Source organism: Saccopteryx leptura, chromosome X, assembly GCF_036850995.1.
Source record: "Saccopteryx leptura isolate mSacLep1 chromosome X, mSacLep1_pri_phased_curated, whole genome shotgun sequence".
Classification (NCBI taxonomy): domain Eukaryota; kingdom Metazoa; phylum Chordata; class Mammalia; order Chiroptera; family Emballonuridae; genus Saccopteryx; species Saccopteryx leptura.
This window is the reverse complement of record NC_089516.1, coordinates 12,348,037-12,840,123: the sequence shown is the minus strand read 5'-3', so window position 1 is coordinate 12,840,123 and position 492,087 is coordinate 12,348,037. Positions and strand designations below refer to the sequence as shown.

Sequence of the window (492,087 nt, the reverse complement as noted above, 5' to 3'; positions counted from 1 at the left end):
GAAATAGAAGTCCCAAGGAATTGAAATTTGCACTGTCACTTCTTTCTGATTAGATCCAACAGCTCTGGTGACTGTTGGGTAAATAAGTCTGTAAAATTTGTGTTATTTGACTTTGCTCACTTTTATTGTTAAAAATGGCTGCTGCCCACGTGAAAAGGCTAATTACCTTCCTGCTTGGGAAGGGGCTTTTTTATGCTAATGTGTGCTAGAGGAGGGCTTTCTCACCAAAAAGTCATTTTTTTTTTGCATTTTTCTGAAGTTGGAAACGCGGAGGCAGTCAGACAGACTCCCGCATGCGCCCGACCGGGATCCACCCGGCATGCCCACCAGGGGGCGATGCTCTGCCCATCTGGGGCATTGCTCTGTTGCAACCAGAGCCATTCTAATGCCTGAGGCAGAGACCATGGAGCCATCCTCAGCGCCCGGGCCAACTTTGCTCCAATGGAGCCTTGGCTGCTGGAGGGGAAGAGAGAGACAGAGAGGAAGGAGAGGGGGAGGGGTGGAGAAGCAGATGGGCGCCTCTCCTGTGTGCCCTGGCCAGGAATCGAACCTGGGACTCCTGCACACCAGGCCGATGCTCTATCACTGAGCCAACCGGCCAGGGCCACCAAAAAGTTTTAAGAAGGAGAAAGGACAAGGAAAAGGCCTTTTTTTTTTTTTTTTTTTTTGCAGAGAAGAAGCCAAGATGGTGAAGTGCTGAAGGAGAAACCAGTTTGTGTAGAGTTTGTGCAGAGAGAAGGTGATGGGGAACCAGAGGTGATTAGGCTGGTGGGGGGCCTTTGATTCTAGGAAAACCTGGATGTGTCAGTAGCTTTGTGAACACTGAACGAGTGGGTTTTGGAGCCCTGTGTGTTTGTGTTTACTCGCTGGCCAGATGCGAGGCTAGAATAAAAGGAATGGCCCACCAGTTTTAGTTTTCGGCTCTGCTGTTTCTTTACTGTCTGTCCGAATTCAGTGAGAACCTGCATGTGCCTGGCTGTGATGACCGCGGCTGCTGGCCTTACACTGTCCTTGTCTTTGAATCACATTTTCCTGTTCGTGGGATTATCTTTGAAATAACCAGAAATTTGTCAACAAAAAGTGATAGCTAGTTAGGGGCTAGATCATCCACTGAGAGCTTATTTGATTGGATGCAGTCCCCGTGGTGTGACTCAACAGCTGTTTTAGGACAAAAGCTGAATCTTACTGGTACCATTAAGAGGAAGGGGTAAATTTCATTTCCTCAGTGGACCTGTCCTTCTGAATGTCCTCAAGGCCACCCCTGTGCAGTGACAATCCCAATAGCTGGCATGAGATGTTCAGTGTTCACCAATGGTAAGAAATTCTCCAGAATGTAGAAAGAAGGGCAAAAGAGGTCTGTGCTCTCTTCCAAAGCCCTGCTAGATCCTGGTCTCAGTGTGGCAGCCCAAGGGGCTGCTAAGTCTCAGGGGAGGTGACTTCCCATGCCTGACCTTGTGCTACTGACCAGGGCCTAGTCTCTGGAGCTAATAGCTTTAGACAGAAAGTTGCAGATGACTTTGTCCTGTAAAACCACCAACTCCAAAGGTTATGTCTATTTGTCCTTGTAGGGCACTAAACAATTTTGCATCTTACTTTGCAATCTTATTCCAGTATTCCCCTACTCCGACTAAATGTATCTGTGTGTTGCCATCTGTGTAAACATCCATGTGTATGTATGTTGCTGTGTGTATAACACCGATATTTATGTGTGTTGCTGTGTGTCTAACATCCATGTGTATGATGCTATGTGTATAACATCCATGTGTGGGTTTTGTGTGTATAACACCCGTGTGTATGTATCACTGTGTGTGTAACACCCATGTGTATGTGTCACTGTGTGTGTAACACCCATGTGTATGATGCTATGTGTATAACATCCATGTGTGGGTTGTGTGTGTATAACACCCGTGTGTATGTGTCACTGTGTGTGTAACACCCATGTGTATGATGCTATGTGTATAACATCCATGTGTGGGTTGTGTGTGTATAACACCCGTGTGTATGTGTCACTGTGTGTGTAACACCCGTGTGTATGTGTCACTGTGTGTAACACCCGTGTGTATGTGTCACTGTGTGTAACACCCGTGTGTATGTGTCACTGTGTGTGTAACACCCGTGTGTATGTGTCACTGTGTGTGTATAACACCCGTGTGTATGTGTCACTGTGTGTAACACCCGTGTGTATGTGTCACTGTGTGTAACACCCGTGTGTATGTGTCACCGTGTGTGTAACACCCGTGTGTATGTGTCACCGTGTGTGTAACACCCGTGTGTATGTGTCACTGTGTGTAACACCCGTGTGTATGTGTATGTGTCACTGTGTGTGTAACACCCGTGTGTATGTATCACTGTGTGTAACACCCGTGTGTATGTGTATGTGTCACTGTGTGTAACACCCGTGTGTATGTGTCACTGTGTGTAACACCCGTGTGTATGTGTATGTGTCACTGTGTGTGTAACACCCGTGTGTATGTATCACTGTGTGTAACACCCGTGTGTATGTGTCACCGTGTGTGTAACACCCGTGCGTATGTGTCACTGTGTGTAACACCCGTGCGTATGTGTCACTGTGTGTGTAACACCCGTGCGTATGTGTCACTGTGTGTAACACCCGTGTGTATGTGTATGTGTCACTGTGTGTAACACCCGTGTGTATGTGTCACTGTGTGTAACACCCGTGTGTATGTGTATGTGTCACTGTGTGTAACACCCGTGCGTATGTGTCACTGTGTGTAACACCCGTGCGTATGTGTCACTGTGTGTGTAACACCCGTGCGTATGTGTATGTGTCACTGTGTGTAACACCCGTGTGTATGTGTCACTGTGTGTAACACCCGTGTGTATGTGTATGTGTCACTGTGTGTAACACCCGTGTGTATGTGTCACTGTGTGTAACACCCGTGTGTATGTGTATGTGTCACCGTGTGTGTAACACCCGTGTGTATGTGTCACTGTGTGTAACACCCGTGTGTATGTATCACTGTGTGTGTAACACCCGTGTGTATGTGTCACTGTGTGTAACACCCGTGTGTATGTGTGCTGCCGTGGGAGGACCTACATCAGCATGGACATAACAGTCAGCTCCCATTTTCTTCATCCTGCTTAATGAGTGAAACACATTTTTGACAGATATATTTAGATAACTGTGTATTTACATCACAATTATGCTTTGGACCTTTGAGAAGTTGTACTTTGACAATGAGGAAGCTTACAATCCTCAGCAGGCTTTGGGAAAGTTTAAACAGTTGCTCTAATGGCTTTAAAGGTTCACATTAAATGCTAGTATAGTGATATGGTGGTGCGCTGCCCAGGCCAACCTCCCCTGCAGGACTGCGCTTCCTGTCCTTACAGACATCTTCCAGATGCTGGAGGCACATCTGCCGAGTCTTGTTGGTAGAGTTCCCCTCTGAGAATTGCCCTTGACTGAAGGAGGCTGCCTTATCAAGGTCACTCACCCTCACTTGGGCAACCTGTGTCCAATGACTGGATAACTGGGCATATAAAGACCTCTGCCTCAAGGTGGGACAACTTAGAAAGGCTGTCCCAGCTTCAGAGCTCCCTGTGGTTTCACCCGTCTGTTGTTGAGAGTGCATTGCAGCCCAACCAGGCAGTGGCACTGTGGATAGAGCTTTGGACTGGGACACAGAGGACCCAGGTTCGAAACCCCAAGGTCATCTGCTTAAGCTCAGGCTCATCTGGCTTGAGCACGGGCTCACCAGCTTGAGCACAGGGTCACTGGCTTGAATGTGGGATCAAAGACATGACTCTAGGTCCTGGCCAGTTGGCTCAGCGGTAGAGCGTTGGCCTGGCGTGCAGGGGACCCGGGTTCAATTCCCGGCCAGGGCACATAGGAGAGGTGCCCATTTGCTTCTCCACCCCCCCCCCTTCCTCTCTGTCTCTCTCTTCCCCTCCCGCAGCCAAGGCTCCATTGGAGCAAAGATGGCCCGGGCGCTGGGGATGGCTCCTTGGCCTCTGCCTCAGGCCCTAGAGTGGCTCTGGTCGCGGCAGAGCGACGCCCCGGAGGGGCAGAGCATCGCCCCCTGGTGGGCAGAGCGTTACCCCTGGTGGGCGTGCCGGGTGGATCCCGGTCGGGCGCATGCGGGAGTCTGTCTGACTGTCTCTCCCCGTTTCCAGCTTCAGAAAAATACAAAAAAAAAAAAAAAAAAAAAAAAGACATGACTCTATGGTCGCTGGCTTGAGCCCAAAGGTCGCTGGCTTGAGCAAGGGGTCACTGGCTCTGCTGTAGTGCCCCAATCAAGGCACACATAAGAAAGCAATCAATGAACAACTAACGTGCTGCAATAAAGAATTGATGCTTCTCATCTCTCTCCCTTCCTGTCTGTCTGTCCCTCTCTCTGTCTTTGTCACACACAGAAAAAGAGATTGCATTACAGCCCAAGTTCTCCCTCCTGCTTCCTGCACTCCGCCAGCACTTCCCATGCGGAGAATCCGACCTGAGCCAGCTCGGCCTTGTGCTAAGGGCTTCCCATGCATTCTCTCTCTTATCTTAGGCACAACTTTCAGAGATAGGCACTCTTGTTGCCACGCTCTCTCACATGAGGGCCCAGTGAGGTGGAGTTGCTTGTTCAAGGTCACGTACAACCAGGAAGTGCACAGCCGAGCTTCAAGCCCAAGATTTTCTCTGGAGCCTGTGCTTGCCCGGCCCACTACAGCTCCAAGTTCTTGCCTGGGGAAACTACATAGACCAAGCCCTGGACGCACTTGCCAGTCTACACATCTAGCTATATTTGCAAGTTTCCCAATTAATCTTAAGCAGCTTCCCTCACTAGAAGTTGCTGCTGACTTTGCAAACCCCTGGGAATCTGTGGAGGGCATTTGACCTATCTTTCTACTGCTCAGTCCAGCAGAATGCCTCCCTGCATCTTCTGTCTGGAAGCACAGAAAGTTGTTTAGATGTTTTGTTTTGTTTTGTCATCCAGGAAGAAATGCTCATTTATTAAGCAACTATGCATGAATATCTCCTCCCTCCATGCCAAGCATTTTGCTAAGGATGGGATGGAACAGAGAATGAAGCTGGGTATTGTCCCCACACTCATGGAACCCATAGTCTAGTAGGCAAGAGAGAAAGTAGACAAATAATTTGTGAAGTTATTACTTGCAGTTAGGATGGGTAACTAGGTCAGGTCTGTTGTTACACATTTTCATATTACAGTTTGTGATACTTCTTTGATTAATGTCTGTCTCCCTCACCGTAGGTCTCATGATAGGGCTCCCATATTCCTACCACTACAAAGGAATTCAGTAAATATTTGTGAGTAAATAAACACAGTTGTTACTAAGGAAATCTATGAATTAAAATCCGTGGCCTCTGGTCTGCATATCTTTCTGCCAGGCCCACACTGTATCATGAAATGAGTCTCAAGGATCCTGACTTTTGTGTTTGCTTTTTTTTGTTGTTGTTTTGTTTTTTAATTTTTTTTTTACAGACAGAGAGAGAGAGGGGGATAAACAGGGACAGATAGGAACGGAGAGAGATGAGAAGCACCAATCATCAGTTTTCCGTCGCGAGACCTCAGCCGTTCACTGACTGTTCTCCCTCATGTGCCCCGACCGTGGGCCCTCACCAGACAGAGAAAGCCCCTGCCCGAGCCAGGGGTTACTCGGTGGTGAGCTTTTTATTTTTATTTTTTTTGCTCAAGCCAGATGAGCCCGCGCTCAAGCCGGCAACCTCGGGGGTCTCGAACCCGGGTCCCTCTGCATCCCAGTCCGACGCTCCATCCACTGCACCACCACCTGGTCAGGCTGTGTTTGCTTTTGGATCCCGAGCACCTAGAACAGCACCCGTCACAGAGCAGTCCTACGATAAATCACTATTGAATAAATGGTTTTTCTAAAAGTTGAGAATACACACACACACACACACACACACACACACACCAGTTTGGATAATTCCACCATACACAGCAGAAAGTGGCTTTAATTTTAAGGGTATTTATTAATCACTCATAATACACAATAAGCTCCAAAGGCAGCTCAGTAACTTCAGGATTCTGCACTTCTTTGAGTCTCTTGGCTCTTAAGAAGGTTGCTGTGACACCATCATCCCAGCCACACTCCACTGTGGTCACAGGTGTGAAGAAGTTAGTGCTCCTTGTACTATTCTCTCCTTCTCCCAGGGGAGAAACTCCCAGAAGCTCCCAGCAGATTTCAGCTTCTCATTGGCCAGCACTAGGTCTTATACTGACCCCTAAGCTAAATCAATCACTGGCCTAAGGAAGGTGATGATGACATATTTTAGTTAAGGCAATGCTAGCTTTTTTTTTTTTTTTTAATTCTTTTTTTTTTTTTTTTTTTGTAATTTTCTGAAGCTGGAAACGGGGAGAGACAGTCAGACAGACTCCCGCATGCGCCTGACCGGGATCCACCCAGCAAGCCCACCAGGGGCGACGCTCTGCCCACCAGGGGGCAATGCTCTGCCCCTCTGGGGCATCGCTCTGCCGAGACCAGAGCCACTCTAGCGCCTGGGGCAGAGGCCAAGGAGCCATCCCCAGCGCCCGGGCCATCTTTGTTCCAATGGGGCTTTGGCTGCGGGAGAGGAAGAGAGAGACAGAAAGGAAGGAGGGGGGTGGAGAAGCAAATGGGCGCTTCTGCTGTGTACCCTGGCCGGGAATCGAACCCGGGTCCCCCGCATGCCAGGCCGACGCTCTACCGCTGAGCCAACCGGCCAGGGCCACAATGCTAGCTTTTATAACAACACCTCTTTCTTCCCCCAGAGGCAGAGTCTCAAATACAATAGCAGATTCTCCTCCTTCATGTGAAGTCCAAAACAGAAGTGCCTTATTACTATCTGCGGAATGGTAATCCAGGGTCCAGGCTTCTTCCATCTTATAACTTTATCGTGGTTTTTATGTCAAGCCGACAGCATAGGGAAGAGTATGGAAGAGGCGCACTGCTTCCCAACCACCTTGGCCTCCACACTATCTCCACTCATATTTCATCGGCATGAACTAGTCACACGACCTCACTTAGATGCAAGGGATACTGAGATGTGTATAGTTCCTGGCTGGTTTATTTCTTACAAAAATATTGTTCTATTATGCAAGGGAGAGCACAGGTAATTTGGTGGGTAGTTAATTGTCTCTGCCATGAATGACTTAGATTGGAACTGTCTAATGAGAATATAAAGTGAGCTACACATGTCATTTTCTTTTTTTTAAACTTTAAAAAATATTTATTTATTAATTTAATTTTTTTTTTTTTTTTTTTTTTTTTACAGAGACAGAGTCAGAGAGAGGGATAGATAGGGACAGATAGACAGGAACAGGGAGAGATGAGAAGCATCAATCATCAATTTTTCGTTGTGACACCTTAGTTGTTCATTGATTGCTTTCTCATATGTGCCTTGACCACGGGCCTTCAGCAGACCGAGTAACCCCTTGCTCAAGCCAGTGACCTTGGGCCCAAGCTGGTGAGCTCTGCTCAAACCAGATGAGCCCGTGTTCAAACTGGCGACCTCAGGGTCTCGAATCTGGGTCCTCCGCATCCCAGTCCGATGTTCTATCCACTGTGCCACCGCCTGGTCAGGCTGATTCCCTTTTTTTTTTTATAATTCGACTTTTTCCCCCTGGTTTAAGAATTAGTAGTTTTAACACTACTCTGAATTTCATCAAGCCTCTAAGTCTCTGCTCTGGTTTACAGGGAGTACAGGCTAGAAGGAAGTGGCTGTCCGACTGAGTGAGCTCCAGAACGCCCGGGGGGCCTGTTGAAGCTATGTTGGGCCTACCCCTGGAGTTTCTTTTTTTCTTTTTTCCTATTTCCACTTAGACTTTATTATTTACAAGTTAAATTACACAGCAGCTTTCCACAGCATGAGATGGAAAGGAAGAAGGGAAGGAAGGAAGGAGAGAAGAGGAGAGCCCCGGCTGTCTCCCCTCCTCTTGTGTGCAGCCAAGTCCTCAGTGCTGCCCGACCCAGCCCCGGGGTCAGGCCTTGGGACACAGGCGGACCGCAGGCTCTGGCTCCGCCAGCCCCGGGGTCACCAGGGCTCCCACCAGCAGCTTCTTCACGGGCCTCGGGGGCGAGTGTGAAGGCATCAGTTTGCCCAGGTGATGGCAAAAAATGAGGCCGCTGGAATCCAGGTAGAAGGTGGAGTGGGCGTCATAGGCCCGGTAAGGCTCTTCCTTGTCGCGCTTGGAGAACCGCAGAAGGAGCATGTGGCTGGGCAGCCCCACGAGCCGCCAGCGGGCTTGCAGGGTCCAGTTCTCGGGGTGACGGGTCGACTGCAGAACCTGCAGCCAAAGCTGTGCAAAGTGTTGATAGTTCCAGGCCAGGAAGCGGCGGAGGGTCAGGGAGAGGACATACCAGGTGTGGCCCCTGGTCCAAATGTTCAGGGTCTCATTAAGGAACTCCACACTGAGTAGAGAGAGGAGCCGTGGGAGTGAACTCCACGCTGAGTAGAGAGAGGAGCCGTGGGAGTGAACTTCACACTGAGTAGAGAGAGGAGCCGTGGGAGTGAACTCCACACTGAGTAGAGAGAGGAGCCGTGGGAGTGAACTCCACACTGAGTAGAGAGAGGAGCCGTGGGAGTGAACTCCACACTGAGGAGTAGAGAGGAGCCGTGGGAGTGAACTCCACACTGAGGAGTAGAGAGGAGCCGTGGGAGTGAACTCCACACTGAGTAGAGAGAGGAGCCGTGGGAGTGAACTCCACACTGAGTAGAGAGAGGAGCCGTGGGAGTGAACTCCACACTGAGTAGAGAGGAGCCGTGGGAGTGAACTCCACACTGAGTAGAGAGAGGAGCCGTGGGAGTGAACTCCACACTGAGTAGAGAGAGGAGCCGTGGGAGTGAACTCCACACTGAGTAGAGAGAGGAGCCGTGGGAGTGAACTCCACACTGAGTAGAGAGAGGAGCCGTGGGAGTGAACTCCACACTGAGTAGAGAGAGGAGCCGTGGGAGTGAACTCCACACTGAGTAGAGAGGAGCCGTGGGAGTGAACTCCACACTGAGTAGAGAGGAGCCGTGGGAGTGAACTCCACACTGAGTAGAGAGAGGAGCCGTGGGAGTGAACTCCACACTGAGTAGAGAGAGGAGCCGTGGGAGTGAACTCCACACTGAGTAGAGAGGAGCCGTGGGAGTGAACTCCACACTGAGTAGAGAGGAGCCGTGGGAGTGAACTCCACACTGAGTAGAGAGAGGAGCCGTGGGAGTGAACTCCACACTGAGCAGAGAGAGGAGCCGTGGGAGTGAACTCCACACTGAGCAGAGAGAGGAGCCGTGGGAGTGAACTCCACACTGAGCAGAGAGAGGAGCCGTGGGAGTAAACTCCACACTGAGCAGAGAGAGGAGCCGTGGGAGTGAACTCCACACTGAGCAGAGAGAGGAGCCGTGGGAGTGAACTCCACACTGAGCAGAGAGAGGAGCCGTGGGAGTGAACTCCACACTGAGTAGAGAGGAGCCGTGGGAGTGAACTCCACACTGAGGAGTAGAGAGGAGCCGTGGGAGTGAACTCCACACTGAGGAGTAGAGAGGAGCCGTGGGAGTGAACTCCACGCTGAGGAGCAGAGAGAGGAGCCGTGGGAGTGAACTCCACACTGAGGAGCAGAGAGAGGAGCCGTGGGAGTGAACTCCACGCTGAGGAGCAGAGAGAGGAGCCGTGGGAGTGAACTCCACACTGAGGAGCAGAGAGAGGAGCCGTGGGAGTGAACTCCACACTGAGGAGCAGAGAGAGGAGCCGTGGGAGTGAACTCCACACTGAGGAGCAGAGAGAGGAGCCGTGGGAGTGAACTCCACACTGAGTAGAGAGGAGCCGTGGGAGTGAACTCCACACTGAGTAGAGAGGAGCCGTGGGAGTGAACTCCACACTGAGTAGAGAGAGGAGCCGTGGGAGTGAACTCCACACTGAGTAGAGAGGAGCCGTGGGAGTGAACTCCACACTGAGTAGAGAGGAGCCGTGGGAGTGAACTCCACACTGAGGAGTAGAGAGAGGAGCCGTGAGAGTGAACTCCACACTGAGTAGAGAGGAGCCGTGGGAGTCAACTCCACACTGAGTAGAGAGAGGAGCCGTGGGAGTGAACTCCACACTGAGTAGAGAGAGGAGCCGTGGGAGTCAACTCCACACTGAGTAGAGAGAGGAGCCGTGGGAGTGAACTCCACACTGAGTAGAGAGAGGCGTCGTGGGAGTGAAGGAAGAGGCGGGGCTGCTCTTGTCTCAGTGTCCTACAGGACGGCCAGGTGCTCCTCCACGCTCGGCCAGGTGCTCCTCCACGCTCGGGTCTCCGGCAGGGGAAGGGCGGGCAGTCCCGGGGGCTGGGAAAGATAACAGAGCCCCAGGATAGGGGCAGGAGGTCCCTCAAACAGGCTCCTAAGCCCACCCAGGCAGCCACTGTGCAACTCGGGGCCTGGTCCCTCCTCCCCCTTTCCAGGAGGGAGAGCCACCCATGGCGAGCTGAGGGCCTGGACCCGAGGGAGAGGTAGTGGGGGCGCCGGGGAAGCAGCCTGGAGGGAGGGCTTGGGGGTGGGGGCACCGGGGAGGAGGAGAGCTGCGGAAGGGGGAGTTGTGGGGAGGGGCCACAGGGGTGGGAACGGCAGAGCCCGTGGAGAAAGCTGGTCCTCCGTGCGCAGGAAACCGCAGAGACGCGGGCCACGTGCCGGCGCGCCCGCGGCCCACGCGCCCCCCCCCCCCCTGGAGTTTCTGATTCAACTTTAAAGCAGAAGCTTTAAGATCAGCATGACTCCATTCTTGCTCCTTTTCTTCCAATATGACACCAGTAATGTCTCAGATCAGGTCTATTTCTTTAGGCCTGGGTCGCAGACAAAAGAGCCAACACTGACCCATGATGGACTTGGAAGTGAGAAATAAATATTTGTTGTTTAAGCCACTGAGATTTTTGGATTGCTATTATAGCATAACATACTCTTTTTAAAAAAAAAAAATTATTTATTTATTTTTTACAGAGACAGAGAATGAGTCAGAGAGAGGGATAGACAGGGACAGACAGACAGGAATGGAGAGAAATGAGAAGCATCAATCATTAGTTTTTCATTGCGCATAGCAACACCTTAGTTGTTCATTGATTGCTCTCTCATATATGCCTTGACCGTGGGCCTTCAGCAGACCGGCTAACCCCTTGCTGGAGCCAGCGACCTTGGGTTCAAGCTGGTGGGCTTTTCCTCAAACCAGAAGAGCCTGCACTCAAGCTGGCGACCTCGGGGTCTCAAACCCGGGTCCTCTGCATCCCAGTCCGACGCTTTATCCACTGTGCCACCGCCTGGTCAGGCGCATAACATACTCTTAATACAGAATCCCGTATTAAGCAAAGTTGGCATTCTACAGCAGGTTTAGCTTTGTGTGAAAATTCAAATAAAATAAGTGGGCCTTGGCTGGTGGCTCAGTGGATAGAGCTTCAGCCCCACATATGGACATCCTGGACTCAACTCCTGGTCAGAGCACACAGGAGAAATGGCCATCTGCTTCTCTCCCCCTCCATCTCCCCCTTTTCTCCTCTCCCTCTTTTCCTTCCACAGCCAGTGGCTCTGTCGGTCCAAGCATCAGCCCTGGGCACTAAAATTAGCTTGGTACTTGAGCATTGGCCCAAGATGGGGTTGCTGGGTGGATCCCAGTTAGGGTGCATGCAGCGGTCTGCCTCACTATCTCCCCTGCTCTCACCTAAAAAAATAAAATAAATAGAAGGGCAGATAATAGTCCATGTCTCTTATCCTTGGTCTGTGTGTGTGCATGTGTGTGCACATACATACGCTATTCATGTGCACACCAAGAGCTATGTAACTAAAGGGATTCAGAACAGGCCTCCCCAAGATGTGCCATTTTGACATGTGAATCGTTTTGAGCTGAAGGTGATAGAGACCCTGTGGGCTCGTGAGCAAGTTTTACCTCTCCCTTAAAGAATTTAAAATTGGACCTTGTCCTTAATAAGAGTTATTACCAGCAACAACTGTTTTTGGACCTATCTATAGGACAGGACAAAATTTCTAATTACCAAACATCTGCTTCTCTTATCATCTTGAGAATGATCTTCTCCTCCCCTCGGAAGCCCTACGACATCTTACTTCAATCTCATCTCAGAATGCCACATATATCTCTTTCCCTTTCTGTCTCTTACTCTTATGTACGTGTGGTTCCCTTACATATGTATGTAAGTATATTTGGTTATTTTCTCTTGCCAATCTGTCTCTCATGATATCAATTTCATTTGATTGTTAAACCAGCAGAAAGAACTTAGAAAGGTAGAGGAAAATCTGTTCCTTTCCTACATGACCTTGTGCTAACTACTTAACGTTTCTGTCCAAGCAAGTAGACAGCAAATAGGGCAAGGACCATCTACTTGTGTTGTCTGTTAACCAATAATAAAATTTGCACTAATATCTCCTTATTCAGTATGTCAATGTGTAAAATGAAGTAGACAACTAATCAAGGAAGAGATAAAAGAGCATACTTATGACTACAAAATCCAAAAGAAAAATGTTATAAAATCCAAAAGAAAAAGTTTAGCATCATTTGCAAGAAGGTAGACCTTCTATAAAACCAGAACAGAAATTCATAAGAAAATGAAAGGATGAGATGGAAAGTCAATAGGATGAATTGAAGGAGGGTAGGGGGAGGAACTGATACAAAGAAATGAAAATCTCAATAACAGAATTTAAGTAAAAACAGAGGCAGAAATAATGCTTTGGGAACCCTTATCAGTAATATTAAAAGGAAATTTGAGGTCTACCAGAATGTCAGAAGAAAAAAAAATAAAGAGATGAAAATGATAAAACAGAGAACTACCACAAACAACTGGTCTTCCTAAAAGAGAGACCAGGACAAATGAAGCAGAGACAATTCTTGTAGGTAGAATGGAAGAAAACCTTACTGAACTGAAGCCATATATATATATATATATATATATATATATATATACACACATACACACACACACAGACACAGACACACACACAGACACAGACACACACAGACACACACACACAGACACAGACACACACACACACATACACACACACACAGACACACACACACACACGCAGATGAAAAGGTCTCATACCTTTTAACCAGTCAAAAAAGACAATATGTGCAACCAAATGAAAATAAAAGTAGCATTCCTCTTAAAGTGCAAACATTTTAGTATACCGAGAGCATTGAATACAAGGAGAGAACTAGGGAGAGGTAAGTATGAATGAGATAATCAAAGGCCTTATATACTATACTCAGGAATTTTCTCTGCAAAACAGGAAGCAAAATTGGTATAAAGAGAGGAAAATGATAATTGATATGGAGTTTAAAGAGAGAGGTAAAGGTTAGTAACAGTAATTAATTACTGGGAATGAAAGAGGTCACAAAAGAAGATTCCTAAGAGGCACGAGGGCTCTCTACTGTGGTGGGTGTTCATAAATTTGTTGTGGCATCATTCTATTATGACTGTGTGGCTTTTTCCTCCCAAGCAGTGCTTGGACACATAAATGGAGGGATGGAAAATACTGATAATGTGAGCGTTTTCGTGTTAGGATGTGTGAAAGGGCAGTTCAAGGGGCTCTGCTTACAAAAGTGGTTGAAGTCAAAGGCTTATGTCAGGTAGAAGGCTCGGGATATGAGAGCTCTGGGGTCTCTGAAGAATAAGTATGTTGAGACTAAGGGAGAGATAGGATGCAAGGATGAGGATTCAAGTCCAAATAAATGGGATTTGTAAAATGAAGGTTTTAGAGATGAGCAGCTATAAAGCAGTGAATGTCAAGATTTTCTAGAATATGTGCCTGGGAATGGGTGGCGACAGTGGAGTAGAGGCAAGTCATCTCAGCTGAGGAAGTTAAGGAAATATAGCTCAGTCATGGCTGTTGGAATCATTAGGACAATGGCACTTAATTCAGAAGGAAAGGAAAACTACTGTAATAAAGCCTGACCAGGTGGTGGCGCAGTGGATAGAGTGTTAGACTGGGATGCAGAGGACCCAGGTTCGAAACTCCGAGGTTGCCAGCTTGAGCACAGGCTCATCTGGCTTGAGCAAGGCTCACCAGCTTGAGCGTGGGTTTGCTGGTTTGAGCATGGGATCATAAACGTGACCCCATGGTCACTAGCTTGAGCCCAAAGGTTGCTGGCTTGAAGCCCAAGGTTGCTGACTTGAGCACGGGTAACTCGCTCTGCTATAGCCCCCTCCCCGGTCAAGGCACATATGAGAAAGCAACCAATGAATAACTAAGGTGCCCCAACGAAGAATTGATGCTTCTCATCTCTCTCCTTCTGGTCTGTCCCTATCTGTTCCTTTCTCTGTCTGTCACAAAATAAAAGAAAAAAAAAAAAAAGACTGTAATAGGTAGATTATAATGACAGGGAAGATAAGAGGAGTTTGTAAGGCCAATAGCGGCGGCCACCATCACAGCCGCCTGGATCATGCAGGTTCTCATTTAATTCAGGCAAATTGGAATGAATCAATGGAGCCAAGAACTGGTGGGCCGTCCTTTATTCCTGCTGCACCGGGTGGACAAGAAATAAACACAGCTGGAAAACACTTCCCTTTCCATTCAGGGCTCCCAAAGCCACTGACTTTCTCTGTCTTCCCCCCCCCCCCCTTTTATTCTAGACTCCTACCGGCCAACAAGTAAAAACAAACACACAGGCACCAAAATCCACTTTTTCCGATTTTTCCTAGAATCAAAGGCCTCACTCAGTTCCCTCTGCATGCCTCCATCTTGCTCCCTACCTCTGCAACCATGCAGCTTCTCTCGCAGCTGGAACAACGTGGTCTCTCCTGCTCTAAAATGGCCTCATAGCTCCTCCTTTCAAAACTTTTCTGTGGGACAACCCCCCCCCCCTCCAGTACATATTAGCATAACCAAGCCCCTTTCCAAGCACGAAGGTAACCAGCTGCCCCACGTGGACAGCGCCATTTTTAATTGGAAGTGAGCAAAACAAGAAAATACAAATTAAACAAATGCATTTGCACAACAGTTAGTACTAGATGAGGTGGACCCTGAAAAAGAAATCTTGCAAGGGCTAAAAAGAATATTAAAGTGTCAGGTAAGAAAGCTCCAGAGGGAGGAACACACTACCTTTGGGGATGGTGGATGGAATACGGGAGGAGAAAAATCAAGACAAAAATGAGTCAGTAGTTCGAATTGATGGTGGAGAGATGTTGGTACCATTAAGCTATTCGTGAGATGCAGAGGGGAGGTTTTGTTCTTTCAGGTAGAAATTTACTTTGAGGCCATGAGTAATGGTTAGAGATTGAGTAGGCAGGGAGAGAGCCCTAGAGGTGCGTGTTCCCCTGGATGGTTCTGGAAGGGCTTTGTGGGCCAAGCCAGGGCCTGGGAGTCCTTTGGCGCGCTTATCTGCACAAGGCTGGAAGACCCACGGGACCAAGTTCCTGTCCTTGACTGAGGGGTGAGCTCCAGTCCCTAACCCTCAACCCCTGGGATCCCTGGACCTGCAACGCCCAACACGGTCCTTCCTTTTCCGCGGACGGGGTGGCATATGGCGCACGTGCTTCGGGCGGAGACGTACAGGTGGGAACGGCCCGCAAAGGGCACAGGCGCTTTGGCGGGAGTAGTTAGGGAGGGGTACGCAGGATGGGAAAGAGTTGAGAGCACGAGTTTTGCGAGCGGGAAGTGGGCGGGGCCGGGGCGAGAAGGGGCGGGGCTAGGGCGGGCGCGGGGCGGGGCCGGAAGGAAGTGGTTCCGGGTTCGCGCGCCTGCAGAGGTATCCGTGGGAGGGCTGCGGTAGGAGACGGTGGCTGTGTTGGGGGCGAGGACCGAGACGGCGGCGGCAAATGTCGGCACCTACCGGCGGGTAAGCGGCCGTGAGGGCTGAGGCCGCGTGGCGGCTCTGACCCACGGGGAGGGCGTGTCCGTTGCCCGGGAGGGGCGGTTCTCGGGATGGCGGGTGGGGCGGCGGCGCCCGGACTCCCGGCGGGTAAGCGGCCGTGAGGGCTGAGGCCGCGTGGCGGCTCCGACCCACGAGGAGGGCGTGCTCGGTGCCCCGGAGCGGCTGCGGGGGAGGACGCGGCGGCCAGGCTCGGACTCCCGGCGGGTAAGCGGCCGTGAGGGCTGAGGCAGCGTGGCGGCTCCGACCCACGGGGAAGGCGTGCCCGCTGCCCGGGAGAGGCGGTTCTTGGGATGGCGGGTGGGGCGGCGACCGCCCCTCTGCCACTACCTCCGGCCCTTGGGCCGTTGCCTCTTCTGCTTGGCGACCCGGGCACTTGCTGCCGCGGCCGCGACCCTTCCCCGTTTGGGGGCAGGCTGCGGCCCAGGCTGTTCGGAGTGTCTGCCATGGGGACGGCGGTGGGGGCTGGGGAGCGGTGTCCGGGGACGGCGGAGCCCGGGGACGGGGGATGGCGGAGCCCGGGGACGGTGAACGGCGGAGCCCGGGGACGGGGGGACAGCGGAGCCCGGGGACGGAGGATGGCGGAGCCCGGGGACGGGGGACGGCGGAGCCCGAGGACGGAGGACGGCGGAGCCCGGGGACGGTGAACGGCGGAGCCCGGGGACGTGGGGACAGCGGAGCCCGGGGACGGAGGATGGCGGAGTCCGGGGACGGGGGGACAGCGGAGCCCGGGGACGGGGGCGCGGCGGTGTCCGGGGACGGCGGAGCCCGGGGACGGAGAATGGCGGAGCCCGGGGACGGCGAACGGTGGAGTCCGGGGACGGGGGGACAGCGGAGCCCGGGGACGGCGAACGGTGGAGCCCGGGGACGGCGGACGGCGGAGCCCGGGGACGGAGGATGGCGGAGCCCGGGGACGGCGAACGGTGGAGCCCGGGGACGGGGGAACAGGGGAGTCCGGGGACGGGGGGGGGACAGCGGAGCCCGGGGATGGCGGACGGTGGAGCCCGGGGACTGGGGGCCGGCGGTGTCCGGGGATTGTACCCTGGTTTGCGGGGGGGCTGCGAACGCGTTGCCTTGGTGACCGGAGCGGAGGAGCCCGCGCTTTCTCCTTAGGGACGCTCCTGCCGCGTCGCGGGATCTTCCTCTGGAATGAGTAGTGGAGGTTGCTCTTTAGCCTGCAGTGGTAAGTAAGCCTTGCCTGTTTAGAATCCTATACTGAAAATTGGCTCATCTCTTGTGCTTCTCTACCGTATATTAGGGAACCGGGCCAGTCACTGTCAGGATTGTCTTGACCCAGGGGTGGGTGGGTGGGGAGAAATGGGAAAGAAACTTAATTCTTCCAGATATTTTCCTGCCGAGGTGCTTTTCGAGTTGCCCCTTCCGTGATGGTTTTGGGTTGTTGTTTTTTTTTTGTGAAACAGTAAAAACTACACGTACAAATCGGGAGTGCCTGTTAGAGTACTGGCCTGGTAACCTTTGTGACGTTCTTCCGAATGTGAACTGGTACGAATGAAAGACTGCAATTTGGAAAGAAAACGGTTTTGGTATGGATTCGTGGGTGCTTTATTTTTCAACGGTGTTTTAAAAATTGAGGTAACATTGGTTCATAACAAGTTTTGGTGTACAACATAATTTAATGCTGTTTTAATGGTGCCATTAGAGAGAGACAGAGACAGAAAATAACAGTATGTGCCCTGACTAGGAATCGAACTGGCAATCTCTGTGCTTCAGGTCAGCAGTCCAACCAACTGAGCTACCCCGCCAGGGCTTATAAAGGATTTCTGTAGGAACACTTTTGGGCCATTTCTGTTTTCTGCAGCCACACGCAGATAGCCAGCCTTCTCTATCCTTTCTGTTGTTGATAGCATTTCAGTTTCTCATGTTGTAGTCCATCTTTACCAGTTTAATAAAGTTTATCTAGGTGAGGCAAAGGCATTGTAGAGTGAGTAGGAGATTAGAAGTCAGGACTTCCTTGAGTTCCAGTGTCTCTGATTACCTTGAACAAGTCACTTGTCTTTCCTGAGGGACTATTTCCTCAACTTCGCTTTAAAGGTTATAGAGCATTTTGCCTTACCTTTCATACAGAGTGATTTTGAGGGTTAAATGAGACATTCACGGAAACATACATTTAAACATACTTTGTCTTGTTCCTAATTATTTTCATCTTGTAAGAGTTTCAGGGCACAAAAGCATTTTGACTTTTTAAAGTTAATATCTGAATTCAAAAAGGTTGTTTGCGATGCCCTTTGTCTCCCATTCAAGTGCTAACCAGGCCCGACCCTGCTTAGCTTCGGAGATCAGGAGGTTCAGGGTGGTAGGGCCCTAGACGCTTTGCTATACCCTTTGTACCCACACTGTTTCACTCTTTAAATTTGAAGTTTTTCGGACTAGCGTGCGGAGGACCCGGGTTCGATTCCCGGCCAGGGCACACAGGAGAAGCGCCCATTTGCTTCTCCACCCCTCCGCCGCGCTTTCCTCTCTGTCTCTCTCTTCCCCTCCCGCAGCCAAGGCTCCATTGGAGCAAAGATGGCCCGGGCGCTGGGGATGGCTCTGTGGCCTCTGCCTCAGGCGCTAGAGTAGCTCTGGTCGCAACATGGCGACGCTCAGGATGGGCAGTGGCTCTGGTCGCAACATGGCGACGCCCAGGATGGGCAGAGCATCGCCCCCTGGTGGGCAGAGCGTCGCCCCCTGGTGGGCGTGCCGGGTGGATCCCGGTCGCGTGCATGCGGGAGTCTGTCTGACTGTCTCTCCCTGTTTCCAGCTTCAGAAAAATGAAAAAAAAAAAAAAATGAAAAAAGAAATTAAAATAAATTTGAAGTTTTATGATGCTGCCCCAGACTATATTAAAAACGCTATCAGAATTATAAAATTAGGTGAGTGAGTGAATCTACACCAATGTTGAAGGAGAAAATATTTAAAGGCACTATATATAAAGCTAAGGAGAACAGATATAAAGCTAAATAAAACACAATCCTTGGGATCAAAATATATAAATAAAACATAGTCTTTGTGCTTTACAGGCTAGCAGTGGTAGTCAACCTGGTCCCTGCCGCCCACTAGTGGGCGTTCCAGCTTTCATGGTGGGCTGTAGTGGAGCAACCGAAGTATAAATACAAAGATAGATTTAACTATAGTAAGTTGTTTTATAAAGATTTATTCTGCCAAACTTAGCGAAAATCCAACAGAAAGTACTTGGTAAGTAATTATTATTATATGCTTTAACTTGCTGTAACTCTGCTTTATAAATTTTATAAAGTAACTTCCCTACTTTATAAATCACCATTACTGTGGAACTGGTGGTGGTTAGAAAATTTTACTACTAACAGAGATACAAAAGTGGGCGGTAGGAATAAAAAGGTTAACTACTCCTGGGCTACAGAATGTCCAGGCAGTTCAAGGGCATAAAAGCTGCTTTCCAAATTTAGACAGCAATTTTAGATGTGATGCAGGATGACAACTATTATGGAGTGTGCCGAAGTCCAATTCTACTGACTGAGCATCTGTGAAATAACCAGGCAGTCCCTTCAGGGTCACTGTTCTGAAGGTAGGAGTTTCAAGGTGGGGAAGTGTTAGTATTGGAGGCTCAGAACCTGGATTTTAATTTCGGGTCTTTCATTGGAGCAGATTGGTTAATTTTTTTGAGGCTCGCTTTCTGCAACCATAAAATGGAGGTAATCTCGGCTTCCTCAAAGGCACGTGAGGATGAAATGAGAGTAGTTGCCACACATTTAGTGACCATTAAGTACTGGCACTCATCTGATCTCTGTATTTCCCCATGTATAAGATTCACCCTTTTTTGAAAAATTTGGGGTCTAAAAACTGGGTGCGTCTTATACAGTGGTTGTAGATTTTTTTAACTTGCATTTCTCGCTTTTTCATGTGGGTGAGAAGTTGTATGAATTTTATGATGAATAAAATTTGAGTTCAATAACTATGTAATACATTTTTTTTTCTCAAATTTTGGGCCCCAAAATTAAAGGTGTGTCTTATACATGGGAGCCCCTTACACATGGGGAAATATGGTATCCACTGAAGATTTAGCATCTCCAGGAAATAAACTGGGTCTCTTCCAACTTTGTATACCTAGCAGTCAGGTAGTAATGTCTGCTAAGTTAACATACAGTGTGACTGCTGATAAAAATTTAATTTGGACCATGGAAGAAGACAATATGTAAATGTGGAAAATATGGGAAATTGAATATTTGCAGTTGCTAATAAGGAATGAACGAAACATTTTCTTTCTTGTGCTTTCTTTTGGTTTATCTTTTTTTTTTAGGTTATTTTTACCATGGAAATAAATGTACTGGGTTTTTTTATCCTTTTGTTTGTATTGATAAATATGTTTAGTGCAATGCAATGCATTTTCCTTTATCGCTGCTTTAAATGCATACTGTGGAATCTGGTATGTAATGCTTTTATTGTTATTGTTTAAAAAATCTGTAATTTAGTTTAAGAATACCAGGAGTGTAGTGTCAGAGGGTTTTTTTTTTTTTTTTTTTTTTTTTTCATTTTTCTGAAGCTGGAAACAGAGAGAGACAGTCAGACAGACTCCCGCATGCGCCCGACCGGGATCCACCCGGCACGCCCACCATGGGGCGACGCTCTGCCCACCAGGGGGCGATGCTCTGCCCATCCTGGGCGTCGCCATGTTGCGACCAGAGCCACTCTAGCGCCTGAGGCAGCGGCCACAGGGCCATCCCCAGCGCCCGGGCCATCTTTGCTCCAATGGTGCCTTGGCTGCGGGAGGGAAAGAGAGAGACAGAGAGGAAGGCGCGGCGGAGGGGTGGAGAAGCAGATGGGCGCTTCTCCTGTGTGCCCTGGCCGGGAGTCGAACCCGGGTCCTCCGCACGCTAGGCCGATGCTCTACCGCTAAGCCAACCGGACAGGGCAGAGGTTTTAACATTTCTAGGTAGAAGGGCCTTTCTGGCTTTTGTTTGTTTTAGTTAGGAAATTCTATTTATTGCATTATGATAAGAGAGTATTGTTTATAATATTTCTATTTTGTGAAAGTTACTGATGTTTTCTAAAATTTTTATTTATTGATGTTTTGAGAGAGAGAGGAAGGGAGAGAGACAGATAGAAACACTGGTCTGTTTCTGTATGTGCCCTGACTGGGGATTGAACCAGCTACCTTTGTGTATCGAGGAGGCTCTAACTAACCAAGCAATCTATCTGGTCAGGGCAGAAGTTACTGATGTTTTACTTGTAACCTAATATATGACTATTTTTGGTGAATGAAGTGTGGGCATTTTGGAAGAATGTGTATTCTTTAGTATCAGAGTGCAGAGTTTGATAAATATCTTTAAGATTTGCCCCATTGGTTATAGTGTTTAGATCTTCTATCTCCCTGTTTTTGGTTCACCTAATTAATATACCACCGAGAATGCTATAATAAAGTCTCCTATTATTAGTGTGTTTCTATCACTGTCTCTTTGCATCTCTTGTAGTTTTTGTTTCATAAAGGTGGTTGCTATGTCACATTCATGTGAATATGTAAATTTTAATATCTTCATCGTGAATTGTGGCTTTAACCATTAAAAAATGTCTTTCTGCCGTGGCCAGGTAGCTTGCCTGATTGGAGTGTTTTACCAAAGCACAGAGGTTGCTGGTTCAATCCCCAGTCAGAGCACATACAGGAACAGATCAATGTTCCTCTCTCTTTCTTTCTCTCTCTCCCTCCCTCCCTCTCCCTCACTCCCACCTTTCCTCGCTTGCTAAAATCAATCAATTAAAAAAAATTTAAGTGTCTTTTTTTGCATGAATGATTTGTTGCTTGAATTCTGCCTTGCCTAATCCCAGGTTTGACACCCCTGCTCTCCTTTTGGGAACATCTGCCTTAGCCACCCTTTTATTTTTAACCTTTTCGAATCACTTTGTTTTAGATACAGCTTTTGTACAACTCCTTGAGTTTTGTTTTGTGATCCAAAGTGACACTTTTTATTTTAGTGAGTTGAGCCCATTCATATTTATTATTAGGACTGATGTATTTGGTCTCAACTTTACCACAATATTTTATAATTACATGTGTTTTGTTATATTTGCAGTTTCTTTTGCTGTGAGGTGCATTTTTTTTCTCTTTAAAAACAATTGGGTTATTTAGGAAGGTTTGTATTTCTGTTAATCTTTGTACTTAAACCTTTTAAAATGCCCTTAACTCCCTCCCCTGTTTCTTTATTTATCCTTTTGAGTGTGAGAAATACATTGCATTCATGAAATCAAAGGAGGATAATGTTAGGCAACAGTGGGGTTCTGTTTCCACGTCCAGCTCCTGGTTACTGAGAACTGGTGACACCTCGCCAAGGGACTACTCCATGCTCTGGTCTCAGGTCTGCCTTCCTGTGGTCGACTGATCGCCCTCTTGTTCTGTGGGCTCTGACTTGGTCAGGTTCTATGCTGAGAATGTGGAGCCTTTGTTTGTTTGTTTGTTTTTCTGTTCTTTTTTTTTTTTTTTTTTTGACAGGCAGAGAGAAGGACAGACAGGAAAGGAGAGAGATGAGAAGCATTAATTCTTCGTTGCGGCACCTAAGTTATTCATTGACTGCTTTCTCATATGTGCCTTTACTGGGAGGCTGCAGCCCAGCGAGTGACCCCTTTCTCAAGCTAGTGACCTTGGGTTCAAGCCAGCGACTTTGGGCTTCAAGCCAGCAATTTTGAGGCTCAAGCCAGCGACCATGGGGTCATGTCTATGATCCCACGCTCAAGCCAGCGACCCAGCGCTCAAGCTGGTGAGCCCGCGCTTGTGCCAGTAGAGCCCAAGCCCTTTTTATGTTAATCTACTGAAATGTTACATCTCCTAGAGAAGCCTCCTAAGTCAATCCACAGTTATGACATCAAGCCACTTCTTATCTATATGTAAATTCACACACACACTAACTGAGCCCTGCGCAGAAGGCAGAGTCTGTTTATCATGGCTGTGCACACTATATTAATTCCTATCCAGATGGCATAACTTTATTTAATTTTCTTAATTGCTTTTAATATATCCTAATTATTTTTATATATCTTCTATATTTTTCTGTATTTCTATATATTGAATTACTATAACCTTATATTACTGCAACATTCCACCCCTCGATCCCAGCAAGCTCTATGCTTGCAGGGATCATTAGAAAACTTTTCTATTCCTTTTTAAACATATATTGCAAGTGGGATTACATGCCTTTAATCATAATATAATCATAACAAACAAGCATATAAGTATTATTATTTCCTAATTCCAGTCCATATTAATGTAAAGGTATGAATACCTTGTTCAGTATAATATACTGGATTTAATAAATTCCATGTTGGTTTACAACTCAGTGTTGAAAATATAGACCCTATAGTCTCTCTAAAATTTCAAGGTTCACCCAGTCCTTTTGCATCATGGTCTAAGATGACGCTCCTACTGTCAGGTATCAGTCTCAGTTCCGTTATAATGTTCTGTTCTTGTCCAGCTTTTGAGATAAGTTTTTTAGTCTCATTATGGAGTACTTCAAGTTTTTTGAAGGTTTCTCCATAATCTTTTTCCTTGTTCATATGTTCTTCCTGCAGTTCGCTGAACGTGGTTGTCGGTAATATTTTAATGTGCCGTGAATTGCATATGATGAGTATATGGTTTTTCCGTTGATTGTCACGTCCAAGGTGTCGGTGATTAGTTTGCAGGTGTCAATGAGTCGTCTGCGATGTTATCCGCTGTCCAGTTCCCTGAGTTCCCAGTGTGATCCCAGTAGATCAGGTTGGTGTTGTAGTGTACAATGGCGAAGTTTCCTAAATTATAAAATGATTCCCTCAGGGTGCTTTCCACCACGGTAGATCAGAAACGTTTATGACTAGCTGCTATGTGGTTATGTATGTATTTTTTGCCCATGTTATTAGTTCTGGTTTCAAGAAGTAAGGTTTGGCATATATCAAATGCCTACTGGCATTACATGTTTACCATTTACTAATTTGTGTGGTAAAGGTATTGTATGGAATCCTAATAGTGTTGTGCCTCCTGCTATAGTTTTAATAGTGAATTCGCATTGTGACATTATGCATCCTACTGGTTCTGATGGTTCCAATACTAAATTTTGTGTCCAGAGGGGTAAGTATCCTTCTCCTCTCATCATGTCTCTGATATCTCTTAGTGCAAAGGTTAGTTGATCTTGGGTTCTTTGGCAAGCTGTTAGCAAAGCTAAGTTTCGTGTGAAATTCCTTAGGCTTTGTATATCAACATCTAGGTAATCTATTCTTTCTTTGGATGCTTTTTCCAATAGTTGTATTTGTGCCTCCGTGTGTGTTGCTATATCAATTGCAGTCGCAAAATGTTTTATAGTAAGTCTAGAGTTTTTTCATATTCTCTCTTATTTGTTAGTTCTAATTCTGCTAGTTTTGTTGTGATCCTGTCAATTTTGATTGTGTTGTATACTGATGTTGATATTACTAAAGGTGACATTCCAATAGCTGCTGTTTCTAGAAATTATAAAAGTTTTCTTCCTCTATTTATGTCTACTCTCTTTGGTAGTATTATCTTTTCTTTAAGTGATGCACATTGTAGTACAGGGGTCCCCAAACTACGGCCCGCGGGCCGCATGCGGCCCCCTGAGGCCATTTATCCGGCCCCGCCGCACACCCAGAAGGGGCACCTCTTTCACTGGTGGTCAGTGAGAGGAGCATAGTTCCCATTGAAATACTGGTCAGTTTGTTGATTCAAATTTACTTGTTCTCTATTTTAAATATTGTATTCGTTCCCATTTTGTTTTTTTATTTTAAAATAAGATATGTGTAGTGTGCATAGGGATTTGTTCATAGTTTTTTTATAGTCCGGCCCTCCAACGGTCTGAGGGACAGTGAACTGGCCCCCTGTGTAAAAAGTTTGGGGACCCCTGTTGTAGTATGTGTTCAAATACTGTAAATGTTTCTAAATGGAATTGTATTCTTGTTTGTGTCACCAATGGTCTCATGATTTTCAGTGGTTTTTCTGCAAGTGTGATGTATGGTGGTGCTTGCTTTGAGGTAGGTTTTGGTCTGAGAATTCCATATGAAAATAATGGGTCATAGTGTAATGTTCTCAAGCAATGATGTCATTATAACATCCTCTATGTATTATGCATGAGTCTAATGGTCTCACATAACAATCTTGTCTAGAAACTTGTGTGAAAAATAAATCTGCCGATGAAAAGAAGAATTTGTAACTGGTGTATGTGTTTGTAGAATTACTTTTGTCTATGAATCTTCTGATGGCATTAACATGTAATATGTAAACGATGATTGGTGCATGTGACCCTAAAATTCTTTGGGTGGTAAGTGGATTTGTTTGTGCACCAAATGTGTAATACCAGTGTAATGTTTTATAATTGTAACTTGCATTATAGTGTAAATCTAATGAGTCTAATAACCCAAAACACGAGTGGTGTCTTATGTCTGGATTCCTTAAGATTTCTGGTGCCTCCATTATTTCTGGGAATGTGTATATTTGCATGCCATTCATAATTGACACGTGTATTTGTTTGGGTGATATGGTCCAAATACATGTGGATTGCAACTGAATAACTTAAGCGCTTTAGGAAATAGATTAAATGATATTACAATGTATGGTAATGAGATTACTCTAATTGTGTTAAATATGTTGCTTTCTGCGCACTATGATATCTTGTGTAGTTTTGGTGCTGTTATGTTGATTTTCCATTTGGGTATACTTGTGTTGTCTTGTATATATGTTTGTTAGGAAAAATGGATATATCATTGTTTGTGTATCAAATGATGAGTTGGTCAGCCCTGTATAATTATATGTATAGTAAGATATATTGGCCACTATATCTGCCAGATATTTATGTTTGGGCCTTTATGCAATTACTTTTCCTCCAAAGGTAATATTAAGGCATCTTATATATTTTGTTTTATGTATGGTGCCATTACACAAATGTGTATGATTTAGATGAAATTCTGTATTTTCTAGTAATCCTAGCTTTTCAGCTAATGTTGGCCTAATTACTTCTGGATAGAGTGGTGTAATATAATTCTGTTTAGCCTGACCTGTGGTGGCGCAGTGGATAAAGCGTCAACCTGGAAATGCTGAGGTTGTCGGTTCAAAACCCTGGGCTTGCCTAGTCAAGGCACATATGGGAGTTGATGCTTCCTGCTCCTCCTTTTCTCTCTCTCTCTCTCTCTCTCTCTCTTCCCTCTCTATAATGAATAAATAAAAAAATAATCCTATAATTCTTTTTGATGATACCTTTAACTGTAAATTAGAAACAAAATGTTTGAGGACACCTGCTTGTAATAAATCTTTGGTTTGCCATGGTATCCATGTAGGTGGTACACAATTTAAAAGTAATGTAATATCAATGGTTGGATGTATGTAATTATCATGCAGCCAGTGTTTAATAGAATTTATGGACTGGTTAACTAGTCCTGAATACAAGCATATATGTTGAATCTTACCAAAAATTGGTGTGCCAGTAATAGGAATTGGTCTTTCGAATATGGGTTTCTGTATAAGATCAGTTGATATTTGTGGCAATGTCTAAATGCCCAGAAGCCTTGATTGTATTTCAAAAATTCTTCTAGGGTGATGGCTTCCTGGAATGGTGTATACATTTGTGAATGTAGTTTGTTCCCTAAGTTATTCCTTCAGAGAAGTCAAATATCTTATAATTTTGTCTGGGGGGAATACAGTAAATGAGGCAAAAATTGCCATAGCTTGGGAAATTTGGGAATCCTATGAGATAATACTGTATGTATGTAATGTCTCCTTTCATGATGTGTCATATTAAAATTACTATTTGTATTAAATCCTAATGGTAGCCTTGGGTTATTTTTTGGGGGTGAATAATACAGTTTTCTGTTAAAAAGTGTATTTGTGTTGGATGTCACGCTAATTGTTGTGTTTTTCTCTATTTTCTCTGTTACTCCTATTTTGTCTGATTGTATTTCTTCATAATCCTCATCATTCATTTCATAATCTTTATAATCTGTTATCATCTGATACTGGTTGATACCAGAAATATATCAGATGATTCATAAATGGTAGGTAATTTCTTTTTTTTCTTTATTAATTTTAATGGGATGACATTGATAAATCAGGGTACATATGTTCAGAGAAAACATCTCCAGATTATTTTGACATTTGATTATGTTGCATACCCCTCACCCAAAGTCAGATTGTCTTCCATCACCTTCTATCTGGTTTTTTTTTGTGGTCCTCTGCCCCCCGGTTACCATCACACTCTTGTCCTTGTCCCTGAGTCTCATTTTTATGTCCCATCCATGTATGGAATCATATAGTTCTTAGTTTTTTCTGATTTACTTATTTCACTCTGTATAAGGTTATCAAGGTCCATCCATGTTATTGTAAATGATCTGATGTCATCATTTCTTATGGCTGAGTAGTATTCCATAGTATATGTGTACCAAAGCTTTTTAATCCACTCGTCCACTGACGGACACTTGGGCTGTTTCCAGATCTTCGCTATTGTGAACAATGCTGCCATAAACATGAGGGTCAAAAAATGGGCAAAAGAAATGAATAGACACTTCTCCAAGAAGGACATACAGATAGACGGCCAATAGAAATATGAAAAAATGCTCAATATCACTAATCATTAGAGAAATGCAAATTAAAACCACAATGAGATATCATCTCACACCAGTCAGAATGGCGCTCATCAACAAAACAACACAGAATAAGTGCTGACGAGGATGTGGAGAAAAGAGACCCTCCTGCACTGCTCGTGGGAATGCAGACTGGTGCAGCCACTGTGGAAAACAGCATGGAGATTCCTCAGAAAATTAAAAATCGAACTGCCTTTTGACCCAGTTATCCCACTGTTAGGAATATACCCTAAGAACACCATAGCACTGTTCCAAAGGAGAAATGCACTCCCATGTTTATGGTAGGTAATTCTTTTTTTTTTTTTTTTTGTATTTTTCTGAAGCTGGAAACGGGGAGAGACAGTCAGACAGACTCCCACATGCGCCCGACCTGGATCCACCCGGCACGCCCACCAGGGGCGAAGTTCTGCTCACCAGGGGGCGATGCTCTGCCCCTCCGGGGCATTGCTCTGCCGCGACCAGAACCACTCTAGCTCCTGGGGCAGAGGCCAAGGAGCCATCCCCAGCGCCTGGGCCATCTTTGCTCCAATGGAGCCTCGCTGCGGGAGGGGAAGAGAGAGACAGAGAGGAAGGAGAGGGGGAGGGGTGGAGAAGCAGATGGGCGCTTCTCCTGTGTGCCCTGGCCGGGAATCGAACCTGGGACTTCTGCACGCCAGGCCGATGCTCTACCACTGAGCCAACCGGCCAGGGCTATGGTAGGTAATTCTTGATGCTCTTTGTATACATGCCAAATTTTCTCTAAGAATGTATGGGTCTTGTCATATGTTGGTAGAATTGGTAGTGGTGCATCTGTAAATGCATTATTAATGGGGTCCTTTATAACTTTATGTGACTGAATTGGGAGTTCCAATAATTCTAGGTCTACAATTGATGTAGATTTTAGTCTTAAGTGTTGTTGGAACCATTTTTCTTTTAGGCATGTATCTATTGTAGTATCTTATCTAATTGTGAATGAAAATTGAAATTCTCCTAAAAATTGATATTCACAGTATGCTTTCTTTAGATCTGTTGGGCATAATAGAAATGGGTTTGTATAAAAAAATATCTTGTTATTCTACCTGAGTGTGTTGTTGTTGTCAAGTATATAATAAAGAAATGAATTGTTGCTTGTTATTATATGTGGTGCATGAAAAATTAGATGTGATTTTTGTGCATATTGTGTAAGTTTAAATTTGTGTGCAGTTAGTACATTAGGAAATTTAAAGGTAGTCACAATATTAGTAGCAGTAATGGCATTGTTATTATTGTTAGCATTATTAGCATTACACCCTAATATTACATTGACAACCAGGATGACCCACCTCATGATCATATTGGATGATTTCATTCTGGTTTGGCCACTGTCTGGGTTGTCTCCTATGCACTCTATACAGGTGTTCTACTATTTCACTTAACTCGGGCTCTGGAGCGGATTCCTCTGTGTTATATGGAGCAATGCTTTCCCTAGGCTCTTGTTTGTAATCGTGATAATCTTCAGAATTTAAAAATGGTCAAGTATCTGGATGAACTCCCCAGGGGGGATTTTCTAAATCTCTGTAAATTGGCTTGTCTACGTGGGTTATAAATGGCTGTCATAGCTAACTCCAGGTAGTACTGTATATATAGCAATGCTTGTTCTAATGGGCCTCCGCTTGGTAGATGTTCTACCATTGATTGGATGCCATCGAGGGTACAATAATGTATTTGCTCCCTACAGGCCTCAGTCAGAATCTGTGGCCAAGCCTTTTCTGCATTCAAATTCTGATTATTTTTATGCAGGAGGTACCAGGGGGTATGGATTGGTTCTGGATAATACATATAGGTCCTTCATCAATGTGGAGTGATCAAAGCTGGACTTTCTTGTTTTTCCTTATATTGTGCCCCTGTGGGCATTTTTGGTGGTGAGGGTAATTATCTAGATCTGAATCTTCACTTTTTGGAGTTTTTCCTCCGTTATTGATGGCAATTCGGATTCAAAATGTAAATTGGGATTAAATGGTTCCCTAGATGTGGCCACCCTTTTTTTATTAATTTAAATTCGTATTTTTCAAATATTATTGGTGATAATGGCTCATCAGAGTCCCAGTATCCTGTGAAGTCTGATTTAAAATCTGGGGATTTGGGTTATCTATTCAAAAAAATGAAAAAGTTTTAATCTTGTTTTTGTTTTGGTTGTTCTGGGTTCATTAGTATACGAATATCTTCCCAGAGGCCATCAAAATCTCCCATTAGATATGAGTCCCATAAATATTTTCTAACTTTGTCCTTTAATTTTGGTGGTCCTGCTGCCAGGACGTCTACTATTTATTCTACTGTTTTCTCCAGAATGTCCCGTGGTCTAAAATGCAGAGAGTATTATTATTAATTTGAGAGCAGCGGCATATCTGTGTTCCGTTGCTCAGGCAATTTCTATTGGCACACCAGGTTATATATAGAATTATAATCTTATAAGGTACGATCATAAGGAGTACCAGGATCCAGATTAACAATTTTACTAAATTAAACATTCTGTCACTTGATGTAAGGTTATCTACTTTGATCTGTTGTATTTGTCCCTGTTTATTTACTGTCCACACGGTGTTGTATCCTGCACTGCAGATTATTCCCTGTTGGAAGAGAGGTGCATCCTTAGGGGATTTTACTATTATTTTATAGGGTGGATTTTTCTTAATTTTAAGGAGACATCTCGTTTAATTTTTGCTTGTTCTAAACGGGGTTTAACCAGTTCTTCGAGGGGAGAACTTCTGTTTACTCTTGGTCTACTGTTTAGGGCAAAGCATGCTTCGTTAAGAGGTGCTTGTAAATTGTTAAATTTTCTATCTATTAATAATGTATGACATTTGGCCCATTATGTCTCTCTATTATTCCTGATGCTGTTGGGTTATATGGCATATGAAAATTCCAATCTATATTATTTACAGCAGCTAAAGATTGTACTTGGCTGGCTGTAAAATGAATTCCTTGATCTGAATCTATGATTTTAGGAGTTCCAAAGAATGTTTTCCACATATTTGATGTCTTAATTGTAGTGGCTGCCGATGGGTGTTTTGCTGCCAAGGCAAACATTATTTCTGTACGTACGTCAACCATCGTACCTGCATATTTTTGTTGGAAAGGCCATAGCAAGGGTCTAATAAAATCAATTTGGGCTTGAAAATTTGTTATTTGGGGTCTGTCTGACCCTGGTGGCTCTGTTGTCCGGAATGTATATACATTTTTACAGGCTGTACGTCTATTAATGCCTTTCTTTATGTCTTCTATTTTTTTTTTTCTTCATTTTTCTTAAGCTGGAAACAGGGAGAGACAGTCAGACAGACTCCTGCATGCGCCCGACCGGGATCCACCCGGCACGCCCACCAGGGGCGATGCTCTGCCCACCAGGGGGCGATGCTCTGCCCATCCTGGGCGTCGCCATGTTGCGACCAGAGCCACTCTAGCCCCTGAGGCAGAGGCCACAGAGCCATCCCCAGCGCCCGGGCCATCTTTGCTCCAATGGAGCCTTGGCTGCGGGAGGGGAAGGGAGAGACAGAGAGGAAAGCGCGGCGGAGGGGTGGAGAAGCAAATGAGCGCTTCTCCTGTGTGCCCTGGCCGGGAATCGAACCTGGGTCCTCCGCACGCTAGGCCGACGCTCTACCGCTGAGCCAACCGGCCAGGGCCTATGTCTTCTATTTTTGCCTTTAAATTTCTGGTTCTAAACCATTCTATCATTGCTGTTTGTCCTGGATGTCCTAATTGGATGTGAATTTCCTTTACAAACTCGAGCGAGGAATCTAAGTATTCCTCTTGTATTTTATATTTATCCCCTTCCCTTTTTAACTTGATTGTAGGTATTGGGGGTATTTGATACTCTCCTATATCTTCATCTTTTTCTAACCTCAACTTTATCCCATATGTTTTTGTTGTATCCCTAATATTAATTTCTTCGCCTACTTTCATTCCTCTTGCTAGCTTATCTGCTACTTGATTCCCTAGTGTGCTTGGAGAATTATCTGTGGCATGAGCTGTTATATAGGTTACATAGTGCTTTATGTATGATGTTAATTCATCTAGTTTTTCCCAGTATTCTCTGGACCAGAGGTCCCTTCCATTAATTTGCCAATTATTTTGTTTCCATTTTCCTGACCATTCTGTAATTTCTTATATACTGCCATTGAATCAGTAAAAACATATACTTTGGGTAGCCCCTTCTCCATAGCATATTCCACTGCCAGAAGGACTCCTATTAGCTCTGCATGTTGGGCCGAGTCGGTCTTACCTTCCTACATGATCGCTGTATTTGTTGCCAGATTGAAAGCTGCTGCTCTCCATTTGGTGGAGTCACCGGCTACGGAGACTGATCCAACTGTAAACTAGACATTTTTCAGTGAGGGTCTATATTTAGGCCCTACCACCCCTAGATTCTCGGGTACCCTTCGGTTCTGGACAATCTGTCTTGTGGGGTCTATCTACAGTTTGGAGACTTCCTCTGTGAGAAGGGTTGGTTCGCCAGTGCTCCTTATTTCTCTGGAGTTTATGTAACCATTTCCATGCCAGCACTGTCTCCTCAATTTGGATACCTGCCAATTCCTCGGCAGACATTTTAAGCCATGCCTTGAGGGGTAGTAAGGATCTATTACTGGTTTTTGTCCTGTTAGTGGAGGAGCTCTGTATGGAGGAGCACTGCGTATAGTACCCATATATGTTTCTCATAGGGTGAACATTTATTGTGGCAGTATGGGAATCTTTGGGACCAGAAGCCTACTGGTGTTCTTTATCACTTGGTCTTTTTTTTTTTTTTTAATTTTATTTACTCATTTTAGAGAGGAGAGAGAAAGGGAAAGAGAGAGACAGAGAGAGAAGGTGGGGAGGAGCTGGAAGCATCAACTCCCATATGTGCCTTGACCAGGCAAGCCCAGGGTTTCGAACCGGCAACCTCAGCATTTCCAAGTTGACATTTTATCCACTGCGCCACCACAGGTCAGGCCTTGGTCTTTTTTTTATATAGGCCCCAACATCGTGAGTTCCAGTGACTATTACATCTAATGTGATTGTGTCTCCTGGTTTTGGTGCTGCTAATTTTTGATGGTGCTCTAAATATTCTTTTAATTGTTCTAAGGCTTCTTGTTGCTCTTTCCCCCATGTAAAATCTATTGCCTTCCTAGTTACTTTATATATTGGCTCTGCTAATACTGACAAAATATGGGATGTGATTTCTCCAGTATGCAAATAATCCCATTAACTATTGGGCTTCCTTTTTATTGCTGGGAGCCTTAATGCTAAGTATTTTATTTACTACCTTTTCTGGTATTTTCCTACCATCTGAGCTCCATTGAATTCCTAAAAATTTTACTTCTGTCCCTGGGGGTTGTATTATTTCTGGATTTATTGTCCATTCTGCTCCTTTCAATTGTTCTACTAGTTTGTTTAAATCTTTCTGGAGGTTTTCTTTGTTTTTACTATATATTATTGTATCATCAATATATGTAATAATTTTAGATTGGTAATCCTTTGGATTTATGCTAGATGCTAATAAATTATGTGCAATTGCTGTGAATTTTTGTATCCTTTGGCAGCCTTTTAAATTGATATTGCTTTCTTTGTCACATGAAAGTTGTAATTGGTCTGGAATTCTCATGAATGGGTATTGCAAAGAACATATCCAAGACATCAACTGCTGCCATAAGTTTTGGATTGTCTTTTTGTAAAATGTTCATTACTTCTTGTGCATCAGGTAAGGTTCCATCTGTACTAGGAGAATTTGTGTTGATATTTCTATAGTCTATGGTAATTCTATAGGTTCCATTTGGCTTTTTTACTGGCCACACTGGCCTATTATATATATGTGATCTTCCTACTTCAGTTATGTCTTCATCTATTAATTTGTTTATGGCCTCTGTCACCTCTTGATGTCCACCTTTTAATGGGTATTGTGGGGTAAATGAGGCTTTTAAAGGTTTGGTAAAAATATGGGTTTTATTTGAAACTGCTAAATTTGTTTGAAATTTATGTAATCTTGGTGTATATGTTTTTAGCTTTAATAAATATGGTAATATATCCATTCCTATAATATTTTGACAATTTGGGTTTACATAAAGGTTACTTCCTTTGTTAATCTTTTATAATATATAATTCCATCTCTTGCTATTAACGAATCTCCTGTTATTCTTTCAACTCCAATTAATCTTTTTGATTTATATATTCCCCTTAATAAGGAGACTTTGGAACCTGTATCTATGAGGAATTGTGTTTGAAACTTTTTACCACTATGGGAATTTTAGTTCAAGGGTAACATGAGGTCTGTTATCTCCTGGTTTCTGTATAATTGCACTGCTTAATTTCTTTGCCATTGCTTGTATTTGCCCCCTTGTTCCTCAGGGGGCCATTCCAATTATTTTACTGTTTTTGTTGGAATGGGTTATTTATATTTTCATTTTGGTCGGAGAAAGGATTATTCTTATTTTTTCTCCAACTTTGCTTTTGATTTCCCTCTTGTTCCCTGAATTTAAAAGGGTTATTTTGATTTTGTTGATTAAATGGATTATTTCTTTCCAGTAAAGGGTTTGGTTTCTTAAACAGTTTGGGTTTCCTTGTTTAATAAGGCTCCTGTATGATGATTTAAAGTTATTATTTTCATTATTTATTCTTTTATATTGGAACCTATTTGTGGTTCTCCCTAGGTTTGGCATGGGTGTGTAATATGTAAATTGATTTTTCCCATTTAAGTCCTCATGTAATTGTATCCTTTCTCTAATGTCCTCTGCTGTGGATGCCCCTTGTAACAAGTTTTGTAAAGGAATTTTATAATTCTTGGGGGCTCCATGTATGAGTACTCTGATAATCCCTGAGGTATTTTTATTTTCCCATGGGTTTTCTAAATCATCCTCATATATACTTAGTAAATGTACTAGCTTTCTTACCTGTATCTTTAAATCTCCTATTTCTGTCCATCTAGCTGTTATTGCTCCTGATGTTAGGTCTATTGTAGGGTATGCTGTTCTCCATGCTTCCCTAATCCAGTTCCATAAGGATGCTATTCTGTCCTTATTCTTATCTAGTAGCAATCCAAGTTAGTGTTTAATGTTTGGGTTTTTAATTGCATCTATAATTGCTTTTAATTCATCTGTAGTTAGGAGGGTTGTATGTCCTCCCTGTTCATAAATTTTTATTAGCCAATCTACATCTATATTATTTCCTTGAATTAATGTTTTTCTTAAATCTACTAGCTCTGTTCGGGTGTATGGATTAAATTCAGTAGTTTCCTCATTATTAGCATCTTCTTGTTTAATAGTTTTCTTTCTTATTACTGCTGGGTCTGCTTTGACTCTTGCTAATACTTTCCCTGCTAGTTCCTTGCCTTTGTGTCTATCTGCATCTATTTGTTCAATGGTTTGGACGAGAATTCCTGTAATTTTCTTTCCTTCTACCCTCTCTATAATAGTGTTTTTAAGTTGTTTGGGTTTTTAAGGTCGCATGAGATATTTCCTGCGACTGGTACCTTAAACCTTTTCCTTAGGGAGTCCTCTGTCCTCCTCCAAGGATTTTCTGAGGTGGTATTACAGGGGTTCTTTTCTTTCTTAAAGATTTTTCTAAAAAAAGTTTTAATCTTTTACATTTATTTTCCTTCTTAATACTAATTCCTATTCCATATCTTCCAAATGGGTAAAACTTTTTTGGGTCAGTATGTGGATATCTGAAACTAGTTTCTACTCTATACTCCCTCCAGCACTCTCTGAGGCCTTTAATTTTAGCTTTAAGCAATATATTTTCATGAATTTGCTCCAGAACTTATTTTGTAGATCCTCTTTATAATATTTTTTATAATTTGTGGGCTTTAGAATGGTTTTCTCAGAGTTGCCTTTCAAGAGTGATAACCATCTGCTGAGTCCACCTTGGGATATTCTCCTTAGTATAGGCTGGTCAGTAACACCCCTGACTAGGTCAGACCCGAAGATAGAAGAACAAATTTTTGCCTCTTAGTATTGGCTGGTCGGTATACACCCCGACTGGGTCAGACCTGGAGATGGAAGAGGTTTCCCTCAGCTTCCAGCGATAGCCTTAAAACTGTATGAGGTCAAAAGATTTATTCAGCTTTTGGCTGACGGCCCCTAAACCATATGGAGTTTATGAATTTCCCTTCACTTCTGCCCTCTGGTTTTAAGCCAGAAATTTCCAATTGAAATTGCCTTTTTAAGGCTGAGTGCCGACTACGCCAGTTGTCCCAGTAGAGCCCAAACTCTATGTTGATCAGGCATCCCTGATTTGACTTCCCCATGCAGTGTCCCTCGAAAAGCAGGGCTGGCAGCCTTTTCGAGACTACTTTTGAGGCAGTTATGAGGATTCTCCTTATCAGGGCCGAGACCAACTGCCACTGGAGGAAAGACATGACTGACACAGAAGTTAGTTGCAGGAATCACACAAGCAGTTTATTACTCACAAATCCATTTGGCGTGCCAGGTACAGCTTAAAGGGGCCCTGTCAGCATGCTCCTCTCGGCTGTCTTTGGTCAGAGCGGTGTGGAGACATTCCATGTTCACGTTGGAGTCTGGGCGACTACCGCAGCTGGGGGCCCCTTAGCTTTAGTACCTTTTCTGGCCAATGCCTTCTAACAGGTGTTAATCTATAAGATTATCATCTCAAACCACCTTTTTGGAAATTCCTCGCAGGGAGCCCTTTTTATGTTAATCTACTGAAATGTCACATCAAGCCACTTTTAAGATGTTCCTAGGGGAGCCCCCTAAGTCAATCCACAGTTATGACATCAAGCCATTTCTTATCTATATGTAAATTCACACACACACTAACTGAGCCCTGCGCAGAAGGCAGAGTCTGTTTATCATGGCTGTGCACACTATATTAATTCCTATCCAGATGGCATAACTTTAATTTCCTTAATTGCTTTTAATATTATATCCTAATTATTTTTATGTATCTTCCATGTTTTTCTATATTTCTATATATTTAATTACTATAACCTTATATTACTATAACAGCGCTCAAGCTGGCAACCTCAGGATTTTGAACCTGGGTCCTCCGTGTCCCAGTCCGATGCTCTAGCCACTGCGCCATGTCCTGGTCAGGCTGTGGAGCCTTGTTACAAAGCCTTTCCTGGGGAATTCTTAATTGCTGCGTTCACAGTTAGTATGGAATCTCTGTCAGTTGATTTTTGGGAGGAGAGGAGTAACAGCTTTATTGAGATATAATTTACATAGCACACACTTCACCCATTTAAAAGTGTACAATTCAGTGTTTTTTTAGTACATTCACAGAGTTGTGCAATCATCATCACAGTCTAATTTTAGAGCAAATTCATCACCCCCAAAAAGAAACCCCCATGCTCCCCCACTTCCTGCCCCGGCTCTGCAACCAGCAGTCTACTTTCTGTTTCTATGGATTGAGTTATACAATATGCAGTCTTTTTCTATTTTTTTTTCTTTTTTGCATTTTTCCGAAGCTGGAAACGGGGAGGCAGTCAGACAGACTCCCGCATGCGCCCGACGGGGATCCACCCGGCATGCCCACCAGGGGGCGATGCTCTGCTCTGCCCATCTGGGGCATTGCTCTGTTGCATCCAGAGTCATTCTAGCGCCTGAGGCAGAAGCCATGGAGCCATCCTCAGCGCCTGGGCCATCTTTGCTCCAATGGAGCCTTGGCTGCGGGAGGGGAAGAGAGAGAGAGGAAGGAGAGGGGGAGGGGTGGAGAAGCAGATAGGTGCTTCTTCTGTGTGCCCTGGCCGGGAATCGAGCCTGGGACCCCTGCACGCCAGGCCGACGCTCTACCACTGAGCCAACCGGCCAGGGCCTATGTAGTCTTTTAAAAAAATTTATTGATTTTTAAGGAGATAGGAAGGGAGAGAGAAAGTGAAACATCAACTTGTTGTTCCACTTATTTATGCACTCGTTGGTTGATTCTTGTATGTGCCCGGACTGGGGATTGAGCTTGCAACCTTGATTTCTCAGGATGATGCTCTAACCAACTGAGCTACCTGGCCAGGATTCTGTTCAGATTATATCAGTCTTTCATCTTTTACAACATGTAGTCTTTTGCAACTGGCTTCTTTTACTTAGAATATTGATCTCAAGGTTCATCCCTGTTTAAACACATGTAAGTATTTCATTCCTTTTTATGGCCAAATAATATTCCATTGTATGGATATACCACAATTGTTGATTCATTCATTGCTCTGTAGACACTTGAATTGTTTCTGCTTTTTTAGCTGTTATGAATAATGCTCCTGTAAGTATTTGTGTACAGGTTTTTGTGTGGGCATATATTTTTATTTTTTTTTACTTTTCTTGGGTATGTACCTAAGAGTAGGATTGCTGGGTCATATGGTAACTTTATGTTTAATTTTTTTTGCATATATGCTTCATATACATTTACTTTATTTTTTTTATTGATTTTAACTTATTGTGTTTACATAGATTCTAGTGTTGCCCTGAATGCATTCCCCCTCCCCCATATTCCCAACATCTCCCTTGCCCCCTCCCCATAGCGCCCTCGCCGTTTCCCTTTCAGGTTTATCCCATCCTCTCATTGCCTTTCCCTCTGTCCTCTTTTCCTCTGGTCCCTTTGATCCCCCCTCTGTCTCAATTCCGTTCCTCAGTTCACATTGTTCATTGGATTCCTCAAATGAGTGAGGTCATATAATATTTTTCTTTTTCTGCCTGGCTTATTTCACTCAACATAATAGTTTCCAGGTCCATCAATGTTGTTGCAAAAGGTAAGATTTCCTTCTTTTTCATGGCCCTATAGTATTCCATTGTATATATGTGCCACTGCTTTTTAATCCACTCATCCACTGACGGACACTTGGTCTGTTTCCAGATCTTCGCTATTGTGAACAATGCTGCCATAAACATGGGGGTGCATTTCTCCTTTTGGAACAGTTCTATGGTGTTCTTGGGGTGTATTCATAAAAGTGGGATAGCTGGGTCAAAAGGCAGTTCCATTTTAATTTTTTTTCTTTTTTTTCTCTTTACTTCTTTCTGAAGCTGGAAACGGGGAGAGACAGTCAGACAGACTCCCGCATGCGCCCAACCAGGATCCACCTGGCACGCCCACCAGGGGGCGATGCTCAGCCCCTCCGGGGCGTTGCTCTGCCGCGACCAGAGCCACTCTAGCGCCAGGGGCAGAGGCCAAGGAGCCATCCCCAGCGCCCGGGCCATCTTTGCTCCAATGGAGCCTTGGCTGCGGGAGGGGAAGAGAGAGACAGAGAGGAAGGGGGGGGGTGGAGAAGCAAATGGGCGCTTCTCCTATGTGCCCTGGCCGGGAATGGAACCCGGGTCCCCTGCACGCCAGGCCGACGCTCTACCGCTGAGCCAACCGGCCAGGGCCCATTTTAATTTTTTGAGGAATCTCCATACTGTTTTCCACAGTGGCTGCACCAGTCTGCATTCCCACCAGCAGTGCAGGAGGGTTCCCTTTTCTCCACATCCTCGCCAGCACTTAGTCTGTGTTGCTTTGTTGATGAGCACCATTCTGACTGGTGTGAGGTGATATAGCTCATTGTGGTTTTAATTTGCATTTCTCTAATGATTAGTGATGTTGAGCATTTTTTCATATGCCTGTTGGCCATCTATCTGTATGTCCTCTTTAGAGAAGTGTCTATTCATTTCTTTTGCCCATTTTTTGATTGGATTGTCTTCCTGGTGTTGAGTTTTACAAGTTCTTTATAAATTTTGGTTATTAACCCCTTATCAGACGTATTGTCAAATATTTTCTCCCATTGTGTAGTTTGTCTTTTTATTCTGTTCTTATTGTCTTTAACTGTGCAGAAGCTTTTTAGTTTGATATAGTCCCATTTGTTTATCCTGTCTTTTATTTCACTTGCCCATGGAGATAAATCAGTAAATATATTGCTGTGAGAGATGTTGGAGAGCTTACTTCCTATGTTTTCTTCTAAGATGCTTATGGTTTCATGGCTTACATTTAAGTCTTTTATCCATTTTTAGTTTATTTTTGTGAGTGGTGTAAGTTGGTGGTCTAGTTTCATTTTTTTGCAGGTAGCTGTCCCATTTTCCCAAAAGCATTTGTTGTAGAGGCGGTCTTTACTCCATTGTATGCTCTTACCTCCTTTGTCAAATACCAGTTGTCCATAAAGGTGCGGGTTTATTTCTGGGTTCTCTGTTCTGTTCCATTGATCTATATGCCTATTCTTATGCCAGAACCAAGTTGTTTTGAGTACAATGGTCTTGTAGTATAACCTGATACCAGGAAGTGTGATACCTCCCACTTTATTCTTCCTTTTCAAGATTGCTGAGGCTATTCGTGTTCTTTTTTGGTTCCATATAAATTTTTGGAATATGTGTTCTATATCTTTGAAGTATGTCATTGGTATTTTAATTGGTATTGCTTTGAATTTATGAATTGCTTTGGGTAATACAGACATTTTAATGTTGTTTATTCTTCCTAACCATAAACACGGTATATGCTTCCACTTCTTTGTATCTTTCTTAATTTCTTTTATCAATGTTTTATAATTTTCTGAGTACAAGTCTTTAATCTCCTTGGTTAAATTGACTCCTAGGTTAGGTACTTTATTTTTTTTGGTTGCAATAGGGAAGGGGATTCTTTCCTTAATTTCTCTTTCTGACAGTTCATTGTTGGTGTATAAAAATGCCTCTGATTTCTGAGTATTAATTTTATATCCTGCCACCTTGCTGAATTCATTTACCAGGTCCAGTAGTTTTTGACTGAGACTTTAGGGTTTTCTATATACAGTATCATATCAGCAAATAATGATAGTTTTACTTCTTTTCCAATTTGGATGCCTTTTATTTCTTCTTGTCTGATTGCTATGGCTAGGACTTCCAGTACCGTTGAATAAGAGTGGTGAAAGAGGGCGCCCCTGTCTTGTTCCTGATCTTAAGGGGATTGCTTTAATTTTTGCCCATTGAGTATGATGTTGGCTTTGGGTTTGTCATAGATGGCTTTTATCATGGTGAGGTATGTTCCCTGTAATCCCACTTTGCTGAGAGTTTTGATCATGAATGGGTGCTGGATTTTATCAAATGCTTTTTCTGCATCTATTGAAATTATCATGTGGTTTTTCTCCTTTCTTTTGTTTATGTGATGAATCACATTGATTGATTTGTGAATATTTTACCAGCCTTGCCTCCCCAGAATAAATCCCACTTGATTATGTTGTATGATTTTTTTCATATATTGCTGGATACGGTTTGCTAATATTTTGTTGAGGATTGTAGCATCTAGATTCATCAGGGATACTGCCCTATAATTTTCTTTTTTTGTGTTGTCTTTGCCTGGTTTTGGAATCAGAATTATGCTCGCCTCATAAAAGGAGCTTGGAAGTCTTCCTTCCTCTTGAATTTTTTGAAATAGCTTGAGAAGGATAGGAATTCTTCTTTGAATATTTGGTAGAATTCACTTGTGAAGCCATTGGCTCTGGGCTTTTGTTTGTTGGTAGTGTTTTGGTAACTGTTTCGATCTCATTTGTTGTAATCGGTCTGTTTAGGTTTTCTGATTCTTCCAGATTGATTTGTAAAAGATTATGTTTCAAAGAATTTGTCCATTTCATCTAGGTTGTTTAATTTTTTGACATACAGTTCTTTATAGTATTTTCTTACAATCCTTTGTATTTCTGTTTTGTCAGTTGTTATTTCTCCACTCACATTTCTAATTTTATTTGAGTCCTCTCTCTCTCTTTCTTGGTGAGTCTGGGTAAAGTTTCATCGATCTTGTTTACCTTTTCAAAGAACCAGCTCCTTGTTTCATTGATCATCTGTATTTCTTTAGCCTCTATGTCATTTATTTCCGCTCTGACCTTTATTATTTCTTTCCTTCTACTACCTCTGGGCTTTACTTGCTGTTCTTTTTCTAGTTCTTTTATATACAGGGTCAAGTTGTTTATTTGAGCTTTTTCTAACTTCTTAAGGTATGCCTGAAATGCTATGAACTTCTCTCTCAGTACTGCTTTTGTTGTGTCTCATAAATTTTGAGTTGCTGTATGCTCATTATCATTTGTTTCTAGGAATTTTTTTATTTCTTCTTTGATATTATTGTTAACCCATTCGTTATTTAATAACATGCTATTTAACTTCCAAGTGTTTGAGTATTTTTCAGTTTTTCTGTTGTGGTTGATGTCTAGTTTCATGCCATTGTGATCAGAGAAGATGCTTGATATGATTTCAATCTTCTTCAATTTGTTGAGACCGCTTTTGTGCCCTAACATGTGGTCTATCTTAGAGAATATACCATGAGCACTTGAAAAGAATGTATATTCTGCTTTAGGGTGAAAGGTTCTGAAGATATTTATTTATTATTATTATTATTATTTTTTTCATTTTTCTGAAGCTGGAAACAGGGAGAGACAGTCAGACAGACTCCCGCATGCGCCCGACTGGGATCCACCCGGCATGCCCACCAGGGGGCGACGCTCTGCCCACCAGGGGGCGATGCTCTGCCCATCCTGGGTCTCGCCATGTTGCGACCAGAGCCACTCTAGCGCCTGAGGCAGAGGCCACAGAGCCATCCCCAGCGCCCGGGCCATCTTTGCTCCAGTGGAGCCTTGGCTGCGGGAGGGGAAGAGAGAGACAGAGAGGAAAGCGTGGCGGAGGGGTGGAGAAGCAAATGGGCACTTCTCCTGTGTGCCCTGGCCGGGAATCGAACCCGGGTCCTCCGCACGCTAGGCCGATGCTCTACCGCTGAGCCAACCGGCCAGGGCTGAAGATATTTATTAAATCCACTTGATCTAGTGTGTCCTTTAAGTCTGCTGTTTCTTTATTTTTTTTTCTGGATGATCTATCTAGGGATGTTAGTGGGGTATTGAAATCCCCTACTATTATATTATTGCTGTTGATCTTGCCCTTTATATCCATCAAAGTCTGCTTTATATATATAGGTGCTCCTATATTAGGTGCATAGATATTTATAAGGGTTATATCTTCCTGTTGGATTGCTCCCTTTATCATTATATATAGTGACCTTCTATATCTCTTACTATAGCCTTTGTTTTAAAGTCTATTTCGTCAGATATAAGTATTGCTACCCTAGCTTTTTTTTTTCACTTCCATTTGCATGAAATATTTTTTCCCATCCTTTTACCTTCAGTCTATGTCAGGGGTCTCAAACTCGCAGCCCGCCGAACAATTTTGTGCGGCCTGCAGACTAATCCACGAAGTTCAAAATATTTTGGATAAAATTAAGTAAGCCTAGGGGCCTACTTGTATTTTTCATTTCGCTAGCATCCTAGCTAGATATTAGCTTAGTTAACAGCAGTTGTGATGTGAACTACAGTTTCTGGTCGTTTTGTGACACTGAGTAAACTGCATGTACGATTGTGCTTGTTGTACTGATTTTTTTTTGTTTTCAACTTCAGTGAGAAAAGTGTTGCGTAACAGTTGCCTTTTGTAGACCTAGTGCGGCCCGCCGAATGGCTGTGATCTTGCTCTGCGGCCCACATGCTGAGTTTAGTTTGAGACCCCTGGTCTATGTGCATCTTTTGTTTTAAGGTGTGTCTCTTCTAGACAGCATATGTATAGGTCCTATTTTCTTATCCACACAGCTACCCTATGTCTTTTGATTGGATCATTTAATCCTTTTACATTTAAGGTTATTATTGATATGTAGTTGTTTATTGCCATTTTATTCTTTAAAGCTGTATTCCTCTTTTGCTATATTCTTTCCCCCCTTTGATCTGTTTACAACAGGCTCCTTAACATTTCTTGCAGTACTGGTTTAGTTGTAATGAATTCCTTGAGTTTTTTTTTTTTTTTTTTTGGTCTGGGAAGCTTTTTATTTCTCCTTCAATTTTATTTTATTTTATTGTATTTTTCTGAAGTTGGAAACGGGGAGTTAGTCAGACAGACTCCCGCATGTGCCCGACGGGGATCCACCCAGCATGCCCACCAGGGGGCGATGCTCTGCCCATCTGGAGCGTTGCTCTGTTGTTACCAGAGCCATTCTGGTGCCTCAGGCAGAGGCCATGGAGCCATCCTCAGCACCCAGGCCAACTTTGCTTCAATGGAACCTTGGCTGCGGGAGGGGAAGAGAGAGACAGAGAGGAAGGAGAGAGGGAGGAGTGGAGAAGCAGATGGGTGCTTCTTCTGTGTGCCCTGGCCTGGAATCGAACCCGGGACTCCTGCACGCCAGGCCGACGCTCTACCACTGAGCCAACCGGCCAGGGTTCTCCTTTTATTTTAAATGATAGCCTTGCTGAATAAAGTAGTCTTGGTTGTAGGCTCTTTTTCTGCATTACTTGAGTATTTCTTGCCATTCCCTTCTGGCCTCAAGTGTTTCTGTTGAAAAGTCGGATGTCATCCTTATGGGGGCTCCTTTGTAGGTGATAGCCTTTTTTTCTCTAGCAGCTTTTAATATTTTCTCTTTATCACTTAGCTTTGGTATTTTAATTATGATGTGTCTTGGTATAGATTCCTTGGGTTTCTCTTTAATGGAATTCTCTGTGCTTCTTGAAATTGTGTGACTTTTTCCTGCATCAGTTTAGGGAAGTTTTCAGCTATGATTTGATTGCACAAAGTCTCTATTCCTTGTTTTTTCTCTTCTTCTTCAAGAACCCCTATGATGCAGATATTATTCTCTTCATGTTGTCAGAGAGCTCTCTTAGAGTTTCCTCAGACTTTTTGAGTCTCTTCTCTTTTTGCTACTCTGCTTCTGTGCATTCATTTGTCTTGTCCTCTAACTCGCTGATTCGATCCTCAGCTTCATCCATCCTGCTTTTAATTCCTTCCATTGTGGTCTTCATTTATGATATTGTATTTGTCATTTCTGACTGATTATTTTTTATTACTTCAATGTCTTTTTTTATACTTGCTATCTCTTTATTTAGTTGTTCGTTATGACCATCTATTGTTGTTCTAAGATCTTTGATCATACTAACAATCATTATTTTAAACTCTGCATCTGGTAATTTGGTTATATCTGACTCATTCAAGTCCTTTTCTTGGGATTTTTCTTGATTCAATTGGGTTGCATTTGTCTGCGTTCCCATTTTGTCTGTGTATAAGAAGGATATGGCCACTGGAGTCCAATGGGTGTGGCCTTTGTGTTCCTTAGGTGTGGTCTTTCTGCAGGCCCACTACCCCATCTGCTGCTGCCTCCGCCGTTCCGGAATAGGCATTGCCAGCGCTGGCCGGCTGTGGCTGTCACTGCGGTTACCACCTCTCCTACATGGGAGGGGCTGTGTTCACGTGCCAGGGTGTACAGGCCTGGGCACCATGGGCAGGGTGAGCACCTTTGCTCAGCCTCAGGTCTTCACCTATTCCCAGGGGGTGGAGTTGCACTCATGCATTGGGCCACAAGCCCCGGCCTTGCGGGCCGGGCAGGGTTGCGTGCCCATGCTCAGCGGCGGGTCTCTGCAGATCCCAGGCTTTCACCTTTCCCCTGCAGGCGGGATTGCAGGCTGTCCCGCAGCCGGCCAGACCGCTTTTGTATGCCCCTTCCGCCCCCCGCCAGGGAGACTGAGCTTATGCCGGGCCTCAGTCATGGCTGCCCGGCTTCTGCCCTGCCAACAGGACCGCACTTCCGCTTCCGCCATTACCGCTTGCCCTCCAGCGAGCCCTCAGCAGTGTGGGTGGGAGCGCTGCATCTCAGTCCCTAGCACTCAATACTATATTCCTTAAGGCTTCCTCCTTCTAAGCGACTCTGCTCTGAGTGCCGTGGAAGAGCTTGTTTGGCTGGTGTCCTGCTTCCCTTTGCTGGTATTGCTGTTTCCAGGGGAAATATTCACTTCAGGTTTGGGGAGTGACTCAGCCCAGGGGTTAGGGTGGCTGTCCCTCAAAGTGTTTCTCCCTGTACCTCCTAGATTACACTCTCTTCCTGCTACTCTGGTCCTCTCTCCCATCTCCTGGAGCCCTGGGTGAGTGGTTGTGAAAGAGGTTTTCTGTGTGGTCCCATTAAGAAGAATCCTGGGTCTGAGAAATCTCTTTTCACAAACAGTATCCTGACTTGTTTCACAGCTAAATGCTGTCCATACGCTTCTTCTAGGCTCTGGGGCTGCAGGCTGGGGCTTTGTTCATGGGGCCCAGGACCCTCCCCTCTCCGCTAAACTCACTTTCCGCCATGCAAGTCTCTCCAGGCTGCTGTTCGCTCCCGGGAGCTGGGCAGCCCTCTCCACGTTTCCCCTTTTTCTGCCAGTCTCAGTGTGACTTTTTCAGTTTTCCTTGCTTAAAGAGTCCTCTTAATTTAGTCCAAAGTTGGTTTTTCCAGATGATGGTTCTTAAAATCAAGTTGTAATCCACTTTGGTTCTGGGAGGTGGAAGTTTGTACGTCCGCCTGCTCCATTGCCATCTTGCAGCCCCCTATGTTTAATAATTTTTTTTAAGTGAGAGGAAGGGAGACAGAGAGATAGACTCCCACATGTGCCCTGACTGGGATCCATTTGGCAACCATCATCTGGGGCCGATGCTCTGCCCATCTGTGGCTGTGCTCACAACTGAGCTGTTTTTAGCACCTGAGGTGGAGGCTCCATGGAACCATCCTCAGCTCCTGGATCCCATGTGCTCGAACCAATCAAACCATGGTTGCAGAAGAGGAAGGGAGAGAGAGAGTGAGAGAGAGAAGGGGGAGAAAGAGAGGAAGAGAAGCAGAGGATTGTTTCTCCTATGTGCCCTGACTGGGAATAGAACCTGAGACTTCCACATGCCAGGCCAGTGCTTTACCACTAAGCAAACCAGCCAGGGCAAAGGAGGGTTTTTAAAGAATATCCTTAAATGCTTTGGGTTATATTTATTCTGTTTGGACTACAGGCTTAGAGTTTTCTTCTGCTTCATGGTTTTTTGGGGAGGTATTTTCCTCAGTTAAGAAACCTTTTTTTCATTCTCTTATAAACACAGCAACATCAGACTTTAAAGTTTCTGTGAATCTCATAAGTGTGAAATGGTATCTTACTGGTTTAATTTTGTTTTCCTGATTTGGTAAGGCTGAGTATATTTTCCTATGTTGATTGAACATTTGTGTTTCCTCTTTGTTGAAAACTCAGAGAATATAGCTGCCATATATACTGTGAGACAGATTGCGGGAAGAGCAGAGTTTGGAGGGAAGCGAGGAGTTTGTTCTTGGGCATGTTTGCAGCTGCTAGTAGGCTGTTGGATATGTGAGACTGCAGTACAGAGGACAGGTGAGGACTGGAGATATAAATTTGGGGGCTGCTGGTTTATAGAGAGTATTTAAAGCCTTGAAACTAAATGAGAGTGCAGACTGGGGAGAAAGTATAGACAATGAGAAGTCCAAACACTGTAGTTGTTACAGGGGGTGTGAGGGAAGCGAGGAGACCTCGATTCTTATCTTGAGAGAAAGAATTCAATCAAGTGACAAAATGAAGCAAGTAAAAGAATTTATTGGCCGTACAGAAAGAAAGCTAGGGGAAAGGGGACCTTGGAGATAGGTTCAGGGGTTAGCCTGGGATGAGCTGCAGCTGCCCACTGCTCTCCTGGTTGCAAGATTCATGGGTTCCCTTAGAGCTTAGGAGAAAGAGAAGGGCGAGGAATATATATCTGGGGCAAAAAGAGGAGAAAGGGGAAGAGAAAGGCGCAGGCATGCCCCCGGAAGGGAGAGTGCCCTGGGACCTCTGTCCTAAGGGTTTTAAGGGTGGGGATTTTAGGGAAGGTCCCAGAGGAGTATCTTTTTTAAATTATTTATTTATTTATTTTTTAAGTCAGAGGAGGGAAGATAGACAGACTCTCGCATGCTTTCTAACTGATTCCACCCGGCAACCCTGCCTGGGGCCAACACTTGAATCAACCAAGCTATCCTCAGTGCATGGGGATGATGCAGTGCTCCAATCAGTCCAGCCTCTGGCTGCGGGAGGTGAAGGGAGAAAGAAAGGGGAGAGAGAGGGAGGGGAGAGAAGCAGATAGTCGGTTTTCATGTGTGCCCTGACCTGGAATCGAACCCAGGACGTCCATATGCCTGGTCAGTATTCTAGCCCAGCAGTTCTCAACCTGTGGGTCGCGACCCCAGCGGGGGTAGAACGACCAAAACACAGGGGTCTGTTTTGGTCATTCGACCCCCGCCGGGGTCGCGACCCACAGGTTGAGAACCGCTGTTCTAGCCACTGAGCAAACTGGCCAGGGTCCCAGGGGAGAATCTTAATAAAATATTCATTAGTTCTCCAAGTGTATTCTTTTAGAGTGGTGTTCTCCACTGATTGGTTGGCACTAAGACAGGGGGTTATTAGTCAATGTAGCTGGTCCTGAGATCAGTCACGGCTTTCCTTTGTCAGGTTTTCTGCTTTTCTGGGCCTGGAGCTGAAAACATAACTGAGGCCTAGATGTTACCTTGAGGGCTTAATGCTTAAGCACTATTTTCCAGCTTTCTTGTTTGTTCCTCCTCTAAAGTACTCGAAAACCACATGATTTGCTCTAAGGGGGTCTAAAACCATATGACTTGCAATATGCAAGGGAAGAAAGGTCAGGGGAGGGTCCGAATTTCATGACTAACTATAAGAAATCAGGGGTTCTAAACGGCATATCCAGCTAAGCGAGGAAAGGTCACCCTGGGAGGAGATCTAGCAAATGATATGTACTCAGCAACATTTGTTGAATGAATGCATTTTGATATTTGTAGTTATTAGTAAACAACTTCCTCTTTAGTATCTTAATCTTCTACTACATCTGAACTATTTGTTCTTCCTAGCTTCAAATTCATTTTTTGGAAATTAGTGTAATAACTAAATGAATTGACTTCAATATACTTATTTGGTGAGCTGACTCAAGTCCTTTCACCTTATATGCTTTTACTTTCTTCTGAATTTCATTAGAACTACAGTTTACAAATGTGTGACTGTGAAGACTCCCTTTTTAAACTGATATCAACATCATAATTATACTTGATCAGTCAATAGAAAACTACATAGTGACAAGCCATTTATATTTTAAGAGTCACTATAGTATCTTCAGATATTTGTGACATGTATTACATAATATGTGCATGGTGGATGTATGTATTATTCATGGACCAATGGCAATAATTTTGAAGGCCCAAAAGGTTTAGGGCTAGTAAGTTGAGAACTACTTATTTATAATATCAGAACTAAGGAGGGTTACTGCAATGTAAATAATAGGTAGTATGGAAGATTATACCCTGATGACATACTTTTAAAATTCAATTCCCGAAACTATCAGTTTCTTTTAAAGATTGAAGTGTATTTTTAAAAAAAATCAAGTTTGGCCTGATTAGGTGGTCACACAGTGGATAGAGCATCAAACTGGGATGCTCAGGACCCAGGTTCGAAACCCCGAGATTGCTGACTTGAGCGCTGGCTCATCTTGCTTGAGCACAGGCTTGCCAGCTTAAGCATGGGATCACCAGCTTGAGCCCAAACGTAAGTGGCTTGAAGCCCAAGGTCGCTGGCTTGAGCCCAAGGTCACTGGCTTCAGCAAGGGGTCACTGGCTCGGCTGAAGCCTCCTGGTCAAGTCATGTATGAGAAGCAATCAATGAACAACTGAAGTGATGCAACTATGAGTTGATGCTTCTCATCTCTCTCCCTTCCTGTCTCTGTCTTCTCTCTGCTATCTCGCATAAATGAGTTGATGCTTCTATCTCTCTCCCTTCCTGTCTCTCTCTCCTTTCTGCTCTCTCACATAAAAATAAAAAATCAAGTTTGTGTCTTTTGATATTTACTTATTTGAAATTATTTTAGCAAGAAAAAATCAAAAGCAAGGTAAATGTTTAATTGTGCTTAATTATCTGATGGAGGGTAGGTAGGAATTGAGTGCAGTCGTCCCTCACCATATTGAGATTCACTTTTCATGGTCTCACTGTATTGCAGATTTTTAAATTATATATACCTAATTTTTATATCGCAGATTTTTTGCTATATCGTGGGATTTTGTGGTATATAGGTATTTTTATATATTATTTTAATTTTTGCTGCAAAATAAGTGTGGGAAGGTTAATAACTGTATGGGAAAGGTTTATAAGAGTGTGGGGAGGATTTATAAAGCCTTAAAATATATAGAAATAATAAAATAAATATAAGGTTGCTACTTCACAGATTTTCGCCTATCATGGGGGGTTCTGAAACTTAACCCCCGTGATAAACGAGGGGCCACTGTGTCATTGGTCACTGTAATTCTTATTATGTGACAATTGAAAAAACAGGAGATACCATCAAGTATTCTTAAACATTTTGACTGTGATTATATGAAGTGTTTATGTACATGGTGAAAGACAGGAGGGTAGCAGTGCTTGTATTCAGATGGATTCTGGGTAATTTTTTCCTCTTTTTGGTACACTTACTTGTTAGTTGCTGTGTTCCAGGCAATATTCTAAGCCCTTTTCATAAGTCAACTCAGGGATCATCAAACTATACTGCATTTGGTGACTGGACCCGGACCCTGTTTGTGTATGTGTGTGGGGGGGCTTGACTTAAGAATGTTTTAAAAAAAGGTTTTTGTCTTAGAGTGAGGAGAGAGAAGGGGGGAGGAACGGGAAGCATCCACTCGTAGTAGTTGTCTCTCATCTGTGCTTTGACCAGGCAGGCCTGGGGTTTCAAACCAGTAACCTCAGCATTCTAGGTCAATGCTTTATCCACTGTGCCACCACAGGTCAGGTGGTTTTTATATTTTTATTATTATTATTTTCTCAGAGAGACATAGAGAAAGGGAGAGTTGAGAAGCATCAACTTGTAGTTCTGGTACTTTAGTTGTTCATTGATTGCTTTCTTATATGTACCTTGAATGGGGTTCCAGCTGAGCCAGTGACCTTGGGTTCAAGCCAGCAACCTTTGGGCTCAAGCCAGTGACCATGGGGCCATGTCTATGATTCTATGATTAAGCTGGTGACCCTGTGTTCAAGCTGGTAACCATGTGCTCAAGCCGGTGAGCCCATGTTCAGGCTGGCAGCCTCAGGGTTTCAAACCTGGATTTTCAGCATCCCAGGTCAACACTTTATCCACTGCACCACCACCTGGTCAGGCAGTTTTTATATTTTTAAAGAGTTGTTTCAAAAAGAAGAGAATGGCCTGCAAAGCCTAAAATAGTTACTCTCTGGCCCTTTGCGGAAAATGTTTGCTCACCCCTGATTTAATTCATTTCATTCTCACAGCATGGCAGTAAGGTGGGTCCTATTATTATCCTCATTTTACAGATTAGGAAACTGAGGCACAGAGGGCTTTAGTAACTTTTTCACCAGTGGCATTCACTGTTTTTAGAGCAGATGCAGGCTTTTTCTACAAACTTGCTAATAACCCTGTTTCTTTGCAGTGTAAAAAGTGGATAGTGGCTCACATGGGAGAGGATGGCACGGTCACGCTCTCAGTCCCCCAGGTGGGGGAGATACAGGTGAGCAGGTCCTAGTCCAGTGGGGCAAGCTTGGATTTGAGATGTCCTTCAACTTTCAAATTCACCAGTATTATTAAGAGCCTATTTCAGCAAGCTCACGGGCCTGGCTATTCACAGTAGGCATTTTACAGCGATAAAGGCTGTATTTCTAAGAGTTGGCCTCTTTCTTTGATTACGGCTGGCAGCTAGAATTGAGCCATAATAAAAAATGCAGTGGCCACAACAAGGGAGAGTGAAAAACCTCTTTGAGAGTGTTCCACATTTTGTAACAATAAGTGGTTTAGAACTTTCTAGTGTGTATTTTGTTTTGTTGTCATAATCAGTATGTTTGAAGAAATTAGGTGTTTCCTATTCTGCAGGCAGAATAGTAGAGTTTTTAATAACTCAATTGTAGTTCAGCTCTCCTCTTTCCTGGTTGGTAGTATCAAAGATATAAAATTAGGTTGCCATAATTCAACTGGTATTGATTGTATGCCTGCTATAGGCAAGTTCTGGGGCTGCAAAGGCGAGCATAACACCTTCCGGCCTTCAGTAGGCGCCCAGGCTGGCTGGGGAGAGTGACATCATAGCCAGTGATGGTATGCTGGGAAAGGTGTGCAAGTGACTTTCTCAGAGACAGAGTAGTCTGGATCCACAGGGAAGGAGTAATGCTGCTTCTGTGGACGTGAAAGGGGAATACAGTGGTACCTTGACACATGAGTTTAATTCGTTTCATGGCCAAGCTCGTGACTCAGTTTGCTCGTGAGTCAAATAAAATTTCCCCATTTAAATTAATGGGAATGCAATGAATCCATTCTGGCCCCCAAAAACCACACAAAATTTTTGTTTTATATGCTTTTAAGTAAGAAAATGTACTTTATAAATAACACATACATACATATATATACATAATAAGAGAGAATGTAAAGAAATAAACTGGTTTATGAAGTGTATTTACCTTCAAGGTCAGGTGAAGATGCTGGCAGAGGAGGAGACATTAGCATAACTAGCCCTTCCCAAGCAGGAAGGTAATTAGCAATTCACAGACAGCTGCCCAGCACCATTTTTAACAATAAAAGTGAGAAAACTCAGAAAATACAAATTTTACAAGCTCATTTGCCCAATAATCATCATTTTCTTCACTGACGTTTGGCTTTTTCACCACAATTTCCTCGCTTTCACTTAGAGGCCATTTCAACAAAAACCTTTCCATGGAAGTTTGTTTCTTCCTCCCTTTCAGAAGGTTCAGCAGGCCATCTAGTGGAGGGTGGCAGAAGCTCGTGATTCAAATATCCACTCGTGACTTAAAGCAAAAAAATATCCCATGAGTGACTGCTCATCTCAAATTGCTCGTGATTTAAAAAGTGCTTTTATGTCAAGGTACCACTGTACTAAGAAAGTGTTTAAGGAAGAGATGAGATTTTAGCTGGCTATTTAAGTGTGCATAGTATTTCTAAAGGCTGAAAGAGAGAAGAAAAGTATTCCAGTTAAGAGGGATAACAGGAGCAAAGGCACAGAGCTGTGATAGTGACTATTACATTGTAGAACTCATAAAAGGGACCATAATTACATACACAAAAGGCACATCAAGATTTTTCATGTTAATATGACTTGGCTGCTGTCTGTGTTTCATTATGGTTTTACAATGACTAATCAATCATTTCTTTTTTTTTTTAATTTAACTGAGGAGGGGAGAGAGTCCCGCATGTGCCCCAACCGTGATTTACCCGGCAACTCCTGTCTGAGATCAATTCTCTGTCCATCATCTATGGCCATGCTTGCAACTGAGCTATTTTTAGTGCCTGAGGTGAAGGCTCTATGGAGCCATCCTTAGAACCCAGGGCCAAAGCTCTTGAACCAATTGAACTGTGGCTATGGGAGAGGAAGAGAGAGAGAGAAAGAGAAAGAGAAGGAGAAAAGGGAGGGGTGGAGAAATAGATGGTAGCTTCTCCTCTGTGCCCTGACCAGTAATCGAACCTGGGACTTCCACACACTGGGCCTACACTCTGCCACTGAGCCAGCTGGCCAGTGCTCAAACAGTTCTTTCACAATTTTAATTTGGAGTTTCCAAGACCAAATAGTAATGGGGAGGAGCTTCAAAAAGAGGAGGAATGTAAAAAGTGAATGATTTTAACATGGAGAGCATCATAGAGGTCCTTTTGTGTCATCCTTTTGTGGTAGGCCCTGGTGAGGGGAGAGAAAAACCTGCCAACTTAGTCCCTGATTTCTGGATTCCTTCTCAGTTTTCTGAAAAACTGTAAAGGATCTGATATTTGATCCGACCTACAAGCTAACTCAGTAGCCTCTTCCAAGGCCGTCCTGGAGCAGAGGCAAAGGTCTTCATTACTCATAGTGCAGCAGGCGCCTGAGCTCCATGTTTCCATGTTCCACCCCCCCTTCCCACCCAGGGCGGCGCTACATAATGAAGCAACAAGGTGATGACATAGCTGAGGAACCCAAGTCCCATGAGGGGCTTTTGCCTTGGAGTAGACATTATCATATTATCCTGGAGAGCAAACAGACAGCCCTGTACCCCTGAGGGAAGCCCTAGCTCCATCTTGCCAGACTGTTTGCCTTGTAACAGAAGCTGTCTGCGCCTCTGCTCCCGAGGTGTGCGGAACGGCAGCAGCCGTGGAGAATTGTCTGCCAGTAGACTCCTTGGGTCTCTTCTTTCTCTTTGGGAGAACTGCAAATGATAGCCACCATCCCAGCAATCTCCTTCAGAACAAAGTGGCTCTGTGCATTAAAACCTTGAAGTGAAATATAATATCAAAGTGTATTCAACGTGAAGTATGGATTAAAGTCACATTGAATGTTTTGTCCAGTCTTGAAGGTCTCAGCCTCTGGCTGCTGACTTTTCTCCCTAGCAGTGGAGGAAATGAGATCTCCCAGGAAGTCCTCAGAAGCTCCAGTTGCTTCTTTCTACGTTGGTCAGGGGTAGCCGCAGCTGGGTGACAGAGCTCTGTTAAGGCTAACACACCTGCCAGTACATCTGGCTTGGTGACTTCAGAGGTCGATATCACTGAGCTCAGTACATCAATCCCAGTATGTACGCGAGGAAGCTCAGTCTGCCTCCTTTCTCGTAGGGCACGCACAGACAGGTCTCCAAATGGAAAGAGTTTTACTCATGGTGGTTCCTGTTCTGAGGCAGCCTCTGAAGAGGGAGTGATAACAGGAGCTAAAAGAGAAGCAGCCTCACTGATTAGAAGATACTAAACCCTCAGGGAGGAGATGGGGAGTTTGGACAGGTCAGATGGGAGGAGACATTGCCAGGTGCAAAATTGAACTTCATTGTGTTCCATATAGTGGCAGTCCTCTCTCTTATCCTGAAGTCTAGGCAACTCCGACTGACTGCTTTCTCTAGAGACAGAGGTCTTCCTCCTCAGTGGGAATGAAAGGCTTGGTGTTCGCAATGCTGAGGTGCTAGAGAAGGGAGCGACAGAAGGGTGTGCTGTCCCTGGAGAGCATTATAGCAGCATAGAAGCACCATTCGCCAAAGTGCCACAGTCTGTTTTAACAATGCATCTTTCATTTTACACGTAATGGAATAGGTCTGAGAGAGAAATGGACTCTTTCTATAATAGTGGTACTTATGGAGGAAGCAGGAATGAGATTCAAGCCTTCAGAACCTCTTCTTCCCCCACCTCCACACCATTGAGGTATGTATTTTCTGCTCCTTGATGTAGCCTTCCTAGAGAGACAATTGGAGAAACGGGTCAGTTTTGGGTCTGAGTTTATGTGGCATAAAACTCTTAGAATCTAATTTTTTTTTAATTCATTGAGAGGCGGGGAGGTAGAGAGACAGACTCCTACATGTGCCCTGATGGAGATTCACCTGGCAAGCCTTCTACCGGGAAGTACTCTGCCCATCTGGGGCCAGTGCTCCATTGCTCAGCAACCGAGCAATTTTAGTGCCTGAGACAAGGCCATAAAGCCATCCTCAGTGCCCGGGACTAATTTACTCGAAATATTTGAGCCATGGCTGCAGGAGAGGGGGGAGGGAGAAAGAGAGAAAGAGAAGGGGTAAGGGAAGGTGTGAAGAAACAGATGGTCCCTTCATCCTGTGTGCCTGACCTAGAATTGAACCCAGGACTTCTATACACCAGGCCAACGCTCTACCTCTGAGCCAACCAGCCAGGGCCTTTTAGAATCTAATTTAATTTCAGAGGTTATGTTCAGTTCACCAGAGATTCTACATATTTATTTGTATGAATCTAGCCTGCCTTCTGCCTTTTTCTTACCTGACCATTGAGCCTGATGTAAGCTCTTGCTGACCAGTCCTGCTGTCAGCAGTCTTCCAAAATGGATCCTGCTGTGTACTTAAGCTGGTCCTTCTCCAACAGGACGGCTGTGCTCAGCCCATTTTAATGCACACAGGGGATACATCAGTTCAGATGGCAAGAGTATACTTACTGAATTGGAACAAGCATAATCCAACCCCCACATGGACAATTTAGAATGCAGAGATAGCAAATTGATTAATTTGAGTGGGAGAAACAGTAGAAAATAAATCTTTTATTTCGGTAAGTCATGTTAAGTAAGGTAAACTTAGTTTATTGCCTTCAAACGAACTAAACTTTTCTGTGTTTGCTTACATAGGTCTTTATCATCAGTACCTAGAAAGTCTGAATACTACTACAAGGGAAGATACTCTCATAGGTATCATGAACATGACTATAGGAAGGATTCGAAAAGACCCACCAGTTGGAGCATGAGCACTACAGAACATGGACAGAATAAACCAAGAATCTCTTCTTATGAAAATACATATTACCAATTTTGTGAGCGTAGATCACCTTCTCCATACACAAGAGGAAGCTATTTAGATGATTTTTATCCTTATAATCCTTATCAAGTATATTCACAAGTATACTCACCAGGAAGAAAGGACGATAACACAAGATTTCAGTATAATCCCCAATATTCAGAGGATGTATACTACTCAGGGTATTGGTGTAATTATTATTCTCAGCAAGAGCAAGGCAGGTATAATCCTGATGACTACTACAGAGTTCGAAATACTAGAAAAGTAGGGGAACCACATCACAGGTCAAGAACAGATGCTTTTAGATTCGAAGGAGAGTGCCGTGAAGATGAGTTTGGGTATCAGAGGATACGAGATGATAAATATTCCCAGTCACTTCAAAGAAGCTCTGAGGCTTTTCATGACGGGAGCTCTTTTCAAAAGAGGTATAGCAAAACATTAAACCTGGGTAGTTTGGTATAAAACCACAAATGAAAAAATGTGTTTACTTTATAGTTGAAGATAACCACCCTGAAAAGCTTTTGTCTGAAGAGAGAAAAAGCACTGTAATGTAGTTATGTCTACTGCTAGTAGTGAAGTCTTTTCTAAAGAGTAAATCATTTTGGTGGCTAGAATATGTAAAAATAAGGTGGTATTTTCTCTCTACCTACCTTGAGCCTCTATGAATTGGCTTGAAGTATTATAGGTTAACTTTGCCACTGCATTCTGCATTTAAAGCCATGCTACCCAACATTGCACACATGTAAGTTCTCATTTTCTTTTCTGTATTGCAAGTTGAAACTGCTTTATGTCACCACAGGTATCCTGAGGATCGTGAGTACAGAAAATACGAACACACGTCAAGAAGACCTCCAAGCATGGAGAGCTATGAAGTCAGAGAGCACTCCGGAAGCCCACCGTGGATGTCCTGGCCGTCTCTTCCGCCCTTCGAAGAGAAGAAAGATCAGTGGCACCACACTTACCAGACTTACCAAGCTTATCAGCACGCTCACAGGAAACCCCCCAGGACTGGTTCAGCAACCAAGGTGTACAGTGACTTTCGCCGCAAACGTCTTAAGACCTCAGATGGCTACCAGGACTTTTTTTATGGAAGAACCCAGAAGCACTCTAGGGATGAAGAGAGAGAATGCATTTCTCTAAATAGCTCTATAAGTAGAGAGTCCAGTAAGCTAGCTGATGATGGAGGAAGGAAAGAGATTAAGGATGAGCAAGTCAAAGATCATCTCAAACCATTTAAGAAAGACTATTTTGCCTTTACTCGTTCAAATAAAAGTGATGTTGGCCTGAGAAATAGCAAACAGAGGCAGAAAGCAAATAAAGAAAAGAGCAGAACAGAGAGAACACCTTCCAGTAACCGACTTGGTGATAGTAAACCTTCCAATGTGAAAACTTCATCTGCTAGCCTTAGGAAGAAGTCAGTCGTATTTAAAATAGATGAAGAGAAAACAGATACATCCAGGTATTATCTCTTTTTTTAATTAATAGTATTTTATAACTGTTTCTGCCACCTTTATTCGAGGATTTGAAAAGGAAATTAATAGTGTGTTTAGAGTCCATCAAGGGAGAGGGATTGCCTAAACTTTTTTTCCAAAAAAGCCATGTAATGCGGATGGCTCTCATGATTAGGAATGTGGGGTGATCTCATGTCTGCTTGTTTCCACATCGTATCTCAGGATGCTTTTTGGGAGCAGAGCATTCGGAGTTATTCCTCTTTGTGAATTTGCGTGTCATTATTGCCAGGTTTTCTGTATCCAGGGATAAGTTAGGTAGATTTCACAGAGACAACTTGCTCAGTTTCTCAGAGCCTGTTTTCCCTGTTGCCTGAAATTGAGAGAATTTTTAACCTGAAAGGCCCTGATTTTATAGGCTAGGAGAGTGAGGCCTTGAATCATGAAGTGACTTATTTAAGTCAGAGTATCTGGGTCTCAAATGCACGTGACCCCTTGTGAATCAGAGAGGCTGGTGACTTAATTGGGGTTCTTGCGCCATCTCAAAATGACTGGCAGTCAACCTACCAGATTCTCCTAGGTATAGGAAATTAGGCTAGAGACTAGAAAGTGTGCTCACTTCAGTAGCACATATACTAAAAAATTAGAGGCCTATTTATAAGACATTTGGTTTAGCTCTTAATGATTCTTTTAAAACAGTAGACTACTTTCATAATAGGTTGTATTATCCTAATGTGATTTACATGCTTTTTTGCATTATGAATTCTAAGAATAATAAGGCACTGCCTTAGTCAGCTAAGTCGGTTCATTACTTTAATACACTACCAGTATGTGGATAAAAAGTGACGGGCCATGTTGATTTGGCACACTTATGTCCACAATCGACGTATCTGAATTTTATTTAAAAAAAGAAAAGAAAAGAAAATCCAAGGTTAGTATGTGACAGGGAGTTAGGTAAACCCAAAGTCATTTTTTTTTGGACAAAATATAATTTGTTTCTTTCCTTAAACTTAGGTATGGCAGACACCCTCCCCCCTTTTTTTTCCATATTTGTGAAAATATTTGAAATATACATATGTATATTTATATGTGCACAGAAAACATTTATAAATACAGTTGTGGTACAGAAAGTTAAGACAAATAAAGGTGGGAAAGCAATTCATAATCCTACTACCCTAGGACAATTTTATTAATAATTTAATATAGCTTTGTTATTTTTCTATGTATATTTTATTTTATTTTATTTTTTGTATTTTTCTGAAGCTGGAAACGGGGAGAGACAGTCAGACAGACTCCCGCATGCGCCCGACCGGGATCCACCCAGCACGCCCACCAGGGGTGACGCTCTGCCCACCAGGGGGCGATGCTCTGCCCCTCCGGGGCGTCGCTCTGCCGCTACCAGAGCCACTCTAGCGCCTGGGGCAGAGGACAAGGAGCCATCCCCAGCGCCCAGGCCATCTTTGCTCCAATGGAGCCTTGGCTGCGGGAGGGGAAGAGAGAGACAGAGAGGAAGGGGGGGGGGTGGAGAAGCAAATGGGCACTTCTCCTATGTGCCCTGGCCGGGAATCGAACCCGGGTCCCCCGCACGCCAGGCCAACGCTCTACCGCTGAGCCAACCGGCCAGGGTCTATGTATATTTTATATGATTGCCATAATACTGTATTTATAATTCTATTTCATACTGTATTTTGAATCCTATTTCATTTACTATGTCTTAAATCATTTTGTGCTATTATATTGCCTACTGATTCTTAATTTTAAGAGCCCAAGGACCACTATAAGTGTCAAGTTAGGGATGTTAAGGTTTTTTTATTTCTAACATCGTATCAGGAAAGTCTTTTCTATTTAGACACCTGAAGAATGAATAACTTAATACATATATGCATCTTTTCAGTGTGATAAAGCCTTGTGCTTAACAAAACCTTTCTGGTATAATTATTTATTGATTAATGAGTTGGGGAAGACTTTGTGGGGTTGGATTGAATTATGGATGGACTGATGAAGTACCCATAAAACAGAGGTAGTTAATGCTGACCTCAGTGGAGTCATGTTCTCAACTGTTATCATAAATTAGATTTTCTTCTGCTTGAAAATATTAAAATAATCCCAGAGTAGAGAGAGGTTTATTTATTTAACATCTGGAGAGTTTATTCACTGTCTTTGAAAGTCTAAGATGATTCAGTTTGTCCATTTGTTTACTTAGCTTTGGTCAAGTATTGATATATGTAGTTAAAAACATATGGCTGTCACCTACTGATTTTTCTAGATTCCAGCTTGTATCTAGAACAGCAGTAGATAGATACTTGCTTGAATGCTCACTGCCTAGTTAATACTTCTGTTAATACAGACCATATTCTAGTAAACCACTTTGTCACAAACTGCATTGTGAGAGGTAGAAGTTACATATGACTCATAATTGTATGTTTTAGAATGTAAGTTAGGGAGTCACTATGTGAACGTTTGTTCTAAGGGTATTATGAACCCAAACACCAGGTTGTATATATCCAGAAGTCTTGAGGTAGATGAAGGGATTTTTAGTTGAATGTTGGCTGGAGTAGGTGAGAGCCTGGACCTTGGTCAAGGCAGGAAGGCAGTGAGGAGGAGCAGCGGGTACCGGTCTGAGGGGAAGAGTGCACTGGTGCTGACAGCCCGAGGCCCCTCTGACTTCCCCGGGCGCTGGTACTAGGCATCTAAGATGGGAAGGTTGGCTAGCAGAGTTGATGTTGGAACCGAGTATATTAGCCACGGGTGCATTTAATCCTTTTACTTCCCACTGAAGAGATACAAAGAGGGCCTTCCCACCCCCATCAGACCTTTCCCCATCCTGAAAGGGGATAAGGGGAGTGATGGGCCCCAGGAGACATTGCTGCCTCCACATAGTTCTTTTTTGTTTGTTTTCTAATTTTAGTGAGAGGAGGGAAGGCAGACAGATTGACTCCTGCATGCGCCCCAACCAGGCTCCACCCGGCAAGCTCCCTAGGAGGTGATGCTCTGCCCATCTGGGGCTGTTGCTTCATTGCTCAGCAACCAGAGCCATTTTTCTTTTTAGAGCCTGGGGCGGAGGCTGTGGAGCCATCCTTAGCATCCGCCTGAGGCCAACTCACATGAACCCATCGATCCATGGCTGCGGGAGGGGGAGAGAGAGAGGGAGAGCTAGGAAAGGGGTGGAGAAGCAGATGGGCGCTTCTCCTGTGTGCCCTGACTGGGAATTGAACCTGGGTCGTCTGCATGCTGGGCCGATGCTCTACCACTGAGCAAACCAGCCATGGCCTAAGAATAGTTTTAAGCAAAAGCAGCATTCTTGAGATGTTATAGTTTCCTATTATAATATTCAGAGGGGTCATGTTCATGTGAATGCTTGACCTGTGGGACGTAAAGCAAAACAATCAGGGCATCCATTGTCTCTGTTTTGACACCTTCGCCACAGGGCTATTATAAAGATTAAATGAGATAATGTTTGTAAGCTCTAACTAGGCCCCATATGTGTTTGGCATATGGTAAGCCCCTCAATAACTGTTAGCTTTATGTCATAATAATGGCTTTATAAAGGTACCTAAAGGTCAGGAGAACTCAATGAAAATTATAGCCTGACCAGGCGATGGCAGAGTGGATAGAGAATCTAACTGGGATGCAGAGGACCCGGGTTCGAAACCCCGAGGTTGCCAGCTTGGGTGTGGGCTCATATGGTTTGGCAAGGCTCAGGCCTAAGGTTGCTGGCTTGAGCAAGGGGTCACTCGGTCTGCTGTAGCCCCCCTCAAGGCACATATGAGAAAGCAATCAATGAACAACTAAGGTGCCGCAATGAAGGATTGATGCTTCTCATCTGTCTCCTTCCTATCTGTCTGTCCCTATCTGTCTCTCTCTGTCACAAAAAAAGTTATAAAGATTCAGAAAGCATTAAAGTGGTAAAATAGCTGGGTTTATATAATAAATGGTAGCATTTCTTTAAGTATACATTTTAGGGTAAACGCTATAATTAGTTCAAATCGTAACTTTGCTAATAATTGAGACTATTTTCTGAGAGTATCGTGAGACTTTCTAAGTTTAAATTAACCTCAACAGAATTTGATTTTGAAATACTATTCTAAGCTTCTCATTACTGATATAGATGTTCAGAGATTTCTATGAAGTCAGAATTTATTATGTTTGATATCAGCTTTAAAGTTTGGTAGTATTTTAAGATAGTATAGCTTGCTGGAGTTGTAATTTTGTGGACATTTGGGAGTAGAAAACAACCTAATTGATTATTTTTGCATATGGAGTGTATTTAATGCCTTGTATTTTAGAAATAAAAATTGTTTAACTTAGGATTTTGAGGATCTTTAAGTGGCAAATATTTAATGATCTCTGATTTGAAAAGAACTCAAAACCATGCCTCTATAGCTATTTTCTCCTACTCATTATCATACATGTTTGATGGCATGCAATTTAATACCTTAATTGTAAGGAAATATAAGCATCTTTTTAGTTTTATAGCTATCTTGATTAATTTCTGATAAGTTTTTTACTCAGTAAGTAGTTTCAAATTTAGTGAAACATTTCCAAATTATTCTAGCACTGTTTCTAGTGAGACAAAGAGACAGATGCCCCATGATTTGGTTCCTGTTGGCAGTGAAAGTGAGGACTTCCAACGAATGTCTGCACATCTGGACTCAACAAAGAATACTGAAAACAAACCTCCAGAAGAATTTGCTAAGGAAATCGTAACTGTAATTCATCAAATTAAAGGTTAGTATATTTTACACATGCATTAGGGTTAACATAAAAATAATGTACTAACTTCTCACAAGATACAGAAAAATATCTGTGATATTGCAATAGTAATTACTATGTCATTATAAGCTAGATCATTAATTAGAAAATCTGTTGAAGAGAGCAGCAGACATTAATTCGAGCCTACTTGGTTTTTTAAATTATTATTTTCAAGAGTACTAGACTGCCAGGGGAGCCATGGCACCTAGGCCTAGTTTATATGAGGTTCCAATAACCTGGTGCTTCAGCTCATAGTAGATTAGAAATCAAAAGCTATGAGGAGAGAGGTTGGCTGCTGCAAAGGACAAGCGTACTGCAAGAAACAGTAACTGAGAACAGAACAGGAAGGAGGAAGCGACAGAAACCAGATATGAAACTCCAGGAATCTGGAGGTCTAGGGCATTTGGTGATATTTTTAATGCCCCTGAGGGAATTTGGGGACTTTAGGCCAGGGTCACACTAAGGGGTCAATAAAAGATTGTGGTTTGATATGGACCTACTCTATGACATTAGGGAGTTGCGTAATAAATACTTTAAAGATTTGCAATGAATCCTTTTATTTTGTTCTGTTTTGACTGCTGGCTAATTTCCAGTGACTGGAAAGCTCAGTTATGTAAACCAGCTTTCCTCAATGATGCTGCATAAGGAAAGCAGTTTGTGGGTGTTAAAAACTAGACACCGTCAAGAATTCCAAAATTTTTATTTTATATTGCTTACTGGATAATTACATTTATCTTTTTACCTTCATAAACATATTTAGAAAACGAATTATTTTCTCTGCATCCCTCAAACTAAGGCATATATTTACTTTAAAGCATGCGATTTGTCTGAAACAATTCACATTCTTAGTTCCAGCCCTTCTTACCCAAAGAAAGTGTGATTCTTGGCTGAAAGGGAGCTGGCATTGCAGGAGAATCAAGGAGATTGTCTCAGAACAGTAACAGCAAGTTAGGGAAAAAGATTGCTGAAGGAGCATTCTGATGAGTCCTATATTATCTTTTTCTCTATCCTGTTAAAAGCCTGTAGCCTAACTGATTTTAGAATGTCTTCATGAGCTTCAGTTAGTGTTAAATGGCATTAGAAGGCCTTCTGTGATATGTGAACACAACAGTGTTTTTTCAGAATCATTTTGATGTTTTAGGAGTTACTTTTTACTCTGGGGGACGTAGAGCTCTGGGTCATCTTGACTTCCCAGATATAGTCAAGTCTTGTTTTGGAGAAGAGAGGGCCTCACTTTGAGAAAGCTACTATCTTTCCCCATCAAGTAAGCAGGCATGTCAAATAGAAACAGAATCTTTGGGCTCATAAATCAAGTGTTTTACTGTTGTGTGCGCTTGAGAAAGCATAGGAGTGCTATGAATTAGTCTGAAATAAGTTGAGGTCCCACTTATTATCAAGAGAAAACAGCTTGGATGTTTTTCAATAATCCCTTCTCTCTGTGCTTATATATATATCTTTTAAGTGGAATCAGTTTTACACCAAGATAAAACTTTCTTTTTTCAGCAACTTATTTTTCATCACCTGCCATTACTCTACATGAGCGTTTCTCAAAAATACAACCTACACAAGCTGCAGATGTAAATGAAATTAAATCAGATTTAGAACCAGTCATTCACAGGTAATGATTCATTATTTTATGTTCATTTAAATCATGAGAATAAGCCTCAGAAGAGATGCGGCTTCAAAGGTCCTGCCTCCTGGGCTTGCTGTAGGCTCTAGGACCAGATTTCCTACCTTAAAACAGGACAGACCCAAGCAGGTACTGGGCCTGTGCACTATGATGGAATAGGTTGTATTGAGGCCATTGACTAGCATTGTTTAAATGTGTGTAGAATTTTGAAAATATTGTCCTACCTAACTTTAGTTCTCCCGTGTCTGTAGTAGTTGCCTACTGAAGTTATCACCGGAAGAATGAAAGACAGTTGTTGAGCCATTGAAATCATGGGTTGCTTCACGTGGTCAGAAATGGCTGTTCTGAGAACAGCCAGATGAAAACCTACATGTCTTCTGCTACTGGCACCTGTCTGAGCAGGTGGCATACCCTGTCATGTGAGCTGAGCTGAATCAATGTTAGAATGCAGTAGATCACCAGAGCCAAGTTTAAGGTTGCACAGATGAGTGATTTGAGAACCACAAAGGCATTACTGTGATGTTGTTCAAAGGCTCTGTATGTCTTGAGAAACTGCCACACAGTTGCAAACCCACCTGGTGGCACATTTCTTTTGCTCCTCCAAGACACACCAGCTTGACCTCAAATTCCATTCTGTAGTAGTAGAGTCAAGGCGTCAGTGTCTAACAATTATTTAATTGTAACGTGCCTTTATTATTTTAGGAGACTAGATTTGTCTTTGGCCGAGCCACAGAATAGACAAAGTATGGTATGTGGTTCAGAACAGGTAAGTAAATACAATTTTTGATGAGAGATTATGTTATTGTTGGTATACTAACAAGAAAGGGAACTGCTGATTGGGAGTTAGAAAATAGGGAGTTAAAGTAGATGGGGAAGAAGGATTGAGACCCAGGAATATGACATTTCCAAGGCTTTCCAAGTGATTGTAGTTGTTGGCCAGGTGGCAGAGAGAAAACTGACAAAGACAAAATATTCCCTGAGCGAGACAGTCCCTGAAGACAACAGGTTTGTAAAATGGACACAAAATTATAGCATTTAATATTCATTCTAAAACCCCACACTGTAAAGCTTGCAGAAAGTAGGTTTGACACCCACTTTTTCCAAAGTTGTCGTGGAGAATGTATTTTTAAATTGTATGTGGAATGAATGCAAAGGAACTTAGTTTTATTTGATACCACCTTTTGTTTATTGTAGAATGTGCGAAAGATTCTATGGAATAAAAATTAGCAAAATAATGCAAATAATACTGATTTTTTTTTATTGTCATGTGTTGGTATGGTGGTTTCTACCCATTTCTTGACTAATTAAAAATATCTTAACTAGCCAGGGTAAAGAAAACGGCTCTTGTTTTAGAACAAGTATATTAAGTCCTAAAGAGCTGCCAATTTAGTCTTTGAGAGTAAAGAGTTTTTGTAAAGGAGAGATTTTGATACATTTCTGATAGAATATATGAATAATTTTTTCACTTGTGAATGGTTATACTTTATATTTAACTTATGCAGAGAGGTTAGTTTATTGAATAAATGATATTTTCAGAAACTGTCTACTCACCACAGTACTGTAATCAACTTAAAGGACATTTGAGGGCTTTTAAAATGAGACATTAAAAAATCCTCAAATCCAACCAGTTAACACAAAATATGGTTTATCTTTTCCTGCAGTCCTATATCTGGCATTTTAACATGGTCACTGTCCTAGTATAGGCAGTTTTTTTTCTTTTTACTTAAATCGTAATGACACTCCTTTTATGTAAAAATCTCTGAATTCCCCATGACCTTTTACGATTGAGGCTTTTTAAGTTTCAATTACCTTTTTTCAACAGTGTTTCCCCCCTGTTTACTTCCACATCATCTATATTATATTTTATATTAACATAATTTAAATGCTGTACCTTAGTCCTTTGACTTAATTTACCACAAAATCATTCTTCCCTTCCCTCCCCTTTTTAAAAATATTTAAGTTGCTTCCATTTTTGTTGTTTTGTTATTTTAAATAGAGCACTTGTAATATATTTGAGTAAATAGCCTTTTCTTTGGGATGGAGTCCCAGAAGTGGGATTCCTGGTTCAATGTCACGAACTTCCCTGACTCTGCGTTAGCAGTTTTATCTCCAAGTATTTTTCTTATAAGTTGACACTACAGTTAGCAGGATAAGTACAAGATAACTTATTTAGGACTTTTACTTAAGATTCTTATTAGACATGGTCTTCGTGCAACTAACAGTAATGTGCATGGTTTGTCTTCTGTCAAAATTCCTCAGACTCTGGTCAATGTAATAGATCCCAATGACCTCCGACATGACATTGAAAGAAGGAGAAAAGAGCGATTACAGAAAGAAGATGAGCCCATTTTTCACATAGCTAGTGCTGCAGAGAGGTAATCAGTAGATGAAAAATGCCCTGTTATCAGGGAGCTTCTGGTATCGGCGTATTTTTCCATTTTTTTGGTATAACGATAATTTTTATTTTTAGTGTAGGGATTTAAACCCTTCTAATCTATATGATATGTTTAAGTACAATCTATTACAATGTTTCAGATTTATTCAGTGATCATCATACGCTGTTTGATTTAAACAACAAAAATTGTGGGGAGTAAGTGAGTATTTTTAATCATTAATGAGAGCTAGGACCAGCAAGTTAATGGATTATTTGGCTCAAGCTGGTTCAACCTCTGACACGTTCTGCCTTTTAGATGCTGGTATTCTTTGAACATTACAAAATTTGCTGAGGTCAGTGCAATTCTCTTTCACAACTCTTCGTGTATGTCTGACCGTGCAACAGCAGCAGGTGTTGTAGAAAGTGCAGAGGAGACCGAGTTTGAATCCCATCTCTGCCAGTTTACAGGCTCTTGGGCAAACTTGCTTAGTTTCTGGAGCCTTTTCCTCTCTAAAATGAGCATGACCAATTTGTGACGGAGAGGTTAGAATAGTAAATGAGCCGGCACGTGCGAAGTACTTATGCCGTGCACAGCAAATTGATTGGCAGTAGGTTCTTGTTTTTCTTTTTCAATGCTGCACTTCTTTTTAGGGGCTCTGAGTATTCTATATTGGCCCCAGTTTATCTCTAGTTCTGATAAGTTGTGGGGCTCATGGCAACTGTGGTTGCCACACAATTGTGACATACAGTGCTTGCTTCAGCAGCACGTGCACATGATTGTGAAATATAATTGAACGGGACAAAATTTCCAGTTCACCCCAACAGTCCTCATACTATTTGGATTGCCCAGAAAGTAGGAATGTATGGGTAGGAATTAACCAGTGCTAATTCCCTTTACATGCTCCTTAGTGTCAAACTACTGATATTTGACTAGACTTTTAAGTCAAGCTTATGGGTAACTAGGTGCTAGTCAAAACATATGGAGCTTGTTTAAAACTGGACTTGATTTTAACAGTAAATTTGGGACCAATTAAAAAATGGCAAAACTACGTGATGCATATAAAACAGTTAAAAGTTAGTGAAAATTGCATTCCTTGGTGGGTGAAAGTGTCCAATTTCCCCAGGTGGCACAGCCTGACTGTGCTATTTAGTGACACAAGCTCTCTTGTGTTTTTCTCAACCCAGCAAGTGTAAGAGACTCACTGTACCGAGAAAGAGGATTTTAAAACAGATGGAAGATAATCAACATATTGCAAAGACCATGGATTGCTTCAGAATGTGTCTTCACCCTTTGAAATGATTAAGAGCTCAGGCTCCAGAGTTAAACCTGAGCTCAACGCTGGGCTCTGTAGAGACCTAGCTGTGTGACTGACCTTGGACAACTAACTAAATCTCTGTTTCCTCAGCTGTAAAGAAGAGATAAGAATTACACTCACAGTAGTGGCTAGGGTTAAGTGATGCATGTAAGGTGCAGAGCCGCTGGTCAGTGTTAATGCCGGCTTTGCGGATGGTGTAGCACGCAAAGATGTCTTCCTGCAAGATGTCTTCCGCTGGGTCTGTTGGACTATTTTATTTGTATTGGATAGCAGGGTGGTGCAGTGGAACTATGATGATTTTTAAAAATTGAGATATTATTTGCCATAACATTTACCCTTTGAAAGTGAGCAGTCTAGTAGTTTTTAGTATAGTCTCAAGTTGTACAACTGCTACCACTGTCTAATTCCAAAACATTTTTATCACCCACAAAGGAAACCCTGTACCCATTAGTTGTCACTCTCTAGATCTCCCTGCACCCGGCCCCTGGTAACCCCTAATCTACTTTCTGTCGTATGGCTTTGACTGCTCTTGACAATTCTTAGAGTTAGAGTCACATAATATGTGGTCTTTGGTGACTGATTTTTTTCATACAGCATAATGTTTTTAACATTCCTCCATGGAGCATGAATATTTCTTTTTATGGCTGAAAAATATTTCATTGTATGGATAGACCACATTCTGTTTATCCATTCACTAGTAGGTGGGTATTTGGTTTGTTGCCACTGTTTTGCTATTGTGAATAATGGTGCTGTGAACATTTGTGTGCAAGTTTTTTTCTTTTTTGAGAGAGGCAGGGAGAGAGACCGGAACATGGAGCTGCTCCTGTATGTGCCCTGACGGGGAATTGAACCGGCAACCTCGGCATTCTGGGATGATGCCCCAACTGACTGAGCTGCCCGGCCAGGGCTTAACTTCTTTTTTATCTTCAGAGAGACCGAGAGGAAGGGAGAGAGGGGGAGGGGGAAGGGAAGCATTCATTCGTTGTTCTACTCAGTCGTGCACTCACTGGTGCTTCCTGTGTGTGCCCTGCCCGGGATGGAACCCACAACCTCGTTTCAGGATGACTCTCTTTAACTGCCTGAGCTAACCGGCCAGGGCTGTGTGCAAGTTTTTGTGTGGACATGTTTTCATTTCTCTCCTGTATACACTTCGGATTGGAATTACCGGGTCTATGATAACTACGTTGAACTTTGTGATGAACTGCCAGGCTGTTTTCCACAACGGCTGTACCATTTTACGTTTTCACCAGCAATGTGTATATGCATGGTGATGGTGGGGTCCCAGTGTCTCCATATCTTCACCATCTTACAAAAAGCTATATAGAATCTTTAATCTCCCTTTATCCTAATTTAATTTCCTTGTTAAAATAAAAAAAATTGTATCCTTTTATCTTAGAAATTCAGTTATCCAAATTGACCTCGTTAATATTTTTGCATAAACCTGTTGCATTAATCAGTGTATAGATTTCCATAGAAATTCAGAAGAAATGAAATATGATAAAACCATAAATCATAAGATGTAGCAGTTTCCCACCTGTGTGATCTTTTTTCCCTTAAAAAGTTGTATGCAGGCTCTGTGTCTATGTTGCTCCCCACTGCTTGAGTTCAGTTCATAGCTATGGAATGAACAAAGTCTTTCCAAAGGCGTAGACAGCACAGAGATATGAAATGGGTAGTGCTTTTAGAGCGGGATCACTGTCTATTCCCTGACACTTTAGGTAATCTTTCACAAGTAAGCCTAACACTCGGACATTCTCTCTAGTCTCTGGGCCCTGTTCTCTCTCACTTTTTTGTATGTGTGTATGACAGACAGAGAGAGGGACAGACAGGAAGGGAAAGAGATGAGAAGCATCAATTCTTCATTGCGGTACCTTATATGCTCGTTGATTTGCTTTCTCCTATATCCCTTGACCAGGGGACTACAGCATATGGTAGTAACCCGTTGCTCAAGCCAGCGACCTTGGGCTCAAGCTGGTGAGCTGTGCTAAAACCAGATGAGCCTGTGCTCAAGCCGGCGACCTCACAAACCGGCAACCTCAGGGTTTCGAACCTGGGTCCTCTGCATCCCAGTCTGACACACTATCCACTGTACCACCGCCTGGTCAGGCATTTTCTCCCTCTTCTTGTCAATCTCTTACCCTAATGTCTCTGTCTTCCTCTGCCACTCTGTTTCTCCCTCTTGTGGTCAGCATTATGAAGTTCCCTACAGTACCATTGAGGTGTTGTGCTATATAGGCATGGCGTGTGTGTGAAAAAGCAGTTTCAAAATAGTACCAGTACACTTTAAGAAGACATCAAACTGCCAAGATTTTATTTTTTTAGCGAGGCAGGTTACAGAAAACATCAATTTTTATTTTTGCTATATAACAATCTATAATCAATACTGATCTAGAATTAACTTTATAAAAATATTTTATTCACATATTGAACAAATATTTAGATATTTAACTTCTATGTTTTAGTCACTGTTCTAAGCACTGAGCATACAGTGAAAAATTATACACAAAGCTCTTGCCCTCATGGAGCTTATAATTTGATGGCAGGGGAAAGAAAAATATTTATGTGTTGGTCAGGGATAGGTGAAAAGCAAGGCAGAGAGGAACTTTTATATCATATAAGTGTGATAGGACTTTTATTTGTGATAGTTATGAAATGCACTTATATATATATATATTTTTTTTTTTTAAATTGAGCAAGGATATAAATGATGAGAGTTAGCCATAGGGTATTTTGAGGGGATGGTATTTTAGGAGAGGCAAAGGCAAAGACTTAGAGGCAGGATCATGCTTGCTCTTGTTTAAGGAGATTGTAATAGTGAAGAGGGAGAGAGAGTTAGATGAGGCCAAATCACAAAGGGCCTTGAAGAACATGAAGACTATAATTTACTCTGAGTGAGATTAGAAAACAGTATGGGTTCTAACCCAATCACATTGAATTTAAAAAGGATCATTCTACTTGCTGGGTGGAAAATGTAAGAGCTAGAGGAAAAATTTTTTCTCATGTAAAAAAGTAATTAGAGGCAGGGAGTCAGAGCATGGTAGAGTGCGCCCTTCAGGCGACCAGGCTCTGGAGGTTTTGCTGCTCAGATATCCTCTGCTCGTGGCATTGCCTCATGGTCCAAGGTGAGCGTTTGTGCCCTAGCCATCCTGTGTCATGTCCCTGTTCTAGCCTTTTCTTTAAAGACTTCCTGCAATTTTTTTTTAAATATTTTTTTATTTACTTTTTTAGATTTTATTTATTCATTTTTATTAGAGAGAGAGGGGAGAGAGAGAGAGAGAGGGAGAGATAAAGAGAGAACAGGGGGGAGGAGCAGGAAGCATCAACTCCCAAATGTGCCTTGACCAGGCAAGCCCAGGGTTTTGAACTGGCGACCTCAGTATTCCAGGTCGACGCTTTATCCACTGCGCCACCACAGGTCAGGCCTCCTGCAATTTATATATGATGCTTCAGCAACATTGGTCAAAATTTAGGGAGGCTGGGAAATATATTTTTTAATTTGAACACTCATTTGCCTGGTCAAAAATCAAAATACCAAAGAGTTTTAAAATTTGTTATTGTAAAATGCACATATCATAATCTTTACCATTTTATTATTTTAAGTGTACAATTGGAATTAAGTACATTCACAATATTGTGCGGCCATCACCACTGTCCACTTCCGGAAGGGGTTCATCTTCTTAAACAGAAACTCTGTACCCACTAAACTAGAACTCCCATCTCCTCTGCCCCCAGCCCTGATCACCTCTGTCCTTTCAATCTCTATGAACTTGCTTACTGTAGTGCTGTATATATAATATATAGATGGATTCTTACAGTAATTGTCCTTCTGTTTCTGTTTATTTCACTTAGTACAGTGTTTTCATCCATGTTGTATCATATGTCAGAATTCTATTCTTTTTAAACTTTATTCCTTTTTTAAAATTTATTGATTTTAGAAGAAAGGAGAGAGAGAGGGACATCAATTTGTTGTTCTACTTATTTATGAATTCATTGGTTGATTCTTGTGTGTGTCCTGACTGGAGATCAAACCTACAACCTTGGAGTATTGGGACGACACTCTAACCAACTGAATGACCCAGCCAGGACTCAACTTCATTTTTTATAAGGCTGAATAGTATTCCATTGTATAGATATGTCCATTTTGTTTATCCAGTTTTCTGTTGATGAACATTTGGGTTTCCAGCTTTGGGTTATTGTGTATAACGCTGTTGTGAACATTGGCACTGTCATCTTTTTTATTACAGCCATCCTAGTGGGCATAAAGTAGAATTTCATTGATGGTTTGATTTGCATTTCTCTATTGACTAATGATGTTGAGCATATTTTTATCTGCTTTTTGTATGTCTTCTTTGGAAAGTATTCAAATCATTTGTCCATTTTTAAATTGAATTATTGTCCTTTTGTTATTGAGATGTAAGAGTTCGTTATAATTTTAGACACTACTCTCATCTGGCATACGCTTTGTAATGAGGATCTTGTATAATCCATTGTTTTGCTTATAGAAGTAGTAGTCCATGCTAATAGTAAATGTCTTAAAAATATAGCAAAGTTTAAAAAATATATATAAAAGTCATTCTTAATGTAATCAGAGATGACCACTGTTAATATTTAGTACATTTCCTAAAATTCTTTTCTGGGCATGTATGTGTGTATTTTAAAGAATTGAAATTATCTTTGCAATATGACTTTGTACCCTACTCTCTTGACTTCCTGTTATTATCGTGCACATTTTGACAGAATATACCGTATTTCCCCATGTATAAGATGCTCCCATGTATAAGATCCACCTTAAATTGGGGGCCTGAAATTTGAAAAAAAAATGTATTACACAAAGTTATTGAACTCAAGTTTTATTCATAAAATTCATACAACTTCTCATCACTGTCAAAACTCCCATCCATTACTTGTCCTCATCTGTGTCTGATGACAAATTACTGTCTTCAACAATGAGCACAAAAACAAGCATGAAAAAGTGGGAAATGCAAGTAAATTCTACAACCACTGTGTAAGACGCACCCAGTTTTGAGACCCCAAATTTTTCAAAAATGTGTGCGTCTTATACATGGGGAATACGGTACGGTTTTTTCTTGTTTTGTTTTTAACATTATAAGAAACCCTGAGTGGCTATTTCATGTCAGGTTCTGGGGCCAGATCTGTGGCCACAGAACAAATTACCCACAGTGCCTCCTCTGAAGGGATCACAGTGCGCTGGGTGAAGCTGACAGGTGCCCCAGCAGTTACAAATGCAAGTGATGTGGCCTGACCAGGCGGTGGCACAGTGGATAGAGCATCAGACTGGGATGCGGAGGACCCAGGTTCGATACCCCAACGTCATCAGCTGGAGTGCGGGCTCATCTGGCTTGAGCCAGCTTGAGCCCAAGGTCGCTGGCTCGAGCAAGGGGTCACTCTGTCTGCTGTAGCCCTCTGTCAAGGCACATATGAGAAAGCAGTCAATGAACAACTGAGGTGTCGCAGCAAAGAGCTGATGCTTCTCATCTCTCTCCCTGTCTGTCTGTTCCTATTTGTCCTTCTCTCTGTCTCTTGTCACAAAAAAAGAAGGAAAAATGCAAGTGATGAGTGTGAAGACCTCGAATGCTACCTGTGCACCACGCCCACCACATTGGGGTCTGGGCAAGCCTTCCTGGACCAGGTGCAGATGGAGCTAAATCTTGAAGTTGCTCTGAGTTAAGAGGGAAATTACAACAGAAGGAAGTGCACGTGCAAACGTGTAGAAGCAGGAGAGATTTTGTGTGTGTCCCAGGAGCATGTGTGGCTGACTGTGCCCGAAACTCCGTGTGCATGCCACATGCCGGGAGACTGGAATGGAGCTGCCGGGCCAGGAAGTAGGGGACAGAGCAAGAAGGGCCTCGAGGCTCATGGTGAAGAGTGTGCATTTTGTCCCCACGTCAGTGGGGACCTGTGCGAGGGACTGAAGCAGGGCCAAGGCAGTGAGATGTTGGCTGTGGAGCAGAAAGGGTCTGAGGGGCATTGTGGAGACGTGATATAGGCGGGGAGGGGACTTTCTGAGGGCTATGGGACCGAGGCCCAGGCTCGGAGGAGAAGCCCAAGGAAGGACCTCCCTCCCACACAGGGCTGCCTTCCCTCTGGGAAGGGCCCTTATTGGCCTCTGGACCTAGTGGCAACACTAGAGGGGAGCTGTCCTTTGCTGCTGTAACCCAGCAGTATCAGAGGCCCCCGCTCTGTCAGCGAGGGGCCTTTGGGCCCATCACACCCCTTGTGTCCAGTACTTTCACCGATGAGAGTGTCAGCAAGGGGGTCCAGTGCTGCCAAAGGCTTGAGAGCAGTTACGGTCTACTCTCAAAACAGACACATTCGTCGGATGGTTTCAAGGAGGTACAGCCCTCAGGACCTGTTCTTGGACCCCAGAGTGAGAGCCCTGGTCCAGGGAATACTGTTTTACCCTATTGCTAACTTTTTGACTTAGCTAAATAATGTCTGTTGGAAACTACAGGGTTTGAGCCCTGGTAGCTATCATTGAAAATTTGAGCAGTGATAGAGCATTGAAGTTATTTTTACTGTTGTGCTGCTTTACTTTGTCTCTGAAGGGGGTAAGTTTATTTCTCTGGTTTATTTGTTGGCTGAAAGTAAACTAATAAAATATTTTTGTCTCATTTTATTAGGAATGATCAGCTTTCCAATCTTTCAACTGAGACTGATGAATGCCAAGAACCTAAACTTGTTACAGAATCAAATGATAAAACATTTGTTCAGAAACCTCACATGGTAAGAGTGCAGTTTCAAAAATTTCACTTTTGTGCATTCTGTTCTCACATATTCCTACAGGGATCACCAGTGATTTTCATAATGTTTGTAACTATTCAGGAAGTATGGGTTATAATTCTTTTATTTTATTATTTTGAGAGAGTCAGGAAGGGAGAATGATGAAAAGTATTGACTCGTAGTTACCCTACTTCAGTTGTTTATTGATTGATTCTTATACGTGCCTTGGCCAGGGGGTTCCAGCCAAACCAGTAACCCCTTGTTCAAGCCAGCAACCATGGGGTCATATTGATGATCCCACGCTCAAATTGCCGATTTCACACCCAACCCTGGTGAGCCTGCACTCAAGCTGGAGACTTCGGATTTTCAAACCAGGACCCTCAGCATCCCATCTTGACGCTCTGTCCACTGCGCAACCACTGGTCAGGCAGTATGGCTTATGTAATTTTTGTGTTCAATGTTAAGATTTTTTGAGGCATATTGATATTATGACAGAAGAAATGCTCATTTATTTGATTTGCAGGATTTTATTGCATTTATTATAGTATTAGCTTTTTAAAAAAAATTTTTGACAGAAACAGATAGGGACAGGCAGACAGGAAGGGAGAGAGATGAGAAGTATCAATTCTTCATTGCAGTACCTTAGTTCACTGATTGCTTTCTCATATGTGCCTTGACCGGGGGCTAGAGCAGAGCAGGTGACCCCTTGCTCAAGCCAGCGACCTTTGGGCTCAAGCTAGCAACCATGGGGTCACATCTATGAGCCCGCACTCAAACCAGCGACCTTGGGATTCCGAACTGGGTCCTCGGCATCCCAGTCCGACACTCTATCCACTGCGCCACCACCTGGTCAGGCAGTACTAGCTTTCTTAAGAGCAACTTTATTAAGGTATAATTTATATACTATAAAATTCACCTGTTTTAGGTAAATGATTTAATGATTTTGGGGTAAACTTACTAAAATGTGTAACCATTACCATAACCCAGTTTTAGAACATTTTTGACCCCAATAAGAGCCCTCACGCCTGCTAACCACCACTAATCTACATTTTTATTTTAAAGATTTGCCTTTTCATAGGGCAGTTTACAAATGACAGCTGGCTTCCATAAGAGCAGGCAAGTGGCAGCTAGAAAGATAGAAGCCAGAGTGGGTTTGTAACCTAGTCTCAGAAGTGACATTCTGTCACCTCCACTACACTCTTATTTGTAAGAAGCGAGTCACTAGGTCCAGCCCACACTCGAAGGAGGTGACACTAGGGGCCTGGATACTGGAAGAGGGACGGATGGGGGCCTGGTCACAAGCTGCCCGGGAGAGTCTTCCCACTGGCCTCCAGTGATAGACATTCCTTCCCATGCAGAATGCACCTCCTCCCTCCCAAGGCCCCCCAGAGTCTCATCTCATTATGTGCATCTTCATGCATTTATTCAAATGTACAGACTTAGTAGGAATTCAAGATGACTACTATGAAAAGAGCCTTATGTGACTTTTTTTAACCAAGGAGAGAGGTAAAGGTATGAAAGAGGAAGATTTGTGAGATGTATAGACTTCAATTGAAATAAAGAGAAGGTTATAAGACTATTATTTTGAAAGAAAAGAAACCATCTTTCAGAATGGGCCCTATCTTTTCTGTTCCCATCAAAGGATTCAGGTTCTTTGTAGTTACCATCTTAATCTGCTGACTTCTGATGGTTTCCTGGTCATGACAGGAGCATATACGTAACTTAGTTATTGGAGTCAGTGAGACCTGCCTGCCTCCTGCAGTATTGAGAGTTTGTGTTCCTTTCTCAGACAGTGGAAACGCTTAGCAGCTCCTATAACGGGTTTGTTTCTCTTTTGGATGCATGAATAAAGACTACATTTTTAGTCCGTTTTCTAAAAGGTACCCATTGTGTTATGCAGGAGTATTTTTTTACACTTCTCATATTCATGAATTAAAGTATCTTCTCAAAAGTAGCACGGGTTGTATGAAGGAAAATGTGTGTGTGTCCCTGTAGGTAAGCTACACATGACATGTTTTGTGTTCTCAATCTTGTACATTTAAAATGTGTGTTTTAAATGGCAAAACGAAGTTTCAGAAGTAAGCTTTAAAGTGTATTTTAAAGTATTGAGTGTTACTTTCCATTTAATTCTAGCTTTTGGTTTATGCTTTGAACATCATGTTCAAAGTATTAGTAAATTAAAAGCTGTTTTGTGATATTTCAAGTAATAGCTATAAACTATTATTTCTAGACATTTATAGTTAACTTTAATCAATTTAATGACCCCTTTTCTCAGAGCTTGATTTTCAAAAAAAAATTATTTTTTTTACCAGTGGAATCTTTTTACAGATACTACATGGAAATACAAATACATAAAACAGATGCAGATAGAGTGTGGCTTTAGGTGGGGAGGTAGGCAAGGTCCTAAACTTTCCCCAGCCCTTTTTTTAAGTGACAGGATGGGAAATAGTGAGACAGACTTCTGCATAACTGGGATTTACCCAGCAACCCCCGTCTTGGGCTAATACTCAAATCAACGCAGCTATTTTTAGCACCTGACTCCAACACTTGGACCAACTGAGCCACTGGCTGTGAGAGGGGAAAAGGAAGTGAAGCAGGAAAGGGGTGGGTGGGAGAGAAGCAGATGGTCACTTCTCTTATGTGCCTTGACCAGAAACTGAACCTAGGACGTCCATATGCCAGGCCAACACTCTGTCCACTGAGCCAACTGGCCAGTGTGTGTGTCCCTGTAGGTAAGCTACACAGATTTAAGTGCTTCCTACATGTTCTAATCATTGGTTACCCTTTCTCCTTAATGGGAAGTTCTTTGACAGTTATGAATCTTTAAAAAATAAATGCAATAATTTTCTTGACCATTCATTTGAAGCCGTGCAGTATTATAATATGATTATTTAGAAGTCCACACTTTTTTTTCCTTTTTATCCATAATTCTTTATAGTAAAATAGGAGGAGGAAATAATCCTTCCTAAGGAAAGGAGTTATTTCATTAAAATTTACTTTTTATGTTAATTCAATTAATTGAAAGCCAGAATATTAGTAATCACCTTATTAGAATGGTATCTAGAAGTAGATGGTGTAAATCCAAAGATTAGCTCTGATGTATTTTGTGCAGATAGTTTTAACAAAATTAGTCTCATTCTAATTGTTTTACCTGAATTTTTTGTAACTTTAAGAAAATAATCGGAAAATAGGCATGATATACTTTTCACGGACTTATGTGCTTCATTATGCATGACATACTCTTTGTTAAATAATTGTGGAAAGAGGAATGTACTTAGTTTTTACAATTACTCCATTATAATGCATCATTTGTACATTTCCTACATGGAGACACAAATGTATGTATCTTTTTTTTTTGAATTAAGTGAGAGGCAGGGAGGCAAAGAGACAGACTTCCACATGTGCCCCCACCGGGATCTACCCAGCAACCCACTACCAGGCAATGCTCTACCCATCTGGGGCTGCTGCTCCATTGCTCAGCAAGTGAGTTATTTTAGTGCCTGAGGCCAGGCCATGGAGCCATCCTCACTGCCCTTGGCCAACTTGCTCGAACCAATCGAGCCATCGCTGCAGGAGGGGAAGAGGAAGGTGTGTTGGAGAAGCAAATAGTCGCTTCTCCTATGTGCCCTGACCAGGAATCAAACCCAGGACTTACACATGCTGGACCAATGTTCTACCACTGAACCAACTAGCCAGGGCGGAAAACACAAATATTCATTGTCCTTTTACATCTATTATAATAATGGGCAGTATGCAGGCAAGGAAATGACCTTTTTGAGTATAACTCTTATCTTGAAAATATTTACTGTAATGGAATTTTTATGTTAAAGAAAGATTGCCTTGAAGGTACTGACAAGAATAAAGTTAAGCCTGACCAGGCGGTGGCACCGTGGATAGAGCGTTGGACTGGGATGCAGAGGGCCCAGGTTCGAGACCCTGAGGTCGCCAGCTTGAGTGCGGGCTCATCTCGTTTGAGGAAAAGCCCACCAGCTTGAACTCAAGGTCGCTGGCTCCAGCAAGGGGTTACTCGGTCTGCTGAAGGCCCGCAGTCAAGGCACATATGAGAAAGCAATCAATGAACAACTAAGATGTTGCAACGCGCAATGAAAAACTAATGATTGATGCTTCTCATCTCTCTCTGTTCCTGTCTGTTTGTCCCTGTCTATCCTTCTCTCTGACTCATTCTCTGTCTTTGTAAAAAAAAAAAAAAAAAAAAAAAAAGAATCAAAAAACTCTCTTAACTTTATTCTTTTTTTTTTTTTTTTTTTTTTTTTTACAGAGAGAGAGTCAGGGTGAGGGATAGACAGGGACAGACAGACAGGAACGGAGAGATGAGAAGCATCAATCATTAGTTTCTCGTTGAGCGTTGCTACTTCTTAGTTGTTCATTGATTGCTTTCTCATATGTGCCTTGACCGCGGGCCTTCAGCAGACCGAGTGACCCCTTGCTGGAGCCAGCGACCTTGGGTCCAAGCTGGTGGGCTTTTCCTCAAACCAGATGAGCCCGCGTTCAAGCTGGCGACCTCGGGGTCTCGAACCTGGGTCCTTCCGCATCCCAGTCCATCGCTCTATCCACTGCGCCATCACCTGGTCAGGCGAGTTTTTTGATTCTTAAATAGCTGTTGATACTTAATGTCTTCCCCTCCTTTTTTGACTTGATATATTTCACCATGAATAAGAAGATAATTTTAGCTCATTAGATGTTTTGGAAGTTGTATTTTTCTTAGCATGAAACTAAGAAAAACTTAACTTTCAAGAATTTAAAAATTTTCTAACTTAACAGTTTTATGTAAATTAAAAAAACATTATATAAATCAAGCTAGGAAGCTGGTTTGAGGAAAATGCAGTTTATTACCATCATTAACCTCTTTGCTTTTAATATTTGTAGGGCCTAGATAGAATTAAGGGTAGCTCTAAATACCAGACATGTTTGCATTCCTTATGCTAATAAAGTAGATATGGAAGCTATAGTTTTAACAGTTAATTATTTTTCCTTTACAGATGAGCCTTAGAGGTGGCAGATTTCAATCCCATTCTAAATCCAGCTTACAACAGAAAAGTTGGAACATTCAGTCTAAATATCAGCGTTTACGGTTCGTTGGAGCACAGGGGTTTACCACTGCTAAATTCCGAGAAAGATTACAGAGAAAAAAGGTTAGTTGGATTATGATTCTTTAAAAATGTTGCTTGACTTTTGAACTCCTAAATTTTCTCTGTTTAATAGATAAATAGGATTTTTTATTTAAATTGCCTCAAGAAACAACCTAAATTTCAAAAATACTCTTATTGTATGATAGTTGCAGAAAAACGTCAAGAAATAGTGGTAATAGAGTTGTGAGACTGATTAATCTTAAAATGCTTTTAGATCTTATACCTCTGATACTTTGTGCAAGCTGTTTAAACTTTTTATTTTAGAATTTCTATTGTATGATTAATTTTTGAAATGAAATTCAAGTAGAGGCTTTCAGTTGATAGATTTTCGCCTTATAAAATGTGAATTCTCTCTACCAAAAATATTGAACTGAGCATATAAAAATGGTGCATAATTGCAAAACACACTAACTCTTCTTTTTCCCCATTCATATGTTTTATTGTGATAAAATATATAACATAAAATTTGCTGTTCTAACCATTTTTAAGTATACAATTCAGCGGCGTTAATTGCATTCAGAATGCTGTGCAACCATCACCACTTTATGCTAATTCTTAACCCTTTGAGTAGTGAGTTTGTTTCATGCTCGCTGATCCTGGAGTGAGTTTTTTTTTAATAAATGAAATTAGTTCCAGTATTACTAACTTAAAATCATGTTTGTTTGATAACCAATTTATGGAAATAAGAAGAACATACATTTGCCTTTTTTTAATGTTGCCTTACACATTTTTAAAATAAATCGATCATACTCTGGTTGGTCAGGAGGCACGAGGACGTACATGAACATTCGTACTACTCAGAGGGTTAATGTTAATAAAACGCTTCTTTTAATAATTTGAGTTTCACAGTCTTAGTTGCATATAGATTTTATTTAAAATTTGCCATATTGGTATTTGAAAATGTAGAATGAGCATGATATAAAATTACATTCTACATATTACATTTAAATGAGAATAATAGTATTACATCAGTTAAATCAGGTATTTTCTTGCTTAGTGATTTCAGTAAAACCTAGTTTTTGAAACATGAATCTCAGTAGAAGGGAGTTGACAACTGATTCTTTTAAACTTTTTTTTTTTTTTTGATAGCAGTTACAGTTAGGGTCCAGTGCAGACCCTGCACTCTTGCCTTCCGCCGCCATCTGAGTGCTTCATACTCACTGGATTTGAAAAAAACACAGTGTCTTACTATTGTTCTTCTTAGGCATACCCTTCTGGATATTAGTTCGTATATCTTTGTATTGTAGCTACGTTAACATAGGTTTTTCCAGTCTGGCTACTATCAGTGCCTGAAAGCAAGCCATAGCCAGGCTTTTATAGATTATGTTTGAACAAGGCACAGCTCGAGGAGTGTGGCAGGAAATCGGGTTTCCCACCGTTAGCACCCTACTTCATGGTTGGGCTCCATACTTTCCTAACCTTTAGGAAAAGGAACGCGGCGTTGCGACTGCTCTGTTTCTGCCAAGGTCTGAACTAAGGTTCTTAAGGCTTACTTGGCTTTAGTGCTGTCCTAGTAGTACTGTGCTACTCTGAAGCCCCATTCCGTACGTATGAATTGATGATTTATTTATTTTTTTCTTCTTTTCCAAGTGAGGGGAGGGGAGTTAAGAGACACAGACTCCCGATGTGCCCTGACCGGGATCTACCTGGCAACCTCTACCTGGGGCCGATGCTCTGCCCATCTGGGCCATGCTTGCAACTGAGCTATTTTTAGTTCCTGAGGCAGAGGCTCCACCGAGCCATCCTCAGTGCCTAGGGTGATACACTTGAACTAGTCAAGCCATGGCTGTGGGAGGAAAAGAGAGGGAGAGAGAGAAGGGGGAGGGGAAGGGGTTGAGAAGCAGATGGCTGCTTCTTTTGTGTGCCCTGACTCGGAATCAAACCTGGGACAATCACATACCAGGCTAATGCTCTACCACTGAGCCAACCGACCAGGGCCATGAATGGATGCTTTAGAGCTATTATTTCATTTTACCTCATCCTTTAGGCCTGGAGTCTTTGGTTTCTTCTAATGTTGCTTGCTTCCTCTCTCCCTTAGATTCGGGGAACTTCTGCACATTTCCATCACTTTCTATCCCAAGTTCAGCATTAGAGGGAACTTTGGAGCTCCTGTTCTAGAGAGAGACCTTAGTCTGAGCAGCATCTGTTCACTGCTTTGACTTTTTGTCCTAATAGGGACTTCATTCTTTTCACCATTTTTAGACCACCACCTAGATTAATTACAGATGTACAATCAATTAATTAATCTAGGTACCTTGGAACTTCTTCCCACATGCCTCAAAGTCCACTAGGAGGGTTTAGATCGATCTGGTCTGGACTTCTCGCTACCCCGCCATATTGAAATACATGGGCTGATCATTCATGGCTCGAAAGTCTTGTGATGCTCAGCTGTGGTATGGTCTGGTTACTGTGCATCAGATACATTCCTGCTCTAACACCAAACAGTTTCAGGAAGGGGTGCGGGAGATGTGCTCCTAGACCTCATTCGTCCTTGTCCCACTTACCAGAATGATCGTGGCTTCCCTATAACCACCTTGGTTCCTTCCCCAGCTGCCTACAAAGTAGTACGATTTCCAAGTAGTATTAAGGAAGGACAGAACTGAAATTCTTTCTGCGCATTCATCGTGCACTTGTCACGTCAACCCCATTCTGGCACCCAGATTCCCTTTTGTCGCATTTCCTTTCAAATTCTGGGCTTAGGCTGGAGGATGAAGGGGTGGGAAGAATCTCTGGTACCACCTGGCGTAAGGCCAGTCTTTCATCCACTGTCATTCACCGGTTCCCCTCTTAAATATCCTCTTCTCATCACAGAACATCTGCAGAAACTTTGGAGGGCTGGGCTGTGTTCAGAATAGGAAGAGAACCTAGGAAGAGTCCGTGAAGCCACCTCTGTGAACACTGCCTCTGAGAGGCTGTCGACAGTGGTGTGTTTGGTCAGGAAGCCTGGCGTTAAGCCTCATAGGTTCTGCAGCAGTCCTCAGGGGCCTGTCAGCCAGGGGGCCTGCCAGGGGGCTGTCTGGGATATGAAGGGGACGAAGGACAGAGCATAAGGACACTGCAGGGAGGGAGTTAGGGACTCGGATTTATGGCTTTGTGAGTTGAAAAACACCTCGGAAGTCATGGAGTATGAAGATGAGAACACAAACCAAGATGGGATGGATCAATAAACATCTGTCATACACCTGCTGTGTCGCTCAAACTGGAGCGTGCCAGGGTGCAGAAGGGTCACGTAGAGCATCATCACCCTCAGACGTTGGTGACCTGGAGCCTCCAGTTCCACTTGCTGCCTCTGGCTGGTCTGTCTTACTCGGTCATTCCTCTTCTTCCATGCATCCTTAGGACATGTCAGCATTTTCTGCTGTTGCATTCTTGGTCCTCTTTGTTTTTTCCCTGTTATGCTTGCCTTGATTGCCTTCACCTTTCCCGAAGGTTTCAGCCACCACCTCCGGTGATGGCTTCAGCCCTGACTCCTCCAGAGCCTGAGCTTTCCTGCTTCCTCCCAGCTGCCTTCTCATGGCTATCCCGATAGTGCCTCAGATTCAACATGTTCAAAGCCAAACTTGCACTGACACAAGCTACAGCATGGGTGACCCTTAAAACCATGGTGCTAAGTGACAGAACCCAGTCACAGAAGACCACATAGTGTACTATTCTATCTATGGGGAATGTTCAGAATAAACCAAGCCATAGAGAAAGTAGGTTAGTGATTTCCAGGTACTGGGGTGTAACAGGAAAAGGGTGTGTGTGTGTGTGTGTGACTGTTAATGATATGGTACGGGGCTTTGGGGGGACATGAGAAAAATATTCTAAAACTGCTTATGGTGACTGATGGTTGCACAGCTCTGAATACACTAAAAAACTATTGAACTGTGCACTTTAAATGGGTGAACTGTATAGTATGTGAATTGCATCACAGTAATGCTATTAAAAAGAAAATAAAATTTGCTCTCCTCTCAAGAACACTGGTTTCTCCTCATGGTCCATAGTTTCCACAGCCAGCCAGCCACACCAGGAACTTGTCCTAATAATCCTCCTAGTCCCCCTTCCAAGTTCAGCCATTCCAAGTCGGCTTGCTTCTATGACTCATTCGTTCCGCAGTTCAGTTCTTTCCTTTCAATAGCTGCATATTCTTCCTCTCTGTGAACGCGTTATTTATTTCAGTGCTTTTCAAACTCTTTTGCTTACAGACTCTAGAATTTTGAAAAAAAAAATTAACCTTGTTGCACATGTTTAGTTTGGTATCTAATTTTTTATTATAAGTTTAAATTATTATAAAGGCTATAATATCTGGTCTATTGTAAATACTAAATCTCAAATAAAACTGTTACATCATTCTTTTAAATCTCTTCAGTGGAACCTGCGCACCGCAGAAACTTGCTAACGTCATCCATTTAAAAAGATGTACAAACAAGCTCTTTTAAGAGTGAGAAATTTTACATTGTATTTTTTGGCCTTGAATTTGGATTTCATTTCATTTGTCCCATAGGCTTTACTTCGAAAGACTCTTATTGATAACCAAATCAAATTTGACATAAAATGTTAATAGATTTCTGTGACTATTAGGTATTAAATATTTCCTCTGGACTGAGTTAACATTACTGTTGATCAAAATACCATAAATATAATACAGATTTTATCAAGTATTGATCAAACAAATTTTGTTAGATATATGTTTCTCTTTTTAATTAGTTCGTGTGTTTATAGATAAATACTATTGCTGATAGAAAAATAGTGCTTTAGTATGCATTCTAACTCTATTTTCTCTCTTTATGGATATAGGCCTGAGAAACCTTGTTTATATGATTATATAGGTGGGAAGGAAAGGACTTTTATTATAGCAATGCCACTTGATTATTTGAACTCACTCTGAATTATAGGCCAGAAGAACCACTTAGTGATCTATCATCAAAAAGGATAAATATTTTGGGTGTTCTTTCACTGCCAGCTCGGTTTCTCCTCTATTTATTTTATTAACAAAAGCAAAGAATCAGAAAGTGTTGGCCTGCAGGAGTATGGCATTTCATTACTAGCTGCTAGAGGAGGTTCATTTCCCCCACTATCTCCAGTACTTCCAGTCGCCCCTTTCGGGAGAATCCCAGGTAATGCAAAGTAATAAGATTGGGGATGAATAGATGGATCTTTCCTGTAGAAAGTGAAAGATGGGGAATCAGACTTAAATCAGTTGTGCAGGCAGGTTAATTCTGGAAAGCTTGCACTGGGAATTTGAAGATCTGGAAATTAATTCCCTCCAAATTAGCTGTACCTGCAAACTCCTTGGAAAGCCTTTACATACCCCTAAGCACATGCATACCCCAGTTTGACGATTGCTGACTTACTTAACCCAGCCTCCGTTGATGACTTCAGGGTAGCTTACAGGTTTTCATTATTGTCCATAATGACACTGGGAGCACTGACCCTTTGGCACCTTGCCGTAGTGCCCCCTTTTACTCATTTCTGCTCTCACCAGAGGTACATGAAGGAGCCCGTTTACCTGCACCCTCGCCAGCACTGCATTATGATCTATTGTCAAGCTGATAGCAGAAGAGAGTGCACATTCCCTTTGCTTTGGTTATTAGTGATGTGACCACACTTTTATGGATCTATTGGCTATTTGTGTTTCTTCCGTCACCTTCCTTATGTCTGTGCTTTCCCAGTGTTTCTGGTGAGGGGGTGGTACTTTCCCTTGTTGCCTTATAAGAGCTCCTGATTTACTGAGGGTATTCATCTGTCATACATTTTGCTGGTATTTATTTGAGATTTGCCAGCTGTTTGTGGTGGCTTTTATGTTACAGAACTTGTAAATATTGATAAATCTGTCCACTATCGTGTTTATGCTTATAAAAATTCCTTATGGCTATTTCTGTAACCATAATGGATAAATTAATGGTCATAAAATTTTAAACATAAATATTCCATTTAGAATTTATTTTTATGCTACAGTGTGAGGTCAGGATCTGACTTTCTCCCCAGCGGATAGTCAGCTTTCTTAACACTGTGTTGAATAACTTGTCCTCCCCTCCGCCCCCGGTTGGAAATGGCACCTTTACTGTACGCTGCACTCTTATGGGATCCTGGCCTGCTTTTCAGACTCCTGGAGCCTCTAACTTGTCTCCTTGCTTCCTATGACTTACTTATCCTGTGCCTTCACTACTGGAACAGTTCTTGGCCCAAAACACGGGTTCAATCATATCACTCTAGTGTAAACACAAGAGTTTGTTACCCATGAAAAAAGAGACTAGATTTGTTAGCCGGGTCCAGCCTTAAGCTACTTTTCTAACCACATTTCTCCATGGGCCCTCTGCTTTTTATAGTATAACTTATTTTTTTCACATATTTCTATCTTTGTATGTGTTGTTCTCTTGGCTAAAAATAGCCTCCTGGTCCCCAATCTTTTCTTATTTAAACCCTGAATTCCTGTTCAGACCCAGGAGAGCCTTATAAAAGCCCCCTTCCCTCTTTAATTTTTTTTATTTATTTATTGACTTTTAGATAGAAGAGAGAGAGAGAGAGAGAGAGAAGAAGCGGGAAGCATCAATTTGTAGTAGTTGCTTCCTATATGTGCCTTGACCAGGCAAGCCCAAGGTTTTGAACCGGCAACCTCAGTGTTCCAGGTCAACTCTTTTTTTTTTTTTTTTTTTTGTATTTTTCTGAAGCTGGAAACGGGGAGAGACAGTCAGACAGACTCCCGCATGCGCCGACCGGGATCCACCCAGCACGCCCACCAGGGGGCGATGCTCTGCCCCTCCGGGGCGTCGCTCTGTTGCGACCAGAGCCACTTCAGCGCCTGGGGCAGAGGCCAAGGAGCCATCCCCAGCGCCTGGGCCATCTTTGCTTCAATGGAGCCTTGGCTGCCGGAGGGGAAGAGAGAGACAGAGAGGAAGGCGACGGGGAGGGGTGGAGAAGCAGATGGGCGCCTCTCCTGTGTGCCCCGGCTGGGAATCGAACCCGGGACTTCTGCACGCCAGGCCGACGCTCTACCACTGAGCCAACCGGCCAGGGCCCCAGGTCAACTCTTTATCCACTGCGCCACCACAGGCCAGGCCAGCCCCCTTTCCTCTCTAACTCTTGTTTCATCGGGTCTCTCACTGTTGCTGTTTACCTTCCTATTTCCCCAAATAGATGGTCACCTTTTTGAGGATAAGAGGGTATACCTCATTAGTTTTCGTATTTCTCCTTTTGCCTTTCATGTAGCCTACCGTTAGAAAATGCTTGTTGAATGAGTCAAATCTAATCACACACACACACACAACACATACATACATACATACATACATACATTCACACAAACACATCCATCCATTGCTCTAAAAATTTTGTGAACAGCAGCCATTGTGTCAGGGGTCCCCAAGACCACCCCCAGGTTCAGTGATTCGCCAGGAGGACTCAGAAGACTCAGCACATAGTGACACTCATGGCTGTGATGTGTTACTGTGGAAGGCTTCACAGTGCATTCAGCAAAGGGAATTGGTACCCAGGCAAAGTCCAGGGGACGCTAGGTGCAAGATTCCAAGAGTCTGCCCCCAGTAGAGTCACACAGGAGTTGCTTAATTCCCCTAACAATGAGCTGTGGAAACACATGTGAAATACTGCTAGCCAGGGAAGCCTGTTAGAGACTCAGTGCTCATTAGAGACTTATTGGAAGCTGATCACATAGGAACCCCCTGCCAGGCATGTACCCAAATTCCAGATCCTCAGAATGAAAGCCCAAGTGTTCAGTACAATCTATATTGTTTGCACAGTTTAGACACTCATCAATGGTGGGAACCCTCCTGAAATCTAAGTTCCCAGATGCCAGCCAATGGCCAGCCTTGCAAGCAGGCCTTTTAAAGGAGCAGTCAAGTATACTGTATTAACTGTTTGCTGTACAACCATGTTTTTTAAGAGTTTAATTTCACAGATGGTAGATGCCTAAAGAGAGGAGGAATAGATCGATATGTTAGGAAGGGCCAGGGAATGTATTGATTTCTGCCCTCTTCACAGAGAAGGTCGGTTATGAGCTGAGTCATGAAGAAGAGCAGGGCATAGAAAGGGCTACAGACAAAGGTTCGTGTTTGGCAGTGGAATGGAGAGTTGGGTAGAAATAGGAGTATACAAATTATAGAGGACCTCAGAAAGCTGGGAAGACTGTGTTGTGATGTGGTGGTAATAGGGACTCTTAGACTGAAAAGGAGAAAGTGGCACTTGAGGGTGATCACCTGGTGAGCAGTGGGTAGGCAGGGTTCTGGGGAGGAGCTGAGATGCAGGAAACCCAACAAGAGGACATTTGCAGTGACACAAGTGTCAAGTTATGAAAACCTAGATGACGGTGGTGCTGGATTAGCTAGTTCAGCATTCTGCTTAATTAGGTTTTCAAATAATTGGAAGAACAGAGGGATCAATTCAAGAGATAATGTAAAAGAAGTTCTGTCAAAGGTGAATGTTATTCTGGCCTATCTGGTTAGCTCGGTCTGTTCGAGTGTCATCCCGAAATGCCAAAGTTGCGGGTTCGGTTCCTGGTCAGGGCACATGCAGGAAACAACCAGTGAAAGCATAAATAAGTGGAACAGCAAGTGAATGCTTCTCTCTCTCTCTCCATCTCCCTTCCTCTCTCTAAAACCACTCAAGAAAAAGAATTCTTTAAAAAAGGTGAATGTGATTCAGATAATTTCACTTTTTTAATGTTAATTATTTATTTCTTTAATTCCCCAGGAGAAAAATTAAGTGGTAAGTACAAACCAGTAAGTTAATGCAGTCATTATCTTAGAGGTTTTATACAAATAACTTTTCCATATAGACTATAAGCTAGTATGCACAATAGTCAGTATACTGACGGTCGAGATCTGTATGTCTAAAAAATTATACATTTTTATAAATGAGGCTTTTAGCTGAAAAATTTTAAGAATTATTATAGTTTTTTAAAGTTAATAGGGAACAGATTTTGTAAATATTGTATAATAAGTAAAGAAATAGGATACAATGAAGTCTACCTCTATTTAAAGGAATAATGTTATCTAAGTATATTGCTTGTATTTTGAATATCTCATTAACCAAAAGAGAAAGAAAAACAAGAATTTGCTATCAGTACTTTTTTTTTGTTTGGAATTAAACATTTGTGTACTAATATAAATGCCAAAAAATAAATCAACTTTTAAATTTCTTTCAGTTTTAATATTGTAAGATCCTACTAAAAGGTAAGGATATATGTGTTAATAATTTTTAATGTCCCAGAAAACATGTCATTTTACCATTTTTGCTTTTTTATTAGTTTAATGGCCTTATGTCCATTTTGTGGTTGATAATTTAATATTTTACATAGCATCACAGGTATAGAATCCATGCTCATTATCCTTTAATCATAGTCTTACTGTTCCTGTAAATTTCTTTTTCTGTGTTTATTGAACCTTACATATTTTACGATGTAGGTAACCATCCAAAAGTAAGAGAGCTTCCCCCTCATACTTGCTCTGCCATTATTAGCAAGCTAGAAGAGGCCGTATAGCTTTAGAATTACATGCCATATGACGACAAAGAGAAAATACCAGTTTCAGGTTGTGCACGGGTCTCATCAGGCTCTATAGTTGAAGACTAGTTTAAGAGCCTTGATTTTTTTTTTGTCAAGGATGTCCCTAATGGAACTCACCCAATGGCAGAATGCCATTGTTGTCAACTTATTAATACCAGTGTGTCAAGTGTGGTGTATTTTCTTCGTCTTACTGACATCATTTCATGTGTGATATTGTTACTTTTTATGTTTGTGGTTCTATGTACCTTTGGGGGGATCTTCGATGCAAGTAAAACTATATGAAAAACTCATATATGAAAAAATCGAGCTCAGATGATATACCTGACAGTTCTCTTCAAGTCTGTATTTCTTTTGTTTTCTTTCAATAGGAATATATAGACATCATCACTGAAGTTTAATCGGAAATTGTTACAAATGGAAGCAACACTACAGGATGACATTTGAGAACATCTGTCGGGAATTAGAATTGGCACTAAAGCACTAATACTGTAACTTTCTTGGTAAAAATCACTATTTTTCTGTAGTGTTTAGCGTAGAAACAATGCTGCAATGTTTCTACACTTACTTGCTTTTGAAATACAGTATTCAACTGAAAGTTCTATTGACTGTACTTTCTTTTGTTGCAAAAAGTCTCAAAAGGGCATTTGTTGAATTTTTCTCTGAGCGTGGTTTCATAGGGAGCTTAACTGAGTTATATTCAAATTTTCATATGTTGAAAAAGTTTTGCTTATGTAACAAAACAAAAGTGTCTGAAAGAACTTTAAACAGTGGCCTTATAGTAGCAAATTTTATACCAGATTTACCTTTTTCTGATGACATTTTATCTTATAACCTGAAGTTTTCATAAGTTTCTGAAGTTCAAGGCCTATAGAATTCATACATTTCATTTAATAATAGAAAAAGGTGAGAGAAAAGGTGCTTCAAAATATGCTGTTGGGTACAAGTGCACTGAAGTTTTAGAACTTGGTTCATGCCGTTTTTTCCACAACTATTTTCTCTTTTCCAGTTTTAAAATACTATTGTTGAAAATATGTGAAGATTTTGTCATCTCTCTTCCGTCTTTCCCTCAGGGCAGGCTTGTGCATATCGTATTTTTAAAGGCTTTTAAAAAATTTGGCAAAGTCATATTTGGAAATTGTACTTTACTACTACAGCATCACACATTTTGCAAGCACATTTAAAAATGTTTATTTTAAGTTTAGTTGTATTAAATATCTATGTATAAGAGAATTGATAGCATTATAAGTGATATTTTAGACTTTAATATCTTCTTTATTTATGTTTTCTGTGTTCTGCTTAAGAGTATATATATATTCCCAATTAACTTTTTGTGAACTGTTTATTAGTAATAAAATATTGTTGCTTGTTATACTTGAAGACTTCACTTGCCGGTTTGTGAGAACATTATTTTACTTGATTCTATGAGAATTACAGCCCTAGGTAGGACCTGTTGATATTTATTCTGCACTTACAATTAAAATCTGGTAAGAACTTAATTTTTCATGACCAGATTGTGAAAAATCTTCCTACAAACATTTCATTTTTTTACATATCTTTAAAAGATAGAGCAGCCATTTCCTTAATGAGTCAGCAATAAGAGGGGTGAGAACACTTGCTACATTACCATCCGGTAATTCCACTAGAGTAAGAAGGAAACGCATGCATACAGCAGTATAGCAACTTTATATTTTGTTAAGTTTTCATAACATCTGCCTTAAATTTAGAAAGGATTTATTTCACCTCTTCCTATATCCTGGGGAATAGTTATGAGCCTCAAATATTTAACCATTTAGTTAACACATTTATTGCACAGATTCTGTGCTAAAATCACAACAGTGAATAAGAGAAAAGGGCACACGGGGGCAGCCTTTGTGGCACTAACAGTCTGACAGGGGAAACGGATGGTGAGCATAGAAATGTAACTTGGTAAATGACATTGATTCTCTAGGTCTGTTTTTATTCATTGTAGCACTTCAAGATAAGATGGTCAATTCAGTAGTAATCATTCCACACCTGATTTTCATTTTAGTCATATTTGGATATACTTTTGGCACTGTCTCAAAATGCAAAACATATTGTTTGCAAAATACCTATTTGTAGCATGGGTTTATTCAGAAAACGAGTACATAAGATCTAAAGCCTAAAAGGGAAGTCTTACTTTATAATTTAGAGTATAAAATAAGGACAAGGACCTTGTCTGTCTTGTTTACCATAGTATCAGCAGCTCCCTGCATCCTACTAGACACATTAAATATTAGTTGAATGAATGATTAATGAGTAGACTATGTTTATTAGGAACTAAATATCTAATTTTCTTCTGGAGGTTGAACAAAAGGTTATCCGTAGCACTTTTTATTAACTGGAAATAATTGAGCTCACTAATGCACAAGATGTGAGAAAGTTTTTGTAAATTTGTAAAGAACTTTTCATTGATTTTTAGAGAGAGAGAGAGAGAAACATTGATTTGTTCCGCTTATTTATGCACTCATTGGTTGATTGACCAGGGATTGAACTCACAACCAGGGTGTGTCAGGTTGATGCTCTAACCAACTGAGCTACCTGGCCAGGTCTTAGACATTGTTTTGAGCCTGGCCTGTGGTGGCACCGTAGATAAAGTGTCGACCTAGAATGCTGAGGTCACTGGTTTGAAACCCTGGGCTTGCCCGGTCAAGGTACATATTGGAATTGATGCTGCCTGCTCCTCCCCCTTCTCTCTCTCTCTTCTCCAAAAAATTGAATAAATAAAAATCTTTTAAAAAATTATAAACAAAGTTTTGATAAGTTACATACCATTGCCTTCCCCCTTCCTCGTCTATGTGGTAGACCCTTCCTTGGCACTGGGAGACAAAGATAAGACCCAGTTCCTGCTCTGAGGAACCTCATCAGCTGTTGGGGAAGAGACTCACAGAAATGAAGACCTGCACTATAGAGTGCTAAGTATTATACTGGACACATACACCAAAGGTTGAGAGAAACATTGGTATTTCTGCTTGAGCATCCCATGTCATTTCTTTCTTACTGGTTCCACAAACTTCAAAGGGCACTATTCTCTTGGTGGTTTTGCTAGTTTTAAAGTTTGATGGGTGGGGAAAACTGAGTAAACTGAATGTGGGTTGTGCCTGTATTCTTATAGCTGCATGTAAATCTATATTTATCTCCATATAAATTTCAATTTAAGAATCCATAATCTTATCACACAGAAAACTACTATAAATATTTTGGGGGATACTTTGCTATTGGAAAAAAACTTATAGTTACATTATAATAATTTATGTAGATACATAATAGCACATTTTACCCAATGACTCCTACATTTTTCAGTAGTTTTCATTTTTTAGAAAAAGGGTAGAGATATTTCCAGGTACAAGCAGGAGCAGTAAAGCTTGCTCAGAAATTCTCTTTCTCCATTAAATAGCCAACTTAGGCCCTGGCCGGTTGGCTCAGCGGTAGAGCGTCGGCCTGGCATGCGGGGGACCTGGGTTCGATTCCCGGCCAGGGCACATAGGAGAAGCGCCCATTTGCTTCTCCACCCCCCCTCCTTCCTCTCTGTCTCTCTCTTCCCCTCCTGCAGCCAAGGCTCCATTGGAGCAAAGATGGCCTGGGCACTGGGGATGGCTCCTTGGCCTCTGCCCCAGGCGCTAGAGTAGCTCTGGTTGCGGCAGAGCGACGCCCCGGAGGGGCAGAGCATTGCCCCCTGGTGGGCGTGCCGGGTGGATCCCGGTCGGGCGCATGCAGGAGTCTGTCTGACTGTCTCTCCCCGTTTCCAGCTTCAGAAAAATACAAAAAAAAAAAAAGTAAAAATAGCGAACTTAATACACAGCAGCTACAGGTTCACCAGCAGCAATGAAACAGTGGTAAGAAGAGAAGAGGCGAATGTTACTGGTGTGGTTGGTACAAGGCCTTCCCTACCCCCATGCTATGGCGCACTGAGTAAGGAAACACCATCTTGGTGAGGATGGGCCCCAGTATGACACAGGGTCTGATGGGTGAAAAGCCTTGGGAAGATGAAGTCTTTGCTATGGGCTCAGAATCTCAGTCAAGGGGGGGGGGGGGGGGGCGGAGATTACCTGGGAGGAGGCACTGCCTGGGTCAGGTCACAGTGCCACCTGTGGATGCCAAAGCCCGAAGGGTAAGGTACACTTCTGACTGGGTCCCATCAACCCCTGTTCTGGACATTTGGGAACTTGGAGAAAGGGGATCAGGTTTTCCAAAAAACTTATAGTAAAAGGAATGGTTTGCAGCTCTGAGGCCATGAAAATATAGAACTAAGATTTTAAAACTGAGGAATTATAGTTGTAGAATAGAATATAAGTGTGATTAATCTTGACAAAGAAAAATTAACACATTGATCAATTGGTACATAAGAGAGGAAAAGTGTAGAATGAAATGCAAATGTAATTAATCTCAACAAAGAAAAATCCATGTACACTGATTAATTGACACATGAGGGAGGGAGAGTGGAATGAAGATGAAGAGCAAACAGCCTCATCTTTCATTACCAAGTATTGTGTCAAATTTTAAAGTCTAAGTTTGTATTATATGATATAGGGAAAGTCCTAGTGACCAGCCTTAACTTTTCAGTCTCTTTCTTGACTTTGCACAGTGATTCTCAAAGTAGGGTTCCCCGGCCAGTAGCATCAGCATCAGGACCACCTGCAAGTTTGTTAAAAGTGGATTCTTGGCCCTGGCCGGTTGGCTCAGCGGTAGAGCGTCGGCCTGGCATGCGGGGGACCCGGGTTCGATTCCCGGCCAGGGCACATAGGAGAAGCGCCCATTTGCTTCTCCACTCCCACCCCCTTCTTCCTCTCTGTCTCTCTCTTCCCCTCCTGCAGCTGAGGCTCCATTGGAGCAAAGATGGCCCGGGCGCTGGGGATGGCTCCTTGGCCTCTGCCCCAGGCGCTAGAGTGGCTCTGGTGGCGGCAGAGCGACGCCCCGGAGGGGCAGAGCATTGCCCCCTGGTGGGCAGAGCGTCGCCCCTGGTGGGCGTGCCAGGTGGATCCCGGTCGGGCTCATGCGGGAGTCTGTCTGACTGTCTCTCCCCGTTTCCAGCTTCAGAAAAATACAAAAAAAAAAAAAAAAAAGTGGATTCTTGGCCCCACCCCAGACCTACTGAGTCAGAAACTGGGGTGGGGCCCAGCAGTCTGTTTTAATGAGCCCTCTAGGGCAGGGGTCGGAAACCTATGGCTTGCGAACCAGATATGGCTCTTTTGATGGCTGCATCTGGCTTGCAGACAAATCTTTAATAAAAAAATAATAACGTTTAAAATATAAAACATTCTCACGTATTACAATCCATTTCCTACCGCTCATGTTCATGGTTGCAGGTGGCTGGAGCCAATCACAGCTGTCTTCCAGGACAACACCAAATTTTTATTGGATAATGCGTAACGTACATGGGTTGTTGTATGGCTCTCATGGAATTACATTTTAAAATATGTGGCGTTCATGGCTCAGCCAAAAAGGTTCCCAACCCCTGATGTAGGGGATTTGGGTGCACACTCCCGTGTGAGCGCTGTTGGTTTACGTGGCTCTTATAGGAATCAACAGCCCCTCTGGTGAAGAGACATTTATTCCAAGTTTAGCAGCCCCTTCAGTTTCATTACTAATCTTTTCCTTTAGTATTCAAATAAAATTAAAACTTTTAAAAATATTTTATTGATTGATTTTACAAAGAGGAGAGAGGGTGGAAGAGGGAGCAAGAAGTATCAGCTTATAGTTGCTTCACTTGAGTTGTTTATTGCTTTCTTCTCGTATGCGCCTTGACAGGGCAAGCTGAGAGTTTCGAACTGGCAACCTCAGCATTCCAGGTCGATGCTTTATGTACTGCGCCACCACAGGCCAGATGAAATTAAAATTTTTAGAAATTAAAAGTATAGTGGTTCCCACCATCAATCCTGTCTGTACATTGAAATCCTGCTATTAACACTGGTGATTTTTTAAGTGGTGGGAGTGTGAGTGACTTATTTTCTGTATCAGTGGAACATAATGAATGTTGTATTATTTTTATACGATAAAGTCATTCTTTTAAAAAATGTGATAAGGATATTTCATCCTAGTCATTGTATATCTGTTACTATAGTAAAATCCATGTAAACAAGTTTACCTCCAAGGGCTGCCTACTTCATTTTAGTCCAGAGGGGTTTCACACTCCCTGCCATTCCCTCTCCCATGGTGTAAAATGGGTCACCTTACTAAAGCGTGTGCTGTGTTGACTTTTTAATAAAAACTGTTGATTTATAATATTTAATATAATTACCTATACTTTAAATTCATTTGACTGCTGTTCTTTTTAAAAAGAAAAAAATTTTTCTCTGACTTTATCTTATAAAAACGATACCCACCCTGGCCGGTTGGCTCAGCGGTAGAGCGTCGGCCTAGCGTGCGGAGGACCCGGGTTCGATTCCCGGCCAGGGCACACAGGAGAAGCGCCCATTTGCTTCTCCACCCCTCCGCCGCGCTTTCCTCTCTGTCTCTCTCTTCCCCTCCCGCAGCCGAGGCTCCATTGGAGCAAAGATGGCCCGGGCGCTGGGGATGGCTCTGTGGCCTCTGCCTCAGGCGCTAGAGTGGCTCTGGTCGCAATATGGCGATGCCCAGGATGGGCAGAGCATCGCCCCTGGTGGGCGTGCCGGGTGGATCCCGGTCGGGCGCATGTGGGAGTCTGTCTGACTGTCTCTCCCCGTTTCCAGCTTCAGAAAAATGAAAAAAAAAAAAAAAAACAAAAAAAAAAAACGATACCCAAGATTGGCATTGCCGTGTCATATGGTAGTTCTATGTTTAGCTTGTTTATCTGGGATAGTCCTTGTTTCTTTCTTTTTTTTTTTTTGCGTTTTTCTCAAGCTGGAAACGGGGAGAGACAGTCAGACAGACTCCCGCATGCGCCCGACCGGGATCCACCCGGCATGCCCACCAGGGGTGATGCTCTGCCCACCAGGGGGCGATGCTCTGCCCCTCCAGGGTGTTGCTCTGCCACGACCAGAGCCACTCTAGCGCCTGGGGCAGAGGTCAAGGAGCCATCCCCAGCGCCCGGGCCATCTTTGCTCCAATGGAGCCTTGGCTGCGGGAGGAGAAGAGAGAGACAGAGAGGAAGGAGGGGGGGGTGGAGAAACAAATGGGCGCTTCTCCTATGTGCCCTGGCCGGGAATTGAACCCGGGTCCCCCACACGCCAGGCCGACGCTCTACCGCTGAGCCAACCAGCCAGGGCTCCTTGTTTCTTAATAAGCCTGTAATGATATAAACTCTCTTCTTACTGCCTTTGTTGCACCCCAGAAGTTTTGATATGTTGTGCTGTTATTCTCATTTGTCTGTATATATCTTTTGACCTGTGCTTTTATTTCTTTGACCTACTCATTTTTTAGATGTTGTTTAATTTTCACATTTTTGTGAGTTTCTTTACTGGCTGAATTCTGCAGCTGAATTCTGATTTCAAAGCCTTATGGTCAGAGAATATGCTTGGTATAATTTCAATCTTCTTGAATTTGTTGAGGTTAGTATTGTGGCCCAACATACAGTCTGTCCTTGAGATATATAGTCTGATGTACTGGGATGAAATATTCTGTAAATGTCTATTATATCCACTTGGTCTAGCAGGGGTCTCAAACTCGCGGCCCGCGGAACAATTTTGTGCGGCCCGCAGACTAATCCACGAAGTTCAAAATATTTTGGATAAAATTAAGTAAGCCTAGGGGCTTACTTGTATTTGCCGAACGTCTGTGATCTTGCTCTGCGGCCCACATGCTGAGTTGAGTTTGAGACCCCTGGTCTAGTGTGTCATTTAAGGCCAATATTTCTTTATTGATTTTCTGTTTGGATGATCTATCTAAAGCAGGGGTTCTCAAACTATGGCCTGCAGGCTGCATGCGGCCCCCTGAGGCCATTTATCCGGCCCCTCCGCACTTCCGGAAGAGGCACCTCTTTCATTGGTCAGTGAGAGGAGCACATTGACCATCTCATTAGCCAAAAGCAGGCCCTTAGTTCCCATTGAAATATTGTTGATTTAAATTTACTTGTTCTTTATTTTAAATATTATATTTGTTCCTGTTTTGTTTTTTTACTTTAAAATAAGATATGTGCAGTGTGCATAGGGATTTGTTCATAGTTTTTTTTTTTTTATAGTCCGGCCCTCCAACGGTCTGAGGGACAGTGAACTGGCCCCCTGTGTAAAAAGTTTGGGGACTCCTGATCTAAAGTCATCAATGGTGTATTGAGATCTCCAACTATGGTTGCGTTTTTGTCTGTTTCTTTTTGTTTTGTTTTGTTAGAAGATGTCTTATATATTTTGGTTCTCCCTGATTTGGTGCATATGTGTTAGGAAGTGTTATGTCTTCTTCTTTTTTTTTTTTTTTTGTATTTTTCTGAAGCTGGAAACGGGGAGAGACAGACTCCCGCATGCGCCCGACCGGGATCCACCCGGCACGCCCACCAAGGGCGACACTCTGCCCCTCCGGGGCGTCGCTCTGCTGAGACCAGAGCCACTCTAGCGCCTGGGGCAGAGGCCAAGGAGCCATCCCCAGCACCCGGGCCATCTTTGATCCAATGGAGCCTTGGCTGCGGGAGGGGAAGAGAGAGACAGAGAGGAAGGAGGGGGGGTGGAGAAGCAAATGGGCGCTTCTCCTATGTGCCCTGGCCGGGAATCGAACCCGGGTCCCCCGCACGCCAGGCCGACGCTCTACCACTGAGCCAACTGGCCAGGGCCTTTGTCTTGTTGATATAATGTCCCCTTATCATTATGAAATGTCCATCTTTGTCTCTTGTTACTTTTCTTGTCTTGAAGTCAGCGTTGTCAGATAGTATGGCCACACGTGCTTTTCTTTAGGTATTATTTGCTTGGAAAATTGTTTTCCAACTTTTCACTTTGAGTCTACTTTTGTCCTTGCAGCTTAGGTGTGTCTCCTGAAGGCAGCATACCGTTGGGTTTTGCTTTTGAATCAGTCTGCTACTCTGTGCCTCTTTATTGGTGAGTTCGGTCTATTTAAATTTAGGGTCATTTTTGACACTTCAGAATTTCCAATAGCTCTTTTATGTTTTGTTTACTGGTAACTCTCCTTTGGTTCTTTTTCTGTGTTTCTGTCAGTTATTTTTGTTTGGTGATATTCCATACTTCTTTCCTCTGTTTTCTCTTTTTTAAACTATGTGTTTCAATATTGGATTTTTTGTAGGTGGTTACCATTAGGTCATTAAGAGAAAAATGTTCATATGTACAAGGGTCCTTTGTCTTATGAGTGCTTCTGCACTCCATCATACTTTGCTGCTGCAGATCTTTATCCTCTCCCCTTTTATGTCATTGTTGTCACAGATTATCCTCGGGTTTTTTTGTTTTTGTTGTTTTTTTTTTACAGGGACAGAGAGAGTGTCAGAGAGAGGGATAGACGGGGACAGACAGACAGGAACAGAGAGATGAGAAGCATCAATCATTAGTTTTTCATTGCGCATTGCAACACCTTAGTTGTTCATTGATTGCTTTCTCATATGTGTCTTGACCGTGGGCCTTCAGCAGACCGAGTAACCCCTTGCTGGAGCCAGCGACCTTGGGCTCAAGCTGGTGAGCTTTTGCTCAAACCAGATGAGCCCTCACTCAAGCTGGCAACCTCGGGGGTCTCAAACCTGGGTCTTCCGCATCCCAGTCTGATGCTCTATCCACTGCGCCACCGCCCAGTCAGGCGATTATCCTTGTTTTTATTGGAGCTCCTTGTTGGAGCTTTTACTTGTAGTTTTGCTTTGTTTTATTCTTTGTATCTTGTGGAATAACCACCTTGGGTATTCCCTGCAGTAGGGGTTTTCTGGTGATAAATTCCCTCAGCTTCTGTATGTCTGGAAAAGTTTTTATTTCTCCTTCATATTTGAAAGACAATTTTGATGGATATAGTGTTTTTGGCTGGTAACTCCTCTCTCTCAGTACTTTGAATGTTGGGTCCACTCTCTTCTGGCTTGTAGAGTTTCTGATGAGAAGTCTAATGATAACCTGATGGGCTTTCCTTTATATGTTAAGTTCTTCTTTGCCCTGGCTGCCTTGAGAATTCTTTCTTTGTTATTGATTTTTGACATTTTTATTACAATGTGCCTTGGAGAAGGCCTGTTTGGATTGAGGTAACTCGGCATTCTGTCTGCTTCTTGGATTTGAGGATCTAACTCTTTCCATAGGCTTGGGAAGTTCTCATCAATTATTTGTTTGAATAGGCTATCTGTTCCCTTCTCCATCTCTTCTTCTTCTGATATACCCATTATTCTTATATTGCTCTTTCTGATGAAGTCAGTTCTCATAGAGCTCTCTCTCTTTTTATTTTTTGTTCTTTCTCTTCTTCCTTCTGTATCATCTCTAGTTGCCTGTCTTTGATATCACTGATTATCTCCTCTATCTGGCCTGTCCTATAAACTAAGCTAGATAGTTCATTTTTCAATTCATATATTGAGTTCTTCATCTCTGTTTTTAAAGTTTCATTCTCCTTGGTGAAGTACTCATTTTTTTCTGAGCTCCTTAAGTTGCCTGTCAGTGTTTTCTTGTATCTTGTTGAGTATTTTCAGAACTTCAATTTTGTATTTTCTATCATTTATCTCCAAGATATCCATGTGATTGAGATTGCTTTCTGGAAATTTTTTATTTTCTTTTTGAACTGTGTCTCTTTCTTGGATAGTTTTTTTGCTTTGATGGCACTTGAGAGTGGTATTATTAAGAAATCAAACTGAAAAGAACAACAAGAAATAAAAATGAAAATAACTAAATAATTTTAAATTAATTAAAAAACAATAAAAAATAAAAAGAGAAAAACCACAAAAAACAAAGAACAGAAAGCAAAAAACAATAATCAAAAATAAAACAATAAGAACAAAAAGAACCCAGAAAGAACCCAAATAGGAAAAGGGGAGTTCATTCTATTATTTTCCAATAGGTGGCACTGTATTACAAGCATTAGCTCTGTAAAATGCCAGGCTGATCTCCACTGAGAAGCTGCTGTCGTAATGATGGGTGAGGCTTGCTATGAGATTTAAACTTCTAACAATGTGATCTCATGTCTCCAGGTGCTCCTCCCTCTGTCTCAACAGACTAGAGGCCCAGACACAGAGCACCTCTGTTCTTCAGGGGAGAGAGTAGCCCTGTAGAACTAGCTGTGGGATAAGTCTCTGCCACTCTCCGTACTGTGAGGAGAGGGAGGCGGGATCTGGGGGGCTGGGGGCCTCACTTTAGTTTTCTCTTTCTCTGTGCCAAGTGCATGCTGCAGGCAGACTGCGGGAACACTGGCCAGGACCCCCCACCCCCCGCTTGGGTTCAGTATCTTTCCATCTGCCCCCCAATCTCTCGGCTCCTCCCAGCAGAAGAAGACCCAGTTACTCCAGGTCTCTCTCCTCTCCAGAGCCTCACTGTGAGTGCTTCTTATCCTTCACCCTCCATTTTTACCTGTCCCACCTTCAGTGGATTCAATGTGCGAATCTTTTAGGCACACCTGTGTGCCCAGCTGGGATTCCTTTACTGCATTGTTCAATTTGTTGAAATTTAAAAGGGAGAGATCAAGGGTATCTCTGCACACACCACCATTACTCTGACATCATTTGTGAACTGTTTTTAACCTCTGAAAGATTTAGTATTTTCTCTGATACTCTAAAATTTATCAACAATGGATCTTATATTCATTGTGGTGGGCCCCTTCCATCTGGAGACTTAGGTCCTTCCACCCTATGTTCATTAATGTTTAAAAAACATTATCTCCACCCCTGACCTGTCTTCCCAGGCTCTACACACATTTCCATTTGTCATGTAGGCATTTCCATCTGAATGCCCTACAACCAGCTCAAACTCATCCTGTTTGAAATTGAACTGAACCCCAGAAGTGTTCTGTTGATGATCTCAGTTAAAAAACTCCCTAATTCACAGAAAGACTCAGAATCCAGGCAGTCCTATCAGATTGTGCTTTTTCCAATTTTTTGAAAAATCTGTTCCTTGGATGGTCTCAGCTGTCACTTGATCTCACCTTTATCCTATCTGCTCTTTGTAAATATCCAATGTGGTATGCAGGGCAGGTGGCAGGTACCATTGTCACCCATTGCTATATCACCAGAGGCTCCCTGAGGTTGTGACTTTCCCAATGTTATGTAGTTAATAAGTGGTGGAACTGGCAGCCGAGCCTTCAGATTCAGACTCATCTGTTCCGACTATAAGAATGGCAGCTTTGTATTCTAAGCACTTTCACTCTCTGTCAGGCAGTGTTCTAGCACTCTCCATGTATTATTTCATCTTCCTAGAAACCCTATGAAGTAGGTAGTATTATTGTCTCCATTATATAGATGAGGAAACTGAGGCACAGATGAGGTAAGTATCTTGCTGAAGGTCACCAGCTAATAAGTGCCAGAGCTGGGATTCAGACCCAGGCAGGGTTTCTTCCTTAAAGTCAGGCTTATTACAGTATAATTTATAGAGAGAGGAATTCATGCTTTTAGGCATACAGTCCAGTAAGTTTTTTTGTTTGTTTGTTTTTTACAGAGACAGAGTCAGAGAGAGGGATAGATAGGAACAGACAGACAGACAGGAAGGGAGAGAGATAAGCATCAATCATCAGTTTTTCGTTGCGACATCTTAGTTCATTGATTGCTTTCTCATATGTGTCTTGACTGGGGGGCCACAGCAGACTAAATAACCCCTCGCTCCAGCCAGTGACCTTGGGTCCAAGTTGGTGAGCTTTTTGCTCAAACCAGATGAGCCCGCGCTCAAGCTGGCGACCTCGGGGTCTCGAACCTGAGTCCTCCACATCCCAGTTCGACGCTCCATCCACTGCGCCACCGCCTGGTCAGGCCCAGTAAGTTTTGATAAACCTATATACTCATATAACTACAGTCATAGTCAAAATATTCTTATTGCCCCTTTCCAGAATGCCACGGAAAGGGAATGATACAGTATGTAATCTATGTCTGGCTTGTTTCACTTAACAAGATTTGTCTGTGTTGTAGCACATATCTCACGATTTCATCCCTTTTTATTGCTAAAGTAGTCTGTTGTTTGGATGTACCATACTTATTCATTCACTACTTGATAGATATTGGTTGCTTCTACCTTTTGGCAGTTATGATTAAAGTACAAGTCTTTATGTAGGCATATCTTTTTATTTCAGTTGTGTAGATGCCAAGAAGTTAGACTGCCAGGTCATATGGTAAGCATATGTTTAACTGTAAGAAATGACCCAACTGTCTTCCTAAGTCACTATCATTTCACACTCTCACTGGCAATGTATGAGAGTCCCAGTGGCCCCATGTGTGCACCAGCTTCAGTTACTTTGTTTATAGCCAGTCTAGCAGTTGTGAAGGGCCACCTCATTGCGGTCTAAATGTGCATTTCCCTAACTGGACTAGTGATGTTGAGCATCTTTTCCTGTGCTTATTTGCCTACACTCTTACCCTCTCTACTGACTCCCAGCAGAGTGCACCAAACCACTTGAAGACCAGACCCCTGGATGTCCTCTGCTCTCCTGCCTTTCTCCATGTGCACACATTCTTTCCAGTGTCTGTGCTTTCAAATGCCCTTTCCCTGTATCTGTCTGGTCAACTGTGTCATACCTGACCCTGAGTATTCACATTGGTAGCTTTCCCAGCCAAGCCTCGCTGGGTTATCTGCCTCTGCTCTGGGCTCCCAGAAGAACTAAACACACCCCTGCTTGAGCCCTTATGCACACTAAATGGGGCCCGCCACCTACTTCTCCCTTCCATCTACCTGCATGCCTCACAGGCAGACGTAGCTCAGAAAATTCTTGTTGAATCGCTTCAAGACCTTCATATTAGCCAAAACCTTGCAGTGGCTTCTTGGTACCTACAGGAAAAAAAATTCCAATGCTTGGTCTATGAAATTCTTGGAAAGAAAGGCAAGAAGGTGGGCTGCTTTTCAGATTTTCTACTTACCCTATCTTACCTCCCAGGAGCCCTGTTTCACGGTGTCCTGAAAGTGAGGGGATGGGGCGTGAAGGCATCCTTCAGACTCCGGGCGCCTGCTCAGGGCCCGGTGCCAGGCGGTGAGCTGTCTCACTGGCCACCCTCGGTGGGCTTACTCCTGACTGTATCATTCCCTCCCCGGCCGCTTCCCTCCTGGCCACCAGTCCAAGCTCTCCCTATTTCCAGGTGGGCATTTCTGCCGAAGAAATCAGTGAAAAGCTACACTCAGACACATGTACTGCCCCCTCCCAGGTTCCTTCAACACCGTTCACCCCCACTCCTTGTGGGTAACCCACTGCTGGCTTCCCCTGCCTGTGTTTCTCTTTAGATGTTAGGGAGGTTCTGATATTTTGAAACTGAAAAATGCTGTAATCAGTAATCACGTGCAACTTATTTTCATCTTGTTGGAGGCGAATCTGCAGGTAAATTCCGGGAGATGAGTTTGCTGGACTGATGGGTGAACTGTGTCCTGCGTATCTTTCGTTTCCGCCGGCTCTTTCCCCAGGCCTTGTGCGGGTCTGCATTGCATTTCTCCCGGCAGGGCGGGAGACTGCCCGTTTCCCTACAGCCTGGCTGGACAAGTGTATTGGGCAAGCTTTTGGATTTTTTGCCAGTCTGATTCAAGAAAAATGGTAGCTCAATGTTGTTCTAATTCGCATTTTAACCATAGACATTTTAAGTTTAAATGTTAGAAAAAAAGTCCTGGTTACAGATAAGATTGTCAGCTATTGAAACATTTTATAGACTCTCAACTTAGTATTCCCTAGAAAACTCTCCGTAAATAGTTTCCATCCTAGGAAAAATTTCGCACACACCCCACCAAAATGGACAGGATGACTTCGGAGCCCTTCTACCTGTCTTTTTCACTCTGCATTTTGGTCTCTTCCCGCTCATCATTCAGCTGGTACGGACTCTTCTAAAGCTTTCTTGCCCCACCTAATGGGCAAGGAGGGGAACTGAGCTGCCTTTTCCGAATGCTGCCTGGAAATCAGTTGAGATTCTGCGCCCAGGAGGTTCTGCCTCACAGACCTTAGCACAAACCGAGTTTCTAAACAAAACAAGATGCGGAGATTTATAGTCATGGCCTCAACTCACTTCTAGAGCATGTAGAGAGCTAAACCATCTTTTAGAGAGTGTTAATTAATCAGGGTAGTTGACATCTTTTCTTAGCTGTGCTAGTTGCTACATGTGTAATCTTTGGTGACAGCTGTTGCGATAGTTAGTCTCTAGGGTCTCAGATGCTTATTTTTAAGTTATTTATCTTTTCAAATGGAAATAATTTTTTTTTCATTTATAAGAGTAATGCATGCCTGATCGTGGGGAGTGTTCTAGAAATTATGGAAAGCGTGAAGAAGAAAATTAAAATGGCCTGTACTTTTTTTTTTTCTTTTCATTTTTCTGAAGCTGGAAACAGGGAGAGACAGTCAGACAGACTCCTGCATGCGCCCAACCGGGATCCACCCGGCACGCCCACCATGGGGCGACGCTCTGCCCACCAGGGGGCGATGCTCTGCCCATCCTGGGCGTTGCCATGTTGCGATCAGAGCCACTCTAGCGCCTGAGGCAGAGGCCACAGAGCCATCCCCAGCGCCCGGGCCATCTTTGCTCCAATGGAGCCTTGGCTGCGGGGGGGGGGGGGGGGGGGGGGGGGGGTTGGGAGGGGAAGAGAGAGACAGAGAGCAAAGCGCAGCTGAGGGGTGGAGAAGCAAATGGGCGCTTCTCCTTTGTGCCCTGGCCGGGAATCGAACCCGGGTCCTCCGCACGCTAGGCCGACGCTCTACCACTGAGCCAACCGGCCAGGGCCCTGTACTTTTTAATACTCAGGGGTAACCATAGTTCTGGGCTTTAGGCACATATATACCCACTGTGTGCGCGCGCGCACACACACATACACACTTTCCTACTCTCTGTCTATCCCTCTTTCCGTCTGTCTCTGTCTCTCCTTCGCTATCTCTATATATGTATACATAGATGTACATATACAAAATGCTTACATTTTTCTGCACGGTAGACATACCTTTTTTAAAAAAATGTATTATTAGTGAACTTACCATTTTGTATTTTGCTTCTGTCACTTAATATACAGTGAACATCTTTTCACTCATCATAAAGCTCTATAGCATAATAGTTAATCGCTACATAGTAGTTTTTTATAGCTATATCTTAAACCTTTCTATCATGAACACGTAATTGTGTATAATTTCTTAGCATCATAAACAATGTCCATGCACACAGATTTTTGTACACATGACTAATTCTATTAGCATTAATTCCTAGAAATAGAATTATTGGGTCAAAGAGTGCATGTTTTAAAAAGTATTTCTATTAAAGTAATACAGATACATTAGAGTAAAGCCAAATAATACCAGTCCACCAAAGAAGTTCATATCCTAATAATCCCTTACCTTAACTGGTAAAAGGAATTTTGCAGATGTAACTAAGTTAATGATCTTGAGTTATGGAGATGATCCTGGATTATCCAGGTGGGCCCAGTGTAATCACCCTTATTCGGGGAACTGGGAGAGAGTCCCAGAGGAGATAGGATGGAAGGCGAGTTCAGAATGATGTGATCACTGCCTGGAAAAGAGCCAGGAGCCCAGGGCGCTACAGCCTCTAATCTCTAGAAGCTGGAGAGGGCAAGGAACAGATCCTCCCTTGGGGCCTCTGGGGGGAAGTTCAGCCCTGCCACTATCTTGACTTCGGCCCATTGGGACCTCTGGGGGGAAGTTCAGCCCTGCCACCATCTTGACTTCGGCCCAGCGAGACCCATTTCCGAGTTCTGATCTCCAGAACTGTAAGAAAATAAATCTGTGTGGTTTTAAGCCACTCAGCTTATGGTACTTGGTTAGAGCGGTGGTAGGAAACTGATACACTCAGAGTGTAAACAGTTGTCCTAAGGAAGGCTTATCCCCTCTGCGGTAGTCCCTGCTCTACCCCTTTGTATTTCAGTTCCACTCTCAGGGGTTGCCACTTTCAACTCTTATACCTGTTACTTCTGGATTTTACTTCCCTATATCTAAATAATCTGCCTATACTGCTAGTTCTTGATTTATTGCTTTAAGGCACTATCTAATGAGATCTTAGACGAGGATTTAGCTCTCCTCTCCTGCATTACTCTTCCTAACTTCCAACCCCAAAGTCTCCCAATATATTATTGTCACATGTTAGTTAATAAATATTAGTTGCTTTATATTACATGACCACATAAATATTGTTTTTGATTAACTACATAGGTTTTACTACAGATTGTTTCCTTTTTTACAAGTTATTGTTCTTCATAATGTTAATAAATGCCCTGATTTTCTTATTTGATTAATTTTAATGTACTTATTCAAATCCTCTGCATCAGTTTCCTAGTGCTGCTATGAGGCCAGAAGTGCAAAGTGGGTCTTACTGGGCTAACATCAAGGTGTTGCTAGGGCTGTGTTCCTTCTGAAAGCTCTAGTGGAGAATCCATTTCCTTGCCATTTGCAGCTCTGAGAGGTTGTCTGCATTCCTTGGCTCATGGCCTCTTCCATCTTCCAAGCTAGTAATGGCTGGTCACATCTGTCTTATGCTGCACCATTCTGACACTGACTCTTTTTCTGCCTTCCTATTCTATATTTAAGGACCTTTGTGATTATAGGACTACCTGGATAAAGTAGGATAATCTCCTCGTCCTAAATTTGGCTGATTAGCAACCTCAATTCCATCTGCAGCCTTAATCCCACATTCCCTCTAACCTAGCATATTCACAGGTTCTGGAGATTAGGGGTTAGACATGTTTAGGGGGGTATTATTCTGCCTACCATATACTCCACCAAATCTGCCAAAGCTTACTGATAACAGCCACATACTCAGTTAAATCACACCTCCCTCCCAGAACGCTCTATGCTATTATATTTATTTTCTTTTTTTTTTTTTTTCTTTTTCCGAAGCTGGAAACGGGGAGAGAGAGTCAGACAGACTCCCGCATGTGCCCGACCGGGATCCACCCGGCACGCCCACCAGGGGCGACGCTCTGCCCACCAGGGGGCGATGCTCTGCCCCTCTGGGGCGTCGCTTTTTGCCGCGACCAGAGCCACTCTAGCGCCTGGGGCAGAAGCCAAGGAGCCATCCCCAGCGCCCGGGCCATCCTTACTCCTATGGAGCCTTGGCTGCGGGAGGGGAAGAGAGAGACAGAGAGGAAGGAGGGGGTGGGGGTGGAGAAGCAAATGGGCGCTTCTCCTATGTGCCCTGGCCGGGAATCGAACCCGGGTCTCCCGCACGCCAGGCCAACGCTCTACCACTGAGCCAACCGGCCAGGGCCTATGCTATTATATTTAAAGTGAACTGATTACCCTCTGGTCCTGCTCTCCAGAGGTATCCAGGAATTTCTCTCTCACTACTCTGTTGTATGGTATCCTTTGTTTCCTGAATCTGCCGCTTTCTTCATGCGCTTCTTTCTTTTGCTGGAGTACATCCTCCTGATATTTTTGAAGAAAGTACATAAAAGGTATGCAGTTGGGGGCCTTCTATGTCTGGAGACGTCATTCTTCCAGCTTCATAGTTGATGGATGGTTTGGTTTAGTGTAGAATTCTGTATTGATTTTTAGAGAGGGAGGCAGAGAGAGAAAGTGTGTGTAGGGGGAAAGCAGGAAGCATCAACTTGTAGTAGTTGCTTCTTTTATGTGTTTTGACTGAGCAATCCCAGGGTTTTGAACCAGTGATCTCAGCATTCCAGGTCGATGCTTTATCCCCTGTGCAACCACAGGTCAGACAAGTGTAGAATTCTAGGTTGAGGATCATTTACTCTCAAAATTTTGAAGGTATTGCTCCATTATCTTTCACTTTTTAGAGACCTTGTTGAGACGTCTGATGCTATTCTGGTTCCCAGTTCTTTATTATGCACCTTGCTTGTTTTCTCTGGAAGCTTTAGGATTTATCACTGGTGTTCTGAAGTTCATAATCATATGCCTTGTTGTGAGCCTTTTCCCATTCATTGTCCCAGACACTTGGTGGGCCCTTTCCATGTGGAGATAGACAATTTTCCTTCAGTTTAGGGACATTTTCCTGTATTGTTAATTTAATTTGATAATTCCAATCCTTCCATTTCTTTGTTTACATTTTTCCTGGGCTGCTTATAAGTTGAATATTGGACTTTCTGGAATGATTCTCTATATTTTCTATCCTTTCTACTCTATTTTTCCATCTAATTGCCTTTTATTCTTACCTCCAGGGAGATGACAACTCTTTTATTCAGTTCTTAAAATTTTGGCTGTCATATTTAAAATTTCCAAGAGCTTTCTTGTCTTTTGATTATAACAACTTCACCTCCTCTCCCTCTTTCTATTTTTATCCTCTCTTTGTTTCATGGACACAATATCTTCTAATGTCCTCAGAATCTTTTAGTTGATGATGAAGTCTTCTTCTGTTCCCTATATACTATTTTTTATTAATGCTTTTTGTTTTTGTTTCTTTTTTTCTCAGATTCTTTTTTTATTGTGGTAAAAACACATAACATTAAACTTACCATCTTAACCATTGTTCAGTGTATACAGTTCAGTAGTGTTAAGTATATTTACATTTTTGTGCTACAGATCTTGAGAACTGTTACATCTTTTTTTTTTCTTTTTGACAGAGACAGAGTCAGAGAGAGGGACAGATAGGGACAGAGAGACAGGAAGGGAGAGAGATGAGAAGCATCAATTCTTTGTTGCGGTACCTTAGTTGTTCAGTGATTGCTTTCTCATATGTATCTTGACAGCAGGGGGGAGGCGCTATAGCAGTGTGTGTGACCCCTTGCTCAAGCCAGCGACCATGGGCTTCAAGCCAGTGACCTTTGAGCTCAAGCCAGTGACCATTGGGTCATGTCTATGACCCCATGCTCAAGGTACTGACCCCGTGCTCAAGCCAGATGAGCCCACGCTCAAGTTGGCAACCTCAGGGTTTCAAACCTGGGTCCTCCACATCCCCTTCGCGTCCCAGTCCAATGTTCTATCCACTGCGCCACAACCTGGTCAGGCTAGAACTGTTATATCTTGTAAAACTGAAATTCTATACCCATTACACACTAATCCTCTCCCCCCTGCCCTTGGAAACAACCTTTCTACTTTCTGTCTCTATGAATTGGAATAGTTTAGATACTTCATATGAGTGGAATCATACAATCAGAGAAGCTGACACTAAATATCTTGGCCCAAAGCTCCAAAACTGGCATAGAAGCTGCAGCAACTGTTAAGAATCTCTGAGAGTGTTCTACCAATCACCACAGTATAGAGCTCGAAAGTTTAATGGGAAGCCACTTACGAATCTCATCTGCCCACGTGCCTCCACGGAACTAGTATACAGCTTCAGTTTCTCCCCCATCCGCATCTGGGATCTTACCTCTAGGACCCTTTGGTTTTTCTGGAGAAAGAACCCGCCATCCCCTGCCTGTGGCAGGAAAGGCAGACAGGGGGATGGTCAGGCTTGGTCACCAGGCACCTGAGGACTGGATCCTCTTGGGTGTAACGTCTGGTGGAACAGGATAAGGAGGGGAGCGGGACCAGCCATTGGGTGTATAGTTAGCAATACTGCTCTCTGATTGCAGCTCTGAGCCTTGCCTGACTTTTGCTCAGCCAAGCTGCTCGTTTCCTGGGTTCACTGCTGACTTCGGTTTGGTGGCTTCCTGTTGAGCCTGTTGCTCCTTCCGGCTCCTGTTTGAACCCCAACAGCACCTTGAAATGTGTAGTCCTGTGTTGTTTCCGCTCTTGTTCTCCTTGTCCTTGTGGGTGAATTGCCTCTTATTCCTTTATTACCATTTTACTGGGATTTGACAGGGAGAGATGCTAACCCAAGTATCCAGTGAGCTAGGATTTGCCAGAGTACATATATCTAAAGACTTTGCTACAAATGGCAACTTTTCCTGTTATTAAAATTATGCTGGTTAAAGAAAATCTGGAACAGTGCTAGACACTATCCTAAGCACTTTGCAAGTCTTAACCCATTATAGCCTTACTCCAGCCCATTTCCCAGATGAGGACCGTGAAGCCCAGAGAGGTTTAGAAACCTTCCAGGAGTACATGCCAGCTAGCAGTGGGTGAAGCCTGAACTGTTCATCTCCGGGCCAGTGACTGTTCCCCCATCCTCTGCTGGCTCAGCAAACAGAAGGGGCTGGATCAGCTATAGCCACATGACTCCTAGATGACCCTTGAACGGTCCAGGGGTCCCCAAACTTTTTACACAGGGGGCCAGTTCACTGTCCCTCAGACCATTGGAGGGCTGCCAAATACAGTGGTCCTCTCACTGACCACCAATGAAAGAGGTGCCCCTTCCAGAAGTGCAGTAGGGGCTGGATAAATGGCCTCAGGGGGCCGCATTGCGGCCCGCGGGCCGTAGTTTGGGGATGCCTGCTTAACCTTTTGGAATGTTTGCTTTCAAAGTTTTAAATGTACTTTATAAATTAAGAGGCAACTGTAAATACAAAGAATGTGTAAATATGCATTCGGGGTTTTATCACTCACTGTTAATGTCAAGACCATTTTATATGTATACAAATTTCACACCCAGCAAAATATTCACAAGGATCCATTTAAATTTTGTACTAAGGCCATTGAGGAGGAATTCTAAACCATGAAAGAAGCGGGTTGCTTTGTTCAACCTCAAATGACTTCATACTTTCTAATGGAGTCAGGCACAGCTGACTTGACACTCCCAGGGCCTGCCTCTCCCTCCTGCTAAGGCAGGAGTCGGGAAACTTTTTGGCTAAGAGAGCCATGAATGCCACATATTTTAAAATGTAATTCCGTGAGAGCCATACAAATGACCCGTGTACGTTATGCATTATCCAATAAAAATTTGGTGTTGTCCCGGAGGACAGCTGTGATTGGCTCCAGCCACCCGCAACTATGAACATGAGTGGTAGGAAATGAATGGATTGTAATACGTGAGAATGTTTTATATTTTTAACGTTATTATTTTTTTAATTAAAGATGTGTCTGCGAGCCAGATGCAGCCATCAAAAGAGCCACATCTGGCTCGTGAGCCATAGGTTCCTGACCCTGTGCTAAGGGATGTAGGGCAGGCATCCCCAAACTACGGCCCGTGGGCCGCATGTGGCCCCCTGAGGCCACTTACCCGGCCCCCCGCCGCACTTCCGGAAGGGCCACCTCTTTCATTGGTGGTCAGTGAGAGGAGCACTGTATGTGGTGGCCCTCCAATGGTCTGAGGGACAGTGAACTGGCCCCTTGTGTAAAAAGTTTGGGGACCCCTGAGGCATGACATTTAGCCTTTCTGCATTTGAGTCTCCTCGCTGGTAAAATGGGGATAACAACACCTTACACTGCTGGGAGAATTTAAAAGAAGATAAAAGACTATCGCAGGGCTCTGCTCCTCCATAAATGGTACTGATTATTATCTTAATATCATCCTCACTGCCCAGAGGGATTTTCAAAAGATAGGTAAAACACCGTATTTTTATGTAAGATTGAACCCTTTTCCTCCTGTATTTGAGTACGGAGAAAAAGTCAAGTCTAGGCTCTATCTGATAGGCTGGTTGTTTTGTCTATAGTTAGGAGAGGCTCATGCATACTTCAAAACTGAGACAAATAAATTATGAACACATGGCAAAGTTGCCTTTCAAGATTCACCCTCAGTCAGGATGTTTTCTGGGAAGCGGACGGTTGGATGGCCATCATTAGACCTGACACAGGAACAGAACGTCAGGCTGAAGCTCACCAGACTTGTGACCGGAGTTGGCGGAGCGGGCAGGTAGGCGGGAAGGGGACTCATTTCCCCCAAAGGAGCTAAATCTTACTAAAGATGACCAGAGAATTTCTTAAGCATTTTTATCAGGGATTCTCATTTGTCCCCAGAAGGTTATGAAATACATTCTCAAAAAGTTCTGTTCCAGGCAGGTTTAATATTTCACAATAGAATTTATGAGAAAAAGAAAAGGCGGTTTGGGAATTCTCCAAGAAAAGAAGTCCTCCCTCCCCAAGGTTCTGAGTTTCCGTCATAAGAGCACTAAAGAGCAGTTACCAGCTCAAAAAAATTACAATTATAGTATGTGGAAATCATCATACATACGTTTAAAATTGGAGGAATATTCCATCAGAAGTTAACAGTGATTATCAGTTATCTCTGCAATAATTGATGATTGTAAAGTTATGGAAAATTTTCACCTTCTGTACTGTATCTTTAAAGTTTTATTAATTTAAAAAATGAACAGGTATTACTTCTGTAATGATAATAAACACCAAATTGGTTTTACCAATTCAGAAGTGAATGTCACTGGGAGCTCCCTCCCACCTTTTTTTTTTTTCCAGAGTCAGAGAGAGTCAGAGAGAGGGATAGATAGGGACAGACAGACAGGAACGGAGAGAGATGAGAAGCATCAATCATCAGGTTTTTTCATTGCGACACCTTAGTTATTCATTGATTGCTTTCTCATATGTGCCTTGACTGCGGGCCTTCAGCAGACCAAGTAACCCCTTGCTTGAGCCAGCGACCTTGGGTCCAAGCTGGTGAGCTTTTTGCTCAAATCAGATGAGCCTGTGCTCAAGCTGGCGACCTCGGGGTCTCGAACCTGGGTCCTCCACGTCCCAGTCTGACGCTCTATCCATTGCGCCACCGCCTGGTCAGGCCCTCCTACCTTTTTTTATTACTCAGGATCACCCAGGTCATCAGATGACCAAAGCAGTCACCTGGACGCCAGGAAGCTGAGGTAAAACAGTGGTTCTCACACTGGTGGCATCAGAATCCTGTGGAGGGCAGGTTCAGATGCCACCAGGGCACTCACCCCCAGAGCTCCTTATTCAGTTCTGGGGTGAGGTCCACAACATGCATTGCTAACAAGTTCCCATGTGCTGCTGCACCCTGTAAGAACCGCTATGGTCCAGGAAAAAAACAAACAAACAAACAACAACAACAACAAAAAACCTTCAACAAGGGAATCGAAGCCAAACAAGATGAACTTCACTTACTTCCCACTTTCGCCTCTGGCTGGCTTGTAATTATTTTTGAGGAAGGGAACTTGATTTAACTGGCTCTATTTAATAAGAAGCTGTTCTAGAAAAGCAATGCACCCTGTCTTATTAAATGAGAGCCTGGTTCAGAGACTTTTCAATTAAGTCCTGAGGCCTCTGGGGTTTGAGGACCCATCTGGGGTTGGATGTGTGCGCTGGGGCTTTCACCACCTGGGGTGATGTGGCTCATCACCTTCAGCCCAGGCCACCGGATGTGGTTTCTCTGCACCCTGAGGAGGTGACACTGAGGGGGATGGGTAGTGGTTTTGCAATACCCATCCCCTGTTTGGGACGCAGTGTGGGCCTTTTATTGGAGTAGGCGAATACAGGAAACCATCCTCACATGACCCATATCATCCACCAATCACAAATGTATTCATTCTCTTTTTTTTATTGTAGTGAACTATGCATAACATAACATTGACCTTTGTAATCTTTATTAAGTGTACAGTTCAGTGGTGGTACATTCACAGTGTTCCATCCACCTCCAGAACTTTTTCATCTTCCCAAACGGAATCTCTGTACCTATTATCACTCTGAAAATACATAACTGCCTTTGTTCAGATGATGATGCACACGCCATACAGTTCACCCACTGAAAAGTATATAATCCAATAATCCAATAGTTTTTAGTATACAGTGGTACCTTGAGATACGAACAGACCAACAATTTTTTTTTTTTTTAAAGATACGAGCTGCGACTTGGTCAGTATTTTTTGTTCGAGATCCGAGCGAAATTCCAAGATATGAGTCGTGATTCAGGAAGCTGCCACTAGTTGGCGCATTGACGCATGGGTCCAGTATCAAGTTGACTGACTTACGAGCTCGGTTACAGAATGAATTAAATTCATATCTCAAGGTACCACTGTATTCATATTTATGCAACTATCAGTGTGAATTTTAAATTTTAAAACATGTTTGTTACCCCAAAAAGAGACCTGTTTCCATTAACAGTCATTCCAAAGTCCCCCAGCCCCTGATCTACGTTCTATCTCTATAGATTTGCCTGTTCTGAACATTTCATATAAGTGGAATCATATGATGTGTGTCCTTTCATACCTGAGCTTCATGGTTTCAAGGATCATCCATGTTTTATCTTGGATCACTACTTCATTCCCTTCTGTATTCACTCTTTTTTATCCTTTTTTCATTGAGAGGGAGAGAGAGAGAGAGGAGAGGGGAGAGAGAGGAAGCCTGATTTGTTATTATACTCATTTATGTATTCATTGGTTGATTCCTGTATGGCAGGGGTCCCCAAACTTTTTACACAGGGGGCCAGTTCACTGTCCCTCAGACCGTTAGAGGGCCAGACTATAAAAAAACTATGAACAAATCCCTATGTACACTACATATATCTTATTTTAAAGTAAAAAAACAAAATGGGAACAAATACAATATTTAAAATAGAAAACAAGTAAATTTAAATCAACAGACTGACCAGTATTTCAATGGGAACTATGCTCCTCTCACTGACCACCAATGAAAGAGGTGCCCCTTCTGGAAGTGCGGCGGGGGCGGATAAATGGCCTCAGGGGGCCGCACCCGGCCCGGCCCGCAGACCTTAGTTTGGGGACCCCTGCTGCATGGCAAATCGGGATGATCCTCCAACCTAGCTACCCAACCAGGGCTGCATTCACTCTTAATAAGATTAATCTGAATTCATTATCTTCTTTCTACCCCAAATGACTTCCTTCTCCACTTGGTTGATTTCGCCATCTACTAAGCTTCCGAACAAAATACTTCTTTTAGATCTTCCTTTTTTGCTCCCTACCCTCTCCCCAAATCTGCTGTCTCACCAGGTCTGTCAAATGTAGTTCAGAAATGATTCTTGGGTGTGATCTCTCCTCTTTGTCAGTGTCAATGCCATCATATTTCTTGCCTTTAATACCTCAGGCCTGTCTGTGGCCTCCTACTTTGAGGCTCTTCCTCCTCCGGTCTCGCTTCTGTTTAGCTCACCATTTACTTTCCTAAAATCAGTCTGCTCAGAAACCTGTGCTCTTCCCCTTTGCCTGCAGGGTCTCGGTCACACTTGGCTTGGCACAGAGACCACAGAATCACACAAGCCCCCTTGTCACATCATCTGTTCCCCAGACTCTGAGCATTCTCACTTGTTCTTTCCTATGTCTGGAATGCTGAAAAACATCTGTGCATTCTGGAGACCTGGCTCCAATGGGACCCTAATATGTGATAGGGCCTTGGAGCTTAATTTCTCCTGAAAGGTCAGGGGAAAACAGAAGTCACTTTTGCAAGGCAATTTCTACTTTTAAGTCTTCATTACTGATAAGATCAAAAGCCCCCTATCGTTAACCAGCTCTCATTTTTAAAAATTGGCCTGTCGGGATAGTTTATTTCTATGTTAAACACCAATTCTTCTATTTAAATTTTTTAACATTTATTATAATGCATATTTCACACATATGATCTTGAATTACTAGCTATTGCTTTTTTGGAATAGCATTTGGCTCATTTTGTAATTGCAAAAATGCCCTTTGCTACATATGACTCCTTGTAATTTTGAGGGTGGAGGGGGCTGGGTAGAGTGGGTAGAAAACAGTAGAAGCCATATTTCTTGTTAATCTCCTAAGACTTTCCTCCCAATTTACTATGTTTCAGACAAATAATTGCTGTGGAAAAGGATGGAAAAAAGTTCTTGGCAGGTTAATCCATAACCTGGGGCTCTTCTTTGTTTCTGATATAAGTTCCTGTGACTGATCAAATTTGAAATAAATTATCCAGGCACTCTTTGGATTCTCAAGCAAGAACATCCTATTCCAACTTTTATAGCCTTGTGGGAGAGCATGTCACACCTTCTAGCTATTTTCTTTACAGAGCAAGCTTTTCCTACAAACTTTTTAAGGATAATCATAGTTTAGCTGTCTTATAAATGACTTACTTCTCTGATTTGATTAGTTGCATGTCCACAGAGCTGGTAAAACCAGCTTTCTTGGACTTATTGCAAAGGATTCACTGAAAAGGATAAAAGGGGAAGTGAGTGGGTCATTCCAAGAGTGGTTTTTAAGCCCGGTCAAGGATAATAGAGCAAGATGTTATTTCTACAGCTTTTGATGTAGTCTGAACAAGTTACATTTAACCTGGTGTACATAATAGAAAGGAAGAAGGGAAATACCTGCCTCAAAACTGTCAGCATGGGCTTGATTTCTGGTGAGGGCACACAGGAGAAGTGACCATTTGCTTCTCTCCCCATCTCTTTCCCCATCTTTCTCTCTCTTCTGTCCCTCTTCCCCTCCCACAGCCAGTAGCTCAATCGGTTCTAGTGTGGCCCCCTGAGCACTGAGGATAGCTAGGTTGGTCAAGGGCCTTAGCCTCAGGTGCTGAGGACAGCTCGGTTGATTCAAGCATTGGTCCCAGGTGAGGTTGCCAGATGGATCCCGGTTGGGGCACATGTGGGAGTCTGTCTCAGTATCTCCCCTCCTCTCACCTAAAAACAAACAAACAAACAAGCAAAAACTGTCAGCATGAAGCCTTGACTGCTTGCTTAAAAGTGCTGTCAGGCCTTCTCCTTAAATGTGCACCCACTAATTTGAGAGCTTGAGGTGGATTGTATCCGCATCGATTATCACTGGGGTGTCCTATTGGTGATCTCTTTCCCTCATTTCATCTACATTTATTAATTAGAATTTCTTTGTAAGAAAGACTTGACCCTCTCTCTGACTTATTTAGTTACCTATTTATTTATATCCATATGGGCTTAAATATATGAACTTTATTCTGTGGGTTATCATTCAATAGAGTTGTTATTTTGTTGTCTGACTGGTGGTGGCACAGTGGGTAGAGCATTGACATGGAATGCAGAGGTCCCAGGTTCAAAATGCTGAGGTCGCTGGCTTGAGCATGTGTTCATTAGCTTGAGTGTAGGCTTCTCAGCTTGAGAGCAGGGTTGCTGGCTTGAGCAAGGGGTCACTGGCTCGATTTGAGCCCCCCAGTCCAGGCACCTATGAGAAGTAATCAATGAACAAGTAAAGCAACTAAGAGTTGATGCTTCTCACCCTCTCTCAAAATCGGAAAAAAAAATCTTCATTTTGTTGCTTGAATTGTTCCAGCTGTGGCTTTAGAGAGCTCTTTCAGGTTGGCTTGTGCGCCGTTTTGACTTGCCCCACCATGTTCAGTGAGCATATCCTTACTTTCCGGCAGCAGGAGGTTTTTACATTTCTCCATAAAGCTCATCAGAAGCACCAGATAATCACTGTCTTTCTAAAGCACTCAGCATGTAATTTATATTAATGTAAAATGATGTTAAAGGTTATCAAAGCAAAGTATCATTCATTACATGTAAATTACATGTCAAGTCCAAGTACTGGGAGAGAAATGGCTACATAGGCAGAGGATCAACCACTTTCCATTTTTATCCAAAATGTTACCACCACTGAGCCACACTGGGGCCTTTGAAGTCATGTGATATCGCTTTAAGTGTGACATGTCAGCTACTCTCCATTCGTAAAATTCATCTTCTATTCTGGTAGAAATGGGAGTTCAGTGGGACAAAGATGTGGCATTCAATACAATGTATTTCTCTAACAACATTCGTGACATGAATACACAGAATATGAAATATTGCACTAACTATTCTGTTTTAAAAATGCTCTTGTAAGAGGGAGGCGGGATGAGACTCATACATCTATTCTTGTTAGCAGCTGAATTTGAATCTTCATATTAACTTCCCTTGTGCTGCTGGCCAATACAAGTTCTCAAAGGAAAGACAAGAGGACAAGAGGAAAAATTCAGACAAATGAAACAGTAAGGGGTGCGGGGAGAAATGTCCATTTTTCTAATTTGAAGAAACTTCAAATGAAAAAAAAATTCTGTAGTGTTTTGAGTAGAACTGATACAACTTAATTTACTTAAGGCATTACAATTAGAGCACAGATCAGGAATTTTAAAAGACGTTAAGTTTTAGCAGTCTTATGTGTTTGTGTGTGTGTGTGTGTGTGTGTGTGATGAAATGACAGATTTGTCCATCCAGGGAGCCTACCAGATCAAGGAGTAGGGACACATTACTCTGGTTCAAAAAGGAAAGGTATGCCCTGAAATAAAATGGAACCAAAATAAGACGCAAAAGTTCAGGTGGTCTGTGTTCACCTGTACGAAGCTGGGGAAAAATGTAAATAAGAAGATTGACTTCCTCCTGTAGGACAGAGAGATGAGTGAGATTAAGCAAGATATAAGACAAGCTGATCCCCCCCCCCCCCGCTCTATAGAATTCAGCCATCAGTTTGCTGGGTTAGGTGTATTGGCCTCTGCCATGTCCAGGTAACTCCAGCCGTGGTGGGTGTCAACACTGTTCAAAGACTTTGCACGTGTTGCTCTGGGAATGCATGGGGCAGCCGGCCAAGAGTCCTCAGCATCCAGATGCCAGTCCACCACAAGTCCAGAGCAGCTATATCCATGTTAAAACAGGTCATATCACTTTCAGGGCTGCGATATTCAAGAGGAGAAAGTGGACCAGTGACCCCGGCCTTAAGAAGAACCACTTCTGGAATTGGGCAGACCCCAGACCAGTATTTCTGGGGGAGATTCAAGAAAATAAAAGTCCCAGGAACAGTGGGCCTTAGCCAGGCTCTATGAATTTCAGGCTTTGTCAATTCACTCGTTCTATCACAGGGCCTCATCGCCCTGATATGCCAAGGCATGTCATGAATGAGGCGCCATGGTGTCTGGAGCAGGTATAACTGAGTATTCACCCAGACGTGACACACTCAGATTCTTAATTTCCATGTTCCTCAGGATTCTGACATTGATGTCATTACTATCGTCTCAGCAGCTGTGTGGTTGGGTCTTCTGCCTCTAGTTTTCTGTTTTGATTGTTCTGACATCCAAGAAAAGTATTTAGAAAGATGATGGTTGTTTATAGACCCTGGTGCTCAGGTTTTTTTTTTTTTTTTTTTTTTTTTAAGCTAATGAAACAGTTATAACCTTTCCCCCCTGCAAAAATCCCAGGATGTAATCAATTCCCAGGAGTTGTCCGAACATCGTAGATGAGGTATGCAGACAGCCCTATATTGGGTAGGGGATCAGTTTTTATTTGTCACCTGTGGGTCCCCTAGCCCTCAGCCTCCTCCACTTTTCAGGAGCCGATGATCTAATTGCTTTATTGTTTAATTTTCTCTCTTAGTGAATATCTCCCATCTATTTCACTATATCTTCCTACCACCAGATGGTGGAAAGGGAAAAGAAAATAACTGGACAGTCAATGAACGTGGTAGCTGGCAGAATGCGGTGAAAGGTGTGGTGGTGAATGGACCCAGAAGGGAGTTACCAAATTAGCCATGAATTCCCGCGAATTCCCTATTTTCATTTTAGTGTCCACTCGGGGGTGGGCTGTGCAGGGCTGGGGGTCAGCATGACACAGTGATGCCGGTTGGGGAGGGAGTTGGCCCTTGCCTTAATGTATTCCTGGGAACACCATCAGAGCCTGGGAACACTGCCCAGCAACCAAACCCCATCTGGCCCAGGCATGGGGTTAGGGGTCCCTGCGAAAGTCTGAAAAGTCAGAAGTCGAAAGTCCGAAAGTCGGAGCGGGCGATGCGTCCCACTGGCCCACTGCGTCCTTCTCTGTCTTTCCGCAACGCCATCCCACTACCTCCTACGTACAATCTCGCACCTGGCCTGTCATTCCCACGCTGCACTTAAGGGACAGAGCATATGTCTCCCTCTATCCGGACCCCTTCTCCCTCATTCCCAACAGCTCCTTCAGTGAAGCCTTATTCTTCACAGTTACCAGCCACCACTCTCAGCAGGTGTTCGGCCGCTCACCTGGCCCGGGTCTCCCCGCTCTCAGCTGGTCCTTCCCCTCCGGTCGTGCCCTAGCGCTCGGACCCTTCCCCCTCCTTCTCCACGTGCCCCTCCACTCAGATGCCCCCTCCCCCCACGGACCCCCACGGACCCCCACCTCCTCGGGTCTCGAGGAGTCTCGCGGCATTTCCCGGGGCGTTAGCCGAGCCGCCGCGGGTGGGGGACGAGCTGGGCCCCTCCCCAGCGGGCGGTGAGGAGGGGCGCCGGGGCGCCACAGCCGCAGGGACGCCCCGCCCCGCCCCGCCAGGCCCCGCCCCGCCCACCAGGCCCCGCCCCGCCAGGCCCCGCCCCGCCAGGCCCCCGCCCCGCCCCGCCAGCCCCGCCCCGCCCCCGCCCCGCCAGCCGCGCGTCCCCGGCAGGCGGAGCCGCAGGAGCACCGCGGCGGCGGCAGCGGCGGCGGAGAGGAGGGAGAGCGGGCTGCGCTGTCGCGGCTGCCGGGCGCTGGGCTGGGCGGCGCTTTTTTTTTTTTTTTTTTTTTTTTTTTCGCAATTTCCACTCGCGAGGAGCAGGAAACCCGGCGCAGCCGGGCGCAGCGGGCCGCGATGCAGCAGCAGCAGCAGGAGTCGCCCCGGGGCAGCAGCAGCAGCGGCAGCAGCGGGCGGCGCTGAGCCGCCCCGGCCACCGCTCCGGAGGAGGAAGCCGGCCCAGCCGCCGCGTCCGGATCCCCGCGCCCCGGTCCCGGTGCGCCCCGACCCCCGCGCCCCGACCCCGGCGCCTCGCTTTCAGCGCCCGCCTCCGCCAACTTTTGCGCTGCCTCGGCGGCCCGGCTCGGCTCGGCGCCAATGGGTGAGTGGGGAGCCGCCCGCGCCGGGCGCCGGGTGCCCACCGAGCCTGGGGGCGGCCAGCCTGGCTGAGGACCGAGGAGCCGGGCAGGGCGCCCCGGGGGAGGGCCCCGACGGGGGACACTGCTCGGGGAGCCCTGCCCGCCTCTCGCATCCCCGCTCGCTCCCACTCGTGCTCGTGTCCCTGCCGACCCCGCGCGGCGCGGACGGGAACCCCGCGGGCCGGCCAGGGCTGGCTGGGCTGAGGGACGCAGGGGGTGTGGTTGGCTTTTCGGGTGGGCGGGGAGAGTTCGATCTTGGCCATTTTCTCGCCCCAGCGCGCCCTCCTCTGCGCTGAAGACGCGGGGACCCAGAGCTGGTGGGCTCTGTCCCTGCGTGGGGCTCGCGGTGCCTGCCTTGCCCGCCGCCGGGGATGCCGGATTTTCGGGGTCTTGGGGCGGCAGGGAGCCCGATTACCTTTGCTGGGGGCTGGCGTGGTGGGGGGCGGGAAACGCCCCAGTGCCGGGCTTGGCGTGCCATCCTCGGGTCCTGACTCCTCTCTGCTGCCTTCCTTCCTCCAGCCCGGGGAGCTATCCGCTCCGTGGTGCTCAAAGGCCACTTCCCACATCCTCCAAGTCTGCAGGCTGGAGAACTGGAGACCGCGATCCAGCCCTTGATTTACTGATAAAACAGCAGTTCTAAGAGGCAACTAACCCTTAACATCCCCGCCCCCCGGGTCCCACCTGGTATAGACCCCCGAACACTGGAGCCACCCTGTTGCCTAGAGAACCCGACACTTTACTGGGCAAAGGGTTTGTGACTTCTTTGGCTATTAAAGGTCTGGTCCACCCAGCCGATATTCTGGCTGGCAGCCAATCTGTTTTTCATGCCTTTGGCAGGTTATTTTAGGATGTTTCTAGGCCAAGCATAGGAAGGCTGTAGGTTATAATAAATTATGATAAAGTGAGACCTTTCTGTGTTCAGGTAACAGGATTTGGGTAGGCTAGTCAGAAAGTGATAGGCGAGCAGTCAGTCACAGGAGGCACACGAAGACAGATGCACTGGAAAGGGGAGGTTTAGCCTAGTCAGTTGTTGACAGGCAAAGTCGAAATTCCATTTGTGGTCATTTGCCAAAATCGGTTTTCCTTTTCTGAAGTGGTGCTGGTCTGATGGCCTCTCAGCTTCAGTGTCACTTTTTTCCCAGCGCCCTTCTCTGATTCCCTCACTATCCCAGTCAAGTAGTTCCCCTGTTAACCCTTCTCCAATAGCACCTTTTCCTTTTTATAGCAGTATTACATATGTATCGAGTTTGTTTAACATCTGCCTCCCCTACTGTAAGCTCCATGACCATAAGGACAATGCTGTGTTGCCCTGGTTTTGCTCAGCACTGTTTTCTGTGGTGCCTGGCACAGAGCAGGCCCTAAATAAATATTTATGGAGGGAAGGAAGGGAAGGGAAGGGAAGAAGGAAAGGGAAGGAGGAAAGGGAAGAGGGAAGGAAGGAAGGAGGGAGGGAGGGAAGAAAGGAAGGAAACAGGGAAGGAAGGCGGGAAGGAAAGAAAGAAGGAAAAAAGGAAGAAAGGAGGGAGGGAGGAAAGGAAAGGGAAGAAAAGAGGGAGGGAGGGAGGGAAGGAGAAAAGGAAGGAAGGAGGGAAGGAAAGAAAGAAGGAAAAAAGGAAGAAAGGAGAGAGGGAAGGAAAGAGGGAAGAAAGAAAGGAGGGAGGGAGGGAAGAAAGGAAGGAGGGAAGGAAGGAAGGAAACAGGGAAGGAAGGTGGGAAGGAAAGAAAGAAGGAAGAAAGGAAGGAGGGAGGGAAGGAAAGGGAAGAAAAGGAGGGAGGGAGGGAAGGAGAAAAGGAAGGAAGGAGGGAAGGAAAGAAAGAAGGAAAAAAGGAAGAAAGGAGGGAGGGAAGAAAAGAAGGAGGGAAGGAAGGAAGGAAACAGGGAAGGAAAGAAAGAAGGGAAAAAGGAAGAAAGGAGGGAGGGAGGGAAGGAAAGAAGGAGAGAAGGGGGTAGGAAAGAAGGAGGGAGGGAAGGAAGGAAAGAAGGAGGGAGGGAAGGAAGGAAGGAAGACAAAACACTTTACTCCACACTCTTGTTTTGCTTTGGCACCTAGTAAGATAATTTAGTTCATTAACAAAAATATATACTTTAAAATCACTAAGCACTTTAGTAACAGGTTGGTTTCTCCATAGGTAACCAAAAGTGCTGTTTTGATCACCTTTTGGTTTGGGTGGGTTGCTGTTGCCGTGAGGATTGTACACACACACACACACACACACACACACACACACACACACAAAGAAAAGAAAAGAAAAGAAAAGAGAAAAGAAAAGAGTTATATCTAAATGTCCAGACATTTTCTCCGTGGCTAGACTGTGCTTGCTGTATCTCAGTGAGAGGAGGGCTAAGGAGTTCTATTAAGAAGAAACAGATCTGTTTATCATTCGAGTATGAACTATTTCATTATCCAGATCCTTCTAAGAAAATTAGAGTGCTTCTGCAGTTTATGGTCTTTACAAGCTTATATATGTACTTTTTACTATAACCATTACAAAAGCGCGCGCGCGTGTGTGCGCGTGCGCACACACGCAGAAAATTATCTTCATTTTTTTTTCAGGTGTTAATTCTTAGAGGCAATAAGATTAAAATTAATACTGTCTTTTAACTCATTAAAATGCTCATACTGGCTGTGGCTCAGTCTGTTAGAGTGTCATCCCATAACACCAAGGTTGTAGGTTCAATCCCTGGTCAGGGCACATACGAGAAGCCACCAAAGAATGCACAACTAAATGGGACAAATGAATGCTTCTCTCTCTCCCTGTCCTCCCTTCCTCTCTCAGTCTCTCTAAAAATCAATCAATAAAAAAATACTTATAGTGGGATCTAAGATGTTCATAGTAGCTCGTGGCTAAAGACCACTTGCTTTTTCTCCTAAAGGCTCTTCAGCAGTGTATTTGTGATGAAGAACAGGTGTTTAACGATTGATCTGTATGTCTTCCAATGGAGCCACCTAACAGTGCTGTTTCTGAAGCAGGTGTGTGTGTGTGTGTGTGTGTGCGCGCGCGCACACACACACACACACACACACACACACAGGAACCCCCGCCTTCCCTAGTCTTTGGCTTTCAGATTTGTTCAGTTTATCAATCTGAGGCACTTGTATCCTTACCTAGCCTGATAATGATTTTTCTGTTGATGTATAGCACAATAAAACTGGATTATATGGTCTTTGATCCGAAAAGTCTCAAATCCCTAGCCCTGAAATGAAGCCTGTTACTTGTGAAATGGCCTCTTACAAAAGCCCTCTCAGAATGTGCCCTCTGAGCTTGCAGGGAGATGCCTACGGTGCCCGATACAGGGAAAGCCTCTTGTAATTACAATCGCACACATATTATTACCACCCAAATCTGCAAATAGTGAAGGATTTGCAAGCCCAGCAAATGATTTCTGTGTAAAGAATTCCAGAGTAACAACAGAGTTTGGACTGTTTTTAGCAATGTATTGTTTTGGTGGTAGACGGCTTTATACTGAACCAAAGCTAAAATGAATAGCATGTATTAACCTCCACAAACAGTCTTGAGTTAGAAATGGAAGAAAAGGCTCCACCGTTATTGCCCATGACTGCAGGTCCATCACGGCACAGGCAAACCCTTGCTACTGAGTCCTGGTTGCGCAAACCTCGCTTGTCTCTTCTCTGACCACTTCAGTTCTTTCTGCATTGCTGGCTTTCTCTCATCAACCGTTGTATTTGTAATTGTTTTAAAGTAGGTTGCATACAGTGGTCAATATATCCATCCATCCATCCATCCATCCATCCATCCATCCATCCATCCATCCAATACTTCCTAATCTCCTGCCCTGTGCCAGGCGCTGTGCCAGGAACAGGTGCTCAGCACACGCAGACCTGCTGGCTTGGGCTTCTCAGTCCAGTGGAAGAGGTAGACTTGACTCATGACAGTAAGAAATCATCAGTCGTGGCAGGTCTCACGAAAGGAGATTAGCGAGAGGGAATTTGATTTAGGCTGCAGAGTGATAAGGACAGTGGCATTGAGGAGATGGTGTTCGAGGTGAAATCAGAAAGTTGAGTAGGACTCGTCACTTCCCTGCAGCCACACCCCCAGGAACCCACCTGGGCTGGAAGAGCAGGTTTTCTCCGTGCAGCGAGGGAGACCCTGCACCGTGAGGCACCGTGGGCACCATGGGGCATCACAGCAAGAGGGTGTGAGGAAGGACCACATATAGGGTTGGGCCCAGATCACGTGCTTTGGGGGAACACTTAAGGCCCGGGGAAGAGCAGTTCTGTGATTGGGTGTCTTAATAAATGTCCTCTGGAAGCAGGGTAGACTAGATGAGGCTGTGGTGGGTAAAGAAGCAGCAGTCACTCGTTAGCCAGGATTGGGGATGTTTGGTGACGTTTGTGGTTTGGACAGAGTTCATGCTTTGTCCATGTTCAGACATGATTACTGAGTGGCCTCGTTTTCATCTTGTCCCATCCCCCTCAAAGCGGCCTTGTCTGTTGTTAGTGTTGTGTGCAGTTGTTTATGTTCAACAGGAAAGTGCCCGGCCAGCTTCCGGACAGCAGGGGCTGCCTTTCTCTGTCCCTGAGTTAACCAAGTGAGGACTGGGCAGGGAACAGGAGATAGTAGGGGAGGAGAAGGGCTTTCTAAGTGTATTCCGTGGCTAATCCCTTCATATCAGCAAGCTCTAGTCCTGGGACTGTTGTTCAACGTTAAGCAGAATGGACAACTGAGATGCTATTCCACAGGAAGAGAGCCAGCTGCTGAGAACCCAGAAGTCAGGGTGGCTCTCAGTGGGAGAGATGCAGGGCAGGAAAACACTAGAATCCTTTCAGTGTGAGGGAAGGAGCCTCTCTCACGTGGTGATTCTTGGAGTGTAATGATTGATATGAGAAACGAGCAGCATCACCTCCCCTGGGATCCCATTAGAGACACACATCCTCTGGCCCGACTCTGACCTACTGAATCAGGAACTGTTGGGGTGGAGCCCAGCAGTCTGTGTTAATGAGTCTTCCAGGTGGTTCTGATGTGTGCTCAAGGTCAAGTGTAGAACTTCCTTGCTGTGCAGTTGAGAAAGCTGAGGTCCAGAGTACATGGGTCACTGAAGAGTACACGGGCACTCTGGTTATAGAATAGGATGCTGTTGTGACACATGACCTTAGAGGAGGAGAAAAATATGTTCCCAGTCAGAACAAACCTCCCATGGAGTTACTAGAACAGTACGGTGTTGGCTCTCCCATGAACCCAGTCCCAGCCAGACCCTCCAACACCAGAGCATCAGTGCCACTAGCTGGCCCACCTCATCGTTAATCACTTGGACTTTTATGAGTATCACTTAGGTCTTTCCCATCACCCTTCTTTTTCCTCTGTCTTCTTTAGAAGGGACAGTAAAAATAGATTGGTAGCACTGTAGGGGTTTTGATACTTGTTTGAGATTTTCTATACCTGGTACCTGTATTAGCTTCCAATTGCTGCTGTAACAGATTACTGCAAACAGTGACTTAAAACAAAACATGTATTCTTACTTTTCTGGGGGTCAGAAGTCTGAAGTGGGTCTAGCTGGACTAAAGTCAGATGTCACAGGGCTGCATACCTTCTTCAGGCTCCTAGGGGAGAATCCCTTTTCTATTCTACAATAGTTCTTTCCAGCTTCCAGAGCCCGCCGACATTCCCGGCCTTGTGGCCCGCTTCCATTTTCCAAACCTGCAATGGCCAGTGAAGTCTTTCTGAGATCATATCACTCCAGTACTGACTCTTCAGATTCTGTCTGCCACATTTAAGGAGGGCAGGGACTGTGGTCATTGTGTCCCTGTGTCTGGCACATGATAATCCTAAAATGAATACTTTTGAGGTAATTATTACTCCTAACTTTCTAGTTAACTTTACCCAGGTGTGTCTTAGACACCTCAAACAGAGCATGTTATAAATTCAGCTCAACATTTCTCCTCCATGGCACTTGATCTGACTCTATTTATTTATTTATTTTGCATTTTTCTGAAGTTGGAAACAGGGAGGCAGTCAGACAGACTCCCACATGCACCCTACCGGGATCCACCCAGCACGCCCACCAGGGGGCGATGCTCTGCCCATCTGGGGCATCGCTCTGTTGCAATCAGAGCCATTCTAGTGCCTGAGGCAGAGGCCATGGAGCCATCCTCAGTGCCCGGGCCAACTTTGCTCCAATGGAGCCTTGGCTGTGGGAGGGGAAGAGAGAGACAGAGAGGAAGGAGAGGGGGAGGGGTGGAGAAGAGATGGGCGCTTCTCCTGTGTGCCCTGGCCGGTAATCAAACCCAGAACTCCTGCACACCAGGCTGACACCCTACCACTGAGCCAACCGGCCAGGGTCTTGATCTGACTCTTTTATTCCGCATTTCCTTGAGAGTATTGCCACCTTTGCTGTCACCTCCCTAGGTAATTCTGCTCCTTGCCTTACCTTTTCTTCCTTCTCTTCTCCCCTCTCTCAGCCACTCCCAATACACAGTTGGGCCCAGATGTTTCTGCAATTGACCTCATATAACTACCATTCTGCAGCTGCTTTAGGTCCTGAATGCCTTAGCAGAGCCTTTGTGAAGCCTGGCAGCCACCCAAGCTTTTCCTTGCTCCATGCTTGTTCAGCCTGAGCCTTCCCCGCCTAGTTCCCCTGATGGAGAATGAATGATTTCACTCTCTTCTCTGCCTTGTAGTCTCCCTGTATTAGTTTCCTCTTGATGCTGTAACAAAGTACTGCAAACCCTGTGGCTTCAAACAACATCAACTTGTAATCGTACACTTCTGGAGGTCAGGGGTCTGAAATGGTGTTTGTTGGGTTGATACCAAGGTGTCAGCAGGGCTGCTTCCTCCTGGAGGTCTGGGCAAAAACCCATTTCCTCTGGGTCTTAGAGACGGTCTGCATTCCTTGGCTTGCGGCGACATCACTCTAACCTCTGCTTATGTGCTCACATCGCCTCTCTTACTCTGACTTTCCTGCCTTCTATAAGGACTGCTGTATTAGATTAGGCCAGTGGTTCTCAGAGTGTGTGCCAGGGCACACTGGTGCGCCCTAGAAGATTTCCAGGTGCACCCTATGGTATTCCAGAGAAATATGTGCCTGTTGGGGACCAAAAAACCAACAGGGTTTTTGGAGTTTAGATTTTTGGGGGACAGAGGTGTGGGAATTGGCTATAAGCTGGCAGTCTGTCCAACCCCCCACCTCACTTTCTCGATTAGTTTGTAAAAGGCTATTAAGCTGTGGTGCTGGATTGTTTACACTACTCACCATGTTCCCCGGAAAAACTGGAGGCAAGTTTTTTCTATCCTTTGTTTGGTGTAAAGTTAAGATGATAGGTATGGTGGGGGTTTTCTGCACTCAACACAATTAAAAGTAAAAAGAGAGGAATTCTTCAAATTATTGATGAGGAAATGAGATTTTGCCTATCAAATATATGCCCAAACATTGAAGAAATCGGTAGGACACACCAGGCTCATGTTTCTCATAAATGCAAGAATGAAAAAACTTAAACACATTTGCGCCGGAACCTGTCGAATTTACTAAATCTTACTAAGAATGTATCTATCTATCTCTCTTTCTCTATATAAAGATAACTTTTTTGTCGTTTTTTAAAATTTTTTAACCCCTATTTATTATGAATTCTAAAAAGCATAATTCAAAAAATGTAACATAAAAATGTTTTTTAATGTCAGAATAAATTTAATTTTGTCGTATTTATTTCATTTAATTACCATAAAAGCACGCTTGGACTTTATATATTTTTTCTTTAATATTTGACTTAATTATTATAACATATTTCTCAGAAATTTGTATATAGTGTGCCTACAATTATTTGTAAGATTTTAAATGCGTCCAGACTTCAAAAAGTTTGAGAACCACTGGATTAGGCCCATCTAGATAATCCAGGTTACCCTCCCCATCTCAAGACCCTTAAATTAATTACATCTGCAAAGACTCTTTTTTGCCATGGAAGGTAGCATAGTTATAGGTTCTGGGGACTACAGTGTGATCTTCTTTTTTTTTTTAATTTTCATTTTAGAGAGGAGAGGGAGAGAGAGAGAGGAGAGAGAGAGAGAGAGAAAGGGGGGAGGAGCTGGAAGCATCAACTCCCATATGTGCCTTGACCAGGCAAGCCCAGGGTTTCGAACCGGCGACCTCAGCATTTCCAGGTCGACGCTTTATTCACTGCGGCACCACAGGTCAGGCCTACACAGTGTGATCTTTAGGGTGCTATTATTCAGCCTAGCACACCCCTTGTTCATCTTTTCTTTTTAGAGAGAAAGAGAGAGAGAGAGAGATAGAAGTATCAATTCGTTGTTTCACTTAGTTGTGCCCTGACTGGGGCTTGAAAGGACAACGTCGGGGGTAGAGCTGGTGCCCTCAGGATCGAGCTGGCACCCTTGGGGTCGAGCTCTAACTGGGGCTCAAACCGATGATCTCAGGGTCGAGTTGGCACCCTTAGGATGGAACCAGTGACCTAGGCACTCTGGAACGTCACTCTATTCACTGTGCCACTGGCCAGGGCCCCTCATTCATCTTTTGAGGCCTACTCCAAAGGTTGCTGTACAACACTTCATCTTGTATTAAGTCAGTTCATCTCTGACTTGGTATCTCCAATTCCATTGCCCTGACTCACTGCCTGGCATACAGTAAGTGCCCTACGTTGATGAATAAATGAATGAATATGCAGTTTCACCCAAATGCAGTTACTACTCAAAATTCTCTGAGGCTATAGGTTGCCAGGAGGCATTTGGAATTGTGGAAAATCCCCCAGGCAGAGCCTGCTGACAAGGTCTGCTTGCTGACAGTTCCCAGTGGCCTGCACTGCAGTGGATGAGAAGGTTAATGCCACATGTGTCACATGGCTGCAACAAAGAATGGCAAGTTTTAAGACAGAAAATTCTCTCTGGCAGTGAGTCTCAACTGGGGGGCTGTTCTGCCCTCCAGGGGGACATTTGGCAATGTCTGGAGACACTTGGTTGTCACAGCTGGTGTGGGGGAGGGCAGTCTGACTGGCATCTGGTGGACAGGGACCAGGGACACTGATGCCCACCCTACAGGGCACAGGACAGCCTTCACCACAGCATTCGGTCCAAGTGTGGGGGCGGCTGGCTGGGAGTGTCCCACAGATGGCTGGAGTCTTGCTCCCTCCTTCATCTCCAGCCGCTCTGGAACAGAAGGTTTTCCTCTGGAGCCACAGCCTTTGTTTTATGAATGAACCACGAGGTCACTGGAGAGCAGGACTTGGGCATTCTTTCACCATTTTGGTCCTTGAGTAGGAAGTGCCTTAATGCAGCTCTTGCCCGTCTTCTGTCAGTACCTGGGTCGTGAAGTTGTTAAACTTATCTGACCCACGCAGGCTCCCCTGGTGTTTTGCCTTCCTAGTGGGATGTGCTTGTATGCCGGGTGACAGATGATGGGTCCTTCTGCCACTCACACATTGGTCCCTGGAACTGAGAAGCTGGAAGGGTCCTTGGCAGCCATGGCCCGCACCATCAGATGATTAAAGTGACACTCACAGAGGCAAAGTGACATGGCTCCCTTGCTGCTGAACTCAACTCCCTTTCAATAGGAGAGAGAGCTGGGACTTTTCATGGTGCTCAGTGTCCAGCACCTGCCGGCCTCCTGCTGTCCCCACTGAGGCTCTTCCTACAGGTTGTTTCCCTGGTAAGTTTTCTTAAAAAACAGCTTTGTTGAGATATGACTCACACATCTTACAATTTGACCATCTAAAATGTGCAATTCAGAGGGTTTTGGTGTGGTGCATTATTTTTTAAATTATGAGAAAATAGATTTAATCAAATTTGCCAGTTTAATCATTTTTTTTCTTTTCTTTCTTTCTTTCTTTTTTTTTTTTTTTGTATTTTTCTGAAGCTAGAAATGGGGAGAGACAGTCAGACAGACTCCCGCATGCGCCCGACCGGGATCCACCCGGCACGCCCACCAGGGGCGATGCTCTGCCCACCAGGGGGCGATGCTCTGCCCCTCCGGGGCGTCGCTCTGCCATGACCAGAGCCACTCTAGCGCCTGGGGCAGAGGCCAAGGAGCCATCCCCAGCACCCGGGCCTTCTTTGCTCCAATGGAGCCTTGGCTGCGGGAGGGGAAGAGAGAGACAGAGAGGAAGGAGGGGTTGGGGGTGGAGAAGCAAATGGACTCTTCTCCTATGTGCCCTGGCCGGGAATCGAACCAGGGTCCCCCGCATGCCAGGCCGACGCTCTACCGCTGAGCCAACTGGCTAGGGCCCCATTTTAATCATTTTTAAGTGCACAATTTAGTGCTGCTAAGTACATTGACAGTGTGTGCAACCGGCACTGCTGTCTGTTTCAAAGCTTTCCATCAGCCCTCTCGGTAAGTTTCTAACATGAAGATTAGAACTCGTGTCTCCTGGTGATTCCTGGGCCACTCCGCCGTTTGGAGAACATTCGCTGGAAGCCCAGGGATCCCGATTCAGAACCCAGAGGGGAAAAGGGAGAGTATGGCTTTGTTGTTTTTTAATGTTTCTGGTTGCAGTTGCCTTTGAGAGATACTTCATTTTTGCTCTGTCCCTCCACGCACCTTCCTTGGTTACATCCCTATTTTCGTGTGGGAGAATTTTGAATGCCTTTACATCCTGGAGTCTCTGTGAGTTCGTTGCTTGGGTAACTTCGTTGGCGATTAATGGGGTTCATTAAGGATATTTCAATCATGGGAGCAAGCCCGGCAATGCCTTCACACGTGGAGGGTTGATAGAGTCCACGTATCTTCATCTAAATTCTTTCAGTTGGCAAAGGTATATTCAACGTGGTTAGTTATGAGCACTTAGTTTTCAACTTGATATTTTATGGATAAATGTTATAGGGCTATGATTTTCTTTAGGGGACATTTAAACTAAGCAGAATGTAACTCGTGGACGTTACTTCAGTGATAAACTGCATATATTTAGCCTCGGGAAGAAAAAACACTGACAAAAAAAATCATGTGGTGTTTGTCCTCATTGAACTGCATTCGGTTGGCAAGAGAAGTCCAGTAAAGGCCTTAGCTGACTTCCTTCCAGTGGCCAAGGAAGTGGTGGGGCCACCACAGGAGGCTGGTCTGTCCCCAGCTGTGGAGGACAGAGTGGCAAGATGAAGTGCTGTTCAATTCACCTGCTGTTTCTTCCTCTGCATCTTGGATTAAGTACTATAAATATTTAGGTGCTCATTAATTTCTCATTTTGCATACCACAGTTAAGTCTTTAAGCACCCAAATTCAGCAGTATAGACTGTTTAAATTGCCATCCCCTTAAACTTCAACTTCTTACCTGTTGGTGTGCAAACACCAACCCTGTGTTTTTGCCAGATTTTTCTGGACTCTTCTAGACTTGGAAGACCTGAGGCCCTGTTCTAGGTCCGGTCCTCTGGGGCTGCACCAGTTTTATCTATCACACACCCACTCCCCGTGTGAAAAGTCTTTAATTAGCTTAGTGTCCTCTCTAATTATTCCAATGAGTTCTCATCTGTGTGCCTGGAGCTAGAAGGAGGCGCTGAGTCTTGTTTTGGAGCAGGACCGGAAAAGGCCCTCAGGCTCTGCTGTCCCCTCCCCCTAGCCAGCTCTCCGTGGGGCTCCATTTTCTTCACATACTGTCCTGGATGCTACCTCTGGGTGAAAGTCATCTGGCGCAAATGGCTTTGTAAACGGGCTTTGCCTTTCTCTTTTTTTGATAATTAAAAAAACGAAACCCAAAAGCATTTTTACAGCAAACAAAATGGGACAGTGATTTCTTAAACAGTGATTTCTCACTGTTCCTTTGTTCTCAATAAAATAAGATGGAGAATAGAGGTGTCAACCTAGGTTGTCTGTTAATTAGCTCATCAGTGATGCCTGAAGCAGGTTGGGCAAAATAAGTGTTTGCTAGTTTAATGGTGATTTTTTTAAAAAAGACTTTGTTATTGATTTTTCGGAGAGAGGAGCGAGAGGAGGAATGGACGAGAAGTATCAACTCATAGTTGCTTCACTCTAGTTGTTCATTGTGTACTTGTCATATGTGTCTTGACCAGGCAAGTCCAGGGCTTCGAACCAATGACTCTGCATTCCAGGTTGACGCTTTATCCACTGCGCCACCAGGCCAGATAGTGATTTGTTTTTTATAGCTTAATTGCTATTTTTGTCAGTAAAGAAAGTCATTAGCTTTGGGGAGGGGTTGAGGAAAGAATGGGAATTGTAGGGGTGTCACCAGTTGAGCAAAAACTTTGAAAGGGGAAGGAGTTCACATCTTTCGTGTTTGTTGGGCATAGAGACTATAGTTGCTTACCAGAAAAATGTTTAAATTATTTTTTAAAGTTAGTTTTCAGACTAGATCATACATCCACACAATTCAAAATTGAAAAGGTGAAAAGTGCTGAGAGTGAGAAGCGTCCTCCGCACCCCAGCCCTCCGGCTGTCGGTGACCCCCGTAGGCTGTGCATAGGGTTCATGGTACACCAGCAGGTAGGTGTTTCTGTTACTTGCCCCTTGATTTTACCTCGTGAATGATTTAATTGATGAAGGAAGAACTCGTATCTGCCGGTGACTTTTACCCTGGGGGTGTGTATTGGAACTCTGCATCTGGGCTCTCCTCATTCAGTTAATATCAGCGGACCAGGTGAGTTTTGGAAGAGTTCTCTAGAAGGTTCTGCTGTGTATACTGTGTCTCAGCTGATCCTAATCTTAACTGGTAGAAACTGTGTTCTGGATCTTAACCAATCTAGACCTTGCTTCTCAACAGAGTTAGAAAGTGTCTCCCAACTTTCATGTCGTATGTGTAGGAAGTACTTTCTTCAAGTGAGGAAGCCGAACAGAGCCTGCTAACCTGAGAAAGAGGACTTATTCCTGGGCCACAGGGGTCTCGCATGCAACCCACGGGCTCCAAGAAGCCCCAGAACCAGTGCTGGGCCACTACCCAGCATGCCCTCTGGCCATCTCCCTGCCCCTGTCCCCTTTCTTCTCTGTGTGCAACTCACGCAGAGGGCACACATCACAGTCTGTCACTTAAGAGTGGCTTGCTTTGGCCTCAGTTTCAAACTCCCCTTAGCGAGGCTCTGAACCGTTGGAGTCGGTGCTGCTGTCCAGGGACACACAGGCCGCTCCATGCCCACACCTGAGGGGAGGGCAGCGCCAGTCCTGAGCTGTGTAAGTGTTTAGGGAGGGACTCGGTGGCAGGTGTGGGCCAGGCACTGAGACCAGGGTGACCCAAAGGAGGCCCGCCCCCGGAGCAGCGCAGTGACAGGTGAGATCCGGTCCGTGGGGCCACCCTGGGCCGGCAGTATGAGCGTGCTTGAAAGCCTAAGTTGGAACACCTGACAGTGTCCTGTGCCCGCTGTTCCCGCTTTCTCTTGACAGAGGTGATTGGTGATTCGAGGAGGCTCCATCTTCAGAGTCCCTCTCACAAGGTCCCTTGAGGAAGGCCTCCTGGTGGCAGCAGGCACAATGGTGCTTCCAAGTGAATAATAGGGTTATTTTTACCCGTTGAGACCCCAAATTGTGTAACTGAACTCAGGTTCTCCTTTGGAGGCGGCAGCACTTAGAAGATGTGGCTGGGACTTTGGGGGTCCTTGGCTGGGTTGGTGATGGCAGGCTGTGGGGGCGGGCTGCAGTTGTGACATCGTCTGGCCCTTTTAGGGAACCTGTGGGTTTTTAAATGGAGGAAGAGATGAAGACTTTGTGATAAACAGCCGCTGCCTGGCGGAGAGATGTGGGGAAAACGGGCAGGGGACTGTCCCTCTAATACCTGGCTGTCTGCCCTCGCCCAGCCTCGTACCTCCTCTCGGTCTCTCTCCCACCTTCTCTTTGTCCCCCACCCTGTCTCTCACCCCTCACTCCCCTCATACCCTCACCCCACAACCTCTTTTCTGGTAACCTCCCTACCTACCCTGCTCTCCACCCAGCTTCTCTCCTCCAGGCTCTCACTCCTCCCAGCTTCTCTTCCCCGCCCTTTCTGTCTCGAGCCGTCTCTGCCTTCGCTCTCCCCCGCACTGTCCCTCCCTGTAGCCCTCCTTTGAAGTGACCCTCTGCCCACTCCTCTCTTCCCCACCCCTCTCTTGTCACGGCCTTTGCTTTCCCCACCTTCTCTCCTCGACCCTCTCTTCATCCTCTCACCCATCTCTCACCCCTCAGTGCCCCCCACTTTTCACTGTATACTTATGGATATATGTATATGTATTCTAATGTATATAATTGTGGATCCTGGTTGGTTTTTGTTTTGTTTTGTATTTCTTTTTGTTGTTGTTTTTTGTTTTTTTTTTTTACTTCATAGTCATCAAAGTCTTCAAAGCCGGTGTTTTTAGTAGTTGAATATTTGGGTTCATAAATCTTAACGTATGTAATCATTTCCCCACTGTTTGAGCATTTAGGTTGCTTCTATAAAATTGATGGTATAAGTAACGATGTGATGGGCATAATTTCCCTTTTTATCCTAAGGAAGTTGGGTTGTAGGCAGGATGACATTTTCTATGCGTTCTTTGTCTTTATAGCTTCCAAAGGACTGGAACAGCCCATCAGGATGTTAACAAAGCGGAGTTTGGTCCATGGGGCTGGGTACCTGCCATCCTTGTGTTTTCTTCCAGTGTTAGTTCAAGATACTGTGTGCTTATATGGCTTGTCATCCCTTCTATACAGTGTGTGTGTGTGTGTGCGTGAGAGAGAGAGAGAGAGAGAGAGGCGGGGGAGAGAGAGAGATTGGTTCTCGGAGGAGACTGGGCTGCTGTGGGTCTTTCATATTCCACAGCACTCTTCCTAGTTGAGTGCGGCATTTTTAGAGGATACACAGTGAAAGGTGAAACCCTCGGCGGCTTGGCTCCTTCTCTCCCCCGCTCCCCCTCGCCCCCTTCCTTTCACTTCATGCCCTGACTGGCGTTTAAAGGAACCTAGTTTCCCAGACCTTAGGGAGGGAGAACTGTGCTGAAGGCCCAGGGTCTTCAGTGGAACTCCAAATTCGGCTGCAGAATGGGTCCAAGTCCCATGCTGACAAGGGAAACATCATGGCTGAAACAACCTTCCTGTGGTTCCCTATCTTAGCTTTGTGTCATCATTAAACATTCCCCTAAAAAACCTGTGCCTTTAGCTTCAAAGGGCACCAGGTAACGGTGACTAGAATTCCAGGACCCAGGCTAAAAAAACAAGCTCAAAGCCTTGCCTTCCTGACACACGTTTGTCGGTGGACAGCATGGTGTGACGTGTTCGCTCCTCAGATGCCAAGTGTATGCCAAATGTCAGTGCACGGACCTGGAAAAAACTAGGTGACTATTTATGATGCCTTCTCTGGGGCAAATCTTTGTGAAAGTTCTAAGCTCCACGATAATAAGTGTGACAATGTACTGGTAGCTAATTGTAGCATATACTTCCTCCCTTTGTTATATTTTCAGATTGCCAGGAAACCGGTAGGACAAAAGAGAAAGTTGATTCAATATTGCTGTATATTGGGATTCAATTAAATTCTACAAGTGTTTATTGAGTGCCTGTCAAGTGTAAGATCTGATAACTGGAGGAGCTCAAAGATAGCTGAAGTTCTACTCCGGGGAATGTGTTAGTCAACTTTCATTTCCCTTTCTGGGGGAGATTGTGATGTGATCATTTCATGAACCACACAGTGAAATGAGCAGTTAAACCAAAGCATGTTTGTTTGAACAAGTTCTGTTTATCCAGAGGGAAGGGAAGGTGTCAATCTGAGGAACACCCGTCAAGCAAGAAGACAACATTCTGTGATATGACAATGTTTATTCGGTCTCAGGAACTCCCTCCTCACCGGAGGTCTAGAGAAAAACCGAGTGAAATGACAGAGCTCCTCAGATCAGTAATGCAAAGTTCCTTCATGAGGAAAACATTTTCCAAGAATCCCCATCTTACCATAAACTTTTAAATGTGTATTAGCTTTTTTACTTATTTTATTATTGCAGTAAAATATGCATAACATAAAATTTACCATTTTCACTATTTTTTTTTTTACAGAGACAGAGAGAGAGTCAGAGAGAGGGACAGATAGGGACAGAGAGACAGGAACGGAGAGATGAGAAGCATCAATCATCTGTTTTTCGTTGTGACACCTTAGTTGTTCATTGATTGCTTTCTCATATGGGCCTTGACCGTGGGCCTTCAGCAGACCGAGTAACCCCTTGCTCGAGCCAGTGACCTTGGGTCCAAGCTGGTGAGCTTTGCTCAAACCAGATGAGCCCGCGCTCAAGCTGGCAATCTCGGGGTCTCGAACCTGGGTCTTCTACATCCCAGTCCGACGCTCCATCCACTGCACACCGCCTGGTCAGGCTCACTATTTATTTTTTATTGTGATAACATATACGTAACATGAAATTTACCATTCAACCATTTTGAGTATACAATTCAGTGACATTAAGTACATTCACATTGTTGTATAAACATCACCACTGTCCATCTCCAGAACTTTCCATCGCCTCCACCTGAAACTGCATATGCATTAAACATTTACTTTCCAATCCCCCTCTCCCCATCCCCAGCCTCTTTCTGTGTCTATGAACCACTCCATGAACCCCATGTGAATAGAATCACAAAGCTAGTTTTTTGTGACTGGCTTATTTCACTTCGGGTAATGTCTTCAAGGTTCATCCATGTTGTGGCCTGTGTCAGAATGCTATTCCTTTTTTAATTGCCTGTAGCTTTTAAATAATGATGCTGTTTGAAAAACAGGCACTTCACTAGATACAAGCTTCTTTTGCTTTGAGCTCATTTGTAAGAATAACCCTGAAGCAGAGCTCCACGTTAAGCATAATATACGCAAACCCAGCGGAGCTCAGACCCCCCTAATGAAGTCATTGCTGGTGAAGTGGCCGCACTCCCTGCTTGATGCTGCACAGTCTTCCGCGTTTACTTTTCCTGTTTGCATTTATCTTTCTCTCTTCAAACCACTGTGAGAAGCCTTCCTTTGTGTAGTGGCTCTCGGAGACCTTTTTATGTGGTGCTATGCCTTAATAAACAGTTCTGAGAGCAGATATGCTATCTGACACGCTCAGACTACGTGCCGTGGGGACGGTGTGAAGCATCATTGTAGAATACTGAAGAACCCGTCCCTCAACGTGCGCTTGGGCTCTGTCCCTTCCCCTGTGTTCTCTAGAGGGGATGGCCATCGTGAGTCTTTTTAAAAATTCCCTTTCCCTTTTATTTAAGAAATAGTTTTATCACTTCCATATGTATCTCCTACAAACGTATTGTCTGGTTTTGCTTGGTTTTAGTTTTATGGAACCAGCATCCACACGGCACAGAGACTTGTGGTTCGCCTGTTGTCTCTCATTGTGTCGTCCACTTACCTGTCCTGTCTGGCATCCACTGTTTGTGCCACCATGTCGTTATCCTTTCCACCGGTGAGACTTCTGCATCACTCCCAGGTTTTTGCTACTATGAATGGATCAACTATCAGCATTCTAATAAATATCTCCAGGTGCACATGTGAAATATGTTTTTTTAAAGGTGTATATGGCTAGGAGTGATTTTGCTGGGTTCCAAGTTGCTGGATTTTCAAAGTGGTTATGCCCACATGTGTTTCCAGTAAATGAGTGAATGACCAGCTAATGAATGAAGACAATAACTCCTTATCAGAGGAGAGACGATGTGAGCTTTAGAAGTGAATGCCTGATTGCTTTTCAAAGTGTGTACTCCCAGAATGGAAACATCACTGCTGCTCCCATTCCCACTGCCATTTGGTGTCCCAGATGTATTAGGGCGGAGACTGAATTGCTGTCTCAGAGACCCCAAGATGGTATTGCTGTCTATTTCCCGCTCAGGGCACTGCCTGCCGATTACTGGGCTGTTCAGGGTGGGTGAATGGCTTTGCTCTGCAAGGCCATCAGGGTTGAGTTCCTTCTCTCTTGTCACTCTTCCATCTTTTCTAGGCTGTTGCCTTTGTTGGCATGCTGGGAGCTGGCTCACCAGCCCGCTGGGAGAGGGAGGTGGAGGGTGAGCAGCTCCCCTCCTTAAAGGATGTGACCTGGAAAGTGCTTGTGTCATTCGTACCCACACCCCATAAGCAAGGACTTAGCTATGGTCTCAGCCCTAGTCGTGGGTCAGTCTGGGAGAACATGATCTCCAGCCAGGCAGCCATGTGCCCAGCACACACTGGGGTGAGATGTATTAGTTTCCTATTCCTGCTGTAACAAATCACCTCAAACTTAAAGGCTTAACACATCACAGAGTGATTGTCTTGTAATTCTGGAGGTCAGAAGTCCAAATGGGTCAGCAGGGCTGGTTCTTCTGGGCTCTGCGGAGGACCTGTCTCCTTAGCCCTTTTCAGCTTCGGAGGTGGCCCACATTCCTTGGCTGGTGGCCACTTCTTTGTATCTCTCCAACCTCTGCCTCTGTCGTCACATTTCCTTCTCTGGCTCTTCTGCCTCCTTCTTCCAGCCTTTAAAGACCCTTGTGATTACACTGGCTTCACGTGGGCAATCCTCATCTCAAGGTCCTGAACTTAGTCACATCTACAAAGTCTTTTTTGCCAGGTTAGGTGATATATTCACAGGTTCCGGGAATTAGCATATAAACATGTGATGTGGGGCATTATTCTGTCTGCCAAGAAGGGAAGGAGGGAAGAGTTCTGCTTCTAAAAAGGAGGAAGGAGATACTGTGAGATAATTACCAGTCTGCTGCATCATATGACTAACTGCATTTTTGCCAGTCTGTGGCTAAGGGTATATTTTAAATGTTGTCAGAGCTAGTGAACTTGTCGACTTTGTTTTCTCATACTTTGATTCCTGAGAGTCACATGTCTAAAGCACCCAAGCAGACTGTGTTTTTGAGGTCTACATCCTTTGTCATGAATGACACTCCTCCATCAGTCCTGTTTTCCACATTCCTTTTGTGACGACCATTTCCAAATGCTCTTCTTCTTGAAGTTTCCTCAGAGAAGCTGACAGAGCAGCTAGCATCCCTAGGATTAAGTACACACTGTGTACTAAGAGCCTAGTATGTAGTAGGGGCTCAAATGAGTTACAAATAAACAACAAAAACAACCACACTAGCCTGCTACAGCAGAGCCCTCGTACGGGTAAGGACTCGGCCAACATACATTGTGTGCGTACTGGTGCACCAATCAAACTTCCTTTTGCCAATACTTTTTGGCTATACCCCCCCAGCTTGTGTGTTCATCTGTGTGTGTATGTGTGTTTGTGTGTGTGTGTGAGAAAGAGAGAGAGAGAGAGAGAGAGAGAGAGAGAGAGATTTTGACATGTGCTATGACCAAATGTGTCTCCACAAAATTCATATGTTGAAACCCTAATCCCAGTGTTATAGAATATGGAGGTGGGGCATTTGGTAAGTAATTAGATCATGAAGGTAGAACCCTTATGATGAGATTAGTGCCCTTATAAGAAGGGACAGCAGAAAGCATTTCCACCCCCCCCCCATTTCTCTCTCTCTCTCTCTCTCTCTCTCTCTTTCTCTCTCTTGACTTTTGGCCCCCAGAACTGTAAGGGATAAATGGTTGTTGTTCAAGTCACCCAGTCTATGGCATTCTTGTTATAGCGCCCCAAACTGACCAGGACAGCATGGGAGAGAAGGGGCAAACATGAGAGCTTTGGTAGCACCTATTTGCCAGTCTCTGAGTTTGTCTTCTTGGTGGAAGACTGCACATATTTACATCAATGTTATAGAAGTTTTGGAAATAACCCAGTTTGAATCATCTGAAATTGTGTATTTTTTTTCTTTCAGTCAGGATGTAGAAATAACGTGAAGTCAGTACTTACCTCTCCAGCTAAATCAAATGTGTTTTAAAATGGGGTCCCGGACTCAGTCCTGTGGACTGAGAGTGGGTGCTGGGAACACTGGGCTGATGACTGGTAAGGTTGTAGGAAGGGCCTGTGGTAAGGTTGCTGTGGGGGTGTTCTGGAAATCCAGTGTAGAAAATAATCTTGAGATTGCTAAGAGCTGTGAGAGCCATACCAGCTGTCTCAAAGTAGCCCATGGTGTTTTACAAATCTGGAATTGTCAGTGTTAAGAAATCAGATTAAGATTTCATATAGTGTTTAAATCCCTGGCTTCCCTTAAACACCGGGTCTTCTGGTAATCTTGGACTGGCATTCCTGTTTGTCTGCAATTGAGTCAGATCTGTTCAGATGGGCAAGCATGTAGGTTCAGTTTGCCATGCTCCCCGCCACTCCCTATTGCCTCCCAGACATGAACTGTGATTGATCATCATTTGCTAGAGACAATCAGGCTCATGCTGTTCTCGGATCTCTTTACCCTCTTGGGTGCCCTGCCTACCCCAATAGACCATTGAGTTGGCCTTCAAACACTTCTAACCTTGAGAGGTTGAATTCTCTCCTGCAGTTAACCACACTGTACCCTCATTGGTGAGGCTGAATCATTCTTTCAGGAGAATTGCTGAAAATATGCAGGTCACAATAACTATGTGAACCTCTAGGTGGAAATGCTATTTAATGATTGACTCCAGGTCATTCTCCTTTGACTGTCCCAGTCACACCCAGCAGTGCTGGTATGTTGGTTTTCATCTGATAACCTTGGTCCCACTATGTGCCTGCCTGGCCCACGAGTGAGAAATACCAATAGCTCCCAATATTCCAGGTTCCTTTCACTCGTCTGAGCTTAATTTGAGCACCCAGATGCCACCAGTGTCTGCCGCCCTTTCTTTAGACAAGCTTTGTCACTGACATTGGTTGCTGCCGTGCACGTGTTGGCTCAGTGCTGATGTGCTTTGGGAACTGCTGTTTCAAAATAGATTGTCCTGTCAAGAGCGGTCAGGTGGTGGACCTTCAATGGTAGGAAAACATATTTAAAGAAAACATATTTAAAGGCACATTAAGATGTCTTTTATGGGTGGGATATGGATAAGTAAGACCAGGGCCAGTTTGGGGAGTCCTGTGGGTGAGCATATTTCTATACTTCTTGAGGTGGGGGGAGTAAGGTAGGGTAACGATGGGGGAAGAGCAGGCTCTTATTTTGTGCTAGCTCAGACCCTCCCAATCTGGCAGCTTGTTTTAGGGGTCCTTTTTGTTTTTTCTTCCACCATAGATTGCTTTCTTATGATAATGGGGGGGCTAAGTGGATCATTTGTCAAATTTATGAGCATCAATTTTTGGATAGAAGGTAGGGAAAACTTTCTGTGGCGATGACTTGGGCACCTGCCAGAACCATTAGTCCTCAGCTGGCCCCAGCAGCGTCACTCCCCTGACCTCCCGGGCTCTCCCTGATCCTGTCCCTCCGGGTTGCCCTAGGCCTGCTCCTGAGAAATCTTGGCTCTCAGCTGGAAGCTGCCGAGTTCTTGCTTAGGAGATGGGAGGGAATAGCATGCCCGACTAAAATAATTCATGCCTGCTACAGACATAATTTCACTTTCCTGGGGTTTTAGTTATAAACGGGAAGAAACCACCAATTCGAGATGAGTTATTTATTTTTGAAGGGGAATCACGTGACATCATTTTAATCTTTGCTCTGCTGGAAAATGCAAGGAAATCTGATTTGTTGTAGAATGATGCAGACATCATTCCCTCTTCCCTTTCCTTCGTCGGTCCCCACTCCTAACCCGGATATTTTTGGATGGATACAGGAAGGGTCACTGCTTAAGGAGAGGGCACAGGGCATATGCTGGCTCAGGAAGCCCCAGTGGGGACTGCAAGGACCCCCAAAATCATGCTTCATGGCCTGCAGTTCCTTTGGCACCATAGCCATCTCCTCCACGCCAGTATGCCGGCACCTGGCATGGTGTCGCAGCCAGAATGGGCAGCTAAAGAAAAATATTTGATGAATGAGTGAAAACAACATATGATGTATGACTCTAAAGCCAGAGTCTCATTTCCCTGAAGTGGAAATCGCCATTGAATGGTATCGCTCATACGCATCTGTTGAGCACCCCGCACGTGGCCAGGAGCGCCTGAGAGAGTTAGCGCCGCCCGGTCCTCCCTGCTGCTGGCCCTGTCGTTTTGTCAGTTATATTTACATGTTCGGAAGTATTTCTCTTTTTGAAATATCTGAGGAAATAAGTGAAAGTTATTCACAATGTGGTCTGTAGGGGAATTTCGGCCGCATGTCCGCATTTGCACCCAGACCACTTCTACCGTACAGGTACGGGTTCTCCTGTGAGCCTTGATCAGCTATGAACAGACGCTTCTTTTGCAATGAACCTGTCAAGAGAAAATCAAATCAATGACTGCTCCTTGTGAAGGGCGCACTGTCGCGAGGGCGGCTGGCAGGCTGGCGTGTTTTACTGACCCCACCAGAGTTTCCCCGCCCTGGGTTCTCCGCAGAAGAGCCCTTCCACGTTATCTGCCTCGTGGTGCGTCGCACGCAGCGACCAGCCCTGCCCCGCTTCCTCCTGGGGACGTGCTGCCGCGCATGCGCGGCCCGGGCTGTGCGGAGCCGAGTGCGGATAAGGGGCCAGTGTGTTCGTTTCGCAGGCCCTCACCCTGCGTTTTAGGGAAGTGCCGCTGGCTCTGCGCAGGGTACGGCGTTTTCCTTCTCTTCTCCTCTTGCTGCATTTTGTGTTGAGCTGCAACCCAGTCCAGGGCATTTTCCTCCAGGACTTTTCTTCTTCCTCCCTGGGGAGTAATTGCTTAGAAAATGCCCTCTTGTCACAAACATCCAGTCTCCAATATCGTACATTGGGAGTGGAAACGCCTCTGTCGTTTGGCTGACTCTCAGCTGTTGCCGATGGGTCCCGAGATGGCAGCACGATGGCCGGTCCCTTTGGAAGCTGCTTGTGTTGACTGGACCGTTTGCCGTCTGCTTTTTGAGTGTGTGACCACTCATTTGGGGATCAGCCCACTATCACAGACACTCCAATGCTTTCATGCTTTGGAGAGTTCTAGGAGCCATATGCTGCTTCGCAGGTAACCGAGACTGGCTAAAAATAGAGCTTAAATGGCCCCACGGGGCCGGCACTGGACATCATGGCCCTTTATTTTAGGCCAGCCTTTGTTAGCCACAAGTACTTTCAAGCCTGGGTAATAGGGCTCATTACCTGGACCTTTGTTGTTTGGATGCTGGTCGAGTTCAAACCTAACTCCCAGCTAGTTGGAAAGAGCGCCCCGCTCCATTGAAACATGGCGTGCTGACCGCCACCCTGTATTCGGGAGGATTCGGTTTTGCTGTGAACTTAGGGTATTTGCCACCAAAAACCAAACCAAAACAAAACAAAACAAAAAAACCCAAAACCCCCAAAATAACAAACCATTGTAAAATAGTGAATTCTGGCTCTCTGTAAATTTATGGCAATGGCCAAAAAAATACCCAAAACAGATTGTCATACACCTGCTTTGAGGCCATAGGAGAGCGATGCTGAGACGCAGGCCCACATGCTGTGTGGTCGGGCGGTCTGAGTGGAAATTGTCATTGCCATACAAATTGATGCATTAAATGATAGGTAGGACTAGCAACTTCCATTGCTCATTTCATAAGTAATAATCTCATTTTACTATCCCCATTCTTGCCCACCTTCAGTTACAGAAATAACTCTGAGTGGGTTTTCTTTTTAAAGATCTGTGTCAAGCAGATACTTCATAAAAATGGCACAGGCAAAGTGTTCTATTTAGAATTGCCCTGTAACACGAAACCACGTGTGTTTTCTGTCCCTGGGCACTGGTTCATTTGGAGGTAAGGCCTAAGGAAATGGAGGCAACCAGTGGCGTGGAGCCAGGCCTGCAGGAGGCAGCTTGAAAGTGCTGTGGACTTTACACAGATAGTTTTACTTAACTAAGAGTCGCTTCTTCACCAGGCCTAAAACAAGTTACTATGGCATTTGATAATCAGGTGTGTTCCTTTTCTAGTATTGCCAAAACAAATTACCACCAATTTAGGAGAATTTTCATTTTTACCACAATTAGGAGAATTTTAAGTTTTACCACAATATTCGGCTTAGAACAACACACATTTATTGCCTTACTGTTCCTTAGGTCGGAGATCTGATGTGGGTGTCACTGGGATAAAATTGATGTATCGATAGGGCTGCATTCCTTTCTGGAAACTCTAGGGAAATGTCCATGTCCTTGCCTTTTCTGGCATCTGCAGACAACCCACATTCCTTGGCTTATGGCCTCCTTCTCCCACTGTCAAAGCTTGTGGCAGTGGGGGCTGTTCTTCCTATATCGCATCACTCTGACCTTCTGTTTGCACCAAACTTAGACTTTTAAGGATCTTTAGGAGTATATCAGGTCCACCTGGATAATTCAAGCTATTCTTCCTCTTTTAAGGTCAGCTGATTAACACCCTTAATTCTACGTGCAACTATAATGGCCCTTTGCTGGTTAGTCGGAGATCCCAGGGAGTAGAATGTGGGCATCACGTCAGGTAGGGCCAGAGGTCAGTCATTTTGGCAGCAGCCTGTGTGGAACACAGCTTCCGACTTTGCAGAATTTGAGGAACTTGAGGAGGAGATTTCTCTCAGTTAGGCAGGCCATGAAGTTTGTCCGGTGCCTTGTTTCTCTGTAGGACTGTCCTGGAGTTTCGAAGATCCCAGCTGGGACCCTCACCTAGGGCTGCTGGGACGGTGGGGGGGGGTGGTCTTGAAAAAGAGCAAGGAGTCAGGATGGCTGGTGACAGCTGAGCTGAACAGCAAGAGAGGAATGAGGAAGCAGGGGGACGAGGACAGGAAGTGACAGATGAGTCTGCCCCTTGGGAGGAAGAAAATAGAAGAAGAGGTTGGTTACATCTGGCCCCAAAGAAAATAAAAGCATGGGCTTTTTTGTTGTGTGCTTTGTGGTTGATTCCATTGTTGAGTCAACTCGGAGACTCTGGGCTAAGTAAATTAGTTTGGTCATCCATTATACTCCAGCCCCTATAAGCCCCAGGGGCTTAGTGTGGACACTTGATATCCCGGGGGAGACTTGTCACTGTCCAAACAGCTCTCTGGAGAGAGTAATAGCCCAGCTCAAGACCTTGTCCCACGAGGTCTCTGCGCTGGGGAGTGTAGATTGGTCTGGTGCATGCTCCCAGAGCCATAAACGTGTTCTCAGGAATCCTAAGAAATAATCTGTTGTGAACTGATGACCTAAACTGGTTGGCCTTTGAAGAATTGTCAGATTCTTTTGGGAAACAATAGAAGGGAACCTTGTGCGTCCTTTCCCACAGTCCCACGACCAGGAGGAATGTTACAGGAAAAGCAAGTCTCAGACCAAGTTTGACCACTTATTCAGACAATTATTACCAAGCAGGCACAGAGAAAGCCCTCAAGCTTTTCTCCAAGCTCGGCAAAATTAGTGCTCCTGGGCCAAGGGAGAGACATTCAAGACAGATGTGATGTTGTTCTGGTGGCAGCATTCAGCTAGACCCCAGGGAGGGAACTGGGCCCTCTTTATATGGTCCACCATTGGCCTAGGCACACTCCAGGGCCCCCTCTATGAACAGGATGGACTGCTGGTCTTCCCAGATTCTTCTGTGTGATTCTTACAAGGGTTGGCATGCCAATATGTTATTTCCCCCAAACTGGAGAGCAGGGGGCCATTGCTCATTTCCTTTATACTAATTGACCAGTCTGGGGCAGAGGGACTCTGAATAGTGTTTCAAATGCTGACCCACCATCTCTGTAGTGTTCTCTTCCGATTAGGGTACTTCAAACATGAACTGAGCACTTTCAGGATAAGGATTAACTGACATACATCTGTATGTTAGACTATTTTTAAAGGGTGGATTGATTTTTAAAATTTTTAAACATTTTATTTTATTTTTTACACTTTAGGAAAAGATGCCAAAATAGTATAAGAAGTTTTTATAATAGCCCTCACTCAGCTTCCCCTATTATTCACATCTTACATAATCATAGTACTATTATCAGAACCAGCAGATCAACATTGATACAATACAATTTACTAACCATCTTATTTAATTTAATCAGTTTTCCACTAATAACCTTTTTTTTTAGGATCCTATCCAGGATCCCACATTGCATTTAGTTGTTATTGCTCCTTAGTCTCCTGAAATCTGTCACATTTTCTCAGTCTTTTCTTGTCTTTCATTACCTTGATATTTTTGAAGAGTATTGATCAGTATTTGGTTGAATGTCCCTCAGATTGGGTTTTCTCATGATTAGACTAAGGTTATGCATTTTTTATGGTGATGAAATATATATAACATAAAATTTACCATTTTGACCACTTTAAGTGTACAATTCAGTGGCATCAAGTACGTTCACGATGTCTTGCAACCATCATTACAATCTGTTTTCAGTCCTCTTTCTTTTTATCATCCCAGAAACTTTGTACCCATTAAGTGGCCACTCTCCATTACCCCCTTCCTCCATCCCCTAATAACCTCTGTTCTACTTTATGTCTTTGATTTTGTCTATTCTAGGTACCTCATATAGATGGAATCATGTGATACTTTTCTTTCTGTGACTAGCTTCTTTCACTTAAGACAATGTCCTCAAGGTTCATCTGGGTTGTGGCATGCATCAGAACTCCATTCTTTTTAAGATGAATAATATTACATTGTATGGACAGACCACCTTCTGCTTATCCATTCATCTGTTGATGGGCACTTGGGTTGCTCCCACCTTCTGGCTATTGTGGACAGAGCTGCTATGAACATGGGTGTACAGGCGTACCTTGTAAATATTGCGGGTTTAGTTCCAGCTCACCACAGTAAAGCAAGTTCCATGAAATTTTTGTGTTGCCCAGTGCATATAAAGTTGTGTTTACACTACATTGTAGTCTACTAAGTGTGAAACAGCACTATGTCTATGAAAACAATGTACATACCTTAATTTTAAAATACGTTATTGCTAAAAACTGCTAACCATCATCTGAGCTGTCAGCAAGTGCTAATATTTTCGCTGTCGAGGGTCCTGCCTCAGAGTTGATGGCTATTGACTGATCTTGGGTGGTGGTTGCTGAAGGTTGAGGTGGCTGTGGAAATTTCTTAAAACGAGACAACAATGATGTTTGTCTCAATTGCCTCTTTCTTTCGTGCATGATTTCTCTGTAGCGTGTGATGCCATTTGATAGCACTTTACCCCACAGTAGAATTTCTTTCAAAATTAGCTTCAATCCTCTCAAACCCTACTGTTGCTTTATCAACTAAGTTTAGGTGATATTCTCAACTGATTGTTGTCATTTCAGCAATCTTCACCAGGAGTGGATTCCATCTCAGAAACTACTTTCTCTGCTTATCCATAGCAAGCAAGTCCTCACCTGTTAAATTTTATCAAGAGATTGTAGCAGTTCAGTCTCATCTCCAGGCTCCACTCTAATTCTAGTTCTCCTGTTATTTCCATTGTAATGACTTCTTCCACTGGAGTCCTGAACCTCTCAAGGGAATCCATGAGGGTTGGAATCAATTTCTTCCAAACTCCTGTTCATGTTGATATTTTGACCTCTCCCTATGAATCATGGGTATTTTTAGTGACACCTAGAGTGGTGGATCTTTTCCGGAAGGTTTCAATTTACTTTGTCCAGACTCATCAGAGGAATCACTATGGCAGTTAGAGGCTTACAAAATATATTTTACTTTTTAAAAGAATTATGCTATTACAGTAGACTTTCAATATTGTATTAGTTTCAGGTACAGTATAGTGGTTAGGCATTTGTATAATTTACAGGTGAACAGTATAGTGGTTAGGCATTTGTATAATTTACAAAGCAATCCCCCCAACAAGTCTTGCACCCATCTGTTACTATAAATAGTTATTACATTATTATTAGCTATATTCCCTAAGACAGTGGTTCTCAAACTTTTTGATATTGCCACATATTCTTCTTTTATAAAAACCCAAAAGACTTCAAGAGACAATTCCTTATGTTTAATCATCAATCCAAAACCCGTACCATACATGTCTTCTTAACTTTACACCAAAAAAAGGATAGAAGAAACTTGCCTCCAGTCTTTCCAGAGAACATGGGGGGCAGTGTAAACAACCCAGCACCACAGCTTAAAGCCTTTTGCAACCTAATCAGGCAAGTGAGATGGGGGGTTGGGCAGACTGTCAGCTTACAGCCAATTCCCACACCTCTGTCCCCAAAAATCTAAACTCCAAAAGCCCTGTTAGTTTTTTGGTCCCCAACAGGCACATATTCTCTGGAATACCATAGGGCGCACTTGGAAATCTTCTAGGGTGCACTAGTGCGTCCTGGCTCACACTTTGAGAACCACTGCCCTAAGCTGTACTTTACACCCCATGACTATTTTATAACTACAAAATATTTTTTTAAATAATAGGACTTGGAAGTCAAACTTACTTCTTGATCCATGGGCTGCAGAATGGATGTTGTGTTAACAGGCATGACAACAACATTGGTTTCCTTGTATATTTCCATCAGAGTCTTGGGTGATAAGGTGCATTATTAATGAGCAGCAATAGTATTTTGAAAGAAGTTTTTTTCTGAGCAGTAGGTCTCAACAGTGAGTGTAAAATATTTAGTCAACCAGTACAACATGTTGTAAACAAATGTGCTATCATCCAGGCTTTGTTGTCATACTTATAGGCAGAATAGATTTAGCATAATTCTTAAGGGCCCTTGGATTTTGGAATGATAAATGAACATTAGCTTCAACTTAAAGTCACCAGCTGCATTAGCCCTGACAAGAGAGTTACCCTGTCCTTTGAAGCGTTGAAGCCAGGCATTGACTTCTTTTTTAAATTTTTAAAAATTTTTTTTATTTTTTATATTTTTCTGAAGTTGGAAACGAGGAGGCAGTCAGACAGACTCCCACATGCGCCCGACCAGGATCCACCCAGCATGCCCACCAGGGGGCGATGCTCTGCCCATCTGGGGTGTTGCTCTGCTGCAACCAGAGCCATTCCAGTGCCTGAGGCAGAGGCCACAGAGCCATCCTCAGCGCCCGGGCCAACTTTGCTCCAATGGAGCCTTGGCTGCGGGAGAGGAAGAGAGAGACAGAGAGGAAGGAGAGGGGGAGGGGTGGAGAAGCAGATGAGTGCTTCTCCTGTGTGCCCTGGCCGGGAATCGAACCCGGGACTCCTGCATGCCAGGCCGACGCTCTACCACTGAGCCAACCGGCCAGGGCTGGCATTGACTTCTTAAGTCCTAGAGGGCATCTTCTAATATAAGCCTGTTTCATCTGCATTGGAAATGTGCTGTGTAGTAATCACTCATGAATTACCTTAGGTAGATCTTCTGGCTAACACTGCAGCTTCCACGACAGCACGTGCTGCTTCACCTTGCACTTTTATGTTATGGAGACGGCTTCCTTCCTTAAACCTCTGCTCACTTCAGACTATTCTTCTGCAGTTTCCTGACCTCTGACAACCTGCACAGAATTGAAGAGAGTTTGGGCCTTTCTTTGGATTAGGCTTTGGCTTAAGGGAATATTGTGGCTGGTTTGACCTTCTATCCAGAAAGTAGTGACAACTTTCTCCATATCAGCAATTAGGCTGTTTCACTTTCTTATCATTCGCGTGTTCACTGGAATTAACACTTTTACTTTCTGTCAAGAAGTTCTTTTTTTTTTTTTTTTTCCATTCATAACCTGACTGACTGGCACTGAGGCTTTGCTTTTAGTCTCAGTTTCTGACATGCTTTCCTCCGTAAGCTTCATTATTTCTAGTTTTTGGATTTAAAGTGAGAGACAGCAACTCTTTCTTTCACTTGAACCCTTAGAGGTCATTGTAAGCTACGAATTGGCTTCATCTCAATATTGTTGTGTCTCAGGGAATAGGGAGGCCTGAGGAGAAAGGAGAGAGGTGGGGGGAGTGGCCAGTGGGTGGAGCAGTCAGGACACGCACATTTATTGAACGAGTTTGTCGTCTGATATGGGTGTAGTTTGTGGCGCCCCCAAACAATTACAATAATGACATCGAAGCTACTATTTGCAAATCACCATAATAATAATGAAAGCGTTTGAAATGATGCGTGAATTAACAAACTATAACAGACATGAAGTGAACAAATGCTTTTAGAAAAATGGTGCTAACAGACTTGCTCAACAAGGTTGCCACAAACCTTCAATTTGTAAAAAATGCAATATGTGCAAAGTACAATAAAGCTAAGCACAGTGAAAAGAGGTGTGCCTGCAAGAGAAGTAGTTGCTTTACATTTTCAAAAGGAACGTGGAGAAACTGGAGAAGGTAGAGTCTGGAGCCAGCAGGCAAAGCGCTATTCTTTTCTCCCGTCCCCGCTGTGGCTTTCACAGGAGAGAGAGATTGGGGGGCGGGGGTAGGGAGATGACGGGGAGATCCAGACATGGCCCGGAAGGTTGAGGGCCAGCAGGAGAGAGGGGGCCCATGCTGTCACAGTTGCCCAAAGACGCCACCACAGAGAGGTGGCTTAGAAGGTGCGAAGCAGGAGCACTGGGCAGTCAGTGGCTGAGGGGAGGCCCAGCAGGGGTCAGGACCATGGTGAGTGTGATGAGGGCAGCTCATTCCTCACCACGTGGAGCCAGGGAGCTGGCTCTCACGTCCACTTACCACCTCCTCCTGCCCTTTCCAGATTTCTGTGCCCATATCTCCCAGTAAGAAATGTATTTAGGCCTGACCTGTGGTGGCACAGTGGATAAAGCATCGATCTGGAAATGCTGAGGTCGCTGGTTCGAAACCCTGGTCTTGCCTGGTCAAGGCACATATGGGAGTTGATGCTTCCAGCTCCTCCCCCTTCTCTCTCTCTGTCTCTCCCTCTCTCTCTTCTCTCTAAAAAGGAATAAAATAAAATAAAATATTAAAGAGGATCGCAATTTGGATTTAAAAAAATATATATTTAATACTGCAACCTGGTGCACGCATCCATCTTTAATTCATTTCACAGAAAACATTTACCTTTACGACATGGGATGCACTCTGATATTTTTTATTCAAATCTGTTCTTTTTTTTTTTTTTTCAAGCTTATTGTGACCTGGTTTGCACTCGGCCCGAAAACACAGTGCTACATGAAACCTCACATGCAAAGCCCTTTCTGCCAGTTAGTTTTTATTTTTCTCTCCCCTTCTCCCCCATGACAAATGTAAACCATGTAATTGATCATGTTTCCTTTTTTGGTTTAGCTGTCAGGAGACGCAAAGCCAGAATGGCTTGACCAAGCGGTCTGGGTATTTCCCTGCGGTGGACTTATCCCATACACCCTGATGCCTTCACTTTCCCTGGCTCTTGACTTTTTTACTGTATTTTTCTTGACCCTAATTATTTATGTAGTTTTTTTTTATTGTATATTCTTGGGAGCTGCCACAGCCTGTGTGGACAGTGATGATAGATTGTGTAAGAAAATCATTGAGAGCTTTTGATTTCAGCTGAGAAAAGCTGTGGAGTGAAGTCTGCATTCTCGGAGATTTTTTTTTTTTTTGAAGTGAGGTCTGGACTATATTATTTTCTTTTAGCTCTATGATTCTCTGATTTATTTTTTCTGGCCTCTGTTTCTTTGTTTCAGATGATCTCGAAAGCACAGCCTCTCCTTTTCATTTCTTTTTTTAAAAGAAATTTACCTTAGTTGCAAACTTAGAAACTGGTGAAGTTGGTATTTGTGTGAAGGAAGGTGTTATTTATCTTTAAACAGGGACATTTTTGCTCACACTTGCATGTTGTGGAATGGTATTTGTTTGTGAACACTTTTTAAATGCTAGGAATGTCCCCTAACCCTGTGCGCTGCCTCAGCCCTGGCTCTCACCCCTCCTCGCTTGCTCTCCGTCTGGCCTCTGCCGCCTGTAGTTCTGCCTGTGAGCCCACCTGCCGCAGGTGTCCCCAGAGAACCCACGTCGATGGTTGTATTTCCCTCTGCTCCCAAACCTCCACTTACTCCTCACGCTTCCAGATAATGGAGTCTCGAACTTGCACCAAGGTCAGAACCCGCCTGGCCACATGGTCAGTGCACCCTAACTTTCACTGTACCTTGGGTCAGGGGTTTTGAGGGAGGGTGACATGAGGACCGCCTCATGGACCTGGACATCTTGAGAGGTGATGTAGACATGGAGGAAGAGTTTGGAATTGAATCAGTTTTATTTACTGAAGTTTTCAGTGAGCAAACGACTAACTAAGCAAAGGAACAAACAAAATTAGTATTAGCTCCAGGGAAAAAAGTTTCAATGGGAAAGAAACAATCCTAGTGTAGCGGGTGGCTGGGCTTTCTGTATGGTTGTACAGCCCTAATGAGGTCACTAGGTGGATTAGTTTGCTGGGGGCATCAGAACAAAGTGCCACAGACTGGGGAGCTTAAACAGCACAAAAGTATTCACTCACAGTTCTCAGTCAGAGGTCAGAGTGTAGGCAGGGTTGGTTCCTCCCGAGGACTGAGGGAAGATCTGCTTCTTTCTCCTGTCTTGTAAGTGACCAAGCATTGTTCCCTTTGTCTCCTCACATCCACTTTCCTCTGTGTGTGTCTCTGTGTCCAAGTTTCTCCTTTTCATAAGCACACTAGTCATGGGTTAGGGCCCATCCAACCAAATACGGTTACATTCTGACGCACTGGAGGGCTAGGACATATGAATTTTGGGGGGAAACAATTCAACCTTGAAAGACATTGAGCACTGATCCAACCAAAATGTTGCCCCACCCATCTAGGTGGTGGGGGAAAGTAGGAACCGTGTAGAGGGGTGAGAAAGGAGAGAAAGACTTCGGATTCCACACCAGGAAAGCATCAAATTCTGCCTGCGAGTGAAGACATCAGGGCAAAGGGATGTCAGTATCTTCCTTAGAGGCTTGAAGCAAATACCAGATGATCAGCTAAGAGGTAAACGCGGTCGCCTCCAGGGAGGGGAGCTTGGGGAGGGTGGGAGAGCGCTCTTTTCCCCAGCAGACCTGTTCAGCTATTCTGTAAGCATGTGCAGGGTGACTTGGGTGGCAAGGACCCGTGCTGCCCCTGCTGCCTGCGCTGAGCTGCTTACTCTCGCCTTCACTTGAGGTGAGAAAAGGAAGTGAGGACTGTATCGGCATTAAAGGTCACTACTGACAAGAAGGGAAGTCTCAGGTTTTCTGGGACCAATTTTTTTTGTTTGTTTCATTCTGAAAGAACATAATAGTTATTTTTTAGCTCCTTCTATGGGATCTAGTTTCAGATATTCAAAAGCAGGGTTTAGGGGGGGACAATGTAGTTTATTGCATATTTGAAAGTCTTCAGAAGATGTGTACTTTCTTTTCTCTCTGCTGCAGTTATCGATTTAGAAGCAAGCTAGAAGTGACTGACAGGAACTGTCACTAACACACAGTGAAGTTGGTCTTATTTTGGTTATGGGTAATTGTTTGACATTTGCTTCTGTGGGGCTAGGCAGTGGTAGATTTCCTCTGCTCCCCCCCCCCCAAGAAAAAAACTTCCCTTTGCCTGTGCCAACCTTTTCCTCTCCATGCTCCCGTGATGTGATGGGGAAACTCTGAATGCTGAAGTGAGCACTTCTCTCTGCTCAGAGCCCAAGTCCGTCCTGTTGATGTCAAATCGCTTGTGGAATGTGCTAGTCTAAGTAGCTGGTGAAATGAATGCATTAGGCCATCTGTGGAAATGATTAGAAGAAAAAAACGTGGCAAACCAGCGGACCAGGGAAGTTAAAAAAATACTTGTGACACACAATTGAATTAAGTTAGTGCTAGTTAGAGATTGATGTTTGCACCATCAGTGTATGCACTTAAATGACAGAAAGGAGACCAAATACGGTATGTGATGCATCGCTCAATGTATACTCAAATGCTTAGTCAAAAGTTTTGCATATTCCTTGTTTGTGTAGTTATGTGGCAGGTTGGGGCTAAGAGTGAATGAAAATTAGAGTGATAAGACATGTAATTTAAGAGATAATGAGAATTCAAATCACAGTCTAAGGCAGAGATCAGCAAACTATGGTTTACTGACCACAGCTGGCCTGCTGATTATTTTCGTAAGTAAAGTCTTATTGGCTCACAGCTGTGTTCATCCCTCTTCCTATTGTCTATGGCTGCTTTCTCACTACAATGGAAGAGTTGAGAAGTCGCACCAGAACATAAGGCCCACAAAGCCTAAAATATTTACTATCTGGGTCTTGAAGAAAAAGTTTATCAACTCCTGGTCAAAGACAATAATTTAAAAGATATTACAAGACAGTGTATAATAATTAAAAGTAATTTAGTCAGTAACTCTGTAGTTAGTAAGTCTGAGAATGTAGTGGTGGGTGGCCTGAGAAAGGGGTTGAAGTTGACCTCAAGCCATGAAGATGGAGAACATTTTGTGATGTAAGAGATTAGCAACCAGGTTTCCCGTGTGAGAACATAATGGCGCCCTCTGGGGAGAAGCGCGTGGGTGATGTGGACCAGGACGGTGCAGCCGGAACCGGGGTTGGGGGCTGAGTCTAAATGCCAGTGAGCTTGTCAGTGTCAAACCCACACCAGGTGAGATCCTTTGAGCTGGATCCTTGATCCAGGATCAAGAATGAGAACTTGCCTCAAATGTGCTTTCTTACAAAGACATAATTCATTTACAGTAAGTATTGATTCCAAACCTGTTCTGTACTTGACCTCCAAGAGGCTGTTAGCATTCACTGAGGCACATCCCCCTTGTGGGCTAGTGAATCCAGCTATTTTTTTCCATGTAGTGCTTGTTCTAGGTTTGTTTGAAAAAATACTGTCATTTCCAAGAGAGGTTTAACATTGCGATCCTCTGAAGGCCGCTAATGCCAGGAGACTTGTACGGATAGGCAATTTCTCTTTCCGTGGTGGCAATGTTTTGGAGAGTCTTTTAAGAAAGGAATTCTGGAAAGAGATGTGTAGATGAGAGATGTTCGGAGGGAGAAAAGGAAGGAGAGGGAAAAGGAGGGAAGGAGGGAGGGAGGAAGGGAGGGAGGGAGGGAGGGAGGAAGGAAGGAAGGAAGGAAGGAAGGAAGGAAGGAAGGAAGGGAGGAAGGAGAGAGACAACCTTGTCCCTTCACCCATCCTGGGCCACATCTTGGTCTGTGCCTTTCCTTAGCGCTTTTGTGCACCATTTCGCCTGTCTGCAGGGCCCCCTGCACACGTCCTTGCAGGGTGTGCTTGCCGCCTCTGGTACCCAGACCTATGCAGTGGGCCAGTCTTCATAACCTTTCTGCTTGCCACCATGTGCCCCATTCCATGACTGCCCCTCACAGTCTCTGTCCTGCTGTCTGGCACCTGGCACACACTGAGCTCCCACTCTCCCTAGATCAGTTGCTGGAGGCCACTGGGCTCAGCTCCCAGTCCTTCCTCTCCTCCCCGGGCACAGCCCTGGGGCATCCGCGTGGTGCTTGGCTCCGGTCCTGCTGTGGGCCTGAAGGGGTGGTGAGGATGGGCTAAGGGCTGTCGCCCAGTCTGTCGGGTCCTCAGAGCCGCCCGTTGATGCTTCCATCCACCGCTTACTCCTTTGTACACACGCACGGACATGCATGCGCACTATGCAGAGGAGATTGCCATAGTGCGTTCTGCACTGAGATTCTTTTAGACTCTTTCTCAGGCTCCTCAGAGGCTCTCCTCACCCCTGAGCCTCGCAGTCACACGGCCCTGATGCCTGGGTTGGGGAAGGGGTCGGCTCCCTTGTGCACCCTCTCCTTTATACCTGTATATTGCTGTTGGAACACTTAATCTCTTTAATCCTCTTTTTTTTTAATAAATAAATTTTTATTTAAATGGGATGACATCAATAAATCAGGGTACATATATTCAAAGAAAACATTTCCAGGTTATTTTGTCATTTAGTTCTGTTGCATACCCATCCCCCAAAGAGAGATCGTCCTAATTTGGCCTGGTTTCACATGTGAGTGTACCACCTGGATTCATGTGTGCACTTTGGTTATCTTCACATTTTTCTCTGTGCAGCCAGTGTCTGGAGCTTACATCTTAGAAAGCTTTCACTGATTGAAAGAATAGGAACAGGGGCCATAAGAGAGGCTTTGAATCCAGACTGGCTGATGGCTGGGCTATCAGCTCCCCCCTTAGACTAGTTCTCTGGTCTCTCTCAGAACCAGATTCTTCCCAAATTAGGAACAGCAATAGGCACCTCACAGAGTGTGTGCCAGTCACTACTGCTGTGTGACAAATACTGCAAACTTCGCACCTTCAAACGGCCATCTTATTATGCTCCTGGATTTTGTGAATTTGGATCGGACATGCTAGAGATGGCTTATCTGAGCTCCGCAATGCCAGGGCCTCGGCTGGAAAGACTTGAAGGCGGGGGGAGCTGGACGCATCTAAAGACTGGCATGCACATGGCACGGGCTGGGATGACTCAGGAACAGGGCGGCCCACCGGAGTGCCTGAGTGTGGGCCCTGACTCTGACTGGCCTTCTCACAGCGTGGTGGCCTTCTGAGTATTCTCAGCAAGTGGCATGGAAACTGCATATTAGCTTCCTGTCACCCTGTCTCAGATGTCATACAGTGTCCCTTCCCTGCAGTCTCCCGGTCACAGTGTCCACAAGCCTGCCCAAATTCAGAGGCCCAGGGAGGAAGATTAAACTAACCCTGTTGATGACTGGGGTCACAGCCTGGAAGAGCATGACAGATGGGAGAGACTGTTGCAGTCATCTTGGAAAGTATAATCTGCCACAGGGTGGTTGTTACATTTTAATGATGTGATGAGGATAAAGGCACCTGGCGCCTAGAAATTAAGAGTCTGTTTCCATTCAGCAAATGTTTGCTATGTTCCTACTCCGTGCCAGGCATTAGGCCAGCGCTGGGTCTCCAGGGGCAAACAGCAGACGGGCTTCCTGCCCACCGGTAGCTTTTCCTCTAGCAAGGGATGCAGGCAGCCATCGGCGTGGTTATAGCTGTGACAAGGACTTAGAATTCCATCTCCTCTCACAGAGGTAGACTGGTGGAGTGTCTGGATTTCTTTCTTTCATTTGAAGTGAGGATGAAGTGAGTGCCCCCACCCACAGTGAATGCTGAGGAAGGGCCACACCTGTGCAGTGTTTTCTTTTGTGTGTGTGTCTGTGTCTGTGTGTGTGTGTGTGTGTGTGAGAGAGAGAGAGAGAGAGAGAGAGAGAGAGAGAGAGACAGGGACAGAGAGAGACAGTGAGAGGGACAGACAGGGATAGACAGACAGGAAGGGAGAGAGATGAGAAGCATCAATCATCAGTTCTTCCTTGCAGCACCTTAGTTGTTCAGTGATTGCTTTCTCATATGTGCCTTGACGGGGGGCCTTGATGGGGGGCGGGAGCTACAGCAGACCGAGTGACCCCTTGCTCAAGCCAGCAACCTTGGGTCCAAGCTGGTGAGCCTTGCTCAATCCAGATGAGCCCGCGCTCAAGCTGGCGACCTCGGGGTTTTGAACCTGGGTCCTCCGTGTCCCAGTCCGATGCTCTATTTACTGCACCACTGCCTGGTCAGGATACCTGTGCAGTGTTAACGTGGACTGCTCATTGCTGCCTTTTTGTGCACTGTGGCTTGTAGTCTTGAAAGGTGCCTCAGAAACCGTTAGGCCTGGGGTCCGCAAGCCCCTTGCCACCCTGTCGTTCTATGCAGGAGAGTGCTGGAGGTGCAGAGAGTCATGTAGTGGACCATCTTTGACCTAGCTATCGACCCCACCCATTCTGATGCATACCAGGCTGGGGGAGAGAGGCAGAAGGAGGCTGCACAGGTGATTCTGACACCTGGGTGAGGAACCCACACGGCATAGATCAGCACTTCTCAGGTGACACTGTGTGTGTCAGTCCCCTGGGGATCCTGTTACGATGTAGCTTCTGATTCGGTAGGTCGGGTGAGGTCAGGGTCTGCTGCTGAGCAGTGAGGGCGGAGGGAGGGCCAGGGAGGTGGGTGGATGCTGTCTAGGCTGGTCCCTGCCGAAGGAGGGCCGGCTCAGAGTGGGGCACTGAGGACCAGGCAGGCTCTCTTCCATGTTTCAGCACGTTTCTTAATGATCACTACTCTCTTCAAAACCGTAATCGTGATAATTTACACCTAAACAGCCAAAACCACAGCCTTCCATGTACAAAACTCTTCTCAGGAATCCCCAAATCAGAATCTAAATGAGTATAACCACTGTGGAAAACAGTATGGAGGTCCCTCAAAAGTTAAAAATAGAATTAGTATATGACCCAGCAGTTTCTCTTCTGGATCTACAGCTGAAGAAAATGAAATCATTATCTCGAAAAGATTATCTGCATCGCTCTGTTCATTGCCGCATTCTTCACAATGGCCAACACATGGAAATCGCTTCCGTGTCCCTTTGTGGATGAATGGATAAAGAAAACGTGGTATGTGAGTGCAGTGGAATATTACTGGCTATAAAAAGAAGGAAATCCTGCCATTTTTGAACATTGAGGGCATTATGCTAGGTGAAACAAGTCAGCCAGAGAAAGGCAGATACTGTATGACCTCACTCAGACGGGGAATCTGAAAAGCTGAACTTGTAGAAACAGTAGACCGGTGGCCGTCAGGGGCTGAGCCGTGTGGGAAATGGGGAGTCGTTGGTCAGAGTGCAAATTTCCAGTCATAAGATGAATGAGTTCTGGGGGATCGGGGTGGCTCTACTTAGGAATACTGGATTGTAGGCTGGAGAGTCGCTGAGGGAGTAGATCTTACATGTTCTCACCATTACCACCATGTCAACAGAAGGGCAATCATGTGAGGTGAAGGATGTGTTAACTAACCCTGGCGTGGTGATCATATTGCAATTTATAAGCATATCAAATCATTGCACTGTATACCTTAAGTTTACATAGGGTCATATGTCAAATGTATCTCACTGAAGCTGGAAAAAAAAAAGGAAAGACATGATACACGAATGATAAAAAATAAAGGTATAGCCTCACTGTGTATGCATGCAGACACCTGCACCAACCAAAAATCAAATCTGAATTCAGAATATTCACAGAGGTGGTCCTGCAGCTCTGTTCCCTGAGTCACGCTCATAGACATGAGGGGAAGAACACACTGTGAATTGTACTTGTTGCTTATTAAAACTTGTTGTTTTTAAAGTAGCTAAAGTATATTTTAACAAAGGAGTCAGGATTAAGCATTGTACGAGCTCCAAAGTAAACATAGTGTGAGTCCCCCTTGCCTCAGGCTTTCTCTTATAATGCAGGTCATGTAGGGAGGTACTCACAAATTTGATTTCTTGAGGTCTATTACTTGAGGTCACAGAGAATAAACTGTAGCACAAAAAGGAAAACTACTTTTGGATCAGTTCTTTATTTTAAAATATTTGTAGATAGTGCCTTCTTCAACAAATTCAGCTATTGAAACATGGACACAGACACCTACACGCACGCGTGCACCGTTAATATCTTGCTGCCTTTAAAAACTCCATCTTCGCCTGACCTGAGGTGGCGCAGTGCATAAAGTGTCGGCCTGGAATCTGTGGTTGCCGGTTCAAAACCCTGGTTTCCCTGGTCAAGGCACATATGGGAGTTATGCTTCCTCCTCCTCTCTCTCTCCTCTCTAAATGAATAAATAAAATCTAAAAATAAATAAATAAATAAATAAATAAATAAATAAATAAATAAAAGCTTCATCTTCCTTTCTGGATGCCTTGCTGTGCAGAACATGTTTAGCTGAATAACTTGTGAAACTGCTGATTGCGCCAGCTCGAGTTACGCCAGCATTACGATTTCTCTCTTCATCTTTCAGGTTCGGTGTAGCCCATCATTCTTCTACTTGCACACTGAGGGCGTTTTAACAATCCGGAAGTGTTTCAGCATGTATTTCTTAAAGATAAGAACTCTTTTTGCAACCATAAATACAGTATCATTTTTACATCTGCAACAACTAAATATTGCCTTATCTTCAGACATCCAGTTCAAACATCCAATTATTACACATAGTTAAAATATCTTAAGAGGCATTCCTTCCAATCTGGACTTCGAAGGTCCATACTTTGTAATTGGTTGGTTGTCTCTAAGTCTCTTTTAACCTGGGGCCCCACATCTCTTTTTCCTTTATAATATTTCTTCTAGTTGAAGAAGCTAAGTCATTTGCTGGTAGAGTTGCCTTCAGTGTGTTTTGTTGACTGCGTTGTAGGGTGCCGTCTAACATATTCTTGAGCCCCATGTACTCCTTGCAAACTTGCAGTCAATCCGGAGGCTTGGACCCACTCAGCTTGAGTTCTTTGCCAAGAATGCTTTGCACAGGTGGCACGTACTTCCGACATGTGGCTCTTGAAGCCTGGTTGTCTCTCTTTTTGTAATGTTAGCTGCCGTTAGTGACCACTGCTCAGGCCCTTGATTACATTAGAGGTTGCAAAATGTTGATTGTCTAACTCTCTCACTCTGTCTTCAATTATTAACCAGAATACTCCCATAAAAAGAGATTTGTCCTCATTGACTCTTGGTTATCCTGAATCCATATGGAAAAGGCTGGACAAATGTTTGATTCTTTCCCTTAACTTACCAATTTTTAGAACAGTGAGTAGGTTCCCTAGCATCCTCCAAAGGTGAACATTGGTTTTTATTTTTTAATATCACTACGGAACAGACCATATAACATATTGATTCGAGATGTCAAATCTATTTGATGTGTTTCAATCTATTGCAGTTATTCTTACTGATATTTGTATTGTCTCCTTTGTGGCCAGTGGGAGTCTTCACGTTCATTTCTGATTTCTTTTGACAGGACTTTATAAGTCTTTGATGGCTTATTTGCTTTGACAGGAAGCTCACAGTTGGGCAAGATTGTTATACCTAAGGGTATAACAAAGCCTGGGTAGGGACCCTGAATCTTCCAGGGAAGGCAGTGAGGGCTCACTGTGGCTGCCCATCCCCTCTCTGTCTACTTTCTGTCTTACCAGACTGAATTTCTTGTTAACAGCAGACCATGCCGTGACTCAGCCCGCACCCGCAACCCTCACAGGGCAGACAGACCATGGGTTTCTAGGGAATTGTTCTTCACTTCCCTCCTTTTGACCGGGTTCTCTACTCTTCTAAACATTCTTTTCCTCTTACAGCTGATTCAGCTCAGCTACACGGAAGTCAACAGCTTGCTTCTTTCATACATGTCCAATGACAGAACCAGTTCCGCATCCCCACCCCATGCTGTCCTTGAGAAAAGCCAGAGCCTTGTTCCATTACAGTCCTTGAAAAGTATGTTGTACTTCAGGGCTTCGTGAATAATTTTGTAGAAAAGCAAACCTTCGAGATTCCTTATCCATAATCAAATGTGTTCTAACCATCCACGCAAAGCCCGTTGAATAAAACTAGCCCATGAAATGAGAGGGGGTGTGTGTGGGGGGCAATGTCTTCTAATTATTTTATTTTACATAGTCTCTAATTAAACTAATACATAGTATGAGCAGACATTTGGCTGTTTCTTCTTCCTTTTAAAGTTTGGTTGGCCCCCACCGTTTTGGGTCTTCTCACTGAGACAAGTAGTGATCCCTTTCTCATTAGGCACCATTTTGAGTTGTCTTTGAGTATGAGAACCAAGCTGTCACGATAAACCAAGGAAAAAAAGAACACCATCTCTACTTATCCTGAAGCCATTTTATTCCTTAAAACCATCAAATATTTATGTAAAGCACCATTCATGTCCTTTCTCTCTTCTGCTTGAAAAAAAGGTTGTGTTTTCTTTAAGTAGCTAAACTATTTTGACTTAACTGATTTTTTATTAAATTGGTTTTCTAAGATGCAGTTTATTTTCCCTCCATGTTTATTGTGTGAGACTATTCTCTGTTGGTTTAGTCAGCTATAATCGATTGTTTTTTTCCTTTGCTAGTTTTTTTTTCCCCTTACAAAATCATCTGCAAACTTTCTCTGTGCTTTCTTTTTTATTTAAAAAGTCTTCTTCTGGCTCAGTTATTTTTACTTAGTCTAGCTAATGCCCATTCTTAAAAGAGCTGTGCATTAGTTTTACAAGGGTTAATTTTAGTCGGGAAGTGTTTAATAACTCATTGTTCCTGGCTCCTTGGGTGAGGCCCCTGTGAGGCAAATGCTTCCAAATGCAGCCTTTGAGGGACTCAACCCCAGGCTTTGTGAAGCACTTCCCCATTGGCTGAGCAGGCAACTGAGCCATGGCCTTGCATCACGTCCTCATTTTTTTTCTTTGTGACAGAGATAGAGAGAGGGACAGATAGGGACAGATAGACAGGAAGAGAGAGATGAGAAGCATCAGTTCTTCGTTGCAGCACCTTAGTTGTTCATTGATTGCTTTCTCATATGTGGCTTGACTGGGGGTGGGACTATAGCAGACTGAGTGACCCCTTGCTCAAGCCAGTGATCTTGGGCTCAAGCTGGTGAGCCTTGCTCAAATGCTCAAGCCAGTGAACTCGGGGATTCAAACCTTAGTCCTCCACATCCCAGTGTGACGCTCTATGTACTGCGCCACCGCCTGGTCAGCCATGTCCTCATTTTTAACTGAGTGCCCCTCTGCTGTCAGGGGCAGTGGTTGTGGCAGAGGTGGGAACGGAGTCAAGGCTGATCACAGTAGCACTAGAGAGGCTTGGACCAGTGGACCATACTTGTTTGGTGACTAACTGGCCATGCTGATCTTTGACTTTTCCCTAGCCTTCAAGTCAAACAACTAGGTTCACATTTGTAACTGCATTTCATTGTGCTGAGTGACAAGCTACGTTTTAGGGATACTTTCTCAGGAGGTGCACTCAATACCGACATTTACTGAGCGCCTAGTTTATACCAGACACCAGACGAGAGGGAAAGGGAGGGGATGCTCAGATCTGCCCTTTAAGGGCGTGCACTCCTGGGGCAGACAGGGAAGACAGGCTCAGGGAGACCTCACAGCGCAGCATAAGTGCCTGTAGGACCAGTGGCTGTCATGTGTGAGGCAGCTCCTGTGTACAGGAGTTTGCAGGCATCATCCCTCGTCCTGGCAATAACCCGCTGGGTAGGTCATCTCCCAATTTTAAGTACAATGAAAATAAACTCAAACAAGGTATCTGGCCCCATGCCACACAGCTAGTAAATGCATAAGCTGGAATTTACTCCAGGCCCGCCAGACTTCAAAGCCCGTGTTCCTTCTCCCATACTTTGTGTCCTCCATGAAGATGCTTAGAGGCGACAAGAGGGAGAGACGGGCTGGGAGGCCCAGGTACTTGGGCTGTTCTGGAAGCAGCGTGACAGTCCGTCTGAAACAGTCAGGGTGGCCTTCTTTCCTCTCTCACAGCTGAGTTTGTTCTGTCTCTTCTTTCTTGGTTTATCATTTCCCCCCTTTCCCTGCTGGTGCCCAGTTCTGGGAGCTGCTACGGGCCTGCTGCAGACATGGGTAGGCCCACAGGAAGTAATCTCTGCCTCCTGCCCAGGGAGAGAGTTCCGGCTCAGCGGCTCTCTGTTCCTTGGGGTTTATGTCCCTTGGGGAAGCTGATGTTCAGTTTCTAACAGATTCAGGCCTCAAGAATGACCTCCTCGTTGGTCTGGTGCCGCTTGGTGTGTTCATGAACATACCAAAGCAAATATGATGTGACAGTCTGCTTTGTTGGACCTGGAGGTACTCAGAGTACCTGTGACCTGACCTGGGATGTTCAGGTCCACAAACTCTCAGTCCTAACATTGCTGGGAAAGCAGGGGATGGTGAGAACTGGGTGTTGTGCAGATTTGTGTAGAGAAGAGTCTGTTTTTTAAAAAGTTGATGCATGAGTGGTATCCATTAGGGTTCTCTGGTTTGCACACAACAGAAACCAACCCTCCTTTAAAGAAAGGAAGAGGACTTACTGGAAGGATGTGGGCTGGGGTAGAGGGTGGAAGGAAACGGTAGAGCGTCAGGTTGGGGAAAGATGGCAACCAGGCAGCCCTCGGGATCCCCTGCTCTCTGGGACCCTAAGGGACATCTGCTGCAGACATCTCCAGTCTTGGTCATGTCCGCTGCTGTGAGCCATAGTTGAGTTCTATGCTGGCAGGGGGCAGGGCGTGCTGATAGCCCCAGAGGACTGGATCTCATGGCGGAGGGGAAATTCTCTCGAATGGCTTCCCCTCCCTGAGTAGGGAACACAGACACAAACACAGTTTGGCCACCTCAACGAGTGACTGTTGGTTGAAATTCCAAAATAGACATCACATAGACTTTTTATTTTAAAAAGCTATATTAAGGTATAAAATTCTACCCACTTTTAGTGTACAATTCAATGATTTTAGTCAATTTAGAGCATTTTGAAACTCTTACCAGAATTTAATTTTAGAACATTTCCATCACCTCCTAAAGATCTCGTATTCATTTACCATCAGTTCCCGTTCCCGCCCTACTGCTAGGCAACCGCTAGTCTGTCTTCTCTGTGTTTAGATTTGAACATAGGTCAGTATATGTTCCTGGCTGCTGTAGTTTTTCTTCTGGGTATTCTGGAAACTATCCTATATGTGAAAAAACAAAACAAGACAAAACAAAATCCCTCAATGGCATGGAAGTCTGTATCTCACTAGTCTCAGTTTTTCCTCCTTTTCCTGTGAGATTTTCCCTTCGCACCTGGACTGGTGTTGTGAGCGCTCACTCCTAGTCATGACGCAGCCGTCACTTACCTCTCACTGTCTCTCAGCCTCAGTCACGGAACTTTCCAGGCCTCAGTTCTTCATCCGTAAGATTCAAAAAGGCATTTGACAAGATGTTAGGTAATGTTTTTTCTATCTCTTAACTATCAGCGTTCATGATCTTTTTTGGCAAAATCTTTTTTGGCAAAATTTTTTTTGAAGAAAACGTTCCTCTTGATATTCTGTGCTCTCTTCAGAGGACGGGAACAAAGCATTAACATTAGACACATATTCTTTAAAAATTCACAAAATGAAAGAAGTATAAAAGCAATTTGCGACATTTATACTTCAGGAATTTTAAAGCTTTAAACGGTACTGCCAGGCTTGTGAAATGATCTATATACATGCTGGGGCAAAAGTAGGTTTACAGTTGTGAGTATGTGAAACAGAGTTTATTCTTATATACTTATTTATTAATTAGTGTATTATTTTCCATACAAACATCTGTAAACCTGCTTTTGCCCCAGCCTGTGTGTACATATGGATGGAGAAAATTAATTGGCAACTTTTATTCTCCTTCATGCTTTCTGGTTTATTCATATATTTATGGATCCGGATATGGTGCCAGGCAAAGGGAGTGGATCTCCAAAAATGATCAGGGCTTGTCCCAGGTGGAGCTTGCAGTCTGACTGGGCTGAGCCACCCCAGACTCATGGCATGGTGAGCCCTGGGAGAGAGAAGAAGTTTGGTGTGCAGAGGTAGGGAGGGGCAGGTCACCCAGTGGGGCAGCTGCTACCGTGAGAAATTTGCCTGAGAAGGAGCTTGGCAGCTGGTTTAAGCAACCAACAGTTAAAAAGCACCCATTTCATCTTTTGGGGGAGGAGACATCCCAGCCAGCTCAGAGATGGGGAGGTTGAAGAGCGCTGCCTATCTCTTATCTCCCCTGGCTCTGTCTTGCGGCACACAATGCAGAACTGTGGCTTTAGATTTTTTTTTTTTTTTGTATTTTTCCAAAGCTGGAAATGGGGAGACATTCAGACAGACTCCCGCATGCGCCCGACCGGGATCCACCCGGCATGCCCACCAGGGGGCGATGCTCTGCCCATCTTGGAGCGTCACTCTGCTGCAATCAGAGCCATTCTAGCGCCATCCTCAGTGCCCGGGCAAACTTTGCTCCAATGCAGCCTTGGCTGCGGGAGGGGAAGAGAGAAACAGAGAAGAAGGAGAGGGGGAGGGGTGGAGAAGCAGATGGGTGCTTCTCCTGTGTGCCCTGGCCAGGAATCGAACCTGGGACTCCTGCACACCAGGCCGACACTCCACCACTGAGCCAACCGGCCAGGGCGTGGCTTTGGCTTTTGCAGTGACAGTATGTGTAGCAAACTTGTGGAGCAAACTTGTGCCTTTGGCACAGCAAGCAGCTGGAAGGTGATATTTTTCTGACAAAGAGATGTTCTAAGGTTTTGTAATTTATGATGCCTTAAATATGGCATTTTGTGTACTGTTGCCCTAATTATACCTCTGGTATATTCTGTTTTGCTTAATGTTTTAATTTTGTGCCCATGCCCAGAGGTAGTTGCCCAAAGGGTGCCATTGAAACAATCTTAGGTAATGTTTCACCCTTGCCGCAGCTGTCTGCAGCTTCCTAAAGGCAAGGGGCTGGCTTTGGGGACACAGACTTCCATGGGCTCCCGCGAAGATTTTGAATGTGTTTGTGCAATGCGAGGTCTCGATCTCCGGTGTTATCCTGAACCATCTCTGTCCAATAGAGATATAGTATAAGCCACGTAAGTCATTTCAAGTGTTCCACTATTCTACTAGCCACGTTTGTAAACTAAAAAGAAACAAGTGAAATTAACTTGAATAATACATTTATTTCACCCGGCATATCTAAAATATTACCATGTCAATATAAAATTAATGAGATATTTGACATTATTTTTTCCCTAGTATGTCTTTTCAACTTGTTGTATATTTTATAGCACACCTCAACTTGGACTGGCCAGACTTCAAGTATTGGGCTGAGTGATAACGGTGGTGGGCAGCAAAGTCCTGGGCCTTTGAGAGGCTTGCAAGGGGTACAGGAAAGAGCCCTTAGAGGGAGTAGGAGAGATATAACCTCATGATTTATGAGCTCTTACCAAAGCCACACACAGGCTTCCTTCTCTTAGAGAAACCTGATATGTAAAAATTCATCTTGACAGGAAAGGTAAAGCAGGAAGTGATTATTCATGTTACAAAAGAATTAACCACAGGATCCTTTAAATAGCAAGCTCCCTTAGTGCACTGAAGAATCTGACTCAATTTGCAAAAATGTGATTGACACTTGGCATTTTAGTAGCATCTCTGTTGGGCAGAGAACTATCTGCTGTTATAAAATGCAGGTTGACTAGTCGGTTTATTAAAGCTTTATTGAGCACCTATTACCTGTCATGGATACTCATAGGGGGCCACGACAGAATTGAGGATGATCCGTACAGGGAGGCAGTTAGAGGCTCAGTGGGAGGCTGGCACAGCGCCGCCACCACAGCATGGAATTGCCTCAGTGCCAGGGGCCAGGGAGGCCTGGGAGGCCTGGGGCGGAGCCAGGAGGGTGACAAGAGGCAGCCAGGGCCCAGCTGGGGCCAGCAGGCAGGCAAGGTGCTTGTGATTATTTCAGTGTCTGGGAGTTTAAAGAAAGGGTAAATCAGGAAAGCCCACCTCAATCGGACATTGGGAAGACTCAAAAAATAGGCAGCTGTGCTTTATGTGTCCCAGAGTCCCCAGTCCCCAATCCCCGGCCTCAGTCATAGCAGGCATCAATGAAGGTGTGTCCTTGGGCTCACGAGCAGAGGCAGAGGGTAGCAAGACCAGATGTACCCTCTCCAGTTTGCAACGAAAGGCAGCATCTGTTTACTTCTTAGCGACCAGCTACTTGAAGCAGATTTGTTGCCGTCTTCCAGCTTTGCTTTTGTGAAGCCCACATACAGAACCGAGAAAATGAAACTTGCTGTTTAGGAAAGAAGAAGCAAGGTTGTGTCCTGGAAGTTGATGGGGTTCTGAGTCCTCCAATGTATACAGGGTTAAGTTCAGGGTTAGGTGGGCCCTTGACTAGATTCTTCCTTAGTGGCGGTCCCGCCCTCCCTCCTCTCTCCCGGGCGGTCAGGCCCCGTGCGCTGCTTTTCCACTGCCCACGATTATTTTCCCCCATCAGAAAAGCGATGCGCTTTCATCTCCGAGTTGTAAAATGGGGTCAGCTGCGGGGAGTCTAGGTCAGTGTTCCAAGCTTTTTGTTATTTAAAAAAATAATACCTGTTATTTTTTTTTTTTTTTAAATAAATTTTTATTAATGGTAATGGGATGACATTAATAAATCAGGGTACATATATTCAAAGAAAACATGTCTAGGTTATTTTGTCATTAAATTATGTTGCATACCCCTCGCCCAAAGTCAGATTGTCCTTCGCCACCCTCTATCTAGTTCTCTGTGCCCCTCCCCCTCCCCCTAACTCTCCCCCTGTCCTCCCTCCCCCCACCCCTGGTAACCACCACACATTTGTCCATGTCTCTTAGTCTCATTTTTATGTTCCACCAATGTATGGAATCATGTATTTCTTGTTTTTTTCTGATTTACTTATTTCACTCCTTATAATGTTATCAAGATCCCACCATTTTGCTGTAAATGATCTGATGTCATCGTTTCTTATGGCTGAGTAGTATTCCATAGTGTATATGTGCCACATCTTCTTTATCCAGTCTTCTATTGAAGGGCTTTTTGGTTGTTTCCATGTCTTGGCCACTGTGAACAGTGCTGCAATGAACATGGGGCTACATGTGTCTTCACGTATCAATGTTTCTGAGGTTTTGGGGTATATACCCAGTAGAGGGATTGCTGGGTCATAAGGTAGTTCTATTTGCAGTTTTTTGAGGAACCACCATACTTTCCTCCATAATGGTTGTACTACTTTACAGTCCCACCAACAGTGAATGAGGGTTCCTTTTTCTCCACAGCCTCTCCAACATTTGCTATTACCCGTCTTGTTGATCATAGCTAATCTAACAGGGGTGAGGTGGTATCTCATTGTAGTTTTGATTTGCATTTCCCTAATAACTAATGAAGCTGAGCATTTTTTCATATATCTGTTGGCCATTTGTATCTCTTCCTGGGAGAAGTGTCTATTCATGTCTTCTTCCCATTTTTTTATTGGATTGTTTGTTTGTTTGTTGTTGAGTTTTATGAGTTCTTTGTAAATTTTGGAAATTAGGCCCTTATCTGAGCTGTTGTTTGAAAATATCATTTCCCATTTAGTTGGCTGTCTGTTTATTTTTATATCAGTTTCTCTTGCTGAGCAAAAACTTTTTATTCTGATGTAGTCCCATTCATTTATCTTTGCCTTCACTTCTCTTGCCATTGGAGTCAAGTTCATAAAATGTTCTTTAAAACCCAGGTCCATGAGTTTAGTACCTATGTCTTCTTCTATGTACTTTATTGTTTCAGGTCTTATATTTAGGTCTTTGGTCCATTTTGAATTAATTTTAGTACACGGGGACAGGCTGTAGTCGAGTTTCATTCTTTTGCATGTGGCTTTCCAGTTTTCCCAACACCATTTGTTGAAGAGGCTTTCTTTTCTCCATTGTGTGTTGTTGGCCCCTTTATCAAAGATTATTTGACCATATATATGTGGTTTTATTTCTGGGCTTTCTATTCTGTTCCATTGGTCTGAGTGTCTATTTTTCTGCCAATACCATGCTGTTTTGATTATTGTGGCCCTATAATATAGTTTAAAGTCAGGTATTGTAATGCCCCCAGCTTCATTCTTTTTCCTTAGGATTGTTTTGGCTATTCGGGGTTTTTTATAGTTCCATATAAATCTGATGATTTTTTGTTCCATTTCTTTAAAAAATCCCATAGGGATTTTGATGGGAATTGCATTAAATTTGTATATTGCTTTGGGTAATATGGCCATTTTGATTATATTTATTCTTCCTATCCAAGAACAAGGAATATTTTTCCATCTCATTGTATCTTTTTCGATTTCTCTTAACAATGCTTTGTAATTTTCATTATATAGGTCCTTTACATTCTTTGTTATGTTTATTCCTAGGTATTTTATTTTTTTTGTTGCAATCGTGAAGGGGATTATTTTTTTGAGTTCGTTTTCTAATATTTCATTGTTGGCATAGAGAAAGGCTATGGACTTCTGTATGTTAATTTTGTATCCTGCGACCTTACTGTATTGGTTTATTGTTTCTAATAATCTTTTTGTGGAGTCCTTCGGGTCTTCGATGTATAGGATCATATCAAATAATACCTGTTATTAACAAAATATTTGACTGTCTCCACATATGTATTTATTTATAGATTATGTGCATATATGTATTGCTGTACTAGTAGAGAAAGCCCAAAAGAAGCTTCAAATATTTATTATTAGGTTTAGTGAACTTTTGGAAAATACAAGGTTGAGTATTGTGTAACTTTTGACATTGGTGAAAAAATGACATTTGTCTTCATAGTTCACGTACCTAAATGTAAATATCTTGCTAATCCCAATACTTCTGTACTATATGTACGCAGTTTGCACTTGAATCAGGGGTGGAAGAAAACCCATACTACGAATTGTCTTGATAATTTAGGGTTCTGGTCATCTCTCTGTCGGATCTGATTGGCTTGTTCCTGTGCTCACCTCCCAACATGGCTGGCAAAGCGCTCCGACCAGGAGCTGAAGGGGCAGCCCTGCCATTTTCTTGTTTATTTGGTCACATGTTGAGTATTGTCTATAATCTTGACTTTTTTCCACAGATCTTTTCAAGACTCTCATCCCTTTAGTGAGAGTGATTTCAGTTAAAAGGGGCAATACCAGGAGCTGTACCAGGAGGCCGCCCTGGAACTGCAGCGCCCCCTGCGGAGCTGAAAGCCCCAGGTCTGTCCTCTGTCCCTCAGGCCACCCCCAGCCCTGGGACTGCGCCTGGCTGCCTGGCCTAGGGCTGGCTGGAGGAGCCAGTGTCGTTCTGCAAATGGACTATTAGAGAAGTTGTATTTTCTTATTTTTGAACTTAAAATGAATAGGTATTTGAATAGTTTTTTTATTTTTTATTTTTTTTATTGTAGTAACTCATTCCTGCAGTGAATGCATCCACTTTGGAGAGCACTGTCTCAGCAAATTAGCTTTACTAAGCTTCCGGTTCTTTACTTGAGAGGATGGGCATCACTATTGTGAGGATTAAATGAGATAATGCAGGAAAAGTGTCGGGTACATAAACAGCGTTTACTGTAATCTCAGTTCTGATGGCAAAATTCAGTAGGTCTATGTCTAAGTAATTTGAAAAAATCTGTTTTTTAACCGACCTGGTTCGCATTGTTCTGATGGCTCCTCTTAACTGCTGGGGAGAAGAGCGTGGCACAAGGAAATTGGAGTGTTTTTTACTTTGTACTTCTCAGGTTAACCTGGTAAAGGTTGCCTTGTTTGTGCTCTTCTGCTCTTTTCTGTTGATAAGTGATGAGACTGAGTCACAAGTCGACTTTGTCCTGGGTGGATTGATGACAGCAGAGGTGGCCAGCTAATGTTGGAATGAAAAAAATGATCTGAATTCCACTTTCAGTTACTTATGAATTCTCTGGATCAGCTGGCATTGTGAATGGATGGAGGGGCACACCCGTCTGGATGGAGAGAGACTTCTGACCGGAAGCACTTGGGAATTTATTCCCAATGAAGATGCAAAGCCCATTTGGCAGGGGCCACACTTACCTCCCAACCTTTTTTTCCTGAAAAAACCTCTCCCAGTTTATTGCATTTAAAAAAGTTTTTTTGTGCTTTCATTCTCCTATTGAAAAAATATTTGCCGGCCCTGGCCGGTTGGCTCAGCGGTAGAGCGTCAGCCTGGTGTGCAGGGGACCCGGGTTCGATTCCCGGCCAGGGCACACAGGAGAAGCGCCCATTTGCTTCTCCACTCCCCCTCCTTCCTCTCTGTCTCTCTCTTCCCCTCCCGCAGCCAAGGCTCCATTGGAGCAAAGATGGCCCGGGTGCTGGGGATGGCTCCTTGGCCTCTGCCCCAGGCGCTAGAGTGGCTCTGGTCTCAGCAGAGCGACGCCCCGGAGGGGCAGAGCATCGCCCCCTGGTGGGCAGAGCGTCGCCCCCTGGTGGGCGTGCCGGGTGGATCCCGGTCGGGCGCATGCGGGAGTCTGTCTGACTGTCTCTCCCCGTTTCCAGCTTCAGAAAAATACAAAAAAAAAAAAAAAAAAGAAAAAATATTTGCCAAACCCAAGGTCACTAATTTTCTCCTATGATTTGTTATGAAAGTTTTATAGTTTTAGCTCTTATATTTAGGTCTACAACCCTTTAGAGTTCATTTTTTGCATAACTGCTTCCTATAGAGCTTATTTAACTCTTCCTCTTCCCTTATTTTACTGTAATTTCTAAGTTTCTAATTTCACTACTTGGGGTTTCACTAAATTTTTACTTCCCTTGTATTCATTCATTTGCCCTTCATTTGTTTATTCATTCAATCATATTAAGCTGCAAATGAAAAAGAAAAGGAAAGGAGACTGATAGATTGAGGTAGGTGTGGAGCGTGGCTCAAAGTCTAGATAAATTGTATAATCCATCTGTGGGTAAATTAACCAGTCTCTGGATTGCTTAGCTCTGCTAATTGCATTGGTGCTTTGTCAATGAGAAGACCCATCTGTACCGTCCGTTGCCTTCACCTATTACCAATGATAAAAACTCACTATGGATTGGGAGAACAATTTAAAGTGGTAGTGCTGCCTGGGAAGCCATCTGTTGAAAGGACAATTGTGCCTGCAAATGTTAGCTGTCTGAAAGATTGTTTTGGCCAGCAGGGCCTCTGTATTAACTGTCTTTATGCACACCATCAGTGAGACATGGGCATCATCTCTGTGGAGTGGGAGCTCTGACCGCCCACAGTTTGCACAATCTTAGCCTTGGCGAGGGAGGAGGCACCCAAGAGCCAGACTGGCACCTGTTATGTGCTGTCCCCGCACTTAAGAAATGATGCTGGATTGCCTCTGGGGGGCGCCAATGCCGTTGGCCCTCTGTCATTGTGTGCTTGCCCCTCTGAAAGCCCTGCTGGTCCTAAGACTTGCAGGCCACTCACCTTGTGCTTGACCATGGACCAACACTGTGGCTTCTGTGCTACAGGCCTGTGTTAACCAGAATCAGCTCACTGTGTGCGGTCCTGTTATTTTGAGTGTTGTTAGAAAAGAAGTTCCTATAATATAACTTTACTGACCTTCCAGGGCTGCTGAGCCTCAGTCTTCTCCAATACCGGATCTAAAGTACTTTCTCTTTTTTTGTCCCTGTTTTTTTCTTTCAGTGGAGGCCATAGTGGAGTTTGACTACCAAGCCCAGCACGACGATGAGCTGACGATCAGCGTGGGTGAGATCATCACCAACATTAGGAAGGAGGATGGAGGCTGGTGGGAGGGACAGATCAACGGCAGGAGAGGTTTGTTCCCTGACAACTTTGTAAGAGTGAGTACAAAGCGAAACCCTTTTCCTGTCTCCTGTGTGGGCTGTACTGACCAAAGCTGTGGGGGCACCTGAGGAAGAGTTTCCTGGGCTCTCTTAGGGGACAGCTTGACAACTTGACCTCTTGTGTACTCTCAAGAAGAGCGCGTATAGCTTTGCCCTAGATAGCTAGAAATGCCTGTTTGGAATCTCTTTCTGAAGACCAGAGTGTTCTCTTTCAAAATTGCATATCACTTAGGAAATGCTGGAAAAACAGAAAGCTTGTTAAATTGTTTCAACTATATACTTGTTTATTTCTTTTGATAAAGGGATTTTAGCCTTTTCTGTCCAATTCAAAATGGGAGTGAAAATAGTTTTGACCACTTAAAAGTAGCAATCAGACTAAATGCATAATTCCAATAATACTGTTTTTCACCTCCATAGTCATGTTGTTTTTGTCCCCCTTCTTTTCCAAGTGAGAGGAGGGGAGATAAAGAGACAGAGTCCTGCATGCACCCCAACCGGGATCTACTCAGCAATCCCTGTCTGGGGCCGATGCTCTGCCCATCTGGAGCCATGCTCACAACCGAGCTATTTATTTTTATTTTTATTTATTTATTTATTTATTTATTTATTTATTTATTTATTTATTTTTTTGGTATTTTTCTGAAGCTGGAAACAGGGAGAGACAGTCAGACAGACTCCCACATGCGCCCGACCGGGATCCACCTGGCACGCCCACCAGGGGCGAATCTCTGCCCACCAGGGGGCGATGCTCTGCCCCTCTGGGGCGTCGCTCTGCCATGACCAGAGCCACTCTAGCGCCTGGGGCAGAGGTCAAGGAGCCATCCCCAGTGCCCGGGCCATCCTTGCTCCAATGGAGCCTCTGCTGCGGGAGGGGAAGAGAGAGACAGAGAGGAAGGAGGGGGGTGGGGTGGAGAAGCAAATGGGCGCTTCTCCTGTGTGCCCTGGCCGGGAATCGAACCCGGGTCCCCCGCACGCCAGTCCGACGCTCTACCGCTGAGCCAACCGGCCAGGGCCAACCGAGCTATTTTTAACACCTGAGATGGAGGCTCCATGGAGCCATCCTCAGTGCCTGGGCACGATGCGCTCAAACCAGTCAAGTCATGGCTGCAGGAGGGAAAGAGAGAGAGAGAGAGAGAGGAGAAGTGGGAGGGGGGAAGGATGGAGAAGCAGTCGCTTCTCCTGTGTGCCCTGACTGGGAATCAAACCCAGGACATCCACACACTGGTTGATGCTCTACCACAGAGCCAACCAGCCAGGGCCCATGTTGCTTTTTTGATAGGAGCAATATTATTTCCCTTTATTTCATATGATCATTCAGCATTGAATACAATCTGTCTTTCCAGTAAGGTTTTGAAAATTTGCCCTTTGCCAAAATCATCTACAATTAACTACAAAAATGTAGCTCATTCATGTTTAGGACTAAAAAAATAAAGCAGTGAATAAACAAAACAAAAAGAAACTCTTAGAAACAGAGAATGAAAGGTTGGTTATCAGAGGGGAGGGGCAGGGGATGGGTTAAGAAGGTGAAGGGGATATAGTCAGTGATACTGTGATGAGTCTGCACAGTGACAGATGATTACTGGAATCAGTGTGGTGAGCACACTGTAAGGTAGACAAATTTCAAATCACTATGTTGTACGCCTGAAACTAATATAACTGATATTGTATACCAACTCTACTTAAATTTTAAGAAGTCAGAAAAAAATTACATACTACACATTTATAAATAATACATAGTTGAAATTGGGTAAGAAGGGATCTCCTGGAGGCTGTTCCCTGTGGGAAACACCAAGAAGGTGTGAACAGTCTCTGTACCGTAAATTCCCACAGCACTGCGGACTCGACTGTTCTCAGTGGGAACGGCTGTGTGCAGATGTTGCCGGGGCTCCTGCTGTAGTTTCAGTGATACCAGACCGTGCTTAAAACTTGAGGCTGCGGGGGCAGAAGATGCGGGAATGTGGATCCAGAGAAGCAGGTGCTCTCCTCCAAGAGCCTCAACGGCTACATGGTTTTATGGAAAGGGGTTGTTGAATGAAAAACAGTGATGTGTCCTAGGCTTCCAATCCCTGGGCCCTTTACCTGTCTAGAGCAAATAGAACCCAGTTTAATCTTACTTCAGGATCTTGCCTTAGACTGATCCTGCTAACATTTCTTCTTCCTTTTCTCCTTCTTCTCTTCCTCTTCCTCCTCCTTCTCACTCTTCTTCCTGTCCTCCCCCTCCTTCTTTCTCTCCTCCTTCTTTCTTTCCCTGTCCTTTTCCTTCTCGTCCTCCTCCTCTTCCTCCTCTTCCTCCTTCTCCTCCTCGTCCTCCTCCTCCACCTCTTCCTTCTCTTTTTCTTCTTCCAGAAAGCTAGAGAGAGTTTTATTGGTAACATGCTGATAAACCTTGCTTTCTATAAATAGTTGTGGGAGTATAAACAGTTTTTTTTTTAACTATCGTTGAACCTAGCAGCTCTCTCCCAGTTTAAGAGTAGGAAAGCATTGTCTCTGGGCCACCATGGATTGACTCTAGTGATTGTAAATGGGGGTAAATTCTTTTGCCCTTTCAAACAAAAAGTCCAGTTTTGGGACAAGGACTATCCTTGACGGTCAGCCAAATTCTGGTATGGAAGGAGGGTTTTTCTAGATTAAAGGAGAAAGGCTTGGGGTAAAGACAAAGGAGGGAGGAATGACAGAACGGGACAGTAGGAAAGAGAAAGGAGGGTCTGGGAAGGAGGGGAGGACTGTGGGAAGGAGGGGAGGACTGTGGGAAAGAGAGAGGAGGATCTGGGAAGGAGGGGAGGACTGTGGGAAAGAGAAAGGAGGATCTGGGAAGGAGGGGAGGACTGTAGGAAAGAGAGAGGAGGACCATGGGAAGGAGGGGAGGACAGTAGGAAAGAGAGAGGAGGACCATGGGAAGGAGGGGAGGACTGTGGGAAAGAGAAAGGAGGATCTGGGAAGGAGGGGAGGACTGTGGGAAAGAGAGAGGAGGATCCGGGAAGGAGGGGAGGACTGTGGGAAAGATAGAGGAGGATCTGGGAAGGAGGAGAGGACTGTGGGAAAGAGAGAGGAGGACCATGGGAAGGAGGGGAGGACTGTGGGAAAGAGAGAGGAGGATCTGGGAAGGAGGGGAGGACTGTAGGAAAGAGAAAGGAGGACCATGGGAAGGAGGGGAGGACTGTGGGAGAGAGGAGGATCTGGGAAGGAGGGGAGGACTGTGGGAAAGAGAGGAGGACCATGGGAAGGAGAAGGGACTACAATGTTGGCTCCATTTTTGAAGGTAAGCCCTATTCTGAAAGCCTTTAACGTATCCTGTTGGTTTAGTGTCCCCTCATTCCAAACCACAAATCCATACCCAGAGAACTTCGGAGTTGGAATTGGCTCAAGACTGAAGGCAGGTGCACCTGCTGTAAGCATTTGGTCAAGGCAGTGGGCACCCGGGTAGGGGACCACGGGAAGAGCCGGGCAGGCTTACTCATGGAATACTAGGGAGCAGGGGGGCTCCGTGCTGTAAACCGGGGCCTCTCACCACCCTTCACCTGCTCAGCCTCGGCCCACCTCAGTGGGCTCCTGCCCGTGGCTTCCATGGGCTTTGGTCAAAGGACGGCTGGCAGGAAATGGCCAGGAAGGAGGAGGCCAGCCGGGTCGGGGACCATCCTGCTGGACCCCTGCCCTGGAGCTCTCTCGGTCTGGCTGTAGCCGTTGGCAGACAGCACCTGCTTCCATCAAGTGACCTTCCTCCATGTTCCTTTCTTCCTAACCCTGCAGGCCTGGGAAGCCCTTGTTTCTAGCTCTGGCTTCTTCCTTGGAGTTTCTGTGTACCTCACCCACTTTGTAACAGTCTCCTTGTTAATCCTGCCTCAGGACACTTAATTCGAGTATGCCATCTGCTTCCTTTTCCGAGCCTGACTACCCCATCAGGCCACTCTGAGGATTAAAGGAGATAGTGCATGGCCGGCTACTTACTGACTGTGCCCTGTCTCCTCTCCCCTGGCCCGAGGGCCCTGGCTCTCGCCTAATCACTTGTTATCTCACCTCGGCTAGAGCAGTTCCAGTGAGCAGAAGTCATGCTCTGTGGAGATGCTGGTTCCTCCTGGGCCAGAAGGGTGTGACAGGAATGGCTGGGGGTGTGGCAGAAATGGCTGGGGCTGCACCACATTATGGCTGTCACATTTGTCAGAAAAAGAAACTTTTATTCTTTCACATGGCTGACTCTATCTTCAAATCTTCACCCACTGAGAATGTTTTAGGACTATTATTGAAAATTTAGTAGGTGGCTACAGTGGAATTTAACAATAATGAAAACTGCTGTAGAGAATTCTAGAAGCTGAAAATACATCTTTAAGTAATAATCAGATTGGCATAAGTTTGCAGTTTTGAAAGTGGTTTACACATGCCTTATTTAGCTAAGAATAATTTGTCCCCATATTGAGTTGGGAAACCTTGTGGAATCCATTGTTTATTTGTGTGCCTTTATGCCAGTGTTACCGCTGTCAGAGAGCTCACTGTAAGCATAAGCATTTTCTTGATTCATTTATTGGATCCTTAGTCAGTGTCCCAGTTGAACATGGGACCCCAAGGTGTTGAGATTCATGTCCACTCTCAACTCTATATTGTCTCAATATCTCAAGAAAAACACACCAGCTATTCTTTTTTTTCTGTATTTTATTTTATTTTTTTTAATTAAGTGAGAGGTAAGGAGGCAGAGAGACAGATTCCTGCATGTGGCCCAACCAGGATCCACCCGGCAAGCCTATTAGGGGGTGATATTCTGCCCATCTGGGGCCACTGATCCATTGCTCAGCAACAGAGCCATTTTAGTGCCTGAAGTAAGGCCATGGAGCCATCCTTAGCACCTGGTGACAACTTGCTTGAACAAACTGAGCCATGGCTGCAGGAGGAGAAGAGAAAGAGAGAGAGAGAAGGGGAGGGAAAGGGGTAAAGAAGCAGATAGTTACTTCTCCTGTGTACTGTGCCAGGAATGAAACCCAGGACTTCTACACGCCAGGCTGACGCTCTACCACTGAGCCAACCAAACAGGGCCAATACCAGCTGTTCTGACCTCCCCATGGTTAGGAAGACACCTGGGCTTCACTGCTCTCAGGCTGAGATTTGTCGGTGTACATAATGTACCCCAATGAGGCCTCTTGGTCTTTCAGGCTTCTCCCTCTTTTTAAATTTAGTTAGTTCTTATTTAACTTATTTACTGTATGTGTGGAAGAAGAATCTTTTAAAATCCCACTTCCCTTTTTTCTCCCTCTCGCTCTCCCCACCCACTTCTTTTAGAATACTTTTATTTCTTTTTCCCGTCTCTTAAAAAAAAGTTACCAATTTTTAGGTGAAATTTACAGAAAGTAAAATGCTAAAGTCATAATTGTATGGCTTTATTTATTTATTTTTTTACTGTGTGTACCTCTATAACTATCATCTAGATCAGTGCTATTTCTATCCCTCCAGAAACTTCCATTGTGTCTTTTCCTGGTCATTCCCCTTCCCATTGGTAATCCATCATCATACATTAGTTTTGCCTGTACTTGAATTTCATATAAATGGAATACTACAAAATGTGCTCTTTTATATATGGCTTCTTTTACACTACAAAAGGTTGTTGTGTATATCAGCACTTTGTTCTGGCTGTGTAGATCTCATTTTATGAACATGGCATAATTTGTTCACTCATCCTCCTGTTGGTGGACATTTGGGTTGTTTCCAGGTTGGGTATTTTATGAGTACAGGCTTTGAACATTCTGGGTAAGTCTCCTAATGGACGTAGGCACCGTTCCTGTTGTATATGCACACGGAAGAGTGGCATTGCTGGCCTCACTCACTTCCACTGTGTTTTTCTTTGTCTTGAGCTGTAGCCTTTGTGGATGGGGGGAGGTGTCAGACCTGTGCTGGAGTCTCATTTGTGCCCTAGCTGACTGAGCTAATCAGCCTGAATCTGGTTGTCCTTATGTGGCTGCCCTCGGAGTGAGACCATTGGGGGGTCCTGCAGCAGAGAGCTCAGTCTCCCCAGAACCATTTGATTATTGGGCCCAGGAACTATTGAAGACTTATTGTTACGTTATTAAATACATACAAATAGAGAGAGAGAGAGAGAGAGAGAGAGAGAGAGAGAAAGCATGTGTCCAAATCTGATTGAATTCACTGAATGAGGGAATGAGCAGAATAACCAGACTGATTGGATGAGGATAGGAGAGACTGATTAAGATGGCAGTGGAAAAAGGAATGGTCACAGAAGATTGTTAAGTTAGATTCCAAACGGGCTCATCATGTCTTAGACTTAGAGGACAATAAAATCTTAACTTCTGTAGTTGCCCTTTCTACCAGGAAAGATAAAAGAGATTCACATACCTTATTGTTTCCCTGCATGTTATCCTCTGACTTCTGTAGGGTTGTAAAATGTCTGAATAAAGTGTTAGTTAAATCAAGTTACATTTCCAGAGAGAGTCACGTGACTCCTGGGGAGAGCTTATTAGAAAATGCATCGGAATGACATTGAAAGGTCACATGGCATCCTTTTGTGCCTGATTCCCAAGTTTTAGATAGTATTTTCTGAACAGACCCCAATGGACATACTATAAGGTCCCATACTAACAGGTACTAGGATGAAATCCTTAGTCATTTACTTTTAAAAAACATGGTTGCCCTTCTAGAACCTGAAACTGCCATGTAAAACAGAGAAACAGTTACCTGGTAAAGGCAGATGTGGGCTCTTTCTTAGGACTTCATTTGCCCCGTGTTGGATTGAATTGCTGGTGTGTCTGCCTTTCAGAATCTTATCCTCACCTCCAGACAACACTGTCCTTTGGTCTGCAAAAGATTGATAAGCAGGCTTTTTCTGGGTTCTCCTGACATGTATTCACATGTACAAATTTTTAAACGGCTGGTCAAAGGAATTTACAAAAGAAAAAGTCTTGAATCTGTAGCTTAGGCTAATGTGTGCGCGCGCATGCCCGTGCGTGGCTGCTTTGGGAGGGGACTTTAAGGAAGTGCAGCAGGACCCAGGCCCTCCACGTCTTGTCACTCACAAATCGCTGTGTAGAAAAGCAGGAAGCTGCGGTAGGGGTTAAAAGAATGTGCTTGTTGATCTTTCAGTTGATCTGACAGTGTCTGGGAGGAAGTGAGCTATGCTCCCTGCCTATTGCTGTGTGTCTTGGGTAAAAGGACATTTTACACAGACCCCACCGCTAAAGGCCGAGACGGGCTTGCACATCTTATGCTGAGTGTAAAAATTTTCAGCTTGGTTTCCCCTCGCCTCAGCTCTTGTTTGCCACGTGTTTGAGGTCGCTCTTTGGCCTCTCCAGAGCCTTTTCTGTACGTGTGTAAAGTGGTGGTGAGTACGGTGGTTGTTTTCTAAGCAGTGAGGTGAAACATCAGGACTTTGCATACATGCACCACTCTAGATAAAGCTCACAGTTACTTTGCTGTGTATGATTTAAGAAAGAATCACAAGTTGACTTCAACAACTGGCATAAAATAGAGATATCCAAGTTGTTAGTCTATATTCAGAGACCCTGAAGTGGATCTCTGATCAAAATGTCAATGAAAAACAAAACTTTCAATCCAAGGGCCATCCATTTTGTGAGTTATATGGAAGATTGTTTTCAAAATACTCATCTTTCTTGACAAGGTAGCAGGGATTTTTCCAGGTGTGTTGCATGGTAAAATGTGCCCAACCTTGTCTTGCTCACAGCCCTAGCAGTGATGCGCTTGGGGCCGCGGGAACTGCTCTACTTCATGAGGCAGCACTACTGCGCATCTGCTGTGTCCCGTGCGCCAGAGGCTGTGAGCACAAATGACACACGTTAAATGGATTGTCAGATTGTCACAAATGGAACTTCTTCCACAGGATGACAGATTTAGCTCCTGTGACCTGCCCTTTGGTCATTTTGTGTTCTGGAGAGCATGCATTAGAAGTTGTTATACAAAGATGTTCCTGATTAAAATGCCACTTGAGAGGGTCTCGGTTGGATTTATCGGGCAGCTGTGTTCGAATATGCTAAATGAACCTACAGTTATCTTTTGGCCAGGATTGCTGTGTTACTTTATGGAATGATAATGGCTACATTGTGTTCCAGACTTACTGGTTGCCTGGTTTTGTTTGTGTAATCTGCCTGTATCTGTCTATGTATACTACACAGACTAAAATTTATTGAGCACTTACTGTATGCCAGACAGGAAGGAGGCTAAGCCCTTCATGTGCTTTGTCTCATTAAATCTTTATACTACCCAATTGCGTAGGTACCATTTTTATTGTGTTCATTTTTCAGAAGAAGTAACTAAGGCATTACAGGGTAAAAAGACTCACACAAGCTAGTGAGGAGCAGAGAGAGCATTGGAATCAGGCAGACTGATTTAGAACCTGATCCCCAGCGGGCAGCATTATCAGGATGTTCCTAATGTCCTGACGGGATTAACCCCCTTATCAGTGTTACCTGCTGTGCTGTGCCTTCCATGGGCATCCAATTGGTATTTTGCATACTTGTGCCAGTCTAAGATAACACTCACAGTTATTTCACTACTCGTGATTTTCCTTTAAATTTTATTTATTCATTTTTTTAGAGGGGGGGGCAGGAGCAGGAGGCATCAACTCCCATGTGTGCCTTGACCAGGCAGCCCAGGGTTTTGAACCAGCGACCTCAGTGTTCCAGGTCAACGCTTTATCGACTGCGTCACCACAGGTCAGGCTGCTGTTCGTGATTTAAGAAGGAATTACTAGTTAACTTCAACGATGACAAAGTAGGGATTTCCAGGTTGCTCTTCTATATTAAGGCTCATGGTTGTTAACTCATTTTCTGTATTTTCAAGGATTCTCTTTCGAAATCAGCTATTTCAACTCAAAAGAGCACCCATTGCCTACATTTATGAGCCTCTGCTGTTTTTCCTACAAATTCTGAAAGCAAGGCAATTTGGGAAAATATTTCATTTTACTAATTTAGGGAACCTTGCTATTTTGCAGTGTTTAGGATGTGCTTTTAAGAAGGAGACTGTCTTTCCTATCAGTGGTAAATAATCCAGAGGTTTGACTATCCAGTTGTTCTCCATCCATGGAGCCTGTGAAAGTAACCTATTCTAGCTCAAATTATTCTTTAAGCACTTAGGCCTTTTTTTTTTCTTTCTTTTTTTTTTTTTAATTTTTCTGAAGCTGGAAACGGGGAGAGACAGTCAGACAGACTCCCGCATGCGCCCAACCGGGATCCACCCGGCACGCCCACCAGGGGCGAAGCTCTGCCCACCAGGGGGCTATGCTCTGCCCCTCCGGGGCATCGCTCTGCCACTACCAGAGCCACTCTAGCGCCTGAGGCAGAGGCCAAGGAGCCATCCCCAGAGCCTGGGCCATCTTTGCTGCTGCGGGAGGGGAAGAGAGAGACAGAGAGGAAGGAGGGGGTGGGGGTGGAGAAGCAAATGGGCGCTTCTCCTATGTGCCCTGGCTGGGAATCGAACCCGGGTCCCCCGCACGCCAGGCCAACGCTCTACCACTGAGCCAACCGGCCAGGGCCTTTTTTTCTTCTTAAGAAAACAAGATTCTTTCCCTGGCTGGTTGGCTCAGCGGTACAGCATTGGCCCAGCATGTGGAAGTCCTGGGTTCTATTTCTGGTCAGGGCACTCAGAAGAAGTGACAATCTGCTTCTATAGCCCTCCCCTTCCCCTTTCTCTCTCTCTCTTGCTCTCTTCCCCTCTCACAGCCATGGCTTAAATGGTTCAAGCAAGCTGGGCTCCAGGCTCTGAGATGGCTCCATGGCCTCACTTCAGGCACTAAAATAGCTCAATTGCCGAGCAACAGAGCAGCAGACCCAAGTGGGCCGAGCATTGCCTGGTGAGGGGTTTCTGGATGGATCCTGGTTGGGGCACATGCTGAAGTCTATCTGCCTCCCTGCTTCTCACTTAATAATAATAATAATAATAATAATAATAATAATAAAAAGGCCCTGGCCAGTTGGCTCAGTGGTAGAGCATCGGCCTGGCATGTGGATGTCTTTTGGGTTCGATTCCCAGCCAGGGCATACAGGAGAAGCGCCCATCTGCTTCTCCACCTCTCCCCCTCTCCTTTCTCTCTATCTCTCTCTTCCCCTCCTACAACCAAAGGTCCATTAGAGCAAAGTTGGTTTGGGTGCTGAGGATGGCTCCATAGCCTCCACCTCAGGTGCTAGAATGGCTCCGGTTGCAACAGAGCTACACCCCAGATGGGCAGAGCATCGCCCCCTAGTGGGCATGCCAGGTGGATCCTGGTCAGACGCATGTGGGAGTCTGTCTCTCTGCCTCCCAGCTTCTCACTTCAGAAAAAACAAAAAAGATTGAAAAAATAATAATAATAATAAAAAAGAACAAAATTCTCAAAGTAACGACAGACACCTGTTAGATGCTGTTGTGAGAAACGTTACTCCAGGAAGAGTTCAGAGTAATTAAGGACAAATGTGTTACCAGTCAGAATCCACACCACTTGGCAGACTCCTCAGGCCTTATCACTGTTACAGTGGGGGAAGCATATGGGAGGGGGTGTCTTGTGACTCAGGGAGAACAGTCCCCTGACACAGTTGATCTTGGTGATTATACATAATCAAGTCTTATTTTCTTAATGACTGGATTATCGAGTCTGAGCTTAGAAAGGAACTTTGAAATCATGTGTTGCAATCCTCAGCTTTCTAGCAGATCAAAATCTAAACCATCTAGAATGTTGCTTTGATCGTTACTGGATATTGGAACTTGTGAAGTGTAGGGGTCCCCAGGGGGGTCCATGCCAGAGTGTCTCCAGCCTGGCCCTGCGCTAGGCACACTGCAGTCAGAATTTTGGAGCAGGGCCAGAAGTTGGGACAGAGGCCTTAGAATATTTGTGGAAGTTCAGATGGTTCCACTGCTTGATAAAACTTGGGCACTCCTTTTGTACCGTGGTACTGATAAGCAACCTAGTCCTTTATCATCTAATGTCTTTTCTCAAGCACATGGATTGGTAGCCTGTGACCTGTAGTTTTACCTTTGAAAATATTATGTTCATTCTAAAGTGTGTGTGTGTGTGTGTGTGTGTGTGTGTGTGTGTGTAACTATGCTGGAAATTGTAAAAAATGTTTACTACAAATACATAAATAACATAGCAGTATATAAACAATGCTCAATTTAAGTCCATTAGAGTTAATCTATTTTTATTCCAGAACCTCCGGACTTAATAATGAATTGCATTCTGCTCTCTACCTGATGATAGTGTGGTGGGGAAAATTTATAGGGATGGTCCCTAAAATTCCATTGCCACATTCCCAGAAACTGTGACTGTGATGAGCTCTTATTTAAGTAATTATGCTATATGACACAGTTGCCTTTTTTCTTAAATGAGAGGGGGGGGAGATAAGAGAGACAGACTCCTGCATATGTCCCGACTGGGATCCATCTGGCAACCCCTATCTAGGGCCAGTGCTTAGATCAACTGAGCTATCCTCAGTGCCTGAGGCTGATGCTTGGACCAACCAAGCCATTGACTGCAGTAAGGAAGAGTGACAGAAGTGGGAGAGGGAGAGGGAGAGAAGCAGATGTTGTTTCTCTTGTGTACCCTGACTGGGAATTGAGCCCAGGACATCCACATGCAGGGCAGACACTCTATCTACTGAGCTAACTGGCTAGGGCCATACAGAAGACTCTTAAAAAGGGGGAATATCCAGGAGCCTAAGTTCTCTTAAAAACAGAGAACTTTCTCTGGCTAGCAGTAGAAGAGGAAGTCAGAGAGGTTCAAAGCTTGAGGAAGACTTGACGCTTTGATGATGGAGAAGTCACATGAGAAGGAATACAGCAATTTTGCTGGAGTGGAGAGCAAAACTTGGCTGACAGCCAATAAGGAACTGGAGACCTCAGACCTACTGCTGCAAAGAACTGAATTCCAAAAACCTGAGTCAGCTTGGAAGTGATTTGTTCTCCCAAGCTTCTAGATAAGAGTCCAGCCTATTGACATGTTAATATCAGCCTTGTAAGACCCTGACCAGAGAATCCAGTTGAGCCTACCTGGATTCTAACCTTCAGAACTGTGATATAATAAATAAATGTTTCAAGGCATTAAGTCTGTGGCTGAAAATAAAGATAGCAAATGGTCTGGGGCAATGCTTTTGTCTCCTACTAGAGACTGAGTGGAGAATCTGAAATTTTGTGCTCTACTTGATGGCATCGTATGACTCCTGTGAGCTCTCCCCTCATCTGCTGACGTGTTGTCAGTGGTGAGCAAATGGGGAGTCTGAACGTACACCCACCTGCCCCTGGCTTAGTAGTAGTAAGTGGCCCCCATCACCCTTCCTACTAGAGAGTGGGGAAGATCTTGGAGAGGAGAGAGCTAGCAAGAGTCATTAAAGCTGCATAAGGCTTGACCAGGTGGTGGCGCAGTGGATGGAGCATTGGCCTGGGATGCTGAGTACCCAGGTTCGAAACCCCGAGGTCGCCAGCTTGAGCATGGGCTCATCTGACTTGAGCAGGGGGTCGCCGACTTAAGTGTGGGATCATAGACATGACTCCACAGTCTCTGGCTTGAGCCCAAAGATGGCTGGCCCAAGCCCAAAGGTCAATGGCTTGACGCCCAAGGTTGCTGGCTTGAGCAAGGTCACTGGCTCAGCTGGAGTCCCCCCGTCAAGGCACATATGAGGAAGCAATCAATGAACAACTAAGGAGCCACAATGAAGAATTGATGGAAGAATTGATGCTTCTTATCTCTCTCCCTTCCTGTCTGTCTGTCTCTCTCTCTTAAAAATTTTTTAAAATATAAAAAGCTGTATGGGAAAAGCTGGGCAAATTCCTGCTTGACCCATCCATGAATCTCACTGGAATTAACATGCCAAGAAGTGTGTGAATAGAAACTACAGTGTAGGATACAACCCCGGTTTCCAGCATGACCTCTGGGAAACATGAATGAAGAAGACCAGCCTAGCACTGCAAGGGTACTGGAAACTAAACTGTTATTGGAATCATAGCCCACAAAAGTAGCTCAGGACCTGTATGCTTAATTTAAATGGGATAACTTCCTGCTAAAATTTAAATTATTTAAAAATTATAACATAATAGCCCAAATGCCTAGGGCACAATAAAAATCACTTGTCATACCAAGAGCCAGGAAAATCAAAACTTAACTGAAAAGACAATCAACAGATATCAACATCAGGAAGACACAGATGTTGGAATTCTTTGACACAGATTTTAAAGCAGCCATTATAAAAATGTTTTAATGAGCAATTAAAAACACTCTTGAAACAAATGAAAATTTAGAAAATCTTAGCAAATAAATAGAATATTTTTAAAAATAGAAATTGTAGAATTGGAAAGTGAAATCACCATATTAACAGATTCCCTGGGTGAGCTTAATAGATTAAAGATGACAGAAGAAAGAATCAGTGGAGTTGAAGACAGATGAATAAAATTTGTCCTATCTAAACAACAGATAGAAAATAGTATGGGGGGAAAATGAACAGAGCCTCAGAGACCTATGGTACAATAACGTAAGATCTGACATTTGTGCCATTGGATTCCCAGAAGGAGAAGAGTAGAGTATGAAAGTAAAAAGTATTCAGAGAAATAATGGCTAAAAACTTCCAAAATTGAGTGAAAGGGATAAACCTTCATAATTAAGAAGCTGAGCACAACCCAAACAGGATAAATGGATAAACCCTTAAGTAGACTGACAACAATTAAAAAAGAAGACACAAATTACAATATTAGAAATAATACAGGGGCTATCACTACAGATCTTGCAACTATTAAAAGGATAATGACATGGTCCTTGCTGAGTAGCTCAGTTGGTTAGAATGTCGTCCCATTATGCCAAGGCAGTGAATTCGATCCCCAGTCAGGGCACATACAAGAATCAACAAATGAATGCATAAATAAGTGGAACAACAAATCGATCTTTCGCTCTCTCTAAAATCAATTAAAAATATATAAGACAATGCTGCAGATAATTCTATGTTTATACATTTAACAATTTAGATAAAAATGGACCAATTCCTTGAAAACCACAAACTACTAATACTAAAACTTACCCAAGTTGAAATAATCTCAATTGACCTCTATTAAAAAATTATATTCATAATCAAAAAGCTTTCAAAAAGGAAATCTCTAAGCCTAGAGGGTTTCACTGGAGATTTCCACCAAACATTGAAAAAATCAGCACCAAGTCTACATAATCTCTTGCAGAAAATAGGAGAGGAGGGGATATCTCCTAAATTATTTTATGAGGCAACATTACCTTGATACCAAAACCAGACAGACATTACACACAAAAAAAGCCACTAAAAACCCTATAGACCAATATACCTCAAGAGCACAGACACAAAAATTCTCAATAAAGTAATAGCAAAACAAATCCAGCAACATATAAGAAGAATTATGTACCATGACAGGAGGGGTTTATTGTTGGTATGGAAGGCTGCCTCAATGTTTGAAAATCAATTAATGTAATCCACCGTATCGGCAGGCTGTGGGAGAAAAAATAGTCACAGAATCCTATCAATTGATGCAGAAAAAAACTTGAAATTCAAAACTCATTTATGAGAAAAACTCTCAACAAAGTCAGAATAAAGGGGAATTTCCCCAGCTTGATGAAGGGCATCTATAAAAACCCTACAGTGAAAAGTATTAAATGGTGAAGGGCTGGATGTCTTCTGCCTGAGAATCAGAACAAGGTCAAGGATGTCTGCTTTCACTAGTCTTATTCAACGCAGTACTGGAAGTTCTAGCCAGTACAATGTTGAGAAAAGAGATAAAGGCATACAAGTTGCAAAGGAAGAATAAAACTGTCCCTGTTTGCTGATGACATGATTTTCTACAGAGAACATCTCGAGAGTCTGCACAATAACACTGTAACTAAGTGAATATGTGCTTAACTGATGTGTGTAACAAATATGCCCAACTCATTTTTGACAAAAGGGCACGGGGCACGAGCAATTCAGTGGAGGAAGAGAGCCTTTTCAATAAATGGTGCTGGATCAATTGAACATCCATAAGCAAAAAAGGAACCTCAACCTGAACCTTATACCTTATAAAAATGATCTGAAAATGGATCAGGGATTTAAATGTAAAACATAAAACTATGAAAGTTTAACAGTTAAACACAGGAGGAAGTCTCCAGGACCTAGGGCTAGGCATCACACCAAAAGAACAGAAAGAAAAGAACAGAAAGAAAACCAATTGATCAGTTAGACTTCTTCAGAATTAGAAACTTCTGCTCTTTGAAAAACTCTGTGAGGAGGATGAAAAAACAGGTTATAGACTGGGAGAAAATATTATCTAACACATGTCTGACAAATGACTTGTATTTAGAAAGAACTCTCAAAATACAATAAATAGTAAGAAACCAAAAAATCCAATTAAAAATAGGTAAAAGACATGAACAAAAATTGTAACCAAGAGGACATGCAGGTGGAAAATAGGCACATGAAGAGATCTTTCACATCATTAGCCATTAGAGAAATGCAAATTAAAACCACAATGAGATAGTACTATGTATCCATTAGAATGAACATTAGAGCCCTGGCCGGTTGGCTCAGTGGTAGAGCGTCGGCCTGGCGTGTAGAAGTCCCGGGTTCGATTCCCAGCCAGGGCACACAGGAGAAGCGCCCATCTGCTTCTCCACCCCTCCCCCTCTCCTTCCTCTCTGTCTCTCTCTTCCCCTCCCACAGCTGAGGCTCCATTGGAGCAAAGATGGCCTGGGCGCTGGGGATGGCTGCTTGGCCTCTGCCCCAGGCGCTAGAGTGGCTCTGGTCACGGGAGTCTGTCTGACTGTCTCTCCCCGTTTCTAGCTTCAGAAAAATACAAAAAAAAAAAAAAAGGAATGAACATTAGAATGGCTAAAATAAGAAACAATAGTGATAATACCAAATGCTGGTGAGGATGTAGAGAAACCTGTTCTCTCGTACATTGCTGATGGGAATGTAAAATGTTTCAGCCACTCAGCAAAAATAGTTTGAGTTTGACAGTTTTTTATAAAGCTAAGTATGTAATTGCCATATGACCCAACAATTGTACTCTTGGACATTTATCTCAGAGAAATAAAAATGTATGTCCGTGCAAAATTGTGTACAAGACTGTTCATAGCAGCTTTATTTAGAATAGCTTCAAATTGGAAACAGCCTTAATGTCCTTCAGTGAATGAATAGTTAAACACACCTTGTCCCATCCATATGATTGAGGACTACTGAGCAAATAACAAGGAATGACTGTAGGGAGCAACTTGGATTGATCCCAAGGGGCATTGTGCATTGTGAATAAAGCCAATCTCAAAAGTTACATACTGTGGGATTTCATTTATATGACATTCTCAAAATGACAACACTAGAGAGTTGGAGGACAGATGCCTGGTTGCCAAGGGACAGTGACAGAGTTGGGAAAGGACTGATAGGACTATAAAAGGGTAGCACAAGGGAGTTCTTTTGTGGAGATGAAACAGCTCTGTATCTTGATTGTGATGGTGGTTATGCACATTTATACATCGGATCAAATTGCATAGAGTTACACACACACACACACAAATCGATGCATGGAAAACTGATGAGAACTGAATAAGATCTTAGTATACTTAACACTATTGTATCAATGTTTTTTGTTTGTTTGTTTTTTGTATTTTTCTGAAGTGAGAAGCAGGGGGGTAGTCATACAGACAGACTCTCGTATGTGCCTGACCGGAATCCACCAGCATGCCCCCCAGGGGGTGATGCTTGGCCCATCTGCAGCTCAGCATTGCTCTGCTGCAATCAGAGCCATTCTAGCACCTGAGGCAGAGGCCACAGAGCCATCCTCAGCGCCTGAGCCAACTTTGCTCCAATGGAGCCTCGGCTGCGGGAGGGGAAGAGAGAGACAGAGAGGAAGGAGAGGGAGAAGGGTGGAGAAGCAGATGGGCGCTTCTCCTGTGAGCCCTGGCTGGGAATCGAACCTGGGACTTCCACATGCCATGCCAACCAGCCAGGGCTCAGTGTTTTGATATTATACTGAGGAAGCTAGGTGAAGGATTAATGGAACTCTATGCACTATTTTTGTCAGTTCCTGTGTGTATATAATTGTTGCAGGAGAAAAAGTTAAAAAAAGAATGTCAATGGTTTTCAACCTTGGTTACACATAAATAACACCTGGGAGCATTAAAAAATCCCGGTGTGCAGGCTGTACCCCACACCCATTTGTATCTCTGGTCGTGAGTCCCAACATTGCTTTGTTTTAGAATTCCTAACTCTTGTTTTCCATTAAATCTTTAGAAATGCTTTCCTGTTCCCTTTCCCATATACCATGGTTCTCCAGCCCGTCCTGGGTGATGCAGTCATCTCTTGCATGGCCATATTCTGTCATCATTGTGTTTTGATGGTTCTGGCTGGGACTTAGGAAGTTCTGCCCACTGCTCTGAGCAGGTAGAAGGAGGCATTAGTATTTATATTTGGCCTGTTTGTGGTTAGTCTGGAGACTGGCAGAGGCAGTGAAAGAAGTAGAATGGAGGAGAGAAGAGTGGAGTGTGGGCAAGAGGCAGTGGGGGCCTCAGAGCCCGTGTTGATGAAAAGGCCTGGATGCAGGATGCAGCCCTGGGCTTGGTCTCCTGGGCAGGTCTGCCCCGATGCCCCTGCTGCTACAGCCTCGCACTGGGCATCAGTTACTGATGGGCTCGAAACGCAGATTTGATCATACCTCCTTCCCCGTGTTCTCCACACACTCTTAAAGGGCTTCCTCAGCCTCCCCTTGTTTTTAGGATACAGACTAAACTCTTGAATGTGATTCACCTGAAAGGTCCTGTGTGCTGCAACCGCACCCTTTGTTCCAGCCTGATCACCCACCTCATGTTCCTGTACCTCATTAATGCCTTCTCAACCCCAGGAGCCTTCTCGGCTCCTGCTTTTTGAAGGGAACCTTCCTAGACCTTCTGACTCACAAATACCCATTTTCTACAAGACTTTGCAGTGCCATATCTCTCTCCTCAGTAGTACTTGTCACTCTTGGGATTTTCAATCTGTTTTTGTGGCTATCTGACGAACGGCTCTCTTGCTTCTTGGGCTGAGACTCCGGGGTGTCTGTGCAGCATTGTGTGCTTGGTGCCTGGTGCACGGCAGTGCTTATCCGTATTTGTGCAAATGAGTGCCTCTCTTTGTTGCTTGTTTCTCTGCACTTGGGTTTATTGACACCATTGGAAACTTACTGTTTGGATGGTGCTGGCAGTGGCCACTTAAATACCCAATAGTCTTAGGTTCTGTGTTCCAGAAGCAATAATATGGCTTGAGGATTTCCAAAGGAATGAGTCCTCCTGACCCCTAAGAAAGACTCACAGGCCAGTTACAGTGGTGGATCTAGCAATCAAATTGAAGATGATGTGCTGAACAGTGGTTGCAGTCTAGCATGCTTAGTTGCTGTTTGTATTCTCCTCCTCCCCCACCCCTGGCTTATACTTCATTGCCTGCTGACAAGATACTACATAACCTTAAAATTTGGGGCAATAGGCCCTGGCCAGTAGGCTCAGTGGTAGAGCATTGGCCTGGCATGTGGATGTCCCGGGTTCGATTCCTGGTCAGGGCACACAGGAGAAGTGACCATTTGCTTCTCCACCACTCTTCCTTTCCCTTTTCTCTCTCCCCCCCCCTCCTCCGCATCCATGGCTTGATTGGGGGGAGTTGGTCCCGGGTGCTGGCGATGATTCCATGGCTTCTGCCTCAGGTGCTAAGAAGAGCTCAGTTACTGAGCAATGGAGAAATGTCCCAAATGGGCTGAGCATCGCCTCCTAGTGGGCTTGCTGCTTGGATCCAAGTCTGGGGGTATGCCGGAGTCTGTCTCTGCCTCCCCTCCTCTCACTGAATAATAAAAAAAATTTAGGGGCAATAATAATGTATGCAGCAATATAGAAAATATGTATGGTGTAAGAGAAAAAAGCAGGGTAAATAATTGTATATGCAGCATAATATACAAACTACCAAACCTTTTATATAGGGGGAAAATGCTAAAATGTTAATAGTGGGGTATTTTGTATCTTTATTTCTAAGATTTTTAAAATTTTTATTTAAAATTAAAAGTACTTTTTATCTGATTTGTATACTTTTTCTCAGGGATTGACATGCATTCATCCTTTAGCTTATTGTGACTGCAGTAGCCCCAGATGTATGTTACTTTTTCTCAGTTGCTGTTTTTTAAACCCCTCTTGTCTTCCAAGTGAGTATGAGGTTAGTAAAAGTACCGAATGGACTTGGGAAATTGATCTCTTGCTATGTAATTTGGTTTGAATGCTATCAGGTCTGTAGATATCGGAGAGCATAATGATAGAGCATCTTGGTTTTATCACAAACTGGTGACACAGAGCACAGGTTTGGAGTCACAGCCGTACTCTGCCACCTTGGACAAGTTAATTAGGCTCACTATGTTTCATTCATTCATTCATCAAATGTTTTGATTGTGTGCTGTGTTCTAGGAACTAAGGAAGACATTGGTGAACAAACCATACAAAAATCTCTGCTCTCATGGAAATTACATCGTAGAGGGCTAGGTAGTAAGCCATAAACATAGTAAGTTAGATAGTAAGTTGGCAGGAGAAAAAAGCAGGGCAGGGGGCCATGAAAACGGGAGGGTGGGATTGAAATTTATGATAGGGAGGCCAGCAAAAGCCTCACTGAAAAGATGATCTTTATGTCAAGACTTGAGGAAGGGAGCCTTGTGGGGATCTGCGGGTAAGAGCCTTTTAGGCAGAGGCAACAGCATGTGCAAAGGCCCTAAGGAGGGAAAGTTCCTGATGTATTGGAGAGGAGAGAGTCAGGGAAGAGCAGCAGGAGACGGGTTTAGAGGTCACAGGGCTGCAGATAGGGGAGGGCCGCCGGAAGACTTGGGACTCTTGAATGAGATGGGAAGTAATCAGGGGAACTCCAATCAGTGGAGTTATGTTGTGACCAGGGATGCTCCGGCTGGTTCCTTCTGTCTGTTGTGTTGAGAACAGAGCACAAGGGGCAAGAGTGGAAGCAGGAAGAGGTTTTGGAGGCCGTGGAAGTGGGGAGACGTGGCCAGATTCTGGATATTTCCGAAGGTAGTGGTACTAGGATTTGCTGCTGCTAAGACTGCATGTGTGGTGTGAGAGAGAGGAGGGAGGGATGGCCCTAAGGTTTTTATAATGAGCATTGGGAATCTTGTTAAGGAGTGAAGCTGGAGTTCAGGGGTCCTGTCCAGGCTAGAGATGGGAATCTCTTCAAAGCTCAGACTGGTTGAGGTCACGTGGGGAAGGAGTGGTGTGTGACCAGAGGAGAGAAGAGCTCTAGAATCCCCATGTTGAGGCTGCCAGGGAATGGCCAGAAGAAGAGGGAGAGAGCCAAGTAAGTGAATGTTCTAGAAGGAATGGGGAGACATGCTTGGGGGGTGAGTGATTACCTGGGCCCAGACCCACCCCCGGTGCCTCCCAGGAATGGGGTACCAACTGCCCTGGCAGACGTGCTTCATCTGTGGAAGGAGACAGGACCGATTTCCTGGTAGTTTTGTAAGGGCTAGAGGTATTTTATTGTGTGCCAGGTACTGGGAAGCTCTAGGAACACAAGGATGAATAAATAATAATGCATGTTGACTTCAGCTATGCATTATTAATAGTAGTAAAGATGAGCACCTGGTGTAAAGGGGCCTCATAGTAGGGACATTTTCCCCCCTTTACAGAATTAGTCCAAGTACGGACAGAGAAATAAAAATTGCTACTATTCTTAACCAAAAAAATGCAACACTTTTCTATTGTGTTCATGTATTTCAGTGCAAAATATTTCTAAGAGTTTTTTTGTTTGTTTGTTTAAATCTGATTAGTATTCTTGGGGCTCTTAAACCACATTGTAAGAATTAAAGTTTTAAAAATTAGGTGCATGTGCCCACCAAATGTACACATTCTTCAAGCTGATAATTTCTTTTTTTAACAGAGACAGAAAGAGTCAGAGAGAGGGATAGACAGGGACAGACAGACAGGAACGGAGAGATGAGAAGCATCAATCATTAGTTTTTCGTTGCGCATTGCGACACCTTAGTTGTTCATTGATTGCTTTCTCATATGTGCCTTGACTGCGGGCCTTCAGCAAACCAAGTATCCCCTTGCTTGAGCTAGTGACCTTGGGCTCAAGCTGGTGAGCTTTTTGCTCAAACCAGATGAGTCCGCGCTCAAGGTGGTGACCTTGGGGTCTCGAACCTGGGTCCTCTGCATACCAGTCCGACACTCTATCCACTGCATCACTGCCTAGTCAGGCCAGGCTGATAAATTTTGACTTGAAAAAACAAAAAGTCAACATCTCCAAAAACAAGAAGCAGAATATTCCTAGCTTATAGCACTGAGTAAATTCAATGCATCACATGAAATCTTTATTCAAGAATGCCTTAAGGAATGTGTGCCATCTTCCTATGTTTATTTTAATTTATTTATTTAGCAAGCAAGCGACCAAGAGACAGACAGAGGCAGAGACACAGACAGACAGGAAGGGAAAGAGATGAGAAGCATCAACTCATAGTTGCGGCACTTCAGTTGTTGATTGATTGCTTTCTCATACGTGCCTTGGTTTCTTGACTGGGGGGCTCCAGCTGAACTAGTGACCCCTTGCTCAAGCCAGCGACCTTGAACTTCAAGACAGTGACCCTTGGGCTTCAAGCCATCAACCTTTTGGGCTCAGGCCAGTGACCATGTGGTCATCTTGATGAGCCCATGCTCAAACTGCCGACCTTGGGGTTTCAAACCTGGGCCCTCAGCATCCCAGGTTGATGCTCCATCTACTGTACCACCTAGTCCGGCTTTTCCTATGCTTATTAAGAATACGAAATGGAGTAAATGGTAGTTGTATGAAATTAAAAATGGTGGCAATTTTTGGAATAAAAGTTTGTGAGCAAGTTGCATGATAACTTTTTAGATTTTTATGTCATCCATTCAACTTTTACTTGAAGATGACTTTTTTAAAGTAATGTTTTCATTTTAGGTACCATTAGATTGCCTTTACAGAGTGAAGGTGGAGAAATGTATCTGTAGCATGGATACTATTGAAAAGTCCACCTTTGCTCTTCCCCACAACATACACACTGTGTGCTGGAAGGAAGCCTGTTGTGCCCTTGTCTTTCTACAAAGTCATTTCTACCTTTTCTGCTGTGGTTTTGTACCCAGTCAGGCCAGTTGTGTTCAGTATGTTGTTCCTGAGGCCTGTGCCCAGCTCCTGGGGTACAGGGCAGTGGCTTACAGGCCCAGGCGTGCCTTCTGGGGCTCAGTTGGGCTTGGTCTGGTAGCAGTAGTGCCCAGAGATCCTGGAAGCTTGAGTCTGGGTGTATGAACTCCTAGACCTTGGGGAAGTTATTAAATCTCTCTGGGTATCCATTTATTTCCTCCTCTGAAAACAGGAATAGCAACCACAGTAGTATTTGCTGCTATACTTGGGAGTATGCATGAGATCACCTGTACAGGCAACTCTGTGTAGTGTTTGATACATCTACTCAGTCAACAAATATCAGCTATTAATATAAGTATTAAGCCACTCTGGGAGACTGGAAAAATACAGAGACAGGGTTTGTCGGTTGGGTGATGTGGGCATTGGGTGCTGAGTTGGGGGTAAGAGTGCCGGAGGGTTATTTGTGGAGGGGGAATGACACCTATGTAGATGAGAGAGTGGGGGTGGAGCAGGGAGAGCCTCAAGCTGCCCTGGTGCCAGCCAGCCCGCAGGACAGAAGAGACAGAAATGGGCAGATGGCTAGGCGCTCGCACCCCCCTTGCCACCCCTCAGGTCAGTGACTGGTTGGGAAGCTGCCCAGAAGGCTCAAGTTCTATCCTGAAGGATGTGAGATGTGGGCAGCACACCTCAAGGGCTGCCCAGGAGACATTTTGTTTCACTTTAGTTTCTTGATTCACAAGGGGTTTTGAACTAATATATCCCCCACCCCCGCTCCCTGGGAGCAGGGGCACAATTTCATCATCTGTCCGCCCCTGAGGAAGTTTGACAAGAAAGTCTGGAGGGAATTTCAGGGAGAGTGAAGGTGAAAATGTCAATGTCTCTTGAATGTGTGGTCACAACACACATTAACTCAAAAGTCACAAAAAAGTGTGTGTGTGTATACAGGGTGTGGCAAAAGTAGGTTTACAGTTGTTCATATGGAAAATAATATGATAATTAATAAATAACAATACAAGAATAAATTCCGTGTTTCTCAGACTCACAACTGTAAACCTACTTTTGCCCAGCTGTGTATATTTAGTGATTTGTGGAATGAGGTGCCTGAAGTCAGCCCAGTTTAGCTGTTCGCTGCCTGTTTTGCTTGTCATGGAGGAGGGACTGTTTCATTTGTTGTCATACTTCCTCTGGGACCACCAGGTTTTCTCAAGAAAACCAACAAAGAAACGATACCCTGTATCTGGGAGTCTGTGTGAAAAACAAAGTGGGCTTGCCTGCGCGTGTAAGCTGAGAGGCTGTCCAAGCCAAACCACATCCTGCCTCGTCTTTCTTGAGGCAGGTGGTCCCAGATGGAGGCCCAGAGTGAGGAGCGCTGTGGCCTGTGCTGACCTGGAAGGCCGGGGCAGCCAAGGCAGAGGGGCGCTCCGGGCCGTGCATGGTTCCCAGGTAGTGTGAGGACTTCCTGGCTACTAGCTCCTCCTCCAATGAACCTTGTTTTTCTGAACTTACTGATGACCATGAAGCTCTGAGGGATGTAATTTTCCTGGCCAGAAAACAAGGCTATGGTCAAAATGTGAGATGGTATCAGTAGAACGGATAGCAGATTCAACCCCCAAAGGGACAGTTTTTGCCTATCATGGAAGAAAATATTTACTGTAGATGTACATTTTAGTCGTGCTTATAGGAAACTGTAATTGACATTGGTTTAACTGTTAAACTGGGAATATATTCTTAGCAAGACTGTGAATGTTTAGACCAGCGGTAGTCAACCTCATCCCTACAGCCCACTAGTGGGCATTCCAGCTTTCATGGGTGGTAGCGGAGCAACCAAAGTATAAATAAAAAGATAGATTTAACTATAGTAAGTTGTTTTATAAAGATTTATTCTGCCAAACTTAGCGGAAATTTGACATAAAGTACTTGGTAAGTAATTATTATTATATGCTTTCACTTGCTGTAACTCTGCTTTATAAATTTTATAAAGTAAAGTTACTTCCCTACTTTATAAATCAGCATTACTGTGGAACCGGTGGGCGGTTAGAAAATTTTACTACTAACAGAGATACAAAAGTGGGCGGTAGGAATAAAAAGGTTGACTATCCTTGGTTTATCTCACTGTCAGCAATGTGACGCCACCTGCTGAAGTGCTCCGTCACATGGGGTTTGCATAAGTTGACAGATTATGGGCCAAGGAGCCATCCTCAGCGCCTGAGTCAACTTTGCTCCAATGGAGCCTCGGCTGCGGGAGGGGAAGAGAGAGACAGAGAGGAAGGAGAGGGGGAGGGGCGGAGAAGCAGATGGGCGCTTCTCCTGTGTGCCCTGGCCAGGAATCGAACCCGGGACTTCTACACGCCAGGCCGATGCTCTACCACTGAGCCAACCGGCCAGGGCCTCAGGCTCCAAATCTTTTAATTTAATTTTTATTTTTTTATTTTCAAGAGGGGAAAGAGAGAGAGAGAGCAAGAGAGCATGCTCCAGAGAGAAACATCAATGTGTTGTTCCACTTATTTATGCACTCACTGGTTGATTTTTGTATGTGTTCTGACCGGGGATTGAACCCACAGCCATGGTGTATTGGGATGACAGTCTAACCAGCTGAGCTACCGGGCCAGGGCTTTAAATCTTGAAAATGGAATAATTGCCAACCTGACTATAAAAAAATACATCTGCCATATGGAAGCATTTCCAGCTATTCTGTGTTAACTGAGTAATTAGGACATTAGGTTCCAGTGGCACATAATGGGAACTTTGAAACACACTTGAATACAGAGCATGCCTTGTTTGTGCGCTTTTAAATGTTGAGAAATTACTTCTTTGTGCTTATTGATATTTTTTCAGGGAATGCTTTGTTATTTGTTTCAAACTGTCACACGATAGATGGTCTCTTTGGTACATATAATCCATGCAATTATAGCGTGAGCTTCTCCTGTCAGTGGTGGTTAAAAATCCATATGCCTTACTTCATTTTTAGCCTCTGATATTTTTTATTCAATTTAAGTCATCCTTTTATTTCAAAACTTGAATTTGAATGGGTTCCATTAACAGATGTTTTAAGGTGACAGTCAAGTCAATAGTGCTGCCAACTTTAAGCTGAACACAGTCTTCTGCCCTCAAGCTGGATAGGAAATCTAATTTCAGGCCTGTTGCAATGCAGGGGTTCAGCTGATTTGTAAACAGCCCTTGTAATATCGCAGCACAGTTGACAAGCCATGGTTCCCAGGCAGGGGGAAGTATGTTATTTAGCTATCTAACTGGTCACCCTAATTGGAGTTCTACCTGGGATGCAGCTCACAGCCACACACAGTAATTAAAGCTATAGAATCATCAAGGGTAGAGCCATCCCATTTTAGTCTCATTATAGACAAACTTGGTCCTGTCTTCATTCATTATAGTGAAGCCAAATGACTTTCATCTACTTTACTGAACACTATATCCTTTTCTTCCTTTCAGTTGGAATATACAAGTGAATATTAAAGCCTAAAAATAATTACAAGTGACTCTGCCAGTGAATTTACCACAGAGCCATTCTTGGCCTGTGGCATGCATCCGTCATTCCCAGACCGCGTGGCCACCGAAGTCTCTCAGCCCTTGCCCCGTTGCTGAGTCTGTCCCGGTGTCAGGGATTGCTGGGTTATTCGCGTTTAGCCATTTTTTCTCCAGAGTGGCTAGAATGGTCTTAAGTATAGAAAAGAATTGTGTTAAATATTCAGCTGGTTTAAGTGAATTTACTATACAATCTTTAAGATGAATCTGAAGTTTTGGAGTCATTCATGGCTTATTTTTTCTTTCATAGCATATACTTTATTTGCTATTATTGAAGGCTTGTGAATTATTTAAGTAAAAAGGGAACATTTATTTTCTGTGAGATGGATCTTACCAAGCCGCTGCTGCTTTCACTTACATATGATTGCTGATTATATTAAATTGGGAAGGTGGGTAAGAGGAGTGGCAGCTGAAAGGTTTGAGATGTTAGATTCCTGGTGTTGCATGATTTGTCGCACCCTGGGGTCTAACACTTTGCTGAATGAGAGTGTGATCATTAGTAACTTCCAATGTCCATGAATATTAATAATAGTTGGATATCAGTTTAAATGACAGAGAATGATACACTTTAACTTATCAACATGCCCATTTTAAAGTAAATTGTCCTCTTTTAGGAGAGACAAAGCAGTCATCAGAACCAGACACAGATATGACACAGATGTTGGAACTATCAAACTATAACACATATACAGTCATACCTCATTGTGGACTTCACTTCATTGTGCTTCACAGATGGTGATTTTTTTTTCCCTACAAATTGAAGGTCAGACCCTCCACCAGAAAAAAGATGGCAACTTGCTTTATTGCAGTGGCCTGGAAGTGAACCTGCAGTATCTCCGAGGTCTGCCTGTGTTACCTTGTTCTGGCCACTCAGTGTCCTCTATGTACCTGGTGCCGTTTTAGGAATGGACCTCAGAAGGTCTGTGCTCTTAGAGGGTGTACATTCTGACAGAGGAGGGAGAGCATAACCGAAGACAATCAGAGAGGTGATTCTAGATAGTGATGTATGCAACAAAGACATTTGGATGGAAAAAAGATAGGGTGACTGGGGGAGTATAAGGGCTGTTTTAGGTGGAGTTATCAGAGAAGGGGACATGACATTGTAGCTCATACCTGAATGATGACGAGGCTCCTGCCATTACTAAGAACCATCTAAGCAGAGAACAGCAAGTGCAAAGGCTCTGAGGCACAAACAAGCTTGGATTCCCCTCAGTAAAATTTTGTTCTTTAGGAGGTAACAGTGCTATGGGAATGATGAGCACAACCCTTTTGGCTGTGTCACTGTCGAGGCTAACCTAGGGAGGAAGTGGGTGGGCTCTCTCTTGCTCACATTCTTCTTTCTTTAAACACATATAAGAATTACTCCTGCCTCCCCCCATTGTGGGGGCCAAGGAGAGTCTATTATACAATTTTGTAACCACTTCATGACCTGGCACAATGAAAAGGAACGTAAATTTGCTGTTGTGAGTTGAAGCTTCATTATTTACCCAATAAAACTGTTTAACTTACTCCTCTTTATAATTGTAGAGAACTCACATGAACTCAGCCAGTCCTCATTCCCCATCCCCGCCCCCGACAGTGATTATTCCTGTTACACATGATGCTCAGAGATGTCACCTGGCTTGGTGGAGAGTGCCAACCCATTAAAAGTCAGTCTTGGGCCCTGGCCGGTTGGCTCAGTGGTAGAGCATCAGCCTGGCGTGCAGAAGTCCCAGGTTCAATTTCTGGCCGGGGCACACAGGAGAAGTGCCCATCTGCTTCTCCACCCCTCCCCCTCTCCTTCCTCTCTGTCTCTCTCTTCTCCTCCTGCAGCCAAGGCTCCATTGGAGCAAAGTTGGCCCGGGCGCTGAGGATGGCTCCATGGCCTCTGCCTCAGGCGCTAGAATGGCTCTGGTTGCAACAGAGCAACGGCCCAGATGGGCAGAGCATCGCCCCCTGGTGGGCATGCCAGGTGGATCCCGGTTGGGCGCATATGGGAGTCTGTCTGACTGCCTCTACGTTTACAACTTCAGAAAAATACAAAAAAAAAAAAAAAAAAGTCAGCCTTGGTATCTGAACCCTAGTGGCCTGACCTGTATTATAAGGATTAACTGGAAAGATGGATATTCTTAGAAAGAATAGCCTCTGATGAAAAAACATGAACATGGTTATTTCATTCTTATTGGTAACTCAGTTTCTGTTAAAGCATTGGCTAGTGAAACTGCCAAGGGAAATGGATTTTATAAATACATGTTGAGCAACGTATCATTAGTTCATTTGTTATGAGTACTTAAAAACAGATGAAAATGGGTAGTTTGAATAGTTTCAGTTTCCCAATTCCCTCTGCTGTCCCACTACTACATATGTTATTATATACAATAATATTAACTGAGAAAGCTATATTGTCTGGACTTGTCTACCGAGAACATTCTAGATATCAGCATTTGTGATTTTAATATCTGTAACATAATTGGTACCAGTCTACTGTTTTTGCAGACCGTGTTTTTAAACCTGCTTAAGTGTTTTTCATATTTTTCTATAATAACACTTACTCTTTGAGAATAAATAAACCGTAACAAATAAACCATATTAAGTACAGGATTGGAGAGGGAGAACTTTGAATTTTACATTGGATGAAGAGGGGAATTATATTCATTGTTTTTGGGTGTTTTTTTCTTTTTGGCATTAGACCAGTGGTTCTCAACCTGTGGGTCGCGACCCTGGCGGGGGTTGAACGACCAAAACACAGGGGTCGCCTAAAGCCATCGGAAAATACATATTTATTATACAATACACTTTTAAATAAAATACATATTTCCGATGGCTTTAGGAGACCCCTGTGTTTTGGTCGTTCGAACCCCGCCGGGGTCGCGACCCACAGGTTGAGAACCGCTGCATTAGACGAAAGCAGAAAATCTTCCCATGGGCACCTCTCTTGACACACCAAAGGTTGCTGGTGTTCGGTATTGAAACATTTATTGAAGGAAATGCAATCTGGGTGGAGTGTTCTCTAACCCTGTGGTAATAACTGAGCATCTAGTGTGTGTATTGTTCTATTATCTGTACTGTTTGGGGTACTACATGCTGGGTCAGAAAAACAGCAGACGTTTTATCCAGGACTTCCCATGGCCCAGAGGCGTTAAGTAACTTGCCCAAGGGAACACAGTTAGTCAATGCCAGAGCTGGATTTGAGCCTGTGGGTGGTTTTGCTTCAGAGTCTGTGCTCTCTCACTCCTAATTGTACTCTTCTACAGGATTATCTGGGAGGCCTTGGCTGCCTTAAAACAACAGCAAGACAAACTGTAATTAGCATGAGGGATGCCCCAATCTGTCAGGTTCTGAGAATCTGCTGCTGGGAATCTTGGCTGAGCTGGGTGTGAGGCTACTGCAAGGCTTTATTTCGATATGCAGCCATGTTCCATTGGAACCACGACTTCCTGTGAATGCCTTATAATGTTATTCGACAAAAGGAAATAAGCATATGAAATTTTAAAAAGTTTCTTGAAGTATATTGATTTTTAGGAATGGATGCAATCAGTAGTTCTATTAAGTCCCAAGAATTATTTATCCTGGCATACTTGGGTTGCACGTAAAGCTTTTTAATAAGAAAAAAATGTTGCAGGTTCTGCTGCTTTGACGATGTAGGAGTAGTTTGAAACATGCGCAGTAAAGCAAGTGTCAGTGCTGCCAGCAGAAATGGAAAAATATATTGCTTTAATTGAAAAAGCAGGCTGTGTCTAGTCTTTAACTCCCTTTACGTTTCATCTGACTACTCATAGTTTCTGGGAGGGTGGGGAGAGGAGGGAGCAGGGTTTGGCCTGTGGTTTATCAGTAAGATCCAGAGAAAGTTTGGAATGTGGATTCTGATTGTGACCTCCCACTGCTCCTTCTCCCACTTGTGAAGGGAAAACAAACAAAACACAACCCTGGGGATTCTGAAGCCAGATGGTGACAAGGTCCTGTGCGGTGCCATCCTGTGCGGTGCTGTAGGCTCCCTGGGGATTAGGTTAAAGTGCAGACTGGGATTAGGGGGTCTGGGCTGCGGGCAGGTGGCTGTGGGGAGGCTGAGGTTCTGCAGTTCGAAGAAGCTTCCAGGTGAGGCTACTTTTAGTAGCGAGAGTAGCTGTGACCCCTTTGACCCAGCCCTCTATTTTAGCACTGTGTTGATCACCAGAGTCACGTGGGCGAGTTTGAAGGAGGACGATTCCCAAAGGGATTTGATCAGAGTCACTGGGGCTAAGGCGAGACAGGCAATTTTTAAAGATAATTTATTATTAATTTTAATGGGGTGACATTGACTAATTAGGGTACATAGATACAGAGAAAGCATCTCCAGGTTATTTTGACATTTGATTATGTTATATACCCATCACCCAAAGTCAAATTGTCTTCCGTCACCTTCTATCTGGTTTTCTTTGTGGTCCTCCTCTCCCTCCCCCCACATAGGTGGGACACAGAAATGAGACTCAGGGACATGGACAAGACTGTGGAGGCAGGCAATTTTTTGTGGGAGGAAGCTATACTAAAGTCACTTGATAATAAATTTGCCAGCTTTGTTTTCTGCGTGGGAAGGAGGATAATGACAGCTTTGAAAGCTTCACTGTAGGAATCAGATTGAGATATTTAAAAGCAAATTTACTGGCACTCTAAGAGCTTCCTGTTTGACCCAAACTACATGAGAAATCTTAGCCACCCACCTTGGCAGGGGAGTGACCCGTTCTTTATGATTGCATCCAGACCAGCTTAAATCAGAGAGCTAGGAGAAAAAGAGAGTATATAATGGTTAGTTTGCTGACTTGTTTCACATTAGATAATGTCTGTGAAGGCTCCCAGAGTGTGTCCAGGGAAGCTGGGGCCCAAATATGGAAAAGAGAAATCATGATTATGAGGTACGAGTTGAAATTACCATCGTGCACATTTAAAGTGTTATTTCAGCTCTTTCCTATGCTCCTGGCTTTGGGGTTTCTTTCTGGTGGTGTTCAGAGAGCCCAAACAAGCTCGGAAGACGGCTGGCTGATGTCTTCTCTGCAATGAAGCAAAACTCAATGGCGCTCCTTTCCCACTATGACCCCTTCCCTCCCCCCTCCCTCCCTCCCTCTCTCCTTTCCTTCCTTCTTTTCTTCCTTCCTTCCTCCCTCCCTCCCTCCCTCCCTCCCTCCCTCTCTCCTTTCCTTCCTTCTTTGCTCCCTCCTTCCTTCCTTTCCGTCCTTCCTTCCTTCCTTCCTTCCTTCCTTCCTTCCTTCTTTCCTCTCTCCCTCCCTCTCCTTCCCTCCCTCCCTTCCTCCCTCCCTCTCTCCCTCCCTCCTTTCCTCCCTTCCTCCCTTCCCTCCCTTCTTTCCTCCCTCCCTTCCTCCCTTCCTTCTTTTGTTTTTTGATAAGTGAGACTATCTAGCAACTGGCTTTTATACATTTCCTAAGTCTTACTAGTAATCTTTTCCCCTGAGGACATGCAGGAAGATAAGACACTGAGTGGACACAAATCTTCTCAGCTTTCCTTCATCTATTGTGTCCTGTTTTTAATGTCTAGCATTTTTTTCAAAATCAAGTATTTCCCCTTCTTGTGGCGTTCGTGACTTTCCGTACCCTAGCTCCTTACCTTGTCTAAGGGTTAAAAAATTAGGGAAACCCCATAATCAGAAGAAAAAAGAGGGTTGGATTTTCCCTCTCTTCTGGTTTTTGAAGCTTATACAGTGAGGGAGAACTGTGCGTTGTCACCATTACCTTCTGCATCAGGGAAGGTTTGAGTAGACAAGCGGAAGTGTTCAGTGAGGTCCGGGGTAAGGGAATTTTTTACAGGGTCCCATCTACATGTTGTGGGGGCCTGTATCCCTTGCTGAGCCCAAAGTCTCTGTGGAAAAGTGGGTGTGGGTGAGAGACAGGACACAGGGAGCCTGCCTCTGGTTCTCCCAGCCCCCCAACTCAATGACAAAAGTGACCTGCAGAAGAAGCTGGTGTCTTTCCTGAAAAAGAGAAAGAACAGACCAGTTCCATGAGGTCCAGAATGCTGCTCCAGGCCCTGGGAGAGACAGCATAGCAGCCCATTGTGGTGCATGGCCCATATGCTAAGGGGGCTCCCGGGGGGGAAGCTAAGAACCTGCCACAGGATAGGAAGGAATAGATCAGGTAGAGGATGGTGCCAGTGACCCAGGATGGGGAGTAGGGTGAGCAGAGGCCCGGAGGGGAAATGGTCTGATGGGTATGTGAAAGTAAGCTTTGCCATTGAGTAAAATGGGAAGTAGGGGAAGTAAACCCTGGGGTTTACAGGGACCTTGTGTGCCTTTGAAAGGAACTTGAACTCTAGAGGTGATCAGGAAGCACTGGAGGAAGGGTTTTAAGCAGAGGTGTGCTAACGTCAGATGGGAATGGAGGACATGTTCCTTCAACTAGAGGCTTTTCCTCAATGATCATCTGCTCCTTTGCAGCTTTTTAAAGACAGCTTTATTGAGATCTAATTTGCATATCCTAAAACTCACCCATTTGAATTGTCCCACTCAATGGTTTTCAGTACATTTACAAGTTGTGTAACCATCACCACAATCTAATTTTTAACATGTCCATCACCGCAACAGCAGCCTTATGCCCATTTACAGTCTCTTCCCATTTCCACACCCATCCCTCAGCAACCACTCATCTTTGTAATTTTTCCTTTCTCTTTAACATTAAGGGAAATGTTTTCTGAGTGTATTATTTACTTGAACGAGTATCTTTGCCAAATTATAAACTCTTGCTCTTGGCCCTCCAGCTCTTACTCAGCTCATCCCTGTCAGAGATGTTTCAGATTGCGTGGAACAGACACCTGGCCGGATTGCTTTAAACAGGGTTGTTAGTTATCACACCTAATGGGGAGGTTACAGATAGGGTGGACTCTAAGGGACATCAGAGACCTGTGTTCTTGCCATTTCTCCTCCATGGTGTCTTTCTGGCAGTAGCTTCACCCAAGGGCTGGTGTCACTGTGGTTGTCAGGTGGTTGTAGAGTGGAATCCATTAGCAGTGAGGGGAGCCCTCTGATTCCTTGTTCACAGCTGGTTTGTAGGCGGAGTCCTTTCCTGCAGTCTGTCTGATTGGGCGAGCTTAGTTCCTGCTGCCCACTCTGAACCGGTGATTGGTTTAGAGTTAATTCTGCTACCTCTCTGGAGCTGAGAATGGGCTTTGTGGTGAATGGGTAGGCACCAGTAACTAACAGTGGGTTCTGCTGGGTAGGCTTGCAAGTAATAAAATAGCATGTGAATGTTTTTGAAGCTGACCCTGGCTTTACGTCACTGTGAAAAGTATCATCAGTTCAGAGCTCCCCAATTCAGGAATCTGTTGTAATTTGGTCAGAGAGTGTGCTGAAGTTGACCTTTAGAAGTTTTAATAGTGTGGGCATTAGAGGGTATGTGGAAGATGAATGATTTAAGTCACATTAGAGAAACCTGTTTGCTTTACGCTAGAAATGTATAAATATATAACTAGTAGTAAATAATATAAAATCATTCTTATCTAATTGTTAGGTTAGCCCTTTGGAATCAGTCCTTGGGAGAAAATAAAAAAAACAAAACCCTGTCTTGAATGTATCAGTAGTTGAGTTACTATATAAACTTGAAATTAACAGAAATTGACTTTCTTTCAAGTATAATTCATGCTTCATGAGGCCAAATAGACATTCTGCCAGTTATTTGGACTTTATTAAATTCTGCTTTATATATATTAAAAAATAAATAAATCAAGGTATGTCCGTGCTTTGCAAAGTAATTTATTTGTTTGTGAGCTGTATTTTCAAGTCTCTTGGAGTAAGGTTTGTCCTCGTGTCAGTAATGAGCGTTTACTGGTGCAGCTCTTAATGGTGAGAACGGATGTTGAAGAAAGCAAACACCATATGCCCTTTGTTTCCCGTGCATGTCCCCTCCTGGAGGTTGGGTGGAGTGTTTCAGCTGTCTCGAATAATCTCCATTTTGCTGTTGCTGCAGACTTTGCGGTTCTCCAACTCTCTTCTCTCCCATGTTAGTTACAACTTCCTAATTAGAGTTAGGTGTCTCTTCTTCCTTTTTCTCCTCCTGGGTCATAAAAGTTTCACACTGTCAAGTGTGAAAGAGTGGATTAATCTTGAAAAATGAGTTTCACTTCAGTTGTGACAGAACTAAGTGCAGAGAATTAAAAAACAAACCCACCCACTGTGAATGTGTAGTGGGAGGGGCAAGGCGGGCTGGGTACAGGACAGGATGCTTAGAATAATTCAGCTGCCAAGTGAATCAGAGGGACGTGGAGTTCTCAGCAAGCACGGACGGCACTCCTGCCCGGAGTTCAGACACAGTCAGCCCCAAATCACCATTTCATACCCCAAAGAATGGAGCTTTCCGCAGCCAAAGCCCCGAGTGCTGTAGATGCATCTGAGATTGTAAGTAGGCCGTTCATCTGTTCGGATTGTTATAATGTCTGCATCTTTTGTAGCCTGTTGCCTGATTATATGGTAGGCCCGGAGCGGGGCGTGATGGGGAATTTGGCCCTGACCTAGTCCTTCCCAGATTGTGAGCAATACCAATTTCTACTTGGACTCGGGTCTCAGTTTTCTTGTTTGTGGTGGAAGGGAACTTCTTTCCCCAAGCTTTCCCCTGTGACAGAAGGGGTTTTTGGCTGAGTCCCTTTTGTAGTGGCATCTATATAAAAAGATTTTGAACAGCCCTGCCATCTGGTATGACGGTTCTTTCCTTGTCCTGACCACTATTGAGGAGTTTTTTCCAGGGGACACTAAACATAGCTTCAGTCACCCTCGCACGCCGTACCCTGCAGGTGGCCTTTTGATCAGTGAGGTGTCCGGACCAAGGGCTGGGAGCAGGTAACCTTTCTGAGGCAGTTGGCGCATTCAGGAGTCTGGGATGAAGCCAGGTGTGGAATTAGCTTTCCCGGTGGGAGAAGGAATGAAAGGGGAGGAGATGAGAATGAGATGGAAGGTGGGACAGAAACTCAAATCAGGCCCGCTCAGAGTACTGTTCTGTTGCTAGATTCTAGGTGGGGGTTGAGACTGCAGTCCTCTCTCAGCTGACTTGGGCCGCTAACAGAAATCTCTCTTAGTCTTACATATCTCACCTGAAAAAGCATAATCAGTGCATGTGTGGGATTGCTGCATTGTTCGAAGTAATGAGTGTATAAGCACCCGGCACTGGGTAAGCTCTAGCTGAGTGATGTGTTTTGGGCTTCCTTTCCCTCTCTCCTTCCTTCACGGGCTAGTACACCATCAAAGCAAGCTGTGTGCCAGCCTCTGGGGAATGGCCCCCATGTCGCCGGCCCTGGCTTGTTTTAGGACAGCCTTTTGGCCACCAAGATCTCTTGGTTGGTGGCATAGGTTTGATTTTGAGATTGGACAGTTGGCCCTGCTGCAATCCACAGCCCCACTTGTTCGGGTCAAACACCTTTTAGTCATGGCCAGGTGACCCCCTAACAAGGAGGTCCCAGGGAGAAGGTAGGAGTAGCTTATACTCATGTCTCAATGATGCATTTGCTTTAAAGATTGTGGAGACTGGGGACTCAATTCATGAGGCCGTTTATAAGTCCTAGAGAGAGAGTGATAATTTGGAAGAGCCATTTCCAGTTCAGCTTCGAGTTTCCAAGTTATGAATACGTAAAGAAAAGATTAATCTGGAAGAAGACTGCTCAGCAGCTTTCTGATTTCTGATTCAGAAGTAGGCATAGGGCACTGTCGTGATGACTTTCCATCCGGTTGTTTCAGTTAGCCTGTTCGTGGATTGAGTCACCTGCCATTGATCAATTTTACAATTGCCTTTCCACCATTGTGTGTGTGTCTGTTTCAGGGACTTTCTAGAGCCTGCCTTGTTCAGTAGCTTTACTATGTGCTTTATATTTGCTAACTGTGAGTTAATTGCTAATAATAGTGTTTCCTTGTCAGTCACACGTTCTCCTACCCCTTACCCCCATTGTATTCCTTGTATTTCATCTCATATTTAGGCTAAAATGGTTTGCCTAGAGTTAGCAAGTCTCTTCGTTAACACTACCCATGAATTCTAACACTAATTTTTATCACTGATTTTGGAGACATCATATCCTCTGTACATTTTGTTTTGTGCAGTGACTTAAGAGTACCTTTTTTGGTAACCAACATCAGGATCATGTATTACAATATATCAACTTCAGTAGCTATATTTTTAATAAAATTTTAATTGATTGTTTTAACATGGATTCAAGTGTCCCACTCAATATAACACCCTCCACCACCACCAACACGCCCCCCATTACACCCCCTTTGCTCCCCTCCCCCTCCCGCCTTCCTCCTACCTCCCCCTCCTTCCCTCTGGGATTTGCTGTGTTATTTATTATCTGTATCTCTGTGTTATGTATATATAATTTGGCTAATCACTTCACCTTCTCTGATCCTGTCTCCTCATCGTCCTTCCTTCTGACAGCGTCAGTAGCTCTCTATTAGTCTACTTTTGCTCCCATGGTCTACTGCACCTTGTATGGTCAGGGACTTGCCTGCCTTTCCAGCCTCATCAAGGTCACCTCCCACTTGGCCACCGCCTTTCACCACACCAGTGCCCTGGCTTCCCCAGCTCCTGTCCCTGGGTCCAGGCACCTGCAGTGGCCACTTCAGAGAACACCCTTTTTTTGGCTCTTGTTCTGCTTTTAGGTGTTACTGGGAGAAGCTCTCCTGGGTCCTCTTATTCTAAAGGAACTTCCTCCATCTTAAGTTTCCTTTCTCCCTTCTTGTCACATCGCCATATCTGTTTCTTGCAGAGCGCTGATATCACTGTCTGTAAGTTCTTTGTTCCCTCATTGATTTATTTGGCACTAGCTGCCTCTCCCACTGGAATTTCAGCCCCAGTTCAGGCAGAGGCCTTGACTATCTTATTCCACTGTATCCCCAGTTCTAGGCACATAGTAGATGCTCAGCAAATATTTGTTGAATGAATAGAGGCTTTGGATGATGAATATTGTGGATGACTTTTAAATAGTTTGTGACTGCAGACTGATAAGGACAGTTCCATCTTTTCTGTGCTATTCCCTCCTGGGCCCATGTGCCTTCGCCATTGCCCTGGCACTATGGGAACACTCCATACCACAGGGCCCTGTTTCCCTCTCCTGGCAATCCTGTAGCTGGTATGCAGAGGAATCCTCTAGCTGTTTTAAGTATCATTTTCTTAAAATGAAAACCACCTGTCTTCAAAGTAATTTGCTTAAAACAAATGCTCATTTCTTGCTGAGGCCTTCTTCCTCTCCTGCCTTTCCCCACCTCCTGCCAAGAATAATGGGAAAACCCTCTTATCTTGGAAAGTGGTTTTCCCTCTGGTCTGAATCCAAAGCCAGATGATTTATCACCCTGTGTGCTGGGCATGAGCTTTTCCCTGCCCTGCTGCTCTCAAATGTTAGCAGTTTGTTCTTCAGAGGCCCAAAGACATCACATGATGGCGGCTCAGCCTTTGCACTCCCTCTCTTTGTGTATTTCCTTTAAACATCCTTCCTTCAGCTAGAGAAGCTGGCCCAGGGTACCACGGATATGGCAGCAGGGCTGGGGACAGTGTCTGAGGACTGCTCTGGGGTGGGCTGTTTGCCAGCTCGCTGATACCAGCACTGGGCAGTAAATAATATGCCCCCATTGTGGAGATGGTAAAATGTAGGCTCATAGAGGTTAAGAAGGTTGTCACCAGTCAGGATCAGAACCCTGGTCCCTCTGGCTTCCAGATCTGTGTGTTATTTGTTGTTGTACTCGGTATTTCTCAGGATTACTTTGACCATGTCCTACATTAAAAAAAAAAAAAAAGAATGCCTTGGCCGAGTAGCTCAGTTGGTTAGAGTACCATCCCAATATGTCCAGGTGGTAGGTTTTATCTCCAGTCAGGGCGCATACAAGAATCAACCAATGCATGCACAAATAAGTGAACAAGAAATTGACGTTTGTCTGTCTGTCTGTCTCTCCCCCTTTCCTTCTCTCTAAAGTAATTAAAAAAAAAAACCCCAAACTTGGCAACTTTCACTGTACGTATATGTACACATGCATGTAACTGCAAAAAGTCTCTGGAAATAGTAGTTGCCCTCACTGTGTGCGATGTATTCTGATATTCTCTATTTCATTTCAAAAATGCTGGGCAGCATAGAGCAGGATTCCCTTCTTTTTTAAAGCTGAGTAATATTCCATTGTATGTATATGTCACAATTCCTTGATTCTTTCTTCCACCCATGGATGTTACCATATCTTGTTTGCCAGGGGCTAGGCTGGGGGAAATGGGGAATTGCTGTTCAATGGGTGTAAGGTTTAAGTATGCAAGACGATTATGCTCTAGAGAGCAATGTTGCTGTACAACATTGTGTCTGGAGTTAACAACACTATTATGCTCTTAAAACTTTGTCAAGGGGGTACATCTTAAGTGTTCTTACCACAATAACAAAAAATGCTGGTGAGGACCTTTTAAATTGATTGTGTGACCCACTAATTGGCGAGAACCCATACTTTAAGAACAGTTTGAAAAACACTAGTGTAGGTGGTATGTAAAATATGCTTACTTCTTCACATATAAGTTTACATGGTGTAAGCCACTTTAAAAAATGTTTATGGAAGTATAATATACATATATAAATATATATAAGAGTACGGCTTATTGAATTCAAAACACACACCAGATCAAAACACGCCATTGATTTAAACTTCTTTGGATCAGGACAGGCATGGAGTACAACAGAAACTGATGTGCCCTTGATGTGTTCTGAATTATGCACATACGGCTTACTCAGTAGAATTGCTCTTCGTAGAGGTCCGTATCTTGCGTTTCCAGTGATGGGGCCTGACTGGTATTTTAGCTCTAACAACCACTGAAGGAATGGAATGAGGCTTCCCGAAGGGCCATCAGAAATGGGCACAAAAGGAGGCTAATTGAGAAGGTGTCTGGTGAGTGTGACTCAGGAGGAGGAGAAAAGCCCTGCAGTTGGGGATGGAGACGTTTGGGTGTGAGGATTTATGGTGATAGTAATTGAGACCAATGTTACTGAAATGGGGGATTTGTAGGAGGAAAGGGAACTTGTGATTAGAGTACTAAACTCCTAGAAGTCAACGAAGTTTTGTGTAAAATAAGGAATATCTACCTACCTCTTATGGTGAGTACTGACTTTTAGAGGAAATCGTTTTCACATACTGCATCAAAGTGCTTATTTCTTGGCAAAAGACTTAAATGCATCTAAATACAAAAGCAAGCTAGAGGAACTTGGCTTTCATAATGCCTGGGTTCTGTAAGGCTGTGTACTGTGGCGCACTGCACACAGTTCATTGTGATGGGGATGTGCATGGAAATGAAAGAGAATGATTATTTCAGCATGCTTTTACCCATTACGTACTCTTACAAGTTTTAATAATACCTTTCGTGAGACTCATTGTTAACTTTTAGTCAGACTGCAATGACTTTCTTGAATCAGGGACTTTGGGATAATAATAAATCCTTTTGTCATTGTTGATTAGATAAGCTCTTATTCATTGTTGTTGTTTTTGTGTGTGTGTGTGTGTGTGTGTGTGTGTGTGTGTGTGTGAAGGAGACTTTGAGCTCTTGCACATTTGGTGTATGTTTCCTGGTGTTGTTGAACTACATTGCTTTCTGCAGGTTTGTGTTTAATTCTGTACATGACGTGGCTGTGTAGACTGTAAGAGACACATTGTGGAATAAGAGGAGACACCCGCTGGGGACAGGGTACGTGTATTTGACTTACCATTCCTTTCTTGGTGCTTGGCGTCATGCCAGGGCACTAAGTACTTACTGAAGGAATGGAAGGAGAAAGGAAAAACCTCAGGTCCCTGTTTGCCAACAAACAGGTCTGATGTCTGCCTGTTGTCCTGGCATTGACATCGAGAGCATCCCCATTCACTATGAAATGTCCTGTTCAGATGATAAATTATTTCACTCTGAAATGTTCTGGCTTGGTTAGACATATGAGGACAAAGGCACAGAGAAGTCATTTCACTTTGCATGATCACCTGCTGGTGAGAGGTAGTGCTGGAATTCTTTCTTAGGAGTCTGAATTTTCTTTTCTATCTATCATCTATCTATCTATCTATCTATCTATCTATCTATCTATCTATCTATCATCTATCTATCTAGTTAGTGAAGGTAGGGAGGTAGAGAGACAGACTCCCACATGTGCCCCTACCAGGATCCACCCAGCAAGCCCCCTATGAGGCAATGCTCTGCCCATCTGGGGCCACTGCTCCGTTGCTCAGCAACCAAGCTATTTTATCACCTGAGGCAAAGCCTTGGAGCTATTCTCAGTGCACTGGGCCAACTTTGCTCAAACCATTTGAGCTATGGCTGTGGTAGGGGGAGGGAAGAGAGAGAGAGAGAGAGAGAGAGAGAGAGAGAGAGAGAAAGCAGGGCGAGGGATGGAGAAGCAGATGGTTGCTTCTCCTGTGTGCCCTGACCAGGAATCGAACCTGGAATTTCCACACTCTGGGCCTATGCTCTACCACTGAGCCAACAAGCCAGGGTCAGGAGTCTGAATTCAGATCTTGTCATTTGACTGCTAAATTCTGCTGTCTTATAGCTTTATGCCAAGGAACATGTAATATAAAAACAGCATTCTTTATATTTTCTGTATCAGTATTTAGTAAAAGCCACTGCTTTGACATGCAACCCAGGCAGCTGAGTGTGCTGGGCAAAGGCCCATTGAAACTCTACATGTACTTTCTATTTTCTTTTTCTTTCTTTTTTTTGTGTGTGACAGTGACAGAGAGATAGACAGAGAGAGTCAGAGAGAGGGACAGATAGGGACAGACAGACAGGAAGGGAGAGAGATGAGAAGCATCAGTTCTTTGTTGCGGCACCTTTCTCTACGTGTATTTTCATGGGTAATCCTATACAACCAGTACCCTAGAGCAATAATACCATTCACATATGTGTGGTGCCTTATAGTTTCCAAGACCTTTCCTCCTACATAACTGTGTTGAAGCTCTGTCCACCTCTGAGGTGGATGGTGTTGTCTGCATTTTACGAGGGAGGATGGGAGGTCAGCAGGATGCTGAGCTCACCTGCCTGAGGTTTCACTGCCAGAAAGGCCTGCTGAGCCAGGGCTCAGCTCGGATAGTCTGCCTCCGTCATCAGTGCATTTGCCCCCCAGCCAGAGGGGCCTCTGAGCCAGAAGTTCTCACACAGCTACTTGAGGGTGCTGTGTAGGGAGGGTAAGGAAGTCATCTGAAGACTTCCTACCCAATCATGGGGTTTCTCAACCTTGAAACTGGTGACATTTTGGGCCGGGTCGGTTGGTGGAGAATGTGCACCATACGGTGTTGAGTACCATCCTTGGCCTCTACCCACTAGATGCCGGTCACACATACCTCCATCCTCCCCCAGTTGTGATGACAAAAAATGTCCTTGTACAGTGTCAAATATCCACTGGGACACAACGGTCCTTGATTAGGAGCCACTGGTCTAAATAGAGTACAGCATTTAAAAGAGCAAAAAATACAACCTTGAAAATGTCAATTCTCCCTCTCAGTAGTTTCTAAGCATTAGAGAAACTATCAAAAGACCCACAAAGGGGTGGACGAGAGACCAAACAACACATTTTATATTGAATTCACTTGTATGGAAGAGCATCGGGTCTCACAAGGAAGGATAAGATGGCGAGCAATTTTTTAGGTTAAAAATCACACAATTAGGCCCTGGCCAGTTGGCTCAGCGGTAGAGCGTCGGCCTGGCGTGCGGAAGTCCTGGGTTCGATTCCCGGCCAGGGCACACAGGAGAGGTGCCCATCTGCTTCTCCACCCCTCCCCCTCTCATTCCTCTCTGTCTCTCTCTTCCCTTCCTGCAGCAAGGCTCCATTGGAGCAAAGGATGGCCCGGGCGCTGGGGATGGCTCCTTGGCCTCTGCCCCAGGCGCTAGAGTGGCTCTGGTCGCGACAGAGTGACGCCCGGGATGGGCAGAGCATCGCCCCCTGGTGGGCAGAGCATCGCCCCCTGGTGGGTGTGCCGGGTGGATCCCGGTCGGGCGCATGCGGGAATCTGTCTGACTGCCTCCCCGTTTCCAGCTTCAGAAAAAAAATACAAAAAAAAAAATCACACAATTGGGCCCTGGCCGGTTGGCTCAGCGGTAGAGCGTCGGCCTGGCGTGCAGGACTCCCGGGTTCGATTGCCGGCCAGGGCACACAGGAGAAGCGCCCATCTGCTTCTCCCCCCCTCCCCCTCTCCTTCCTCTCTGTCTCTCTCTTCCCCTCCCGTAGCCGAGGCTCCATTGGAGCAAAGATGGCCCGGGCGCTGGGGATGGCTCTGTGGCCTCTGCCTCAGGTGCTAGAATGGCTCTGGATGCAACAGAGCGACGCCCCAGATGGGCAGAACATTGCCCGCTGGTGGGCATGCCGGGGGGATCCCGGTTGGGCGCATGCGGGAGTCTGACTGCCTCCCTGTTTCCAACTTCAGAAAAATGAAAAAAGAAAAAAATCACACAATTGAAAATGTTTTTTTAATAGAGAAGTAAGAATAGAGATCAGCTGAAATATATATATGAAATCCCCTGTAATCCTACTGCTCAGAGATAACTATGGTTCACATTATGCTGTAGCTCTTTCTAACCTTTTTGCAACACACATGTACAAATTATCATATCATTTTGCAAATAGGACCATGCCACAAATGCTATGAAAATCAGTTTTTTTGTTAGCTTAAACATAACACAAATATCTTTCCATATTTCTGATATAGAGCTAACGTTTTTAATGGCTGCATAGTATTTCATTGTATGGATTCGGTATAATGTACTTACTCAGTCTCCTGTTGTGTACGCTTGCCTTCCAGTTTTGTGTTCTCTATTACATTCAAAACTGTGATGAGGATCGATGTGTGTACTTTAAGCCCTTCAAAGATTTTTTTCCTTATAAAATTTTTAGCTTCAGTTTAACAAGATATCTAATTCATAATGTGCTAGATTGTATTTTGATTATAACATATACCTTTGACCCTTAAAATTATGAAAATTCATTGATAAAAATTTGATTATGCACTAGGCTTGCAGAACAGAGTGTGGAAAATTCTTTGGTTTTCTGATTAAATGATGACTAATAAAAAACCATTTAGGTTTATGCCTTGTTCATGAAAACCACTCTTAAGTCTATTGGGCTATTTCCTGAGTAGAAATTACAGCCTGGGAAAGATCATTGAATCTTCCTTTAAAATTCTCTTCTCTTCTGAGAGAAGTTTAGGGCTACATTTTTATGAATTCTCATTGCTCATGGGGTTTTCTTACACGTGCTTAAAATGATAAACTTGTGGTAAAAACGTTCAAACAGTACAGAAGAGCTCAAAGTTCCCCACTTTTACTCTCCCTTTGTTTTTTTTTTCATTGTCTAGACATCTGCTATGCACATAGAAACATTGACAATATACAAAAAATTAAAAAACCCCTCATACTAGACAACAATATGGAAGGTCTGATCCAATGAGCCTTTTTTTTTTTTTAGTTAATCTATTTTTCTATGCCTGTACCTTATTCTGTTTAGTTGGTAGTAGTTGTTTTAAGACTCTGTGTTCTTATAATTTTTGCAGATATTGCTAAATTGTCCCTCCACCAACAATATATAGGTTGAGTTGTTTCCATCAAATATATGTTTTTTTTGCCTGGAATAGACTATGGATTAATAAACTGGAAATGCAAAAGTTGAGCCTCATCTATGGGATGGGCCATAATTGGTTAGGAGGAGACCATAGTCTAATCTATCTAGTGACTGTTGTAGGCATTAGTTTTTCACCTTGGGGGTGGTGCTGGGAGGGGATATGTATTTCCTGGCTTTCTCCTTGGATTGGTCTAAAATTGGCTTTTACTTTTTCAACCATGGAATAAGAAGTACATGCGTCACACTGGGAGACAATACATGCAAACCTTGGAATGAGTGTGGTGGAATCGGTTCCAGACCACTGTAATAAAGCGAGTATCGCAATAAAGTGAATCATAATGCTTTTATGGTGGAAGATCTTGCCTTCAATTTGTAAAAAAAAAATGCAAGATCTGTGAAGCACAATAAAATGAAGTATAGCCCTGCTGGACAGCTCGGTTGGTTAGAGCATCGTCCCAAAGCTCAGAGGTTGCCGGTTTGATCTCTGGTCAGGGCACATACAGGAGCAGCTCAATGTTCCTCCCTCTCCCTCTCCCTCTCCCTCTCCCTCTCCCTCTCCCTCTCCCTCTCCCTCTCCCTCTCCCTCGCCCTCGCCCTCGCCCTCGCCCTCCTTCTCCCCCTCCCCCTCCCCCTCCCCTCCGTCTTCCTCTCCCTCTCCCTCCCCCTCCCCCTCTCCCCCTCCCCCTCCCTTCCCCCCCACCCTCTCCCCTCCCCCTCCCTCACCCTTGTCCTCTCTCTCTCCTCCCCTTCCCCTCCCTCCCCTCCCCCTCTCCCTCCCCCTTCCCCTCCCTCCCCTCCCCCTCCCCCTCCCCCTTCCCCTCTCCCTCTCCCCCTCCCCCTCCCCCTCTCCCCCTCCCCCCCACCCTCTCCCCTCCCCCTCCCTCGCCCTTGCCCTCTCTCCCTCCTCCCCCTCTCTCCCCCTCCCTGTCTCTCCCCCCTCCTCTCTCGCTAAAATAAAAAAAACTGAAGTACAATAAAATGTGGTATGCTTGTACCCAGGTAGGCAACTTTCTGGTAATATTTGATAATGTATCTCAGAGTTGAGGTGGTTAGAAATAGGCCTTCATTACTAAAGAGGTGGTAATATTTACTTCTCAGTGGCTCTCTGAAACAGAATAGTGTGTCATTTGGTACAATGTACAAAATCTAACATGTAAATATGTAATAAATGTAAACGTAATGTGGTCTAATCATCTTATATTCATTTCTATCCCTCTAATCTCTTCCATAAACTCTTTTCTCATATTTCTCCATTTCTCATTTTATCCCACTCTGTGTTTTTGTTTTTTTCACAGTCCTTTTAAGAAAATAATTATGATCAGTACTGCATTTTGGAGCATTTAGTCTTTTATTATCTTATTATTAATATTTTTTGTATTTTTCCAAAGTGAGAAGCGGGGGGGAGGGTGCGGGGGGGGGGGGGTTGAGGCAGACAGACAGACTCCCGCATGCGCCCGACCAGGATCCACCGGCATACCCACCAGGGGGCGATGCTCAGTCGCTCTGGGTCATTGCTCTGCTGCAATCAGAGTCATTCTAGATTGAACCTGACTCAGAGGCCATGGAGCCATCCTCAGCCCCTGGGCCAACTTTGCTCCAATGGAGCCTTGGCTGCGGGAGGGGAAGAGAGAGACAGAGAGGAAGGAGAGGTGGAAGGGTGGAGAAGCAGATGGGCACTTCTCCTGTGTGCCCTGGCCGGGAATCAAATCTGGGACTTGCACACGCTGGGCCGACACTCTACCACTAAGCCAACCAGCTGGGGCCTTATTATCTTATTTTTGATGAGCTGCGTCTCTCTAATGAAATTTGAACCAACACTTGGTTTCTAGTCTTCATTACCCTGGCATGGTGTTTGGCATGTATGTATTTTAATTGGTTGCTCACTTTAAAATTCTTCTTATTTTCTGGGGTCCCTGTTTTGGGAAAGGAGGATGATCCCCGATAGTCCCACTGGCTGGCCCGCAGAATGGTGCTCATAAAGAGCTCTGTTGCCTCACTCTTCCCCGTTTTGCTTTCTTGTCTGGGCAAGGGCACAGCAAGGTGTCACTGTATTGATTTAGTATTTGAAGCAGTGGAGGATGGCCAATGTTTGAAGATGGTGTCATGAACCCTGGTGGGTATAGCAGCTGCCACAGCGCTGGGTGACAGTGTGAAATGCCTATGTTTTCTGACAAGTCAGGGGGCTTTCTGATGGGTACTGGGGGAGTTCACTCCCTGCAAGCTTGGGCGGAATGTTTTGAGTTGGCCTGGGGTGAGCTTCCCTGAGAGAGACGTGCCAGGGTGCGATACCGAGAGGAAAGCTGGTCTCAGGGAACTCCTTATGTCAGTGAGCCTGAAATTGGGGCCACTCCTGAGCATAGCACCTTTTCCAGTGCCCCAGCTCATGCTAGGAGGTGGTCCAAGAACTCCTGCCCTGGCAGGTGGAAGCTGACATCTATTTAGGTTTGGCTGTGGCAGGGCTCCTTGAGGGGGAAGAGGGGGCCCTTCTCCACCCTCTCCCTGCCCTCAAGGGCTCACACCCTGCGCCCTGCCAACAGGCTCCCCTCTCCCGAGAGCTTCCTGGGGGATGGCCTGGGGTCTCAACAGAGATTCTTAAAAAGAAATCAACCCGAGAACTTTCATTTATTTTTCTTATTGTTCAAGTAACATATTTTCTTTTATAGCAAATAAAGAGGACTTTTTAGAGGCAGGCAGTGTGATCCAAGGAAAATGGCCTCTGGAGCCAAATGGCTCTGGGATGGAATGTGGGCTCTGTGCCTTTTTCCTTAAGGGGCTGTTATGACCTGAATTGTGTCCCCCCAAAATTCATATGTTGAAACCCTAACTCACAGTACTTCAGAATGTGGAATGTTTAGAGACAGGACCTTTAAAGAGGTAGTTCAGTTGAAATGAGGCCATTTCTGTGGGTCCTAATTTAATCCGACTGGTGTCTTTGTAAGAAGACGTTAGGACACAGAGAGCCACCAGGGACATGCGCTCACAGAGCAGGGCCCATTCCGCGGCTTGTAGGTGTGAGGGCCCAGTGACAAGGCTCCATCCGTGTTGGGGAGTGAGGCCTTGGCTGAAACCAAACCTGCCGACACCTGAGCCTTGGATTTCTGCTCTGCAAAACTCTGAGGGAATAAATTCCTGTTGTCCAAGCCCCCCAGCCGGTGGTATCTGTTACGGCAGCCGTGGCTAATGAATATACGTGCTTTTGCTTCCCCCGTTTCTGAGGAGAGGACCGTGTCACCTACCTTTCAGAGCCGGTGTGAGGGACAGGCATTGTACTTGGCTTATAGTAGGTACTCACAAAGGGTGCTGGCGACAAGGCTGATTTAATGCTGGTGAAACCACTGCCCTTCCCCACCCAGGTCTTCTGGCCTCAGGCTAATTTAGGTTATGTTTTTGTTTTTTTGTTTTTTTTTTTTAATTTTCTAAGTTCTTTTCAAACAGAGTTGCAAAGAACTCCTGGGATCAGAAGTGGCTACTTCCTGGGGTTAGCAAGTAATGGAGTATTTTCTTCCGAATAATGCTTTTTAGTCTTTTAATTTTTTAACATGGTGGGGTTCCAGGTACAATTTTATTTAGGGCAAGAATTTTGCTAAAATGATTGAAAGCAACGGTACCTAATGTCCACTGCATGCGTTTGCGAGGGCAGCTGTACCAAAGCCGCACCCAGTGGGCCGCGTAAACGACAGAAACGTATTGTCTCCCAGTTCTGGAGGCCAAGGGCCCGAGATCGAGGTGTCAGCAGCCTTGGTTCCTTCTGAGGGCCGTGAGGGACCCTCTGTTCCAGGCCGCTCTCCCAGCTTCTGGGGCTTTGCTGGCAGCCCTGGCAGCCGATCTCTGCCTCTGTCCTCACATGTCTTTCTGTCTGTGTGCATGCCTCCATGTCCAAATTTCTCCTTTTGATAAGGTCAGCAGTCATATTGGAGTAGGGCCCACTCAATTGACCTCGTCTTAACTTGATCATGTGCAAAGATCCTATTCCCAAAGGTTACTTTCACAGGTACTGAGAGTTAGTACTTGGAACATCTTTTGGGGGAATACAATTCAAACTGTAACAGCAATTCTGTTGGAAGTCAAATTGCCATCTGTGTGCTTCTGCCTGTGGCCCACAGCTGCCCAGGAGAAGTCCCCTCGCCTGGTCTGCTGCTTCTAATTGCCATGCAGGGTTCAGCTCAGAAGTCACCTCTTCAAAGAGGTCACTCTCAATATAGATTTCTAGAATGAATGAACTAGGCTGCAGAGTAAAATTAAAATGTGACTGAGAATTATGCCGTTATTTTACCCTTAAAAGTGTGGGAGAGCCTCTCTACCCCACATTGATATTACTTGTAGCTTTCTTGTATATGTTGGCTGTGTCACCACTACAGATGCTATTTAAATATCATTTTGTGCCTGTGAATTGAGATGTCGGGCACCTTCTGAATGTCACGATGTTTCCTGTTCTGTGTATAGAGCATGCCAAGAAGACTCAATTTATTGGATTTGGATTTTTCTTTGCAATGAACCACAATTTGATTATGATTTAATTCATAGAGCAAAACTGGCTAGAACCCTTCTCTGAAGGACGTTTCAGGTCTAGAAAACCTATGAGTTCTGGGAAAGGGAAGCATTTACTGATTCCAGTTAATCCGTTAGTGTTTATTGAACATGTTCTCTTTGCTAATACTCACTGTAGGCCAGTGGGTCAAGAAAGGCTTTGTGGAGGAGCTTAGCTTAGCTTGGGCTGACCTCAAAGAGTTAGAGATCCAAGAAGAAGAGCCAGAATACTAGCCCGAGATGATAGTAGCATAATATCATTAAACTGTGTAATAGTCTCAGTGTATACTGAGCTACCTTGTTTTAATTAAATTAAATTTGTTCACAACATAAGTGTCATGTGAAAATATGGAAGATATTCAAAACAACCAAAATGCCCATCAGTTTGGGAAGAATACAGTGTGTCCGTAAAGTCATGGTGAACTTTTGACTGGTCACAGGAAAGCAACAAAAGACAATAGGAATGTGAAATCTGCACCAAATAAAAGGAAAATCCTCCCAGTTTCTGTAGGATGATGTGGCAGCATGTGCGCATGCACAGATGATGATGTAACACTGTGTACACAGCGGAGCAGCCCATGGCCATGCCAGTCGAAATGTGGACGGTACAGAGGAAAGTTCAGTATGTTCTGTGGCTTGCTAAATTTGAATCCGTGACCAAAGTGCAATGTGAATATCAGCACGTTTATAACAAAGCGCCACCACATAGGAATAACATTACTGGGCGGGATAAGCAGTTGAAGGAAACCGGCAGTTTGGTGGAGAAACCCCGTTCTGGTAGCCATCAGTCAGTGACGAGTCTGTAGAGGCTATACGGGATAGCTACCTAAGGAGCCCTAAAAAATCTGTGCGTGAGCCCACATCTAACTGCACTGAATAGGTATGAAACTGGGAGAGTTTTCCTTTTATTTGGTGCAGATTTCACATTTCTATCATCTTTTGTCGCTTTCCTGTGACTGGTCAAAAGTGCACCATGACTTTACGGACACACTGTAAATTATAGGACATCCACACAGTAGAATGGGTTTTTTTTCCCTATAGCCAGAAAAAGAAAAGAGAATGAGAACACTCTTTACTGATAAAGACCTCCAAAATACGTTGTTAAGTGAGAACAACAAGGCGCAGGACAGTGTGAATGATATGCTAATGTATGATATTTGCTTAAAGAAACTGGAAGATGCCTGACACACATTAAAAATAGAGTGGTAGTGGTAATTACCTACGAGTAATAAACTGGGATCATGGGAAGGAAGAAGGCAGAGAGAGAGAGAGAGAGGAAGGAGGAGGAGGAGGAGGAGGAGGAGGAGGAGGAGGAGGAGGAGGGAAGAGAGATTATTTATTTTAGAGATTTGAATGATGTAAATGTGTCCTGTTCAAAAAGCTGAAAAGAAAGATACATATGAAGACAGCAGTACTTGCTCATACTGTTGCTACTATTAAAATGATTTCAGTGTGTCACCTGCTTGCTTGCTAGGGCATCCTGAAGATAACCAGCGGCACTAGTCAGTGAAGGGATAAGTTCTTGCATTTGCCCAGAGAATGAAATTCTGTTGACCAGCTTTCCACCTTTATTGGTTATCACTAGACATTTTCAGATGTGTGCTAAAAAAGAGGGAATAACATAATGAACTCCATTGTACCTATCATTGAGTCTCAGCAATTATCAGCTACTGGTCAATTTTGATTCATTGGTTCTTCTTCCCCTTTACTGCTGATCTTGATTCTCTTGAAAAAAATGCTTTTCTGATTGTGTTATTTCGAATTATTACTCTGACGTCCAGAGTCCCATCATGGCCCCAGATATGCAGAGCAAATGGACACTTGAGGTGGAAAAATCTTTCTTTAACCCAATTTGGCTCATCACATTAGCTGCACTTGACTTAAAAATGTTTAAATTGTGGTAAAATGTACATGACATAACATTTACTATCTACCATTTTTTTCCTGAAATTTTTTTATTATTATTAATTTTAATGCAGTGACATTGATAAATCAGGGTACATATGTTCAGAGAAAACATCTCCAGATTATTTTGACATTTGATTATGTTGCATACCCCTCACCCAAAGTCAAATTGTCTTCCGTCACCTTCTATCTAGTTTTCTTTGTGCCCCTCCCCTCCTCCCACCCCCTCTCTCTCCTTCCTCGCCCCCCCACCTCACCCCTTCCATTACCATCACATTCTTGTCCATGTCTCTGAGTCTCATTTTTTTATCCCATCTATGTATGGATTCATATAGTTCTTAGTTTTTTCTGATTTACTTTTTTCACTTTGTATAATGTTATCAAGGTCCATCCATGTTGTTGTAAATGATCCGATGTCATCATTTCTTATGGCTGAGTAGTATTCCATAGTATATATGTACCAAAGCTTTTTTTTTTTTTTTCTTTTTTCCGAAGCTGGAAACGGGGAGAGACAGTCAGACAGACTCCCGCATGCGCCCGACCGGGATCAACCTGGCACGCCCACCAGGGGCTACGCTCTGCCCACCACGGGGCAATGCTCTGCCCCTCCGGGGCGTCGCTCTGCCGCAACCAGAGCCACTCTAGCACCTGGGGCAGAGGCCAAGGAGCCATCCCCAGCGCCCGGGCCATCTTTGCTGCAATGGAACCTTGGCTGCAGGAGGGGAAGAGAGAGACAGAGAGGAAGGGGGGGGGTGGAGAAGCAAATGGGCGCTTCTCCTATGTGCCCTGGCCGGGAATCAAACCCGGGTCCCCCGCACGCCAGGCCGACGCTCTACCGCTGAGCCAACAGGCCAGGGCCAACCAAAGCTTTTTAATCCAGTCATCCACTGACAGACACTTGGGCTGTTTCCAGATCTTCGCTATTGTGAATAATGCTGCCATAAACATGGGAGTGCATAAGTCATCTTTACCATTTTTAAGAGTACAGTTCAGTAGTGTTCAGTTCATCACATCGTTGTGCAACTAATCTTGAACATTTTCATCTTTTAAAACTGAAATTCTGTACCCCGTTAAAGAATGACTTCCTATTCCCCTCACCCTAGCCCCCTGGAAACTACCATTCTACTCTCGGGCTCTATGAATGTGACTGGTCTGGGTGCCTCGTATGAGTGGGATCACACAGCATTTGTCCTTTTGTGACTGGCTTATTTCACTTAGCATAATGTCTTCAGGGTTCACCTGTATTATAGCATGTGTTAGAATCTTCTTTCTTGTAAAGGCCAAATAATATTCATTGTAGGGATAGACCTACATTGTGTGTATCCATTTATCTGTCTATGGACTCTAGAGCCAATTTTTATCTTTTTGCCCCCTTTTAGAATATAAGGTTTTAAGGTTCATAATCATTTCATGCCACAGCATGTTGGAATGTCGCAGTGCACCATGACCCTCTAGTTAAGGGAATCATTCTGAGCAGTTTGAGAATTTTTATGCCAAATACTTTGACTTGCAAAGACCAGCAAATCTTCCTTTCTGTTCTTGTGACCAAGAGCAGCTTTTTTCTCTTAAAGCTCTTATATTGAATTTTGTCTCTCACTGGACTAGATTATGAATTTAGAGAGAGTGGGGCAGGGGTGGGGAGACAGCTTCCTTTGCCCAGCACCTGGCACTGTGTTTAGTGTTGGCTGGGTGCTTAGGAAATAATTGTTATAGAACGAACCTTACTTTGGACAAGGCACAGAAACATATTTATGTAATTAGGAAGTTGAGCCAGATGGATTCTCAGGCTCTTTTTGGTTCTGACATTGCATGGGTCCAGTATTAAATCTGATGATGAAAACTTCAGAGTTTGGAAGACTGGGCAGTGGGGGATGAGGGAGAGTTTTGGATAAATATGTTTTTAGTGTCCCTCACATTGTATCCCAGAGTTGGTCACCAACAAATAAAAGCATTCCAGGATATTAGTATTTCTTAAAATAACATTTGATTTTGAGGTTTTCTCTTTCTGCACTGCTAACATTCTTTGATTAACAAAAGGCCACCAGCTAGAAAGTTTTTTAAGTTTAGCTTAATTGGATTTTCAAGATATACATAGATAGAAAACAAACCTCTTCTTTTTTTTTTTTTCAAACCTCTTCTTGACATCATCATTTTTACAAAGAATTTCTTAGGAATTCCTAGTGATAATCTTGCCATGAGAAGAAGTCAAAGCAATAAGCAAGTGACGAAAAGGAAGATTCCAGGATTAAGAGTTCAAAAAGCTGGTAAGAAAGTATGGTGGGAGATATGATTTGAATATTGAATCCTTTGGATTTTCTGAACTTTGTGCTGGTTTCTGGATTTGTGTTTTAAGCCTGGTTTCCAAAAGTCTCTTGTTAGCAACCAGATGGTCATCAAATAATTGATATATGTTCATTTTAAGCACATTTGGGGAACAGTGGCCTGGATTTTCCAGTAGAAAGATTTAGTAATTCTCTTGGTCTTTGAATGCCAACAGGGTTTTTTTGAAATTGAGTTCTCTAATGTCTTGGAAGTAACCTCTGGAAAATTGGAACCAATGATTTGATTGCATGATGTATTTGGAATAGAAAGTTGAGGATATGGATACAGTTTATTTCAGTTACAAATGCCCAGTCTTAGAAGTGGTTAAATTTGTAAAATTAGAAGGGAATTCTTTATAGTGTTTAAAGGTTTTCCCCTTCATTTGTTTCCTAAGACTCAAGTTAATGAATACAAATAGACAATTAAAACACATTCATCTGATTTTATTCCCTATTTTCAGAAAGGGTCAGTTATCCTAGCGTCTTGAATGCTTTTCAAGTAAAAATAATTCTTATTTAAAAGAGATTTGCATAACAATAGGGTTGTGAGTTGCCTCCAGGGGTGGTAAGCCTCAATGATCTATTTTTTGAACTGGAGAAATGCATCAGTGATAATTGGAAGGTGCTAGAAACCAGCAAATCATTTGGCTGAAGACAACTATATAAAAAGAGAGTTGAGATCTCTCTGAAAGAACCCATTATAGTGGCAGGAATTCCTCAGCACTGGGATGGCTCAGATCGGTGATAAGATAGTGGCAAAATATTCCTCAGAATATCACTGTCCCCAGAAAGTTCCAGTTTTTAAAAATATGACATGGGCTTTCTGCTTGGTGTGTGTGCATGTATGTACATGTGCGTGTATGTGTATGTGTACAAGGCCTTTCCTTCTTCTCTTCCCTCATGCCACCATGGCTGACCTCTCTCTCTGACTGTTTCATGTACTGACCTGGGATCCGAGTGGAGCTCATTGCCAGGCCTGCAGGGATAAGGCTCCAGGTGAAGCCAGTCCCAGATGCCTCATTGATGGGTATATTAGTTTCCTGTGGCTGCCGCAACAATTGACCATAAATTGGGTGGCTAAAAAAAAGAAATATATTCTCTCACTGTCTGGAACCAGAAGTCCAAAGTGAAGGTGTCAGCAGGGCTGCGCTCCCTCCAGTAGCTCTGGGGAAGAATCCTTTTCTTGTCTCTCCCAGCTTTTAGGGGCCCTTGGGCTTCTTTGGCTTGTGGCCACATCACTTCAATCTGTAGCTCCCATCTTCATAGCACCTTATGTCTGTCTTCTCTGTATGTCTTTCATGAGGACACTTGTCATTAAATTTAGGGCCCACTCAGATAATTCAGAATGATCTCTTTATCTCAAGATCCTGCACTTAATAACATCTGTAAAGACCCTTCTCCCAAATGAGGTCACATTCGCAGGTTCTGGAATGAAGGTGTGGGCACATCTGTTTGAGGGTCACCGTTCAACCCACTAGAGTGGGCATACCGAGGTGGGACAGGGCCTGCGGGTGCCACACTGTGGGCCCCATGAAGGAAATGGAGGGAAAGAAACTCTTGTTTGGCAACACTTTAAAGGAGCTGGTGTTTTTATTTTAGTTATTTAATTGTTATTGTTATTTTGATTGTGGTAGATGACACATAGCATAAAATTTATCATTTTAAGTGTACAGGTCTGTGGCATTACAGATATTCACATCATTGTACAATCAGCACCATCATCCATTGCCAAAACTTTTTCACCTTTTCAAACTGAAACTCTGTACCCATTAAACACTAACGTCTCCTCCTCCCTTCCTTTCAAATTATTGTTTTTGTATTCTTTCAATTTTTCTTTTTTTTTTAGAAGTGCTGTGTGATTATTTAAAAAGTCTGCCTGGTCATTTAAAAAACACTTTAAAATTAACTTTATTGAGACATTTTTACGTATCATAATTCACTCATTTCAAGTATGCAATTCAAGGATTTTTAGTAGATGTACACAGTTGTGCAACCATTACCATAAAATGCTTTATTTTTTAGAAGAAATTGTCTTTCAAAAACGCCTTTCACTTTTTGTTTACTTTATTGATTTTAGAGAGAGGAAGGGAGAAACGGACAGACAAGAACATCAATCTGTTCCTATATGTGTCATGACCAGAGGTCAACCCTGGCAACCTCTTTGCTTCGAATGATGCTCTAGCCAACCGAGCTATGCGGCCAGGGCTACCATAAAATGCTTTCTAACATCATTCTCATCCCAGTGAGATTGTTCATACCCATTTATAGTTATTCTTATTTCCCACCCCGCCATAGCCCCACTGTTCACCGTCTGTTTCTATAGCTCTGCCTTTTCTAAATATCTCCAATAAAATTTTACTTAAAACTTAAAAATACATTTTTGATTGTAAAATATAAAGAACTATAATCCCATCAGCTGGGAGCTTATTAGAACTGCGGACTCTCAGGCCCCACTCAGACCAATTGAATCAGAATCTGCAGGTGAACAAAGCCTCCAGGGAAGCTCTGGCTGGGTAGCTCAGTTGGTTAGAGTGTCATTTTTATATGCCAGTGTTGCAGATTTGATCCCTGGTCAGGGCATGTACAGGAGTCAACCAAAGAATGCATAAAGAAGTGGAACAAGTCTCTCCCTCCCTTTCTTTCTCCCTTCTCCTCCCTCCCCCTCCCTCTCTCTCCCTCCTTCTCCCTCTAAAAATCAATAAAAAAAATCTCCAGGAGATTTTTATGCATATTAGATTTACAGAAGTACTGATAGATTGTATCTCCTATATCGATTCTTTGTCCCCTTAATACATTAAGAGTGTTTCTCCCAAATCACTAAATGTCTTCTGAAAACATTTTAAATCCCATTGTAAAAATATACTGCCATCTTTTACCTAGCCCTCTCAGAGCAGACATAGAGTTTCCTATCTTTTTTTGCCATTGGAAATAAAACTATGATGACCACCTTTGTATGTAAATCTTCGTGTGTAATTTCATATCCACTCTGCCAGTAATTCCATTTCTAGGAATTTATCCCAGGGCAATAATTATAGCTGTACTGCTAAAATTTAGAAAGTGCATATAAATGCTGATCAGTGTAATTGGTTGTTTAATGCACTGTTTTCCTGGAACAGGACTTAAAGCTGAGCAGATAATGGAAAATTCAGAGCTGCAACATGTGATTTGGGGGCATCTTGCTAATTTTCACCTCCACGTTTTGAACTTCAGCTTCACTGTTGAATGAGGTGAATGAAAGAATGAATGGACAAAAATGGCACCAAAAAGTGCAGTTTAGGTTGTTACGAAGCAGCAGCTAAATAGGGCAAAAAGCTAGACCTATGGTAATACCTTTCTTATCTGTTGTAATCCTTACTAGCCTTCCAACCTCCACTTGGCAGCTCTACCCTTGTAACCAGTCCAATATGTTACTCCCGAAACTCCCACACCTTAAACAACCCCCTCACTATTCCTCATGGTGGGGAGTCATGGTCGTGGCAGTGACGGGCTCATCCTCAGAACGCACTGGGCTTCAGATTCATTTTGTCCACTTGTATAAGGATCCTGGTGTCTTAAATATTTACCGGTTTCCTTAGGCCCTTGGGAAGTATGTGAGGAGGTCAGATCTTGCATACCTGCCTCCTGTCTGTTCAGTGGCCAGGTCCATTAGCTTGAGGGGGAGTCGAATGTGTCAAATAGGAGGAGCCTGAATTTCCTTGTTCCCTCTTCTGCACTGCCAGGGTACTTGAGCTTTTCACTGATGTATTTCCTGAAAAGAACCTGTCCTTTTTCCTGAGGGGTAAGGGTAGAGAGGAGTAGGTTATAAAAAGTGCTTATTCCTAAGGGTTCAGATCCAGCTCGCTGCTCCACAGGATTTTTAGACCTGCTGTAACCTCACCATGTGGGCAGCCTCTTTTTTTTTTTTTGTATTTTTCTGAAGCTAGAAACAGGGAGGCAGTCAGATAGACTCCTGCATGTGCCCGACCGGGATTCACCCGGCACGCCCACCAGGGGGCGATGCTCTGCCCATCCTGGGCGTCGCCCTGTCGCGACCAGAGCCACTCTAGTGCCTGGGGCAGAGGCCATGTAGCCATCCCCAGCGCCCGGGCCATCTTTTGCTCCAATGGAGCCTCTACTGCGGGAGGGGAAGAGAGAGACAGAGAGGAAGGAGAGGGGGAAGGATGGAGAAGCAGATGGGCGCTTCTCCTGTGTGCCCTGGCCGGGAATCGAACCCGGGACTTCCGCATGCCAGGCCGATGCTCTACCACTGAGCCAACCGGCCAGGGCCTGGGCAGCCTCTTTTTGTTCCCATAGACAGTGGTTCTCACACCAGAGCATGTATCAGCACCTCTGGGCGGGCCTGGTAAAACAGACTGCTGACATTAGTTACAGTCGTCAGTATATGGCAATAACCTAAGTGTCCATCAATGAATGAACACTCGCATGCACACACAAAATGCACTGCTACTCAGCCATCAAAAGGAATGAAATCTTGCCATTTGTGACAACATGGGTTGAGCTTGATGAAATAATGCTAAATGAAATAAGCCAGAAGGAAAAAGACAGATACTGTATTTTACTCGTGTGTAGTATATAAAAAAAAGGAACAAACAAAACAAAAACATATAGATACAGAGAAAACACATCAGTGCTTACCAGAGTACAGGTTTGGGGATGGGTGAGGGGGTTCAGTGACATGGAGATGGATATTAACTAGACATTGGGGCAGATCACTTTGTAGTGTATACAGATGTTGAATTATAATGTACACCTGACACACACACACACACACACACACACACACACACACACACACCATGGACAGATAGAACGCTGGGCCCCCTTCTGGCTCAGCAGGTGTAGGGTGGGACTGGGTTCAAGGGTGATGCTGATGGTTTGGAACCCCACATGTCAAACCACTGCTCCAGACCTCCTGTCTTCCCTGCAATCACTTCCAAGTAGGTGAAGCAAGGCACAGGAGGACTGGTGTGTTTGAGGCTCTTGCAGCCAGGGCAGGTATCCAGACCTCTAATGCAGTGCCTGCTGTGTGTGTTTATTCACTCAGCAGGGACACTTAGCTGATGAATTAGGCTTTGGACCAGGGGTAGTCAACCTTTTTATACCTACTGCCCACTTTTGTATCTCTGTTAGTAGTAAAATTTTCTAACTGCCCACTGGTTCCACAGTAATGGTGATTTATAAAGTAGGGAAGTAACTGTACTTTATAAAATTTATAAAGCAGAGTTACAGCAAGTTAAAGCATATAATAATAATTACTTACCAAGTACTTTATGTCGGATTTTTGCTAAGTTTGGCAGAATAAATCTTTATAAAACAACTTACTATAGTTAAATCTATCTTTGTATTTATACTTTGGTTGCTCCGCTACCGCCCACCATGAAAGCTGGAACGCCCCCTAGTGGGCGGCAGGGACCAGGTTGACTACCACTGATGTAGATAGACCCTTCAGAGTATAGGGAACGACTTACTTCAAGTAGTGGGCTGGGGTTATTGAGTCATTTAGGGAAGTGGAGAACTCAGAGGATAAGAAAAGAAGCCCCAGGTCCTTAGGGCCTCCTGGGAACTTGATACAGAAAGGCAGCAGGCATGGGGCGTTCAAGGGTGCTGGCCTGCTCCACGGCTTCTATTTCCATTAGCATATAGCTGAGTTGAACATCATAAGCTTTCAGCCCCAGCTCTTTCTGTTGGCTTCCTCTTCTTTCCTTAGGACTTTCCCCTCAGCGCAGGCAGGGCGGCTTCTCCTGGACGGGCCCAGTGGCAGCAGCCTCTTTGTCCACACAACCCAAGCCCATTGGTGGTAGAAGCTGCAGTTCTCAGTGAAACGGGGAGCAGGCTTTGGCTCCTCAAACTGTGCTGTCATCTAGAGGCCTCGAGGGCTTACCTTTACCATTTACCCCCGAAGGCTTAAGGACAACTAATGGGGACTGGAGAGGGTCAGGGTCAGGGGGAGATGGACAGAATCTTGATTCAACTTTATCTTGAATGTTCAGTCATCTCTCTCTTTTTTAAAAGACTTTATTTATTCAATTTTCAGAGAGGAAAGAGAGAGAGAGAGAAGGGGGAGGAACAGGAAGCATGAACTCCCCATATGTGCCTTGACCAGGCAAGCCCAGGGTTTTGAACCGGTGACCTCAGTGTTCCAGGTCGACACTTTATCCCACTGTGCCACCACAGGTCAGGCTGTTCAGTCATCTCTTAATGGGCCTTTCAGTCTTGGTGGTGGCTCTGTGCTGTTTCCCTGCAGATTCAAGTGGCAGTGGCAGGGGGTAGGTGCTTTGGTATAAATAAGAAATTCATTAAAATATTCAGGATGGTGCCCTGACTGGATAGCTTGGTTGGTTACAGAGGCTTCTCCATATGCAAAGGTTGCAGGGTTGATCCCCAGTCACAGCACATGCAGCAACAAATGAATGTTTCTCCCTCCCTCTCTTCCTTCCTCTCTCTAAAATCAATCAATGAAGTTTAAAAAATATTTTTTAAATATTTAGGATGACAAGGGCTCCTGGGAAAACTGCAAGAGAAATTGGCTTAAAGAGCCAGGTAGTGAAGCTAAATTTACATTTATTTCTATTGTCTGTCAAGCCAAGGACATCACTGCCTAGTGGATATCTTATCCTTTCATCTAGTCCCACTCTGGTGGGAGTTTGTTCCAGAGAGTTGCATTTGCAGGGCAGTATTTTCCTCCTGCTCCCATTCTTCCCTCAACTTCTTCTTTGAGGCTCTGCTATGCCACCTGAACAAGAATCTACCAGCCCAGGTCATGAGACGTTTCTGTATCAGAGTCTCTCCAACAGTGCAGGGTGATTCTAGCTTCCCCACGGAAGAGTGGATGTTTATAAGTATGGTGGTTTGACAGTTCTGACTTCAGATCATCTTGAAGAAAGTGTCTTCTGGGGTCTTTTCTTTTGTGTAAACTGACAGAAGCAACCAAGTCCTTTTTGGGGGGATGGATTCTTGTCACCCTCTGTCATCCTTTGGGCTAGTTACATTTTTGCTCAATATCAGTCAAACTCCCTGTGGACACTGGGATAAGGACACTATCTTATTTTTTGCCAGGCTACAAGGGATAAATTAGGTTTCAGTGCTTGAAAATGAAATTATTAAATATCAATGGGAGATGATAATGTGAAGTAGTTGCAAATCTTTTGCTATTATAGCTCTTTCAGTGCAAACACAGCTGCTAAGGTACTTTCCTAGCTGTAATTGAGACAGTAATTTTCTCTACAGCCATTTAAGTCAGATCTTTAGTGTCTTTCGGTCATTACAAAGCACAAAGGGAAATGAGTCTCTGATAAAGATGAATAAACATGGGGCAGAGGTGCCTCTAATGCAGATGACAGCTTCGAGGGCCAGGTATTCCGAATAGACCAAGGACTGACTTGTGGTGTCGTTTATGAATGGACTGGAGTTAACACTTGACTAATAGAGCTAATTCTTCAATTTGGAGTTAATGTTTGCACTAAATTTTCTCGGTAATGAATGATTTAGAATAAGCAGGTATGTCGATTGAAGATATAGTACTAATATTTCATGAGGACCATTGAACAAGGCATGATGTTTAAATCAATAGTTGAAAATGTGAGGTGAAACTTTTTTGAAAATGTGTATAGGCTACATAAGAGCAGTGAATTGGCAGAAAATCAAGCCCACCCAATATTTAGATTGTTTAGAGGCCAAGTAAATATGAAAGAAAAGAAACCCTCCTCTAGTTCCGTGACGCTATCACTTTCCTGACATATTGCGGAGCTTTTGATGGTGGTGTGGTGCTTTACCTCGGCCAGGCTGACAGGAATGAGGGAGTGTTGCTCATCAGTCCTTCTGTAAGTGTACTTGTGAAGACCTGTGGAGTGGTCTGCCTCAAGTCAGGGTAGACTGTTTCTGATGAAACCCCCGACGTCAGGCCACAGATGGAATTTCCAAACACTGGTGACAAGTTCTTTGTGAACGTCCTGTGCAGCACTACTAGATGGAGAGGCCTTTGGGGATGGGAGCGGTGAGCACTGGCCAGCTGTTAGCATTACATACTGACCCGCCCTCAGAAGCCCAGGTGCAGGGGTGCTCACACGGCCTCTCAGCAGGTCTGGCCAGATTTTTTAAAATTTTTTTTATTTTTATTTTATTTATTCATTTTTAGAGAGGGGGGGGGGAGAGAGAGAGGCAGAGAAGGAGAGAGAGGAGAGAGAGACAGAGAGAGAGAAGGGGGAGGAGCTGGAAGCATCAACTCCCATATGTGCCTTGACCAGGCAAGCCCAGGGTTTCGAACCGGCGACCTCAGCATTTCCAGGTCGACGCTTTATCTACTGCACCACCACAGGTCAGGCTCTGGCCATATTTTGAAGTCTAGCTTTGTAAAGTAAGATGGCCCCTCCAGTTATCATAAGTTTTCTAGTCAAACCATTTTTGGATTTTTTCATGATTTGAGAATATACTTTTTAAAATGTGAAGGTGAAGATTCCTTCTTTTAAAAATATATATTTTCATAAATTCCCCCGGTTTATTGGGGAAAACAGTATAAACTCAAATTCCCTCAGGTTTAAAAGTTAACCAAGTTAGCATCTCTGAAGATTACCAAAAGGATGGATGCTAAAGTTTGTGTTCACTTTGCTCGAATACTTATAAAAGTTAAGATCTAAAAACCAAAGTGCACACTACAGAGTCGGAAATCAAGTACTTTTAATTTATACCAGGAAATAGGAAAAAGATAAAATCAGGGTCAAAACCTCAAAAAAGACAACCAAAAGCGACCCTTCAGTTAGGATTATGAGGAGATGGTTTTGAGCTGTGAAGACCATTTGACTTGGTGATGGTGAAGTCACTGATTTCCCAGGACTCTGCGTCTTCAAGTTACTGTAGCATTGCGGATGCTGACAAACAGCTGGTAATTCCATTTCTACAGAAGGGTAGCACTGGGTGACGGGTGTTCTCAGGACATGAGCTGCTCCCCAGAGCTACTTGCCTTTCACATGGCAGCACCATCAACTGGGACCTGGGAAGGAAATGCCAGTGCAGACCCTGGCTGCTCATGTGGCTGCTCCGAAAATGATGATTCGCATAGATGTGTGTGTGAGTGTGTAGAAGACTGTGGTGAAATTTGCATTTCAGTTCAGAGATGGGAGCTGATATCTGAGGAAACAGCAGGTAAAAGTCAACTAGTGAATGTGGGTGACTCAGATATGCACACGACCCTGTGGCTTTACAGTTATAGAAGATCAAAATACATTTTCTGCTTAAATTGAGTAATTGGAAATGAGGTAGGACTCTGAAGAGTGAGCTGTGACCCAGAACTGAGGATCCCCTGGAATGGGCTAGAGTTGGGAAGAGGAAAAGACCACAGCTGACAGTCACCTTCACAACGGATGGCCTCTCGGGCTTGGGGGACCTCTGCTTATGGGTTTCCCTGCTTTCTGTGTGTCTGTCTCTCCGTGTGGGGACTGTACAGGCATCCTTCGTTTTATTGTGCTTTGCTTTACTGTAGTTAACAGATACTGTGTTTTTATCAACATTGAGGCAAGACTCTTCATCAGGAAAAAGATTACGACTCAAAGTTCAGAGGATAGTTAGCATTTTTGAGCAATAAAGTATTTTTACATTAAGGTAGATCCATTGTATTTTGACATAATACTATCGTACGCCTAATAGACTACAGTATAGTGTAAACATAACTTTTATATGCACTGGGAAACCAAAAAAATTGTGTGCCTCACTTTATTGCTATATTTGTTTTACTCTGGTGGTATGGAACTGAGCCCACATCTCTCCAAGGTCTGCCTATATCTGTGTGCATGTCTCTGTGTGTGTGTTTGTCTGTATGTATGTCCATGCTTCGGTGTGTCTGTTTCTGTGTGTTTCTGTCCGTGTGTGTGTGTGTCTGTGTATGAGTCTATCTGGGTATCTGTCTCTGGGTCTGTGTCTGTATGTCTGCACACAATATGAGTGTACCTTGAAGCCCCACGCAGTGAACAGTTTTCCTCATGGTCATATGACAACTGTCACAAGTGTGGGGGAAGATGAGGAGGAAGAGAGCTGGAAGTTTTGGTTGTGTTTAATTTGGGGCTTACATCCTTTGTCCCACCCTTTCCCCGACAAACCACCCACGCAACTCGCATTTTGAATTACTTTCATCCTTGCCCGTCTCCATGGGATATTTTCAGAATTCTGAATGCTTCCTTTGACTTTCTCTTGTGCAGAAACCGTTCCTCCTGGGAGTCATTATTACAGCTCCCGTTAATTTTCATGTTCAATGTTCAGCATTGCAAAGGAGAGGAAATGAGGGAGTGTGGGTGGTGACTCAGGAAGCTGGGGAAATATCCCTTATTGTGTCTAGAATTTTCCCCTTGAATATTTAAAAACTAGCCTGGAGCTGTGCTGACCTTAATTTTTTGATTGCTATCTTTCCTTTGACCTTTCTCCTTCCATTTTTCTTTTTTTGCTCCTGCCTTGAGGGTCCCAAAGCTTCCCAAAATTGTTAAGGATGACTAGTATCTCCCTTTAGTGAAGCATTACTCTTCAGCTGTTTGAGCTCATGCTAGAAATAAGTTTCTCCTAATATCGCTCCTAGAAGCAGAAAGGACTTTCTTTTTGTCGATAATAACTTTGAGTTTTTAAAAAGGACAGTGTCATCAACAATTATTTAAATAAAATTCCCCCCTCTTTTTCTCTTTTACTTTAATGAGTGTTTTGAATCTGTTTAATTTTTTACCATCAACATAGGTATTTTCTTTCTTAAATAATATACATAGTTAAAATTTATAACATGAAGAAAGGAACGTGAGATGAAAATAATCTGTCACCCTACCTTCCCGAGATAGCTATGGTTGAGGATTCATTTTTTGAGGATTCATTTTTTAGCTCTCCAGTCAGTTGTCTTAAACACAGATAGATATTTGTTATTTTTCTACAAAAATGAGATTATACTGTAGGTGATGGTTTATAACCAATTTTTTTAGTTTTAATTGTGATAATAAAAAAAAGAAAAACCACATAAAATTGTAACCAATTTTTAAAAGCATTCAATGACTATCAATATTATTCTTTTTTAGAATAAATCCAACTAAAATAAAATGTTTACCAAAGGGTAAAAATAAAAATTGTTCACTAAAAATATACATTCCTAAAAGGAAGAACCCAATTTTACATGGATACAGTCTTCACTGTAACCAATTATTAAGTTTAAGATAATATCCCTTAGTTTTCTACAACACTGGTGATGTTTTACAAGCTTTTTGAAGTTGCAGAAGCCTCTTCTCAAAGACAAGACAGATAGAAGCAGCGCTATACCATTGAGGCAGGAGTGGGGAGCCTAGGCCCATCCTCTCAAGGTCATTGTCCATGGTTACCCTCCCCATAGCCTTGAGGACTCCTAGGCATCCGAGCTACTCTCAGTAGTCAACTTGGAAAACATACAGCCCTACCTCATAGTGCCCCAAATGTTAATGTCTTAGATTGCTCTAATTTTCTCATAAAGAACAAATTGTGAACATCCTTGAAATATACTTTTGAGATCATTTGTGATTAATTCCCTTGAATAAATACCTGTAAGTCGAGTTACTGGGTAGAGTATGAGTGTTTTTTTTTTCTCTTCCTTTTTAAGACATACGATCCCTACTGCCAACTGGTATTCCTCAAAGTGTGCCAACTTGGGCCAGCACCAATAGCTTGGGAGAAACCCCATTCCCCGTTCCCTGGATAGAGTCTCCCTTCAAGATTCGGTGTGTCCCACAGCATATCTCATTAGTTAATGTATGCGTCTCTGGTTCCTGCTAAGTTGATATTTTCATGTCTGCTGACCATATTAGTTCTTCTTTGGTGAACTATCTATTCACAATCTTTGCCCATTTTTAAATTTAGTTGTTTGTCCATGAATCCCAGAGTGAGAACCCTTGGTCTATACTATATGTACATATTTTAAATGAGAAAGGAAGATTGTCGACTAAAATTCTCAGTCAGATTTCAACGTGAGAACTTGGAAGGGATAAAATTCTGAACTTTGATCTCTGATTATATGATATTGGATGACTTATCTGCCATTTAGAAATGCTCCATAATTTTGATAGAGAGAAGTTTAAATCCATTGGCTACATTAAGTTTGGCGACATTTCTAGGGGTTTTACTTAAGTACACAAACTGGAATGTGAGAGTTCAATATTTTGGCTTATTAGAAGCACACACTGTATTAAACACCTTTTACTTGAGAAAAACATGAAGTGCCCCATGTGCATTTTGACACTTAATGTCATGAGTAACATCAGTCTTACAAATATCACTGTTGCTTTAGGTATCTGTGCCTGGAAAGGAGTTAAGACACATTTTCCCCTTTCTGTTTGTTTGCCAAGTGATGTTAAATCAATAATAATATTGATTTGGAAATTGGCAAAGCCATGAAGTGACCATTTGCAACAAAAATAAGTTATAATTTAGCTTTAAACTAATATTGTGCAATATAATCCTACAGATGAGGTTGAAAACCTCTTTCTACTTAACAGGAAGTTTATTTCAGGAGAGGAAACTTGACATGGATCTTACTGATTTAAAAACTTGGGCAGACAGGAGAACAAGATGTAAAATGTCACATTCTCTGCCTTTTCAACCTGAATGCCTCCAGCAGTCACATCCAGGTGTTTGTGGCTGTAGGAAGTATCTTAAATAGTTAATGTTGTATTCATGTGTTGACTTATACATCAGACCATATGATTGTTCATCAAAAATACAGAATTGATGAGGCTCATGGACATAGCTAAAAGTGAAGTAGTTACCAGGGGGAGGTGGTTTGGGGGAGGGGGGTAGAGAGCGACAAATATATGATAACGGAAAGTGATTTGACTTTGGGTGATGGGCACACAACACAATCAATAGTTCAAATGCTATAGAAATATTTACCTGAAACCCAAGTACTCTTATTGATCAGTGTCACCCCATTAAATTTAATTTTCTAAATAAAAATTTTAAAAATACAAAATTGGGGATCAGTCTTGGAAATTTGTTAACTGTATTTTCATCTTCCTATAGTGAATGAACATCTTTTTTATTTTGAGATCTCAGCATATTCTCTTTCTTCTAAACATAGACACCACAAGTAAGTATTTTGTATCTGTTTATTTTCCTTCAAGGAGAACACAGTTTTTGTCCATATTATCTGAGCTCTAAGACACGTGCCAGACACACATAATTGTTTGGTGTGTCCAGGAATGCCCATGATACACTTCATTTGGTTGGGTTGCTGAGTCAGTTGCATTAGGTGGGTTTTATCCTTACCCTAAATAGTTATGGAGGTGTGAACAGTATGGACTGTGTTCAAATCTCTCATTGATAAGGCAGGGTGTGAATTATACAGTGAGCCTGTTAATTTTGATTGAACCCCACATATTACTGTGTGCTCCCCCCCTTTACTATACCATAGAGCTTTAAAACAGTCACCAGCCTGCCCTTTCTTTATTTAACCTTTTTGGGGATGGCTCTTATTGTTGAGTTGGCATTATAGCTGATTGGCACAAACGGACATGTTTAACAAGGTAGCTCAGGAGGATAATTCCTGTAAATCTCTTCATCTGTGTTTGTGGCTGGGTAAAAATCTCAAATTGCAGCTGGAATGTATGCTTTGTGTGACTGCGTGTTGTGTTTGATTTCAATCAATTGGAAAATTAATACCAGTGCAATGCATTGTTATCAACATGTCTCCTATGTGTGACCTAAAACCATACCACTAGTTCGTCGGTCCCCCAGTGTGGGTTCAGAACAAATTAACCTTCAGGGTAGAAATGCCAAAGCTCTCCACAGCCAGACCACTCTGTTGGTGTGGGACAGGGGGAAGGTTTATCATGAGAGGACAAAGCAAGTTGCGAAATTGTTCCATATCTCAGCCAGTTAATTATGGTGGCTTCTTGGCATGTATGAAAGGAGAACCGAGAATAACATCAATAGTGATTATTTTCTTTCATTATTCTGTGCACCTGCTATTGAACATTACAGGGAGAAGAGATAAACAAAGGCAAAATTTTGAAAAAATCTACAGTCTCAAAGCATGCTTTGTCTATCTTTTCTATCTGATGGGTGAGGGTGGGGCAGGGCTGACACCAAATTTTTAGATCTATTTTTAAACTTTGAGGACAACTTTTATAAATATGAGCTGCTGCTGCTTTTTAAAAAATCCCTTTCTACTCTAAAAATAGTTAGCTGGGAAAAAGTTTGTGAATTGTTTATTAAAGTGAGACTCAGAAATTCAGCTGAGCATGTTTCCTTGTAAATAATCACCTGGCAGTTACTGTCTGAAAGCAGATATGGCTTCTTAGGAAGGAAACAAGATTTCTGAGATGCTAATGCCAATATAAGAATGTAGAAGAGCCCTCACTGGGTAGCTCAGTTGATTAGAACATTGTCCAGATATGCCAAGGATGCAGGTTCAATCCTAGGTCAGGGCACATGCAAGAAGCAACCAATGACTGCATAAGTAAGTGGAACAACAAATCGATGTTTATTTCTCTCTTCTTTCCTCTTTCTCTTTTTCTAAAAAAAAATATGCAAGAAAATTCTCCCTTCTGGCCTTCCTTTTCAATTTTTTTTTATCACAAAATTGGTATGTTAGCCTTTTTGGGAAGGTGTTTCATTCTCCCAGGCAGAATGAATGACCCCTGCTTCTGTTCTTATCAGTACCCTTAGTCATAATTTTGTCTCTTGTAACACTTGTATTGTGTTATAATAATCCCTAGCACTTACTGTATGCCAAGCACTGTTCTAAGCTCAGTTCATGTATTATTTTATTTAGTTATAATAACCCTGGAGTTAAATACTGCCATTCTTCTTCTTCTTCTTCTTCTTCTTCTTCTTATTATTATTCTAAGTGAGAGAAAAAGAGATAGTGAGACAGATCCCTGCATGCACCCCGACCAGGATCTACCTGGCAACCCTGTCTGGAGCCAATGCTCAGACCAACCAAGCTATCCTCTGCCCCTGGGGCTGATGCTCGAACCAACTGAGCCACTGGCTACGGGAGGGGAAGAGGGAAAGAAGGGGCAGAGGGAGGAAGAAAGAAGCAGATCATCATTTGTCTTGTGTGCCCTGACCGGGAATTGAACCTGGTATGTCCATACGCCAGACTGGTGCTCTATCCACTGAGCAAAACCGGCCAGGGCCCATTATTCTTATTTTAAAGATGAAGTAAGCTAAGATGTGTACATCCCAATTCCCAGAACCTGTGAATATGTTACCATATGTGGCAAAAGGGACTTTGCAGCTGTGAGGCTCATAAGGCTCTTAAGATAGGGAGATTTATAATCACCAAGGTCTTTATAAGAGGAAGGCATACAGGCAATGAAAGTAAAAATAGATAAATTTGACTACATCAAAATTTGAAACTTTAGTGAATCAAAGGACTTAGTCAACATAATGAAAAGACAATGGAATATGAGAAAATATTTCCAAATTATGTTCTGATAAGGAGTTAATATCCAGAATAATACAGAAATCCTATAACTCTTATTGATCAATGTCACCCTGTTAAATTTAATTTTCTAAATAAAAATTTTAGAAAAGAAATCCTATAGCCCTGGCCGGTTGGCTCAGCGGTAGAGCGTCGGCCTAGCGTGCGGAGGACCCGGGTTCGATTCCCGGCCAGGGCACACAGGAGAAGCGCCCATTTGCTTCTCCACCCCTCCGCCGCGCTTTCCTCTCTGTCTCTCTCTTCCCCTCCCGCAGCAAAGGCTCCATTGGAGCAAAGATGGCCCGGGCGCTGGGGATGGCTCTGTGGCCTCTGCCTCAGGCGCTAGAGTGGCTCTGGTCGCAACATGGCGACGCCCAGGATGGGCAGAGCATCGCCCCCTGGTGGGCAGAGCGTCGCCCCTGGTGGGTGTGCCAGGTGGATCCCGGTCGGGCGCATGCGGGAGTCTGTCTGACTGTCTCTCCCTGTTTCCAGCTTCAGAAAAATGAAAAAAAAAAAAAAAAGCAAAAAAAAAAAAAAAGAAAAGAAATCCTATAACTCAAAAACTAAAACCAAAGAATCTGATTAAAAATGGGCAAAGGACTTCAGTAGACGTGTCTCCAAAGAAGATTTATAGTTAGTCAACAAGCATTTGAGAAGATGCTCAACATCACAAATCATTAGGGGAATGCAAATTAAAACCACAGCGAGGTAGTATGGCCTCATACCCATTAGAATAGCTACCATTAAAAAACCCCCACAAAACCCAGAAAATAACAACTGTTAGTGAGGATGTGAAGAAATTGGAAATTTTGTACACTATTGGTGGGGATATAAAATGGTGTGGATGCTATTGAAAACAGTATGGTGCTTTCTCAAAAACAATAAAAATAGAATTACCACGTGATCCAGCAATCCCACTTCTGGGTACACATCCAAAAGAATGAAAAAAAAGTAAGTTCCCAAAGAATAAACACCCATATTCATAGCATTATTCGCAGTAGCCAAAAGGTGGAAGCAACCCAAATGTCCATCAATGGATGGATGAATAAACAAAAGTAGTATATACATACCAGAGAATATTATTTAGCTTTCAAAAGGAAGAAAATTCTTATAAATACTACAACATAGGTGAACCCTGAGGACATTATGCTAAATGAAATTAGCCAGTCACAAAAAGAAAAATACTGTATGATTTTATTTCTATGAGGTTTCTAGAATAGTCATACTCAGAGACAGAAAGAATGGTGGTTACTCGTAGCTGGGGGAAATGGAGAGTGGAGAGCTGTAATTTAATGGGTACAGAGTTTCAGTTTTACAAAGGTGAAAATATTCTGGAGATAGGTTATACAATAGTGTGACGACTGGACATTACTGAACAGTGCACTTAAATATGGTAAATTTTATCTTATATGTATTTTACCACAATTAACATTTTTTTAAAAAAGAGGATGGCAGTAGGATCATACCATGGATGGAAGCAGAAGAGGGAGAGAGAAGCTTTAATGATGCTACACTGTTAGCGTTGAAGATAGAGGAAGGATTTACAAGCCAAGGAATGCAGGCAACGCCTAGATGCTAGAAGAGGCAAGGAAACCCTCTCTCTTAGAGCTTCCAGAAAGAGCTTAGCATTGCTATCACCTCATTGTTAGCCAGTGAGACAGTTTCTGGACTTAAGACCTCCAGAACTTTAAGAGAATAAATTTGTGTTGTTTAATGTCCCCAAGTTGTTGGTAATTTGTTACAACTGTGATAAGAAACTAGTACACAGACTGTTGAGTGTATGGAGGCGAGTACCTTTTGCGAGGTCACTCAGTGACTGGAACTTTGATCAAGAGCTGGTACGAATGCTCACTCTGCTCACATTTCCAGCCTTGCGAGGCGGTGAGGCTCTAGAGAGCAGGGCCATCTGGTACCCCACTGCATGGCACAGTGCCTGGCACATAGTATGTACTTAATGGCTTTGAAAGGATTGAATGATGATATGTGGTTGCCTTCTCTTCTGTTCCCCTGCTGCTCAGTCTGGGAAGCTCTAGGGTTAAACCTCGGAAAGGTTTTGTTGTTGTTTAAAAGAAATTTTCCTTCCCTGCCATTGCAGGGTGGGTGAGGAGTAGTGTCCTTGAGGTTTTAATGTCACTTGTGGGAGCCTCTGGGCCTTAGTTGTTGAGTCCCAGGACAGAATGGGGAAGTTGTGCTTACTGAATGCCAGCCAGGGGTCAGGTTCAGTGTCAGGGTCAGAAGGAGATGAGGATTCTGTTCTTGGGAGAAGACCAGCAACAGGTTTTGAGAAGAAATGACCAAATTTAGTTGTGACCTATTTGTCAATTCATAGTATTTATATTTAACCTGTTAATGTTAAACAAAGGCAGATGTTTCCAAGCCCAAATGGCAACTCTTGTCTTAGTTGCTATCAGTGGGCAGTTTTCCACTATGAAATACTTCCTCACTCTCAAACCAAAACTTTGGAAACCAGGCACCTAAAATCAGGCTTTGTAATTCTCCAAATGGGTTATTTTAAGTTCAGCTTCTGGGTGTTTCTTCTTTTTGGGAGGGTGAGAGGGAAGTGAGATGCCTTCCAATAGTATGCATTAACCAGTTCCATAAAATAATTGTTTTTTCTTTTTAAATAATCTTAGAGTTGAGAAGGCCTTTGCAAATCATGTTACAAATCTAAGAAAATCTCAGGGAAAAGATTGGATTTTGCCAAATAAAAATTAGAAACTTCTGTATGGGAAGAAATAGAATTGATAAAGTAGCCAAGTGACAAACGAAAGAAAAATTCTGCAACATATATGAAAGACCACAGGACCATAGGATAATTCTTTAATATTCAGAGAGCTCTTGGAAATGAAAGAGAAAGGCAAAAAGCTCTGTAGGAGAACTGACAAAAGACAGGAGCAAGCAGATCATAGGAATAGAAGGTCATATGGATGTAAGCATATGAAAAGCCGATTGACCTTGTTTTTAGTAATTAAAGAAATGTAAATTAATATAATTTTCTGTCATCAGGTTGGAAAATATTAAAAAGTTTGAAGATACCCTATATAAAGAAATTGGCACTCTTTCATGCTATTGGTGGGAATGTAGTTGAGACATACTGTTTGGAGGCCAGTTTGTCATGATCTGTTAGCAGTAACGATACACCACGTGTTTGACCCATAAATTCCACTTTCGGGAACTTTTTTTTTTTAATTTTTTTAAATTTTATTTTTATTTTATTTATTCATTTTAGAAGGGAGAGAGAGAGGGAGAGGGAGAGAGAGGAGAGAGATAGAGAGAGAAGGGGGGAGGAGCAGGAAGCATCAACTCCCATATGTGCCTTGACCAGGCAAGCCCAGGGTTTTGAACCGGCGACCTCAGCATTTCCAGGTCGACGCTTTATCCACTGCGCCACCACAGGTCAGGCAACTTTCGGGAACTTGTCCCACAATTACACTTGTGTGTATGTGCGAAGTTACAGACCAGTGATGCTCAAGGTAGATCAAAGCAAACCTGACATGCTAGCATATAGAAAGGCTGGGGCATGGGGCGGGGGAGAATAAGTGAGCAAAACCCTCAACTACCATTTAGGTAACAGGTCATGTCTAGAATTGACAAAGCAAAAGACAGCAATGCATGCACATGTTTCAGAAGTTACAGCAGCGAATACTAGAACCAACAGCTTGAACTGAAAAGTGAGTCTCTAACAAGGACATGAGGAGGAACAAGGAACTCCTCATACGTGTCTTTTAGCACTGTAACGTGTGTGTCTGTTACTTTAGCAGTGGTGATATTGAATATTGAAGTAAGAATATGCTATAATTAATTTCCTTATATAACTTTTTATTTTCCCTACAGATAATTCTTTTTTTGTTTATTGAGTTATCCCAGGACATCCTAATCTTCTAATGCCTTGAGCTAAAAAGCTCTGTAAAATGCCTCTTAATATCTCCCCCCTTCTCCTCCAACTCCTCAGAAAAATACCAACACGTTCCAACAGAACTGGTTGCTCTCAAAGCTGCCGCCCAGCAAATTGCCATAACCTCTCTTATTACTGACTACCCTGCGTCTTGGATTCTACCCTCTCTTGTTTCACTCATTGATTTGTTGAAACACACTCTCCAGTAGCTTTCTGAGAGAGAGTGCATGGAAGGCAATTTTTTGAGACTCCTGCCAGCCCAGCCACAGTATGTATACTAGGATGTTTGTCCTTTTTCTATTCACCACTCTTCAGTACCTGGCCCATGTCTGTTGGCAGGCGGGGCTCCCCCTCCTGCTGATGGAGCCCGATGGCCCTGGGACCCAGAGCTTGTGCTTTTATCCACAAGATCTCATTTGATCTTCAAAATATTTTAATCTCCCGTTTTACAGCTAACAAATGTGAGGCACCAAGGTTACACCCTCACCAGTGTTAGAGCCAGAACTTGAACTCAAGTGTCAGCTGCCTGAGCCAGTGTTGCTGTTTCCAAACCCAGCTGTTCCTTACTGGGAAGAGAAATAAGAGTAGCCAGCCCTGAGTGATAAGTGCCAAATGTGTGGCTGCGGACACAGGGTGCATCTAATTATGAGTGCCCACCTGTGTCTGATTCCTGATGCCTTTAGCTCTAGTTCGTCTTTACTAGAAGTATCTTCCAGTCTTACTGACTGTGCGTGGGCGAGAGAGCGAGAGCGAGGGCTTTGAGCTCCTTGTGATAATTAAAATGCTCTGCCTATCATTCATATCAGCTCAGTATGATTATTTTTATTGCTACAGTATCTGTTTCCAAGAAATGTAAGAATTTCACTCCCCTCTTCCCACTCCTTTTGTAATATGAAATGCCTCATTACTTAGCAGTTTTCTGCTGATTGTACAGTTTAGCATTTGATCTTTTTGTTAACCACAGTCAGGTGACCACACATAGGGTAATTAGATTAACCTGCCCCTCCTCTTCTTTACTGAAACGGTATAAAATCTGGTATTCTGTTGGCACATGCTTTCTTTAGATTAATGATCTTGGAGTTGCTGCATGGAAATTTACATAGCTCCCTACAGCTCTGAGAAATGAAAATGCCCAGCTGTCTAAAAGCTTTAATCAGGAAATGAGTATGAAATGGCATTGTTTTGTCATGGCTTGGAATAATTTATTCTTGACAATCGAGTTATCCTGATGGAAATGTATATAAACATTCTTTCAACATCCAGTAAACAGGTGCTTTGTTGTTGTTAAAAATTCAAGCATTTCTTTACTTGGGAGCAGCTTTGGAATCACTGGTCACTTCTGAAAGTTTATTCTGTGGTCATTTTCCTTGTCTTTCCTCTTAAGTGGCAGTTTGGAAGTTGGCCTTTTGGAGCAAGCCAGGAATATTAGGAGCATACACATTGGGTGGGTGGGAGGTGGTGTGACTGCCTCTGCCACAGGACTGTTGGGGCTGGTCCCCTCTTGGGACCCACTCCCCTCATCTGTCAGAGAGATAGAATAGTGCCCCCTACTCTTAGTGTGGCTATGAACATTAAATGAATTGCTCTATATAAACCCTTAGAACAGTACCTTGCTCATACTATACATGATTGCAGCTAACTCTATAATTTTAGGAGATCCAGGGAAATGAAAAATATATTCAGTTTCTTTTTAGATGTAGAAGATCCTATTGCATTTACATTTTTCTATTAGCTTATTAGCCTTAGAAGCAGTTGTGATTGTAAAAATTAAAATTGAGTTAGACACGTGTTCTGCTTTCCTTTATACATGGCACATAGTAGGCACTCAGATGTCTGTTAAAGAAGTGATAGAGCTGATGACAACAGCCACAGTTTATTGAGTGCCCGCTGGCTACCATTTATTGATTGTCTGCGGTTGAAAGAGAAGTGGGACCTATTCTTTACCCTGCAATGCTCACAGAGTAGCTGATGAGAGAAGACTTATGGACTCATGGCTACAATACCGGGGTCGGTGCTGTGACAGGGATTCTAGCAAGGGACCCAGGAGCACAGGCTCTTAATCCCCATCAAAGCTGTCAAAGACAGCAGAAATGACTGGTGGACCTCAGTTGTCCCTTCCTTTTCTCTCTCTCTCTTTTTTCCTCCAAGAGCAAGTGGCTTACCTAGCGCCTGATCCAACAATTCCTATGTTTCAGGTAGTTCAGGTAGCACTGCTTCGTGGAGTAGGTGTGATGGTATCTTAAACATCGGAAAAATTTCCCAGAAGACACTGATGGAGAAAGTGCCTACTTCAAGGGAGCTCAATTTGAGATTGTGTAATGAACCCTTTTGAGCATAATTAACCAATCTCAACCTGTTTAACTCTTTTTTTCTTATTTTTCTCTTTAAAATTTTAAAAAAATTTTTAAAAATTATAGTTGACATACAATATTACTAAGTTTCAGGTGCACAACACAGGGGTTAGACATTTATACAGTCTAGTGCCCACCTGTCACACTACGTAGTTCTTACAATATTATTGACTGCGTTCCCTGTGCTGTACTTTACATCCCCATGACTTATTTTATATCTTGAAGTTTGTACTTACTATTAACCTTCACCCTTTTCGCTTATTCCCCAACCCCTTCCCATCTGGCAACCATCAGTTCTTTGTATCTATGAATTGTGTTTTGTATTTTAGATTCCACATTTAAGTGGAATCATATGGTTTTTGTCTTTCTTCATCTTTCTTATTTCACTTAGCATAATACGCGCTAGATCCATCCATGTTGTCATAAATGGTAAGATTTCATTCTTTTTATGTCTGAGTAGTATTCCATTGTAAATATATGTACCACATCTTTTTTATCCAATTATTTAGCAATGGACACCTAGGTTGCTTTCATATTTTGACTATTGTAAATAATACTGAATGAATATCAGTGTGCTTTTATCCTTTCAAATTAGTATTTTGATTTCTTTTGGACAGCTACTCTGAAGTGGGACTGTTAGGTGATTTTTTTGAGGAATCTCCATCCAAACTCTTGGTACTTGACTCTGGACACCAAAATGAACTGTGTCAACCATAATAAAACTGCAATTAAGATTTAATATTGCCGCTTTCTATGCATTTTGTTTTTCTGGGTTGTCATTTCATTAGTTTTACATTTCAAAAGTTTTGAATTTTGTATGACATAACTGAAAAGAAAATCAGTTATTGGACCTGGTGTGATTTTCCCAACATCTTAGCTTTCCATTCTCCCCATCTTGATGAAATATATAGACTGAAGAGCTTTCTTTCAACTGTGTGTGTTCATGTATACTGCCATCATTGTGACCAGCAGCATTGCATTATTTATTTATTTATTTAGTGAGACGGGGAGAGGTAGAGACAGATTCCTGCATGTGCCCCAACTGGGATCCACCCAGCAAGCCTACTAGAGGGGATGCTCTGCCCATCTGGGGCCCTTGCTTCCTTGCAACCGGAACCATTTTTTTTGCGCCTGAGGTGGAGACCATGGAGCCATAATCAGCACTCAGGGCCAACCCACTCTAACGAGTCATGCCTGTAGTAGGGGAGGGGAAGAGAGAGAGAGAGAGAGAAGTGAGAGAACTGAGAGCTGGAGGGGTGGAGAAGCAGATGAACACTTCTGTGTGCCCTGACCGGGAATTGAACCCAGAACATCCACAGGCTGGGCTGATGCTCTACCACTGAACCAAACAGCCAGGGCTACATTGGGATTTTTAAAACTAGTAGTGGAAATTATATAGCCAAACCATATTAGGGGCCAATGTCAACTCTTCCTTGTTTGCAGAAAGAATAGCCGTTAACAATCTAATGATTGGAAAATAGTAAACATTTTAATTATTAAATTTTAAATTAATTAAAATTTTGTATAGCTAACACAGGCACATGGTACCAATTAAGAGAGACAAAATATATGCTTTCTTTTGGCCACCATTTCCCATTCCTGGAGGCAGCTTCAGTTATCAGTTTGTCATTCTGTACTATACAATGAAGCATGCACACAATCATGCAAATGCTGGCATACATTATTAGGCTTTTCTACCTAGCAACATGGCTTGGCAGTTATCCTTATTCATACTTACAGACCAGCCTCATGCCTGGAGAGAGTCACATGGTTTAGATTTATCATGATTCATGTAACCAGTTCTCTACTGACACACATTTATGCTCTTTCAGACTTTTGCTAATTTAAGCAATGCCATAACAATTAATCTTGCACATATGCAAGTAAATTTGCAGTTTAAATTTCTAAAAGTGAAAACACTGAGTCAAAAGGCATAGGCATTTACATTTTTGATGGATAATTGCCACATTGCTTCCCACAGAAGTTGTACTGGTTTATATATCAATTTTTAGTCTCATTGGAAAATATGAGAGGGTATCTATCTCTACGCCATTACCAAAATTATATTATCAAGTTTTTTATTGTTGCCAGTCTGACAGATAAGAAATGATAAAATATCTTGTGTCAGTAGAACTAATAAATTCACTCATTATTGAAGAGGTCCATTGAGAAACTTGATGGTATTTAATATCAAGAAAAAAATGATATCTCATTATAATTTAAAATTTGTGTACATCCCATTCTATCTAGACTGACAACTTCTGTAGAGTTGTGTTGCTCTTCTCCAAACCTCTTATACTTGCCCTTTAGAGGAACGCTGGCTGTATGCCAGGCACTGCACTAGGTGAGGTGCAAATGGAGACAGTATTCGGAGAGAGCCCAGACTCTCCAGAGAGGACTTGTGCTGTAAATGCTACAATTTTAGGTATAATAGCCAGAAGGATTTGGGGTTCTTCTGTGCAGTGAGCACTGCACAGATACTGTCAAATGAATCCCACTGTAATATACATTTCTCTTATTAGTGTGGTTAAGCATCTTGACATAGGGTTGATCTTTTTTTTTTTTTCCTATGAATTTTTCTTTGCTATTTTTTGTTGGGTTATTGATCTTTTTGCTGATAGTTGTAGAAAGAATTCTCTGTAAATGGCAGTATTCCCCCACTTTGGCTTTTTATCTTCATTAATGAATTTTCTTTTCTATATTGTATTTATAGTTTTCTGTAATTCATCAGCTTTTTGCTTTGTGGCTTCTGGATTGTGTCAAATATCCTTTATCACTCTAAGGCTGTAAAATCTTTCTCTCATGTTTTCTTCTAGTGCTTTTAAGGTTGAATTTTTCAACAACTAAATTTATTTTGACTGTCTAATATTCCCAATCTAATAAAGAAATAAATTTTGCTTATTTTTTTTTAAAAAAATTGAGGCACTGCATGAATTTTCATACTGTATCTTCTTCCTACCACTCTTAAGCCAGATATGTAACCTGTGGGACAAGAAATAGCTTGTGGCCTGACCGGGCAGTGGCACAGTGGATAGAGCATCGGACTGGGATGCGGAAGACCCAGGTTCGAGACCCCAAGGTTGCCAGCTTGAGCGCGAGCTCATCTGGTTTGAGCAAAAGCTCACCAGCTTGAGCCCAAGGTCGCTGACTCCAGCAAGGGGTCACTCAGTCTGCTGAAGGCCCGCGGTCAAGGCACGTATGAGAAAGCAATCAATGAACAATTAAGGTGTTGCAATGCGCAACAAAAACTAATGATTGATGCTTCTCATCTCTCCGTTCCTGTCTGTCTGTCCCTGTCTATCCTTCTCTCTGACTCTATCTCTGTCTCTTTAAAAAAAAAAAAAAAAAAAAAAAAAAAAGAAATAGCTTGTGAACCAGTGAACACGAGGTGTATCATTGTAAGGATGATACAGATTTTCATGTTGTCATAGCTTTGGACTGTTTGAAAACATCATCTGTGGATCGTTGTCCTGCTCATAACACTCTGCTAAACTGACCATTTACTTGGCAAATATTTATTAAGTGCTCACTAAAGAATATCCAAACAGCTGACTGGTATTGGCTCCCTTTGGTCCAATGGTAATAATCTAGATGTTTATCAGGAAATAGGCATTATATATAAAGATATAAAGATAACTGTCATGCAGGTAATTGTGTTGCATATCTAGCAACTGTGTTTTCTCTTTGGGACATGAAGGTTCCATTCTGAGCTTTGTCTGGTATCAGTACTTGCTGAGCTCATTGCAGCATTCATTCCTGTCCTGTAAGCCAAGAGCTTCTAGCCTGGGCTTCTGTTACCAGAGATCCTTGGGAGATAATACTGCAAATACATGAATTTGCAAATGTGTGGTTGAAAATTTACATAGAAACCTGACAATAGGTACCTTATTACACTAAAAAAAAAACCCAAAAGACTTTTCTTATTAGTTTTGAGCCAAAAATATCTTGGGTATATTTATGAAGATATGTTAGAACACTTTTCTAAGTGGCAGCATATTTTCTACATGTAAGAAAGCCATTGTGGTATGAGAAATCGACGTGGGTTCGCTGTGTAATTTTTAGGGGAAATTATGAAATATTTCAAGCATTGGAAAAAGACAGAAACTGAATAACAAATACCCGTGTGTCCACCAAACCACTTATCAAATCCTCATAGTTTGCCATATTACTTCAGACATTGCATATATATATATATAAATATATATATATATATATTATATATATATTTCCTTTACAGTTCTCTCTAATGATCTAATGAAGTTGTTACATTTTATGGTTCAACAGCATGGGCATTTTTTAAGAATCTTAATAATTATATATATATATATATATATATATATATATATATATATATATATATATATATATTGTATTTTTTCTTAAGTGAGAAGCGCGAGGAGGCAGGCAGACAGACTCCTGCATGTGCCCGATCTGGATCCACCTGGCATGCCCACCAGGGAACGATGCTCGGCCCATCAGGGGCGTTGCTCCTCGGCAATGGGAGCCATTCTAGTGCCTGAGGCAGAGGCCATGGAGCCATCTTCAGTGCTTGGACCAACTTTGCTCCAATGGAGCCTTGGGTGTGGGAGGGGAAGAGAGAGATAGAGAGGAAGGAGAGGAGGAGGGGTGGAGGAGCAGATAGTCATTTCTCCTGTGTGCCCTGCGCAGGAATCGAACCCGGGACTTCCACATGCCATGCCGACTCTCTACCACTGAGCCAACTGTCCAGGGCCAAGATATATATATATATATTTAAAGAAACAGAATCTTACAGATACAGCTGAAGCTCCCCTGGTGCTCCACTGTTGCTTTTAGCATACCTGCGGTGTCTTCCCAGGTGTCTGGAGGCTGACGAGCCTTTTGTGAACAGATCCACACACTGGGAAAGCACAGTTCTGCCAGAAGACAATGGGCAGCTGCTCCTCAAACCTACCTTTTGTGTGGGGGTGGGCAGGAGTAGGCGATGTGCTAGTCTAGGATTCTGTTGCTATTCAAAACTCTCTTGATCAGTAGATTTGGTGTACAGGTTTGTTATTTTTAGCGATTTCCTTTTATCTCCTGCCAGTGATAATTTTGCAAAGGTTTTCCATGAACTAGTGTAGGGGCACAGCTGTGATCCCACAGCCACATCGGGCTCTAAAGGAAAGCTTACCTCCAAAAAGAAACAGGCCAGGAAGGCTGAGGAATGATGCCTCTTTCCCCTGCCCTGCATGTACCCTAACTTGAGGGGCCCCTGCCCAACAGGTCCAGTGTTTCTGGCTGGTCAGGGCAGTACTGACCCACATCTGGTGTCAGTGTCACAGCCTGCTCCGTGTGTCTGTACTGTTGGTGGCAGGAGAGAAGGAAATACTGCAAGACGTGAGGAAAGCAGCCGAGGTGGAGAGGAAGGACGCTGTGGTGGGGCACGCAGCTGATTGTGTCAGCTGGAGGAGACGTCCCCGGGCTCACCCACTGGTAGGGTGCATCTGGCATATTCTGATCATTCATCTCCTTAACGTTTATCTCAGAAAGCTTTTCACCCCCTGAGATGAATTTTAAAACACCTGAGCACTAGCTTTTCATGCCTTTTTTTTTTTTTACCTTCTAGGATAAAATATGAGCACATTTTGATTTAAAAGAATGTCTTCTGGTTTAAACGTTTATGTTCTTTGAAATTGAAATAGCACAGAGTGAAGTGCAGAGATCTTAGAAATACAGTTCAATGAATTTTTAGGTGTGTGTACACCTCTGCAACCGCCATCCAGACCAAATTATAGCACATTTTCATTCTCCCAGCAGGCTCTCTTGTACCTCGTGCAGTCAGTATCTTCCCAAGGGTAGCTGCTGTTTAGAGAGCTCTCACCAATGATTAGTTCTGCCTGTTGTTAATCTTCACATCAGTGGAATCATACCGTATGTCATCTTTTGGTACTGCTTCTTTCACTCAACATTCTGGCTGTGAAGTTTATCAGTGTTGTTAGGTGTGGTTCTTTTTATAGCGTTTGCTACTTAATGAGGACAATAATGACAGTAAATAATTTGTATACTGCTCTCCAGTTCACTGATTCTGAAGATACCTCTTTGGTGGCATGAAAGCATTTAGCATTAGACTTCTTTTTTTTCTTTTTCTTCTTTTCCAAGTGAGAGGAAGGGAGATAGAGAAACAGACTCCCACATGTGCCCTGACCGGGATCCATCTGGTAACCCCTGTCCAGGGCCAATGCTCTCCCCATTTGGGGCCATGCATGCAACCAAGCTATTTTTAGCACCTGAGGCAGAGGCTCTATGGAGCCATCCTCAGCACCTGAGTCCAATGCGCTTGAACCAATCGACCCATGACTATGGGAAAGGAAGAGAGAGAGAGAGAGAGAGAGAGAGGGAGAGAGAGAGAGAGAGAATGGGGAGGGGGAGGGGTGGAGAAGCAGATGATCGCTTCTCCTGTGTGCCCTTACCAGGAATCAAACCCAGGACATCCACACACCAGGCTGATTCTCTGCCACTGAGCCAACCAGCCAGGGCCAGCATTAGACTTCTTTTGGAGACAGAAGAGCTGCTTAGAGTCTTTCAATATTGCCCCTGAGGTCGCAGGTGACCCACATAATAAATGATACCAGGACTAGTTCTGATTTTGTTGTCATTGCTGCTTTTAACTCATAGTATCATTCTTTCCATTTACTCTGAAGCCTGTTTCTTAACTTGGGTCAAGGTTGGCGGAAGACATAAAGGATGAGAGGAAGGAAGACCACAAACTGGACCTTCATTGATGTTTTACTGTATGGTATTTTGGTTTATTGAAAGAAATTATGGTTCCCCCCAGCCAACCCCAGCACATGCATAGTGTGTAATGGATGGGGAGGGGGAGGAGGAGAGTGGCCCACCTGGCCCGGCAGCCAGGCACAGTCTGGCGCCTCCACTTCTCAGAAAGCAGACTATGCTAGTTTAGCTCCCAGTTGCATACGAATTATGCACTTGCCCAATGAGGCTGTTTGCAGGCTGCTAAACGTGTCACAGAAGATTTTTGCTAGAATGGTATTATTGGGGCTTTATGGCCTCCAGATGTGGGGGGGGGAGCATTTTGGACTCTGAACAGCATAGTGCTTTGGGAAGCAGGAATCATGTGAGTTCTCTCCCTTTACTCAGGTGGTCCCTGCCACACAGCTCAAGTGTCGATGCAGCATCAATACCTTGCTGATGGCCTCAATTTTTTTACTGTACCTGCCGAGTTTCCACTGTTAAGGCATCAGATCTGAGATAAAGAGAGGCTGGGTTTCCTTCACTCACTGAAGAGTTTTGCCAACACCCAACTATTCTCTAGTGTCTTTAAGCATTGTGGTCATTGCTGATTTATATATGTGGGCATGTAAGATGTCTGTAAGCCCCCATGGCTCAGAAATATGGCCCAGAGTGTGGATTCTACCACTGAGATCCAGGTTCTTAAGAAATGATTAAAAGTACAGGCCTAGTGGTCAAGAAGTTGAGTTGAGGGTTGGGGGCTAGGAACACTCAAACCCAGGAAATCCACCACCTGGATCAGAACCTCGGAGAGCTCCAGGTAGCCAGATACTGGTAGCTGGAGGCAGGCAGGAGTTACTCCAGTGCCAAGTCCATCCTCCTCTGCAGCAAAGGGGCTTTTTTTGTGTGTGTGTGGATGATAAGGGACTTCAAGGATTTAGCCTCAGCACTAATGGGCGTGTAGATAAAGCTTTATATTGCATTCTTTAGCACTGCAGGGAAGTGAAGATTCCCACTGGAGGCACAGATGGGGTGATCTTGAGTCTCCTTTATAGCCATGACACCAGTTTTTTCCTGGGAGGTGAGGTGTAGCAGGAGAGCTCTGTGCAGTAAACGTTGGCAGGCAAGTATCTGTTTGAGTCCCTCTTTCAATTCTTTGGAGTACATACCTGGGAGTGGAATTGCTTGGGCATATGGTAGTTCTGCTTTCCGTAGCAGCTACACCATTTTGCATTCCCACCATCAGTATACAAAGGCTCTAATTCTCCACATCCTCATTTATACTTGTTTTCTTTTTATACAGAAAAACTCTAGCCATCTTGGTGGGTATGAAGGTGTATCTCATTATGATTTTGATTTGCATCTAGTCTTAAGATTATTTGCCATTTGTATATCTTCTTTAGAGAAATGTCCATTCAAGTTATTTGCCTGGTATTCATGTTTTTAAGGCAGTGTGGGAGGAATGGAGGAAAACAGAGATTGAGGAAGTAGATATAGCCCAACTGGGTGACTGGTTAGGTATGGGGGTTAACAGTGAGTTTTCCAGCCTGGATAGGTGGGTAGATGATGGACTGTCAAGCAAGATAGCTTCCTCTCTCTGAGAGAAGGGGCAGGATGGAGGGGAGGTGTTGGGGTTGGGGGGGTTGTGTTGAGCCTGGTGTACCTGGGTGTCGTGCAGGCACAGAGCCTACAGGATGTACTGCCATACCCATGTATCTGATAGGTTTCTCCAGAAAAATACAGGGCACATTTAAGTTTTGTCTCTTCCCTGCTTCCATCTAAAAACCAACTTAAGAAAGTTGGCCATCCTGACCAGGTGGTGGCGCAGTGGATGGAGCATCGGACTGGGATGTGGAGGACCCAGGTTCGAGACCCCGAGGTCGCCAGCTTGAGTGTGGGCTCACCTGGTTTGAGCAAAAGCTCACCAGCTTGAACCCAAGGTCGCTGGCTCAAGCAAGGGGTTACTGAGTCTGCTGAAGGCCCACGGTCAAGGCACATATGAGAAAGCAATCAATGAACAACTAAGGTGTTGGTTGCAACGAAAAACTGATAATTGATGTTTCTCATTTCTCTCTGTTCCTGTCTGTCTGTCCCTATCTATCCCTCTCTCTGACTCTCTCTGTCTCTGAAAAAAAAAAAAGAAAAGAAAAGAAAAGAAAAAAGGAAAAAAAAGAAAGTTGGCCATCATTAGGCTTCTCTATCCCGCAAATGTAAACAATCATTGTGGGGATGAAGGAATCTGGGATTTATGAACCAACCCCTCTCCTGGTGTCTCTGTCCTTAAATGCCCGCTTGCTCATGTCAGGCCTTTCCAGTGCATGCAAGTGCTGCTCTGAAGCCTAGGGTGCGAGCATCCTTGACAGCCATGGCTTCCGCAGCCATCTTCAGTAATCGTCCCGATCTCGCAAACATTTTGCCCCTCTCTGACCCTTCTCCAACTGTGCGCCACTAGCTGTTGGTGCTAAACAAATGCTTGATGTCACCCACACTCAATGAATTTCTCTGAATCATTGCTTGGCAACACTGGATGCAATAGGTGGTGACCACTCATATCCACACTGCGATGGAAAGTGAGATTTGAACAACTATTCCACTTCCAAAGAATCAATTGCTGGGGAATGAGCTCCCATGGTGGCTTGTTTTCTTTTTCTAGAGCCATAGACTGGCAGCCGCCACTAAGAAAGCATCCCGTCATGTGACTCAGGCAGGCAGTGTTTGCAGATTGTCCCTTGATGCCATCTGCCTGTGAAGCTTCAGAAACCCCCAGCAACTGCTGCTTTAGCAGGTGCCAGGCGGCTGAGGTGGGGTCCGTGCACACATACATGCATGTGCATTGCTCGGTGCTGTGCTGGCCTGGGTGCCAGCTGAAACTCTCAACCCAGCACAGCGCCAGCCGCAGTCGCTGGTTTCCGGTGGGGCCCTGTTGAGGGAGGGAGGGAGGGAGGGAGGGAGGGAGGGAGGGAGGGAGGGAGGGAGGGGGGGAGGGAGGGCGAGGCTGTTGTGAACTGAGCCAGCAATTGGGGAATCAACTACAGTGACTCTGGTGTGTAGGAAGCTGCTAGGCAGTGGCTATGTTTTGACAAGCTTTTGTTCTTTTTTCCTGCCTCTGCCCAGGCCCAATAGTGGTCCCCTACCTAATTTACCATCTTCATGTTTATTTCATAGCAGTATTTCATACCATTTTCTTGCCCCTTGCTCTTTCTAAAGAACGCCTCTCATCCTTGAGCACTTCCTGCGACTCAGCCATGCATTGGGTCTAGCCCCTTAGCTTTCTTTTTCACTGAGTCATTATGATCGTGGCTTCACGCAAGTGCAGAAACCCCCTGGTCCACATCCACAGTTTGTGCGTTACTACTATCATTTCAGGCTAGGGATGCTCTTCAAAATATTTATGTAAATTATTAAAGTTATTTGAATTAATTGTATCAGACATTAGGCTTTAAAAATCCAGATCTTAATGGAGCTTTAATATGAGACCTCCTCGAACAAACGTTTTCTGTGAAGGGCCAGGTATTTTAGACTTTGATCTCTCTTCCAACTGCTAAACTCTGCTGCATAGCATCACGGCAGCTGTAGAAAATACTTCCAGAAACAAAGTTGGTTGTGTTGTAATGAAACTTACTTTATAAAAACAGGTGGGAGGCTATAGTTTGCTGACCCTTGGCCGGGAATAACAGTCTTTATTTCAGCTTATTATCCTTATATTTTTCTTTGTCAAGAGTTAGAAAGCCAGAGGAACTCGATGACTATAAATGAACTTGAATCATTTTCTTTTGAGTTGAGCATAGTTGTGAGCACAATAGCAATTTGGGAATATACTTCCCTAAACCCTTGTTGGGAAGAATAGAAACCAGAAGGCTTATAAGGGATGACTCTACTTGGCCAAAGCTTGTCATTGTTCAAAAAGTAGAACAGGCTGTCACTTACGGGTGTGTAGTGCCTTTATGTATTCCTCATTCTCTTTATGGTTATGTTGGGTGGCCATAGTCACATATAGTCACATCACCATATTGGCCATCATTTCATTTTATAGGAGCAGGTGCTTCTCTAATAACTTTAAGGTACAAAAATGTAGAAAATGGTGGTTTTAAAACATCATGTTATATACTGAGTTGTGGTCATTATAGTTGATTTTCAGAAAGCTGAAGCATAAAAATAGTCAAAGAGGCATTTTAAAATTTCAAACTACAATCTTGTTTTCATTTTATCTATCCTCACAGGAAATAAAAAAGGAGATGAAGAAAGACCATCTCTCCAGCAAAGCTCCAGAGAAGCCCATGCACGAAATGTCCAGTGGAAATGTTTTGCTGTCTTCTGAAACAATTCTGAGAACCAATAAGAGAGGTATGGAAAAGAAGAAAGAGCCCGTTCCCCACACTCAGACCCAAACTGGAGACCTCTGGGCTAACTGTGTCAGACCTCAAATTGCTGAAAAATTGACTGGCATTTGCCCTTTTGTGTTTTTTAGTATCAATTTCGGACATACCCACACAGCAAATAACAATATAATAACTCTGATAAAGGGAACTAATGATATTTTTGATAGTGGAAAAGTAGACTCAATTTGTAAATGATGATTTTTCTAGGACTTTAGCTGTTGCTTTCATACCTGTTTTTATGGCTGGAAGGTGACTTGAGAGAAAGCTATGGGGCAGGCCGAGCTGTCCATATCTGGCCAGGCTCTCTCTTGAACTTAAAGCAGGCTTTCTCAGCGTCTTTCTCTCTCTAACTGCTGGGCCCCTGAACACACGCCTTGTCTCCCCTAGTTTAGGAGACAGTATGGACAAAAGTAGAGCTCATCCGTCCATCTAGCCAAGAGACCCTTAACCATCTTATTTTCCTCTTTTGAGACCTCAAGGCAGATTTTTAGGTATCAGCTCATAGGAGTTTGTTTTCTCCCATATCCCTGCTTTGTGACGTTGTTGGAGGTGATAGGAGAGAAAATATAAGACTGCAGAGAGATCTTGATTCACTTTTAGATTCTGATCACTCTAGTTTCCCTGGGTTTTTTCCCCAACCATGCCCTCATGGTTGATCAACCTGGTCGTGCACTAAGCCTGCCCGTGGTCAGTTAGCATTCAGCTGCAGGCTTTTCACAGGCTTATTACTTCCTTAAAGAGAGATATAGAGCTGTTCAAAAGCAGGAGCAGGAAATGTATTAGCAAAGAGTTCCATTAAAAAAAAAAGGCAAGTTTACATAACCACAGGGAAGAACAGCTAATCTTTCATAAAATTTAGACAGCATAAGAATTTATCCAATAAACTGTCCATTGATCATAGTGCTTGAGACATTAGCTTTGTGTCTCTCTTCCTGCTTCTTCCTCTACCCTCTCCAGCTGCCCTGGGTTACATTTCCTTTTTTGAATTACTCAGATTAAATATTGGCTAGGGGCCCACACTGGTTAGTAGCTATAGCACTTTCTCTCTCCCCCCTCTTCCCTCCCCCTTTCCTCTTTCTTTCTTTCTTTCTTTCTTTCTTTCTTTCTTTCTTTCTTTCTTTCTTTCTTTCTTTCTTTCCTTCCTTCCTTCCTTCCTTCCTTCCTTCCTTCCTTCCTTCCTTCCTTCCTTCCTTTCCTTTCCTTTCCTTTCCTTTCCCTTTTTTCTCTCTCTCCCTCTCCCTCTTTCCCTCTCCTTCCCTCTCTCTCTCTCTCTTCCTTTCTCTCTCCTTTTCTCTTTCTCCTCCTCTTTCTCCCCCCTCTCTCTTTCTCTCTCCCCCTCTCTCTGCCCCCTCTCTCCCTTTTTCTCTCCCCTTCCTCTCTCTCTTCTTCTCTCTCTCTCTCCCTCTCTGTCTCCCTCTCCCTCTCTCTCTCCCCCTTTCTCTTTCTCTCCCTCTCTCTGCCCCCTCTCCCCTTCTTTCTCCCCCTCTCTCTGTCTTCCTCTCTCTCCCCCCTTCCTCTTTGTCTCCCCCTCTCCTTCCTTTCTCTTTCTCTCCTTCTCTCTCTCTCTTTCTCTCCCTCCCTCCCTCCCTCCCTCCCTCCCTCCCTCCCTCCCTCCCTCCCTCCTTCTTTCCTTCCTTCCATCTATTCTTTCACATCCTATCTATGCAGGAGATTTCCCATTTTAAGAATTAAGTATACTTTGCTGTAAAACTATAGTCATTCCCAAAAGTGCCTCCTGCATTCTTACAAATAGTTCCAGAACTCTCGAGGCCACCTGACCTCATCAGATATGGAGAGACGGAGTTCAGTGAGTCTTTCTACATGTCTCCACACCTCCCTTGCCGATCTGAGCCCTCTGGTTCCTCCTGGTGCTCCTGGGGGCAGTGGGATGAGGAACAGCATACACTTTGATCAGCGGCAAGGCCTCTCTGCTAGCCTTGATTTGTAAAGTAAATAAGAGAATTAAAGTAATTAATTAAATTTAACAAGGTAAGGAATTAATTATGGACTTAAGGTAATTATCTGGATGACTTTGGTAAAATTACCTGAGAACTGTAAATCAACGAAGGAATCAAACTTTTCAGATAATTGTCTCTTTACAACTAAAAATCGGCCTTTGAGGTCCCCTATGAAATTTTTTATTAACCCAAAAATGGCACTAAAAGGGGTGGCTCATTGACAACCTTCCTTTTTTAAGTCACCACCCTAGGCCTGCAGCCTGATTCTGACCAACCTTTTACTCTGAGTATTTCATATACTGAATCTGTCAGTGATCTGAGACTTCGGCACATGGGGCATTCTGTAAATATGAAACACATGACCAACCATCTTCATTCTGTCCCAGGCTTCACACTGACCCCTGGGTCACCTGGGCCTGACATAAAATTTCAGTTGAAGGGAAGCATTGTGTCCCAGGGCCAGTGCCTCTTCGGCCCTGCCCCCACCCATCAAGACTACCAGGATCCTACTACTCCTTACACCGAACAGCGGTCGGATTGATTGGCCTTGTCAGGCCAGATAAATAGTTCATTGTGCTGAGCTCAAAAGCTACATTTTTCCCACCCCAAATCAATGAAAAACCACTTTTTTCCCCCTTAAAACAAGGATCAGAGGCTAAATCTGTGGGATGATTCTAGTTACTTGGAAACACTTCCGTCCAACCAATTTTTCAAGTTTTATGAGTTATTGTAAATGGCTGAAGTCTCCTCCTTCCCTTTGTTTCCATCCAGCTTTGTCCCTGGAAACCTCTTGGATGTTTTAGTCTATTGCTGCTGTTACAGAGGAAAGAGTTAGTTAGCAGCCTGCTTTGATTTCTTACAGTTATAGGAGTCCACTTGTGATACAGCCTTGAACCCTGTGAGAATTTAATAGACTTAACACAAGTTCTTTTTCTTTATCAAAGATGAGACTTCCTTTATATAGGCCTTACCATTTGATACAGGCTTAGCATTGGTTTAATAAAGAAAGATCAAAGTCTATTTCTATTATGAGTCTGAAACTGAACCACCTCACTGGGTCTTGAACTTGGCATAGACTTAGCTCAATCATTTTGCTCAATCGTGTCCAGTGGTTTCTGCATTTGGGGACATGCCTCACTTTGCAGCAGTGTCAAATGGGTTGTGTTACCTCACAGTGTGGGATGAGCTTACCTTCCCAAGGCACCTGCATAAGGTCAAAGATACCCTGGGTTTGAAGAAAGCTATCAATAGCCTTGAGAAAGGCCAGAACCATGGAAACATCAGTTTGGGGACTGATTCGTTTCAGTTTTCAGCTTTAACCTTTGCAAATTTCTGCAGAGTTGATTTAAGGAGGTACTGGAATGACTCCATGGGCTTTTCATTTGAGAAAAAGATGTGACTGAAATTGAGAGAGAGAGAGAAAGCAGGTCCTTTAGATGGCTTGGCAGTCAGCAGCTATGCACTCCAGGCATTAGGACTGTAAGGACAGTTGTTTCTGCCCTACCCCGGCCACTTCTCTGGGCGTCACCTCAGTGACAGTGAAGGAGCTTTCTGTTTGAAACAAACCCATCCCAAGGAATAAGAAGTCATTTTTCATTTCAACTTGCAGCATGGATGTTGTATATCCCAAAGTTATCCCAGACTCGGAATGTTGACAAATTACAGCTAGAAAATTGAAAACTTTTCTTGGAGCCAAATGTCATTCCCATGAACCAGACTGAAAAAGGTTGTCTGTTTCCTCCTGAGAGTGATTTATTATTTTGTTTTTTTCTATCATTAAAACAGTCTAGGAGAATGATGGGCCCTCCTAAATTGGAACATTGCTATATGGATGAGTTTTATAAAAATAAAAACACTCAAACCTCAACTTTAAGAGCAAAATTGAATAAATGGACATTTTAACAGTTAACAGCAAATACACTAAATAATACATACTTGAAAATGAGTGAGGTCTTTTTTTTATCCATTTGAATATGGACTATTTTCTACTTGAATGAAAATGAAATTAGAAATCATGGTTTCATCTTTAGATGGGTTTCTTGACCAACTTTATCCGTGTGGCAGGTTGTCTCCAGGCTGTAATCAGTACCCTGCTGGCCTCTGTAAGGACCAGCTTCTTTTTCAGGGCTCTCGCTTCCCAGTGTTTTGGCTGGCTCGTGGACCCCATGGGGAAGCTGCCTCCCAACGAACCCTTCACACTGCCTGTAATTTTGGACATTGTTCCTCCCTCACTTGGGTGGATACTGGTGAACGTTCAATAGCACGTTTCCCGCATGCCTGCTATGGGCCTGCCCTTGTGCTTGGTGTTGAGGCCGATGGAAAGACTAGAAAAACACCATTCAGCCCTGTCTGCAAGTAACTGCAATCTATTCTGTGACTTGGGGAATGTTGAGAAAGTGCTGCACATTTGATATCTTTTTTTATGGCAAGGTGGGGATATGTCTCTTACTTACTTCTGTCATTCTGAATGTGAAGCCACTCCACAAGTTTCTGGTCGGCTTTATATGTCCTTGTTTCTATTTCCAGTGTATCATGAATTCAGTGTTTGGTAAGTCTCTATTGTATTTTGCACATTTATTATCCTTTGCTATTATTATTGTTGTTATTCTTATTGTTATGCTCTCCTGATATAAAATGTATTTTCTAATCATCTTTTTAAGTCGCTCTGCTACTTTGGCATCTACCTTCTGAAAGATAAACTGCTTTACCATCTTTATTTAAGGTTTGTTATGCATTTGCATTTTACTGCCCCTTCCAGAGATTAATGCTGAAAGGTCTGATGGTTTAAAATATGTTATTTGTTAACACATCTAGCCCTGATGCTCTGAGATGACAGTCAAGTTGAAACGGGGGAAGGTTGCTCTCCGAGTTGGTATATGGATATGACTCTGATTGTAGAACATTGTTCTGTGGGCTCATTTCTCATGTGTCTCGTCCTTCAGACAGTTTTAATTCAAAAGTTTTCCTTAACAGAGGGATCAACAGCTGCTCTGCCTCTGGTGACACACTGTTGCTTTAAAAGTTAGTACAGAAATTCTTCAGACTTCATTTTGTTTGTGGATGGGTAACACACACATGCCCTTCAACATTAAGGTGGGCCTAGTGTTTGCTGCACAGAAGGGCTCTCCATTTTGGTCTGCTGCCTGTAGCTGTCAGAAGGATTTTACCTAACTTTCCTTACAATTTCAGCACTATCCATTCCAGTCCCTAAACAGATCTGGCCATAGTGACCTCCCTCCCTTGTTTCTGCTGAAGGAGAAACATTTTACCGAGTTTTATATCTTTAGCATTTACTTAGCTACTTAGAATAGTCTTCTCAAGGCATCTGTTGGCTTGTTCATTAGAATATGAGCATGTGTGTGTGTGTGTGCGCGCGCGCGTGCATGTGTGCGCGCAAATGTGCACATGATGGCGTGGGACTCCAGTGTTGGCTCTGAGTCAGTGGCTCAGATCTTGATAGGCTGTTGGCTCTTTTTTGAAATGAAACTGTATACAAAGGTTGGGGAAAATGTATCCTTAATAAAGAAAATGTCACCTGCTTTGATTTTCCAGAGCTTTGTGAGATCTGGGGATTTTTTAAATATAGAAACAAGACTTTTTTTTTTCTCATTTCAAATTTTCTTTTAGAGAAACATGTGAATTTCACCCAGTTACCTAGGAGTCTAAAGGTGTGCCGTTTAGAGAAACAAATGTGAATTACAGCCAGTTACCTAGGAATCTAAAGATGTGCCGTGTTGGGTCAGATTTTTCTTTGCGTTTCCAAATCATATGTTCATTTTATCTAAACGGCTGGCTTTTAATTCTTTTTTAACATTCTTTTCATTTTTATTAAATGTATTGGGGTGATACTAGTTAACATAATTAATTATACAGGTTTCAGGTGCCCAATTCTACAGCACATCTCTGTACACCGTACTGTGTTCACCTCCCCCTAAGTCAAGTCTCCGTCCATCACCATTCATGCCCCCATACCCTCCTCACCTCCCCCTCTTGGCACTGTTCTCCAAGTCCATGATTTTTTGGTCCTTTTTTTGGTTCTATTCCTCCATCTCTCTCACCTAGCCCCCCCACAGCCCCCAACAGCTGTCAGCCTGCTCTCTATGTATGAATCTGTCTCTATTTTGCTTGTTAGTTCATTTGTTCATTAGATTCCACATATGAATGAAATTCTATAATACTTGTCATTGTACTCACTGACTTGTTATTTCACTGAGCATAATGCTCTCCAGGTTCATCCATGCTGTCACAGAGGGTAAGATTTTCTTCTTTTTTATGGTCGTATAGTATCTGGAAGCAGCCCAAGTGCCCATCAGTAGATGAGTGGATAAAAAAGCTGTGGTACATTTACACAATGGAATAAATTGCTGGCTTTTATGGACAGCTAGAAGAGTAAGAGTTAAGAGAAGGCATTACTATTGTGTTCAAGCTCTTGGCTATCACCTGAGTTGGTCTTTCCCATGGAACAATTTCCCATGGAACAATTGTTGATTGAGACTTCACTGCACCCCTGCTGGATTTCTACCCAAGTCCACCCAGAGGACCATTCATGAAGTGGTTTTGTGATTGTGGCTCCACCTGCTGGCTCTCCTAGGAAACTCCTCCTCCTGCCTACCTTTTCTTTCTCCCTGGTTGAACCTTGTACAAGATAAGATGTTTTGATTCTTTTGACTTAGTGTTCTCAATTCATACAATTCCATCTCAGACTCAAAATTTCTCATATTACACACATTCTCTCTCTCTTTTTTTTTTGTATTTTTCCGAAGCTGGAAACGGGGATAGACAGTCAGACAGACTCCCGCATGCACCCAACCGGGATCCACCCGGCACGCCCACCAGGGGCGATGTTCTGCCCACCAGGGGGCGATGCTCTGCTCCTCCAGGGCTTCGCTCTGCCGCGACCAGAGCCACTCTAGCGCCTGGGGCAGAGGCCAAGGAGCCATCCCCAGCGCCCGGGCCACCTTTGCTCCAATGGAGCCTCGCTGCAGGAGGGGAAGAGAGAGACAGAGAGGAAGGAGAGGGGGAGGGGTGGAGAAGCAGATGGGCGCTTCTCCTGTGTGCCCTGGCCGGGAATTGAACCCGGGACTTCTGCATGCCAGGCCGACGCTCTACCACTGAGCCAACCGGCCAGGGCCCATTCTCTCTTTTTTTTAAAAAAATATTTAAAATATTATTGAGGTAACATTGGTTACTAACATGATATAAATTTCAGGTGTGTAACATTATAACTCAGTATCTATATACATACTCTATTCCATGCTTACCACCCAAAGTCTAGTTTCCTTCCGTTACCATCCCAATTTGTTTTCTTCCGACTCCTCTTCACTTCTGGTAACTACCACTCTGTTGTCTGTATCTATGAGTTTTTGTTTTGTTTTCTTAGTATGTTTGTTACTTTTTGGTTTTATATTCCATATACTAGTAAAATCGTCAGTTTTTGTTCTTTTTTGTCTGACTTATTTCACATAGCATAGTACCCTGAAGATCCACCCATATTTCTGCAAGTGGCCGTATCTCATCTTTTTATGGCTGAGTAATACTCCACTGTATACATGTGCTATATCTTTATTCATTCATCCATCCTTGGACATTTAGGTTATTTCTATGTTTTGATTATTATAACATACATGTTCCCTTTAGCTCCTTTCCTTTCCCTTTAATTTTTTTTACAGAGACAGAGAGAGAGAGTCAGAGAGAGGGATAGATAGGGACAGACAGACAGGAAGGGAGAGAGATGAGAAGCATCCATCATTAGTTTTTTGTTGTGACACCTTAGTTGTTCATTGATTGCTTTCTCATATGTGCCTTGACCGTGGGACTACAGCAGACCGAGTGACCCATTGCTCACAAGCCAGCAACCTTTGGCTCAAGCTGGTGAGCCTTGCTCAAACCAGATGAGTCTGCGCTCAAGCTGGTGACCTCGGGGTTTTGAACCCGGATCCTCCGCGTCCCAGTCCAATGCTCTATCCACTGCACCACTGCCTGGTCAGGCAGCTCCTTTCCTTTCTCTTCTAAAATTTCCTCATTGGGAAAAAAGACCAATAAAAAAAGACAAAAGAAAAGGAAAAAAGACCAATACAATTTGTTCATTGACCTCATAGAATCTGTTTTCCCATCTTTGTTGCATCTGTTGTATCTCCACAGGCCAAAATCATTATTGATGAGCATGAAAAGGGGACTTCTGCAGGCATGACTCCGAGTGTAGATATTAATTTGTCACAGTAAAGAATTACACTAAAATCCCTGTAGGTAAGCCAGTCTCCTCCTTAATAGCTCCAAATGCTTAACTATGTAATTATATGCAGATTTTTGACTGTGTGGGAGGTTGATGCCCCTAACCCTCAGTTGGTCAAGTCAACTTCTTCATTTCTTGTTGAACCTAGTTTTTCTCAAAGGAACAATATTTTTTTTGCTGATGTTGTTTTCAGTTGTCGGCAGGTGGTAAAGTAAAAAGGCAACTGATTTCATTGGCTTTATTGTCATTTGTCAGTTCTCTCTAGGAAGGCCCTTCTTCCCTGGGCATGGCCTGCCCCTTCTGCCCCCTTCTGGGTGTATGGCACTAAGCCTAAATATTCTGGATAAATAAAAATGTTTTTTCTTTAATTTAATCATTTTTTGGTTTCTGTGAGTTGATGATATTGCAGATGTGCCTTGTTTTAGCTACATGGTGGGTTACTCTGGGAGCTTAATCACCGCTGTGAGTTTGCTTCTGTGGGAAAAAGCATTCACAGTTCTACACACTGTGCATAACCTCCTTGTAAAGCTGACTTCTTATGTTGTTTTTTATATTGCTGGCATCAGGCCTTAGGTACAGTTTAAAAGCCAGAGAGTCCATATAATTGGGAATGACTGGTGTTTTTCTCATGTTGCTAGGAGTTGATGATTAACGTGGTGCAGAAGGCTAGAATTGTACAAGTTCTGAATAATACACCAGGCTCCAAGGATAGTGCTGAGTTCAAGCATGCAGCACCATTGTATGCAGTCCTTATTTATACCAATTCTGAGTTGGAGCTCTGTGTGCCCGTTTTTCTGTATAAGGCATGATCTAAAAGGGATGTCATTGTATATTTTCATCTATTAGAGAGGAGACCGTGCAACAAGCATAACACACACAGGTAGAAGCCAGACCAGCATGCCTCAGTGTGTGTTGCACGGAATTAGAGCCCTGCAAGAGAGTTCACAAAGGGGTGGTGGAGAGTGAGAGGTAAGGAGACAGAGAAAACTGGCTCTCTGGACAAATTAATTTTGGCTCCAGCTGCACACACTATCACTCTCTTACAGACTGACAAGCACATTAGCATAGTGCATGCTCTCAGATGTCCTGTGGTAAAGAAACCTGTTTATCTTTGATCACCAAACTCTATTTTACTGAATACTAGTTAGGACTCTGCTTTAGGATGTGCTGGGCTTTAAAATGCAGGACAAGATGCCATCTAAGCACCTCTGTGACCATCTTCAGATTCTACCTTGCACAGGGAATCTTAAAGTGAGTGAGTGGAGGTGGTGGTGTTGGCGCTGTGAAAAATGACTGATGGTTCTTCTAAAACTTGTGGCTGTGGGAAAACAGTTAGATGATGCTAGGAGAGCATTCCTCGAATCTAAACCTTGAAACCAGTCCTTTTGGTTGTTTTTCAAATGACAAGCTGAAAGAGACTTTTCCCCTTTGATCATTTCTTGGAGCCTTGGATCTAAGAGTGTCTCCCTGGGCTGGGTTTTGACAGGAAAAACAGGCTGAAATGGCTGACCAGCTCTACCTGGGACTTGGGTCAGGATGGAACCTGGGACTCCAGAGGCAGATTTGGTCACGGTGACAAAACAGTAGTTCCACGTACTTAAACAATCCCATTGCCTTCTCTACCTGTTTCAGCTGAAAGATGAGCAATCTTAGCTTTTCTTGATGCCATTAAAACCCTGAATATACATAAAGCAGAGCTTTGTTCACTCTCTTCACCATTAGTGAAGCAGGCTTACATTTTTTTTAAAAATTATTCATTTTAGAGGAGAGAGGGAAGGGGGTGGGGGAGAGGAGCGGAAAGCATCAACTTGTAATTGCTTCCCGTATGTGCCTTGACCAGGCAAACCCAGGATTTTGAACCGGGGGTCTCAGTGTTCCAGATCTGTGCTCTATCCACTGTGCCACCACAGGCCAGGCCAGGCTGCCATTTGGAGTTCAGGTGATGAGCCCACATGTGGGGCTGTAAGGAAACCCACATAGCCTTCCATTGTTAGAGTTATGGAGTTATGGAATCCCTCAGGTGGCTGAGGTCCCTAATGATGGCCTGATGCAGGGACCCACTCATCAGAATGCCAGGCAAGAATACATGGAGCCTCTCCCCTGGGGACCTGAAAGGGGAACCCTCCGGTTTGGAAGACTGATCTTTGTTAAGGAATGCATGGAATCCTCCTTTCCAAAGGGAGCTTGCTTGCTCTAGGTAGAGGGCTGGTAGGTTAATTAGATACATTATACTAAGACAGCAGCTGTCCTCATGTGTAGAAAGCCCTGGAAAAGGGGCCTTTTCTTCTAGAGTTTCCTTGAATTACACCTGTTGGTCTACCATCACAGCCTAGTCCCACTGATGCTACCTGCAGCCTTAGCTTAGTCTTTGGACTTGTGGCTTTTTGTGCTTGTGAGGCCCTGAGACTGTTGTTCCCTGAACAACAAGGGTATTTCATGGCACATCTCCCAACCCACAGTCAGGCCAGCAGTGGGCCCAGCTGCAAGGCCAGCTGGGCCGCCCTCCTTATCTCCAACCAGAAAGGGGAAAAAGAGAACAGCCACAATCTTCCAGTGTGCGTGTGTGTGGGGGGGGAAGCACATTTGGGGAGGACTGAGCTGCTTGTTCCATCTGTGTTGCTCTGGAGACCTGAATACACTCAGTGGCAGCAGAGCCTTGTTACAGGAAGAATGGCTGTTGGCAGATTCCAGACCCCACTTCCGCTGTGCCCCCAAAGATTCTGTGTGATTTCGACAAGTCTCACATTCTGTAAAACAAGGACATAAGTCTTGTTAATTCCCTCAAGAAAATTCTAAGGATAAAAATGAGGAAAGAAAATAAGTTTGGGGGCAGAGGGTTAGGGAGTCACTCGCTGAATACAGTAGTTGTTATTATTTTAACCTTCTAGTAAGACCCCAGAGCATTGGGAAGAAATTACAGATTTATGGAAAATAATAATAAAGTGTTGTTTTCATTAAACAACCAGTGGATCAGTTGCCCATGGAGCATTCTCTAAGACAGACCATATGCTAGGGTACAAAGAAGTTTCAATGAATTTAAAAGGATTAAACTCATACAAAGTATGTTCTCCAACCACAGTGAAATTAAATTAAAAATCAACAACAGGAAGAAATTTACAAATATGTGGAAATTAAACAACATACTCTTAAATAACCAGTGGGTCAAAGAAGAATCCATAAGGGAAAATTTAAAATACTCTGAGATGAGTGAAAATAAAACATAAAAACCATTGCTGTTAAAACAATGCTTACAGTAAAATTTATAGCTGCAAATGCCTATATTAAAAAAAGATCTGAAATTAATACCCTAATTTTCTCTTTTTTTCCAGTTTTAGTGACATATAATTGACATATTACATTGTATAAGTTTAAGGTGTACAGTGTGATAATTTGATACATGCATATATTGCAAAATGATTACCATAGTAAGGATAGTTAACATATCCTTAATGTCACATAATTACCAGTGGTGTTTTTTTTTAGTTGTGGTGGTGAGGACATGAAAGATTTCTTTTTCTCTGTCTGACTTACTTTACTTCTCATAATGTCCTCAAGTGGCAAATGGCAGAATTTCCTTTTTTGTGACTGAATAATATTTCTGTGTCTCTGTGTATATCATATCACAATTTCTTTTCCATTCATTTGTTGATGGACACTTAGGTTGTTCCCATGTATTGTCTATTGTGAGTAATGCAGCAGTGAGCATGGGTGTACAGATATCTCTTTGAGATAGTGATTTCATTTTCTTTGGATATACACCCAGAACTGGGTTTGTCTATACCTTTTTGCCCTAAGAAGTTAGGAAAAGAACCCTGGCCGGTTGGGTCAGCGGTAGAGCGTCGGCCTGGCGTGCAGGAGTCCCAGGTTCGATTCCCAGCCAGGGCACACAAGAGAAGCGTCCATCTGCTTCTCCACCCCTCCCCCTCTCCTTCCTCTCTGTCTCTCTCTTCCCCTCCCACAGCCGAGGCTCCATTGGAGCAAAGATGGCCCAGGCGCTGGGGATGGCTCTGTGGCCTCTGCCTCAGGTGCTAGAATGGCTCTGGATGCAACAGAGCAATGCCCCAAAGGGGCAGAACATCGCCCCCTGGTGGGCATGCTGGGTGGATCCCGGTCGGGCGCATGCGGGAGTCTGTCTGACTGCCTCCCCGTTTCCAGCTTCGGAAAAATGAAAAAAAAAAAAAAAGTTAGGAAAAGAAGGGTGAAATAAACTCAAAGCAAGAAGAAATAAATAAATAATAAAATTAGAGTGAAAATGAACAAAATAGAGAAGAAAAAAATAGTACAGAAAATTAATGAAACCAAAAGTTGGTTCTTTGCAATGGTCAACAAAATTGATGAACTTTAGCTACACTAACCAAGAAATAAAGGAGAGAAGATTTAAAGTACAAATAGGGCCCTGGCCAGTTAGCTCAGTGGTAGAGCATCAGTCTGGCGTGTGGATATCCTGGGTTTGATTCCTGGTCAGGGCACACAGAAGCGCCCATCTGCTTCTCCACTCCTCCCCCCTCTTGCTTCTCTCTCTCTCTCTCTCTCTCTCTCTCTCTCTCTCTCCCTCCCCTTCCTGCAGCCATGGCTCCACTGGAGCGAGTTGGCCTTGGGCACTGAGGATGGCTCCATAGCTTCTGCCTGCTGCACTAAGAATGCTTGGTTGCGGAGCAACGCCCCAGATGTGTAGAGCATCGCCCCCTAGTGGGCTTCCCGGGTGGATCCCGGTTGTGGTGCATGCGGGAGTCTGTCTCTCTGCCTCCCCTCTTCTCACTGAATAAAGTAAAGTAAAAAATTTTTAAAAGTACTGAGAGGAGGAATTAAAAAGGGGACATTAATACTGATCTTAGAGAAACTAAAAGGATTATAAGGGAATACCATGAACAATGTATACACTGCTGACAGGAATGTAAAATGGTGCAGATGCTTTGGAAAACCAGTGTGGCAGCTCCTCAACCTGTTAAGTATAGAGTTATGTATGACCCAGCATTCTACAACCAAGAGAAATGAAAACATGTATCCACTTATAAACTTGTACATAGATGTTCACAGCAGCATTATTCTTAATAGCCAGGAAATGGAAACAACCCAAATGTCCATCAGCTGATGAATTAGATAAATAAAATTTGGTGTATCCATACAATGGAATATTATCTGACAATAAAAAGGAATGAAGAACCAATACACGCTACAGCATGGATGGGCCTTGAAAACATTATGCTAAGTGAAAGAACCCAGTCACAAAAGATCACATATTGTATGATTCCATTTATATGAAATGTCCAGAGTAGGCAAATCCCTGGAGACAGAAAGTGATTAGCATTTGCCCAGAACTGGGTGTGGGAATGGAAAGTGACTGCTAATGGGCCTGAGGTTTCTTTCTGGCGTGATGGAAATGTTCTAAAATTAGATAGATGTGATGGTTGCATAATTCTGTAAATATATAAAAACCATTTAATTGTACACTTCAAATGGGTGAATTGTATGGTATGTAAATTATATTTCCATAAAGGTGTTTTTAAAAAGATGGCCACACAAATTGGTGTTAAAGTTCATTGTCTGGCTGTGCCTGTCTGTCTATCTCTTTGTTATGACCCATACCACTACCCCCTCCCAGCAGAGGGACAAGGGCAAAATGTGACATTCTGTTTATTTAAGTCTTTAAAATTATATATTTCTCAGTGAAGCTTTATATGTGTATTTTCCTTTATTCAATCAGTTGCCTAGGAGATAGTGGGTCTGAGAGATAAAAAAGACACTGTTTTTCTGGGGATGACCTAAATATTAGATAATCGATTTGAGAAGGGTAGAGAACTGACTATGGCATTTTATTGTTCATTTGAGAAAAAATGACATTCCTTGTAAATCAAAAGCCAAACCTCTTATATTCTGAATTCTATACTTCACACAGCCTTTGCTGGAAAGGAAAGAATCCATTTATGGTTGCAATTTTTCTTGCCATTGTCAGAAACCCTGTGTTGGCTATTTTTACTCATCAATCTTTATTTGCAACTCTGATGATTTCTTTAGGGAAGATTCTTAGATGTGAAATTACCAGACAAAGCATGTATATACTTTATGGGACTTTAAGGTATTATCATATTGATTTCTTGAAGACTTTTATCAATTTGCACCACCACCAGAGTGGGAGAGTGCTTATTAGTATTTTAAGCTTGAATTCCTTGATTAATAGAGTGCTTGAACATTTTTTCTCTATCATTTGTTTGTATTCTTTGTTCTTATATTGAGGTCTTTATATTTTTCTTAGTGATCAGTATGCTATTCCTTTGTCATTTATGGCAAATTGTGCTTCCCAATTTGTTGGCTTTTTATTTTGTTTACAATTGATTTTGATGTACAGAAATAGTACATTTTTATGCAGATTAGTATATTGATGTTATACAATTCCTCCGAATAAATCCTCACCTGATTTTTCTTCTTATTTATACTGACTTTCTTACTTATAATTTTTAATCTATAGGGAATTTTGGTGTATAGTGTGAGGTTAGTGTGCGAATTGATTTTTATTTTGAAAGAGCCATCTCATTTATCATACAATGGGATTATATATAAGTGCGTTTTTCTGGACCTTCAATTCATTACCATTAATGTGTCGTGCTATTTCTGTATCAAGGTAGTTCTCTACTGTGACTTTATAATGCATATTAATATACAGTCTAGCTTTTTGTCCTTCCAGTTATCACTCTTCATTTTCAAAAATATTTTAGCTATTGTCACCTGTTTATTCTAAAAATCATGTTATCAAGTTTGAAAAAATTTCATTGGGATTTGGCTTTGAATTACATCAAAATTATAAATCAATTTAGAAAGAATTGACATTTTCCTAACTTTGTTTTTTAAAATTTTGTATTGTATCATACATTCTCTATATACAAGTGCATAAGTGAAAACCTTTCTCCCCCTCACCAGTCCTCCCCAACATCACAGTGAGCCAAATATTGTAAATATATCACGAAAATAAAACATGTATTCCAATTCTGAATTCTAAGAAGCTGATTCTAGTGACCCAGAGACACAGGGTCTTACCCTAAATGTCGGTATGGTTTTATTGGTGTGGTCTTGCTTACTCCTTATAATGTTACTCCTACGTAGATTGTTGTTATTATTGGCTTTTATAAATAGGATGTTTTTCCTCTCGTCTTTTTTTCCTATCGCTGATACACAGAAGAATTTAACTTTTGAATTTTTCTGTTATAGTAATAGCCCTTTGTGGAATGCTCTTGTTAATTAAAAATGTTTCCTTTTAATACTAGAAGAATTCTTAGTACTTATCAGTCACTAGCTTTCAGAAGGAGGAGGAATGGAAATGACAAAATGTTATGTTTGAATAAGATGATTTATAAACAAAAATTTCTTAACTTGGATAGAACTTTATAGTTTATAGAGAGAGAGACTGACTCACTTCTTAGAATAATCCCATGAAGGGCAGTAAGAGAAGCATCATTATCAGTCCATTTAAAACAGGGGTAGTCAACCTTTTTATACCTACCGCCCATTTTTGTATCTCTGTTAGTAGTAACATTTTCTAACCACTCACCGGTTCCACAGTAATGGTTATTTATAAAGTAGGGAAGTAACTTTACTTTATAAAATTTATAAAGCAGAGTTACAGCAAGTGTAAACATATAATAATAATTATTTACCAAGTACTTTAGGTCAGATTTTCGCTAAGTTTGGCAGAATAAATCTTTATAAAACAACTTACTATAGTTAAATCTATCTTTTTATTTATACTTTGGTTGCTCCGCTACTGCCCACCATGAAAGCTGGAACGCCCACTAGTGGGCGGTAGGGACCAGGCTGACTACCACTGATTTAAATATAAGGAAACTGAGGTGGGAAGAAGTGAAACATGACATCCAAGGCACTAATGGAGACAGACATAGAAGGGCTGTTGGTTGCTGTCTTCATTTTACAAGAATATCTTTAATGGCCCTGGCTGGGTGGCTCAGTGGATAGATTGCCGAGGTCATAGGTTTGATCTCTCATCAGGGCACGTATGAAAAGCAACCAATGAGTGCACAACTAAATGGAACAACTGAGTGGAACAATGAGTTGATGCTTTTCTCTGTCTCTCCCTTTCTCCTCCTCCTCTCTCTCCTTCCCTCCCTCCTTCCTTCTCTCTCTCACTCACTCTCTCACCCTCAAATCAAATGGAAAATATTTTTAAAAATGTATCTGCAGTAATATGAGTAATAGTGTCAGAGAAGCCTTAGTGAATGGCTGATCTTAAATTATTACTTTTGGACACTTGTGGCTGCATTTCACTCAATTAATACACTCAGATTCCTCTTCGTGTGTGTGTGTGCATGTGCGTGCATGTGAGCACATGTTTAGATTTTGATTTTCTTAACTTGATGGTAACCTCCCTGAAAGAAGAAGCCACATGGTATTCATCTTGGAACCAACTTTAGTTACTGGATGGAAGTATGTACTTTTGCTCAAACACTCTAACTCTGTTGAAAACAAGTTGCCAAAAGGAAAACTACCAGAGGGAAAACACACTTATTAAGTTCTCTATTTAAGGAGAAGCTGCTGCAATTCTGTGATCCAGAGAAATTGTCTTTGGTTAGTGAGGGCTGAGGGAGAGAGGAAACTTATTAAGTGTCTGTTGTGGAAAGTGGATCATGACAGTAAGTACTGAATCTAGCTCTAGGCCTGATAAAGGACCATTAGTAGAGAGTGAGAAAGTGAACTACATTTCCAAAGGAAGAAATTTGAACTAGATCTTGAGTAACAAGATTTCAAGTAGAATTAAGTTATAAGAGTGACTGTTGGTGAGAAGGCTCCTAAAGGTTTCACGTTTCCTACTATAACATAAGAGGAAAGTGGGAGAGTATATCCAGGATGAGGGGAGGCTTAGCGTTTATGTGATTACTTTAATCTGCATTTGGTTTTATACCCTTCTGCAAGGGTTTTTTTTTTTTTTTTTTTTTGGTTTGTTTGTTTGTTTGTTTTACATACAACAGTCTCTCTGCTCTCCTCTTTGTGTTAGAGTCCATGGACCAGATGCAGCCTTTCCTTTCTCCCTGGGCTTCTAACTCTAATACAGGGGTCCCCAAACTACGGCCTGCAGGCCGCATGTGGCCCCCTGAGGCCATTTATCTGGCCCCCGCCGCACTTCTGGAAGGGGCACCTCTTTCATTGGTGGTCAGTGAGAGGAGCATAGTTCCCATTGAAATACTGGTCAGTTTGTTGATTTAAATTGACTTGTTCTTTATTTTAAATATTGTATTTGTTCCCGTTTTGTTTTTTTACTTTAAAATAAGATATGTGCAGTGTGCATAGGGATTTGTTCATAGTTTTTTTTATAGTCCGGCCCTCCAATGGTCTGAGGGACAGTGAACTGGCCCCCTGTGTAAAAAGTTTGGGGACCCCTGCTCTAATGTTTGAGTGCTCATCATCACCATCATCCTATCCAGGCAGAGAAAGTGAAGGTTTTAACTAAAAGAGATCTTTGGATTATGTGATTGCATGTTGATTTTGCTTATCAGGAACCCGCTATTTTGAGTCATCAGTGATTAGTATTGTGTTTTCACATTTCAGTTCAAGTAATACCTACCTGTGTAGCCGCCCCCAGCGGGCTGGCTGATGGTGCTGGTACTCTGGAACAAGGAGCACTGCTCCTCCTCACTCTCTTTTACTACCTTGCCTTCTCCTATCCCCAGGGCCCACTTGGATGGATTCTTCAGTATAGTCATTCCTTACAAAGAGAAATCATATTTTCAGAATATTTTGCTATCGAGTTTTCTCCTTATTTCTTAAAAAAAAATTTTAAATAATTTTAATGGGGTGACATTGATAAATCAGGGTACATATATTCAGAGAAAACATCTCCAGGTTATTTTGAGATTTGATTATGTTGCATACCCATTAACCAAAGTCAAATTGTCTTCCATCACTTCTATTTGGTTTTCTTTGTGCCCCTCCCCCTCCCCTGCCCCTCCCTCTTCTTCTCCTTCCCCCCAACTACCACACTCCTTATTTCTTTTAACCCCTTTCTAGGCCATGGTATTTAACAGATTAAAGCAAATAAATAAACAACAGCATACTGTCAATAATAATCTTATTTTAAGTTAAAATTTTTTTCATTGATTTTTAGAGAGAGAAGAAGGGAGAAGGAGGAGGGGGGAGAGAGACAGAGAGACGAACATTGATTTGTTGCTCCACTCATCCATGCTCTCATTGGTTGATTCTTATATGTGCTCTGACCCAGGATCGAACCCACTAGCTTGTATCAGGATGATGTTCTTACCAACAGAGCCACCTGGCAAGGGCTTAATAGTTATCTTTTTTAGAAAGGTTGTTTAGGGGGAAATGATACCAGTTGTTTTATGTTTGGCTTTTAAAAAGCTTTAAAGCAACTCTTTGATAATATCACTGGGAATAGTTTGTTTCTTGAGAAGAAATTGGCTCCCTTTATAATTTAATTTTACTAAATCATTGATTTTATAATCATTGATAAAAGGTAAGACCCTTGAAGTTATATATGAAGAGTAGAAGTAGCCAAGTTACCGATGTGTCTGACACTGTGTGGGCAGGGACAAGCAAACCAAGACGGGCCAGGAATGGAAACTATGATCCCATTGTGTACATATAATTACACTTACAAAAATACTCCACGCTCTCCTCCTAAGCTTTGGCCTTAGAGCTCGGACCTTTTTTCACGGAATTTGTGTTCAATTCAGTCATATTTAAGAGCCTCCTTTCCTCCTTCCTTCTCCCCCTGGCTTCCTATCCATCCTTCTCTGGGTGATGCCTTACCCTTTAAACCCCATCCCATTTGGGAACAGGTGTGTGTATATGTGTGCATATGTTAAGTGTGTGTCATTAGCTCTCTTATTTACATCATGCAGGTTTCACAGAAGTAACATGGATCATTGAAATGCAGGGATGCTCCACAGACACCATCCTGCAGTTTAACTATCAATCTTTTATTAGAAAGGCTTATGGAGGATGCTATTTCACTTTGCTCATTCCCTACTGTCCTCTCAGGTGGAGGTGTTAATAAATTTTAAAATGACCAAAGCTACACAGCAAGAAGGAAGAGAGGAAGACAAGCAAGCATCAGTTGGGTGGTTCCACAGGATCAATTTTCTCTCCCCCCACATCTTCATAAATTATGAACTGTATCGATCTATTCATATTGATGTATGAACTCCTATCAAAAGCCCAAGTTGACGTGGAAAATGCAAAGTGGTCAAGGAGTGTTGGCTCTGTACTGAAACAAAACCAAACCGCACAGGCCTGAATGGCCTCCCTTTCAATCTTTAGATTGCATATAGCGAAAGGCCACTGGGCCTGGGTAACCGGCAAGATTGGATAACAGTTGACAAATATCCTGTCCATTTTCAATGGCTTAGATCTTGACTGTAAGTTTGGTGAGGCTGAAAACCATTTATATTGCTTTTTCTCCCTCATACTTCTGCCCACGATGATTCAGAAACCAAGGACTTGTGGGACATGCATATAAATCTCAGCTCTACCAGACAGTAGCCATCTTGGGAAGGTCATTTCACCTTTTGAAGCATCAGTTTCTTCATCTGCAAGTTGAAAGGTTGATTAAGAAGTTTCTAGTATTCTTTGATCCAGGGACCCTTTGTAAAAGTTTTTGTCCCTTTGGGTGACAAATTCTTGTATCTTCATTAGCACATTACTGGTTTTTCAGATTAGAGTCACAGTGCTACTTATATATAGTCCTGCAGAGCATTTTAACCTGTGTACTCACTTTTGGGCCAGGTAAGCCTTTTGGAATGTTGAAAAGCATAAGAATCCTACTCTTTTCATAAATCCTTCTCAGGATCCCTAGGAAAGAATATTAGGGTTCATTCTCATGCTATCTATAGCCCATTTCTCATGTCTACAGCCAGCAAATTTTTGCTAAATGAACCAGGTTCCCACATGACCTGTCAGAAGCTTCTGGAGAGCTTTACAGGATTCTGGTTCTTTGCTGAGAAAACCCCATGGGGATTTTGTTGAGTAATGAAGTTAAAACAGTGTTTCTGCCTTTGGTAAACCACCCGTTCTCACCCACTGCACAGCAGTGTGTGTTCTCTACTGCGCAGGCGTGGCTGGGTGGCGAGATGTGGTTAACTTTGCATTCAGCTCAGCATGCTTCAGCATCCTACCTCCCCCAAAGGCTTTTCTGTATCATCTCCGTGTTTATTTCAGTGAATGTGAGAAACAGCCCTTCATGGTAAATTGGATTGAATTGCAAACTCGCAGTGCCAATCACATCCTGCCAACCTTGTTAGATGATGCCTGAAGACTGTTAGCTAAGTGATGCGTTTTTTAGAACATGTTTAATATTTCAAAATAAAATTTTAATAATGATATATAAAAAGGGATTGAGAAGGGACTTGAACAAAGACCTGTTCACCCATGTTCATAGCAGCATAATTCACAGTAGGCAAAAGGTGGAAGCCTTATAAAAAGGAAGACATGTGACACTTACCACAACATGGATGAACCCGAGAATATTATGTTGAGTGAAATAAGCCAGTCACAAAAGGACAAATGCTGTGTGATTCCGCTTATATGAGGCACCGAGACCAAAGTCAGAGAGACAGAATGTAGAAGGGTGGTTACCAGGGGCTGAGGGCATGGGAATGGGAAGTTTATGTTTAATGGGTATGGAGTTTCAGTTTGGGAAGATGAAAAAAATTTGGAAATAGATGATGGTGATAGTTGTATTAATACACTGATGTGAATGTGCTTAATGTGGCAGACCTATACACTTTAAAGTAGCTAAAATGTTAAGTTTTAGGTTGTATGTTTTACCAAAATATCAATAGAAAAAAGGCTAAAAAATAATATGAGAAATACTCAACACCCTTCTATCTAGTATCAGATAAGAGATTTTAAAAATTAACAATTGCAGGTGACATATCATATATGTCACTCTTTCTCAGTTGCATATTGTGTGTGTGTGTGTGTGTGTGTGTGTGTGCATTTTGAGGAGTGAAGGATGACTTGGGAAAGAGAGTTCTGTGTCAGGAGAGCTTTCTTTCTGCTTTATTTAACATTTGCATGTGTTGGCTAAAGATAACCATACAATAAGCAGGGGGTGAACCTCTCCTTTAAAATTAATGTTTCTAGAAACTTCTAAAAAGAAATCTGTCTCAAAACTTGTTTGCCATTTGGGCCTTGATGAACATGGAGAAACAGTCAAGAGAAATACCACTGAGCTTACCAGGAAAGAAGAATGATGCAGTATATTTGCAGCCTTTATCCTCATGGAGTGGGCATTTCAAACACCTTTGAGGACCTGCTGTGGTCCAAGTGTTGCTGTGTCAGTTATCAGTTGCCACAATGATGCTGCATAACAAGCAGCCGCTAAACCTCAGTGGCGTGCGACAACAGGCATGTACTGCTTCTGAATCTGGGGCCAGCTGGAAGCTAGCAGGGTGGCTTTTCTCAGTGTCTGGGGGTCTGCTGACATTTCTCTTGAGCTCGCATGCGTGCCCGGGGTGACTCAAATGCTCTAGCCGGCAAGCTTGAGCACGTCTGCATGGCAGTGGTGGGCATGCAACAGAGCCAGTAGACACGTCTGGGTTTTTGTGGGACCTGGGCTCCAAATTGGCACCCTGCTACTTCCACTGTACTTCGTTTTCCAAAACAAGTCATTTGGTGTGTGTATGGGGAATCTACTCTGTCTAAGGGAGGCAATCTAAAGTCATGTGATAAGGCTTAGATATGGTGAGGGGAGAGGAATTAGGGCCTAAATGTAGTCTGTGGTACACCTGACCACAGAGTGTTGCAGTAGAGACATCTAGGCTATTCTCTAAGAACCCTGGGAAGTGATTTGCACTGTCCTCATTTTATAGTTGGGAAAACTGAGGCTCAGGGAGGTGCTGGGGACCTATCCAAGGCCACACTTCTGGTGAGTGGTGTAGTGTGGATTGGAACCTGAGTCTTTCAGACCTCTTCCTGTCTGCTGCCTCTGCCCGATTCCTCTCCTCCCAGCATGATGGATTACTGTCTTTTTCTGGAAACATCTTTGCCTTCTGTGCCTCTGTATTTGCCCCCCCACACACACACACAGTTCCTCTTTCTCTGTTTTATTTTGCTGACTCCTTTTCTCTCCCTTTTTAAATGTGAGCTGTTTTATGCTTCTGCCTTTGGTATCTTCTGCTATGTCTACTTACTCCTGGGCCCAGCCAATGCCACGAAGTCTGCAGCCCCCAAACCCAACCTCTGGGCCGAGCTCCCTCCTTGCTTTCCTTACCCCTCACCTCTACTTGCAGATACTGCACTGGTTACCAGATTCTTGGCCGTAAGTCATTGATACCCTGTTTCAACCTGGCTTGGGTTTAAGGAAATGTCTGTCTTGTACAACAGTCTAGGGCCAGGCCGGCCCCTTGAGGTCCTGGTTTTTTCTCTCTCTACTCTCCCTCTCTCTCAGTTGGCTTAACATTGTGGTCACTAGTGGGCTGATGGGCTTCTCTGATTATACCCAGTGGGGCAAGGACAAGGGCTTCTTTTCTTTGAGATTCTGTGGGCAAAGCCATCTTTGCCTCTCACTGTGCCACACCAGCTTAGGGCTGCCTGCCCATCCCTGAGCCTATTCCTGGCTGGACCGGGCCAGGTTCAGTGTTCTGTGGGGCAGTAGCTGATGGGAGGCAACTGTTATGTCCTCACCTGTTTCCACGTGGTTGAGCAGCAGCCCCCCCACCTGGCAGACTTGGGCTCTCCTCTCTTCTACTTCCCAGCCTTCATGTCTTCCCACCAACTCTTCAGGGTCATCAGCAACTCCTCCGTCTCCTCTTCTGTCCCCTTCATCATCTCTTTGTCTGTTCTTTCCTTTCTTTTTGAAGTCATTACTGAAGGATTGTTCTGAGCTGGGCTCTGGCTAGCTTTTAGTAATCCACAGGGAGCTAGCTCAGCTGCCGCCCGCAGGAGTCTAGGCGTGGGGAGGCAAACAGTCCGGGGCGGTATGGGTAGCGTTCAGAGAGCAGCTGTGTTCTGGGTGCTGTGCTGATGATTCAGCCTTAGTAAGATAATATCTCTTGCTCTTCCTTAAAAAAATACCATCTCTGGTGTCTGATTGGGACCCTTTATTATTCCTTCCTATAGCCCATGAGCCAAATTCTGTACTGCCTGTTTTTGGAAATAAAGCTTTATTGGCATATGACCATACCCGTTCATTTACACATGATCTGTGGCCGCTTTTGCACTGCAACAACAGAGTTAAGTAGTTAAGTTACCACAGAGACTGTATGATCCTCAAAGCCTAAAATATGTACTTTTGGGCCCTTTAGGGCAAGTTTGCCACGCCCTACTCTAGACGAGCAGAAAAACTCAATTCCTGCTCTTTAGGACGTTTCATCTTGCAAAGGAGACTGACCTATATGTAATATATAGAAAACTTTATAATGGAGCCTGTTAAGGGGATGATGTTTAAATGCTGAAACTTGTCCTGCAGACCAAAATTACTGTTATTGGAGAGATTCACATGCATTCATTTCGCTACATTCTCCCTTCTGCTGTCCTTTGTCCATGAATGAACCTACATTCATTTTCTTGCCTCAAGATTTGCTGGGTTGACACATTCTAGATTTATAATTTCTATATTTACGCTTTTCACGCCACTCGGTGCCCTCCCTCTGCGGGGAGAGTGAAGGTGCAGATCAGTTTGGAAAATGCGTGAGATGCCATTTTTTCAAAACGTGCCTTTGTTATTCTCTCATGTTACAAGTAGAATAGGACTTGCTTAAGTAAACGGGAAACATATTTATTTGCTTGGAACAAGGACACATTTTCTGCATCACTAACCTATTTGTTTGAAAAAGGGAATCTGCTTAAAAACCTTCCCTGACAGGTACCCAGTCCCTTTATATTGCTCATTCACCTGGAAAGCTGTCCTGCTCTGGAGGACAACCCTCTAGAGGAGCCTTGACGACAGAGCCGTTTCCAGCCCCCAGAGGAAGGCAGGTGCACAGGAATGGGCTTTATTGTCCTGATGACCCCAAAAGCACCCACAGAGAAACAGCTTTCATGCCGTCCCCTTGTTTAAATCTCATTGCTCTTTCATTGTTGTTTTTTTATGTGAGTTGTACATTTTCTTATAGACTATGCTGAGTTTTCTTAGTTAGACTCATCAAAATAATGCTTAGTGTAAAAAATTAAAGTCACAGCATGAAGACTAACATAAAATTCCTTCCCCTGGTCATACTCCCAGGAGACATGGCCCACGGTTTTCTCCTGAGAAGAGCTCCACACATTTATTCTAGGGCAAACCATAAAATCACAGAGGTTAGACCACAAAATTGTCAACTTCGGATAGCAAAATCTAATCTAAGCACACAGTGATATAGACATATTGATATTTAAGAAAATACAGATGAGATTGTACTATTGACACTATATTACGATTAGTTCTGTTAGGTTGGAGAGAATCTTGGAAATGTAACCATAACGATTCACCGAGAGTGACACCACCTTCATAGTCCATGTGTAGATATTATATGACTTGACTAACCAGTTCCCTAATTGAGAGGCATTTAGGATGATTCTGGTTTTTCGCTTTTCTAACTAATGTAGCAGTGAACATTATGCATATATCTTGGTGCATTTCATGTAAATTATCTGGAATATAGTTTCTGAAAAGTGGAATTGCTGTTTTCTTGATTTACAACATTTTTTTTTGAAGAATTGGTCAGATGGCTCCAGTCTCAGTGGGACTTGCTGACCTCAGGGTCCTTCATCCTGTAGTGAGAGCACAAAGAAGGGACCTCAGGAAAGTCAGGCAGGCCCTCCAGGCAAATCTTATGCAGTTATAAACATTGGTGCAAACATCCCTCCCTTCATGGAACATTTGTGCCCAGCAGGCTCTGGGGCACGCAGGCAAACAATGACAATGCAGCTGACTAGGGCTGGGAGAAGAGGTGTATATAAAGCCGTGTGGGTACACAGAAGCCCAAGCGACCTCTTTATCCCTGGTCGGGGTTTGGATAGGACCGACATTTGGAGTACATTCTAAAACTCTACTAGCTAGCAAAGGGAGAGAAATGTAGGGCTTGGCTGGAGGGGGGACATTGAGACAGTGGCGGGTGTCAGCCTGCAAATGAGCTATGCTGGTCTTCCTGGAAGGAAGTGTGGGCCTTGGGCTCAGCTGAGCCAAGACTCCAGATGACAGAGTGGAGCTCTTGCCAGCTACTGACCTGGGTAATAAGAGGGCACTTGGCAAGCAGCCTCCTGAATGCTGCGCCACATGGCCAGTCGTGGATCAGGACCTGTTAAGCTGCCCAATATGGTTCTTTTGTCCTGATGTGCTGCTCCAAAGCCTATGAAACATTCCAATGTAGAGTCCAAATGTTACGTTTGCTGCTTTATTTTGCATATATAATCCCCCCTGGTACCTTTGTGATTCCTTGCAAGCCATAATCTTGAAAGTAGGGCTTAGGAGTTAACTTTTAAAAAACATTGCTGTGGAACCCATTTGCCAGTCTCTTGAAGTCTGCGGACGCCTTCTCAGAGTAATGTTTGTAAATGAATAAAATAAAATCCATAGGATTACAAAGGAAACCAATTATACTGAAATACAGTTTTCAAAGTGTTGCAAAAATATAAGTAATACATATTCTTTATTGATGCATTAATAACAAGATCCAGCACTGGGTCTAGAAGTTATCATAATTTTGAAATAAGGATGAGTATAAATGATGTTTCAAGATAACTGCAACAACTGTGATGTGAAATGGAAATCTATCCTGTGATGGGAAATACCTCAAGTCCACAAACTGCTAATAGCAGTGTGTTTTGTTGCCTATATGTGCGGTGGAAAGAAAGGCCAGATTCCAATGATAGGACAACAGAAATAAACATGCAATTATCTTCCCATCCATGTTTAAAGCCTCTGAATTCTCTCCATGAGCCCCAGTTAATAACCTCTGCTTTTAGATAAGAAGAAGGAATTGTGGAAATGACAACCCCCATCTGCATTAAGAAAATTTATAAATACCTAGGCTCCCCCCTTCTTTATGGGGATGAGAAGGGAAACTATATTGAAAATGAGTCCAAATTTAAACATCGTTTTGACTACCGACAGTACAGACCTTGTACTTCCTTCCTAAAGAGAGACGAGGAATTTTCTGTCGTTCTCGAAATCTCCCTGTACAGTGACCATTTTTTTTGGTTCTAATTTTAAAAACTGACAAATTTTGGATCTGCTTTGGGATTTCCCCGTGAGAATTCTCTATGAATAGGCGAGAGAGCTGGACCCCAGATGAGTGTCTAGGATTTTTCTAGACCTTTGTCACAATTCCTAATACGTGTGTGCTCACACATGCTCCCCCTCTTTCCTCTGTCCCCTCCCTGTTTTCTCCCTTAACTGTGAAAGTGAGGGATGGGCAGGGCCCTCTGTCAGCAGCAAAGTTTAAGAATATCTTTAAAAATAGATACATTAGAGGGAGTATGTTGGATAGAAAGGAGAAATCTTGTTTATGTACAACAAATAACTTATATTTAGAATCTTCCTTCAGTTTTTCCTTTGAAATTCTGTATTCTCATTTCACTTGAATGACTCTGCATGGAGCATTTAAAAGTAGATCAAACAAAACTCTATAAATATGTCGAGTTCTTTTGGGCATTTTGCCCAAACCAGCCTTGCCGAAGCAGAGAAAAACAGTGTGCTCTATAGATTGGATTTTCTCCTCTGAACATCCAGGCTGCCTCCCCAGGGAGCCGGTGGCCTGGGCTGGGGGAGTCAGGCCAGGGACACAAGGACAGTGTGGGGAAATGTCCCCTGGGTATGTTCTGCTGTGGGTCAGGTCATTTGGATTAAGAGGCATGCTGAAAGGCCAAAACCACGCCCTGGGATCAGCCTAAGGAAAGGGGAAAACCAGACAGCCCTTTATACACATCACCGACTTTGTTTTTCAGTGTGGTTCCTTTATCTCACTTTGATGGGAAGGGAAGGCTGGTGGAAAGAACACTGGTCGAACTGGTATAAATAATTAACAAAGCTGCCTTTTAACATATTCATTAATGTAAAGACAAATGGAAAAAAGGGAGGGAGCCAGGAGGCTGCAGGCCTTCCAGCAAAATAGGTCTGTCCCCATCATTCCACTTTTATATGTGAAAAGACTGGGCAAAGTGCCATGAAGTAGGGAACATGAGGTAGTCACAATGCCGGCCCTTTGGGTCAGCTGTCTCTTTGTGTTGTGAGGCCCAGCATTCTCGTGTGCTTTTTAACCTGTCAGTGTGGACCACATGTCCGTGAGCTGTACATCCTTGTGCATTTTTCTGTACAGCCAATTCACACCCCATTTTTATAAGATAGTTAATGTGGAAGACATCATGGTTGGAGGGCTTCTTCATGCCCATGGCACCAAAATTGTACATGTGGCTTCTAAGGAGCCATCAGGTGACAACGTTAACATTGAAACTCTCCGTATGCTGCTTCTCTTTGCGGAAACTCTATCTATCTATCTATCTATCTATCTATCTATCTATCTATCTATCTATCTATCTATCTATCTATCATCTATCTATCTATCTATCTATCTATCATGACAGAGACAGAGAGAGACAGAGAAAGGGACAGATAGGAACAGACAGACAGGAAGAGAGAAAGATGAGAAGCATCAATTCTTTGTTGCAACACCTTAGTTCATTGATTGCTTCCTCATATGTGCCTTGACTAGGGGGCTACAGCAGAGTGAGTGACCCCTTGCTCAAGCCAGCGACCTTGGTCTCAAGCCGGCAACCTTGGGTTGAAGCCAGTGACCTTTGGGCTCAAGCCAGCAACCATGGGGTCATGTCTATGATCCCATGCTCAAGGCGGCGACCTCAGGGTTTCAAACCTAGGTCCTCTGTGTCCCAGTCTGACATGCTATCCATTGCGCCACTGCCTGGTCAGGTGGAAACTCAATTTATTGAGTGGATGGCCCCTTTCTGTATTACACTGGTAGAAGAAAATAGATTTTTTGGGTCATATATTAATTGACTGACTTTGAGACTGCTTTCAGTGGCTTCTTTAAAGTAGGTGTTAGACTCTGAAGTTTCTAGGACTGAGGAAGGACTAAATCAGGGATTTGTGTCCCTCTGTATGTTTCCAGATATGTGTCACTTGGGCTTACAGATGGATCAAGAGTGGGCATTTGTCATAAAGTAGTATCCACATAACCATCATGAGGCATATTTGGTTGGCTGTTGGCAAATAAGTTGCATTTGTTGACAAAGGTGTCAGAGCTAAAAGGGAGGAGACAAACAGATTGATACTCAGAGATAATTGAAATACAGTGGACGAGGGCAGTGCTAGAGAAAAACAGTGGTTGTTAGGAGAACCCAAAGAAGGAGCCCCCTTGGCTGGGTAGGTGTGCATGTTCCAGTGAGTAATCGAGTGAGAGTGAGTGAGCGGATGGACATAGGGCCCCTCCACCTCCGGGACAGAGATGGCTGCCTGGGCTGTGTGCTCTGGGGAGTCAGACCAGGGTAAATGACCTTGGATCGGTAACTGGAGGATATTGGGGGCCACTTGGGATTCTCTAACAACGTCTGATCAGAATAATTAGTGTGGCTGAGGGAGTGGAGCTGCTTCCCTGGGCTCACATCTCCTGCTGTCTTTGTGGACCAGCCACAACCAGTTCAGAGCCCCTTCTCATCAACCTGTGACAACTACCTCTCTGCCTCATTCAATTGGTATTTATTTCTTTGCTTGGAAAATAAGAACTAAATTTATTACTAATGTCGTCAAAACATAATCAGAATGTTTCATAATGCAAGATAATGCTTTTAATAGGTGACTGATGTTGTCAAAAATTGTGTTAAATTCCCTTTGTAAAAAACAAATTGATATGCAGAAACCTTTAAATGAATCTCTCTTTACACACCCCCATCTCCTTTTCCAAAAATATCAGTTACATTGGGGTGTACTCCATACCATTTTCTGTGCTTATACAAGTATCTTTAGGCATACATACCGTTTCTCTCATTCACTCAATTGCATTAAGTTGAATGTTGAATGAATCCACTTACTTGTTTATAAACATTTGTGGAATGCATACTCTGTGCTAGGTTCCTGGTGCTCAGTAGTAAATAAGCATTCCTGGTGGAGGTTATGGAGGGAATTGTATGTGTGTTTGCAGTGTTGGGATTATACTGTACGTATTATGTGACTTGGTCTTTTATGTGTATTATGGATACCTTTCCACATTAGTACATATAGGGCTCCTTGTTCTTTTTAATGGCTGTTTAGTTTCCCACATGATTCATGTAGCTCTTTCCTCTCGGTGGACATTCAGGATGCTTCCTGTGATGATCTCTCTGTGTGTATGAATTTGCTATTAGAAACAGTGCTGCCCTGGACTTTCTTATACATACAGCTGTGCCTATTTAAAATAAGTCTTTTCTGTCTTTAAAGAGAACTAAGTTTAAAATCAAATAACCATAATTTCTTGTCCAGATACTATAGCTGTGCTCTACCATTTACTATGGATAATTGCCAGTGGACCATAAACTTGGAAGACGGAAGTTGTAAGGCATATATTGTTCAGTCTCACATATGCTTTGGACTACAGAGTTGGTTGACTGAGGCATCTTCAACACAGTGCCAAGACTACAGAGGCCACCATCTTTTCATCCTGATAGCTGCCACAATTCAATGTAGCATTGGCTTTTTTCCTTTAAATTTTGATAAAATACCTGTAATGTAAAATTTACCATTTTAACCATTTTGGCATTGGCTTTTAAGCACACATTGGTGAGTGCCATGCGTAACACCAGGTTGAGGCTTTAACTCTTTCCCTCCACCCTTCCTGTCCTTCTCCAGTGCCCCTTTGACTGTCTGGAAGTTTGTGTTCACAAAACCATGGCTCATGGACAGAATGTGGAGTAGGTACTTATTAGTTTATTCATCCATCCATTTATCAAGAATGGATTGAATGTGTGCTCTAACGGCCACTGAGCTAGGTGCTGAGGATCAAGGACAAGTAAGAGAGGGTCATTGGCTTCCAAAGGGGGCAGTGGACACACTTCAACTACAGATGACACTGCATATCCACCTCTTCTTCCCTGTGTACATGATTCCTTCCACCATGCTTTTCCGACCTTCTCTATTTTCATTGTCATCTGTTGGTTCACCTGCATGCTTCTAGGCTTCATCCCTGCACACCTCTGACACCAGGCACTTCTCCCTGAATTGCTGTCCTTATAACATGTTGTCACTTCTCTGCCCAGAAAGCTCCTCTGGTTCCTCGTTGCCCATAAAATAAAGTCCTCATCTTTAGCTTGGTATCCAAAGTATCCCTGAAATACACTCCTAAACTGCTTTCCTGGTCTTACCTTGGGTTGGTGGAAGAACAGGGTGCAGACCACTGCTTCTTTACCTTGTGTGCCTAGGACGAATTCTCTAGCCTTTTTGGACTCATCCATAAAGATGGGCCAGCACCCCTAACCTCATAGGATTGGTGTGAGGACTTGAGAGAAGGCATGTAACGTGTCAGCAGTCCAGGAGTTTGACAGTTATCTGTGATAAGAAAGCACTGGTGAAGACCTAAGGCTATGTTGTGCAGTGGTACAGGAAGCAATTAAGTGCAGATTACAGAGAATTTGGGATAAGATGTGAGCTCAATTGGTCCATCCAGCATTGAATGGAGAGCTCTGAACTCAGGCCAGGGAGATATTGGCGCTTATTAGCTTGGTAATCTTGGGCAAGTCACTGAACTCAAATTTTCACCTTTGCAAAATGGTTGTTCATCCTGACCCTTCCCCCTTTTTTTTTGAACTCATGTAGTTGGCAGGATGATGGGTATTAAAAGTGCTTTAGAAAAGATCCTGGTGGAATAACTGTTTCTACTTGGGGCCAGGTCAGGTGACCTTTACCACAGCAACCTCTGGATACCTCCCCATCAGGGCTCACTTTTCTTAATCCTGTATGTTGGCAGTGTGCCTTATAGGACTTTATGCCACCAAATGAATAACCTTCTTAGAGGATTTTTAAGAAATATTGATTAGCATGGCAGAATAAATGTGTCATTATTCCTAATACCAGACAGGGCTTTATAGAAGTTTGATGCAGATATTTGGTTCTAGAGAAATCTGGTTATTCTGTTCTAGGCCTGGAATCTGCTGGGTTAGTCTTATCTAGAAAAATAGATCCCTTTCTCCTTTGCCATTTGTGTAGTGTTGGGTTAGATGTTACTTTTTACAGAGGGTTTTGAGAATATTGAACTTATATTTAACTAAGATTTGTGACTTCAGCTAACACTAGGTCATTAGATACTATTTTTTAACACTAGGTCATTAGATATTTTAAGTCAGTTTGGTCGGGACTTTGGCACTTCTGTAGTTGTGAGTGTTGGGTTTCAGGCATTTGTCATGTTTATTTGTTTTATGTTCATATTTGTATCTGCAGAGTTTGTTTTTAACATAAACTCTATTAAATAAAGCTCTTAAAGGTTTATAGTAGAACTTCATCTTAAGAAGTATATATAGGGTGAAGGGAGTCACCAAGTACAGGTTATAGGTGTCAAGATCACCTCATCATCTAGACTTTCCTAGCTACAATGAGAATTATGCGTCCTGTATGATACACAGTGCTTGGTTGGTCTTCTTTTGTGTGTGTGAAGCCGTGGAATAGGGGTGGAGCTCTTTGCACTGGGCACCACACTTCCTGAATTGCTGTCTGGGAAAAGTCAGCTGGGGTGGGCCCTCTGTCCCTGGGAGAGCCGGTGCCTCCTTGGGTTGCCCTAGTCTGCCTGCTGGGAATACAGTTAACACCTGGAAATTGGCTTGAGAGCTCAGCATTTGTTCTCATGAAGATCAGGCAGCTTGCGATTTTGTACAAAGAGGTGGAGTGTATGCTTGTAGTTGCCAAAGATGTGATTAGACAAGATATTGATTCTGAACTTCTGCCCTATTCCCTCTGTTCAACTCTGTTCTTACTTAGTGAGGTTCAGGCAGAGAAAAATGGAACAGAGAGAACTAGGTCACTGGCTTTTGAAAAATATTGATCAGTGCGTACATCAGATGTAACAAAGGCCTTCCCCTTTGTATGACGTCCTGCTGTGTGGGGGCCTTAATGTGGTCTGTAATCACTCCTGTAGGGATTTGCTTTCTCAGGAAAAAGATTAGAAAAGAAAAAGAATCCCTGTAGGCTGTATCCAAAAATAATGTAAGCATTTCTAAATGCTTCCTTGAAGTTGATGATCCCTTTGGTTTTCTAGGCCATGTGGCAGGATGGGACAATGTAAGGTGGTCAGCCTTGAATGACAAACTTTTGAGCAATGCTGGTCTCAGTTTATTTCTCCTAGTCACCTCTGCCTGATTTGAGCCTCCACTACTCTCTCTCTGTCTCCCCCACCCCACCACACGTACCACATAAATGTTCTTCCTCCCTACAATGTATGTCTGTGGTGTAGACAGTTGTGTCTGTACTTGAACCAGCTCTAAGTCAAGGGGGCCTCCCTCTGAGATGCTATAACCTTGAGTGTCTTCTGGTCAAGTGAAGTGTGGTCCTGGCTTTTATCTTGATTTGCCTGGGTTAGTTCTGTGTAAGCAGCCAGGGATTCTGCTAATGGATCCCTTGGGAACAGAGGGAAGAGGACAGAAGTGGATTTGTTGAAACCCTGTGGGGCATTTGAAATGGCACCAAGAGCAGGCTGAAATCTAATCAGCCTTTGCTTATCAGAGCTGAGTTCCAGCATGTTGAAAGGGTGATGATTAGTGAGAAAAGGGCCAGAATAGTTTATCTTTTCCTTTGCACATTGGGGAAAATTTCCCTCTCCCTTGCTAGCATTAGAAGCAGACCATTCTTTTTACTCAACCATATCATATCAGCTTTCATTAAAAATCGTCAGCAGCAAATACAAAGCCCTATCCATGGAAAACTGTTTAAGGCAACACTGTGCTCCAGCGCTTCAGGGTGGGGTTTTTCCTTTTGCACCAATGGATCGGTCTTTCATATCCATGCCTTTCTGACCCAGCAGCTTTTAAAAGACCAAGAAGCATTGCTCTGCTTTCTACTGCCTCTCTCTGAGAGACCAGGGCTGCCGTGCCTCTAGCCATGTCCCAGAGAGCATATTTCAGACAAGTCAGCTTAAATTGCCTGCATGCCTAGGAAGCCTCTCTTTAAAATCTAATTTTGAGAAAAGACCTGTATCTAAATATTTTGCTTTCCCATTTAGGTGATCGACGGAGGCGCCGATGCCAGGTGGCATTCAGCTACCTGCCCCAGAATGATGATGAGCTGGAGCTGAAAGTCGGTGACATCATAGAGGTGGTAGGAGAGGTAAGTTTGCCAGGCAGGTGGGTGTGGCAGCCTCAGGTGGTTGTTAGAACCCACCCACGGCTGGTTGACTTGCTGTGGTAGGCCAATTCAAAGAGACCTTAGACATCATTTAGTGAAGTTTCTTTTCAGAAGACAAGGGTTCCCAGAGAAAATGCCACCAAGCCTTCTGGGGCCATTGAAAACCATTGTCTTTCTAACACAGTGTGCTAAGTACCTCTGGAATTCCAACTCAATGCCACAGCTTTTCTCCTCTGCTTCAATTACTGGTAGACTCCTCTGCTGCAATTACTGGTAGCACTTCTGATTATCCAGAAGTGCTTCTGATCCATTTCTAGAGAATAGATTCATTACTCATAGTGGGGGACACTGGACTCGGGGGAAGGAAAAGAAGAAACCAGAAGACCTAGTGTGTGCCAGGTGTGACAAGCTTCTTTGCATATTGGCCCATTGGCTCATCACAACCACTTTCTTTTGTAGATGAGGAATGAGGCTCAAGAGACTGTAGAAGAGGCAGAGCTGAGGGTTGAAGCCAGGTTCACATGGCTGGAGATCTTGTGCTTCCTACTACACCGCTGTCTCTTATTCCTGCTTGGTCCTGGCTACTCAGAGTCAGCTCTGCTGGTGAAGTGTCCCACCAGACAATGGAATGAGCTGCTCAGGCTTCAGTCCTTTGGGCCTGGGAGGTCCTGGGCTTCAAACTTAGAATCTGATCATTCATTTTGATTCAACACATGTTATCTGTAGATAGAAATACAGTTTTCCGATCGCTTTGTTTTTTTTTTTTAATACCATTGGACCATACCAAAACCCATGATTTACAAAAAAGGAAGCTGGAAGTCAAGGAGAAGGTTAAATGAACTATAATGTGGGTAGGGCTGATGTTAGCAGCCAGATTCCCTGACTCTCATGCAAACCATAAGGTGAGCACATTTCAAAGCTTTATTTAACTCAGTATTGAGGGAATCTGTAAGATGGTAAGCCTGGCCCAAACAGTATTGTGAAAGAGCAAAGTATTTATAATCACTGAAAGAGAAAATACTTGACTAAGATTGCCAAGTTAGATGCAAAACTACATAATGTCCTACAGGGCAATAAAACTAACATCTGGCCCTGCCAAGTTGGCTCAGCAGTAGAGTGTTGGCCCAGCATGTGGAAGTCCTGGGTTCGATTCCTGGGTCAAAGCACACAGGAGAAGCGCCCATCTGCTTCTCTACCCTTCCCCCTCTCCTTCCTCTCTATCTCTCTCTTCCCTTACACAGCAAAGGCTCCATTGGAGCAAGGTTGGCCCGGGCATTGAGGACAGCTCCATGGCCTCTGCCTCAGCTGCTAGAGTGGCTCCTGCTGCAACAAAGCAATGCCCCAGATGGGCAGAGCATCACCCCGGTGATTTTGCCAGGTGGATCCCATTCAGGCGCATGCAAGAGTCTGAGTGCCTCCCACCTTCTAACTTCAGAAAAATACAAAAAACAAACAAACAAACAAAAACTAACATCTGAGGTCATCCTTTTTAGGGGACAAATCATTAACATCTCTGCTGGTCAAAATTTATTTTCATTGCCTTGTGACAAGAATCATTTACATCTGTGGTCCCCAACCCCCGGGCTGCGACTGGTACCGGTCTGTGGGCCATTTGGTACCAGTCCGCAGAGAAAGAATAAATAACTTACATTATTTCCGTTTTATTTATATTTAAGTCTGAACGATGTTTCATTTTAAAAAATGACCAGATTCCCTCTGTTACATCCGTCTAAGACTCATTCTTGATGCTTGTCTCATAAGTTCGACAATTATATTTAAAAATACCACAGTTTTTACGCCGGTCGCATAATTTTATTTTGTGCATTTATCTGTCCCACCTTAAAGGCCAGTCCGTGAAAATATTTTCTGACATTAAACCGGTCCATGGCCCAAAAAAGGTTGGGGACCACTGATTTACATGGCTTTCAGTTTTCTACCAGTTAACCTCCCGATTAACAGAGTTGTAAACTAAACTCATGAACAGTAAATAGTGTGTCAAATGAGTTACGTGTCCCTGGAGAATTAGTTAATAGGGTTTCCAGTATGGTATTGGGAAGATATGCAGTAACCCCTTTGCCTATTTCCAAGTTTGGGATAGTATTAATTTATATTAATATATCATTCATTCATCATTTTTTATCCCTGGTGCCAAGCGGGACACATAAGAGATTTGGTGAAGTTGAATGAGTGAAAAATGGACAACAGAGTAGAACATTTATGTCAATGGTAGAAGGACAAATTTCTTAAGACTGAAACCATGGAAGAAATTCTGGAGGAAAAAACAAACAGTATGACTACTTTAAAAGAAGAGTTAAAATTTTGTTATGATTTGAGGTGAATTTAATTTAGCTAAACAAAGAGAACAAGAAACAGGAAAACTATGCAATAGATTATGATGAAAAGTTATTATATTTGTAGCATCTGAAAATATATTAGGAAACTGCTATCACAGTGATAAATGATAGATAAATCTGCCATAAACACAAATCCTCCAAGGGGAAATAAAAAATCTTAGCCATGAGAAAATGTTACTCCTGTTATTTATTAAATAAATACAAATGAAAACAATAATGGGTCTCTGCTTTTGAAAATTCTAAGAAAATAGTGGTAAGACTGTTGGCAATGTTCGGAAGAAGTGGTGACTTTGTATATATTTATGAAGCTATTTAGGAAGGTATGTCAAGAGCTATAAAACTCTGAATTAATACACTTTGACCCAGTAATTTCACTCCTAGGAATTTATCCACAGAAAATGGTTAACAGGGAAAAAAGGATGTGAAACATGTTTGTTGCAGCAGTGTATATGATAATGAAAAATAATGAAGAAAGTGAAGAGTTATGTGAATTGTTTTATTATCCAGCTAGAAGATTGTGAAGCCATTAAGATGGTAAACACAGAGGCTTTTAAATCTGTATTTATGACAATACCGTGCATTGTAATTATCTGTTACATTCTGCTAACCTGCAAGCTCTTTAACAACAGGGACCTGGTTTTTATACATCTTTATATTCATGGTACAGTACCTGGAATAGTACCTAAAGCCTAATACATACCTTAATAAAATCTTGATTAATAAAGTAAATTAATAAATGTAAGTATGAAAAGATTTTTTGCAAAATAAACAAACAGATTAGAATACATGTACTAGGATATAGACATATAAAATATATCTCCATGTACATGACCAAAGAGAAAGGAAATAGTCATTGAAAATTGTTCTGTCATAGATGATTTCTCCTTTAATGTTGTAATAGTGTTTTAAAAATAGAAATCGAGATAAGAAAAATTATTAATGAATTTCTGGAAAGCATTGCCCACTCTCACCTGCCTGTTGGCTGTAGGGAGAGCGGGCATGGATGGCTAAAGAACAGTGATTGCAGGGCTGCTGTTTGCCTCACCTTCGTGACATTGAACTTCACCACCTACAATACCAGTCTTTTTTCCACTCACCTCCAGTTCAATGCTAGGCTTCATTCTGGGCTTTCTTCAATAGGAACAAGGAAAAATAGCTATGTAGGCTATACTATTTATGTAAAACAGAACATAAAGTTTGGCCTCTTAGTCCATATTTTAAAAATTGTATCAAAAATCAATTTCCCTGTTGTTCCAATTTACCTGTAATATTGTGGGTTTGGGGCCATTCACAATGAATAATATAACATCTGCCCTTTTCTCTTATAAAGGATATTATATAAATGCAAATGGGTAGGTATTTTCTAATTCTACTGAAAACTAAAGAAATAAACAAAAATTCCAAATAAACAAAACCCTTAAATCTCAAGGACTGATTGAGATAAGACCATAGAAATAGCCTTGCAATATGGTAGAAGCAATCAATCTATCGGTAAATAAAAATATAACATTGTGTATGGTGTGTATTATATATGTATGTGTATATATACCATATGTATCATATGTTATATTCTTATTGATTGGTTAACAGATCGATTCTATTGTATTCACACACACAAAGGCACATGCTGTGAAGCAACTGGAGTCTGTAAATCTAAAGTCCTACGGTCTGCCACCCCTAATCTTTCTTGTCCGCACATAACTTGGCAGTGTTTTTTAACCTTCAACACGTTATCATTATTCCTTCACACCACTAACTCTTTCTCTTAACACTTACATACTTTTGAGCTAGTTAACCAAATTGTAAGCTAGCAATATATGCAGCAGGCTTAAGCATACATGAGTAGACACAGCCCTGACCCTCACTGGGCAGGATTCGAGGACCAGCCTTGAGTGTCCAGCCCAAATGGGCCTCTGCAATGTGACTCAGAGAAGGAATGGAGAGCACGGGCCAGTCCAGGGGTAAGTGGAGATGGCAAGGTGAAGTTGCTCAGGGAAGCCCTCACCGTGCTTCTGCCTCTGGGCTGGACAGCACAGAGTGATTCTGTCTCATCATTAGCTTCGTCATTGCGAACCTAAAGGAATTGGGTTGCCAGTTCAAAGGAGAAATAGGAGGCTAAGTTCCTGGGTAGATATTTTTAAAGACATTGTTGTAAATACATATTTGTGTCATTTTGTCCCAAGTGGAGAGGACTGAAAAATGCAGGCGCCAATCTGATAAGAGCAGAGACGGCACGTGGACAATATCACCGAGAGAGGTGGCATGCGCGGGCTCTGCGGCTTCAAACTGGCCAGCTGGCCTTTGTTTTTTGAAAAGGTCATTGAAGCCTCTTTGATTTCCCATGTCATCTGGAGCCTGGGAAGTGAGCCACTTCTCCTTTTGTGTTGGACGAGCGTGGTCTCAACCAGTCTGTCTTAGTCATGACCCAAGGGATACTCAGAAATTCTTGCTTTTATTTGTTCTTTGTGGTTAGTTTTTGAGGTGTTTCTCATTGTTCCCTAGTTAGGCTGGCTAAAGACCAGTGGCTTCAGTTTCAGACTTAAAGCCTAACCTGATCTTGTAGTTTGCAAAGAAGTAACTTACACTTCCGAGAAACTTACCCATCTTCCTTCTTATGCTTATAGCAGGAAATTTGGTTCTCTTATCTAGAGCTAAATAGGCTGAAATCCTTCACAATTTAACTCAGCAGAGAGTCTTTGCCAGTTTTGATGGGTAGTCTTGATATTGTGATTTATGATAAGAAATATATATTTGGGTTTTGCCCTGTCGTTCTGGCATAGAGCTCCAAGAGTCCTTGAATTTCCTTAATGAAGAAGGTGATCAAGGTGTCTTTTGTTAGGTTAATGAATTGACTTTTTGAAGTATCAAAGGATGAGAATGGGTTGCTAGTGGAGCCAACCATGTGATTAGTTGGTCGGAATGCTCTTTTTTTTTTTAAGTGAGAGGAGGGGAGATAGACAGATTCCCACATGTACCCTGACTGTAATCCACCTGGCAACCTCCATCTGGAGCCAATGCTCAAATCAACCGAGCTGTCCTCAGCACCTGAAGCTGAGGCTTGGACCAACTGAGAGATCATCAGTGCCTGGGGCCGACGCTAGAGCCAGTAGAGCCACTGGCTACAAGAGGGGAAGAAAAAGAAGGAGGAGTGGGAGAAGTGGAGCAGCAAATGATTGCTTCTCATGTGTGCCCTGGCTGGGGATTGAACCCAGGATGTCCTCAAGCTGGACCAATGCTCTACTCTCTGAGCCAACTAGCCAAGGCTATGGTTGGAACTTTCAGTCCCCCTACCCTACCCTACCCCAGTAGTCAGGTATAGTCAGGGAGGATAAGATATACACAGCCAAGAATGTAACTAATAACCCAGGATGTTATTAGAGTGGTAAGTGATGGCATTAACAAATGAGAGAGGGATTTAAAAACAAAGGTATTCAGTGAGGGTGAAGATGATGCTCCCTAGAATAGTTTATCTTTCAACAGGGCATGTGGAAGGTGAGAAGTACTTGGGTGAACTCAGTAAGCACAGGCTTTATTGTGCAAGGTGCTGGGCTAATCTATAGGAAGGACAGGGTGTTAGTACACTCTTACTCTGAATTTGGGTATGACCTATGAACCTTTGGGGTCAGGTGTAGACTATAGGAACCAGGAGCTGGCAGATACATTCAAATTTGGTTAAGATTAGTTAAGATACATTCAAATAAGGTTAGTTATTTCTTGGAAATGGATTGCCTGGAATGGGACACCAGGGAATTTTCTGGAGTGATAGAAATGTTCCATATGTTGACAGAGGTGTGAGTTAAACAGTTTTATGCATTTGTGAAAACTGATCAACTTGCACTGTTAAAATCTGTGCTTTTATATGAAGTATACCTCAATTTAAAAAAATCTTTAAAGAACTATCTTAATATTTCTCTAATATTTTTAAATTTTCAAAAACTTTATGTTCTCACAGGTAAGGTAAAGGGCCACCATTGAAATTCTCATTTAATTATTTCTGAATAAATTTTATGGAGATAATTGACATATAATATTGTACTAGTTTTAGGTATACAACATAATGATTTCATGTATATATTGCAAAATGATCACCACAGTGAGTTTAGTTAACATCCCTCATCATATTAAAGTTGTTGTGTTGCCCACACTGAATTTTTAAAGGAATACTTCCATTTAAAGGTTTCTTATGTATGGGTTTTCTAAGATCAACACATCCTCATAAATAATTTGCTCACCTGGGAATAGTGATTGGACAAAACTTTAGGACAGAGGTTGGGAACCTTTATAGCTGAGAGAGCCATGAATGCCACATATTTTAAAATGTAATTCCATGAGAGCCATACAATGACCCATGTACGTTAGGCATTATCCAATAAAAATTTGGTTTTGTCCCAGAGGACAGCTGCGATTGGCTCCAGCCACCCACAACCATGAACATGAGCGGTAGGAAATAAATGGATTGTAATACATGAGAATGTTTTATATATTTTTTTAAATTTATTTATTAAATTTAATGCAGTGACATTGATAAATCAGGGTACATATGTTGAGAGAAAACATCTCTAGATTATTTTGACATTTGATTGCACTGTATACCCCTCCCCCAAAGTTAAATTGTCTTCTGTCACCTTCTATCTGGTTTTCTTTGTGCCCCTCCCCTCCCCCAACCCCTCACTCCTTCTTCGCCCCCTCCCCCCTCCCCCCACCCCCACCCCTGTTGCCATCACATTCTTGTTCATGTCTCTGAGTCTCATTTTTATGTCCCTTCTATGTATGGATTCATATAGTTCTTAGTTTTTTTCTGATTTACTTATTTCACTCCGTATAATGTTATCAAGGTCCATCCATGTTATTGTAAATGACCCGATATCATCATTTCTTATGGCTGAGTAGTATTCCATAGTATATATGTACCAAAACTTTTTAATCCACTCGTCCTCTGACGGACACTTGGGCTGTTTCCAGATCTTCGCTATTGTGAACAATGCTGCCACAAACATGGGAGTGCATTTCTCCTTTTGGAACCATTCTGTGGTGTCCTTGAGAATGTTTTATATTTTTAACGTTATTATTTTTTTATTAAAGATTTGTCTGTGAGCCAGATGCAGCCATCAAAAGAGCCACATCTGGCTTGTGAGCCATAGGTTCCCGACCCCTGCTTTAGGACCTTGACTCATCAGAAAGGTTATCTTGCTTGCTTGATTAAAATTATTTGCTCCTATTTTCAAGTTGCAATGATAGTAAGGCCTTAGCGTAGGGTCATTTAGGAATTTGGGGACCTATAGACTAGCCTATAGCAGTTTTGAAGGGCAGGACTTTGAAGCATTGCTGAAGGATGTAAAAGAAACCCTACCAGAAACCCCTTCCACAGTAAGGCAAATCATGGATGTTGCTCTGTCTCATTGGGCAAAGTTTGCTTAAGTCTTAAATAGAAATTGTATGTTTTCTTAAATCATTTCCCTTTAAGTTACTCTCCACATTTCTCTTTTGAGGGGCCCCACTCATGCAGAATAGGCTTATTCTCAGAAGAACAAGGGGAGGGAAGAGAAATCAACATCCCGTGTGTATGCAATATTCTGGCCCTGCCAGAAAGAGGTAATCAGACAATGAACTACATAGGAATTGGGGGAAAATTTTGGCCCAGGCGTTTAGGACCTAGATAATACTTGTTGACTTTTAGCACAACCAGCTTTCCATGTCCCCAAATCAACAAGGATGGTTATTTATAGCAATTACAATGGAAAATAATGTAGGTGTTTATGCCCTTAGGAAGTGGGTCCCTTAAAAATATATATACATTTTTTACTAATTCCACTAATAGAAAAACATGTTTTCTAGAAATAGTTTTTTTCCCCAGTAATATTAAAAAGGTAAACTATGTCTTAATTTACATGAGTTCTAGAAAAGGCAAAATCAGCCATAGGTGATAGAAATAAGGTTAGTTATTTCTTGGAAATGGATTGCCTGGAATGGGACACCAGGGAATTTTCTGGAATGATAGAAATGTTCCATATGTTGACAGAGATGTGAGTTAAACAGTTTTATGCATTTGTGAAAACTGATCGACTTGCACTGTTAAAATCTGTGCTTTTATATGAAGTATACCTCAATTTAAAAAAATCTTTAAAGAACTATCTTAATATTTCTCTAATATTTTTAAATTTTCAAAAAACTTTATGTTCTCACAGGTAAGGTAAAGGGCCACCATTGAAATTCTCATTTAATTATTTCTGAATAAATTTTATGGAGATAATTGACATATAATATTGTACTAGTTTTAGGTATACAACATAATGATTTCATGTATATATTGCAAAATGATCACCACAGTGAGTTTAGTTAACATCCCTCATCATATATAGTTACATTTTTTTTCATGTGATGAGAACTTTTAAGATCTACTCTTAGCAACTTTCAAATATACAATACAGCCTGGCCTGTGGTGGTGCAGTGGATAAAGTGCCGACTTGGAATGTTGAGGTCGCCAGTTCGTAACCCAGAGCTTGATATTTCCTGCTCTTCCCCCCATTCTCTTTCTCTACTCTAAAATGAATAAATAAAATCTAAAAATATTGATACAATACAGCATTGTTAACTATTGTCACCATGCTGCTCATTACAACCCCAGAATTTATTTATCTTATAACTGAAAGTTTGTACCTTTTGGTCATCTTCATTCATTTTTCCCTCCCCCAACCCCTCCCTCTGGAAACCATCAATCTGTTTACTGTATCTAGGAGTTTAGTTTTGTTTTTGTTCTTTTTTAGATTCCACATATAAGTGAGATCATGCAGTGTTTGTCTTTCTCTGACTTATTTCACTTAGCATAATGCCCTCAAGGAACTAGAAAAAAAAAGAACAAACACATCCCAAAGTTAGTGGAAGGAAGGAAATAAAAAATATCAGAGCAGAAATAAATGAAATGGAGACTAAAAAGACAATAAAAAAGATTAGTGAAAGCAAGAAGTGGTTGTTTTTGAAAATATAAGTAAAATAGACCTTTAGCTAGACTCCCCAAGAAAAAAAGATAGAGGACTCAAAATCAGAAATGAAACAGGAGAGGTTAAAACTGATACCACAGAAATACATAGGATTTTAAGAGACTACTATGAACAGTTATACACCAACAAATTGGATAACCTAGAAGAAATGGATAAATTTCTAGAAACATACAACTTACCAAGTCTGAACACATTCTGAGGAAACTTTTAGTAATGTCAAGGTTTGGTCCTTTCCTTGAAGCTTGGCTTGTTCATTTTCATTTCTGGAAAAAATGGTAAAACTGCTTTTGGGACAGTGAAGCTGACTTTATTTTCCTGTGTGCCTCCTTCTCTCCCATGCTTTCCTTCCATGCACCCCTCCAGTGCGCTTCTGATTAAGATTTGGTATTAAAGGGTTAATTGGATGTAAAAAAATTTTGCAGCCCTTAAGTGGATTTTTCTGTCTTGTTACTTGTACCCTGAGGTAGACTCTAAACTTGGTAAATCTGTTGTTCTTCTTCTCAGCACAGTTGACAGTAAAACCTCAGCAGTGGTAAGTTGAGGATGGAACTGTTCTGAATACCTAGAGAGCACACTCATCTTTGCATTTAAAAGTCCTCTTTAATGCCTTACAAATGTAGAGAATGTTTGTAAGATTGGGTGGAGGTAGAGCTGTTGAAGTTCACTCAGCTTCTTTCTCCATATCCAACAGGGCTGAGAGCTAGGAACTAGCTCCTTAGGCCCTGAATCCACTTAGATGCTGATGATTGTGAAGACATGGGAATCGCTGGGGCACACAGACACAAACTATTTATTTTTACTGTGTCCTTCTCAAACACTACCACACGTAAGCCGCCCTGCTCCCAGCTCTGAACCAAAGGTGGGGTTCTCTGGGAACACAGAGCTGGCTGGTTTGGTCACAGAAGGACATTGGAGGAAAGCCTTGTTCTCAGCCTAGAGCCAAGGCCTGAAGAAGACTGATGAGTGTGTGTTGGCAGAAGAGAACGTGGGTATAGAGAATGTGGGTGTCTGCCTGTTTTCATCAGTTTCCTTGGGGCAGAAATTGTAAGGCCTTGGTAACATCAATAATTTCCACTTTATTACAAAGGGACACATTTCTTTTTCTCTTTTAAATATAGAAACAAACACAAGGAAGCTTTCTTTTTTTCTAAGGAGGGGGTGTATAGCCTCTGTATGTTCATTTCTTCATTGTAGGAGCTTCTCAATCAATCTATCCTGAGGCCCTAAAGCAGTATAGGATAGGTGCTCATGAAATATTGGTGGAGTTTGGTGGAATACACAGGCCTAGGCTTGACGGTACCTATTGAAGAACAATGGCCAATATAGCAGGATCTTTTGGTTCCTTTTGCTCCTCACAGGAAGAAAAAAATCCTTTTGTGAAGGAATACGGGCTTTGCAGGCCTCCATGGAGGATTTTCCCCAATAATTTCTCTGCTATTCATTCAGTATGCAAGGCATTATGCTTTACTCTTTGAATGGATGGATGAATACATGAATGAATGAATGAATAGTAATTACTCTGGGCTTCAGTGTCCTCATCTTTATACAGGAAGTTAAACTAGAATATTGCTGAAGAAGGATAGTGTGAGGGTGAAGATCATTTTTCTTGTATCTCTAGCCTGAATCTTACAACCCAATCAGCAGGTTATAGGAAGAAGTTGTAATAAATAGCTCTCATTGGTACTGGGGCCAGCCCCCCACCTCTCCCCTGCCCATGGTGCCTACAATGAGAAATGTAACCCTCGGGGGGTGAGCAGTGGTTTTATTGTCTGTCCCTGCATTCCCCGCGTGGCTAATGATTGATCTCTGCTGTTTTCCTGTTGGCCACTCCTCTCAGACTGTACTGTGGCAGTAATACAGGCATCTGGAGGCTTGGTGAAGATACCCCTGTTTTCCCAGCAGGCAGCCACCTATCCTGCACATCAGGAGCGCTTCAGGGATCTCAGGCCGGAACCACTTGTTACTAAGAACAGGAGCTTGTTTAGATACTGTCAAACTGAATCAAATGCAGTTGGCCCGGCTGCCCTGCACTGTTGGGGATTATTCCAGGGACTACTCATTTATGGTCCATGCCTTTGGTTTTTCCTTTCTGTCCTGTGATTACAGGAGAAAGAAAGTGATTTTGTCGTTCCTTATTCAGGGCAAGCACAAAGGACCACATGCTACAAATCCTTTGACTATTTATATTCGGCTTATGTGGATCTTCCTAACTATTCTATCCTATAAAAAGCTCCTTTAAAAAATAATAATACATATACCTTGTCTTGGCATAGAAACATAGAATAATTTCAACTAAAATGCTGTTAAATGCCATTTTGGTGTTGAATAGTCATTGGGACCGTTGTGCATGAATGCCATTGTCTGAATTCTTTCCAGAAGATTCTGTGATCATGGAGATTTAATCACGACTCTGCAAGTCTATTCTATGAATTCTCTAACAAATGCTCTAAGCACCGCTCTGATTCTCTGCATTCCACAGACTCTTATCAGCGTCTTCCTTCCTTAATGTCTCACACCCCTTCCCTACTTGTATCTGTCATTCCTACTCTAAGAGGCCAAAGTTAATTTTGATTTCTTTTTTCTCAAAGCCTTCCCTTAGCATCCCAGATCTCAGTGACCTTGACTTTGGATAACAAGTTTGATTTGTGCCGAGTCATGACATTTTCTCATCTATTTACTTGCATTGCTAGTTTTTAGTCATACATGCCCTCTCCCCTCTTTGCACCATGTGCTCTTCCTACCTTAGTAGAACATCAACTTCTTGAGAGGGGGAGAAAAATGTCTGTATGGTTCTGTGTCTATAGCCCCTAGTGTAAAATCATAATGCATCCATCTCCAACAATTGATTAGTATGTTCACTGTCCTCATTGTACAACCATGGTTCAGTTTGGTTGGTAGGAAATTTGAGTAAAGTCATACAACTGCTAAGTTTCAGGATAGGATGTGAACTGGACTTTTCATTCAATAATTTTTTTTTCTTTTAACTATTTTAGCTTTTAAATTGTATTTATTGATTTGAGTAGGTAATGTATGCACGTGGTAAAAAAAATTCCAGAGGTTCTAGATCTCTTTCTGTTCTGCCACACCACTGGTAACTTAATACTTGCTTGTTCTCAAAATGCCCTGTTATTTCCTCCAAAACGCTGGCTTGCTATTCTTCATTCTGGTGTTCTGTTAGTGGCTCTGTCACAAAGTCTTGGGATGACTTTTCTTTACTCTTCTCTGCTTGTCCAGTTAATTGGTCACTAAAGACCAGCTCACACCTCAAAGGGCCTTCAAATCTATTTTAAAAGCAAATTTTGATATAGTAATCAGTATAATTCCTTTGCATTTGTAATAAGTGGTTTCTTATTAATACATTAAATAACAAGGTCTACCAGTAGATGTGATAGCTACCACCACTTCCAAGTAGCAATGAGTGCAAAAGATATCTTGAGATACTCATAGCACATGAGAACATTGTGATTTGTTTGGTGACGAGTCACATGTTCTTCTACTGTTACTGTGGTGTATTACTTATACCACAATGCCAAATTTTAGTTTGAGATTAGTGAAAATAATTCTTTTCCAGATGTGTTTATGGTCCCTAGGTTAAACCCTGCTTCCTGAGTATGAATCTCAAGGCTCTATGAGGTCTGCTTTCTCATTCGCTGTTAAAGTGTAAGCTTTGAGTCCTTTAGCTTCGCCTGTGTGGGCTCTGTACTCTGTACCACACAGATGGGAGAGGAAACTGAGAAGCACCATATCTTACCTGACCCTTGCCTCTCTGTTCTGTTTTTATCTGTGCAGGTGGAAGAAGGATGGTGGGAAGGTGTTCTCAATGGAAAGACTGGAATGTTTCCTTCCAACTTCATCAAGGAGCTGTCAGGGGAGTCAGATGACCTCAGCATTTCCCAGGATGAGCAGCTCTCCAAGTCAAGTAAGGATGTCTCCCCCCCCCACCATGCAAGAAAGGGGTAGGAGCACCAGTGAGCACTGCTCCTGCCTCCTCTTGCTCTGTAGCCTATGCCAAGCAGCTGTGACAAAAGCTCATTAGTGTATTTTGTTTATGCTGCCTTAACCCATGCAGTTTAGTAGGGTTATTGTACAGGTGTGTGTCCTGCACATGTTTACATATGTGCAGATGCACACCCGGTATGTCTCTAGATAGGTGTCGGTCAACCTTCATGCCATAGTAATACTCCCTCACGAGTGGCCTATGTTGCTGCACCTCCATATACTTCTAAAGTGTCACTCACTGCAAGTTGGCAATTATCTTTAAATGAAGTAAAGGAGATTGCTATATTTCTCAGCATCCCTTGAAAAACTTGGAGAAGAATGGCAAAAACATACACAAATCATTGGTGGTAAGAAGTGCTGTCTTCGGGATGAATGCATGCCAGTTCCCTTAAAAGTATGACAAGGCAGCTGAGAGCCTACCCCACGTTGGGGGAGCATGCATGTCCCTCTGCGATGGTGAGAACGAACTCCAGGTCTTTCTTTCTCCAGGGCTTGAAGCTCTCCTCCCTCCAGCTTCTCTGCTGCCCTTCCCAGCTCATGGAGCAAAAGGTCAGGACCGGGGGGCTTTGTTCTCCCAGTAGCTAACCCAGTTTCCTACGTGGGCGTCTATGTATCTCTTGTGTCGTCTTGAGCCAAGGTCATGGGCGTGAATGTCGTAAGAAGCTTGATTGTGGCAAAGTGGTGAGGCACTACCTGGTGTTGCAGACTTCCCTTCCTGACAGGAAGACAGCTCCACCCTGTCAAAATAATTCTTAAACAGCTTTCTATTCCATTTGGAAAAATCTGACTTGAGTGGTGTTCTCAAATTAGTTGTGTTTCTTTTACTTAACCAGTAGCATCATTGGATATGTTCCCAATTTGGAGGTAAAGCTATTTCTGGAGAAGTGTTCAAGTGTTCAGAGAAGTGTTTGCTTGGTGTCTCAGCAGCTCTGGCTCATACAGCTTGTCATCCATAGAAGCAGCAGTGCTTGCTGGTTGGCTCAGTGGCTTTAGCTACACCCTTTCTCTCTACAGGCGGTCCCTGGGTTACGAATGAGATAAATTCTGTAGGTTTGGAGATGTCCAAGTATTTATACGCACAGAAAGGTAAAAATAAATGCTATGTTAAGACAAACATCTGTCTCAATTGCATTTAATAGGCAAATGTACCTGTTCCAACCTACGTGCAGAGTCAAATTAAGAACAAACCTACAGAACCTACCTCGTTTGTAACCTGAGGACTGCCTGTACTTTCAAAGTCTGGGACCCCCACACCCCTGAACCCCATTTCTATCCTAGGATCTGTGGTAGGAAGCACAGCAGGTGATTTTGGAGCAAATGAAACATCTTGGAGCTCCTGCCTGCTAGGGCTTGGGGAAAGGTAGTTCCCTGCTAACATGGCAAAGCTGATGTGTATGTCAGGAGAGCAGACAGTGTCCTTGATCCCATGATAGTGGGAGTTGCTATAGCTCCCAAATTACACATCACATTAGAATTCTAACTGCTTGGTCCCTTTTTTTCATACACTGCAATAGAATTGTACTTGGTAATAGGGTCCTATAATAACAATACTACCTCAGGGATATTGTAGATTAAATGGGCTTTCTTGGAGGGAGGACCAAATTGGGTCATCATTCCACTATTTCCATGGGGAAGTGCATTATGAGTTCCAGGAGCAATAATGCATATAAACCATCTCACTCATAGAAGGCCCTCCATAAATGGTCACTCTCATTGTTATTCATGATAAACTCTCGGGACATAATCAGTATTTTGAGGCTGCTTACACACCGATCGGTACCATGTTCACTGAAGCATTGTCTGCATTTGGAAATTACTTTGGAATTCCTCTACTGATGCAGAAAAGGAGATGTGGGAGGTGCTAGACAACGTTTTTGGGAGAACCTTGACCTCTTAGTGTCCTGCCATGATAGCTCTGCTCTCAGGGCTGGAAGATCGGAGAAGTAATGCTTCTTGTATTTTGGAACTATTGAAATAAACTCTCCTCTTGCTCCAAGTCAATAATGCGGACATTTGACCCTGCTCAGCTCTAAAGCACACAGTGCTGGAATTCCTGGGGCAGGTAGGAGGTTAGAAGGCTGAATGGAATGGCCTCCCCAGTCACAAAGCCTTCCTTCACATGCTGGCAAGGGGCTGCTTCTCTTGTGGAGACTGCCCTCCCCAACACTCATTCAGTTAAAGGCCTTTCATTTCAGGACCGGGAGAGCCCAATAGTTTCAGCAGCCACATTTAATTACCCTGGAATCTTGTTGAGGGAATTTTGAGGTCCTGAAGAGATGGCGTGGTCTTCTAAAAAAGATGGTTATTTTTAGTAAGAACTAGATGGCTTTTATAATCTTCCTGTATATAGGGTTAAGGAGAAGAGGGCCCATCTAGCCATCTCTCCATCTGTCCGTTCATATCCATTCATCAGTCCTTCCTTCTCTCTTTTCTTCTTTCTTCCTTTTTCTATTCATTCAAACATTTTTTTAGCCCCTGCTGTTACCAATACACTGTACACAGCACTGAAGATATATAGAGAGAAATCAGACAGTGTGCCCGCTCTCAGTCAGCTCGCATTGCAGAAAAGGGGCGCACAGGTCAACCAGAGTGCACCAGGCACTCTGCTATCTGGTGTCTGAGGATACAAAGTCTGACAAGCCAGTCCCATGTGCATGTGGGAATGACAGTGGTCACAAATGCCTTCATAGAAAAGCGGAAGTGGTAATAATGTCCCTCTGGCTTGCTAAATTGAAGTAATCTTTTGAAAGAGAGAAATAGCATCTCTCAATGTTCTGACAGAGTTTTTTTTCCAGTAGCCATTTACTCTCTGATGGTAAAATTTATATAATCCCATTAAGTCACATTCAGAAATTACATATACCAGTAGGATTTGTCTAAGTGGAACCTCTGATTTCAGAGTTAGTCTTCTTTCCCTGTCCTCAGAGAATGGTGTTAGTAGTTTTGATGTGGTTTACTTAAAACAAAATTTTTTGAAATATTTATAGATTCACAGGAAATTACAAAAAGAAAAGAACTGTTCAGAGAGGTCCTGTGTACCCTTCACCCAATCTCCCCCAGGGACAATGTCCCTGTATAACTGTACAAATACATATTTACTTTTATTATGTTATAGAACTGAGAAAGCCAAATGTAGTTAATGTCCAAAAGATAGCTAGCTTTGTACTGTGGTATAAACTAAACTGTTACTAATCCAAGTCTTTGTTAGAGCAGCCCACTTAATATTCTTCGTAAATTACAATTACTTTCCACAGAGATTCTTCATTACTACTTGGCTCCAGTAGTAATTTAAACTCCTGTTAGTGGCATTTTGGTAATTTTTAGAGATTCTAGGGGCATATAAAAACCCTTGTAATTTAAATGCTAGCAAACATTAGGGTGGGGTTTTTAAGACATAAAATATTTATCTGAATACCTATGAAGAAAACTTTGTGTACAATATATCCTTGTATATCTCTTTGCTACGCGCATGCACGCGCACACACACACACACATACACACATACATTCACACACTCATACCCCTATATGTGCACATACTTATTTGATATTGGTACTCTGTATGGTTCTACTTCCAGAAAGAATTGAGGATTGTTATTCAGTTGAATTTCTATGAATGCCATAGAAGAAATATTGTATTAGATTTATAAGGAAGGATGCCAAGACAGCTTGACACATGGTAGGTGTTCACTAAATGCTTGCTGAATCCTTTCTTACTCTGAGGAGAGGCATTTTTATCCTTGAGTGACAGATGCAAATTGCTTGAGCTAGCTTTTCTTTTACCCTGATAAATTTTTATATTATGGTGGTTGGTTGTGAAAAAATCCCTAAACTTCAGATCTTTGTTCAGTGTAATCTAATCTATCAAGGAAAGCATTACAGTAATTATATTGGTTGATATGTTGTTTTAAACATTTAATCTTGGATAAGAAAGTTCATTGTTAATGTAGCAGTTACTTTTTGGTACATAATTAAATTTGAAAATATTTTTTCTTTCATAGAATTTATAAAACCTTAATGGTGCTTTTAAAAAAGATTTTGTAAGCTTTTTTGTTTAAGTCTCCTTCCGTCACCATTTATCCCTCCCATATCCTTCTGTACCTCCCTCATAAAATTTTATTATAGAAAATTTCTAACATGTACACAAGTCTAGAGAATTGTACAATGAACCCCTGTGTGCTCTTTACCCAGCTTCAACAATGATCAATATGGCCAAATGGTTGTATTTATACCACTACATAATCCTCCCCCATATTGTTTTGAAGCAAACCCAGATATCATATAATTTTATCTGTAAATACAGTCATGCACCACATAATGACATTTCAGTCAATGAGGGACCACATATACGATGGTGTTCCCATAAGATTGGAGCTGAGTTTTTTATAAGCAAGGGAAGGCTATGTGATTCAGGGCGATTTCTTTTCCTCTGGCAGGAGCAGTAGCTTCCCTCTCACTCACAGCACCTCTATTTTGAGTGTACCAATTACATCCCCATGGGTCAGCCACCGGCCTGTTTCAGCACAGAGGAGCTGTCTGCCATCTACATATTCAGAGGGTCCCACAGCCGTCCCTGATCCAGCTTTGTTGTGTTCAGAGTCCATGGCTGTCCATTTCATGTTGAGGACCTAAGACCATGTACAAGAACACTGGCCCCCAGGAGCCGCCTTCACAAGTATCAGGCGATATTTCAGTAAAAGCTTTCTGTGGTCATGTGGAGCCAGCCTGTCCCAATACTTTGGAAATATTTTCAGGTTGTAATGTGTAAAGCATAGGTAATTTTTATTTCTTCGCCCAATTAAATGGCAGAGAGAGCCTTTGCCAGATAGAGTCAAGGGAACCAAAAACAAATTTCCAAAGTCCAAATACTGAGTCCTTAGTTCTACATCCTTTCCACGTTAAACACCTTCTTTTGTTTTAATGACTATCACAAAGTTCTTTAATCTGACCACTCTTGTGACATGCAATAGCCAAAGCCACATTGCCTTGATGGTCCCCTGTGTTCTTTTCTTTATCCGTCTTGACTTCCGATTCCTACTGGTCCTCAGGCCACCTTTGACTCCCTCTTGAGAGTCACTATTATAGGGATCTCCACTGCAGGCAGTTTCTCCTTGGTATTTCCAATCAGTCCAGCCCACATCCCTGTTCATGGAGTGACACTGGCAGCTCTGATGTTTCATCTCTGACCCTTTCATGAGGAAACAGGGAGGGCTTGTGGGATAATGTTTTTAAAGTCTATGGTATTGTATATTAATGTCCTGGGCCTTCACATTCACTAACCACTCACTCATGAACTGGCCCAGAGCCACTTCTAGTCCTACAAATTCCATTTATACAGGTGTCTCATTTTTTATCTTTTATACCATATTTATACTGTACCTTTTTTAGGTTTAGATATGTTTAACTATACAGCTACCATTGTGTTACAGTTGCCTATGGCATTCAGTACAGTAATGTGCTATATAGATTTGCAGCCTAGAAGCAGTAGGCTGGACCCTAAAGCTTAGGTGTATAATAGACTATATACCATCTAGGTTTGTGTAAGCGTAGTCAGATATTCACACAGTGACGAAATCGCCTAACGACACATTTCCCAGAAGGTATCTCTGTTGTTAAGTGACACATGACTATTTCTTTCTTTCTTTATTTTTATTTATTTTTATTTTTCCGAAGTGAGAAACAGGGAGGCAGTCAGACTCCCTAATGCACCTGACCGGGATCCACCCGGCATGCCCACCAGGGGGCGATGCTCTGCCCATCTGGGGTGTCGCTCTGTTGCAACCAGAGCCATTCTAGCATCTGATGCGGAGGCCAAGGAGCTGCATGACTGTATTTCAATATGTATCAATAAAAATACCGTTACCATAACAAAAAAAAAATGGCAATTTCTTCAATGTAATTAAATTTACCATCAGTGTTCACTTTCCCCTAATAGTCTTATTTTTAATACAATTTGTTTGTTTGAATCTGTGTCCAAAGAAGGTACATACACTGTGATTTGTTGATGCTGCAAGTCTCTTTGAATCCAGTTTCCTCCTCTGGGTCTCCTTTTTCCCTTAACAAGCTGAGATGTTTTGTCCATTCGTTTCCCACAGTCTGCCTTTGCTGATTTAATCTCTGATATGACATTTACTCTATATTACTATAAATTAATTGATAATTAGATCTAGGGGCATTCTAAATCAGGTTATATGTATATATTTCAAAACTGCTTCATAGGTGATACTATATAGTCTATCTGGAGGCTCACAATGTGTGGCTGTCTTTCTTTTTGAATGTTAGCAGCCACTGATGATTAGCACCCAGATCTGTTGACTCATTTGGGCTTACAAAATGGTGCCAACAAGGAATTTTTTGAAAGAATGAAATGGGCTCCATGTAACACATGGGAAAAAGATCAATAGTGAAAAAAGTTTGAGTAAATTAGGTTTTTTTAAAAAAAATAAAACATCCAACTGGTTGCAGTAAGAGTGCAGGCAGAATCTTACATTAGGAATGGAAAGGAATTTGTAGATCATTTAGCCTGGTGTCAGGTAAGAACACTAAAGACCAATAAAATTAAGTCCTACGTGTGGCCTGGCTTATGAGTAATGAGGCCACAATTTTATGCAGGCCTTCCATACATGTCGGCATTTCCTCCATTATGGCCTGTAGTTCACCCTCTAACAGAACATATGACAAGTTTCAAATCAGTACAGTTTAGCTTATTGCTTCTTCTTGTTACAGATCATGAGTAATTAATTACCTTTTCAGCTACAATTTTGCACATGCTAGTATTGACTAAATAATGTGAAATAGAACTAATTAGAAGTTATGTTGATATTACATCAAATTATAGTCAGACAATATCCTTAATCTGTAATATTTGTTTAAACTTAGAGGCAAAGAAATCCAGATATGACTATTGTTTAAGTTCAATTTCATATACATTTTACTTTACATTTAACATGTAAATGTGTCTTTTCTGTTTCTAACATCTTTCTTATATTATTTAATTTCTTAAATTCTAAAATAATTGCCATAAACTGAAAAGTATTTGCTAGTTGTATTAGTTTTTTTCTTTTTGGTTTAGAAAAACCATCTTTTAGCTACAGAAACATTTTCAGTTATTTCTCATAATTTTTAGAGAAGAAGTTTGCAGTTTCTTTCTATAACCATAAATAACCATGCTTTTCAGTTAAAATTGACTTTCTTATTTTTCTGAATTTATTAGTTTTGAATTTTAGGCTTTGATACGTTAGTGATTTGTCAAACTAAGAAAGAGATGGAGATGGCCTTTTGAAGTTTAGGGTAAACCACTCTAGTAATATACAAATACTGTATTTCATTAACTTTAAAAAATGGATTGCTCGGTGCCTTGCCTATAAAAAATAAAGCGAGGCTGACAAACCCCAACTCTGTGACATCACTAGACTTTTTTTCTTTTTAATATTAATATTGTTTTCTGTGTGATGTTCTATGAGCAGAAAAAACAATTAGTAAATTGCTAAAAAAAGAGTTTTAAGCCAAACTTGATGCTAACATAAGCATATGATTTTGTGTTGAAATTTTTAAATTCTTTTCTTTTACACTGTTTGCTGCCTTCAAGTGCTAATATTTAATAATGGCTGGAGAGTGTTTCTCCTAGTAATAATAATAATAATAATAATAATCAGCACTCACATTCATGAGCTTTCCAGTTGCTCACCTCTTTTGCTCTTTAGATCAGATATGTATATCCTCACCCACCCTAGGCCAGGCTTCATCTCCAACGGCCAGTACACAGGGGACTTGGCAGAAACGCTTGGCAATTCAAAGACAGCGGTGCCAAGGTCTGCCTTAGTGATTCTCAAACTTGGTCTTGAAAAGAAACACAGGGAGACTCTGTTGTACTTGGAAGAACCTTATTGAAATAGTCATTTCTTTTTCTTACATTTACTTTTTCTGACGCTGAAAGGACTGTTACTGTTGGTTTTGGAGGGCCTAGCTCACAAAATCTCTGTAGTCCTTAGGAGTAGTGTTGCCTTAATGACTGAAGTTAAGCAGAATACAAATTTGCCCAAGTAAAAACTAGCCACTGTGACTCGCTCTGCTTTTGTCATCAAAGTCCTCAAGAGCTACAAGTGTACCAAGAACACTTAAAACAGTTGATTTTTCTTTTGATTATTGTTTTTGTTTTATTTTTCTTTAAAAATTTTTGTTGAATTTATTGGGGTGACATTGATAATAAAATTATACAGGTTTTGGGTGCACAACTAGCCAGTGATGTGAATTTCAAAGTTTTTGCCTTAATTGGATGGGACACATCTAGCAAAAAGAGAAAATTTCAAAACAAGGGTGTACCACCATGCCTGTAAGGACACGGAAATTAGAAATACCTGATTCCACTGAAGTTATGGCCTGGTATTTCACAATCCCTTTATGTATTAGGGGTGACGTGGCCCAGAAGCTGACAGTGTCATTCCTGTTGGGAGTTCCCATTTTCCTAATGAGTGTTTCTAAGAAATGAGACAAGTTGCTGTCTCCCATCTCAGTTCTATTCTCTTGACTCTCTGTAAACGTAGCCTGCCTTTTTATCCCTCAGACTTTCTATGAAGCTGTAGGTCAGTTTCTGGTTTGATATTTAGCTCACAAGTCATAATAGAACTTATTTCTTGGATAATGTAGAGGAATGTATTTATTAATTGAGTTTGCCTTTCACAAATCAAGTTACCTGCTGGTGGTATTCTCTGTAGGGCATATGAATGTGTGTGTGTATGTGTGTGTGTGTGTGTGTGTGTGTGTGTGTGTGTGTGTGTACACTCAAAGTAGGGCCGTATGTGTGTGTTCTATGTACATACTCATGTTTACACAGAGATTTGGATTTTGACTGTGTGTCCAGTCTTATGCTATTGATAACCTCTATTTATAGCAACAACAAAAAAGATAATTTGACATTTGACACTGGGTAAGCCCTATGTCCTCATGCTTCAGTACAGTCTCATGACTGACATGGCAAAACCTCAATTAAGATATTTGAAGAAATACAGTTTTCTGATGTCCTGGGTGCTAGGCAGAAAAACCCTTATATTGACATGGATGCCACTATTGGTTTCAAAGCTCACTGACAGAGCCCTCCTCTAGCATATTAGTACTTTTTCTTGCTTAAAGGTACTGAAGATGATAAATATCTTTTAAAGAGAATCCCATGCCTTGCTTAGAATCTTGCAGTCATGAATATCAGTTTGTATCATACAGCTCTCTAAGAGTAGAAGATAAAAGATGATAGATCTGATTGTATATTATGCTTGGGTCATATTCTCCAAAGAGAAGATTATGCTTTACAATTGAGTTAACTAAGGAATCCAATTAATTGAATTCCTTCTGGTTAATTGAGGTTTTCCTAGACTTGAATTATAATGTTGAAATGACTTCCAGTTTTAAATTGAGGATATTCTATATGTCGGTCATGTGCAGAGGCAAGCCCCAATTCTGGGTGCTCATGATTGTACATCATGGTTGCATGGGGACTTGGGGCTCATTCTGTAACATTCTGAAATTCTGCCTAATGGTCTTTAATTAATTTTGCGGATGAAGCTCTTGCAGTGGATTCATTGAAGGCAAGTTCAGTTAAAGATTCTTCCTCTTCCTTCTTTTGCCATCATTTGCTCCCCCTTCCCCCCTCTCTTGTTTTTCTCTCCCCTTCTCTTCTCTCATTCACTGTCAGGAAAGACTACCTTTGAAGGGCCAATTCTGTACCGAGCTGCACCGGGAAAGACGGAGGGCTACAGACGCTTTTACAGTGAGTGACCTTAACAGCAGGAGGCAATTGTAAAGATAAGATCTGGGTACTTGTGTTTTTTGATGCAGCTGCACTTTCCTGAGCTGCCTGTGCTTCTGCCAAATGTCTGTGAATTTCCGGTCCAAGGACATGGACTTATTTACCTAAGATAAGTGCCGTCTCCTTGGTGTGTGCTGAACGAGCTTTCCTGCCACCAGCTCCTGGCGCTTTCTTGTTTGCTTTGTGCCTCTATCATGTGTGTGACATGGGTGCATGAACCATGTGTGCAGAGAAGGGATCCGTAGCATTTGTCATGTCATGACATATGTATTTTCCCAGTATCTCTGGGCCTGTGGGGTGGTGTAAGATGGCTTCCCGTGGACATGTCAACCTCTTACAGTTATTGCTTTTTCTGAGTGGGTCATCAGAAACTAATACACCATTGATTCATTGTGTGGTTCAAAGAAGTAAAAATTTGGCATGAAAGTCCATGCCAGAAATGGTGTTTTGCTTTGCTCATTCAGCCAATGACCACACGGCAGACTTCTTTTGGCCAAACCAATGTGTAGCCTTTTGTGTTGTGACTTAAAACTGCCAAAAGTTGAGAGGAAGGAGACGAATGTGATTAATGAATGACTCCCATGAAGCCCTTAGGACAGTTCTTGCCACACAGTAAGCACTATACATGTGAGTTAAAAAGAAATACAAATAGCCCATGGGTCTGAATTGATCAGTGCTGGAATTTTAAGGTAAATTCCACAAAAAGGGGGCAGTTCCATGACTGGCCAAAGCAAAATTGAGGAGGCTTTGTTCCCTCTCACTTTGAGGAAAAAGCACCCACCTAGCGCGAATGTACACATATGCATACATTTGTGCATCTACCGCAGCGATGAAAGAGAAGGTTCCCATGTGAACCTGCACCTGTGCTTCTCAGACTGTCTGTGGTGAAGTTGATTCTTATTTATGTTTCCAGGTGGGCAGATTCCTGGTTCTGCTGCATGACTTTGCTATGCGTGCAGTGCTCCACCTAGGCCTCACCCACAGGCATTTGATAGACCAAGATGGATCTATGCCCTGTTCACCTGGACGAGTCCACTGTCCACGTCTGGAAGTTGAACCAGAGCCCACTGCTCTAAGTGTCTCCATACACGCACACTTCCTGCACTTAGCTCGCTGTGTACCAGTAATGAGCCCTTCATGAACTGGCCCCAATATGCAGATGACACTTTCGATTGTACTGCCTGAGAGTGCCATGTGGTGTTCTGAGCATGACACAGGGACATTTTATGGGATAGTGTATGTGATGGGCACCAGTAGCTAAAAGGTGCTGTTACCAAACAGACGTGACAACGAAAAGTCACCTTTCTTTCCCTCCAAAGGGAAGGAGCTAGATTTTGAGTTATTTCTCCAGCCCAGTTTATTCAGATATTTAATTTACATACTTAAAATTGATTAAAGCAGGCTGCCAGAATTTCCGGAAGAAAAATCTGCCGTGTGTTTCCTTTCCAGTTCACGCTTGTGCGGTTGAATGACTGTGTACCTCTCCCCGCGTCGGGCAGAGTGTTTCTCACAATGGTTAATGTAAAGGGATTAAGATGAGCCTGGAAGGCAACGAATCCCTGAAACCAAAAGCTCAGTGAAATCAGGATGGCAGTGGTCGAAATATTCTGGTTCTAGCTAATGAGGAATGATAGAAGAATTCTTCCAAGTTCTCTTTTTGAAGAACTAAAACAGCCTTGCCCTATTTCATCTGTCCAGCTGCCTTCTGGTGTGGTGGTTGTGGTCGTGGTCGGGAGGGGGGTGATGGTTTCATTTCACTAACCATTTTCTTTATTCTACCCTCAAATGGTTCCTTCCAGGCCAGAAAAGAATATATAAGCCATTTATCACAAAGGAAGAATCCATACAGCAAAATGAGAACATGTTACAGGGGAAATGACACAATATTTAGACTCAAAAATTATATCTCCGGCAGGGATATTTCTAAAAACAATGAACAAATGAAAAAATGGATAGCTAATCCTGGGAGGTTGTCCATGTTTGCACACTCAAATCAAGCCCTGTATAAATTGCAGCCAACCCCTGGTTGTGGGCTGCTCCTCATTGTTCTGCCCCTCTGTCTTCACAAATGCTGTTCTTTAGTTAATTAAAATGTACACTAGGGATCTTCCTCTTCCCTCCTCCTTTTTGGCTTATAAATACCATTTTATTGAAAACAGTGACAATAACCACTGTCATTGTTTTAAGGATTTGATCTTGAAACTTCTTAGCAATTTATAATGACCTTTCTATATTTTTTCTGTTTTCATTTTAACAGTTTCTTCCTGCACTGAGACTTCTTTATTTGAGTGACTTCAACATTTTATGATGTTTTATGTGAGCAATTATTTGGTGTATCATTCTTATGTACTAGGAGGCCACCTTACATATAGGAAGATAATGCACAATTGGTTAATAGACAACAAAATTCATCCCATGGGCATGGTTGTCATGAAGAGATATATAGTCAATATTCAGGAGCTGTCCTACTCATCTAGAGGATTTTAGAGACAGGTTTAATGGCAGACTTTGGTATTCCATAAAATATCCTTTGAATTTTGCCCTTTGATAGCATCACTGATGTGCTCACCATCGAAGTAAGAATATACACCCAGAAATTAACTAGAAACAAATAGGATCTTCCTTTTAGGAACATGATTGTGGGCAGAGCCTGGGGGAAAAGGAATCTGGGGAGGTAAGTGTCCGTGTTGTCTTCCTGATCACTATTTTGTGACTTCCAACACATGGCACAAAAGGTCAAAGGAAGGGTGTTACATCCCCAGTGATCTTCTTTGGAATGGAGTTCAGTTTTGGAGAAATGATGGTGTTAAAGGAGGGAAGAAGAGCTTGGGAATTTCTGGCCTTCCGGGAAGCAGCTTCTGTTCCCTCTTTAACAAATACAATCATCTTGCCGATCTCGATATCAAATTTGGTTCATTGCTTTACTAGAGAAACATGTCTATGTGCATTTATTCCTTGTGAAGCCATCCAAAGAGATTTAATTATTTGGCAGTCATAATTTTGTGTGGTTTCTTTAATTGCTAATTTGTTTAAATGGCTTTTAGCTTTACAGTTTCCCTTTAGGAAGTGTTGCTTTCAGTGCCAATTGCTAATTGACATGAGTCATAGAGATTGGAGGTACAGTATGTGGTATTGACTGAGCAGGGAAGCGAGGAGGGGCGGGAAGGGTTGTTACTGCACAGAGTGTGGCAAAACAAATTGGAAGGACAACCAGGCTCCAGCTTGAGGAGAGATAAAATGTCACATTTGCAAAGAGATCTTGGAAATTTTCTGCAAAGTTTTGATTCACTTTGTAAAATTAAAGGGTGAGGGGAGAGAGATCAAACAAAATTCAGAGCTACGCAACACAACCTATTCAACACACTAAGTGAGAAACCCCAGTGCAAGTTATCTTGCACCCAGTAACACTTCTAGAGGTGGTTCCAGGCTAGCTGTGAGGTGCTTCGTGGCTGGGACTGATTTCTGAGCTGTTTCTCTCCCATCCCACTCCTTCACAGGTCTGAGGGAAACCACAGGCTCTGAGAGTGATGGCGGTGACTCGAGCAGTACCAAATCTGAAGGTGCCAACGGGGCAGTTGCAACTGCAGCAATCCAGCCGAAAAAAGTGAAGGGAGTGGGCTTTGGAGATATTTTCAAAGACAAACAAATAAAACTAAGACCAAGGTCAATTGAAGTAGAAAACGACTTTCTACCAGTTGAAAAGGTATGTTCAACAGTTCCTCTTTCATTTCAGCATAATGGGTGGTGTCCAAAAGCACGTTGCTGGGTTCGGTGTCTGAGACTTCCTCCGCCTCCTCTGGGGTTTCAGCGTTCTCATGTGCGAGCCGGTAGCCCGCTGCCCTTTACACACAGTCCCTGTGTGTGGGCACGGCTTTCCTCCAAAGGCTCATACTCTAGCCCGCTGCTGTTTTTCTTCCTTCTTCTTTTTTAAATTTAAGCTTTATGTTTCAATTACAGTTTATATTCAGTATGATTTTGTATTAGTTGCAGGTGTGCAGCACAGTGGTTAGACGATCATGTACTTTACAGTGTTCTCCCTGATATTTTCCACTACTCACCTGGCACCATACAGAGTTATTAGAAGGAAATTGACTCTATTCCCTGTGCTGTACTTCACACCCTCGTGACTATCCTGTAACTGCCAATCTGTACTGCTCCGTTTCTTCACCTTTTTACCCATCCCCCCCAACCGTCCTCCCATCTGGCAGCCCAGTCTGTTCTCTGTATCTATGAGTCTGCTTCCATTTTATTTGTTCATTTATTTTGTTCTTTAGGTTCTGCATGTAAGTGAGAGCATATGGAATTTGTCTTTCTCTGACTGACTTATTCTACTTGCTGCTGCTTTGCTTCCTGATCTCCTTGCGCTACAATGTTTCCCAGTTTGACTTCTCTAATGGACCAGCACTTCTCCATTTTCTCCCCCAGAAAAGACCCTCATGCCTGGTCCCCGCGAAACTGATGATCACGAGACTGTTTAAGCACCCCCAGTCTCCCTCCTCTCCGTGTACACTCCTCTGATGCCGTGTGCACGGGGGTGTTGCTGGGTCTGCAGCTGAGGAACGGGGCTGCGCATCCCGCATGTGTGAGGGATGGAGATAGTCCGTGCTGTGACTCCCTGCGCTCTTACCATCAGGAAGCTGGCTTTTTTCTTCTGCTTCTGGTTCTGGGTTGGCGAGAAGCAGACAGCATGTTGCTGCTGAGTACGCGGTTGCCACAGCAACACACCCAGAGCCATCGCACTTGTGGCTGTTAATGACGTCTACTGTGGTACACTTCTAAGCATTATAGCGTTGCTTAGGATTTGATAAATACCATGGAATTTTCCAGATTGTAATAAACTACACTTGTGCTGTGCTTAAGGCATGTTTGTTAATTTGATTTAGTGCTGAAATTTTTGCTTTGACTTTTGTGCCAGCACGCTTGGGGCTAGAGCGTTGGCAAGATCTCTAATGCAGGTTTCCTGGTAGCTTTTAATGTTTTTCATTTTTGGATGAGATGAGTTTTTTAGAGTTGCATCATCTTCCACAGCTGTAGAACTTCCAGCCCCCTCCCTCCCCACCGCTGCCCAGCAACCTTGCCCAGGGTCATGCATTAGAAACAGAATCTGGAAAGGAAAGTTTTGGACAATTAATACTCTTAGTCGATCGATATTCACTTAATACCCTATGAAGAAGGTGGAAAGGGCAGCTGTTTAGAAATGAAAGACTGTTTCATTTAAACTCTTCTTTTGTTGAAGCTTCTCTGAGCCAGTATTGTTTCTTTGAGTAATCAGTATGTGATGTTTCTCAGACCTATGAACGTAGTTAATAGCATCCCAGCTTCTGAGCTCATTTCTCTTTCACATGATCACTTTTAGATTTCTATAAAAATTACAAAAGAGACAGTCCCCATCTTGGGAAGGAACAATATGTGCAGGTTTTTTTCATTTTATTCTAGTAGTTGAAATGATCCTGACCATTGAATCATTCAGCACAGATAGTTCCTTTTGTTTGTTTTTTGATTCTTGGTCTTTTTCTTCTCTGTGTAGGACACTGTGTGTGTGTGACTTCTGTTATCTCTATTTATATTTGTTCTAACCACTAATAATAAATTGGGGTTATTATAAACAGCAATATCAGCATCAAATGTAAGGCTCCCGTTTGTATATCAGCACACTTCTCCTCAGAACCCCAGAGCCACATGTCTAACTGCTGACTTAAACATCTCCACTTGAAGATCTTAAATTCAAATCATCTCGTCCAAACCTGAACTTGTGATCATCCCCTTCAAATCACTCCACACACAGCCTGTCCCGTCGCAGTTGAGCACAGGGTCACGTTTCACCCCATTGCTCAGAACAGAAGCACTGGGTTGTCCCTGACTCCTCTCTCTTTCTCACATCCAATATATGATCCATTAGCAAACCCCATCAGCTCTACCTCCTAAGGAGGTCTAGCATCCACCACGGCTCATCACCTCTGCTGCTCCCCTGCTCTCTTGCCATTACTGTAGTGATCTTGTAGTAGGGCCTCCTGCTCCTCCCCTTCCCCCTACAGTCTATTCTCAACAGCGAAGACAAGGCTTGCCTTTGAAACCCTAAGTCAGATCATGCCATTCCTCCACTCTCTCCCCTATAGAGCCTTCCCAGAGAACCAAAGTGCAAGTCCTCAGGAGGGCCCAGGAGCCAAGGTACCTGATCCCCATGATTAACCTGACGTCCTCCCTCACTTAGTCCATTCCAGCCCCCTTGCTCTTCCTTAGACATGCCACACAAAATCCCTCTTGGGGGCCCTTGCCACAGGGTCTGCCTGGAAACTGCTTCCACATGCCCACCAGTGTCCTGCCTTGCTTCCCAGGGGGCTTGGCTTAGACCTCCCCTTTTCAGCGAGGCCTGCCCTGGCCCACTCGTTCTGATACCTGTCCCTTTCATGCATCCTGCTTACTTGCACTGCATTTTGTTTTATTTTCCACAGCATGTTCCCCGTCCTAAAATGTTTATTTTTATTATGTTTATTATTTGTTTGTTCACTGATGTATGCTGTGTGCGTAGAACAGTATGGCACATAGTAGGTGCTTGGTAAATATTAGTTGAATGAATAATATTAAAACTGCATTAACATAGCACATTAGAGATTACAGACATCTATAAGATGAGGGGACTGGGTAGGATAATGTGACAGTTATATAGTTGAAAATATAGATGGTTATATGGTTCACTGAATCTTTATGGAAAAGAGAGATTTATTGCCTTGGTCTTGGTGACATATGATGCTAACTACATCAGAGTAATATATATGTACATGAACACGTGTTTGTATCTTGATTCATGGTTTGTTTGCAGAATGAAACCATGTGCTGGCAGCAATCTTAACCCGCTTCTCATTGTGAAGCCTCCGGGGAAAACGTAAACTTCCCAGACTGCTTTACTGGCTGCAGACAATTTTTATAGCATCTAAGAGGATTCAAAACTCTGTCCATCCCCTGTTGTTGGCGCCATGGATAGTTGCGTAGATTTATGGACCCATTATGTGATTGCACAACCTGGCATGAGAGCCTATGAGTGTGATCATGTTTTACTAGTGTACAACCTGGTTCTCATCACTTTTGAGATGGTTTTGTGTCCAAGATTCATGTTTAAGGAAGGAAGCTTCCTTTGAGAATTGAGCTTGCTTTTGATTTTGTAGAGGCACAGATTGGATGTCATGTGACAGCATTTGTTAGGTGAGGCCCAGTGTAGGTCTTCCACTCAGGCTGGGGCAGTTGGACTTCTGACATGGCTAGTGTGATAACTTGGATGAAGGAAAAAAAGAATCCGATAATTGCTAACACCTGCAAGCACCATAGTATACTTTCCATTCTAGTTTGTCAACTTTTGAGATCCACCTTTCTGAGTTAATTCTGTGCTGATTTTCCCTCTGCTTTAATCCACATCTCCTCACCCAGGGTGAGTAAATGCTGATGAGTCTCCACCGGGAAAGATGCTTCCTAACACTCCCCACCCCTGATAATAAGAAATAAATAGTATTCTTGCTTCTCCTATTGAGCTATAAGGTAGAACCTCATTTATGTCTTTTTAATACTACCAGTTGGATACACCTGTGAATAATTTGTTTAATGCACCATTAAATATTTGCACATAAAATGATTTAATGTTGGGGATTTTACTTCTAGTAATTTGGAAGGTGGAAGGGTGGGGCACAGAGCAAGCAAGATTGGTCATGAGTTGATAATTGTTGAAACCGGGTAGTGCACACGTGGGGGTTCATTACACTATATTTTTGTATGTGTTGGTAATTTCCCTTGATAAAAGATTAAAGAAAAAAAAAACCTTGGAAAAAATTGTACCATTTAAACTAACTCCAGGGCTAAGTATGTGTTATATGAAAATAATGGAGCCTACAGGCTAAAGATGAACCAAGGTGAATAATTGTAAGATTAGAAGGTTGTGGTACCATTCTCCTTGCTGGGCCGCTTAGCCTCATTTGGGCCATCTGTAAAATGGGAATATTCTTTATACCTATTCTAACTCATAGGACTTTAAAAAATTTACATAGCTAAAAATTTTTTGAAATTGTAAATATATTTCTAAATTTAAAAAAAGAAAGAAATTGTAAATGTCACTCATTTCAACTATATTTTTTAAGTATTCACTATATGCTTGGCACTGGGTACACAGTGGTGACTAAGACCAGGTTTCTGCCCCTCAGAGGGCTACAGAAATGCACAAAAGCACTGATAGTACAGTATAGGGAATGCTGTGACAAGACTGAGAGCACGGTGCTGTGCTGTAGGAGCCCTCGGGCATGGCAGGAAGTGGTGACTCTTTAGGGAGGCTGGAATGTGTGGGTTCATGTGGGTGTGTACCCGCTTCCTCCAGGAAGTGATGTTTAGGCTGACACTCGTGAGTCCGGTAGACATTCATCAAGAAAAAGAGCATAGAATTATCAAGGTGGAAAGAGCAACATGTATAAATGCTTCGAAGGGAAAAAGAAATGGAGCGGAGCATGTGTGGAAACTCCAACAGAAAGGAGGGAAAGGTGAGAATGGAAAGATGTAGGGGCTGCTAAGACATGTGGAGCTTAGACTTGATCTTGAGGGCGATAAAGAGATATCAATGGGAGGCTTTTTTTTAGCATGAGAGTGACATGGTTTGATAGGTGGTTTAGGGAAAGTATTTCAAGTTACAGAGGGAGAAGTGGATTACAGAAAATAGGGTAAATAAAATTCAGGGGAGAGATTAACAGAAATTTATACTGGCTCTCCTGATAAATCCCTCAATCTAGGCTCTAAATCAGTTAATGAATAAGATAAGTCAGTGAGTAAAGAATCAAAATGTTATTTGTCCTCGTTTTTCCAGTGTGGATATCCAGTTGACTCAGCACTGTTCATCAAAAAGATTGTCCTTTCTGTATTGTACCTTCGTCCTAATTTATGTGGCTGTGTATGTGTGGGTCCACTTCTGGACTCCGTTCTTTTGGTCTGTTTGTCCTTATGCCCATTCTGTACTACCTTAGTCACTGTAGCTTTGTAGTCAGTCTTGATATCTGGCAGTGTAAGTCATCAATCTTTGTTTCTCTTCTTTAAGATTTCCCTGGCTATTCTTGGCCCCTTGTATTTTATGTAAATTTTATAATCAGCTTGTCAGTCCCCCCCATCCCCACCCAAAAACCTTGGAATTTTGGTTGGGTTTGCATTAACACTGTTAATGCAAATGGGAGAATTGACACATTTCCAGTCCATGGACATGATATATTTCTCTATATAGTTCTAGTGTCACTTTGTTTGAATTCCTCAAGTTGTACACTTAGTTTGCGCATCTTTGTCCTCTTATTTTATATTGCAATGTTTAGGTTATTGATGAAGGTGAGATGGAGGATATAAATTAGTGTGAGAGTGAATGGACCTGCAAGCTGATCCCTAGAATTAGACTCAGCCACAGAATCTCAGCAATGCTGTACTGGGGCAGACCCATGTGAGGTAGAAGAGCCTGCCCCTTGGGGAAGAGCAGACAGGACCAACTTCCAAGAGGAGGAAAGAGGGAAAGAGAAGAGGTAAGCTGAACACGCCCATTTTCCTTTCCTAAATTCACCTGTTAGAGAAGTCATTTCACTCTCCCAGGAGAAGTGCATAAGGGGGCAGAGAATTCCAGGAGTGTCCAATTGCGTCCAAAGGCCAAGAGTGTCCAGAATGTGTCCGTTTAGATTCCCTTTTACATGACATCAAGGAAACCTCAAGATAAGAGAAGAAATGTTTCTCTCAGCAGCTTTGAACTGTTTGTCCTAGATGGTTTGGGGAAATATTTTGAAGGTAGAATCAAGAAGTTTGATAGTGTGGGGGGTAAGGGAGAGGAAGGACTTGGAGATGATGCCTTGAGTAACTGGGTTAAGCAGCAAGGTGGATGGTGGTATCATTCCCTTATTAGAGAACACTGGAGGAGAAAGATATTTTGGGAGGAAGGTCACGGATTAAGTTGTAGACTAGCTGGATTTTGAGGCACTTGTGGGACTATCAAGTGAAGGCATTCCGTAGGCAATTGGTGATCAGAAGGGAACTGTAGATGTAGGTTTAGGAGTCAGCAGTCTAGATAGTGGGTTGGAAGAAGGCTACCCAGACAGGGCATTATTCTCATGAATATAGCTAGTTCCTTCTACCTCCTGCCTGAGGACCTGAAAGGGAGTTTCCTTATCAGACTGCTTCCCTGTCACTCCAGCCTGGCCCCACTCTTTTTTTTTTCTAAACTCCTGCCCTTTTTAAAAGTTACTCAGATGATGCTCCTGACAAACACTTAGGGAAAGGGGTGTCAAGTATCACACATGGGTGGGTAAGTTACAGATACACCGCTGAGTCCCACGATCTTACCTGACATGTCTTTATGTAGAATAATTCTGGTCTTTCAGTGCCAGCTCATTCCATGCCAAGGCCTTCTAGGCATAACTAGTGTTGGCCTCTTTAGTTATTGGGAGAAACAGTCTTTTGGGCCGAGGCTCTTCACATAGCCAGATTGGAAAAGGTATTTTCCTGGGTTCATTGTTTACTCTACTGGATTCCCTAAAAAGAAATCCTTTGAGAAGCTCCTTTCTTCTGGTCTTCCTGTCTTAGCTGATTTCTGTTACTGATTTCTGAGATCATTCTTGAAATGATTCTGGTTTCTTTCTACATTTTTCATTATATTCCACAACTAAACACTGTGACAGTCTCTTTTTTCAACTCTATTCATCTTGAATCTCATTTAGATAATCATAGTCATCCAAACTGATGCCTTTATTAAAAATATAAACATTGTATCTTTTACTTGTAACAGAGAATTAGAATTAAAATTATTTGAAAATGAGCTACTAATCAATTTTTTAATCAGCCAAATTACAGTAAGAGAAATTTTAATATTTTCATATATATCTCAGGCAGTCTTTTATCCATTCTAGTAAAAATTCATCAAGCTATATACTTAAGTAAAATTAAAACATGTAAAGATCTAAAGTGATTATTTTAGTTCCTTAAAAATAAGAAATTTATGTTTCTAATCCTTTGAAGACTAGAAATAAACTCTGGAGTAGCTCCAGGAGCTAATGGTATATTTTTTGACAAATGAAATACAACTGGGTCAAAACCTTGTTGTGATTATCTAAGACCTACAGTATTAGATGTCCCTCATTTTGGTTGAAAGATAAGGTTATGTGACATTCCTTGAGCGTTGAAAAATCCATGTTTTTTCATGAGCACGGGCATTGAGATGCCCGTGACCATTGGATGCCTGGGCTGAATGAATTGTCTGGGGTTTTCAGACTTGGCTTTATGTGTTATCTGTCTTCAGAGTGTCTTTGTTAAGTTTTCTTATCTAGGAAAAGTAAAGAGAGGGGTTTTGGTAGGGAAAGAATCAGAAACAGAATTACATTGTTCCTCTTTGACATGTTAGGTGCTGTTTACTCTTTTATATATGCTAACATATAGTTTCTAAAAACCCTCAGCATAATGTATTTTCTAAGAAGTGTGTAATTGTAGCCAGATTATCACCATGAATCCCATTTCCAGAAGGCCTTCAAATTGTTTTTAAGGGTATAGTAGTTATTGAACATGCAGGGGTATAGTAGTTATTAAGCATGCAGGCCAGACTGCCTGGATTCACATCCCAACTCTGACTCTTCCTGGGACAAATTACATCAGCACTCAGTGCTTTAGAGTCCTCATCTGTAATATCATAATACCAAGAAGATCTAACCCATATGGTTGTTATGAGGATTAAGTAACATGTAAATGGGTAGAAAAGTGCCTGGCATATAATAATCACTTGATTAACATTCATAGTTATTATTGCTGCCCTTCTGGTTATTAGAACAGAAGAAGCACCTATAAACAGTACTGTAGTTTCCAGAATAGTTTCTTTAACTTTTATTACAGAAAATTTCAAACTCGGAAAAGTAGGGTTGAATTTGGCTTATCTGTGGTAGCTGTTTGTTTGACATCAGCAAGTCTTAAATATCAGCCATTAGGAAGTAAGTGCTATGCTTTTGGATCTTGTCTGTGTTAGTCACCATTATATTTACAAATCCTTGAAAATCAGTGTTAAATTATAGTTGGCCCTCAACACATATTTGTGGACTGGATACATGAATATAACGTTTTGTCCCAACTAATCAAAATAATAAAAGAAGACTCATTCTGTTTGGAGTGTACTTGTGGTCTGGCTACAGATTCACTCTTCCATTTGTTCATTAATTGGCTCGTTTATTCATTTACTGAAGCTTTATTGAATGCCTTTTATGGATCAGCAGTGGCAGCTCTGGAGTTTCTAGATAAATTAGCTAAGGAGCAGCAGTCCATTTGTTTTTGCTTTGTTTTGTTTTGAATTTATTAGGGTGACACTAGTTAACATAATTATACAGGTTTCAGGTGCCCAATTCTACAACATGTCTCTGTACACCATATTGTGCAAGGGATCGGTTAGGTGGCATGCCTGGATGCTATAGTATTAGCATAATATGTGCAGACTTTTCACCTGGCAGGTTCTTTATTTGGGTGGGGGAGTGGGTCTGGATTAGTTAATTGGAATGAAGTCAATACTTCCTCCCCCACATCTCACCTTAGATCAGTTATCACATACAGGCCTCTCATTTAGTGCTTTGGGTTGTCCCTATGTGGGAGAGAAGTGTATATGTGTTAACAGCCATTATGATGTGTGGGAAAGTGCTAACAAGGCTATGTCCAGAGCATCAACGAGGGTAGAGAAGAAGGAGCTACTAACTTTCCTGGATGCCTAGAAGAAAAGGACGGGATGTCAGCAAGATCTTTTTCAAGGAAATTGGTATGTGAGGAACATGTTAAAAGATAAATGGGGATGCATGGTACTTGCGGTGTGTGCATGGACAAAGAGAGCATGGTCATGGAGAAGGGCTGGATTTGGCTGCACTGTGGGAGATGTGATGGTGGTGGAGGGGGGGTCGAGGGGAAGTGGACCCTCTTCCCCCAGCACTCTGCCAGCTCACTCACAAGCTCCACTTCTGGGTGGGTTGGCAAATTGGCGGAGGAGTTCTGTTGGGCAGTTGCATGATCGGATTGGCACTTTGGAGAGATAACTGGGGAGGCGCCAGGCGGTGTGGATTGGAGATGGGAAAGGAAGTAGCTGGGAGAGTTGCCAGCCATGGGGCTTCGTGGTTGATGACTAATTGGCCAGAAACCAGGAACTTCTAGTAGCTCTTGGAAAGGGGCAGATGGGCCCACCTCATGCACAGTCTTTGAATTGGGATGCCCTAGCCTGGTTTGGCAGCAGAACTGACAGAAGAGCCAAGTTTCCTTTCAAAGAAAACTCTTTTGTGTATTATGGAAAGCAAAACGCTAGAAGTTAGCATTCAACTCTTGTTGTTAATAGACAGGCTAAGGATGTACAGATAATAAAAAGAAATTTACTTGGGAGGGCATTGCTAAATACATTTACATACATATACTCATGAACATAATCACGAATGTCTATAAATCACACATATACATTTGTTTAGATATGCATACACATTCAGCAAGCTTGTCTTTCTAATTAGTTTTCAAATAAACTTTTTATTTTAGAATAGTGTTAGATATATAGAAAAGTTGTGAAGATACTACAGAGAGTTCCCAGATACCCCACACCCAGTTTCCTCTATTGTTAACACCCTCATTAATATGGGACATCTGTCACAATTAGTGAACCAGTCAATATTAATACATGTTTATTAACTAAAGTCCAGCCTTTATTCAGACTTCCTTAGGTTTTGCCCCATGTCCTTTTTCTGTTTCAGGATCCCATCCAGCATACCACATTACACTTTGTTGTCCTGTCTTCTTAGTTCCCTCTTAGCTGTGACAATTTCCCAGACTTGCCATGTTCTTGGTAGCCTTGCCAATTTTGAGGAGTTTTGCAGGATGTTCTTAAATTGGCATTTGTCTGATGTTTTTCTCATAATTAGGCTGAAGCGATGAGTTTTGAAGAGAAAGACTGCAGAGGTGAAGTGCCATTCTTATCACGTCATGTCACGGGTACATGGGTATCAACATAACTTGTCACTGTTGATGTTGACCTTGGTCACCTGGTTGAGGTAGTGTCTGTCAGGTTTCTCCACTGGAAAGTTGTTCTGTTTTTCCCCCTTTTCTATGTTTGACTCTTCAAAAAGATGTCACTGGCCCTGGCAGGTTGGCTCAATGAATAGAGCATCAGCCTGGCATGCAGACATCTCGGGGTCAATCCCTGGCCAGGGCACATATGAGGAGTGAACATCTACTTCTCTTCCCCTCCCTCTCCCCCTTCTCTCTCTCTTCCTCTCTGGCAGCCAGTGGCTCGATTGATTCGAGCAGCAGCCTTAGGCGTTAAGGATAGCTCAGTTGATTTGAGCATCCGCCCCAGATGGAGGTTGCTGGGTAGATCTCGGTTGGGGCACATGAGAGAGCCTATCTCTCCTTCTCTCACTTAAAGAAAAAAAAGAGTCACTGTGTACCAGACACTTAACGATTGGGGTGTTACACTCACCTCTTCTAGGGAGACAATCTACATAACTTATTTGGAGTTCTTCTGCACAGGCAATTTGTCTACTCTCTCTCAGACTAATTAAGTTTTGATAGGGTGATTTCTTATCTGTCTTCTGAATTCCAAATGTTAATTCTGTAACACTTGCATCACACTTGCCATTTATAGCCTGTGACATCTCCCATATTTGTTTTCTTGTGTAATATATAAACAGATCAATGTCTTATTTACCCAAGCAAATTGCAGATTTTTTTTTTTTTTTGAGGATTGGGTCACCATCTTATTCAAAGTCCCCTACAGAATTGAACCCACTGCAGGCTGTGCATAACTATGGAATAAATGGTTTTTAAATGAGTTTAATTTTAAAATGTAAAAATTAGCCACAGTTAATAACTGTAACAGGTCATTAAAGTTTAAATACGTAAGAACCATGGTAAGGTGAGGATACTGTTGACTAGATATCTTGATTTGTAAGTCATTCTGAATTTGTAATAGTGGCTAATAGGGTGCTTACTGTGTGCTTGGAACTTTTATAAGCACTTTATATATATTATATATTTAATCTTCCAGACAACCCTCAAGGTTGGTGCTATTATCTCCATTTTATAGGTAAGGAAACCAAAGTGAACAGAAGTTAAATAAATTGTTCAGTATCACACAACTAAGAAGTGGCCCAAGAAGCATTTTTATTTCAGACGTTCTGGCTCTAGCATTTTGATGTCTTAACCACTGAGCTTAAATTTATTGAAGTAGTATTTAAAATGGAATCTCATTTACAAAAAAAAAAGAAAACAAGATTGCTATTTAAACATTTTATTGCAATCTATTAAGATACTACTGATGACATGGCTAGCAACAGACTTTCTGTATTTTTCCTAGGGGAAGTGTTCCTACGAAGCCACGGCTGTTTTTCCTTCTGCAGTTTTTTTTTTCTTTTTTGAATGAATAATTTTTGTATAGTACAACTGCTTTTATTTCTTTAAAATACAGGCACTTTCACAATGGATATGTCATATACAAACCATATTCTAGATCTCTCTCACTCCCCAATCATATTATCTGTTGAAAGCTAGTGGGCTTTTTCTTTTCTCTCTGACACTTTTAAACAGACGTGGTTGCTGCTGCGTCCTGCCAAATAAACACTTCTTCAGTGTGTTCCTTGTTCGAATGGTCACACCTGTGGGCCCCAGGAGGCTGCCTAGATTCCTGCAGTAACATAGGCAAGGGAGGAGGACTTCTCTCGAAGCCACCCAAGCCATGAATCGGCCCTGGCTTCCTGAACCATAAACAAATGTGAGCTTTGTTCTTCCCATTGCTCATTTGGTCCCAAGTATGACTCAGGGTTAGGCTGGGTCCTTCAGACTCCGTGCCTTTGGCTGTTGGAAGGAAGTGGGAGGGTTCCAGAATAGTTCTGGGACCTTTTCAAACTGAAGAGAGGAGGCTGACTGCATGATGGGAGAAGAGGTATTTCTCTTTCTGCTTTTAGAGATGTAATGAATCCCCTTAACCTTGCATCTTACCTATACTATTTTGCAATAAGACTTGTAATGGGTTTGTATCGGTGGGTTAAAATGAAGTGTATGCCAGCTAGGATTCCTCACGGAGGGGGAGCTGTGGATATGCTAAGTAGTAACCTAAACGTGAAGGATTATTTTCTGAAGTCAAATGTTGCACTGGAACTACTTAACTGTTTTAATCCCTCCACCCTTTTGGTCATTTCGGCCATTAATTTTTACAGATGTTTCCAATTTCTCGGTGTTGTGGGTTTTCATGTGCTCACACTGCCAAGAGTAATTTAGATGGGCAGTTTGCACAAGCAGTAACTGTTACACCATGTCACCGAGATGTTTAGCAATTACAGATGTTAGTGCAGTAAACAAATACAGCTTGCTCATCACGTTAATGTAGGAGAAAAGACTATGTCCACGCAGAGTCAGCCAGCTGTGGGGCATTTCACTTGGGGGGCATGGACGTTGGGAGTTTTCCTTGTGAATGGAGAAGCTGTGTGTAGTGATATCTGGGTGCTGTTGAACTGTAGTTCATAGAGATAAAGATATTTGGCTAATTTTGAGGTATAAGCATTTATATTCATTTGTTCATATACAGAATAAAACAAAGACACTAAATTATTTGATCTTCTAACAGTTTTCTAGTATTAGGCGGGCTTGTTTCTCTGTGAGTTGTTCACATTTGTCTTTCTAAAAGCAGAAGTCTATCATTTTCCAAACACAAAATAAAATTCCCTAAATAAACCACAGGATAAGTAAGGCTTACAGTGCGTCATATGTCTTCCATATTCCTGTCTCTTCTTGAAAAATAATTAAAGAGGGAGTTGATGAGATCTATAAAATATGTCCCTTTATGTCTTTTTCTGTTGGCTTTAATTTATAATATTTTTAAAATTACAAAATGGAAAATAGCACAACAAAAGGAAATACATTGTATTTACACATTTTAAGAGTAGGGGAACTTCTTAAAAAAAAAGTTAATGGCCTCTGTTGCTTGCCTAGATGTGTTTGAATGCATGGAGAGATTGGCTAAAATAAAAAAAAACTCATCTGCAAGGCTTGAGAGACCTTTCCTAGTGAAAGAAATATTCAGTCCACTTATTACTACTATACTAGGATTGCTGGATGTCATCTGAGTTCTGAAAAGTAGAAATTAAAATTAGGTATTTATGTTCAAATTTCAGGTGGTGACTCGGTAAATGAGTGAGAGTCTGATTGATTGTAAGATGGGAAGTATAGAAAAGTGACAGTAATAGCATTGGGCTTTCTCTCAGGAGTCTCTAGCTTCCTGAGGCTAGGGGACAGGAAAGGTGGTCCCTGGGACCCTGACAGGTTCTGTGACTGTAAACTACTCGTTGTACTGTTGAGTGCTCCCTGAACTCTTTCCTTCTTTGTTCCTCAAAATAAAAATAGTGGTGATATATCTCTGATTATAGCTCTTTGCAATAATTATTATAATAAAAACTCAAAGTTAAAGAATATGAATAAATAAATAGAAATGTATCTTAATCCTGTTATCCAGGAATAGCCATAATTAACATGTATTCTTCCAGACTTTTATGTGAGCCAGAAGTTGCATGTAGTACACATATCACTCTTTCTACAATAATGAGGTCGTATTAGATGTTACCTATTTTTAAAACTTAACATATTATGGACCTTCTTTCTGTCATATAGCTGTATGATCACCCACTGTAGAGCTATACCACCATTTATTTAACCAGTTCCCATATAATAACTATTTATGTTGCTTCAACATTTTAATATTAAAAACATCCTTATATATGCAACATAGTACCTTCTCTGATTATTTCCTTATGTTGAGTTTTTAGAAGGGGGCTTTCCAGGTTAAAGGCTAACTTAATTCTGAATCTTTTATTTTTAATGAAAATAACCTAAACATATGATAAAAAAAATTCCAACAGAACAAAAATAAGACTTTCTGAATCCCACACACTTAGCTTTACTTCCCCATGGAAATCCCCATAAAAGCTTTCTATGTACTCTTATAGAAATGTAGAATACTTTTCATTGTAGTAAAATATACATAACATAATACTATTTTATCCATTTTATGTGTATGATTCAGTGGCATTAAATACATCCACATTATTGTACAACCATAGCACCATCCATCTCCAGAACTTTCCCATGTTCCCCAACTGAAAATCTGTATCCATTAAACACAATTCCCCATGCTCCTCTGCCCCTCACAACTACCATTCTACTTTCTATCTTTATAAATTCCACCATAGATACCTCATATAACTAGAGTCATAAAATGTTTGTCCTTTGTGTCTGGCTACTTAGTATAATGTCTGCAAGGTTCATCTACATTGTAGTGTGTGTCAGAATTTCCTTCCTATTTAAGGTTGAATAATATCCTCTCTCTCTCTCTCTCTCTCTCTCTCTCTCTCTCTCTCTCTCTATATATATATATATATATATATATATATATATATATATATATATATCACAATTTGTTTATCCATTCCTCTGTTGATAGACATTTATTTCTACTTTTTGGCTACTTTGAATAATGCTACAATGACCATTGACATACTGATACCTGTTTGAGTTCTGCTTTCAATTCTTTTGTGTATATCCACAGAGGTGGAATTACTAGATCATAAGGTAGTTCTGTTTTTAATTGTTTGAGGAACCACCATACTGTTTCCCACAGTGGCTGCACCATTTTACATTCCCACCAGCAGTGCACAAGTGTTCCAGTTTGCCCACGTCCTTGGCAACACTTGTCATTTTCTTTTCTTTTTATTTTTTTTTAAATAGCCATCCTAATGCATGTAAAGTGGTATCTCACTGTGGTTAAAATTGATGTTGATGTGTGTTCATGTTGCATGTCACTAAGAGAAAAGGATGTTATTTTTCTCCAGCTTAGAATGATGAGTTGAGGACAAAGTATTTTGTCTGAGAATCCTCGTTAGCACATAATCCCAGGAGATGGCAAATTGCTTAGAGGAAGGACTGTGTCACCCTGTTCCATCAGCCCCTGAAGAGAAGATGAGTGGAGAGCCCAGGTCACGCTTGTTTCAGAGGTTTAGTCGTGATGAGGACTGCTGCTTCTCACTTGGCCTTACTCAAAGGTTTCTGGAGAGTGGATTCAAAACAGTTCTTTTGAGAAAAGATGGATTTCTCTTTTGTGCTATTGTGAAGTCTAAGTGGTAACACTTGATTCATCTTAAATAGCAAGGAAAGGCAGTTTTATGATTGATTTTCTCCCCTTACCTTCTACTTTAGAATTCTTTGGGGATAGAAAATGAAAGTCCTTCCTTTTGTACTTTATTTGCTAAGCCAATTGATTCAATTGATATTCTTCATTGTGGTGGACTGAACTCTCTAGAAGTATTTCATTGTGGCTCTCTTTTGTTCTTATATTCATAATTCCTAATATTTATAATCCTGAAGTTTGGTTCCTGAAATTCAAGGTTTTAAAATTTTCTGTGTGACCATTAATATAATGATGCCTAGGAGCCTAGCTTGCCTTTTTCTCTCTGATATTCTCACTGGTTATAAAATGGTATTCTAGACAACTGAGTTTCAGTGGGATGGATTAAGTTTAATACTCCTTGAAAACTGACTAATTTAAAACTAGCTATCCAGCTTAGTTTGCATGGTGGGTTGTCTTTTGCTTACATTTAAAGCCTTTAGATCACAGAGATCACTCAATCACCAGCCTGTTTTGTACCTTTATGTGGCATTGGAGGTCATTTCAAAGGTGTGAGACGACAGCCTTATTCTCACCCAGAATCTTAATGTTGGAGGCCAAATTCCAAGTAAATGTACACCCATAAATGCTTTAGAAACTAATTGAAGCATAAGCACAATACCCCCTGCTTACCCCTCTAGTAGATATTCCTCTCTCTAAATCTGGCCTATAAAACGAACAATTCACAAATTTAGGAATATTCCTGCATTGCCTCGAAAGCCGCTTACTTCTTCATCAAAAGGCCACCATTAAGCCATTTCATGGATGGCCTGTGACTCAGGAGTGGCACCTCAATTAAATTTATTTTTGAACTGTTAGGAATAGAACAAGCAATGTTTGGAAAATGGAAAGCAGATATTTGGAGTCTCTATCATTTAGAAGCTGTATTCTGGTTTTGCTCATTTAAGATGAGGAAGTTAGAAGTGGTAAAGATGGATTTACTGCCTCGTTTTCTTTGTGTTTTCCTTTCACTTGCTAAGCATTTTCACCCACCACTGATTTTAATATGTTTTGCTCCATTTGTTTTGGTAGCATCTGTTCAGTCTGTTCTTTTTATTTTGACTTCTTACTTGGGTTCTCATTTTCTCTCTTCTCTAGAAGCAGCTTTTCTGAACCTTCTTGGGCATCTTTTCTAGGCTAGTAATAAAGTTGATAGTAAGAACAGTAATATGGCAGAGTGTCAAGATTTTAGATCCTAGAGTAACTGATTTGACTTCTTGGTACAGTACTTAGCACTGTCTAGTTACTGCATTTGGAGAGCTGGATTTTTTATATATATTACATGTCTAATTTTAAATTTAGTTTCTTTTGCTTCAAATCCCAGGACCCCCTCCACATTCAGGCCTTGTTAGTAGTAGAAAAAGTAGACTCATTCATAATTTAGAATCCTATTTTTTCAAGTGATGGGAATACAAATAGTGTTGTTGTTTTTTTGATTCAGATGAGCTCAGAACATTATTAGTCTGGTCACTTTATGCCCACCATGTAAGTAATCTGCCTAAGCAATCATGTCACAATGTCTATTTACAATAAAGAGGTGAACAGAACATAATTGACAGGTGACCTTACTGTGCTTTCCTGTTAAGAGGTATGGGATCTCTAATATTTTGGTGTGATTTTTGTATTCATTGCCTAAGAATTCAAACAACTCCAGGTTTTTCCAATTCAAGCCTTTAATCATAGGTTATTAGACAGGATAGGAAAAGAGTGGTTCAGATAAGACATGGTAAAGGATCTTGAGAAAGTTAGTGAGAGGCTTAAAATGATACGCTGGGTCAGGGGAAGGATCACTGGTTCCAAGAACTAAGAATGGTTTTATGCAAGCACAGAGCAGGATTTGTGTGTATCCCAACCCTGACTTCAGTCCAGACACTATATGAAATGAAGATTCTAATGTAGGTTGATCATCTTCTCATGAAAATGAATGCCTAGAAAGAGGTTGGGGTATCCTAAGATATGATGACAAAGGGTAGTGAATGGAGATGATCAAGAAACTAGAAATCAGGAGCTGCAGAGAAATGATGATCATTGTGGCAAAGAGAGAAGGCTAAACAGAATTCAGTAGGAAATGAAGAATTATATGGGGTTTGAGGATTGACTATTCTTTAGTCCTACTGATGGCTGACAAAAGGGGAGCTCCCTTTAACTTGAGGTATAATGATCAGACTGGGAATAAGGGACAATTAGCCAATACTGAGGGCTGATAAACTCTTCCTTTCCTATGGTAGGGACGATGTGGAAATCTTTCATTGGAGGTCCTTATAAAATTGGAAGGATTACCATCTGAAACCCATATGTCAGAAATAGATTAAGTATAATAACTTGGGAGTAGGAATTGGGTTATAAACTCTAGGAATATTATTCCTGGTCTTTGTCCTCTTTTGTCACCATCTTCCATGAATCTGCATTGTTCCCATGTGCAGAGCCTATAGTGAGTCTTTGTGGAAGGCACGAAGAGGAACTGCTGTTCTTGGCAACTTACAAATGGAGAATTGAAATGAACGTTCACCATTGTAATTAGAAAAGGATGAGGAATTTATCAATACCAGAAAATGCAGCAAATATTTTAGTGTGCACATTGTCTACCTCCCCGCCCTATGAAAAAACAAAATTTACCTTTTAAAAATAATGTTTAACCACAAAAAGTGTCATTTAAGAAAGTACATGGTTAAAATAGGTGGTTTCATGTTTGTTTGTTTTAATGAGGGTTTCCTTTGTTTTTATTTTGTGTGGTTTGGTATCTTTGTACATATCACAGAAAAAGGAGATGAGAATGGGGAACTATTTTAGTCTAGGATAATGGAGACACAGAAAATGAGTAATAAATTGACGTATCATTCATTTATATGGTAAGGATCTAATTTACCTAAAACTCATCAGGCACCCTAAAGAGAATTTACAGCCTTAAGAGAACCCTTTCTCCTGCTGAGACTTGCTACTAAACTGAAGTTGGAATGGATGAGTGAATAAATGAATGAATATGAATGACAGCCAAGCACAGATTGACGTGAACTTTCCCCAGCACATGAGAAATTATTCTACAAAAAGGTTCCTCTCAGAAGTGCATTTATTCAATTTGTCCACACCCGAAACTTGAATCTCATTAAAAAAAAGTCAGACTTGATTTTTGAAAGGCAGCAAAATCAAAGTATGTTCACGTTAAATGTGGACGGTTGTCAAATAGCTGAAACAAAAGTAACTGAAATCTGTGTGATTTTAACATTATGATGTACTTACATAGTTCTAACAGCAGGGGGAAATGAAACCTCAAAATGTGGGGGGTCTGGTTTGTCTCCTATTTGTTTTTTCTCCCATTTGAGAAACTGTAATAATCACCTTGGTCTGTGTTTAAAAAGAGGTTTTACTTGGGAGGAACTGGAGAACTGCTGAAAAACTGAGAAGAATTCAGTTACGGACCCTATGCTAATGGATCACACCCCTTAAATAGTACTTAGGCAAGTATTGGGAAATGAGGACTCTATGCGTATTGTCTTCAATCATACATGAAAAATGGTTACAAACTCAACTCAACTATTTTTCAGGCCCTTTCACACATATTCATGGATTGAATTAGAAGAGCAGGAAATATATTTCTTGACTTTGAAAACATTTGATAAAATGTCTCAATACTTGATTTGAAAAAACATTAATTGGAAATGACTTTTATATCATCTACTTAGTCACTGAGGATGTGAGCTGATGAACAACTCTAAGTGAAGGGTGATGATAAATGGCAGGGATGCCCTATTATGGGTAGTATCTTGTGAGTTACCGTCATGACTCATTTTACATCTGATGTTCTTTTAACATCCTGCTAATGACTTGGAAAAGGAAATATAATGACACAGTAATGAAAGCTGCATGTACTTTGAGTGGTGAACACACAATACAACATACAGATGATGTGTTATGGAATTGTACACCTGAAACCTGTATAATTTTATTAGCCAATGTCACCCCAAAAATTCAATTAAAGAACTCATTAAAAAATAGAAAGTTGCATGTAATTTCTAGTTAGGAGGTGTTGCAAATCAAGTCAGACTTATGGAAATCAATAATATGGAGAGATAGGCTGTCCTTGCCAGTTATGTTAGGGTACAGTATTTTCTTAAAACTTGGGCATTTTCTGCCTGACCGGTGGTGATACAGTGGATAGAGCATCGACCTGGGATGCTGAGGACCCAGATTGAAACCCCGAGGTTGCCGACTTGAGCAAGGGCCCACAGAAATGACCCCATGGTCGCTGGCTTGGGCCCAAAGATTGCTGGCTTGAAGCCCAAGGTCGCTGGTTTGAAACCCAGGGTCGCTGGCTTGAAGACCAGGGTCACTGGCTTGAGCCCAAGATTGCCGGCTTGAGCAAGGAGTCACTGGCTCGACTGGAGCCCTCCTCACCAAGGCACATATGAGAAGCTATCAATGAACAACTGAAGTACCAGAGCTACAAATGGATGCTTCTTATCCCTCTCCCTTCCTGTCTGTCTCTGTCTCTATCTCTCACTAAAAAACAAGCAAACAACAACAAAACAAAGAAAAACTAGACTTTTTCTGATTATGAAATTAATAGTGGGTTTCTAGAAATACTGGAAAGTATGAAATATAAAAGAAAGTAGAAAGCACTATAACTTAATTACCCCTGGGCACACCCTGTTGACTATTTTTGTATTTACTTTCAGTCCTTTTGCTGTACATTTTTAACTGGTTGAGATCATACCACACACAAAATTGTGTATCTTTTTCACTTAGTATTATATAAAATTTCCCATGCCATTACAAACTTTTAGTAAACATCTCCTTACAAAGCTGTGGAATGTTGAATTTTAAGGCTCTGGATACCTAAAGGATCAGAGAGAACTAGAATTTGGTGGTTGCATTGACTCCCATCAACATTATGTTCAAATCTCCCATATTATAACTGAAAACACACTTTCTTGAAAACAGAAGAATAAAAATAATGTAGGAACGTGGCTTTGGCTCATGGGCTGCACAGTGGTGAGCATTCCACAAAGGTTTGTTGAATTCAGTGTACTTACTACCTATAGGATCAAAACAGCATTCCAGTTGTCCCGTCCTTGCTGATGCTGAAAGGAGCCTTTAAGAGCAGCCTTTGGCAGGAAGCCTGGCTGCTTCCAGGTAGAGGACTGTGAATTCAGCTTTTCATGTCTAAGTGTGTCAGTAATTTCCACCAGTGGCTTTAGAACTCCCTACCTCATGAGTTTATGGTCTCAGTTGGCCCCTGTTTCTTGTTTTGGGAGGAGTATCTGTTTGACCCGGCAATTTAGGATTTCTTCATCCATTATTGAATGGATGCCTAGCTTTGTAAAAGATGGCTTGGGGTGAATTTTCTGTGGTGGTGTGTTTGCTCCTGCGTATCAAAATTCTCAATCAAAGGCTTTCTGTTCTCTGACAACAGGCCGTTTTCCCCAGACACACGCCTTGTTGTTTTCCCATAGTTAACAGTAGATAACAGTTTGGATGCTGCCAGAAGCAGTTGGCATAGACTCCTTCTTGAGGGGCTTCTGGAACCGTCTCCCAGCCACTCATTGTAAGGTGCCACCTTAATCACAGCTTTACAGACCTGAAAATCTCTGTAGGTTGTCTTCCCATTGTTTCTCCTGTTTTCTTTGTTCTGTCTGTTTTTCCTCCCAGGCAATGACTATGATGATGGCTATTGCTTTTGTTCTTTGCTCATTTTTCAGAATTATCATTTCCCCTGAGCTCCTCTCTGCTGTGTTGCTCTCTGAGAAAAGTTGTCTCATGCTATGCAGTCCCAAAGCAGAGGAACGGGGCAGTTAACCTGCTGTTTGAAAAAGCTGTTGTAATTGAAACAGTCACTCTTTGTAACTAGATTCATAACGAGGCATTATGATGATTGATTTTTTTTATTCAGTAAAATTCAATAACAGTAATAATGGTTAAGCACTTTATATACATTTTCCCATTTAATCCTCCTAGAAAATCAATGAGGTACATATTATTATCCCCATTTCAGACAAGGGAACTGAGGTATAGAGAGGTTAAGTAACTTGTCCAAGATCAAATAGCTAATAAAAATCCGCGTGTTCTTAGGATTCCTGCTTAACACTAATTCACTCTCACTGCTATATGATATTGTGGCAGGGGGGACAGGTTTATTTGTTCCATTGTTATATTCCTAGCACCTAGAAAACACACATAGGCCTTTCTCCATAAATCTAAATGTTTTTGACAAATGTTGAATTTATTGTGACTGAAGTAAATTATGAATATTTGGTAAGGCTCCACTCCCTAATGCATGGTTTTGCTTTCCATGGTTTAACCTGTGGTCAGCCACAGTCTGAAAATACCTATGTTCTTCACCTCCCTTCATCTCATCCCATAGGCATTGTATCATCACACATCATTACAAGAAGAAGGGCATGTCCAATACAATAAGGGCATGTCCAATACAATTTTGAAAGAGAGACCACATTCCCATAACTTTTATTACAGTATAATTATTCAATTTTATTAGTTTATAAATTTATAAATAAATTGTCATAGGTATGTATGTATAGGACAATAACATAGTATACGTAGGGTTAAGTACTATCTGCAGTTTCAGGCATCCAAGGAAGTCTGGGAACATATTGCCCATATAAATCAAGGAGGACTACTGTACCTCCAATATGCAAGGCACATCGAGGGCTACAAAAATAACCAAGACACAGTTCCTGCCCCCCAGCACTTGCATTTCCAGTTAGTTAAGCAGACACATACATAAGTAACCATAAATAGAAAGCAGAGGGTAGTGAGTGCTGTTCTAGAGATTCAAACCAAGTTCTGTAGGGTCTTGGGGCAATGAGAGACAGTTCCATTGGTTGGCATCTAGGATATTTTCATGGAAGGCACACAGTTTGGGTTCACCCCTCATGGTTGAATATGTCTTGGTAACTAGCAACTGGAGTGCTCTGAGCTTAATTTGTCTCTCTCTGAGGATCTCCATGTTTAAAGCACCTGGGTGTCATCTTCCTAAGTATTCCACTCTACATCTAGGTGTAATCAATGTGTATCTGGCCTCTGGGTGTATTTAGGAAGTTCAGTGTGTTTTTTTTAAATATATATATTTTTAATTATTTTTATTTATTCATTTTAGAGGAAAGAGAGAGAGAGAGAGAGAGAGAGAGAGAGAGAAAGAGAAAGAGAGAAGGGGGGAGGAACAGGAAGCATTAACTCCCATATGTGCCTTGACCAGGCAAGCCCAGGGTTTTGAACCGGCGACCTCAGCGTTCCAGGTCAACGCTTGATCCACTGCGCCACCACAGGTCAGGAGGAAGTTTTAGTTTTGATTAAGTATGGGATTTGAAATTCTTTCTAATAAGAATAAAATAAAAAATATATTAAAAAATAAAATAAAATAAAAAGATAATATCATTGAGCCTTTAACTTTCCATGCAGTTTTATCTTTGCTTCTTCTGTAAAATCGGGGAGCCCAGATGCATAACAAGGAGTAAGTGTTATTCTTTGGGAATCTTTGGAGCAGGTGATGGAAGTAAAGAATGAGTCCTACATGTCACAGCCAGAGCTACTTAGCATTGGCCAAATTTAGAGATTGTCTTTATGGAGGGCACTAGGTTATCTCTCATAGATGTAGAAGGAGGGTTTCCAATAGAACTGAGGTGGGTTTCTCGATAAAGCTGGGTTTGTTCTCTTAACTTACTTTGTTAGACACTGTCTGTATTCCTGATTATTTTGTTGTTGAATATTAAGTATCAGGATATCAGAGCCTCATGAGCAAAGTCTTGCCATTCTAGTTAACATTCCTGTGTAGAGGCTTGTAGGGAAAGAGGAATATACTTCTGACCCTTTTTTAAATGGTGGTAAAATATACATAACATAAGATTTACTATTGTAACCATTTTTTAAGTGTTTAGTTCTGTGACATAAAGTACATTTACTTTATTATGTAACCATCACCACAGTCTAACTTCAGAACTCCTTTTATCTTGCAAAACCAATTCTGTACTCAGCAACTCCCCATTCCCCTTTGTCCCCAGCCCTGGCAACCACCATTCCATTTTAGGTCTCTTTGAATCTGACTGTCCTAGGTGCATTCCAGAAGTGGAATCACAGTAATTGTCCTTTTTATTTCACTTAGCAGTGTATCCTCAATGTTCATCTATGTGGTACAGTGTGTCAGAATTTTCTTCATTTTTAAGGATGAATAATATTTCATTTTATGCCCTGGCCTTTTAAGTTGCAGTTTTACTTGAAAATGAAACAGCAAACATTACTCCAAGTATTAGCTCTTTTCTGATTGAAACTATTTCATTTCTCTTTCTTACTTTAAAGGACAGAAAGCTTCTCTTTTTGGGAAATAAATTTCCCATTTTTGTCTCTAGGTTAACATATTTTTTGGAGACATATTTGAATTTTTCAGATTAGAAAGATGTTTTTTCTATGTCAAGAGTTTCTTATGTGTCTCTGTTTTGTTTTATTTGTTTTAAAGCAAGAGGAAGGGAGATAGATAGTGAGACAGACTCCTACATGTGCCCTGACAGAGACCTATCCTGCAACTCCTGTCTGGGGCTGATGCTCAGACTAACCAAACTATTTTTAGTGCCTGAGGCTGATGCTCAGACCCACAAGCTATCCTCAATGCTCAGGGCCAATGCTCAAACCAATCAAGCCACTGGCTGTGGGAGGGAAAGAAGGAGAGAGAGGGGGAGAGAAGCAGATGGTCACTTCTCCTGTATTCCCTGACTGGGGATTAAACCCAGGACGTCCACAAGCCGGGCCAACACTCTATCCTCTGAACCAACATGCCAGGGTTGTGTCTCAGTTTTTAAAAAAAATTTTTTTTCAAATAATAGATCAATTGATGTTTTAACAATAAGCTGACTGTTCAAAACTATCATAGGCCTACTATTTTTCCACTAAATGTCACCACACCAGCACCAGAACACTGAGAAACACATTCACTGTGATACTTTACATCAAGATTGGTTCTCCGTGATGCTTCTCTGAGCATCTAGCTCTTTTGCTCCTATGGTTAGGGTCTGGACTTAATATTGTTCTTTATACATCATTGGTGTTCAATACCTATGTAGAATGCATATATGTACACTCAAGAATATAACAAAGTTTGAGTTTTTCCTATTTATATTCAAACCAATTCATAATCACTGTTTTATCCCTGGAATGACTGTGAAGTATGGAAAGGTCAACAATCTAAATGTTTCTCGAATTTCTCTTTTATAGATCTTGGTTTCATTGTCTTAGTTGGATTATTTTGTCAACCTCCTAATTAGTTTCCTGACTTTTGCATGTCTTTTCTTCTTTTTTCCTCCTAGTCCCACCAGATCATTGGTCTTAAAGTCACAAATTTGATCATGCTACATCTCTATTAACTAGAGTTGTCTTTAAGATAAACTCAGATAAAGCACAAACTGTAACATTGGCCCCAATTTACCTTGCTGGCCATCTGGCCCCAGCAAATCTCCCACTCTTCACCCCAGACTGCAATCCCCACCCCACCCCCACTCTGTTCTGTGGAGTCCTCATTCCTTGCACACATTCTCGCCTTCACAACTGCTTTTGTTCAGCTGGGATACCCTTTCCCCCATTCTCTACGTGGCCAATTCCTACCCATCCTTCAGAATTTAACTCAAGGCTTATCATTTCTGAGGCTCATTTCCCATGTAGAACTCTTAATGGCTCCTTTTTCCTCTTTTATATACATCTTGTTTGTAGTGTTTTCCCCTTTGCACTGTGTTGCTCTCTGTTAATGAATCTATCTCTGCTGTTAAATTTTGAACTCATTAAAAATCCAGGACTCATCTTTGTATATCCAATGTTCAGAATAGATCATGGCTCATGGAAGTTTCATAAAAGAATGCTAAATGGAAGGAAGGAAAGAAAGAGAAGGAAGGAAGGGAGGGAGGCAAGGTGGGAGGGAGGAAAAGGAAAAGGAAAGGAAAGGAAAGGAGAGAGAGGAAGGAAGGGAGAAGCAGAGAGAGACTTTGAGATCTTTACTTTAGAGGTATACAGGAAAACTGATAAACTGCTAAGACATGGCTTTGCCCTCAAGTGTCTCATACACATAAAAATGTCACAGTCAATGTGGGCTGCATATCATTAGAAAACTTTATTGAAAGCTACTTTGTTTAGCCAGCTGGGCTTTAGTTAAACTTTAAAGATGAGAGGAAATTCAAATATACTGGAGGAGGATATAACCACCCAGGTAAGGTGAATAGCCTTGACTCCTGGTTGACAAATTGTGGCTTGCGAGCCACATGCGGCTCTTTGGTCTCTTGAGTGTGGCTCTTCCACAAAATACCATGTACGGGCGCTACTTCGATAAGGAATGTACCTATTTATATAGTTTAAGTTTAAACAATTTGGCTCTCAAAAGAAATTTTAATCGTTGTACTGTTGATATTTGGCTCTGTTGACTAATGAGTTTGCCGACCACTGGCCTAGACTATGTTGCCATTGAACAAGTCAAAATATTATAAATCTGGAAAAGGTCTTTGTATATTAATTGAATTTATACAATTGTCCTAGTAGGACAATTAGGACTTGGTTCATACATGTGCAGCAAATCTTATGTTAAAGCACCAAACAAACAAAACTCAAACTGGTCCCATGGTATTCACTCCTGCCATACCATCCTTCTCTCTCATACTCATCCTCTTATTAAATTCTCCAAATGCATCTAAAAAGAAGGCATTGTTAATCAAAAGATAAAACTAAACCTCTGGTAGAAGGAAGGTTTAAGATGTTCTTTTATCTGACATAACAGCAGAAAATAGTCTTTTAAAGCATAATGGCAAATGAGATTTTATCAAAATGGTATACAGAATGGAAATTTACTGTGATTGTTCATAGTGTGAATTGAGTGACCCTACAACGAAATAGCATGCAGGCTTCTCTCTTAAGAACAGTGGGGGTAAAATATAAACAGTATTTTCATATATTGTCAAGCATTTGAAGAGCTGCCTCTTATGATTTTAACGTTGTCTGAATGTATGTTCTCCACTTTATTGAGCACTCAAGCAAATTTTGATTTGTACTTCAGTTCGTGTTTCTCAGCATGAGTGGAAGACCTTACTGAACCTTCAGAAAGTTGTTTTTCTTTGACAAAAAGAAAATTCTACCCTGCCTATAAATGTGTTATATGGTCCTTTTCTTTTCTTAGGGCCTGGTTTCTACAGGTATCCAAAATGCTAACAAGTGAATCTTAATGATCAGATCCTGGCAGAAGTTAAAGTGCATGATAAAAAGTAGAATTTGGCTCAACTTCTCAAATACATTTCTCTACTGGACACACAAATACATACATGTGTCTCTGAGTGTGTGTCATATATAAAACAGACTTCATATATATGTGTTTAGTAGCATGACAGATACTGAAGTTTTTATCGGACATATTGAAAGAGTAAACCCTGGAAGACCAATGGAAGCATCTAAGATGGAATTGGGTGTTTTCTATCCAGAGAAAGCTTGCCATTATTAATATTAAGAGCATAGGAGGCCCTGGTGGGTAGGTTCAGTGGTAGAGCATTGACCTGGCATGTTTGATTCCTGGCTTGATCCCAGGTTTGATTCCTGGTCAGGGCACACAGGAAAAGCAACCATCTCCTTCTCCCTTTTCCACCTTCTCCCTCTCTTCTCCCACAGCCATGGCTCGATTGATTTGAGCATGTTGGCCCTGGGTGCTGAGGATGGCTCTGTGGAGCCTCCACCTCAGGCACTAAAAACAATAGCTCAATTGCCAGCAGAGCATTGGCCCCAGACAGAGGTTGTTGCCAGGTGGATCCTGGTTAGGGTGCATGCAGGAGTCTGTCTCTGTATCTTCCCCACTTTCACCTAAAAAAATAAAATAAAATAAAAGAGCACAGGAGAAAGTTACCAGCCATTGAGAGATATGGCAAGTTGCAGCAATTGTAAATTTTAAGAAAATCTTTAAATTTTTTCAGGGCTTTGGGAGTTGACATAATAGTCATGAAGAAGAAGTAGAATAGTCCATCCTTAGCTGTAGTTTCAGTTACCTGCTGCCAACCATGGTGTAAAAATATCTATGCTCTTCATCTCACTTTATTGCATTACATTAGTGTTATATCATCTCACATCACAAGAAGAGTGAATACAGTACAATGAGGTATTTTGAGAGAGAGCACATTCATATAACTTTTATTACAGAATGTTGATATAATTGTTTTATTATTAGTTATTTTCTAGTGTGCCTAATTTATAAACTAAACTTTATCATAAGCGTTTATGTATGGGAAAAATATAAAGTATATATAGGGTTCAGTACTTTCTGTTGTTTCAGGGGGTCCTACAGATAAGGAGAGTCTACTCTATATAGTCTTTTAAAGTAAATATAGTAAGGGATAATGGTGGAGAATGATTAAAAGTTGATCTTATGGGAGATCAAATAAAGCAGCTTGAATCAGGGACTAAGATCATTCTCTATGAAACTATTGAAATAATCCCTGTGATAGTAACAAGGCTGTAGGCTGGGGACAAAGAGGAAGGGATGAATCTGAAAGCAGGGCTTTGGTGGTGGGTTCAGTATGGGAAGTCACAATAAGAGGATAATGATGGGTGAGCTCCAAATCATGAGTCTAGGAGACAGAGGATGAGTCAAGAGAATTTAGGGTGTAGAGGTAGTGATGTTAACCCAGCTATTCCATAGACAACTCATTTTCATGATGTGTTTATAGGTATCACACGAATAAGGAATTCTGGTCAGATAAGTTTGGAGAACACTGAGATAATATTAAAGATAATCTTAAACAGTAACTATAGGACTTCTCAGAGCCTTTAATGTGCTATTATGCAAGGATTAGACCAAGTATTCCATGTCTCCCAAATTTACCAGATTGTAGGAATAAGTGGCTTGGTGTTTGTTTGGTTGGTCAGTTATGGAACATCTTGGGAACACACTTTGGAAAATGATTTTAGAACAAGAGAATGGTGTGTGTATGTGTGTGTGTGTGTGTGTGTGTGCATATGCATATATATATAATGAGCCCTCTAAGTGAGAGTCTTTGATCATAATAGATAAAAACTTGAGAGAATGTGAGGGAGCGAACTAGGATGAGTATTTGGAAGTCATAAGCAGAGAGATGACAACCAGAAACATGGCTGAGATTGGATCCTTCTTTATGGTGACCAGTAATTAATAGGAGGTCAGGGTGCATACATGGGAACAAAGGAGTAAATCAGGGGCAACAGTGGTATAGAAAGACATTTCAAACAATGTGTTGTCACCAGAGACCAGACTGGAAAGAGCTGATAAATGACAGTAACAAACAGTGGGGCTCCAAGAGGGCCTCTTGGTCTAATTTGTCAGGGAAGACATCTCACCTCATTTGCCTGTTGTGTTGTGTAGGATGTTAATGCTCGGGCAAAGAGTGAGTGGATGGCATCCCCAAACTCCCTACTAGATCCAACAGACACTTGACTTTGTGGAGATTAGAGAATAATTAACATCTAGGTCCTGCTCTCAAGGAGGGCACTCTTTCTGAAGAAAAAGGGGGAAAGCAGTTAAATTTCGAAGTATAATGCAATTAAATGCTTCTAAAGCAGCTGCAAATCTGATGAAGTCTTTACGATTGGGCAAAAAGGTGTATTGTAACTTGAATCATCACTAACTTTTCAAGGGAAATAAACGTTACATAAATAACTGAAAGTCTTGAGCAAATTTAATCAGAAAGTGACTTTAAAATATTTTTTTCTTAAACTCAAGTTTAAACACAGACTGTGAAGCATAACCTTGGAGATGACGGGATTGACATGGTGGTATATAAGGTGTTTCAAAGATAATCTTTGTCCCTGGAATGGAACTACAAATAAATCTTTTCTTTTACTGGACCATGCATATTATTTTTAGAATTTTGAGTTTTATTTTTCTCTGACATATCTTGTGTTGTTAACAGTTAGTTTAAGTTGGGCCAACCAAGGGCAAATGAGTTAACAGCTGCTTTGTAAATTTCCCAGGGAGTAGAAAAGTCCTCCATTAGATCACACAGGCGCTGCATTGTAAGGACGCTCCTTTGTGCTAGTTCTCACTGGCTCTGACCTGAGCTGGCACGTGAAGCTTCTACTCTGCTCCTGTGTCCCCCTACTAAGCACCAAAAAAACTTTTCATAATACCATCAATCAGAGGAGTTCACTAAAGAAGCATGTAAAAATAAACAGAAAAAGTTTACAGTGAGTTTTAATAGCTATTTGTGTATCTTTCTGAGAGATAGTAGAGAATGAAAGCTGAAAGGTTGAGGCTATGATCATACATAAATGCTGTTTGGTCCCTTTTCCCATCACTGTCTCCTGTGGCCTGTGTCTTTCTGTATCTCGTATATCACCATGATTTGGGATAACCATGCTGAATGGTGCAGTACCCCTCAACACACCACTCTGGAGAAGCTGATGAATTGCTGTTTTAGCATTTGTAGAGATGCTGGGCGGCCTCCTGCCTTTTTGTCTGCTTCCCTGCTTCATATGGAACAGGCACTTAATAAATGTGCACTGAAAAGAAAGGGAAGGAGTACCATCAGATCCCAGTAGAGTAAAAGGAATGCCTTAAAAAAGCCAGCTTTCATCTTATATTTTACCAGTGGTTTTAAAAGTCATCTCTGTGTTTGGCTTCCTGTGAGCACTTGAGTAATGTCTGCATATAGTTTCTCAAAATATCACCCTCTTCTATAATAACCATCTGAAAGCCTGGTCTTCCAACAGGATGCTGTCGCACCAATGCAGGGAGCTCTCTCCTTCCTACCCTACACATAAGACCTGGTTGTCTTTGTGATTCAGGAGTTGTGCGTAGTATTCTTTGAGAGGAGGCTTGCAGAAACAGGACCTAAACTTCCTTCTCCTTAGCCTTGTTATATAATTAGAGACTTTTTTCTACTCAAAGGAGTTTGCATCTGAATTAGAATAAAATCAGAGGAGTGATTTTATACTTGATATGAGCGGGATTCTGGACTCAGAAGAAGGTAGAAAGAAGGTGGAAAGAGAGAGAGAAGAGAGTAAGAAGAGTGAAAAAGATGTTTTATAATTATCTAGGTCTGAGAATAGGCAGCCAGAGAGTTGTTAGTCCAAGAAAAGGTATTTGGTTAGCATTACTGGAATCCCTCCTACACCCAGGTCAGTGGCTCTCAAACTTGAGCGTGCATCAGAATCCCCTGGAGGATGTGTTCAGACAGAGACTGCCAGGAACCATCCCCACAGTTTCTGATTGAGAAAGAAGCCTGGGGCAGGGCCTGGGAACTTGCTCTGTGAATAAGTTCTCAAGTGATGCTGGTGTCACTGGTTTGGGCACCATACCTCTCTGGGTCTAGGTTCTAGAGAAGAGAGAAACACCTGAATGATTTACATCTCTAGGACACCTGGAGAACCAGGCTGAGAGGGGAGGGACTTGCCTTACTCTCAGCCTTCAGTCATGGCCCATGAAGAAGGATGGAATTAAAATCCAGCACCCTTGGAAGGTGAGGACAATATCAGCTTCACCATCACCCCTGTTGCTGGGATCTACACAGCGACCAGTGTGCTGTATTTTCTGAAATAGTGAGAAAAAGGAGCAGAAAAACCTTGGCTTTCTTGTGTCTTTCTGTACAGAAGTAAGTGGCTTTAACTGATGGCCTTTTTTGATTTGATGTCTGTTAGCTTGGATGGACTGGTAAACCAGGAAATTAGAGATGATGGGCAGGACTTTGTTTTATTACCAAATAAGGGGAATTTATAAGAATATACAATCTGCAAAGGTTTCTCTAAAGCAGGGGTCCCCAAACTTTTTACACAGGGGGCCAGTTCACTGTCCCTCAGACCGTTGGGGGGCCGCCACATACAGTGCTCCTCTCACTGACCACCAGTGAAAGAGGTGCCCCTTTCCGGAAGTGCGGCGGGAGCTGTGTAAATGGTTTCAGGTGGCCACATGCGGCCCGCAGGCCGTAGTTTGGGGATGCCTGCAAAGGAAGGCATTTGGTTTAAAGCCCAAAACATTGGTTCTCTCTCTCTTTTCTGAAAAGTCAGGATTGGACAGTCGCTCACTATTATGTTTTCCTGATTTCTTCGCTACCCTGTCAGTGATAATTGAAGTATTAATTGTTTTTCTTTTCTTCTTGCTAATGTTTTAACAATAGTGATGCTTTACTCTGTTCTCTAAAGGTGGAGTACAAAGGGATTAATAAGGATGCTGTTGATAGTATCAATAGGAATGTGAACAACATTGTAAGAGCATCTATTTTAACTGTCAATTCCTGATTTTTCGAGATAACTCTAAGAACAGTTTTTCATCAAATTTGACCTTATGGCCAAATAACATCAAGCTTTTTTTCCTCCTTGATGTTTCCTTGAAATCACAAAATGTTATTAGTTTGCTCTCCCCGTTTCCAGCTTCAGAAAAATACAAAAAAAAAAGTTATTAGTTTGAGTACTTAGCAGCAGTCGAGGGGCGGCATAATATTTTGGATTCCATTTTTTATCTAATATAGAAAGCCCTGCGGCACTAAATAAAAATGTCACCATGTAAAATGTAAAGGCTTTCTGTCACAAATGTTTTAAAAAATTCATGAGGGGCTGAGGATTTGATTTATCTTATCCTCTTTCTGTGATTTATTCATATTTAATGTTAGTTTCAACATCTGAGCCATGAAGACATTTTTCAAATTAAAAACTGTGGTGAATTAGTTTTATTTGAAGAAGCATTCCATTGTGCTGGTTTTTGAATTATGCAATTCATTCCTCTTCATGTGTCTAAGTAGCAGATATGTTTGGTTTTCCCAGTAGCTGGATTCTTACTGGGGAAACCCTTCATTGTTTGGGGGGGTTGGTTTCACTCAGCTACTTGGTTTTAACAGCTGTTTCTCTGGTATCAATAGGCATCTCCTTGGGCTGGAAGGGGACGCAGTAGGGCACAGTTGTCCTGGACACTCTGACTTCTGCCTGTCCTTCCACCTGCCCTGTCTGTTTGTCTGTCCTTCTGGCCCTCCACCCTTAAATCCCATTCTTCTTTCTCTCTTTTTATTCATTCTCTCATGCTACCATTCTTATTCTTCTATTCCATAGATACTTTTGAGCAGTTCCTCTTGGCCAGGTGCTGTGCCTCCATCGATTTAGTCAGCTTCTCATAAAATGAGGGGGGATGTGTTTTTAATAAGAACATCAAGGAAGAATGGGAGCAAAAGGTACTGAAAGCCTACAGGGATAAGCCCTTCCTACCTGGTTTTCTCGCTTGTTGTCACTAAGCCCTATGGAAGAACAGCAGGCAGGACACAGAGCAGCACAACGCTTATGTGTGTGGTTTGCGGGACCAGTTGTGAGCAGTTCGTCATTGCGATCTTGATTTTATTCCTGTACTCAATGGAGCGAATCATCTTGTTAAGTAGAATCATCTTTTTTCTTTCTCAGACCATTGGAAAGAAGTTACTTCCAGCTACAGCAACTCCAGACTCATCCAAAACAGAAATGGACAGCAGGACAAAGAGTGAGTTTCCTTATTTTTCCATTTGATATTTGAAAGCTTTTGATAAGTCAAATGCTTTTGATAAAACTCAAATGCTTTTGATAAAATCCTCACATGATCTTAATGGTTTTTTTTTTTAACACACCAGGAAAGAATGCACACTGATGTGTTTCATTGGGTCCCACCAGTAGGATGGGACAGTTAGATTCAGAGCTCTCGGGGTGGGGTAGGGGTGGGGTTGGTGTGGGGTAGGGGTGGGATCATCGCTTTTGTGAAACATGGTTCTGTCCTGCCTTGTGTATCTCACTGACATGCAGAACCAGGGCTTGTCCATATCTGTCCAGAGAACTTTGCATAGTTCCAGAGGTAGATTCTAGAGGAACTGCAACTTTTAAGCAGTTTAGGGGTTCACACATCTTCCAGTCAGAGAGGCTTTATCTTTAAGCCTAACCACTCAGCCAATACGCCCAAACCTTGACTTCCTGCCAGCATCCTCAGCACATCTCTGCTTGAATTCCTCTAGGTACAAATGTCTTTCTTCTATTGGGCCAGATAGGCTCTTATAGTATTTCCCCAAGGGTTCTAGTCTCTGGGCCTGTATTGATATTGGCCCTTTTTCCTCCTAACAGTCCTTTCTTTATGTATTTGAGGACAGTTTTCTCTCCAAAACCTTCCCATAGGTCAGTATTGTCAATTCTAGAATTGCCAGATAAAATATAAGATGCTCGGTTATATTTGAATTTTTAATTTGGGGGTTATAAATAAGTATGTCCCAGGCAATATTTGTTATTTATCTCAAATCCAGATGTCACTGGGCATCCTTCCTTTGTTTGTATTTGCTAAAGCAGGCAATACTCCATTTCCTTTAGTCATTCCTCCCCTAATGGGGGCGTTCTGAGCATGCTCTAGTGTGTCTTTTCCCAGAAACAAGTACTTAAATTCTGTCTCGGGATTTTATTTTATTTTATTTTTTCAGCTTCAGATTTTCATATGAGGATAATGTGAACAGACTACTAATCTAGTTTGGAAAGACAAAGATTGAGAGAATCTGTATCATACGATTAACATAAGAACAAGCATAGGTTTGTTCTTTTATTTGCAGAGTAATATACCCGGAACTCCTTTTCCAGGGCAAAACACATAGTTTTGAGAGCAAGTAAGTGATACTGCCTTAGACACAAGAAAATGAATTTATGGGACTGGCTAAGCCAAAAATGGTGGTTTAGATAAATAAATGCATGGGTAATATTCATGCAGATGTTAGAGCCCTGTCATAATGTTTAAGGTTTTAATCAACCTACATTCCTTCCATCTATTAATGGTATAATCAGACTCTTTTTATTAAATTGTTCTTTTTTTTTTTAAATTTTTTTTTATTATTCATTTTTTAGAGAGGAGAGAGAAAGGGAGAGGGAGAGAGAGAGGAGAGAGAGACAGAGAGAGAAGGTGGGGAGGAGCAGGAAGCATCAACTCCCATATGTGCCTTGACCAGGCAAGCCCAGGGTTTCGAACCGGCGACCTCAGCATTTCCAGGTCGACGCTTTATCCACTGCGCCACCACAGGTCAGGCACAATCAGACTCTTGATAATAGTTTTATGCTGTAATCCAGCAGTTCTCAAACTTGAGTCAGGAGATCTGGAGTGGGGCCTGAAAATGTGCTGTTTTGACAAGTTGCCAGGTGCTACTGCTTCTTAGTCTAGGGCCCACGCTTTGTGGACCACTGTTCTGAGTTTACAAGTGTTCCCGAGGAGACACTGGCCCTGCAGTTATTCACACAGTTTGTAGGCTTCTCGTGCTAAATCTACCTTTAGGCACTAAAGTCTTCAAGATTCTTTAAGAGTCCTGAATATTTGTTTTTCAAGAATTGACAGTTAGCCCTGGCCGGTTGGCTCAGCGGTGGAGCATCGGCCTGGCGTGCGGGGGACCTGGGTTTGATTCCCGGCCAGGGCACATAGGAGAGGTGACCATTTGCTTCTCCACCCCCCCTTCCTCTCTGTCTCTCTCTTCCCCTCCCACAGCCGAGGCTCCATTGTAGCAAAGATGGCTCGGGTGCTGGGGATGGCTCCTTGGCCTCTGCCCCAGGTGCTAGAGTGGCTCTGGTCGCGGCAGAACGATGCCCCAGAGGGGCAGAGCATCGCCCCCTGGTGGGCAGAGCGTCGCCCCTGGTGGGCGTGCCGGGTGGATCCCGGTCGGGCGCATGCGGGAGTCTGTCTGACTGTCTCTCCCCGTTTCCAGCTTCAGAAAAATACAAAAAAAAAAAAAAAAAGAATTGACAGTTAAACCATTTCAAAAGCATTGCTCATATCAGACAGTAGGCTGTCTATCCTCTCATTCAACTGCTCATTTTGTAGCCGTGGCTATTAATAAGTTTATAGCCCTGGCCAGTGGCTCAGTGGATACAGCATCAGCCCAATGTATGGATGTCCTGGGTTCAATTCCCAGTCAGGGCACACAGGAGAAGTGACCATCTACTTCTCTATCACTCCCCCTCCCCCTGCTCTCTCTTTTCTCCTCTTGCAGCCAGTGATTAGATTGATTCAAGCATTACCCCACATGCTAAGGATAGCTCTGTGGGAGTGCAACTACCTCAGGTGCTAAAAATAGCTCGGTACTGGAGCACTAGCCCCAGATGGGGTTGCCAGGAGGATCCCAGTTAGGGCTCATGTGGAATCCACCTCACTATCTCCCATCCTCTCATCTAAAAACAACAACAAATAAGAAACAAACAAACAAAAAACAAGTTTATAGATGATCAAGGTTATTAGGAAAGTTGGTTGGATGGCTGGAGTGGGCAGTAGGCAGGAGAAGAAAAACAGGAAAATGTAGCAAACCTCAAAGGTTTGTGGTCCCTGAGACAGGCTGTCCTCATGACATGTGACAACCAGTAGTCTTCACGAACCTGACTCGTGTTTGCAGATATAATCTAGGAAGCAGAGAATTATTATTATTTTTGTAATGGGAAAGAGTTTTAATACACATGAAAGAGAACTTCCCTGTATATTGTTCAGCTCTGTCCAGAGTAAAGAAGACCTTGGGTGACTTGTGGGTTGTTTTAAGGGGAGGCTGAGCAGGAGGGACCTGAATGTCACTTATAAGGATTTGGCACAAAATAGGCCAGTTTGTAGGACATGCTTAAGTGATTAAAACTCAGGTCTCAAAAACCGGCCGTAGGGTAAGAACATGTCCTTGATGCTTCTTTTCACCCTCTGTAATGTCTGTAGGCAGGAGACGGTTTTTTTGGCAGAATTAGGTAGGAAGGGTTTAGCTGTGGTTTGGAGCAGTGCTGGTCAATAGAAATATTATGTGAGCCACATACGTGATTATACATTTTCTAGTAGCCACATTTTAAAAAAGATAAAGGAAGAGGTAAACTTAATTTAAATAAAATTTATCTAACTCAATGTCCCAAATGTTATCATTTCAACATGTAACATATATAAAGTTATTAAATGAGCTATTTTCATTCTTTTTTCACATGAGTCTTCATAATCTAGTAAGTATTTTATATGTATGGCGCATCTCAACTCATAGTAGCCACATTTCAAGTGCTCAATGCTCTTTGTGCCTAGTGGCCACCAATTGGATGGTGTAGGTTGAGAGTTATTCTGGGATCTAAGATGGGCTTCCTGGGCCTGGATATTAACAGTTTCAAATACTCAGCTCCTTTAAGTGTGTGGGAAGATCATATAGACCATGGCTTATTCAGACCTCCGAATATGTCTTAACTGTTATGTCCACCTACCTGGCTCTCTGGAAGCATCATGGTGGGGGGTGGGTTGTTAATGAAGAGTGGTTTTACAGAGGCTGGGTGCTGTATTTTGGCTGAGAATCAGAAAGCAGGGACTCTAGGACCAACCCTGTTATTAGCTGTTTGACCTTGGGCACGTAATTTGATTTCATTGGCTGTATTGTTTGTGACGTCATAGGGTGTACTAGAGAAAACCCCGAGGTTTCTCCCAGCATCTCCAGCTTCTGACTCAGTTCCAAAGGTTTTATAAAAGGTTTCTGTATTCAAAGAATTGAGCAGCTGCATGAGAAAGACAAAGGGAAGATGTGAACAATTCAGTCAGTAGGAACATGAGATGATGTCACTGGGCATAGGTGTAAATATTCATTAAGAGGGTAGCAGGTCAGGAAGGGGAATTATCACTGTCAGCAAAGCCTTGAGGGATATTTATTGGCTGACATTTTTCATGGACGAGCAACAATTTCTGCACTTTAATCTCACCTCTTACACACCCTGGCTTTCATTTTAAGAGTAACTTCTGGGGTAATTATTCTTCCATAATTTCTAGAGGCACCCTGGTTCACTAAAAAGCCCTCTCCATTTGGAACATTTTGCATCAAAATGTTCCAGGTTTTGATGCAACACCCATGTTCGGGCGGAAGGACACAGAGTACTGACCAATGACTTGAAATGACCCTGAGCTTGGGAGCAGTATGTCCTTCTTCCCTCTGGTTGAAAGACAAACATCTATCAAAGATTGCCCAGCAGTACAGAGGAGAGAGGCTCCCTCCTGTACAGCTGTCTCCTTAGCATGCTAAAATACAAACTCCCATCAGGATTAAGAGTTATGATGATTCAAAAAATGTTCGTGTCAATTGGTATTTTCTGAGTGAAAGTGAAATTTAGCTGATCAGGATTTATTTGAACAGCTAACATCATCTCCCCTTCCCCAATAAAGCTTTTATGATATTGAAATTCCTCTGAAACACATGCTGGGGAACAGATTGCCATAATTTTCATAACAAGAGGAAGACTGTCTAAATATTCATAAGTGAAGTGCCCCAAGGTTCCTCCAGCTCACCACATCTGGAGTTCCTGTCTCCCTTACTATAAGTGATGCAGATTTGTGGCCTCTGTGGGCTAAAAACAAACAAACAAACAAACAAAAACTCAGAGAAAGGATTGTTTAGCATCTTTCTGAACAAACAGTTCAGTCTCAGAGATTCAGGAGGCCAGTTGAGCAGGTGGGTTAGGAAAAAGATAATCCTTGGCAGAATTTGTACAGAGGCAGATCAGGCTTCTGAATAAATGACTGGGATGCGAAGGAAGCCTGCTGCCTAACCTCGCCTCACTTCATCACTGGACACCATACCACGTTTCTAATCACTTTGTCCATTGATTTGCTTCTCCGAGTTGTCCCCTGTGATAGTGACACATGGTGCCTTGTGGCTTTGATTTGTTCCTCAAGGTGAGGGCTGTGGCTTCTACTTGATATCCCTACTTTATAGCCTAGAAAAGTGCCATAGACTCAGTGGACACATAACAAGTGGCGATTGAGCAAGTGGAGAATTATAAATGACTTACAGTTTACCAGGCTCTATGTTGGACAGTGTCTTATAAAAGCAGAAGTGTAACCATGGGTCTCCTTTCCAAGTTCACAGTCACCAGGAGGAAAAGGACATATTTATTCCCACAAAATCATCAAGCTTATTTTGGGTTTCTGAGGTGGTTACCAGTGGGCTTGACAGGTCCTTTATTCTTCCAGCCCCTTCTCTAGCCCAATTAGCTCGAGAGCATCAGGGCAAACCAGGCTTGTTCGACAAGGTCAGACTTATTGGCTCATTGCACCAGGAAGACTGTGCAGGAGGACCTACGGAGGTCACACCACACAAAAGAAAAAAATAATAGTTACAGATTTGGAGTAGGAGGGACTGAAGTGAAATTTAAATGAAACAGTATTTTTGTTTGTTTGTTTTGTGACAGAGACAGAGAGAGGAACAAATAGGGCCAAATAGGGACCGACGGACAGGAAGGAAGGGAGATGAGAAGCATCAATTCTTCAATGTGGCACCTTAGTTGTTCATTGATTGCTTTCTCGTATGTGCCTTGACTAGGGGACTACAGCAGAGTGAGGGACCCCTTGCTCAAGCCTGTGACCTTGGGCTTAAAGCCAGCGACCTTTGGGCTCAAGCAAGCAACCATGGAGTCATGTCTATGATTTCACGCTCAAGTCAGTGAGCCTGAGCTCAAGCTGACGACCTTGGGGTTTCAAACCTGGGTCCTCTGCGTCCTAGTCCAATGCTCTATCCACTGAGCCACTGCCTGGTCAGTCTAAATGAAGCAGTGTTTTGACAGGCTCAAAGAAAAGAGGGGCTGTGTGGAAAGGGGTCAACATAAGGCCTGGGCTGCAAGGGGGACCCAGGTACTGTTTCTTTGGAAACCACCAAATTAAGATAGATATGGACTGCTGTGTTCAGAGCCACTTACACGAGGCTCTGCATTTGTGTGGGAAATCAAGGCTGGGTGTTTTTGTGTGTGTGTCAAAGTGACTCAGTTCCTTCAGCCAAGAATGGGCCATTTCTTTCTTACTGATATGGTATCAAAAGCAGAGTTTCTGATAGTCTGTGGTTTTAGGGGACAAACTTTCTCAGAGAGTAAGAAATCAGTAGTCACTCAGAGAAGGCCTCGTTAGGACCCTTTCTCACTGCAGCATGAGCTTGGGAAAAATACTATTTCCCCTACACTTTGCAGCTGGCTGGATCCATGTGTGTTGCCCCAACCTGACGAATGGCTGGGCAGATTTTTACTTTCTCAGCCTGAGCTAATTTTTGCTTTCTTACCACATGTTTAAATAAAAGGAAAAAAGATCAGCTCTCTTATGTTGGTTTTTCCCAGCTTCACCTGGGAACTCTTTTATCTTCTTTTTCCAGGACAGATGTTTTTGCTCACTTCTCTTCCCCAAAGCTTACTCATGTTGGGGCCTGGGAATTCGGGCACATCTGATTGGAACATGTATTTCCTACCAGTGTTTGGTGACTCCCACAAGTCCCCAACCTCGTGCCTCAGGGGTCCCCCTCTCCCTGGGGGGCACTGCTCATCAAGTGCCTCAGGGGTCTCCCCTCTCCCTGGGGGGCACTGCTCATCAAGTGCCTCAGGGGTCCCCCTCTCCCTGGGGGGCACTGCTCATCAAGTGCCTCAGGGGTCTCCCCTCTCCCTGGGGGGCACTGCTCATCAAGTGCCTCAGGGGTCTCCCTCTCCCTGGGGGGCACTGCTCATCAAGTGCCCCTACACAGCCCTCGCTGTCTGGGTTCAGCATGGGGGTCTTCCTGCGAAGGTGCCCAGGCTGCCCGTGTCGCTGAGGACCTGGATTTCAAATACAGTCCTCTTGGAGGAGAAAAGCTCTCTCCTTTATGTTAACCTGGGTTTCCTTTCTCCCAAAGACTCAGCGCTGCTCTGTACTAGAGAACAGAAAGGGAATAAAAGGTGTCATAATTCATAGTTGTGAAATAATTTTAAAGTTACATTCCCAGTAGGATACAAGACCAGAAGTGGTCTTGTGATTTGGGTCACAGTCAACTTTTTCATGAAGGAAGTCGTTGGACTGGGGTTGACAACATAGTGATGTACACATGTGCTTTGCTTCCCTGTCTGGACTTAAGTGTAGACCAGGATTTCTCCTCCTTGGCACTGTTAACATTTGGACCAGATCACTCTTTGTTGAAGGGCTGTCCTGTGTCCATCATAGGATGTTTAGCAGGATCCCTGAGCTTCACACGCTTGATGCCAATAACACTTAACACGTTCTTCCCCAGTGATAACCACAGATATTTCCAGGCATTGCCAGTGTCTTGGGGAAGAAACTTGCCCCAGGTTCAAGCCACTGGTGTAGACTGTGATAAGCTCCACAAGGGCACTGCTGCATGTCTGCCGCCGGGCGCACAGTAAACACTCAGATCATATTTATTGAACGAATGACAAACCTAATGTTCATTCCATCCCTCCCCACTAGCCCCCAATCCTAAGACTCTGACCAAGGACTCGACTTCTATGTAAATCTATCACACGGCACCCCCAGCCTCGGCACTACCACCACACTAGCCCATGCTCCATATCCTCACAGTCGTTTTGTTCCTCTCTAGCATTGGCTCTTTGCTGCTCCCCATGGCTAGATCAGTGGCCTTCACAGGGTGCTCCCTGGAGCAGCAGCAGCAGCAGCAGCAGCGGCACCCCCAGCCTCGGCACCACCACACTGGCCCATGCTCCATATCCTCACAGTCGTTTTGTTCCTCTCTAGCATTGGCTCTTTGCTGCTCCCCGTGGCTAGATCAGTGGCCTTCACAGGGTGCTCCCTGGAGCAGCAGCAGCAGCAGCACCGGGGAACTGGGTAGAGATGCAGATCCCCAGCCCTAGGGAATCAGAAACCTTGGGGGTTCTGTTTTCACAAGTCCTCTACCTTGGGCTGATGCCCACTCAGGTGTGAGAACCTCTGCCCTAAACGAGGGGTTCTTAAGTTTCCACGCTGAGGACAATCAGGGTGCTTGTGAGTTTCTGCTTCCACCTCAGACCTGTTCATTGGGATCCCCAGGGAAGGAGTCTGGGAAGGTATAGAAGGAACAGGTACCCCACATCTTCCTTGTCATCAAGAATGGTTGAGTGCCTGACCAGGCGGTGGCGCAGTGGATAGAGCGTCGGACTGGGATGCGGAGGTCCCAGGTGCGAGACCCCGAGGTCACCAGCTTGAGCACAGGTTCATCTGGTTTGAACAAAAGCTCACCAGCTTGGACCCCAGGTCGCTGGCTCAAGCAAGGGGTTACTGGGTCTGCTGTAGCCCCACGGTCAAGGCACATGTGAGAAAGCAATCAATGAACAACTAAGGTGCCGCAACGAAGAATTGATGCTTCTCATCTCTTTCCGTTTCTTTCTGTCCCTATCTATCCCTCTCTCTGACTCTCTCTCTGTCTCTGTAAAAAAAGAAAAAAAAAAGAAAAAGAAATGGTTGAGAATCCCCACCCCTACCCCTCTGGTCGTAGTCCTAGAACACTGTACAGAGCCCAGTGCCATTTTCCTCCTCCAACAAGGAACCCTTAGTCTCTCCTTTGGGAAAGGGTTTCCCCATTTCTGATACTTCGATACTTGAAGCTGAACACATTGCTCTTATCCTTTCCTCACTATTGCCCTGACAAGAGCTCTGTGTATACATGCCTTATTTCTTTTCCTTGATTATAAACTCCTTGAGAACCAGAAACGAGTCTTATTTAACTTAGTCTCTTTTCCCAGACTATGATAAAAGTGTACACCCTTATTACAATTCCAAAACATAAACATTGGGAAAACTAAAAGTTCTTATCACCTGGGTGGTAAAACTTGTCCTGGACCAATGTTCATCTATGTACAATATGTATGTATGTATGTATGTATATATTCCATTAGGATGAGAAGTCATTCACTTGTTGCAGACTTTTATTTTTTCTTAAGTGAGAAACTGGGAGGCAGAGAGACAGACTCCCACATGTGCCCTGACCAGGAGCCACCTGGCAAGCCCCCTATGGGGCAATGCTCTGCCCATCTGGGGCTGTTGCTCTGTTACTTGGCAACTGAGCTATTTTAGCACCGAAGCAAGGCCATGGAGCCATCCTCAGTGCCCAGAGCCAACTTGTTCCAAAGGAGCCATGACTACAGGAAGGGAAGAGAGAGAATGGAGAGGGGAAGGGGTGGTTAAGCAGATGGTTCTTCTCCTGTGTGCCCTGACTGGGAATCAAACCCAGGACTTTCACATGCCAGGCCAGTGTTCTACCACTGAGCCAACTGGCCAGGGCCTTTTGCAGACTTGTAATGTATTTGATGGCTGGGTGCAGCCCCAGGCCCCAGCTGAGGATGGTATATATTATGTGGTGCGTGCAAAATACGTACTTTCTAAAATCTGAAAAATTCTGTCTGAAGGGCTTGTGGATAAGAGATTATGAACCAGTAGTGTCTCAGATAATATTTGTCAGTTGAATGAAATAATTTCAAATTTTGATGCTGGGGAAAGTAGACACCACTGAGCTTGATACTTTTGTTCTGGTAACCCAAAAGAATGAGTTAGAGGTGTGAGCTGCTACTTTTTACCCCTGCTGAGTGCTCTGGAAGGCTTCCTACCAGACTGACACATGGGGCTTTGATTTTTATGTCCTGAAATTGAGCCCAGAGAATCATCTTGGATTTAATTTTATTTTCTTGCTGTGTGTGTATATATGATATGTTCTGCCGGCTGATATGTTTATTCTGTTTATTTTGCTTTTATTTTTTTAAGCTGAGGGTATTTTTAAAGTTTTTTTTTTATATGAATGGATTATAAAACCAGCTGAAAGGACTCATGAGATAAGGGCATGAGAGTTCAATTCCTTAAATTGTTTTTAATCTCATGTAAATTTCTAGAAGTTTAGAGGTTGAAATAATGTATTTTGGGGGAGGGGTGTGAATCATGACTGGACTTCTTGGTGGTTTTAATAGAACAAGTTTCTGAAATTAGAAGCCAATCATTAATTGTAGTACAGAGAATCTTGATCTGGAACTAGGCAAGGGTGAAACTGAAAGGTCCTTGAACCTTCTGATATTATATACATTTTCTCTGTACCTTTGAATGTGTTTAGGTATTTTTTTTTTTTGGCTTTTCCTAGAAAGAGCGAGTGATCGCTTTTTTGTGCTTTTATTTTTCTTTTCAGACTCTTTAAGGACTCTAAGACAAAAAAAAGTTTAAGAACTAAATTGGATTTCAATCTTATGCTAATTCATTAGTATTTTAAAAATATTTCTATAGAAAAAATAGGGACAAAATCATCTCAATTACTGGATAAATTGTGCCTTTTTTTCTTTATGTGCATTTGTGTATTCATTCCTTTTTGGTCTTGATCTAATTAAATTCATCTAATAGATGAATAGGTGGAAAATGCCTGCCTCCAAAAGTTAATTTTACTCCCTTCCTCTCCATTTCTGTCTGCTACTCATTTAAATTTTATATCTTCCCATGTCCAAAAGGATTTGGAATTATATTCTTCTTTCAAGACATATCAAATGCTTCCTCTTTGTGAATTCTCTCTCGAATGTAATCTTGTCTTTCCCTGAAACGATATTGCATCACAGTGTGTTTGTGCTTATTCGTGTTTGTTTTTTCTTTCTGTCCTTCTTTCTCTCTTGCCTTTCTCCAGGCATTAGGTTGTCACTTCCATGTGAGGGTGAGAGGGAGTAGTTGGACCAACTGTATTTCACAGGCCCAAGAACTGACAATATTGTTTTCATGGTAGTGACTCAATAAATTTTTGAAGTAAAGTAGAACATCTTCATTCTATATACTATAAAATTAAAACCACAGTCTCAGAGTTTAATACATGTTTTTCATATACATTTATTTTTTGTTATTTTTAAAATGTTTATTGTATTGATTTGAGAGTGAGAGAAAGAGAGAGAGGAAAGGAGAGAGAGACAGGAACATTGACCTGCTCCTATATGTGCCCGGACCGGATATCGAACTGGCAACTTTTGTGCTTTGGGACAATGCTCTAACCAACTGAGCTCTCCTGCCAGGGCTACATTTATTTTTTAGTATCTCAATATCAGTGGTACATCCAAACCAACATCATGTTTTTGTTTTCCAGTACTGCTGAATTAGGGCCTCAGAAGTCAAAACAAATTCTCATTTTCTAATATATAATAACTTAAAACGTGAGGCTAATGGTGGCCACATTTGATCAGGAGCATTCTGAGTGTCAGAGCCAGCAGGGACTTAGGTCTAGCCCAGTAGAGTCCTTGGAGCCTCCAGTGTTTCATCGAGACGTTTTTAGGGACCTGGGTAGGAGATGGGCCAGCCTCACTCTAATTAAAGAACAGCTCTGTTTTAATTGTTTTATATTGGAGTTTTGGAACAAGTTTAAACTTGCTAAAAGTGTTCTGCTGAAGTTAACCAACGTCTCTTACCCCTCCTTGGTCTGCCTCCCATTTTTCACCTGAGGACAGTGCGGTCCACAGCTACTGCACGATTCCCTCAGGTCGTGTGCTCGGGACTGCCCACCTGAGACCAAACCCAGTATTGATTGTCTTGACTCCTGGCCCAGAATTCTCTCCTGCTACTTTGCTGTCCCTCAGATTTTCCTCCATTTGATAGCTGTCACTAGGGAGCCAAGAAACTTTGAGTGAGAACTGTGTTAGGTTCTAGGGATGCAAAAAGGGACAAGACAAGTTCCTGCTTCATGGAGAGTGGTGGTTGACAATAGCCACTGGCACCAGTATCTCCGCTAAAATTGGTCCTTTCTAGATAATTCTATGTCTAATATCTCACAATGTTCAAAAACTGAGTTATGGTGATGATTATACAACTATATACATTTGTTAAAACTCTTCAAACTGTACAAATAAAGTGGGTAAATTTTATGGTTCAAAAATTATATGTCATTAAAGCTACTTTTTTAAAGGCAGGATGACACCAGGCCTCCTTAGCTGATAGGGAAATTGTGGGCATAAAGCAAAATGGCCCTGTGAAACATTTTAAAAGCATGCTAGTACTTTCCTTTAAATGTTTCGTCACTATGTTGGTTATAAGTCATTTGTTGTACCATAATTTGTTGACCTCCTACTCTAGGCCAGGTCCTGAGGTAGCAAGGGAAGAGTTGGGGACAAAGAGAATGACAAAGATACTTAGGAGGAGGCCTTTGGAGGAGGCAGTTTAGTCAGGTATCTCAGAGGAGGTAACTGGAAGTGTCTTCTTTCTTTCACCGAATTCCTTCACCTCAGGGTGCCTTCTGCTCTGAGAAATAAATATTGACCTGACTACAGAGTGGTGGTAAGCAACAGAGTTTTATTGAGTTGGGTAACAAGATCCAGGGACAGGCCTTCTGAGGTTGGTTAATTCAGCAGACATCTCAACAGTGTCAGGGCTCAGGCTCACCTCCTGAGGGTGATTTTCTTGGCTTTCCTCTCACGGCTGAAATATAACTGCCACAGTGCCAAACATTGTGCTGTCTTCCAGCAAGGATGAAAGAATTTTGAAAGTGGAAAGGCAAGGGCAACTATTTTCCTCATGTCTCTCTTTTTTTTATGAGACAGAAAAATCTAACAGCTTTCCCCACCCCATCCCTGCCCAAGCAGATTTCCTCTCACATCCCATTGGCTGGAAGTAGAGCATATGCTCACCTCTTTTTTTTTTTTTTTTTTTTTTTGTATTTTTCTGAAGCTGGAAACGGGGAGAGACAGTCAGACAGACTCCCGCATGCACCCGACCAGGATCCACCCGGCACGCCCACCAGGGGCGACGCTCTGCCCACCAGGGGGCGATGCTCTGCCCCTCCGGGGCATTGCTCCGCCACAACCAGAGCCACTCCAGCGCCTGAGGCAGAGGCCAAGGAGCCATCCCCAGCGCCCGGGCCATCCTTGCTCCAATGGAGCCTTGGCTGCGGGAGGGGAAGAGAGAGAGACAGAGAGGAAGGAGGGGGTGGGGGTGGAGAAGCAAATGGGCACTTCTCCTATGTGCCCTGGCCGGGAATCGAACCTGGGTCCCCCGCACGCCAGGCCAACGCTCTACCGCTGAGCCAACCGGCCAGGGCCTGCTCACCTCTAACCAACTGAGCTCTCCAATCACTAAGAAAGCGGAATGAGATTAATATTATTGCCTAGATGTATTGTATTCATCCCTAGGACTCTGGAAGGGGTTATTATTCCTAAATACAATGCCTGAACATGTTAGGATTATGTGAACTGGAAGGGATAGGGAATGGGTGCTGAGAAGTTAACCAGCGTCTACCACACTTAATCAACTTATTTATTTATTTATTTATTTATTTATTATTTAAGTACAAAGGAATAGAAACATGACCTGTGCGTTTTCTTTGTTGGCCATGGGTGTCTTTTTTTTTTTTTTTTCTTTAACAGAGACAGAGAGAGAGTCAGAGAGAGGGATAGATAGGAATAGACAGACAGGAACGGAGAGAGATGAGAAGCATCAATCATTAGTTTTTCGTTGTGACACCTTAGTTGTTCATTGATTGCTTTTTCATATGTGCCTTGACTGGGGCCTTCAGCAGACCGAGTAACCCCTTGCTCAAGCCAGCGACCTTGGGTCCAAGCTGGTGAGCTTTTGCTCAAACCAGATGAGCCCGCGCTCAAGCTGGTGACCTCGGGGTCTCAAACCTGGGTCTACGGCATCCTGGTCTGATGCTCTATCCACTGCACCACCACCTGGTCAGGCAGTCATGGGTGTCTTATCTTCTTCGTAAAACATCTCCATGAGTTTGATCCAGTGAATTATCCTTAAAGCTAGATTCTGCAGGGAAATTCTTCAGTAATACTGTTATTTGTTTCAGTGTTTTAAATTTTGAAGTTGAGTAGTCATATTTCATTAGCTAGTCTGTAGAAAAAGTGGCAAAGAGCTGTCATTATCTGATTTAAAGATGCTTAACTTTTCCCGTCCCTTTAGAACATTTGGCCAATTCAGAAATTGGAAGGTTTGCTATTACTAATTAAAGAGTTGAAATGTTGGTAACTATGTGGGCCTCAGCATTTTAAAGTAAAATTGATATTGATGGGATTTAGTATTAGAGCCTCTCAGCATGGTTAATGAGCAAAAGGCCCAGAGTACCTAAGTCGGCAGGTTTCCAACCCTAGGAGAGGGATGTAACTGATATCTTGGAGCCACTGGACAAAAACCAAGAACATCTACATAGGAATAAAGTGAGTTCTTCTCTTACTCTTTCCTCCTTTTTTCCTATTCTCCTTTGTTTGTCTTATCTAGACCAACCCTAGTCCACATTATATCTGTATTAAAGCTTTTTTTATTGCCTTTATTTTATATACAATTCTTTGATTGATGTGACATTAATCCTAATTAAAAAACACATTTTAGTGATATACATTGTACTATGGACAATATCAATGAATACTTATGTATATCACTCTAGGTTTTGATCTATCTGTAAGAACTGCCCTAATTTCTTGGGAAATAACTAAGGGAATTTAAAGCCATTAGGACTTGATGCAGAATAATAAACATCTGTCCCAATAGACACAAATTCTCTTGAATTTTTCTTTCTACCTTCTGTTTTGAATCATCAAACCCCAGTTTTCTCAGTCGCAATTTCCACACACCTTACAGATATTTTTAGTCTTCTAAACTGGTACTTTTGTGTAAATAGAGAAGATTTCACATCAGATAGACTTTATTTTTTTATTTTACTTTATTCTAATTTATTTTTTTATTTTTTAGTGAGAGGAGGCGAGGCAGAGACAGACTCTCACATGTGCCCTGACCAGGATCCACCTGGCAAGCCCATAGGGGGTGATGCTCTGCCCATCTGGGCCGTTTCTCCACTGCAATGGGAGCCAATTTTTAGTGCCTGAGGCAGAGGCCATGGAGCTGTCCTCAGCGCCTGGGGCCAACTCACTCCAATTAAGCCATGGCTGCAGGAGGAGAGAGAGAGAGAGAGAGAGAGAGAGAGAGAGAGAGGAGTAAGACGGAAGAGGGGAAGGGGTTGAGAAGCAGATGGGCACTTCTCCTGTGTGCCCTGACTGGGTATCGAACTGGGGACATCCATACCCCGGACTGATGCTCTACCACTGAGCCAACCTGCTAGAGCCTAGACTTTCAAAAGCATAAAGTTCAGGGAAGATTTGAACTGATTTGAGTGACCTTAGTGTCTTCCCCTCTTTGGCAAGGGCTACCGTGTATCCTCGTTGATGAAGAGCTCCATCTATGGACAGGCAGGTTCCCACAGAGAGACCATGGCACATATTTGTACAAGTCACCTCCCCCCCACATATATGTGTAAAGAACATTTAGTATTTGGCAGCAATTTGTTGACACATGTTTACATATAAATATATCACGTTGGTTTCTTAAGATGTATCATAATGAATCTTTTAAATTGTTTTAAGTGCCACTTCAGCTTTGTAACATATACAGATACCCTGTTTCTGATTTAATGATGTGTAGGAGGAAGTAGTGAGGGCAAATTTAAGCTTTTTGCTCTTTGTAGATTATGTCTGCTTATGTGTTCACCCAAAGAATATATAAAGTAGTATGTAAAATAAAGAGTATATAAAATATACATATCTATTTTCCTGAGACCAGGAAAACCTTTTTGCTTTTCTGCAATAAGCAAAGTAGTCAATGGCATTTCATGATGTCATGTGGTTTGTAAGGGGGGGATAAAGAGAAGAAATATGCATGAGCCCAAAATGAGCAATCTTCGGTAGTTTTCGGAGGGTGACCCTTTCTTTATGCAGTGGTTATATCCTCTCTCATTAGTGTGATTTTCCTTGAAGTTAATGTGATAGAGAACATCTCCTGGGTCAGCTCATTAGATCAAGCATTTTAAAGGTTGTGTTTTCTTTTCTTCCTACAGTCAAGGATTATTGCAAAGTAATATTTCCATATGAGGCCCAGAATGATGACGAATTGACAATCAAAGAAGGAGATATAGTCACTCTCATCAATAAGGTAAACAAAGGTTCCCTTTTGCTTTCTAAACTGTGAACTGCTTTGAGGTACTGAATGGATAGGACAAGCTTTGTTTTAGCCCATGAAACTCTAGGTTTTCATGGTCCCATACCCCTCAGCAAGACACTTGTGTCTTTTCTCTTGATTAGGCAAAGCCCAGTGTATCCAGGTGAACGAATTAACTTAAAAATCAAGTAGATTCTGTTTACCTTGGAGCCAGCTGTGGATTTGCATGGCTCTGCATTAAACATCTGTCCCCGAAGGCAGTCTGCTTGGCTGGAGAGCCCAGACTGTACAGAAGCCCTGGCTGCAAAGCTCTGGGTCGTGATGTATCCAAGGAGAGGCTTTAGAAAGGCAGGCCATGCCTCACAGGCAGAAAAGACTTACAGGATGTTTGTTGGTCAGATTAAAGACAGGTAGCACGCCTGAGAGAATTTTGCCTGTCTTGTTTGGGCTAAGAAGGTTGAACGATTTTATTATCATTATGGGCAGAGTCTTGTAAACATACAGAGAGCTATAAAATCTATGTGAAGTGATGCAGCTTAACAGGGCCTGGACCATGGACTGTGTATGCTTTCATGCAATGGTACTTACCAAGTAGATGGTTGAAAGATGTGTTATTTAAGCGATTCCTAGAATATATGACCTTTTCTCTGAGGTGCAGGAATTTTATGATGGTCAAATACAATGAAAAGCTGAACTGTCTTTAATATACATAAGATGGCTTTAGTCTTATACCCAGGTGAGTGGCAGGGAACACGTAAGTCCCTTAGCACAAGCATCATGGCTGCCTGTGCTTGTGGAGGGCTGGAGAGTTCTGGGAGAGTGGAGGGTTGGAGGGTGCAGGGAGAGAAAAGGAGGCTGGCGTGGGAGGTAGGCCCTGGGTCCCGCTGCCTCTGGCCAATCCTGAAAGGGAGTGGATCATGAAGTTTCCGGGTCCACCCCCATTTCCCACCCCTAAGTGTGTCCAAAAAGGGATCAGTTTGATTTACCTTTATAATTAAGGAACTTACCTTTAAGAGATGGCTGTAGAGGTTCTGTGTTTTAAGAGCCTTAGCCAGCGATGCCAGGCAACTGATGACCCCAGAGCTTAACTGGCTTGCCAAAGGTCAAATTATTTTAGGGAGGCTGCTGGCCCCTCACCCACTCCGTATTAGAGGGGTATGCTAGACAATGCTAAGGGCAGGCGCCTTTCTGGAATAGCAGACTATGGCCTGCTTTGCCGATCGCCCAACAACTCGTTCATCTTTTAATCTGTAAAATATCTTCCCCTGAACTTATTTCACTGGATCTCTGTCAGTGTTTGGTGTCTTCCATGGCGGGAGGAAATCAGAGGAGAGGAAATGCTGCCTTGTTGTTCCTTTCTGCCAAGGATGCCGGACAGTTTTTCTCTTTCTTTATAGCCCTTCCCCTGGTCCCTAGCCTGCACCTTCCCTGGGCTGCTTCTTATGCATGGGGCGCTTCCTATTTTGAATAGGACCCTTAACCTAACAGTCGGGATAGGGAAATCATTCAGTGGGTGTGAAGCATAATACAAAAACTTTGATAAATGGTACACATACAGAGAAAGAGGGAGAACACTTTCCCCTGGAATGATAAAGTAAGCAGAGAATTCACTAGCTGCCATTCTTGATAGCTGGGGGGGGGGGGGGGGGACCACTTTCCTGTTTTTGTTTGGAAAGAGCAGCCTCGTTTTAATTGAAAGTGAAATATATCACTAATATTTTAAAAGGCTTTGGGAAAAGAAAAACCCACTGCAGATAGTCTCTTATCTGAACACATCTATTTCTACTTTAACATCCTATTCCAGTCCTTGTCATTTGATTACATGTGATGGGAGCACATTTGTCTTGATTGTTTCCTGCCTATCTGCCGGCCTAAAATACAGTCTGATAAAAAAGGATCCGTTTTTTCGAAAGAGTTTAGTCCGAAAGGGACTCTCCCTTGGCCTCGCCCACACAGGAGGGAGGAAGGAATGGGGCATGTGGGACTGCTGGGAAGAGTGGCCGGAGCTTGCACCCAGTTTCCCTGGTTTCAGAGCTTAATGTATTAGGAAGCAGTTTGGAAACTGAAGCAACTTACAGATATTACTGTTACATTTGCAGAAGGTGACCTTGCTGTCCTTGCCACACATTTCGTCCTTGACCTGGCTTGCACACTGATCTTGCTCCTCGGGCCTACAGTGCCCATGAAATTTTGACTCTTGCATCCCTCACCCCAGTTCAGAGGCTCCAGAACCTAGGGACTCTGCCCTCCTGTGTCCCGGCCACTTCCCGTCCCTGGGAGAGCCAGGCACGGGCTGGAGGCTGCTCCTCCCTGGGCCTCCTCCCGCCTTCCTCCAGCATCCTCCACAGCACCAGCTCTGGAGGAGAGTCCTGGGAGGCCCAGGGAGGAGGGCCACTTCATCCCCAGCACCTCGGCCCCTTCTTGTTGTCATCCCATAATGGTGCTTTGCTCATGGAGCCCCTCTGTTCCAATGAAAGTCTTTAGTAACTTTCTTGGAAAATCTGGCTTGATTATCCTGCGCTCATTGGCCAGGCGGTCTGGCTTCAGTCTGGCCTTCTGACCTTGGTTTCTGTCGCTGTTCCACATGAATGATCTCTCCCGGGATGTCCCCATCCTGCTTGTGTGTCCTCCCTAACTTGACACAGACAGTGTTCCCGCTCTGGGTGCCTTCTGCCCACCCATTTAGCTGGTTGTTCTGTAGCTGATAATATACCAATCGAGTCATGCTGTATCATGCGCGTGGGCCCATTGTGAAAGTCCCTTGCACGCTCTCATTTTGTTTTTATTATTATTTTATATGGTCTGTAAAATCAGGTCTCTCGATATCCTGTACTTCTGCGGGTTTTGACATTTGTCCCCATGAATTACCTAGCATTTGTTTGTGGAAGCAGCATGTTACATTGACAAGTGCCACATAGGCCACCAGCTCAGAGAAACCACGGTTTGAATCTAGCAACACCAGTCCTAGCTGTGGGTCTTTGGGCAAATCACTTACCCCCTCTGAGCCTCAGTTTTCTCAGCTATAAATCTGGCCTCACAGGGTTGCAGTAAGTCTTTACTAAGATGCTGGGTACAAAGTGCCTCTCGCAGGGAGTGGTCTGCCAGTGAGTGGAACCCTAGAGATTGTCACATCCACATCAGCTGCTCTTTCTCTGGCCTTGGAATGGAAGTGAAAGGGCCCAGTTTGTATCTGGGCCCAGTTTGCTGCTGGGGCTGGAATGCCATGACATGAAGCAGGTAACAATGGTGAAAAATCTACCTGAGCCTGACCAGATGGTGGCGCAGTAGATAGAGCATTGGGCTGAGACGCAGAGGACCCAGGTTCAAAACCTCGGGGTCACCAGCTTGAGCGTGGGATCATCTGGTTTGAGCAAGACTCACCAACTTGAGCCCAAGGTCGCTGGGTTGAGCAAGGGGTCACTCAGTCTGCTGAAGCCCCCAGTCAAGGCACATATGAGAAAGCAGTCAATGAACAGCTAAGGTGCCGCAACTATGAGTTGATGCTGCTCATCTCTCTCTCCCTTCCTGTCTCTGTCCCTATCTGTCCCTTTCTCTGTCTCTCACTGTCTCTGTCACAAAAAAAGAAAAGAAAAGAAAAATCTACGTGAAATAGTTCAGAATTCACAATGTATGGGATTTCAACAAGAATTTGGAGGGGAAAAAATGGCCATAAATGTTTTGCCTGCTGGCAGTGGGACAAATGGAGTTTGAGTCTATCAAACCCTGCAGACGTTACAGAAAAATTCTTAACTCTTCTTCTGAGTTAAGGAATTGCTCAAGGTTCATTTAGATGTCTGTATGCTATTGATACTGTAAAGTGAACAGCGTCACCATGATTTGTTGAATATACATTTGGATATGTGTCTTTATTGTCCATATAGGTTGAGATGAAAGACCTGAACTGCAGTTATCTAAATCTGACTGCTTTTGCTGTAGACATTCTCACCTTACCCCAAATTCCGTCGTGTTTTCCTTTCATAGTCAGTGAAGGTGGCTTTCCATGTCCCTGCTTCTCTGTGCTATCGCGGGTGTCACAGGGCAGGCGCTGCCCTCATTTTTACCCCTAGATTGTCACTTCCTGTAGCTTTCTAGAAAATGAGTCAGATACCTTTAGTGGGGGTGCCCATAAGCCCTCCCCGATTCCTGAAATAATGTGCAAAGACCCGAACTATTTGTGTGTATCCTTGGAAACTGAGATGAAATGTGGCAGCCCAAATGGGTTTTTTTTTTTTTTTAGTTTATTTATAAAGAATTCTTGTGGATTTGGGAACATTTCCACTTGTGCAGAACACACCTGTGTTTAGCTTTTTTTTCCAGTCACTCAAGAATAGCTTCTTCGTCTGTGTTCCTGCCACCCCCATCCCTCCCTTCCTGATTTGTGTCCAGAGTGTGGCTGAAAGGGCTTGGGAGCATCTAGGTCTGGTTTCCAACTAGAGAAGCTCCCTGGAGAAGCACTGGGAGCAGCCTGGTGGGGCCAGGCTGGGCTCAGCTGTGCTGCTGGCTACCATTGAAGAGTGCTCCTTGCCCTAGCCACTGCCACTTGAGGCTGAACAAGCCCAGCTGTGGAGAGGGACGATGTTTTTGTCCTTGGCTTACAGCCTCCTGACTTCAGAGTGATGGTGTATTCCTCCCAGCCACTTCCTTCCCCAATCTTGGAGATTGTGACCTGTTTATAAATAAGGATCTTTAGGTATTTCTTATAAAAATGATCCCTGAGTAGCTGTGTGTTTGACCCTTACTAAAGCAGGCATAACACCTTTGTTTCTTCAGGGTATATGCTTATTTGACAACATCATCAACACTAAGAAGGATAATATTATTGGCTAAAATCATGGAGCATTGGAAATGGAGTTAAGAGGAAAGAGATCATATAAGCCAGCGCTGACATTCAAGGTGATAGATATACCCTAAAGAAAGAAGAAACCCAGCTCTGGCCGGGTAGCTTGGTTGGAGCATTGTCTTGATACACTAAGGTTGCAGGTTCAATCCCCGGTCAGGGCACATGCAGGGATCAACCAATGAATGCATAAATAAGTGAAGCAATAAATTGAAATTTCTCTCCCTCTCTTTCTGTCCCTCCCTCCCTCTCTCTCTAAAATAAATTTAAAAGGTTAAAAAAAAAAAAGAAAGAGGAAACCCAGAGGGTTAGATAAAGGTGGAAGTAGAAGGTAACCAGCAGCACCACACACACGGAGTTTCGTCTTTGCCTAAGTCTGTACCGAACCTGGGAGCCCAAATGTTTGGAGTTAGCCCCGCAGCGAGGGCAGAGTTAGGACTGAGTACTAATTACCCAGCTTCCTCCATCTCTGCCTCCATGTGTTTTTCTCCCTTCTTCCCCAGACACTAGTTGAATATTTAAGTCAATAACGGCTCAGTCTGCTCACATGACTGCAGCTTCCCGGTGCAGGACCCTCTGGGCCACTGGCAGCAGGACCCCAGGAGCCCTTTTCATCACCCCCTTTCCTCCCGAGTCTCCCTCACTTCAGCCTCACAGCAGCTCTGGGGGTTAGGGGGCACCACAGGTGTTCTGTCCAGATTACAAAGGAGAAACAGAGGCCCGGAGTGACTTTCACAAGGTTCTCACAGCTAGTCAGTGGCAGAGCCAGGGCAGAGGGGCCTCCTGACCCTGAACTTGGGGGCTGGTGGGTGTCCAAACTTCCTGGGGGCAGTCGGATGCTGTGGTAGGGGGTCTTGTTCACTCCCAGGGGTGACTTGGGTAATCATTGAGTCACCCATTGTTGCTAAATATCTAAGGCAAGGGCCTGTGGGCTTTTCATTCTGAACTGATGACATCATTATTTTATCAGGAAATCCTTATCACCATGCCATGATCCCATCGATTTGTTTCTGAAGCTTGCATTTTGGTGTCCATGTTTCTGATCTGTTAGCGTCAGGATCATCCTTGACTTTCTGATTCCATTGTCACCTCTGCGGAGATGAAGTGATAGTCAGCGCAGAGGAAATGATGACCTCAGCTCGGTGCTAATGTTGGTTCTTTTTATGCCCAAAGCCCTCTTGTTCTACTTCTCTCTCCTGCTTTCTTTCCATGCCCAGTGTACTTGGCCTTCCTCTTTTCTTCTGAACCCATGGGCCACTGAGATTTCTGCTTGCTTTTACCATTAAGAAAAAGAAAAAAAAAGCGGGACTCCTGGGCTCCTTCCTAAGTCATTCTGTGATTATATACTCTATTGTTCGTTCTACTGTTTATTTTCCCCTCCTGCCGCCCTTCCATTCATTCATTAATTGAAACATTTATTCATGAGAAAAATGTTTTCAGACCTTCTTGCTTCCTGACCCACAGGAAGTAAAGATGTTTCCTCAAAGAGAAGTGTGGTTAGAAATCTCATGAAAGGTTCTCAGCTTGGTATGAGAGAGCTGATCAGCTAAATAGATTGCTGGCCTTGTGACCCTTTCTCTCTCAACTGCTGAAGCTTTTAGCAGAGCTCAAATGCTAGGATTGAATGTGGTTTCAAAGGTGAGGAGTAAATTAGGAGGTGCCACCCTGGAAATGGTGACATGCTGACAGACCCATTAGAAGGACAAGTTTTATGAGTGAATGAAGAAGTTAGGCACAGGTCTGGGGACATCTGGGTTTACACACATTTGAAAAATGTCAGTGTTCAGCAAATGAGTCATTTATGTCATAGGGTGTATTTCTTGCAATATGGCCTGTCTTGTTAGACTGCATGTGTCCTTTCTCAAGACAGAAGTCACACTATATCTCCTCTTAGGAGCATTATCAATCCCAGGAATACAGTTCGCTGTTTTGTTTTTCTCTTTTTTTAGACATTTATTTATTGACTTTAGTGAGACAGGAAGGGAGAGAGAGAGACAGGAACACCAATCTGTTCCTGTATGTGCCCTGACTGGGGATCAAACCAGCAACCTCTGTGCTTTCAGGATGATGCTCTACCAACTGAGCTATCTGGCCAGGGCTTGTCTTCTTATTTCAATTCACCAGGCCAGTGGGGCTGTTGAAAAGAATCTTCATACCAGAGTGTATTTGATCAAGACTTCCTCACTGAGCTTGTGTATTCTCTCACAGAGTTTTAAATTAGGTGAAGATGGGAAACACAGGATTTGAGATGAGGAGGCTTCTCTTTAATTGCCAGTAGACAGTCAAAACAATGTCAGCCCAAAATTTCGATGGTGACGATTGCAGGGTTTTCATAGATAGATGAGTTACAGTTGGTGCAAATTCTCAGCTTCATGTGCTGCCACAAATTATATAAAACTGTCGAATGGGATCCTGTGTTTGTTCAGCCTAATTGTCACCTCTCTCCAGAGTGACGTGCTTTAGGTGGCAGGACATCAGTGATCCTTGCAACAGCATCTTAGCATACTGTTTTCCTGCCACACACAGACAAATCTGCAGGTGCCATACGGAATTAGAAAAACTCCCTTTTTTCCTGTTTTCTGTTTCTAGTCTTTCTATTCGTATTACTCTGAGAAGAATGTTGTGAGGATTAAATAATATGGTGTGCTGAAAATACTTTGAAAATGTAAAAGTGAAATCATAGTTATTGCTATGATAAGTTATTGCAGGAAGAAGAAGAGACCTGTTCAGTGACTAGAAGTGCTTTCTTGGCATCTGAACTGTTCTGAAATTAAGGCCAGTACTCTGCCTGAACTTCACTTTTATTATTTAACTTCTCTTAGGATAAAAATAATTTATTATAGTTGCGTAGACCCCATCTCACTAAAGTGTCTCAGAATTTTTACATTCATATTTGCATTTTGTTAAAATATAGTTTCTGAGACGGCAAGTGGCATGGGATGCACATTTAAGAAATACTTCAAATTCTATAAATAATACTTTGAGAAAAAATGAGAACAAAATAGATAAATACAGAGAAAAGTGAAAATCACCTGTGACTTCACCACCTTCAGATACCTCTCTAAATAGTTGAGTTTTATTCTTCCAGATTCTTACACACACATACACACACAACACACACAAAGTTCAAAATAAAATATGATCATATCATACACACAATTTTTAATCGTCTTTTTCCAAAATATATCATGCCTATCTTTGGCAGCATGGTTAAATGGTTCCTTGGCATCCAAATGTATGGAGTACTACAATCCTTGGTTCTGGTTTTTTCCTGTTTTAGTGATCAGCTCGTTTGTAAGTCCTTATGCACATAATTATTTCTGCCACTTCCTACTACTTCTGTAACTGGGCAGGTTGTTCAGTCTTGGTGCCTCAGTTTTCACATCTTTAAAATGGGGGTGCTGATGGTACCTACCTCCTGGTGTTGTAAATACGAAACAACTTAAAGTAAGTAAAGCACTAATTGTTAGCAGTTATTATTTCCTGGTGGTCAGTTGCTAAACGTAATGCTGCCTCAGTGCCTTTTAAAGGCATTTAAGTGATGTTCTGAAAGATTATGCCAATTTAGTCTCTCCTAAGGAGTGTATGAAAATATATTCCCCTGCCCTTGTCACTTCTAGATACTGTCATTTTTCCTAGTCTCTACTCATCTGATAGTTGTTCACATTTTCAAAATGATCACTCCAGTTGTGTGAAAAATTTACTTGTAATTTTTTACTTGATTTATTAAAATACCTTATATTCATGACATTAACCTATCATCTTTTACATTACAAATATTTTTTCATAGTTTATGATTCATGGAGACATTTAAGAAAAATCTCATTAAAATAAATACCTTTAGACTTAAATTTCCCCCATTTTATAGTTAACTATATAGTGCAGTAAAATTCATCCTTTTAAGAATAATTTTACTTAAGGCATTTATATTACAGCCCTGGTTGGAAAGGGCAGCTGGCTATTAAGTGCATTCCTTTTCTGCCTTCCTCAGGGCTTTCGGAGGTTCTATTTAAAGCTTCTGTCCTTACAGTATTTTTTTATAGTGGCATTCAGAGGGCCCCTGAGGTCCTGCATGGATATGCATAAGGATCCTCATATCCTAGACCAGGTCTTGGCAAACATTTTCTGTTAAGGGCCAGAGAGTAAATATTTTATGCTTTATGGGTCATAGGGTCTCTGTTGCAATTCCATGAAAGCAGTTATAGATGTAAATGGATGGGCGTGGCTGGGTTCCAATAAAACTTTATTTATAGACACTCAGATTTGAATTTCATATAATTTTCACATTCCTTGAGATATTATTCTTTTGATTTGTCAAAACCATTTTAAAAAGGAAAAACTTAGTCTGTGGGCTGTACAGACACAGATATGTCTAGAAACAGACCCATAAAATTACAGCCGATTGATTTTCAACAAAGGTGCAAAGAAAATGTAAGAATAATCTTTTCAAGAAATGGTTTGGTACAATTGGACAGCCACAGGCAAAGAAAAGTGAACCCCAACCTAAACCTAACACATGATGGAAAAATTAATGCAAAACGAACCATAGATCTACATGTAAAACAAAACATAAAAAGTTATTTAGAAGAATGTTGTTAAACACGACACCGAAAGCACAAACAATCCATGAAAAAAAAGTACTGCTGACTTGGACTTTGGCAAAAATAAGAACTTTTGCTCTGCAAAGATATTATTAAGAGAATATTGTTGGTTGGTCTGTTTTTCTTACCAGGCCATCTGAGACCTAGTGTTTAGTAAACAATTGCCTGGTGTCTAATTGCATGAATTTCAAGGACCTTGGTTTTGTTCTGAGTTTTCCTGGGAATATCCTGTGGAATACAAGACCATGAATCTCCCATAATAGAGCCTTTTCCGGTTCCCTCTACCCCCATGCCTTCTGCCCCAAGGTAGCAAACAAATGTAGCTACACTCTGCCAGTCAGGCCTGGACGCCGTTGAGCAGCCTGAGGGCCTGGATCTGACCTGGGGATTGTATTTTTTGCTGCACAGACCCAGAAGTGAAATTTGCTGAATGTAGAGAAAAAGACTCCAAACAAATTTTTATGCCAGGGAATAAGTTTTCCTAATAGAAACATTCAAATGTAGATTTGTCTGGTAAAGAATAGAGATAGAAGGTAGTAATTTAGGGATTTACCAATAGCGACTGCAGCTGGCTTGGATGCCTTTGACCTTCATAATGATCATGGCTATGGCCATCACCTGTTATTCCTTCCCAGTGCTTCTCTGTGAAATGAAGCTACCCCCCACTCTAACCCTCAGCCTCACCCCCTCCTCTGTGTCTCTTAGAGGTGGCGCACGAGTTAAGAAACTGTTAAAAACATAACAAAAATGCTTTAAAATTGCTAGTGCCTTTGTCAATGAAGCAAAATGATTTTTATTATATCTACTAGACTTTAATGGAAGAAAAGCATGTATCTGGATGCAGTATCAATAAAGTTCTCTGAACATAAATGAAAATGGAAATTCAGCTGTAGCATGTTCATCCCTGGGAGGTAAACTGTGCATTAGCCATGTGCTCTGGATGAGCTGAAGGTGCTGTTAGAAACAGCTTTTAAAATGTAGCATTAAGTGCTCATCTGTAGATAATTTCCCTAACAAGTAGAAAAGGAGAAGTTTCTATGAAAACATTATTACACAACTTCACATACTAGATTATGTTTAAGCAAAAGTGCTACCTTAATGATCTGCACTTTGTATATGGCTTGTTCACCATGCCCTCATATGCATCGTCCCTTGTCTTGCTTAAGCGAGATTACAAATACACAGGAAGGGCCCTCTCTCTACAAATATTTCCTTTTCTCATGCTTCCTGATTTCTGAAATAGATTTATGGGGGTAGAATGTCTTTCATTCTACTATTATAAAAAACCTAAAAGCATAAATATTTCTTGAGATTTTAGGTTATTTAAGCTTTGACCTGTGATGGCACAGTGGATAAAGCATCGACCTGGAATGCTGAGGTCACTGGTTTGAAACCTTGGGCTTGCCTGGTCAAGGCACATATGGGAGTTGATGCTTTCTGCTTCTCCCTACTTCTCTCTCTCTTTCTCTCTCTCTCTCATTCTGTTCTCTTTATAAAAAGAAAAAGGCCCTGGCTAGTTGACTCAGTGGTAGACCCAGCTTGTAGATGTCCCGGTTCGATTCCTTCTCCAGCCCCCCTCTTGCTTCTCTCTCTCTCTCTCTCTCTCTCTCTCTCTCTCTCTCTCTGTGTGTGTGTGTGTGTGTGTGTGTGTGTGTGTGTGTCTGTGTCTGTGTCTTCTCCTCCTCTCCTGCAGCCATGGCCTGATTGTAGCAAGTTGGCCCCAGATGCTAAAATATAACTCCAGTTGCAACAGAGCAAGGGCCCCAGATGGGCAGAGCATCGCCCCCTAGTGGGCTTGCCGGGTGGATCCTAGTTGGGGCACATGTGAGAGTCTGTCTCTGCTTCCCCTCCTCTCACTAAATAAATTTTTAATTAAAAGAAAAAGATTTTTTAAGCTGCTGCAAATAAGCTAATTAAACGAGTAAGCAATTTTTGTATATTGTTGTGCACAAACTCTATGGCCATGTCCCACAACTATAGGAGATGCCCCATATGAATGGTGGCCTTGGATTTGGGCCAGTCTAGCAGTATCTGTTGGGTGCCATTCCTTGAAGAGGCTCTGGATAGAAGCATCTTTTTCTGAGAGGGAAACAGGGTGTGAGCACTGAGGCTTTGGGGGCATTTGCTCTATATGGCCTCCTATTAAAATCCCTTTGTACGTCGCTGATTCCTGCTTGCCTGCCTGCCTACCTCTCAATGCCTGTGGAAGGAAGCTCTGCTTTCTTTCTGGGGCCTGAGATTTGGTTTCAGCTTTTTTCTCATTTCTTTGTTATTGACATCTGAACTCAAAGATTACTTCTGTCGCATACCCTAACCCATGAGCTAGGAGTGGGCTATAGGAATGTAGGACAGTGATCCCCTCAGCTCTCCAGGGTGGATGTGAAGGGCGTTAGGTAGTTGGAATCCCCCTCTGGGCTGGTGGCCTCTAACAATGTTTGGCCTCCAGCAGTCTGTCATCAAAATATTATCATTTTATATGTGTGCCATTATCTAAAAAGGATTGGGTGGCACTAACTTACTGTATGTATTTAACTTTTCCATATAATGATGTTTAACAGTGACTCCACTCTCCTTAGGGACTAGTTCATCTTCCTTGTTAGAGAAGGGTACTTATGCCTAGCAAAGGGAACTCCAGGATAATTAAAAAGAACCCCTTGAATGTAGCTTCATTTCAGAAATTCTTTCTCTAGGACTTCTTTTGGGAATTACACCTTGAAATAGCTCAGACTTTTAAAGACAGACCTAAAGTTCTATTATATCTAGAATGAAATAAATTCATTCTAATTAAAGAAACAGTATTTTTAAGTGAGATTTTATAACTTCTGGTTGCAGCTATGGTAGAGTAAAGGTTATTAGACTTACCTGCCTGCCATGGACAACATTAAAATTGGACAAAATACATGAAGCAGTTTTTAGGCATTGGATGATATACAGCACAAGGATCTTGAGAGAAGAGAAGCATAAAGTAGATCCCACATCAACCCTGGGATTTTCTTTTGCCTGGGGGCACTTTTTAATTTGAAGCATAGGGCAGTAGAGCCCAAGCAGAGCAGAAGACACATTAGAGAGAGGAAACAGATTGCAGTTCGGTGCTACCAAGGTGGCTGGGATTTTCAGGGCAGGGAACTGTACAGGAGCGAGCAGTACACGGGAAGACCTCCAGAAGTCTGATTACAGGGGTCCTTTGAGTCTTTGGCCAAATTCTAATCTGTATATCAATAGGATAAGACTCTACCAGGTCTGGCAGAAAGTAAGTACAGAGAGTAGAGGTGGGGGTGGGCTGTGAACTGAGTGGACATCTCAGAGATCACCAGTGATGGGAGAGATTGGAGTTCTGGCCAAACAGAATAGAAAAACCTTCCTGAACACAGCTGGTATGTAACTGAGAACCAAGAAAAGGCAGCCATAAGAATAGTACTCCTTTAGACCTATCCTAACAAATCCTAAAGCCAAGCCTCAAGGAGTGAAGCTGACTTGCAAGTAACTTCCTACCATACCCAAACTCAATGCTCTTGCAGGGGAGACAACAAAATCCAGTCTGTCAACAATATAGCATGCATGATTGTTAAGAACATACAAATACAAATTGTTAGATGTATGAAGAAGCAGGATAATGTTAGGTATTGTATGGGCAGCTTATAAAAGACATGAGACGTCTCTGAATACAAATGTTCCTTGACTTATGATGGGGTTAAATCCTGATAAACCCATAGTAAGTTTAAAACATTGTAAATCGAAAATACATTTAATACACCTAACCTATAGCTTAGTCAACCTACCTTAACCATGCTCAGAACAATTACATTAGAGAGAGTATCCTATTGCATATCATTAGCACCAGAAAAAGTAAAAATTTTAAGTACATTTTCTACTGAGTATGTACCACCTTTACACCATTGTAAAGTACAGAAATTTTAAGTCAAACCATCAAAAGTCAGGGACCCTCTATACAGTTTTCGGCCATCGATATGTGTTTCAGCTAATATTAGCATGACAAAAAGAAAGCTTGATTACTAATTTTTGTGTGTTACTCATCCAAATCTTTGTTACCAGTTTTACAATATGTAAAATGAAAAAGTTGGAAGCTAGTATAGCAAAACCTGTATGGTATTGCCCAGTAAAAAGTGAGGATATTTTTTTCAAAAGTACATGAACTCTTTGAGGTCATAACTTCCCATATCATAAAGCAGTTAATGATTGCCTAAGCCACCGTGAGCCCAGGATGTTGACATTTGGATTGTAACATATTCTTGAGTGAGCTTGTCCCTGAGACCGTCTCCTCGGCTTCCCTCATTAATTGTGGTCTGCCAGGCATTTCTGCTGACACTGATAGACCATAGTTTTCTTTTTTTCCCTGTTACCTCATAAACTGTGTGCTGATCAGCCCGCTTTAGTAACTGACTTATGGGAATGTTGGAAATTCTGAGCAGAAATCCCAGCCAAGCAGAATAATTGCATCTCTTGGGGAGGTGTTAACAAGCAGAGGCAGAGCTGAGTGCTCCTGGGCTCGGACTTCCATAGGGCTTTCTCTCAACACCCCCCTGAACTTCCATGCAGCAAGCGTCCATTAGTAAATATTAAACGGCATTTTCTGTATTGCTGGTGGGATGCTGAGGGTGTGAGACCCCCCTTGGGCCACTCTGAGGTTCACTTAACAGCCACATCAAAAGTATACAACACTCACTTCCTCCAAGAATGATAGTCATCAGAGATAGTCACGGAACACAGCCACCACACTGGATAATTTCTGGGAAATTGGCACTAGGAAGTGTGGGGACAGCTGACCACCAGGAGAAGTGACTAAGCAGAATGCTTTTCTTGTTCATTTGGACCAGCTGGTGCACTCATTTTCATCTTCTCATTTTTTGGTTTGATATGTGCATTTCTAAGCTATACATCCCTATCTGAACTCAAATAAGGCACTTACAATGTCTCAGGAAATGTAGCCTGCCTTTTGGAGGTACTTTTAAGTTTTTAAGTTGTTACTGCACAATTATCAACAAATAATAAATTCAGTACATACCAACAGGTAAGCCTGGTCATATAAATGAAGCATTCTTGTGTATCTAATCTATGTTTGCCTCTTCCTCGTTCAACTTGACCTCACTGCTAATGTTTGAAAATTGGGAGTTTTAGGTTAATAGTCTGAGGGAAGACTGGGCCATCCATCAATTCATCCATTCAGTCAACATTTACTCAGAATCTATATTTCCAGGCATTGTGCTAGGTATTTGGTGGTTACAAATGTATAAAGATAAGATCGTTGTTTTTTATGGAGCTTACTATTTTTAAGAACCATACTGCTCAGAATGTGGTCTATGGTCCAGCAGCATTGATATCACCTAGGAACCTGTTGGAAATGCTGAATCTCAGACCTGCCCCCAACAAATTGAATCCAAATTGACATTTTCACAAGATCCCCAAGTGTATAGAAGCACTGGTTGAAATCACTGACTCTCAACTGCACATTGGGAGGACCTTTAAAAAGCACCACCTTCCTTGATTTAATTGATGTGGGGTATAGCCCAGGCATTAGGGTTTTAAAAAGTTCTCAAGTGATTCCAAATGTGCAGCCAGATTTTGAGAAACACTGCTCTAATATGTTGTTTTGTACTTTTGACAATATTAAGCCCAAGGCCCTGGCAGGCTGGCTCAGTGGCTAGAGCATCAACCCAGTTGTATGGACGCCAGGTTCGATCCCTGGTAATGGCACACTGGAGAAACAACTATCAGCTTCTCTCCTCCCCACAACCTCTCCCCTTTTCTCTTTCTTCCCCTCCTGCAGCCAGTGGCTTGATTGGTTCGAGTGTTAGCCTCAGGTGCCGAGGATAGCTCTGTTGGTCTAAGCATCAGCCCCAGGCACTGAGGATAGCTCAGTTGATCTGAGCATTGGCTCCAGATGGGGGTTTCTGAGTGAATCCCAGTTGGTGCACATGAGGGAATCTGTCTCACTATCACCCCTCCTCTTACTTAAAATAAAATAAAATATTATAAAATAAAATAGAGCCCAAGATGAAATTGTGGCTCATTTTAACCAATTTATCAAAGCCAGGTAGAAAGCTTGTCTTTTTTTTTTTTTTTTTGTATTTTTCCAAAGCTGGAAACGGGGAGGCAGTCAGACAGACTCCTGCATGCGCCCGACCGGGATCCACCCGGCATGCCCACCAGGGGACGATGCTCTGCCCATCTTGGGGCGTCGCTCTGCCGCAATCAGAGCCATTCTAGCGCCTGAGGCAGAGGCCACAGAGCCATCCTCAGTACCCGGTCAAACTTTGCTTCAGTGGAGCCTTAGCTGCATGAGGGGAAGAGAGAGACAGAGAGGAAGGAGAGGGGGAGGGGTGGAGAAACAGATGGGCGCTTCTCCTGTGTGCCCTGGCTGGGAATTGAACCCAGGACTGTTGCACGCCAGGCCGACATTCTACCACTAAGCCAACCTGCCAGGGCCGCTTGTCTTTTTTAAAGATTTGAAGTGTCCAGAATAGAGGCAAATGCACCAGGGCTCCGCTGGGGCTCCCTACTGGCAGGTTCTATGTCAGGGAGTAGTAGTTCGTGCTGGTCCCTGTCGAGATAGCTGTGTGGAGTGGCAGAGCACTTTAGCATGTTCCCCAGGTCTCCCCTGGCAGGACCGAGCTGACAGAGGCATGGCAATGAGGTCTGAGCAAGGCCTCCCTCCTCAGACACACCCTGGGGCCTTGGCATCTGTCCCCTCGGCCCTCCTCCAAGTATGTGAATTGCTGCCAGGGTGTTTCACTCTAGGATGGTGCTGAGTCACATGACAAATGCATGTGAGCTTAATTAAGAAGCCTTTCCAGCCTAGCCACATTATCCCTAAGGTCTCTGGGACCAGTACATAGAATCACAATAATGATAACAACCACCAGCAATTGTGTCACCCTTTACACCTTGCAAAGATTTTCATGTGTATGAAGGAACTGACACCCAGAGTCTTTATCACTAGTGGAGCAAGTAAGTGCCAGATGGCCCAAGTCTGCTCTCTTCCCCTGCCCTCTGAGATACCTTGTATAACCCAGGATAATGCAGAAATTAGAGGTTGGAGTGCAGCACACCTAGGGCTCTGCATGTCCATTCCTTAAAAGAAAAAACATCATTTGTATCTTATAAGGAAAACATCATATTTTACTCTAAAGTCTGCCTGGTAATGAAGCATAGAGAAACATCTTGGCCATTTTGAGGACTTGCTCACAGAAGAGTGAACATTCTATTTCAGAAATATAATTCTTTCCATACTCTCGATTCTTGATGAGGGTCCAGGTCTACTTTCCTTTGCTTTCATGCCAATAATGCTTGTTTCTGTATCATCGTTCTTCTGGAAGCATTCATCTACATGCTGATTTTTTAGGCTTTTCCACTGCAAACTCCGGTGTCATTCGGAGGCCCTCCTATCACCTGCCTGCACTGCTCTTTCCTTATCCTTATTGGAATCTCAAAATCTAGTCAGGTAACCATTGTCTTAGGTTATGCCTATGGTCCTGGTGTAATTATTTATAGTGTCCCGGGTTTGGAAATGAATTATATAGTCACTCTAAAATCTTCCAGTATTTTAGCACATTGCCTCTCACCTCAGTGGTCAGCTATTGACTCATTGTTCTTCACCCATCTCCTGCCATCCTCCTTGGGAACATTCGCCTCTACCCTGATGACATTCTGGCCTCACAAATCACTAACCACCTGCTCCTCAATTCTGCCCCTGTTGCTCATGGGTGCCGCCTTGACTCATACCTCATATTACTGTTCAGTAGATGTCATTTGCGAACCTCCTGGGGGCCAAGCACTGCCTTTGCTCTAAGCCAGCGATTTTTAACTGGTGTGCTGCAAGTATTTTTATTTTTTTATTTTATTTTTTTTTGTATTTTTCTGAAGTTGGAAACAGGAAGGCAGTCAGACAGACTCCCGCATGCACTCGACCGGGATCCACCCGGCATGCCCACCAGGGGGCGATGCTCTGCCCATCTGGGGCATTGCTCTGTTGCAACCAGAGCCACTCTAGCGCCTGAGGCAGAGGCCGTGGAGCCATCCTCAGCGCCCGGGCCAACTTTGCTACAGTGGAGCCTTGGCTGCTGGAGGGGAAGAGAGAGACAGAGAGGAAGGAGAGGGGGAGGGGTGGAGAAGCAGATGGGCACTTCTCCTGTGTGTTCTGGCCGGGAATTGAACCCAAGACTCCCGCACGCCAGGCTGACACTCTACCACTGAGCCAACCGGCCAGGGCTGCTGCAAGTATTTTTTTTTTTTTTTGTATTTTTCTGAAGCTGGAAACAGGGAGAGACAGTCAGACAGACTCCCACATGCGCCCGACCGGGATCCACCCGGCACGCCCACCAGGGGGCGATGCTCTGCCCCTCTGGGGCGTCACCGTGCCGCGACCAGAGCCACTCTAGCTCCTGGGGCAGAGGCCAAGGAGCCATCCCCAGCGCCCGGGCCATCTTTGCTCCAATGGAGCCTCGCTGCGGGAGGGGAAGAGAGAGACAGAAGGAAGGCGAGAGGGAGGGGTGGAGAAGCAGATGGGCGCCTCTCCTGTGTGCCCTGGCCGGGAATCGAACCTGGGACCCCTGCACGCCAGGCCGACACTCCACCACTGAGCCAACCGACCAGGGCCTGCAAGTATTTTTAAATCATGCAATACCTGACTATTTAGTCGGGGGCACTGACCTCTTTTCCCATAGATTGTCAAATTTTAAAAAATGACAATAGCCAACACAACAATAGCCATCTGGTGTGAATGAATCAAAGTTATGCCTATTATTTTTGTCAGATTATCAATAAATATATCTTTTGGGGGGTATGCAGCAGAATTTTAGTAATTAGTTTATGTGTGCCATGATATAAAAAATGGTTGAAAATTGCTGCTCCAAGCATCAGTACTTGAATTTTCTCTTCTGAGACCTGGTTCCCACTCTCTGTCTTCCCTTTCTTCACACTCGGTGATGTTGCCCTTGACCTTTCTCCTCGCCTCGGTTCTTGCCCTCATTCTCTCCTTTCGGGCTGTCCAGCTTCTCTGGGTCCCACTTGTTTTGAAATCCAGCCTAGCACTCTTGCCAGTGTTTCTGTGCCATACTGACTCACTGTGTCTGCATCTCCCACTATGCTTGGAGCTCGGGAGCCCCGTGAGGACACGGTGATTTTCTTTATCTCCCTGAATTCCTCTCCTATCCCGTGCATTTCACATCCTCAGTGAATAAATTGAATTCGCTGCTCTTTTACATTTCGAGAAGCACAGCCCTCATACTAATAGTCTTCCCTTCATCCCTGCCATTAAAGGCTAGTTGTTTTGCCTGGTTTTTTGAGGAGGGTTTATTTTCACTTCTCACTTTGCTATTATAATTGTTTCTGTTTCCCTTAAATTAGCTTCTTTTGCTAGACAAAAAAAAAAATGCCTTGATTGTCTGAAAGTCTCCATCTCACTTCTAGCACCTTGACCTGCCTCTTGTTTTCTGTCCTGCACCAGGCTCCTGTTGTCACTTTTCTTACTATTATAAATCACAGTGGCAGTTTTCTCTTTTGCATGTGCTTATCTCATTCGTGAGCCTTGTGTTTGTTCTTATACTAATCAGAACAATTAGAATGTGTTCTATCTTGATCTCTCCCTCTCCTACCTTGAATTACACATTAATTATCACTGTTAATGTTTTCCTTAAGAAGCAAAATGTAGATGAGCCATTTAAGCCATTCGCCACTGATGGGAGATTTAACTATAATGTCATATGCACTGTTTTCCCTGTAGGCGTGCATCAGTTCTAAAGTTATTCTGGATATGCCTTTGCATATTAAAATTCTCATCTGAACTTGATTGCTTGAAATGTCTATTTTGTGGTGTTGGTTGAGACTAGAATTTAAAATCTGTGATTAAGGACCCATTTCTAAAACCCACATTCTCTTCTGAAAGTTCAGTTTATCCTTATTAACAGACCACTGGGGGAAGGGATGGTGGTGATCACTTCTCACCTGAGATGAGCCTTTCGTGAACTTGTGTATAATCATCACGAGAGAAGGTATGTAGAGGCTATCTTGTCCTGTAGCAATCCAAGTATTTGACCACTAGAGATCACAGAACTCCGAGTTAGGAAGAGTCTTTATTGATTCCACCAATATTTATTATATTTGGAATTGTACAATGGGCTGTGGGTATAATGGTGGACACTCAGTTGTGTTATTCACCTTGCTGGAATATATGATCTGGCAAGGCACAAGTCAAGTGCATAAGCCAGGGCAGTCCAGGGCCTAACAGCCAAGGCCTAGGCCAGCTGCATCTGCTGCTTGAGTTCTCTGGCCCCTTCCTAACCCCACAGTGTTGTGGAGGACCACGAGTAAGTTTCTCCATGAACCCTGAGCATGATCTCCTCACTCCCTTGAGCATTTCCTCCTTCAGATATAACTTTGAAAGTCCTCTGGGTTCCTAGTATTTTTTTTAAAACCTTCACTCATTTTGGCCTTTAACTGAAATTGTTGATACAGTCTGAGGGTCACATTTTTACTCAAGGATGTGCTCTCGACAGTGGTGTGTGTATTGTACTAGGTGAAAGAAATGCCCAAGTGAGAAGGTTCGCAGCAGGCCAGGTTAACCTTGGATTGGAGTGGTAGAAGTGGAATTGGACCCAGAGGACAAATATGAGATAAGTTATAAAACTAGAACAGAGCAGACTTCCACCAAATTGGATATGGGGGAAATAGAGTGGCATAAGGAGAACTGTGAGTCCATTAGGCTCAGGGTGGAAGCTTGGCCAAGGCCGTCTTACTCTTTCCCACTAGCACATGGCATAGGGCAGGCACTCAGTAAAGGTTTGATAAGTGAATGAGCAAAATAGGGATTATTCAGAAGGAAGCAGGTTTGATTTTGAAGAAAAAATAGATTTACTCATTCATTTAATAAGCAAATGTTGAGTTCTGTATGGTGGGGAAGGGCTTTTTGTGATGACAACTGTGTCCCATCAACATCGAAAGGAGAAGGTGAAGGACAATGGCACATTAATGAGTTTGCAGAAGTTATGATTTTTCTTATGCTTGGCTGCCAGTCGGAAAGCCCTCTTTAATTTTGACAAGCTTTGTGACAAGCTAATCAAAGAGGACATTGATGCATGTGATGTTTTCTAAAGCACGCTTGCAAGTTAATGAAATGTTCTTATTTCAGTAAAATTAAAATGAAGAAAACATATCTTCCAATATTTAAAGGAAAAAGATCTTTTTGACTCAGGTCATCGAAAAGCAGCAGTAGGTTTTGAGTCCCAGCCAGAAACTCTAGCACAGTTAAGCTTTTGTTCTCCCATCTGACTTTGGGGTTTGTGCTGACTTAGTCTTAGTAACCATTGTTGCGTGGATAGCGGCCGCAAGAAAAGGGCCTTCGTTCTCTCTAAAAGGGACACCAGACCTCTCTGGAGTGTGTTTGCCCCGTTTCTCATTCTCCGCTCTTCTGTTTCCTAGGACTGCATCGACATAGGCTGGTGGGAAGGAGAGCTCAACGGCAGACGAGGAGTGTTCCCTGATAACTTCGTGAAGTTGCTTCCACCAGACTTTGAAAAGGAGGGGAATGTAAGTCTTCTTGACTTCGATCTCATGCTGCACATACTGTCAGAATACTAGCTCCCTGATGGGGCTTGGGTGTAAAGTGTGGGAAGTTTGGTGTACCATTGAAGAGCTCTGGCATTTTAGTTTTATGGGCCCAGATTCTGAACCCTTGGCTGCCCATGTGACTGTGAACAAGTTTGTTAATCCACAAGCGTCAGTTTCCTCATCTGTCAGCTGGAAACAGTGATCTTTATTGTAGGGTTGATCCATGAATGAACAAGATGATGTGTGTAAAGCACTAGGAATAATACCTGCTTATTTAAGCACCTAAATAAATGGCAAAAACCCTTGGGTGCTCCATTTGGTAAGTGGTCTGCCAGCATCCATGTAGCAGGTCATTGGCGGTGGTCAAGTGGCCAGTATTATGGAAGCGGCTAAAACACACATGAAGCTGAGGCTACAGAGTGAGGCCTGCTAATCTTACACTCTGTGTGTATGCACATATGTGGACATGTATGCACACATATCATATCTGTAGATATACATACCTCTGATCTGTGCTTTTTCTTTCTTTGTAGTGATCCATTATATGATGCCATTGTTTAAATGAGCCAGTCCATCTTTGTTTGCCTCACTTCAAGTGTGTTATTTCAATCCTGATGATGTAACAAGAAATGTTGAAAAGTGACAAGCACTTTTCATTGCAGGGTGGCAGCTATTTGGTCTTATCCATCCTGTTCTGCACCTCAGGGCTCTTTGCTCAGGCTTTCACATAACTTCTTCCTTCCTGCCTTTCCCGGCCTTGGCCCTCTTCATGCTCTGAAGGCTCTGTTATGGGACCATGAACTTAACCTCAACCCATCACCATTCCCACAGAGCTGAGGTTTGGAAAGGATAGCTACCCTATTGGAGGATTGGTTGCCAAGGATGCTAAACAGCATTGATGGTATATATGCTGCTTAGGTGAATGGATATAATTGTTTAAAAAGCTACATGGTGTCAGTGCCCAACAGGATCATGCCTCGTGGATTGTTAGATTGGTTTGAAGCCTAGGGCCATACCCCTTAGGCTTTTTGTAGCTTACTTTCTTTCATTGTTTAGCTGAAGAATGTTCTGTTCCACACCTATTACTCTTTCTTGGAGTTGAGTTTGGGGTCCAGGGAATCTAGATTCTGCTTCCTAGTGTTTTCTAGATTCTTGATACTTGTTTCTGGTCTATGGACCAAACTTTAACAGCATTGTTTATACCTTGTTAGAAATACTCAGGCCCTGGCCAGTGACTCAGTGGATAGAGCGTTGGCCCAGCATATGAACATCCCAGGTTTGGTTCCTGGTCAGGGCACACAGGAGAAGCAACCGTCTGCTTCTCTTCCCCCTTCTCTTCCTCTTCCCCTCCCGCAGCCAGTTGCTGATTTGTTTGAGTGTAGCCCTGGGCGCTGGGGTTGGTTAAGCATGTCAGCCTCAGGAACTAAAAATAGCTCAGTACTCAAGCATCGGCCCCAGACAGGATTGCCGAGTGGATCCTGGTTGGGGTGCATGCAGGAGTCTGCCTCACTTTCTCCACTGCTCTCACCTAAAAAAACCCCAAAAGTACTCAGACTCCACTCTAGACCTGGCACATCTGAAGCTGCATTTTAACGAGATCCTCGGGTGATCTGTTTGCACATTAGTGTTGGAAGTGCTGGTATAGAAGCAGGTATCTGTTTAAGTGATAACAACCCCACTTTCCAGTTCCTAGCCATATTTTAGTAGGGGAATAAATTCACAGGACAGAAAAGAGCTTATCATTCATTGTAGAAATTGTCCACCAAGCAAAATCACTTGAGCTCTTTTTTACTAATGACAGTTGATCACACTGGTGGTTTATCAGTTGAAATATCATCCCTGACAAAAACAGATGCTAACAGTCGCAACTGGATAGTTAATGTTTTGAAAAAATAAGACATAAGAATGAAGTTTGGCAAAAATTTATAGAGTATAGTGGTTGTGACTCTAGGCTGTAGCATCCAGTACACCTCAACTTGAACCCTGGCTCTGTCACGTACTCGTTCAGTTCAAGGCCAACTCACTAAATGTCTCTAAGCCTCAGCATTCTCATCTCTAAAATTGTGAGAATAATTGCACCTACCTTGTTGAACTCTTGAGAAGATTATCTGAGGAGATGCATAGGAATTCCTTAGCATAGCACCTGGTACTTGGTAAGTGTCCCGTACATGTGAATTTTTCCAGTCTTTGTAATTACTATTACTACAAGTATGGGAAGCTAAAACTGTGCAGTAATGATAGAAATCTGACTCTGGTTCTTTTTGCTTCAGCTGGTCAAGTCAACACAATTATTTTGGTGCCTTGGTGAGCTTCCACAGGAATCCAAACAAATTAAGAACTTAGATAAATAGCCTTTAAAAAGAAATCTAATGCTTCATAAAATATGTCTGTAGAGACAAGTGAGCCCAGAATGGAATAATCTTCATGTTATTTTATATATTTTTCCAGGATCTGCTGTATGACAATTATATTTTATGTTCATTCACTCTGTATTTGTTGGGTCCCTTCTCTGAGCTGGCCACCATGCCAGCTGATGGGAAGTGAAGAGTACACACGGTTGCTGCCCTGTGTGCTTAGAATTGGGCAGGGGGGCCCTGGCCAGTGGCTCAGTGGATAGAGTGTCCGCCCAGTGTATGGACGCCCCAGATTCAATTCCTGGTCAAGGCACACAGTAGAAGCAACCACCTGCTTCTCCCACTTCCCTCTTCTCATTCTTTCTTCCCCTCCCGCAGCCAGTGGCTCAATTGGTTCAAGTGCGGCCCCCAGTGCTGAACATAGTTCTGTTGGAGCGCACCTGTCTCTGGCAACAAAAACAGCTCAGTATTTCAGCATCAGCCCCAGATGGGGGTTGCTGGGTGGATTCTGGTTGGGGCACATATTGGAGTCTGCCTCCCTGTGTCCCCTCGTCTCACCTAAAAAAAATAATTGGGCAGTAGGTCTTCTACTCAGGGCTGTAGAAACCTGTCACACCTTTCCAAAAGGATACTGAGGGTGGGCCTCTCCTAGGGAGTGGAGGCCAGCAGGCCATCCAGACTGCCCGGCTCACCCTTCTCACCAATCTTTGTAAGCCTGGTAAAAGGTGGTCACATCCTTTGGATGCCAAGACCTTCATGGTGACTCTTCTCCCTTTGGCCAAGGAATAATAAGCAAGTATGTGGTCCTACTACACATGTGCCACTTTATTGGTTCTGATTGAGGTAGTATCATTTTTAAGGCTAAGGTCAAGTCTGGATCTTCTTTCAACAAGTGGGCAAACCCTGTGGTTGCCTACATGTTGGCACCCTGCCTTCTAGTTCCCAGTCATATTTTAGTAGGGCAATAAATTCACTCAGATGAGAGAGGCTCCGTGGCATACTTTTCTAGAAGCTCTGCTTTGTTACATAAGGTATTAAGGGAAGATTCCATTGAAAGAGTGAAGTTGTCAGTGATGAGTGGACTCATCTTGGCTTGCTCATTGAGGCATGCATGCTTTTTGGGACCCCATGGGCATTCCTCCAACCTGAGACAAGCAGCCAACATCTCTCTGATAGGTCTTTTAATCTTGTCCCTAAGAAGCAGAAAACTCAATTTTAGAGAAACAATAGCCGTACCTGTCAGACAAAGGGATTCCTACAGCTGAGAGGAGATTGTATAATGTGACATTTAGCTTCTAGAAAATTCAAAGTATTACATCCTTTTCCATCCTCTCCGGCCTATAAAACCAGCCAACCAGCTTGGCACTGGTTGTTGTACCAGCCTTTATTGCTCCACCCAGAGTATTGGTGAGTTAGTGATGAGGACGTGACTGGAGATGGGGTTGTCATTTGCTGCGTGGACTATGTAAAGATGATTAGAATCATTAACACAAAGACACTATGTGAATGACAGAGTCTGAAACATTTTATTCTGCCACAGGTTTCAGTAAATGTCATCTTGTCTTGCCAGTGGCTGAGGTTGCAGTCATTCACCCAGAAAAGAAGACGATCTGTGATGATTAGGGTAGACAGAAGCAAACAGCATGTATTCCACAGCAGACCTCTTGAATCAGTAGGCATCATGGAAGCATTCCCACGAGGCGGGTGTACTTTGTGCTGGGGTGTGGCTTCAGGTGGTTACCACAGGGCCTTTTGGAATTCTTGACATCCTCCTTTTAGAGAGCGCTGGGGGAGTTCTCTCACCAGGGTGTCAGACACTCTGGGGCTTTCCCTCAAGATATTCCCAGGAAGCACAAACTGATGATCTCATGCTGTATATTTTAGACTAGTTATTTGGGCTGTTTACAAGAGAACCTAAATTCAATGGCTGTCTGTTTATTTTGAGCCTTGACAGGAAAATTGAATATCAAAATGGAAAGATTAAATACTCAGAGAGCTCTAATGAAGCAGTACTGTCATTATCACTGAAGGAAAATGAGACCGCGGACTCTCAAGAGCAGAAACACTTTCCACTGTTGTTAAAGAAATTAGAAGAGGTTTCCTGAAATAATATTTCTGAAAGATAGTGTTTTAATAAAGTCTCAGATGTCAGTCCTTTTAAGAGAAATTGTTTGAATCACCAAAGGATGTCACAGTCCTAACGTGCATTGATTTGGAGGGCTCTTCTGAGTTTATGCCAACAACTGGGCATTGCTAAGGTCCCATAGGCATTTCCTTAGTGAATGCTCCACAGGGTAAGAGGGTCTGCCTTTTAGCCCCAGGGGCACAGAAACCCACCCTCAAACATTTCTAAATATGGCCATGACAGATATGCATTCTTACATTTGACAAGTCACAGAGACTCAGGGAACAGACTACCAGCTTACAAGTTGCAACAGTACTGAAACGTCAGCCCGTCTGGAACATGTGGGTCTGCCTGCCCTGGGTATTTGTTCCCCGTGGGCCTGATTCCTTAGAGGCCAGATCCTATAGGAAACCACCATCTATTTGGTGCTTTCTGGGAGAGCAAGGAATGAAAGCAAGAGGAGATAGTTGTTCTCGTGCAGGACCTCACAGGTTTAGCTTGAGGCCCCCTCAAGCACCAGAGGGAAAGGTTTGCCAAGGGAGCGCCATGCTGGATTCAGCTGAACTTGGATGGTGCTTTGGCCTTTGCAACTCTCCATTTTTCTGTTTCTGTAGCTGACCAGACCCTTCCTGTTCAACATCAATTTCCAGACACACTGTAGCACAATCAAGAAGGTGTCCCATGTTCTCGATTACAATTGAGTGCCAACCTTAAGATCATTCTATTCAAGTGCAACTCTTAAGATTGTTCTAGATTACTCAGCAGGAGTTTTGCACATTCCATCTTTCACAGGAAAGGAAGTCCATTCCTTGATTCCCATAGCGGCTCATCTACCGCAGGTGAATTTTGCTCTGCACAATCAACTCTGACTGCACTCTTTCCTCAGTTCTTAGGAGGCCTTTTACCTTAGCCCCTCTCATCTGACAACTCAGTTTATAAAAGTGTTCTCAAAGTTTCTGTTTCAGCCTTTTGAGAACCACTATTCTTTCTCATTTCTAAAGATGCCCAATAAATTATTTCCCTGTATTTAGTTTACCAAAAGGAAATAAATATGTGCTTCTAATAAGCAGCATTATGAAAAACTTTTTACTCATGATATTATTTGTCTGTACATTTCGTTTTCTGTGTAGTTTCACCTGGAGTGGTGGGGATTGTCAAGGGGTTAATGTCACCCAAGTATGGCCTAAGACGGAGCCCTGACTGAGCTTCCCTGAAGTATCCAGGATGGTGCTCCCTCTGTTTCCTTCATTGGTACTTGCAGCCTGTGCTCTCCCAGTTGATCCCCTCATTCACTATACTCTTGTCTGAGGTGATTCTCTCCCATCACTCCATCTGAACTGGAATCTCCTTGAAGGCAGGGCCCATGCCCTGAGCTTCTCCCTTCATGGGGCCTAATAGCATGTTTCTTAGTCCACTTGGGCCTCTATAACGTCATACCATAGACTCAGCTGCTTATAGACAACAGATATTCATTTCTCGCAGTCTGCAAGCTGAGAAGTCCAAGGTCAGGGTGCTGGCCCAGGAAGTGGGCCCTGGTTCATAGACAGCTATTCTCTCACTGTGTCCTTCCATGGCGTAAGAGTTAAGGGAGTTCCCAGAGGTCTCTTTTATAAGGGCACCAATCCATTAATGCGAGCTCCAGTTGAATAAACTAATCACCCTCCAAAGGCCCCACCTTGAGGATCACATTGAGGATTAGGTCTCAACATGCGAATTCTGGATCCATTCAGTGGACAAGTATTCAGTCCATAGCAGCATGCTTGGTAGAGAGTTGACACTCAGGAATCCTTTGGTCGTTTGGTGACAAGGTGTACCTTCCCCTCCATCTGTCTCTCCTCTCCTACTTGCTAGTCTTTCCTGTACTAGTATGAAAAAGGGAGAAAAGGGAAGCCAGGTTCCTTGTCATATTTCTGTTCCCAAGGGGAGCCCAGATCCTTCCTTCTAGACAAGGAATCGAGGCATCATTTTCAGGGTGAGGTGAATGGAGAAAGGGGTGAGCTAGAGGTTGAACTGAGAGAGCATCTTAGGGAGAAGCTGAATATTAGAGCCTGGGTGACTAGCCACTAGACCAGCAATCTGGATGGGCCCAGCCAAGGGGGAGATCATGAATGCAGGCCCCCAGGCCAGAGGCTAAGGAGAGGAAACTCGAGAGGCACCCTGCCAAGCGCAGGCTCTGTGGTGGTTCCTGGGAGTCTCCTGTGCTGGGGGACTCTGCAGGGTACAGAGGAGCAGTTCCAGGCCCTGTAATCACCTGAGTACTGCCAATCCAGGGACAGGGGAGAAAAGGACAGAGTGGAAGGTTCCATGTGTTTCTAAAGGCATGACAGGTCCCCTGGTCAGGAACTGTCCATTTGTGTCACCCCCTCCAGCCTCACACACACAGACAGCTCCAGAGAACTTAGCCAAATTCCTGGAGAAGGGCTTCCCAAGGCCCCAAATCAAGCTAAAATGACCTTTCAGAACCTTCCCATAGTTCTCTAACAAAGCCTCCGTAAAGGGTATTCAGCCCATCAGGGCTACATTCCTCCGGTTATTTTCACCAAACCGCATGTTGAAGGCCAGAGCTCTGAAGGCAGACTGGCTCAAGAGGCAAAGTGGTCAATCAGATTCCTGCCGGGGAGGACGGTTGGCCAGATGATGAGCTCTTGCACTTGGGACTGGCAGACGTGCCAAGCGAAGGGCAGAGGCAATTCTGAAATCACTCAGTGGGAAGTAAAACTTGCCTTCCTGCTGTCCTCACTCCACAATATTCACATCTATTTTCTTCCTGGTAGTAGTGGTAAGAAATCAAATCTAGCTATTATAGCTTTTGAAAGATGGTGTTTGCTTTTCTGTCCAAGCCAACAACTCTAAACACAGGATTATGTGCCCTGCATTATATAAAAACCATGGGACGCATTATGCTCTCCCAGAAATAAGAAAATGTTGGCTCATTGATTCTTCTAAACATTTTCATGTTGGCTCTTTTTAAATTAATTGCTACAGTGTGGACGTTGAGTGATGTGAACTCTGGGCCAACTTTGGCTACCACCTACCTGTTGGCATGGCCCCTCTCGGCCTCAGCCTAGCTCTAAGGCCCTCTGTTTTCAGCCTCTACCTGCAAATTGAGCAGACTAAAGCCACCTGAATTTGGAGCTGGAGTGTTTTGCTTTCACCATGGGGGAAAAATAAAGAGAATAAATAAGAGCAATAAAAATTCATGACTTAAAATATATGCCTGAGCCTGACCTGTGGTGGCGCAGTGGATAAAGTGTTGACCTGGAACACTGAGATCGCTGGTTCGAAACCCTGGGCTTGCCTGGTCAAGGCACATACAGGAAGCAATTACTATGAGTTGCTGCTTCCCACTCCTCCCGCCTCCCTCCCCCCTGCTCTCTCTCTCAACAAAATAGATGCCTGAGCTGAAGATGTTTCTGTCTGCACACCTGCAGGAGCTAGTTAACAATGATAAACACCACAAGAAAAACGTTGACCTACTATTTAACCTGGAGGTCCCAGTGGCACCATCTCCTTTATCCAGTCACAATTGGACATTTGGGGGGACATCAACTCAGTGATGTGCTTATATCTTTTTATTTGAGAATTGTGAACTCCCATGATGAATTTTTGTCATATTCTGTTACAGATTTACCCAGCCTACCTTTCAGTTCTCACTGCCCTGCCTTCCCATTACATTTAAAAAAATCAATGTAGGCTCATGTACAATTCTGTATTAATTATTTGGGGGTTGGTCTACAGTTACATGGAACCGTGGCCCTGATTTCTGTTTAGAATTACCTTCAAAGACATCTTACTTGAAAATGTGGCGTCATTTTTCATCTAAGCAGGCAGGAAGGCTAAGTTTGATGGAATCAGAGTAAAGTCAGTCAAGGGCAAAAAAAAAAAAAGAAAAAAGAAAAAGGATAACCTGTAAACCTACTCTGCTAATAAGCCAGTCAAGCATCTGGCCAGTGTTGATCAAGCGTGGTAGATGCAAGACAGACAGCTCACAAACTTGCCTTTCTTTCAAAACTGCCCCACCTGCCTCCTCAACTGCTAGGGCTCCAAACAAACCCTCACAGCCCTGCCTTCTTCCTCTGCCACATTCATGCACGCACTTGCCACGACTACACTTTCCACATGCTGCCTGTTAGCCCAACACTTCCCGTCATGTCTCTCTTGGTTCCCCTCTGCTCTGCCCTGTCACATTTCATGTCGGCTACATAGCAGACCTGACAGAACACTCGGGTTTTTGTTCTTTGTACAGTAATCTCGGCAAATATGGTGATTTGTAATTGTCTTTGTTATTTGAGGCCCTGTGGTTTGAGGCCAGGTTGCTGGGGGAACAAACAGCCTCAGCAAGAGGAGGCTCATGTGAAATTGGTTATAAAATATTTTAGACCAGCAGAAGGTGAGGAAGACTTCTGCGGGCTAGGTATTGTTGGGCCTTGGCTGGGAAGAATTAGGCCACAGGGTGTTGGCAGTTTCGTGAATAAGAAATTACTCATATCTTGAGGTAAAGGAAGGTTAATTGGCAGAGTTTCAGTGATAACTTCATTAGGTAAACACACACCAGTCCCCAGTCTAATTTATGCAAAGACAGAAAAGGGAGGAAGGAAAGGGAAGGAGTTGGGGTAGAGATCCGGAAGGCGCTGGCGCGAGGGGAAAGAGGAGAAGAGCTGAGAGCCGGAACATCCATCTGGGAGAGGGCCTCTGTCCAAGGAGAGGTGGCCTTTGAGCATTTTTCTTTCTTTTTTAATGATAACATTTGTATGCATGTAGACAAGATAGAAAAATATTAAGGAAGAAACACACACGTGTGTGCACTCATAATCCTGGAGATCACCACTATAAATTTCTTGCTTTCCAAGTCTTTTTCTGCATGTACTGTAACATAGTTCAGCTTATACTGTAGTTGCAACTTGATACCCCTTTTTTTTTTTTAACTTGAACATGCTATAGTTCCTTGTGCCTTTGTTAACTCGGTGTGTGGCTTACAGCCACATGATGGTTTGTCTTGTGGATGCTCTCTGGCAGGATGGGCCCTTCATAGTGCTTAAGAGCACTCTGTGGGTCTGACAGTTCTGGGCTAGACTTCTAGACCCTTGCCCCATTTAATAGCCTGGTGACTTGTGGAAATGCCTTCATCTCTCTAAGCCTCAATTATCTCATCGGCAAAATGGGCATAATAATATCACTACTTATAGAGTTGTCATGAGGATTAAACAGGCAGTACTTACCGACTCCCTCTGTTTTGAAGATGCCTCCTCTTTAAGAGAGAGGTAAAATTATTGCCATTTTACAGATGAGAAGGGTCAGCCAGGTGAGATCACTTGCCTAGTGTCCAGCTGGTAACTGAAAGAGCCAGGATTTTAAAAAATATATATTATTGATTGGTTGATTTTAGACAGACAGAGAGAGAGAGAGAGGGAAGCATTCATTTGTTGTTCCACTTAATTGTGCATTCATTGGTTGCTTCCTGTATGTGCCCTGACCAGGGATCAAACCCACAACCTTGGTGTTTCAGAACAATGCTCTAACCGACTGAGTTAACTGGCCAGGGTGAGCCAGGATTTCTAATGACAGATTCTGAAGCCCCACCTCTTGCCCACCATACAAACTGCTTACTCAGGGGTAACTTGGCTAAATCACCCAGCTAGTACAAAGCAGAGCTGAAATGTCATTGAATCTAAGTGCTGTGATTCCCCACTGGGAAAGTAACTTGTGAGTCTTGTATTCTCTAGGTTTTACTTAAAACCATGTTTTTTCCTGTGCCCTGGTACTGCAACAGGCAGTGGTGGGCACTGGTGGGGTGAACCGAGGATGGGTGGGGACATGTGGTGGTCCCTGCAGTAATGTCACAGGAGTGAATTTTCAGAACATAGCAGAGTCTGTGAGGTTTTTTTCTTTGTTTGTTTTTGTTTTTAATTATAAGTATATGATGTCCAGAGAGAGTCAGGAGAAGTGTCAGCAGTGACACGGATCCCATATTCAAACCTTCCCCATTTCCATCTTTCTTTAATGATTTGATATTGAGATGGTTCTTTCTTTGCCTTTGGCCTGCTTCTCCCCTGGCCAAGAACAGTGTCCAGTAATTGTGCCCTGGCTGGATTCTCAGCCCCTGAATCACTTGCCAAGTCCAGTCTGTCCATCTCTCTTCTACAGTGAATCCTGGTAAGCAGGGAGCTCAGGGATGAATGTCGTTGATTGCATTGCAACCTTGATTGCATTGCAACGTTTGTCACCTGCAGTGACAGAACAGGATAGTAAAACAAGTAGTGCCTGATAGGCAAGGAAACTCCATTCCAGTTTCTAGGATACAGCTGGTCTCCTGGGGGTCCTGCAAGTGGCCTGCCAGCCCTGGGAGGGAAGTAGCCGGCTTAGCGCCCCACCCAGTTGCACCAACCCCGAGCCTGCATTTTGTTGAAGGTCCCACATCCAGAGCAGATCTGATTTAAAGCCACCCCATTGACTCTTTCTGAATTGCTTGGTTATTCAGCAGATTAAATCTTAATTGCAAATGCGGTTTCAGCGTAGGAGTACCATTGTGCCTGCTGGTTTCAGGCCATTTTTTTGCTGAGCTGAGCTTTTCCAGAAGGCTGTTACAAATTTAGAAAGGGGGAAATGGTATTTCATTTGTCCATCAGAGTTTTGTTTTGCAGACTGAATGTATTTTAGTGTTTGTTTAAAGGTGCCAAAATCTAGCATCCCTAGAGAGAGGATTTTTCCCTATTTTTTGGAGAGCTTCTCTGGACTGTCCAAACTGCATCTAGAAAACATGATCTGTGGTCCTCTATGTGAGAGGCCAGGCCTGCCAACAATCTCATGTGGTATTATTGTGATTAATTTTTCAGAGACCCAAGAAGCCACCTCCTCCGTCTGCTCCTGTCATCAAGCAAGGGGCAGGTAAGGTACCTTTCCATTCTGTCAACACCATGAGGGTCTTTCTCTGCGCATATTTACAGTGTCCTGGATAGATCTCAAGATTCTTAGATTCAAATACCCCAGATTACCAAATCGGGAGGTAATGATTTGGCCTCAACAGGCAGGTTTTAAATAACTGCTGTATTTCCTAAAAAATAAACATATCATTAAAATATATCCCTGATACAGCAAAAGAAAAAAAAAAAGTCTAGCCTCCCAAAGAGAATGACCAAGAGGATTTGGCTTTGGTATAAGCCAGTTTTGTCTGCTTTGTTTTTATTTTTTTAATAAACCGCTTTTGAGGAGAGGAGAACCTAATTGTCCTCCTTCACCTCTGCCTGCCCTATCAATTGTGGATCAGCTTGGAGAGGATCGCTTCCCATAGGTCATAATGTCACTGCGCATGGATAGTGGCACTGAATTTACAATGTCTGTCCCGTGTGGTTAAACAAAATTTGTACTTACTTTACTTACCATCCCCCAACAACAGAAAAAATATTTGTTTCTAGCAATGAATACTTTTTCTTATGAATCTTTTTAATCTTGAAAAGAATCTTATTCACTTTCTGTGCAGTTCAGATATTAAGGTTGACTGATATGGGAAGACTTGATGTTGTCAGACATTGGGTAACTCGTTGCACAATGGAGCCTCATACATAAAGATGATAATTCATAGTTCTCAATAGAATTCCTCTTTATAATCGTTTAAATTATAATTTGACTTTATAATTAGTTAAAAACTAATTATGGGGAGAAATTCCTCCATGAATAACTCGGTAAGTGGCATTTTAAAAATTAACAACTAAAACAGAAGAAGAATAGGGGTATTTTTAGTTCTACACACTCATAATTATGAAATTTTTGTAGCGTTTAAAGTGTGAATAAATTTCCAGATTGATTTATTTACAGATTTATTAGGAGTTGGGGTTTTTTTCCCTTAAGTTCTTTCAGCTCACCAAGTTTTGTGGAAAAATCAGCTTGACCCCAAATTCCATTCCCATTCCCTTCAGCATAGTTGAAAATTACAGAGATTAAGCCCTGAAATGGGATGTTAATTACCTCTCTGCTCCGCCCCCATTCTCGTTTGCATTGAGCAGTTTAGTTTTGCCACCTAGTGGTTCTGGCTGGATAAATATTTTATTGTGCTGAGATTAAAGCAGGCTCTTCATTTTCTTGTCTCTGAAGACCCTTTTCCTGAGAGGCCTTGGTGACTGGTGAGAAGCCATACTGATGTTTTGAGTGGTCCAAGGCTTAGGTACCCTAGAATGCAACTAGGATTGGATTCTTCATGATAGTAAGATTGTTAATTCCTCCTGATTCTCTAGGAATAATACTGGACTTCATTATCATTAGTAGACTGCATTGTAACATGGTAGGCAAATTCTTATCCTTTCAAAACAGCTTTACCAAAACTTCTGGATCTCTGAGGGCAAAGCCAGATGACATTTAATGTTCCTAGATTATTCTTGCTCATTTATCCTCATGAATGATCTTAGGAACCACTTTGTGACAGGGAGGTAGATATTCATATGTTCCCCATGATCAACTTTCTTTGTGTTTATTTGAGAAAGAATCAGATATGGAATTGACAGACATCAGATACAGTATTTAATTTGTAGTGAGTCATTAAGATGTCGGTAAAGTATGTGTTCAGTGAAATTTTTTAAGTTCTTTTGGTTTCTGATGCTATATTTACTTGAGATTTAGTACCAAGCACACATCCATAGCATTCAACCAAATTTGTAAATCAGCATAATACTTGTGATTGGTTTCATGCATTAGCTATTTTTCAAGTGTTCTTATGTGCCTGAAGTCACTGACACAGATGAAGTCAGAGCACAGGGGAGGGAGCCACTGCAGTCCACATGGATAAAGAAGAAATACTAATTGGTACATTTGGGGAAATGTAATACCTGAGGGATTCAGACACAAATTGAAAGGACTTAGGGAGAACCACTGTGTCTTCTCTGTACATCTCTCCAATTAAAAATATGTTCTAGTTACTACTGCTGCATAGCAAGCCACCCCAAATTTGGCAGTGTAAAACAACAATCTTGTCATGCCCATGAATTCTGCAGTCAGGAATCTGAACAGGGCATGGCCAGGGTGTCTTTTCTCTCTTCTCCATGCCGTCTGAGACCTCAGATGAGACCTCTGGACCAGCTGAGGCTGGCAGTCTCACTTTGAAGATGACCGCTTCACTCTCATGTCTGGCTCCCCTTGGCAGGGGCAGCTGGGAGGCTGGGTTCAGCTGGAGCAATAGGCCAAAGTGATTGCGCACGGCCTACATGTGGCCTCTACAGCATGGTGGCTTCAGGGTAATTCACTTCTTACATGAAGATTCAGTATTCTGGCAAATACAGCATAAGCTCCATGGCCTTTCAGGACTTAACCTTGGAAATTATACGGTATTGCCTCAGCCACTGGTTGAAGCAGTCCCAAGCCATCCACATTCCAGACAGGGGTCATAGACCTCACTCCTTAATGGAAGGGATAGCAAACCATTTGCAGCAGTTTTATTTTAAAACTGCTACAAAATGGAACCCAGGTCCCTGTGAAATTTCTTTTTAATTATAGAGCACAATACCCAGTGACCCCTTATTTGCATATTTTGAAGATTGACTTCTTTATTTATTTATACACATTTCCCACCCACACCCAAGAATTTCCTGTGACTATTTTGATGCCTAACTAAGCAGTCAGATTTAAATATCACAAAATATTAATGGTGTTCTTTTTAAATTAAGGACATATAGGTAGGCAAACTTAATGACATAGGACAGAAATGGCTTCTGTCTGTTTCTTAGCAACTTGTGTTTGCCAAGTAACACCAGCACTCAGCTTAGGAAAAAATATGTTAACTTTGCTGTACCCGGTAAATATTTAAAATGCTGGTGTGTCTAATAAATGGTAGAGAAAGTGTTTTCTGAACAGTTATCCTTTCCCCCCTAGGTACTGCTGAGAGAAAACATGAAATTAGAAAGATACCTCCCGAAAGACCAGAAACACTGCCAAACAGAACAGAAGAAAAAGGTATGAAATCAAGTCTTGGTTGGCACTTCCAGAACAGCAAGAGATGAAGCTGTCTGTCACCGGACCAGTCCGGATCACCCAGAGGATTTGCTCTGTCTTTGGAATATGGTTGTGATTGCTTTTAAATATCCCATATCTAAGGAAATAGGATAGAGGGTTATATGGTGTTTCTTTGGGCCCGAAGTTCTCATCAAATGAAAAAGAACAGGCCCAGTCGCTTAACACATTGGAGTTCTCCCAGCCCAGTCCTCCTACCGTCACTGCCCTGGCCACACCAGCAGCATCCTTGTCCTCAGTCACTCCTGGGCCTTTGATCCAGGCTACAGATACGTGTCTTTGGTCAAGAATGCTGGAAGATGAGAAGATGGGAAAACCAGAAGACGCAGCTTAGTGTTTACAGTCCCGTAAAGGTGGTCAGAAATGTCATTTACAGGGAAGTAGCTTACCCCATCTCACAGTCAGTCTTACAGATATGTTCGACTTCTACTGTTCCGAGTGTCTCTCCCAAAGAAATCTGCATGCTGTGGAAGGACTCATTTTATTAGGTGTCTAAGATTTGATTGATCACACATTTTATGGGGGAAAGTGCTATGTTGTTATTATGAACAGGAAGCAGAGCACATTCCATTTTAAAAAGCAGTTATTTGTAAGTCACAAGAGAAATGCTGAATTAATGATTGTAATTATTTAGAGGTACTCCTGGGTGGTCTCATGAAATTTTATTGTGAAATTGAGTATTTTATGTCAGCCTGCCAAAAGTTTTACCAACATTGTAAGCTCTTAAGAAGTTACACCTCTTTCTTTCATAGTGAACAGTTAAAACTTGAGTTGTGCACCTCATTGTAAAGACCAGGTATGTGTCACAGACCAATGAAAAAATAGCCCTTGACCGTGTGCCGTAGGTATAGCTCTTTGATAAAAGTGTGTGTTGTGACATAACCTCCTCTATCCTCATGGAGGACACATGGCTAGTTTCTGGCTAATACCCAGGCTCTTTGATAAGGATACTTCCTGCTGTGTTCCGTGCTAACATACGGACTCAGCCTTACTTGGCTGCCCAAGCGGCCACATACTTCTGGTTCCTTTCCTTTCCAGGCCCCGTTGTTCTCTGCCACAGTGGTTCAAGAAGTCGGAAGCCCTGATCAAAAGCAGCAGGAAAGCCAGGGAGCCAGCCCCACCCTAAGACTTGCCCTCCCGTCCCTTCCTACAAGAGGACCCTCCCTTCTTTGCGTTCCAGCTGAGCGCTTCCTCCTCTGCGCCCCCTACCCCTGTGTATCAATCAGCTAATGAGTTCCCAGCATTCTCGGATGGAGTATATTCCCCCCAAAAAAAATATTGTTGGGATGAGCATTGTAATAGCTGCACAATAGCTGATAGGCTTTTACAAGCTTTGCCAATTGGCCGGGGCACCAAAACAATACGAATTTGTGTTTGCAAGAAAAACATGTTCAGAGTTCCAGCTACAAGGGAACACAGGGAACCTGCCTGCCGTCCGATAGATAGGCAACTCTCTGAAGTTCTGTCTTTATAAAGAAGAATGTGTATACTTGCTTTTTATGCCATGAACAGGGCAAGGCTAATTGGGGACAGAGTAAAATGAAGCTGTCACTGAACGCTGCCCGGTTGGACCACAAGATCTGGCATTAACTTCATTTTAACAGCTTGACCCCCAAAGCCTTTGGGAACCGAATACCTGTGAAGCCCCAGTTTACCTTCCAAGTTCAAAATGCACAGAAAGAATGCAAAACTAGTTCTCATTCTTTGAAGCACTCCCCTCATTATTGGCTCGTGGCCCTCTACAGACCTTTCTCCTCCACACACTCAGAAGGTCCGGCAGGTCATTTACCAGACTTGTCAACCATTTACTGAGCACCTGCTATGTACCAGGTGCCATGCAGGGTTCTAGAGAAATGACCAGAATGGGTCCTGCCTTGGGGCTGGCAGCCTCCAGGCTGTGCCCAGTATGCTGATACCAGCAAGTGTCCAACTGGAGCCTGTTTATACAGGGCTACCCTTCATGGCTCAGGTGAAGAAGTTAAGTCTGCTTTTGCGAGTGGGTCCAGCTGTTGAGATAGGGACATCATGACATCATGTTCCAGCCAGGTATGATAAGTAGGCCTAATGAAGGATGAATAGAAGTTTGCCAAGTGTAGCCCTCCAGGCAGAGGGACCAGCGTAAGCAAAGACAAACAGTACAGTATGGCTCTATAGGGCTTCTTCTGATGTGACAAAGAATGAAAGATGCTCTAATGTCCAACTTCACTTTTACAAATGGCGTTGGTGATTTTTTAAGCACGAAATAAGCTAGCTGCACCTAAGTACTGGCACTTATACTGCATCTGTCTGTCTTCTTTATGCTTTTAAAACAACGACTTAAAGAAAGGCCAGAGAGAGAGCCAAAACTGGATTTACAGAAGCCTTCCGTTCCTGCCATACCACCAAAAAAGCCACGGCCACCCAAGACCAATTCTCTCAGCCGACCAGGCGCACTGCCCCCAAGGAGACCCGAACGACCAGTGGGTCCCCTGACCCACACCAGGTACTGCTGTGCTCTCGCCCCTGGGGTGGGCACAGGAGTGGGCAAGGGGTGGCCTATGGACACAGGAGAAGGGCCTTGAGTGTGTCCGGGTAAGGGGTGAGGGTGGGGAAGGCTGCCCTCCCACCCTCTAACAAAGCTGTTGAGGACTCTGCCACTTCTGTCCTTGGTCTGGTGCTCGGGCAGAAGTGGGTGCCAGGCTGGGAGCGGAAGCATGGGTTTCGGGATTAGCAGATCGGGATTAGGTATCCAGCATCTAGGCCCAGCTCACGGGCAGGAATGTCCCCTGTGCTTTATTAGAACAAGGCCAATGGCCCTTCAGACTGGAAATGCACGTGCCACGCCCACCCCTCACCCCCTGGACGCCCTGCTGGCCTCAGGTGCTCACATCTCAGTGGCAGCTCCGCCCACCCTTCTCTGTGGTGCTTCCTCCCACACCCCCTCCCTCTGCCCGACAGCACAGCCCTGTTGTGGAACCCAGGACCCAGCATGACAAATATTGTCTTTGTGTACATTTCTCTGAACTAGGAGGCCATCGAAGGCGGGGAACATACTTTGTTCAGGTGTGCCTCCTAAGATATGCCTGGCAAAACTCAAATTTGTTCACTGGCTGGCTGGATTCATGTTAGTAATGTGGAATCAGAATGGGACATTGTGCCTTCCAGACCTGAGCTACCCATCACTCCACAAGGAAGTGTATACAACCCACAAGTTTATTGCCAGAACTTTCTACCATTGCTTGTAGGATATACATGTTGGTGGTAATATACCAGCACAAGCCAGTGGCCTGGAAGTCTTTGCCTGTACCTATCAACACACAGTCACCAGAGTTCTGGTTTTTGAGCTACGTTTGCACGGTGAGAGTCTCACGGGGCTTCAGTGCCCTGGTGTTAGAATCAGGCAGGCTTGCCCCCCTCATAGGAGGAGTGTGAGCCTCAGCAGGTCCCTGCTCCTCTCATCTCTCTTTCTTTATCTGTAAATTGAGGATGATAAGAGAATGCACCTAAAAGGGTGGAACGAGGTACTTCCTAAGTATGTAACCCCATGCCTGTAAGTTGTTACTTTCACTGCCATTTTTATTATTGCGGATCAAACTGAGTGTATTGCAGCAAAACAAAATATCTTGTTTACTGGTAAAATATGCACAACAAAATTTATCACTGTAAGGATTTTTAAGTATACAGTTCAATGACATTAAGTATGTTCATGTTGTGCAACCATCACTACCATTCATCCACAGAAATATTTTCATGTTTCAGAACTTAAACTCTGTACCCCTTAAACAGTAAATTCCCGTTCCCCTTCCTCCCAGCCACTGCCAGTGGCTGTCTCTGTGAGTATGACCATTCTGTCTGCCTCTGTGAATATGACTACTCTTGATGCCACATATAAGTGGGATCATGCAGCATTTGTGATGATCCCTGGGGAACACTGATGGGACCAGGATTGCTGTTGAGTTAGTTGTTCAGGCCTGTAAGTTTTGCGCCCTATTCTGCTGACTGACAGCAGAAGGCAGTTTGCACATGCGCACAACGGGAGCACTTGAGAGCCTCGATGACCTCAGCAAGGGCCACTTCAGTAGCATGGTTGGCCCAGAAGCTCAGACTTCAGGTGGAAATGGTCATGAAAGCCCATGTGGTTCTAAAGAGAATATGAGCTACACGAACAGGGAGAGTGGAGCAGCAAAGAGGCAAATCATTTTGTGGTATGTGAACGGAGAACAGAAGCCACACTCGGCTTTGTTCTGTTAGTCTTCCAGGGACAACAGACATTTCGATTAAGTCAATAACAATTTCCAGAATATCCCTGCTGTGCTTTCTAAAGATCTTATCTGAAAAGAAGTGTAATTTCAATGGTTTCTTTGCCTTTGAAGGTTACTCTCAGTCGTCTCATTAAGGGATAGTTGCAGGCTTTGTGAGCCAACAATTAGACCTGCACACGAGGGGGAAGGAAGTGAATAATAACTGCCACCCTCTGGACTCACAGGGGCCTCGTCCCCCCCCCCCCCGCTTAGCTCTTCTCTGCCTCCAGCCCTCCCAATATCCAGTTGTCCATTAGAAGTACAAGTCACTGAGGAGGATGCATGGGAGGGGTTTGTCCAGAAGCCAGTGGGAAATGTAATGTCACTCTTCTTCACATTGTGTGTGGCATCTGAGAAGCCCCTGGCCTCCCACTCCCCCTGTGGCTGCCCAGTCCCCAGGGTACTGGTTTGCAGAAAGGGAAGAGGGGGAGTAAAGCCCCAGGTTTCTCCCTGATAATTAAGGCAAGACTGGGAGCATTTGGGGAGCCAGTACCTACTTTAGCCAATTGCTCAACCAGTTGAAGGAAGGACAGTGCCTGCCCTAACTCAGTGGTTCTCCAACTTTGTGTGCATCAGAATCACCCAAAGAATATGTTCAGATCACTGGGACGTACCATCACGGTTGCTGACTTGGTAGGTCTGGATCAGTCCTAGGAATTGACGTTCTAATGGCCTCCCAGGTGACGCCCCAAGTGCTTTACAGTACTTCTCTCCTTCCCCGGCTGCGTCTCATGCACCTGTCAGTGCTCCCCAGTTAGCATGCCCCTCTTCTGGGATCCTTCCCTTATCTCTATGGTCTCTTCTTTAAATGCCCAACATCTGTGTTTAGCCTGATGTGGGGCCACATGCTGTGTCACTTGGGATGTTCACACCCCCGGACTCCTTTACCAGATTTCAAGCAGATCAAGAGTGTGTTTTGTCATTTCTACATGCTTTACAGGATTGAACGTTTGGTAGTGGCTCATGTAACACACTTGTTGAATGCCATGATTCCTAAAAGGGAGGAGGTGCCAGTGCTCACATCTTGTTCACTTTGCCCATCCTGTCCTCCTTTCCCTCCTCTGAGCCGGCTCTGTAACATGTGTGTCTTGTATATTCTAAGTTAGTGCACCATGGATGTCAACACAATTTTTTAAAAGAGAAATCTAAGAACAGCTTATTGTTTCTCAGTACTTCATGCACTTCATATTTCCTGCTAGGCAGTTACATTAGACAACCAACACAAAATGGTTTATGAATTTGTATAGTTCTGCCACATAAGTTGAGGTGGGAATGTTAACATCATTCAAAGAGTCTTGTGTCCATGGTTCTCCGGAGAGAGGGTATTCTCTGCTCTGTGAACCCATGTCGTCACAAGGACTTACCTGACTGGACAGATTGATGGATAGACTACTGAACCCATGGGCATGTGATATTGTTTGCCGTTCTGGTTAAGAACCAGGCAGTTCTCTCCAGCTGCAGTCTGGGCCTGTACTTCCTCTCACCGGCCAGTAAGCTTGCTGCCAAATGTGGCTTCCAGAAGAGATCGATTTCTTTCTATTTAAACAGGAACTTACATCTTTTAAAAAAAGGAATACATATGTTTAGGAAGAGGGGAATCATTTCTAGATGCATTCATGTAATGAAATAGTATTGAGGACCTACTGTGTGCAAAGCACTGTTTTGGACCTTAGTAATGGTGGAGCTCGAGCATTGCAGACCAGTTCTCAGGACTCGTGTCTAGGGAAGTGGAGGACACCAGTGTGCACTCTGTCCATTCGGAGACAGTGGAAGCACACCACTAACAAACTCACATGGTGAGCATGTTCTTCCAGTTGCTAAGAAGTTAAGATGGAATTTTAACAGGAAAAAAATACTTTTCAAAAAATATTTAATACTAGAATTGATTGTAAAAACTGACTGCTAATAGAACTTTCTCTTAGATCATAAGTGCCTCCTTTGTTTGAAAGTCTGTGCCTTGGGGACACCTTGGTTATTATTATTTATTTATTTTTGTATTTTTCTGAAGCTGGAAATGGGGAGAGACAGTCAGACAGACTCCCGCATGCGCCCGACTGGGATCCACCCGGCACGCCCACCAGGGGCGACGCTCTGCCCACCAGGGGGCGATGCTCTGCCCCTCCAGGGCATCGCTCTGCTGCGACCAGAGCCACTCTAGCACCTGGGGCAGAGGCCAAGGAGCCATCCCCAGCGCCCGGGCCATCTTTTCTCCAATGGAGCCTCGCTGCGGGAGGGGAAGAGAGAGACAGAGAGGAAGGAGAGGGGGAGGGGTGGAGAAGCAGATGGGCGCTTCTCCTGTGTGCCCTGGCCGGGAATTGAACCCGGGACCTCTGCACGCCAGGCCGACGCTCTACCACTGAGCCAACCGGCCAGGGCCTTGGTTATTATTTTATAGTAGGCAAAACAGTACCTGCTCGTCTTGTACAGCTCACCATGTAACTAAGGTGCTTGTGGTGCAAAGAGCATTCTGTCTACCCCATTTTCACACTTGAGAAAATGGAGGCTCAAAAGCATGGAGCGTACTCACTTGTCTCGATATTTGATCATAAATATATTTCAAGTCACAGAATATACCTAAACCTTTTGTATGTGTATTTATATACATAAACACACGGGCATGTGATGTTCTATGTCTAATAATCTGTATTATAAACTAAATAAATATGTGTTCAGAAATTTCTCTGAGAAGAGGTCCTGAAACCTGGGAGAAGGGTCCAAATAAGAAAAGAAAAGAGGAAAGAAAGAAAGAAAATAAAATAAAACAAAGAGGGAGGGAGGGAGAGAGAGAGAAAGAGGGAGAGAAAGAGAGAGAGAGAGAGAAATAAAAGAAGGAAGGAGGGAGGGAGGGAGGGAGGGAGGGAGGGAGGGAAGGAAGGAAGGAAGGAAGGAAGGAAGGAAGGAAGGAAGGAAGGAAGGGAGGAAGATCCAAGGAAATACTGACAAGAAGAGACGGCTTTGAGCCCTAGTGATTGCATGCAGTGGGAGACAGCAAGCCAGAAACGCGAAGGGCAGAGCAGACATTGTGCCTTCAGAAGAAAATCAGCCTGATAGGGAAGTAGCGGAAGCAGGCTGGCTGGACAGCAACAGGTTTGTTCATCTCACAAACACAGGCACCCCAAGTTGGAATATTATTTTTCTTTTTCTTCCCAAATTGTAGGGAAGCTGGAATAGGAAAGGATGAGCTTTTCCCACTGTCTGCTAAAGCAGGGAGCAGCCCCTGCTCTCCAAGTGGGGGCAAGTGACTGGCAGGGCGGGGGACAGGGAGGGCTGGCGTCTAGGGGCCTGAATGATAGATAGGGGTCTAGGATGGAAGGGAAGTTGAAAGGCTGAAGGAGGAAGTGAGGTGAGCAAAGATGGAATGGAGGAAGTCAATGGCCAGAGGTACAGGAGATGATGATCAGAAAGTGGAGGTTGGTGCTCACAAGTTCAAAGGCGAAGTAGGTCTGAAGGCGGGGCTGTCCTTGGGGGTGGATGACCCACGTGGCTTTTATAGGCTCAAAAAGATGGCAGGATCTAAGGTGAGGTGAGGTTGGTGTTCTAGAAACCAGGGTCCTCTCAGATGTCAGTGTGCTCTGGGAGAGGACACTATCCACTGACTGCAGGTGTGGAAGCATGTGTTGGAGGAGGGTTCTCAAATGGGTCTTGAGAACCAAGCTGTGGGCAGAAAGCCTAGTGACTTCCCAGACCTGTGCCGCTTAAACATGATGTATTACTTTAAAAGTTTAACACACCAGGTACTTTTCCTGTGAGAGGCCTGAGGCTACACTGAGAGAACTAGAGCACAGGACTCAGTGGGTAGGGGCCGTGGAGTTGCAAAGTCTTTACTTGTAATAAAGATGGAGCCCTGGCTTTCAGGGAAACCTTGGGAGATAAGTGAATGTTGAGCTCGGAGACATTTTAGCTTGAGGCAAAGATTAAGTAAACATTTATATGCCAAACATCAACTAAGTGCTTAGGGAAGGGCAGATGTCTCTGTTGAGACCAACTTACCCACATGGAAGTTAATTTTTCTTTAGATTTACACAGGCATCTGGGCTGCTCAAGCCCCTGGGGTTACAATTTAGCAGAAAATAAGCTTCCAGGTCCTGATCTCTCTGTGAGGTGTCTGGCCTCCTTGCCCACCAAACGAAAACATGAAAAAAAGACCTCTGCTCTTATTAGGTATAAATGGAATCAATCAATTAATTAAAGAAATAGGAAGAGAAAGATAGCTAGAGTGCATGCACATGTCCCCTAAGTAGGTGGGTAAAATGTGCACTTGGATATTCAGGCCGTCATTTTGAGTTTGGATTACTCAAGTATTCCAAATGTCTTTTCAAAGTCCTAAGTGTGATGTGTATTTCCCTTCTTTTCTACAATCTGGGACGAAGACATGCCTTTGTAGAATTCAAGAGAGAGATCTTGGCTTGAAGTGACATAGGTGGGTGTTGTTGGCTCACAGATGGTACTTACAAGCATAGAATGGCTATGATCACTCCAGAAGATTATGGAGAAAGGGAGAGACTAAAGACAGCCTTGTGGAAAATTGTTATTTATCAGGTGGAGGAAAAACTAGGAGCCGTTGAAAGGTGGGTGAAGTGTGATGTCATGGAAGTTAGAAGGAAATGTGGAGCTAGCTACTCCTGATCCGTGGGTCTCACAGTTTGAGTGTGCACTGAAATCACCTGCAGCTTGCTTAAACATAGATTGCTGCTCCCCCGAGTTGGTAGTTCAGTCGGGCTGGGTTAAGGCTAGAGAATTCGCATTTCTAGCAAGCTCCCAGTGCTGCTGCTGCTGCTGGTTGGCTGACCATGCTGTGAGAACCACCCACATAATGAGCGCCAGGAAAGACTGAAAGGCGCTGTAAAGCCAGTAGCCACAGCCACCATCACAGCCGCCTGGCCCATGCAGGTTCGCATTTGATTTGGACAGATGGTAATGAAACAACGGAGCCAAGAACTGGTGGGTCATTACCTTTAATCCTAGCTTGTACCCGGCAGGCAAGAAATACACACATAGTGGGAAAACACTTCCCTTTCCATTCAGGGCTCCCAAAGGTTTCTACCTCACCAGCCTTATTCACCTCTGTTCCCCATCTCATTCTCTCTGCACAAACTCTGCACAAACTGGCTTCTCCTTCAGCACTCCGCCACCTTGGCTGCTTCTTCTGGCCTCCTCCACGTGCCCTTTCTCTGCTCTCCTCTCTAAGGCTAATCTCAGGAACCGAGAGAGAGCAAGCTCCTGGTCTGCCCCATTTTATAGTGTAGAAATCAAAACCTTTAATCCAATATACAAACAAGGAAGTCTCTGATACAAAGTCATTTATCTGAGACATAATGGGATTCCTCATGAGAGTGCACCACCCCACATCATGCAACAGTCAAGGGTGTGGGGAAAAGCTTAGTCTTAAAACTAAGCCTTAGGCTGTAACGACCCTGCCTGCTTACAGCCTGTCCCCCACACCCAATGCAAACTATAAGCGAGCAAACATATATATCATATTTACAAACTTATTTGACCAACAGGTGTCCACAGGCTTTGGTCACTAGTTGGCCCTCACTGATCCCAGTCAAGTGGTTTCTACACAGTTGTTGAGTGCAGGAGACAGACTTGGGGTGCATTGAAGAGAGAATGAGTTGGTGGTCAAGCATGTGTAGACTCATCTTGTGAGAAACTTAGTTATGGAAAATGGGTGCTTAGTTATGAATTTAGTGATGAAAGAAGATTGTGTGTGTGTTTGCATATGTACGTGTGTGTGTGTGTGTGTGTGTGTGTGTGTGTGTGTGTGTGGTGTCATTCATTTGTTTCAGATATTCATCAGGTGCCTACATTTGACCAGACCCTCTTCTAGGTAGGTAGGTAACTATGGTAACCAGGCCAAATATTGTTCCTGCCCACCCATTGCTTTGGAGCCCGGCTCACCGGAGGTGAAACCTTAGTCTACTTAGTTACCCTCTGATGTCGAGCAAGGTGCACACTTCCCCAGGTCTCAGTTTTTGTTTCTGCATAATGGCACAGTGAGGGCTACCTTGCCCAGATACACGGATTTAAACAAGCCACTGTGCCTCAGGTCCATGGTTCCTTTCCTGGCACTTAGCAAATCCACACTTGCTTCTTTTCCTTCCTTGAAAGAGCTCAGTGCGTGGCTCTGGTGGGCGAGGGTTTCCTGCCTGGTGGCAAGCAGGTCATAGTCAGTAGCTGCACAGCAGTATAGAAATGTGGACCCTCTCAGACAGCACATCAGGAGGTCTGGAGGGGGCATAAGCCAAAGCAGCCTCCCTCGGAGGCAGCCAGACAGCCAGGGGAGTTGGGACTCAGGGAAGGCGGGGTCTGAGGGAAGACAGTTGAATTCTAGAGCATAGGAATCCCACAGGGCAATTACCTCGTCACATTGTATGAGTGTCTGCATTATTTGTGTGTCTCAGTTCACTTGTGTGTCTAACCTTCTCTCTTTACTTCTTTCCACTCATCATACTGAGAATGAATTTTATCCTGTGCAGCAAGAACCAACAGGAGAAACAAGCATTAGCCCCAGTCCAGACTGAAGCCCATTGATTTTCCTGCCAGTGATGGCCAGAATCGGGCGAGGAAACAGCAGGACATGGCGGCACCCCACACAGGCACAGTGCTAGCTGGTTCATAGAATGTTTTCCCCGCGGCCGAATTCTTTGAACAGTCTTCCTCTCAGTGGTGACCGCACAAACTTTTCTCAGACTTCCCCACCTCCAGACATCTTTAAAGCTCCTTGCCCCTCTGAGATGCCCAGCTGTGGGTTCGTTGATGAGGGCTACAGATGTCATCATCCATTTGCCTTTGGGTGCTTTGGGTTTGTCATGCCCTGGAGGAGCTCTGGAGTGAGGCTTGTTTCTCCACATGCTTGCAGAGTCTGCACAAAGAACAGAAGTTTGGAGGGGAATTGAGTGGGCAGTGTCCCGTCACCTTCCAACATGTCTTCACCAACTATAAATAGCTGCGCTTGTTTGTGCTCGTCCAAACAAGGACGCAGTGCAAGGGGAGGGCAGCCAGGAAAACCACTCCGGTTCCTGCTCCTTGTGCCCCTGGCCTGGCTCAGGCTGTCCCATATCGAAATGGGAAGTGCACAGTCCAAAAGTGTCCGTAATTCCCGGGACACGCTTGACCACCAGGTGGGTATACCGGGACTCCACAAATATCAGCGGGACCTCTGGGCCTGCATTTCTGGGGAAAGGGAAGGAATCTCCTCCCGCCCTCCCTCCTGATGAAGAGTGAAGGAAGCTGAGATTACTGCTGCCACGGTTTTGTCTTTTCGTGATGGAAGGTTTCAGTCTCCCAGGGCAGGAGCTTCCCAGTGCAGAACGCCTCCGAAGGAGGCCTCACATCTGCTCCCTCTACAGATGGACCGAGCCCTCTGACGGTTGTTTATTTAAGGGAGAAAAAGAACCTCTAGAAACATAAAACATGTGCATGTGGATGCTCATTTTAATTATTGCCATCCCAAGTGTGGTAGGCAAACACGGGACAGGGCATCAGGAAGCTTCTAACTGGTTTCAGCCCTACCACTGATTAGGTGCACGGCCTTGGGCTTATAACTCACGCCCTTGGAGGACAGGACCGTTGTCCGTAATAAAATGGGAGCCCAAACTGGGTAATCTGCATTCAGTTTTAGTAGTCAGAGCCGAAGTCTGAGATATGATGAGTACGCAGCCAGGAAAGCAGGAGAGAAGCATTACCTTCCATCGGCCTCTCACCCCTGGTGTGCAATTGGACCAGGACAAGGGAAGTGAAGTAGAGGAACTGGTGGCTTGATACTAGATGAAGGTGATATAAACAAGGTTGTGGAGTTGGAGCAAGAAAGGGACAGGGTAACTCAGTCATTTCTCTAAGATCGTCACATTTCACATCTGCCATCGTTCATGTGAGTTGCCAACCCCCTGGATGGGGTGAAAGGTGGAGGAAAATATAGGATTCACAATGTGCACCTCAGTGGCTTCCTGAGCGCAGGGGGTGGGGCTCTTCTATTTTTTTCCTTCCCTTCTCTTCCCAGATTTTTCCTCCTTGTAACAATTTTTAGGCAGTGAAAGCCCAAACATTTACATTATAGTAGTAGATCTGATGGCAGGGAGAGAGGACTGCCAAAAGGAGTCATCGTCTGGATTTGGGATCTTTTTGTTGGGTGGGAATCAGTGTGTTCATTCTTTTTCCCTTCATGCCCCCGCACCTCCAGAAGGGCTGTGGGGTCTTTTTGGTGGTTTTTGTTGCTGCTATTAATGATGCTAATTTATTTATTTACTTGTTTCCTTGCCTTGGCTTCCTGTGCACTCCAACACCTTTTCCAGGCCACATGTCTTGGCTTAACTGTCCCAACTTGGGCTAAATTGGGCCATGCCACTGACTGAGCTCATGTTCTCAAGGGATGCGCATGGCGCACCTTCCACATTTCCAACTGTGCACATACACGATCTTATGTCTCAAGTCTAAGTGGGAAGAGCAGGCCCTCAAGATGGGTCAGGTGTGTGATTTCTGTTTATTACTAGTCCTTTCTAACTCCAAGAGCAAAGGCTATTTCCCCAGCTGACAGTGAGCTGCGATGACAGGCCGCCTGGCGTCCTTGATGATTCTCCAGCCCCATGACTAGGAGGTCGAGTGAAGCAGCTTTGAGAAATGGCCCAAAGTTTAGGCTCTGGAGTCAAAGTCAGTGGGTTCAAAGACAGACCTCACTACCTTACTACTTTTATAACTACTTTAGTCAGCAAATGACTTAATCCTACTGAGCCTCCGCTTCCTGATCTATAAAATGAAAATAAGGTCATCACGCGTATGGTTCTCCAGGAAAAAGACTCTGAGGCAGCATTTAGTATGTGAGGTATGTTTTAAGGTTCAGTGCTCACAGAGGAAGAAGAAAGCAGCACTGGGCAGAGAGAGATGTCAGGTACTGGCTCACCAAAGTCTCAGCCAATACCACAGGGCACTTTGGGGCTCAAATTGTCCCTCCGAGTTGTCCTGTATTGGACTGGAATGGCCAAAACTTTTATAGCATGGGTTGTAGTCCACCCAGGAAAGGGTGTTCTCTTGACTGAGGAGGCTCTTTGCAGCTGGGGTGGCCCCTGGAGGGGCCAACAGCACTCCCAGGGCAAGGACACCCAGCCCTTCTCTGAAGGGCTCTTTGTCTCTTTGTCCCCGAAGCAGAGTAGATACCTTATGGGGTGGTTATGATTACTGAATAATGGATGAAAGGGGCCATTCTTGTGCCTGGGAGATGGTAGGCCATCAGTTATCAGTTACCACTGTCATTTCTACAGGATCGTAGGTTCCACTTCATCTTGCTGGGTATCATTGTGCTAGTCCACTTCTCTGTGGTTTAAGTTTCCTGTCCAGTAAAGCAAGCAGACTCTCAGCTGCTAGCTGCCTGTCCAACTCCTGTGTTTTAAGTGTCCATAACTAAAACTGCTGAGAAAATCATAAGAAAATAACATTATTTTTATTTAAAAATTAGAAGTAAGGGCAACCTTGTTCTGATATTTCAGTGATATGCCCGCTTTCTTGTATTTTCTCCTTTTATTTAATAGTTGTGGGCAGAGAAACTCACGGTACAAAAAAACCTCAAAGGAGCTAGTAAATTACAAAAAAAAATGGGCTTTCTTTTCTTTTTTGTTGAATTTAGTAGCATTCTTCTTAGAATATGGTATCCGTGTGTTGAGCATACTGGGGAAGAACAAGGGCCACTGAGGGCCACAGGCTCATGGGGCATCAGCTACTCCAAACACGTGCTTTGGAGAACTTTAGAAATTCTGTTATTTTTCAGAACTGAAACTCATTAGCATTGTTGTAAGAGTCTATAAATACAATGAAAGGCATTTACAAATAGACTTTGTAAAACGCTTCCATACCCAGTCTGAACACTGTCAAAATACCAGCTGCAGCTTCCCTACTTGGAAGGATCAGACCTTTTTTAAAGCTACACCTACTGTGTTTTCAAAATAGGCTCGCTTCTGGCCCTGCATGGAAGATCATTTCAGCTGGAAGCTTGTGTCTGGCTCTTGGTATGAGGGATCAGGGCTCAGCAGAGAGATGGGGGATCCCAATCTCCTTCCTATCAGAACGTGGCTGGCACTTTAGAATTTGGGGAGGGGTTGCTCAGGGATAGTACTGCCTATTTTTTCAGGGTGGGCCCTCATGACCTGGGCCTCTCAGTTCAGGATTTGTAACTCTACACACCTCAGGTGAGTTCTGTGTGACAACTGCTATTAACATTTTGAACTGTTTCTTTCTCATCTTTTCCCTGTGTATGATTTGGTTTGTTTCATTGGTTTTACATAGCTGAGATCATACTGAAGGTCATAAACTTTGTCTTTTGGGGAAAAAAATTAATTATTGTACAAATAGTAATGCATTCCCATTTCAGAAAAAAATGGCAAATGTTCATTATTTCCACAAGACTTTTTTCTTTTCAGAGACAGAGTCAGAGATAAGGATAGATGGGGACAGACAGGAACAGAGAGAGATGAGAAGCATCAATCATCAGTTTTTTTCGTTGGGACATCTTAGTTGTTCATTGATTGCTTTCTCATATGTGCCTTGACCTTGGGCAACAGCAGACCGAGTAACCCCTTGCTCAAGCCAGCGACCTTGGGCTCAAGCTGTTGAGCCTTGCTCAAACCAGATGAGCCTGCGCTCAAGCTGGCGACCTCGGGGTCTCGAACCTGGGTCCTCCATGTCCCAGTCTGATGCTCTATCCACTGCGCCACTGCCTGGTCAGGCTCCACAAGAGTTTTTGAGTCTTTGACATGTACCAGGTACTGAATTGGGAACTTGAAACCACCCATCAGACTTACTGGGAATAACCACTAAATATTCTTCCAATTTTTTTTTTTTCACTTTTCTGAAGCTGGAAACAGGGAGAGACAGTCAGACAGACTCCCGCATGCGCCCCACCGGGATCCACCCGGCACGCCCACCATGGGGCGACGCTCTGCCCACCAGGGGGCGATGCTCTGCCCATCCTGGGCATCACCATGTTGCGACCAGAGCCACTCTAGCACCTGAGGCAGAGGCCACAGAGCCATCCCCAGCGCCCGGCCATCTTTGCTCCAATGGAGCCTCGGCTGCGGGAGGGGAAGAGAGAGACAGAGAGGAAAGCGCGGCGGAGGGGTGGAGAAGCAAATGGGTGCTTCTCCTGTGTGCCCTGGCCGGGAATCGAACCCGGGTCCTCCGCACGCTAGGCCGACGCTCTACCGCTGAGCCAACCGGCCAGGGCTTCCAATTTTTTTAATACCTCTTCCTAACATATCAGAAGTGCACATGGGTATACGTGCAGTGAGGTGCATGTCATTTTAAAATTGCCTTTGTTCTTTAACATGATAACATGTATAAGCTTTTGTCCTGTTGTCATAAACTTTATTAATATTATTTCAATGGCTATATAAAAGTCCACCAAATACCATAGGTTATTCTACTGTTCCCCTAGTTACAAAAGATTCCAGTTCTTTTCAGTTTTGCTTTATTACAAATAACACTGTGATAAACATGTTGACCTGCAAAAACCCATTTGGATATTTCAGACTATTTATTTAGCCTATACTCCCAGAATTGGCCCAAAGCAGATCGTCATTTTAAATGCTATTGATATACATTCTGTTCTTTAAAATTACTTCTATTGGAAAAGTAGACTTGCTCAATGCAGGGTTGCCACAAACCTTCAATTTGTAAACAAAACTAAAATAAAATGAAATAAAATTAGGCAATATCTATGAAGCACAATAAGGCAAAGCCCCATAAAACGAGGTATGCAAACGAGGTAACATGCAGTAGGGTCTCTGCAGTCCCTCGAGGTAGGCTTACATTGGACTGGAAGCTTCCAGCTGTCAAATCAAAGAGGGAAGTGGCAGCTTTAAGATTCATAGTTACCAAAATGGATGAATAAATCACATGTTCCAAAGTAACCAAATTGTTCTGTAATACAAGTGCTTAGCTGCGGTGCAAAGCCCTTCTCCCCACCAACAGCCCCTCTAACTGCCCCTCCCAGCTGCCCACCTCAGACCATCCTCCCCTTGCCAAATAAATAAATAAAGCAGCCCTGTGGAATTAACTAGATTTTCGTTGCCTGAGGACCTGTCTCCCTGGATAGAACAGGTATTCTTAACAAGTTTTTGGTCCTTGATGTGTCCCCAGAAGGACAGATGTCTGGCTCGGAGAATAAGCTGAGTTCAGTCTGTTAGTCTGGAGGAGGACGGCACCAGGTCAGCCAGGCTCCATAGACACCAAATAACGTTAAGCACCCTGAAGACTTTGAAAAATGAAAATGCCTTTCTACTAATAACGCTTCATTTGTAAAGCATTTGTTTCAGACAGTTATATTCAAATGAGTGGGTGCTGGAACCCTCCCAATAAAATGTTTTGAAATAAATTTCCTCAATCCCACCATCCCTGTTGGTTTGGGGTCTGTCCAAGGGACATGCCCTATGGGGCCTGAGTTTTGGTAGCCAGGGAATGGAGAGGGAATCTGCTATAGATACCTGGCCTAGAAGGGCACCCACCACCTTAGGGGTATGGAGGAAGGTGAGAAATCAAAGTTCTGCTGTGAAGTTCAAGCTTCTTCCCCTTTCCAAGTATAATACTCCACATACTTTTTTTTTTTTTTTTCATTTTTCTGAAGCTGGAAACAGGGAGAGACAGTCAGACAGACTCCCGCATGCACCCGACTGGGATCCACCCGGCACACCCACCAGGGGCGACGCTCTGCCCACCAGGGGGCGATGCTCTGCCCATCCTGGGTGTCGCCATGTTGTGACCAGAGCCACTCTAGCGCCTGAGGCAGAGGCCACAGAGCCATCCCCAGCGCCCGGGCTATCTTTGCTCCAATGGAGCCTTGGCTGCGGGAGGGGAAGAGAGAGACAGAGAGGAAGGGGAGGGTGGAGAAGCAAATGGGCGCTTCTCCTGTGTGCCCTGGCCGGGAATCGAACCCGGGTCCTCCGCACCACATTCTTCTTGAGCTTTGATTTCAACCAACCTCTGTAAAGCCCAGCAAGTGTCATAATGCACACACCCAGCCTTAGAGCTGTATTTTTCTCTTGGTGAAGGCCAAACTATTTGGCTCAGCCCTGGGTCCCTAGAGTTCTCACCTCTGCTCTCTGGGGATCCCTGGCCACTGGGCCCTTGCTCAATCATGTGTACTGATATGTCCTCTCTCCTTTTTACTCCAAGGCCCAAAACTGTAACATCACCTTCCCCATGGTCCCCAGGACTGCCGTGCATATCCCCTGCACTGACATAGTGCTCCCTGTAGGACTTCGATGTGCCTGTATCTGATACCGCCTGTACCATGTGGGCTTGTAGATGTCTTTCTCTTTCTCCCAGTTAGACCATGAGCCCCTCTGGAGTAGGTGCCACCTGGCTTGGCCCTGTCAATGTCCCCATCTGTTACTCATTGTGTAGTTTGGCCTCAGGCCACGGTAACTGCCAGAAGCCATGAGATGGACTATTTCTGTAGCCTTCCCAGGAACAACTGTTTGGCTTCTCCCTCTCATTTTATAGGCAACGTTCTTCCCCCTATTTCACTGCCATCACAGGCTTTGGATAATCTCATTTAGGACTCATCCCCTCAAAAGAGTCCAAAGAGCTGCCCTTTTGGAGGAATTTGGAGGAACTTTCTTCTTGTGCATGAGTAGGCTCTTTCTTTCATCATCTTCGAAGGCCATTCTTGTCCACAAGGGCTGCTCTTCGCCCAAATACAGAGGGAAGTCGCGCGTGTCCTGACGGGCATGGTGGCACCCACCCAAGAGCTGTCTAATTTTACAGGTCTGTGCCCCAGCGCCAGCTTTCAGGCTGCCAGATCTCAACTCGACACCTTGTGCCTGTCAACAGCCTGGCTGATGCCTCAGCCTAGGCCAGAAAACCTTTTCCTCAAGGTTAAAAGTAGTTGACCTTTGACAAGCAGCATTGGCTACATTCCTTGCTCCTTAAAAGGGAAGCTTCCAGTTACTGTTTGCTGGTGCTTATTTGGCCATGAGGCGGGAGCAGGGCCTATGTCGTACCCTGTGTACCAGCAGGAGGGTTTGTGGCTAAAGTTGCATTGCTGAACAGTTGTTATTAAAATAGCTATCTTTGAAAATGTGTGCCGGAGGAGAGGGGGGCATCCACTCTGTTGGCCGCTTTTCACCAAGGCCCATGTGGCTGGAGAACTCGTTGGCACCTACGGGCTTCCTCACAGGCGACAGTGCCACCTGCCCCACATCCAGTACACTCCTTAACTTGCATGCAGTAAGAAAGCTGACAAAATGACAAGGACACACATCAACTGTTAAATGCCTGGACTTCTGTTTTTAATATAGGGGTGACGGTTCAAAGATTGACTTGGTGGGCAGTTCGCTGTCTGGCATCCTGGACAAGGATCTCTCGGACCGCAGCAATGACATCGGTAAGTAAGGAGACCATTCTTGCTTCTCTTTGCACAGTTTTGGAGGGACTGCAGAGCCCAGTTTCCCTTTTCAAGCAACCTGATGAGAACTAACACGACTATTTAAATGTAAGGCTAACAGCCCTGGTTAGTTTTAGGTGTTGCAGTTTTGTAAACAAGGGAAGCAATGGTGGTTCCCACGGTAAGACACAATCCGTGGGATTTTTATTCTCTCTGGCCTTAGAAATGTCTTGCATGGTCCAATGAAAAGAACTGATGAAGAAACCTTTTTGTAGACATGGGCATTAGCACTTATATTCATATTCTCCAGTGATTTATGTTTCTAATGTAATGAGGTAAATGGGTTAAAATGCAGAATGGCAGAGTTCATTGTAAACACAGCTCTAAGTGTTTTGACTTTGCATTTAAAATGAAGTTTGCTTTAATAATTGCCACTTTAGTTCAGAACATGAATGCATTTTTGCAAGGTCAAGATACCACTATGTTATAAATGGGAAAGTAGCTAAAGTCTCGGTGGTAAAAAAGTTGAAGGGTGTTTTGGGGATATGCGTGGGTGGTTTTGAGGTCACATGTGCTGGTTGAGGCCACTGTTGATTTCACTTGGGTGACAGCCTGTTTAAGAAGTCCAAATTCAAGGATTTACTTTCTTTTTTAGCCTTGCATCTTTAATTTGTACCTATCACCCTGCCCTCGTAAGTTAGCACCCTCTTATATTCTACATGAGAGAGAGAACTGCATTTTGGAATTTGCCCTTTTAAAATTATTTCTTTTTACTTTGAAACAAGTAGAGATTTTGCATGCAGTTGTAAGAAATAATGCAGAGAGATCCACTTACCCTTTACCAGTTTTCCCAGTGCTAACATGAAACTGCAGTGCAAGATTACACTGGGCTGACATTGATACAGTCTACCATATTCCCCAGTTTTACTAGTATTTATGTGTATTTAGTTCTATATAAATTTGTCACGTGTAGGTTTGTGTATCTACCACCACGGTCAAAATACAGAACATTCCATCACCGCCGGGTTCCCTCTGTTGCCTTTTATAACCACACCCACCTCCAGCCTGCCCCCTTCTCTTCCCTAACCTCTGGCAGCCGCTATTGGGGCAGCCACTATCAGGGAGTGATTAGACGTGGAAGACTTCTAGCATCATTTGCTTTGGTTGCTCAATTTAGAAACAAATGTCTGACAGTTGGCAGGCTTTGTAAGAGGCACCAGCGCGCCTACCATGAGCGTTCTCGTCACCTGGGGTTACTCCTGTGCTGGGGTGTCATTTTCTTCCGAACCTGCTAATACAGTTACATCTTCACAACTGCTGACGTGCAGTCTCTGATCTGATCTTGTGAAGGCTTAGGGGTAGGATGTGTCATTGTGACTATAAACACCAAAAGTACTTGTCTTGTTTCCAGAAACTATTCTATATCCTCAGTCAGCTTTTGAGAAGCCTAGTCAGGGAGCATGACCAGGAACTTCTGACAGCTTGGGCTGACGCAATAATAACAGAAATGCTGGCCTGCTGTAGCATTTGACCCGGTGAAAGGGCAGGCAAGAGCAGAGCAGTGATTGGCTGTGAATGAGGAGGAATCATTGGAATGAGTCTGATTAAGTTCTAGTTCCATGACTGCAGAGGAGCATTCAGGCCCCATTTCAAGGCAGGTGGCCAGTGGGCGAAGTGTCAATGAAGGTAGGGTGTGTGGGGCCTCCCATGGGGAGGGAGGTGTTCTCCCACCTCCAAAATACACAGGCCTGTGCCTTGCTTGTGAACAACATTGGCCTTTGACCTTTGTTTCCTTTGGCTTTCGAGATGACTAAGGTGGCTATCGCCAAAATATGAATTTCATGTTTTTCACTCTGAAAAGCTAGTTTGGAAATGTTGGGAGCATTGGTGGAGCTTGGATGGTCTATAGAAGCTTTTCATACTGTGAAAACTAAGCACCAGCTGTATACTATATTTGGGAGCCCACAAAGAGTTGCTGAGGTTTAGTTTGCTCTTCTTTTGACAAGAAGACATTAATATAGCAAACTCTAATTCCTCAAGCTAATAATTGAACATACATGCTGTTTTCATTGTGAGGAACGACGGTTGGCGGTTCAGTACCTACTACTGAAGCCAAGGCTGAATGGTTTCCAAGGCCCTCACACACAGGCCCTGCCTTCCAGGGTCTTTGGGTCCTTTGGGGCCCCTAAGACAGCAAATGAAAAGTGAAGTAATCCTGACGCTCTGTCTAAATCAGGCTTCCCCAAACTATGGCCCGCAGGCCACATGCGGCCCCCTGAGGCCATTTATCCGGCCCCCCACCACACTTCCAGAAGGGGCACCTCTTTCATTGGTGGTCAGTGAGAGGAGCACTGTATGTGGCGGCCCTCCAATGGTCTGAGGGACAGTGAACTGGCCCCCTGTGTAAAAAGTTTGGGGACCCCTGGCTGAGTGGTAGAAAGTAATGCTGCTCAGAGCTGGGGACGCTCCCTGTCACCCAGGGTGTGAGGGCAGGCTCTGTGAAGGTGGACAGACTTCCCTGGATCAGACAGTCAGATTTTCTTAGGCAGAGGCAGAGATGGGCAGGGCAGCCACCTGGGGACCACCGATGGCTGAGCATAGATCAGCCTGGCTGCAGTACAGAGTTTGTGCTGACATGGAGGGGTGTGAGGGAGGAGGCTGGAAATGGAAGTCGGGACTGGACTGAGTTTGAGAAGGATGGCTTTGTAATTGATTCTATAGGCAGTGGGGACCGTTGACAGCTGACACTGAAGTGACATGATCAGGTCTAAAAATTCAGCTATTACTGACAGAGCTTTGTGGGACAAATGAGATGAAGGAAAGATGGGTGTCAGGAGTCAGGTTATTTTATTTGATCGTTCTGGTGAGAGGCAGTGAGAGAGAGCCAGAATTTAACTGCTCACAAAAGGATCGTGAAAGAAGGGAGAGATGCGGAAGCAGCAATTGCGAGAGCATTATGGCTAGGCCTCAGTAAAAGATTAGATTTGGGAGTGGGAGGAGGAGAGAATGATTTGTTAGTTGTGAGGTTTTAAGGTTGGTGGCTGGGGAGAAAAATGACTTGGGTAGAAATAAGCATGTCTGGAGGAGGAATTGATTTGGCAGAAAACTCGATGAATTCATTGAAGCACGTTTACTTAGAGCTTTGATCGGACATCCCCGTGTCCGTGCTGGCTGAGGCTGAAGGTGGAGGGCTGAGGCCAGGGAGGCGGGCAAGGATGGCAAGTGGAGATTAGGACCTTCCATGAGACAGGAACAATGCAGGGCTGCTTCTGCACACCTGGGTTTGAGTGCCTCGGCTTCCACTGCTTCCTGGCTGGGCGACCTCCCATAACCTCCATAGACGCTCTGAGTTTCCGCCTCTTTATCTGTAAAGAATACTACATCTCTTTCAACTTCCTCATCTTGTCTTCCAAAATTATATAAGATCACTTGGTGGGCTGCAGAAAGATAGAGATGCTTATTTCTAATGTTGTTTGCCTAGAAGTGATCAAGTCAACAGAAAAATGAAATCCTTACCATAAGAAAAAAGAACCTAGAGAAAATCCTGCGCAAAGTCCGCAACGCATGTTGGGGGAAAGCGGAATTGTGCAACATCACGGACCGAGGGAGCAGAGGATTTTAAGCAAAAATGTTTTTAGGCCCAAATGCGGAAATGCTGTCAAGGAGAATAGGACATTGCCCAGGGACTGGCTGTCTTCAGGGCTGCTTTTGTATCTCTGCTTTTGTGGCATGTGTTTATTGCTTTGAATCAAGAAGGGAATTATTATACCACCATGTTTTGTTAGTGCTTCAGACAATTGAAGCTGTCCAAATGTAGGCTGCAGTGAATAGCAGAACAGTCCTGAAAGCCATTAGAAATCATCAGTGTTAGCTTATAAATAAGTGTGTTTCTTAATAAAGCTATAATTTAAAATTATTGTGATATTAAATTAGAGAACATGGGTTTTTCAGATCTCGTGTGGGCAGCTATCAGCATGTGTCAGCCCACGATAATTTAGAATGAAATCAGTTGGTCCCAAACTAAGTTGTTGATGTCAGTTTGAGATATTGTTTGTATCAGACTATGAAGCCATATTTCAAGGAGCATAATAGAAAATGTGGATGAACTCCAACACAGGCCTGTGCATGAATAGAAGTGAAAATTAAATTGTCCGATTTTCTTTCGCTGATGGAAGACGCTGTTCTGATTGAATGGGAGATTATAGGCCGTGAAGTCAAGTGCCATAACATTTACTTTTATTATGCCATTTATTGTAGTTCCCACAGCATGGCGAGGCTTATTGTTACACTTCAATACTACGGAGATTTCCTGGTTCTTTCCCATCAAAGCACATGGCAGCGGGCCTCCAGGTGGGAAGCAGTCTGGGAACTAAGCCATCTACTTTCAACTGATTGCCTTAGAAAAAGCCTTTCTCATTCCTTTTCAGTTGCTTGCCTTCTTTGTTTTAACTGTTGGGGTTTTTTTTTTTTTTCATTCTATTTAAATTTCATCAAACTCTTTCTACTTCCATCTCTATGTGGACACTACCCCCTCTTCACTTGAGGAAGCTAAAGATTTCCCCTCCATCTTCTGCCCCCCACCCATACACAGGTAGTCAGTTTGGGGCCACGTGTCACTAGTTCTAAAGTAAATGGATTTAGGACACAGCCTGGTTTGAAAGCTAGGAAGGCTAACTTCAACTTGTTCTTAATCTCTCACAGATGCCTCTAGGCCTATTCATTTGGACCAAGAAATGCAAAAGCACTCCCTGAGCCCTGAGAATGCTATTCAGAGCTAATCGATTTGGGGTGCTGGAAAGGTTCTAAAACTGGATTGTGGCAGTGGTGGCACAATTCTATAAATTTACTAAAAATGACTAAGTTGTATTCTTAAAATGGGTGAACTTCATGGTTTATAAAATATACCCCAATAAAGCTGTTAAAAAGAAAAATACAAATGTTCCGAACACTTACAGCAAAATGGTGGAATCTTGATAACATGATAAGAAGCAAAATAAGTAAATCAGAAAAAACTAGGAACTGCATTATTCCATATGTAGGTGGGACATAAAAGTGAAACTAAGAGACGTTGATAAGAGTGTGGTGGTTACAGGGGGGAGGGGGGAATGGGAGAGGGAAAGGGGGAGGGGGAGGGGCACAAAGAAAACAAGATAGAAGGTGACAGAGGACAATCTGACTTTGGGTGATGGGTATGCAACATAATTGAATGACAAGATAACCTGGACTTGTTATCTTTGAATATATGTATCCTGATTTATTGATGTCACCCCATTAAAAAAATAAAATTATTATAAAAAAAAAACACCAATATGGAACTATCTTAAATAAGTTTTATTGTTTTGTCAGGTATTATTAAATATTTTTTCATTAAAAAAAAAAAAAAGAAAAATACAGAGCTAATTGAAATTCTCTTAGTACTCACTTTGAGGTCTCAAAGTAAAAAAACAAAAGATAGACACATGCAACTAATTTGTAAGTATGGGGTTAGAAGTGCCCCTTTGCCTCCCTGTATAAAATGGCGGTGTTTATTCAGACTAATAGCCATTATATTGCTGTTTCTGAGTTGTCTCTAAAACCAGTCTTTTATAAATAGCATTATGTTTTAGATGTCTTAAGAAAGCTCTCCAAAAGCTTGTGAAAGAATTCATTTATAGTAGAAATAAGTTCCCTTAAACTGTTAAATAGAGATATTGTTTTACAAAGTCTTGTTAAATTGAGGCCCAGCTGGATATTGATAATGATGATTACAGCTGTAGTGATAGAATATTCACAAAATGTTTGGAAGGCTTAGGAGTGTTTTCTAAGAATGTATGGAGGTAGAACATGTCTGTAGAATCCTTAGCCCTCTTCCAGGTACAGTTTGCAGATATCGCTTCTAAAGAATGTTGCTGTGTATGTAATGTCCTCGTGTAAGAACTATTCCGCCAGTACAATTACTGGCATACACTTCCTTTCTTCATCTGCCCTCTACCATTGTCCTGAGGTACAGTGGTGAAATAATAGCGGTGGGAACGGGCAAGGGAAAGGAATAAAAAGGAACTTACCAGTGACTAGGGTGCCACCTAGACATCTTGAATCTTTTGTGTATTTCTCATCATCGCCAGCTCTGGAAAGGAGGTGTAATGACTCTCATTTTTATAGGGAAGAGACAAGGGAGGAAAAAGCCAGGTAATTTGGGCAAGGTTAACTGGCTGTTGAGTAGTAAAGTTGGATTTGAATCAGGTCTCTGTGACGCATGAACCCAGATGTTTCAGTGCATGAAGTTGGCCTACATTGGTGGTTCTCAACCACTCTCCCCAGGGGATGTTTGATGATGTCTGTAAGACGGTTCTGGTTGTCACAACTTGGGGTTGGGGGTGGGAGTGGGGGTGGTACTTAGAGACCAGGGACACTGAAAAACATCTCACAGTGCATAGGACAGCCTTACAAAAAAGACCAGTCTCACCCCAAATGTCAGTAACACCGAGGTTGAGAATGCCTGGCCAGTGTCAAGGATCTGATGGTGAATTCAGAACTGCGAGGCCAAGGACTGTGCAGCCTTGTGGTCCTGAAGTGGCCCTTCTCATTTCCTGAGAATCTCTATAAAACACAGTTTGAAAATGGTGTCAGGCTCTGGCCAGTATCTCAGTGGTTAGAGCGTCAGCCCAGCATGCAGACATCCCGGATTCGATCCCTGGTCAGAGCACACAGGAGAAGCAACCATCTGCTTCTCTTCCCTTCCCTCTCCCCCTTCCTCTCCCCCTTCCTCTTCCCCTTCTCTCACTCTTCCCCTCTCTCAACCAGTGGCTCAATTGGTTCAAACTTCAGCCCTTGGTGCTGAGGATAGCTCAGTTGATTTGAGCATCAGCCCCAGATGGGAGTTGCTGGGTGGATCCTGGTCAGGGCACATGTGAGAGTCTATCTCTCCTCTCACTTTAAAAAAAAAAAAAAGAAAATGGTTTTGGAGCTTTTTTGAAACCGATGACTTTATATACAAAAAAATAAATATGTTTGAAGTAATTAAACATCAACCAAGAAAGTCTTCATGACATTTGAGAGCGTTCTTCCTCAGGTTTATGGCAAGTTATTTGCTCTAGAAAAAAATGAAATTATTTGAGTCTGGCTTTCACATGAAAAGACTGTTTTATTTAGGATTAGACTCTCTCCCAAGATTTAATATCGAGTGTTTAAATGAGTATTAAATAAAAGGACAACAAACATGAAATTTAATTAATGGTATCTTATAAATTTGTGTTCAGTATACAGAAGCTTTTCAAGACATATGTGAAGCCACTTAATAGTTACTATTAACACGAAATTTTTATTATGACACCAAATCTCTATAATTGAGTGATTGAATTCGTAAAATAGTTTGAAATTTCTACCTATTACTATAAGAAATGGGGTTCCCAAACAGATTTGGAAGGAAGACTTCTATAGTTGGCTTTGGGGTGTTGGTTTTTCTGTCCTTTTTTTATATTTTAAATTTTCCCTTTGGTCCTTGTAGCAGTTCAGGTCAGTTGAGTAAAGTCTCAGGTTAATAGGACAACATATACTGTGTGCTGTGTGACTTAAAGACGCCCCCCGGGAGTGGTATTTGGAGTGTTCCAGATGGGCTGCTGGTTGACTGTGTGTGTGACTGAGCGCCGCATCTCAGCTCTCTGGGGTTAGCCGCTCTGACATGGGAACTTCCATGGGAGGGCCAAAGCTCCCTCCTACAGATAGTATCTCTTTACCAGTGACCTAAGACATGGCCTTGGAGATCAGGAACGTGACTGACATTACCCATGCAGAGGACAGGAAGACATCATCTGTTATGTTAGGCTTGACTCTGCAGGTGAGACTGTGAAGTGTGTGTGTGTGCGCGCACACAGCTTTGGATCCTATTCTCAGAGACACAAGTCATGATCAGACTTCATTTTATATCAGGACTGTTTGAGAAGCATACCCATTTCTCAAGCATGATGACAAAAAACAGAAGAGATTGTGCTTAAGATCGAGTAAGTGCTTTGTATGAAGGAAGTGAAACAGGCTGAACTTCTGATTGATGGGTCTTGGCTCCGGTTAATTCAGAAGTTCTCTCCCTGCAGTGCCCTTTCCCTGGTTCCTGACCTCTCTCACCTTAGACCGTTAGGGCTCACAGCCTAGGTTTGTGCTGAGTGAACGAGGTCAAGCTGGCAACCAGCACTGGTTTCAAAATCATCTCACAGTCCTTGAGGAGATGGGATGGTGGCAAGACCCATCCTCGGTACTTCTAAGAGTCTGGTCCCAGATGGAAACTGGGGGTGTCCACTGACAGACCTTCCCGGATATCGTTCCACACCCAAAACGAGGTGCTCGCCTCTGCCTGTTCGGGCCCCCTCAAGGCAATCCTGGCCTTTAGCAGTCCATTGTGTTGGCTAGGTTTGTACTTAGTTTTGATGGGTTCTGCACACATTTTTTACCCCATCACATCCAATAAGTGCAAAAGCAATGAACATTCAAAGTGCCAGTAGGAAAAGTCTCATGAATACTATAGAAATACAGGTGGAGATTAAACAAATCAAAATGAGAACACAGTGGCAAATGTTGCATAACTTCATGGGAGTACTTGGGAGTATGGGTTATTCTAAAACACAGAGTGAACAGTGCCATGCTGCCTTAGCCACCTACAGCCATCAGCCTGCTTGGTGGAAAAGTAACTGGCAGGTGAGAGGAGCGGAGGGACATTCAGGTGTGTAGCAAGCTCAGTTCAGATGGCCCTTGGCTTAGGGAGGTTCACAGTGCTCAGTAGTCATTGGCATTTGTGGTCCAGTCTAGAAACTCGCCTGTGTGAAGAGGTAGCATAGCATATCCTCCTCTGGGAGTTTGATCGCCTGTGTCTCTGTGGTCAGGGTCCTTGAATTCTTCCTTCAGCCCAATGGCTTGAGCATCTCTGCTTTTGCTACATGCTGAGAATATTTATAGCTTTGAGAATACAAATGCAGAAGGTTTAAAGTAGTCTATGCACAGCAAAGAGACTTATGTAGTAACCTTGTTACATCTACAGTGTGTTCAGCTGAGGCCTCTGAGCTGGGAATGAGTGTGGAGGCAGGAAGAGAACAGGTGACAATCAGCTCTGATTGCACATGGCATTTATTTGGCCTGCAGTGCCCCCTCCACCCATTCCCTGTGGCTCAGATTGGCAGGGCTCAGTTATGGCTTCCGTTTGACTTGTAAATATCCAGAGGGATATTCCACCTGCCAGAAAACCATACTCAAGTGCCCCTTTGTCATGCTAAAAAGCATTATAGACAAACTGCACTTTATTAAGGAGAAAGCTTCTAGCCACAGACTCTTGTTAAGGTGTGGTCTAGAGGCCTTGGCCCTCTCAGCCTCCTCCTACCTTTGATTCATTAAATGAGTGATGAGGACTGAGGATGAAGGGACCCATTAGATGGTTATTAGATCTGCTAGTGACAAGCTAGGATGAGGTGTAAGGGAACAGGGAGCCTGGATTTAGAGCCAGAAGAAGCCTCTTTATTTAGCTTCGAGATGACCTACAGTGACGCTCGCTACCTCCTCAGGCCTGAGTCATCTCTCCCTGGGGTTGTTCATAATCTTTGGAATTTCACAGACTCATCTACCAAACAAAATAGGCTTTTAGTGTGAGGGAGTGCTGGTTTTTATTTCACTAATTAAGCACATTTTAAGAAATGAATGTCATCACCTGGTAGAAGGGATATAATTACCAAGTTTAAAAATTGAACACATTGAACTTACTGAGAGACTTGGCGATGCTGGCCTTCTTTTCCTCTTTATGACAGGCGATAACTTTTGTCATGGATGCATACCAGTTCTCGAAGAGGTGTCTGAGAATCACAGGTCTGGCACTTTTCTGCAGAGATGAGGGTGGGGAGAAAGGAGAAATGTTGAGGGGCAGGTGTTGATGCTTGGACAAAACTCACTACCCAGAAATGTACAATTAGCAGATTAAATTTTATAGAGATACGGTTGCTTGTGATTTTTTAAATCACTCATGGAAATGTCAGATTTTTAAGGGCACTTTCTGTACTCCATACCTCTGTCCTCTGCCTTCCCCCAGGGCTGGAGAATGGGGCCCACCAGCCTTTCTAGCAGTTCGGCAGGTGCCTGGTCCTCTCCCGCCTGGTGCAGAAAAAAGCGCACTGGGCTTCAGACAGGTATCCGCCCTGCAGGTTTTGTACTCAGCATAAACCCTGGCTTCCCTGTAATTCTGGACATTAGGGTGCTGTTGTTTCACGGGGATATTCACATTGCCGGCGCGTCAGACTGCTCCTCCATTGTTTAAGTAGAGCGCTGTTGACTAAGGTGGAACGCCCTGAGCGACTTGCTCCCTAAAAGGAAGGGATCCCCAGCCTTGTCGCACATCTCGCTGTAACAGACCATTGGGCCTGGCCTTGCTCCTCTTTCAATTTGGGTTTTGTATCTTTAAACCAGGAGCTTGGAGAAAATGATCAAAGGGGCCCAGGTCAACGTTGCAGCCTTATTTGTCTGAATCTGTTTCTTTCATCTGACTTGTCTGGACATTGAGAAAACTTGCTTTTTGGTAACCTCTGAATCCTCTTTGAGATGAAATAGCTTGCCCTGGCCAGATAGCTCAGTTGGTTAGAGCATCACCCCCAAATGCAGAGGTTGCTGGTTCAATCCCTGGTCAGGGCACATACAGGAACAGATCAATGTCTCTCTCTCTCTCTCTCTCTTCCTCTCTCGCTAAAATCAACAAAATAAAAAGATGAAATAGCTTATTCTTTTATTTGTTTTTTTACCTTAATTTCCTTTATTCTTTTAATTTGTTTAACCTTGAATTGATTATTTGGCCCGAAGTTCTCATGTAGGTTTTCTTTGGCTTAAAGTTTGAAACTTTTTTTTTTTAATTTATTGATTGATTTTTAGGAGAGGAAGAGAGAGAGAGAGAGAGAGAGAAAGAGAGAGAGAGAAACATCAATTTCTTGTTCCAATTATTTATGCATTCATTGGTTGATTCTTGTATGTGCCCTGACTGGGGGTCGAACCCTGCAACCTTAGTACATCAGGATTGTGCTCTAACCAACTGAACTACCTGGCAGGGCTAAAAATTTTTGCTTAAGAAATATTTTCTGGCCATATACAAGTCTAAGTTATTAACAATTATGGGTATAATAGTTATGGCATACATTTTATAAAGTTTTAAAAATATTCATTCACCTTTAAAAAAACTTATGATTTTTCACCCAAATTCTTATAGAGAAATGTAAAAGGGTAGGCTGTTTGCCATCATAAATAAATTTGAGTTCCCAGAGCAGACCCTTATAGACAAAATAATCCCACACGGTCACTGAGGAAAAGGTATGGTGTACCAGATAAACCTTGTGTTCTTAGATAGGTGCACTTAGGTTTGAATTCTAGCTCTGCAAGTTCTAAGATGAGTGACTCTGAGATCCACTTTCCTCTTCTATATTACAGGGCTTGTAATGCCCACATACCTTAGAGGATTGTTGTAAAACTGGGATATAATGAATGATGTGGCTGACGCAAAACAGGCATTTTCTGCTCAGTAGTTGGTATATCTGCAGCTCAGATAGAAAGAAGCACCAGGCATCGACCTTTATTCTTACCATGACTATACTTAGCAGAAATTAGGAAAGTTCTTGAACACATAACATAAATGAGCTAAGATTTTGATAGCTGTATCTGAAATCAGTCATTTCATATACAATATATTCAGTTGTGTCTTTAAAGAGCTTCTCCCAATTTCCCAAATACAAAGGGAATAGGTGCTTACTTAAAAAAATAATAATGGGCCCTGGCCGGTTGACTCAGTGGCAGAGCGTCAGCCTGGTGTGCGGAAGTCCCAGGTTCGATTTCTGCCAGGACACACAGGAGAAGCACTCATCTGCTTCTCCACCCTTCCTCGTCTCCTTTATCTCTATCTTTCTCTTGCCCTCCTGCAGCCAAGGCTCCATGGGAGCAAAGTTGGCCTGGGCACTGAGGATGGCTCCCTGGCCACTGCCTCAGGCACTAGAATGGCTTTGGTTGCTTCGGAGCAACGCCCCAAATGAACCGAGCATCGCCCCCTGGTGGGCATGCCTGTTGGATTCCAGTCAGGCGCCTGCAGGAGTATGTCTGTCTGCCGCCCCCCACTTCTCACTTTGTAAAAATATAAAAAAATTAAAAAATTAAAAAAATAATAATAGAAGAACACGCAAAGTTAGAAAGTACAATCACTTATCTCAGCCTCCCTCTGAAATAATCACGGTTAATTTCTTATACATACTTTTAGAAATCTTTCTGTGATTGGGTGGATGGATGGATATTTTGAAAATGTGATCATGTTATACATATGGTTCTGATCCGTTGTTGTCTTTTGAACTAAATAATGTATGCTTGCCATCTTTCCACATAAGTCACATAGCTCAACCTTATACTTTTTAAGGCTACATAATATTTTATAGTATGAGTCTACCGTATTCAGTTCTCTAGGAGCAAGGCTGCAAAGAGCAACCTAGGACCGAGATCTGCCGTTGGGGTTACCTCTACTTCGAGGGCCATGGAAACTTCTCAGGCCACAAATAGTGCTCATCTTCTTATGTGCTCTTTCTTCAAACTTATCTGCTGAGAGCCTGGGTGTCATGCTGCTTCTCCTCTTCCTGCTCCCCTTCCCAATCTCCCTCTCCTATTTTATATGGCACAACCAGTCTGTTGCCCAGTCCAGGGGTATCAAAACCCCCGGTGCAAACTAAGAGACCGTTCTAAGATTGGTGCTGGAATTGAGAATCTGAGTGTCTCTATTGGCTAGACAAAAAAATCCATTTACAAGTCGGATGGTTTCTAATTCTTTGCTTCCAGCAAAATTGAAGAAGGTCCCTACTGAGTTGTTCGTTGATAGATTGTTAAAAATAGTTCTTGATGATGCTAGACTACTGTCTGAGTTTTGTTATATAATTCGAAAGGAGTTCAAAGAATTGAGTGACATTGTGATAAAATTCTTCCCATTTCCATCTACTCATATTTATGTGAACAAAATTTCTTGGCACTTATAACTATAAAATGAAAAATAGGAATAGAATTGATTCTTGTGCTAAGTAATAATAATCTAATATATATGAAGTATTTGGGGGGGAACCCAATAAAATTCTACTTTTTATACTTATAAATTATTATCAAATGTGTGGTAGGGTATGTATACATATGTTTTGATCATTTGTATACTAATAATAATTATAATAACAACTCAATCCAGAAGAAAATAATAATTTTTATACTTAGAGTCTTATAATTTTAGGAAATAAAAAGAATCATTAATTTTAATTTATATGCATTTCATAGCATTAAAAGGTAATAATTAACAAAGGACAAAATATACTAAATTAGATTAAAATTCAGCAGTGGAAGTATAATAGAATATGAGTTCAGAGAGAGGAAAGGAATGACGCAAAATTTTCAACTGTTAAAGGAAAGCTTATTTATGATCTTTTCAAATGGTTGATATACTTGTTCCGTTGTTGTGGTATTCAAATACATATTTAATGTATTTAAGAGAGCAATATAATAATTGTATTTTAAAATATCAATATTTAGATTATAACAAATTATATCCTTTGTGACTAAAACTTGTACAAAATTTTAGATGTCAGCTTAAGATGTGTGAGGGGGTACATGGGTATTCAAAATTATTATTTTTTTAATTAAGTGAGAGCTGGGAAGGTGGGGAGGTGGGGAGGCAGGGAGACAGGCTCCTGCATGTGCCCCAACCGGGATTCACCAGGAAAGCCCCTTACAGGGCAATGCTTTACCCATTTGGGGCAGCTGCTCTGTTGCACGGCAACTGAGCTATTTCAGTGCCTGAGGCAAGGCCATGGAGCCATCCTCAGTGCCCAGGACCAATTTGCTTGAACCATTCAAGCCGTGGCTGCAGGAGGGGAAGAGAGAGAAAAGGAGAGAGAGAATGAGAGAGAGAGAAAAAGAGAGAGAAAGAAGGGGAAGAGAAGGGGTGGAGAAGCAGATGGTCACTTCTCCTGTGTGCCCTGACCAGGAATTGAACCTGGAACTTCCACACACCAGGCTGACACTCTAATGCTTAGCCTACTGGCCAGGGCCTCAAAATTATTTTAGAAGGTATGCTGGCAAACAGTCTGAAGTCCACTGGCCTCATAATTATATCATTTTACATGTATATAAATGTTTCTACAGGTTAATTTATAGAAATGGAATATCTGAAGGTATACACATTTACCTTTTGGGATAGTATTGATAAATGGCATCTCAAAATGGTTGTGCAATTTACATTCTTGTGAATAATAGCATAACTACTGTTTCCAAAAAAAGAAATTATTAGTTATTAAATCTTTTTGCATAGCAAATTTGGTCTGGGCCTATAGTGAGCAGTTTTGAAAGGCATAAAGATATGAAAAGTTGCTTTGCCCCACTTCACATGACTTACTACCAATCGCATAAAGCATTTTACCTCTTCTCAGTGCTAGACTTCAGTGAGACACGCTCTTCCTTCCCCTGATCCATATTAGGTCCCCATGCTATCATTGCTAATTTCATCTTTTTACCTTTCTTCCATAGTAGCTAACAGAATTTATAAATTGTGTGTGTGTGTGTAGGTGTGTGTGTGTGTGTGTGTGTGTGTGTGTGTGTGTCTGTCTGTCTGTCTCAGAGGGCTTGAAGCTCCATGGGGCAGGGACCATGGCTATTTTGTCCACCTTTGTAGCCCCTATGCCTTGCCCAGAGACTGGCTAATAGTTTGCACTCAGTAAATATGCACTCAGTGAATAGACTGAGCATGGATGAAAAGAAATAGCATAATGTAGGGTTGTGATAGAGAGCTTTGTTGCCACTAGCCACAAGTGACTATATAAATTTAATTCAACTTAAATAATCACAATTTACCATAGTCCATGCACTCATTAGCCACATGGGGCTAGTGGCCGCCATATTGGGTAGCAAGATGCGATAATCACAAGTTTTAATGGAGAGCGCTGATTTAGAATGATTACTTTCATTCTCAAAATTATTACTATGCCTGGCATACAATAGGTACTTAATAAATGTTTAAATAGATGAGTAAATAAAATCCTTATCTCCCTCTCTTATTCTTGTGATTCCTCATTATAAGCCCCATACCACTCCACAGGCTGCCAACAGGGAGGCTGCCAACAGGGATGTTAAAGTGCAGATCTGGGTATGTTCCTTTGCTGCTTGAAGTTCTTCTTCCCAAGTTCCCATGAAATCCCAGTGCCTTAAGTTTCCATGTAAACATTACTTTGTACTCAATAGCTAAACATTCTCAGTTAACTTGCCTGACTCCTTCCATTTTCTGCCAGAGATTTTCTTAAAGAAGCCAGCCTCTTTTTCTCTCCTTTTAAAACATATTTGAATAAAATAGAAAAAAGCAATTTGTCATCAGAGCCATTGAAAAAAACAATGGTTTTTTCACCAAAAAAAAAAATACTTTTCCTAGTATCTTTTCTTGTTCCTGATATACAAACAAGTCTCAGAATTCACCGTTGGTTGAATGAGAAGTAAGGTCAAGTGTTCCTACTGTCTGTCCAATGCCCTACAGTGGAAAGAATTCCACAGACATGAATCTGAATGTGGGCCCTGTCACTTTCTGGTCATGACCTTGAGCAAGTGATCTAACCTCTGATCTTCCCTGTCTCCCTTTATGGAACAGAGCGGCACCTACAGGGCGTGGGTTTTGGAGAGCGATACATGTGCACACATGTGTGAAGCATGGAGTAGTAGGGTGAACAGGAGCTCAAACCTGTTTACTCTCAGCAGCTTGTGTCTTGCGAACGTCACACCTGGATTATAATGAAAACAAGATAGCTAATTTGCTAGATTGTTATGCATTTTGGAGGGCTTATTTTCCTGCAGAAGCTGATCAGTGCTTAAATGGAGATTTTTCGGTTGGTGACTCAGCTAACACAAGTGTTTATTTGACCCCTAAAAACGGGCCCATATTTTTAATCTGCACAGATGTTCCATACTAATCACATGATTTACGTGGAGGGTGAGATTTCCTTCCTGCAACCCTGTGGGTTTAGGGTTTTCACATCTTAAATCTTAATTTTTAAAAAAGTGGGGTTTTTAAATTAACATTTAGCCTTACTCTTAGATCTCGTTTCCAAATCCCACGACCCCGTTAATGCCGTATGAAAACAAAATTCTACCTGTGTGATCTGAAAGAGTTTTCACAAAATCTCTCATTACAAAAGAATAACCCTCCAAAGCTGATAGCTCAAATAATTCTCTTTTTTTCAGGTAGAAAAACTGAAGCCCAGAAAGTTGTTTATTAATGACTCAGTAATATCAGTCCAGCCAGGATTGATGTGAGGCCTCGGACAAACAGAGATAACAGCCGTAGTGTCCACCCGGGCTCATTCGGGAGACGGATAAATCAACAAGGAATGTCAGTTCGGGGTGCTAAATGCTGAGACTGGAGTGATGGGTAACTAAGGGAACACTAAAGCCAGACTTTAGGGTGCAGTCTGGCTTCTTGGAAAAGGTCTCTGTTGCCTGAATCAAGTCTTGATGGCCTGAGGGGAAAGGAGGAAAAGGGAGGGAAGGAAGTTGCCTTAGGGACAGAGAGAGAGGTGCATTCTGGCCATGCCAGGAGCACCTTGGCCCAGCTAAAGGCACTGGGATTTCACGGGAACTTGGGAAGAACTTCAAGCAGTGAAGGGACGTACTCTGAACTGTACTTCCATATCCCTGGTGGCAGCCTGTGGAGCAGTATGGGGCTTAGAGTAAGAAATCCATTACAGTGCTTTCAGGCAAGAAGTTCCTCCACATTAGTGATCCTTGACAGGGGCATGCAGGAGCAGGAAAGGCTTCCAGAGATACTGGGAGGCAGTGATGTTGCCAGGCTTCAACTGAAGGAAACTTCCATTCTGGGGCTCTTTCTTGAGTCCAGAGCAATGAGCCACAATGAATAAACATAAGAGCTCACAAATAGTTCCTTTGGTGACAGCTGGCTTGTCTCAGACTTTTGACTATTTCTCCTCTGTGTTTTCAATGGATGTGCTTTAGGTCACCTGTGGTCACTGGTATCGTTCCTCCCATCCGTGGAAAATGAGCCCACATTGTCTAATTGAACTAAATAGGGTGTGACTGAAATTCATGGAAAATGGGCAATTCCATGTGGCATGAAGAGACAGAGGCCTTTCCAAGCCGACTCTGTGTCCAACATGAATTATCCCCGTATGTCTGCAGAGGGCTCGCCTTCCAAGTATCACAGAAGCCAAGAACCTCTCATCCTTATGAAACTGACTTTTAAAAAATACCCACCATTTGCCAGTTCAATAGTTTTGGATTGGCTTATAGGCATTAAAACTTTTTTTTTTTTATTAAGAGGGAAAATTCCCAGCCAGGCTGAGAAAGCTCATATCAAGTTTCAGCCTGATTCATTTCAAAACCACCATGAAAATTGGGACATTTTCTTCGCACCACAATGGGTTAGTCATGGAAATTCTGCCTTAATCTCAGCTACCATGGTCGCAGTCATGAGAGCGTGCTCTGTGCCGCCGAAAAGATGGGTTACAGTACTGAAGAGTTTCTCCCTTTACTGTCAGAAAGCAGAAGTGCATTGCAGTTTGGATCTCAGGTTCCCTTTTCAGCAAGTGACCTCATCCTTGGTGTGTCTTTTTTCTTTCTGGCAGTTTTGTATTGTTTTTGTTTCCAAAAAGTACTTTTTATAAGCTCAAACTGAAGAAAGTTAAACATAGCTGAAGATGTATGAAGAAGTGAAGAGCCGCCCCCCCCCCCCTCCCAGGACTCTGACCCTGTTGAGTGACAGATGAGGCAGTCTTCTTGGCCATCTGTCATGGAGACGCTGGCTAAGTGTAGCCAGGCTTCAGTGTGTGCGGGTCTTTTTAGTGCAGACCTCAGCCAGTAAAGGGGAACGGGCCAGCCAAGCTTGCTCTGCAGCTGCGGCACAGATGCTGCCTTCCACCCTGAGGTGCTACCCCATGTCCCACTTACAGAGGTGGGCACGGCACCTCTGTAAGCTGCACTCCTGGAATCAGGGTTTTTTCTTGAGGTTGGTTCATCCATTCGTTGGCTTGCTCGGTTGTTCGCTTGTTCCTTCATTCGCAGAGTATTAAGCATGTTTTCTCCAGGAATGTACTAGACACCGAGAGCTCAGTGATGAGTTCCTGCCCTCCTGGGCTCACGGTGTAAGTGCAGAAACATTTCAGAGCCATTTTGAAAGAGTGATTTATGGCAGACCACCATCTCACGTGCCAGCAAACCCTCAACTCCCAGGTAGACATAATTATTTCAGGAGGGTGAGTGGGAGCAAAAATGGAGTCCTCCTGGAGCCTGGCAGATGTTTCCTAGGTGTAAACTTGCCTGTCCCTGCACACCATCGGATGTACCACATTCATTCCCAAGGGCACCTGTGGCCATTCAACCCAGTTCCCACACCTTCTCCCACCCCACTCTGCTTGCTGGATCACCTCGCAGGCCTCCTTCTCAGTCCAGCTGTACTGCTTCTGACCTGTCACCAATCACCCAAGCCTTCATTCACCACTTTGATCAACCGCTCTGGCACCTCTGTTGGCCCCTGCCACCGGGTCAGCCCTGCCAAGCCCGATATTGGAGGGCCCCCTGCTGATGAGCCTTGCTCCTGACAACTGGCCCGCCTGGCAGTCTGTCTACCCACCGGGCCCTGGAGCAGCCTGTCCCTCACTCCCTCTCCTCTCCTCTTCCTGGTCAAGTCCTCTGCCAGAGCAGGGCCTCTACTTGCTTGCGTGCTCAGATCACATGGGGAGATTGAAAACCTTCTCATGCCCAGCTGAATTCAGCCCAGGTGAATTTAGTCAGTCCCCGGGTGGGGTCCAGGCCTGAGTCTTTTTACTTGTCTGGGTGGTTCCACTGTGCAACCAAGGTGGAGAACCAGAGTCACTTAGCCTTTGTTTTGTAATCACCTTACTCTGTTCAGATTGTGCCTCCAGAGCTTGCTTCTGTTTCCTGGACAGAACCAGGATGTAGGTGGTCCCTCTCAGGCCCTGGTATCATGCAGCCAAGGCATTCAGCCCCGTCTGGTGGGCTGGAACCATTCCCAGCCCTCTCCTTCACCCGCTCCCCGGGCTTCCTGCTGAGCCGCTGCTCCTCAGTGTGGTGTCCTCTCTCCTTTCCCCCAGGCTTCCTCTGGCCTCTTTGTGGCCCCTGTCCTCCACAAGCGGCCCTCCTCACTAGCAGACCTCCCTGTCCTGGGCCTTGTTCTCTGCTCCCTGTTTGGGAGCTGCATAGAGAACGTGCTAAGCCTATTGTATGCAGAGTGCATGCAAGGGTATTGGTGGACACTTTTCTATAATAAAAAGAAAGCAGGGGGGAATGATACAGAAATGAATTATCTAGTAATAGGGGATTGAGTCAATAAAGCATGAATTGTAATGCAGTAGAAGATTATACAACAATCAAAATATTTATGAAAAAATTTTTAGAGTTGTGGCATGTTATGCTGATGAAATAAACAGAATGCAATGCTACACGTAGTGTAAACTGGACTATTTATAGAAAAGGTCTGGAGGATCATATCCTGAAATGCTAATAGTGGTTGTCCAAGTGTGGTAAGATTATAATTGACTTTCTTTTGTTTTAAAATTTTATTTTCTTAAATTATACATTGAGCACATGTTGCTTTTGTAATCAGAGAAAAAGGTGACTTAAAAAAATTAATTGGAAGGATGCTAATGTAAGATGGTAGCTTTTGGAATCAACCCCAGTGTGTAATGGGGACTTTCCTTTTCATACAACATGGAGTTAGTAGAGGTGAGTCCTGGGGTGTAGTCAGGAAGGGAACCTTTTAGGAAAATAAGGTTTTCTTAAAGGGAAGGCCCCTGAGAGGGTCAGGGCGGTGAACTAGCTCTGGAGAGGTCCACCTAGCAGTGGGGGTCTTGGCCCATCCCTGAGCCCTGCTGAGCAGGCTTGTGGGGTGGGGGAACCTTGAGCCACCTCACTCCGGTGCTGGGTTTTGACAGGCTTCCCCTTTGGCCTCTGAACACCGTTGATATTTTTCTTTGTGCTGTTTCTGCAAATATTTAGCCTTTCATTATACTTGCCTTGCCCTGATAATATGAGTTCATTGACTAATTATTCATTCACCAGGTTCTAGAATAAAGTCACTTTTTATAATCCCAGGTGTAATGTAATGGTTTGCCCTGACCAGTGACTTGTGCTTGGTTTTGCATATTCCACTAAAGGAAATAATTTTCAGACAACACCTGACTGCTCATTAATAGAATAAAGCCATCACCCAGCGAGATCGCTTATTCTAACCACCAACAAAAGAGCTCTCCCCAAAACAAGGACATAAAAAAAAAAAACACATAACTTTTCTCTTTTCTGTCCTGAGCCAACAGACTTGGAGTTATGGATTAGGATGCTTTCAGGCGCAAATAAAGAATATCTGATTAAAATTGGCTGAAATAACAGAGAGTTATCAGAGGCTGGGCACATTGTCTTGAAACCAAACTGAGGCTACATTAAAGGGAGAATGAGGCATGGTTGGGAAGGCGGTACCTGGTATAACATATGAAACACAGTACACTTGTCAGAAAGAGATGGTGTTGCCCAGTCACAAACAATAATGGGTCCCAGGGTTGGCCCCTTTCTGCCAGCCTTTCCTTTGTGCATCACATGTGCATCTACACTTCATCTGTAAATCCTTAAAACTCTGCGTATCTAGGTAACCACTTGGCCTGATCATTTGTTGAAGGGGATGGCAAAGTCAAAGCCTTCCTCCTGGTCACATGCCAGGTACAGTAATTATCTGTCTGAATAATTAATTCTGCATTCGACTCAGACGTCGGTCACAGAAATGAAAGGTCTCTAAGGGAAGGCTTGTGTCCACTGTACTCACTGTTGTAGCCTTGGTATTGAGCTGTGTGTGTGTGCATGTGCGTGTGCATGTGCGTGTGGCACGGAGTAGTTGCTCAATCATAATGGAGTGAATAAGCATACTGGTGACCAAAGATGATGCCTTCATTGAGTGATGCCTCTGGAAAGAGAATGGTGCCAGGCTCTGTGAGTTATCTGGAGAAGGGGAAGCTTGCCTCCACCTCCAGAGAGTTTATGGTCTAATGTCAGGGTGAGAACTGACAGCCAGAGTACTGCAGTACAACTAGAGAGGAGCTAGCCCTCTCTTGTCTTTTGGAATCAATGACCAACATTCACTTGTCCAAGGATGTTGTACCTCATGATGACTACTTTTTGTGATGAGGCTGCAAGAATGTTTTATCTACCAAAATGAGCTTGAATTTGTGGAATAAAGAGGATTCCTCCTTTACTCCTCTTCCTGTAGCTTTTCAGAATTTATGAATATAGGTATGGAAGAGGGGAAGAAAAATCATCTTTCTCTCTCCTCCTTGTTAGCTCTTTAAACTGAGGTGGAAATGATTCTTCATTCTGTCTGAGTTGTGTTTATTGAATAACCAAAGGATATAAACAGCCTTCATAAATGATGAAATGTAATCCAGGCATAAAGGATGATTGTTAAGGAGAAAGAGGTGCATCTGGCATGTCATGAGAACCTTTCCTCACTCTTAAAAATCTGTTTTACTTTTGTTTTAGACTTAGAAGGTTTTGACTCCGTGGTGTCATCTACTGAGAAACTCAGTCATCCCACCACAAGCCGACCAAAAGCCACAGGGAGACGGCCTCCATCTCAGTCCCTCACATCCGTAAGTGTCTCCTCAATCCTCTACAGCTCAAATGCAGGAACTATTACAGAGTCTAGTTAAGAACTCTTCTACGAGTGGCTGTTCTGAAGACAAGTGGGGAGAAGGAGGTCATGAGATACATTGGTGATCTGAGAGTCTTCTGGAAGCAGGCAGTGATTTCTGTTTGTTCTTTGTGTATCTGTGGGCAAGGTGGGCACTCCCTGTTCCCACTTTCCTTCTCTCTACTTCTAGACTGATTCTTGTTTGAACCTGAAATGAATTTGGTAAGGGGAAAATAATGTCATTTTTTATGATGGGAAAGAGAACAAAGCTAGTTTGGTCAAAAAACAGAACAAAAGTGCTAAAGAAAGCTCGGCTACTACCCAGTGCTTGGAAGTCAGGAACTTTTTTCTCCTGCTAAGACCTGGAGAAAATTGGTTTTAAACATATGAGGTATATGGTCATATTGAAGAGGGTAATCAGAACACTCCAGGTATCCCACAGAATTGTTTTTATTTGGGCTGTTTTAAATAACTGATTTTCTCATTGGAAACCTGTAACACATTATAGTAGTACCAAATTTAAACAGTGAAATGCATAAAGAAAAAAGGTATCCATACTCCTGTTCCCCAGAGCTAAGAACTGTTAACTTCTTGCTATAGCCTTACCTTTTATTTAAAATTTTGTTTATATAAAATTGTTTCTTCAAAAATGGAATCTCTTAGGCCCTGGTCAGGTAGCTTAGTTGGTGAGAGCATTGTCTCCATATGCCAAGGTTGCAGGTTCAGTCCCTGGTCAAGGCACATACGAGAATCTACTGATGAATGCATAAATAAGTGGAACAACAAATCGATCTTGTTCTCTCCCTCTCTCTCTTTTCCTCTCTATTTAAAACCAATAAATTTTAAAAAATGGGATCACTTAGTATGCATTGTTTGGAACTTACTTTTCCCCCTTATAGTGTGTACTTTTCTCCCCAATCATTATGCATTCTTCCATAACATCACATTTAATGGCTGCTTAGTATTCTAATTTGTGAATAGATGATTGTTTATCCAGTCACTATCATTGAACATTTAAGTTGTTTCCCGTTTTTCATTATAAACATTGAAGTGAACGTAACTGTAGAATAATCTTGATGCTCCCGCAAGCAGTGTATGTCTATCTTTGTCTATCTGTCTATCTTTCTATATCACATCATCTTGCCCTTGCTAGGAATGCAGGTCTTATGACCTTCATACAGAGACACCAAGGAATTAACCTTCTGTGGGTTTCCAGGACACTTTCCACTTTCACCTCTTCACTGATCCCATCTAAGCGGTCATCATTTAGAAGAAAAAGAATACCACTTCCTTTGAACCTCTTCTCTCATATCTTCTGAGTCTGGAAGTATGGTTTGAGTCATTCTATTTTTCCTCTTGTACAAAACAAGAGGAAACTATGTATTGACACCTTTTGTGAAGAAAGACTGGAAAAAGTCGATTACTTTTTCCCTCTTATATAGAGTACTGTGTCAATACCACCTTCTTTTCCCTTTTCCTGTCACCTGTCCACACCCTCCCTAACATGCCTCATAGACATACGTGCTATTTAATTGCTTCTTGGTATCTCTGTATTTAATTTTTTTTTTCTTTTCTGAAGCTGGAAATGGGGAGAGACGGTCAGACAGACTCCCGCATGCGCCCGACCGGGATCCACCCGGCACGCCCACCAGGGGCGATGCTCTGCCCACCAGGGGGCGATGCTCTGCCCCTCCGGGGGGTCGCTCTGCCACGACCAGAGCCACTCCAGCGCCTGGGGCAGAGGCCAAGGAGCCATCCCCAGCGCCTGGGCCATCTTAGCTCCAGTGGAGCCTTGGCTGCGGGAGGGGAAAAAAGAGACAGAGAGGAAGGAGGGGGGGGGGTGGAGAAGCAAATGGGCGCTTCTCCTATGTGCCCTGGCCGGGAATCGAACCCGGGTCCCCCACATACCAGGCCAACGCTCTACTGCTGAGCCAACCGGCCAGGGCCTCTCTGTATTTAAATTTTAATCCTACCTTCCACATCTTCACATCTTCTCTATAAATCCTTCATCATTTTTATTTTTCCTCCAAATTCTTTCCAACTTTTCAAGATCTAGATGGCCTTGAGGCATCCGGAATTAAAGACAGAAATGCAAATTACCATCTACCTCCCACCCTTGGTCCATACATCCCATGTCTGGGAGTTTGTACATATTTTGGGGGACCAAGTAAAGGCATCTCATCTTTCCTTTTAGACTACACATGTGTTCATTCACTCATTCGACAAGTATTTATAGGTATCTATCTCCTGTGGGCTCAACTCTGTGCCAGACACCAAGACTGCAGCTGGGAATGAGATGTACACAGTACCTGTCTGCAGGAAGTTTATGGCACAGTAACTTAAAGTTTGGCATTTTGTATGGAACAACTTTATTTGTGGACTTAAAACCATAGGGTACATTTGTGCTTTACAGAAGTAGAATTACTATGCCCTCTTCTATTTATTGCTATCCATCACCATATGGATAGGCACATTGAATTCATGTTAACTCTTCTTCCAGTTAGCACCTGTAAGTTTTTCATAGCATAATGGGATTAGTGGACAAGGACATAGTCCTAAAAGGCCATTGGAGGGAATGACTGAGGAAATGCCCCAGTTATGACCCCCCAGCCTGTGTCCTCTCACACTAGTTTGAGCTATTTATGTTTATAGAATTCCTTTGATTGGCAGGTTATGAATTATAGATTATGTAGGAGGAAACTGGCTTTTTGAGTAAAATCTCGAAAGGATTCAGGCATTGCAAGGTGGTTAAGCAGTTAAGCTTAGAGTAATAAAAAAGCTTGGTTGGGAGATGTTCTAGGTAATTGGATTTTCAGATTAAATAAAGATGAACAAACAAGACTTTTTCATTTTAAAACTTTGCTTATATGTTTTCTAAATATATAGTGGTGCCTTGAGACACAAATTTAATTCATTCTGTAACCAAGCTTGTAAGTCAGTCAACTCATATATAAAATTGCCGATACTGGACCCATGCGCCAACGCGCCAACTAGCAGCAGGTTCCCGAATCACGACTTGTATCTTGGAATTTCGCTCGGATCTCGAACAAAAATACGGACCAAGTCGCAGCTTGTATCTTAAAAAAAAAAAAATGTATGTTGGTCTGTTCGTATCTCAAGGTACCACTGTATTAGGTTTCTGCTTTATTAAATAGATACACAGAAGAAGAAAAAAAACAGTATTTGTAAGCAGAAGTTTTCTATAATGGCACCAAGTGAGGATTCTATATAGGACTGTTTTCCTATATAGAATATAGGATAGAAAGCATAGAGCTCATTCAAAGCGATCTCTGGGAGAATCTTTGTTTAAAAAGATTCCTTGCTGCCAGAACTCTTATTTTCATCTGCTTTGTCCTAAACTAGGAAAATTCTAGCACAGTAATCATTTATTACCAGATGAATTCCAGTGAATCGGTGCACATTCATCCAATTCTTTGATCTTTACAATGAGGCAGAAAGGTTAGGAGTGTCATCCCCATATTTTACCAAAGGATGCTGCCATTCTGTAATTATGCCTTAGCAAAGATAGAATCCAAAATGGCTGTTGATTATCCATAGTGATGAGGGCAGAAACTTGGTGGCAGGTACCAAATTAGGTGTGGGCTTGCTGTGCTGGTAGGAGGGTTGTACTCTGGGGCTATAGAAACTTTGGTCACTGGACTGCAGGCCATTGCCTTTGGAAACAGTTTCCTCTTAGACAAGTCCTTTTAGGTACTTCACTATGGTGATGTAGTGGTCCTGGAAAAGGATCAGGAGGGAATTGAGGAGAGCCAGGTTAGGGGCAGCCTTCTCTCAACCTGCGTGTCCTTCCCCCACTGGAGTGTCAGCCCTGTGAGAGCAGGGATTGTGCCTGGTATGTCACGGTTAAGGTCAGTACCAAGTTCAGTGCTTGACACATGGTAGCAAATGTTTACATGAAGGAGGGAGGCTCTGAGGAGTAGAGGGAACAGGAAAAGTTGGATGGTGGATTCTTGCATGGATGAAATGATCAATGGGCATCAGTTGAAATATCCCATAGAAAGATCCCTGGTTTAGGAAAACTTGCTTCTTAATCTCAATTCTGCCACTATCTCTAGTGCACAGATCGTAGCACACTTTCTGCCTCATGGGGTTATAATGAGGAGACAAACGGAAGTGTCAAGTGCTTCAAAAAGCACACAGCATTATGTTAACAGAAGCCATGTCAGCTAAGGTGTAATTCTGACAAAAGCATTTTTTTTTGGCTTTATCCAGTCTTCCCTTTCAAGCCCTGATATCTTTGACTCCCCAAGTCCCGAAGAAGATAAAGAGGAACACGTTTTGCTTGCACACAGAGGAGTGGACACGTCAAAGAAAACTTCAAAGACTGTTACCATAACCCAAGTGAGTGATTGGCCATGGTGAGGGAGTCCCAACATCACGGATCCCTGCCTTTTCAGGTTTGCTCTGATGATGAGTAAAAACCAAACAAGGATAAACAGATGTCTTAGTCAGTTCAAGCTGCTGTACCATTGCCATATATTGGGGGGCTTATTAACAATGAAACTTCTGACATATTTGGAGGCTGTAAGTCCAAAATCAGAGTTCCAGCACCATCAGGTTCTGGTGAGGGCTCTCTTCTGGTTGCAGACAGCCAATTTCTCATTGTACACTCATGGCAGAAAGAGGATGAGAAAGCTTTCTGTGGTCCCTTTTATAAGGGCACTAATCCCATTCACAGGGGTTCTATCTACCCTCATGACCTAATTACCTCCCAAAGGTCTCACCTCCAGATACCTTCAAAATGGGTTAGTATTTCCACATAGGAATTTTGGGAGGATGCAAAACATTTGGTTCCTTGCAACAGACAACACATGTTTTTGTCATTCTTTAGTGATAGTAATTACTTTAGTCATCAGAACCCTGAGGCGTGTTAGAAAGTCTCCAAAACTGGGTAGAATCCCTGACATGTCAGCTAAGGTGTAATTCTGACAGAAGCATTTTTTTTATTTGTCCCATCTTCCCTTTCAAGCCGTGATATCTTTGACTCCCCGAGTCCTGAAGAAGATAAAGAGGAACACGTTTTGCTATATTTTGTAAAGTTCAATGGATGATTTCCCATGTTTTGTCTTGTGATTTGATCTCCTCTTCATATCATCGACCACATATACACAAATGCCCTCGCATACCATCACCACCACCATCACCAGCTCAACAACCAAGACAGCTTAAAAAGCCTAGAGGTGTCTAGGAAGTCTACATTAACTGTATTAAATGCCGTGCCCTCTGCCCCAGATCTTGACTTTTATGTTCAAAACTGGTGGTGGCACAAACTGGTTGGCAGCTCATGCATTTAAATAACCAATGGTGGTGTCTTAAAAAGATATTTGGATTTATGTATTAGGATACATTTATAGTCTAAAAACATTTATTTCGTTGCATGCCCAGGGGATGGTGTAGCTGTTTTAAGTTATTGGCTTGTGAGCAGAGAAGACTGTTTAGCAACTGAGTGTGGCTTCTGAAGGATAACCAAGACTTTGAAATTTATTCTAAGAGAACCCAGTCAATTGGAATTATTTTCTGTAAATACTTGCAACTACTTTCTGCCTACAAGTAGAAACTGCAGTCATTTTAAAAGGCATTTGTAGCAGGAATTAGCACAAAGAAATAAAACGTTACGTGAGATTTTTCTTCCCATACTTAAGATTGTTTGACATCTGATACAGTAAGCAAAAATATACCATAAAAACAGATCAGTTGAAATTATTCATAAAACTGAAGCTTTATTCCTTTATAAAAGGATTCCATTTGCACAAAAAAAAAAAAAAAAAAAAAAAAGGATTTGACCCGTTTTTTGTTTTTTGGGGTTTTTTTTCTGGTGACCATAGTAGGTACAGTATATACACTTACAGTTAGTTGCGTTCTCTCTGGCTTCTCAGACATCCTTGGCGTGTTTCTACAGTGACATCTACTGGTGGGCAGTGGCTCTTCATGTTTCTGATTCTCAGTTCTATCCCGAAAGCCCACTTCACTTCCCTGCAGCTGTCATATCATATTATTTATTGCTTCTAGAAATTCCACTTGAACTAATTTGGGGAAGACATATGGCCTCTATTCTGTGAGGGTTTTAAAATTACTTGATAGCCAAAAGGGGCCTAGAGAGCAGGTCATATAGGAAATGTTCCGAGAAGCACTCGTTCAAGAAATGCCCGGAAGTTAGTCATTGTGAGGACATTGGTGGGTTGGGGGAGGTACATGAGCATGCATGATAAAAAAATGTGAAAAAGTGTGAACTCAGGAATAGGGAAAAAACAAAGAAAATAAAGACAGGAGAGTGAATTTTCAGACTTGGGCAGCCACAGTCATAGTACCTGGCTTGAGGGTCCAACTCTTGGGGGAAAGGATTGGATCCCAGCTCTGCCAGTTATTAGCTCTGAGAGTTGGGGAATTTCTCAGCCCCATCCCTAAGCCTCCATTTCCTGCTCAGTCAAACATGGGTGCCAAACTTGGGATCCTTGTTTCAATTGTCTAGCCGACATCCTGCAGATGACTAGTGTCCGTAAATGTCAGTCCCTCTTTCCTTTCACGATAGCCCCCGCGAACAATAAGCATGGGGTGGCTGATTCCCATCTCTGGCAGCAGAAAGCGCTTTTCCTCAGTGGTAACTTGGCAGAGAAAGGCGAGCAGAGAGGCTGGGAATGCTGCCCACCTGCCTCTGGGTTACTCTGCCCAGTCTCTCCCTCCAGCACAGTCTGACTGCAGACGCTGCCTCCTCACCATGCCAGCCAAGCCCCTTCTTGGCGCCCGTCCTGGGCACCTGCTGCTAGAGGGAGTTCCAGCTGTGTGGCCCAGCTTCACCACTAGCCTTAATTTCTGCCTGTCACTCACCCCTCACCTCTCAACGCCCTGTCCTCCCACCTGCCTGCATCTCCCCTTCCCCTGCTGGGGCCTCCTCCCCTAGGCCAGCCACGTGCCCCTTTACCTCCAGCCCACGACTGCCTGATGCCACGTGCCCTCCTGGTCTCCTCGGGAAACTGCTGCACCCTGCCTCCTCCGCCTGTCTCCCTTGTCTCTAGTCTGGCCCTCTCGGACTCTTTCCCCCAGCATATGATCAAGCTCAGGGTCTCCCTCATCTTTGAGAATCAACAAAACCCTTCCTCGATCCTGTCTCCTCCTGAGGCCTCTCTGTGAACCTCCTCTCTCTTCCTCCCTTCTTCCTTCCTCTGCCGAGTTTCTTACAAGAGCTCTAAACTTGCAAGTGACACCCCTTCCCTCTTAGGTGGGCACTGACTGCCCTGACCAGGTGTCGGTCTCTGTAGCTCCACCCAGTGGCCACCCCAGTTTTCCTCTCAGCACCCTTGACCCACGTATCCAACTATTTCTTTTCTTCCAGAAACTATTGCAAGGGGACTTCCAAAACGCAGGCTCCTCTTCCGGTCTGGCTTTGTACTGTCCCTCACCATTCTGGCCTGGTCCTCAAGGACTCTACCTTCTCTCCCCACCTCTTCGATATGGAAGCTCCCAGCTTCCATCATTGGATTGGCATCTTCTCTTCTACCTCTGTGGTCTTCACCCGCACAGCTTTCTCTTCCTCTGGCAGTTTCTCTGGCCTCGCTAACTTTCATTGTTAGCTCTGCCCACTGGACGTGTGGCTCAGCCCCTTCTTCACCGGCCTCTGGGCCGCTCTCTGCTGCGCCAGGACCTAGCCTACAAGCCTGGGTCCCAGCCTGCCCTGGAGGGGGGGCCAGCCTCCCGTGACGGCGGCAGCAGGGGGTGGCAGTGAGTGTGAACCCGAGAGGCTTCGCTGAGCTCAGCTCCACTTGTACTTCTGCGGCTTTGTGTATAGACTTCACCCTTATCTGCAGGGTGTTGGTTGCTCTGTCTGTCTACACCTCACTGGGTCCTGAGCTCCCTGACGGCCAGGAAAAGGTTTTGCTCACTCAAAGTTTTCAGAGCCTAGCAAGTATGTGATACTCTGAGATGTGCACATTAAACAGATAGGAACAATCTGGCCTGAAAGGTGGTCAGGTTTAAAATATAAAGGGGAAGGCACTTCAGGGGGGGGAGATGCTTGTACCAACTAGACCTTGGGAGCTTCTGGGTGAATGAATGAGTGAGGAGTGTGTGGGCGGGGGTGGGGGCAGTGATATAGAGGGGGGTTGCTAACCAGGAGTCCCTGGCCTGATGCCTCTCTGCCCTCCTTTGTCACAGGTGTCTGACAACAAAGGACCCCTGCTGCACAAGCCAGGGGCCATGGCTGCAGGTGGCGGTGGTGGGCCAGCCACCCTGTCCTCGGTGGCACCCTCCCCCTTGTCATCCTCTTTGGGAACAGCTGGACACAGAGCCAACTCCCCATCTCTCTTTGGCACGGAAGTAAAACCAAAGACGGAGCCTGTGGCCAGCAGCCAGGCGGCCGTGGAGGAGCTAAGGATGCAGGTGCGCGAGCTGCGGAGTATCATCGAGACCATGAAGGATCAGCAGAAGTGAGTGTCTGCAGCCCCTTCTTCACTGGCCTCTGGGCCGCTCGCTGCTGCGCCAGGACCTAGCCTGCAAGCCTGGGTCCCAGCCTGCCCTGGAGGGGGCCCAGCCTCCCCGGGACGGCGGCAGCAGGGGGTGGCAGTGAGCTTCGCTGAGCTCAGCTCCACGTGTAACTGGGGTAGCCAAGGGGCACACAGGGAGGAAGCAGTTACAAGGACTGACGTGCTCAGCAGGCTGCCGACCGGAAAGATCCTGGTACAATACAGTGTGCACACGTGCCACTTCTTTTTTTTTTTTTTGGTATTTTTCTGAAGTGAGAAGCGGGAAGGCAGACAGACAGACTCCCACATGCGCCCGACCGGGATCCACCCGGCATGCCCACCAGGGGGTGATGCTCGCCCCCCCCCCCCCGGGCGTTGCTCTGCTGCAAGTAGAGCCATTCTAGCATGTGAGGCAGAGGCCGTGGAGCTGTCCTCAGCACCCGGGCCAACTTTGCTCCCATGGAGCCTTGATTGTGGGAGGGGAAGAGAGAGACAAAGAGAAAGGAGAGGGGGAGGGGTGGAGAAGCAGATGGGCGCTTCTCCTGTGTGCCCTGGCTGGGGATCAAACCTGGGACTTCCACATGCCGGGCCACACGCTCTACCACTGAGCTAGCTGACCAGGGCCTACACATGCCACTTCTTAATCAGCCCAACAGCCAGCTTTTCCTCTGGCATTAGAAAAACTGCAATTTCTTCAGTTAGCTGCCTAATGTAGTGACTGGCTTGCATTTATGGGCTGTCATGTATGAAAAGATGTAGGGAATCTTTAAACCTAGGACTTTATATTCAGCAAGATGCTCTCCCCACAAAACTTGGGCTTCTCTCCGTGCACGCACACACACATGCTCTCTCCACATCTCTCATCCTCAGAGCACTTGATGGGGAGAAAGACGTGTAAGTGAAAATAACTAGCACACGTCAATATTACCCAGGACGCCTTATGCAGTAACAAAAAATGCTCACAGGATTAGAAGTCAGGAGGTACTTATCTGAGTAAACTGAAGCTCAGAGAGTTTCGGAGGCAGCTCTTTCTTGAGGGAATGGGGTGGCGGGGGAAAGGCATCTCAACGAAGTGTTTCCTGAGTTAGATTTGGAAAGATGATCCAAGGTTGCCAAGAGCAGAGCACACCAGCAAAGGGGATTGCCTGGGCAGGGTCGTGGGCACACAGAGCAGCCCGTGGGCGGTGGGTCAGTGCAGCCCTGGCGCCTGGCCTCCTGGGTGGGAGCTGCCTGGGCAGGGGAGACAGGCAGAGAATCACGCCCTTGAAGAGCTCCCCAGTGCCTGCCTCCCTACACTGGCCTGGAGGCCCCGGAAGTGTTTTGCAGCCCGGTACTTTTGGGAATAATTGGGTTAAACAAAGTTAATTTCCTTTCTGAAGGACTGCTCAGAGCCTCTGCTGTACATTGGGACGATGGCAAGGATAGCATAGGCAGTATTTCCCAAACATACTTAATCACAGAACCCCCTTTTTTTCCGAGAGCATTCTAGGATGAGAGTTCTATGGAACTCACTTTGAGCTTTGTGGATCTATTCGGGTCTTTTTCCCCTCAGGCTGGCCTTGCCCCCCACCCGGAAGGGGCCCATCAGATAGCGATGCAGACAGGCAGGATGGAAGGATGGAACCAGAGAGGGTCTCCTGGGGCCAGCCATGCTGCCACTACCTCCTTAAAGTCCCCAGCTCCTATCTGGCTCCAGACATTACAGGTTTGGGTACCCAAAGGCTCCCATCTATGTCCAGGTGACATTAGTGCTCCTGCCTAGACAGTGATCCACACCACAGTACAACTCAGAGCACTGGTTCTCAACCATCTGAACAGGACCATCATTGGGTCAGATCAACTTGGATCCAGGGCTTTAGCCCTTGAGGCCCTCTGAAAGGGACCTGGAACCTTCCTAAATGTCTGAAATTGCCTGCATCTGAGTGCAGAATTGCCTGTGCTTTGGGGATGCTCCAGTCTATGTTCATCTCTCCACTGTGAAGCCCGGGCATATTGGCCAGGATTATCTCTCCCTAGCCAACCCCCCAGGGAACACATCACAGTGGCCCCTCTCCAAGGCCTGCCTTTGCCAGCCCTCCTCAGCCTGTCCTTATTGCCCAGGGTTCCCACCAGCCTCCTACCTTAGCTCTTCGTGTCACCTTCTTCTCAGCTTTCTGAGCCTTCAGCTCAAGTCTGTGCCTACTCCATTTATCCCCAAATGTGCTTGTTCTCACCTCCCCTCTTCTGCCCTGTTTCTCTCCATAAATTCCCCCATCTTCATTCTTTCTTGTGGACTGAGGGCCTGTTTTACTAGTTCAAGACTTAGTGACTGTTTTTGCACCTCCCTTCCCAACTAACCACTCCCCACACTTGGACCCCTGGAGGCTTTACCTGCCATTGTCTTCCTGTAGTCTTGCTGTTTGCTTAGGACCTCACTTCCTACATCTTTCCTAAGCCCTAAGAAGTATGTACTGAGATAGTGGTGTACAGTGTGTGCTTGAATAAATACAGGTACGCCTCATTTTATTATACCTTGCTTTATTGAGCCTCACAGTTGTTGTATTGTTTATAAATTGAAACCTAGACCTTCCACCAGCAATAAGATTACAACTCATCTTATTGCAATATTTGCTCTATTGCAGTGGTCTGAACTCCCCCCCCCCAGTATCTCTGAGGTTTGCCTTTATAGTAATGAGTCACACTGGTGATTGTCAGAGAACCCAGTGTGTTGACAACAGTGTTGGGACACTGGCTTAAGTCTAGGGACCATCATTGGTGCCCATCTGAAGTGAGCAAATGCAATATAACTTCTACCTTCTTTGTTCTGCTGTTTCTGCAGTCCTTGCTTTTTGATTTTTCAATCCAGGTTGTAAAAGTGCACATGTAAAATGGAGTGTTTGATACCCTAAACTGCAGTGCAGCTCTCTGACCAATTGACATGGTTGCCATGTCTTAAGTATAGAGCCCTGAGTTTGCAAGATGATTAGTTTTCACTTCAACACTTAAGGTTGGAAAGGGTATTAGGCTGTGTGTCCTCTACTTGCTCTATATCTATAACATGATTATCATATTGTTAGTTCAGCTCTTTTTTTACCTGTGAGTTTTCAGATATAACTATTGGTAGGATTTTGTGAGAATCCACAAAAACATACCAACAACCTTTTATTAATTTAAAGCTCTGGGAAAAATGAAGGAAAATATAATATATAGAAGGGTAAAAATGTCTACAGTGAAAATTATTATGTAAGTACATTTAAAAAACAGTGATTCTATAATAAAGGGACAGTTCGTTTCTGGTCAAGATGGCAGAGGGAAGACAACAGAAAATAAGCCTGGATACCTGGAGTCTAATCCTTGAGCAAGTCGGCCACCTCTCTAGGCCCGTTTCCTCATCTGCTTTAGGAGAAGCTTGAACTGATGGCTCTCAAAAGTCCTTTCAGACCTACTATTTGGTGTCTACATATTTTGGCAGCCCAGAAATAATGGCAAGCCTTTCTGTCTCTGAACATTTTTAAGCAATAACAATGCAAAGAGAACAATGTTCTGTTCACATTTTCTTTGTATGATAAAAGGGCCAGATGGATTTTGTAGTAATAAGAGGCTTCTTATCTCTTATTGGGGAAGTCTGAGCTTTTTAAAAAAATTTCATTGTTGTTTGCTTTTCAGAAGAGAGATTAAGCAGTTACTGTCAGAGTTGGATGAAGAGAAGAAAATCCGGCTTCGACTGCAGGTGGGTCCCTCGGGGTCCTGCTGCCTCATGAGGGGCTCCAGTGGGGGCGGGGCAGCATCAGCACTTTATTTTGAAAATAAATGCTCGTTACTTTTCTACAGATTTAGGTACACTTCCTGTGGCAATTTTCTTAGCATTTTATAAGCTCACTTCATATTCCCTCCTGGGATCCGAGAAGTTTTGGGGGAGGGAGACATGAGTAAATGTGCCCCCAGTTGGGTTTCTCACTTGGAATTTCCCTGAAACATCTCTGGGAAAAGTGCTCCCTGTAGTAACTGCCCGAGGGCAGGGAGCTGGGAGACCCCACTGCCAGCTGGCTTCTGCCATGTGGTCATTGGGGCTCCAAGGAAAGCAGCTGCTCACACCGGGCACTTTGCTCTTCATCTTTCTGACTTCTCCTTGATAGTTGTATCAGTCCTGCCAGGGTCTCAGAGCCCCGTACCCCTCTAGCCTCTGATCCAATCCAGCACTTACCAAATGGCCAAAGGAAGACTTTCAACTTTCATCCAGTTGGTGCCCTTGGTGGAGATTAACACCCATGCTGCTTAAAGAAAGGATAGGTAACTGCTTAGCATCACTTTGGGAGTGCTGACGGATGTCTTCTGGGCCCAACCGCAGCTGCCTTGCAACACAGCCAGGTGGTCCCACATGTCAGTGCAGCCTGCTCCTCCCTGTTGCCAGGAAACTGGAACTATTGTTGCTTTTGACAACAAATTTTGGATACTGGTAGCCCGAGAATGAGAACACCCACCATTTCCGACCTAGCGCATCGCATCTGTGTGCGAGTTCTGTGGGCTTGTGCATTTCTGGCATCGTTATCAGCTCTTCATTCAGGTGTCACTTGACCCCTTCTGCCTTGGAGATTGTCAGGTTGATTATATTCTTTCAGTCAACCAGGTTGATTATTTTTCAGCTTCAATCAAACCAGCCAATTCATTATGATTTTGTTGGCTCTTCTTTTTTTTTTCCTTTATAGATGGAAGTTAATGACATAAAGAAAGCTCTTCAATCAAAATGAATACTTGATAAATGAAATGTCGCATTATTCATCCTGAGTCCAAGACTCAAATTTTCTGCCCCAGCCAAAATAACCTTGTGCCAAAAGATTAAAGATTTGCCTCAATATGTCCTTGTTTGAAAGATTAGCACAAAAGTCTTGATAGCACAACACAAATTCCATCCAAGAGGAGACTCTTCCCCATGGTGTAGTCCTGGGTCTGGCACTGGTTGTGACTTAAACAGAGCAAAATTGTGCTAAAGGCTTTTTTTTTTTTTATTATGAGATGTCACGTGAAATGAAAACTCAGGCAGTTTAGTCCATAGTGGTACTATTTTGATGATATTTTCCATTAATAAAATGTAATTTCAGATTATTCGTTTACAAGCTTTATAATTTTATGATTTTTTAAATCGTGTTTTGTCGCAGGTTCCCCCAGTATTTGTATTACACTTAGTCCAGAGTGAGCGTCTGTTTCTTTTGCTGCAGGCGAAAAGCTGCCTCGCTTTGTGCCCCCTCTAGGAGTCTATTACATATGCAATTTTAGGTCCAGCCCATCCCTTTCCCTGCCAGCAAACCCCACCACCTTGAGATCAATTTTAGCTTATATGTGAAGGTATATTTACAAAAAGAGAAAGAGAAAAATCTGGTATTTGCAATGATCTGTGCCTTCTTTTTACCACCCTCTTGATTGGAACTTTTGTGATGCAGCTACCATGATTTTAAAAAAAATAATAATTTTTTTTTAGCTATTGATCAAAGTCCACTAGAGGCCAGTGTCTTCAAAGCTTCTCTCCCCTAGCCAAAGGTTCTAAGAGGAGACAGCTGTGAAGTTGGGTGTGCTCTGTGGTACCAGCTGCGACTTTTAAGTTCGCCTAGTTTTAGGTTGTTCAAGGAACTAGAAATGTCACCCCTGCTTGATTTTTCATCAGCCGAGTTAAATCCCTGCTTTGTGTCCTTTGCACCTTTTGCGTGAACAGAATATGCATTATTAAAGCAAAAATAAATAAAAATAAAATGCAAATAAAAACAAGGGGGGGAAGTTGTATTATTTCCTGCACTGGGTTATCTCTGTGTTACTATTTTAACTGTACTCACATGATGTCATTTGCCTCACTCTCTTGTAACCCCCTTCCTCAGATGCAAGGGAATGGGGGGGGGGAGCTCTTGTTGAAGTGTAGCCATTGGTTCTTTCTGGCACTTTTTGAACTGCTTTTTCCCTCCCAAGGAAACGAGTGTTTGCTTGTCTGCTTTACCTTTGTAGCAAATGAACAGTTGAGCCTTAGTCTATGTAACTGCTTCCTCATCCTTAGCTGAAAATAAGGGGGCATACTGTATTGCAAGATTGTTTGGGGATTGGGGACGGTTGTCCCTTAATAGCTCCTGAAGATGTTTTATGTGTTTCTAAAAAGCTGCTTTGTCTATTTTCTGCGTTTTAGAGTAAAAGTACTAAACATTAATAGATTTTCACAACCACAACAATGAGAATTGGTAACACTAAAGGAGTGATGCAAAAATAAATCACCACATGTTATTGATCATTGAAAGTATTACAAATAAAAATTTCTTTCACTCTTCCCCTACCTTCCTCTTGCCTACATACTCATCCTTGCTGCTTGAGGCTGCTACTTCCTCCAGAGTATTAACAGAGCCTAGACACCTGGTCTGCCAGAGTTAAGGAAGGGAATTAAGGAAAAAGGAGGGTGTAAAGGAAGAAACCTCGCATCCTTCATTCCATTTTTCAGCAGCCTTACTCTCGGTGTGCTTGGGGCCAGGATTGCCAGGTTTCCAAGAGCAGCATAAAATATTCCTATACCCCTTGACTGTTCTAAGCATTTCTATGTTAAACTTGAAGCCTTCAAAGATTTCCCACCATCTAAGAATGAGGCTTTGATTCTTTGACGTTTGGATTTCTCATTTACTTACAATGAAATTCCCTAATGATATAGTTTTATATAATGTGTATACAGAGTAGGATTGTTAATAATTAAATTGAGAGGTTAAAGTGCCCTAATGGGGCGCTGGATACCTGGAATGTAGAGGCCACTGGCTTTCTTTGTATAAGGAGAGGGAGAAACGATTCTAAAAAAAGTTGGCATATCCAGCTTCATTACTGACCCTTGGGCTACCCAACCAGCAAGAGGATTCTACATCATGGACCTGGATGAGCCACTGTCTGAACAGCCATCTTTACTCTTTGTAAAATGGACCCGTCAAAAATACTAAGAAGCTTAGCAGTATCACTTTTGAAAAAATTCTTTTGCATTCAGCATGGACTTGACCAGCATCTATGGAGATTATTTTTTTGCTTCATTTTCTAAAGTTGTATTTAGAAAAGTCTTAAGTATTGTGCTTTGTAAAGAAGATGATTAAATGAAATTTTGTGAAACTCTTCTTGTTGAAAGTTGTCCTGGTCCAAGAGGAATGATTTCTTGGAATTCAAACCATTTTTCCTCCATTTGACATGATTTGATTCTTCTTACAGAAATGTCTTCATAAGCCTTGGAATATAGTGTACCCCCATCTTTCTCAAGTGAACAGAAATAATTCATTGAAATTTGTGGCTGTGAATTCTGTTTTTAAATTGTTCAACTTTACATTCAGATTTGAGCAGAAAATTCTAGTTAGCCTACATTTTTTTAGTGTAAAAATCATTAAGTTATCATTATTCAAATAATTGTGTAAAGCCACTTTTATTCATACACAGCCCTCTAGACAGCGTACTCAAGTACATGATTTGTTTTCTCCCATAAAAACAGCCTGTGTCTAGCATCATGTGTGTGTGTCTGGTTATTAAAGGTGGGGTTTTATTTCCTTTCATAACCATCTTCTTGATGGGAAAGCCACAGGGTATATAATGTATCCTCATGGTTGCCACTATCTGTGTAAAAATAACTCCTGGGTCCCACAAAGACCTTTGCATTATAACTTAAGGTCATCATGCTCTCTCTTTTTTTGTATGAAATTAAGTTTTAGTTCTCCAGTTATTTTTAGCACAAATTAATATCAAGGTGTTTTAGTGCTCAGAGGCTTGGTGAAAATCTTTTCTCTTTGGCTTTGTACAAAGGAGAACTGTAACAAAGCAATACATGCATAGGTGATAGGTGTTCTCTATGGCTGATGGCAGTGGCCAACAAAGGAAAGGTGCAGTGGTTATGACTTAAGGCTGGGGGAGAGAATGCCATTCCCAAAATTAGCTCTAATACAGGAATACAATAGCCAAGGCAGAAAAAACTTTTTCCCAGCCAGAAATAAATGTTTTTCAGTGCTATATAGGACAGAGATGGAGTTGTATATCTTAAGGTGATGAACTATTGCTGTCATCCCTAGTTCTGTTCCTAAAGTCCATACCATTCAGGCTTGGTTCCTGGCATGTAAATGGCAAATAAATACATAAAGAGATGTTCAACGTCACTATCCAATGGGAAAATGCAAATGAAAATCCCAATGAGATGTTATACTACACACTTATCAGAACGGCTTAAAAAAAAGTGACAACACCATATACTGATAAGGACGGGGAGAAATTTGGTCACTCATTCATTGCTGGTGGGAAAATGAAATGGTCTAGCCACTCTGGGAAACAACTTGGTAATTTCTTTACAAAGTAAACATGCAAAGGGTAGGAAGAATTAACATCATTAAACATCATTAAAATGTCCATACCATTCAAAGCAATCTGTAGATTTAATGCAATTCCTATCAAAATATCAATGGCACTTTTTCACATAACTAGAACAAATAATCCTAAAATTAATATGAAATCACAAAAGATCAGGAATGGCCACAGCAATCTGAAGAAAGAAGAAGAAAGTTGGAGGAATCACTGCCTGATATCAAACTGTACTGCAAGGTCAGTAATCAAAACAGCATGGCACTGGCATAAAAACATACACATAAATCAATGGAACATAACAGAGAGCCCAGAAATAAACTCATGCCTCCATAGTCAATTAATCTATGACAGGGAGGCAAGAATATACAATGGGGTAAAGACAGTCTATTCAATAAATTATGGGAAAATTGGACAGATACATGCAAAAAATGAAACTAGACCACTTTTAAGCCTGACCTGTGGTGGCACAGTGGATGGAGCTCCTACCTAGAGTGCTGAGGTCACCAGTTCAAAACCCTGGGCTTGCCTGTCGAGGCATATATGAGAAGCAACTACTATGAGTTGATGCTCACCCCCTTTCTCAGTCTCCCCTCTCTAAAATCATTAATTTTAACTTAAAAAAAAGAAGGTAGACCACCTTTTTATACCATATACAAAAATGAGCTCGAAATGGATTAAAGACTTAAATGTAAGACCTGAAACCATAAGACTCTGAGAAGAAAACATAGGCAGTAAACTCTGACATTGCTCTTAGTAATTTTTTTCTGATATATCTCCTGAGCAAGGGAAACAAAAACTAATAAACAAATGGGACTACATCAAACTAAAAAGCTTTTGCACAGAAAACAAAACCATCAACAAAACAAAAAGATAATCTACTGAATGGGAGAAAATATTCAACAAAGATACATCTAATAAGGGGTTACTATCCAAAATTTATAAAGAACTCCTACATCTTAACACACACACACACACACACACACACACACACACACACACTCCAATTAAAAAATGGGCAGAGGTCCTGAATAGGCATTACTCCAAAGAGGACATACAGATGGTCAATGGACATGAAAAGATGTTCAACATCACTCATCATCAGAGAAATATAAATTAAAACCACAATGAGATAGCACCTCACATCTGTCAGAATGGCTGCCTCAATAAATCCACAAACAAGTGCTGGTGAGGATGTGGAGAAAAGGGAACCTTCATGCCCTATTGTTGGGATTGCAAATTCGTGCGGCCACTCTGGAAAACAGTATGGAGTTTCCTCAAAAAATTAAAAATAGAACCACTTAATGACCTAGCAATCTCACTTCTGGCTATTTATCCAAAGAAATCCAAAACACTAATTTGAAAAGATATATACACCCCTATGTTTATTGCAGCATTATTTACAATAGCCAAGATACGGAAGCAACCCAAGTGCCCATCAATAGATGCTTGAATAAAGAAGGTGTGGTACATATATACAATGGAATATTACTTGGAAAAATAAAAAAGAATGAAACCTTTCCATTTGCAACAACACGGATAAACCGAGAGGTTATAAAGCTAAGTAAAATAAGTCTGACAGACAAAGACAAATACCATATAATTTCACTTATATGTGACATCTGAAGAACAAACTTAATGAACAGACCAAATAGAAACAGATTCCTAGATGCAGCAAGCAAACTGATGGTTGCCAGAGGAGAGGGGGGTTGGAAGGCTGGTGAAAAAGATGAAGGGATTAAGAAGTACAAATTGTAGTCACAAAATAGACATGGTGATATAAAGTACAGCATAGGGAATATAGTCAGTAATATTGTAATAGCAATGTATGGTGCTGGGATACTAGACTTATCAAGGGGGATCACTTCATAAATTACATAAATGTCTAACCATGCTGTTCACCTGAAACATAATATTGAATGTAAATTATAATTGAAAAATTAAAAACATACAACTAACTACCATATGACCCAGATTTTGCACTCCTGGCCATTTTCCCCAGAGAAATGAAACTTATGTGCGCACAAAAACTTGTACATGAATGTGCTTTATTTATAACCTCAAACTGAAAATAAACCAGGTGTCCTTCTAAGGGTGACTGGTTAAAGAAATTCTGGTACATCTATGCCATGGAATAGTGCTCAGCAATAAATGGAGCGGACTGTTGATACAGGCAACAACTTGGATGAGTCCCAAGGGACTGTTACTGGGTAAAAAAAACAATACTAAAAGGTTACACACTGGATGATTCCATTTATATAGCATTTTTAAAATGACAAAATTGTAGGAATGGAAAACAGATTAGTGATTGCCAGAGGTTTGGTATGGTGGCTGAGGAGGGAAATGGGAGTGGCATTCAAGAGACAACAGAAGGGATCCTTGTGGTGATGGAACTGTTCTGTATTGTGATTATATCAATGTCAATGTCCCGGTTGTGATTGTGTACTATAGTTTAGCAAGATGCTACCATTGGGGCAAATTGGTTCAGGGGTACACCAGATCTTTCTGTATGATTTCTTACAAGTGCATAAAATCCTACAATTATCTCAAAATAGAAATGTTTAATTTTTTAAAAGTCTTTTGCACACACAAATCAGCAATAGAGACAAATAGGAAATCTTCTAGAAGAGAATCATCAAGGTGGTGAGTGGTCTGGAAATTATTTTACGAAGAAATGATTGAAGGGTCTGGGAAGTGGAGAATCGCCTAAAAGAAAGTGGTACTTAGAAAGCTGCCATGTGAAAGAAGGATTAAATTTGAATCAATGGGTAGAAATTACAAGAGAAGATTTAAATATATGGAATAACTTTCTAGAAAATAGACTGTTAAGAAATCAGATGGTGGAAGTCTAAATATCTAGAAATACTAGCCCCACTGTTCCTTGAGCATGCCAGGATGCCTTGGGGTCTTTGCACTGGCTCGCCATTCTGCATGCAGTGCTCTCCCTATATATATCTGCATGGCTAACACCCTCATCTCTTTCAAGTTTTTGTTTAATATTCACTGGAAGTCAAGCAGGGGGCTCTGGTCCATGTTATCATTCTCACTCCAGGCCCTAGGCTGATGAAGCAAGTACCATCTGGAACGTTATAGGCAGCAGAAAGTTGATGGCAGAGAGAAAAGAGAGCTCTGGAAGGCCTTGGACCTGAAACAAAATACTCAGTTTCAAAGTGATGCTGGACATTCCCAGAAAAAGCAATTAGAAATTAGAAAAGTAATTTTGGAAAGATATCAGTGTACTAGTGAGTTCCTCCGTGCCAATGGGAGTGTTGGAGGGTTGCCCACCAGATACTAGGACTAGGGAAAGAACTCAAAGATAATTTGCTACATGTGTCCCAAGAAGTTTTCAGGACATAAAGGACAAGTGTCTGAGTCCGACCTCAGAAATCTAAAAGGTGAAATGATTATCTGGCTGCTCAGATGGTTGCAGTGATAGAGGGGCTGGATGCAAGTGGCCAGCATTTCTGGAGGTTGTGGGAAAAAAGATATGTGTTTCCTGTGGAGCAGATGTGGTCCCAGCATGAGAAAACCATAATTCGGGTTGTCTTAGATCCTCTCCCTACACAAAAATATGCAGTGTTCATTAGGGTAAAATTCATAATGCATGGCATCTAATAAAGAAATTACCTGACATGCAAAGAAGTAGGAAAATATGACCCATCAGGAGAAAAATCAACAGTCAAATCCAGGAATAAAATATGATAGGATTAGTAGACAAGGACATTTAGTCATTAGAACTATATTCCATATGTTCAAGTGTGGGAGAAGAATGAGACCGTACTGGGTGTCACCAGTGGGTGGTTGATTTAGGGTGACATAACTGTCAGTTCAGAGATTGCATGCCCATGGCTAATGACTGGGTCTTTCCATCCCTCTTTATCTGCAAGTAACACTCTAGTTCTATCATATATTCCATAGCATGTCTTAGAAAAAACAAATTTTAATACATTTTATGAAGTTCACCTTTCTCTCACAAGCTACTTGCTTTCTCATTTATATTTAAAACATCCTATGACTTTCAGCTATATTTCATAAGCTAGTATTTTACACACAACCTATGCTTAATAGTTATGAGTTTTATCCTGTTTGTTTTTCTTGTATTTTATGGCAGATTACAATAATCTATTTCCATACAATACTTGTAGCATCTATACACAGGTATATTTGTCTATAGCCATCTCTCTCTTTCATGCGTGCTCTCTCTCTCTCCATCTATGTATCTAACATGATATCAGGTACTTCGGCTGTGTTGTTCACTATGATATCCTCAGCACCAAGATAGTGCCTGACATATAATAGGTGCTGTATAAATCCTTGTTAAATTACTGTGTGTTAAAGTTTTTCCACCGAAGACATATAATATTGTGTAACATATAATATTGGCCCTAGGTACAATGAAAAAAGTAACGAAGGTACCACTCAAATGGTACCACTCAAAAGGTACCTCTAAAATATTTTTTTACAAAGTTGAATGAGTCAAAGGACTAACTAGATTGACCAAGGTTGGTATGAATAACCAGCCTACAATAAAATAAAGGAAACAAGGAAAATGCCTAGATTTAATCTTACTCTTTAGCTATCATGTTTCCATTCTACCCTTCAATCCACTCTTCTAGTCCAAATGATACCTCTGCATTGGGTTAAACTGGTTTCCAGGATATGTGTTTATAAAGGGGCAAGGCAGGCATCAGAAGAATCAGTCAACTAAAACAGAAAAGATTAATCCAGCATTTTGCAATTTTCTCCTCAGTAGGGCTGAGGTGGTGTAGGAAGGACATGGGGCGAAGGGGCTAGGCAAGGTGTTTCTCAGGTGTGCAAATGACTGAAGACAATGAGAAGGCAGGCTGTGTGTGCCCAGGCCATCTATGGGGAAGGCACTTGTTAGCTGGGTAAATGCTAGGCTCTTTACTCAGCAGGGTTTGTGTTTAGAGGAGAACATTATCCAAGCCAGAGCTCACAAATCCTGTGTGTCTTAGTCAGCAGGGCCTCAGTGAGAGATGAAAGGAACTTGGGAAGATTGAAGTGGAGACAACAGCAAGATACTGGCAAGCAATTGTGAAATGGGTATTTTTGCCCTTCTGGAGTCTGAGCCAGTCATTGGAATAATCTCAGGTGAACAGGCACGTTAGGAAAATAACTATTATTATGCATCACAAGGTTACAAAGAAACTGAGTCCTTTTATAGCATCCTATTAAAAATAAATCTTAGAACAAAAGTAGTCTCAAAAGTTTTCTCTAGCTTTCCTCTTTCTAGTTTTGGCCTATGTGTCTTTTTTAAAAAATTGATTTGAGAGAGAGAGAGCACGGGAGGGAGGAACATCGATCTGTTCCTGTATGTACCCTGACAAGGGATTGAATCAGCAACCTCTGCACTTTGGGAAGATGGATTAGAACCAAGCTATCTGGTCTGTGTGTCTTTACAGATTTACTCAGAGCCAATTTTCCATTAATTGACCACAAAAGTGGGTACACATTGATGTCACTTGTGAAGTTCTTAATTTCTACCAGAACTGGAATTAGGGCAGGATTTCTTCAAAGATTTATACTGGAAGTTTCTGGGGTTTTTTTTTCGGAGGGGGGAGGGTATAGAGGGGTAGACTGTATCATTACTGAAAGGTGAAGAAAAGCCAAAATGTTTTATGAGGTAAATCCTATCCTGCTTGTGTCAAAATGGCTTACGATGTACTGCAAAGGACACCATAAAGAAAGTAAAACAAACAAACAAAAAACACAGAATAGGGGAAATATTTGTAAATCGCATATGTGATAGGAATGTGTATCCACAATATATGAAGAAATTTTACAACTCAACAATAAAACGACACCCAGTTTTAAAATGGACGAAGTATCCTAATGGACATTTCTCCAAAGAAGTTACACAAATGGGGAATAAGCACATGACAAGATGCTCATGTCATTTATCACCAGGAAAATGCAAATAAAAACTGCAATGAGATACCAATTCATACCCATTAGGATGTGTATAATCAAAAAAACAATAATAGGTACTGATGAGAGTATGGAGAAGTTAGAACTTGAACACTGCTGGTGGGAATGTAAAATGGTGGAGGTGCTTTGGAAAGCAATGTCAATTTCTCTACAGGTTAAATATAGAGTTCCCATACCATTCAGAAACCCGGTTTCTAGATATAGACTCAGGACAGATAAAAACCTCTGTTCCCACATTGTATGACTCCACATATATGAAATGTGCAGAACAGCACATATGTAGAGACAGAAAGTAGATTGGTGGTTGCTTAGGGCTGAGAGGTGTTGGGGGGGTGGAGAGTGACTGCCAATGGGTAGTGGGGTTGGGTGTTGAAAATGGTCTCAACTTATTGTGGCCATGGATGCTCAACTCTTTTTTTTTTTCATTTTTCTGAAGCTGGAAACAGGGAGAGACAGTCAGACAGACTCCCGCATGCGCCCCGACCGGGATCCACCCGGCACGCCCACCAGGGGGCGATGCTCTGCGCATCCTGGGCGTCGCCATGTTGCGACCAGAGCCACTCTAGCGCCTGAGGCAGAGGCCACTGAGCCATCCCCAGTGCCGGGGCCATCTTTGCTCCAATGGAGCCTTGGCTGCGGGAGGGGAAGAGAGAGACAGAGAGGAAAGCACGGCGGAGGGGTGGAGAAGCAAATGGGCACTTCTCCTGTGTGCCCTGGCCGGGAATCAAACCGGGTCCTCCGCACGCTAGGCCGACACTCTACCGCTGAGCCAACCCGCCAGGGCTTCAACTCTTAATATATTAGAAACCACTTGAATGAGTGAACTGGGTGGTTTATTATGTCTCCATAAAACTGTTATTTAAAATAAGAGGGGGAAAAACACAGAAAACCCTTGTGACATTGTCCAGTGTGTTCTGTCTTTTCCATATAAGTACTACGTGCAGTGGTAATACTACTTTTTAATAGTTGGGTCAAAATCGTGAGGTGGGTTCACAGAATTTCATTTCATAGGTTGAACAGGCAGCCTACTTGGAGTCTTTACCAGGCTAATGAAATTTGTTGGTGGTGCATCCCGGTGCTTTGTGAAGTTCACTGTGAAAATCAGGAGAGGCGGGCCTCCGGGAGTGGGCTCAGGAGGGCCATGCTCTTCGCGAATGGGGACTAGGAGTACACAATCAGAGGCGCTTTAGGTAATCATCTCATCTGAATTCTAGGTTAAAACATCTTTATTTAATTTGGAATTGAATAGTATTCACATCGAACCAGCGCTTTAAAAGTGGTTTTACTTCTTCTAGAAAACCCTCAAATTATTTTGAGAAAAACAAAAGTTGGTCAGACTAAAGAGGTTGCAAAGAGAAAATCCCGAAATTCCTGAATGGACTCGATTCGGGGTCGCCTGGGGGAGGCCGCAGGGGCGCCCTGCTCGCCCCCGACCCCGCCCCTCGCTGCGCCCGCCCCGCCCCCTGACCTCTGACCCCCTCAGCTCCCGCCCCCCGTTGCCTGGCTACTCAAGTGCTAGGGGGCGGCCCCGCTGGTGCTTCTCGCCCTCGTGCCTGTGGCGCTGCTCCCCTCTGCGCCTCCGGAGCCGGTGACAAGACAGCTTGTCCATTGACGGGGAGGAAGGACTGAGGAAGGTCGCGTGGACGGCTCCATGGAGAGCGAGCGTTCGAGCCCGCCGTCGGAGGCGCTCGGGGCGCCCCCGCTGTTAGAGGAGCCTGAGGGCGCGGTCGGACCCGCGGAGCCCGCGGAGGCCGGCGGGGCGGCCGAGAGCCCGGGGCTCGAGCCGCAGCGCCTGAAGGTCGTGTACGTGCTGAACGATGGCCCCGCGGACGACCTAGGCCGCGGCCTCGTGGTGGGCGCGGGCCAGTGCCTCGTGCGGGCCTGCGTGGCCCAGAACGCCGCCTTCGACTCCGTGCCCTTCGAGGGGCTCTACCACGGGCTGCCCGGCGTGCTCGACGCCTTCTACAGAGCAGGTCAGAGGGACGCGCCCGTTCCCCTCTGCCGCTCACGGGGCCCCCACACCGCGAGGGCGGCCCTCCCCCCCGGCCTCGGGCTCTCCCGGCCGGTTCCCCTCTGCCGCTCACGGGGCCCCCACACCGCGAGGGCGGCCCTCCCCCCCCCCCCGGCCTCGGGCTCTCCCGGCCGGTTCCTCTCAGCCGCTCACGGGGCCCCCACACCGCGAGGGCGGCCCTCCCCCCCGGCCTCGGGCTCTCCCGGCCCGGTTCCCCTTCTGGTCCCGGTTCCCCTCAGCCGCTCACCGGGCCCCGCGCACCGCGAGGGCGGCCCTCCCCCCCCGGCCTCGGGCTCTCCCAGCCGGTTCCCGCCCGGCCCCGCTGCCCGGCCTCGGGCTCTCGGACCGTTTCCCGCCCTGGCTTCTCACTGGGCCGAGCAAACCGCGAGGCGCAACCCTCCCACCTCAGCCCCAGTTCCCCTTCCGGCCCCGGTTCTCGCCTCAGCCGCTCACTGGGCCTCGCCCTGGTTCCCGCCTCAGCCCCGGTTCCCCTTCCGGCCCCGGTTCCCGCCTCAGCCCCGGTTCCCCTTCCGGCCCTGGTTCTCGCCTCAGCCGCTCACTGGGCCTCGCCCGGTTCCCGCCTCAGCCCCGGTTCCCCTTCCGGCCCCGGTTCCCGCCTCAGCCGCTCACTGGGCCTCGCCCGGTTCCCGCCTCAGCCCCGGTTCCCCTTCCGGCCCCGGTTCCCGCCTCAGCCCCGGTTCCCCTTCCGGCCCTGGTTCTCGCCTCAGCCGCTCACTGGGCCTCGCCCGGTTCCCGCCTCAGCCCCGGTTCCCCTTCCGCCCCGGTTCCCGCCTCAGCCCCGGTTCCCCTTCTGGCCCCGGTTCCCGCCTCAGCCCCGGTTCCCCTTCCGGCCCCGGTTCCCGCCTCAGCCCCGGTTCCCCTTCCGGCCCCGGTTCCCGCCTCAGCCGCTCCCTGGGCCCCGCACACAGCGACGGCGGCCCTCCCGCCAGGCCTGGTTCCCCTCAGCCGCTCCCTGGGCCCCGCACACAGCGACGGCGGCCCTCCCGCCAGGCCTGGTTCCCCTCAGCCGCTCCCTGGGCCCCGCACACAGCGACGGCGGCCCTCCCGCCCGGCCTGGTTCCCCTCAGCCGCTCCCTGGGCCCCGCACACAGCGACGGCGGCCCTCCCGCCCGGCCTGGTTCCCCTCAGCTGCTCCCTGGGCCCCGCACACAGCGACGGCGGCCCTCCCGCCAGGCCTGGTTCCCCTCAGCCGCTCCCTGGGCCCCGCACACAGCGACGGCGGCCCTCCCGCCAGGCCCTGGGCTCTCAGGACGAGACCAAACCGCCCAAACGTTCAGGGAGGCCGGAGGAGCCATGACCCCTTTGTACGAGTAGAGAAGCAGAGGCCGCCGCAGTTTAGGCGCCTTAGATTCGGGTGACCCAAGAAACAGCTTATAAATCAGACAACACTGGGCCCCCCACACCAGTTATCCATCTTTTCCTTTCTCACTCCTGCGTGCCCCTTAGGGCCGTGGGTCCCAACCCTGGCTACCCATTAGTCACCCGAGGAGCTTCTAGAACTCCCAAAGCAGGTCCAGTGTCACAGCGTCCAAGGCCTCGGATTGTTTCATGCTTCCTAGGCGACTCCATTTTCCACAGTGAGAATTGGCGTGTTACCATTGAGAGTGTGGGCATGGGGGGTTAGAAATGCCCCAGTGTTCTTTAACACACTTGAATTCCTGCCCCCAACACACACTGAGAGTAGGGCTGTGCTCTCCCACCTGTGTGACACACTTTTATCTCCGTGCACAAGCTTTCCGGAACGGAATGCTCTCCCACTGAGTAACCAGTGTGCCATGAGACCGTAGCCTGGAAATCAATACTTTTGGTTGACAAGGATTTCCAGGTGTGTGATGGCCTGCCGCTTGGCTATTTTCCTTCCTCGCTCCACCATTTTGAATTGGTCTCTCTAGGACACAACTCCAGGGGCGTTTGAGCTACCTTGTCAAGTTGATGGTGGACATGTGAGCCAGGAGCATGGCACAGAAATGTTTCTTACAACAGTTTGAAATAGGAAACATTTTTGAAAATGAACAACAGGCCTCTAGTCAGGTTAAAGACATTGCTGTCTAGTCACCATACAGTGGAATGCATGTCCTAAAGCTAGACATACAAATTGGTGGTCTTCCATCAAAAACAACAAGTTGAAGAGTACAAATGATGTGATACTATTTATGTAAAGCTCAAAGACGTGCAAAACTAAACAATAATACTGTTTAGGAATTCATTCATTATAATGTATGACATACATATACAATTATATGTAGGAAACATAAATACAGAGATCAGAACAGAGGTATTTTGGGGCAGGAAGGAGGGGCAGTGACAGTACAAATAATGCTCTGTCTTGGACTGCATGGTTGGTGTGTGGTCTTTTCATTTCATTATGCCTTATACTTTGTATATAAGCTAAATATATTCTTTGGGTATGACATTTCCTAATTAAAATACATTAAAAATAAATCCGCTAGCAATTTTTAAGTGAGGTTGCATTCCTACATTCCTAGCACTTTGAAGAAGGAAGAGGTTTTTTTTGGGGAGGGGGGAGTTCCCCCTTGTTGCTCTTCTTCCAGAGTTCAGGGGATAATTTTTTTGTGTGTGTGTATTTTTCTGAAGCTGGAAACGGGGAGGCAGTCAGACAGACTCCCGCATGCGCCCGACCGGGATCCACCCGGCATGCCCACCAGGGGGCGATGCTCTGCCCATCCGGGGCGTCGCTCTGTTGCAACCAGAGCCACTCTAGCGCCTGGGGCAGAGGCCAAGGAGCCATCCCCAGTGCCCGGGCCATCTTTTGCTCCAGTGGAGCCTCGCCTGCGGGAGGGGAAGAGAGAGACAGAGAGGAAGGCGAGGGGGAGGGGTAGAGAAGCAGATGAGTGCCTCTCCTGTGAACCCTGGCCGGAAATCGAACCCGGGACTTCCGCACGCCAGGCTGACGCTCTACCACTGAGCCAACCGGCCAGGGCCAGGAGGTAATTTTTTTTTAATTTAATTAATTTATTCATTTATTTATTTTTTACAGAGACAGAGAGTCAGAGAGAGGGATAGACAGGGACAGACAGACAGGAATGGAGAGAGATGAGAAGCATCAATCATTAGTTTTTAGTTGTGCATTGCGACACCTTAGTTGTTCATTGATTGCTTTCTCACATGTGCCTTGACCACGGGCCTTCAGCAGACCAAGTGACCCCTTGCTGGAGCCAGCGACATTGGGTTAAAGCTGGTGGGCTTTTGCTCAAACCAGATAAGCCCGCGCTCAAGTTGGCGACCTCGGGGTCTCGAACCTGGGTCCTTGGCATCCCAGTCCGACACTCTATCCACTGCGCCACTGCCTGGTCAGGCCCAGGGGGTAATTTTAATCAAATCATTCCTCACTTGCACTTTACCTTAAAAGTTGATGGTAGAAATACAAAGTGCAGCAGCTCTGTATTTTTCATCATCAGGAAGTGGATCAAGTAGACAGATCACTTCTCTCACACACCCTTTCCTCTCCTTATTCATCCCAGACATTGCCGTGGTGGACATGAGTGACATCTCCAAACAGCCTTTGCTCTTCTATCATCTTGGAGTTCGAGAAAGTTTTGACATGGCCAATAACATGATCCTATACTTTGACACTGACGAAAACACTTCTCTTTCATTGAAGGTAAAGGGCATGGTTCACCTTCTCTGGAATACTTTGTTTTGGGAAAGTGGTATTATATGTTCAATTGAAAGAGTAAAGACATGATCATGCAATTTCTACACTCCCACACCAGGGTCTAGCTCACACAGATGACTTCCTGGCTACTGCGTGAAAATATGTGTTACAGATGTGCTTTTGCAGGCAACTTGAATGTTTCCAGGCTCATTGGGGAAGCGAAGCCCAAAACTCCTGTTAGTTCCCGTTGAAGCAAACACACCATTCTTAATCCTTTCATGAGCAATTTCATCCCAACCTATACATTAAAAAATTAATTGCTCAACTTGGATAATAAGACATTTCACAGTTAACAAAATGGGCAGAAAGTTTTGCAATCGATATAATCTGTATTTAATGTTATTTTTCCCTCAGTTTAAAGCAAAGTACAACTGAAAACTTGTAGGTTTAGACACAATTCAGTAGTGATTGAGAATTTTTAAATGTATTCTTGCTATTTTTATGCAAATACTTTTTGGGTAACATAGTACTTCTTAAAAATACTCATATTTGTAAAATGTGAAAGCTCTAATGTGAGTTACTACAAAATTTGTCTAATTAATATTGTTGAATATCTTAATGTTGGTCAGACAGCCCTGATCTGTGGTAAATCATTTCAGGAATAAAACATTAGTTTGTTGACAGCAGTGTTACTCAACCTGCCTGCACTTTAGAATCACTTGGTGGCTGGTGAACATCCCAGTACCCAGGCCAAACCTTAGACCAATTACATCACAGTCTTGAGGGAACTTATTTTAACCTCCCAAGTGTGCAGCCAGGGGTGAGAGTCAGTGGTTCAGAGTTAGCTTTCATGGACATCATAATTTTGTGATGGCAAAGTTGGACATTTTTGTGTTTCTTGGGATTTAATATTAACCATATTTTCTGGCTTCTGTCATAATTTGGGATTATTTTCTAGTAGAATACTGCCTTCTTCAGATGTGTAACCTGTATATGTCCAATAGCACATGCATTTTACATAGGTTTATGCTCTGTAATTATAGCACTGAACTGTGTTTCAACAAGTCACTCATATGACATTGAAAGAAGAAACTATTTTATTATTGTACTGTTCATAGTAAAATAGTTTCCCAAAATACTATAAACCAATCTAAATTACTTTAGATATTAATTTCTTCGTTTTTTGATTTTCACTAAGGTAGTTATGCTTGGAAATATTTAGAATTAGAAAATAGGAAAGCATAGATTATTAAGTATATTTTGATGAGAAACATGAAATTAGAATGTATTTTTCCCAGTTTAATACATTTTTTTTCTCAGCTGTGCCTCATTGAACTCCTCTGGAAAGTCCCATGACCTAGATAAGTTTTAATTTTTAAAATGTAAGTGGATGGTCAGTTGTATGTGATACAGAAGAAGCAATCTGTACTTTTTATCGGAAAATAGAGATCTCAGAACATGTCAAAAATGTTTTATGGGGAAGCTCTTTATATATTTTTTTTCTTTTTTTTGGCAAATGTTGGTTTGTAATGCATAAATGCTACAACCAAGGGCTGCACAAACATTATGCTAAGTTAACTGACTAAAATTGTCATTGAATTTGAAAATTCCTAAACAACTATAGTAAGGGGTCAGGAGTACAACCAGTGACACCCTTCCATAGGAAGGCTGTCTGTGGGAGTGACCTGCAGCCTTCACACTGATGAATGAAGTGATTCAGACCCAAGGAGACCATGGCACTTCCCATGTGCTTCCTTGCTGTCTCTGACATCCCTCACTGGAAAGATGAGGTGCAGGGCATTCAGAGCCCCAAACTTGAATCTCATTAGACTCTCTTGGGACAAAAAAGCATTGACATTGCGATGGCAAATTCTTTTTTTTTTAATTTATGATTTTAATTTATGTTTACATAGATTCAAGTGTCCCACCGAATATATCTCCCCCCACCCCCTTTTTCCCCCTCGCCCCCCCATGCCCCTTCCCCCCTTTTCTTCAGGATTTGCTGTCTTGTTCTCTATAATGCTGTGTTATGTATATATAACTTCACTAATCTCTGTCCCTTCTCTGATCCCATCTTCTACTTTCCCTCTGGTCCCTTTGATCTCTCCTCTGCCTCTGTTCCGTTCCTCAGTTCATATTGTTCATTGGATTCCTCAAATGAGTGAGGTCATATGGTACTTGTCTTTCTCTGCCTGGCTTATTTCACTTAGCATAATAGTTTCCAGGACCATCCATGTTGTCGCGAAAGGTAAGATTTCCTTCTTCCTCACGGGCTATGGCAACATTCTTATAACCACCTATGCCCCCCTAGTAGTTTCAAAGCTAACCAATTATGGTAAATTTTCTTTAGAACATGAATTTTACAATTCTCAGAGGCTCATTTTATTTGAAGGACTTTGTGGGAGAGGTTTCAAATGATTTACTCTGTGTGATGATATGGGACAAAGTATTTGTTTATGGAAATAAACTGTTTTGGAAAAACACTATATTCAGTTTTTCTTTTTCTTTTCAGGATATGGTAACTCAAAAAAACAAAGTAAGTATTATATTTTCATATTTTTAACTTTGTAAATGTAAACACATAAAATGCTTGCCTGAAAATCCCACAGCTAGCAAAGTGATTTCTAATTGTGCTTGTTTGGTTATGTTCCTAGGGGGGATAGCTAGAACCCCCTGTCCCTCAGGCTGTCAGCTAGCTCAGGACCCACTCAGCTGTCCAGCCTGTGGTGTAGAAGGCAAGGTCAGGCAAGTGTACTTGTTCTTTGTTACTCACTAGGTAGAACTTTGAACCTGGAACCATCAGTGGTCTTCTGAGCTGGATGGGTGTTCCCATGGACCACCAAGACTCTTTTTGCTTGAAATACACTCATAGACACAGAGACCGGATTGGTGATTGCCAGAGGAGAGGCGGTTTGGGAAACTGGGTGAGAGAGATGAAGGGATTAAGAAGTAATAATTCATAATTATAGAACAGTAACAGGGATATAAAGTATAGCATAGGGAATCTAGTCAGTAATAATTGAGATGGCTATGTATGGTGTCAGAAGGGTGCAGGAAATATCAGGTGGAACATAGTCATAGTTGGTGAATTAAAACATCCTGCAAGTATGTGGCATTGGTTAAATGCCACACACTGAACATGCAGCTGGATGTTTGAAGTGATTTATGAATATATGGAAACCAAGATCTCTGTCTTCAGGGAGTCATTTTAAGTTTCTAGAATTGCACCTGATGAGATATAGAACTCGGATTCATTTGCTAGAGGGATGGTGTATTGGTCAGGGTTCTCCAGAGAAATAGAACCAATAGGAGATACAGAGAGAAGGAGATGGTGATATTTATTCTGAGGAATTACCTCACATAATTTTGGATGCTGAGAAGTCCCATGATCTGCCACCTGTAGCTGGAGACCCAGGAAAGTGAGTGATGTAATTCAGTCTGGGTCTGAAGGCCTGAGAAGCAGGGTCACTGATGCTGTAAACCCCAGTCTAAGGATCAGAGAAGATGAGATGTCCCAGCTCAAGCAGTTAGGCAGGAAAAAGCGGACACACATTCCTCCTCCTCTGCCTTTTGTTCTCTGTGAGCCTCAGTGGATAGGATAATACCCACTCACAGAGGGGAGGGTAGTCTACTTGACTGAGCCACCAACTCAAATGTTCATCTCATCCAGAAATGTTCTCACACATGTACCTAGAAATAAGTTTAATCTAGGCACCCAGTGGCCAGTCAGGTTGACACATAAAATTAACCATCACAGATAAGCATATTTGCTTGTTTTTCAGAGCAATTGCTTTTCAGGGATATAAAGAATGGGAGATCAATCTGTTAAGTTTCAGGCTGGACCAGACCTGCAGTCATTCTGGGCTCTTTTGTTTTTTGTGGGGAAACACAGTATCACCTTTTGTGTTCACCTCTTTTTCAGATGATGCTCATATTCTTGTGTTCCAGGATTTAATAAAAAAAAACTATTTAGGTATAATTTGCATACCATAAAATTTACCTGTGTTCACACAATTCAGTGATTTTTTTAATAAATTAGAGTTGTGAAGCCATCAATACAATCTACTTGGCATCACCAACCAAAATACCTGTTTACAGACAATACCTATCCCATCCTCAGCTCTAAGCATCTACTAATTTGCTTTATATATTATAGATATACTCTTTCCAGACATCTAAGATATTGTCATATAAGAACATATTTTAACCCTCCCATTTAACCCTCCCATCAAGCACTGTTTTAGTGCACTTTAAAGGCAGTATTTATGCTTTACAAAGGGTTACAGTTCATAGTCAAACTGTAATTATTCCATAGAAAAAAGATAGTGTTTTACCTGAGTATTAACATTACAAAATTTTTAAACAGGTCTTTTTTCAAAGCAACACTGAGACTAATTATATTTATTAGTATATGCTTCCTGTAAAACAAAACAATTTTTACTCAGCAAAATTTATGATAGTTTACTTGTGGTTAAATTATCAAATAATACGGCTTTTCCATTGATGCTGAAAGAAAACATGCCTTTACATTGCAATTTTTCGTTACCAGTGGGTTCAGATTCCTTCTGATTTGAGGGGCAAGTAATGAAATGTTGTCGTTTCCAAGACCTTAAACCCCTAAAGTCTCTGCCAATAAAATTATGAGACATACACAGATCAGTTCAGCATTTAAAACCAAATTTTTGTCAAACGTCCGTGTGTTAGAGCTTGCAAAATTGAGTGGTTTCCTGTTTGCCTAATAGGTTTGTAGTCATATTGTACAGGTTGGGATAATACTTAGGATTTTCTCCTTCTCTGTCCCACCAGGTTCCAAGCCCAAACTATGCTTCTCTGTCAGTTGCTTTGTGAAACATTTTTTGTTTCTTTTTTTCCAGTTACGTAGTGGAAATTATTATTTCATCCCATACATTGTGACATCATGTGCTGATTACATTTGCTGCAATAGCGATTTCAAGAGCCATGCCTCAGCATACATGCAGCCCAACTGGAGCAACCTCATGGAGCCCATGTTCATGCCCCTGATGGACAAGTTCACTAGCCTCCTCAAGGACATCCACATGAACTCCAGGTAACCCCCTCAGCCATCAACAACCCTGGGAACTTGGCCACAGTCTTCCCTTCATGCTCATGGAGGTGACACACCCTTAAAAGATCATAGTGCCCAGATAATGGGGAACCCCTGACGATCATTTTAAGTCGTCCTGGAATCCATTGTTGTTCTTTATGACCTCACTGAGTTGGGCCATTGAAGTGTAGCAAAAAGGGAATAAAACTAGTCGGGAGGTCAGGATTGAGCCTGTGTCTGGACTCAGATCTCTGTGTGACCTTGATAACTTCTCTGTAACCATTTTCTTATGTAGACAATAAGGAAGTTAAGTCACTGGCTTTTTAAATTCTGAGAGTCTATGTTTTAAGATCATTTCTGAAGATGATTTCCTTCCCCACCCACCACAGTCAGTTACTGAGGTTGTTTAAATGCCTCGGCAAGGTCAGTCTGACCACAAGTTCTTGTGCTATAAAAGTCAGATGCACTGAGTCCATCTGAAGCCATCCTGACCTCAGCATGTCCTGTGATGTGCTCTTTGTAGATTGATGTTGGAGAAGGTGGAGAATACTGATTCAGAGGTAGGCAGGTTTGGGTTTGAATCCTGGCTCAGGTCATTCCTTATTGTGTTGCCTTGTAAAAGTCAGCTCACCTCTTCGCGCCTCAGTGCTCAAGAAAGCATGCCTTAAAATGTTCTTATTTTAGAACTTGAAGGCCAACTTCAAATGTTCTTAATTTTAGAACTTGAAGGCCAAGAAATGATTCTACTTAACCAGAGAATCCAGTTATTTTGCTTGCATCCAATTTAAAGGGTTTACTCGTGTAACTTATTTCACAAGGAGAAGGATTTGTCCTTTCAAAACAAATGAAAATCCGAAGCACTGGCTGAACACATTTAAAATAAAATGTCAAGGACCACATGTCCCACTTTGGCTCAAATTATGGCTCTCTGAACTGTGGAGTATTACTACTGCAATGTTGGTGTGAGGTACATACTAGGTAACAGTCTGTTCTCTTTTTCTCCAACATTACCTCTTTTCTGGACACCAACATTTTTTTCTATAGACCTTATAGGAAAAGAAGACTGGAAACCCAGCCATATGTGACCAGATGCCAACATAGAAAGCAAATGGAGAACATTTGTGGCACCTTCCCAGAAAGTCTCATTCAGTCACACCTTGCTAACTATTGTCTTATTGGACAATGAATATTTTAGTGAAGTTTAGGGAGAAACCTCTCCCGAGTATCATATTTTCAGATCTGACAAGATAGGCTAGCTTGAATCTGCCAGATGAGCAAGGTCTTTTCAAGAAGTGGACTCACATTTGTTTCTCATTCATTGTATATGTGCATCAGCAGGAAAATAACTCTTTTGATTTGGCTTAATTTCAAAGTACTTGAAATAGCTGTTGGTTGATTCCACCCCTTGTACTGGCAGATACCTTACAATAGTGAGAGGGTAAATGGTGCTTATGGTTTAAAAACTTCTGTAATGAGGATGGCAAAGTTTTTAGCTCAAGTGCCAACTCTTAATTGATAAAGGCTGCCTGGAAAAGGCTTAGAGACCATTTCCAAATGCATGTTAATTAGCAACATCTTCCCTGGTTCCCTGAGGTAGAAATGGCTGCATCCTTATTATGTATATGATGTCCTCAAATCATAGTTTTGTTTATTTACTTACAAGTTACTGTTCTTATTAGATGCCTTAGTTTATTAAAACTATTTTTCAGAATTACCCTTGAAAGCTAAAGTATAACTTTTTATTTGTCACATTAAATAATGCCGTAATAGCTTTGATGCCTTTGTAGCCCACAAATGAATAATGGCTGCCATCCAAGTTAATGACTCATTACATTAATAATACAATTTTATGCTCAATAATAGAATTCTAAACACTGGTAGAATCTGCTAACTTGCTTATCATTTGGGGTAATAAGCAATAGACAAATAAGGAAATAAAAGATGAAAGCAACACAGTGACTGATAACATATATATATATATATATATATATATATATATATATATATTAAATATCAGAGTGCTTTCTGTGGGGCACCATTTCATTTTTTAAATGTTAAAATATTATTATAAGCATTGGATGAGGCTGTGTATTATAAACACATTTAATTGGCATAGTTTTATAATTGTTAAAAGTAAGTTAACAGTTGTTCTTATGTATTCTTTCTCTTTTTCTGAACTGTTATTTAATTCAGCTTACTCTTTGTTTTTAATGAACAGCCTAATTTTGCTCTCTCTAGTTAACTCATTTCAGCTAATTAATGGCTTGAGAGTATTACTATTGGCAATGCCCAGTCTTCATTTAAAAAATTACTTGGAGATGCAACCTGAGGTTTTCATTTTTCCTTCTCCAGTGTGTATTTCAAAGAAATCTTGTTAAGTAACATTCAGAGAGCCAGGAAGAAATACCAGGGCGATGAACTGGCAAAGGAGCTGGTTTGGATCAGACACCGCATGGATAATATTGAGGTTTTGAGTTCCGAAATCGTCATTAATTTGCTGCTGTCCTACGGTGATACCCGGGTATGAAATACACTTACCTGAGGCTAACACTTGCTGAGTTCTTCCTTGACATGAGGAATTTGTCATATGAAATACTCTTATAGTAGGTGCATGCTTAAGTAGCTGTTTCATAGAATAGGTATGTGGCTAGGTCATAAGTCACCAAGTATATCTGTTGGTGGTGGTAATATCAGAGAAGGTGTTGTCAGGTCAGATGGGCACTCCAACGAAATCTCATATAGAATACTGTTTTCTAAAAGAAATGCAGAATTGAGCAGTTTATGTACACTTTATGCTAGGTATTGTTCAAGCCCTTTGCAAGTCCTAATTTATATAATCTCCATCACAAGTCTGTAGAGCAAATACTCTGATTATCTCCATTTTGCAAATGAGGAACATTTGGCACAGAGAAGTTAAGTGATTTGCCCAAGATTACACAAGTTAGTTGGCAGAGTCAAGTTTCAAACTGAGGTAACTGGCTCCATTGTTCTTGCTCTTAACTCCTCTGCTATACTATTTCCTTTAGGCCTTTGTCATGTCCGTCTTTGTTTACCATCACCCATCAGTGACAGGGGGAGCAGGGATAGTCCAGGACTCAGAGAATGAAAATGTTTATTCTAAGATGAGCATCAGAGACTTCTGCAGAGTTCTTGAGACAGGGTTTGCGGGATGCAGTACTGTAAAGAAGATCAGGCATGTCCTCCCTCCAAGTTTAATGCTGTTGAGCCATTTCTCAGGATGTCTTGCCTCCCTTCCCTTTTGGGGGAATGTGCAAAGGCAGTGTACCTTATCTGCGTAATTCCACAAAGCCATATTGGAGATTGTTGGCTACAGGTCTTTAAATATAAAAGAGAGAGGCATCCATTTAAGATCTGAATCAAGAATAGAGTCAGCCACTAAGGAACTCATGCCCCTAGTTATAAAAAGATGCTTCTAATTGATTTTTTTTTTTTTTGGAGAGAGAGAGAGGCAGGGTGAGAGAGACAGGAACATGGAGCTGCTCCTGTATGTGCCCTGACTGGAGAATTGAACCAGCAATCTTTGCACTCTGTGACGACATCCCAACAGACTGAGATATCTGGCCAGGGCTCACCTTTTTTATTTTTTTATTTTCAGAGACAGAGAGCAAGGGATAGAGAGGGGAAGGGGAAGGGAAACATTCATTTGTTGTTCCACTCAGTTGTGCACTCACTGGTTGCTTCCTATGTGTGCCCTGACCAGGATGGAACCCACAACTTCGTTTCGGAACAACGCTCTTAACTGACTGAGCTAACTGGCCAGGGCCTCTAATTGATTTTAATAAAATTATAACTGGTTAAATTATGCCCCATGAAACAAGAGAATGGGAATGACCTTTTTTAAAGTCTTTCTTCCTGAGCTGCTGGCTTCCTCCTGTCCTTGCTTTCACGTCTTTTTTTTTAAGTGAGAGAAGGGGAGATAGACTCTTGCATTCACCCTGACCAGGGTCCACCTGGCAACCCCTGTCTGGGGCCGATGTTCAAATCAAATGAACTATTTTTAGTGCCTGAGACTGATGCACTTGGACCAGCCAAGTTATCCTCAGTGCCTGGGGCTGAGGCTCAAACCAATCAAGCCACCAGCAGCAGAAGGGGAAGAGGGAGAAAAGGGGGAGAGGGAGGGGAAGAGAAGTATATGGTCACTTCTCCTTTGTGCCCTAACTGGGAATTGAATCCAGGATGTTCATATGCCAGGCTGATGCTCTGTCCACTGAGCCAATCAGCTAGGGCTACATCTCTTCTGGTAGGACTCTCAGGCTCAAAGGTGAACCAGAAGCTTCTTGGAATACACTGCCTTCCCTTTCCTTGGGCAGCTGCATCCATGGGATTTTGGTGGGAAGCCCTGTGCGAACTCTGTCTGGCTGTCAGCTGGTTGGCTAGTAACAGTGATTCTAAGCCTGGCTGAAAAGGTAGCAGATGGCACTACTCTAAGGGGACCTAATTGAAACAAACATGCTTGCAGTTTTTCCCTAGGTAATCAAGCATTTTAGGGCAGTAGTTCTTCACTGGGGGACATGTGGCAGTGTCTACAGACATGTTTTGGTTGTCACATCTCAGAGGAGGAGGAGGTGCTCTTGGAATCCAGTAGATAGAGGCAAGGGATGCTGCTTAATATCCCACAATGCACAGGACAGCCCCCACAACAAAGAATTATCCAGCCGAAAAATATCAGTATGTGGAGAAGCCCTGGTTTAGGTGAATTCATTTGTTTCTGGCAAATAGGAAGGACTGGGGTGTTTCTTCCCTTTATGTAGTAAGTAACTGTAAGATTTCTTGTATGCTTATGTCCAGCTCATTTTAACTCACAGCTGTGCTGGTGGTGGTAACTCTCCTGCATGCAAAATATGGTAGTTTTTTTTCTTGGCTGCAGGGCTATAATTAACTTCACAGCAGGTTGTCTGTAGGGGAAGGCTTATATTTAAATGCCTAGGCTGTGTCATGTTTATAACTGTTTGGAAAAATCTGTGAAGATCCGTATTTCCTCTCTTTCTCACGTTGGGACCTCTTGCCCACAGGACTATGATGCAATGGTGAAACTGGTAGAAATGCTGGATATACTGCCTACATGCGATGTGAACGACCATTATCGTATTAAATTCCACTATGCATTTGCACTGAATAGGTAAGGATGATCATGTATGTATAGAGTTCAATTTTGCTTCCTCCATTTACTCAACACTCACTGAGTATGAACCAGATGATGTGCTCAATGTCAAGGTTATGAAAATGGGCAATGCATGAAAATGTCAAGGTCATGAAAATGAGCAGGGTCTTAGTCTTCAGGGACTTTGTCTTTGGAACATATCTTCTCACTGTAAGTTCAGCTATGTAATGAAATCTCACTAGCTCAGAGCAATAAATGTCTTAATGAAAGTTTGTTCAAAGTGCTATGGAAGCTCATCAGAGGGAGGAAATCTTTCTGCTAGGGCATTTTCTGGGGTCTTTGGGATTTGAAGACTTAGTAAGAATTACCTCATGGCCATGAGACAGTGTGGGATGGAGGTGATGAAAGGCCACTCTACTTGGCCAGAATGGAAAAGTGAGCAGAGATTTTCATGTGCAGTGTATCTTCAGAGAGCAGTCAGTGTGTCTAGAACTCAAGCTGCAGGTGAAGTAAATGCATGGAGGGTGGAACTGTGGCTTGAAAGGACCTTTTATACATGAATAAGGAGTTGGTAGTATCTTGTAGACTGTGGGGGACCAGTTTGAGCAATAGGATTAATGTATGAGAGGAAAAGAAGTTGCTGTCTTTATGTACTGGTATAATCTGAACTTTGGAATACAAATCACTGAGCTACGTAGAGTATGTGAGACTTGGAAATTCTGGCCTGGAGACTGTGAGCCTCAAAAACTCAAATGCTAGGGGTATTACCTAAGATGCTGTAGTAATGAGAGCCCTAATGCAATGCTTTAAATTAGAATTGCAATTTCTCTTTCACACAGAAGTCTAGAGGTGACTGGGCCCAGCTAGAGACATAGCACTGCTCCAGGGGTTGATCAAGGACCTACCTTCTGATCATTTTGTAGCTCTTTTATTTCTGAGAGTGTTGTCCCCTTTTTCTAACTGAAGCGCAGTCACTGGTACTCTGTGTTCCAGCCTGTGGAAAGGGGGAAGGAGTAGAAGCCCAGCACAAGCAGTGCCCTTTAAAGCAAGTAGAATTTGCACATGCCACTTCTACTTACATTCCATTTGGTGAGAGCATAGTCATACGACCCCATTTAGCTGGTAAGGAAACTGGGAAGTGTAGTCTCTAGCTGGAAGCCATGTGTCTGTCCATCTAAACTCAGCTACTATGGATTTGGAGGGGAACTAGGAGTTGCAACATTCAACCTCACAAAGTCCCAGATGCCTAAATACCTTAGTCCTACAGTCTTCCTTCCTTCCCGGATAAGATACAGGAAGAGGAACAGTATTAGGTGACTATGGTAAGAACCATGTCCATATACACTTCATGCCAGGCCTGTCCTCTGCTGAGGCCAGGAATGGTGATACTGAATCATACAGTAAAAAACTCTCAGAGGGTATTCAAACTTGTCTTGAGAGCCGAAGAGTTCTGGCACCTCCTCAACCTTCCATGGCCAACATCTTTCGCAGGGAATGAGTAAAGTGAGAGTTGGAGGTGACGTGAGTTAGAGGACTCTAATATCTGGTTTCTCAGAAGCTTGGCTTTGCTTCTGCAGCTAGAATAGGCTACAGGCTGTGGGCCTGGCACTGACAGCATCTGTAGGACAGCAGCAACACCAGCCCATGGCTTTACAAGTTTCATGACACGTTTGAGTTTACATCTCTCGTTCTTTTATATTGAAATACAATGTACAGGCAGTAACATGCATAGATCTTAAGTATGCAATTTAATCAGTTTTGATAAATGGATATACCCATGTAAACAACACCCTTATCAAAATATAAAACATTTTCATCCCCCCAGAAAGTTCCTTTGTGAGCCTTTGCAGTCCCCACCCCTCCATAGGCAACCACTGTTGCCTTTCTCCATAGATGAGTTTTTCTTGTCCTTGAACTTCATCTAAATGGAATCACAGAATTAACTCTTTTGTCTAGCTTCCTTCACTCTGCATCGTGTTTGTGAGGTTTGTCCATGCTGTTGGATATATCAGGAGTTCATTCATTCTTGTTGCTGTTGAGTATTCCATTGTATGGATATGCCACAACTGATTTCTCCATTTTACTGCCAATAGACCTTTAGATTGTCTCCAGCTTGGGGATACTGTGAGTATACTGCTGTGAACATTCATGCGCATGATTTTTGTACACAGTGAACAGACTTCCGTTGGGTATATGGTATATGCATGGGTCATGCTCTAGTAGACACTGACAAACAGTGGTAGTCAGGATTTTTATTTCCTTGCAGGGGAGAGGCTTCGTGGTCTTTGTGAAAAATGTGCCTGCTTTCTTCCCAGTGGCCTTTGAACTCAACATTCCGAAGTGGGGAGTGTTGGGAAGGGCATCTTCATTAAGACTGAAAAAAAAGTCCTATAACTCTGTCTCCCCAGGGTAGTGGGTTCCACTTTTATTTATACTTAATAATACTTGAATGACTTCATTTATAAGGGTTAGATAAGTTATCACTGATGAAGTTCCTGGAAGAATCCCTGGCACACTACAAATGCCAAAAAAAAAAGGGTTGGTTAAATAAAAACTAAGAGGTCCACATAAGTCACTCCCCATCATGTCCTTTCCCAGACAGAGTAGAGGTAACTGTCATCTAACAGAATGAAACAATCTCATTACCATCCACTCAAAGTAATAAAAGAGTAAAATCAATTTTGAAAAGGAAAATCAGTATTTAAGAGAAATAAATGGGTGTGGAAAGATGAAGTGTTCCCGAGACAAATACGTTTCCAAGTTGGAAACAGAATGGCTGGGTTTGCACACCAGAGAGCCACCTTTCTCTCTGACCGTGGGTCTTTCCCTTCTCACCCACCTGTCCCTTCATAGACAGAGGCTCTGTGTTGTAGCCCAGGCAGCCTCAGTGCCAACAACTTCATTTTCTCCAACCAACTAGGGATTTTCTGTAGAATTACAATAATTGCTTCATTTATATATGCGACCTGATCCTGAATTTCACATCTTTGTTGAACTAGAACTTAGCCAGTTGCCAGCATAGTCACAGTAGGATTTGGGCTTATGTACAATTTTGAGCATGGTTAAGGGAGTTACCTTGTATTGATAGAGGAGAAAATAGTGGTAGGCAAATAGTGATTATTTTTCTGCATTACAGTTGACCTTTCATTCTTAGAAAGTGGATCAAATTGTGTACATAAGTTAGTTACTTAAGGTTGGCAGTAATGAATACTGTTTGCCCCTCAGATAGCAAGGGCCCCCTGTTAGAAAAGCAGACTTGAGCTGGCCACCTTTATCTGATAGCTTCCACTTTGCTGCATTCAGGAGCCCAAGTTTCCACTGAGCAGTTATAAAAGGCTTGCCTCTCAGTGGCATAAAGTCCTTTATGAGCAATTTTTATTTGCTGCTTGCTTTTACAGACAAGACTTTATTAGCTATGCTAATGTAGCCAGAAGATTCTGACTAGGGATCCAAGCAACCAGCAAAAGAGTTATCTGGAAGAATAATGGAATCAAAGTCCTAGGCTAAAAACAGCAAGGCTTGCCTGTCACAAGTAGGAGTGAATTCATGTTATTGTCTGCATCTTTGGGTCAAGACCTCCAGCTCCAGCAAATGTAACTCATTGAATTACTCAGCAAGTAGAGGGGAAACAAAATGCATGACATTTATTGGAATAGCTGATATATCACTCTAAAATAAAGTTAAGGGGAGTGATGGAGAGAGGAAGATACTGTGTGGGCCCTAGGAATGCGTGCAGAGAAAATATTAGTTGAATGTTATTGAATCCAGCCCACACTGGAGGGGCTATAAGCTTGTTCTAGAACCTACAGCAGTCACCTCAGCTTCATCCTCTGAGCTGTCTAGACAGGCCATTCCTTGGGTATAAGGACACATGCCCACAGGAGGGCAGTGTGGGCTTATATTGTCTCTGCAGTAACCTCCAGCATTCTTTTCTTTGTCTCTTCTGTTTATGTTCACTGTTTGATCTCATCATCTTAACTTATGTTTATATGAATAGCCATTCTTTATTACATGTTTTTGTAAGGCTTTTATTGTGTTTATATGGTTTCAAGTGTCCCATTCAATATAACACCTTATACTGTGTCCCCCATGTCCCATGCAAAGTCTCTTTCCACCCCCATGTCCCCCTGCTTTGCCCCCTCCTCTTACCTCCACCCTTCTTTTCCTCTGGCTATTGCTACCCTGTTGTCTGTATACAGTTAGTGCTCTATTTACGACCACGATTGGTTCCGACAGACCCATCGTAACACAATTTGGTCGTAAGTTGAGTAGGCTATATGTACAGTATTGTGAAATGATGTTATAAAAATCTTTAAGTCATAAATTATCATAATTTTCTTTCATTATTGTACCAAGTCTGGGATAACAGTTGAAATGGTGCACGCGGAGATGGTAGTGCTGCTGGAAGCTGGTCCGCACTGTCGTTCACCCAGTTGGGCAACGCTTGCGCTGCCAAATGCGGAGCAGTTGTGGCTAGCAATTGTGGTTGTAAGTTGCATAGGTCATAAGTCGATCAATACCTGTATATGATTTTGGCTAATCCTTTCACCTTCTTGATCCCGTCCCCTCTTCCCACTTCTCTCTGACAGCTGTCCATCTGTTCCCTGTGACCCTGCCTCTGTTTCTATTTTGTTCCTCAGTTTATTGTGTCCATTAGATTCCACACAGAAGTGAGATCATATGGTATTTGTCTTTTTCTGCCTGGCTTATTTCTCTTAGCATAGTAATCTCCAGCTCCATCCTGCTGTCACAAAAGGTAAGATTTCCTTCTTTTTCATTGCCACATAGTATTCCATGATGTAAATGTACCACAGCTTTTTTATCCATTCGTCCACAGATGGACGCTTGGGCTGTTTCCAGATCTTGCCTGTTGCAAACAACACTGCAGTGAACATGGAGGTGTATCTCTTTTGAATTAGTGTTTTGGGATTCTTAGGATATAGTCCTAGAAGTGGGACAGCTGGGTCATAAGGCAGTTCCATTTTTAATTTTTTTGACAAAGCGCCATACTGTTCTTTACAGTGGCTGCACAAGTCTGCATTCCCACTAACAGTGTGGGAGGGTTCCCTTTTCTCCACACCCTCGCCAGGACTTGTGTGTTGATTTGTTAATGAAAGTCATTTTGGCAGGTGTGAGGTGATACCTTGTTGTGGTTTTAATTTGCATTTCTCTGATTATTAATGATATTGAACATTTTTTCAAATGCCTATTGGCTTTCGGTATGTCTTCTTTGGAGAAGTGTCTATTCAGGTCCTTTGCCCATTTTTTTTTTTTTTTTTTTTGCGTTTTTCTGAAGCTGGAAACAGGGAGAGACAGTCAGACAGACTCCCACATGCGCCCGACTGGGATCCACCTGGCACGCCCACCATGGGGCGACGCTCTGCCCACCAGGGGGCGATGCTCTGCCCATCCTGGGCGTCGCCATGTTGCGACCAGAGCCACTCTAGCGCCTGGGGCAGAGGCCACAGAGCCATCCCCAGTGCCCGGGCCATCTTTGCTCCAGTGGAGCCTTGGCTGCGGGAGGGGAAGAGAGAGATAGAGAGGAAAGCGCGGCGGAGGGGTGGAGAAGCAAATGGGCGCTTCTCCTATGTGCCCTGGCCGGGAATCGAACCCGGGTCCTCCGCACGCTAGGCCGACGCTCTACCGCTGAGCCAACCGGCCAGGGCCTTTGCCCATTTTTTAATTGCATTGTTTACCTTCCTGGTGTTGAGTTTTATAAGTTCTTTATAAATTGTGGTTCTTAAGCCCTTATTAGACATATCGACTAATATGTTCTCCCATAGAGTGGATTGCCTTTTTATTGTGTTAATGATGTCTTTTGCTATGCAAAAGATTTTTAGTTTGATATAGTCCCATTTGCTCATTTTGTCCTTTATTTCCCTTGCCTAAGGAGATATATTAGCAAAAATATTGCTACAAGAGATGAAATATCTGAGTCTACTGCCTATGTTTTCTTCTAGGATTTTTATGGTTTCACAGCTTACATTTAAGACTTAACCCATTTTGAGTTTATTTTTGTGAACGTTATTACTTGGTCTGGTTTCATTTTTTGCATGAACCTGTCCAATTTTCCCAACACCGTTTATTAAAGAGACTGTCTTTACTCCATTGCATACTCTTGTCTCCTTTGTCAAATATTAACTGACTGTAAAGGTGTGGGTTTATTTCTGGGTTCTCTGTTCTGTTCCACTGATCTGTACACCTGTTCTTATGCCAGTACCAGGCTGGTTTGATCACAGTGGCCTTGTGTATGATACCTCCCATATTGTTCTTCATTTTCAAGATTGCTGAGGTTATTTGGGTTCTTTTTTGGTTCCATATACATTTTTGGAATATTAGTTCTAGATCTGTGAAGTATGCCATTGGTATTTTAATAGGAATTACATTGAATCTATAAGTCTTTTACCTCCTTGCTTAAATTTATTCCAAAGTACTTTATTTTTTGTTGTTGTTGTTACAGTAGTAAATGAGATTGTTTCCTTAATATCTCTTTCTGACAGTTTATTATTGGTATATAAAAATGCCACTGATTTCTGAATATTAATTTTATATCCTGCCACATTTCCGGATTCATTTATAGTAGTTTTTTGGTGGAGACATTAGGGTTTTTTATGTACAGTATCATGTTATCAGCAAATGACAGTTTTACTTCTTTTCCAGTTTGGATGCCTTTTATTTCTTCTTGTCTGATTTCTGTCACTACTTCCAGTACTGTGTTGAGTATTAGTGGTGATAAAGGACACCCCTGCCTTGTTCTTGATCTTAAGGGGATTGCTTTTCATTTTTGCCCATTGAATATGGTGTTAGTTGTCAGTTTGTCATATGTGGCCTTTATTTTAAGGTATGTTCCCTGTATTCCCATTTTGCTGAGAGTTTTGGTCCTAAATGGCTGCTGGATTTTATCAAATGCTTTTTCTGCATCTATTGATATGATCATGTTATTTTTATCCTTTTTGTTTCTGTGATGAATCACATTTATTGATCTGTGAATATTGTACCAGCCTTACCTCCCCAGAATAAATCCCACTTAATCATGGTGTATGATCTTTTTAATATATTGCTGGATCCGGTTTGCTAATATTTTGCTGAGAATTTTAGCATCAGTGTTCATCAGGGATATTGACCTATAGTTTTCTTTCTTTGTAGTATCTTTAACTGGTTTTGGAATTAAGATAATGCATGCCTCGTAAAATGAGCTTGGAGATCTTCCCTCTTGAATTTTTTGGAATAGCTTGAGAAGAAAGGTGTTAGTTCTTTGAATGTTGGGTAAAATTTGCCTGTGAATCCATCCAGTCCAGGACTTATTGGATTGCTCCCTTTATCATTATGTGTTGACCTTCTTTGTCCCTTACTATAGACTTTGTAATTTTTTTGTTTTGTTTTGTTTTGTTTTTATTTATGTGAGAGGAGAGGAGATGGAGAGACAGACTCTTGCATATTCCCTGACCAGGATCCACCCAGTGACCCCCATCTGGGGCCGATACTCTATCTATTCTGGGACCCATGCTCGCAACCAAGCTATTTTTAACATCCTGAGGCAGTGACTCCATGGAGCCATCCTCAGTGTCCGGGGCTGATGTGTTCAAATCAATCGAGCCATGACTACAGGAATGGAAGGGTGTGGGGGGAGAGGGAGAGAGAGAAAAGGGGGAGGGGGGAAAGCAGAAGATTGCTTCTCCTGCATGCCCTGACTTGGAATCAAACCCAGGATTTCCACACACTGGGTTGATGTCCTACCACTGAACAAGCCAGCCAGGGCCAATTTTTGGCATTAATAACAGGAAGAATAGAGTGGCCATTATTAAATAAGATGGAGAAGACTATGGAAGGAAGGTTTGATGGGATGATCAAGAATTTGGTTTTGGACACATTAAGTTTGAGGTATTAGACATGCAGATGAGATGCCAAGAAGACAATGTAAAGTTTAGTGGAGAGATCTAGGAGTCGTTAAAATATAGATGGTTTGAAAAATCTTGATACTGGATGGTATCACCAAGGGATCTTAGTAGAGTTTACTGATAAAGAGGAAAGCTCCAAGGGTTGTGCCTAGGCACAATCAAATGTTAAAAGAACAGGGAGATGAATAGGAACCAGAAAATTAAAATAGAAGGAAAATCAGGAAAGTGGGGTATCTTCCAGGACAAATAAAGAAGGTGATCCAAGGAAGGGGTGCCCAATTGTCAAATGCTGATGGTAGGTGATACAACATAGGGCTGAGAATTTATCTGTGGATTTAGCCATGGTCCTACTGAATCAGAATGCCCAAGATAAGAAACACTGAAGCCTGGATCCATCTTCAGAGACTGATTTAATTGGTCTGAGCTGCAGCCTGGACACCAAGGTTTATTAAGTTCCTCAAAGGATTCTAATATGCAGCCCTATCTTAGTTCATTCCCATCTCTTGAATTGTGAAATGACCTTATTGTCAGAAACAGATGTTGTTGAACTGATTAAATACAGGAGTTTGTTGTTGTTGTTTTTTTATCTATAGGCTTCTTCTTAGATACTTTAGGATCTGAAAATGAAAAGCAGATCTGAAAAGTGATTATTAACCACTAAAGGTATTAGCTATTTAGTACCTATCTTAAGCTTTTAAGCTGAAAATCTTTTTGCTTTTATTTTCTCCTTGCAAATGTTTGATTTTTTTTTTTGTCCTCAGAAGACCTTTTGTTTTGAGTTAACAAGGGTAAGTTTCAAGTTAATGAAAAAATTCAAGGAAAATCTTGATGTAATTGGTCTGAAGAAAACCAAACAAACCTGAACTCATATCAGTAATTAAGCATTTAAAGGAATTAAGTATATTTCCTTCAGAATTCTGAATATTTCACACCTCAAAAGATGGCTTATAATAGATATATAAACTTTGTACCACCTTAAAGTTTTAATCTTTTTCATTTTCTCACCATCAGCTCTAGAAATTATTTAAATGCTTTAGTAAATTTGAGTTCTGTTGTTGGCTCTTAAAGGCTCAAGAATATATATCATGTGGGTGGGTGCTATTCATCAAGAGGTCTGGTTTGCAGGCTGATAAAATTGGAGTCTATAAACAAGAGAAAAGATAAAAATATATTAGAACAAGACCAAGGTGTAGAAAATAGAAAAAGTCAGGATTGAAATACAGGCTTAATTTTTGCAGGCTTCCAAAAGCACGCCAAGTGTCTAGATTAGCCCTTCAACCCAGGTTGGGTTCCGCAGGAGAATTAAGCCCTAACACCCTAAGGCATTCATTGTATCACTTGAAGGAACTCTCCTATACATCCAGAATGGAATTAGCTATGTATCATTTTTAGGAGAATGCAGAAAATAATCCAGTAATTTTCTCGAGGGCTTAATTTTCTAGCAGAACCCCAGTTGATAAAGGCTGTTCTAGGTACTAATCTGTCTTCTTGGATGATGCAGTGTTTTTGTTTTTGAGAGAGAGAGAAGCATCAACTTGTAGCTGCTCTCACTTCAGTTGTGCATTGATTGCTTCTCATATGTGCCTTGACCAAGGATCAGACCTCTGGCTCAAGCCAAGCCAGCATCCCCTTGCTCAAGCCAGTGACCTTGGGATTTTCATGCCAGCAACCTTTGGGCTCAAGCTGGCGACCTTTGGAATGGTGAAGATGATTCCTCCTTTGAAGCCAGCGACCCCACCCTCAAGCTGACCGGCAACCTCAGGGTTTCAAACCTGACACCTTAGTATTACAGGTTGATGCTTTATCCACTGGACCACCACCAATCAGGAAATGCAGTGGTTTTTGTTGAGGTACAGGTCTTCAGGAAAGAAAGCATAAAAGAGCCTGTTGTAAAATTGCCAAGAAATGAAAAAGAGTAATCTCTCTATTCATTTATTAGACTACTTATTAATGAAACATAGAATCTTGTATAAATCCCAGCAGTGATTTTTGAATGATTTAATATATATCCTTCTAGACTTGTCTGTGCATATAAATATATATGTAAATAGAGTTTACTACAACAAATGGGATCATGTTGTTCTGTTAGTTCAGCTATTTTTTTCCATGAACTTTTATGGGCATTCTTCTATATAATTACATACAGATCGCCCTCTTTCTAAGGCTTACATGATATTTCATAGTTTGGTTGTTACAAAATACAGTTGACCCTTGAACAACTCAGTGGTTAGGGGCGCTGACCACCTGCGCAGTCAAAAATGTGTGTAAAATGTTAAACAGCCTTCCATATCCTCGCATTCCCAACTGCAGATCAAAGCAGTTGGGAATGCACCGAATGTACATTTCACTGTTCTTCTATTAATGAACATTTGGATCACCTTTAGTTTTTTACTGTTACAAACAATGCCATAATAAATAGCTTAGCTTAAAAATGCTTGAATGTACATAAGTATTTCTGTGTTATAGACTCTAGAGGTGGAATTGTTGAGTCAGAATGGGTATCTTTTACTTTACTATATGAATTTCAGATATATTTAGAAATAGAGAATGTCAGGAACCCCCATGAACCCCTTATCCACTTCAATAATTTATCATTACGTGACTGGTTTTGTTTCCTGTGCACCCTTACCACCTCTCATACCCCAACACAGGATTGATGATGAACAATAGACATGCCGTTTTATCCATAGATGTTACAGTATGTGTCTCTAAAGATTAATGACACTTTATTTATTTATTTTTGTATTTTTCTGAAGTTGGAAACGGGGAGGCAGTCAGACAGACTCCCGCATGCACCCCACCGGGATCCACCCGGCATGCCCACTAGGGGGCGATGCTCCGCCCATCTGGGGCATCGCTCTGTTGCAACCAGAGCCATTCTAGCGCCTGAGGCAACTTTGCTCCAATGGAGCCTTAGCTGTGGAAGGGGAAGAGAGAGACAGAGAGGAAGGAGAGGGGGAGGGGTGGAGAAGCAGATGGGTGCTTCTCCTGTGTGCCCTGGCCGGGAATCAAACCCGGGACTCCTGCATGCCAGGCCTACTCTCTACCACTGAGCCAACCGGCCAGGGCCGCTAATGACACTTTAATAAAACATAATTACAATTATGTTATCATACCTAAAATTTCCCCAATTGTCTCATTTTTTTTAAAAGTGGGTTTGTTTAAATCATGGTGGAACCAAGGTCTATATTTAGCACAGTTTTGTGTGTGTGTGACAGAGACAAAGCGAGAGAAACAGAGAGAGGGATAGATAGGGACAAACAGGAAGGGGAAGAAATGAGAAGCATCAATTCTTTGTTGTGGCATCTTAGTTGTTCATTGACTGCTTTCTCATATGTGCCTTGACTGGGGAGGGGAGTCTACAGCAGAACGAGTGACCCCTTGCTCAAGCCAGTGACCTTGGGTTTCAAGCCAGCAACCATGGGGTCATGTC

At 43.2% G+C, this 492,087-nt stretch overlaps 3 protein-coding genes across 13 annotated transcripts in view; all 3 read left to right on the top strand.

Moving 5' to 3' along the window:
• Positions 1-15,714: 15,714 nt before the first annotated feature.
• On the top strand, positions 15,715-89,527 carry BCLAF3 (BCLAF1 and THRAP3 family member 3). Of its 5 annotated transcripts, XM_066357670.1 has the most exons (14): positions 16,843-16,974; positions 17,213-17,384; positions 19,217-19,335; positions 23,325-23,508; positions 50,505-50,582; positions 54,113-54,220; positions 55,161-55,751; positions 56,126-56,785; positions 61,330-61,502; positions 63,030-63,144; positions 73,488-73,590; positions 78,588-78,740; positions 87,880-87,907; positions 88,608-89,527. In XM_066357670.1, exons 5-13 carry the CDS (start codon positions 50,539-50,541, stop codon positions 87,883-87,885), a joined length of 1,953 nt encoding a protein of 650 aa, XP_066213767.1. In that variant the 5' UTR covers positions 16,843-16,974; positions 17,213-17,384; positions 19,217-19,335; positions 23,325-23,508; positions 50,505-50,538; the 3' UTR covers positions 87,886-87,907; positions 88,608-89,527. The 5 variants fall into 5 exon arrangements, with proteins under 5 accessions (XP_066213764.1, XP_066213767.1, XP_066213766.1 ...); XM_066357669.1 differs by lacking the exon at positions 87,880-87,907; XM_066357666.1 differs by lacking the exons at positions 73,488-73,590; positions 78,588-78,740; positions 87,880-87,907; positions 88,608-89,527 and adding exons at positions 63,859-63,922; positions 65,416-65,531; positions 66,716-68,361 and having other exon boundaries at positions 17,213-17,294.
• Positions 15,740-457,748, top strand: SH3KBP1 (SH3 domain containing kinase binding protein 1). Of its 7 annotated transcripts, none has more exons than XM_066357664.1 (20): positions 15,740-15,758; positions 172,135-172,292; positions 256,784-256,907; positions 290,266-290,369; positions 303,529-303,658; positions 304,228-304,287; positions 313,423-313,497; positions 317,034-317,239; positions 350,111-350,186; positions 366,262-366,356; positions 387,234-387,341; positions 398,675-398,726; positions 401,697-401,777; positions 404,157-404,316; positions 420,400-420,485; positions 442,026-442,135; positions 446,410-446,538; positions 450,346-450,617; positions 454,299-454,362; positions 455,339-457,748. In XM_066357664.1, the coding sequence occupies exons 3-20, from the start codon at positions 256,799-256,801 to the stop codon at positions 455,378-455,380; spliced, it is 1,959 nt and encodes a 652-aa protein (XP_066213761.1). In that variant the 5' UTR covers positions 15,740-15,758; positions 172,135-172,292; positions 256,784-256,798; the 3' UTR covers positions 455,381-457,748. The 7 variants fall into 7 exon arrangements, with proteins under 7 accessions (XP_066213761.1, XP_066213758.1, XP_066213760.1 ...); XM_066357657.1 differs by lacking the exon at positions 15,740-15,758 and adding an exon at positions 119,400-119,706; XM_066357661.1 differs by lacking the exons at positions 15,740-15,758; positions 446,410-446,538 and adding an exon at positions 119,394-119,706.
• An 8,824-nt stretch (positions 457,749-466,572) lies between these two features.
• Positions 466,573-492,087, top strand: part of MAP3K15 (mitogen-activated protein kinase kinase kinase 15) — an 86,714-nt gene continuing 61,199 nt past the window's right edge. Inside the window, exons 1-6 of the mRNA XM_066357713.1 lie at positions 466,573-466,894; positions 470,436-470,575; positions 473,082-473,105; positions 475,444-475,637; positions 477,987-478,155; positions 480,668-480,774. Of these exons, the coding sequence (XP_066213810.1) occupies positions 466,573-466,894; positions 470,436-470,575; positions 473,082-473,105; positions 475,444-475,637; positions 477,987-478,155; positions 480,668-480,774 (956 nt within the window). The remainder of the gene's footprint in view (positions 466,895-470,435; positions 470,576-473,081; positions 473,106-475,443; positions 475,638-477,986; positions 478,156-480,667; positions 480,775-492,087) is intronic.

Coding starts and splice junctions, on each gene's coding strand:
- BCLAF3 (XM_066357667.1), top strand. CDS start 50,539: ATGGCACGGTCACGCTCTCAGTCCCCCAGGTGGGGGAGATACAG. Junction 50,583..54,112: donor CCCAGGTGGGGGAGATACAG/GTGAGCAGGTCC, acceptor GTAATGGAATAG/GTCTGAGAGAGAAATGGACT. Junction 63,923..65,415: donor TGGTATGTGGTTCAGAACAG/GTAAGTAAATAC, acceptor AAAATTCCTCAG/ACTCTGGTCAATGTAATAGA.
- SH3KBP1 (XM_066357657.1), top strand. Junction 290,370..303,528: donor TCATAGAGGTGGTAGGAGAG/GTAAGTTTGCCA, acceptor TTATCTGTGCAG/GTGGAAGAAGGATGGTGGGA. Junction 420,486..442,025: donor GGACCGCAGCAATGACATCG/GTAAGTAAGGAG, acceptor CTTTTGTTTTAG/ACTTAGAAGGTTTTGACTCC.